At 43.3% G+C, this 523,346-nt stretch overlaps 5 protein-coding genes and 1 pseudogene across 18 annotated transcripts; 3 read left to right on the top strand and 3 right to left on the bottom strand.

The window, feature by feature from the left end:
• Window positions 1-9,690: 9,690 nt before the first annotated feature.
• RIOK3 (RIO kinase 3) lies at window positions 9,691-39,070 on the top strand. Of its 2 annotated transcripts, XM_037982442.2 has the most exons (14): window positions 9,691-9,901; window positions 17,584-17,679; window positions 19,672-19,787; window positions 20,716-20,861; window positions 20,955-21,062; window positions 21,265-21,374; window positions 22,875-23,018; window positions 24,142-24,269; window positions 30,061-30,258; window positions 31,576-31,735; window positions 33,642-33,722; window positions 33,815-33,904; window positions 35,410-35,517; window positions 37,264-39,070. In XM_037982442.2, exons 3-14 carry the CDS (start codon window positions 19,723-19,725, stop codon window positions 37,369-37,371), a joined length of 1,446 nt encoding a protein of 481 aa, XP_037838370.1. In that variant the 5' UTR covers window positions 9,691-9,901; window positions 17,584-17,679; window positions 19,672-19,722; the 3' UTR covers window positions 37,372-39,070. The 2 variants fall into 2 exon arrangements, with proteins under 2 accessions (XP_037838370.1, XP_007972650.1); XM_007974459.3 differs by lacking the exon at window positions 17,584-17,679 and having other exon boundaries at window positions 9,692-9,901.
• Window positions 39,071-51,297: 12,227 nt separating this feature from the next.
• RMC1 (regulator of MON1-CCZ1) lies at window positions 51,298-79,966 on the top strand. Its single transcript, XM_007974455.3, has 20 exons — window positions 51,298-51,534; window positions 52,196-52,272; window positions 54,767-54,851; window positions 55,784-55,840; window positions 56,989-57,075; window positions 63,819-63,959; window positions 64,277-64,380; window positions 66,736-66,825; window positions 66,914-67,019; window positions 68,051-68,162; window positions 72,241-72,285; window positions 72,541-72,594; window positions 74,348-74,476; window positions 75,509-75,615; window positions 77,425-77,544; window positions 77,861-77,938; window positions 78,260-78,364; window positions 78,461-78,529; window positions 78,619-78,844; window positions 79,859-79,966. The coding sequence occupies exons 1-20, from the start codon at window positions 51,433-51,435 to the stop codon at window positions 79,936-79,938; spliced, it is 1,974 nt and encodes a 657-aa protein (XP_007972646.2). The 5' UTR covers window positions 51,298-51,432; the 3' UTR covers window positions 79,939-79,966.
• Window positions 79,733-134,487, bottom strand: NPC1 (NPC intracellular cholesterol transporter 1). Of its 2 annotated transcripts, none has more exons than XM_037982439.2 (25): window positions 133,827-134,487; window positions 122,384-122,506; window positions 120,975-121,081; window positions 117,747-117,922; window positions 110,191-110,358; window positions 109,066-109,315; window positions 106,244-106,317; window positions 105,370-105,791; window positions 103,893-104,119; window positions 100,758-100,858; window positions 96,832-96,934; window positions 93,465-93,654; window positions 92,853-93,035; window positions 91,967-92,081; window positions 89,812-89,939; window positions 89,574-89,714; window positions 88,944-89,033; window positions 88,318-88,508; window positions 87,863-87,978; window positions 87,012-87,141; window positions 84,898-85,098; window positions 83,684-83,915; window positions 82,664-82,777; window positions 81,571-81,733; window positions 79,733-80,516 (listed from the first exon to the last, which is right to left on the bottom strand). In XM_037982439.2, exons 1-25 carry the CDS (start codon window positions 134,100-134,102, stop codon window positions 80,434-80,436), a joined length of 4,104 nt encoding a protein of 1,367 aa, XP_037838367.2. In that variant the 5' UTR covers window positions 134,103-134,487; the 3' UTR covers window positions 79,733-80,433. The 2 variants fall into 2 exon arrangements, with proteins under 2 accessions (XP_037838367.2, XP_037838368.2); XM_037982440.2 differs by having other exon boundaries at window positions 105,370-105,740.
• Window positions 134,488-147,088: 12,601 nt separating this feature from the next.
• Window positions 147,089-210,485, bottom strand: ANKRD29 (ankyrin repeat domain 29). 9 transcript variants are annotated; one of them, XM_007974445.3, is made up of 10 exons: window positions 209,983-210,465; window positions 196,341-196,459; window positions 193,468-193,566; window positions 186,106-186,204; window positions 180,943-181,041; window positions 176,759-176,857; window positions 166,692-166,790; window positions 164,937-165,032; window positions 159,651-159,749; window positions 147,089-148,830 (listed from the first exon to the last, which is right to left on the bottom strand). In XM_007974445.3, exons 1-10 carry the CDS (start codon window positions 210,413-210,415, stop codon window positions 148,747-148,749), a joined length of 1,326 nt encoding a protein of 441 aa, XP_007972636.3. In that variant the 5' UTR covers window positions 210,416-210,465; the 3' UTR covers window positions 147,089-148,746. The 9 variants fall into 9 exon arrangements, with proteins under 9 accessions (XP_007972636.3, XP_072862520.1, XP_072862519.1 ...); XM_073006419.1 differs by having other exon boundaries at window positions 196,349-196,459; window positions 209,983-210,184; XM_073006418.1 differs by lacking the exon at window positions 186,106-186,204 and having other exon boundaries at window positions 209,983-210,472.
• A 10,297-nt stretch (window positions 210,486-220,782) lies between these two features.
• LOC103222633 (small ribosomal subunit protein eS10-like) lies at window positions 220,783-221,369 on the bottom strand (annotated as a pseudogene).
• Window positions 221,370-239,901: 18,532 nt separating this feature from the next.
• LAMA3 (laminin subunit alpha 3) lies at window positions 239,902-523,113 on the top strand. Of its 4 annotated transcripts, none has more exons than XM_007974442.3 (75): window positions 239,902-240,475; window positions 264,888-265,040; window positions 300,156-300,273; window positions 301,648-301,766; window positions 303,116-303,286; window positions 305,921-306,012; window positions 310,880-310,995; window positions 314,776-314,894; window positions 328,341-328,431; window positions 330,638-330,769; window positions 332,413-332,475; window positions 338,954-339,088; window positions 365,208-365,345; window positions 367,864-367,910; window positions 369,200-369,299; window positions 369,986-370,038; window positions 370,266-370,371; window positions 371,175-371,274; window positions 374,077-374,233; window positions 376,556-376,679; window positions 378,713-378,855; window positions 381,040-381,137; window positions 381,664-381,817; window positions 388,756-388,916; window positions 391,865-391,973; window positions 393,955-394,052; window positions 394,963-395,107; window positions 397,653-397,779; window positions 397,867-398,006; window positions 400,277-400,392; window positions 401,565-401,776; window positions 402,740-402,944; window positions 413,283-413,427; window positions 414,120-414,260; window positions 417,046-417,207; window positions 420,273-420,371; window positions 423,374-423,457; window positions 427,237-427,467; window positions 432,114-432,227; window positions 437,780-437,889; window positions 446,843-446,923; window positions 451,967-452,073; window positions 456,222-456,272; window positions 456,834-456,985; window positions 461,810-461,920; window positions 462,027-462,138; window positions 462,370-462,537; window positions 464,200-464,396; window positions 466,073-466,189; window positions 466,881-467,035; window positions 467,499-467,640; window positions 468,472-468,574; window positions 470,767-470,883; window positions 470,973-471,152; window positions 472,349-472,491; window positions 476,407-476,577; window positions 478,125-478,276; window positions 478,426-478,588; window positions 479,033-479,166; window positions 480,294-480,438; window positions 484,954-485,073; window positions 485,472-485,605; window positions 492,148-492,265; window positions 492,650-492,790; window positions 494,930-495,069; window positions 496,022-496,153; window positions 497,644-497,797; window positions 502,830-502,993; window positions 507,075-507,258; window positions 509,674-509,814; window positions 512,972-513,131; window positions 513,236-513,366; window positions 514,925-515,018; window positions 516,227-516,346; window positions 517,740-523,113. In XM_007974442.3, exons 1-75 carry the CDS (start codon window positions 240,182-240,184, stop codon window positions 517,883-517,885), a joined length of 10,002 nt encoding a protein of 3,333 aa, XP_007972633.3. In that variant the 5' UTR covers window positions 239,902-240,181; the 3' UTR covers window positions 517,886-523,113. The 4 variants fall into 4 exon arrangements, with proteins under 4 accessions (XP_007972633.3, XP_007972632.3, XP_072862518.1 ...); XM_007974441.3 differs by having other exon boundaries at window positions 239,903-240,475; window positions 376,556-376,688; XM_073006417.1 differs by lacking the exon at window positions 365,208-365,345 and having other exon boundaries at window positions 239,903-240,475; window positions 376,556-376,688.
• Window positions 523,114-523,346: the final 233 nt, after the last annotated feature.

Raw genomic sequence — 523,346 nt, 5'->3', positions numbered from 1 at the left:
CCACCACTGTCTCATCGCAGTCCTTTGCCTCTGCTCACCTTTCCACAGGTCTCTTCCTGGCCCTACTGGTTGGTCTGCACAGGGGACCGGCATATAGAGATGGAGATGGGCTGGTCACCCCTTCCCTCCCTTTTCTCCCACAGTCTCCTTCAAACCACTTGCACGGATGGATATAGCTTTCTCTACTGAGACTGGATGATATGGTTTGGCTGTACCCCCAAATCTCATCTTGAATTGTAGCTTCTATAATTCCCACATGTTATGGGAAGGACCTGGTGGCAGATAATTGAATCTTGAGGGCAGTTTCCCCTTTACTCTTCTCGTGGTAGTGAATAAGTCTCACGAGATCTGATGGTTTTATAAGAGGAAACCTCTTTCACTTGACTCTCATTTTTTCTCTCTTGCTGCCACCATGTAAGACGTGCCTTTTGCCTTCCACCATGATTATGAAGCCTCCTCAGCCCCGTGGAACTGTGAGTCCATTAAACCTCTTTTTCTTTACAAATTACCAAGTCTTGGGTAAGTCTTTATCAGCAGCGTGAAAACAGACTAGTACACGGGGTTATTAAAAGGAAAAACACAGAACAGGAAGAGAGGAGATGAAGCTTCAAATGCACTAAATTTTCCTCTCCATAGAAATAAAATCATGTAAGAAGTTAACACTTCACAAGGAGGCCCCTTCACAAGACTACACTCAGTTCTCACCCATCGCTCTTGCCCCAGAGTTTGTGTCTCTTTCTCCAAAACACCAATCTTTAATGACAACTTAAAAAGATCGTTGTGCCCGGGCTCGGTGGCTCATGCCTGTAATCCCAGCACTTTGGGAGGCCGAGGCAGGTGGATCACGAGGTCAAGAGATCAAGACCATCCTGGCTAACATGCTGAAACCCCATCTCTACTAAAAAAATACCAAAAAAAGTTAGCCGGGTGTGGTGGCGGGTGCCTGTAGTCCCAGGTACTCGGGATGCTGAGGCAGGAGAATGGCGTGAGCCCAGGAGGCGGAGCTTGCAGTGAGCCAAGATCACACCACTGCACTCCAGCCTGGGAGACAGAGTGAGATTCCGTCTCAAAAAAAAAAAAAAAAAAAAAAAAAAAAATCATTGTAACAAGACCAGTAGAGATTTATAAAAGAAAAATTAGCAAACCAATACCACACTCTTCACCACCACTACCCACATGACGAATATTAACAGGTTGGTGTATCCTTCTACACCTTCCTCAGTATTCATAGATCAACATATACCCATTTATAAGTCGTTGCCTCACAAAAATGGATCTAGCTATTCACATTGCTAAACAACTTACTTTTACAACTACAGGTCAACACATAGAGATTTAATATTTTAAAAAAGCTGCAGGCATTCCGCAGTATGGATATACCATAATGTATTCAAACATTCTGCTGTTGACATAATTATGTTGTTTCTAGTCTTTTGCTACAACAAACAAGGCTATAATAAACATCTTTGTACATATGTCTTTACCTCCTGCTGGTTTAATTTCTGTAGAATAGATTCCCAACAGGAGGATTGCAGAATCACAGTGTGTGTGTATTGTCTTAAATCATTACTTTCCACTTCCCTTTACTTTCTGCCTGTAGGAATCCGACTTAGGTCTAGCTCTTCTCAAGCACTTCAGGCATAACTTATTCTCCTCTCTTTTCCAGTACTACTTTTTAATATGTGTTACAGTAATTAGCACCTTACATTTTTTCCATATTGTGGTTCATGAAGAAAATGAAAGTATTTGTTCAGAACCCCAGGCTAAATTGCCGACACTGCCTAGAGTCTGAAATGCTGTCCAGGCCTCCCTGAAGATGAGGAGGAACTCCTGTAACTCTTGCCCAGCCACACCAGTTAAGAAGCTGTATTAGGCCCAGGGTGGTGGCTCACGCCTGTAATCCCAGCACTTTGGGAGGCTGGGGTGGGTGGATCACCTGAGGTCAGGGGTTCGAGACCAATCTGGCCAACATGGTGAAACCCCATCTCTACTAAAAATACAAAAAATTAGCTGGGCATGGTGGTGTGTGCCTGTAATCCCAGCACTTTGGGATGCCAAGTTGGGCAGATCACCTGTGGTCAGGAGTTCAAGACCAGCCTGGCCAACATGGCAAAACCCCATCTCTATTAAAAATACAAAAGATGCCGGGCGCGGTGGCTCATGCCTGTAATCCTAGCACTTTGGAAGTCCGAAGTGGGTAGATCACGAGATCAGGAGATCGAGACCATCCTGGCTCACATGGTGAAACCCTGTCTCTACTAAAAATACAAAAAATTAGCCGGGCGTGGTGGCAGGCACCTGTAGTCCCAGCTACTCGGGAGGCTGAGGCAGGAAAATGGCGTGAACCCAGGAGGCGGAGCTGGCAGTGAGCCGAGATCACGCCACTGCACTCTAGCCTGGGTGACAGAGCAAGACTCCGTCTCAAAAAAAAAAAAAAAAAAAAAAAGAATAGCTGGGCATGGTGTTGTGCACCTGCAATCCCAGCTACTTGAGAGGCTGAGGCAGGAGAATCACTTGAACCCAGGAGGTGGAGGTTGCAGTGAGCCAAGATCACACCACTGCACTCCAGGCTGGATGACAGAGCAAGACCCTGTCCCCCCCAAAATTAAAACAATAAAAAGAAGCTGTATTAGAGTCAGGGTATTGCATACCCTCTCTCCTCAGCCACATGGCAGCTCTTGGAGAGCATAGGCGCCCCTCTGCTTAGCTTGGTGTCTTACACAAACTAGGTACACTGATAAATGCATGATGAAGGAATCTGTCAACTGAATGACTGCAACAACGAAGTGATGTAGGAATGGGATTTTAAAATGGTAAACAACATGTAACACATGTAATACCAAAAAGGCCTAGAATCCCATAACCCAAAAGACACCTACAGTCACCAACTTGCCACATGAGCATCAAACAACCTCACAGGAGATTGCCTTTAAAGCGATATTGCTGTTAAGAGGATAACAACTACAGCAAATGAGTAACTTAAATTGCATTGGCAGAAACACTTTTGTTGGTAAACTTCTTTGATAGTTGTTATTGCTTTGTTTCACTATTGTGCAGGCTTTGTACGGTGTTGCCTAAAAAGTAATGAGTATGCCAATTCAGTTCCTAATTAAAGGTATTCATACTATATTAAGTTTAATCTCACTTCTGTTATATATTATTACCAAAGAAATCTAATCATTCTTTTTTTCTTTGTCATTTGAGGTGAAGTCTTGCTCTGTCACCCAGGCTGGAGTGCAGTGGTATAATCTTGGCTCACTGCAATCTCTGCCTCCCGGGCTCAAGCTATCCTCCCATCTCAGCCTCCTTAGTAGCTGGACTACAGGTACGTGCTGCCATACCCAACTAATTTTTTGTTTTTTGTAGAGATGAAGTTTTGCCATGTCGCTTAGGCTGGTATCGAACTCCTGGACTCAAGCAGTCTGCCTGCCTTGGCCTCCCAAAGTGCTGCGATTACAGGCATAAGCCACTGTGCCCAGCTGAAATCTAATAATTCTAATATAAGATTGTAATATTTTGTTATTTAATTTTATTTTAAAGTGTCAAAAAATAGGCAGAATGTGAAATTGGTTTCCGATCAAATGCAGAAATGCCAGTTGAGTGGTATGTATAAACATATGTGATGGAAGATTATTAACATTGTCTCCAGACATGTCTGGAAATTCCAATGGTTTCAAAACAGAGGAGAAATTGGAAAGAAGTTGAGAGACTATATTAATTAGGATATTTTATAGTGTAAGTCAGAGAACTCCAAACATATATTGGCTTAAATAATAAGAATACATTGGTTCATGTAACTGAAAAGTCTAGATAGATAAGGCTTCAAGTATAATTTGGTCCAGGTATTCAACAATACATGGGGTATCACCAAGAACTTGGGTGACTATGGATCCTGAATTGCCTAAAACACTTCTGATTTATGCTTTTGTTCTAGAATAATTATTAACAGCACCCCTTTCATTCCTACAAGGGTCTTGGTTTGGATGATAAATGGTCACCAACTAAGAACCTAGTTTCTTCCTACTCTTGGCTCTGCTTTCCAGGGCGCCTGGGTTCTCACATGATTACTGCTGCCAGAGTAACCAGGGTTACTTGTGACTCATTCAGCTTCAGAATAAGAGTGAATTTCTCTTCCCTCATTCAACAAACAACAAGCCTGTGGTTCCTTAAAACTACACCATCCCAGGACAAATGCCTACCCAGAAACAATCATGTGATACCCTACCTTGTTGTAACCTGAGTGACCCTCTCCTAGCAGAGAGAGAGCCGGACAGACTCCATTTTTAGTTTCTTCACTTGCAGCCCCCTTTCACCTCCCTCCCTTAAGGCGTACCTAGTGTAAAACTGACTCAAAGCACGTTCAAGAATGCACCTACTGATAAGATATTGAGGCAAGCTGCACCAGCAGCTCCTGGGGACGCGCTCGGTGGATGGCACCCAAAACCCCTGCATTTATCTCTTTGTGATAGTTTAAGCCCCTGCACCTGGAACTGTTTATTTTTTTGTAACTGCATTTGTAACCAATTAGTTTTTTAACTTTTTGCCAGTTCTGCTTCTGTGAAAATTGCTTCAGCTAAAATCCCCCCTCCCCTATTTAGACCAAGGTGTGAAAACAGAACTAGCCCGGTCCTCAGGGCTGAGAGAATTTTGGGCGTTAGCTGCCTTTCGGTCGCTGGCTAATACAGGACTCTTTAATTTGTCTCAAAGTGTGGCATTTCTCTATAACTCGCTTGGTTACAGCAATCACTGTGTCTAAGATAATTTAGACTTCTTTAGTTACAGGATTAAAGTTTACAAAATTATTTAGAGATTGTATAACCAGCAAATAAAGAACTAATTATTTGTTTTCCCTAAGTAAACTGCTTATCAAACTGTATTATCCAAGCAAACCCGGATGTATAGTCACTACATCAAAGGTAAATGACCTTTTGGAAAAGATAAATACAGCTTAAATCAGATAAATAGCATAAAGCATAAATCAGATAAATAAAGAGTTATTTTTCCTTGAAGTTACTTTCGGAAACTTATTTCAGAGCTAAGTAGTCCTTACAAAGAAAATTTTTGCCCAGTAGAATTTACTTGAAATCAATGGTTGGTATTTACCTGAGATTTCTCTGAGCTCTTTCAGCAGAAGAGCAAATTCAATTTAGGCCTTATTATTTCCTAATCATTGCTTAACTTGTTTTCTTTTACAAATTTTGCATACCAAACGGAAACAACCAGAACAGTGAGTCATGAAAATTGATATTGACATTAGCAGTAAAAGTGCTGAAAGATATTGCCAGAGGTATTGATTTTTCCAAAACCATATTATTCTGTTCCACAGAGACTGAGTTAAAACAAAATCAGCAGATTTTACATTGACAAACCATAGCTGTTAATGTAAGATTGAAGTAAACTTTCTATGCACATGAAAATATGTACTTGTGTTATTAATTGAGATGTTTGAGACCAAAGGGGCATTATCTTTAATTAATTAATTAATTAATTATTTTTTTGAGACGGAGTCTTGCTCTGTCACCAGGCTGGAGTACAATGGCACGATCTTGGCTCACTGAAACCTCCATCTCCCAGGTTCAAGCGATTCTCCTGCCTCAGCCTCCCAAGTAGCTGGGACTACAGGCGCCTGCCACCACACCCAGCTAAACTTTTTTGTATTTTTTAGGAGACGGGGTTTCACCATGTTGGCCAGGATGGTCTCGATCTCCTTTTTTTTTTTTTTTTTTTTTTTGAGATGGAGTCTCACTCTGTGCCCAGGCTGGAGTGCAGTGGCGCAATCTCGGCTCACTGCAAGCTCTGCCTCCCGGGTTCACGCCATTCTCTTGCATCAGCCTCCCGAGTAGCTGGGACTACAGGCACCCGCCATCAAGCCTGGCTAATTCTTTTGTATTTTTTTTAGTAGAGACGAGGTTTCACCGTGTTAGCCAGGATGGTCTCGATCTCCTAACCTCATGATCCACCCTCCTTGGCCTCCCAAAGTACTGGGATTACAGGCGTGAGCCACTGTGCCCCAGCCATTAATTTATTTTTTGATAATATATTCATAAATGCTCAATAAATGTTTATTGAATGAAAAAAGAGGGAAGCTTGGATGAAACAATGACTTGTGGGATTTTTTCCCCCACAAATCTTTTTTTAATAATAAATTTTTACGATAGCACACATGCAGAATTCTCAAAAGATGGCAGAAGCAATAGCATACATTTTGAAACTCCTTAAATCACCCTTAAAAAACAGAGCAAATATAAATATCTCCTGTGAATATAGGTGCAAAAATCCTCAACCAAACACTAGCAGAAGGAATTCAGCAACATGGAAAAGGAATATACAGCTTGACCAAATGGGACTTATCCCAGGAATGCAATGTTTGTTTAACCTACAAAAACCAACTAATACAATACACAATATCTAATAAAGGATAATTTATTATATTGATACCTAGACATAGATAAGGCATTTGACAAAATTCAACACCCCTTCACAATGAAAACATTCAGAAGCTAGAAATAGGAGGGAACTTCCTCAATATCATACAAGGCTTCTATAAAAAACCACAGCTTAACATCATAGCTAATGATGAAAGAGGGTTTTCCTCCCTAAGATCAGAAGCCAGACTAGAATAACCACCTTGTCACTTCTATTCAACATTGTGTTGGAGGCTCTAGCCAGGACAACAAGGCAAGAAAAAAAAAATAAATAAAAGGCATCCAGATTTCAAAAGAAGAAATAAAACTATCTCTAACACAGAAGACAAAATTTCATGTATAGAAAACCATAAAGAATACACTAAAACACTGTTAGGACTAGTAGATGAATCCAGCAAGTTGTAGAATGCAAGATCAATATACAAAAATCGATTATATTTCTATACACTTGCAATGCACAATCTGAAAATAAAACTAAGGAATCAGTTTTATTTAAAATATCATAAAAACAATACTTAGGAAAAATTGGCAAAATGAATGCAAAATTTATTATCTGACAACTATTAAATATTTTTGAAGGGCATTAAAGAAGACCAATTGAATTAACTAATACATAAATAAAATTAAACCGAAAAATATCCCATGCTTATGGATTGGAAGATTGGATATTATTAAGATGACAATAATCCCCAAGTTGATCTACAGATTCAATACAGTCCTAATCAGAATTGTAGCTGGTTTATCTTTCTCTGCAGAAATTAACTGATCCTAAAATTCATACAGAAATTAAAGAGACCCTTTATAGCTAAAAATCTTGAAAGAGAAGAACAAAGTTAAAGGATTCACAGTTCTTAATTTCAGAGATTATTACAAAGCTACACTCAAGACAGTATGGTACTGGCAAAAGGATATACATATAGACCAATAGAATAGAATTGAAATCCCTCACATTTATGGCCAACTGATTTTTGACAAGACAATCCAATGAACAAAGAACAGCACTTTTAAACAGATTATGCTAGAAGCCGGGCACAGTGCTTCACACCTGTAATCTCAGGACTTTGGGAGGCCAAGGCAGGAGGATCACTTGAGCCTAGGAGTTTGAGACCAGCCTTGGCAACATGGTGAAACCCCGTTTCTACAAAATATAAAAATAAAAAAAGTAGCCAGGTGTGGTGGCGCACACCTCCCAGTTACTCAGGAGGCTGAGGCAAGAGAATTACTTGAGCCTAGGAGGTCAAGGCTCTTGTGAGCCATGATTGTGCCACTGCACTCCAACCTGGATGACACAGCAAGACTCTGTCTTAAATAAATAAAAATAAATTCCCTTTTGTTTATCCCTTATAGTCAGATCATTATATATCAATTTTAAAAGATGCTATGCAGTAAAGGGAGCAAAACAAAATCTTTGTTATTAAAAATGGCAATGGGTTAGATAGGCTTAAGAACTGCTGAGTCCCAGCTGACTCTAACTGAACCATATCTGTAACATTTCATCTAGTAATCTTATGAAACTACTCAGTAGTCACTAAATATACTATGAGCTTTCCTGCCCCTATGCCTAGTCTTAGGCTATTCTTCTACCCATACTAGTGTTACAGCTTCTCCCCAACCTTCATGACCTACTTTGGTGCCATGCAGCCTTTCCAGATCTCACTACCCCACGATGAATCCTGAAATCTTTGTGTCTATAGCTGTCATTTGGAAATAAATCATGCACTCTTTGAGACAGAAGTGTTGTACTGTGATTTAATGTTATTGTGTGACTATTTTTCTGTCTCCAGGTGCAATCTCACAGTTCTTAGTCTTTCCCAAAGGACTTTGGGGGCTCCTAGGTAGTTAATAGATAGTTGTTAATTGTCTGAAACAGCTATTTGCAGAATAGACTTATTTCAATATTAAAAACTAAAGAGCCTTATTTCTATTCTCTTTAGAGACCGAAGAATCTACTGGTTCATGTGTTTGGGCAGGGCAGATTCTCGAATAGTTTCATTCCTGCTGAGAACCAGTGAGTTTGGCCGGGCACAGAGGCTCACGCCTATAATCCCAGCACTTTGGGAGGCCAAGGTGGGTGGACCATGAGGTCAGGAGATTGGGACCATCCTGGCTAATACAGTGAAACCCCGTCTGTACTAAAAAAAAAATACAAAAAAAAAATTAGCCGGGCATGGTGGTGGGTGCCTGTAGTCCCAGCTACTCAGGAGGCTGAGGCAGGAGAATGACGTGAACCTGGGAGGCAGAGCTTGCAGTGAGCCGAGACGTGCCACCACACTCCAGCCTGGGCGACAGAGCAAGACTCCGTCTCAAAAAAAAAAAAAAAAAAAAAAAAAGAGAACCAGTGAGTTCATCAGCAGAGAAGACAGGGAGTAGGAGCTGGAGCCAAAGCCTCTAAACATTGTGCTTACTCTGCCTGACAGCAAAATGGCCATTTGTGTAAAATATAATGTACAACTAGTCCAGTTCCCAAACCGATTGTCTGGGTTCACCCCTTATTAGCTTTGCCACTTGTTATGTGTGTGACCTCAACTAAATTACTTTACCTCTCTGTGCCTCAGTTTCAATATCAGTAAAATAGAGATAATGACAGAATTTAGCTCTCAGGGTAATTTTGAGGACTAAAAAGTTCATGAAAGATTTGAAGAGTGCATTGATATACTAAGTGAAATGCAATGCTTAGTTATCTTTTATCTGGTCATTTTATTAGAATCTCTCTACAAAATACAGAATCAAAACTTTCATTATGCAGTCTTATTTTTGTTCACTGTTACGTAACACATTTTACACATTTTCCGCATTCCACGCCCCGCCCCCCAACAACAACCACCACAAACTCCGACCGTCCTCTCCAGGCCTTTTCCCTCTATAAACCTGCCATTTGCTGTCTCCCAAGTCATCCCAGTTCAGAACTGCTCCAGGAAATAATGAATGAACAGAGAGAGCCTAGTTTGTTTATTTACAATCCACCAGTCTAATCTAGTTTAGATCCAGCGGCAGTCTCGGGGTGCCAAGGAGATGGCAGTGCGGGGACAGGGCAGAGCCTGGGCCAAAGGAAGCCAGACCCAGTTCTTGCCATGCCCTGCCCGACATAGGCAACGTGACACCAAGCGACAGCCAGCTGATCCTTGCTTCCCCGAGCCCGGCGGTCAGCGGCCGGAAGTAGCCCGCCCGGGGGCGGGGAAAGGTGCCTTAAGGAGGAGCTAGGGGCGTGTGGCCAATTGCAAGCGACTGTCCCAGCGAAGAGGGCGGAAGAGGAGAGATCCAGTTCCGGACGCGGCCGCCGCCGTCGCCGCCATCTGTCACCTCCGCTCCGGCATCAGCAGCCAGTTGTCCCTGCCCCGCCTGTCTCCTCGGCGGAGCCTGCTTCCCATCTTGCCACCTCTCTGCTCTGTTCTTGTCTCTGCCTTCATCCCAGAATGGATCTGGTAGGAGTGGCATCGCCTGAGCCCGGGCCGGCTGCGGCCTGGGGACCCAGCAAGGTAAGTGGCAGACGAGGCTGGAGTACTTGCCTTGGTCACAAGGGCTGGTTCTCTCGGAAGGCTCGGAAAGGGCGGCTTCGTGGGGGACTCGGCAAGTTCTGGGGCGGGACCCCGCCGACCTTGGCAAGGGGGCACTGGCCGCGGGGGTTCCGGGGTGGGGATGGAGGGAGCGGAAAGAGGGGCGGAGGGCGGCTGGATCTCCCAAATGCCACCTTGAGTGGTTAAGGCTCTCTGTTTCTTCAGCGTACTCTCTGTATCGCCGTAGCATGTATTTGAGCAGGACTGGCTTACACACGCTGATACTGGAGGGGAAACAAGCACAATCTTGTTTTTCACGGGCCAAGTGAGTCAGCCGAATACACAGCTAGCCAGACAGAAAGTTGGTTTAGGGAGCTGTTTACTTAATTTGTCAAGTGTGGTTATCCCAGTTCGGAAATTTCTTGTTTTTGAAGTAGTAAAAGATAAAACCCAGGCGCACCCTCCTCCGTCGACGCTAATATTCATGTGCACCCCACGGACTGTAAAGTGGTTATGAATTTCATGATCTGCCTAAGCTTTGACGTTTAAACTTTTTCATAGAATGGCAAACTAAAGACCTTTATTTCACATTTGCTTTCTGGTTTCCAGGCAGGTCCTTTTCATGATACTTTGATTATATGGATGAAAATACTTTTCTGCCACTTTATGGAGGGTTTGCTTGAGAGCCGAGTGCTTCCATTGGGATTTTTTGTTCCACAAATTAAGGTCGTGAAGGAGTCTAGCTTTTTTAGCTTCATAATTGTTCTTTACATGCTAACACAGAATATTTGTTCCCATTTAAAAGGTCACCTGTGAAACTTATTAGATCTTCAGGCTAGGTCTTAACAGGAAAAGGGTCAATAATTAGCTATTAAGTAAAGGAAAGTTAATTTTATAAAAGTTCTCATACAACTGTTGGAAGAATCTGAGATACTGCATTGACAAATGTGGTTACCCTCCGCATGTTATTTTGCTTATTTTTCGTTAAAGCCTTGTTTACAAGGTCAAGATTAGTAGACATAAAAGGATGAAATCAGTAGACAGACTAGTATTATAAATATATACTTTGTATGTTAAAGTCCTTCAGTTAAGCATTGGTAAAGGCTGGTAAAAATGTCAAATGAGACAAACCGTATTCAGAATACATCCTAATCTCAGAACAAATTTCACTTACGAAACTAATTCAGTAATAAAATATTTAACAGTCATATTTTTATTTAAGTGTACATCGTCAGAACTATACAATTCCATTTTCGTTGTGCAACAAAAATGCTTCTGGAATTTATAGATGCTGTCTATTGGGAGGACAGTGTTTTGAAAGGCAAAACAATTAGAAACAGGCTGAAAGTACTATCATTAATCCTTTTTCACTCTAACCTTTCAGAAAACCAAAGTGACAGAAGCCTACATGGAGGAGGTGAAGATTTTAGGAGGGTTTTGAAAAATGGAAGGATTCTCAAAACTTTTTAGTCAGTACTTTTTTCTTTCTTTCCTTCCTCCTTCTTTCCTTTCCTTCCTTTCTTCTCCTCTCCCCTCCTCTTCCCCCCTCCCCACTCCTCTCCCTTCTCTCTTCCCCTCGCCTCTTTCATTTGAGACGGAGAGGTGCTCTATCACCCAGGCTGGAGTACTGTGGTTTGCTCCCGCTCACTGCAACCTCTAGGCCTCCCGGGTTCAAGCAATTCTTGTGACTCATCCTCCTGAGTAGCTGGAATTACAGGTGCCGGCCACCATACCCAGCTAATTTTTGTATTTTTAGTAGAGACAGGATTTCACCGTATTGGCAAGGCTGGTCTCGAACTCCTGACCTCAAGTGATCCACACGCCTCGGCCTCCCAAACTGCTGGGATTACAGGTGTGAGCCACCGTGCCCGGCCTCTTCCTTTTTCTTTTCTTTTCTTTTTTTTTTTTTTTTTTTTTTTGAGACAGAGTCTTACTCTGTCACCCAGGCTGGAGTGCAGTGTCGTGATCTTGGCTCACTGCAAGCTCCGCCTCCCAAGTTCAAGCTATTCTCCTGCCTCAGCCACCCGAATAGCTGAGATTACAGGCGCCTGCTACCACACCTAGCTAATTTTTTGTATTTTTACTAGAGACGGGTTTCACTGTGTTAGCCAGGATGGTCTCGATCTCCTGACCTTGTGATACGCCTGCCTCGGCCTCTTTCTTTTTTAATTGAGACAGGGTCTCACTCTGTCACCCAGGCTGGAGTGCAGTGGCCTAATCACAGTTCACACTGCGCCTTGACCTGGCAGGCTCAAACAATCCTCCCATCTCGGCTTCCTGATTAGCTGGGACTACAGGCCAGTGCCACCACACCTAGCTAATTTTCGTTTTTTGGTTTTTTTTGAGACAGAGTCTCGCTCTGTCACCAGGCTGGAGAGCAGTGGTGTGATCTTGGCTCACTGGAACCTCCACCTCCTGGGTTCAAGCGATTCTCCTGCCTCAGCTTCCCGAGTAGCTGGGACTACAGGTGCATGCCACCATGCCCAATTAATTTTTGCATTTTTAGTAGAGATGGGGTTTCACATGTTGGCCAGGATGGTCTCGATCTCTTGACCTTGTGATCTTCCCGCCTTGGCCTCCCAAAGTGCTGGGATTACAGGTGTGAGCCACTGCGCACGGCCAATTTTTGTGTTTTTTTGTAGAGCTCGGATTTCACCATGTTGCCTAGGCTGGTCTTGAACTCCTGGGCTCAAGCAGTACCCCACCCCCTTCCGCCTGGCCTCTCAAAATGTTAGGATTACAGGTGTGAGCCACCATGCCTGGCCCGGGCTTCTTTATACCCTTAAAAATTGAGGACCCCAAATGTCTTTTGTTTACATTGATAATATCAATTGATATTTATCATATCTGAAATTAAAACTGAGAAATAGAAAAATTTTAAGTCATTTAAAAGTCATGCTAGTCTGATGGTAGTGGGTTATCAGAACTTATTAACATTAGTGTCACTAAAGTTGATATAGAACCTTCCCACTGCTAAATTTAGCTGGCTTAAAAAAAAGGTCATATGTTAACATAAATAACATTTTTATATTTAAAGAAAACTTAGAAAAATAGATTAGAACATGTGAGAAAAGTAGAAAAAGAAAACAAATAAAAAAATAGAGTTGAGATCTTACTGTGTTGCTCAGGCTGGTCTGGAATTTGTGGCCTCAAGCAATCTTCCCACCTTGGCCTCCCAAAGTGCTAGAATTACAGGTGTGAACCACCACACCTGGCCAAAAGAAAACTATATCTGAAAACAAAAATTAGTGAACAGTATTTTATATGTTTGCAAATCTCTAACATCTGGATTCTTCTGTCTTCTTTTTTCATTCAGCCTGTTGTGAGGTTGAAGTATTTGAAGAAAATCCATCCTCACAGCTAAGTAGATTGTAGCAGGTATCAGTGAAGATGGGTAACAAGAGCATAGTAGAAATACTGAGAACAAACTGGGTTAATCTCTAAAAATGCAATTATATCTTAAATCTACTCTTTAGAAAATTTTAGAAAACACCAGAATACCAAGCACACATTCCATTAGCCATCAGTGATGATGTCATCACATCTGATGTAGACTCTGGAAAACTCCACACTCTTGGGGGAATGAGAGTTAAAAAGACAAATAATGTATTATTACTATTATGAAAATTTTGACATCATAGACCCTCTGAATGGCTCTTGGGGATCCTTCTCTCAGAGTACCAGGGTGCAAGTTACAAAATGCCCAACTACTATTGTGGACAAAGAATTTTAGGGGATATTCCAAGAAGGGAGGATTGGCAAACTGTAAGCAAAAGTGAGCAAGTGTGTAGCTCTGTTGATAGAGAGTTGTAAAAAATAAATAAATAAATAAAAATTAGCAGTACACCTCAAAACTGTCAAAGTTATCAAAAACAAGGAAAGTCTGAGAAACTCAACAGCCTAAGAGGCGCTTAAGGAGACGTGGCAACTAAATGTAATGTGGTATTCTGAATGGGATCCTGGAACAGAAAAAGGATGTTAGAGAAAAACTAAGGAAATCTGAGTAGAGTATGGACTTTAGTTAATAATAAAAAGTATCAATATTGGTTCACGAATTGTGACAAATGTAGAATACTAATAAGGTGTTAATAGGATAAACTACTGAGTATAGGATTTGGGAACTCTGTACTGTCTTGGCAGTTTTTTTCTGTTAAAGTAAGACTATTCTAAAAAAATTTTTAAAAATGGATTAGTGTTGTTACGTAGTCCCAGATTATTTTTTTCAGACACTTGTCTTGAGTTGAAAAATTACTTACTTAGCCGGGCGCGGTGGCTCAAGCCTGTAATCCCAGCACTTTGGGAGGCCGAGACGGGCGGATCACGAGGTCAGGAGATCGAGACCATCCTGGCTAACACAGTGAAACCCCGTCTCTACTAAAAAATACAAAACACCAGCCGGGCGAGGTGGCGGCGCCTGTAGTCCCAGCTACTCGGGAGGCTGAGACAGGAGAATGGCGGGAACCCGGGAGGCAGAGCTTGCAGTGAGCTGAGATCCGGCCACTGCACTCCAGCCTGGGCGGCAGAGCAAGACTCCGTCTCAAAAAAAAAAAAAAAAAAAAAAAGAAAAATTACTTAAATTATGTCTTCTAGCTGTATGATTAGAGAGGGGACCTTCCTGTAGGTTACATTTCTCTTGACTTGCTTCCAGTAGAGGACTGAATTTTTGTTACTGTGTGCCTCTTTCATGTTTGCTGGGTTTCTTTTATTTATTTATTTATTTTGGAGACAGAGTCTCACTCTGCCGCCCAGGCTGGAGTGCAGTGGCGCAATCTTGGCTCACTGCAACCTCCGCCCCTGGGCTCAGGCAATTCTCGTGCCTCAGTCTCCAGAGTAGCTGAGACTGCAAGTGTTCATCACCATGTCTGGCTAATTTTTTTTTTGTATTTTAGTAGAAACGGAGTTTCACTATGTTGCCCAGGCTAGTCTCGAACTCCTGAGCTCAAGCAATCCGCCCGCCTCAGCCTCCCAAAGTGTTAGTATTATAGGCGCGAAACACTGCGCCCAGCTGCCGTTTTTAATTTTACTTGATTCTTTACCCATAATTGTCTGCAGGAAACCTTTAAAAAAAACAATGATACAAGCAGCGAAAGTCATATCTTAGGAAGTGGAAGGAAAGAGAAATGATTCCCCACTAATGTGCAGCTTGCCAGGTGGGGGAGCATGCGGTAGTAGTGAAGAACCCCAAGGAACAGAGTTCAGTGGTGGCGGTTTTGCAAAGGAGAGGAAAACAGGGTGGGTCTTAGGGTTATTTAGCAATAGGAAAGAAGGAACCAAGAGGCTGGTGAAAGCTTGATGGATGTCCTTTGAAGAAGAATTGCTGACTGGAAAGGATTGTATGAGGCATCCCATCAGATTGTGACACTATAGGGAGTTTGTGTTGATGAGTGGAATAGTAGGAAATGACTTTGGATAGCTAGGACGGAGCAAGATGATGGAGGACGTTTCCCCCATCTCGTTAGCTTTTTTACAAAGAGCGGCTTACTGAAGAGTCACAGATGACAGAGGATTCCCTTACATACCACCTATGGTACCTGTTCATAGGAGGAGCCTGCAGCAAATTTTCTGAGCACTTGGGATAGCAAACTTCTTGTGCCTATAGGGAAAACCCAGGGGGTCTTCTCCCGCCCCCAGAAGCTGTCCCTCTCACAGCCTGGAAAAAGTGTATGGAGGGCTTTTAATTGTTGGCTTGAGGAGTTTGGGTTTGATTTCAAAGTATGGGAGTGGCAGCCTATCTGAAATCTTTACTTATTTACCTCACCCAAGGGAGTTGCCTCAGTGTGAGGTGGACCGCTTGAGCTGGTACAGGGTAGTATAGTCTCTAGAGTCTAGGGTCAGTAGGAGTGGACAGCGAGGATGCTTTGGTGCTGTTTGAGGTCTCTACACGTTTCCCTTTCTGATTCAGGGTATCTGTGAGTAGGTCAATCTCTGCCTCAAAATAACAAAAGTCCTGCCTGTCATTTTTGCCTCTTCTGACAGATCGTCAGCTAATACTTTAATACCTTAGCAGACAGATGGCAACAGACTTGAAGCCTCTGAAGTGGGCAGGCAAAAGGGCAGACTTTCCAAGATGGGGGAAAGGACATTAGATTAGTAGGGATGTAGAAAGACATCAGACCTCTGCAGCCAATCACTCCAGTGTTTTCTTTTGGCACATACTGCTTAGGAAATACTGGAATGCCTCTTTATATCCAAAGCTCTATGCTGGGCTCTGAGGGTGGATAAGAAGTCTCTACCGTTCAAGGCGCTCATGCTCCATTGTGGCTAATGCATGAACTCTAATACAGTGATGAGTTCGGCATTAACAGTGTTTGCATACTGCTGTGGGAACACAAAGGAAAGGGTCCAACTTTGGTAACACTGAGACGGCCTTATAGAGGAGGCGACATTTAATTGGTGTAAATAAAGAAGGAAGAAGAACCAATGGTAGAGAAAGGAATGTGTGAAGGCATGCAGTGGGGAAAGTATGCCATCTTTTTTGTTTGTTTTTGAGACACGCTCGCTCTGTCACCCAGGCTGGAGTGAAGTGGCGGGATCTCAGCTTGCTGCAACCTCTGCCTCCTGGGTTCAAGTGATTTTCCTGCCTCAGCCTCCTGAGTAACTGGAACTATGGGCACCCGCCACCATGCCTGTAGTGTAAATTAGGTTAAAAAATACTAATTTTTATATTTTTAGTAGAGATGGGGTTTCTCCATGTTGACCAGACTTGTCTCGAACTCCTGACCTCAGGTGATTCGCCTGCCATGGCCTCTCAAAGTGCTGGGATTACAGGCGTGAGCCACTGCACATGGCCTAAGTATGCCATCTTTGGCATATAATTAGTGTCACTAGAGTGTAGGATAGAAGAGGGTTGAGATTGGACAGATAAATCAGGGCAAGTTGGGCATCCCTTGCTGAGGAATTTGGATTTTATTTATTTAGAGACAGGGTCTTACTCTGTCACCCAGGCTGGAGTGCAGTGGCACAATCATAGGACTCAAATGATCCTCCTCCTACTTCAGCCTCCTGAGTAGCTGTGGGACTGCAGGCATTTGCCACTGTGCCCGGCAGGTTTAAAATTTTTTTGTAGAGATGATATCTTGCCGTGTTGCCTAGGGTGGGGAATTTGGATTTTGTATTGCAGACAGTAGGGCAGTTTGCTTCACACATTCCAGGGTGAGGGGATAGGGAAGCTGTATAGCAAAATGCTAAGAGTGCAGCCTGGCATCGCCTTGGTTCAGAGCTTGGTACTTCCATCTATGATGTTATCTTGGGTTAAAAGAAAAGCCTTTATGTATCTCAGTTTTAAAATCCATAAAATGGGGATGAATTGCAACTACTCAATTGTTGTGTGATTTAAGTAATCTATGTAAGTTATGTGTATTTAACCAAATTATTTAAATATAGTGAATATTCAGATATTGTTTGTTATGCAACTGGTAGTCATAGCCAAATGTGATTGAAAATTCTGAGTTAGACAGTCACCTGCCTTTTGGAGCCTGGACTTTGAAACTGATCAGATGAAACATTTCTAGGCTAAACAGCATTGTATCTTCTACCTAGAGGATACAGAAGGAACTCAGCAGAGTCATGAGGCCAAAAAATTAGCTATGTTCTCCAGATGATAGAAAACTTCAAGATTCTAGACCTTAAAATCCTTACCAAGAGGGTTCTCCACTCAATTACAGGGTGAATGAAAGTCACAGCAGACCTTCAGGAAGCCTCTTCTCTCCCAAGTCTGGCCTTACAGAAGGCCGGAACGGTTCTGTGACAGTGTATGGCAGGTACGTGCTAGGTGCCACTTGTATTTCCTCAATCTCAGGGTGAGACTAGATACAACTTGATTCTCATTCACTCAGGCATAAATATAGTTATCGTTTGTCACCCTTAGGTGCTCCACCCAAATAGCCTGAGCTAAGTAAATTCCTGAATGTCAGTACTGTGGAACCTGAACAAAGGTCACTTGCCCAGTTGTCTCTGAGTGTCATGCAGCAGGCCTTTAGACCAACTAGAGGGCCTACACTGGCTGAACCTGATCATATAATTTTGTGGCTAAAACAGATATCATTTTATGCTATCTTCTAAATTAGACACTCAGTAGTAGTTAAGGAATAAGTTTGGACTTTATCCTAAAAGCAATGGGAAATAATAAAAGAGATTTTGAGTAAGGAGATGGAACCCATCACATCTGCATTTTAGAACAATTACTGTATTACAGTGTGGAGAATGGAAACTACCAAGACTGAGAGCAGAAAGATTCGTTAGGATGCACTGAAAGTAACCCAGCGAATGGGATACCTTGGAGTAGAGTTATAGAAGAGGGATGGAAAGAGCTGGGCAAGTTCAGGAGATGCTTAGGCGTCTTACTCAATATTAAAGGTCTTAATCAGTAGGCTATAAAATGTAATCATTTGCTGCTGCTAAGTAAAGCATCTTGCCCCTTCAAAAATTATGAATTTGAAATAAAACCTGCAGTTTGATTTCAAGAAGGCTGAGGCAGGAGTATGTCACTGAGGAATGTCAACTGGGTCTGACAGAATATTACTGTGTGTATTGGTATTATTTTAAGAGCCTGTTTGTTAGCTTCTAAAGTTCAGAAATAAAATTTTGGGGCTAGGCTTGGTGACTCACACCTATAATCCCAGCACTTTGGGAGGCTGAGGCGGGCAGATCACCTGAGGTTAGGAGTTCGAGACCAGCCTGGACAACGTGGCAAAACCCTATCTCTACTAAAAATACAAAAGTTAGCTGGGCATGGTGGCTCACGCCTGTAAACCCAGCTACTCAGAAGGCTGAGGCAGGAGAATCGCTTGAACCCAGGGAGGTGGAGGTTGCAGTGAGCCGAGATCATGCCACTGCACTCCAGCCTGGGCGACAGAGGAAACTGTCTCCAAAAAAAAAAAAAAAAAAAAGAAATAAAATAAAAAATAAAATTTTTGTTGTTTGTTCTTGCTTTTTGTGTGTGTGTGTGTGTGGCATGGGGTCTCATTCTGTTGCCTAGGCTGGAGTGCAGTGGTGTCATCTCTACTCACTACAACCTCAACCTCCCGGGTTCAAGCAATTCTCCTGCCTCAGCCTCCTGAATAGCTGGGACTACAGGCATGCACCACCACACCCCACTAATTGTCTTTTTGGTAGAGATGGGGTTTCACCATGTTGGCCAGGCTGGTCTCGAACTCCTGACCTCAGGTTATCCACCCACCTTGGCCTGCCAAAGTGCTAGGATTACAGGCATGAACCACCGCACTTGGCCTGTTCTTGTTTCTGTTTTAGTATGTCCTAAGATGTTTTGAGAGGGGCTGACATAATTTGTACACTTAGATGACTCGATGCTTAAATTAGAATGAGATATAACTTTCCATTAGGCTTCAAATTGTGCTAGTTGGTATAGTCTGCTCCTATAGGAAAATCTACTTGAGAAATCAGATTATAAGCAGAAAGTAGCTTGGTGAGCAAGGATCGGAACAAGAGGAATCACATGAACTCATGCGCTAGTCGGGGGATGCCAGTGGGCCTGAGGCTTCCCCTCAGCTTTAAGGATATACCTACTTAGCAGGCTAAAAAGTGCTTTTGGCTGTTTTAGTTTAGATACATCCTTGACTAAATTTGACCTGGGAGATATTTTTACTTTTGAGATGATATCTGCAAATAGCTAGTTATTCATTTCTGGTTTTTAACTACATAGTTTAATTCTCAAAGTATAAGATTATTTGTAAAATGGGAGGTGCTTTATTTCATTATGATGAGTTGAGCTGTTCTTTTTTCTTTTTTGGTAGTGTCCATGGGCTATCCCTCAGAATACAATATCTTGTTCGTTGGCTGATGTAATGAGTGAACAGCTGGCCAAAGAATTGCAGTTAGAAGAAGAAGCTGCCGTTTTTCCTGAAGTTGCGTAAGTAAAATTCACAAAGTACTTTATCTAGCAACTTATAGCAGAGTTTTAGGATTTGATGAGTAATTGTCATGACAAGTGGTTTGGAAAAAGCAGGGCAGAAGAAAGCACCATGTTGAGAGTCCACTGATATTTGAATGTTGGTCCTGATTTTGCATTGGTTTTCATTATTATCTTGGACAAACCACTGTTTCTGTGAGTTTTAGTTACATCATGTTAATGTTGCAGTTGAACTAGATGAGGTACAGTTTTGATCAAGTGTTTTGAGTTTATCTTTTCATGAATATTTACCTGTTCTTTCATTATGGATGAATGAAACATCCAGACTTTCTTTTTTTTTTTTTTTTTTTTGGAAATGGAGTTTCGCTCTTGTTGCCCAGGCTGGAGTGCAATGGCACAATCTCGGCTCACCACAACCTCTGTCTCCTGGGTTCAAGCGATTCTCCTGCCTCTTGAGTAACTGGGATTACAGGCATGTGCCACCACACCTGGCTAATTTTGTATTTTTAGTAGAGATGGAGTTTCTCCATGTTGGTCAGGCTGGTCTCGAACTCCCAACCTCAGTTGATCCACCAGCCTCAGCCTCCCAAACTACTGGGGTTACAGGCATGAGCCACTGCGCCCAGCCTCAGACTTGCATTCAGAACAAATGAATTCTAGGTCTCAGTTTGGATTTTATTATAGAATCTTTAGCTTTCTCTCCTAGCTCTCTTAACCCTAGTTGGTACTCCCACAGGTGCATGCCATTGGTCTTAAGGCTAGCTGTGCAGGAGAAGGTGAATGGTTTGATAGAGTTCTTTGAATTTTAACATGGAAAAGGCACCTCCTACTCTGATAATTGGCAATTGAATTTTAACATGGAAAAGGCACCTCCTACTCTGTTTACTTAAGTACATTATATTAGTTTATATTGCCTTATTTTGAATAGCGTTGCTGAAGGACCGTTTATTACTGGAGAAAACATTGATACGTCCAGTGACCTTATGCTGGCTCAGATGCTACAGATGGAATATGACAGAGAATATGATGCACAGCTTAGGCGTGAAGAAAAAAAATTCAATGGAGATAGCAAAGGTACTATAACCTTATTGTGACAACTCCATTGAGTGGTAGAAAACACTCATAATGTGCTCCTAAGTAAATCTTCAACTATTTTTGCTTTTTAAGTTTCCATTTCCTTTGAAAATTATCGAAAAGTGCATCCTTATGAAGACAGCGATAGCTCTGAAGATGAAGTTGACTGGCAGGATACTCGTGATGATCCCTACAGACCAGGTACCAAAACTTTTACTTTCTGGGGGCAGCAGAATAGAGGTATAGGAAGACTAATCTTTTCAATTAACTCTTACTTTTATATTTTACTTTGAATCTCATTTGGTAATTTACTCTTAGATTCAAATGTCTTTTCAGACAACGTTGAATGCAGCAATGTAGTCTTTGCTATTTTTATATACCTGGCTTGTTTCAATTGCTTTAGCAAAACCGGTTCCCACTCCTAAAAAGGGCTTTATTGGAAAAGGAAAAGATATCACCACCAAACATGATGAAGTAGTATGTGGGAGAAAGAACACAGCAAGAATGGAAAATGTAAGTTACAGAAAGTATCTATCTCTGAATTTAGAGTTTTGCTTGAATACCTTTTAAAATGTAATATCTTAGATTTCTAAAAATATCTTTCTTTCTAAAGATGTTTTTAGATAACACTATAGCAATATCATGAAAAGTGACACATTAATGAAAATATAAAGTACCTCAGAATAAAATTCCATAACAGTGTTGAAAAACTATTTTGACTCACATTGATTCTAAAATTAATAAATAGTTATTATGAAAATAACATTTATTCTTCATCATATTTGTATAAAATAGCATCCCTACCCAAACAACAGATAATGGTGGTGATTGGGGAATACGAATGGGAGGGAGAAATACTTTTCACCATATACTCTTTTGTGCATTTTGAATTTGTCTTGTGCCTGAACTACCTGTGTAAAATCAGAAGTAAAGTGTAATTTTAAAACATAGCATTCTAGGCCGGGCATGGAGGCTCACTCCTGTAAGCCCAGCACTTTGGGATGCCGAGGTGGGCAGATCACCTAAGGTTGGGAGTTCGAGACCAGCCTGACCAACATGGAAAAACTCCATCTCTACTAAAAATACAAAATTAGCCGGGTGTGGTGGCACACACCTGTAATCCTAGTTACTCGGGAGGCTGAGGCAGGAGAATCGCTTGAACCCGGGAGGCGGAGGTTGCAGTGAGCCGAGATCGTGCCACTTCACTCCAGCCTGGGCAATAAGAGTGAAACTCCGTCTCAAAAAAAGAAAAAAAAAAGGCATTCTAAATCCTTCATAAATATTATAGTTAATATAATACATTAAACATTTAGATTTTAAAGCACAAATGCCTGTTAAGTAAACATATTCAATTATATCATTTCTAGAAATATTCCAGATCTGATTCTAGAAGAGTTCTGTCCAATAGAACTTTCTGTGGTAATGGAAATGTTCTATATGTGTGCTGTTCAATATGGTAGCCACATTTGCTGTTGAGCACTTGAAATTTGGGTGCCATAATAGAGGAACTGAATTTTTAATTTAATTTTAATTAACTTAAATATCCAAGTGTGGCTAGTGGTTACCTAACTGAATTGCACAGTTCTAGAGCATAATTGTCATGGTGTGATCATAGTCTGCTGTAACAACCCACTCTCCACAAGTAATTACAAAATTGTATTTCTTTGGTAAGATTTGGTGTAGCCTTCACAGTTCAATATTGTGTCCTTTGGCTAAAAGCAAAGTACAACGCACATGCTGAAAGACCTTAGTTTTGGATGTGATGAGATGTTTTCTATGCCTGGAATAAATGCCTTCCTTTGGGCTGTAATTTCTTAAATAGTATTGCTCTTCTTTCTGTGAGTCACTTAATTTTTTTCTCTGTAGTAGCTATGAGTTCTGGTTTTCTAGTGTGATCATCTATTGAGTAAGACATTAAAGATTAATCTTCTCGTTTGGTTGTTGTTGTTGTTTTTTTTTTTTTTAACTGTCCCTATTTTAAAATATTTAGATGCTAATTCTTCTTTTTGGCAGTTTGCACCTGAGTTTCAGGTAGGAGATGGAATTGGAATGGATTTAAAACTATCAAACCATGTTTTCAATGCTTTAAAACAACATGCCTACTCAGAAGAACGTCGAAGTGCCCGCCTGCATGAGAAGAAGGAACATTCTACAGCAGTAAGGATTTATAGAGTTTTTTTCTTTTTTACTGGAAAGATTCATATTAGAAAACTTTGGGTGAATAAAAAAACCTTCATGTTTGATATTTTTTCATGAGATTGGCTTTTCAGATCAAAGATGTAAATAGATCTAGCCACTGTGGTGCCCGCCTGTAATCCCAGTACTTTGGGACAGGAGGATTACTTGAGCCTAGGAGTGCAAGAACAGCCCGGGCAACATAATGACCCCCAGCTCTGCAAAAATAATTAGCTGGACATCGTGGCACATGCCTGTGGTCCCATCTACCCCGGGGGGCTGAGGTGGGAGGATTGGTTGAGCCCAAGAAGTTAAGGCTGCAGTGAACCATGATTGTGCCACTGTACTGCAGCCTGGGTGACAGATTGAGACCCTGCTTTAAAAAAGAAAAAAAAGAGAGAGAGAGAGAGATGTAAATAAGCCAGGTGGGGTGGCTCCCAGCACCTTGGGAGGTCAAGGTGGAAGGATTGCTTGAGCCCAGGAGTTCGAGACCAGCCTGGGCAACATAGGGAGACCCTGGGAGACCATGTCTCAGCAAAAAGTTTTTAAAAATTAGCCGGACATGTTGGTGTGCACCTTTAGTGGCAGTTGCTCAGGAGGCTGAGGTGGGAGGATCACTTGAGCCCAAGAATTCGAGGCTGTAGTGAGCCATAATCATGTCACTGCATTCCATCCTGGACAACAGAGTGAGACCCTGTCTCTCTCTCTCTCTCTCTCTCTAAAAAAAAAGATATTAGGCCAGGTGTGGTGGCTCAAGCCTATAATCCCAGCACTTTGGGAGGCCAAGGCGGGTGGATCATGAGGTCAGGAGTTTGAGACCAGCCTGGCCAACATGGTGAAACCCCATCTCTAGTAAAAATGCAAAAATTAGCCATGTGTGGTGGTGGGCGCCTGTAATCCTAGCTACTCGGGAGGCTGAGGCAGGAGAATCACTTGAAAGCGGGCGGCGGAGGTTGCAGTGATCAGAGATGGTGCCATTGCACTCTAGCCTGGGTGACAAAAGCAAGACTCCGTCTCAAAGGAAAAGAAAAAGTTATTAGAAGTGGCTCAGAAAATATTTTGTGATTAGCAGTCATTTTCACTTACAGTGCTTTATCTCTTGCAGGAAAAAGCAGTTGATCCTAAGACACGTTTACTTATGTATAAAATGGTCAACTCTGGAATGTTGGAGACAATCACTGGCTGTATTAGTACAGGAAAGGAATCTGTTGTCTTTCATGCATATGGAGGGAGGTAAATGAGCAAAATATGATACCATCATGTGAAAACTTAGTCTCTTCTCCCCAAGATTAATGGATTTACACAGAATCAAAGATAATGCTGCATGGCAAGCAGCGTAATTTTTAAAGTGTTACTGTAGAAAGTCCAGGCAGTATAGGAATGTATAATACCACCACCCAGAGATCATCATTATAATTTTAGGTAGACTCCTCCAGTTTTTTTCAGTGCGTATATTATTTTCTTTTTTTGAGATGGAGTTTCAGTATTGTTGCCCAGGCTGGAGTGCAGTGGCGTGATCTCGGCTCACTGCAATCTCTGCCTCCTGGGTTCAAGTGATTCTCCTGTCCCAGACTCCAGAGTAGCTGGGATTACGGGCGCATGCCGCCACGCCCGGCTAATTTTTGTATTTTCAGTAGAGACAGAGTTTCGCCATGTTGGCCAGGCTGGCCTCGAACTCCTGACCTCAGGTGATCCACCCGTCTCGGCCTCCCAAAATGCTGGGATTATAGGCGTGAGCCACTGCTTCCGGCCTTCCTCATCTTTATCAATGTTTAGTACTGTCAAATCTAATGCTTTTTGTCAGTGTGAAAGATGAAAAGTAGTATCTTGGTATTTTGGTATGCATTTATTTAATTATGATTAAGTTGTACATTTTTTTCGAGTGCTTTATTGGCCATTTGTATTTCTTTTTCTTGTCTTCTCTCTTGTTTATCCTTTGTCCATTTTCTGTTATACTTAATATACTCTTTTTTTTTTTTGAGATGGAGTTTTGCTCTTGTTGCCCAGGGTGGAGTAGAATGGCACAATCTCGGCTCACTGCAACCTCCGCCTCCTGGGTTCAAGCGATTCTCCTGTCTCAGCCTCCCAAGTAGCTGGGATTACAGGCACGCACCACCACGCCTGGCTAATTTGTGTGTTTTTAGTAGAGACGGGGTTTCACCATGTTGGCTAGGCTGGTCTCAAACTCCTGACATCAGGTGATCCACCCGTCTTGGCCTCCCAAAGTGCCAAGATTACAGGCATGAGCCCCTGTGCCTGGCCTGTCATACTTAATATACTCTAATAAAATAAGTGATAAGTCTTTCTGGTGGAATTGGTGTCATAGTCTGTACTTTAACATTTCTAAGTTAGCAAAACTAGAGAACATTCAGTTTTATACAGCTAAAAGTAAATGCTTTTAAAAGTTTGTTAGTTTTCTGTGGTACATAACAAATTGCCACAGACTTAGCAGCCTAAAACAGCATCCATTTATTGTCTCGTAGTTTGTGTTGACAGAATCCAGGCACGGCTTAACTAGGTTCTGTGTTCAGGGTTTCACAAGCCTGCAGTCTAGGTGTTGGCCAGGCTGTGTTCCTTTCTGGAGCTTGGTGTCCTCTTCCCTTGGCCACCTTTCAGTTCCTTGCAGCCGTAGGACTGAGGTCCCACTTTCTTGTTGGTTGTCAGCAGTGGGCTGCTCTCAACTCCTTGAGGCCCCTGCAGCCATGGGGCCATCTCACAGGCCCCTTCACACACTAGCTCACACCTTCAAAGCCAGCAGGAAAATCTCTCCAGTCTGCTAAGACTGAGACTTAGTGGGATGTTATCATGGGAATGACTAGACCATCACCTTTGCCACATGACCTAACCAGGGAGTGGTTATCCCACACATGCTGAAGGGAAGTAGATATTATATGGGGTGTGCACACCAAGGGGGCTGCGAGTTTTTGGAGTCATCTTAGAATTCTGCTTTTCACAAAGCTCTGGTTGATTGGTTTATTTCCTTCCTTCCTTCCTTCCTTCCTTCCTTCCTTCCTTCCTTCCGTCCGTCCGTCCATCCGTCCGTCCATCCGTCCTTCTTTTTTTTTTTTTTGAGATGGAGTCTTGCTCTGTCACCCAGGCTGGAGTGCAGTGGCACAATCTTGGCTCACAGCAACCTCTACCTCCCGGGTTCAAGTGATTCTCCTGCTTCAGCCTCCCCAGTAGCTGGGATTACAGGTGCACACCACCATGCCAGGCTAATTTTTGTATTTTTAAGTAGAGATGGGGTTTCACTGTGTTGGCCAGGCTGGTGTCAAATACCTGACCTTGTGATCCACCCACCTCAGCCTCCCAAAGTGTTAGGATTACAGGCATGAGCCACTGTGCCTGGGTCAAAGCTCTGGTTTCTGTCACTCTCAGGTTGGTCAGGCAATCAACAATTATTCAAGCAGTAATTTGTCCTAGATTACTCAGGGAATAAAATATAAGACATATTTTTTACTCTCAAAGAGCTTAAGCTTTAGCTAAAAAGAGAACATTACAGTAAGAACCATTATGGTCAATGAAAGATAATTACATAATAGAGTACCCAGTTATGCAAATGAGACCTTATATGGGATAGGAATAGCGAATAGAACAAGATCATCGCCAGGCACATTCAGGGAAGATATCATAATGAAGTTGGATCTCAATCTGGATTTTAAAAATAGGTTAACAAAAAAAAATCCATTGGGAGGCTGAGGCAGGCGGATCATGAGGTCAGGAGATCGAGACCATCCTGGCTAACACAGTGAAACTCCGTCTCTACTAAAAAATACAAAAAAGTTAGCTGGGCATGGTGGCGGGTGTCTGTACTCCCAGCTACTTGGGAGGCTGAGGCAGGAGAATGGTGTGAACCTGGGAGCGGAGCTTGCAGTTAGCCGAGATCACGCCACTGCACTCCAGCCTGGGTGACAGAGCGAGACTTGGTCTCAAAAACAAAAACAAAACAAAACAAAATCCAATATTGAGTATAAAGGGTAGTTGCAGAATATATATACAGTATATCATCTATTTAAATTTTTTAAATCATACAGAAAATTACAGAGATGTTTATAGATGCTTGTGGATACTTATTAAAAGAGACTAGAAATACAGCATTTATGATAGTTGTTGCCTCTGGTGAGTTAAGATGGGGAATGGTAATCAGAGGGCACTTCAGCATCATCTGTGATGTTTAATTCTTTAAGAAAAAGGCTAAGGGTGGGAGGGTTAAAGTTTAGGTACTGAGAGGATTAGGAAGGTATGTGCTTAGAGGTAGTAGGAAGTAAAGTGGTGTAAGCAAATTGGAAATTGGTAAGGAGGACCTTAAAAGCTAGGCAGACGGATGTGTCATTTGCTAAGAAACAGGATCTTTTTGTAGTAGGACAATGACAAGGCAAATCTTATAAATTGGACTCGATCCTAGAGACCTTCCAAGTAAGGGATCTCTTGTATGGCATTTTTGCTAGGGCCTTACCTACTGTGTGGTTAAACTAGTCCAATGAAAGGAGCTTCTTATCTCAAAATCTAGCGTATTCTGTCATAATGTCTTTTAAGTTATTAGAGATTTCTTCTCTGAATAGAGTCTCTAATCTGTCTCCCTGAAAATTGTGTCATCTGTTTACCAAATAGTTGAGCAACTGTCATGTACTCTTCCAGGTACTAGGGATACGGCAATGAATGGTACAAGGAAGGTCTCTGGTCCAATGGAATGTGCTTCCCCCGTCCTCAACCCCTCTCCATGACAATAATAAACAAAAAATATCAGATATGTGCTATGTGGATAGTTAAAATAGGATGATGTCGTAGTGACAGGCTGACTAGCTTTATTAGTAGGACAGGGAACGCTTCTCCAGTGAAGTGACATGTGAGTGACACATCTAGGATACATCAAAGATCAGGTGGATGCACATTCTGGACTAGAGAATAGCTAGTGCTAATGCCTTAGGACAGGTACAAAGTTAGTATCTTTGAGGGAGCATAAGAAACCCAGTCTCCCTGGAGCATAGGATGTGAATGGGAGAGGGGGCTAGAGGAGTAAGCAGGGGCTGGACCAGGTAGGATTTTGTAGGCCAGGGTAAGGAATCTGCTCTTTAACTGCTCTGGGAACCAAAGCTATGAGTTGATTCTTCTTTTCAAAAGATTGCTATGTGGAAAATGAATTATAGGAGGAGAAGAGAAGAAGCAGTAAGGTCGGTTAAAAACATTGTAGTAGTTGAAGTGAGAAATGGTGAAGGGTTGGACTAAGGAGGGCAGTAGTGGAAGTGAAGAGTAGGAGAGTGTTGGCATGTGTTTTAGAGGTAGAGTGAACAGCACATGCTGTTGGATTGGATGTGGGTGTGGGAGGACAGATTCTGGGCTAGAGCAGCTGATGGTGCCATTTGATGAGGTGAGAGCCTGGGGAAGGGTAGGGTGAGGACTCAGTTAGCATGAGTTTTGTTTTGGGCATGTTAAATTTGAGATGCCTGTTAGACTTCTAAGTGATGTCATGTAGGAGTTGGATAAATGGGCCTGAAGTTCTAGGGAAAGTCAGGACTGGGATAGAAATGTGGGAGTTATCGGCCAGGCACTGTGGCTCACGCCTGTAATCCCAGCACTTTCAGAGGCTGAGTTGGGTGGATCATCTGAGGTCAGGAGTTTGAGACCAGCCTGGCCAACATGGCGAAACCCCATCTTCTACTAAAAATACAAAAATTAGTCGGGCGTGGTGGCGCGTGCCTGTAATCCCAGCTACTCAGGAGGCTGAGGCAGGAGAATAGCTTGAACCTGGGAGACGGAGGTTGCAGTGAGCCAGGATCGTACCACTGTACTCCAGCCTGGGTGACAGAGTGAGACTCTGTCTCAAAAAAAAAAAAAAAAAAAAAAAAAATGTAGGAGTTATCTATATAGAGATGATATTTAGAGCCATGGGGCTAAGTGAAATTGCCTGGGAAGAGAAGGGAGGTTTCTTAGAACCAGGTGAAGGACTTTAACCTTTTGAGACTAAATGGAAGAGGAGTCAGCTGGGAGAATATGGTACAGAAGGAGGTTTGATTCAGATTCTGTCCTTTGGAAATACAGTTCCTTTCTGTCCCAGATTAACATCCTATCAGATATTTAAAGGTAAATATTAATATTGTTTCTCCTTACTTCCACCTTTTCACTCCCACTGCCACCATCATGACTGAAGCTCACTATTGGGGGACTATTGCAGTAGCATCCTGAGTCGCCTCACACCTCTAGCCTGTCCCTGTGCCCTCTCATGCTGATAGTATTGTCCACTAGATCATCATGAAGGACGCATTTGAGAGTGCCATACACAGAAACCCTCGCATTTCCCCATCACCTCTAGGAATTTGTCCAGGCTCTTCACAGATGTGCCTCTGTCCTGTCCTTTAGCTCCAATTTATTTTCATTATCTCTCCAGCCAAGTCTTAACTCTAGTGTTTGTTGTTCCTCAGACATGTCCTGTGGTTTCCTGCCTCTGCTTTTGTTTATGCTGTTCAGATCCTACCCATTGTCCTGTTTCTGTTTCAGATGGCACTTGTGCCATGAAGTCTTGCCTGACCTTTCCAATGGAAAGAGGCCTTTCCTATTCATGTGCTGCTTTTATTCTCTGCTGCCACTTCTCGCAGACTTGTGGGGCAGGAACCATTTCATTCACCTTTATGTCTGCTAGGAGTGAAAGAGTGATTTTTTAAAAAACTGTTTTATTTGTTGCTTTTATTGAATTTTGCTCCTGAACCATATTGGGAAGACTGTAGCCTATTTTCAAGTGCATATGTCTTCATTGTATTTCAAGCTTGATTCCATAGTCATTAAGTGAAGAACATTATGTGACAGATGGTTGAAAACTGGTTGACAATTTATTTGAAAGTATGTTTTATTTAAAAAATCAAACCAAAACCTAAGGCTTTATTAAGATCCAAAACCTAAAGGCTTAAAAAACAAGACTTGACACTGAGAGAGGGCAGATCTAATTTAGTGTTATAGAATCTTTGTTTTGAAATTGTTGTACTTGTGAGCTGGCAACTTGTACTGACTTGAGTTTTTTTCTTCCACTTAGCATGGAAGATGAAAAGGAAGATAGTAAAGTTATACCTACAGAATGTGCCATCAAGGTATTTAAAACAACCCTTAATGAGTTTAAGAATCGTGACAAATATATTAAAGATGATTTCAGGTTTAAAGATCGCTTCAGTAAACTAAATCCACGTAAGATCATCCGCATGTGGGCAGAAAAAGAAATGCACAATCTTGCAAGGTAAAGAAAATATTGTGCTAGATGTAATCTTGGGTAAATATCTTTTTGCGTTAGGATAAAAAAATCCATGCTTTCTTTTAAATTCATTTATAGAAATAATGAAAGGCCAGGTGTACAACCTCGATTCATACTTTTAGGATGAAAAAGCCATTTTCTTTTTTCTTTCCTCAATGAAACTTGAGGGAAATCTGGTCTTTTTCTGCCTTAGACACTTTATCATATATCTAAATGCCATTTTTAAATTGCTTTTATCAAGAAGTAAAACTTCCAGCATCCAATTAGGCTTAGCATAAAAAAATGGTTTCTTTTTTGTTTCAGAAAATGTTTGTTACATTTAATTTGTTAATTTTGTGGGAGTAAGTTCTTACCAATCAAATTACATTTTGTTTAAATTTTTATACTTGTATCTGAATTTTCTAAGCAATTTATTTTCTATCAAGGAATTTGTTTTATCAACCAAGAAATTCAGTAATAATCCTTCTCATTAAAAACCTTTCCATTACCTTAATCTATTAAAAGCTTAATTTTAGTTTGTTATTTTCTAAAGATATTTGCTTTCAAAAGTAATTATTCATATATCTCAGTTACAAAATTCTTCTACTGAGAGTTCCCCACCAAAATAAGCCGGGCATGGTGTGCACGTGCACTTCCAGCTACTTGGGAGGCTGAGATGGGAGGATTGCTTGAACCTAGGAGTTCAAAACCAACCCGGAAGCATTAGACTCCCGAGACCTCGTCTCAAAAAAAAAAAATTGTTTTCAATTAATTAATTCCAGGTAGAATAATTTTCTAGAAGGTCTTGCTGTCCTCCAGTCTCTCTTCTGTACTCCTGAAATTCCTGCCTTTCTTAAAAAACAGTGTTCCATAGTGGAGCTTGCCTGTCTCTGCAGCCTCAGCCCACATTGCCCTTCCTCCTACTCACAGATCTAAGTTGATTGATATACATTCCCCAAACGGACTATGCTCTTGAACACCTCCCTGCATTCCCTTGCACTGTCTTCATCTGGCTAATTCCTGTTCCCTACCTCTTCTTCTAATAAGCCATCCTTGGTGCTGTGTGCTTCTGTAGCTCCTATCCATACCTCTGCCAGTGTGTACGTCACGCTGCATTGTAATTGTCTCTTTACTTGTCTGTCATTTCCATCAGTCCCTGAGCTCCCTACGAGTAGAGGCGGTGTTTTATTGTCTTTGTATTCCCACGTCACCAGGGTAGAACATAGTGCCAGCTCATTGTAGGCCCTTATTAATATTTATTGAATAAATGACATTTTTTTCTCCTTCTGATCTGTATATTCTGAATCATTTGTTTCTGTATAGAATGCAGAGAGCTGGAATTCCTTGTCCAACAGTTGTACTACTGAAGAAACACATTTTAGTTATGTCTTTTATTGGCCATGATCAAGTTCCAGCCCCTAAATTAAAAGAAGTAAAGCTCAATAGTGAAGAAATGAAAGAAGCCTACTATCAAACTCTTCATGTAAGTTGTGCTTTTAAAAGCATTCACACACTGCCTTTAAAACATATTTCCTCTAGACTTTAAAATAATGTCCTTAAAGAAGCCAGGCATGGTGGCTGACACTTGTAATCTAGAACTTTGGGAGGCTGAGGCAGGAGGATCACTTGAGCCCAGGAGTTTGAGACTAGCCTGGGCAACATGGTGAAACCCTGTCTCTACTAAAAATACAAAAAAATTAGCCGGGCATGTGCCTGTAATCCCAGCTACTCGGGAGGCTGAGGCAGGGGAATTGCTTGAACCAGGGAGGTGGAGGTTGCAGTGAACCGAGATTGTGCCACTGCACTCCAGCCTGGGTGACAGAGCAAGACTCTGTCTCAAAAAAAAAAAAAAAAAAATTAAAAATTAGCTGGGCATGGTGGCACACACCTGTAGTCTAGCTACTTGGGAGTCTAAGGTGGGAGGATCACTTGTGCCCAGGAACTTAAGGCAGCAGTGAGCTATGATTGTGCCACTGCACTCCAGCCTGGGCAAGAGATAGAGCAAGACCCTATCTCTTAAAAAACAAACAAACAAAAAAACCCAAGTTCCTTAAACAGTGCTATTTGAAGGTGCTATAATAAAGACAAGTTGAAGTTTGTGAAAGAATGTTAACACGGAAGAGTTGTTTTTCTATCAATATGTGTGTGTCTTAAATAGTTTTAGAAAACTTACAGACTTAACCAGGGAAGTCTTCATTGCTAGGATTAGTGATATATTACATGAAGCTGTTTTTCACAAAACTTCATTAAATGAAATTTGCTGTTACTACATTTAGCAGATAAAGTGCCTCATTAGTTTGTGTGCTTTATTGAATGTTATAGTTTTTTGGGGCTTTTTTTTTTTCCAAATAAGAGACGGGGTCTCACTATGTTGCCCAGGCTGGTCTTGAACTCCTGGGCTCAAATGATCCTCTTGCCTCAGCATCCCAAAGTGCTGGGATTACTGGTGTGAGCCACCACACCCAGCCATTGAACGTTACAACTTTAACAGTGAAGGAAAGGAAGCAGGTTTGGTCTCATCATAAGAGAGTGATGATGAAAACTGAAAATAGTAGGGAGTGCAGGTGTTAAGTTGGAAGGCACATGTCGGGAATCTCAAGGAAACTACGTGCTTTGAAATAGCAACTGAATTCAGTCTGAGGGCCTTTCTAGGTTGAGAAAATGCTCCTAATACTGCCATTATCCCTCTGTAGTTTTAATTGAACACTGGAGAAACTTAATGTGCTACTTGATGCAATCTCTGCATGAAGCTGTCATGTAGTGCAGCCATTGATCTAAATATGGAAATGTTAGTCCTAATTAATTTTAAAGACACAGCTAGAAAGGTGATCCACCTTTCTCTGCTTCCAAAGGAAAACATTGAAAGGAAAATCAAGTATGTTTTTCTGGCGTCTTTGGGAGGTGAGGTGCCTAGGGAAGAGATTAAATAGTGATGAAACTTTCCTATTTAATTCTATTAAGGCTGGCAAACAAATGCATTAATGTTGATTTCTACTATAAGACTTTAGGGGGGCCGGGCGCGGTGGCTCACGCCCGTAATCCCAGCACTTTGGGAGTCTGAGGCGAGCGGACCACGAGGTCAGGAGATCGAGACCATCCTGGCTAACACAGTGAAACCCCATCTCTACTAAGAAAATACAATAAATTAGCCGGGCGTGGTGGCGGGTGCCTATAGTCCCAGCTACTCAGGAGGCTGAGGCAGGAGAATGGCGTGAACCCAGGACCGGAGTAAGCTGAGATTGCACCACTGCATTCCAACCTGGGCAACAGAGCGAGACTCCATCTCAAAAAAAAAAAAAAAGACTTGGGGGGGGTGTCATCATCAATAATATACTATATAATCCCACTTAATTTATTCATTTCCTAATGTGTACCTTCCCTCTTCACAGTTGATGCGGCAGTTATATCATGAATGTAGGCTTGTCCATGCTGACCTCAGTGAGTATAACATGCTGTGGCATGCTGGAAAGGTGAGGAGAACCTTTTGTTGACATTCAGATTTAATTACTTTAAGTAAAATTTAAAATGTAAATACATCAGTCTGTGTTCTGTATTGAAATAGGTCTGGTTGATCGATGTCAGTCAGTCAGTAGAACCTACCCATCCTCATGGCCTGGAGTTCTTGTTCCGGGACTGCAGGAATGTCTCGCAGGTAGACGTGTAAACCAATATACCTTTTTTGTTGGATGTAACAGCTGTAGGTATTTTTCTCACTCCTAAGTAAGAGGACCATATTCTTAGAAATTGAAGGAAGGGATACTGGCTGCTTTCAGGACAAGGATATAAAGATCAATTTGTCATATTTCATTTTGCAAGAATTTGATTTCATGTTTCATAGTTGGGTAAAATGTTCAAGGGGTGCCAGGTGCGGTGGCTCACGCCTGTAATCCCAGCACTTTGGGAGACCGAGGTGGGTGGATCACTTGATGTCAGAGGTTCAAGACCAGCCTGGCCAACATGGTGAAACCCCGTCTCTACTAAAAATACAAAATTAGCCGGGTGTGGTGGCAGGTGCCTGTAATCCCAGCTACTCAGGAGGCTGAGGCAGGAGACTCACTTGAACCTGGGAGGCAGAGGTTGCAGTGAGCCAAGAACGTGCCACTGTACTCCACCCAGCCTGGGCAACAGAGCGAGGCTCCATCTCAAAAAAAAAAAAAATGTTGAAGGGAATGAGTGTTTTGGCTTCTATAAGCAGTTGAGTAGACATTTAATGTGTGCATAGTGCTTAAACAGAAGCTGGCATATGGTGTGCCTGCATGCTTGCTGCCATTATTACCATTAAAAGAGAGACAGTCTCCATTGTGGGACAGTGTCTGATCACTGTCACTGTGAAGCAGGGAAAAAAGATTAGGTGGCTGGGCATGGTGGTTCATGCCTATAATCTCAAAACTTTGGGAAGCCAGGGAGGGAGGATTGCTTGAGCCCAGGAGTTTGAGACCAGCCCGGGCAATATAGTGAGACTCCTATCTCTCCAAAAAAATTTAAAAAGTAGCTGGGTGTGGTGGAACATGTCTGTAGTCTTAGCGGCTTTAACTGGGAGGCTGTTTTACTAGGGAGGCTGAGGCAAGAGGATTGTTTGAGTCCAGAAGTTCAAGATTAGAGTGAGCTGTGGTTGTGCTACTGCACTTCAGCCTGGGTGACAGTGCTAGGCCCTGTCTCTTAAAAAAACAAAACATATATATACATAAGGTAAAATTCAGTAAGCACAGGGTTGGGTCATACTTGTTTGGCGTTTCTAAGGGAAATGAATTGTTGGCAGTAGATTCAGATAGGCATGATCTTTCTAAAGGATAGAATAACTTCATATTGGACATAACCTCTGAGTCTGCTTGAAATTTTTAATTTCTGGGGTTTAGTGAAAGTATTTCCTTTACATATTCAAAGCAATGCCAAGTGGTTTTATATATAGCACTCACTTTTATAGCTATAGGAGGTGCAGTGGGATGAGCTAAATCCAGAAGGCAGAATGGATGTGTGAGAGGATGAAAAGCAACTAGAACCTGAGCATAGTCCAGCTTGGAAGTAGGAAAATCGATGGTTGAGAAATGAGGGAAGGAATGTAGTGGTGTCTTTTTATAAATGTGCTGCTCCCTGTTCTTAGTTTATTAGAGAACCTTGCTAATACTTCTTACTGACTTTCTTGTATTTCCTTTCTAGTTTTTCCAGAAAGGAGGAGTCAAGGAAGCCCTTAGTGAACGAGAACTCTTCAGTGCTGTTTCAGGCTTAAACATCTCAGCAGATAATGAAGCTGATTTTTTAGCTGAGGTATGTGATAAACAGCTGTTTTTCACCTTACTGGTCATACAGAACTGCATAGAGGAGATAACTAAAACCCAGAGCTAGTTTTATCCTCCCTTTCCCCCAAAAACAAAATTAATTTGAGATTTTTCTTTTCTTCAGATGTTTTTGGTTTTTTCTTTTTCATTTCTTTTTTTTTTTTTTTTTTTTGAGATGGAGTCTTGGTTTGTCACTCAGGCTGGAATGCAATGGCTTGATCTCAGCTCACTGCAACCTCTGCCTCTTGGGTTCAAGCGATTCTCCTGCCTCAGCCTCCCAAGTAGCTGGGATTACAGGTGTGTGCCACCATGCTTGGCTAATTTTTGTATTTTTGGTAGAGACGGGGTTTCGCCATGTTGGCCAGGCTGGTCTTGAACTCCTGGCCTCAAGTGATCCGCCCTCCTTGGCCTCCCAAAGTGCTGAGATTACAAGTATGAGCCACTGTGCTTGGCCTGTTTTTTTCTATGCTTGAAATTCAGAATACGCACACAGCAAAGCATTTCTTCACAGAGGGCACCATTTGGTTAAGATGGGCAAACTGCACATTTTCAGTAGACTCGTATTTCCCCTATTTAATGAATGCAGAAGTTGATGGATACTCTGAGTGATACAAAAAGCAGTAACATGTGGTCCCTGCCCTTTACTAAACTTAGAAAGTTAGAAGTGCCCATCTTTGGAAATACCCCGTTATTATAATATCAGATCTAGAGAACCATGAAAAAGCTTCCTCCAGAGAAAATCTCTTAAAATTGAACAAAATCTAAAAGGTGAAATAACAGTTAATTATTCCCAAGATTATACCAAAGCAGAGAGTGATTACTGAGTGTTCCAGAACTCCCCAGGGTGACTTGAGTTTGGGTAAGCTGTGCCTAGCCTAAGGCTAGAGAGAAATAACAGAAAGAGTAAATTCAGCTTCCAGCACAATACAGTTGCTCAGTAAGTAAGTGATACTGTTGTTTGATGAATGGTAGAATTCTCTTTTTCCTGTTTCTGGAATGTTTTATAGAATACATTTCAAAACATAGATGATTCCAATTGCTAGCTGGATAAAGTTAGTAAATATTGACCCTTGTAATCAAGTTAAAAAAATACATGTATGTATGACTATCTCTGTACACTTGGACACATGCACGCAGGCGTGCACACACACACACACACATAGTAATTTCAACTCAAAGGCAGAATCATTAGGAATAACCTAGTTTTTAAGAGAGTAAAAATTACTGGCTCAGCCAGGCATGGTGGCTCACTCCTGTTATTCCTGTAATCCCAGCACTTTGGGAGGCCAAGGAGGGAGGATCTCTTGAGCCCAGGAGTTTGAGACCAGCCTGAGCAACATAAACTCCATTAAAAAATAAAAAAATTGGCCGGTCACGGTGGCTCACGCCTGTAATCCTAGCACTCTGAGAGGCCAAGGTGGGTGGAACATCTGAGGTCAGGAGTTCAAGACCAGCCTGGACAACATAGTAAAACCCCGTCTTTACTAAAAATACAAAAATTAGCTGGGTGTGGTGGCACATGTGTCCCAGCTACTAGGGAGGCTAAGGCAGGAGAATTGCTTGAACCCAGGAGGCAGAGGTTGCAGTGAGCCAAGATTGCACCACTGCATTCCAGCCTGGGTGACAGAGTGAGATTCCATTTCAAAAAAAGAAAAAAATTACTAGCACAGTCTAAAATATGGTTTCTGTGAAAAGTAGGATTTTGACAAATGGATTCAATGTATTATTTTTGTAGATAGAAGCTTTGGAGAAAATGAATGAAGATCACGTTCAGAAGAATGGAAGGAAAGCTGCTTCCTTTTTGAAAGATGATGGAGACCCACCAGTACTATATGATGAATAGCACTGATACCCACTGCTTCAGTGTTAACACAGCAGTGAGTGTCAGCTGCCAATAGCAAATGAAGTTGTGGGCGACTCGAAATGCCAGAACACGGGGAGTGGGCAATGGTGCTTCTCTGCTTCCCCCCTTGTAACCCATGTGCCAGATGTGTGGAATCTTTAGCTCAGCATTGAGAGAATAAAATGTCACTACCTCTCATCTTATGAACAGGATAATATAATTCTTTAACAGCTATAGGTTATCTGGCTGAAGTAGACCTAATTTTACATGACTTGTAGTGTAAAATGTCTTGATGATAATTTTTAAAACTTAGGCAACATTTCCAAATATGGGAGGAAAGGACAGATGTGTTTACAAGGGAGGGTTTCATTACAACGTATTTGCTTTATTCACCTCCCTGTTTTGTGTTGCATCTTTCCTTGAATATTTTATTGGCCCAGAGTTAGCCTTTCTCAATTATGTTTCCAGACATTGGCCGTGATTCTAAAGGAAAATGTGTGCTCTTTAATGGGTAGAACAAATGGAAATTTGGTTTCAGAATGGCTGACAGAAATAGACATAAGCCATGTAATTTTTGTTGATATATCATGAAAATGAACAGAATTCTTTTTCCATACTTACATCTAAGAAAAGGCATCATAGGTTTCTGAGAGAGATAAATATATAACAGCTTTTTAACTATCCAGTCAACTTTCAGCTTTTCTACATTTAGGTAAAATGGTTAGGATATAACTCATATAGTGTGGCTAATCTACATTTATCAATAAAATGTAAATTATCTGACAGGACAGAATATAAGATTGAACCATGTTTGACGTATTTTAATTTAGTTAATGAAGCAAAATTCCGTTTACATGTCACTAAAACTGTGTACTTGATTGACTTTCAGAGAAATATCACAAATTAGAAATATTAAATCAAAGGATAAAAGGTATATATAAAACAATTTGGGGGCCAGGTGCCGTTCAAGCAATTCAAACAGGAAAATCGCTTGAACCTGGGAGGCGGAGGTTGCAGTGAGCTGAGATCATGCCACTGCACTCCAGCCTGGGCGACAGAGTGAGACTCTGTCTCCAGGAAAAAAAAAAAACCAAACCCAATTTAGATACCAAATTAATAAACTAATTTGAGCTATCTGGCCTTACTCTTAGTAGTTTTTAGTACGTGCTGGACACCACTTTGAAAAAGCAATCACTGTGCTAGAAAAGTATATTGGCTTTGTTAGGATTGAAGTTCATTAACTTCAATGTAATCATTCCTCCTATTACTGAAGTCAGATTGGAACCACTAAAGATCCAAACCTTCTGTCTGGTAATAGAAAGTAAGAATCTAGACATCATTTACATTTGAGAAAGCTGTTTTTAACATTATTTAAAAATGCCAAATATGTTCTTTCTAGAAAAATATTTATTTTTGTTTTTGTTGGATAGCTTTTAATTGCATTTCAGAGAAGTGTGATTTTGGGTAGATGCTAATTACATTTTTGAAAGATTTACTGTTCCAAAATAAAGATTTAGATGACTGGTGATACTGACTTTACAGAAATTTCAGAGAACTAATTTTTAAAACATTTAAAACTTTTTTTGTTTTGTTTTCTGACATATTCTGACAAAGAGAGCAACCCACTGCTGTGTGGCATTCTTGGAGTGTGCTGTGAATGTGCTTTTTAAGAAATTAAAAAGAGATCCTTTTAAAATTGGTTCTTTGTGTGGTATCTTCCTGTTCCTTATATTAACTTATGTCCTGGTACCAAGTTGCCATTTCTGTATAAAGTAGAAGCGATACTGTTTTAAGTAGATTATTCCCCCTCAACTTCTCTTTGTTAGATTTCAATCTCAAATGGCCTACTTCACATTACAAATAGGTTTTCACCCCCACCCCCCTTGTAGATCAGAGAGTAGATTTTTTCCCATAGTAGAAAAAGAAAGTGAAAAATACTGGTTTGCTAAGTAAATAAAAAATCAAATACAGGCTGGGCATGGTGGCTCACACCTGTAATCCCAATACTTTGGGATGCTGAGGCAGGATGATCACTTGAGCCTAGGAGTTTGAGATCTGCCTGAGCAGCAGAGCAGACCTCATCTCTACAAAACATTAGGTGGGTGGCACGCATCTCTGGTCCCAGCTACTGGGGAAGCTGAGGCAGGAGGATTCTTTGAGCTCAGGAGATCAAGCCTGCAGTGAGCTATGATCACACGACTACACTCCAGCCTGGGTGACAGATAAAGACTTGGTCTCAAAATAAATAAATTAATAAAAAGAAAATATATAAAATACGGAAATTGGGATATTTTATCTCACATTAAGTTATCAAAATAAGGATGACTAGATAACTTTTATTTCAATACAATAATTACCAGTTTTCTTTTCATAAAAATTAGTTTTTCTTGCTTACAAAAGTAAGTCATTTATTTGAATGTAAATATTGTAGGAATTTAGAAATGTTCAAGTAAAAGTCCCTCGGCCAGGCGCAGTGGCTCAGGCCTGTAATCCCAGCACTTTGGGAGGCTGAGGCGGGCAGCTCACCTGAGGTCAGGAGTTTGAGACCAGCCGGCCAACATGGTGAATCCCTGTCTCTACTAAAAATACAAAAATTAGCTGGGCGTGATGGCACATGCCTGTAATCCCAGCTACTTGGGAGGCTGAGGCAGGAGAATCACTTTGAGCCCAGGAGGCAGAGGTTGCAGGGAGCTGAGATGGTGCCGCTGCACTCCAGCCTGGACAACAGAGCGAGACTCTGTCTCAAAAAAAAAAGTAAAAGTCCTTCATATTCCAGAGACCATTGTTTATAGTGTGGCATGCATCCCTGCAACTTTTCCCCTCAGCGTATGGTATTTTCTTTTTTAAAAAACCTTTGAACAAAAAGCAGGATGAAGTGAGGCAGCTGATGGGGAGATGTTGAGCATGGGAGACTCTAAGGAAGATGAAGACAATAGGCCCTAAGATGTGTTAGGAGTACCTTTCTTACTGCTCATTTGGGCTCTGGGCATCAGAAGACATTGTTTTCTGCACCTTTTGAAATTCCAAGAACTATAGGGACAGAGAAAAGCTCATCTGATTGTATTTTCAAACCTTGATCCTTAGGTTTTTGAAGACAATATTTTTCTATTTTTGTCAGGATTACATAAAAATAAGTTATCAAAATGTGTTTTATACTTGGAGACATCAGTTTACTAATTTGAAAGCCTCTTGTTTTTATTCTTTTCCAATTTGTTTCCAGTATAAAAATAATACAAGGTTGCATTTGGAACAGCCTTCCTTTTACCATCCTAAGCTTTCTAGCTTTCTCTAAGCTTTTTCATCTAAGCTTTCTAGCTTTCTCCCAGACTTGGCTAGCTTTTTGAGGAGTTAAGATCAAATTCGGTAGATAAGAAAGTGGCAGATGGAGGGGTGGGGAATGTGGGGTATTCTTTACAGAATACATGAGGGAGCTACTACAGATAGCTCTATAAACTTGAGGGAAAAAATGTCTGCGCCACAGGTCTCGGCAGCTTGGGTGGTGGGAGGAGGAGCAGCAGCTGGTGAGCCCAGCTTCCAGAAGGCTCTGGTTTCGCCACTGCCCATAGGCACCCGGCAGGCCCCCTCCCCACCACCAACATGCCCAAGACAAAGGTCAGCTCAGCCAGGGGGGCCGTGAAGGAAAAGCCCAGGAGGAGAGTGGCACAGTTGTCCGCTAACCCTGCTCCTGCAAAAGTAGAAACGAAGCCAAAAAAGAAAAAAAAAAAAGGCAACAGGAAAGGATAAACCTTCAGACCTAAAAGTGCACACAAAAGGGAAAGGGGGAGCAAAGGGAAAACAGGCTGAAGCTTGAGTCCCTGCCCACCTCCATTCCTATCTGGTCTAGAACATTTAACTGGCAATGTTTTTTTGACTCAGTCTCTTGGTCATAGGGGCCCCACTAGGGGACATGACAGACGCAGGGCCTGTAGCACACCACCCTGGCCTCGATATGGGCCAGAATGAAAGCTTGGCCATCAACACTGCCTCTGGGATACGTTGACAAAAAAAAGAGAAAAAAAACCAAACAAATAGAAGCCCCCATCAGAATGGATCTCCCTCTTGGCCAAAGGGAATCGAAACAACAACAGCAGCCGCAACAGCCTGAAAACCTAGGTCAGTCAGCCACGCCTCACCACACTCTCCCTCGCTTTGGAATCCAGGCACAACTGACCAAGCAAAAGGGCTTCATACCTTTGGAAAGGAACACCTTTTGGCTGATTCCGTAAGGAATGCGTTAAGGCTGCTCTTTCTGTTACCTGGTTTTACCACTTTTAGGCCCATTAATGGGGATCTTATTGTTAGTATTTGACACATTAGGCCAAGCACGGTGGCTCATGCCTGTAATCCCAGCACTTTGGGAGGCTAAGGCGGGCAGATCATGAGGTCAAGAGATTGAGACCATCCTGGCCAACGTGGTGAAACCCTGTCTCCACTAAAAATACAAAAATTGACTGGGGGTGGCGGTGCACGCCTGTAGTCCCAGGTACTCAGGAGGCTGAGGCAGGAGAATTGCTTGAGCCTGAGAGGCGGGGGTTGCGGTGAGCCGACATCACGCCACTGAACTCCAGCCTGGTGACACAGCAAGACTCTGTCTCAAAAAATAAATACAATAACAATAATAAAAATATTTGGCCCACACATATTCAACTTCCTTATAAAGTTTATATCTTCTAGGTTATAGCAGCTCCATGTAAAGATGATGGTGATGCAAGGATTCCAGCTAATTCCTGTCTCAGCTTGGGACTCTCCTGCTAATGCACCCTGGGGACCCTTAGACCAGGCAGCCAGAGATTTCCAATCTTTTGGTAGGCAGGGCCAGCGCCCTGAAATCAGCAAGAAAACACAGAAGACTGACCTCCTCCCTCATCAACCCACACAGAAGACTGACCTCCTCCCTCATCAACCCTTAAGAATAAGGGATGGAAATCTCCGAAGGGGGAATGAGATAGGAAGATCACTGGGTGCTTGCAGGAGGATGGAAGAATCCAAACAAGAGCTAAAACAAGAGCTAGGCAAAGAAACTGGGGGATAACAGAAAACCCTAAATAAGGGGGAGAAGGCTGGGTTTGGTGGCTCACGACTGTGATCCCAGCACTGTGGGAGGCTGAGGAGGGCAGATCACCTGAGGTCAGGAGTTTGAGACCAGCCTCTGCAATATGATGAAACCCCTTCTCTACCAAAAATACACAAAAAAACAGCTGGGCAGGGTGGCATACGCTTGTAGTCCAGCTACTTGGGAGGATCATTTGAACCCAGGAGACAGAGGTTGCAGTGAGCCGAGATCACACCACTGCACCCCAGCCTGGGCAACACAGACAGGGTGACATGTCCATGACTCTTCAGGGCAAACCCAAATCAGGGAGAAAGGGGGTGGTACCTGGGGGTACAGGACAGAGGGGGGTCCCTGAAATACCCCCTCTTCCAGAATACCTAATGATTATTTCACTCCCTAATTAAAGAAACACCCATACAATTAGAAACCCAAACTCCCTGTGTGACACTTATTCTAACAAGCATGCCTGCACTTCTCTCTTCAGTGCATACTGCCACTTTGCAATAAAAGCTTTTTGCCTTTCCCTGCATTCTGACTTGACCCTGAATTCTTTCTCGAAAAGGTGTCAAGAACCTGGAAACCAACTGGGGCGGGGGTCTCACTGGCATCTGGAGACCCTCCGGAATCTTCTGGCAACAGTAGGGGAAAAAAAGCAGAAATTATCCACAGTACAAGGCAATCACCATATACATTACTCCTGACACTTGTTATATGCATATGTACATGCAAATATAGAGAGAAACATGCATTCAGGTCTGACACAGTGGCTCACGCCTGTAATCCCAGCACTTTGGGAGGCCAAGGTGTGTGGATCGCCTGAGGTCAAAAGTTCAAGCCCAGCCTGGCCAACATGGCGAAACCCCGTCTCTACTAAAAATACAAAAATTAGCCGGGCGTGGTGGCAGGCTCCTGTAATCCCAGCTACTCGGGAGGTTGAGGCAGGAGAATCACTTGAACCCGGGGACCGGATGTTGCAGTGAGCCGAGATCACGCCACTGCACTCCAGCCTGGGCCACAGAGTGAAATTCCGTCAAAAAAAAAAAAAGAAGAAGAAAGAAAAAGAGAGAGAGAGAGAAAGAAAGGAAGGAAGGAAAAGAAAGAAGGAAGAAAAAGAAAGAGAAAAAGAAAGAAAGGAAAGAAAGAAAGAAAGGAAAGAAAGAAAGAAAGAAAGAAAGAAAGAAAGAAAGAAAGAAAGAAAGAAAGAAAGAAAGGAAAGAAAGAAAGAAAAGAGAGAAAGAAAAGAGAGAAAGAAAGAAAGAGAAAGAAAGAAAAGGAAGAAAAGGGAGGGAGGGAGGGAGGAAGGAAGGAAGGAAGGAAGGAAGGAAGGAAGGAAGATAAAATACTTCTGAAATGAAAAAGCAGGTTCCAAACCAGTGATACATAGTCAAGATTTGCCAGTAAATACATACTTTAGAAATAGCTCCTCTTCGTAAATATTATTCATCCTCATTTTTAAACAAAAAGGACTTTAGAAAGTTTAAAGACAAAGACTTTGTTAAAGACAAAGTAAAAGTCACCTGAAAACATGCCAAGCAGTGAGAACCACTATACAAATTTTACTACATATGCCTTCAGACATCTGTCATAGAGTCTAGCAAAGACTATAAAACAAAAATTCAAGCAAACAAAACTCAGCAAAACAGAAAAGCAGAACTTAAAATAAAAATGAGAATAAAAATAAACAGAAAAGCCTATGTGTTGTTTTAGGTTTTAGAAAGTGTCAGACGCACATTTTAAGCTGCTATAAAAGGAAAACAAGCATGTCAAGTGCTTATCTTAAATACCCGGAGTTATATTGAGCTTTTGGTGGCTCTGGAAACACTGGTTCATAGTAAACTAAGAAAGGAGAAGAAAAACAAACTAATGAACTCAGTGCTGATTCAGTAACCCTAGCGGTGGGCAGGGCAGCCAAGGGATTAATAACCAGAACATGTAAGAAGCTCAAACAACTTCAATAGGAAAAAAATTCCAGTAATCTGATTTTAAAAATGGGCAAAAGATTTGAACAGACATTTCTCAAAAGAAGACATACAAATAGCAAACAGGCATATGAAAACATGCTAAACATCACTGATCATTAGAGAGATGTAAATCAAAATGACAATAAGATATCATCTCACCCCAGTTAAAATGACTTATACCCAAAAGACAGGCTGGCAAGGACATGGAGAAAAGGGAACCTTTTTTTTTTTGAGATGGAGTTTCGCTTTTGTAGCCCAGGCTGGAGTGCAATGGCGGGATCTGGGCTCACCGCAACCTCCATCTCTTGGGTTCAAGGGATTCTCCTGCCTCAGCCTCTTGAGCAGCTGGGATTACAGGCATGTGCCACCATGCCCAGCTAATATTGTATTTTTAGTAGAGATGGGGTTCTCCATGTTGGTCAGGCTGGTCTTGATCTCCTGACCTCAGGTGAGCCACCTGCCTCGGCCTCCCAAAGTGCTGGGATTACAGGCGTGAGCCACCGCGCCCGGCGGAAAAGGGAACGCTTGTATGCTGTTGGTATGAATGCAAATTAGTACAACCATTATGGAGAACAGTTTGAAGATTCCTCAAAAAAACTAAAAAAAGAGGGCTATACCTGTAATCCCAGCACTTTGGGAGACTGAGGTAGGAAGACTGCTTGAGCCCAGGAGTTCGAGACCAGCCTGGACAACATAGTGAGACCCCCCTCCCATCTCTCTCTATTTTTTTTAAGTTAAAAAAAAAGAGGAAAAACTGAAAAAAGAGCTACCATATGATGCAGCAATCTCACTACCGGGTATATACCCCAAAGTACCCAAAAGAAAGGAAATCAGTATATTGAAGAGGTATCTGCACTCCTATGTTTGTTGTAGCACTGTTGACAACAGCCAAAATTTGGAAACAACCTAAGTGTCCATCAGCAGATGAATGGATAGAGAAAATGTGGTGCATAGGCCGGGCGCGGGGGCTCACGCCTATAATCCAAGCACTTTGGGAGGCCGAGGTGGGCAGATCACTTGAGACCATGAGATTGAGACTATCCTGGCCAACATGGTGGAACCCTGTCTCTACTAAAAATACAAAAATTAGCTGGGCGACAGAGCTAGACTCTGTCTCAAAAAAATACGGTGCATATACACAATGGAGTGCTATTCAGCCATAAAAAGAATGAGATCTGGCCAGACATGGTGGCTCATGCTGTTTCCTACTCCTAGATGGGATGGCAGAACTGATTGGGCCAGATTACTGGTCTGGATGGTGTCAGCTGATCCATCCAGTGTAGGGTCTACAAAATATCTCATGCACTGATCTGAGGGGTTACAATAGTGATGTTATCCCCAGAAGCAATTTGGGGAGGTTCAGACTCTTGGAGCCAGAGGCTGCATGATCCCTAAACTATAATTTCTAATCTTGTAGCTAACTTTTTAGTCCTGCAAAGGCAGACTGGCCCCCAGGCAAGAAGGGAGTTTTTTTGGGAAAGGGCTATTATTAATTTTGTTTCAGAGCCAAACTATGAACTGAATTCCTTCCCAAATGCCCAGGAATGAACAAGGACAGCTGAAAGGTTAGAAGCAAGATGGAGTCGGTTAGGTCTGATCTCTTTCACTGTTATAATTTCCTCAGTTATAATTTTTGCAAAGGCAGTTTCAAAGACACAGCAGAAACATCTATTACACAAACAACAGAAATGAGGAAGAAAGTATCTGACTCAGTAGCAAAGGAAATCCACAGAAAGAATGTTCTGAGACCGGAAGCAATGATCAGGCCAGGTGGGGATCTGATAGAAAGAAAATTCTCATTTAATTCAAATTCTGGCCAGTCCTTTTGGTGATTTCCATACTGATAGTAGGCACTTTAAAATGTGAGTTCTGGTAACACACGGAACCTCATAGTAGAAATGTCTGTTGTCCATTTTTAAAAGACTATTTGCAGAGTTTTGATGTTTATCAATGAAAAGGGTTTTTTTTTTTTTTTTTTTTTTTTAATTTATGAAGAATAGGGAATCCTATATGGGCATGGGGCAAATAATCGAACTGTTTTAATGCAGAAGAAAATTTGCAACAGAAAGAGATAGCTCATGGAAGCATAAAGACTTTATTCTGGACCCTCTAGATTCTGTGGGGCCTGCAGTGGCTTTAAGAAGCCCCAGCATCTCCTGCGCCCACACCCCCTGTCAAGATCACTGTGGTCAGGGCCTCTTGCCCATGGCCAGTGTATTAATCTGCTTGGGCTGCCACAACAAAATACCACAGACTGGGGGTGAAAACATTATTTTCTCACAGTTTTGGAGGCTTGGAAGTCCTAGATCAAGGTGCTAACTGCGTTGCTTCCTCTGAGGCAGCTCTTCTTGGCCTGTAGGTGGCGCCTTCTTGCTGTGTCTTCACATGGGTGGCCCCTCAAGCTGCGTGTCTAGGTCCTAACCTTCTCTTATAAAGACAACAGTCATACTGGATTAAGGTACATCATTTCACCTTAACGGTCTATTTAAAGGCCTTGTCTCCAAATACAGATGCATTTTGAAGTACTAAAGGTTAGTACCTCAACATCTAAATTCTGGGGGGACACACTTCAGCCCCTATCATGCGGGCAGACCTCAGTGCTGCCTGCAGACCCCAGGCGAACTGCACAACAATTTAGGACAAAAACATCTGCCGGAGTCAACCGCACCGAATTCTCTGGGAAGGACGAGATGCCCGGTGTCACAAAAAGACCATGGTCTTTTCTAAGTGTGATGCATGCACACACAGGCACACACAGGCGCGCGCGCACACACACACACACACACACACACACACTGGATGGCTGCTCTCTCCTTGGCAAATGTTCCTGTGGTGTCATGTTCGAAATATGCACTTCTGTGGAGTAGCTTTGGGTTTTCTTAGAAGTCTCTTTCTCTAAATTTCTACTTAAGCTGATGGCCTGTCCCTGCTTGGGCATGAAGGGTAGGAGTGGGGATGGGTCAAGACTGACTCCTGTTCACCGTGAAGTAGAGGAAGGCAGTGATAGCCAGACAGGGACGTGTGTTTTAGGGAAGTCCTCTGTGTTTTCAGTTCTGTTTTTGTTTTGTTTTTATGATGGGAGAAATGAGCGAATATAAAGGCTGCTTCTAGGAGCAGGATTTGAGGAGAGGTAGTTTATACGAGAGAAACAGGGGATGGTCAATACTGTAGGCTTTTTTGAGAAGGTGAAAGATGGAATTCATTTTTTAAAATTTTTTACTTTTTTTTTTTTGAGACAGAGTCTTGCTCTGTCGCCCAGTTTGGAGCGCAGTGGTATGATCTCTGCTCATTGCAGCTTCTGCCTCCTGTTTATATAAACAGGCCAAACCCTGTGTTTGTTTGTTTATTTATTTATTTATTTATTTTTTATTTAATTTTGAGATGGAGTTTTGCTCTTGTTCCTCTTGTTGGCCAGGCTGGAGTCCAATGGCATGATCCTGGCTCACTGCAACCTCCACCTCCTGGGTTCAAGTGATTCTCCTGCCTCAGCCTCCTGAGTAGCTGGGATTACAGGCACTTGCCACCACTCCCAGCTAATATTTTTGTATTTTTAGTAGAGACAGGGTTTCACTATGTTGGCCAGGCTGGTCTCGAACTCTTGACCTCAGGTGATCCACCTGCCTCGGCTTCCCAAAGTGCTAGGATTACAGGTGTGAGCCACTGCACCCGGCTGAAAGATGGAATTCAAAGAAGTGCTGGTAAGTCACTGTGGTATTTATGAAAATAGAAAAATAAAGAGGGTTTGGGCTAGGCGCAGTGGCTTACGCCTGTAATCCCAGCACTTTGGGAGGCTGAGGCGAGTGGATCACTTGAGGTCGGGAGTTCGAGACCAACCTGACCAACATGGAGAAACCCCGTCTCTACTGAAAATACAAAATTAGCCAGGCGTGGTGGTGCATGCCTGTAATCCCAGCTACTCAGGAGGCTGAGGCAGGAGAATCACTTGAACCCGGGATGTGGAGGCTGCAGTGAGCCAAGATCGTGCCATTGCACTCCAGCCTGGGCAGCAAGAGGAACAAGAGCAAAACTCCATCTCAAAAGTAAATAAATAAATAAATAAATAAATAAATAAATAAATAAACAGGGTTTGGCCTTGGGCAAGATGGACCGTTTTCTAAAGGGGCAGCCATGGTGGGCTGCGCAACTGGTATGAAGCCCGGTTTCCATCTGAAGGCCTCTATGTTCATGGAAATAGGGGCAAGACAGTCTGAAGAGTGTGGAGAAGGCCTGAAAATGTCCTTGCAGAGAACAGGAGAGACAATGATGGGGATAGCCAGGCAGGGCTGAAGACCCATTTGAATTTCCAGCAGTGCCCTCTGTCCTGTTGTGTGGCCCTCCAGTAGTAGGTACTGGGAAAGCAGGTGGCTGAGTTCATCCAGGGTGGAGGCTCTGCCAGATAAGTGTGACAAGAACAGCGCAGCAAGGATGTTAAAGGCAATGGCAAAAACTGGCAAAAAAAAAATGGCAAAAAACTGGAATGCAGAGAAATGAAACCAAAGCTGATGAGGAGGGAAAGGAAGAGAGGAGAGGACGGATAGACTGGGGTAGAGAGGACAGAACAATGACAGGGCGTCCTGGTGATGTTGAGGAAAAGTCACAGGAAACAGCTAAACAGGCCAGCGGCACGGATGGCACAGTGTGGCTGGAGAGCAGTGTTCTGGAGTTACTGGGTTTTCCATGTGTGGCATGGGCCTGGGTGGGTGAGGCTGAGTGGAGGAGTCTTACATTTCCGGTCTTGTCATTTCTCTGATGAGTTTCAGACCAATATATCCATCTGCCTAGATTTCATTTCTCCTTGGATTCACATGCTCCAAACCGAACTCTTGGACTCAGACATCAAAACCACTCAAAAATGGCTCTCTGAGAAATAGAACTACCATATGATCCAGTAATCCAACTTTTGGGTATAGACCCAAAAGAATTAAAAACAGAATATTGAACATATATTTGCATAGCTTTATTTACAACAGCCAAAGGTGGAAACAACTCACATGCCCATCAACAGATGAATGGATAAACAAAACGTGCTATATACATAAAATGGAATATTATTCAGCCTTCATGAGGGAAGGAAATCCTGACACGTGCTACCTGGATGAACCTTCAGGATATTTTGCTAAGCAAAAGAAGCCAGACACTAATGGACAAATACTATAAAATCCACTTATATGAGATACTTAGATTAGTCAAATTTAGGGACAGAAATCAGATTTGCAAGATAAAAAATTTCTGGAAATGTATTTCACAATAACGTGAATATGCCTGATACTACTGAAAACCTCAAAAAGGATTAACATGGGGCCGGACGCAGTGGCTCATGCCTGTAATGTCATCACTTTGGGAGGCCAAGGTGGGCAGATCACCTGAGGTTAGGAGTTGGAGACTAGCCTGGCCAACGTGGTGAAACCTGGTCTCTGCTAAAAATACACACAAAAAAATTAGCTGGGCATGGTGGCAAGTGCCTGTAATCCCAGCTACTTGGGAGGCTGAGGCAGAATTGCTTGAACCTGGGAGGTGGAGGTTGCAGTGAACCGAGACAGGGCCATTGCACTCCAGCCTGGGCAACAAGAACGAAACTCCATCTCAAAATAAAATAAAATAAAATAAAAAATAATAAAAAAAGGGTTAACATGGGGGCTGAGCACTGTCAGTGGGTGAATGACTTGAGGCCAGGAGTTTGAGACCAGCCTGGGCAACAGAGAACTCTGTCTCTACAAAACATAATAATAAAAAAACGAGCCAAGTGTGGTAGCATGCACCTGCGGTCCCAGCTACTTGGAAGGCTGAGATGGGAGATTGAGGTTGCAGTGAGCCGTGATCGCACCACTGCACTCCAACATGGGCAGAGAGAGACTCTGCCTCTGAAACAAAGAAAAGGGGCTTACATGGTAAATTTCATGTTTCTTATCAAGTAAAAAGGCTTGCTGAGCCACAATCTAAATTAGGTTTCCCTGTTACTAGGAAGGAGTAAGGATGTGCTATCCCAAAATATGTCCAAAATTTGATATATTATTTTGAGCTAAAAACACTGGAGAAATTGTAGTTTCAGAAAAGGCTAGATGACCTGTCATTTCCTACAGGGAACAAACAGTAAAGATTCCTCTGGGAGTGGTACCCTCTCTGTACCCGGGCCAGAAAATAGCCCTTATCACCAGAGACTGGGAGTTGGGGCTGCAATGGACCTGAATAAATGAACTTCCCAAGTAGTACTTATCTTCCACTAGTTTTACACCCCCCAAGATTTTTCCTAGTGACTCCCTTAGAAATGTATCGCTCCTAACCAGATGCCTTTTGTGCTTTCTTCTCAAATGCATCATTCTTTGTCTAAAAAGTATAAAAGCATCTTGCTTTGGCCACTTCTTCAGACCTCACTCTCTTTTGAAGGTCCCCATGAAAAACTTATAAAGTGTGTATGCTTTTCTCTTGTCAATTCGGTTTCTGGCTCCAGCGGAAGAGCCCGCAGAAGCGCTGAGGCGGTTGGAGACGGTCTCTGGCGCCCCTGCACCTGCTCAGCGAGCCTTCAGCCCCTTCTTCCTGGCGAAGCTCCCAGAGGCTGGAACTCTGGCGCAGGAGGCGCTTGGGAAATCCTCCCGAAAGCAAGGAGGAGCCTTTCCTAGACCAGGAACGGTCCTACGCCAGGGGACACGCCGGGGCAGGGGCGACCGAGCCGCGCGCAGGAACCTGCAGCAGGGTAGGGTTGGCGGCCCCGCCGCCCTCGGTTCGCGGGGAACCGCACGGGCTTCCGGGTCATGCCGCCGCGTTCCTCCCGCCCTCGGGGAGAGGGGAGGAGCCTCCAGCACCGGGTGGGGCGTGGTTACAGCCGGTGGGCCCCACCGCAGCCAGACACTGCCCGTTTAAGCGCAGAGGACCGCGGGTCACGTGGTGGGCGGGGGTGGGGGCGTGGCACCAGGAAGCGGCGTCCGCGCCGGGCCCAGAGCAGCAATTGCAGCCGCAGCCACTACCACAGTCCGGGCCGGGCTCCACCGCGAGCCCCGCTCCACGCTGGCTGCCGCCCTCGGGGTCCCCACCGCGGTCGCGGCGCCCGCCATGGGCGAGGAGGACTACTACCTGGAGCTGTGCGAGCGGCCGGTGCAGTTCGAGAAGGCGAACCCTGTCAACTGCGTCTTCTTCGATGAGGCCAACAAGCAGGTCCGGCGGCCCGCGCCTTCCTCCCCCGCGCGGCCCTGCCGGGGTCGTGGGCGCACCAAGGCCGGTCCCGCGCGACCAGGCCGGAGCGTCCCCTCCTGTCCGGTCCTGTCCTGTCCCAGCGCGGGAGGCGGCGCACGCTCCTTCCCTGTTGGGTGGGCTCAGCCGCGGCCAGGTGTCCTCGCAGGTGACCCCGGGGCTGGACCCCCGAACCAGCTGCGCGGACGCAGTGTCCTCGTGGCCGGTGTCTCAACTGTCGGCTCGCCCGTCTTTTCTAGGCTTCTTTTGTTGTCTTTGTCATTAGTTACACTCTCAGTCAAGGTTTTAGACGTCGAAATTTTTATCTTCCTTGGAATTTTGTAAAGGGGGAAAAGGCTACTTCAAGCGCATCAGCAGCGCCGATGCGCGAACCGGCCTTGGAACTTGGAGCCTCGGGGACCCGACCCAGTGTGGCACAGTGGGCCACACTTGGAGTGGCATCCTTTTCGCTCTCTGCTCTTGGTTTTTAAAATTCGCATGAGCAGCCAAACATCTGTACCTTGATATGTGTTACTTTAGTTGAACCCAGGGTAGTGTATAACAGAAATAATCGCTTGCGGGTCGGCTTATGAGTTTAGATCCTTTCAGAGTTCAGGCTATTAACCTTGCTGCTTTTGCCTCTCAGGTTTTTGCTGTTCGATCTGGTGGAGCTACTGGTGTGGTAGTTAAAGGCCCAGATGATAGGAATCCCATCTCATTTAGGTAATGGCATAGACACTTTAAGATCATTTAATCATGTAAATAGAATGGCGTTTTTCTAATTCAAAAGGTTTTTTATAATTTTGTCATTTGGCCTGCCCTAAGAGGCCTGAAGTGTGTGTGCGCACATGGAATCCCTGTCTGTAGGGAGGGTCTTAGTGGCACTTACTAGCACCTCTTGTCAGAGTGGAATATCTGGAGCATTTCATTTGGGAGCCAAATACTTCAAAAGTGGGCACCCACTTCCTAGCACTGGAAATTAACAAGTCAGCGTGATGATGTGCCCATTTCCGGTTTGTTGACAGAGGAGGGCCTTCGTTTCTTTAGCCCAGGTATTTCCAGAGTGGCAGGTGAAGGAGATTCATTGTTTCTCATGTAATAATATAAGAAAATCATGACTGCCACTTAAGGTGACTGCATGGTCACAGTTTGCACTGTTGAACAGCCCCTTTCACTTTCAGAAGTGGCTCGAGTTGGATGATAAGCTATCTGGCCACATTAACACTGGTGCTTACAGAAGGTGAAAGTTTAATGTAGGCCCTCAATTCAGTAGTGACTTAATTTTACTGTTGGCCTGTGTTAATGAGAAACTGTCTTTTTTTTTTTTTTTTTTTTTTTTTGAGATAGGGCGCCTCCTTCTGTGCCCAGCTGGAGTGCATTGGTGAGATCTTGGCTGACTGCAACCTCTGCCTCCCAGGTTCAGGCGATTCTCCTGCTTCAGCCTCCCAAGTAGCTGGGATTACAGGTGCCCGCCCCCACGCCTGGCTAATATTTTTGTATTTTCAGTAGAGATGGGGTTTCACCACGTTGGCCAGGCTGGTTTCAAACTCCTGACCTCAAGCGATCCACCTTGGCCTCCCACAGTGCTAGGATTACAGGCATGAGCTACTGCACCCAGCCTAAGCAAAGTTTTTTAAAGTATGGATGGGGTTTTAAAGTGTGGATGGGGTTCGAGCATGGTGTTTTGGGGAACTCCGGGTCTGTGTAACTGAAGGTTACACAGGGTGTGTCTACAGGGAAGGGAAATGGTGGTGCTGTGGCCACTGGCAGGGGTCAGCTTGAAACTTACATATTCTCGTATGGAATTAGAGCTTTATCTTATTGACACATGTCAGGTGGCGTGTGGCATGATCGTGTCAGTGTTTGGAAAGATCATGCTGTTCACAGCACAAGGCTGGCTTAGTTGGGAGCCTGTCAGAGTTAGGGATACCATGGAGAGTAGCAATCAGCCGAGCCAGGTGTGGTGAAGAGCAGTGCTCTGGCGATGTAGAGTGGCACTGCATAGGCAGTCAAGGGATACTTAGGAAGATGGGTCTCTGGTAAGACTCGGGGGGTTGGTTGGGTGTGGAAAACAAGAGTGAGCCCATGATAATCTAGATTGAGGACTCTGAGAAGTTTGTTGGGGGGAAGGTACTGAATTTAACTTAAAAAGAGTTTTTAGACTGGGCACAGTGGCTCACATCTGTAATGCCAGCACTTTGGGAGGCCGAGGTGGGTGGATCACTTGAGATCAGGAGTTCGAGACCAGCTTGGCCAACATGGTGACACCCCATCTCTACTAAAAATACAAAAAATTAGCCGAGTGTGGTGGTGCGAACCTGAAATTCCAGCTACTCAGGACGCTGAGGCAGGAGAATCACGTGAACCTGAGAGGCAGAGGTTACAGTGAGCCAAGATTGTGCCACTGCATTGTAGCCTGGGCGACAGAGCAAGACTCCATTGCAAAAAAAAAAAAAAAAAAAAAAAAAAATTTAAAAGCAGCTTTATTGAGACATAGTTGGCACACAATAAACTGTACACACTTAATATTATACAATATGTGAGTTTTGACATGTATATACCTATGAAACCATCACCACAGTCAGGGCAATGAACATATTCAGACCCTGAAAAGTCTCCTTGAGCCCCTCTGTAATCCATCCCTTGAGTTTGCTTTTTTAAAATGAATTTTTAATTTAAAAAAGTATGTATTTGAATAGAGGCAGGTCTTGAACTCCTGTGATCCTCCTCCATCCTCTCACAGTGCTGGGATTACAGGTGTAGGCCACTGTGCCCAGCTAAGTTCACTTTTTAACTTCTGTCTGAGGCGGTCATGAGACACTTTAGTGGAGCCATCTGGTGCATCGCGGGTTTGCATAATGAATGCGCTGTGAGATGCACAAGTAAGTAGTTCTTTCCGGAAGCTTTGCTGTGAGCGAGAAACAGCAGTCATGGAGAAGGCTCCTGTGCGGGTCTATAGTTATTTATGTTGCGAACAATTCTCAGGTGATATGTGTGTGTGATCTCAATTCTTCAATCACTTGTTTTCCCAGCAAGTTGTTTCCAGTTGGATTTGGTAGTTTGAAAGAGGTCCTACTGATGGCTTCCGAAACATAACTTTAATTTTAGACTAGAATTTGCTGCCTCCTGAATATAGGTTGTGTCTTTAGCCTTTTCAATAAATGATAGTAGCTAGAATTAGATTATTTAACTACTAACACATTCTTTCTTCTTAAAGAATGGATGACAAAGGAGAAGTGAAGTGCATTAAGTTTTCCTTAGAAAATAAGATACTGGCTGTTCAGAGGACGTCAAAGACTGTGGTAAGACTTATCTTTAAAATATAGCATTAAAGGGCATTAGAAATGCATTTGGAAGAGAAGGAATTGCAAATTTTCAGTGTTAAAGGAAACATTATCTTACTATTGTGAAAGGTGTAGTTATGTTGCATTGTATTAGAGCCTTCAAAAATGAAAAAGACATTCGCGTGGGTTAAAAAAAAATGACCTTAGTTTGATTTTTAAATTACATTAAACATTTTTTTTGAGCCAGTCTTCCTTTGTTGCCCAGGCTGGAGTGCCGTGATGTGATCTCGGCTCACTGCAGCCTCGATCTCTCAGGCTCAAGTGATTCTCCTACCTCAGCCTCCCTTAAAAATTGTTAAAAAGTAATTTGGAACTTTGTGTGTCTTTTGTATTGCTTGATAGCTAGCAGCATAGACTGTGTGAGGTATATTTTTGGCTACTTTGTGAATTAACCTTCTCATCTCTCATTTCTGAGTGCTAGATCTGATAGGAGCAGATATTCCAAGTCGAAACAGCCTGCAAGCACTTTAGCCCTTGTAAATGTTCACCATTGCCGTTTGTAGAGTAGAGGGAAGGCTGTTCCAAACAGGCAGGATCCTCTCGTGGTTTCTTCCATCAGTTTTAAGTGTTAAAGTCTTGGGGAAGCCTCTTAGTAAGTGCAGCAACACATTTCTCTGACATCAGCTGCTTGAGGAATGAATTTGGAAAGGAGTTACTAAACTGTAACTGAGTATTTGTATTAACTTAAAAAAAAATTGAATCGTAAACTTGCTGCTATTGAGACAGATGATCCGAATTGGTCTTTTTATCTTTCCTGTGTTTGGGTTGTCTTCAGTTATTTTCTGGTCACTTTTTAAGTTAATATTTATCTTTTTCTTGTAGTATGCCAACATAGGTTGGCAGTATGCTGCCTAATCCAAATCTGTGTGTGTGTGTGTTTTTCCTTTCAGGATTTTTGTAATTTTATCCCTGATAATTCCCAGCTGGAATACACACAGGAGTGCAAGGTATGACCCCAGGCCCTTTCTCAGCTGCTGGCATCAGTGGTGTTGAGCTGGGTTATGTTGTGGAGAGTGGGGCATCGGGGCCACAGGGAGCACAGACTTGAAGTCAGACCGTCCCTCATGTTGATTCCAAAACCAGAGTCAGGCGGGGTGTTTGCTTTGTGACATTGAACAGTTTTCTGAGTTTGAAAGCTTGTTCCTTTGGAGCGGGGAGGGTTCAATGGATGACGCGTGGTGAACACCCAGTGGTGCCAGCCCTTGGGGGCTGTCGTCTGTCTTGCCCTTTTTCTCCTCACTGGGCTGACAGCACATCTGGGTCTGGGCCCTGGGATCCCTCACAGCCACATGGAGCGGAGGTTTCTGGTGAGGAGTTTCTTTTTCTCTTTCCTGAAGTTTCCTTTCCTCAATTTGTTGTCTTTGTCTTCTTACTTTCTTTCTTGCTTCCCCCAGGTGTTGATTCTAATCCACATTAATGAGATTTGCTGGGTGTCGTAAACTAGGCTAGAGGGAGCTGAGCTAAAAGTGGCAGTGTGGCACCCTGGGCGCTGACAGAGGCTGCTAGTGGTTGGGGTAGGGCTTTCTGCATCTTTGTGGCTGTTTTGCTCAGTGGAGTTCAGGGTGGACTATTCAATGAGGAGAGATGCGTCCCCACCGCTGTCCTCCCTGCCCTGTGGTGGCCCCGTGTGAGGAGGCCCTCAGCCCAGCCCTGCTCAGCCCTGTCTGCCCTTGAGCCAGTAGGGCGTGTGTCTGAGGGTCCTCAGCCCATTTTGGTCAACACTCGCTAAAGACCCTTAGGCCTTTGTACATTTATAATAACAGTTTTTGTAACATGGGTGACTAAGAATGTCGGCAGTACGGTGATTCCTGCAGGTAGAAGCTGCTGTCTGTGGGCTCTGGTTGGTTGCCTTTCTACAAAACACAGACTTCCCCTGTTCTGTTTAGCAGAAGGAATTAGGATTCAGGTTCTTGAATGAAGAGTTATGGGCAAAAATCAGGGAACATAGTATTTAAAATAAAATTTGTTTTGTTAATTAGTAAACATTCCGAGGAACTTTCATTAAAGAATGACAAACTGCAGAGATTGTTAAGCTTTTGAAGAGAGTTATATATATTCTTATTAATTAAAAATATTTTTAAAAAATTTTTCTTAGACTAAGAATGCCAACATTCTAGGATTCTGCTGGACTAGTTCTACTGAAATTGTCTTCATAACAGATCAAGGAATCGAATTTTACCAGGTATTATGTTTATCATTTATGTTTGTTGGTAAAAGTTCAGTGATAGCATTCTGGCAGCCTTTTGAATTCAGTACTGAAGAGAATTTTTTTTTTTTTTTTAACATTTTTTTAGAGATGGAATCTTGCTCTGTTGCCCAGGCTGCAGTGCAGTGGCATCATCATGGCTCACTGTAATCTCAAACTCCTGGGCTCAAGCAATCCTCCTGCCTCAGCCTCCTGAGTAGGTAGGACTACATGCATGTACCATCATGCCTGGCTAATTTTTATTTTTATTATTTTATTTTATTTATTTATTTTTTTGAGATGGAGTTTTGCTCTTACTGCCCAGGCTGGAGTGCGATGGCATGCTCTCAGCTCACCACAACCTCCACCTCCCAGGTTCAAGTGACTCTCCTGCCTCAGCCTCGTGAGTAGCTGGGATTACAGGCATGCGCCACCATGCCTGGCTAATTTTGTATTTTTAGTAGAGACGGGATTTCACCCTGTTGAGGCAGGTCTCAAACTCCTGACCTCAGGTGATCCGCCCGCCTCGGCCTCCCAGAGTGCTGTGATTACAGGTGTGAGCCACCGCACCCAGCCCTGGCTAATTTTTAAATTTTTTTGTAGAGATGAAGTCTTGATATGTTGCCCAGGCTGGTGTCAGACTCCTAACCTCGACTCCTGCCTTGGCCTCCCAAAGTGCCAGGATTACAGGCATGAGCTGTAGCACTCAGCTTTAGTCTCTTGCTGGGGATTTTATTCTTTTTTTTTTTCTAATTGCAAGTAATACCTTAAAAAAAAAAAAAAAAAAAGAAAAAAAAAAGCTGGGGGGAGGGCTTGGTGTCCCATGCCTGTAATTCCAGCTCTTTGGAAGGCCAAGATGGGCGGATGGCTTGAGTCCAGGAGTTTGAGACCAGCCAGGCCAACATGATGAAATCCCATCTCTATAAAAAATACAAAATGTTAGTCAGGCGTGGTGGGGTGCGCCTGTAGTCCCAGCTACCTGGGAGGCTGAAGTGGGAGGACTGCCTGAACCCAGGAGGCGGGAGGTTGCAGTGAGCCAAGATCACACCACTGCACTCCAGCCTGGATGATAGTGAGACCCCATCTCAAAAAAACAAACAAACAAAAAAACTTCATTAAAAAGTGGGCAAAGGCCAGGCGCAGTGGCTCACACCTGTAATCCCAGCACTTTGGGAGGCCGAGGCGTGCAGATCACCTGAGGTCAGGAGTTCAAGACCAGCGTGGCCAACATGACGAAACCCCATCTCTATTAAAAATACAAAAATTAGCTAGGTGTGGTGGCAGGTACCTGTAATCCCAGCTGCTAGGGAAGCTGAGGCCGGAGAATTGCTTGAACCTGGGAGGCGGAGGTTGCAGTGAGCTGAGATGGTACCACTGCACTCCAGCCTGGGCAACAGAGCAAGACTTCATCTTAAAAAAAAGTGGACAAGGGACATGAGCAGACACTTTTTAAAAGAAGACATACATGCGACCAACAAACATAAAAAAGCTCAACATCACTGATCATTAGAGAAATGCAAATCAAAACCACAATGAGATACTATCTCACACTAGTCAGCATAGCTATTATAAAAAAGTCAAAGAATAACAGATGTTGGCAAGGTTGTGGAGAAAAGGGAACCCTTATGCACTGTTGCTGGGAGTGTAAATTAGTTCAACCTTTGTGGAAAACAGTATGGCGGTTCCTCAAAGAGCTAAAAGCAGAGCTCCCGTTTGACCTGGCAGCCCCGTTACTGGGTGTATATGCAGAGGAATGTAAATTATTCTACCGTAAAGGCCCATGCATGTGAATGTTCACTGAAGCACTGTTCACAGTAGCAAACACATGGAATCAACCTAAATGCCCATCAGTGACAGATTGGATAAAGAAAATGTGGTACATATATACCATGGAATACTGTGCAGCCATGAAAATGAACAAGATCATGTCTTTTGTGGGAACATGGGTGGAGATGGAGGCCATCATCCTTAGCAAATTAACACAGGAACAGAAAACCAAATACCACATGTTCTCACTTCCAAGTGGGAGCTAAATGATAAGTTATGAATGCAAAGAAGGAAACAACAAACACGGGGGTCTACTTGAGCAGGGGAGGGTGGGAGGAGGGAGAGGAGCAGAAAAGATAACTTTTGGGGACTGGACTTAATACCTGGGTAATGAAATAATCTGTACCACAAACCCTCGTGACATGAGTTTACCTGTGTAACAAACTTTCACATCTATCCCCGAACCTAAAAGTTAAAACAACATTCGAACATTGCAAGATACATAATATGGAAAGCAAATGTTCCCTATAATCCCAATAAATTATTATGAATAGTTTGGTGCATATTCCTCCATTTTTAAAAATAAATACATACAAACTTCTTTTTAACAGAAAGGGGAATGTTGTATATAAACTTGCAGCTAGCCTTTTTTTTTTTTTCTTCTTCCAAAGTGTATCTTGGACATCATTCTGTATTTTATTCTGACTGGGTAGTATTCCACTGTATGGATGGACTGCAGCTTAACCAATTTTTTGTTGTTGGACATTGGCTGGTTTTCCATTTTTTTGTGATTACAAATAACCCTTCAGTAACATTCTTGTACACATTTCTTTATGTTAGAGGGAGAGTTGCAGTATAGGTATGAACATCTGAAAAGCTGAACCGGTATCACCAAATTTCTTTTAGACATGTGCATTTTCACTAGCAATATAGGAACTTCTGCTTTTCATACCTTTAGGAGAACTGGATATTATCAGTCCATAGACGTTAGTTAACCTGAGAGGCAGAAAGAGTTCTTTTTTTTTGAGACAGCCTCACTCTGTCGCCCAGGCTGGAATGCAGTGGCACTATCTCAGCTCCTCCGCCCCTTGGGTTCAAGCAATTCTCCTGTCTCAGCCTCCCAAGTGGCTGGGTCTACAGGTGCCCACCACCACGCCAGGCTAATTTTTGTATTTTTAGTAGGGGTGGGGTTTCACCACGTTGGCCAGGCTGTTCTTGAACCCCTGGCCTTAAATAATCCACCTATCTCGGCCCCCTAAAGTGCTGGGATTACAGGTGTGAGCCACCACGCCTGGCTGAAAGACATTTTAATTTGCATTTTACATTACTAGAGAAGTAAGCATCTTTTCATTTGTATATTGTCCATTTGTATTTTGCTAACTGCCTCTTAAAGTTTTTTTATTTTGTGATAATTATTTTGAGACAGGATCTCTGTCACCCAGGCTGGAGTACAGTGGCACAATCACGGCTCACTGCAGCCTGGACCTCCTAGCCTCACGTAGTCCTCCCACCTCAGCTTCCCGAGTAGCTGGAACTACAGGTGTGTGCCAGCACGCCCAACTAATTTTTTTTCCTTTTTTTTTTTTTTTGTAGAGATGAGGTCTTGCCATGTTGCCTAGACTGGTCTTGAACTCCTAGGCTCAAGCCGTTCTCCTGCCTTGGCGTCCCAGGTGCTGGGATTTATGGGCACGAGCCACTGTGTGTGGCCAAAAAAATTTGTTTTTACTGTGGTAAAAAACATACAACATTTATCATCTTAACTGTTTTTAAGTGTTCAGTTCAGTAGTGTTAAGTATATTCATTCCCATTGTTTGTTATGAAATAGCACCAGAACTTCTTTCATCTTGTGAAACCAAAACTGTATCCAGTAAACAACTCCCCTTATCCCTTCCTTGCAGCCCCAACAATCTCTATTTTACTTTCTGTTTCTATGAATTTGACTCCTTTTTTTTTTGAGATGGAGTCTCGCTCTGTCGCCCAGGCTGGAGTGCAGTGGCGTGATCTCAGCTCACTGCAACCTCTGCCTTCTGGGTTCAGGCGATTCTCCCGTCTCAGCCTCCCGAATAGCTGGGATTACAGGTGTGTGCCACCACGCCTGGCTAATTTTTGTATTTTTGGTAGAGATGGGATTTCACCCTGTTGGCCAAGCTGATCTTGGACTCCTGACTTCAGGTGATCCACTCACCTCAGCTTTCCAAAGTGCTGGGATTACAGGCATGAGCCACTGTGTCCGGCCAGATTTGATTACCTTTTATGCTTCATATAAGTAAAATTATACAGTATTTGTCCCTTTGTGACTGGCTTATTTCATCTACCATAATATCCTAAAGGTTCCCCCATGCCATAGCACGTGATAGGGTTTCCTTTTTAAGACTGATAGTATCGCATTGAGTGTGTACACCACATTTTGCTTATCCGTTCATCTGTTGAGGGACATTTGGGTTGCGTCCACCTCTTGGCCATTGTGAATAGTGCTGCTGTCAGTACAGGTATGCAGATACCTCTTCAAGATCCTGTTTTCAGTTCTTTTAGATTTATACCCAGAGTGAGATTGCTGGAGCAGATGATAGTTCTGTTTCTTAATGTTGTGGGGAACTGCTATACTGTTTTCCATAGCAGTTATACCATTTTGCAATCCCTCCAAGTGTACAAGGGTCCCAGTTTCTCCGTATCCTCACCAACGCTTGCTGTATTTTTTTTTTTTTTTTTGTAAGAGCCATCTTAATTGTGGTTTTGATTTGTGCTCTTTGTTGATTAGTGATGTTGAGCACTTGTGTGTGTGTGTTGGCCACTTTGTGTATCATCTTTGGAGAAATGACTAATTCGGGTCATTGTGCCTATTTTAAAAATCGAATTATTATTATTGAATTGTAGTTCTTTATATATTCTGATAGTAACACCTTCTTAGAGATACAATTTGCAAGTATTTTCTCCGAATCCGGAGGTCACCTTTCCACTCTGTGGATCGTGTCCTTTGATGTACTTGCCTGTTTCTTTTCATCTGTTCCAGCTTCCTGACCTATTGAGCATGCTTCTGAGATCTCTAAGTGGAACTAATTCAGAGGGTGTTAAGAGTTCTTTCAGGTTTTGATTTTATTGACCTAATGAAAGCAGTGTAATTTAGAATGTATGGATACAGAAAATACACCTGTGCGTTAATGCCATGGTGTAAGGCTATCATCAAAATCTTAGTAATGACTGGCTGGGCACGGTGGCTCATGCCTGTAATCCTAGCACTTTGGGAGGCCAACATGGGTGATCACCTGAGGTCAGGAGTTCGAGACCAGCCTGGCCACCACGGTGAAGCCCCGTCTCTATTAAACCCCATTTCTACTAAGCGTTGTCTCTACTGTCTCAAAATAAAAATACAAAAATTAGCTGGGTGTGGTGGCGGGCGCCTATAATCCCAGCTACTTGGGAGGCTGAGGCAGGAGAATCCCTTGAACCTGGGAGGCGGAGGTTGCAGTGAGCTGAGACTTTGCCATTGCACTCCAGCCTGGGCAGCAAGAGCTAAACTCCATCTCCCCTTCCCCCCCACAAAAAAATTGTAATGACCAATAGGAGAACTTTAAACAAACTTTAGATAAATTCCATACACATAGAAATAGAATTTTGTACATATGATTGCATGGGAAGGGTGGCTTGCTTTATGGAGGAGTTCCCTGTGGTAATCATTTAAAGGTCTTTCTGTTCTCTGCAGTGGGAAAGTATACCTTAAGGTTACCTAGATGGCTTCAGGTCTTCAAGAAAAAAGTTAAAAAGAAAGAAGACTCTAGCACATCCTAGTTACTATAGTTATTAAGAAGCTTCTGGCTCCTGCCTCTGACGTGCACAGCAGTTCTTCAGTGCAGTGTACCATGAGCATTTATGTCTTGGGGGCTCTATACAGTGTTCCGTAATAGCAGAATATTTACGGTACATTTAAAATGTGCCTGGATTATGAAGTACCGCATTTGTATGCAGTCTTTTTTTTTTTTTTTTTTTTTTTTTTTTGAGACGGAGTCTCGCTCTGCCGCCCAGGCTGGAGTGCAGTGGCCGGATCTCAGCTCACTGCAAGCTCCGCCTCCCAGGTTCACGCCATTCTCCTGCCTCCGCCTCCCGAGTAGCTGGGACTACAGGCGCCCGCCACCTCGCCCGGCTAGTTTTTTGTATTTTTTAGTAGAGACGGGGTTTCACCATGTTAACCAGGATGGTCTCGATCTCCTGACCTCGTGATCCGCCCGTCTCGGCCTCCCAAAGTGCTGGGATTACAGGCTTGAGCCACCGCGCCCGGCCCTTGTATGCAGTCTTATGAACACATCTGCTAGAAGAAGGGAGCTCCTCCCAGGCCCAGTGTAGACTGGAGTCGAGATGGAGGCCAAGTAGAAGGCAGATCTGCCATGGCCTGGGAGGTGGCCGAGTTAATACATGGGGCCCTGGAGGTGTCAGTTTCTTTTGGTCATTTCCTGGATGAGGAGAATTTCGTTGTAAATTGCTCTTAGGTGTATCCATGTGCTCCACATGCCCAAGCATGTAAAGCACCAAGCACAGGGCTGGTGAAGTAGTAGCTGTAATAAGTACAAGAAAGAATGTTCATTTCACTTAGTGGGTTTCTTCTGCTTTTTATTCTCAGAGTGCACTGTAAGAATCTTCTGACAGTTTGCTGTTATTGATTGATTTATTTATTGAGACTGAGTCTTGCTGTCATTCACGCTGGAGTGTGATGGTGCAATCTTGACTCATTGCAACCTCCGCCTCCCAGGTTCATTCAAGCAATTCTTGTGCCTCCGCCTCCCGAGTAGCTGGGATTACAGGCATGCGCCACCACGTCCGGCTGATTTTTGTATTTTTAGTAGAGACAGGGTTTCACCATTTTGTCCAGGCTGGTTTAGAACTCCTGACCTCAGGTGATCTGCCCACCTCGGCCTCCCAAAGTGCTGGGATTAGTTTGCTGTTTTTTAAATGAAGATCCTGGTTCTTAAACTCTGCTTCAGGTATTACCAGAGAAACGGAGCCTGAAACTCTTGAAGAGCCACAATCTCAATGTGAATTGGTACATGTACTGCCCCGAGAGCGCCGTGATCTTGCTGTCTACCACGGTCCTGGAGAATGTCCTGCAGCCTTTTCACTTCAGGGTAAGAGGAAGCCTCCCCTGAAAACAGCACATTTCCCCAGTTGTCCCCTGTTGCTGTAGCATCCTAATGTGTCAGGCACATTAGGGACAGGTTCCTCCAGCCGTAATGTCACGCTCTGACCACTAGAGGGCACTCTGTGTACCCGTCAGCTCCTGGAGCCATTCATTTTATGCTGGGCAGACAGGCCGTGAGGGGACACGGGGGACGGTGGAAAGGATCCAAAGTCTATGTTTATCCTTGTTGGTTTTACGTAGGGAATGGTGAAACATCAAAAGGGTTTAATAAGTTTTTCCTAAAACTTTTTTCCCCCTAAACAGGCTGGCACTATGTCAAAGCTGCCCAAGTTTGAGATTGAATTACCAGCTGCACCTAAGTCAACTAAACCCAGCCTTTCCGAAAGAGACATCGCAATGGCTACCGTGTATGTCTGTGTCAGAGAGAACTCCATCCTGTGATTGCTTTCAGTAATATAAATAATAGGAGGAGTGTGGTACAAGCACCACATGATGCCCTGACCCCTAGAACACATAAGGAGGACTCCCCTTGTCCTGGGTATTCAGTGTCTAGATCCTCTGAACATAGAAAACCTGCAGCGTTTTTGGCATTCCTTTTTGATTTTTATCAGCTTTGTGATGCTAAGGAATTCCTTTGCCTTTCTAGCCTGATAAAACAAGAACTTTGAACCAATTTATTTCTTAGTGTTTTTGTTTTATAATTTCTTCTTTTTTTTTTTCAAGACAGAATCTTTGTTCTGTCACCTAGGCTGGAGTGCAGTGGTGCAATGTCGGCTCACTGCAGCCTCCGCCTCCCAGGCTCAAGTGATTCTTCTGCTTCAGCCTCCCAAGTAGCTGGGATTACAAGTATGTGTCACCTCGCCTGGCTAATCTTTGTATTTTTGGTAGAGACAGGGTTTCACCATGTTGACCGGGCTGGTCTTGAACTCCTGACCTCAAGTGATCCACCTGCCTTGGCCTCCCAAAGTGCTGGGATTACGGGTGTGAGCCACTGTGCCTGGCCAATTTTTTTTTTTTTTTTTTTTTTTAAAGCTAAGTTATCGTTCTAAATAAGAAAATACATTAAGATTTTTATGTAACAAACGTGGAACTCAATTACTTATATATGGAGGTATATTTTCTTTTTCTGTTTTTTTTTTTTTTTTAAGATGGAGTCTTGCTCTGTTGCCAGGCTGGAGTGCAGTGGTATGATCTTGGCTCACTGCAACCTCTGCCTCCCAGGTTCAAGCAATTCTCCTTCCTCAGCCTCCCAAGTAGCTGAGACTACAGCCACGTGCCACCATGCCCAACTAATTTTTGTATTTTTAGTAGAGACAGGGTTTCACCATGTTGGCCAGGATGGTCTCAGTCTCTTGACCTGGTGATCTGCCTGCCTCAGCCTCCCAAAGTGTTGGGATTACAGGTGTGAGCCACTGTGCCCGGCAGTACGAAGGTATATTTTCATTTGAAAAAGTGGATATCTCAGTTTTTAAATTTGTAATGAAAATTTTAAACACACAGTAGAGATTAATAAAAACCCTAAACTTTCAAACTTTTTGGTAGTATAATGTTCTTTTCTTTATTTCTTCTTCCTTTTTTTTTTTTTTTTTTGGTACTTTTCTGTGGCTTTCCTGTTTATTTTTAAATTTTTTTTGGAGAGTCTCACTCTGTTGCCCAGGCTGGAGTGCAGTGTTACGATCTCGGCTCACTGCAGCCTCCGCCTCCTAGGTTCAAGTGATTGTCCTGCCACAGTCTCCCGAGTACCTGGGACTACAGGTGCATGCCACCACATCTGGATAATTTTTATATTTTCTGAAGAGATGGAGTTTCACCATGTTGCCCAGGCTGGCCTTGAACTCCTGGGCTCAGGTGATCCTCCCGCCTCGGCCTCCCAAAGTGCTGGGTTTATAGGCGTGAGCCACCGTGCCCAGCCAGCATTCCTGTTTGGACAATAGATAAAGCGCAAGCAGTCCTGGTGGAAGTGGAGGTGGGGACTGTTCCCTCCCACCTTGGTCTCCTTGTCCCTGGGCAGGCCCAGCGCAGAGTTTACCGCTGGACTGGAATATGCATTCAGGAACTGTTCACAGCAACACTTATTAGATGGCACTTAAATAGAAGAGGCTGAGCATGGTGGCGCACGCCTGTAATACCAGTGACTGGGGAGGCCAAGGCAGGAGGAGTGCCTTGAGGCCAGGAGTTCAAGACCAGCCTGCGCAACATAGTGAGACCCTGTTTCTACAAAAATATTTAAAACTTAGCCAGGCACGGTGGCATGTGCATATAGTCCTAGCTACTGGGGAGGCTGAGGTGAGGGAAGATCACCGAAGCCTAGGAGTTGGAGGTTGCAGTGAGCTGTGGTTGCACGTGACAGAGGGAGACCCTGTCTGTGAAAAATGAAAAAAAAAAAAGTGATTATATTTTTCTGTTATTAAGGAATATACATTCATTATACAAAACTTGGAAAACAGAAAGAGAAGAAAATGAACTTATTAGCATATCACTCAAGTATAACTATTAACATGTGTTTCATTTTAGACTCTATGCTTAGGTTTGGGGTTTTCTTTTAAAAGATTATGATCAAGCTGTATTTGGTGTGTGTTCTCTTTTCCACTTAACTTTATAATAGGCTTTGAGTAACTGCATGTTTCTTTGTAAACATTTTTGTTGGCAGCAAAATAGTCCATTAAGTGAATATCTCATAATTTACTTAACCGTGATACCATTTAGAGCAAAGGAATTTTGAATGGCCAGATGTGATTTTTGTCTCTTTGTTCCCTAATTAGATACGGGCAGCTGTATGTTCTCTTCTTGAGGCATCATTCTCGGACCTCCAACAGCACAGGAGCGGAGGTGGTCCTCTATCATCTGCCACGGTAGATTTCATGCTTGTTTCCCCTCTCTCGGTGATTTTAAAATGTGAGCTGCAGCTTGTTGATCTATTTTTTGCTTTCTATCCGACAGAGAAGGTGCCTGTAAAAAGATGCACATATTGAAGTTAAATAGGACGGGAAAGTTTGCCCTGAACGTGGTGGACAACCTGGTGGTCGTGCATCATCAGGACACAGAGGTACAAGCTGTCTGCGTTTCTACCAAAGTTCAGGTTGCTTAAAAGCCTTGTGAAAATTGGCGGCTGGGTGCAGTGGATCACGCCTGTAATCCCAACACTTTGGGAGGCCAAGGCGGACAGACTGGTTGAGCCCAGGAGCTTGAGACCAGCCTGGGCAACATGGCAAAACCCCACCTATATAAAAAATAAAAAACTTAGCCGGGTGTGGTAGCGCATGCCTATAGTCCCAGCTACTTGTGGGGCTAGGGCTGGAGGATGGTGTGAACCCGGCAGGTCGGGGCTTCAGTGAGTTGAGATTGTGCCCCTGCACCCAGCCTGGGTGATGGAGCAAGATCCTGTCTCCGAAAAAAAAAGAAAAGAAAAAAAAGAAAAGAAAATTGGCAAAATGTCTGAGTAAGATTAGAAAGTGCATTTTTATTTTTTATGCTAAGAGTTTTCATCTTCCAGATGGAAATGGGTTAAGTAGTTTAGAAAAAAGTGATTGTGTCAGTTGATTAAAGATAATTGAAAACTGTTTCAGAAAGTAACACTTGAGATTTGACCTTGGAAGGAGGTGGGAATCCGCTCCATTCCACGAGTACATGAACTCTCTATTGCAATTGTGAGCATGGATGATAGTGCTAGGGGATAATGGTTTTGAGGCCGTGTGGACCAGGACAACTAGAATGGGTCCTGTGGGCTGGGCCTCTGGTATAAAGAAGCCACTTCCCTCCTCTACCCTCCCAGAGGGTGGTGACGCTAACTCTCTGACACATGAAGATGTTTCCAGTGGAAATGACAGAGATCTTAGGTCACTTTGAGCTTGTCAAAGGTAGCATGTCATACATGCAGGAAATACTTGTGAGAGGAGATAAAGATATTAAAAGAGAGTTGTAATGTTAATGACAAATTCCTCAAGTAAGAACTAGCCTATAGGGAGGAGATGCAAACAAAGGCTTTTAAACTGATTTAAACAGCAAGATGGGATGGAATGAAAGGGACTGGGCAAACTGTGATTCATTTTGGCCTCAGTTTTGTTTTCTCCCCCATAGACGTCAGTAATATTTGATATCAAGTTACGGGGAGAGTTTGATGGCTCCGTTACCTTCCACCACCCGGTGCTTCCCGCGCGATCGATCCAGCCCTATCAGATCCCCATCGCAGGTAACGGGTTCTGTAGAGGAGTCTGTGCTGCCGTTTTACCACGTGGCTGTGTTCTCACCATGATCTTGGGGAGTCACATTAAAAGTGGAGTGAGGAGTAAACAGAGATTTCCAGATCTGTCTGATTTTGCCAGGGGCCATTTGTTCCAGTTCTGTCGTTTAAAGAGGGAGTCTCACGCACTCGCCCAGGCTGGTATGTAGTGGTGTGATCCTGGCTCACTACAACCTCCACCTCCTGGGTTCAAGTGATTATCCTGCCTCAGTCTCCCAAGTAGCTGGGATTACAGGTATGCGCCACCGTGCCCAGCTAATTTTTATATTTTTTTAAATTTATTTTTTTGACCGAGCCTCAATCTATTGCCCAGGCTGGAGTGCAGTGGCTTGATCTTGGCTCACTGCAACCTCTGCCACTCACAAGATTCAAGGTTGTGAAGTATTCAAGCAATTGAACCAAGTATTCAGTTGCTTAAATACTTGTGAGGGGAGATAAGGTTCAAGTGATTCTCCTGCCTCAGCCTCCTAAGTAGCTGGGATTACAGGCATGCGCCACCACGCCCAGCTAATTTTTTTGTATTTTTAGTAGAGATGGGGTTTCACCATGTTGGCCAGGCTGGTCTTGAACTTCTGGTCTCAAGTGATCTGCCCGCTTTGGCCTCTCAAAGTGCTGGAATTACAGGCATGAGCCACCACGCCTGGCCCAAATTTTTTTATGTTTGATAGAGATGGGGTTTTACCATGTTGGCTAGACTAGTCTTGAACTCCTGACCTCAGATGATCCGCCTGCGTCAGTCTCCCAAAGTGCTAGGATTACAAGTGTGAGCCACCGTGACCAGCCTGTTCTAATTTTTTAAAAAATGCAACTACTACTGATCGTATAAGCTAAAGTTATGTTGTGAAAAAAGCATTTTCTAAGATAGATGAATCTCCCTTGGGAGGAAATAATTTATCTTACCTGAGCTGTAGAATGGATAGTTTTGATTACTCATTGATGGTGAAAGATGTTTTAATACTGAATATGTCCATAACGTTTTCTGTTTGCCTGAGCTCTGTAACGCTGAAATTAACTTTGGCTGTATGCTTGTTACTTTAACCTGGGATCACTTTTCTCTTGCTCACATTCCGTGTGACAGTGATGATGAATATTGCATTCTTTGGGACTGACAGTCACAGTAAGTGCTTTGGCTGTGGCTTTTAGGCTTACCCAAATCAGTCCTCCTGCCTGGAGAGGAGGTGGGGTTGGGAAGTCAGAAGAGTGGAGGCCAGGAATTCAGGAAAAGGGAAAGTCATTTATTTGCTTCATTTTGCCTTTTCCCAGTGTAATTGATTTTAACACAGAACTGAAAGAATATTCAACTCTCTCTCTCTCTCTTTTTTTTTTCCTAAAATAGAACGTTATTTTCTCTCAGTTCTGGTGGCTGGAAGTTCAAGATGTCTGCGGGTTTGCTTTCTTCTGGGGCCTCCCTGCTTGCAGGCCTCCTTGCAGATGGCCGCCTTCTCACTGCGTTCCCACAGGGTCTGTCTGCTGTGCCTGTCCCTCCCAGCAGTCTCCCGGCTCTCTTTTGAAGGAGATTGGAGTGCAGAGTTGGCTAGTCTGAGGTTTCAGTGTACAAGACGTAGTCAGGTGCTCACACTTGGAACCCTGGTACTAATATTTTATTCTTTGTCAGACAGCATCGGGCGGTTGACCCAGCCTGCAGTCAGGATTTCCTTGTACCTTTCACCCAGGAGATTCAGAATTGGGCTCTGGCTGAAAGTTTAGCAAGAGCAGCATCGTCAGCCTGACTGCCCTGTCTTGCTGGATCAGCCAAAAGCTAAGTTACTTTCTGGCACAGTTGGAGGAAGGAGCTGGTTCTTAACAGACATTTGGTGAGGTCTTTTGGTCTCCTGTGTTCTCTCGAGCTGCTTCCTCTTCCTCTGTACATAATGTTAGCGTTGAAAGAACAGACTTTGCCAAGTGATTGTCTTGTGTCTGCTGCCCACTTGGCATGAACGTAACTGCCGGTGAATTGGGGAAAAAACTAAACATTTAGAACAAGCCTGTCCAACCCATGGCCTGTGGGCCACATGCAGCCCAGGACAGCTTTGAGTGCAGCCCAACACAAATTCTTCAACTTTCTTAAAACATTATGAAGTTTTTTAATGATTTTCTTTTAAGTTTATCAGCTACGTTAGTTATGTTAGTGTATTTTATGTGTGGCCTAAGACCATTCTTCTTCTTCCTAATGTGGCCCAGGGAAGCCAAAACATTGGACACCCCTGGCTTAGAACCTTTAGCTCTGTTCCAGTGGTACAGGACCAGTTAGGAGGCATCAGGTTCCAACCATCTGGTTATAATGGAACAGATGCGAGGCCGGGTCACAGTAATAGCCAGTGCAGAGATCAATAGGAGGAAGTCAGGAATCCACCGAGGGTCTGGGGATCTAGGTAGTTTGGGCTGCAGAGCATTTTCAGAGGTTAGTGACTTTCATTTCCTGCTGGGCTGTGAACCCTGGCAGGTTGATGCATCCGTGTGTCTTGCCCACTGTGCTGCCACTGGGTGGGCGTGCTCAGGAATTGAATGGGCCTGTTTAGACAGATATAAGCAGCACTTCTGGGAAGAGTCAGCCACCCTTTTTCTTTTTGTTTTGGGCCTATTAGAACAGTGGGTCTCAATCTGACTACATATTAGGATCATCTGGGGGGCCTTGGAAACGAAAGCTCTCACCTGACAGTGTGCAGGTCAGCCACACAAAGATGAGGGCTGTGCACTCGGTGCAGACCTTGACCCTTAGGTCCAAAGTGCGAGTGTTCTTCGCCAAAGCTTCTCTGCCTGGGCTTTTTCCTGGCCTTGGGCGGTCTGTTCACAATGACCTTTTCTCTGACCAGCTGATTGAAACCTGCCTTGATTGCACCTGGGTAATTGGAACAGAACCAGGAGTCATGGTTAGCTTGTGGGGCTGCCTAACTGGTTGCTAAGGGTTCCCGCCATGTGAGGTTTTGGGGGTCTGCTTCCCAGACGAGTTCACTGTGCCTGGACCTACTCTAAGCAATGGATAATCAAGCTAATTATTTAGATAATTAAGTGGCTGGGCGCAGTGGCTCATGCCTATAATCCCAGCACATCGGGAGGCTGAGGTGGCCAGATCACTTAAGCCCAGGACTTTGAGACCAGCCTGGGCAACATAGAGAGACCTTGTCTTTCCAAAAAAAAAAAAGAAAAGAAAAAAGTTAGCAGCTCTGTTCCAGTGGTCACGTGCCTTTAGTCCTAGCTACTCTGAAGGCTGAGGCAGGAGGATCACTTGAGCCAAGGAGTTCGAGGTTGTAGTGGGCTATGATCAACTACTGCACTCAAGCCTGGACAGCAGAGCAACACCCTATCTGTCTTTAAAAAAAAAAAGGCCGGGCACGGTGGCTCACGCCTATAATCCCAGGACTTTGGGAGGCCAAGGTGGATGGATCACTTGAGGTCAGAAATTCAAGACCAGCCTGGCCAACATGGTGAAACCCCATCTCTACTAAGAACACAAAAAAGTTAGCTGGGTGTGGTGGCACATGCCTGTAATCTCAGCTACTTGGGAGGCTGAGGAAGGAGAATCTCTTGAACCTGGGAGGCGGAGGTTGCAGTGAGCCAAGATCGCACCAGTGCACTCCAACCTGGGCGATAGAACGAGTCTCCACCTCAAAAAAAAAAAAAAGATAATTAAGCTGCGGTAAGCTACAAGCCACATTTATTTGAAACATTCTCCGTGGATGATCTGGGTATTTGATTTTGAATCCTCCACGTAAATTTCTCAGTTCCTTAATGTGCATCTGTAAATGATCATGAGTCATCTTTGGTTATTTAAAAAAACCCAAACCACAGTGATTGAAGCCTTGATGTGCTTTCTTTTTCTTGGTGAGATTTTCCTGGATTGTTTTCAACTCCTTCCCCCTTCCTCCCCGTATGTGCTATCAGTGAGATGGAACAGTTCATTTCTTCCTTAACTACAGCTGAATGAACATTTTGTCACGACATTAAAAGGTACTGACTTTTGCGTCGTAAGCACCAGCATTCGCAGCGCTTTCTGGCTGCATCGCACTTACGTCTTCTCAATTTGTAGGTCCTGCTGCCGTGACCAGCCAGTCTCCTGTTCCGTGTAAACTCTGTATCCTTTACTAAGGCGTTGGCACCGTGCACAACAGGGCAAGTGGTCACCCTTACAGAGTGGTCCTGAAGCCCTCCTCTGGGCAGCTGTGAATAACGCTCTGGGAGCCACCCCGCAGCCAGCTTCCCTGACTGTCCAGGGGCCCCGTGTTTAGCGTGGACTCAGCACATGGGGGGCAGGGGCGTGTGCTAATGGAAACTGGTTTTGCCTTTTGTTTTCGTCTTTTCCTGGTTTAGAATTTCCTATAACATGTGGATTCTTCATCCTGGATTGTCTTTCAACCTGACATCATTATCAGTGCAAGCCAAGGTAGGTCAGCGGGACAGTTGTCGTGTTAGAACATGGTGCTTGTTGACTTTGGATCCCAGTTGTAGCCAGGGACATTTTCAAGGTGAATCTCTGAGAAATGACCCCTCCTTTCAACCTTGGGAATGTGATTTTTTTTTTCACTTTATACTGTTTTCTACTCCTTTCAACCTTGGGAATGTGATTTTTTTTTTCACTTTATACTGTTTTCTACTATATGTGCATTTTATCAAGAACATATACTACTTTTAATAAAGCAACAACTAAGAATGCCATTCTCGTGCTTAAGCCCATTCTGGAAAGCCAGACTCCACCCCAGCCTGTCTCCCTTCGTTTCTCCCATCGACCTTCCCTCCGGTGTCCATGCCCTTTTCTGTTCTGCACGAGCCCAGGTGTGCTCCTCTTCCTGGCCTTGCTGACGAAGCCTCCTCAGCCTATTGGTTGTCTCTTCCTGGGTAATCTGTTTATTAGAGAAATCTTACTTTTTTAAGGCAGGGTCTTGCTCTGTCACCCAGCCTGGAGCGCAGTAGTGCTATCTCAGCTTACTGCAGCCTTGAGCTCCTGGGCTCAGGCGATCCTCCTACTTTAGCCTCCCGAGTAGCTGGGCCTACAGGCGCACACCATCACACCCAGTTAATTTATTATAATAATAATAATTTTGAGACAAAAACTCGCTTTGTCGCCAGGCTGGAGTGCAGTGGCACCGTCTTGGCTCACTGCAACCTCTGACTCCTGGGTTCAAACGATTCTCCTGCTTCAGCCTCCCCAGTAGCTGGGATTACAGGCATGCACTACCACACCCAGCTAATTTTTGTATTTTTAATAGGTAAGGGGTTTCACCATGTTGGCTAGGATGGTATCGATCTCCTGACCTCGTGATCTGCCCACCTTAGCTTCCCAAAGTGCTGGGATTACAGGTGTGAGCCACCATGGCCGGCCTATAATTTTTTTTTTTTTTTAGAAATAGGGTCTTGCCATGTTGCCCTAACCTGTGTCTCTAATACCTTGCCAGGCTGGTATTAGAGAATTTCCTATGTTACTCTTTAATCCTCTGTGTATTTTCGTGCCTTTCCTCTGGAATTCCTAAGAATTCTTGAGGAGAGAATTAGCCCTGATGCTCTAAGCATCCACTGTATGTAATGAAGTCATTTCTGTCCTGTGCATCTTGCTGGTGTTTTCCTGTACAGCTGCTCTGCACCTGCCTTGGGACAACTGAAAAAGGGATCACCCAGATGATTTTTTATGTGGCACTTCATTCTGCAGAACTCCAGTTGGGAAAGGCCACACCAGATGCTGGCAGTGTGGGTGGTCAGTACATTTATGGGTCGATGAATGGATGAATGATGTTCCATTGAGAGCCTCTGGAGTTACATTTTAAACTAATGAGTCGTTGTAGAGAAACCAAAGCACAGGACTGAAGTTGATGCCACATTGTTGACATCTTTTTCTATTTTAAACATTAAAAGAGGGACTAGGTCTAGGGAAGGCCCTGTTTGGCATTAAGGACTAGGGAGCTACACCACTGATGTGCCCCTGAATGCAGAGGTTACTTGGAAAGAATCAGCCAAGTGTGCAGTAGTTCGGCCATCAGTCCTTCTGTTGTAGACATGTTCTTGAATGGCTTGGCTCTGCTTTGGTTAGGAAGAAAAAGCTACATTTATCGCCACCTGCCCTGTAGATGTTTAGGGGAACCACTTTTGGGCTTTTGTTATGGTTTGCATCATACTGTTCTATTTGCTGCCTCTTTAAAATCCAGGTTACCTCTGGAACCTCCAAGTGAAACTTGAGCCCATAGTAAATCTCTTACCAGACAAAGGAAGATTGATGGACTTTCTCCTCCAGAGAAAAGAATGCAAGATGGTCATCCTGTCTGTCTGTTCACAGAGTAAGTTGAATCCTTCCCCCTTCGTCTGGTTCTGGTATGAGGCCTGTGCTGCCCAACACTTTTTATCGGGATGTGGGCCAGATTGTTGTGCCTTGTCTGTAATCCATAGCCTCATTCTTTGTGTGAGGGGTGGCTATGTGACCCCCTAGGAAAGGCTGCTAAATGGAAAGATGACTTGTAGAGATACTTGTAGAGAAAAGAACAATAAATGGGATGGTTCTGAATGAAAGTGGGCACACAGGAGGGGAGTGGGCCACCGCCCCTGGCCTTCACACACACCTCTTTCAAAATCCAAGCCACGTCACTGCATGTGTCTTCTTTAAGCATCCCCTACTGAGGCCAGGCATGGTGGCTCATGCTTATAATCCCAGCACTCTGGGAGCATGAGGCAGAAGGATTGCCTGAGCCTAGGAGTTCGAGACCAGCCTGGACAACAGGACAAAACCCTGTCTCTATTTAAAAAAAAAAAAAAAAAAAAATTAGCTGAATTTGGTGGTATACACCTGTGGCCCCAGCTACTCCAGAGGCTGCAGAGGGAGGATTGCTTGAGGCCGGGAGGACAAGGCTGCAGTGAGCCGTCTGTGCCAGTATACCTCCAGCCTGGGCAACAGAGCAATACCCTGTCTCAAAAAAAAAAAAAGCCAGAGAAAAAAAGAATCCCCTACCAATATGTGCTATTGGTGTTTGTTTTGTTTTGGTAGAGATGGGGTCTTGCCTTGTTGCCTAGGCTGGTCTCAAACTCCCAGCGTTAAGTGATCCTTCTGCCTTGGCCTCCCCAAAGTGCTGGGATTAGAGGCATGAGCCACTGAGCCTGGCCTGCTATAGCTTTTTTTTTTTTTTAACTGTAACCAGAAAGGGGTTGCGAATGACGTCTAGGTATCAGGTCTTTAAAGTACTGCATTTCTTGGAGTGTCCTTTAAAGGTACTTTTGCGTTGGTAACCTTTTGAGATCAGTTTTTATCGTAGCAATGTGTGGAAATTCTGAAGCTGACATGAAGTTGGTTTGATCGTGTGAACCTTGTGCCTTTCCAGTGTTAAGTGAGTCAGACAGAGCGTCGCTGCCCGTGATAGCCACTGTTTTTGATAAACTCAACCATGAGTATAAAAAGTACTTGGATGCCGAGCAGAGTTACGCGATGGTGAGTTACATGGAGTGTGACAAAGGGTCCCCCTCCCCCACCCCCTCCCTGGTATTTTCTAAGTCATTATGATGCAAAATTGTTTCCTACAGATTAGAATAACGTCACTGAGATTTGCTGCCTGCCACAGGGCAAGGTGGCGATAGTGGGGGAGAGTGGGGAAGTAGGACATTCAGGGGCCCTGCATCCCATGAGCTGGAGGCCACACCTCACTTCATACCTTCACTGTTTTTGTTTTTCCCCCATCTGTGTTTGATCTTGCCTGTAGATCCTTGGCCTACTGTTATATATAGATGAGAAAAATCAGTCTCTGCTTTGCAATATTTTGTATATTTTTCTGTTTTGCCAGAGTGAGGACTTAGTAAATTAGATTCGAAGTATTTCTGTTTGCCACACCTTTCTTTCCTGTTGAGATAGCGTCCTGTTGAGATAGTGACGATTCAGTGTTAGCACTTAGCAGGCATGTTTGTGGTGAAGGTAGTAACCATGGCTTATCGCCACCAATTTCCACTGTATTACTCGTACATCATACCTCCTGAAGCCAGAAAGAAGAAAAGTTTAGGACAAGGAGAATGACTTACTTCACTTCCAGGATCTGATTAGTCCTAGGCTGAACATGGTTTTAAACCAACAAAAGCCCCGGAACTGCACTCCCCTTCAGCTGTTCGTGGAAGGGTAAGAGGTCTGAGACAGGCACTGAAGAGGGCCGGTTGCCTGGACAGTGTCCATTTCCACCCTGTCAGATATGAGGGATGGCTGAGTCCTTTTGAACCCTATTGCCGTGGGTGTTCTGGGCTGTGGGAATCAGCAGGTCTGATCCCAAATGGCAGTTTCTGTGCTGTCCCGCACTGTCTACTGGGCTCCATAAACAACATGACTCAGCAGTGGGGGCCAATGACCAGCCACGTGAGCAGCATCTGGAGTTTCTTGGAAATGCAGGTTCTCAGACTACACCCCACAGCTATTGCATAATCTGCATGGATCTGAACTATTTTTTTTTTTGAGACGGAGTTTTGCTCTTGTTGCCCAGGCTGGAGTGCAATGGCGAGATCTTGGCTCACCACAACCTCCTCCTCCTGGGTTCAAGTGATTCTCCTGCCTCAGCCTCCCCCGAGTAGCTGGGATTACAGGCATGTGCCACCACGCCTGGCTAATTTTGAATTTTTTTTTTTTTAAGTAGAGACGGGGTTTCTCCATATTAGTCAGGCTGATCTGGAACTCCTGACCTCAGGTGATCCACCCGCCTTGGCCTCCCAAAGTGCAGGGATTACAGGCATGAGCCACCGCGCCCAGCCGGAACTGCTTTCAAACGTCAGGTGAGGTCGTCAAGGTCTCAGAGCTTTCCTATTCGGGACTTGTGGTGCTCTGGCTTCCCACTTCAAAATCCCTGGAGACTCCATGCAGGAGCTCCTCACTTATTGTAGGATCAGGGCTTCATAAAGCAGGGATGCAGCAGGCCATTTCATTTTTGCCAGATAACAAATGCCCGTGGTCCAGGATTAAGAAGCTTAGACAGGAAGTTAAAAAATCGCAAGAGGCTAAGTATGATGTGTCTTAAGAGAAAACTCTGACACATGCTTTTTCCGTTTCATCTACCATGAACATCGGAGTGTTTTCAAGATGACCCATTCTGACTTCCTAGACCCTCCCCAAGCCAGCGCAGGAAATATTTTATCTAAGTAGAGAAAGAAGTGTGTTCCGCTCATATCCTGGGGTCCACATCGAAGAATGCAGTCCTTGTGGATGAGTTGTAAACAGCACCCTTCCTCTAAGATGCCGAAGGTCATAGTTTGCGGTTTCTTCTTTCAGGCGGTGGAAGCAGGGCAGAGCCGAAGCAGCCCGCTCCTCAAGAGGCCGGTGCGGACCCAGGCGGTGCTGGACCAGTCGGATGTGTACACCCACGTCCTGTCAGCTTTCGTGGAAAAGAAGGTGGGCTGCAGCTTTCCGCCTCTTCCGGACTGAGAATGCTCAAAACAAGGCAGTTGAGGAAAATGGGAGACTTCATGTGATTAGAATCACTGGAGTTTCCTTGGGTGAGGACCTAGAGCTGGTAGTTTGGCTTCTAATACTCAGGCCTAAAGCATAATCAGTGACAAGTGGTTCTGGAGCCATTTATGCAAAACCAGTGAAAGATGAACACTGGGCCATTTTAAGATGGAAACAAGGCGGGTGTTGGATAAAGTGTTATATGCAGCCCCTTTTGCACCTCGTTGGTATTTATAAAACCACATTTTTTTCTCCCTAGGAGATGCCTCATAAATTTGTGATAGCCGTGCTGATGGAATACATTCGTTCTCTTAACCAGTTTCAGATTGCAGTACAGGTACTTTCAAATCAGCTGGTCCCAAGTTAAAACAGCAGGAATTAAAAAAAAAAAAAAAGACACAGTCCCTCTTAGAAGATGACTCATATGCTAAGACGGGTCTGCCTCCCTGACTCAGAATGCTGAGTGACTCTCCCAACATTCTTATTAGTTGGAATGGAAGTGTAATGTCAAGTTGGGGTCTTTACCTGCATGATGAAACCACTTCTTGTAGTGGCACTTTTGCTATGTTGGTTGGAATAGCCAGTCCTCGGGGAGCCTCTAGTCTGTTGTAGCTGAATGATTTGGAAGTGTTCTTTCACTTTTTACTTTTGTCCTCAGCATTACCTACATGAACTTGTTATCAAAACCCTTGTCCAGCACAACCTTTTTTATATGCTGCATCAGTTCCTGCAGTACCACGTCCTCAGCGACTCCAAACCTTTGGTATGCATTGCCAGACTTCTACTTCCATTGTGGTTAAAAACAGAAAATTTTAACTGTTAACCTTCCAACTGAAGCAGGTCTAAAAATGCTTTTCAGGCTTGTCTGCTGTTATCCCTAGAGAGTTTCTATCCTCCTGCTCATCAGCTATCTCTGGACATGCTGAAGGTAAGTCTGATGTGTGAGGTTTTAGACTATGGAAACTAACTCCGTTCCTGTTGTTTGCACTGACCTGGACTTCTCTTCCTTATTCCTAGCGACTTTCAACAGCAAATGATGAAATAGTAGAAGTTCTTCTTTCCAAACACCAAGTGTTAGCTGCCTTAAGGTTTATCCGGGGCATTGGTGGCCATGACAACATTTCTGCACGAAAATTTTTAGATGCTGCAAAGCAGACTGAAGACAACATGCTTTTCTATACAATATTCCGGTTTTTTGAACAGCGAAACCAGCGTTTGCGAGGGAGCCCCAATTTCACACCAGGTGAGAATGCAATGAAAAGACTTGGAGTAACCATAGCCTCAAAGAGTAGCAGAGGGCACTGGCAGCTGGTGGGCGAGGACTCTTGGGTTAGCGTTTTTGTAAACAACACAATTTGGTACCAGCCCACCTAGCCCTCGGCCCATTATTTGTAGCAGAGTGAATTCAGTATGCTGACAGAATCTGAGTTCTGCTCTGGAACTCACCAAGGAAGGTGTGTTTTGAGTCAAGACACATTTAGGACCTATTAGGCACAGCCCATCTCTTATAGCAGATCTTGGAATATCTTTTGAAGCCAGGAATAAGACGGCAAATGGTGGCTAAGTGTTTTAAAGGGCCTGGGGCTTGTTAAGGTTTCAGTTTTATGAAGTATACATTGGTTGGTCATTCTCATTTATTTTTTTCGTTAAGACAGAGTCTCGCTCTGTTGCCTAGGCTGGAGTGCAGTGGTGCAATCTCGGCTCACTGCAACCTCCGCCAGGTTCAAGCGATTCTTCTGCCTCAGCCTCCTGAGTAGCTGGGACTACAGGTGGGTGCCACCACACCTGGCTAAGTTTTGTATTTTTAGTAGAGATGGGGTTTTACTATATTGTCCAGGCTGGTCTCGAACTCCTGACCTCGTGATCCACTTGCCTCGGCCTTCCAAAGTGCTGGGATTACAGGCATAAGCCACTGCACCTGGCCCTGGTTGATCATTCTCATCTCCAAATAGTTATACAACCTAAGACATCTTTAGGATAGGGAAGGATCAGGACTCTCTAATGAAACATGTAGGTCTAACTCTTTCTAGCTCAATGTAAGACGGCATTTAGTTACCATAAGGACAGGATGGAATCTCTTCCATTTAGCTTTTCTACTTGTCTCTCAAAGCAGATAGGGCAACCCCAAAACTTAGGAAAACAATGTATTTTATTAAAGAAAAATAAGTTAAAACCCAGTAAACACACCTACGAGATGCTTTCTTTGTCCCTCATTTCATGCCACAGCTAACTGGCGATTAAATCTCTTCCTTTCTAGGGGAACACTGTGAAGAACATGTTGCTTTTTTCAAACAGATTTTTGGAGACCAAGCTCTAATGAGGCCTACAACATTCTGAAATCACTTGCTGTTTTTTTTTTTTTTATATAAAAATGTGTACAAAATTTATTGCATTAATAAAGCTCTTTAAACTATAAAATGTTATAAAGTGTATCTACAACCTCAAATATCACTAAAAATGTGGTATAGAACTTGTGGGATGGCTTACTCCTAAAAGGAGACAGTGCATTGATTGGCCTTTACAGAGTGTCAGTGAGTGGATCACATTCACAGCCATCTAGTGTCACCTCCTGCTTGCTAAAGAATGAGGTTTCTTTCCTGAAGAAGCTGGGAGAAGTTTAGTGTCCTGTGGTTGCCTCCAGATTTAGTAATACTGCTTCCCAAGTCAACTGTGCATTCCTGAGTTCACGGGCACTATGTTCAAAGCTGCTGCCAAAGAGCCTGATGGTTGGCACCATCCGGTGTTCAACTTGGCCTGGCCGATGCAGCACCCGTCCAGTGGTAAACCGACCGACCCTTAGACACAGTTCAGTCAGGATGCCCCGCGAGAGGGCTAGAAATTTAGAAGTCGTTCGCGCTCTGTCCCTTTGTATCGCTCTTCAGTGGCACAACTTTTGGCTTTATTTACTGATGGCCCTATGAGAGAGAAAAATAATTTTTCTTATTTCTGCAGGAGAAAGGGAACTGGTTGGCTGGGCATAGTGGCTCACGCCTGTAATTCCACTTTGGGAGACTGAGGCAGAAGAACTGCTTGAGACCAGCCTGGACAACAGAGTGAGACCACATCTCTCTCTCTCATTTGGAGAGGGGCTCTTTGCTTTCTTCCTCAGGCTGGAGTGCAGTGGTATGAACACGACTCACTGCATCCTGAACCCATCCTTCTGGGCTCAAGCAAGCTTCCTGCCTTAGCCTAACAAGTAGGTGGGACTGCAGACGCACACCACTTCACCTGACCAATTGTATTTTTGTAGAGATGGAGGCCTCACTATGTTGCCTAGGCTGGTCTCAAACGATTCTCCCCTCTCAGCCTTCCAAAGTGCTCATCTCTCTCTCTCTTTTTTTTTTTTTTTTTTTTGTCTTAAAGAAAAGGAGCTAGTGTATTAGATTGTAATAGAACTACTTTCTATTGCCCGGAGATGATAAAAAGCCCCTCATTTTCTTAATCTTTTACTTCAGTGCTCCAATTTAGTGACAAAGCTTTAAGTCAAGCAAATCAGTACTGTTCTTTCAACCGTGGGTCATTTTTGTGCAAGGTGAAGTGGCCACAGAAGTAAAAGGATCAAGAATAGTCTCGAGATGAACAGAGGCAGCACTTTGCTGAGAACGGGAAATCCGTGAGGGACATAAAAAGCTGCTCTGCAGCGCTGTTGGTGTGAGAGCCGGCTGCCAGACGGACTCCTCCATCTCAGCGGCAGGGAGGAGCTGCCCCACCTGCTGACACTCAGATCCATTCAAGGGCTGGCTCCAGGCCTCCAGAAAAAACATCAGCAACTTACTAGTGAAGTAGTCTGTACCATCATGAAGCCCCTGGATGGGTTTTTTCTCTTAGAAGAATTTTTTTTTACTCAGTATCATTTATCAAATGACCATTAGTATGAGTTCAAATACTTGAAAAGAATGCCTCAGGACAGAATGCCCTTTCAGTAATGTGCTTCCTCTTATGCCACCCTTTTAAGACAAGAACTCTTACCTATGTAACTGAGTAAGACAGGGAGAAATATTAATCCGTGAGTGGCGCCCAGTAAGACCATAGCCAAATACATCCTGAAGTAGAATATCTGGAAAATTTGAGATTTGGCAAAAGCCAACACCACAATCCCTCCAAATTTTGTAAGCGTGATTCCACTGAACACCTAAAAGAAGAGATACTGTGTTAGACACCACTTTTACCAACCTGTAATTGAAACACTTTTACAAGGATTTCCCCCAGGTTCAAGTGATTCTTCTGCCTCAGCCTCCCGAGTAGCTGGGATTATAGGTGTGCGCCACCATGCCCGGCTAATTTTTGTATTTTTAGTAGAGATGGGGTTTCACCATGTTGGCCAGCCTGGTCTCGAACCCCTGGCCTCAAGTGGTCTGCCCGCGCTGGCCTCCCAAAGTGCTGGGATTACGTAGGCATGAGCCACTGTGCCCAGCCCTTATGGGGATTTCTTAATATTCAAGGTCCAAAGCAATGGGAACTGAACCCAGGTAGCATCATCTACTACCTAACACTATTTTATTTCTGCCTTATGATCCCGGGGGAGAGGTATGACCAAGGTAAAAGCTGTGTATTCTGCATAGACGCAGCATTGTGTCTCTAAATTGAGTATCTTTATGTTCTCAAGTGAAAACTTAAATATTTAAAAGTGTTATGAAACAAAGTTTTAGTTTTACTCTTTACCAAGTATTTTCTACAGTGGTAAAGAGACAGGCTAAGCCAGGGTGTAGAGTTGAACCAAGACGACTCTCCAGGCACCAACCGCACATCACACGCTGGGTTCTGGCCCGGGCTCCCCTGCCTGCATTTTAAATGGAAAAGACTGGCAGCTGCCTCACGTTTAACTTTTCTGTTATTTTCCTGCTTCAGCACACTGCCACCTAAAAAGGAGCCGCACCGACAGGTACAGTGCTACAGAACATCTGTTCTGTTCATGATGTGGCAGCTAATTCATGAATTGCCTGAAAGCTTGCAATCCTTAGGAGCTGCTTTCTAAGTACAGGATCCAGACTCTTCAGTCACTAAGCAGGACACTTCAGGGTGCAACTCTGCTGGCGTGGCCCTGCTCAGGGTAGGTACTCACGGAGCTGCCCATGTGGGCGAGTGCCTCTTCTGCACGCTCCACGCGGCTGCCTTTCGTGCTCACCGTGAACGCTCTGGTTATGTGGCTGCAGAACTCCACGGAGATGCCACAGCTCTGAAATAAAGCGCTGCCTTTAGGATGATGGCTCTCTTCCTGTTGAAGACCCTAGGCAGTCACCCTGTTCCCAGGATGGGGGCTAATTACCAGGGCACCCTGGGTGCTAGAGGAGGCCAAGCAGCCCATTGGACTTATAAGGCCTCCATCACACCAATCTAGACTGTACCAGGAACTTTCTGGGGCCCTCTCTACACACAGCCAAAAGCCTGGTCTTCTGTGGCATGTTTGTTTTGATCAGGAGAAATTGCTGGAACGCCTTAAGGTCACCCCACCTGCACCGAGCTGGCGCATTGTCACAACTTTTCTTGGACCTCGCTGCTCCCCTATCTGAAGCAGGGTTCACATCTGGGAGTACAGATACCCTGTTCTATTTTCCATGAATATATTCTCCAGTGCTCTCATCTTTAATGATGAAAAGCACCTGACAACCACATGGGAGGCAGAAGGCACTGGTCAGAGGGCTCCTGGGGCGGGCTGCAATTTTCTAAGCAAAAAGTGAACACGCTGCTGTCATTAGGCTACAGGCTTGTGCAATCTCTAAAGAACAACAAATTACAGGCGGAAGAGGCCGGAACTAGGCCAGGAAATCACATTTCCATGGTCAGAGGCACCATCAGGTATACTAGTATAGCCGCAAGGAATGGGACAAGAGAAAAAACTGAACAGAATTCCCTGTAATGTGCTTATGCTCCCAGATGTTCAACTCAATGCTCGCTCCCTCTACGCCCTGTCCCACCACCATCCAGCACTCATCCAGCACTCATCCTGCCTCTCCATGTGCGCCAAGAGCGAGTGCCAGACTTGGTATCTTCTTCCATCTTAGGGTTTACATGGAATCCAAGACAGCAATTCCCCTAAGTGAAACAGGAGCTAGGGACAAATTGAGAGTGGACGAGGACTCACCATCACCAGGTTGACCAAGGACACAGCGTTCAGACTGATGCCCCAGAGCCACATAACTCCAAACATGTTGACCAAGACCATGGCGATGGTGGCGCACATGATGACTGCAGACCACAGCTCACAGCCCAGGAGGACCATGGTCACCAGAAATATCGCGCCCAGGGACACACCGAGGTTGAAGATAGTGTCGTCAATGATGGTCAGGTACTGTTCGTAGAAGACATAAAACACACTGGAGAGGAGGGGGGAGGCCTCGTTAAAGCTCGCTCTCACTCCCAAACACTGCATGTTCATCCTGTCACCACTGCCAAGTGGCCAGACTCCCTCAGGAAACATCCCTTGCAGAAGACCTTGCTGGCTGTCTACAAGACTCATCGAAAGCAACTCGCGCGACCTCTCGTGGCCACTGACCACCCAGAGAAGGGCCCAGCAGTGATGCAAAATGTGTATTTTTGATAAAGTTTTTGTTTATAAACCCAATCTATGCTATTTTATAGACATTTACAGAGAGCATTCCACAGCATTCTGGGGGACAAAAAAAAAAAACAAAAACGAATCCTGATCTATCCTGAGACACTACCTCAGGCTCAGCGGGGTCCGTGCAACGCCTGAGGAAAAAATGCTTTCATTTATTTTCTTGTGGAGCTAATCGGCTCTTAACTTCTTCCAAACAAATCCAGGCCTTCTTGCTTTAAGCAAGATCATGGGCAGGCAGGAAAAATAAATCACTTGTTTCTCCTACTTTTCTACAGTTTTCAAATTCAGCATGTCATACATAATACTTTTCTTGCTGGGAAAAAAAAAAAACCCCTAACAATATAAAAAGTCTACAAACAGGCAACATCCCAAATAACCAGCAGTTGGGGATTCTGGTCCATTGCTGGCCAAGGATGTGGGCCTGGCCCCGCTCTAAGCCACCTGCTCTCCAAGCGCCCCCTTGCCTTGAGCCATTTTCCAGTGTGTGTCTCTTGCAGCTGTGTGGTAGCACAGAGATCAAGTTCTGTGTCTCTGGCCCTCAGGCCTTCAGAGAGGCTTTAGATTCTGAACCCCCTTGCCCAGCACCCATTTCCTTTAATATATTACCCTGTGCTCGGAACGAAGTGGGGGCCAGAACCCAACCTGAAAATCAGCATCTTGCCAAGGGAACCCTCCCCATTCCCGCCCAGTGTAGGCCCTTTGCTGGGCAAACCCCACTGAAAAAGGTCAGGCTTTACCTGTAGGGAAATACCCGGTAGGCACTGCCATTAATGCCCATGGTTTCGGTGACATTACTGGCTATAAGTCGGGCTTTCTTCAGAGCATCAATAAAGTCAGCAGAGGTCTGCAGCACAGTGTGGTAGGTCATGAAGTACGTGGCTCCGACCCTGGTGCCATTGCCGAGGATGTTAACTGCGGAGCTATAGGCAGCATGCCCCCTGAGGAAAGCATCCTGGGTGTCAGAGTCCAGGTCTTGCAAAGTATCAGCGGAATCTGAGCACTCGAGACTAAGCAAACTCACCTGACCCTGGGCTGAGGTCAGACCCAGTGGTACATTACAGCGATGAGGAAGGCCCCCGAATAAGGGAACACCAAAGGTTTAGCTTGTTCTCTCTCAGACTGGCTTTTTTTTTTTTTTTTTTGAGACAGTCTTGCTCTGTAGCCCAGGCTGGATTACAGTGGCATAATCTCAGCTCACTGCAACCTCCACCTTCCGGTTCAAACAATTCTCCCTGCCTCAGCCTCCTGAATAGCTGGGATTACAGGCACCTGCCACCATGCCCGACTAATTTTGTATTTTTTTTGGTAGAGACAGGGTTTTGCCATGTTGGCCGGGCTAGTCTTGAACTCCTGACCTCAGGTGATCCGCCCGCCTCAGCCTCCCAAAATGCTGGGATTACAGGCGTAAGCTACTGTGCCCGGCCAGATGAGCTTTCTTGATTGCTCTGGGTTCTTCGGTACACAGCTGCCGTTTCTCCACCTAGTTTCATGTATAATCAAACGTACAGAGTTCACTCAGTCCTGTTGTGTAACAGCAGGCAGGAAAGGGCAAGGGCCCCGGGAACAACTTTGGCCCTGCCACTTACTGGTCATGTAACCCTGAGCAAAATGACCTCCTCTGAGCCCCAGTCTCCTCTTCTGTAAATGGGTATACCACCACCTACGCAAGGCTGTGTGGTGATAAATGGAATAATGTCAGGGAGTGCCCGGCATGACGCTGGCACCCTGGAGGCTCCCCAGGAATGCTGGCTACTGCCTTCAGAAAAACAGAATCTACTTCAGCTTATTTTATGTAGGCCAAAGCATCGGTCAGTGAGTAAATCAATACGCAAGATTCATTTCTACTTTACTTCTAGGGGGAGTCATGCCATGGTACCTAGAATAGGTCTCAAAGCACATGCATGATAGCAATGATTCGCTGATGTGACTCTGGTCAGATGTATGTTCTTATGAAAAACCTAAGTTCAGGGTTTACCTAACATACATGGGGATACTCATCTTCTGCTTCCCAAAGCTTCCAAACCCCAGAGACTTCTGGGCCATATATCTGGCTTCCATGGGTAACTGGCTGCCTGGCTGGATGGGGGAGTGAGATAGCACATAACACCATACACGGATGGGCTGGCAAGGACCATGACAAGGCTAAAAGAATCGCAACCTTAACGTGGGATAACGTTACCAAAGCTAAGATGACGCCGCAGCTGCCATCAGCACAACTGAACAGGCTGAGTTCCCTCAGGCCTGGATCACCAGCAGGCCGTTCTCCCCATCACCCCCGCTCGGAATGTGCACAGGAATCTGCGTTCATTCTCATGCCCGCGTGGGGGTAGGACACAGGGAGAGCATGAGATGTGAATGCCATGCTAAGATACAATCGGTTGAACACTATGAGGCATTTTCTTTTTTTTTTTGTTTTTGAGACGGAGTCTCGCTCTGTCACCCAGGCTGGAGTGCAGTGGTGCCATCTCTGCTCACTGCAAGCTCCGCCTCCCAGGTTCACGCCATTCTCCTGCCTCAGCCTCCCGAGTAGCTGGGACTACAGGCGCCTACCACCACGCCAGGCTGGTTTTTTTGTATTTTTTAAATAGAGATGGGGTTTCACCGTGTTAGCCAGGATGGTCTCGATCTCCTGACCTCGTGATCCGCCCGCCTCGGTGAGCCACCGTGCCCAGCCTGAGGCATTTTCTTAAAAAGGTGTTTTCGGTTTCCCTGCTTCCACCAAAGGACCAGGACAGGGTGGGGCAGAGAAGAGGATGTTCCCATGCAACTGTTTTAGCCCAGTCCTCTCCTAGTTTTCTATTGCAAATTGAAGTTGCAGTGGATGCTTATCTGCAGTGGCAGTAGCACTTACCCTTTGCCACACTTGGGGTTAGGGTTATCCGAAAGGAACATGGGCAGGAATCTCATGAAGTCTCCACCCTGAGGCCTCTGTTTGCCCTCCGGAGTCAGAGGCCTGCAGCGGACGCAGGCGGGGTCAACCACTGGTGGAGACATGCAGGGGGGACTGTTAGAAGAACAGGTCTCCAGATTTTTGGTAACACATTTAAAAATACTGACAGGGGCATTACTTTCTCAACTACCAATTATTTTCCTTACTACTGAGGGATAATCTTTCCCCTTATCGAAAAGCTTCAGCCATATGTCAGTTTCATAGTTTAATGATCTGAAATACCATTTTCATCTTAGGCATACTTTGCATCGTTTTTGCCCTGAAATAGGTCACCTCCTTCAAGGATAGCCTTGACTGGTCAGAGCCCAGGGCGTCCATGTTTTTATTAAGAAAATTCCAGGGCAACCTCGATGCTCCTATAAAACCATAGGGCAAAGGGATAAAGAAAAGCAAAGCCCTCCTCTGAGAAGCTAAGGCCAGGTACCAATCCTGAGAGGCAATCGCTGGAGTCAGGACAGGATGAAAAACCTCATCTGGAAACCACACTCCCAAGACGTGGGCCTTGTTCAGCCCTGAGGCGGCTGCCTGAGCCAGGAACCCTTGTTCAGCCCCAAGGGCAGCTGTCTGAGCCAGGAATGACGTGACAATTTCAGAATGAATGACTGAGGAAAGGAACGATGACACAGGGAGGGAGACCCACCTTTGATATACAAATAGGTATAAATTGAGGCACGATGCAAATGATTTTTAAACGATAATTTGAAAATTTTTCAGCAAAAAAGGGAAGGATTTGGTAAAGGAGATGAAAGCACCTGAAGCATTGCAGAACTGGTCAGTGATATTGTCCACTCGACAGCAAGATGACTGCGGCTTCACCCAGTCGAAATAATCGTCGATCCAGGACGAGGGGGCGAAGCCTATCCGGGTACTAGAGAGGAGGGACAGGGTTACTGACCTGCTCCACAGGGAGGAAGTCTTCAGTTTCAGTACTTTTCTTAAAACTTAACTTCCTTTTCTACACTTTATGCTGCTAACAGTCAAAAGAAAAACTACATGAGCACTTAATGAAAACAACCTTCCAAGTATTAGGTGGTAAATTAGTCCTTTCAAAGGTTTTGTTAAGGTAAAGTCAGATTTAACGTACATTTTGCGTAAAAACAACTTTTCCAAGAAAGTCTATTTTCAGTGAGACATTTCAGGCCTGAGCTGATGGCCTGGCTGAGAGCCCCCCCACTGCTTCTGAAGTACAAGACGAGGCAGTACTGACTAGTTGTCCAGCTGCGCCGCATTAAATATCTGCTGCACCAGGGAATCGTTGTTGCAGCCCATGCCACCGCACACCATGTTCTGCCCCTTGGGAGAAGTGTAGTCGTGCCCTTCCTCCAGGACAAAGTACACAGGTGGACCCGCATGCAGGTACTGACTCATGGATTTGAAATAATCCACTACGTAGGAGTCCTGAAAGACAAAGAATAGGAGAGAGTGACAATACTCTGATAGTAACCAAGCAAAGTGAGGATCACAGAGAACAGGAGGGTGCCAGGAGGCTGCTGGCTGAGATGCCTCCAGCTGGACTCATGATTCCTAACACTGCCAGTCTTGTCCCCAGGGCCGCAGGGTGCCCCTCCTACTAGCCCCACAATCAGGAGAGCACCTCCTAAAGTAACCTCATAAGACTGGTTGTTCGTGTTCTGCAGCTGTGCCCAGAGGGCCTCAGTGAGAATGCCAAGCAGCCCACACTGGCAGTGCACGGGGCAGTTCTCCTAACCCTGGAAACCCTGTTACCATTCGCAGTTAGAAGCAGGCACCTGCTTGAAACACCCACATGCATGTTTTGAAAAATGTATTCATCATCAGCTAAAGAAGTTAAAAAAGAAAAGGAAGTCATCTTACATCTGGCATCGAAAGAAACTGATCCAATCCAATATCTACTTTGTTCAGGACTGCGATGCTGAATGACAGAACACCCACAAATACTGCTATCTGGAACAACAAATGAATCACAAGACAGAGACTGCTTAGTATAATAAGCTTACGACCAGAAATAAAATCTTAAGCACACACAAAAAGCAGGATTTTTTTTAAATGGAAAAGCTTAAATGACAGGTTAGTAGGGAATACAGGGCAGTGGGTGAGAACACAGCACCCAGAGTCCAAGTTCCTGGGTGCAAATCCTGACTCTGCCACTTATGGGCTTAGTGACTTGGGGCAAACCACTTCACCTGTCTTGGCTTCTATTTCCTCATCATTAAAGGAAAAATAAAAGTTTCTTTGCAACTTTCTGTGAATCTGAAACTATTTCAAAATAAAAAACTTAAAGAAAACTCTTGTTTATATGGACTGATAAAAGCTCATGGGCAAAACATTTTATCTACTGTTCCATATTTGCTTTTGCTTTTTTTTTTTTTTAAGATATATTTAACAGCTGTAAGAATCTCCTTCCCAGGCTGCTTGACTTCTTAGAAGGCGTGTGATCATCTGTTTCAGTGAGAGGAAAGAGAAAAGCCACAGAGAAGCGCATACCACAATTGGTCTCATCCAGTCCTTTAGCAGAAGTGGAGAATAGGAGTTTTTGAAGAAGCGAAACAAACAGCTCTCTGAGGCCTGGACGCTTGTTCCATCTTCAGCACCTCTGACACAGCAAAAGATGTCTAGCCGATTTTTCTGAGGGCACAGAGGGGAACAAAGGTTATACCTGCTAGCTGCTTCCTCTAGATTCGAGACTCAAATTAAATAGACTATAATCCTGGCACCAACTTACCTCTTGACGATTAATGTCTAACCCCAAGAGACTCACGAAACAGGTAATCTGCAGAAGAAAGTCAATGAAGACTGCCAGTCCCGCAAAGAGAGAGAACGTGTGCACGGCTGGCATCACGGACATTGCTCCTGCCGGGAGAGAAGGGCTCTGCGTCACTTCTGTTTCCAGCAGGGGCTCTCTGCAGGTCTTATGTTCAGTGCGTGTACAGAGACAAGGCGCCAGCACAGGCCAAATGCGTGAAAAGGCAAGCTGCGGCTGGGTGTTACACCAGAACTGGGACAGGAGGCAATAAGCCAGTGCTTTTCACAACGCACTCAGCACCAGCCCATTTCGGGAGCCCCATCCTAGCTAAGTAATGACAGGAATTCAACCCCAATTCTACTATACTCAGGTTCACGGCAAATTCATGCACATTAAAATTTGAGAGCCACTAATAAAGGCCATTTCTTATAGTACCTTCTATGCTTCACTGTACAAAAGGGACAGTATTTTCCATTTATTACATCAACACTATTAGCCTCCCAGTTTAGTTAAGAGATAATTGACAGTCGAGTGAGGATCAAAGGCCTGAGGGTAAGACATGGAAAGTGCAAACTGGCAGCCCATGAATCAGATGGTTCCTATTCAGTCCACACTCTATCAACCCATCTTAAGATTTAAAAACTTTTTTTTAATAAGTTGCCAATATTTAACAATGACATTTTACACAAAAAATCTAGATTCACAGCTTTTCTTGGAAGAAAAACAACAACAACAACAACAACAAAACAGACCTTGTAGCACTGGGTTGGCCACACAGAACTCTTTTCAGACAGGACACGTGTACTTGGGCTGCCACAATCCCTACTCATTCCTACTGTCCCAAGGTCACTCCAACCTTGAGGCACAGTTTCTGCTGCTATTATCATCACACTTGCACTGGTTTTCTTATAATAGAAGTGAAAAAAAGAAAGTTTTTTTTTTTTTTTTTCCTGCACCTGTGTTTGTCAAAAGGAACTACAGGGCTACAGGTTTCAAAAGCACATGGCTTTGTGGAAATGAAGAACAACAAGCTAGCGTTGTATCTGTGTTGAGACTACCACCTACGATGACCTTACAATGGCCCTGATTAAGCTGACCTTGCAGCCACGTAGGCACTGCAGTTTGTGGCCTGTGGACGGTCTTCTTTGGACTGAGTGATTCCAGTCCAGCCTCCTCTATAGTGGACAGAGTCATTTTGCTCTTACTACACTTCAGAGATGGGGCAGACAGCCCCCCAGTGAGTCTATTTGATGATCCTCTATGTGAAAGAAACATAGAAGTGCTGACTTTGTTCCAGCTTATTCTGGCTCCTTGTAATGTGGTGAATCAAGAGCTTCTGGTCATTAACAAGGCTGCTTCCCCAATGAGTTGTGTGCAGAGAAGAGAAAGACTGCCTTTGAAAACAATGGCAAACATCTTGTAAGCGAGTGCCTGTGGATTTGGGAGCTGCTGCTTAGAGTGTCATGTGGAGAAGGATTCGGTAGCTACTCAAGGATGCTATTTTCAACTATCAACATTCCCAGTGGCTACCAAAAGGGGAAAGTGGCAAGATGAACTCTAGGTCTCTTTCACCCTGAACCCCAACATCACTGCTGTCCTGACAGTTAAATGAGAAGGAAGCCACTTGCAAAATCACACCTAAGATATTGCTGCCAATTGTTCTGTGGTCCATTCAGTGGTACTTTCCTAGTGCAGAACAAAGCTTTAAAAAGGAGACAACACAGGCTGAGCACGGGCGCTCACGCCTGTAATCTCAGCACTTTGGGAGGCCGAGGCAGGTGGATCACCTGAGGTTGGGAGTTCAGGACCAGCCTGGCCAACAGGGGAAACCCTGTCTCTACTAAAAAATGCAAAAAATTAACTGGGTGTGGTGGTGCGTGCCTTTAATCTCAGCTATTTGGGAGGCTGAGGCAGGAAAATCGCTTGAACCCGGGAGGCGGAAGCTGCAGTGAACTGAGATTACACCACTGCACTCCAGCTTGGGTGGCAGAGTGAGACTCTATCTTGGAGAAGAGAAAAAAGGAAAAAAAAAAAAAAAATAGAGGCAACACAAAGGGACATGTTCAGATACCCAGCTCCTTCTTTCTCCAGGCTCCGTGAACTATAGGACTGGTAGGATTGAAAGCATAATTACCTAAGAAAAATGCTACAGTCTCAGAAAAGGATGACAGGAACATACTGGGAGCCACTTCTCCTAGGACCCTGCCCAGTTGCTGATCCAGGGTTTCCCCTTGAAGACGTTCATCTCTCTTTAAAAAAAAAAAAAAAAAAAAGCAACATTAAAATTTCTCAATAACAACACCACTTCTTGCTGCCTTGTGTTAACTCAAGGGTAAAGATAAATGATTAGCAGATGATTAGCAGTGTCTTCTAAGCATATAAACTTCGGTGGGGGACTCCAATGTTCTCATGTTAATTCACTCAGAGTATTTCTACACTGCGCAGCTAGGTACCACGTGAGAAACTAAAGGGAAAGCTGAGCCGCACTATCAGGAAAATACATGGGCGGCAGGGGACTGGACCACTGACCATCACTCTCACGTGCACTGAGTCTCCGCCCAGGTCGGATCTACAGGATGACTGAGACCACCTTCTACAGCAGCTGGACACGTGTTGACCTTTTGCCTTTTTAGTGGCACCTTTGAGCAAAATGAATCTAACATTCTATACTGTGCTGAAAATCATTTCAATAGCAGTCGTACCCAAAATATTTTCCGAAAGTGTGTTAGCCCTTCTTGTACACATACTATTTAAAATGAAAAGATACTATTAAAAGACACTATTTAAAGATACAATTTAAAACAAAATTCTTACTTTATTTCTACTATTTCATCAACCAAAAAGCGGGGTGAAATTCTTGGTCCTAAGATGTCCACAGCAAGTCAGGAAGACCGATGAGCCACACAAGGAAAGGAAACAAAACACCCTCACAGGCCACATTCACGAATGCGGAGCCCAGCAGCCATTCACACCCCGAAACTTGGACAGATGCTGAGCCCCGTGAGAATACGGAAGTATACCTGGTAGGCCTGCACCAGAATGAAGATGTTGTCCACTCCAACAGCCAGCACCAGGAACGGGATGACTTCAATCACAATGAGGGTCAAGGGCAACCCAATGTAGCTGAAGATGCCCAAGGAGCAAGCCACCGAGCTCAGCACGATCAGGATGCCCGCGATGCCTAGTGAGATCTTCGAATCCACCTGAGACGGGCGACAAAGACACAATCACCAGTTAGTTACAGGGCTGTCTGTCCCACTTGTTACTAAAAGGTCCTCCTTTTTACTTTACAGGGCTGTATCAAACCAAGAGTTAAAACTACACTTCTGTGTTTCAGAGAGGACTTGTAAACATTTCTGGGTCTGCCCAGGCAACATGTTATGCATTTGCATTCTTAGGTGATGGACTGGACAAATAAGAAAAAACTGGATTATGTGAAATAAACTTTAAGATAAACCAGAAAGCTGGAACTGAAGAAAACAGATGTAGGCAACAGAAATGTTACATACAATTAAAACATGGGGGAATTTACGGCAGTTTTAAACATAATGGATTAAGAATAAAGAGGCAAAAACATGACGTTACACTGTGCACTGCTGTTAACCTCTAACATATACATATCCCCCACTTACCAGAAGCCTGCGACAGCTTTTGATGTGCCCCAAGGCTAGGGAAATATATAGGAACATGATGGCATAGCTAATTACAACGGTGAAGATATCACTGTCACTTTCACGATTTAGTTCATCTTCAATACTTCGTTCAGCACTGAAGGAAATGGTCAGATTGGGATTCTTGTAGTTTCTCACCAAATTAATAAACCTAAAAGGTAAGCAAAATGCTATATTTTTAGTTAAAACTTAGTCACAGCTAAGTAAGAAACTTCTTCCCAACTTTCATGATACAAAGGCCACATTTTCTGTTTTTTGTTTTGAGACCGAGTCTTGCTCTGTCGCCCAGGCTGAAGTGCAATGGTGCGATCTCGGCTCACCGTAAGCTCCATCTCCCGTGTTCGAGTGCTTCTCCTGCCTCAGCCTCCTGAGTAGCTGGGACTACAGGTGTGCGCCACTAGGCCCGGCTAATTTTTGTAGTTTTAGTAAAGACAGGGTTTCACCATGTTGGCCAGGCTGGTCTCAAACTCCTGACCTTAAGTGATCCACCTGCCTCAGCCTCTCCTAGTGATGGGATTACAGATGTGAGCCACTATGCCCGGTTCAAAGGCCATGTTTTCTTAACCTTTATTCTGCATTAGGATCCTTCATTTGCTTTTGTTCTTGTTTTGAAATAGAGTCTCAATCTGTTGCCTCAGCTGGAGTACAGTGGCACAATTATAGCTCACTGCAGTCTCGAACTCCTGGGCTTAAGGGATCCTCATGCCTCAGCCTCTTGAGTAGCTGGCACTACAGAGATGTATCCCCATGCCTGGCTAATTTTAAAAATTTTTTGTGGCCGGGCGCGGTGGCTCACGCCTGTAATCCCAGCACTTTGGGAGGCCGAGACGGGCGGATCACTGGGTCAGGAGATCGAGACTATCCCGGCTAACACGGTGAAACCCCGTCTCTACTAAAAATACAAAAAACTAGCCGGGCGAGGTGGTGGGCACCTACAGCCCCAGCTACTCGGGAGGCTGAGGTAGGAGAATGGCGTGAACCCAGGAGGCGGAGCTTGCAGTGAGCTGAGATCCGGCCACTGCACTCCAGCCTGGGCGACAGAGCAAGACTCCGTCTCAAAAAAAAAAAATTTTTTTTTGTAGAGATGAGGTCTTTGTCATGTTGTGCAGGCTGGTCTCAAACTCTTGGCCTCAAGGCACTCCTCCTGCCTCCACCTCTCTAAGTGCTGGGATTACAGGCACCATGCCCAGCCACTGCCCTAGGATCTTCTATACTGGAGACTATCAGATTACAGTTAAGGTTCCATACATACTGAATTTAAGTTTAGGGTTGGGCACGGTGGCTCATGCCTGTAATTCCAGTACTTTGGGAGGCTGAGGCTGGCAGATCACCTGAGGTCAAGAGTTCGAGACTAGCCTGGCCAACATGGTGAAGGCCCGTCTCTACTAAAAATACAAAAATTAGCCGGGTATGGTGGCAGGTGCCTGTAATCCCAGCTACTTGGGAGGCTGAGGCACGAGAATCACTTGAACCTGGGAGGCAGAGGCTGCAGTGAGCTGAGATCATGCCACTGCACTCCAGCCTGGGTGACAGAGCGAGACGCTATCTCAAAAAAAAAAAAAAAAAGCATTCAGTCTACTAAATCAAAACCACAATGAGATAGCACTTCACACCCATGAAGACAGCTAGAATCACAAAGTCAGAAAATAAAAAGTGTTGGCGAGGATGCGAAGAAATTGGAAGTTTCATGGACTGCTGGTGGTGATATAAAGCACTATAGCCACTTTGGAAAATGGTCTGGCAGTTCTTCAAATTATTCAAAGTAGACTTACCCTATGACTCAGCAATTCTACTACTAGGTATGTACCCAAAAGAAATGAAAACTCACATCCACAAGAACTTGTACTAAAGTGTTCATAGCAGTGTTATTCATGATAGCCAAAATGGAAACAGCCCAAATGTGCATCAGTTGATAAATGCACACAATGTGGTACATCCATACAATGGAATGAAAAGGAATGGAGTACTGATACATGCCACAACATGAAAGAACTTTGAGAATATTATGTCCACAACATGAATGAACCTTGAGAATTTTATGTTCAACAAAAGCCAGACAAAAAAGTCCACATATTATTCTATGCGCATAAAAGTCCAGAATAGGAAAATCTCCAGAGACAGAGAGTATTTTAGTGGTTGCCTAGGGCTGTGGATAGGAGGATGAAAAGATGGAGGGTGTTAGTTAAAGGGTGCAGAGTTTTATTGTGGAGTAATGAAAATGTTCCTAAAATTGACTGTGGTGATGGTTGCACATATACGTGAATATAGTAAAGCAACTGAATTGTACACTTTTTCTCTTTTAAAATTTTTCTTTTTACTTTTTTTTTTTTTCGGAGACATGCCTCGCTACATTGCCTAGGCTGGTCTTGAACTCCTGGCCTCAAGTGAGCCTCCCAAAGTGCTGGGACTACAAGTGTGAGCCACCATTCCCAGCCTGAACTGTATATTTTAAGTGGGTGAACTGTATGATGCATGTACCATATCTCAGTAAAACATTTTTTAAAAAGTACTGGAGGGTATACAGTGCAGCCTGGTCTCCTAAGTCCTCTCGTCCCATTCTCCAGAAGTTACAAACACAGTTAATTTCTCAGGTCACTTGCTTGATTTTTTTTTCTAAGCATGGACAGCAGCATAAACAATATATATTTATATAAATATACATTGTGAACCATTTATTTACTTCACTGTCTTTTATGACAGCACAATATTCTATTGTATTCATTCCTTATTAAGTACATTCAGCATGGTCCCAGGTTTTGCTGATAGAGAACAATGCAGGTGGCTGGGTGCAGTGGCTCACACCTGTAATTCCAGCACTTTGGGAAGCCGAGGAGGGTGAATCACCTGAGGTTAGGAGGTCAAGACCAGCCTGGGCAACATGGCAAAACCCTGTTTCTACAAACAAATACAAAAATTAGCTGGGTGTGATGGCATGCACATGTAGTCTCAGCTACTTGGGAGGCTGACGTGGGAGGACCACTTGAGCTTAGGAGGTTGAGGCTGCAGTGAGCTGAGATTAGAGTCACCGCACCCCAGCCTAGGCAAGAGTGAACCCAGTCTCAAAAAATAAATGAAATAAGTAAAAACAATGCAAGGAACCTTTTTTTGCACACTTTTGCATTCCTGTGGAGGGAGAGATGTTTAAAGCATCTGCTCAAAGGTAAACGTATTTACAATTTCTACTTATCATCATTAGCACCAAGTGAACAAAATTACATAACTCAGACCTGCCATTGGTTAATTTAGAAAATGAAGTTTAAGTGCTTGCTGCAAGTGTCTAGCTTCCCACAATGCAAGGACAGTCTGCTCACACCCATGAGTGACTCACTCTTTTTCCCAGGCCTGGGCCCTCTGGAGCTTCTCTGTATCATTATAGTAGTTATTGACAGGGAAGGTAATCACAAGGGCAGTGGCGTTATTGTAGTTTTGATCTAGAAAGGAAAAATGCATCAAAAAGCAGATTACAAGCATGCAGAAAATTACACACATACCAGGGGAAAAAATCACAACACAGATTTCTCAGTGGAGCTATGGACTGTATCTCTGTGCTCTAAGGATTAAACAAGAGTTTGCTGAAGGCCGGGCGCAGTGGCTCAAGCCTGTAATCCCAGCACTTTGGGAGGCCGAGACGGGCGGATCACGAGGTCAGGAGATGGAGACCATCCTGACTAACACGGTGAAACCCCGTTTCCACTAAAATACAAAAAAAATAGCCGGGCGAGGTGGCGGGCGCCTGTAGTCACCAGCTACTTGGGAGGCTGAGGCAGGAGAATGGCGTGAACCTGGGAGGTGGAGCTTGCAGTGAGCCGAGATCATGCCACTGCACTCCTGCCTGGGCGACAGAGTGAGACTCCATCTCAAAAAAAACACAAAAACCAAAAAACAAAAAGAGTTTGCTGAAATAGTTTTTATGTACTTCAGTTAATGAATAAAAAGGATTTTTTTATCTGAGGTAGGCATGGTTATCATTCAGGAAGAGTAATTCTTTTTATTTTTTTATTTTTAAAGGATACAGTACATGCATGTTAACAATTTCAAACAAAACACAAAGGTGTTTACTGAAAATTCTCTCTCCTTCTCCAACATCTATTTAATTGTCTTAGTTCTCCTCCCCAGACCATCTGCGAATCTTTCCAGAGCCGCTTCACACACACAAGCAAACACACAGATTCTTCCCCTTTCCCTCTTAACCACACAAACAGTAAAATACTATTCGGCACATTACATTTTAAAATTCAGTATCTTGGAGACTGCTCCATAAAGTTTCCTTACTCTTTTCCTACAATATTTTCTAGTATACTTTAGCCAATCCTCCCACTGATGAGTAGTTTTGCAATTTTTTTCTATTACAAACGAAGTTACTATAAATAGCCTATAAATATTTTAATGTGTAAAACACATACGTGTAGAATCAATTCTTTTTTTAGGGGGGCAGGGGGCAGGAGAAGGGGACAGTGTCTTGTTCTGTTGCCCAGGCTGAAGTGCAGTGGTGTGATCACGGCTGTCTGTGGCCTTGACCACCTGAACTCAATCAGTCCTCCTGCCTCAGTCTCCCAGTAGCTGGGACTGAAGGTGTGCACCACCATTGCTGGCTAATTTTTGTATTTTAGGTAGAGATGGGATTTTGTCATGTTGCCCAGGCTGGACTTAACTACTGGGCTCAAGTGATCCTCCTGCCTTGGCCTCCCAAAGTGCTGGGATTATAGGCATGAGCCACTGCACCTGGCTAGAATCAATTCTGAAAGCACCATCACTGAATCAAAAACTATGTACATTTCTAATTTTGATAAATTCCCCCAAACTGCCTTCCAAAGAAGCTGAACTATTTTTCATTCCTTTTTTTCTTCTTTTTTAGAGACAGGGTCTCACTCTGTTGCCCTGGCTAGAGTGCAGTGGCACAATCATGGTTTACTGAAGCCTTGACTTCCCGGCTCAAGCAATCCTCCCGCCTCAGCCTCCCTTTTCATTAGTCAAGAAAATATTTACTGAGGCTGGGCGTGGTGGCTCATGCCTATGATCCCAGCACTTTGGGAGGCCAAGGTGGGTGGATCACCTTCGGTCAGGAGTTCAAGACCAGTCTGGGCAACAAGGCAAAACCCTGTCTCCACTAAAAATACAAAAAATTAGCTGGGCCTGGTGGTGCATGCCCGTAATCCCATCTACTTAGGAGATGGAGGCAGGAGAATTGCTTGAACCCAGGAGGCAGGGGTTGTAGTGAGCCGAGATCATGCCACTGTACTCACCAGCCTAGGCAATACAGCAAGATTCTGTCTCTGAAAAATAAAATAAAAACCATTCTTTTTTTTGGTATTTCTTGTTTTGTTAAATTTCACATGGCCTCACGCACTCTTCTTTCAGGTTATTGATCATTTTCATGAGGTTTTTTTTTTTTTTTTAAGACAGAGTCTTGCTCTTGTCGCCCAGGCTGCAGTGCAATGGCATGATCTTGGCTCACTGCAATCTCTGCCTCCAGGATTCAAGCGATTCACCTGCCTCGGCCTCCGAGTAGCTGGGACTACAGGTACACACCACCACGTGTGGTTAATTTTTATGTATTTTTAGTAGAGACCTGGTTTCACATTTTGGCCAGGCTGGGATGAGATCTTTATTATGAAAATGCTGTCTGCTATGCATACTAATATTTTTGTCCAGTTTCTTTTTTTGGCAAGGTCTCGCTCTGTCACCCAGGCTGGAATGTGGTGCAATCTCAGCTTATTGCAGCCTCAACCTCCTGGGTTCAAGTGATCCTCCCACCTCAGCCTCCCAAGTAACTGGGACTACAAGCACGCACCACCACGCCCAGCTAATTTTTGTATTTTTTGCAGAGACGGGGTTTCTCCATGTTGCTCAGGCTGGTCTCAAACTCCTAGCTCAAGTCATCTGCCCGCCTCTGCCTCCCAAAGTGCTGGGATTACAGGCATGAATAACTCTTGGCCCAATTTTGTTTTTTTAACTGTATGTTTATTCTCCACAAATGAAAATTCACGTACTCAAATTCATCAGTCTTTCCTTTTGGGGTTTCTGAGTTTTGTGTCTTGCTTAGAAATATCTTTTCTACTTAAAAATTATTTTTTAAAATGCCTCCTGTATTTTCTTCCAGTTCTTACTTTTTTTTTTTTTTTTTTTGAGACGGAGTCTTGCTCTGTTGCCCAGGCTGGAGTGTAGTGACTTGATTTTGGCTCACTGCAAGCTCCGCCTCCTGGTTCACACCATTCTCCTGTCTCAGCCTCCCCGAGTAGCTGAAACCAAAGGTGCCCACCACCACACCAGCTTAATTTTTAAAAATATTTTTAGTAGAGATAGGGTTTCACCATGTTAGCCAGGATGGTCTCGATCTCCTGACCTCATGATCCGCCCGCCTTGGCCTCCCAAAGTGCTGGGATTACAGGTGTGAGCCACCACGCCCAGCCCAGTTCTTAACATTTCAATTTTTTATCCATCTGGAATTTATTTTAGTGAAATGAACAAGGCAGAGATCAAAGTCAATTGTTTCCCCTATGGCTAGCCAGTTGCTGACACCATCCCTTTTCCACCAATTAGAAATGGCATTTTCCTCTATGACGCAGAGTAAATTTTAAATACAGATTGCAACTTCTCCCCTGCCACTGAGTGAGGAGAAGAAAACCTATCTGGGTTCTTCACTGGCTGGGCAAAACCTGTTGAGCCTGTAATTTGGCTTAAGATGCCAAAGGTGTCACATGAATCATCGCCTCATTTTATCAAGTACAATTGGTTCTAAAGTGCTACAGGAACCAGCAAAGAGCAAACCAGCTGCTCTTCACACCGTAAGAGTGTCCAAATACTCAACTGACGGTTTAGAAGGAAAAAAATCCATCGACTTTGTTTCTTCTTCCACATACCTCACATACTAGCTTTTCTCCATCACAGGGGTTCTTGTCTGAGGTCCATGAGCTCCCTAGAGGGTCCATAAATGAGCTTCGAGGGCCCATGACCTCCTTGAAGCTGAACAACAATGCAGAGGTTTGCAATTGCATTACTCTGGGGAAAGGTACTTAGCCTTCAACAGCTTCTCAAAGGCATGTGTGATCTAAACATGGCTAACACAATCCACTTCTTTGAAATCTGGAATGAAACCCAAACCCAAAGCCAAAGGAGATACTATTTTGGGATTCAAGAGGTAGGAAATTAACAAAACTCCCCAATTTATGAAATCTTCATAATTACCACTTGACGCTAATGACAAAACCGAGATGACTTTACCTAAAAGGAAAAGTCAAAGCTTATCTTACTTACCATCATAGCCTCCCAACACAAGCCATGGGAACACTGGTCCACCGAACGTACCCAGACAAGGATCATGGAGCAAACTTGTATCATTCAGAGAGGCAGGAGCCCTGCCAAAAAGTTTAGAAAACACTTCCCAGTTAGAAGGGCCTCAAGACATCAGAGACCTAAACATTTACACAACGAACATTTGATGAGGCTGGCTGTATTCTAAGGACAACATGGGCCCCGAGGTTTCTCAGTTGAATAATACAGCTCAGCACTCACCTTTGGGAGCTCAGAATCACTGGGCAAGAGGCTGGCAAATACAGCCCAGTGCCATCAATGGCACACGGTGCATGGTGCTATGTAGGCACAGAGAAGGGAGCAAACACTAAAAGGCAAAACTGTAGCCAAGAGGAAGAGACTGGACAGACCCAGACCTCCAAGGATGAGGGGATTTCACCAAAGAGGGAGGACAAAAGGGTGTCTCACAATTACAACTGTGGGAGGAAAAAGGGAGGGAGAGAGAACAGTGAGAGGGAATGAGAGCAAGATGGTGGTTTAACAAGTCTTGTATGCCAGGTATGGCGGGACGCCTAATCCCAGCTACTCAGGAAGCTGAGGCAGAAGGATGGCTATAACCCAGGAGTTTGAGTCCAGCCTGGACAACATAGCAAGACCCCATCTCTTAAAAAAAAAAAAAGAAAATAATTCAAAGAAAAGATGTCCTGTCCTAGAGCACGGGGTGCCCACCAAGGGGGCTCCTGAAGGAGGGGGCCGGTCTGGGGAGAGTAACGGACAGACAAATGCAAAATAAAAGGACTCAGTGCCAGTTAAGCAGTTTGGATTTTTATTCTGGAGGCACTGGGGAACAATGAGAGATTTCTGGGAAAGAAATGTCATGAGCTGTTTTACAAAGCTAGCTCGTGTGGTAAAGTGGAAGAAGGTCTGGAAATGGCAAAGAAACAGGAAGCAGATGGAACAGTAAGTGGAGATGTTAGTGCAATGGCCCAGGCCAGAGGCAACTGGCAGTGCAGTGCAGACAGACAGCTGGCCAGTGGAGAGGGAACCAGCATTTCCAGACAGACCATCAGCTAGAACTTGGCCAGGTGCTGAGAAGCTTCTGCACAGGACCTGCCCGTCAGAGCAGATGGGTTGACGGCATGAGGGAGGTCAGGTGACCTGCAGCGAGTAGTTGAGTCCCCTCATCCACAGCAGAAATCTGAGAGACCATCCAGAGGCTCAGACCCACAAGAACCCCATGAGGAAGGCAAGGGCGAGACAGTATTCAGGGATAAAGCCTCAAGTCTGAGTAACTGGTAACTGTCACTGCCTTTAAACGAAATGGGGAAAAGAAGCAGGTCAGCGTATGGTTCTGGGCAGGCCACCTGCCGTTACTGCAGGACCCCCAGGTGAAAAAGTCCAGGAAAAGCTGGAGGGAGAGGAAAGGGGACAGCGCTAGAGGCAGGCCTGGGGTTATGAGGATGCGCACAAGCATAACTACAAACCAATTCAGGTCCCTGCCGCCAGGAGCCTGCCACTCCCTGCACTGCTTCCACGCTGGAGGGAACCACACCCGCTTTGAGGAAGCACAAGGCTCACATACCTCTGCCCCCCACAAATTTTTCTTGACTTTTATCTGTGCAACAGAGAGTAAACTATAAAATTTATGTAACATTAAATGGTCATCCAACTATCAAAATTATGTAACATTAAACTTTTTTTTTTTTCCAGGTAGCCTGTACCGTCTACCCTGTGGAGAAAGCCGGTTTAGGGTATGGAGCATAAGCGATTGCGTTTTCCTGAGCATAACTCATGTTGTTAGTGGTGATATTCTTGAAACAGAGTGAATATAGCCCAACTGCATAAAAAGTCTTACTCTAGTAACAAACAAACAGAACTTAAGGTCAAAGTTCTTTAGAACCAGAAGTGAGAGTCCTTAGCTCTTGAGAAGTAGTTGGCTGAGCAGTGTCCTTAAAGGCGACAAGGAATAATTTCTCTGTTCCCATGCTGAAGAAATAGCCCCTGTGGTTGCTCAACTGGCTGAACAAATGCCCCTAGGCCAGGTCCCGAGCATTCGGGGAGAGTAGGCCCATCCGGCACCGTGCTGCTCTTCCCCTACCGGAAGAAGTCTTAAGATTCCCCCACAGGTCACCCAAGCACAGCTTCCTGGGGTGACAATTCCCAATTATAAACGCACCCTGCCCAGCTAGACACGCCTCCTAAGGGAAGCAGCTGCAGGGCCCTCCAATCTAGAACTGTGGGCCTGTCCTGCCCCAACTCCTCACAGGGAGGCTGCCTCCCAAACAGCTGGGGCACTACAGGGGACCGGGCTATATATCTGAGAGAGAAGAAAAGGCACCAAAGGCTCCTCTGTCTTTAAATCTTGTGGGGGGTGTGACACATGACACTGTGTTGGCGACCCAGGCACGAGGTAAAGGGGAAGGGGCAGCTGCACTCCTCAATCACACACCACGAGGGCTCCCTGCCGGGGTTCTGCACTTGCTGTTGGTTCTGCCGGGAACGCGCATTCCTGTGATGGGCCCAGCTGTCCTCCTTTCCTCTCCCTTTGTGCACATCTCCATGTTTAAGCAGTGTACCCCCACTCTGTCCAGCCTTAATTTTCTCCTCACAGCACTAATCTCTAGCTGGCATGATAGCGTATGTTATGTGTTCATCATCCGTCTCCCTCCATTAAGAAGTAAGCTTCCGGCTGGGTGTGGCAGCTCACGCCTGTAATCCCAGCACTTTGGGAGGCCGAGGTGGGGGGGATCACTTGAGGTCAGGCGTTCAAGACCAGCCTGGCCAACATGGCAAAACCCCATCTCTACTGAAAATACAAAAATTAGCTGGGCGTGGTGGCACACACCTGTAGTCCTAGCTACTACTCAGGAGGCTGAGGTATGAGAATCGCTTGAACTCTGGAGGCAGAGGTTGCAGTGAGCCAAGACTGTGCCACTGCACTCTAGCCTGGGTGACACAGCAAGACCCTGTCTCAAAAAAAAAAACAAAAAAGAAAAAAAAAAAGATGTAAGCTTCACAGGGCAAGGACTTGCTCTGTTTGCTCACCTCTGGGTTATGCTCATAAAACAAGCTTATGCCCATATACCCTAAGTCAGACCCAAGAATGGTGTCTACCAATGACTGTCTCTTGCCACTTACCGTACGCAGTACAGAAAGTGCGTGTGGTAATCAGCATACACAAAGAAGTCATCCCCTTTCTTGTGGTCCAGCACGGAATGGCTGTTCTGGAAGTAATTTAACACACTCATAATGGTGCAGTTCGTGTTATATGGTGAGAGAGGGGCCAAGCAGATGTCCTGAAGTGTCACAGTCTCATTGTTGTAAGAGGCAGTAATGTTTTCGATGGCTATTTGTAAGTCAAGGACCTGAAAGAAGATTTCAAAAATAAGCAAACCCAGAAACACATCACATTTCTCTCAGATCTTGACTAGTCAGTATTGCCCTGAGGGGTCAGAAGACAAAAGAGTATTTGGGGAAAATACTTCCTAAGACGAGGGAGAGCATTAAGGCACAATACATTAAGAAAACGGGTCAGGCCCACTCTAACAGCAAACCGGTTAGAGGCGTCCACAGAGGTGGCAGGGGGTGGGGGGACACCATGACCAGAACAGCTATCAACATAGGACACACAACCATCTCCCTCCACCCTGCTCCAGCGGTGGCCAGCAGGCCAGAGGGGAGAGTGGAGGGGTCTCCTGGTCTCCCTGACCCTCCCCTCAATAATAACACAAAACTTCCTGCCTTGCTCTGCACTACAGCCATTTACATATGTCCCCTTATTTCCTAACATAGAAGATGATCTTGGAGGTAAATGACTATGCTGTTCACCTTCAGCAACAAGCTGGAAAAAGCAACAGACAATCACCGGGTAGAGAAAAGATTCTATCCAAGTCTTAGGACCATTTTAATGCTTTTCAAGATTTCAGATTTTCTTGTAGACATGAGCAATGTTTAAAGGAAAAACCATGTGATTATACATTCATTAAAAAAGAAGCGGGTATAGTTTATGCACAGGTACAGTTCTCCAAGGCAAGTGTGACAGGGACAATGGGAAGGTTTACACGCCTTTCTAGGAGCAACAGGATGGATCTTGCCCCAAATGCACCTCTCACCAAAAACAGGCTGGGTGCCCACGTTCAGGCAGTGATAAGTTCATTCCTACAGGTTGGATCAGGGATGGTGACCTGGCAGCTCCTTCCTCAGCCCCCAGGACAGCAGTAAGGGCTTCATGCCTCTGGGTCCTTGCATATTACTTTCAGTTACCACCAGAAAACATTCGCAAATTCCTAAGGTGACTTCCTAATAAATACATCCTGCCTCAATAGACAAATGCCACTGAAGTCTTCTTTCTCTGCTCATCTCAATTCCAAGAAAAAGGCAAGATCTACTATCTGAAGTAAATACAAAAGTGAGCAACAATAAACATTTCATTAAGTTCTACATCATTCACTTTCTTTTAACCTAACTTAAAGGCAGCTTTGCCATTATATGCTAAAATTTTCAAGATATACCATGACATTCAGCCCCAAATCCCCATCCAGCAGTAGTCAACATATAAAAGCCAGCAAACCACAAGGTCCTCTGGAGTGACTTATTTCTTCAAACAGCAGGTTACCTGGTGCAATATCTGTATGTCAAGCGGAGGTCCAAAGGGTACATCGGCTCCCGAAGGGTATGGCTGGTAAGTGTGTTTGTCAGTGAGAGGGGCCCGGATGATGAGCTGCTCCGTCCGGAAGAAAGGCCCAAAGTGCTGGTCAAAGTACTCTTTCTCCAGGCGAGCCTGGCTGCTGGGGGCTGACCAGAGGTCAATCGGATTGGTTGTGACCCGGACAAACACCAGGCCCGACGAACACACAGCAATGAAGACCAGCGAGAAGAAAATGACACAGCCAGGGTTTCGGACGCAGAAAGACCCCCAGCGTGTGAACAGCCGCCTCAAGCAGCCCTCAAATGCTGCACTGACAGGGTCACAGCAGGAGGCCTCTCCTGGAAGAGCGGGAGAGGAAGGGAGGGTGGAGGTTAAGAGCCAAGCCATTCCTGAAAGTCGGAACAGGGAAAGCATTAGCTGCTGTCTCATGGCAGGAATCAAGCCCACCTGGGGACACATATGAGACCCCTGCCCTCAGCTATCTATCTGCTCAGCAAAGTCACCTTTATTGGCTGCCCTCAATGAGCACTGTTCCCACCCCACAGAAGAGACACTGACACAGGAGCCTCTGAAGGGTGAGGTTCAACCCTGCCCTACTATTCCCACTCTTGTCTTGCTGCTTTCGCGCCTCCCCAGCTATGATTAATTACACGGTTCTGCTGTGCCACCCTGACTAGATGGTAGGGCCACAAAGGCAAGGACTACGTCTGCCTTGGTCGCAGCCGTGTCCTCAGCACTAGCACTCCGCCTCATCCACTGCCGCAACCCCGCTGAGCAAACGAATACTCTCATGACAGATAGCATCATCTGAACCCTTTTATTCATGGACAAATATGCCTACCTTTGTCACTTGCATTAACAGAAAAAGCTATATTGCTATCGATGGGAGTGTACTCGGAAACAAAATACCGTTTTCTGAAAAACAGAAGAGAGGAAATAGTATTAGTGGACTTCATCACAATGAGGCTGTTGTTGGGACATTCCTGTAATCCCATGAAATGCTTTCTTCCTCCTCCTCGCCTCCTCCTCCCTAATTACTGCCTTCTTTCCCCTAAGTTTCCTTGCTCTGGGTGCCTCTGTTCACCAGTCTCAGGAGAAAACTTAAGAAGATATTAAAAGAACAGTTAATAAAGGATAATTTCACCTTGTGGCCCTCATTTTATTTAAAACTTTTAGGTCTTTTAAGAACACGCTACTGGGCCAGGCGCAGTGGCTCACTCCTGTAATCCCAGCACTTTGGGTGGCCAAGGTGGGTGGATCACGAGGTCAAGAGATCGAGACCAACCTGCCAACAAGGTGAAACCCTGTCTCTACTAAAAATATAAAAAAGTTAGCTGGGTGTGGTGGTGTGTGCCTTGGGAGGCTGAGGCAGGAGAACTGCTTGAACCTAGGAGGCGGTGGTTGCAGTGAGCTGAGATGGCGCCACTGCATTCCAGCCTGGTGACAAAGACTCCATCCCAAAAAAACAAACAAACAAAAAAAAACCACGCTACCCTTTCCAGTAGCAAAGAGCACACCTAGTGCGCAGATCTTCATTTCTACATACCACTCTTGAATAAAAGCAACCAGAGCTTCCTGCAAGGCAGGGACAGGGAAAATATAAGATAAAGCTGGGGATGGGAGGTGTATGTAAGAAGAACACAGAAGGCCGGGCGCGGTGGCTCACACCTGTAATCCCAGCACTTCGGGAGGCTGAGGTGGGCAGATCACGAGGTCAGGAGATTGAGACCATCCTGGCTAACATGGTGAAACCCTGTCTCTACTAAAAATACAAAAAATTAGCCAGGCGCCTGTGGTCCCAGCTACTCGGGAGGCTGAGGCAGGAGAATGGCGTGAACCCAGGAGGCGGAGCTTGCAGTGAGCTGAGATCATGCCACTGCACTCCAGCCTGAGTGAGAGCAACACTCTGTCTCAAAAAGAAGAACACAGAAGTCAGCCAGAAGGCACTCCCAATGGCCCAAACTGGAAAACTTTGAGTAACAAGATAAATGACAGTGTTGGATACAACCAACAGAATTAAAAGTCCATGATGTAAATAACTGAGTAAACAAATGAGGGAGAAGGGATAGCTTTCTGTACAGAAGTCCAGTTAGTAAATGCAGAGGAAGGGAGGGAAAGAGAAAAAATATTACCATTAGGTAAACACCTTAGTTATAATTGTTGCAGACAAGACCCAACAATGAATGCTAAAATCAGTGGTTGACAGTTTGAGGAGGAACAAAATATTAGCATAGTCTCAAAGCATCTTCCTCCAAGATATTTATCAATTACGAAGGGAAAAGCAGTAACTTCACAGTGGAGCTATCCAGCAGATATCACCTTGAGCAAGTGTTCAAGGTTAACATCACCAGGAAAGAGACACATCAACATCAGGGACCCCGACATGATGCACCGAGAAAGACATGATGTGACTTCTGTGATGTACTTGTCAAAACACCTCATTTCAATCTCATCATGAGAAAATACCAGATAAAGCCAAACAGAAGGACATGCTACAAAATACCTGACCAGTATCATCAAGAGTGTCAAGGCCAGAAAAGGAAAGACTGAGGAACTTTCTGTCACAGATTGAGGGGACTCATAAAACACAAAAATGTAATACGGGACCCTGAAACAGGAAAGGGAATTGGAGGAAAAGCTGGTGAAATTGGATTAAGATCTACGGTTTAGCTAATAATAATGTAATAATAATGGCATGTTCATGGTTTTGATCATTGTACTAGGAATTATGTAAGTTGTATCATCGGGGAAACTGGGTAAAGGATATACACAAATTCTACCATTTTTGCAACTTTTTGGTTAAGTCTAAAATTATTTCAAAATAAAAAGTAAAAAAAGTACTGTCCTAAATTAAGATGCAAATATCTAAAAGGACTGTAGTACTGCATTTAATTAGATTTGAATCTGATTTCACTCATTTGACTCCGACATCTTTTTTTTTTTTTTTTGGAGACAGAGTCCTGCACTGTCGCCAGGGCTGGAGTGCAATGGACTCCTGACCTCGTGATCCTCCTGCTTCGGCCTCCTAAAATGCTGAGATTACAGGCGTGAGCCCCCGTGCCCAGCCTTTACTCTGACTTTCTAAAGAATGAGTGGCTGGCTGGACGCAGAGGCTCATGCCTGTAATCCCATCACTTTGGGAGGCCAAGGCGGGCAGATCACCTGAGGTCAGGAGTTGGAGATCAGCCTGGCCAACATGGTGAAACCCCGTCTCTACTAAAAATACAAAACTTAGCCAGGCATGGTGGTGGGTGCCTGTAATCCCAGCTATCTCAGGAGGCTGAGGCAGGAGAATCAGTTGAACCTAGGAGGTGGAGGTTGAAGTGAGCTGAGATCACGCCATTGCACTTCAGCCTGGGTGACAAGAGTGAGACTCAGTGTCCAAAAAAAAAAAAAAAAAAAAGAATGAGTGGCTAATGCACGGTGCTTTAAATCACATATCATTTTGAATAAATCAGTAAAACTCACTTCTGATGCTGCAGTGTTAAACAGGACTTTGATGGTTTACTATATAATAGCTGTAGAACACAGTAATCCGTGCAGTGGTATTCATGTAGGTATTTGATTCTTGTCCTAAGTAACCAAGGTCTGACAAGTGAAAACTCAAAGTGCCAGTGGGCAATTTTGCTCTTCTTGCCCTGGATGATAAACAAAACTGCTTACCTGTAGCACCACACTGCAAAAAATGCTCCAAAAAACACAAGCAAAAATGCCATGTAGGTGATCCACATGATGACATACATGGCGTCCAAGCCGAGGATTGTCCAGGGAGCAGGAGGAGGCGGGGGCTGGGGCTTGGGGCCACAGACAATAGAGCAGTCTTGGCAGCTACACGGTGCTGTGACTTCATCCACAGACTCATCACAGCCTTTGGTAGCATTATTCATGGGCTCCATCCCATGGACTGGAAAATCTACAGGAAGGAATTGTGTTGAGTACAAATCTCAATTAAAAACATCCAAATTTTGTATTATACTTAAACCCAACGAAAAGCCCACTGAAATACATTAAAAAACTGAAAGAAGAAAAAGAATTGGAGGTTTTAGTTTAATTAAATTATGTTTTGCTGCTTCGTCCTGTGGAATTTTAAGCTGCCTCAATAAACCTGTGCATAGGGGTTTGTCACTGATAGAGCAATCCTCCAAGTACACCACATACCAAGGTAACCCTCAGTCATGTCCTATCTCCATTCTCAGAAGCTAATACTACAGCAGAGTTCTGGAAAAGCTGCCTCCCACCCCCTTCTTAACTGCTTATTCTTTCAATTACCACAGCAATGCCTGAAGGCAATTCATTTCCTCCTCCATTCCCACTCCCAGCACCCACTAAATCAGCCAGAGCAGGATAAATGTACCAGTTACCTCTCTTACTGGGAGAAACTATGAACTAGTTACCTGAATGTGTTTATCTTCCTATTGCAGATTATGATTCCTCAACTGAGATTCATTCATCTATTCATGGAGAGAGAGGACTTTGCCCTCACCAAGGTTGGAGTACAATGGGATGATCATAACTCACTGCAGCCTTGAATTCCTGGACCCAAGCAATCCTGCCTCAGCCTCCCAAGTATCTGGGACTACAGGTGCATGCCACCACACCTGGCTAATGTTTAATTCTTCTGTAGAGATGGGGCCTCACTACGTTGCCCAGGCTAGGTCTGGAACTCATGGTCTTAAGCAATTCTCTTGCCTCAGTCTCCCGAAGCACTGGTGAGCCACTGTGCCCAGCCAGTTCCTTGGCTTTAAAACAATATCATAAACACACCAAACTTGGAATCTTTATCCCTACCTGAAAACACGGGAGTGATGGTAAAAGGTGCCTGTCCGTTGTCCTTATTGAACATGTATTCAATCCAGTTGGTGGCATTACAGGCATCAGCGTCCTTCCCACACAGGAGTCCCAGGGCCTTGTCATTACTTGATGGGGCCTCCACGTCCCGGCAGGCATTGTACATTGCTAGAAGAAGAAACCCCAAGGAAAAAGGAGAAAAGATGCTTGCTGTAATTCACGAAGAAAGATCTTACAAAGGCTTCTTGAAGGGAAACACGAACTCCATACGCACCATGCTGGAACGCTGGACAGCAAACACTAAGGGCACGAACAGAGATTCCCTTTAAATTGGCTTATCACCCTGCAAATAATATGGAGGCCTGATTCCGAGTAACTTAAAAGTAAAAACAGGAAAAGGAAAGGCACACGTTGTCTCACAGCTCTCACAACAGCCTGGAGTTGTATCCCCACTGCATAGAAGAGCATACCAAGGCCCAGGAAGACGCAGCTAAGAGCCTTAGTACTTCTTCAGTTAACGAAGCTGATTCCAGAAAACCTCTGCCGCAGGAAGCTACACAGCCAGAGAATTATGGAACTTACTTGGAAAACTGGTTTCAGGGCAGAGGTCATATGTCAATAAACCTAATACTGGTGGCCGGGCGTGGGGGCTCATGCCCGTAATCCCAGTACTTTGGGAGGCCGAGGTGGGCGGATCATGCGGTCAGGAGATCGAGACCATCCTGGCTAACACAGTGAAACTCCATCTCTACTAAAAATACAAAAAAATTAGCCAGGTGTGGTTGCAGGCACCTGTAGTCCCAGCTACTTGGGAGGCTGGCATGAACCCGGGAGGCAGAGCTTGGAGTGAGCTGAAATCGCGCCACTGCGCTCCAGCCTGGGCGACAGAGCAAGACTCCATCGCAAAAAAAATAAATTAAAAAAAAACCCAAAAACCTAATACTGTTATCTTTTTGGATAATATTTTATTATACATAAAGACAACACATTATATAAGGATAGTATCAGTGTTTTACGCCTAAGAAAATAGCTGGAATGGGTCTGTTGATTCTCATTTACCCGTCCCTGCTTGCTAGAAACTTCCCAGGATCTTCTTTCCCTAATCTTCAAGGAGATGCTTATGCATTCATTTTGTTTTACCCTTGCTCTGGAAAGACAGGTTAACTAGGGTGACAGTCATCTCCCTCAGAATTCTCAATAGATTATTCCATTGCCTTCTGGGCTCTATCATGGCTAGTAAGAAAATCTCCAATTATCATTGTCTTAAGGTGATTTGTGTCTTGTCTCTATTTGCTTTTAAGATATTTGTCTTTGGGCTGGGGGTGGTCATGCACACCTGTAATCCCAGTAATTTGGGAGGCCCTGGTGGGTGGACTGCCTGAGCTCAGGAGGTCCAGACTAGCCTGGGCAATATGGCAAAACCCCGTCTCTACAAAAAATTAAAAAACAAACAAAAAAAATAGCCAGGTGTGGTGGCGCAATATAATTTACAATATAATTACATGTAATTTACAATTTACCCCCTTAAACTATGTAATTTAATGGAGTTTAGCATATTCATAGATATATGCAACCATAACCATAGTCAATTTTAGAACATTTTCATCACCTCAAAAGAAATCCTGTATTCTAGCTATACTCAACTACCTCCCCACCTCCCTAAGCCCTAAGCGACCACTGAACTGTCTCTATTTACTTGACTATTTCAGACATTTCACGTAAATCCAATCATATAATATGTGGTCTTTTATGACCAGCTTCTTTCATTTAGCATAATGATCTCAAGGTTCATGCATACTGTGGCATGTATCAATACTTCATTTCTTTTTATGGCCAAACAACATTTCATTGTATAGACATATGTTTTGTTTATCCATATATCAGCTGATAAATATCTGAGTTGTTTCCACATTTTGGCTATTATCAGTAATGCTGCTAGAAGCATTTGTGTATAAGTTTCTGTGTTGACTTTTGTTTTCATTCATCTTGTGAGTGGAACTGATGTATCATATGGTAATTCTATGTTTGTTTCAGGAACTGCCAAACTGTTTTCCAAAGTGGCTATACCACTTTACATCATCACCAGCAATGCTTTTTCTTTTTGAGATGGGGTCTCACTCTGTCACATAGATTGGAGTGCAGTGGTGTGATCTCAGCTCACTGGCAACCTCCGCCCCTCAGGCTCAAGTGATCCTCCCACCTCAGCCTCTCAAGTAGCTGGGACTATAGATGTGCACCACCATACCCAGCTAAGTTTTTGTACAGATAGGGTTTCACCATGCTGCCCAGGCTGGTCTCAAACTCCTGACCTCAGGTGATCCACCTGCCTCGGCCTTCCAAAGTGCTAGATTATAGGCATGAGCCACTGTGTCCAGCTAATGTTTTTGGTTTTTGGATTTCTTTTTAATAAAGGTTCCTATTTCTCCACAGCCTTGTCAACCCTTCTTGTTATCTGACTTTGATGCTAGCCATCCTGGTGGGTGTGAGGTGGTATCTCATTGTGGTTTTGATTTGTATTTCCCTGATGACTCATAGTGTTGAACATCTCTCATGTGCTTGTTGGCCATTTGTATATCTTCCTTGAAGAAATGTCTGCTCTATTCAGATCTTTTGCCATTTTAAATTGGGTTATTTATCTATTCATCATTGGGTAGTAAGAGTTGTTTTTTGTTTTTTGTTTTTTTTTTTTTTGAGATGAAGTCTGGCTCTGTCACCCAGGCTGGAGTGTAATGGCGTGATCTCAGCTCACTGCAACCTCCACCTCCCAGGCTGATGTAATTCTCCTGCATCAGCCTCCTGAGTAGCTGGGATTACAGGTGCATACCACCATGCCTGGCTAATTTTTCTATTTTAGTAGAGACAGGGTTTCACCATGTTGGCCAGGCTGGTCTCGAACTCCTGACCTCAGGTGATCCGCCCGCCTCGGCCTCCCAAAGTGCTGGGATTACAGGCATGAGCCACCGCACCCGGCCAAGAGTTATTTATGTATTCTAGATACAAGGCCCTTATCAAATACACAATTTGCAAATATTTTCTTGTCCTTTTGTTTTTTTGACTCAGGGTCTCACTCTGTCACCCAGGCTGGAGTGCGAGGTACTTAGTGCAGCCTCCTCGGGCTCGAGCAATCTTCCTGCCTCAGATACCCATGAGGCTGGGACCACAGGCACATGCCACCATGCCTGGCTAATTATTTTTTGTAGACACAGGGTCTCACTTTGTCACCCAGGCTGGTCTTGAACTCGCAGGCTCAAGCAATCCTCCTGCCTCAGCCTCCCAAAATGCTGGGATAATAGGTGTGAGTCACTGTGCCTGGCCTTCTTGTCTTTTCTGGATGGTGTCCTCTGAAATACAAACTTTTTTATTTTAATGAAGTCCAATTAATCTTTTTCTGGTTGTTGCTCTTGTTTTGGTGTCATAGTTAAGAATCAAGTGCCAAATATGAGGCCATGCAAATTAATCCCTATGTTTTACTCTGTTTTATAGTTTTTAGCTCTTACATTTAGGTCTTTGATTTGCTTTGAGTTAATTTCTTTAACATACGGTGTGAGGTAGGGCCCAATTTCATTATTATTTATTTTTTTGAATGTGTGTATCCAGTTATTGCTGCACCATTTGATGAAGAGTATTCTTTTCTCATTGAATGGCCCTGGCACCCTTGTCAAAAATCAGTTGACCATAGATATATTATTTATTCTCAGTTATATTCCATTGATCTATATGTCTATCTTTATTCCAGTACCACAATGTCTTGATTTCCATTGCTTAGTTTTGAAATTGAGAAGCGTGAATCTTCCTATTTTTTTTTCAAGGTTGTTTTACTATTCTAAGTCCCTCAAACTACTATGTGAATTTCAGAATCAGCTTGTCAATTTCTACAAAGAAGTCAGTTGGGATTACAACAGAGATTGCCCTGAATCTCAAAACAACTTGGAGAATACTGATATCTAAACAATATTAAGTCTTTTGATTGATAAACATGGAATGTCTTTTCATTTATTTAGATCCTCTTTAATTTCTCTGAATAATGTTCTTTAGTTTTGTTTTTTTTTTTATTTTTGAGATGCAGTCTCACTCTGTCAGCCAGGCTGGAGTGCAGTGGCATGATTTCGGCTCCTGCAATCACCGCCTCCCAGGTTCAAGTGATTCTCATGCCTCAGCCTCCCAAGTAGCTGGGATTACAAGCGAGCATCACCATGCCCAGTTCATTTTTGTATTTTTAGTAGAGATGGGGCTTCACCATGTTGGCCAGGATGGTCTCAATCTCTTGACCTTGTGATCTGCCTGCCTCAGCCTTCCAAAGTGCTGGGATTACAGGTGTGAGCCACCGCATCCGGCTGTTCTTTAGTTTTAAAGTGTTTTGCCTTCTGTTACAGTTACTACTAAGTATTTCCCATACTACAGTAAATGGAATTGTTTTATTTTCACTTTGAGATTGTCCACTGTAAGTGTACAGAAATACTGTACACTTGTACTGATTTTTGTATACTGAATTTTCTCAAAGTCTCAGGGTTCATCCCTTATCCATTCCGGAAAATCCTCATTATCCCTTTGATTGTCTCTCCCCAGCTCTCTGGAGCTTCTCATGTTATCCTATATGTCATTTCTTTAATGATTTATAGATCTTTCTATCTCTATGCTGTTTTCTGGGTAATTCCCTCATATCTTCCAGCTCCCCATTTGGTTTTCAGGTTTTATTTTATATTTCAAGCATACAAAAAAAACATGGAGAATAATACAGTTCTCATTTCCTCATTACCCAGTTAATTATCAGTCTTATCATTTTACAACATTTGCCTCAACATTAAAAAAATAATGGACTTGGCCAGGTGCAGTGACTCACACCTGTAATTCCAGCATTTTGGGAGGCTGAGTGGGAGGATCACTTGAGGCCAAGAGTTTGAGGCCAGCCTGGGCAAAAAAGCAAGACCCTATCTCTACAAAAAAAATATTTTTTAATTAGCCAGGTGTGGTAGCATATGCCTGTGGTGCCAACTACTCAGGAGGACTGCTTGAACTTAGGAGGTTGAGGCTGCAGTGAGCCACAACTGCGTCACTGTATTCCAGCCTAGGTGACAGCATGAGACCTTGACTCTGTTTTATAATAATGCACTATTCAGAACAACTGGCTATGGCATAATTTAAAAAATAAATACAAATAATAATGCACTATAGGCCAGGTGTGGTGGCTCACACCTACAGTCCCAACACTGGGAGGCTGAGGTACGAGGATCACTTAAGGCCAGGAGTTCAAGATCAGCCTTAGCAACACAGTGAGGCCCGTCTCTTCAAAAAAATAAAGAAATACTTAAACACACACATACACTCTATAGATTCAGTTGAAGCTCCCCAATTGCCCCTCCCTGACAGTAGTCCCTTCCCTAAGGTAAACACAATCCTGAATTTGATGTTCATCCTTTCCACGCATGTTGTGTACTTGTACGTTTTAAGTAGGTAGTATTTTTGTTTTAAAATGTCATATAAACATGTAACCACCATTATAGTATCATACAGAGTATTTTCACCACCTAAAAATCTTCTGTGCTCTACTTATGCCTTCCTCTTTTCTAACCCATGGCAATCACTGACTTTTTACTGTCTCCACGGTTTTGCCTTTTCTAGAACGTCATATAGTAAGTAGCCTTTTCAGATTGGCTTTCCTTAGTAATAGGATTTAAGGTTTGTCCATGTACTTTCATAGCTTGATAGCACTGAATTTTCATGGCTTTTTAGCACTGAATAATATTCCATTGTGTGGATGTGGCAGTTTATTTACCCATTCACCTACTGAGGGAAATCTTGGTGGCTTCCAAGTTTTGGCACTTACGGACAAAGCTGCTATAAATATCCATGTGCAGGTTTTGGGGTAGACATATATTTTTAACTCATTTGGGTAAATACCAAGGAGTATGATTAGTTTTGTAAGAAACTGCTAAACTATCTTCCAAGGTGGCTGTACCATTTTGTACTCCCACCATCAATGAATGAGAGTTCATTGCCAGCATTTGGTGTTGCCAAGTGTTTTGAATTTTGGCCATTCTAATAGATGTGTAGTGGTATCTGGTTGTTTTAATTTGTAATTCTCTAATGACATAATGTTGAGCATCTCTTCTCATGTACTTATTTACCACCTGTATGCCTTCTTTGGTGAGGTATCTGTTCAGGTTGTTTTGTCCATCTTTCAGTTGGGCTGCTTGCTTTCTTCTTGTTGAGTTTTAGAAGTTATTTGTATATTTTGAATAATAGTCCTTACTAACATATGTCTTTTGCAAACACTTTCTTCCAGTCTGTGTCATGTCTTCTCATTCTCTTGAGGTCTTCAATTTTTCACAATCACAATAATGTTACAGTGGGTGTTCTTATATGGGTCTCCAGGTTTATATGCATTTAGAGTTTCTCTAAGGCAGGCATCTACAAGTGCAATTTCTGGGAGGAGGGTTATCTTCAACTTTACTACATATCACAGTTGTTTTTCAAATGGTTTTCAAACAATTATACCAAATTATGGTTATAAGTGGTGGAGTATATTAGTATTCTTATTGCTTCACATTTTTATCCATAGTTGAAATTGACCAACTTTTTAATTTGTGCCAAGCTGATGAGGTGTGAAATTGTAGTTTACTGTTTAAATTTGCATTTTGCTGACTGCTCCAGATAACAGTTGTTTATATTCATAAATATTTTCCTTATGGTTTCTGCTTTTCCTCTTCTGTCTAGAAATCTTTCCTTTATCTTAAGGTCATAAAGATATTCTATATTTACTTCTAAAACTTTCCAATTGGGATTTTTAATCTGTATAATTGATTTATTATCTGTAAAAATTAAAATTAGATAAATATAATCTATTTTCTCATCCCATTTATCAACAAGTCCACCTTTTCTCTCAATGATTTGTAATGACACACGTGTTACATATCCATTTTCCATACATGCAGGCTTCTGTTTCCGGACAAAATGACCTCTCTCCATTCAGTCAGGTTGCCTTGTATGTCACATCTTTTGGATGCCTAAGTGCCTTATTTTTTGCTGCTTTTGTGAATGAGACCTTTTTTCTAAGGAATTTTTTGTTACCTTTTTAACTGTCATTATAATTAAATGTTGTATGCTGGTCAATGCTGGGGGATCATTTCTGCTATCTGTTAGACCTGCTGACTTTCCTTTATGGTGATCTGATTCTTCCGAGTCATGACCTCTTCTCTGCCAACCATTAATAGTTCTATCTTCTCAGTCTTGCAGTAATTTATGACATTACACAACTCACGTCTGTTAGAATCAAAGATCCAATGGTTACTGAAGCGTATGGATGCAAACTTGCACATACTAAAATTTTCCATGTGGGAAGTTAAAGTTAGGGGGAGTTAAAGCAAGCGTTTTAAGGAGATTGTTATATTCGTTGTAGTTCAAGTCCTAGGATTCAAGCAAAGCAACAACTTTATTTCCTGGCCAATGGAACTGAAAATTGTGATTTTCCACAGAGTTGACAGGACAACTAAAAGGAACAATTTGCTCTGCTGTCCTGATGCCAGCTGTAAAAGAGGAATAATTAAAAGTTTACTTACCATTGGCAAAACTCTGTCCGACAAAGTACTGTAACTCTTTCACATTTGTTTTCGTCTGGTTTGTAACAGGATCAACATAATCTTCAGTTGCTGTAACATTCAAAAACTGACTCTGTCGAGGGCTACATGTCAGCTCACAGAATAGGTTCAATAGGTTATAAAAACAGGAGGGACATCTAAAGGAAAAGTAAATTATATTCTGCATGATCTCACACGTAATAGGGCCAGCGAGAACGATTTTAAATAGACAAAGAATATTTTAAACTTACTCTAAGTTTAAAATAGAGAGAACATATTAAAAATCAGCAATATTAAACTTAAAACCTCATGCTAAAATAAGGGCACACCTTTAAAAAATGCCCTAATTACTTTCTGCATTTATTGTGTCCAATTATAATTTCAAAAAGAGAGAGATGCTTCTCTGAATTCTGCACTTTGTAATTTAGAGACATACATTCTCTGACTTAGAGTAAAGGGACTTTGGAGCATCAGGAATTATTATTATTATTATTATTATTATTGTTTTTGGAGAAAGGGTCTTGCTTTGTCGCCCAGGCTGAGTGTAGCGGCGTGATCACAGCTCACTGTAACCTTGAGCTCCCAGGCTCAAGCAATCCTCCCACCTCAGCCTCCCAAGTAGCTAGGACTACAGGTGTACACCACCACACCTGGCTAATTTTTAAAATTTTTTGGTAGAGATGTGGGCCTCACTGTGTTGCCCAGGATGGTCTCAAACTCCTAAACTCAAGCAACCCTCCTGCCTTGGCCTCCCAAAGTGCTGGGATTATCGACATGAGCCACCGCACCAGCTGACAGTTTTGATTAAGAAGAAAATAAAATAAAATAAAATAATGAGAGTTGTCATGAGAATCTTCATCTTACAACCTATTGAAGGTTTTCTTTCAAGCTCCAGAAAATCACTAGGCCCTCCAGAAACTCAAGAAGAAATCCCCATGGTTTGTAAAGACAGAGAACAGCATGTTCTCTGGTTGCACGCGCTTCAGGAGCACACAACTGCACAAGAACCGTAAGCTGCCTGAGCTCTCTTTTCCCTTTGGTCCACTGTTACTTGCAAAAGCTGTTGTTTCATTAGACTTGCATTCTTGCAATCAAGATTACTTTATACTCTGATCCAGTCCCAGTGACTATGTAAGACAAAGAATGAAAAAAGTGTATCCTGGCCTTCAAGAGCCTCTGTTTTAGTGAAGGAGATAGGGAAGCACAGACTCTCTCTCTTTCAGGAGCCCCACTGCTTTACTGCAACAAAGCCAGAAACTACAATTACATTATTCTAATAGGAATCACTCTTGGGGTACACAGTTTTCAAACTTTTTCCATGTTACTACATTTAACACCCACAATCACTAATTTTGACAGCCGTATATTCTTCCAAATATCAGGTTGTTTCTCCTATTTGTTATTATAAATCAAGCTTTGGTGCCTCTCATAATATGGAGAAAGGGTTGGCTATCTTTTTATGTTTATGTCCCTATGTTCATAATGTCTCACCTAGGGTGGATCCTAAATAAATGTGTTTTGACTGAGTGTACAAGGCTCCAATTTGGTTCCATCAACGTCCACAAGCCTTTCATAGGATATGCTGGCCCAACTATAGTCTCAACTTTTGTTGTTCTGAAAAAACAATTTAGTGGTGGTTTTCCATTCTCTATGGTCAACTTTTGGTAAGAAGCAGAATTTCTTCATTGGAAGCCAACTTGTGCCCTATCACCACCTGCAGTGATATTTGCACAGAGAAGCATTTTCCCTTTTCAATATTTGCTTCCCAAACATCTTTACCAGTGTGCTGAAGTCTGAAAACTTTAGAAAGATACCACAATCTGCTGTTCTAAAGACCACCAGCAGCTTGCTCTTTTGCATATTTGAGAATTGCTGGCTAGGCCTAGAGAAGAACATCTATTACTAAGCCCTTTTTCACTGCTCAGGGCCATAGCCAACAGATCAAATAGAAAACTAAGTTTGACAAAACCAGCCAGCTACACCAGAACAAGCTTGTTAACAGTTCCCCAAGGCCAGCTCTACTGAAGCCCTGACTCTATCACACCCCTTCACCAGAAGGAGAGACAAGAATGATGTGCAAAGCAAGGCATCTGGGGAGAGGAAGGACTGCATGATGGGAGTCTCAGGCCAGGCACCTGAGCAGGACCCCTAGGAACCTCCCTCCCCACAGTGCACAGCTCAAGTTTGAAAGGAGCCTAGCCGCAGTGCAGACACCCTGCAGAGTGAAACATCACAGAGGAAACCAAGCATCAACTCTGAATGCAACTGGGAAGTGAACCAAGTCTGATAATTATCGTTTTTCTCTTTATTTCTGACAAATTGTAAGAGTGCTTTCTTAAAATAAAACAAAAACTGACTTTAAAAAAAAAAAAAAAACTGGCTGGGCACTGTGGTTCACACCTATAATCCAGCACTCTGGGAGGCTAAGGTGGGAGGATCATTTGAGACCAGGCCTGGCCAACATAGTGAGACACTCATCTCTAGAAAAAGAATAAAAATTAGGCTAGGTGCAGTGGCTCATGCCTGTAATCCCAGCACTCTGGGAGGCCGAGGTGGGTGGATGACTTGAGGTCAGGAGTTTGAGACCAGCCTGGGCAACATGGTGAAACCCCGCCTCTACTAAAAATATAAAACTTAGCTGGGTGTGGTGGCATGTGCCCGTAGTCCCAGCTACTCGGGAGGCTGAGGCAGGAGAATCACTTGAACCTGGGAGGAGGAGGTTGCAGCAAGCTGAGATCATGCCACTGTACTCCAGCCTCGGTGACAGAGCAAGAGTCTGTCTCAAAAAAAAAAAATTAATAAAGAAAAATATAAATAAAATTAGCTGGACAGGGTTGTGCATGCCTATAGTCCTAGCTACAGAGGAGGCTAAGGCAGAACAATCACTGGAGCCTCGGAGGTTTAAGCTGCAGTGAGCTGTGATCACACCACAAACCACTGCACTCTAGCCTGGGCAGCACAGTGAGACTCTGTCTCTATTATACACACACGCATGCATACACATTATACATATATGTATTTTTAATATATATACATTTAAATATATATCCACCTATTTTAAACGTATACATATAAATGTATAATATATTCATATAACAGACATATAATATATAAATACAAATATGTAAACAAAGAATACATGGAAAGTTGAGTATCACCAGTTCACAAGTATCTATAGCCCAGTTGTTCTGTTTCCCCAGCAGAACCTACCTGGACAGAAACTGTAGAGGCAGCTGCAAATTGTCTTTTAGTGTCTGGAGCTGCTGAACATCACAACAGAGACTGACATTGCCAAAGAAGAATCCTGGACAGAGTTCCTTTCAGGTGAAAGAGCACAGACACAGGAGTAGGCAGTAGTTAAAATAAGGTCACCATTCCTCAGTGAATTAAGACACATTCATTCATGTAACCCTTTTGAAGTACAAAACGGTAAGACACATCCTGTATTTGCAAAGTTCTTATAGAAATATTTTAAAAGGCTACACATTTACTACTTATTCACAAGTAGAGGTAGTAGAGATGTTTCTAATTTTCTTTTTATTTGGAAGCATTCTCTCCTCTCCTGACAATCATTTTATGTCTTCTTAGGGTTTTTGGTTTGTTTGATTCAATTCAACCAGAGTGTTACTTACTATTTCTATTAGTCGTTTCAGGGAGAGTTGAAACCTTTAATAACTATGATGAAAGCAGCAAGTGAGGACAGGTGCTGTGGCTCATGCCTGTAATCCCAGTACTTAGGAAGGCTGAGGAGGAAGGATTGCTTGAGCCTAGGAGTTCGAGACCAGCCTAGGCAACATGGTAAAATCCCATCACCACAAAAAAATTTTAAAACATTAGCCGGGGGTTGTGGCACGTGCCTGTAGTCCCAGCTACTGGGGACCCCGAGGTGAGGGATTGCTTGAGCTCAGGAGGTCAAGGCTATGGTGAGCCGTGACTGCACCAATGTACTCTGGCCTCCAGCCAGGACAAAAGAGCAAGGCTCCTTCTGTCTCAAAAACAGAAAAGAAATGAACAAGTGAGCCTAGGAGCTCTGTTATCATGTCAACTTGACTTTTGATTACTTTAAGCCTCTAAAACCAGGCTTTTCACATGATTTTTCCAGTTCTAATATCCCTGTGTATCACAGCATGGTAAAAAAAAAAAAAAAAAAAAAGAACAGAAATCAGAATCCTGGTAGCAGCCAAAATTCACAGGCTCTCAGTGGAACACAGAGAAGACACTAAGATGAACAGGGAACAAGGATGTCAAAGCCACTTAGCAACAGAGTCCATTCGAGTCCTGAAATCTAGGAATCAAAAATAGCTAACTTCTAATATTTTGTGAAGATGTTTCAAGGGCAACGTATGAAGTACCAAGGACAGTCTCTAAATAGTAACCTGCTATTGGGAAACTTTGTAAGAGGTATAAAGTCATCCCCTGAAAAATAAAGCCTTTGGAGTTACGGTGCTCTTTCTCTGCCACTGTATGCTACAGGTTAGAGTTTTAGAGTTTGGGGTAAGACTTAAGCCTATTAGTCTCGCCTCTACCTCCATCCTGCAATAACATTTAAGGAATAATTAATTACAGAGAATCTTGTGATCAGCATTTTGTGCTTCCAATACCTAAGATAATGAACTTACCTGCACTAAGTCATATCCATCCTTTGGCAATGGTTTTGGTGGGCCAAAATATTCGCAATTGTACCTCTTGTCCCCATATGCAATTCCACACTCTCCATACCAAACACAGGACTGTGAAAACACCTACAGAAAGTCAACACAAATTTCAGAGTTACCAGGGTCTCAATGGTAAATTTCAACAAAAAGTGCCCACTCGAGTACGATCACAGAAACTTCCAATGCTACCTGCAAAATGAAGTAACAGCAACAGGCACCTTAACATTTTGAAAAATATTAGTTAAAGTAGACCAAATGCCTATTTGTCAAGTCAGTGAAGTAGGTAATGGCAATTGCTTATTTACATAATTTCTATTTCCTGTTTATTTGTTGATAAGAGGAAGCTATAGTTCCATGTGAGAAACATTCAGAATCACAGTAAAGAGAAAAGCAAGATAGTGACTTCGCAATTACTAAACCACCATTTTTGCACATCTGCACCAGGAACTATATAAGCTCGAAGTAATGAAAGAATATTTCCATATTTATTTAGGTTAATTAATATCAATACATCACGAGTAACATGAAGAACAAAACAACAAAACCACAAACATCAACACCCCAATGTAAAGAACAACAATGAACTTCCTGTCCTTGAGATTGAAGTAGAAAGTAAAGAATGTGCTAACTTTAAGGAAAAACACCAAAGCAATCTCGAAAGAAGTTTTAAAACCTCTTATGTAAAGGTTTCTCAAAAGCCACTCACATTTCCCATGTGAGAGTCACAAGGTTGTCAGAAAATTCAGCAGAGGGGAGGGGTCAGTGTGAATCATCAGGTCAGTGCCTTGCTCTGAAGGCTGTTGCCCAAAACACACCCGATCCTCTGCCTCATGATGGACTCAGAAAGCCACAGAGGGCCCAGCTCGCCAGGGCCCCGGGCTTGCAATCGTCTGTTCTACAGGGAAACAGAAGATATCAAGAAGCAGCTATGGCTCCCAAGAACCCTGATGGAAAAGCCATAAAAAAAAAAAAAATCTGAACAGAAGTCACAATATGAAATTCTCTTCAGTGACAGTGGCACACGACCTGCACACAGGCAAGAAGCTAAGTCAGTCTGTGTTGGTCCCTCAGTATCAAAATACAAATCCCACAACAGTCCCTGAAGCCCTAAAACACGAGAGAAAAAGTCAGCAGGAGATTGGGATTTGTATGGGTGGAGAAATCCAAGGCATCAATATCACTTTTCTTTGAATTCATTTTTCAGATGTTCTAAAATAAAAATTACGACTTAACTCCTCTTGACTCTTTGAAAGTCATGTTTAGGCCACAAAGGAGGGAAATTATACAAATGAGGAAGTGACAAGCCTTCAACAAAGCCACATACGAACCCTGTGCCAAGATTCCACCACTATTTTTATATAAAGAGAATCCCAATTGTTATTCCCATAAACCTGGCGATTCTAAGGAAAAAAGAAACAGTACTGCAACTCTGGGTTTCCAACTAACAGAAAAAAGTCCTAATGAGTAAAAGTTATTACCTATCTAACTGAAGTTTGAAAAGGCAAAAGCTGACTGCAGAGGCACCGGAAACTGCTGAGGTTTATATGAAAGTTTAAATACAAAGAACTCCTCCCTAGACCTCGCAGAACTCTCCAGGGATTGGCCTCAGGGGCACTCTGGCTGGTTACCCACAGGAGCAGGGGTGACAGACACAGACCTGGGGTCAACACACTGCAGCTCTGGCCTGACAAAAAGGACGGGTGTCTGGAGTCTAAGATCCCCTTACTCAGCACTTGGTACTATAGATGTGAATAAAGATGACCCATTGCTGTTTAGGTTCCTTTTCACAAAGATCAATCTTTATTTATTTCAAAGCAAGTGCTATTTCCACCCCCTTTGTAGAAGAGGGGTGGGTGAGAAGGCGGCACGGAGTGGGATCAGGAGTCCTGGGTTCTGATCCCAAGAGCTCATGAGGCTCTCAGTGTGCTTGTTGAGCTGGATCGCACCTGGGATCACACCTGGAGTAGGCTACCTAATCATGTAGGAGTCTTCCTACCTGGGAAATGAAGCTCATAAACTCTGCCTACCTCACAGGTTCCTGTGAAGACCAAATAAGGGCCTATCTGTACATACACAGTAAGTACTCAGTCAACTACAGAGCACCGTGCAATCAAATATATGGAATTATTATTAATGTCTTCTACCTGCTTGGGACCTAGACAAAGAAGTTCCAAAGACCTAAAAAAAAAAAAAAAAAAAATACATGAGCCAAGGAAATTTGGGCTTGAATCAACACTCAGGTTTGCTTCTCAAAAAGTTGTCTTCTAGAGACACAGCAGACAAGACCAAAAAAAAAAAAAAAAAAAAAAAGGCATCCTGGCCGGGAGTGGTGGCTCACACCTATAAACCCAGCACTTTGGAAGGCCAAGGAAGGTGGGTCGCTTGAGCCCAGGAGTTTGAGACCAGCCTGGGCAACATGGTGAAACCCTGTCTCTCAAAAACAACAACAACAGGCTGAGCGCAGTGGCTCACACCTGTAATCCCAGGACTTTGGGAGGCTGAGGCGGGCGGATCACCTGAGGTCAGGAGTTCGAGACCAGCCTGACCAACATGGAAAAACCCTGTCTCTACTAAAAATACAAAATTAGCCAGGTGTGGGGGGTGCATGCCTGTAATCCCAGCTACTTGGGAGGCTGAGGCAGGAGAACTGCTTGAACCTGAGAAGCAGAGGTTGTGGTGAGCCAAGATGGTGCCATTGTACTCCAGCCTGGGCAACAAGAGCGACTGTCTCAAAAAACAAAAACAAAACAAACAAAAATAACAGCCAAAAATTAGTGGAGCCTAGTGGCACATGCCCATAGTCCCAGCTACTCAAGAGGCTGAGGTGGGAAGATCACCTGAACCAGGAGGTTGAGGCTGCAGTGAGCCGAAGAGATAGCACCACTGCACTCCAGCCTGGACAACAAAGTGAAACCCTGTCTCAAAAAAAAAAAAAAGTCATCCTACCTAAAGAAGCAACCTAAGCCAGCAGGACCCAGAGACTTACAAAGCACTGGCAGTGTCCTAGGCTTAGGCACTGTTTTAAACACTCTTCATATGTTAACCCAATTAATCCTACAACAGTGTGATGAGGGAGGCGTTATTATACCCCTTTTACAGATGCAGAAACGAAGGCACTGAGGCTAAATACCTTGTCCCAGGTCACAGTGCAAAGCCAGGATTCAAAACAGAGCAGTTGACTCCAGAAAACAGGTTCTCAATAAAAGAGAATCAGTTGCATCATGAAAGTCCTCTCTGCAGCATCACACCCTCCCATAACCCCACTGTGTGCAAGAGCATGAGCACCTGTGCACCCACTCAACAGCTGCATGATGGGAGAAGCTCGGCCGTCACTCCCTTCTCACCAACAGCTGAAAGTGGAGAGCCAGCTTCCTGGCCCCCAGGCCTGCCTCTGCAGCTGCTCCACCTCAGGGGCCTCCACATCTCCATCTCTTTCTCTTCTGTGTTTGTAACCTCATCTCTCTCTCGGTCCCTTCACCTGCACCTCCCTATAAACACTGCTCTAATTATATCCACAAACCCCTCTCTCAGCTTCAGTGATCTCCAGCTTCTCTCCAGCAGCACTTTCCACCAGCTGCCCGACAGCCTCAGTGCTTAAGAGGAAACCAATCTTTCCTCTATTTGTATTTCCTCTTCAATTCCTCTTCAACAGAGTTTCAAATGAAAACCTCAGGCACCTTTCGAACCCACCTCCCATGCTGAACCTACCGCTCACTCCCAGGGAGGCTCCCCCGCAGCCTTCTGCTCTCACCTGGACCCGGCAGTGTCTCCCGTGCACAGATGGCTACCGCTTGCCTCTTCCGGAACAACGCTCAAAGTCTTCTGGTGCTCAGAAACCCACAACCCACCCTTCCCACTGCCTGTGCGACAAGCTCCAGACACCTCACTCCGGCTCTGCCCACTCTCCTTTCTACAGTATTCCAAACCTATCACTCTAATCGCCAACCCTTCCTTCCCTCTCTCCCACATGAAGCAGGACCTGCCTGCCTCTGCCTTGGTCATGCCCTAGGATCAAGCAAAATTTACAAGAATTGCAAAGTTGTGATGTTGGGAAAAGTTGCAAGAGTTATTTTCTTGCTTTTGTCTCAACTCCCTTGTAAGACGGTAAAATCCTAGAGGGCAGAGCCTAGGTGTGTAATCCTTCCTTTGAAATTCCCTACTGTATCACATCTGGTGTTCATGGATGCAGAACACGTCAAAACTCACCATGAGCTGAGGGAGTACAACTGGATTATCTAAATTCAGAAATGAGAAGTGCTGATTGTTTTGGCTTCTACCCAGAATTTTGTAGTTACACAGCTACAGAGTTTCTATTTTTAAAGGTTAGATCATATGGATATTTCACAACATGCTCTAGAGTTTAATTATTATGAAAATGACTGCATATGGAAGCTTCTTTCAGTAATGATAGGAATAGTTTAGGAAAGGTTAAAAAATGCCCCTTCTAGGCCAGGCGCGGTGGCTCACGCCAGTAATCCCAGCACTCTGGGAGGCCGAGGCAGGCAGATCACAAGGTCAAGAGATCGAGACCATCCTGCCTAACACAGTGAAACCCCATCTCTACTAAAAATACAAAAAATAAGCCGGGCGTGGTGGCGTGCACCTGTAGTCCCAGCTACTCAGGAGGCTGAGGCGGGAGAATGGTATGAACCCGGGAGGCAGAGCTTGCAGTGAGCCGATATCCTGCCACTGCACTCCAGCCTGGGCAACAGAGAGAGACTCCAAGTCAAAAAAAAAAAAAAAAAAAAATGCCCTTGTGTTATATGTCAGCAACTTTGGCAACTGCTAAATTGGACCCCATTCAGGAGCTCCACGAGCACACATTATCATACGGAAAAGCTCTGAACTCAGTGAGAATTCTGTTCCACTGCCTTTAGGAAATCCTAAAGCATTAACTAACATATTCAAATACTTACATCTATGAACATCTATTGTTCTCTAGGCATGGTGGTAAAATAAATAAATGAAACAAAAATACTTACTGAACATCAACTGCATGCCTCACTTTCTCAGATACTCTATGCAGTAGCGTGGCAGAATTTTACAGGTAAGTGAACTCAGGCTCAAAGATACTCTGCGGCCACATGGCTCATAAGTAACACGAGTTTGAACACCAAGTTAAGCATTCTCCACCCATCCCCCTTGTCCTCCTGCCTCCCCCATACCCAGCTTCTGTACCATTTAAATTCTAGTCCAGTTTGTGCAGTGATGTATCCTCAGAATTGGAGAAGGCACTGGAGATGAACTGTCCCGTCCACGATGATCCTATACAAGTGTTCCTTCCATATAAACTTGATCACTTGTAGACATAATGCCTACCATTTCCCATCTTTTAAAGTATCTCTCTAGGCAGTTGTCAAGCAATGACTCACTTAGTACCACAGACAGTCCTCAACCCCAGGGTAGGACCTGCCCATCCACCAGAGCTGAGAGTGCAGGGCTTGGCACCAACACTTGTGCCCCTGTCCTGGATGGGTAAAGCTAATGGCAAAACATGGAGCGATACCCAGCTCCAGCTCCAGCGAGGGGATAGAGGAGAGGGGCTTGCTGGTTAACTTCCCTACCTCATTGCTTCTCCAGAGAGCAGAGGCTGGCCTGGCCAGACAGGACAACACAGGCTGGAGTGGAGGGAGTGGCATGGAGAATCCTGTCCAGAGATTAAGCTGCCTGCTATTTCTTTGGAGTCAGGGAGGCAGACCAAACAAATATGGCAGGACATTTAGGGTGGAGGCTGCCGGGCTGGTCTGACTTCTATTGATGGAAATCTCTGGAAGTGTTTTATAGCCAGCCTGGCATGAACAAATCTACATAACAAAGGATAATTTGTGTGTGCACCAGGCCTGCCTGCATGTGGGTGTTTAAGTCATATACTTTGAGTGTTAAGTGTGCTCAGCTAGTCCAACTCTTCGTTTTACAGATAACCCCTTTGGCTTCTGGTTTTTTATGTGACTCACCCAAGGTCATACTACTAGTTAGTCTTAGACATTTAGGAGCCACAAAAGTAAAACAAAACTATGAAAGTGGGCGCCGGTACACACTGTCTGCAGTTTTTTCCCTATGGAACGTTCACAGTGTGGTGACTGAGTCACGGGTCAGGCCGGCAAGCTAAACCCATTCCTGATCTTTTACAGACTACTGGAAGAGCCACGCTGGGCATGGAACCAGGCCTTGAATGAGACTGCTCTACTAGCCAAGTGGAATATCTGCTGAACACCCATTCAATTAAGCTTGCTAAACACCAATAATCTAGCCTTGAATTTCAAAAAACTAGGGCACAGAAGTCAGAAGATGGCAGTTCAAACACCCAATCTGCCATCTACTAGCTATGTGACCTTGGGACAAATTTGACCCTTGATGTCTGCATCTATAAAATAGGAAAAACAGCATTACACCCACCTTAAAGGGGCTCCGTGAGGATAAAACCAGATCGGATGTGGCAGCAATGGAGTACTATGCAAAATGTGGGTTGCTTTTGTCTCTAGTCTTATGTAATCTAGTATACAGCACCCTGCAAATTTTTTTTAAGAGCTTTACTGATGTAATTTACATGCCATAAAATCCATCCTTTTCAAGTGAACAGTTCAATAGTTTTGGGCAACAATTAGGCAACTCTCCTGGCTATTTTCTCTAGTTTTCGTCTTGTCCACCTGATACATTAATTTATCTTCCAAATCTCAGCTCAAACATGGACCCTCCATAACACTTTATCTTCATTCTTACCTGAGCCCTTCTTACTGTATCACCATTTTTTTTATGTATCCAGCCTTCCCCCCATCAACTATGAAGAAGACAGGGATAGTAATTATGAACATTTACACAGCACTTTACAGTGTATAGATGGCCTTTTCTTCTTTACTATTTACTTATTGTTTTGGACTAGTCAAGTGCAGTAGTGAGAACGGGCAAAGGGTAGAACAAGGAGTTCAATCTGTAACTGACTTTGATCAACTGATAACGCACTACCTTAGGACCAGCCTAGACTGATTTTTTTAATGGGTCTTTTGATCTTATCCTTTGTTGTGTCCAGGGCAGCCAATTCATGTTTATGAAATTATTTTGAGTTCCTCTTGTGACCTAAGCAAGGGACAGTAATAAAAAGTTACAGTTTTAAAGCTACTCTCAAATCATCCAACAGAACATCTGCACCAGAGAGAGTTGGTTTTTAAACAGTTTTGTTGCCAAAGCAAATGTTCCAAAAATTTGAAAGTGAGAAGCATGGTCCAGATGAAGAAAAACCTGGCTGGCTGCGGCTGATCATTGCCATCACCTAGAAACCAACTGCAAACCCAATTTTGATTGCCGCTAGTTTCTAAGTCTCTCCCCAAAAATCCATTTCAAGGCCCAAATATCTTATGACTAAGGAGTCCCAGTGGGCCAGGCGTGGTGACTCACACCTGTAATCCCAGCACTTTGGGAAGCTGAGGCAGATGGTATCACTTGAGCTCAGGAGTTCAAGACCAGCCTGGGCAACCTGACAAAACTCCTTCTCTACTAAAAATACAAAAACATTAGCTGGGCATGATGGTGCACACCTATAGTTTCAGCTACTCGGGAGGCTGATGTGGGAGAATCACTTGAGCCCAGGAGGTCAAGGCTGCAGTGAGCTGAGATTATGCCACTGCGCTCCAGCCTGGGCTACCAGAGTAAGACCTGGTCTCGAAAATTAAAAAAAAAAGATTCCCGGGCCAGCATGGTGGTTCATGCTTGTAATCCCAGTACTTTGGGAGGCCAAGGTAGGAGGATCTCCAGCCCAGGAATTCAAGACCACCTTGGGCAACACAGCAAGACCCTGTGTCTACAAAAAATTTTAAAAGTAGGTGGCCATGGTGGCGTGCACCTGCAGTCCCAGCTACTTGGGAGGCTGAGGTAGAAGGATAGCTCGAGCCCAGGGTCGACGCTGCAGTGAGCCACAATCACATCACTGCACTTCAGCGTGGGGGACAGTACGAGACCCCATTTCAAAAAAAAAAAAAAAAGAGTCCCAACACAACTGTTCTGGCCACATTTGTAGATGATACTGGAGAGCAACAGTTATTGTTCTTAAGGAGCCTGCAGTTCGGTAGTTCAATTAGAAAATATTTGTCTTTCACAAGCATAGCTGGCATAGTTAATCCAACTTTACAGAGGAGGAAACTGAGGCTCCAGAGGATAACTGGCTTACCCAAGATCACTCTCGGGAACAGACAAGAGTCAAGACCCACACCAAGGTCAAGCAGCCAATGCTGCTGCAGCAGTTTAAACAAAGAACTTCAGAGGGAAGGGATTCTAGTTAGGGGAACAGGACAAGAATGTCGTAGATAATGTAGCATGTGAAATGGGGCCCTGGAAGACAGTAGGATTTTGCTAGCAAGCAGTTCAATTTGACTGGAGAGCTGATGCCCTTCACAGAGCTGGAGGTCAAAGGGCAGAAAGAGGCACCCGAGATCAGAGACGACTGATCCAGGCTTCCGCTGTAGGTAATCTGCCATGCTTAGAATACTGCATCCCTTTTAGGAGTGGAGAGTGAGGGTTACCCAGCAAAGAGAGAGCACACTGTCTTCATGACCAGAGTGATTCTTTGTTCTGGGTAATAAAAGAAACACTGAAGGAATACAAAGGCCTATTCAGCAAGTCCTTTTCCCTCTGCCCACTGGCTCAAATTAAAAAAAAAAAAAAAAAAATCTCATTTTCCCCTTGATTACTTATGTTAGTAAAATTTCTGATCACAGCATCAGTCAAGGAGTGGGAAAGATGGGGAAAGATTTCTCATTGTCATTCCAATTTCAGATGGTTGTTCTCAATCACTCCCAGGTCAAAAGATTAACCATTCCCAGTCTTCTCAGGAAAAGCCATTTTAATGCTTAATTTCTACCCAGGCTTCTCTATGTTCCAAGTCCCTCAAGATAAAGCTTATCAAAATTACAGCCAGGAGAAATAAAGGCTATGTCTCAAAACTGCATACGTTTTTTTGAATGACTACAGGATTTAAAAACAAGGCAGTTTAGTAATGTTATTTCATCATCTGTACATATTGAACATTTAAAAAAAGCAAAAATCCCCCCAATATGTATTTCAGACCTTTACACAGGACAACTAGTCTATAATTCCATGATAGAACTCTACTAGCGCTCAGACTGAAGCTAGATGAGCCGCTATCATTGGTATGTACGAATTCTAAAAGCAGACACTCTCTCCCAATCTGTTTGGCTTCAAGGCTCCACCCCAATCTGTTCAGGTGTGCTGAAAGCTTTCAGACATGAGGAATTTCTAAAACCATAATAGGATTATTTCCAGTTAAGGTTTACAGACCTTGAAAAGGCTGCCAGGCATTTTTGCAAGAGACTTACAACAAACCTCTGACCTATCCCAAATGTCACAGAAGAAGCACTCATTGGCCATCAGTCTTGGATACTTGAGATTTAAAACATATTTGAGAGAGAAAGCTACTTAACAATGTGAAGCCTGGCTGGGCGAGGTGGCTCACAGCTGTAATCACCACATGAGGCAGGCAGATCGCTAGGTCAGGATTTCGAGACCAGCCTGGCCAACATGGCAGAATCCCATCTCTACGGAAAACACAAAAATTAGCTGGGCGTAGTGGTGGGCACCTGTAATCCTAGCTACTCGGGATTCACCAGAATTGCTTGAATCCAGGAGGCAGAGGTTGCAGTGAGCTGAGATTGCGCCACTACACTCCAGCCTGGGCAACAGAGACTCTGTCTCCAAAAAAAAAGGAAGCCTGCCAATTTAAGGTCCTGATCTAAAACTCTAGGTGGGGCCAGGAGTGGTGCTCACAATAATCCCAGTGCTTTGGGAGGCCAAGGTGGAAGGACTGCTTGAGGCCAGGAGTTCAAGGCTGCAGTGAGCTATGATGGCAACACTGCCCCCACGCCTGGGCAACAGAGTAAGAACCTGTCTCTAAAATAAATAAATTTAAAAATAAATTTTAAAAAACTCCAGGGAAACAGAATAGCTATATTTTCTCTAAGGCACACAATTGCCATTATTTATTTCTCTCTCTCTTTTATTTTTTTTTTGTTTTGAGACAAGGTCTTGCTCTGTTACCCAGGCTGGAGTACACTGGTGTGATCACAGCTCACAGCAGCCTCAACTTCAACAATTAAAAGAAAAACAAAATGTTTTTAAGACAGGGTTTCACCCCTAGGGCGCGGTGGCTCATGCCTGCAATCACGGAACTTTGGGAGGCTGAGGCGGGCGGATCACCTGAGGTCAGGAGTTCGAGACCAGCCTCAACATGGAGAAACCCCGTCTCTACTAAAAATACAAAAATCAGCCGGGCGTGGTGGTGCATGCCTGTAATCCCAGCTACTGGGGAGGCTGAGGCAGGAGAATTGCTTGAACCTGGGAGGCGGAGGTTGCGGTGAGTCGAGATCGCGCCATTGGACTCCAGCCTCGGCAACAAAAGCGAAGCGAAACTCCGTCACAAAAATAAAAAATTTAAAAAAAAAGCTCTTAGTCCGACACTGGATCAACATCATCTATTCCCTTCTGAGAACTAAATAGAAGTCGAAGGAGAGTTTTTTTCTAGTCCACGGAACTCCCTCGACCCTGATTGACTACTACCTATTGATGCCACACCTCTGTGAGGGGCGTTAATACGCACAAGGACACAATTCCCCAGAGGCACTCTCATCCCGATTTGGTTTAAGGAGAGCCACAGCGTGACACCGCCTCCCTCCAGTTTTAAAAGAGGAAACTACAGACACACAAATAGTGAGGTGCTCTTTCCCAAAGCTATTAAACGAAGCAGAAGGCCCCCCACACCCCGAAGGAGTCAGCAGGACACCGAGTTCCAGGCCCCACCCTGTCGCTGGCTAATAGTGACAAGGGGAAATTCAATACCGTCCTGTGAGCCTCAGTGTCCTGAGGTGTAAAAAGGAGTTGATGAAAAGTAACCTGCCCTCTTTAGAAGACCAAGCTGATTTATGTCAAGTACTCAAGGCAGTTTCACTGGGTGCTTGAGGAAGTTTGTGTCTCTTCTCTACCTCTGCTTCCACCTCCATCCTCAGGTGATGAAAAGAAGAAATAAAGTGGTTAGATCTCCTAAATTTTGGAGTTGGTGCGCATGTAGCAGAATTTTTAAAAAAGCAAGTGGTGTCCCTATCCCACTCTACCTACCCACTTTCCTCCCTTCTGGTGCCACGTCCTACACAGAGAAATTAAGTGACCACAGATGGAATAGGCTCACAACAGGTCAACCAGCCCCCACTGCCATCCTCTTCCAGACCACACGAAAGACAGCACGGCCGGAGACAGAAACAGGACAAGCGAGAGACCTCCGAGCTCTCCATCGCTAGACCAACTTCCCCAGGACCCGGGCCTGAGCCGCCGCTGGGCCCGTCGCCCTCGCCGGCTCTCGGCCCCGCCACCTCCCCACAGGGCGTCCCGGTGGCCGGCGACCGCTCACCTGCGCCGGACACAGTAGCAGCAGGAGGAGGCCAAGGGCCAGGCCGCGAGCGCTCATGCTGTGGCCGCGCGAGGCTGCAGACACCGGCAGCGTTCTGCTGGTTAGGGTCCCCGGCGGCCGCTCTACTTCCCCGGGCTGTTTCAGCACCCCGCGCAAGAAGAGCGGAGGAGCAGGAGCAGGCGCGGACGGCGGCAGCAGGCTGCGCGCGCAGGTCAGGAAGGAAGAAGGCGTCGTCGGCTCCGCCCCTTCTGAGAGGTGCCGCTGCCGGCGCTCCATGGCCAGGACTGGGGCGGGGCCAGGGCCGCCGCGCCCTCGCTTCAAGGTCCCCGCTTCAAGGTCCCCGCTTTGCCCTTCTCCTCAGTCCCTGCAATCCTCGGGGGCCAGGCGCGGGACTTATGGAGTCTGGCTGGGCCCGGGAGAGTATCTGTGGAGTTGTGCCAACAGTTTCTGGCCGTGATGTTTCCCCTTTTCGTCTCTGGGTTGGAGGGGGCGGACGAGGTTTCAGCGAAGGGTAGAGCTGACTTCCGGGTAAGGTCTCGCCCGGCCGCGGAGTCTCTGTTTATTTCGGCTCCGACAATTAGGCTGAGCGACTTCTCCTCCCAACCCAGTCACCCGAAAGGAATCTGGGCCCTGGCGCTTTCTAGCAGAGCCAGGGGCGGTGACGCGCGGTGGCCTGACCTTGTGATGATCCGCGAGCGCGGCGGGCGGGGGGGCGGACTGCGGAGTGGGCGGCGGCCGTGCGGTCAGTCCCGGGAAAAAAAAGTGCGGCAGCCGCGCCACCTGCTGGCCCAGCCGGGCAGCGTAAGCCCGTGGGCGCGAGGAAAACCCGAGGTGGGGACCAGGGTCTATTTTAAGTTCTACTTGAAGGCAAATAAAGAAGACGCATTGTCATTTTTGAGCCATGCATTTAATATATGTATTTTAACTCCAGTTGTATGTGTTTCTGGCAACATTTTCCCTCAAATTTCAAGTATTCAGACCACTCAAAAGCATTTGTCATTTCCACTTCGAAGTTAAGAAAATGGAGGTAAAGATGTCTTTCCCAACAGTGGAAGCAAATTTACAATGAAAAGACTAAACCTTCATCTGGAGCAATGACCGAACCCCGCCCCAAGGAGTCTGGTGATGCAGATGACCTTCCCATCCCTACTCTATAAAGTGCTGTTTCACTTTCTGTCTTGCCTCCTCACCTCCTCATCCCTGAGATGTCCACCTGGCTGCCTTGGCCGTGAAACTATGGGGATTTCTTCAGGACCTTCAGCCTAGGTCCTCCACGATGACCTCGTGGTCCTCCTTCAGTTGTGTGCTCTCGCTTCCCACTCCTGAGGCTCCAGCTCCTGGTGCCCCCACTGAGGATCAAGTCGCGTGTATGCCTTCATGCAGGGAGCTTCAAACGGCCATCCCTGGACCAGCAGAGGAGCATCTCCTTGGAACTTGTTAGAAATGTAAATTCTCAGCCCGGGCAATGTAGCAGGACTCCCTCTATTAAAAAAAAAAAAATTACAGTTAGTTGGGCATGGTGGCACACACCTGTAGTCTCAGCTACTAGGGAGGCTGAAGCAGGAGGATTGCTTGAGCCCAGGAGCCCAGGAGGCTATGGTGAGCTATGATCATGCTGCTGCACTCCAGCCTAGGTGATAGAGCAAGACCCTGTCTCAAAGAAAGAGAGACAGAGAAGAAAATGTTAGAGTAATATTTCCAAGTTTATGAATTACTTTGAAGGTTCTAAGTTTCCATAACCCTCCTTGGGGAAGAAGAATTCTGGTTCCTGTGACTTCAGGGCTGCAAGCGGGCTGGAGACAGGAGGGCAGGGGAAGGTCATGGGTAGACTTTGTTTCTGAGGCTGCTTCTGAGACCTTCCAGTCTCCTTTAGTTCAAAGTACTTAGCATGCCACAGCCTCCTACTTTGGGGTATCGTTTTCTGAGCTCCGGTGGTTGAGATCCGGAGACTTTTTTGTTTGTTGAAAGAATATTAAATGCCATCTTCATAAGGACTATTCAATGTTGACCTCAGAGCAATAAAGTAGAAAACAGGGAAAAATGAAATTATTAGACATGTGCATCTTTATAAATGTGCAGAAATAGCTTCCAGAAAACTTCTATGTAGTGGAAAACATACATATGTGAATACAATAGATACACTTTTTAAACAAGTAGGAATATACAGTACACAGTTCTCATCTGGCTTCTTTGCTTTTAGCAGTATGCTTTCCTACCTCACTCATTTTAATAGCTGTAAAGGATTTTATTATGCATATGTAACACTTCTGAAGCCACACTCAGAGCTGTGTGTAAATCAAGGAAATATAAATCACCAACCAACAAATATTTCAAAATAATTCAATTCCTCTACTTGCATTCCTGGTACATTATAGGATGTGTGGTCCCAGCAATACATTATAAATTTACCTTTCCTTTTTTTTTTTTGAGACAGTCTTGCTCTGTCGCCCAGGCTGGAGTGCAGTGACATGATCTCAGCTCACTGCAACCTCCACATCCCAGGCTCCAGCGATTCTCATGCCTCAGCTTCCCGAGTAGCTGGGATTGCAGATGTGCGATACTACGCTCAACTAATTTTTTTGGATTTCATTAGAGATGGGGTTTCACCATGTTGACCACGCTGGTCTTGAACTTTTGGCCTCAAGCAATCCACCAGCCTCAGACTCCTGAAGCGCTGGGATTACAGGCGTGAGCCACTGCTCCCAGCCCCCCTTTCCTTTTCCGTATACTTTGTCACATTCCTGAGCTTGCCTGGAGACCACAAAGCCTGGCATCTTTCTGTGCCCTCTGCTTTCCCAATCATGCTGCATCACCAAAGTCTAAACACTTGAACATTTCCCTTATAGAGAAAGAGGAGAAAGTTGACCCAAGACTGAATTATCCGTAACTGGCAGATGGTAGGCGAAGGCTGGAAATACTTACTGATCCGCTACATAACTTACTTAATCTCTTCTTGGGCATTTAGTTTGTCACTTGTTATTGGAAATGATGCAATGAACATCCTTGTATCTTTTTTAAAAAATTATTTTTTTTCTGAGACAGTCTCACTCTGTCCCCAAGTCTGAACTGCAGTGGCATGATCATGGCTCACTGCAGCGTCTACCTCCTGGTCTCAAGCGATCCTCCCACCTGTGCACCACCACTCCTGGCTAATTTTTGTATTTTTTGTAGACAGGTTTTTGCCATGTTGCCCAGACTGGTCTTGAGCTGCTGAGCTCAAGCAATCCTCCTGCCTCAGCCTCCTAAAGTGCTGGGATTACAGGCATGAGCCACCACTCCTGGCCCATTCTTGGATCTAAATCTTTGCAATCATGTACAAATAGAACTGTTGGAAGTACTTTTATATTGTTGGATCAAAGGAAATGCGCATTTAAGTTTTGATTGTTGTCAAATTGCCCTACAAAGAAATTGCAGCCAGCAATGTATGGAAGTGCCTAAATGGAATCTGTGATTTTATTTATTTTGTTTCTTATTTTAAAAAATATTGGGGCCGGGCACGGTGGCTCACGCCTATAATTTCAGCAGTTTGGGAAGCCGAGGCGGGTGGATCACCTGAGGTCAGGAGTTCGAGACCAGCCTGGCCAACATGTTGAAACTCCGTCTCAATTAAAAATACAAAATTGGCTGGGTGCAGTGGTTCATGCCTGTAATTCCAGCACTCTGGGAGGCTGAGGCAGGTGGATCACCTGAGGTCAGGAATTCAAGACCAGCCTGGCCAACATGGTGAAACGCCGTCTCTACTAAAAATAGAAAACATTAGCCAGGCATGGTGGTGGATGCCTGTAATTCCAGCTATTCAGGAGGCTGAGGCAGGAGAATCTCTTGAACCTGGGAGGCGGAGGTTGCAGGGAGCTGAGATTGCGCCATTGCACTCCAGTCTGGGCAATGAGAAATTAGGCCGGGCACGGTGGCTCATGCCTGTAATCTCAGTACTTTAGGAGGCTGAGGCGGGTGGATCATGAGAGATCGAGACCATCCTAGCCAACATGGTGAAACCCGTCTACTAAAAATACAAAAATTAGCCGGGCGTGGTGGTGCATGCCAGTAATCCCAGCTAGTCGGGAGGCTGAGGCGAGATAATCACTTGAACCAGGGAGTTGGAGGTTGCAGTGAGCTGAGATTGCCCCACTGCACTGTAGCCTGGCTACAGAGCGAGACGAAGTCTTTAAAAAAAAAAAAAAAAATTAGCTGGGCGTGGTAGCACACACCTGTAATCCCAGCTACTCAGGAGGTTGAGGCAGGAGAATTGTTTGAACCCAGGAGGTGGAGGTTGCAGTGGCTGAGATCATGCCATTGCACTCCAGCCTGGGTGACAGAGAAAGATTCCGTCTCAAAAAAAAAAAAAAATTGGGATGCTTTGATTTGTATTTCTTTAATTATGTGAGATTAAGAATCTTTTCACACATTTGTAAGTAATTTTATTTCTTTTTCTTTGCTTTTTTCTTTTGAGACAGAGTCTCACTCTGTCACCCAGGTTGTAGTCTAGTGGCATGATCACAGCTCACTGCAGCCTTGACCTCCCTAGCTAAAGTGATCCTCCTGCCTCAGCCTCCAAAGTGCTGGGATAATAGGTATAAACCACCGTGCCAAGCCAATAAAATTTTATTACAAAAAAAACAAAAAACAAAAAACACACCTTTGATTTCTTCTAAAATTAAAAAAAAAGCTTTAAAAAACTTTTTTTCTGCTGCTGATCTGCGACCTTCAAAGTAGGTAGTGCTTCAAATAGGCAGAGGAAAAAAAGAATGCCTACCTACCTAACAAACTGCAAGCTTGCCTAGTTCCCAGCCTGAAGCCTAAAGTTCAATAACAGAAAATGAAGCTAGAACTAGGGTTTTGGGGTAATAGAATGTAATCAACGTCATTTAGTGACGTCTGAGGCCATTGCACAAAATACCAAAGACTGGTGTGACTTAAACGATAGGAATTTGTCTGTTGCAGTTCTAGAGGTTAGAGAGTTCAAGATCAGCATGGGGAGCTTATTTGGTTCCTGGTGAGGGTTCTCTTCCTGGCTTGCAGACAGCGCCTTCTCCCTGTGTCCCCAAATGGTGTTGACTTAAGTGTGTGCTTTCAGGGAGAAAGATTTCTCTCTCTCTTCCTCTTCTTCCAACAATCCTATTGAATTAAGGCCCCTCCCTTATGACTTTATTTAACTTTACCTCCTAAAAGCCTTATCTTCAAATACAGTCACCTTGGGGAGTTAGGGCTTCAGCACGAGAAATTTGGGGGAGCATAATTCAGTCCCTAGCACCCCTCCTTTTACTCAGGGCTGCATTATGACTTGTGTGGGCCCCAGGCACCTTTGCCTTTGAAGACCCCTTTTTCCTTCAAAAAAAAAAAAAAAATTTAAAATTAGAGTTTCCAATTGCATTGATATAATGACACATATAACCCTGGCTGAATTCATTATTATATGCTCATTATTACAGTGTTTTTATTTTTCTTCTGATTTCAAAAGAAATTAAAATTAAAACATTTTCATGGGACAGTAAAAGTTTCACTGTGTCTACTGTGCCTAATAAGTTGATCCTGTTTTTGCAGCCGGTGTCGTAGACCTATTCCCTGTAGTAGTCAAAGACATTGTAAATTTTTCTGATTGCCTTCCCCAAAAAACCTCCAGGACCAGCAGTGGAGCTGGCTCGAAAAGAAGCACCTATAGAGAGTGGGAGGCTGTCCAGTTGAACACAGGGAACAGCTCACACCTCCCTTCCTCCAGCAGGCTTCGAATTGCCAATACATTTTGGTGAAATATAGGAGAGCTTTAGTTAATGCTTCTGCCAACCCCCTAAGGAGGTTCAGGTTGAACATTTTTGAGAACTCTTTTTGTTAAAAGACTTTTCCTTTTAATTAAGATATAATATTCATATATGAGGTGTACAGAACTTACATGTACAGCTTGATGAGTTTTCTACTTTTTTGAGACTGAGTCTCACTCTGTCACCCAGGCTAGAGTGCAGTGGCGTGATCTTGGCTCACTGTAAACTCTGCCTCCCAGATTCAAGCAATTCTTGTGCTTCAGCATCCCAAGTAGCTGGGATTACAGGCGCACTCCACCGTGCCTAGCTAATTTGTGTATTTTTAGTAAAGACGGGGTTTCGCCATGTTTCCCAGGGTGGTCTCAAACTCCTGGACTCAAGGGATCCACCTGCCTTGGCCTCCCAAAGATCTGGGATTACAGGAATGAGCCACTGCGCCCAGCCAAGTTTCGTTTATGTATTAAACACTTTTATTAGTTATCTATTACTGAATAACAAACTACCCCAAAACAGTATATTAAATGAACAAACATTTATTTTATCCCAGTTTCTGCCAGTCAGGGATTTGGGTGGTTCTAGGTGGTTCTGGCTCAGGATCTCTTCTGATGTTATGGTCAAGAAGTTGGCCCAGGCTACCGTCATCTGAAGGCTTGACTGGGACTGGAGGATCTGCTATTGAAGATGCTGTGGGAGGCTGTACTCAGTGGCTCACACCTGTAATCCCAGCACTTTGGGAGACCAAGGTTGGTGGATCACTTGAGGTCAGGAGTTCGAGACCAGCCTGGCCAACATGGTGAAACCCTGTCTCCACTAAGAATACAAAAATTAGTCGGGCATGGTTGCACATGCCTGTAGTCTCAGCCACTCGGGAGGCTGAGGCAGGTGAATTGCTTGAACCCAGGAGGCAGAGGTTTCAGTGAGCTGAGATCATGCCACTGCACTCCAGCCTGAGCAAGACTCTGTCTCAAAAAAAAAAAAAAAAGATGCTGTGGGAAGGAGGCCTCAGTTCCTCCTTTCTCTCCGCAGGCTGCTGAGTGTCCTCGGGACTTGGCAGCTGGCTTCCTCCAGAAGGAGTGATCCAAAAGGGATTGAGAGCAAGGCAGAGCCATAATGTCTGTTATGAGTTAGCCTCAAAAGTGATAGGCCATCACTTCTGCCATGTAATACTGGGCACGCAGACCAGTCCTGATGCAGTGTAGGAAGGGGACTAGATAGGGGCAAGAGGAGCGGAGCACTGGGGCCATCTTGGAGGCTGGCAACCACAACACCCATGTTGCCAACACCCAGAGGAAGGATATGGAAACTTCAGCACTTCAGAAGGCTCCTTTATGCCCCCTTCCCAGTCAATATCATCACCCCTCTTTTATCCAGCAGGCAACCACTCTTCAGATTTCTCTCACTGTAAGTTGGTTTTACCTGTCCTTGAACTTCGTATAAAGGGAATCATACTCCTCTGTGTCTGGTTTCTTTCACTGAACACGATGTGTGTGGCTTATTCACATTACTTGTGGTGGTAGCATCTTTTAAAAGAATTGCTGTGTAGTATTCCATGGGTTAAACGTATCATGGCAGACTTCTGGGTTGTTTCTTCTTCCAGTTTGGACTGTTAAAAGTAAAGGTGCTGTGGGCACTCTTGTATGTATCATATGTTCAATTACACACTCAGTTACTTTGGGTTCTGTGATAGACTTTTTAAACTCCGTACTTACGCAAGCCAAACTTTATAGACATCTTCATTTAAAATAACTTACAGCTACAACTCATGACTTTAGTGTCGATGGTTATGACCGACTCAGAAATGGGGCATTGTTACTCAGAATTCTGGTAAAATGTTATTCATCCCAGTAAGGATGTTCGAGTTGGTGATTAATCCACTCATGGGTTGTGGTGTAACTTCCACTCAGCTAGGTTGCTACCAGAGCGGGAATGACTTGCGGTTTAGCAGTCAGGGTTTCAAACTGGCGTGCCTTCCCTGCAGAATTTGGTCACAGGACACAGTTTCCTTTGTCTGGGGTTTTTGATCAAATCTATCCTAAAATGGAGAGTCCAACTCCTGTACACTGAAGAGTTTCTCTCTAAGACTATTCTTAAAACTTGAAATGTAGGAATAACAACAGCATTTCACTCATTAAAGATTGGAGGATTCAATCCTAGTGAGGGAGGGAAGAAGAACCAAAGATAGGGGAAGGAAGCTTTTCTGTTGACGGAGACAAAGCTGACACGTCACCTAAGAACTGAAGATCTTTAATTAACTTCCTTTATTTTTTATTTTTATTTTACTTTATTTTATTTTATTTTTATTTTTTGATATGGAGTCGCACTGTGTCACCTAGGCTGGAGTTCAGTGGTGCGATCTCGGCTCACTGCAACCTCTGCCTCCTGGGTTCAAGTGATTCTCCTGCCTCAACCTACTGAGTAGCTGGGATTACGGGTGCCCACCACCACACCTGGCTAATTTTTAAATTTTCAGTAGGGACAGGGTTTCGCCATGTTGGCCAGGCTGGTCTCGACCTCCTGGCCTCAAGTGATCTGCCCGCCTTGGCCTCCCAAAGTGCTGGGATTATAGGTGTGAGCCACTGTGCCTAGCTGAATTCCTTTAATTGTCGAAACATAACCTCCTTCATATTAATAAATTAATAATATTTTTTTTTTTTTTTTGAGAGAGGGAATTGCTCTGTTATCCAGGCTGGAGTGCAGTAGTGAGATCACAGCTCACTGTAGCATCGACCTCCCAAGGCTCAAGTGATCCTCCCACCTTAGCCTCCTGAGTAGCTGGGACTACTGGCATACGCCACCATGCCAGGCTAATTTTTTATATTTTTGTAGAGACGGGAATCTTACTTTGTTGCCCAGACTAGTCTCGAACTCTTGGGCTCAAGTGCTTTTCCCACCCCAGACTCCCAAAATGCTGGGATTAGAAGCATGAGCCACCATGCCCAGCCTCACTCGTATTTTAAAATCATCTGAAAGTATTGCTAAAAGAAAGGATTAGGTCACCAGGAAAACAATAGAAGACTTTCCAGACCTACTGATACATAGGTTATTTAACTCAGGGCTAAGTATAGTCAGAGGGCCCAGAGAAAACACCTCTGTGTAACTGGTTTACCCTTCATGTGTTCATTATGTTAAGCAGAAGAAGAATTATTTTCACATTCCTCGACTAGAATGTCTAATGCTAATTTTGCCTGTCATTTTTTGTTTTTGTTTTTCTCCATGCTTTGAAGTACAAGTCCTAGGGTGTGGGCTGCTATGGCTCAATGGCATGAAATATCATAACCCAGTGTGGCTTTGTTCACAGCCAGGCATGTTCTAAACATTTTGGAATCTTTTTACAGTGAGATAAAATTCACCAATTTGGCTGGGCGAGGTGGCTTATGCCTGCAATCCCAACACTTTTAGAGGCCAAGGCAGGCAGATCGCTTGTGTCCAAGATTTTGAGACCAGCCTGGGCAACATGACAAAACCCCAGCTCTACCAAAATACAAAAGTTAGCCAGGCATGGTGGTGCATGCTTGTAGTCCCAGCTACTTGGTACGCTGAGGCAGGAGGATCATTCGAGTCCAGGATGTGGAGGTTGCAGTGAGTTGAGATCATGCCATTGCACTCCAGCTTGGGTGACAGACCAGGACCCTGTATCAAAAAAAAAAAAAAAAAAAAAAAAAAAAAAAAATTCACCAATTAAAACCAATCAGCCATCATAGTTATAGGTACGCAGCCATAAATCATCTCATTTGACCGGGCCTGTTTGCACTGCACCACACCTATGTGCATCTCTATAGGCTGGTACCAAGGCTGTTTGTTTTCATGTTGCCTTAGTTTTGGTACAGTGCAGAGACAATGCATACTGATAGTTGCCAGTGATTCCTAGAAAGCATCAGGAGTATCTTCACAAATACAATTCTATCCAGTGAGGAGTAGAATCATTTCAAGGGAATAATTTTATTTAATTTAACGTTAGCTCCAGGTGCACTCACCAATCCTTATCCATAATCTCCATTACAAGGCCAGATTTTTTTTTTTTTTTTTTTTTGAGATGGAGTCTCACTCTGTAGCCCAGGCTGGAGTGCAGTGGCACAATCTTGGCTCACTGCAACCTCTGCCTCCCAGGTTCAAGTGATTCTCCTGCCTCAGCCTCCCGAGTAGCTGGGATTATAGGCACCTGCCCCTGTGCCCAGCTAATTTTTGTAGTTTTAGTAGAGATGGGGTATCACCATCTTGACCAGGTTGGTCTTGAACTCCTGACCTCGTGATCCACCCACCTCAGCCGCCCAAAGTGCTGGGATTACTGGCATGAGCCACCACGCCCAGCCACAAGGCCAGAATTCTTTGGTGACTGAACAAGCTAATCAAAGACAGAGTGGTGGAGCAAAAGCAGCCTTGAGTTTCCCAGCCTTTGTGTCATATGGCCACACTTCTTCACGTGGTTCGCTGCCTGCTCTCCTCTCCTGGAGACCTTCTCCTTCCTCATTATGTTTCACTTCCTGCTCTTGTTCATTATTTCATCCTCTTTGCTGAGTTCCCTTCTTTCAAAGTTTATTTTCAGTTTGCCATCTGTTTAAAAAAAACAATGTATTGAATTTAGAGGCAGGATCTTGCTATGTTGCCCAGGCTGGTCTTTAATTCCTGGGTTCAAGCAATCCTCCTGCCTCAGCCTCCCTTCAGACAGGAGCCACTATGCCCAGCCATTTTGCCATCTCTTTTACTCTCAGTAGACTCCCCGTGGGGACCTCATTCATCCCATGACTTTATCCATCACCTCTATGCAGATGATGCCTAAATCAGTAACAACAGCCTTGTCCTAAACATTAATTTGTTATTTCCAACTGCCTTCTAGAATCTATTTCACAGATCCTTCGAAGTGAACATGTCCAAACTCTCTCTCTCTCCTTACCCCAAATCTGCTATTCTTCCCTATTTCCTAAAAAAGTTACTGGCTCAATCCACCTTGTAAACTTTGTGGGCCAAGAAGAATTAACAAAGCCAGCCCAAGACTGCCTATCCTTAGGAAGTCCTGCCTACGAGGTTGGCCCTCAGCTGGCAAACAGTTCCCTACACTGATATCAAACTTTCCCTAAATGATAAGAAGTGTTCACTTTGCCTAAACTGCTGTGCAAACAATGTGGTTTATACTGAATGCCTGTTTTCCTTCTGGAGGTCTTGATTTTTGGTAAATGCGAGGCAGAAGGGACCTATGTGACCCGCTCCCAGTTGAAACTCTGAGCCCTAAGTCTTCAGTGAGTTTCCTTGGTGGACAGCACTTGCTGCCACAACTTGGTTGCTAGAGGAATTAAGCTCATCCTGCGGGAGAGGTTTCTCAGAAGCTTGCACCTGGAGTCTTCTATCTTCACTCTATTTTCTTTCTCTCTTTGCTGATTTTGTTATGTGTCTTTTTGCTGTAATCTTAACCATGTATATGAGTATACATGTATATGTAACCACGTATACGAGTATATATATGAGTAAACTAGATATATGAGTCCTATGTCTTCCTAGCAAGTCACTAAACCTGGGGATGATCTTGGGAACGCCTAACGCACTTTAGCATAATTCTTAGCTCTCTTTTCTTTTCTTCATCTTCTATATTTAATTGTCACCAATTATCATTAATTCTACCTGCAAGTATTTTCAAAAACATGTCCCATATTCTCCACCTTCACTGCTCTGATGCTACAATTGTGACTCCATCTGGGCACCACTGCCTCCTCCACCTTCCCCCAAAAAGCAAAAGTAAAATGCCCAAGATTGGAGGACAGCACCAAGATACCACTACAAGGTAAACTGTCTTTCAAAGCCAGTTTCCTCAACTGTAAGATGGGGATGGTAATAGTGTTTATTTCATAGGGTTGCTGTGAGGTGTAAATGAAAAAAAAGGGTAACACTTTACAAGATTCTCTATCTAAAGTGCTTAGCACATAACAATCCCTTAACAAATGTTAGTTGTTGCTTTTATTTTTATTTATTTATTTTGAGACAGGGTCTCACTCTATCACCCAGGCTGGAGTGTAGTGGTGCCATTGCAGCCTCGACCTCCTGGCCTTAAACCATCCTCCCACCTCAGTCTCCCAAGTAGCTGGTGTGAACCACCACCATGTCTGGCTTTTTTATCTTTAGAGAGATGAAGTCTCACTATGTTGCCTAGGCTGGTCTTGATCTCCTGAACTCAAGTGATCCACCCCACCTTGGCCTCCCAAAGTGCTGGGTTTACAGGCGTGAGCCACCGGGACTGCTCACCTGGTCACTACCTCTAAAACATCCAGTTCTAGCACCAAAAGCACTTTGTTAGGAAACAGGAACTCAGCTTCTCACCCCTATAATCTGTAGCCCGCCACCAAAACACAGGCATCTCTGTCTGGTTCTAAGTAGCCTAGGATTTGGGGGCACTCTTTTCCTCTGCATAGGTGTCTCACTGTGGGATTTATGAAGAGATGTAGCTTTCTTGTGGTGGTAGAGGGTGGATGGAGTAGATAGAAGCCAGGATGTCCCTGTAAATTTCCATATTCCTGATGTTACTGCTGCAAGTCTCCTACACCAGTAGTTCTGCAAAACCACCAGCTACTTCACAAGAGAAAGTTATTGCAAAGGACTGAAGAGCCAGGAGCACCATAAATAATACAAATCAGAAAATTTTCTATTTTCAGCGTCTTCAATAACTGTCCCAAAAATTCTTTCCTGAATGAAAACTTTTTGGAATCATTACATTCTCTACGGCAGAAATAATGAAATCATAGGTCCATTACTAAAATAAACTTTAAGTATCTATTTAGGGTCCCAAATATCAATGTATTTGCGGAGTTGAATTATTCACCCTAAAATTCCATGCTACTAAAAATCACATAGCAATACCTTGTGATTAAAAACAAAAAGAAAAAAGCAGCAAAGGCAAATGGGGTAGTATACTAACTTTATTTTGAATTATTATATAACATGGAATATGTCATCAAAGAAATGAATTAATGAAAAACGTAGTTCAGTTAAGCAGACGATTTGCATAGGAGTTGCTAGTTTTAAGTCTTAGGATGCGGAGCTAACTGAATTATCAATTAGATTAACATAGAATAATCATTTACACATGTGCAAATTTTTAAACTAAAAGACCTTTCTGTACAGTCTTTGGCAGGTGATTAATCATCTTCCCTGCTATGGGTAATCTCATCTAGATCAAATGTGATCCTTTTAAGCTAGACACGTCTTACCTACAGTAAGAAGGCCTCTATATTGTTAAAGCTACTGGGTTCAGTTTTATGCCTCTAATATTGTTCAGGAACATTACCCACTTAAAACTATTGACGTAATAGGCCAATGACATGTTCTAGTGAGAAGCAGTAAGTTTGTGATTCATCCCATTTTGTCTTTTGGAACTCTGTTACCAGTACCCATCATGTTTTGCTTTGTATCAGTGATTAGCAACTATTTTTTGCCATAAGGGCTAACTAAGGGGAAAATATAAAGCATTTAAGGCCATCTTATTTTCCTCTTCAAAATGAACATAGCTTTTTGAAATTCCCACAGGAGAAAATGTATATTTGTACAAATTTGCTGAATGAAAGAATGTTAGTGAGGAAATTAGCACTGCTTTTCAGCCATCAAAATGTTTGTATCTGGGTGTTTTAGCAACAGAGAGCTTTCTAATATTTTATCCTAGAATCAGGCTGCAGGCTTTTTGTATAGCTGGTCAGGCTGTAGGCACCTCTGGAGCCTGTGAGTTGCTCATTTGCTAGAGACATTTATCAAAATATGCTGATTGTTGTTGCATTAATTGTAACAAATTTTAAGAGAATACCTTCTAATTTTGAAGATTATATTCTATTATTTACTGAATTAAAGATAATCCTTTTAGTAACACTGAAAGTTGGTTAAACAAAAATTCTTTTGGGATTACAACATTTTCCTCTAAACATGTCTTTACACAGACACTGACTGAAAACCAGAGCAGAACATGAAGAAATAAACTGAAGATGTGTTTAAATAGCAGAAATACCATTGCGTTTATTTTGGTAAATTACAGAAAGGTTTTAGTTTTGTATGTGCAGTTAGGCACTGACTGAGGCATTTAGACACCATTAATTATAAAGTGCATTGAATATAAGTTTTGATCCTCTTCAAAGGAATAATTCAATAAAACTCAGATTTCATTCTTGCAATCAGTCAACTCAAAAACATGCATAGATGAAGACTTACTAAGTACTAACAACGGTCTTTTATTATTTATACTCCTGCAACAGTAATAGCAACATATTGTACTTGCATATATCACATTTTATCCAAGGACCTCAAAGTCATTCTATGAAGCAACACGGTGTTGGAAACTCAAGATTTCACAGCATGTTAGGTGTACTTACGGCATAGGAAATAGATTCCCAACAACAGAGCCAAAATAAAAGACCAAAGAGACAAGCCTATATATTTATCGTGGTTTGTAATTTTCTGAATTTCCAAATTTGCCACCGGTATCGTAACCTACCTACAATGTTGACTCTATGTAAAATTGATTTTTACATGTTAGGAATAAGATGAAGATCAACGAACAAATGCACAGTCTGTCTTTTCTATAGTTCAATAGTCCATCTTTGAATAGCACACAATGGAATGTCAGAAGTGGTTTTTTAATAACATATGTTGACACCTCATTGATTTATAACAATCATGGCTATGGTTCTTGGGTAGAGGAGAACATTTTATACTGGAATGACATATATATGTAGGTAAAATATGATAGATCTATATATTTTAGCACACCTACATTTAACACAAAAGCAAAAGTGCATCAATCCATTGAAGGTCAGCTTTTCAGTCTTTTAAAGGAACAAAGCATTCTGTCTCCTTGCTTAGTACTGAGAACCCTGTCCACCTTAGAGTTTAACTGAGAGGCCCAAGTTAGCATCGTTGAAAATGAGTTTCTGTGGAATCTGCGAACATGCCAGGCAGCCCCAGAGCTGAGTTACAGGACACCGAGAGAAGCCCACGGTTAGGGGGCAAGAGGGTCCCTGAGCTGTTTGGTTCTTGACTTGGTGCACAGAGCGTAGCTCTTCTTTGTCAGGGACCCACAGGGTGGGCATTCTGGGCATTTTTTTTTCATAAAAGAATTTCCAACACTGCTTGAAATGCAATTTCTTTTTGGACAATGTGGTTAAACTTTCTATCTTTCTGTCAGATATGGAGCTAAGTTAGCTCTTCCTAGGACCTTCTTTACTTCTCAGGAGACGCAATATGCGTTCATTTTTGGTTAGTTCTGCCGGAAGTTCATTGGCCTGAAAGAAGAGAAGATGGGCATTAGTGAATCCCCACAGCTGGTGTGGTTTTAGGGACTCCAAGGAGGGGCATTTGACCCACTCTTTCTCCTTCACTAATGAAAAAAATCCACACTGGAGTCATGCTTTTATATAAAGGTATTAAAAAATCTTCTTTAAATGTATAAATATTACTTTTATTTCCTTATCTCATTTTTAGAGACATTTTCCAGCCAGATCCCTTACTAGACTGTAATCTCTTAGGGGGAAGGGTCCAGATCTAATTAATCATTGTATCCTTATCTCCACCACAATGCCAGCATGTCTAGAATGTGCTCAGTAAGTACCGGTCAAATTAAATTTTATACCTTATATGTATTTTAATTTATTATTTTATTATTATTATTTTTTGAGACAGGGTCTTGCTCTGTCACCCAGACTGGAGTGCAGTGGTGCAATCATGGCTCACTGCAGCCTTGACCTCCCCAGCTCAAATGATCCTCCCTCCTCAGCCTCCCAAGTAGCTGGGACCACAGATGTGCACCACCACGCTCGGCTAATTTCCACAGATGAGGTTTGCCATGTTGCCCCAGCTGGTCTTGAACTCCTCGGTTCAAGTGATGCTCCTGCCTCAGCTTCCCAAAGTGTTTGGATTACAGGCATCAGCCGCCATGCCCAGCCTACCTTATATTTATTAATGTATGACATGAGGTAGTCTGTCCACCAAGGACTTGGGACTGAGTCAGGACTCAGCACAGGTATCTTTTTTTGTTTTTAGAGATGGAGTCTTGCTTTGTCACCCAGGCTGGAGTGCAGCTGTGTGATCTCGCCTCACTACAACCTCTGCCTCCTGGGTTTGTGCAATTCTCCTGCCTCAGCCTTCTGAGTAGCTGGGACTACAGGCATGCGCCACCATGCCCGGCTAATGTTTTTGTATTTTTAGTAGAGATGGGGTTTCACCATTTCACCAGGCTGGTCTTGAACTCCTGACCTCAAGTGATCTGCCTGCCTCAGCCTCCCAAAGTGCTGGGATTACAGGTGTGAGCCACTGCACTGGGCCAGGTATGTTTTGATGAGAAGGCCGAGTGAGGAAACCTCCAGAACATAAGAGACACCTGGGAAAGAACAGCATTGGTGGCTAACACCTTCCACCTGACCCAGTATCACTCGAAGTCCTTTCTTTTCACATTGCTGCTGAGATACATCCATTAGGCATCTAGTGAACCAGTCCCTACCATTGACAACAGGTGTGATGTGGACGTGGTTCTCAAACCTGTCGGTTTCAGGACCCTTTATACTCTCAAAAATTATTGAAGAGTCTAACAAATTTTGTTTTTAACTTATTAAAAATGAAACCTAAGGGCTATGTGCAGTGGCTTACACCTGTAATGCTAGCACTTTGGGAGGCCGAGGTGAGAGGACCACTTGAGCTCAGGAACTGGAGACCAGCCGGGGCAACATAGTGAAACCTCATCTCTATTATTTAAAAAGAAAATATTTTCAAAAAGAAAAAAAAAATTAAAACTGAGAAAAATTAAAAAATCTATTAATTCACTAAAAATAAATCCAAGTTAATATATTTATGAAAAATTAAACTTTCAAAAACAAGTAAAAATTCTGAGAAGAGTAGCACTGCTTAACAGCTTTATATATTTCTTTCATGTGTAGCTTAACAGAATACAATTGGATTCTCATATCTGCATCTGTATCCTGTTGTGATATGTTGTTTTGGTAGAAGGATATAAAGAAAATTAAGCTTCACACAGATAGGTAGTTGGAAAAGGAAGGAGTATTTTAACAGTCTTTTCAGATTGTTGTAGATACTATTCTCTGATGCCACATCAATATTCAACAACTGGCAGTTTCTTAAAGATTAAATGCAGTGTGAGATTTGAAACCGTATCAGTGAACTTTAAAGCCCACAGGTTTATCTATTTATAGTTGGATCTTTTACCTATGCATGGTTTGTAACATGCACTGCTCATTTGGAAAATATCAGTTCCCTGAGTTTGTAGAATGTTGGCACATTTCATTGTGCAATATCAAAAACTCACATTCTGGCTGGGTGTGGTGGCTCACGTCTATAATCCCAGCACTTTGGTAGGCAGAGGCAAGTGGATCACCTGAGGTCATGAGTTTAAGACCAGTCTGGCTAATATGGCGAAAACCTGTCTCTACTTAAAATACAAGAATTAGCTGGGCGTGGTGGCGCGTGCCTGTAATTCCAGCTACTCAGGAGGCTGAGGCAGGAGAATTCCTTGAACCTGGGAGACGGAGGTTGCAGTGAGCTGAGATGGCGCCACTGCACTCCAGCCTGAGTGATAGTGAGTGAGACTCCATCTCACAAACAAACAAACAAACAAACAAACAAAACTGATTCATCAGAAAAGCCTTTAAGTTTTGGGAAGCTGTTAAAATCATAGTGGTAGATACCTTGTTCTTTCAAGTAAAAATAGTGTTCTATGAAAAACGTGGCAGGTTCACTTTGCAATTCAAACAACTGCACAGGGGCCAATGCAGCTCCATCTTGGATGCTAATCTACCATGTTTACTTCTTTTTTCTTTTTTAGACGGAGTCTCACTCTGTTGCCTAGGCTGGAGTACATTGGTGCCATCTCAGCTCCCTGCAACCTCTACCTCCTAGGTTCAAGCAATTCTCCTGCCTCAGCCTCCCCAGTAGCTGGGATTATAGGAGTGCACCACCGTGCCCAGCTAATTTTTGTATTTTAGTAGAGGTGAGGTTTCATCATGTTGACCAGGTTGGTCTCGAACTCCTGATCTCAAGTGATGCGCCTACCTCGGCCTCCCAAAGTGCTGGGATTACAGGCATGAGCCACCACACTCAGCCTGCCATGTGACTAACCCTAGTTTGGGGAATGCCTCTAAGATTTCTATTTTATCTACTTTTTTGTTGTGGTTCCTACTGAAAATCCTGCCCATCGACCTTGCCCATAAGTCCTGCCCTTAGGCAGTCACATAGTGTTCTTGCCTTTCCCTGAGAGGTTGACTTCACTTGTCCTGTATATTCCTTCCCTTAGGCCCTGGGTCTTGGGAGGTGATGTCCCAAGACTGTGACTCCTGTCCCTGTTACTTTCTGAGAAACTGGACATGTTAGCCTCTTTTTATTTTTTTCTTCTTATCTGCTGTGATCATCTGGATGTCAGCTGCTTTCTTGGCCTCTCAGCTTCCTCAGATTTTTGGGGGCAGGTTTGCCTGCTCACTGCCCAACAGGTGCGCTTTTTTTTTTTTTTTTTTTCTTTTTGAGATGGAGTCTCACTCTGCTGCCAGGCTGGAGTGCAGTGGCACAGTCTCGGGTCACTGCAACCTCTCCCTCCTGGGTTCAAGTGATTCTCTTGCCTCGGCCTCCCGAGTAGCTGGGACTACAGGCGCATGCCACCAGGCCTGGTTAATTTCTGTATTTTTAGTAGAGACGGGGTTTCACCATGTTGGCCAGGATGGTCTCGATCTCTTGACCTCATGATCCACCCGCCTTAGCCTCCCAAAGTGTTGGGATTACAGGCGTGAACCACCGTTCCTGGCCAGGTGCTTTTTCTTGAGATAATCATCATACTTCAGTACACAGCAGAAGCGCTGTAGGCATGCTTTCCATTTCGACACACAGAATTTTAATTAATTAATTTATTTATTTTGAAATGGAGTCTTATTCTGTCGCCCAGGCTGGAGTGCAATGGCACAATCTCTGCTCACTGCAGCCTCCATCTCCCAAGTTCAAGTGATTCTCCTGCCTCCCTCCTGAGTAGCTGGGATTACAGGTGCCCACCACTGCTCCTGGCTAATTTTTATATTTTTAGTAGAGATGGGGTTTTGCCATGTTGGCCAGTCTGGTTCTGAACTTCTGACCTCAGGTGATCCGCTTTTCTTAACCTCCCAAAGTGCTGGGATTGCAGGTATGAGCCACCATGCCCAGCCCAGAATTTTATTTATTTTTTTCGACAGATGGTCTCACTGTGTCACCCAGGCTGGCATGCACCGGTGCAATCATAGCTCACAACAGCCTCAAACTCCTTCGGCTCAAGCTGGGACTACAGGTGTGTGCCACTATCCCTGGCTTTTTTTTTTTTTCTTTTTTCAGTAGAGATGGGGTCTTGCTATGTTACCTAGGCTGGTCTTGAACTCCTGGTCTCAAGCAATCTTCCCACCTAGGTCTCCTAAAGTGCTGAGATTATAGGTGCTGGCCACTTTGCCCCACCATCACACAGAATTTTATTATTATTATTATTGTCATTATTACTTTTTGAGACAGAGTCTCGTTCCTTTGCTCAGGCTAGAGTGCAGCGGTGCGATCTCGGCTCACTGCAACCTCTACCTCCTGGGATCAAGCAATTCTCCTGCCTCACCCTCCTGAGTAGCTGGGATTACAGGCATGCGTGACCACACCTGGCTAATTTTTGTATTTTTAGTAGAGACAGGGTTTCACCGTGTTGGCCAGGCTGGTCTCGAACTGCTGACCTCACGTGGTCTGCCTGCCTTGGCCTCCCAAAGTGCTGAGATTACAGGTGTGAGCCACTACACCCAGCCAATCACACAGAATTTTAAAAAGATGTATAGGAAGAGTCAAAATTTAATAAAATTGACATTTTTTTTTTTACTGCTTTATCAGAGACATTCTTAAGTACAACTGGTATTTTTGTAAAATAATTTACAAAATTTATAAAATAATTTATAAAGGCTTGTAAAATATTTTGCCAGTACAGTTTAGTGTTCCTTCTTTGATGTGTACTAAGGCCCCAACAGCTTCACCCACCATTGCTTTTGCTTCTGTAGCATTAGAGCAAATGTCAGCACAGTGAAAAAGGCAGATAACATCTTATTTGTTTTTCTAGGAGACAGGTTTTCTCTCTCCAAGGCTGGAGTGCACTGGCACAATCATGTAGCTCACTGCAGCCTTGAACTCCTGGCTGGGCTCAAGCTATCTTTCCACCTCTGCCACCCTAGTAGTTAGGACTACAGGCACACACCACCACGCCCAGCTATGTTTTTTGTTTTTTTAATTTCTTAAAGAGATGAGGTCTTTGCTATATTGCCCATGGTGGTCTTAAACTTTTGGCTTCAAGCGATCCTGCTGCCTCAACCTCCCAAATTGCTGGGATTACAGGCACAAACCACCTAAACTAACATCTTTTTATTATCAAGAATATGGTTTTGAATTCTTCTTTAAAATTGTAAATAGATTTTTCTTTAATAGAGATGGGGTCTTGCTATATTGCCCAGGTTGGTCTTGAACTTTCAGGCTCAAGTGATCCTTGCACCTCTGCCTCCCAAAGTGCTGGGATTACAGGCATGAGCCACTACACCCAACCTTGTTTTGACTCCTTAGACCTCCTGTATGGGTCATGAAGATCTTCAGGGGTCCAAGGATCCCACTTTGAGAACTGTTTGTATAGAGGAATCAGAAGGATGTTCTCGTGGCCGGGCATAGTAGCTCACGCCTATAGTTCAGTTACTCGCGAGGCTGAGGCAGGAGTATCACTTAAGCACAGGAGTTCGAGGTTACAGTTAGCTTTGATGGCACCACTGCACTCCAGCCTGGGTGGCAGAGTGAGACTCTGTCTCTAAAAAGTAAGAAGGATGTTCTGGGAATTTCAGGGGAGGCCATTAAAGGGAAAGTGGCATGCAGAATGAGGGAGGGAGGCTTGGTTGTAGATGTTACCTGTCTCACCATATTTTTTTTCTCCTGCAGCCAACCCTGGAACCCCAGTTGCTTTATCTGGAAACTTGATCCTAGGTGAAGCTTCTGCAGTCCCCATCTTCTAGCTGGATCCTGCTTCCTCACCCCTATCTGCTGGCTGGGACCTCACTTGTTAGGAAATGTAAGTTTGACACAAATAGTCTGCTGTGCAGCTGTCCTGTGGCTGCACCCCTTCCCACCACATGGGACCCTTGACGCCAATGATGGATTCAATCACAGAGGAAATTATTATGCTATGCTACTACAGACCAGAGGCTTCTCTATGGGGTCAAGTTCTGTTAGCTTAGTTCCTGCAGGAACAGACATTGTACAGGCCTAACACCTGGGCCTGCAGAGGAAGGCTCCTGGTAAACAGACCTAAGCTTCATCCAGTCTCAGAGCAAACACTCAGGAATAATTGAGCTGTCTACATCAGTGGCTGGTCCATGGTGAGCAGACTGGTGGGTAGTTAGAGGAACCTCTACAGTCAAGGAGAAGGGAACTTAAGAAGCTCTACCTCTGTCTACCAGCCTGCCAGCATGTTGCCTTGTGTGACTATCTCCATGAATGTCCATATCCTCTGCCATTAAAAAAAAAGCTTTATGCTTTCAAATCGTGTTGTCAAGTTTTGGTCATTCACATCACCATTCTGTCTTCCATGTCGTTCTAAAATCCTGGTTTAATTCCTCTTCTCTCCCAGTTAGTCCCCACTAGATTCTCAGGTTGCTGAGACTGTACAGACTGATGTGATGGCGAGTGCCCCAGGCTAGCCCCTAAAGGCTATCTCGTTCATTATGGAGCAGGACCATAGGCCCATATTCATGATACTACAGTATCAAACCACTAAATCTCCCCACTGCTCCTGGGAGAAGATGTGCTCAGTCAAGGGTGTTGGGAACATAAGACCCCTGCACCCAGGGGTGTGGTTATAGTGTGAGGAATGGCTATAGCGTGAGGAATGGCGATAGCGTGAAGAATGGCTATAATGTGAGGAGCGGCTATTGGGGCGACCGGTTGGCCTTCTCCTCAGGCATCTGTCTCGAAGGCCCAGAGCAGAAGTCTTGGAACGCCTGGAGCAGAAGAGTGTTCTGTACTAGCTGAGAAGTCACTTTCTCCCGGAAGCCTCCAAACCATTCTTTCCTTCCCTGCTTACAGCTCTTGTCACTCCGTATTGCAATTGCTTTGTTTAGTTGTCTTTATTCCCCACTAAACTCTGAGCTTCATGAAAGCAGCAACTGTGAATCTTTTTCACTATTGCATTCCCAGCACATAGCACAGTGCATGGTATCTACTGTTTGTTGAACGAATGAATGAGAGCCAAGAATGCTCCTTCTGCAGGAATCCCAACACCCTTGCCTATGGAGCTGCTATTAACAAGACTGGCTTCTATGGAGTGGCTGGTAGGAAGCTGGGGGCTTCCCTCGCAGCTCCTCCCAGGTGTCTAAGGGCTTCTGCAGTGTGAGGCTCCAACAGGAGTGCCCCCACATGTTTTCAAGTCATTTTTAACGGAGGGTCCAAAGTCTAGCATTTTGTCTGCTGGAAAATACTTATAACCATTATTGCTGGTGATTATTCCATTATTCTAGGAGATGCACAAGGAATTGCATTTTTCAGTTTCTATACACAGGTACTAATATTTCCTCCCTGTGAAACTGCCTTTGCAAAATTATAACTGAGGAAATTATGACAGTGAAATCAGACCTAACCAACTCCATATTGCTTCTAACCTTTAAGCTGTGCTTGTTCATTCCCGGGCATAGGTCAGACTAACTTTGGGAAGGAATTCAGCTTGTGGTTTGACTCTGAAACAAAATTGATAATAGCCCTTTCCCGAAAAGACCACTTCATGCCTGGGGACCAGTCTGCCTTTGTAGGACTAACAAACTAGCTACAAGATTAGAAATCACAATTTAGGGCCAGGCGCAGTGGCTCATGCCTGTAATCACTTTTGGGAAACGTTTCCCAAAGTGAAAGTTGGTGAAACCCCATTTCTACTAAAAATACAAAAAATTAGCCTGGCGTAGTGGCGTGCACCCGTAATCCCAGCTACTCGGAAGGCTGAGGCAGGAGTCCCTTGAACCCGGGAGGCGGAGGTTGCAGTGAACTGAGATCGTGCCATTGCACTCCAGCTTGGGCAACAAGAGAGAAACTCCGTCTCCAAAAAAAAAAAAAAAAATACAATTTAGGGGTCATGCAACTTCTGGCTCCAAGAGTCTGAACCTCCCCGACTTGCTCCCAGGGGTGATGTCACTATGGTGAGACCTAAGGTCAGTGCTTGAGATATTTTGCAGACCTTGCACTTGATGGATCAGCTGACACCACCCAGATCAGTAATCTGGCCCAATCAGTTCTGCCATCACACCTAGAAACAGAAAACATTAAGAAAACCTAACTTTGACCCCCTATGATTCCATCTCCAGTCTGACCAATCAGCACTCCCTACTTCCCAAGCACCTACCTGCCAAATTATCTTTAAAAACTCTGATCCCTGAATGCTCGGAGATACTGATTTGAGTAATAATAAAACTCCTGTCTCCCGCACAGCTGGCTCTGCGTGAATTACTCTTTCTCCATTGCAAGATCCCTGTCTTGATAAATCGGTTCTGTCTAGGCAGGAGGCAAGGTGAACCCATTGGGCGGTTACACTTGCTTGGATTCAGGAGGGTCCAAAGTCCAGCATTTTGCCCACTTGAAATTACTCATAATCATTATTGTTGGTAGTTATTCCATTATTCTAGGAGACACATGAGGAATTGCATTTTTCAGTTTCTATGTAACGGGTCTAACGTTTCCTCCTTGCCTTAATTCAGTACTGGATAGCTCACCAACAAAGACTGGACTCTTTAGGAAGTCTGTGCACAAGGTCTAAAGATACGATCTAAAGAAAGGCAATTGTGATTTCAACTGGCTTATCACACAGCCAGGCCAGCTAATGGAAAACAAATCCAAGTATCTAAGGAGAGATAAGCAGAAATGCTATAGACAAGCAATTCAATGGGAATGGGGAAGTAATACTTCCACATGCTGAGTCAAACGAAAAAAGTGATCCTTGGCATGTTGTTTAACTGGCACTTTTTAAGGTTTCTTTTCAAAATGTCATGAAACGTTATATGTTTTTGTTTTTATTGTAAAAAAATTTTAACACAGTAATATATGCTTAGAAAAATTCAGGGTGTGTTAAGTATAAAGTATAAAGTAAAGGTTGCTTTTCATATCCTCCTCTATTCATAAACACCAATACCACTCCCTCCTTCAAAAGTCTGTAGTTATGGCTCACGCCTGTAATCCCAACACTTTGGGAGGCCAAGGCAGGCAGATCACAAGGTCAAGAGATGGAGACCATCCTGGTCAACATGGCAAAACCCTGTCTCTCCTAAAAATACAAAAAAATTAGCTGGGTGTGATGGTGCGCACCTGTAGTCCCAGCTACTCGGGAGCCTGAGGCAGGAGAATTGCTTGAACCTGGAGGTGGAGGTTGCCACTGCATTCCAGCCTGGCAACAGAGTGAGACTCAAAACAAAACAACAACAACAAACAAACAAATAAACAAAAGTTTGTAGCTTAGGCCAGGTGTTGTGGTTCACGCCTATAATACTAGCACTTTGGTAGGCCAAGGTGAGAGGATTGCTTGAATCCAGGAGTTCAAGACCAGCCTGGGCAACATAGTAAAAACACATCTCTATAAACAGAAAAAATTTTACATTTAAATAATAAATAAATAAATAAAGTTTGCAGTTTAGTGCATTTTCTCTCCACTCTGTCAGTCAGGGTGGAGTGCAGTGGTGTGACCATGGCTCACTGCAGCCTTGACCTCCTTGGCTAGGTTCAGGTAATCCTCCCACCTCAGCCTCTCCAATAGCTGGGACTACAGGCACACACCACCACACCTGGGTAATTTTTGTATTTTTTGTGGAGATAGGGTTTCGCCATATTGCCCAGGATGGTCTTGAACTCCTGGGCTCAAGCGATCCACCTGCCTCAGCCTGCCAAAGTGCTGGGTTTACAGGAGTGAGCCTCTGCGCCTGGTCCATGCATTCTCTCAAGACCTTTCCTAGGCTACTCTCCTCTGCTGCAATCTATACATGTGCCAGCTTAAGCGGATGTTGAAGAGGAGGAAGCAAAATGACAATCATTTAAAAAAATTCTTATTGTGTACCCTCCCACTTCAAAGTTTGACCTATTGTAAATGAACCATTTAGGACTAGAAAAAGGTGAGTTTGTTTTGTATCAGTGGCATGTACTCCTGTTAACAACACAAAAGCAACCAAATATACACAAGCAATTCTCAAGATATGAACATCAAACTTATGGGAATGGTGATAAACTACCAGAATTTTGGCATTTTTAGGGCACATCTTGGATGACAGAACAATACCTACTCCTATAGTAACTGCTCTACCTTTCTTCCTCACCTCCACCAGGAGGGTGCACCACTGTTAACTGAAAACCACTAGCCAGGCGCAGTGCCTCGTGTGTAATCCAGCACTTTGGGAGGTGGAGGCGGGTGGATCACTTGAGGTCAGGAGTTCAAGACCAGCCTGGCCAACATGGTGAAACCCCATCTCTACTAAAATACAAAAATTAGCCGGGCGTGGTGGCATGCACCTGTAATCCCAGCTACTCGGGAGGCTGAGGCAGGAGAATTGCTTGAACCTGGGAGGCGGAGGTTGCAGCGAGGCGAGATCACGCCACTGTACTCCAGTCTGGGTGACAGAGCGAGACTCCGTCTCAAAAAAAAAAAGAAAACCATTGCTAGCCCCTCACCCATCACACAACGCACGTCTATGGGGAGCCTGGCACTAAACCATTTGGAGATGACCTGCTTCTGGGTCAGGGTTTCAGACACAGCAGAGAGCTCCCTCGCTGCGATCTATTGAAAGTCAGCCCTCAACACAAGGGTTTGTTTAAAAAAAGAAAGAAAGAAAGAAAGAAAGAAAAAAAACCATTGATATGAGTCAGGGTTTTTATTAATAGTAGAATTTCCTGGGTCCAACTGTACTGCTCACTAATCACCTACTAATAGCAACCCTGAATGCCCTTACTATGCAAAGAATGAAGATGGTGACTAGAGCCAGGGAGATGTTTATCCTTCCTGGCCTAGGAGGACACTTCAAGGGGTCCAATGGAGTTAAAAGATTGCTTAAGTGGGTACCTTGTTTCTCAGGGATGGGTCTGCCCCTGCTTCTAGGAGCAGCGCAACTGTTTTAATGTTCCCGCTGAGCACTGCTGCATGGAGCGCTGATGTCCCGTTCTAAGAGAAAATGACAGTGTGTGTCAGGAGTGAGCTCACAGCCATTGGCATTCAGCATGTCTTTCATCATAAACCATCTGGGTGATAAGACTGTAACCTCATACCCTTAAGCTTCCTTATCTTGCCTTGTACTTTTCAAAGTCACATCAGCCGCTAGTATAGTGTCCTTGGATACACAACTGATGGTCAGTACAAATATTGTTAATGTTCTCTTCCAAGTGAAATAAGGAATCGGGCTGAGGGGGCACATGACTTCATGGTCACTCTGTTTTACACACTTTGGAACTTGTTGCAGAAGAAACAACAACATCGTGCCCAACATTTTTGTTCTTCAAGAACAACACATACAGTCTTTGTAGTTTTGCTGAGCCACTTCCAGCAAGGCTAGAGGAACAGCTGTTTAGCCAACGGGCTGACCTGTCAGCCCAGCTGCAGATACTCTGAGCACTCAGGTGGGCAGGACTGTGATTGTGGAGCTACAGGGCTTAAGAGGAAGAGTATGTGGGGTGAGGCAATGCCCCAGAGCTTTGAGTTGGAGCATTTTTGAGCACAGAAGGGCCTCACAGATGAGCTGTTAATGTTTTATGACATTTATTGCAAATATTTATCAAAATAAGAAACCAGCTAAATGCAGCATGTGGCTGGACCAGGGAGAGGAGGGGAGGAGACTATAACAAAACTAATAACAGTGGGCAGCCATAAGACATGGTTCTAGAGGGTACATATGTCTATAAATAGTACCTAAATGCAAACTTAGTTTCCTAATTAATTACTCATAATAGAAACCACTCATTTTGTAAAAAAGTAAAATATCATACCCAGAGAAAAATTCCAGCAAAGTAGCATTTTTCTATGGTTGCTTTTAAATACGTATAATTCACTACTCTTGTAACAATGTATTTGTCTAAATCTTAGCCAATCTATCAACCTCACCTGTGTGCAACATGGGTCAGAATTTTTTGTTTTGGAGACAGGGTCTCACTCTGTCTCCCAGGCTGGAGTGCAGTGGTACAGTCTCAGCTTCCTGCAACCTCCGTGTCCAGGGCTCAAACGATTCTCGTGCCTCAGCTTCCTGAGTAGCTGGGACTACAGGTGCGTAACAGCTGCCCTGCTAAGTTTTGAATGTTTTGCAGAGACAGGGTTTCGCCATGTTGCCTGGACTGGTCGCCGACTCCTGAGCTCAGGTGTTTTGCCTGCCTCGGCCTCCCAAAGTGCTGGGATTACAGGTGTGAGCCATCATACCTGACCAGGAGTTTTTAAAAAGCCAAAGAAGAGCTATGTAAAATAAGACTAGATTTTGCAAAGTTCAAGCTTTCTAAAGCTTGTTCCTTTTATTCATAGAATTGACTTTCATAGATGGTTTATACTTACTTTACAAGATTTTTTAAAAAATTTATTTATTTATTTATTTTTGAGATGGAGTCTCGCTTTGTTACCCAGGCTGGAGGGCAGTGGCGTGATCGCAACTCACTGCAAGCTCCGCCTCCCAGGTTCATGGCATTCTCCTGCCTCAGCCACCCAAGTAACTGGGACTACAGGTGCCCGCCACCATGCCTGGCTAAGTTTTTGTATTTTTAGTAGAGACGGGGGTTTCACTGTGTTAGCCAGGATGGTCTCGATATCCTGACCTCGTGATTCACCTGCCTCTGCCTCCTAAAGTGCTGGGATTACAGGCGCGAGCTACTGCGCCCAGCTAATTTTTGTATTTTTGTAGAGACGGGGTTTCACCATGTTGGCCAGGTTGGTCTTGAACTCCTGACCTCAGGTGATCTACCCGCCTTGGCCTCCCAAAGTGCTGGGGTTACAAGCGTGAGCCACCGCGCCCGGCCTTTACAAACAATTTTAACAAGTGCAGCTTTCTGGCTTCTGCCTTCTTTTTTTTTTTTTTTTTTCTAGAGATGGAGTTTCACTCTTGCCACCTGGGCTGGAGTGCAGTGGCATGATCTCAGCTCACTGCAACCTCCGCCTCCCAGGTTCAAGCAATTCTCCTGCCTCAAACTCCTGAGTAGCTGGGATTACAGGTGCACACCACCACACCTGGCTTATTTTTGTATTTTTAGTAGAGACGAGGTTTCACCACATTGGCCAGCTAGTCTTGAACTCTTGACCCCAGGTGATTCACCCGCTTCAGCCTCCCAAAGAGCTAGGATTACAGGTGTGAGCCACCACACCAGACCAGGAGTTTTTTAAAAGCCAAAAAAGAGCTGTTTGAAACAAGACTAGATTTTGCAAAGTCCAAGGTTTCTAAAGCTTGTTCCTTTTGTTCATAGAATTCATTTTCATAGATGGTTTATTCTTACTTGACAAACAATTTTAACACGCGCCGCTTTCTGGCTTCTAAAACTCATGGCAGGCCAGGTGCAGTGATTCACACCTGTAATCCCAGCACTTTAGGAGGCTGAGGCAGGACGATGAATCACTGGAGCCCAGGAGTTCAAAGGTCAAGACCAGCCTGGGCAATATAGTGAGACCCTGTCTCCAAAAAAAAAAAAAAAGCTCGTGGCAGATGAAGTAGCTCATGAGCTCATTAGCACAGGGGAGAGAGGCCAACACACTGACAACAGCAGTTCTGTATTAACTGTCAGCAAGAGTGGAATCTAAAAATATAAAGAGCAGACACAAAATATCCAAAAAGCATCTGGGGTCATTCAAGGGCAAGTAGGTTTTATATACAGTGATAGACCCTGAGAGGACAGCCCCAAAGCTAAGCCACTGTGTCAATTTAGAACAGATTTGGTGTCCTGTATTTAATAAAACAGGAGCATTATATCTTAGGGGTCAGCAAACCACAAGCCTGCAAATCAAATCCTGCAAGCTAAGAACTGTTTCTACTTTTACAAATTTTTGCAGAGGCAGGGTTTCACTCTGTTGCCCTGGCAGAAGTGCAATGATACAATCATAGCTCACAGTAACCTGGAACTCCTGGGCTCAAGCAATCCTCCTGCCTCAGCTGGGACTACAGCCACACACCACTGCATCCATCTAATTTTTAAACGTGTTGTAGAGCTAGGGTCTCACTATATTGTCCAGGCTGGTCTCTAACTCCTGGCCTCAAGCAGTCCTTCTGCCTCAGCCTCCTAAAGTGCTGGATTATAGGGATAAATCACTGTGCCCAGCCTGTTTTTACATTTTTAAATGATTTTAAAAAGATTAAAAGAAGAAAAAATATTTCATAATATGTGAAAACATGAAATTCCATAAATACAATGTTCAAAAATAAAGTTTTATAGGAATTAAGTTTTTTTTTTTTGAGACAGGGTCTCCTCTGTCACCTAGGCTGGAGTGCAGTGGCTCAATCACAGCTTCGTTTCCCAGGCTCAAGCCATCCTCCCACCTCAGCCTCCCAAGTAGCTGCGACTACAGGTGCATGCCATCATGACCAGTTAATTTTAAAAACTTTTTTTTTGTGGAGATGGAGTCTAGCTATGTTGCCAAGGCTGGTTTGGAACTCTTGGATTCAAGTGATCCACCCGCCTCAGCCTTCCAAAGTGCTGGGATTACAGGTCTGAGCCACTGCACTGGGCCTTTTTGTTGTATTTTCTATGGTTACTTTTGGATTACCACAGCAGAGCTGGGGCAGTTGGGAGAGATTTGTAAGGCCCACAAAGCCTAAAATATCTGCTATCTGGTGACAGTAATATTTACTAATATTTCAGTAAATATTATTAGACATAAATATTTATAGTATATATAGTATATATTTATATTATATAGTATATACTCTATATTATATAGTATGTATTTACAGTATATAGTATATATTGTGTAGTATATACTATATATAATAAATATAAGCCATATACTAATATGACTCCTGGCCGAAGCAGGAGGATTGCTTAAGACCAGGAGTTTAAGACCAACCTGGACAATATAGTGAGACCCTATCTCTACAACAAATTTAAAAATTAGATGGGTGCAGTGGTGTGTGGCTGTAGTCACAGCTGAGGCAGGAGGATTACTGGAGGCAGGAATTCAAGATTACTGTGAGCTATGATTGCATCATTGTACTCAAGCTTGGGCAACAGAATGAAACCCTATCTCTGAAAAAATTTAAATTTATACTATATATATACTATATATAGTGTATAGTAAATACATTCTATAGTATATATTTGCTATAGTAATATTTATATATTATAGCTTTACTGTAGTAAATATATTAGTAATTAGTAATATTTATTACCATTTACTATTTAGTAATATTTGCTAAAATATTAGTAAGCATTACTATTAATATAATAAATAACAATATAATAATACTAAAATTTATATAACCAATAATATATTATATTAGTAAACAGAAATACTAATATTTATTAAGCCTTTATAGAAAAAGTTTGCTGACTCCTTATATATACGATAGGTTATAAATATTTTAATCAAAAACGATCAAAATTTAGGCCAGGTGGGATGGCTCACGCCAGTAATCCCAGCACTTTGGGAGGCTGAGGCAAGTGGATCACTTGAGGTCAGGAGTTCGAGACCAGCCTGGTCAATATGGTGAAACTCCATCTCTATTAAAAATACAGAAAGCCGGGCGTCATGGTGGCACGCCTGCAATCCCAGCTACTTGGGAGGCTGCAGCAGGAGAGGCACTTGAACCTGGGAGGCAGAGGTTTCAGTGAGCCGAGATCGCACCATTGCACTCCAGCCTGGGCTACAAAGGGAGACTCCATCTCGAAAAGCAAAACAAAACAAAACAAAACGATCAAAACTTTAAAAAAAAGACTTTTGGCTCTGTTTTTTGGGGGACCCAGGTCTCCAAACTGACATATTTTCTGAGGCTTCCAGGTGTTTGAGGCTTATTTTATTTCACTTAAGGGAACAAAACAGAGTGGTTCTTTGCTCATGAAAATGAAGAGAACGAACATAAGTGTCTGTTCTTCTTCCTTGATTTCACGAATCCTCCAAATGGTGTCAATATGGTATACTTTCCAATTTAGCTATTTCATTACTACTGTTGATTTTTTTTTCTGGAAAACAAGGTAGTGACAGACTGTGGTCCACACTTTCTACTACCTCCCCACTTCTACCAGTGTCCCTGGGATCTCTAGCATCAAGAAGCTGCAGGTGTGTTCTTTCAAGAATCCAACTAACCAGGCACCCAAGTTCAACACAGTCCCCAAGTGAGGACTTACTTTCCAACCTCTCTCTTATAGATTAGTAAAATTTCTCTTTAGGTCTTACCTTCAAAATACCAAGAGTGGGTGAGAATTTAAGCAACTCTTCTATGACATCATTATACCCTTTGTTGGCTGCTTTCAATAATGCCGTTGTGCCATCCTTAACACAAAGAGGAGAATAAAAGTTGATTATTAACATATGTCTGTGTTGCTTGAGCGCTGTCAGTTGGGAACTGGAAAGTACCGTTGCCAGAAATGAATGAAATGTGTAAATTAAGCACAGATCAGCAATGGCTCTTAATCTAGGAGCATTTTAGAGAATATTAAGCAGTTAATTCTGCATGAAAGAGTATCAGATAAACAGTGACTTAGATTATGTTAGAACTCTGCCATTTGGGAATTCATACTCCTATAGTTCCTGAGAACACTGGGCAGGGACAAGGGGAATTTCAAGAGCGTATTTTTAGGCCATGGATGGATCAAAGAGGCATTCTCTGCTGTTCATAACTTAGCAGAAATGGTTAACTGTCTTTAATAATTTAGATCACTGTTCAGCTGTATTTACTGTTTCTAAAAAAATTTATACAACCTTGCCCTAGTCTGCTCTAGGTATCCGCCTGTGTGTGGGCAGTGGGGGTTAGGGGCATGGGGGATAGATTAAAATCTGCTAAAAGGCCAGGTGCAGTGGCTCAGGTCTGTAATTCTAGCACTTTGGAAGGCCAAGGCAGGAGGGTCACTTGAAACCCCATCTCTACCAAAAATACAATAGCCGGGTGTGGTGGCCCGTGCCTGTAATCCCAGCTACTCAAGAGGCTGAGGCAGGAGAATCACTTGGACCCAGAGGTGGAAGTTACAGTGAGTTGAGATAGTGCCACTGCACTCCAGCCCGGGTGACAGAGTGAGACTCTGTCTCAAAAAAAAAATAAAATCTGCTAAAAAAGAATGAAAAACCAAATTCAAAAATTAATATTTAGCTTCTGTTATTATTTTCTGGCTCAAGAACAGTTTCCAAATTCCTTTTTGTCCCGTTTTCACATATCAATCGCTGTGTTTGGAGGATTTAGCTCACAATTCTCCTATAGCCAAGAAACTACTTCGGCCTGCCATTAGGGTTCATCTGTAATCAGAAAAAAGGAAGACGGAATTGGGGGACGCGGGGGTTCTCTTCTGGCTTCAGAGATTGTGGGAAGAAGAAGAGTGGGAGAGAGGGCAGTGAAATGGTGGCGAAAGCATCTGGTGATTTCCCTTTTTTGGAGCTTAGACTTGGAGAGGGGAAGGTGGGTTATGTAAGCAAGGGTTATACAAAGGCTACAGCAAAACACAAAAAGCAAACAGCATAGGTGGCCAGGCTCTCTTCAAGCCTTCCTTGTGGGGAAAAGGGCCTGCTGTGGGGCACACAAAGGCAGTATTAGGCGACACCAGCAGAGGCCAGTGGAGACTGCGGGCCTACAGGGGACGGGGTGCAGGGGGGTCTGCGGCCCCAGGGAGCAGGGGCGAGAGGCAGGGCCTGCAGGAGGCGCAGCACCAGCCAGGGGATCCCCCTACCCCAACCCCCAGGACAGCCGGAAGGCCCGGTCTCTACCACCCCCAGGCCTGAGGCTAAGATTCCACCCTCACTAGTGCGTCCCAGGGTCATCTCGGGTGGAGCAGGAGAGAGACCGAGCAGCACCGAATCGGACCTTGACTTTGTTTTCCTGCTCAAGAGCAGGTGGAGGTTGGGAGGAAGCCCTTGTGGGCTGCAGACTCAGTCAAGACCCGTTTGCTCCGCACAGGCGCGCTGGGAGGCTTCGCTCTGTGGCCGCGCGACCCGGGCACTCACGTTCCGCGCAGCGTCGCGCTCGGCTCCGCGCAGCAGCATCACCCGCACCACCTCGCTGTGGCCCATCTGGGACGCGATCCACAGGGGCGCGGTCCCGTCCTGCGGGAAGAGGAGGCGGCGGCCGCCGTGAGCGGGGCTCCCGGCCCCACCGGCTCACAGAATGTCTTTAACTCCAGGGGTCTGAAAGCGAAAAGGCACTCCCTGACCGCAGATCACACTCTCCAGCGGATCCACACCGCCCCGGAGGCACTAAGCAAAGAGGGGTGTGTGTAGACCACGGACGCAGACGGCACATGGCTGAGCCTGGGCTACTTGAATAATTGCCAGTATTGAAATTTTGGCTTATAAAATCATCCATTTTGTGGTTGGATCTTTTACCAAAAAGTGTGGTACAGACTTGATGGAAGGATGCATGGGAACCTCGCTTTGCAGGCTTGGGGGAGCAGCTGAGCTGTATACATACACCACAGCAGAACCAAATTCCACAAACCCAGAGAGAAGCCGGGCTATTCCCCCCAGACTGTCCATTTCTTTGCTTTCCCAGTGGGTCACACCTTAATGTTCACACAATACACACCCTTCATTCCCATAGAAAAGCAGGCAGTTTCCTTTGAGGTGGGGTCTGCGGGTCAGAGAACTCAAGTCATTTCTCCTACTCCTTTAGTCTGGTGTCCAGAACCCTGCACAGCCACCTCATTTCTTAGGGGGCTTAATTTTATGTGGAATGTGGTGTTGTGTCTTCTAGGAAGTGACGCACATAAACTAGTTACGGCAGAACAGCATTTTGGGGAACATTTCCTCCGCATATATCTGGGAGTATTTCCCCAATATTGCTTTCTCTGTGCACACTAGGCCATGAGGTGGAGATATATTGCTCCAGAGGAGAAAAAAGTAAAACACGCAAGGGATGGAGAAGGACTTGACAGTAGGGTGGTTCCCACCAGACGGGATGGAAACTGGGAAAGCCTTCCAATGTGTGAAGGAGCTAGAGAGGGAGGGGGAAGGCGGAGGTCAGATGAGAGTGTCCACGTTTTCCTCCCCCTCTGCGTTGAATCTCGGGTGTGTTGTGGGGGAGAGGTAACCTAGGGGTGGTAGAAACATCAGGTCAGTTATGGGGAATTCCAGATGGGAAAGGATTTTCTCTTCTTGTGAGAAACCGGGAAAGTTACAAGCCCTTTAGAGAAGTTCTGCTCTCTGCTGGAGCCCGGGAGATAGGAGAGAAATGGCCATGGGAGTTTCAGAGTCAATGGTCCCCCAGTCCCCATGGCCCACATCCGCCTAGCACCTAGGCATCCAGGAGTCCTGTCTGCCTGTGGGAAATCAGAAGTGATAGAGAAACAGTGAGCTGGAGTGAGCCTGGGGTTGGGAAGATAAGGCCATAGTGCCCTGACTTCCTGAGTAGAGGCAATGGCCAGGCCAGCAGACAATGGCGAGACTAGCTGCATCCCTGGGGTGTACCAGTGCAGGATGCTTGCGGACCAGCGCAAGGGCCACGCATGAGTCTCCCCACGCCCATCTCAATGCCAGGATGACGGTCTGACTCTTAGGTCCCTTCGGAGAGAACGGCAGGAGGGAGCAGGATCCAGAATTGGCTAAAGGTAACCTCTGACGTAATTATGGTAATGTGCCCCAAGAGACTGTTTTAGCGAGATAAGACTGAATTACCCATCGGGGGAAGGGGGGCTGACGAGCAAAATGATTCAGTTATAGAATATAAAGTTACATTTTCTGTTGCAATGTGTAATTTCAACCTTAGCCTACTAGCAGAAGTAGGTACAAGATTGTTGCCCATTGCTGAACCAGGAAAGGAGCGAGGATGAAGACATCTGAGCTGGGTGGAGAAAGCTGGTGACTTGGGAGCCCAGGAGGATCTGGGGGTGCTGAAGAGCAGTCACAGGATGTTGGGACCTGTCTTGGGAGAGGCAGTGGAAGACGTGCTGAAACAAAGGATAGAGGGAAGTGGAAGACACTTTAACCTACTTCATAATTGTTCCAGGGTCCTCTTGGTAGAAATATTCTTGAACCTAAATATTATCATGAGCTATCTGTACTTTAATTTGTACTTTAGTTTAAAAGCACTTCCATATTCTTTGATTTTCCTAATTCAGGATTTAATTAATCATTCAAGAAACCAATAACGATAATTATTATTTGAGACAGGACTCCATTACCTAGACTGGAGTACAGTGATATGATCAAGGCTCACTGTAGTCTCAACATCCTGGGCTCAAATGATCCTCCTGTCTCAGCCTTCCTAGTAGGCTAGGTGTACCTACAGGTGTGCACCACCATGCCCAGCTATATATTTTTTTCTTTTTCCCTTTTTGTAGAGATGGGACCTTGCTTTGTTGCCTAGGTTGTTCTTGAACTCTTGGCCTCCAGTGATCTTTCCACCAAAGTGCTGAGATTAGAGGTATGAGCCCAGCCTTCTAAGTCTCAAGCAGAGTGCTAAAAATAAGTCCTGGAGAAGAGACATGGAGGTTTCCATATGACTGCGGTGCCATCATAAAGTATGGACAAAAATGCACAAAATGAAACAGGAGGGAGGGAGGGCTGCTGCATGGGGAATGTGGGCTCAGTGTCCTGGATAGAGTGCTATCTGAGCTGGGTCTTGAAGGACCAGGATTTTGCTAGCTGGGAGAGAGGGGAAGGGTCGTTTGAGGAAGAAGGAAAAGCAGCTACAGTCACGGTGGCTTGGACAGGCATGGCTCCTTCACGCAGGGTGGGAAATCCAGCTGCTATAGCCAGAGGGGGGTAGGTGGGACCCTGGGAGGCAGGAGGGGATTGTGGGTCCAAGCCAGTGCTAATAATAATGTGCTTCTCCCTCTGTGCCTGCTCTGGGTCTGTTTTGTTCTTTGTCGCTCCCTCCACCAGAGGGCGGGCAGGGAGAGGCAGCCAGCAAAAAATGGCAGCCAGCTGTCTATTTGATGTGCTTTTCAAAGGCTTAGTCATTATTAGTAAACTTGTATTAACAACTGAAACTAATATATGGGAAAGTGCTAAGAGGTGCTGTATTGTGAAAAATTTATCTATCTATCTATCTATCTATCTATCTATCTATCTATCTATCTATCATGCAGTCTTGCTCTGTTGCCCAGGCTGGAGTACAGTGGTGCCATCTCAGATCACTGCAACCTCTGCCACCCAGATTCAAGAGATCCTCCTGCCTCAGCCTCCCGAGAGGCTGAGACTACAGGCATGTACCACCACACCCAGCTAATTTTTGTATTTTAAGTAGATATGGGGTTTCACCATGTTGGCCAGGCTGGTCTCAAACTCCTGACCTCAAGTGATCCACCTGCCTTGGTCTCCCACAGTGCTGGGATTACAGGCATAAGCCACCGTGCCTGGCCAAAAAAATATGATGATCAATTTAGAACATCAATGATAACACTCATCAAATACGTCATCTTAATTGGAATAGCATGGGAGGTGGAAAAAGCCATCAGTTCTTCCTGGCTTAAGACCTTAGGCAAATCACTCTCAGTCTGAGTGTCCTCTAATGAAACATTATTAGCTTCACAGAGATAAGTGAGAAAACATATAGAAAGGTGGTGAGCACGAGCACTGGCTCACAGATGCTCAGGAAATGTTAACTGCATCTGAGTAGTATTTATCAATAAGCCCCTTAATTTGTACTTTTGTTCACAAAATACTTCCATATGCTTTTTAATTTGATTCTTCCATAGACCCTGTGAGATAACTGACTGTGAGCAGGTAGGAATGACTGGTAAAATGAGATTTGGGGGCCGCCTGTGTATTTCATTACTGGTAATTACATCTCCAAATCTGATTTTGGAACCCAGGGAGTTGCATGTGAGTTAGAGCATTATTGTCAAATCAGATTATTTATCAGCTGATTCTTTACGAATTAGGAGAGGTTTTCCTCTTTTGTATACCTTAATTTCTGTTTTCTCTTATTTTTTCCTTCTGGTATAATGGTTAGAACTTTCATTTTCATCATGAAAATGATGGGGTGCAGTGGCTCACACTTGTAATCCCAGCACTTTGTGGGGCCAAGGCGGGAGGATGGCTTGAGCCCAGGAGTTCGAGACCAGCCTCAGCAACACAGTGAGGCCCCCATCTCCATAAAAAAAGAACAATTATTTTTTATGTTTTTTTAATTAAAGATATACAAATAATTTTGAAAATGATGAAAAGTAAGTCAATTTAGTTCCTTTTTGTAGGGCTTTGGAATGTATCAAAATGTGAAAAAAACATTTAAGAATATTCAAATAGGTTTTTGAATACTTCCATATACTTTGATATTTTTAATACTTTGATATTAAATCAAATAAATCATTGTGAAGTTATAACCTCTACAGCACTTTTTTTAAAAAGGTAATAGTCAGGCATAGTGGTTCACACCTGTAATCCCAGCACTTTGGGAGGCTGAGGTGGGTGAATCGCTTGAGGCCTGGAGTTTGAGACTAGCCTGGCCAACATGGCAAAACTCCATCTCTACTAAAAATATAGAAGCTAGCCGGGTGTGGTGGCGCACGCCTGTAGTTCCAGCAACTCAGGATTCTGAGGCAGGAGAATCGCTTGAGCCTGGGAGGCGGAGGTTGCAGTGAGCCAAGATCATGCCTCTGCACTCCAGCCTGGGTGACAAAGCGAGACTCCATCTAAAAAATTAAAAAATTAAAAAAAAGAAGTAATAGAACGTTTACCTTGAAGAAGGATGAGATTCACAGGGTTATGATGGCTGTCTTTTACCATTTGTGTGTACGTCAAGTAGAAAAGGATTTAGATCAATTTTTCAGACCAAGTGATAGAAAGAAGACAGATGGGTAAAAGCTACATGGAGACTTGGGGTCAATGTATAAAAGTTTAATGAGGGTTGGCTAAGACCAAAGAAACTGAGCAGATAGGAGTGAGTCCCCCAGGCCTAGAGGTGTTCAACAGTAGCTGATTATCATAGAAAGGATTCGAGTACCGATGGATGGATAAATAGAGTGAGTTTTGTAGTTTCCTCCAACTGTGTTATTCCCTCATTTGATTCGAGATCATTGTTACAGCCAGATCACAGCATGAGATGGAGTATATGACACAACCTGTATTAGAGACTAACCTTGTATGGTCTTATTTAGGCTCCTGAGAGTATTTGAGAAAAAGAACTAAAACCATCCTCTTCTGTGGGAGTGAGTATCTGAAGCGGCACTAGCTCTTTGCTCCCCCGATTTCCAGTCTTCACACTCGGATTACTTCTACCTACAGGGTTAGGCCAGTCAGAAAGTCTTGGGGACCAATTCTATTCTAAGCTGGGAGTCCAAGAGCTGTGAGGAACCTTGCCAGTGGCAGAGGGAGTTCAATATTGAGATAATTTTCTTACTCACCCTACCCTGACCTGGAGCCTACTTCTTATGATTATCCCTTGCATCGTGTGCCTGGCCCAGCAAATGGGTCTGTAAGAGATGTTACCAGATGCTGCATTGCCCATGGTCAGACTCTATCCTCCCCAGTCAAGGGTGATGGGATTGAGGACAGGCAGGTCAGCCAGTCACTGTGGCCTGGTGCACAAAGATGAGCTGTGACAATGACATGGCTATCCCCAGAGTTTGGCAGTCTGATCCATAAACCTGGGGACCACATACAAGTAAGCAGACGAAACTGGTAAAAAAAAGAAAGGAGTGGGGAGAGAAAGACATATGAAGGGACTTTGAGATGACAGAGAACACACGGCTCACTAGAGAAAGTGCAGCCTTGATTTCTGATGGGTTTTCTGTTCCAATGAGGCCTGGTTGGAATAGAAATGATGACAGCAATACCTAACATTGCACTGGGTGTGTATCAGACACTGCATTAAGAGTTTTGCAGGGATTATTTTATTTAATTCTTGCAGTAGTCCTAAAAATACAGAATACTGAATAAATTCAGGGAGAGTAGGCAACTTGCTAACGTCACACGGTTAATAAGCAAAATGGGAACTGTGTTTCATTTTAAGATATCCATATCCCCATAATTTCCAAGCTGCTCTCCACCCAAAAAATCTGGGTCTGCTCCCTAGCTGCCTCTTACAGTCTTCCTGGGGCTGATGTCCTGCTTATGAGTCTGGGCCCTATATCTGGAGCCTTCTTCTAACTCTCAGGGCACTGATCACTAAATGCTGCAGGCTTCCAGACCTTCTTGGTGCTCTGCACCAGCCATGGGGATCTTCTGGCAGTCAACACACTTTTTCTGAGTGTGCACCATGTACAAAGGGCACAAGGCAGAGTCCCTGCCCTTGACAAGCAGCAAGGCCTTCCTATGGCTATCTGCTCCCATTTCCAAACCCTCAGGATTCTATGCCAATCTTTTGACTCCTTCTCCCACTGCCATTGATGGGTTCACCCCTCCAAGCTTCTGACCTGGGAGAACATTTACTTTCTGGCCCCAGCTACTCTGTGTACAAGTCAAGGCTTCTGTTAGGAGAAGGCACTTTATCAGACGGCTTTTCCTCCAGGCTTCAAAGAAATACTGTTCAGCACATGAAAAAGACTAGACAGAGATGAGTTATGACTGACTAACCTCAGCTCTGGGTTAACAGGATCAGACCTTTGCATTCTATAGAAGTATTGTTTTAGTAAGGTGGGTGAGTTGAGTTGGGAAAATATATGTCAAGGCATTTGGTTAATAGAAAAATAGAAATAGCCACCTCAGCTAGTGATTAAAAAGGTTTGACTCATATCAACTCAACTTGGTGAAGATACATGGAAATAAATGACAATGAATTTTTAGAGCGAAATCTGTATTTCAGTGATCTCTGTGACTCTTGACCCTTTGGCTTAGGACAATATGGAAGGAAAATATTTTTTCAAGTTTCAAATCAAGAACATAGTCTTCCTATTGTCTGGCTATGACTAGCTTTGGGATTATGATTCCTCATCCCAAAGTACTAAAAAGGTCTTCATTTAGTTCTCAGTGATAGAGTTACAAAGAAAAGTCATTCCCACTACAGTTCAGATTCCCTGAAGCTCATATCAAATGTCAGCTGAGTAATTTCAATGTAACTTTGTCAACATCCTATTACAGGATACCATAATAAAATGGTAGGGCTTCACAGAATGGCAGTGCAACAATTACAAATCAGATTTAGCCAAAAGTATTAGGAAATTAAACCACGCAGGTATCCTTGTCCTCATTTTGTAAATTCAAGGATTTTTCCAATAATGACTCAATGTGTCAGCTGAGATTTCAGAATAAAACATTGGTTTCCAAATGCTCTACCTATAGTATATTTTACCATGTGCAGGCCATTTTAATAGAAACTTTTAATGAGACTTTTTTTTTTAAACCTCCTTATAACGTGTGACAAAGTCAGCCAAGACTGGTATTACTTTTATCATACGCATGGCACTGTTTTCTTGGAACGGAATAAATATGCAGAGTTTACACTTTCAGAGAAGACGGAACTTGAGCTAGTCTGACCTGGATAGATAACAACCTCTAATTATAAGCTCACAGTAGGTAATACAAATTATTATGATTTGAGGGCACAATGGGGTATACTCTATAAAAAGGAAAAATTCCACTGCCTTTTTTTCCCCAAAGCAATTCTTATTTTATAAGATACCCTTTTCCTGAATAACAATTCTTTCAGGGCTGAACTCAAAATAATTCAAAACAATTGCATTAGATGCAGTCTTTAGAAGGTGTAGCACTTGCTCCTTGACCAGAGGGAGGATCCCTGCACTCAAAGACTAGGTCATCCACTTTGACCAGGTTATCCTAACTCTTGAGGAAGAAAAAACAGCTGTGGCGTGTTGTGGCTACTGTTGCAATGTTGGTTTACTCTTTAACTTCTTGGCTTCAACATCACTGCATGACTCATTTTAGATTTAAGTGGGCAGGGCTCATGCAACATTTGAAATATAATCTCTTATATCAGCTTGGATTTTTACAAATAGTACTTTAGGCATATAAAGAATAAAATTCAAAGTGCCAGAAATTATTTTGGAAGGATGTACTAATAGAGAGACTTGATAATCTTGATAACCTCACATTCTCAGTGGTATCTTCAATTATGGCCCCAAGATCAAACTTATGCAATATAAAAATAACCAATTCCTCTTACTAATTTTAGTAAAGTGAAGCCTCTGATTCAGAATCAATCAACAATAACACAATAAGAAGGACCAATACGAAAAGATTAAACTCCAACCCTCAAAAGTCAACTCTAGCCGGTACAGAAGTAAAACTTTTTTTGAAACTGCTTCCTTTTCCAGGAGTATTCCTGGGGCCACCTAAGAAAAACTTTACAACTCTAAAAATATAACCTTACATTGATAGCACTGTCTGGCACATGGTAAGTACTCAAGAAATACTGATTGAATGTTGAATAAAACAGTTATTTAAAATGTGGGCATTTGAAGAGATCATCAGGCTCATCCTGCTCAGTCTCCTAATTTTCAGTGATGAAAGTCAGGCCCAGAGAGGTTGATTCACTTGTTCAAAACCACACAGCTCAAATTATTGGCAGAGATGGATCGAGAACTCTCTGACCTCAAAACCACTTCGCCTTCCTAACCTCAAACCACTCTGCCCAAAGGCTCTTTCTTTTTCTCAGGCTCCTTATGTGCTTGGGCTTCTAAAGACCAAAGAAACCTGTGTCCAAGAGCTCAGACCAACCTTGAAGTCCTCATAGCTATTCATTATGTGAACACAGAGAGGCATTCCTGTATCAGGTCATATTACAGCGGAGATGTGCCTGGGTATAGAATCAGCTTGACTTTTCCCTAGGAAACTACCTTCATAGTAATGTTTCCTTAATTTGAAATGTTTTGTTAAAAATAAATTAACCTGAGGCCAGGCATGGTGGCTCACACCGGTAACCCCAGCACTTTGGGAGCCCAAGGGGTGCAGATCACTTGAGGCCAGGAGTTCGAGACCAGCCTGGGAAACATGGCTCTCTACCAAAATGTATCTCTACTAAAAATACAAAAATTAGCTGGGCGTGGTGGTACACACCTATAATCCTAGCTATTTGGGAGGCTGAGGCACAAGAATCGCTTGAACCCAGGAGGCGAAGGTTGCAATGGGTCGAGATTGTGCCACCACGCTCCATCCTGGATGACAGAGCAAGACTGTCTCAAAAAAAAAAAAAAGAAGTTAATCTGGACAAAAATAGTACCTACACAAGAGAAGCTAATTATAATACTGTACATTTGGAAGGTTCTTCACTGTTTATAAAGTGCTGCCTGTATAATCCTGCATTTCTGTTCTTTTTTAAAATTATTACTCTTTTTTTTTGAGACAGAGTCTTGTTCTATTGCCAAGACTGGAATGCAGTGCTGTGATCTCAGCTCATTGCAACCTCTGCCTCCCAGGTTCAAGTGATTCTCCTGCCTCATCCTCCCAAGTAGCTGGGATTACAGGCATGTGCCACCACGCCTGGCTAATTTTTGCATTTTTAGTAGAGACAGGGTTTCATCATGTTGGCCAGGCTTGCTTGAAACTCCTGGCCTCAAGTGATCCTCCTGCCTCAGCCTCCCAGAGTGCTGGGATTATAGGCATGAGCCACAGCTCCCAGCCTACACTTATGTTCTTTTAATATCAGTTAATTGACTTGCTAGATGGTAGCTTGCTGTTGGTAAATGAAGTCTCAACAGTATAATAATTGTGAGAGATGAAGGTGCAGAACCTCCTAATGATTCCAATGCCATGGGCTCCTCTTTGGCTTGGTGGAAGAACTGGTGGGCAGGTAGTAAGGCAGCATTATCAGCAGGGGCCAGGCTACCCGACCCACATCTGTTTACCTAGTCCCAGGCCAGCCTGCACTCATTAGATCGGTTCAGCCATAATTCGTTTGCATAGGAGGTGGCAGTGTGTACTTGACCTCAGACATCAAACACTTAAGTTTTGAAAGTACCGAACTGTGTTGTCAGCTTGGTTTCACAGGCTTTCAGGTCAGCTCAGAGCATACAACAGGAGATACCCTACTCAAAGGTTAACTTTTCATCACAGAAACAGAAAAGTTTAAAGGATGCCTTGAACTTACTGGTTATCTCAGGTATGTGCTGCCAGGGGACACCCAGCCCTCCCTGCCCCATGCTCCATGTGCTTGGGCAAATGTCAACAGTGGACATTACCTGCCTTGGCTGGTTGACTTTTGCTCCTGAAGCCAGCAGTAATCGAATAACATCCAAGTAACCACCTTGGGCAGCTAGGAAGAGGGCAGTGGCTCCATCCTGAGAGAGAACACATTAAAAGCATTAAAAACATTATCTTTCACACTTATTTTAAAAGAAATTAGGGTGGGCGCAGTGGCTCATGCCTGTAATCCCAGCACTTTGGGAGGCCGAGGTAGGTGAATCCAGGAGATAAAGACCAGCCTGGCCAACATGGTGAAATCCCATCTCTGCTAAAAACACAAAAATTAGGCTGGGCACGGTGGCTCACGCCTGTAATCCTAGCACTTTGGGAGGCCGAGGCAGGTGGATCATCTGATGTCAGGAGTTCAAGACCAGCCTGGCCAACAGGGCAAAACCCCATCTCTACTAAAAATACAAAAAATTAGCCACGCATGGTGGCGGCCACCTATAATCCCAGCTACTCTGAAGGCTGAGGCAGGAGAATCGCTTGAACCCAGAGGCACAGGTTGCAGTGAGCTGAGATCGCACCACTTCACTCCAGCCTGGACCAAAGAGCAAAACTCCTCCTCAAAAAACAAAAAATCAAAAAACAAATAAAAATACAAAAATTAGCCAGGTGTAGTGCCGCATACCTGTAATCCAAGATACTCGGGAGGCTGAGGCAGAACAATCTCTTGAACCCAGGAGGTGGAGGTTACAGTGAGCCAAGATTGTGTCACTGCATTCCAGCCTGGGCAACAGAGTGAGACTCTGTCTCAAAATAAATAAAATAAAATACATTAGATTTAAAATATACACATTTAATATAAGTTTCCATCTCCATCTCTTTGTAGGTTTCCACCTTTTTGTCAATGAAGAGCCAAATGATAGATATACAAATCCCCCAAACCTCATTTTTTAAAAATTTCTTTTTAATGTATTTTTAAATTTCTACAAAAAAAATTGTTTTAATTAGCTGGGCAAGGTGGCATGTGCTTATGGTCCCAGCTACTTGGGGGCACTGAGGCAGGAGGATCACTTGAGCCTGGGAAGTTGAAGTTACAGTGAGCCATGTTTGTGCCATTGCACTCCAAGCCTAGGGAACAAAGTGAGACCCTGTCTCAAAAAAAAAAAGAAAAAAGAAAAAAAGAAAAAGAAAAAAGAATTGAGAGTAAAAGGTGTCCTTCTAATTAGATCTTTCCTACCCTTTTCTCTTTCTTGTCCCCTTATCCCTGTTCCCCAACATGAGAGTTCTGCAAGAATTAAGATACAATATGCAGCTGGGTACGGTGGCAGGCACCTGTGGTCCCAACTACTCAAGAGGCTGAGGCAGGGGGATTGCTTGAGCCCAGGAGTTCAAGACCAGCCCGGGAAACATAGCAAGACCCTCTCTCTCTCTCTTTTTTTTTTTGAGACAGGGTCTCCCTTTGTCACCCAGACCTGGAGTGTAGTGGTGCGACCACAGCTCAATGCAGCATCAACCTCCTCAGCTCAAGCGATCCTTCTACCTCAGCCTCCTGAGTTGTTGGGACTACAGGCATGCATCACCACATCCAGTTAATTAAAAAAAAAAAATTCTAGTAGAGACAGGGTCTTGCTATGTTGCCCAGGCTGGTCTCAAACTCTTGGGCTCAAGCAATCCTCCTGCCTCAAAGCACTAGGATTACAGGCATGAGCCACCACACCCAGATGCCCTGTTTCTAAAACAAAACAAGACAAAACAAAACAAAACACAAAAAACAAAACCCCGGAAGACGTCTTCAATGAAACTGCCCTAGAAACCATCTCCACAAAGTGTTTCTCTGCCAGCCCAGCAGACACCAACACCACCTAGAAACACAAAAAAGCACTCCTGCATAAAGCCCAGAGCAAGTGTCCCTTTTCCAGTGCTCTTTAGTTTTCTTCTTAACTGAGTATCTGTGCCTTCTGGGCATTTCTGTTTTCTTGGACACATATCACTGGTGCTTTCGGCAGATGTACGGCGCAGCTGAGAGCATGCATTTTCCTTGGATGCTCCCTTCAGCCTGACAACATTCACAGCGCAGGGTGAGCTTCATTGTTTTCAGACCACAGTGGAAAACCAGAGCACACCCTAGAGGAAAACACCTAGAACCCAGCTAATTACCACACCTCCCGTTGGGAACACTAACCTCGAGCAAAAATATAAGACACGTTTCCCTGCAAGTCCAGCCACGTGTGTCACGTGGAGGGTCCTGGATTTCCAGTGGTGTCAGCTGAGCTGCCAAACGGCCCTCCAGGCAATCATTAAGAAATTAATCAGCCTGTACAGATTTTCAAGCAGATGTTTTATATGGGGATAAAATTTTCAGAAAGTCTACCATGCCCTTAGCTGCTGAAAACTCTCAGGAATTTTCTTTTTCTTTTGTTGCTTTTTAATTTTTTTTTTTAAACTCTCAGGAATTTTCCAAGATGAACTACCCATGCATTGAATTTTTCACTATGCATTCCAAGTTTCAGTTCTGCCCTGCCCATCCATATTTCAATTATTTTAAAGAAAACATTCAGATTGTTTGGGTAAAGGTAAAGGTCTTAATATAAAATGGAAGTTATAATGCATGAAATTTCTTGAGTCACCTTAAAACAGAGATGAAATTACTATGGAAAGGGGCTTTTCTTTTCCAAACACTTTGGCTTTTCCTATTCAATGTGTGTGTATATATATATGTACTACACATTCTCAGATATACTTTATCTATATATAGCCAAAGACATATCTAACTTTTGGACCTGTGCTTCTTAGGGTGGCTACATGTGAGAAACACCTGTTGCCCAAGCTGTGCCTTCAGAGACTCCAGTTTTGTTGGTCTGGGGTGGGCCTCAAAATTGGTATTTTTTTAAACCTCCCCAGATAATTCTAATGGGCAGCCAGAGTTGAGAATTGCTTCTTTAGATCATTATCAAGTAATTCAATCATTCTACTGGTAATGTTGCAGGCTCAAAGAGTGTTACAGATTTTGAAGTGCAGAGGGTGAGGCTAGCTGCTATGAATTTCAAAGAGGCCTGTGATTTGTCAGGGTTAACCATGTAAACTCTGGAAAGGGTGTTCAAATGGAAAAGTTCACACCTACACAGCTTATTACACGTCTATGAAAGTACAGTGCCCCAGACATAAGGGTTAAATGCCTAGCTGTAGGACAGCCTAAAATACAGTTCCTAGATCAAAAATTCCTAGAAGTAGGAATTTTTCCACGCTTCACCATGAGACTGTCAAGTCTATTCATCTCCCTATATTCTGTTTTTTCCTACAAAACTGGAGTAATGTTTGCCATAAATCCTATGGCATTATAGTAACAATCAATTGAAAGGCCCTTGGGTGATGTACTAATTGACAGCTGCAAACAGACCCGCACTAGCAGTGGATGCCTTTCACAGGTCAATGGAATGCATATATTTCACAGAGGTCTTCATCCGTCCAACCTCACTTTTCTTCCAAATACCTTCGATTTCTCCTCTTTGTGCCCTTCCTCACAAATACTACAACAGTATATTTTTCATATCCAATGAACACATTTAGAAAAATTTTGTATATTTTGGTTTTCAGCAAGTCCATATGCTGGGCTTTGTGGTTTGTCATGGTACGAATAAGCATCACATGATTTTCGAAAGTCTTAATTGCACAGGTACATGAAATGTTTCATCTGCACAGCAAACAGATTTAAAAGGGAGAACAGAGATGGGTAAATAAGATAAATGCTTTCTTTTTTTTGTGGCAGGGGACAGAGTCTTGCTAAGTCACCTAGACTGGAGTGCAGTAGTGTGGTCTCAGCTCACTGCAACCTTCACCTCCTGGGTCAAGCGATTCTCCTGCCTCAGCCTCCTGAGTAGCTGGGATTACAGGCACCTGCCACCATCCCCAGCTAATTTTTGTATTTTTAGTAGAGCTAAATATACAAACACCAGCACGTTGGCCAAGCTGGTCTCGAACTTCTGACCTTGTGATTCACCCACCTTGGCCTCCCAAAATGCTGGGATGACAGGCGTGAGCCACCGTGCCCGGCCAATACATGATTTCTATATTTTAAAAAGCCCATCTGGTCCATTACATATTTTTCTCTTGACTCAGACCAAAGTCCTACTGTCCACTACAATATTTTTGAAGTTGGCATTTCTGGCATCTGAATTTAGACTGCAATTTTGTGTGTGATGAGAAATGTCCTGATGTCCCCCTGAAATGCACTCACATAAAGTTGGTCATGGATGTTTGCTCCGTGCTTCAGCAAGGTCTCCACCACCTGCATGTGCCCGTACTGACTGGCAGCCAACAGGGCGGTGCCCCCGTCCTATGGACACGCAAAACATAAACACATTAGAGGTGGCGCAGGCACATATTTCACCAATCAGATGCTCCTCACATACATAGAATTTAGGAAGAGAGTTTTCCCAAAGATAATAACAAACTCACTTTCCCTCTCTTTTTTTTTTTTTTTTGGAGAAGGAGTCTTGCTTTGTCTTCCAGGCTGGAGTGCAGTGGTGCGATCTCGGTTTACTGCAATCTCTGCCTCCTGGGTTCAAGCGATTCTCTTGCCTCAGCCTCCTGAGTAGCTGGGACTACTGTTCCAGGAGTTCAAGACCAGCCCTGGAAACACAGCAAGACCTTGTCTGTCTCTCTCTCTCTTTTTTTTTTTTTTTTTTGAGACAGGGTCTCCCTCTGTTACCCAGACCTGCAGTGTAGTGGTGCGACCACAGCTCAATGCAGCGTCAACCTCTTCAGCTCAAGCGATCCTTCCACCTCAGCCTCCTGAGTTGTTGGGACTATAGGCGTATATCACCACATCCAGTTATTTTTTAAAAAAATTTGTAGTAGAGACAGGGTCTTGCTATGTTGCCCACGCTGGTCTCGAACTCTCGGGGTCAAGCAATCCTCCTGCCTCTACACCACCATGCCCGGCTAATTTTTGTATTTTTAGTAGAGACGGGGTTTCACTATGTTGGCAGGCTGGTCTTGAACTCCTGACCTCAAATGATCCACCTGCCTCAGCCTCCCAAAGTGCTGGGATTATAGACATGAGCCACCACGTCTGGCCTACTTTCCCTCTTTTATCCCTTTTACTTTTTCTTTATAATTATGGCAGAGTTCATCCTAAGGACATGATTATGTTGTATATGTGGGCAGCTTGCTAGAGATGTATTACAGTTATTTGACCAAGTTATTTATTATGAATTAACTTAGAAAATTCCTGTGCCAAATGCAGAATCATCTATTTGCTTCTCAATATGAGAAATACAGAACAGAAAGTCTGTAGCAAGTCTTGTCAGTTCTTCTTGGAATCATCAGGAAAGCCTCCCAGGGCTTCTGGCCAGAGACTTTCCGGGCAAACACCGTCTTCTCCCTGTGATGTAACCCAGTGGCAGACCACTGAGATTAAGGAGTTTTTACGGGGTAACCCTCTGGGGCCATTGCCCTCATGGGACAAGACCTGCGTCCATTTAAAGAGTGGATAGCTATGGCACATTCTGTGTGTCTCTCACTATCCTACTTAGTGTTTTCCTTTTAACATGTGCCAATTTGTCCAGGTCTCTTTAAAAGTGAGGCCCTAAAAACAAAGCGGAAGCCTGAGCAACATGGCAAAACTCCATCTCTACAAATAATACAAAAATTAGCCAGGGCATGATGGTGTGCGCCTGGAGTCCCAGCAACTTGGGAGGCTGAGGTCGGAGGATTGATTGAGCCTGGGAAGTGGTGGTTGCAGTGAGTCAAGATCACACCACTGCACCCCAACCTGGGTGACAGGGCGAGACACTGTGTCAAAACAAACAAGCAAACAAAGTAAAAAAAAAAAAAGAAACCAACTAAGCAGAGCACTATAAAGTACGTGTGCTCTAATGTGGAATGGGATATTCCTGTGTTCCCTCTACTCTACTTTTATCTCTGCAGCCTAAATTAGAAAGAGCTTTTCTACCAACCACATCACACTGCTGACTCATTGAGTTTGTGGTCAACTAAAACCCTTAATGGTTTTCGTCAGGTGCTACAGCTAAGGCATTCTCTTTTCCCATCTAGCGTTGTTGAGTTGTTTGGCTCTTTGAACTGGGCATCTGAGCTAATTATAAGTAATTCAAAAACACATAATCTGGTTATAAAATATGAATCATAAATATAAGATATTGTAGTTTCTAAATTTGGGAATAAGGTATTTGTTCAAAATACCTACTCATAGAGCCCCACCCTCAGCCCCGCCTTCAGTAGGTCTGGGGTGAGATCCAGAAATCTGCCTTTTGACCAGTCATGTGGGTTGATTATGTAGGCAGGTGGCAGGTGGGCCTCACGTGGAGAAACACTGCTATAAAAGGTCTCGAGTTCGTAGGCAGGTAACATCCTACTGGGCTGCAGGCTGCGTGTGGCTGGGTAGGGCTTCCCCAGAGGCAGGCTCTGTGGTGGGGAGGGTGCTTGAGATGGGCTTTGAAGAGTGGGGAATGGAGAGGAGGGAGACTGAGGGCTGATGGGAGACTAGGGGTAGATGGTGGTGGTGAGGAGGCATCACAAAAGTGCGTAACAGCAGGAATAAGCACCATTTCTAAGTTTTGTCCTGTCAATTTTCCTAGCTAATAAAGTAATAAATTTTCCTGCCTAATAAAGTAACAGAAGAGATAAAATATGATGATTCTCATAGATGAACTGCTGTTATTTTTGTTTGTATGTATGTGTGTATGTCAGGGTCCTGCTCTGTCGCCCAGGCTGGCTGCAGTGATACAATCATGGCTGCAGTAGTACAATCGTGGCTCACTGCAGCCTTGAACTTTTGGGCTCAAGCGATCTTCCTGCCCTAGCCTCTTGAGTAGCTGGGACTACAGGTGTACGTCACTGTGCCAGCTTTTAAAATATTTTTTACTGTTTTATAGATGGGGTCTTGCTATGTGGCCCAAGCTGGTCTGGAACTCCTGGGCTAAAGCAATCCTCCCACCTCAGCCTCCTGAGTAGCTGGCATCACAATACCTGACTAATTTTTCAAAAAATGTTTTATAGAGATAGGATCTTGCTACATTGCCCAGGCTGGTCTCCAACCCCTGGTCTCAAGCAATTCTTTCACCTTGGCCTTCCAAAGTGCTGGGATTACAGGTGTGAGCCATTAAAAAAATTTTTTTTGAGACAGGGTTTCACTCTGTCACCCAGGCTGGAGTATAGTGGCGAAATCATGACTCACTGCAGCCTTGACCTTCCAGGCTCAAGTGATCCTCTCATCTCAGCCTCCCAAGTAGCTGGGACTACAGGCACATGCCACCATGGCTGGCTAATTTTTGTATTTTTGGTAAAGATGGGGTTTCGTCATGTTGCCCAGGCTGGTCTTGAACTCCTGGGCTCAAGCGATCTGCCTGCCTCAGCCTCCCAAAGTGCTAGGTGTGAGCCACCATGCCCAGCCTCTTATATTTTATAAAACACAGTTTTGGGGCATATAGATTTAGTAACAGTGAAAACAATTGTTGAAGCAAAGTTTTGATGACAGGATCATTTAAAACTGAAAGCCTTTCAGCCCTCTCTTCTTCCCATGAAAAGCTCTTGATTCCTGCAGCTGACCTAATGGAAACCTGTGGAATTGCTCATCCTGAGTTCTATGTTCCATGAATTTTTGAGATAGTACAATCCGGCTCATGTACAAAGGCTTTAAGCCAGTATTCGCTCATTAACCAAGAAGAGTGAAGCAGCCATATGGTCACTCATGATCGTTTTGACCTTAGTTCAAACAGTTGATATTTAGGTTCATAGGACTTTACTTTCTATTTTTAGTTACATCACTTTTATAATAGAAAATAAAATAATGTGTATATATATAGTATTACTGTATGTTATACTCAGTAAGTTTGGAGGCATATACATAGTACAACAGAAGGTTTCAGAAAAGACAAAGCCTTATATGAACTTACATCTACTTAATGGTTAGAATTTTATTATTTGATTTATTTTTAATTTTTTTGAGACAGGGTCTTCCTCTGTGACCCAGGCTGGAGTGCAGTGGCATGATCACGGCTCATTGCTGCCTTGACCCCTCGGGCTCAAGTGATCTGCCTGCCTCAGTCTCCCAAATAGCTGGGACTATAGGCATGTGCCACCATGCCCAGCGAATTCTTTTTTTTTTTTTTTTTTTTTAAATAGAGATGAGGGCTAGCTTTGTTGCTTAGGCTGGTCTTGAACGCCTGAGCTCAAACTATCCTCCTGCCTCAGTTTCCCAAAGTGCTGGGATTACAGGCGTGAGCCACCTTGGCCAGCTCCAGTAGTTACCATTTTAACAGAAAAAAAATCTCACTGGAAACTCCCTTGATATCTAAATAGTCCACAAAAAGGATTAACTAAGAAAACCTAAAAGTTTCCAACTTGTGCAAATTTTCAGAAATTTAAAAATTATAACTAGGCTAGAAATGAGCTGACAATTACAAAAATCTTATGGAAGTTCAAATTCTGCTACTACAAAATATTATCACGTAAAATCATACTGTGAACATGAAATTAATCTTTCTACATTATCAACTTTCTTATATATATGTCAAAAATGAAAATCAATTACTTTTTTTTTTTTTGAGACGGAGTCTCACTCTGTTGCCCAGGCCGGAGTGCAGTGGTGTGATCTTGGCTCACTGCAACCTCTGCCTCCCGAGTTCAAGTGATTCGCCTGCCTCAGCCTCCTGAGGATTAGGATTAGCTGGGATTACAGGTGTGAGTCACCATGCCTGGCTATTTTTTTTTTTGTATTTTTAGTAGAGACAGGGTTTCACCATGTTGGTCAGGCTGGTCTCGAACTCCTGACCTCGTGATCCCAATTCCTCAGCCTCCCAAATTGTTGGGATTACAGACGTGAGCCACCGCGCCTGGCCAATTACTTCTTTAAAGGAAGAACCACTATATATATATCCCAACTATACAAACTGTAGCTATGTATTATGTATTTCAGTGAGGATAGCTCATGAAAGTAAGCTGCCTGCTAAGCCACCCTCTTTAGAAATGTCTCAGATCTAGTAGGATCAGATTAATACTTCCAACAATTCCTATCATAGTATCAGAATTAATCTTAAGTGGGAAAAAGAACATGGAAACAGGGAAAATTAGAAAGCCATTGCTCCTAGTTACAAAATTTAGTGTTCTACAGTAGAAAGGTATCAGTGCAGGAAAGGATAGAAGTTATTCCCCATACAGTTTTCCAATTGTGAGCCCAGAGTAAAAATGTAATGTTTTGAATGGAACCCTTAGCGCTACCCTTGAACCATTACAAGGAACCTTGAGGAAATCCACTTACTTAGGTTTGAGAATCTTGTAAAAAGGGAAACACAAATGCGTACCATAGATGAGGAGAAAAGCAATACTCATGGCTGCTGAAATTCTTCAACATAACACAAAATCGAGAAGGTTATCTTACTTTGGTCCTAAATTCAGTGGATGCTCCAAATCCAAAGAGAAATCTCACGACATCATTATGGCCTTGCTGGGCGGCAAAGAATAGGGCAGTTGTACCTGACTGGGAGAGAGGGAGAGGCTAGTTTTGAAAGACATTTGGTTATATTACATTTGATTAGAACATCTGCAAAGAAAACAAAACAATATCCTTGCATAGAAACCTTCTAGCCTAGGAAGGGGCTAAATTTGAACAGATTCTTATTTTTTGGTCAGAGAAGTGACAGAAGGAAAGGAAAACTTTATCCTTAGTGAAATGGGATGAATGGTGGCTCCTCAAAAGATCTGTCCCCATCCTAAAACTTGTGAATATTATTTTCCATGGCAAAAGACGTGATTAAGTTAAGGATTTTGAGACGAGCTTGTCCTGGGTTATCTGGGTGGGCCCTAAATCTAATGACAAGTGTCCTAAGAGTGAGGCAGAGGCACTACTCACAATAGCTAAAATGTGGAAGCCACCGGAGTGTCCATCTATGGATGAGCGGACAAGCAAAATGTGATGTATCCATACAACGGACTATTATGTAGCTAAAAAGAAAGGAAATTCTGACACGCTACAACATGGATGAGTCTCAGTGACATTATGCTAAGTGAAATAAACTAGTCACAAAAGGCCAACAACTATATGATTCTACTGTGATATCTTTTTTTTTTTTTTTTTTTTTTTTTTTTTTTTGAGACAGAGTCTTGCTCTGTCACCCAGGTTGGAGTGCAGTGGCGCCATCTCAGCTCACGGCAACCTCTGTCTCCCAGGTTTAAGTGATTCTCCCAAGTAGCTGGGATTACAGGCATGCACCCCCACATCTGGCTGGGTTTTTTGGTATTTTTAGTAGAAACAGTTTCACTATGTTGACCAGGCTGGTCTCAAAGTCCTGGCTTTAAGCGAGCTGCCCACCTTGGCCTCCCAAAGTGCTGGGATTACAGGCACGAGCCACTGCACTCAGCCTACTGTGATATCTAAAGTTGTCAGAGTCCTAGAACCAGAAAGTAGGATGCTGGTTGCCAGGGGCTGGGGGAAGGGGAGTATAGGAAGTTATTATTAATGGATACAGAGTTGTGTAGCTCTACAAAATGAAAAGAGTTATAGAGATGGATGGATGGTGATGCTGGTTGTACAACATTATGAATGCATTTATTAAGACTGAACTGTACACTTAAAAATGGCTAAGGGTTTAAGTTTACATTATGTGTATTTTACCACAATAAAAAGCAATAAAAGTTTTTTTTCAAGTGAGGCAGAGGGATATCTGACCCAGAGAGAAGGCAATGTGACCACACAGGCAGGGACTGGAGAGCTGTGGCCACGAGGAGAGAGTGCTGATCGCCACCAGGGGCTGGAAGAGGCCAGAAAGCGAATCCCCGCAGGAGCCTCCAGGGGCAGTGTGGCACAGCCCACACCTTGATTTTCGACTTCTGGCCTCCAGATCTGAGAGAATAAATTCCTGATATTCGAAGCCACCCAGCTTGTGTTAATTTGTCACAGCAGCCCTTGGAAACTCGAGATATTTGGTATAGTGTTTGGTAAACACTAGCATTCATTAATACAGGGAAGAATTCAAATTACAACGTTTAGTGCCCCAGAGTGGAAGACTACTTGTACAAGAAGGAAAATAAGTAACTCACCCATAAACTTCTCCAATTGCAAGCCCAGAGTCAAAATGAGCTCAAAACATTTCTCAGAATGGGACATAATAACAAGAAACAGCCTGATTCTAAAATGTAAACTGATCATGATATTCTGAGACGGTTTTTAGCATCCTCCCTTCCTATCTACTTTTACAAGCCTACTCAAAGATTGGTACCCAAACCACTGTGTAATATGAGCAAAATCATGAACCATTCTTGTGGGCAACATACATCTTTCCTATAGAGGTACTCTTCACTTCTGAGCTTGGAGCTTGGGACAAAGCTAATACTACACCTTACCAGACACAGTGAAAAGAAACCCCTTTTTCCATAGTTTACCCAAAGCTGTTAAGGTGGTAGGTCTGGCTCACGTGTGAAAAGCTGAGGACAGCCTGGCCTATAAGCTAGTGATCATGCTTCAAACTTGTTCCTAAGGGCCTGGGTGTCTCTGTGAATATGTGTGTGTGTGCATGCATGTGTGGGATGGGAGTGGGGACAATAAGACCCACTGAGACAGGCAGGATCCACCCACTTGTTTGCCTGTTTTTAAATGTGGTCTAGAAAAAAAAAAAGCCCCTTACTCAAGCTGTAGCTTGCCTAGCATCTTACTGATTGCGGCGGTGGCCTGTCTGGAGCAGTGGCTGTGAAGATGCAGGCTGCCACAGGGAGGTACGGCTGGGGCTGCACGCTCCTCAGGTCCAGCGGGAGCTGGAAGCAGGTGGGAGCCCTGTCCCCTACTGAGTTGATGGGTGGGAGAGCCATGCCCAGCTGCAGCTCCAGTTCTGGGAATCCCTGTGCTCTCTGGGCCTGGGAAGCCCCCATTTCCCCCGCAGGCTTGGAAGCGCCTGCTCCTGCTGCCTGGCCTCTCCCCACTCCCAGCACCTGCTCCAGTGTGGAGCAAAGTTGTAGCCGAGCCTGGGTGCGGTCTGTCATGACCTGGTTAGGCAAGTATGTGCTTGAGGTGTGCGTGCTTGAGGTGGTGCTGACATGCCAGCCTTGACCCCGACCTTGGCCCCCTCCAGACTTTAGGTGCTGACAAGCACAGGAGGGAGGTCGAGGGGCTGAGGGCAGCCAGGTGTGGGCCTGTAGGCGCCCCTTGGCAGGAACAGCCTGGGTGCTGTGGATGGCATGTTGATGGTGGGAGGCAGACACGTTCCTACCCATGGTTTCCCATGGACCAATCAGCACACACTCCCTCCTTTCTGAGCCCATAAAAATCTCTGACTCAGCCAGATTCAAAAAAATGTCCAGACTACCAGCTGCTGGAAGGATCTACCCACTATGAGTCTCCTGTCCACTGAGAGCTGGACACACAGGTCAGGACTACCAGCTACGGGAAGGAGCTACATACTGTGGGTCTCCTCTCTGCTGAGAGCTGGACACAGATGTCAGGACTACCAGCTGTGGGAGAAGCTATCAATTTTGGGTCTCCTCAAATCGTCAGGATAACCTGCCTGTGGAAAGGAGCTACCCACTATGGGTCTCCTCCCCACTGAGAGCTGAACACTTGTTAGAACAACCTGGCTGCAGAAAGGAGTCACCCACTTCGGGTCTCCTGGGAGCTGTTCTGTCACTCAGTGAAGCTCCCCTCCACTTAGTTCACCTTCCAGTTGTTTGCATACCTCATTCTTCTTGGATGTGGGACAAGAATTTGGGACCTGCTGAATGACCCTGTTTATAACACCAACAGGGCTGAAACATGCCTTCTGCTCACCACATTGCAGGTGATGAGGAGAGAAGAGCTGTGGCCCTTCGGGAAGCCCAGACCTAGGGGCTCCCTGAGACAGGGCTACGATACCCTCTTTGGGGTTCTGCGATTCCTGGCATCTCCAAGCTTCCAGGCACCACTACATTCCCTGGTGCCTGCAGTAGAAGCCACTTGTGGTACACCTGGTCCAGCCACAGCCTCACACAGAGCTGGTGCCTGTGCCAGTTCCTGGAGCTGCCAGCCTCACCACAGCTGGCATGCCTGGTTGTGTGCAGTGGCTGGACCCCATGCTTGCTCACACACCTGGCTTGCCTTTGGCAGGTGTGGGATCTGGGCTGGTAGGGTGAACTGAGTGCAACCTGCTGGGCCAAGTGGGCAGAATGAGCCCAACGGGCCTGAGCAACACTCGGGCGGAAGGCGCTGCCAGCCATGGAGATTTCCTGCTGGCAAAGTGACACCCTAAGGATCCTGTGACAGCCAATCAGCAACCAAAGACCAACCACAATTCTCACTTTAGGTGGGTAGGGACTTCCTGGAGCCCTGCATGCACAGTTAGACTTAAACTTCAACTTACAGTCATCTCTTCCTTATCTTAATGCTAAAAATCACACCTGAAGGTAGAGATTTAAAATGCTAATCTTACATGCGATCCTTAAAAAAGCATATTGAGCTACTGTGCAAGTGCTACAGAAACCCCTCCTATACATGCCCCAATTAACCCTTCCCTTTAAAAAGGCCCTATAAAACAAACCCACATACTTCTCTTGGGGAGCAGCCAACCCTTTTCCTTTCCATAAGGGAACCTGGTTCCCTTATGCACAAGCTAAACAAACTTTCTCTTTGCTATCTGACAATCTCTCTTGACTTCTATCCTGGGAGATTATAAGAATCTAGGGTGCTGATAACACCACCACTGAGGGAGAACATGTAACACCTTCCCAGATAGATATAACCCACATCAGGCTGTGCTGTCAGCCAGACTCTGTCCCAGGAAGGCACAGGCATTGTGACCATTCACAGGGCCTTTCTGCCTGCAATGCAGGTGTGGTTTTCTCCTTGGTTCCCACAGAAATAAGTGGGAAGCATCCTCCCACTGCTTTGTTACAGTTGAGGATGCTGGGTTCCAGAAACCTTAGGGAATCAATAGTTCTAGAGGAAGAAACTTGGCTAGAATAGGAAAACTCCCACTTTCTCAACAGACATTAAATTGTGGAGACTACCAAAGGTCTTTTCTAGAAGTTGTTTCCTTAGCAAGAGAATTTGTTTTTCAATAGGCTTTCTTGACACATTAATTACATAAATCATTATTAGAGCAGTTTGAGTTGATTTTAGAACATACATACTACTATCAATCATTCAGTACCTCAATGCAGCAATCCATAGACAATAGGACCTAGACCTTAGTCTGGAATGTGAATAAAAGTTTTAAATATGTGTGCCTTACTTCAGGCTTCATGCCAACTGCATTTGCAGCTCCTATGCCTGAGAGGTATCATTAGCCAATTGTGGGTTCTTTAAAGCAATAGTGTTTCAGGAACATTAGCTTCCAGTTTGTCTCTCTAGCAAGCTCTGTGTATCTAGAGAGCTGACCTAAGCAGAGTGGCAGGTAGTTTTTCAGGAGACAAATATTCTGATATTGCAAAGTGGATTAACAATAGATCAAGGCAGAAATCTGCCATAGGAGTAAGTTTCAAAGCACTGCAAGGCACTCTTTCAGCTTCCAAAACTGGTACAGGAGGCTGGGGTCTGCCTTTGGCTTGGCAGCCCTCTTGCTCCAGACTGACACAGTCTCAGGAAATTCAGGGACTGCCAGGAACGTACACAGCACCATCATTTGAGCCACACAAGTTACCATTAAGCTGAGTACACTTTGGTAAATCTTCAAAGGCTTTTGTTCTCAGTGCTACGAGAGTTTTCATCTCCAAGATTAGTTGAGCAACTGGAACCACATGGATAAATATAAAACCATAGAAACCATAGACTGGCTAGAAATCAAATACTTCTCTCTTCTAGCTGCTTTTCTCAGTTGTTTCAGAGAGATTTTTGTGCATGTTGAATTTGTCCTTCAGGATAAAGTTTTTAAAGTAAACCAGATCTGGACCATATTGTTTTTATTAGAGAAAATCTGTCTTTAAAGTTGTAATAAACAAAGACCATAAAGCAGAGAGGAAAAATAAAAAGATTAAAGTAATTTTAAACTAATTCTAAATGGGTCCAGATACTTTCATCCCACAGGAAAATTAAGTGCTGAAGTGAAAATGGCCTAAAACAACGATCTAGTGTTATGGAAACTGCAACAAAGAATCTGTTTGTGAGAAGATTGCATTTGCTGTAGTCTCTTTATACTGTTCCTCTCAATAGACCAGGCCTGTTGATCCAGGGCTACAGAGACCCAGACCCAGATTCTGCATGTCACTCTTTCATGGTCCACAGCCAAGGCCTCCAACACCCAGACGGGTGGTGGGAAGCACATCCGGATGTGCCTTGGAACTCTATTTTTGAGTCAGGGTCTCGCTGCGTCGCCCATGCTGGAGTGCAGTAGTGCAATCATGGCTCACTGCAGCCTGTAACTTCTGGGCTTAAACAAGCCTCTAACCTCAGCATCTCAAGTAACTGGTACTATAGGTGTGGACCACCATGTCTGGCTAAATTTTTAAATTTTTTTGTAGAGATGGGGTCTTGCTATGTTGCCCAGGCGTATGTTACACCTGGAACTCTCGAGAAAGTCCTGAGACCTGACGTGTCTTAATTTGCTCCACTCAGAGGTGACGGTCCAGGCTGGAAGAATGAGATATACGATATACTGGCTTGACGGAAGTTTGGCTGGTGAATTGTCTTTCTAAAATGTTGCAAGGCAGGACCTGGGATAAAATAAGGCTGGACTGAGGAAAACCAAGTAGTTCAGTCTGGACTTGCCCAGGAAGCCCATCTCAGGTCTGAGTCAGTGTGAACTGAGAGGTCAGATGCACTCTAGGGATGATCTCAGCGTGTGTCTCCACAAAGATTAGTTTACCAGGTCCTACGTCAGCTTGGAAATATATGGAAGGAGCCTTCTCAGAACTGAGCCCCAAAGTATGTCAAAATGTCCTGGCCTAGGCAATCCCAGCACTTTGGGAGGCTGAGGTGGGTGGATCACGAGGTCAGGAGATCGAGACCATCTTGGCCACCGTGGTGAAACCCCATCTCTACTAAGAATACAGAAAATTAGCCTGGTGTGGTGGCACACACCTGTAGTCCCAGCTACTCGGGAGGCTGAGGCAGGAGAATCGCTTGAACCCAGGAGGTGGAGGTTGCATGAGCCGAGATAGCGCCACTGCACTCCAGCTTGGGCCACAGAGCGAGACTCCGTCTTAAAAAAAAAAAAAAAAAAGAAGAAAGAAAAAAAGGTCCAGCCTCCCTTCTGCCTCTCTAGATTAGACCAAGAATGGATCCTCAAGCAAGACCAAACTCCCAGGACTGTCTTCGAATGAAGTGTGGGAACAGGCTCACATTTTTGTCCAGTGTTGACCCATATGGCTTTTTTCAGGAGAGCTTATTTAATTCATGGCCAGTTACAGAGCAGTCCTTTGAAAACATGGTTTGGGGAGGATGATTGAGACATCCTAGCAAGTGAGTCTCATTACAAATACGCTGGTGACTCAAGTCTTCTAAAAATATAATGATCTATATGAAAATGCTATAAATCCTACAGTATCTCATCCCAAGGGAAGAATAAAGAACTGATTTAAGCTTGACAAAAAAAAAAAGTGTGAGTGTTTATAGGCAGGTGGTAAGAGGTTTGGTTACCTCAGATGTGCCCCACAAGGTACGCTCAAATGCATTATAACTGCTAGTATGTTGCTGGACCTCATTGTAGGCACAATAAACTCTTCAATGGGCTTTAATGTGGGAGAAAAGCAATGATGGCTCTTGTCCCCTATACCAGTTCACTGTTATGAAAACTTCAGATCTCTGAGCCTGGTCATTTTTCCTCAAGTAAAAAGCCTGACCTACCTCTCTCTGGAGATTGATGTCTGCTCCTTGCAGAACCAGTTCCCTCACACAGTCTATGTGGCCAGCATAGGCAGCAACCATCAGGAGTGTGGTGCCGTGCTGGATAGAGGAGAGACAGATGAACAGTTAGGCCACTGCTATGTCAGAGAGAAGGGTCCTAGAAAAGATGCTGCAGAGACGTCAGCTCCACTCAGAACACACCCAAGGGCAAAATTCCCTGCAGTGATGAAAGTGCTCATGAATAATCTCATCATGCAGCCTAGATGGGAAAAAGCAAAGCGACAAATTGCTGAGGTTGGAATTTTCAATCTAAAAATTCACTTACTTCCATTACCTTCAGCAGCACAGTCCAAAGGAACCATAGTTATTGCATTTTAAGGCAGCGATGATTTAATGCTCTCATTTTATGATTCCTATTAAATGATTCCTGAGTCAAAACATTGCTATTAATGCAAAAGAAAAAATTAAATGGTACCATCTGATTTTCTGTATTTAAAAGTCTTCATCTTCAAAATGATTCAGGTAAAGATGTATGGCACCAGGTGAAATGAGAGACTAGACAGTTGAGAGTCAGGAGCTGTGGGGGCTAAACCCAGGTGGCTGTCACTGACCAACAGTGTAACCTGGGCAATTTGCTCACAATTACTTGGACTCATTTATTTCATTTTTTTAAATGAGGGGTTGGATGGGACAATCACCAAAGTCTGTCCCAGCTCTAAGATTCAAGGACTTGAGGTGTACCATGTGATATGGACCCTTCTAATTGAAGTGGGCATTTGCAGTTTGACTTACAGTTGTTTTCAAGCACTTGAAATTCTTAGCTACCACCTCTGCATATTCAGCAACGTGCCGCTCAGAAGTGGACGACGAGAGAGACAGATGGCTCTGCACACAGGGCAGGCTCATTAGGTATAGGGTAATTAAGTGAAATTTGGAGGCTTCGTGTTATTTTCATCCATGGGATTTTGTAGGAAGGCAGTATTGCTGAGTAGTCACTGACAGTATGATCTTGGGCACATCATGTAACCCTTCAGTCTCATTCTCTTCTTCTGAAATATGGGGGAATAATAAAAGTATCCGCCTCATTAAATTAGGGAATGAGATAAGTCAGGCAATATGGTTAACACAGTAATGGTAGATATTAGTTCAGTAAGTGTCAGATATTAAAATAACATTACGATAATTCAATGTTAGGCTGTCATCTGGCTTTTGTTGACTTCTGCCAATGGCCATGCTAGTTTTGTGAAAGTCTTGTTGGCTTTATGTAAAAAGTACAGGTAAAGTAACGAAGTAATGAAAAGCTAATGGCTTCTTAGTGGTGCTCTATGGTATTTCTTTTTTTTGAGATGAAGTCTCACTCTTGTCTCCCAGGCTGGAGTGCAATGGCATGATCTTGGCTCACTACAACCTACGCCTCCCAGGTTCAAGCGATTCTCTTGCCTCAGCCTCCTGAGTAGCTGGGACTACAGGCGCATGCCACCACGCCCGGCTAATTTTTGTATTTTTAGTAGAGGTGGGGTTTCGCCATGTTGGCCACAGTGATAACTGGTGTTTCTGGTGTTTCTGCCCTATGGTTTTCCCACTATGGTGTAGGAACCAACCCCGTAAAACCCAAATAAGACTGAGATGGCCAGTTCACAGATGCCCAAGACCTGACAACAGCCCGAGTTCTGGCAAGGAACAGATGGTACATTCAAATTGGGATAATTGGAAGAAAGTGGAATAAAGAGACTATTAAGCTAAGGCTCGGGCATAGGGCATCTAGAAAGAACAGCATAGTACTGGGATTTAGGAACAGTGGGAGTCCATGACCAGCCGAAGCCTGAAGGTGCCAGGGCAAGGGAGTGGCTCCCAGGATGCAGAGAACAGCGGGGTGCTGCGGCCAGACAGAAACAGGGAGGGCGCTGGGCTCCCTGACATCCCTCTCCTCCCGCTCTCTGACTCCTGCAGATGCTCCTATGGGCCAAACACCACTGGAGGCCAGAGGGAAGTGAGTCTGCTGAAGCAGTACATACAGTTCAGACTGTGGGACTAAGAGTGAGAAGGGTGTGGAGTGGGTCTGGAGGTGTAACCAAAGATATCCTGTAAACCAAAGATATCCTGCCCTGATGCCCCAATGGGGCCAACTGGGGCAAACTGCTATTTCACTTTTGGGCTGGTGGTGGATTTCACTGAACCAAATTTGTACAATAAAAGTTGGAAATGGCACACCCTGTTTTTAGGAAAACAAAACTCCTTTGAAACATTTGTATTCAAATTCTAAAATCAAAACATCACTGCTTGCTCCCTTTCCTCACTGGAGGGCCTCTTGGTCCCCAGAGATGAGAAGTCTTGCTGAGGACAGAAAAATGATTGCCTCTAGCTGGGGATGGAAAGGCACTCTAAGTGGTATCTGCCGGTGGGCACTAGTATCTATTTTTGTTTTCCCTTTTAAATTGTCAATTAGTGTATTTATGTTTGCAAGAGGTAATGAAAGGATAAAAGCCCGGGGGGGAGGCTTCAATTTTTGTTTTCTCATCCTTGTAGAAAAAAACATAACGCCCACATCCATGGCAGCCCACTTGTGCTCTAAATTATCTCCATCTTTTCATGAAAGTGGTTGGCTTGAATTCGTTCACTAAACAGGCTTTTCTTCTTGTAATCTGCCAATTCTGATTCCCAGTAAAGTGCCTCTTTCCCTATTGTGGTTGCCTTCTGTTTTATGCCTTTGTTTCCTTTTCTTTCTGACTTCCCTCAGCATCTTTTTAAGTTCACCACAGTACCTTGGATGTTTTAAAAAGGATAAAGCAAGCAAACACATGAACAAGTAAATAAGCATCGTAAAGGGGAATGTATTCCTCTGCCCACAGACGCTGGGCATGCATCTACCGAACCATCGTACGCTGTCTCTGCAGTCCACGTCCACCCGGCCGCTGTTCAACAGCAGCTTCAGCAGCGCCAGGTTTCCTCTCCTGGCTGCCCAGAATGCAGCGTTGGCAAGTGGAGTTTCCTTCTGCAAGAACAAAATGAAACAGGATCTTAAAATTGATGTCAGTTAACATGACTGCTTCTATGCACATAGATAATAACATTCAGAAAGGAGAACATCCAGATGTGTTGTATCATTTGAAAGATTGCTCCTCCAGCAATAGACGAGTGTAATAACAGAATGAACTCTGTTGGATTCCAGACACCTGAGCCACCATAGGGATATGAAGAGCAGTGTTGTTGATAATCCAGCACTATTAATAACCTATTTCCCACTAATGTTCTCACTTTCCTGCCTCTGTTGTGTTTTTGTTCACCCAGTTTCCTTTTTGCTTGAAATGAATTTTCCTCCATCCTTCAAGGCCAAGGCTCTGCTCAAATGCTATTTCCTCCCGGAAACATTCCAAATCTTTCTTCACCTCTAAGTGGGGCAAAATTTCTCCCAATTCTGACTTCTCAAAGGAGTTTACCTGCCCTTTTCCTAAGCCCTCAACGCTTTCTATCTGATTCCATCTACCTGTGTGAATGTTTCACTTTCCCTCCACCTAATTTTCTTTTTTTGCTTGTTTGTTTTGTTTTTGAGACAGAGTCTCGCTCCATTGCCAGGCTGGAGTGCAGTGGCGCAATCTTGGCTCACTGCAACCTCCCCCTCCTGGGTTCAAGCGATTCTCCTGCCTCAGCCTCCTGAGTAGCTGGGACTACAGGCATGCGCCACCATGCCCAGCTAATTTTTGTATTTTTAGTAGAGATAGGGTTTCACCATGTTGGCCAGGATGGTCTTGATCTGTTGACGTCGTGATCCTCCTCCCTCGGCCTCCCAAAGTGCTGGGATTACAGGCATGAGCCACCGCACCCGGCCCTCCATCTAATTTTCTTTGCTTCAGCTAGAACTTGCCAGAGATTTGTGTTGAGAACAAGGAACTTGGGGCAAATAATGCCATTACATGTCCTCATATGGATCCTTCATTCCACTGTTGGATCACTTTGTTTGTTTGAGACAGGGACTCACACTGTTGCCCAGGCTGGAGTGCAGTGGCATAGTTGTGCATATGACTCACTGTAGCCTCGACCTTTCAGGCTCAAGCTATCCTCCCACCTCAGAATCCTGAGTAGCTGAGACCACAGGCACATGCCACCACGACTGGCTAATTATTTTATTTTTTGTAGACAGGTTCTCGCTATGTTGCCCAGGCTGGTCTCGAACTCCTGGGCTCAAGCAATCTACCCACCTCGGCCTCCCAAAGTGCTGGGATTATAGGCGTGAGCCACCGCACTGGGCCTGCTGGGTTATTTTAAAGCTACAAAGTTAATTTTGGAGCCATACTTATGGAAAGCATGGAAGTAGAAAACAGGTCTTCCAAATGGGTAGCAGAGCTAACTGCAGTACATTCTTCTTCTCTAAAATAATTGATATGAGTTTGTAGAGAACAGTCCATGAAAGGGAGGAACTGGCTTTGGGACCAGACAGCTCACCCCAGCCCTGGAAAAGTAAGTTGGCCCTTGGGAGTCTCGGTTTCCTCTTGCTTAGATGGAGATCACAGTACCTGCCTTGAAGTTGACAGTAGTAAATGATGCTGATTTTTGCCTGATATTGTACCCAACACACCATAAATGCTGATTAAGTGCTAGTTTCCTTTCCTCCATTTACTTTTCTTTACAAAGTCAGAACCAATAGGCAAAATTAAATCCAGAGTATTGGTACTAATAAAGAATTCTGATAGTCTTAGGAAATTTTATAAAAGTATTCACATTGTTTAATAAAAGCACTTTTTTTGTGAGTGGGTTTAAAACATCTACCTGACTCAGAAGGCCTTTTTGCACAGTATGTCTTTTAAATATGTTGACATTGCATTAAATACAATGCTTCTCTAAGCTCAAAAGAAAATACTAACAATTTCAGCTACTCAACAAAGCCCTCTAAAACGAAAGGAGAGTGGCAGCAGTATTTGTGGGTGTGAGGATTTCATTTCAGAAGTCCTTCAGCACATACGCAGGTGTATGCCCTTGTGCATACTTGAATGAGAGAACGGCAAGGTGGGGAGTGATAAGCTAATAGCAAACATACTTTGAATAGTTTCCTGGCTCATTTAGGAGGAAAAAAAAATCACCTCCAATTTCAGGTAAACAATTCGCCTTTCCTAAAGGTGTAAATTTTGCTGTCCTGGAGTTTTCAAGGCAAACTGCAACCATGGTGTTCACACCAGCACTGCAGCTTAGGAACCAGGCTAGGTCCAATTTGTTCCAGCTGTCAGTAACTAGGCAAAGCAATGGCAAGGGAGGTTTGACCTGTATAATGAATCGTGAAACAAAGTCTTTTAACAAAGAGATTGCACAAGGCCAAAATGAAGTCTGGGAGGGTAAATCAGGCAGACAATGTAATATGCACCAGGGAACAGCTCTGCTAGCTTTTCCTGAAAGGTAAACACACAAGAATGATAAACTGTAATTCATTTGCAGGGACTCTGTCATTTCACCTTAACCCCAAACACCTTCAAAAGCCCATCTGCAAACAGCAAGTGTCTACTGTCATGACAAGATCTCTAGCCGGGGCCTCGCCTCCCTTTAGGATGGCCTTGGGGATTCCTCTCCAGCTGGGCTGGACATCCTGGTTTCCTATAAGGTTCTAGAAACTGAGCTTTGCGAAAAGCTATAAATATTTCATTTTCCGTCAAGGCTTAAGTTACTAAGAGGCAGCAACAGTGGGAATGGGAAGACTGGACAGACTGGAGACATTTTAAGGAGCTAAACTGCACAGCCTTGGTCTGTGATTGTATGTGCAGGAGAGGAGGGAATAGGAGAGTGGATTGACTCCTGATTTCTGGTTCCAGTGCCTGGCTGATCTTGGTGCCAATTCATGAAGGTTGGAAACACGGTATGAAGGACAGACTTTGGAAAAAAATGATGAGTTCAGGGTTGGACAAGCTGGGTTTCAAGTGCCTATGGGGCATCTAGGTGGCAATGTCTAGCGAAGAAATGGGCAGGTGCTCCTGTCACCCTATGACCGGCACATTTACTGGAGGTCAGAAATCTTGAGCTCACTCAGTGCAAAGTGCTTACTCTGGACCACGTGGCATATCTTCTGCACACACTAGCTTACTTCATCCTCATCCTTGCTCAGTGAAGTGGGCACTGGGACGATCCCATTTTACAGATGAGGTAAGTGAGAAATGGCAAGTCAGGCTTCAGCAACAGGCAGTCTCTTGCTTGAGGCTGCCCTTTAACTCCCCATCACACTGTTCTGTCTCCTGTGGAATTCTTCTGTGGACAGCTAGAAGTAAGGCAGCAGTGACCCTGGTGACCTCCTTCCTATCCTCCATCCCAAGCTCCTCTCCAGCTAAGACGGAAAGTCCCCAACCTTCCTTCTGTTTGGGGTCTATAGACATCACATTCCCTGGATAACTTCCAAATCTCCTCTGGGTATGATATGCACATAATCATAAATGGTGTGGAGAGAGACGGGGCCAGTCCTCTAGCCTTTAAAAGAGACGGTGCACGTGAAAATACGTCACAGAAGCTGTAAAACTCTTTACCAAGCATGCTATTACTATTTCATCTCTTTCTCGATTTTTCTGATCACTACAATAAAACCAAGGTGTTTCTCTCAGGCTTGCTGGTTGCAACTTTCTAAGTAACAGCAAGGACAACTAAGTTGAGATCTTGATCTGCATCAGGCAGTGTGCGAAACAATTTACTGCTTAAACTCATTTACTTCCAGGAGCAGCCCCCTGAGGTAGTACAGTCATGTAATATATAATGATAGGCTGCATATATGATGGTGACCCCCTAAGATTATAATACCATATTTTTACTGTATCTTTTCTTCGTTTACATGTGTTTAGATATGCAAATGCTCACCACTGTGTAACAACTGCCTACAGTATTCCATTCAGGAGCATGCTGTACAGTTTTGTCACCTAGGAGCAACAGGCTACACCATAGAGCCTAGCTGTGCAGTCAGCTACACTCTCTACATCTGTAGTAAGTGCACTCTCTGATGTCTGCACAATGAAGGAATAACCTAACGTGCATTTCTCAGAATGTGTCCTTGTTAAGTAATGTATAACTAATATAATTATTCCCATTTGTTCTTTTTTTTTTTTTAAGACGGAGTCTCATTCTGTCACCCAGGCTGGAGTGGAGTGGCACGATCTTGGCTCATTGCGACTTCTGCCTCCCGGGTTCAAGCGATTCTTCTGTCTCAGCCTCCCAAGTAGCTGGGATTACAGGCACCTGCCACCATGCCTGGCTAATTTTTGTATTATTGGTAGAGACGGGTTTCACCATATTGGCCAGGCTGGTCTCAAACTCCTGAGCTCAAGTGATCCGCCCGCCTTGGCCCCCAAAAGCGCTAGGATTACAGGCATGAGCCACTGCACCCAGCCTAGTCCCATGTTGTCTTTTATTTTTTACTTTTTAAGGGAAGGCCCCTCCCCTCCCCCCCTTCCCTCCCCTCCTCTCCCTTCCTCTTCCCTCTTTTAGATAGAGTCTCAATTTGTTGCCCAGGTTGGAGTGCAGTGGTGTAATCTTGGCTCACTGCAACCATGCCTGACACTAACCATGCCTGGCTAATTTTTGTACTTTTGGTAGAGCTAGCATTTCGCCAGGTTGATCTCACACCCCTGGCCTCAAGTAATCCACCTGCCTCAGTCTCCAGACTGATCTGACACTCCTGGCCTCAAGTAATCCACCTGCCTCAGTCTCCCAAAGCGCTGGGATTACAGGCATGAGCCACCACGCCTGGCCTATTATTCTCATTTTTAAGATGAAGAAATTGAGCATAGGAATGAGTTAGTCAAGGTCACGCAGTAGGGATCTTGGCTCATCCAAATAACAGAGCCGAGATTTAAATCCAAGTTTGGGCTGGGCGCAGTGTCTCACGCCTGTAATCTCAGCACTTTGGGAGGCCCAGGCGGGCGGATCATGAGGTCAAGAGATCGACACTATCCCGGCCAACATGGTGAAACTCTGTCTCTACTAAAAATACAAAAATTGGCTCGGCATGGTGGCACGCACCTGTAGTCCCAGCTACTCAGGAGGCTGAGGCAGGAGAATTGCTTGAATCCAGGAGGCGGAGGTTGTAGTGAGCCAAGATCATGCCACTGCATTCCAGTCTGGTGACAGAAAGAGACTCTGTCCCCCACCCACCAATAAATAAATAAATAAATAAATGCACGTAAGTCTGGGCTGGACACGGTGGCTCACGCCTATAATCCCAAGCACTTTGAGAGCTGAGGCAGGCGGATCACTTGAGCTCAGGAGTTTGAGACCAGTCTGGCTGACAACGCGAAACCCTGTCTCTACTAAAAACACAAAAATTAGCTGGGTGTGACGGGGCACATGCGCAATCCCAGCTACTCGGGAGGCTGAAGCAAGGAATTGCTTGAACCTGGGAGGTGGAGGTTGCAGTGAGCCAAGATGGCACCACTGCACTCCAACCTGGGTGACAGAGCAAGACCCTATCTCAAAAAAAAAAAAAAGAAAAAAAAGAAAAAGTCTGATAGTCTGGGTCCAGAGTCTGAGATCTTACATTTTACACCTTGTAGAAAATTGAGTGTAAGCTTCCACATTTGTCTTATTCCACATTTGTCATATTTTCTTCTCGCCCTACCTGCCCCCTTCCATTTACTGTCAGAAATTTGGCTAATACACTGCTCATCTGTACACTTCCAGAAATTGTAAAGGAAGGAATGGGAGAGGAAACACAGAGGAAAATTTATTTGTACGGAACTGGAATTCTAATTAAAAGCTAAGGGGGGTAGAGACTTAAACTATTAGTTTTAAAAGGTTTAGAGTAATGTGGACTTCAATCATATACTTATTAATTCAATCAAGATAATATTAGCTCTACTCAATAATGAATTTCTATGATATTAGAGGTGACATAAAATAAAGATGTAGTGAGGGATTGCAAAACTATATGCAGAAAGATGTTTTTGAGACATTACTGGCTATTCTAATCCACTGTCCCACTTCGTGCTAAGTATTTACAATTTTCAGAATGCTTAATAAACATTAAGCCTGTAAATCAAAAATAAAATTTTAAGCCCCCCAACTGACCGAGTGGACCCCCCTCTTGGCCCAGGGGATCCCAAAGAAAACCTGAAAAGTTCAGGCCATGACAGGAAGGGAGGTCTGATATACCTCATTACACCCTCCTCCCTTTGGAACTTAGGCGCAACAATTAACCAGCATTACCATTAAAATATAGTTCATAAGATTCACAAAACAGACTCTTTGTAGAATAAGGTACCCAACTCCAACCTGGCTGGGGTATAGCATCATATGACAGATAGCAGACCCTAAAGGAAATATGAAATTCTTTTTTTTCTTTTTTTTTTCGATACAGTCTCGCTCTGTCGCCCAGGCTGGAGTGCAGTGGCGCGATCTCGACTCACTGCAAGCTCCGCCTCGCAGGTTCAAGTGATTCTCCCGCCTCAGCCTCCCGAGTAGCTGGAATTACAGGCACATGCCACCATGCCTGGCTAATTTTTGTACTTTTTAGTAGAGACAGAGTTTCACTGTATTGGCCATATTGGCCAGGCTGGTCTCAGACTCCTGACCTCAGGTGATTCACCCGCCACCTGCCTCGGCCTCCCAAAGTGCTGGGATTACAGGTGTGAGCCACCACGCCTGGCTTCCTTTTAAAAAATAATTCTCTGAGTTTCCTTTTACTTTAAAAGATACTTCTAACCAACATGTATCTGTGTTCTCAAGCAGAAGAGATTAGGCATTGCCAGTTGTTAAAGGAAGTTTGCTGGAGGCAAAGTGGTACCAGTGAGAAGTCACTGATAACAGCATGATGGAAAAGCCGTCAAAAGTAGATGCAAAGGGGTCATGTGGTTCAGATGCAAGCAGCCCTACATACATTGATTGATTCTGAATCATCAAGCAGAGCCTAAATTGTGACTTATAACGCTCTATTTATTCTTCCACAGACTCGTCTAACAAAGCGGGGCCTTTTTACACATAGGCTTTGGAGACCCAGAGCCTAGGGCCTATGAGTCTTTCAGGAGCCTATGAAAATGAAAAAGTTAATCTGCGGTTCCCAAATCAAAGTTAATACATATTCAATTAAATAGCTACAAAACATAACACCCTGTCAACTTTATTAACTGCTAAATTTGGTATTCATAAAATACTGATGCCACATGAAAATCATTTGTAGGTCTGATCTGCTCACTGCATGAGAGTTACCAACCAACTATGACAACTGCAGAAAAATGGACAAAAGGTCAACTAAATGAGTAACTTACAGCCAAATCACTTAAAAAGTAGTATCACAAAATCCTTCCAAAAATTTTACAATAAAAAGTCTATTTTATTATTGTGGCTGTGGGTGCATTTTAATATGTTTGACAGGATGGGCGGTGGATGAAAGAATGTTGCTAATGCAAATCTCAGACTGGTCTGGGACTCTGCTCTGGACAGACCTTCCCTTCTGGAAGTCCATTTCATAGTAGTCAACTCCTCTTCATCCTTAGCCTAGGGCAGAGCACTCCCTCTCTCCCTGCCTCAACCTCCCCAGTGCCTGCTCCTGGTGGAGGCAAGGCCTTCTCCCACATCAGCACTGCAGTGAACAGGCCCACCTGGCTTCCAGGCCACTGCCCCTCCATTCAGGGGTATAAATCTCTGCTCCTTCAAGACTCAGGTCATGCCATCTTCCCATCCTCTACCTCACCTCACCTAGCAGTTGTCACCTCCCGATCGTTCTTCCTTATTCACAGAAAATGTTGGCACCTGGTTTGGCAGCTGCCTTTCTACCTACCCCAAATCCTGACTTCATCCTGGGCTTCACTTTACAAAACATCAACCCTCAACTTCACCTCCTTTCCCTTTACCCCAGTGGGAGAGGTTTCCTTCTGCCATTCTAGTTAATTCCACAGCAAATGGAACCCAGCTCAGGCTCACTGCCTCCAACTCCCTGAGAAATTCACTCAGCAAAATCGTCCCCACGCCTTCTCCACATTCCCTATTATGATTGAAAAATACCTTGAGATATAATCTACATAGATAAAATTCATCCTTTCAAAGTATACAATCCAGTGGGTTTTGGTGCAATCATAATAAGGTTGCACAACCATCACCACTATCTATTCCAGATTATCTACCCATCAACAATCACTTCCCATCCCCTTCTCTTCCCCAGCCCCTGGCAACCACTAGTCTACTTTCTGTCTCTATGGATTTGCTGATTTTGGACATTTTATATAAATGGAATCATCCAATATATGGCATTGTGTGTCTGGCTTCCTTCACTGAATATGTTTCCAAGTTTCATCTATGTTGTAGCATGTATTAGTGCTTCATTCCTTTTTATGGCTGAATGACAGTCCATTGTACAGATTACCACGTTATGGACTAAATGCTTGTGTTCCTCCCCAAATTCATATGTTGAAGCCCTAACCACCAATGTCTTGTGAGCCCAATCCCCTGCCCCAGTTGGACCAGAAAGCAGGACCCACCACTCAGTGAGTTCAGAAGGCAAAGCACTGAACCAAAGAGGATTATTCTCAAACTTTAAGTTCTAATAATATTTGCTTTGCTAGGTATTGGACTTGCTTGTGACCTGTCATTCCTTTCTACCAATTTCTTCTTCCTTTTGGGGTGGAAACATGTATCCTATGCCTGTCCCACCTTCGTATTTTAGAACCACAAAACTTGTTTGAGGTAGGCGTGGTGGCTCACGCCTGTAATCCCAACACTTTGGGAGGCCGAAGCAGGATTGCTTGAGTCCAGCAGTCTGAGATCAGCCTGGGCAACACAGGGAGACCCTCATCTCTACAAAACATAAAAAATATTAGCCAAGCATGGTGGTGCAAGCCTGTAGTCCCAGCTGCTTGGCAGACTGACGCAGGAGGATCCCTTGAGCCCCGGAAGTCAAGGCTGCAGTGAGTCATGATTGTATCAGCCTGGGTAGGCGACAGAGTGAGACCCTGTCTCAAAACAAAAGCAAGAACACAAAAAAACTTACCTGATTTCACAGGCTCACAGCTAGAGAAGAATTTCACTCGGAATGAATCATACCTTGAGTCTTACCCAGTATCTGATTTAGATATTTAGATGAGACTGTGGATTTTAGAGTTGATGCTGGAACAAGCTAAGACTCTGGGGACTGATGGGACGGAATGAATACATTTTGCACACAAGACAGACATGCCAGGAGGACAGGGGCTGAGGACCGAATGTTTGCATCCCCCCAAAATTCATGTGTTCAAGTCCTAATGCCCAGTGTGATGATTTTAGGAGGAGTTGTCTTTGGGAGTTAATTAAGTATAAAAGAGGTTGTGAAGGTATAGCCCCCAGGATGGAATTAATGCCCTTGAAAGACTTAGAGACACCAGGGCTTTCTCTCTTGGTCATGTGAGGAAACGGGGCACAGGTGGCCACCTGTAAGTCAGGAAAAGAGCCCACCAGCCACCTTGATCTCAAGATTTCCTAGCTCTAGAACTATGAGAAATAAATGTCTGTTGTTTAAGCCTCCCAATCTATGGTATTTATAATACATAACACTTTTTTTGTTTGTTTCTTTTGAGACAGAGTCTCACTCTGTCACCCAGGCTGGAGTGCAGTGGTACGACCTTGGCTCACTGCAACCTCTGTCTCTAGGGTTCAAGTGATTCTCCTGCCTCAGCCTCCCCAGTAACTGGGATTACAGGCACCCGCAATGACGTCCAGCTGATTGTCTTATTTTTAGTAGAAACAGGGTTTCACCATGTTGGCCAGGCTGGTCTTAAACTCCTGACCTCAGGTGATCCGCCACAGCCTCCCAAAGTGCTGGGATTACAGGGATGAGCCACTGTGCCTGGCCAACATTTTGTTTTTATCATCAGTTTATGGATATTTGGATTGTTTCCACTTTCTGGCTATTATGAATACTATTGCTATGAATCTTTATGTTCAAATTTTTGTGTGAACACGTTTTCATTTCTCATGGGTATATTCCTAGTAGTGAAATTGCTGGGTCATGTGGTAACTCTATATTTAACTTTTTGAGGCTGGGTGCGGTGGCTCATGCCTGTAATCCCAGCACTTTGGGAGGCCGAGGCAGGCGAATCACGAGGTCAAGAGATGGAGACCATCTTGGCCAACATGGTGAAACCTGGTCTCTACTAAAAACACAAAAATTAGCTGGGCATGGTGGCATGCGCCTGTAGTCTCAGCAACTCAGGAGGCTGAGGCAGGAGAATCGCTTGAACCCAGGAGGTGGAGGTTGCGGTGAGCTGAGATCACGCCACTGTATTCCAGCCTGACAACAGGGCGAGACTTCATCTCAAAAAAGACAAAAAACAAACAAAAAATTTTTTTTTTGAAGAAAGACAAGCATGGTTTTAAAAATGACTGCATCAGCCGGGCGTGGTGGCTCACGCCTATAATCCCAGCACTTTGGGAGGCCGAGGCAGGCGGATTACCTGAGGTCAGGAGTTCGAGACCAACCTAGTCAACATGGTGAAACTCCGTCTCTACTAAAAATGCAAAAATTAGCCAGGTGTGCTGGCACATGCCTGTAATCCCAGCTACTTGGAAAGCTGAGGCAGGAGAATTGCTTGAGTCTGGGACACAGAGGTTGCAGTGAGCCGAGATCGTGCCATTGCACTCCAGCCTGGCTGACAGAGCGAGACTATGTCTTAAAAAAAATAACTAGGGTGGGCGCGGTGGCTCAAGCCTGTAATCCCAGCACTTTGGGAGGCCGAGATGGGCGGATCACGAGGTCAGGAGATTGAGACCATCCTGGCTAACACGGTGAAACCCCATCTCTACTAAAAAAATACAAAAAAACTAGCCGGGCGAGGTGGCAGGCGCCTGCAGTCCCAGCTACTCGGGAGGCTGAGGCAGGAGAATGGCATAAACCCGGGAGGCGGAGCTTGCAGTGAGCCGAGATCCAGCCACTGCACTCCAGCCTGGGCGACACAGCGAGACTCCATCTCAAAAAATAAATAAATAAAATAAATAAATAAAAAATAAAAATAAAAATGACTGCATTATTTTATATTCCTACCAGCAATGCATGCAGATTCAATTTCTCCACATCCTTGCCAACATTCATCATTGTCTTGCTGATTAAAGCCATCCTAGCGGGTATGAAGTGGTATCTCATTACAGTTTTGTATTTGCATTTCCAAGACCATGGCTAATAATGTTAAGCATCTTTTCAAGTGCTTACTGGCCATTTGTAAGCTTCTTGGGAGAAATGTCTATTCACATGTCCACTTTAAAATTAGGCTTTATTTGTCTTTTTATTGTTGAAGTGCCTATTGTCATTTAAAGATGCTCAAGTCTCTACCATTTTAAAGCAAACAAACCCTTGGTCAATTCCAGATCCTTGCTGCAGCCACTGCCTTTTACAAAGAATCTCTGGGTCGGGTGCGGTGGCTCATGCCTCTAATCCCAGCAATTTGGGAGGCTGAGGTGGGCAGATCACGTGAGGTCAGGAGTTCGAGGCCAGGCTGGCCAACATGGTGAAACCCCGTCTCTACTAAAGATATAAAAAATTAGCTGGGCGTGGTGGCAGGCACCTGTAATCCCGGCTACTCAGGAGGCTAAGCCAGGAGAATTGCTTGAACCTGAGAGGTGGAGGTTGCAGTGAGCCGAGATTGTGCCACTGCATTCCAGCCTGGGTGACAAGGGCAACACTTTTTCTCAAAAAAAGAAAAAAAGAAAGAAAAAGAAAAATCTCTATTTCTTGCAGAATTTCTTGAAAGAGTTCTCCACACTTGTGGATTCTACCCACTCTCTTTCAAGCTATTGCAATCTGGCTCCTGATCCTAATACCATTGAAAGTGCTCTCGGCAAGGTCACCAGGGCCTATTCTGTTACTAAATCCAATGGACTTTTCAATTATTTATTTGATTTCCCCATGGCATTAATAAACATCAAAGCCCTCTTCATCTTTGTTGAAAGATTAGAGATCCTTGGTGTAAGTGACAACGCATGCTTCTGAGTTTTCTCATTTGTCTCTGGCTGCTCTTTCTAAAATCTTCTTCAAGATTTTGTCCTCAGTCCTCTTGTTTTCCACCTTTATATGGTTTCACTAGGCAATCATGTTCATTCCCATGGGTGCCTACTTAAACACTGTTGACTTCTAAATCTCATCTCTAGCTGCTGCCCAGACTTGCCTCCTGGGATTGAGGAGTGTATATCTGTCTAATCAACATCTCTGCTTGGATTCCCATCCATCCTCAAACTTTATCCCACACCAAACGTTTTATCTTTATCTCTCTTGCCTTCCCTACTGAATTATGTCGATTTAAAACTTTTAAAGTCGACCGGACGTAGTGGCTCATGCCTTTAACCCCAGCACTTTGGGAGGCCAAGGTGGGTGGATCACCTGAGGTCAGGTGGCCAACATGGTGGAACCCTGTCTCTACTAAAAATACAAAAAATTAGCTGGACACGGTGGCGCACGCCTGTAATCCCAGCTACGCTGGAGGGTGAGGAAGGAGAAATTGCTTGAACCCGGAGGCGGAGGTTGCAGTGAGCTGAGATCACACCATTGCACTCAGCCTGAGCAACAAGAGGGAAACTCCATCTCAGGGAAACAAACAAACAAATCTTTTAAAGTCATTCACATTCATCTACTTTGTTCCATTCTCACCACCTATGCACTGGCCCAGCACCATTTCTTAAAAAGATGACAACATCTCCCAGCTCCAACCCTCTTCTCCAAACCTAGCCAGAGATCTTTGTAACATGCACATCTCCCTGCTTACACGAGCTGTTGTCACTTCCCTGCTTACATGAGCTGTTGTCGGCAACGGGATTACAGTGGCTTCAGAGCCAGACACACTTGGGTTTCAGTCTTAACACCATAACTTATTGGCTGCAAAACCGTGGGTGAGTTAATTTCTCTACATCTTAGTTTTCTCATTAAAAAAAAAAAAAAAAAAAAAAGCCCCGAAGAGCATCTCCCATAGGTTTCCCCCAGGATTGAGACCATACACATCATGTCCTTGGTTCAGAGTCAGGCACATGTGAACTGTTTAATACATTTTAACTACTATTTTTATTAAAATCTTTCAGTCGAGGCAAATGAACCTCTTTCATCCTAAAATGTGGGGATTAGATGGAATGACTTTAATCACTCTTTTGAGACAAGACACCTTTGGACTCTGAAGCCTCCCTGGGTGCTGGCTACCCCTCCGGGGAGGAAGCAGACGTGGGCGCAGCTGATACTCCTGCATCAGGACGCTGAGGGTCAGGTTCGGGGACTCCTTCTGCTGCAGGACAGCGCTGACCCCGGCCTCTTCACCGCCCCCGACCTGTTACCCGGCGACAGTCCCCGCCGCCCCGTCGCCGGGCAGACTCAGTCGATCCACAGCCATGAGTGCGAAGCCTCTCAGGCAGGGCAGGCAGGCAAACCGCAAACCCACAGGACGCACCCAGCCCCGCCGCTTCCTCCCCGGCCTCGCCCCGGGCGGGAGGAGAGAGGAAGGAGGCGGCGGCGGGCAGCGGGCGGCGGGCGGCGCCCACCCCACCCCACCCCACCCGACCCCGCAGGCCAGGCCGCCAGAGCCCGGCCCCAGCCCCGGCCCCGGAGCCCGCGGCGCTCACCTTGAAGGACATCCTGCACATGTCCGCGGCCGCCCCAGCGGGAGCCCGCGCGCTTCAGGCCCGGGACGCCTGGTCCTCCCCGGCCCGTCACTCTCCCGCGGCGCTCGGCGTTCCGCAGAGGGGCGGCCTCCGACGCCGCGCGCTCCCGCCGCCCGGCCCGGCAGCAGCCGCCGCACACAGGGCCCGGCCGGAGGGGCGGCGCGGGGGCGCGCTCCGCTCCCGCGCGCGCACACTGCACATGGGGTGCCGCGTGGACGCGCTCCAGGACCTGCCCCACAGGCGCGTGCACAAACACCCCAAACTTCGCACGCACTGTGCACTCTCCACACACGTCCACACTCCAACACTCACTCATCCACACACACACTCTCCAAACTCCACACACATTGTGCATATGCTCCACATTCCACACACACACAGGTTCCACACACATTTTTCACCCTCACGCCCACTCACCCGCATGTACTCACGCGCAAACTCCATATATACCCTCCCAGACTGGTCTGCTGCAGAGGACTCCGACCTTCATCACAGCACAAATATTATAATGATGTAAAATGAAGCTTGAGGAAAAAATTCATACAATAGCTATTTTCATTATAATTTCTCGGTTTCCTGAGAAACTTTTTTTCTCCTGGGGAAAATATCTAGGAAACAAACCTTTTGATTGCACAAACAATAAGTGGTCTTTTCCTTTTCGAAGGAGAAAGGCCAATTTTGGAATAGACTCATACCCCTCCTCCTTCTCCTCATTGTTAATCCAGCAGTTACCTCCTCCTCTGGGTCTGATGCTGCAGCCCTGGAGTATTGCAGTATGTGTGTTTACTCCTGCTGCCTGCCCAGGATGGGTTTCAGGGAAGTACAACTGGGAGTTTTAAGTATAAAAGGTAATAATAGCTCTTCAAGAGCATTTTAGAAAAGTTAAAGTAAAAAAGTAGCCCAGGCACAGTGGCTCACGCCTATAATCCCAGCTCTTTGGGAGGCCAAGGCGGGCAGATCACTTGAGTCTAGGAGTTTGAGACCAGCCTGGACAACATGGCAAAACCTGTCTCTACTAAAAATACAAAAATTAGCCAGGCGTGGTGTTGTGGGAAGTCAGGGACCCCAAACGGAGGGACTGGCTGGAGCCGAGGCAGAGGAACATAAATTGTGAAGATTTCATGAACATTTATCACTTCCCTAATAGTATTCTTATAATTTCTTATGACTGTCTTTACTGCCATCAATCTCTGAACATAAATTGTGAAGATTTCATTTTAATATGGACATTTATCAGTTTCCAAAATTAGTACTGTTATAATTTCTTACACCTGTCTTACTTTAATCTCTTAATCCTGTTATCTTCGTCAGCTGTGATCAGGACCCTGTGATGATGGCATTAACTGTACAAATTGATTGTAAAACATGTGTGTTTGAACAATATGAAATCAGTGCACCTTGAAAATGAACAGAATAACAGCGATTTTAGGGAACAAAGGAAGACAACCATAAGGTCTGACACTGCCTGTGGGGTTGGGCAGAATAGAGCCATATTTTATTTCTTGCAGAGAACCTATAAACTGACATGCAAGTAGGAGAGATATCGCTAAATTCTTTTCCTAGCAAGGAATATAATATTAAGACCCTGGGAAAAGAATTGCATTCCTGAGGGGAGGTCTATAAATGGCCACTCTGGGAGTGTCTGTCTTATGTGGTTGAGATAAGGACTGAAATACACCCTGGTCTTCTGTGGTACCCTCAGACTCACTAGGGTGGGGAAAAACCCCACGCTGGTGAATTTGAGGTCAGACCAGTTCTCTGCTCCCAAACCCTGTTTTCTGTTGTTTAAGACGTTTATCAAGACAGTATGTGCACGACTGAACATAGATCCTCATCAGTAATTCTAATTTTGCCCTTTGCCTTGTGATCTTAGCTTTGCCTTTTGCCTTGTGATCTTTAATGGCCTCAGAAGCATGTGATCTTTGTAACCTACTTCCTGTTCGTACACCCCCTCCCCTTTTGAAGTCCTTAATAAAAACTTGCTGGTTTTGTGACTCAGGTGGGCATTATGGATCTACCAATATATGATGTCACCCCCAGCGGCCCAGCTGTAAAATTCCTCTCTTTGTACTCTTTCTCTTTATTTCTCAGACCAGCCGACACTTAGGGAAAATAGAAAGAACCTATGTTGAAATACTGGGTGCTGGTTCCCCTGGTACATTGTGGTGCACACCTGTAGTCCCAGCTACTTGGGAGGCTGAGGTGGGAGGATCACTTGAACCTGGGAGGTTGAGACTGCAGTGAGCCAAGACTGGGTCACAGCCCTCCAGCCTGGGCAACAGAGCAAGACCCTGTCTCAAAAATAGAAAATAAAAACAAAACAAAAAAATAGTATAAAAGTGGATGTCTTACCCCCTCTAACTATAAGAATCCACTCATTCACTCTCCCCCCTCAATTAAATTCGTAATGAATATTTAATTTAAAAGGTAAAAAACAACTACAAATAAAAGTTAGTAACAAAAATTTAAATGTTTAACCTTTATGAATAAATTGTATTACTTTGTGCTTAAAACAACCTTAAATAGAAAACATTCCAAACTTTTATAGAAAATTCCAATTTTAAAAATAAGGACTCAAAACTTTTTCCTTACCTTGAGTGTCTATAAATGATACAGTTTTTAAGTTGCCACACAACATTATTATATAAAATCAAGCATCAGAGGTTTTGCTTTAATAGTTTTTGTTTGTTTGTTTTTTCTTCTCTGATGGAGTTTCGCTCTTTTGCCCAGGCTGGAGTGAAGTGTCACTATCCTGGCTTACTGCAACCTCCAGCCCCAAGGTTCAAGTGATTCTTCTGCCTCAGCCTCCTGAGTAGCTGGGTTTATTGGTGCCTGCCACTATTCCTGGCTAATTTTTGTATTTTTAGTAGAGACAGGGTTTCACCATGTTGGCCAGGCTGGTCTCGAACTATTGACCTCAAGTGATCTACCTGGTTCGGCCTCCCAGGGTGCTAGGATTACAGGCATGAGCCACTGTGCCTGGCCTGCTTTAATAGTTTTGATAAACAACAGGGAGAAAGGAAAGAACTAATATTTTGAGTGTTTTCTAGGTACAAGGTGCTTTCCTTATAAACATTTTATGGGGTGAGTATTATACCCATTCCACAGATGAAAAAACTAGGGTTCTGAGAGATTGGAGTAATTTGCTAATAAGTGATAGGGCTAGGCATTTGTCTAGCTTCAAAGCCTGTTTCCTTTTCGTTACACTTTAGCTCAAAGCTGCTTTTCTCTGGCCAGGGTGCTGATGGCATTCTTGTCAGTCTCTGGAAAGAATGTACCTACCACTGTCTCATGCACATGGTTAAACTCATCTTCATATAAACAGCTCTGAAATGGAACAAAGCTCTCATGGTCATAACACGCAATTCTTTCTAAAATGGTCTACTCCAAACTTTAATAGTGACCCACTGGATGTAATATGATATTTAATCTGCATGGCCCAGCTTTCTTATCCAAACAACTTCTTACTACCCAAATCAAGAGCCTCTCCATCCTTGTCATCCTGTCAAATAAAAGGGAGAAAGGAAATAATTAATATTTTGAGTGTTTTCTAGGTACAAGGTGCTTTCCTTATAAACATTTTATGAGGTGAGTATTATATATATTCCATAGATGAAAAAACTAAAGTTCTGAGAAAATGGAATAATTTGCTAATAAGTGATAGAGGTAGGCGTTTGTCTAGCTCCAAAATCTTACCACTGTTCTCTTCCCACTATGACTCTCTTTTATCTCCTCTCTTTTGTCTGCCAAATCCCAACCTGCCCAGTGTGTTACCCCCAGCTCAAGTTCCTCTGCCTACACCCTGGTCATCAGTCATCTTCCTCCCAACTTTGCTAAGCTCTTGCCATGGTTCTGTTCTACACCACATCCCTCAACCCTAATTCCACAGGGTCTGGTATTGCTCTCAATTCTAATTCTGTTGCTTTTGACTTCTTCAGCAGAGTTGAAATTCTTCAAGGCCAGGCCCTGTGTCTTACATATCTTTTATTTTCCCCAGGGGCTAGTTTACGGCTGGAGGCATGGTAGGTGGTCAAAACTTATTCATCATTGAATTAGTAAAAGAGTCAGGGGGTTGTGTTATCCACATCTACCAAGTCAGAAGGCCCACTCTTATCCACAGACATGCATTACTCAGATGCACAGACATCTGTGCTGGTCTGAAATGAGGCCATCGTCATTGTCACCTTCTGTTCACACCAGCACAGACCTTGACGTGTTTGGCCTCTATTTTGCACTGTCCCAGTTGATGGTCCAACAGGATTTGCCCTCGACAGAATTGAGAAGTAGGTCAATCTGGTCTCCTATGCTTTCTTTTTTTTTTTGCTTTTTTCTTTTTTTTTCCTTCAAGATGGAGTCTTGCTCTGTCACCCAGGCTGGAATGCAGCGGCGTGATCTTGGCTCCCTGCAACCTCCGCCTCCCGGGTTCAAGCAATTCTCCTGCCTCAGCCTCCTGAGTAGCTGGGATTATAGGCACGGGCCACCAAACCCAGCTAATTTTTGTGTTCTTAGTAGAGACAGGGTTTCACCATGTTGTCCAGGTTGGTCTCAAACTCTTAACTTCGTGATCTGCCAGCCTCTGCCTCCCAAAGTGCTGGGATTACAGGCATGAGCCACTGCGCCCGGCCTACTGAGCTTTTTAACTCCCTTTTTGTAATCAGGCTCCTTTATCCAACTAAGAGTTCATCCTGGACATCTTGTCTGTCTTCATTCTCTGTCTACTTACCCATCCCACATCTTTTAAAATTTTTGTATCTACTTTTTATAAGGATAGAGTCTCTGTCACCCAGGCTGGAGTGCAGTGGGTCATAGCTCACTGCAGCCTGGAATTCCTGGGCTCAAGCAATCCTATTGCCTCTGCCTCCTGAGTAACTAGCACTACAGGCACGTGCCACTATACCAGCTAATTTTTAAAAACATTTTTTTACAGATCGGATCTCACTATGTTGCTTCAAGCTGATCTTGAACTTCTGTCCTCAAGCCATCCTCCCACCTCAGCCTCCCAAAGTGCTGGGATTACAGGATTAAGCCACCACGCCCAGCCCTTATTTAGTTTTTAATTTTTATTTAATGTTATTTTTTAGAGCTGGGGGCATCACTGTATTGCCCAAGCTGGTCATTAAGTCACAGGCTCAAGTGATCCTCCCCGTCAGCTTCCCAAAGTGCTGGGATTACAGGTGCATGCCACCATGCCCAGCTTCCACCTCACATCTCTCGGCTAGTTAGCTTATTGGAATTTACCTTAAATGAGGCTTCTTGTAGTAGGGACTGTAGCAGACACAGCTTTGAGTAATCTACCCAACACCCATTGCTCCCTTCCTTTCCCTATCAGGATGTCAGTTTTGCTCAGTTTTGTCCATCATACTCTCCCTGGAGATTTGCTTAAGGGGTACATAGCCCTTTGTTCCATCCAAAGTCCTCGTGTTTAGGCTGGTGATAATGCTTGAATTAGGTGTGGACAGGTGACAAATTCTGATCTTTGAGATGTTAGAGGAGGTCTGTTGGGGGCTTTTGAGAAAGATTTCCTTGGTTTTAAGATATACCCAGGAGAAGATGGTCCTTCTTCCTTGGAACACTGTACTGTACAAATACAATGCCTGGAATGGCTGCAGCCACCTTGTGACCATGAGGAAAACTACCCCCTGAAGGTGGCAGAGCAGACCATAGTGTCACTAAGGCCCTGTGTTGACCAATGGGGAATTCTTACTTCTTTCTATTTTCTTTTCTTTTCTTTTTTTTTTTTGAGGTGAAGTTTCGATCTAGGCTGGAGTGCAATGGCATGATTTCTGCTCACTGCAACCTCTACCTCCCTGGTTCAAGCAATTCTCCTGCCTCAGCCTCCCAAGTAGCTGGGATTACAGGCGTGTGCCACCATGCCCGGCTAATTTTTGTACTTTTAGTAGAGACGGGGTTTCATCATGTTGTCCAGGCTGGTCTCGAACTCCTGACCTTGTGATCTGCCCATCTCAGCCTCCCAAAGTGCTGGGGAATTACAGGTGTGAGCCACTGTGCTCAGCTCACAATCTTTCTTAATCATAGTAACATAATGGGAATATGTATATTCTGCTCTTTACAAAGCATTGTAATGTGACCATTTCCTCCTAGTATTAACAGTTCTCCGAAAATCCGTTATTTATTTATTTATTTAGCGATGAAGTTTTACTCTTGTTGCCCAGGCTGGAGTGCAATGGCACGATCTTGGCTCACTGCAACCTCACTGTTCCGGGTTCAAGTGATTTTCCTATCTCAGCCTTCCGAGTAGTTGAGATTACAGGCACATGCCACCACACCCGGCTAATTTTTGTATTTTTAGTAGAGACAGGGATTCATCATATTGGTCAGGCTGGTCTCGAACTCCTGACCTCAGCTGATCCACTCCCATCAGCCTCCCGAAGTGCTGGGATTACAGGCATGAGCCACCGTGCCCAGCAAAATCCATCTCTTAATGGCTGCATTTATATTGCATATACTATAATTTATTCAACCTTTCTCCTTTTATAAGACCTTTATGTAGGTTTTCATTTCTATTATTAAAAATAACTACTCAGCTAGCCTTCACTAAAGGTATTTCTGCTTATTGTCATGATACATACCCAGCGAGGCACATTGAAAACCAGAGGAAACTGGACGATGAGTAAAGTTCTGCTGCCCAATTTGTTAGTATCATTGCAAACCCAAAGATGGAAAGCATCTTTTGGAACCCTGCAATTCTATCATCCAAGAAAAAATATTCTTTTATTACTCTTCTACAGTGGCTCATGCCTGTAATCCAAGCACTTTGGGAGGCCCAGGAGGGCGGGTTGCCTGAGCTCAGGAGTTTGAGAGCAGCCTGGGCAGCAAAGTGAAACCCCGTCTCTACTAAAAATACAAAAAATTAGCTGGGTGTGGTGATGTGCACCTGTAGTCCCAGCTGCTCAGGAGGCTGAGGCAGGAGAGAGTCGCTTGAACCCAGGAGGTGGAGGTTACAGTGAGCCGAGATCGCACCACTGCACTCTAGCCTGGGTGACAGAGCGAGACTCTGTCTCAGAAAAAAACAAAAACAAACTAAAAAATCTCTACACTTCCAGCCTGGGCAACATGACGAAACCCTACCTCTACTAAAAAAAAATACAAAAAATTAGCCAGGCTTGATGGCATGCTCCTATAGTTTCAGGAAACGAGGCTTCCTGCAGTGGGGATCTCATTTGCTAACATTTTTCTATTGTTCTTTGGTTCACTGCTAACAGTCATGTAAATCCTTGCTTGCTTGCTGAAGCACTCTCTTCTTTTGGGTGGGGCATCCGAATGTTGCCACCTGGCGGGGTGCCCTGGCCCAGGGAAGGCTGGTCCCAGCTTGGCTCTTTGTGAAGGTTCCACTGCACTTCCTTCTTTTCCCCGGGGAGGAGGAGTCCCACACTGACATGGAGGAACTCTACAAAATGGCCCAACAATCCTCCGAGTAGCCAATAACCGTCTTGGTCTCTTTTTACTGTTTGCTTTTTGGTATATTCTTTTCATTTACTTTTACTTTTTAAGATGGGGTCTCGCGCTTTCGCACAGACTGTAGTGTGCAGCGGCATAATCATAGCTCACTGAAGCCTTGAATTCCCGGGCACAAAGGATCCTCCCGCCTCAGCCTCCTGAATAGCTGGAAGTATAGGTGCAAACCACCATGCCTGGCTAATTTTTGCCTTCCTTCCTTCCTTCCTTCTTTCCTTCCTTCCTTCTTTCCTTCCTTCCTTCCTTCCTTCCTTCCTTCCTTCCTTCTTTCCTTCCTTCCTTCCTTCCTTCCTTCCTTCCTTCCTTCCTTCCTTCTTTCCTTCCTTCCTTCCCTCCTTCCTTCCTTCCTTCCTTCTTTCCTTCCTTCCTTCCCTCCTTCCTTCCTTCCTTCCTTCTTTCTTTCCTTTCTTCTTCCCTCCCTCCCTTCCTTCCTTCCTTCTTCCCTCCCTTTCTCTCTCCCTTTCCTTTCCTTTCCTTTCCTTTCCTTTCCTTTCTTTCCTTCTTCTTTTCTTTTCTTTTTTCTTTTTTAGATAGGGTCTCACTATGTTGGCCAGGAGGATCTCGACTCTTGGCTTCAAGCCATCCTCCCACCTCGGCCTCTCAAAGTGTTGGGGCGACTCTTGGCTTCAAGCCATCCTCCCACCTTGGCCTCTCAAAGTGTTGGGGTTGCAGGCATGAGCCACTGCACCTGGCCTTGGATGCTCTAGTAATTTTGCTTTTATTATCCATCATAGTGATTTAATAAAATGTTAGATTTCCTTCACTCTAGTGATGGGATGGACGATGCTCCATTGGGGTCAGTTGCCCTCAGCACTGCTCCATCAGATGCTTTGGAGTTTAGAAAATGCAGGAATGAGCCCTAAATACATGGCAGTATTTCTAGGAGCCTCATATATGACCCAGTGGACGAGGCACAGGTGTAGAAATGCCAGCCTTAAGGAGCCTTCAGTCCCTGGCCAGACATCTAGCTGTTGCCTGAGTGTTTGGCTTTCATATGGATATTTAGCATTACTGTGTAACACTCAGCTTCCAACCTTTGTTTAAGGAGAGTCTGGGCTAATGGTTGGAAAGTACCCTATCACTAATCTGGCCCTTGGGAATAGAAGCATCTATTATGAATGGGCCCAGAGGAGGCGTCTCCTAAGTGAAGCTGCCTTCGACATTCTGCTGAGGGTTCCAAGTATTCACACAAGAGCAGTGTCTTTGAATGTACTGGGGACTCTGAATTCTGTCTAGTTGACATATCTGTCCTTAGATTTTACTGCCAAGTTGCTAAACCCATAGTGGGTAAAATGTAGGAGATACGTACACACAGACTTAGTTCTAAATTATTTGCCAATTGGCACTTGTTTCATGTAATCTTTAGTTGAATCAAAACCAAGAAGCCAAAAAAGCTGAGTTCAATCATTAGGGAAAATGGACAAAAAGACTCCTGTGCTATGGAAATTGTCTCATAGCTTTACATGGGAGCAAGAGTGGAATGCAAATTTCATTTTGTTTATGGCAAAAACGGATATCTTGCCCCCATGGCTGAAATGCAGAAAGTAATATTTTTATTAACATTTGACTTTTGGGGCCCTGTTTGGCAATTCTATAGTAATGTCACAAACTATATATAATATACCAGATTAGAGTGTACATCTCAAGTGCGGCTGGAGCCTCATTCTTTCAGTGAGGGTTCCTTAGTGGGCTTCTCACAGCTTAGAGGTAAGATGGCAGCTTAGAGTTGCAGGAACCTCAGTGGGCTGAGCATCAGATGATGAGCCACATGGGGGCAGAAGCTGTGTGTGCCTCCTTTTGGCAGCCGCGATGCCAAGTCCAGAGCCTAGCAGATCGTTGGTGTTCACTGAGCATTTCTGAATAAATGAATCCTCACAGAGTATCTGAGGATCCACAAACCTGTCATATATGAAACCAAAGTTTCTGATGCACTTTCCTCTAATGAGATGGGGAGCCTATGTTTTTGTGGTTCGTCTCATATTCAGAAATCTAAGGCATGTGGCCACCAGCTTCCAAGTGAGGCCACAGGGCAAGTGAAAATAAAGGATATCATCCTATTTTCGCAGGAGGAAAATTGCCTGGTAGAACAACTATCACAGCTCCACTGAAGGCAGCGCCTTCTCCCCTCCACCCCGCAAAGACCTGCCACTATGGGTCCCCAGCATGGGGCTTGGAGGGGCCTGAGGGGCCTGAAAGTACTTGCTAAGGGGCCATGACTCCATCTTTGTGTATGTCTATGTGTGTTTTAAATTAAATGATCACGTGTGTGTGTGTGTGTGTGCGCGCGCACGCGTGTGTGTGGTGGTGATGGTGAGGGCTCAGGAATTTTGAAGTTGTACAAGGGACCTTGGACTTTTACAGGATGTCTGCTCCCTCTTCCCCCACTGTCCCAGTGATGCAGGTTAAACTAAGCTCAGGCCACAGCCCTTCAGAGGGCACGATTGGCTTTGAGGCCTTCTATGAAGGTGTAGAATTCTTAGTTCCCCCAGCAAGTAGAATGGGGTTGGAGAAGGAACAAGACGTGGGAAACACTAGGGTAGAAATCCAAGTGATTTCATTGGAAAGAGAAATGTCAGAAGCTCTCAGAACAGCCACGATCAAACATGCCTTCTGGACAAAAAGGTTCTTATAACATCCGCCTTCAGTCCGGTGCCAGAATTGTGACACAGTGGTAATGTGCTGATCTCAGGGTGGGACGCATGCCCTGAGTCTTTCCTAGGCAAGTCCTGTGCCTGCTGGGGCTCAGCAGGTGGCCTAAGGGCCAGACTAGTCTGCTCAATCAGGAGGCTAGTCAGGCTCACTGAGTGGGCAGGGATCTGGGAAGCTTCAAACAGGAAATGAAGAAACCTAAAATCTGGCTCAGTGTCCCAGGGGGATCTGGGGAAGACAGTAGGGGGAGGGTAATCGAGGCAGACCAACTGGTGAGAGGAGATTAGGGCAGTGACAGCTTCCATGGAACTCCTGAAAGGCCTTCCAACACCCTGGGGCCCTGGCAAGGTCAAAAAGTGGGGAGCAGTGAGCTATGTCCAGTGCAGGAGGCCAGCAGGTGGAAGCAGAAATGCAATCTCTAAGGACTGATGCAAAGAATGCTTCCAGGTTCTGAGAAATTGGCATCCCAGGCAGGCTCCTGGACAGAAATTCAGACACAATGGGTCAAGACCTGTGTCCAGAACTGCACATAAAGGCAATCACTAGCTTTAATTGGAGGTGTACTATGTAATAGCATTGCATTTGGCCCTTTTAATTATTATTTCCTTCAGTATTCACAAATCTTTAAAAAAAAAATTTTTTTTTTGGCTGTAAATTTATTCAATGCAAAATAATCCTCTCCAGTTTTACTGAGGAGGCTGACCACGTCCACGACCAAATCTGCCCCCAAACTGAAATTCAGTTGCTGACCCAGCCCCCAGCCTCGGCTTTCTTGTCGGCAACCAGGGGGCACAGCCCTCTGTCTGTAGGTAACTCTGTTGGCTTCCCCTCTTGGGAGTCTTGCAAGTTGCTCACTCTCCAGGCCTTTAGGCCGAGACCTGCCAGTCTTTGGACAGCTGTGGCATAGGGTGGCAGGAACAATCTCTGGAGGGAGATGAAGGTAATCACAAAGATACTGGATACCCTCATTGGCAAGTTACCAATAGAAATGTCTCCAGGCAAACTGTTCCTTCACATAGCCTTCGGACCTGAGAGACTGCATGGCCTTCATGACATGAAGGTTGGGCACATTTTTGTCTGCCAGCTCTGGGTGCTTAGGCGTGTGGACATCCTTCTTGATCACCATGACTCCCTCCTTAAAAAGGAGTTCGTAAATGGCAATCTGATTCTTCTTAAGCATCAACATCTTGGCGGCTGTAGGGTCTGGGGCCGGGGCTGGAAAGAATATTTACAAATCTTATGCCATGGGTAAAATTTTTCACATGAAGAAACTGAGACTTGACTGGGCGCGGGAGCTCGCGCCTGTAATCCCACCACTTTGGGAGGCAGAGGTGGGCGGATCACGAGGTCGGGAGACTGAGACCATCCTGGCCAACATGGTGAAACTCCATCTCTGTGGGGAAAAGAAAGATCAGACTGTTACCATGTCTATATGGAAAGAAGAAGACATAAGAGACTCCATTTTGTTCTGTATTTGAGATGCTGTTAATCCGTGACCCTACCCCCAATTTTGTCCTTGCAAGAGACATGCGCTGTGGTGACTCAAGGTTTAAAGGATTTTGGGCTGTGCAGGGTGTGCTTTGTTAAACAAGTGCCTGAAGGCAGTATGCTTGTGAAAAGTCATCACTATTCTCTTAATCTCAAGTACCCAGGGACACTTATACTGCCAAAGGTCGCAGGGACCTCTGCCTAGGAAAGCTAGGTATTGTCCAAGGTTTCTCCCCATGTGATAGTCTGAAATATGGCCTCGTGGGAAGGGAAAGACCTGATCGTCCCCTAGCCTGACACCCGTGAAGGGTCTGTGCAGAGGAGGATTATTATAAGAGGAAAGAAGGCCTCTTGGCAGTTGAGATAGAGAAAAATATCTGTCTCCTGACTGTCACTGGGCAATGGAACATCTCAATGTGAAACCCAATTGTACTGTTTACTGAGAAAGGAGAAAACTGCCTTAGGGCTGAAGGTGGGACGTGCTAGTGCAATGCTGCTCTTTATGCACTAAAAAGGTTTATGGAGATGTTTGCCTATGCATATCAAGGCACAGCACTTTTCCTTGAACTTATGTCACAGAGATCTGTATTCATATGTCTTACTGCTAACCTTCTCCCTATGATGATCCTATTATCCTGCCACTTCCCTTTTTCTAAGATGGTAAAGATAATGATCAATAAATACGGAGGGAACTCAGAGACCCGTGCCGGCATGAGTCCTCTGTATGCTGAGCGCCGGGCCCTGGGCCCACTTTTTCTTTCTCTATACTTTGTCTCTGTGTCTCATTTCTTTTCTCAAGTCTCTCGTTCCACCTAACGAGAAACGCCCACAGGTGTGGAGGGGCAGGCCACCCCTTCATATCTCTACTAAAAAAAATACAAAAAATTAGCTGGATGTGGTGGCGCACACCTCTAGTCCCAGCTCTGGAGGCTGAGGCAGGAGAATTGCTTGAACCCAGGAGGCAGAGGTTGCAGTGAGCTGAGATCACACCACTGCACTCCAGCCTGCAAGACAGAGTGAGACTCCATCTCAAAAAAAAAAAAAAAAAAAAAAGAAGGAAAAGAAAAAGAAAAGAAACTGAGGCTTAAAAAATTAATTGTCAAATAAAGATGTAATATATTTAATGTGTTTTATGTGATGATTTGATATGCATATACAGTGTGTAGTGATTACTATAGTCAAATTAATCCATGCGTCCATCACCATCCATGCTGTACATGAGATCCCCAGAACTTGTTCCCGTGGTAGCTGAAACTTTGCAGCCTTTGATCAACATCTCTCCATTTCCTGCACCTCCTGGTCCCTGGCAACCACCATTCTACTCTGGTGGTAGGTCCAGCCCTGTAGCAGACACTTTCACGTACATAATGTCATTTAACCTTCACAATATCTTTATCATCATTTTTTGTTTCAGGTGAGGGATTGGAAGCATAGAGAGACTGAGTGACTTCCTCAACTCACACAGGAAGGAAGCAATAACCCAGTTAATGGGACGGGGACACGTGTCAGAGAAAACCAGCAGCAAGAGTGCCCTGAAGCTGATGTTCCATGGGAGAGGAAGAGACCTAAGCATTAAGGATGTAATACTTGCTATATGCGTTTAGTCCTCCTTAGCGTAAAACCTGAGTTAGTGACGATCTCATAAGACAGAGAGAAATTTTGAAGATACACAACTTCAAGGAGTGTGGCTTACGTACTAAGGGCTGGGAGTGGCTTTCACCTGAAATAAGCCAAAGATGCATTTGTTCTTCATAATGCATGAGTCACGGATTTAGCCCATACACTGAGTTCATATTATTAAAACAACCACCTTACACCCATGTCTCCGTGCAGAGGCAGCTAAATCAGTAGGTGCTATTGTGGAGTAAGTGAAATGAATTTTAACTTTAGCATATGTGTCATTTCTTTTGAGTTGTCTAAACTTGGGTACAATTACTCATACTGAGCCAAGAGAATGAAGCAGGTTATTTCATGCCCTTTTAAAAAAGGTTGTAAAACTCTGATTTTTTTTTTTTTTTTTGGGACAGGGTCTTGTTCTATCATCCAGGCTGGGGTGCACTAATGAGATCATGGCTCACTCCAGCCTTGACTTCCCAGGCTCAACCGATCCTCTTGCTTCAGCCTCCCTATTGGCTGGGAATATAGGCGCAAGCCATCACCCCTGGCTAATTTTTGTACTTTTTGTAGAGATAGGGTCTAGTCATGTTGCCCAGGCTTGTTTCAAACTCCTGGGCTCAAGTGATCCTCTCGTCTTAGGCTCCCTAAGTGCTGGAATTATAAGTGTAAGCCACCGCACCTGGCCCAATTCTGATATTTTGTATTTCTTATATGTACAGTTGAATGAATAGTAAAGATTTAACATAGTATTAGAGCATCATAAGGTTAGAAACTATCAAGTAATAATAATCAACATATGATTAAAACATTTTTTTTTCTTGGAGACAGAGTATCTCTCTGTTGCCCAGGCTGGAGTACAGTGGTGCAATCTTGGCTGACTGCAACTTCTGCCTCCTGGGTTCAAGCGATTCTCCCGCCTCAACTTCCCAAGTAGCTGGGATTACAGGCGCCTGCCACTATGCCTGGCTAATTTTTGTATTTTTAGTAGAGATGGGTTTTCACTATGTTGGCCAGGGTTGTCTCAAACTCCTGACCTCAAGTGATCCTCCTGCCTCGGCCTCTGAATGCAGTCAAAGTGAATTGACCAATATTTTATAATACGCAATACAACTGGGTTATGAGAAAGATGATCACATAGTTGGATGTCATGGCCATATGAAAATACTAAAAAAGTTTATAAACACTTTCAGTTTTTGTGCTTTTCTCGTTGCAGCAACAAACAGTTCATCTACTGGCACTGATTGAGAGATCATACTTTTTTTTAAATAGGCAGGACCACTCTGAAACCATCTCAACAGCTGAAAAACTAACTTTTGTGGCTTTTTTTCCTTTTTAAATTCTTTTTGCTTATCAATGTTAGTGAACTTTTCAATACCCAATGAGAGGATTAAAGAAACTTCTTCATTCAAGGTAAACCACACTTTTTCCAATTTAGACATAAGGGAGAAATTATTTCTTCTAAGATCAACTTATAGAAGGTACATAAAGAAGGAAAAGAGAAAATAGAAAATATAACCCATAGCCAAGGAGAAAAAATGAGGTCAATGCTATGCTTAAAAGGAGGATTCATCCTGGTGCTACTTAAAGAAAAAAAAAATCGTAAAAATAAAAAAAAAGTAAGATTCATAAATAGTCAAAACCCATTTTCAGAGAAAACTATGAACTATGACTCTCATAAGATAGCTACAAAGTATTTGACTTGTAGAATTCTCATAGATGCAGACTGAAGACATCTATTTTTGTAGAATTGTTCTTTCTGGCACTATTCTTGATGCTTTGGCAAAAAGCATATTCACACAAAGTTTTTTTAAACTTGGGATGAAGTTAATGGAACATTTTGGCAAATGCAAAAAAACAGGGCATGAGACTCAAGAGATCAAATTTTACTTTTCCCTAGATACTTACTAAGGAGCAAAAGTCAAAAAATAAGAAAAGAACAAAGAATTAGAAACAAACTTAATTTTGTCTTTCTGAAGACACTAACTACATAGAAAAAAAAGTCAGATTCTAAAAGCTCAATTTCCCAGAAATGTCTGGAAGTAAACTATTCCTTAGTCAAATCGGAAATAATATTTTGTATTTCACTCACGATGCATTAAAGCATTTAAAAATGGAACCTACACATAGGTGACATTAATCAGCTCATGTTGGTGATTAGGAAGAAGAGGCAAGACTTTTTTCTTTTTTGAGACAGAGTCTCACTCCGTCGCCCAGGCTGGAGTGCAGTGGAGTGATCATAGCTCACTGTAGCCTTGACCTCTTGGGCTCAAGCAATCAAGATTCTGAGTGTTTTGGTTGTCTATTGTGGCATAATAGAGCACCTTCAAAAACAGTGGCTTAACACAATAACTATTCATTTGCTCATGACTCAGCAATCTAGGCAGCTGGGCAGCTCTGCTGGTCTTGCCTGGAAGTCTGTCATGCAGGTACCATCATCTGAGGGCTTGAATGGGACTGTAACATCCAAGACGGCTTTACTCTGCCACGTCTTGTGTGGTCTCACGTACTCCAGGACCGCTTTCTACATACCTTTTTTCCTCTAGCAGTAGTTGGACTTCCTCACAGCATGGAATCTGAGTTCCAAAAGGGAGGTTTTTTTTTTTTTTTTTTTTTTTTTCTTTTTTTTTTCTTTTAGACAGAGTTTCGCTCTTGTTGCCCAGGCTGGAGTGCAGTGGCGCAATCTTGGCTCACTGCAACCTCCGCCTCCTGGATTCAAGCGATTTTCCTGCCTCAGCCTCCCGAGTAGCTGAGATTACAGCCTCCGGCCACCATGCCTGGCTAACAAAAGGGAGGTTTCTAAGAGGACTAGAGTTTTTCTTTCTTTTTTTTTTTTTTTTTTTGAGACGGAGTCTGGCTCTGTCGCCCAGGCTGGAGTGCAGTGGCCGGATCTCAGCTCACTGCAAGCTCCGCCTCCCGGGTTTACGCCATTCTCCTGCCTCAGCCTCCTGAGTAGCTGGGACTACAGGCGCCCGCCACCTCGCCCGGCTAGTTTTTTGTATTTTTTAGTAGAGACGGGGTTTCACCATGTTAGCCAGGATGGTCTCGATCTCCTGACCTCGTGATCCGCCCATCTCGGCCTCCCAAAGTGCTGGGATTACAGGCGTGAGCCACCCCGCCCGGCCGAGGACTAGAGTTTTTCAAACCTCTGCTTGCATCATGCTAGCTAACATCCCATTTGCCAAAGCAAGTCATATGACCAAGGCCTGCCTCGGTGTGAGAAGGAACAACACAAGGGTATGAACTCTAAGGGGCATTGTTCATTGGGGGCAAACAATGTTAACAGTCTATCACACTAATAGGGAAATGTTGAAGGTTATACAAATGCAAGTTTGGTTTTTCTGAATAAGGCAGAATCAGATTACCTAGAAAACTATTTGATGTTTCAGAGTTGTGTAAAACAGCACCAGTCTTTGGGAATGTTCTTAATCGTTTGTGGGGCTATACAAACTCACAGATTAGACCAATCAAGCCAATTGATCAACCTATCCATATTGACTAAGCACCGACTGAGTAATTATCACTATGCAAAGTAGTGTGGAAGATGCATTTGTCTTGCATGCAGGGTACCTACAATGGAGGTGGAGAATATAAATAGTAAAATTAATGTTGGAAATACTGTAAGACAGAATACAACAAAGTGCTAAATTATATCGTATAGAATGTAAAGTAGTAAAGAATTTCAGACTTCTAGTCATGACCTATTCTGATGAGGCCTTCAACTCATGGAGACGTGGTCTAAGAGATGTAATAAGGCATTAATAATCCAAATCTGAGCATATACACTTGACTACAGCAACCATCTGGCTCTTCTGGTCCTTCTCTCAGGGACAGAAGACAATGGCCTCATGAACACAGAGATCAAGGGAAATCAGCTGCTTAAAGAAAGGTGATTAGACTTTCTCAAGCCTGATCCTTGTTCTTGGAGAAGACAGGGCTCTTGTAACTCAATTTTTCAGTATCTCCCTGGTCTTCCTTGTCTTTTGTAACCAACAATGTGGCCATGGGCAACAATCAACTGCACTGGGAAAGGATGACAGCTGAAGAGTTGTGCAGAATGGGAGGAGAAGTAACGGCATTTGGAGCAGCAAATCCTCCCAGATGTGAGGTACTGAAGACCAGGGAAGAAAGAACACCGCCTCTTTTCTAGGCTACGCTGCTTCTTTCATACCATAAACATTTAAGTAGCTACTTGTGTGCTAGACATTCTGCTAGATCACAGGGCTACAAAATAAATGAAACATGGTGCCTGCCCCAAAGAGTTCATGGTCTAGTAAGTAGGCAGATAAAGGCACTACCAGGGAGCCCTGAATAATATGTTATGTGAGCACAATGGCAGGAGTGGCCAACTCTGAGAATGAGGGGAGAGTCTGGGGCAGGGCCAGGGAGAGCCTACTGTATTAGTCAGGGTTCTCCAGAGAAACAGAAGTGTGTGTATGTGTGTGTGTGTGTGTGCATGTATGTGTGTGTGTGCACATGTATGTGTGTGTGTATATATATGTATATATATACACTCTTCTGTATAAAAATAATAAACCTATCTATCTAAATCCACATATATGGATTTATTATAGGAATTGGCTCATGCATTATGGAGATCAGAAAGTCCCTCACTATTCCACCTGCAAGCTGGAGAACCAGGGAAGCTAGTGTGTGATTCAGTCCAAGTCCAAATTTCTGAGAACCAGGGGAGCCAACTGTGTAACTCTCTTCAAGACCAAAAGCCTGAGAATAGGGTGACAGTGAGAAGTCACTGGTGTAAATCCTGAGTCTGAAGGTTGCAGAACCAGGAGCTCTGATGTCTGAAGGCAGAAGAGAATGGATGACTCAGCTCAAGAAGAGACAACACGGTCACCTTTCTTTTGCATTTCTGTACTATCTGGGCCCTCAATGTATTGGATGGTGCCTGCTCACATGCGTGAGGGCAGATCTTCTTTACTCAGTCTACTGTTTTAAATGTGAACCTCTTCCAGAACCATCCTCACAGGCACACCCAGAAATAAGGCTTTACCAGCTGTCTGGGCATCCCTTAGCCCAGTCAAGCTGACATGTAAAATTCACCATCATATCTGCCAAATGAGGCAATGCCCGAAGTGAATGGTTTGGGGTGATACAAGTGGCCAAAATGGAGAAGGGCAACCCTAGGAGAGGCATGGCCATGTGCAAAGCCATGATGACACATTGTGGGATGGGGAATAGTTTGGCAAAACTGGAAAGTAGGGTACAATGCAGGCAGGTGAAGAATATAGGGCAGAAGAAGGCTAAAGTCAACATATGAACGCTTCTACAAAACGACTTTATTCTAAGTGGAAGAAACATTAAATGGTGTTAAGCACAGGAGAGATATGATCAAATTTACATTATAGAAATGCACTGTTCCATAGAACTTTCAGCAATGATAAAATGTTCTGTAATCTTTTCTATTGAACATGATAACCAATAAACACATGAGGCTGCTGAGCACTTGAGATGTGGCCAGTGTGACAGAGGAATGGAATTTTTAAATTTTTAAATTTAAATTTAGATATCCAGATGTGGCTCTTGGCTGTCATATTGGACAGGTTGACTCTAGAAAAATCCCTCTGGCAGCCATATGGAAAATGGATTGGATGAGGACAAGACTGGAAGAAGATAGAGGACTTGGTAACAATTCAGGTGAGAATTAGTATCAGATTAAAGCTGAAGCCATGAGAATGGATTGAGAAGACTGACTTGAGAACTACTTAGGAAATGAAAGGGACAGAATTTGATATCTCATTTGACATGAGGAGGCAGCCCTGATCATGAGAAGAAGAGTGGTATTAGGGGTAGGGACAAAGAAGTACACTGAGGAGGATGAGGAGGCCGAATCTATAGGCTGCAAAAGCCAAGCAGTCGAACTTGGATTGACACGGTAGGCTGGAGGAGGAGGTGGTAACACATACATCTTTGTCTGGCATATCACGCTGCTCTTTCTTTAATGCACAGGACGGATTGTATGGACGAGACAATGGAGGCAGAGAAAGCAGTAGGGAAGCTATAGAGATAATTCTGGCATGGTTGAGTGTGGTCTGGACTAAGGTCAGACTAAGCAGGAGGGTAGATACCTGGGTGAATTCAGGCTAATAGTGAACAATGTCATTTGAGCATAAACGATTATGGAAAGAGAACAGTCAATGAGAAATCCATGTTTCTAATCTGATAGGTGAAAGGGAAAGGAAAAGTGAATTAATGATTGTTAAGAGCCTGTGAATTAGGCACTGTGCTCGATACTTTCACAAAAGTGTCATCTTTGGGATATTGGACAAATTGGTGGTGTCACTGATGGAAATGGATGGGCCCAAAAGGGAGCATAGTTAGGAAGTTCCACTGAATATATTTTTTGCATTTTATTTATTTATTTTTTTCATTGAAAGATACTCAGATATTTTCTGTATTTTAAATTAAATCAAATTTTTTTAGAGACAGGGTTTTATTATGTTGCCCAGGTTGGTCTCGAACTCCTGGGCTCGAGCAATCCCTTCAGCCTACTCCCTGCTTCCCAGAGTGCTAGGATTACAGGCATGAACCAGCGTGCCCAGTCCTGGTCTCTCTCTCTCTTTTTCTTGTTTTTTAGATGGAGTTTTGTTCTTGCCACCCAGGCTGGAGTGCAACTTCTGTCTCCCGGATTCAAGCTAGTCTCCTGCCTCAGCCTCCCGAATAGCTGGTATTACAGGTGCATGGCACCTTGCCTAGTTAATTTTTACATTTTTAGTAGAGACGGGGTTTCACCATGTTGGTCAGGCTGGTCTCGAACTCCTGACCTCAGGTGGTCTGCCCGCCTCAGCCTCCCAGAGTGCTGGGATTACAGGTGTGAGCCACTGCAGCTGTCCAGCCCTGATGACGTTTCATTGACTCAAAACTTAGTCATATGACTAAGTTACTTAGATGCAGTAACTACTTAGATGCAGGTAGTACTGGGAAATGTAGTCTTAGAGCAGGCAGCCACCTCTCAGGAACTCTGTACTGCGCCAATCCTTGCTGGGTATACCGTTGACTCTGTCCCATTCCCATGTACTCCACCTCTTCAGGGCCACACATGTAGCATATTCATATTTTCCAGTTGTTTTACATGCTGGGAGCAACCATGCTCTGGCTATCTAAACTGCTACCCTCAAAATCTTCTGAAATTTACTTCTAGAAAAAACACATTGAATGAGATAAAGAAATAAATAACAAGTCCCACAGACTAATTAGGTCATCAATAAATCAAGAGTAAAAATGTAGAGAATTGGGGAAGTTGGATCTACATTGCCTTCTTAAGAAGTGCGTGTTGAAGGAAGCACCTCTATTTGTTCTTTGAACTGCTCAGCATGATGTGGGCTGTTACAGAGCATGAAATGGTGAGAGATTTCAGTTGTATGGTCTACAAAATTGTCTGTTAGCCCAATATTCTAGGGCTCAAGTGAAATTAATTCAATCTGAATTCTGACAGGTATTTACCAACCTGCTGCGTTGTATAAAGTGTTTCTATGGAAATCTTAAAGGAGAAAAAGAAAAAAAGAAAAAATCCCTGGGCCAGCCCCTGTCCTCAAAGAGTCTAGAGCTTTTATTGTTAAATAGACCTTTATTGAACCCGTTTTTGTCAAATTCTTACAAAATGCATGTCTCTGAAGTGATGTATTTTGGACATAGAAACAACATGCTGCGTAGCAGGGTGTGGTGGCTGATACCTGCAATCCCAGCACTTTGGGAGGCCAAGGAAGGAGGATTGCTTAAAGCCAGGAGTTCAAGACAAGCCCTGGCAACATAGCAAGACCCTGTCTCTAAAATAAATAAATAAATAAATAAATAAATAAATAAATGAAATAAAATATTTACTGGACATGGTGGTGCATACCTTTAGTCCCAGTTACTTGGTAGGATTGCTTGAGCCCAGGAATTTGAGGCTGCAGTGAGCCATGATCACACTCCTGTACTCTATCTAGCCTGGACAACAGAGCAAGACTCTGTCAGGGAGAAAAGAAAGAAAGAAAGAAAGAAAGAAAGAAAGAAAGAGAGAGAGAGAGAGAAAGAAAGAAGGAAGGAAGGAAGGAAGGAAGGAAGGAAGGAAGGAAGGAAAGGAAGGAAGAAAGAAAGAAAGAGAAAGAGAGAGAGGGAGGGAGAGAGAGAAAGAAAGGAGAATGTGAGAGAAAGAAAGAAGGAACAAAAGAAGAAAGAAAGAAAGAAGAGAGAGAGAAAGAAAGAAAAGAAAGAAAGAAAGAAAGAAAGAAAGAAAGAAAGAAAGAAAGAAAGAAAGAAAGAAAGAAAGAAAAAGAAAGAAAGAAAGAAAGAGGCAATGCAGTATGGTTGAGCACTAGGTGTTGACATATTTTTACCCTGCTGGCAGTGGTACCTCCTGTGGACTCGAATTCTTAAACTTAGGGCAACTAAAGAGGGGAAAATATGAAAATAATGCAAAAAGATATTTTACAGACTGATTTCTAATTTTCACTCAAAAATCTTTTCCAAATTTTGAGTCAGAGTTCATGTTAAGAGAGTGAAGTCTCTATTCCTTAAATCTCCACTAAGGCTGAAGCAAGATGATTTAATTACTCACTACTTTATTTTTGCTCATTTGCAAAATGAGAATAATGGCTTTCAACCACTTACCTTGCAGGGTAGCTCTGGGCTGACAGAACAAAAAAGGCATTGCAAAGACAAGGTACTATTACATAGGTGTAGGCTTTCCTTTATCCTAGAACTACCGCTAGTAGTAACAGACACCTGAGGTGGAAAAAAAAAAATCCTCCTTAATAACAAATGTATAAAATAACTTGCTCTGCCCAGCTGTGTATTTCACAGAAAGGCCAAATGGGACTGTGTGAAACAAGAGCTGGTGAGAAAATTCATGCAATTAGAATGTGAATTTTTGAAGCTTTTTAACTTAACAGCTATAAAATAAAAATAGAAATGGTGTCTTGCTGTGTTGGCCAGGTTGGTGTTGAATTCCTGGCCTCAAGCAATCCTCCCATTTTGGCCTCCCACAGTGCTAGGATTACAGGTGTGAACCACCTCACCCAGCCTGGAATGTGAATTCTTCATAGGGGGTTTGACAGAGTTAACTACCAGGGAGTGCCCTAACAGGAGGTACCATTGTCAAGGTTCTGATGAAAGCTGGAATCTGCTTGCAGTGAGCAAAAACACTTGGTATAATCAGGCTGAGAATTCTCCTCTGGTTTGGTTAACACTGGGGTTTCTGAGCTCAGAAGATAAACCAGACAGAGGCCATGGCCAAGAGAGTCTCCCTCCTTTACAAGAAGTCCTTAGATGAGGGGAGCTGGAACAGGGAGGTCCACACTTTAAAGAGAGGTGGAGATGTGCTCTAATCCCAGGCAGGCACATAGCTGGGTTCTGGACACCATCTCACGGTAATGAGGGCTGAGCAAGTGAACAAGTCCTTAACCTTGACTGTCTTGTCTAGAAACAAAAGTGGGTGATCTTAGATTTGTGTTTCCTGACGCCCAGGGGTCTAGGGGTAATTCTCAGTTTTCAAAATGATTAATAGAAACCTTGCCTTTATTTAGAATCTGACAACATAGGCTAAAGCAAGCACACTATCTTCACTCTGAACTGGAATGATTTCAGCTCTGTGTAGTCATGCTAATTGTTTCATGTTAACCAAAAGCCTACATTTCCACAATGACGTAGATATTTAATAACATAGAAAAATGCTTGTTAAGAAATACCCTTGGTGAAACTTTCTTTTTTTTTTTTTTGGAGATGGACTCTCACTCTGTCACCCAGGCTGGAGTACAGTGGCGCAATCTAGGTTCACTGCAACCTATGCCTCCTGGGTTCAGAATTGCTGAGGCAGCAATTCTCCTACCTCAGCCTCCTGAGTTGCTGGGACAACAGGCGCACGCCGCCACACCCAGCTAATTTTTTGTATTTTTAGTAGGTATAGGGTTTCACTGTGTTGCCCAGGCTGATCTCGAACTCCTGAGCTCAGGCAACCCGCCCTCCTCGGTCTCCCAAAGTGCTTGGATTACAGGTGTGAGCCACTGTAGAAAAGTAACCAAAAAAAAATTTTTTTTTTCTTGGATGGTAGAATTGCAGGGTTCCAAAAGATGCTTTCCATCTTAGGGTTTGCAATGATGCTAACAAATTGGGCGGCAGAACTTTACTCATCGTCTAGTTTCCTCTGGTTTTCGATGTACCTTGCTGGGTGTGTATCATTACAACAAGTAGAAATGCCTTTAGTCTTTTGGTTTTGTTTGTATTCTTTTGGTTGCTGTTGGTGATCCACACACTGCTGTTGGCTTAGCATGATGTTATTGTTTTCTCTGCTAAATGATGATGACATAGGTTAATTTCTGCAACCTGATTGATTATTAAGTGAAACCAAGCCAGTAACAAGTCATAGTTTAACCACGCAATTGAAAAAAGAACAGTAATAATGAGCAGGACCCGGGGTTTCTGATCCCAGTTCATATTCCTAGGAGAACTTGAGAGGAGAGACGGGAAGAGCTGCCATATTGGGGAGCGAGTAGAAAAGGAGGAGAAAACCTATGTTTTGACTAAAAGGAAGAGTAGCCATGAGTATAATGTTAGGTCAATCACTGTATTAAAGGGACGTTATTGTGTTTGTTATGCCGTTGTAAGACACAGTGAGTTTATCGCCCATGCCTGTCTAGGTTCTTGGCTCTAAGGACATTCTTTTTAACAACAGCATGCATGGCAAGTTCCACTTCCATCTTAAGATTTGAAGGATGTAGCTCTGCTTGAATCACTTCTGAAGTATTGGGATGTCAGCCAAACCCCAAATTCACTTGTGTGAGTTTGGATTTGTTTGCACCCAACAATGCATGTATGTCCCACCCTCCCTTTTAGGGCGAAGTAAACCTCTTGTGCTTGGGACATATCTGTAGCTTTTACACCACAGGTGGGCCTCACCCAGGTGTTTTCCTTTTGTCCTCTCAGAGTCCTCCTAGAAGCACAACTGAGAATCAGATGTCTTGGGTCCAGCTGATTATTCCTGTTTTTCTTGAAAGATGGGCAAGTCATTTAATTTCTTTAAGCATTCTCTTTCTACATTAAAACATGACAGCCCCAGCCAGGTGCAGTGGCTCATGCCTGTAAACCCAGCACTTTAGGAGGCCAAGGCAGGTAGATTGTTTGAGTCCAAGAGTTTGAGATTGGCCTGGGTAGCGTGGCAAAACGGTGTCTCTACCAAAAATACAAAAAGTTATCTGGGTATGGTTGTGCACACCTGCAGTACCAGCTACTTGGAAGGCTGAGGCCAGAGGATCACTTGAGTCTGGGAGGTGGAGGTTGCAGGGAGCTGAGATTGCACCACTGCACTCCAGCCTGGACAATGAGTGAGACCCTATCTCAAAAACAACAATAAGCCGGGCGCAGTGGCTCAAGCCTGTAATCCCAGCACTTTGGGAGGCCAAGACGGGAGGATCACGAGGTCAGGAGATCGAGACCATCCTGGCTAACACGGTGAAACCCTGTCTCTACTAAAAAATACAAAAAAACTAGCTGGGCGAGGTGGCGGGCGCCTGTAGTCCCAGCTACTCGGAGGCTGAGGCAGGAGAATGGTGTGAACCCGGGAGGTGGAGCTTGCAGTGAGCTGAGATCCGGCCACTGCACTCCAGCCTGGGCGACAGAGTGAGACTCCGTCTCAAAAAAAAAAAAAAAAAACCAAACCAAAACAAAACAAAAAAACAACAATAAAAACAAAAACGTGACAGCCCCATTTTGCCTTAAAAATATGTGTGCCTTATATTTGCTGCTTTAATGTCTCAAAGCACTTGCTCATAACATTCCTTCATTTAAACTTCGGAACAGCCTTCTTCCTCCCACCCACCGAAGTGTCCTCATTCTCATTACTCATCTTTATATCTCTGGTATCCAGGCCTGTGGAGCGTAGTTGTTTCCTGGATGTTTGTTTTAGACATATAATCTTTAGAGAGATGACTCTACTAGCAAATATTAACTTTAGATATGTAGCTTTTATTTGATCATCTTTATAGCTGTTCTCAGTGGGCAAATACACTTATTGTACTTTGACATCACAAAGTTATTTTTAAACTGCAATGACAACAAGAAGTCATTGATATCACTTATCCTCTGACTAGGGAATGTAATAAAACACATTACAGAGAAATATTGTCATTGTATACAGTACAATAAATTTGTATGTCATGCTGTTAAGTGTTGCCGTTTATAGCAAAATATGAAGCCCTGTAAGGACAAAGCCTTGATTTGAATCCAGGGATGGTCATAGCTGCTGCCAAGGTTTCTGATAGCATCACAACATCTCAGCAAAAGGACTTGGCAGTGTGGAAGAGTTACTGGCCAGGGCAGAAAACAGCTTTTTAAATTTAGACTTTGCTTTCACTTTCACATGTTTATAAAGTAGTTTTGGAATCTTAGCCATTTGTTGAATGCTTTCCTACAAATAATCTTGTCTGAGAGGACTTTAAAAAGTATATAAAATCTTTCTCACTTTTTTTTTTTTTTTTTTTTTTTTTGAGTGGGAGTCTCGCTCTGTCACCCAGGCTGGAGTGCAGTGGCGCGATCTCGGCTCACTGCAAGCTCCGCCTCCTGGGTTCACGCCATTCTCCTGTGTCAGCCTCCCGAGTAGCTGGGACTACAGGCACCCGCCACCGCGCCCGGCTAATTTTTTGTATTTTTAGTAGAGATGGGGTCTCACCATGTTAGCCAGGCTGGTCTCGATCTCCTGATCTCATGATCCGCCCGCCTCAGCCTCCCAAAGCACTGGGATTACAGGCATGATCGACCGCACCCAGCCCTTTCTCACTTTTTATCAATCTTCTTTCATCAATTTAGGTGGGACCATGTCACTTGGGGCAGGACTATTAGAGTCAGTGCTGGGTACTCATTCAGTTGATTTAATAGAATATTTTGAAGGTTTTTATTAGGACAAAAGTAATATAGTTTCATTCTTGGAGAAATTAAAAAACATAGGCAAGCAAAAAGAAGGAAATAAACAACAACAACAAAAATCCCCTTTCTCCATCCTATCTATCCACTTGAATATACTATTGTAAAGCTTTCCAAAATTCTGGCCAGGCGCAGTGGCTCACGCCTGTAATCCCAGCACTTTGGGAGGCCAAGGCGGGTGGATTACTTGAACTCAGGAGTTTGAGACTGGCCTGGGCAACATGGCGAAATCCCATCTCTACAAAATTGATGATGATAATAATAATAATAATAATAATAAAGAAAATTACCCAGGCATGGTGGCACATGCCTGTAGTCCCAGCTACTCGGGAGGCTGAGGTGGGAGAATCACTTGAGCACCAGAGGTTGCCGCTGCTGTGAGCCATGATTGTGCCACTGCACTCCAGCCTGGGCAACAGAGTGATACCTTGTCTCAAAAAAAAAAGAATTATTTGTCTGCTTTCACACACATGCGTGCGCGCGCATACACACACACACACGCACACTCTTATACATTTCTTTTTTTTTTTTTGAGACAGAGTTTTGCTCTTGTCACCTAGGCTGGAGTGCAGTGGTGTGATCTCAGCTCACTGCAACCTCTGCCTCCTGTGTTCAAGTGATTCTCCTGCCTCAGCCTTCCTAGTAGCTGAGATTACAGTCACGTGCCACCATGCCCTGCTAATTTTTGTAGTTTTAGTAGAGACAGGGTTTCACCATGTTCGCCAGGCTGGTCTCCAACTCCTGACCTCTGGTGATCCACCCGCCTCGGCCTCCCAGAGTGTTAGGATTACAGGTGTGGGTCACCACACCTGGCCACATTTCTTATGTTTAGTAGATATTTCAGTTCTGCAAAAATCCTTAATAACAGCTTTAAGATACAATTTACATACCATAAATCCATAAAGTGCACCATTCAGTGGTTTTCAGTACCACTTGGTTTTTTGGTGATGTTCTAATTCCAGAACATTTTTCTCCAAAAAGAAACTCTGTGTCCAATAGCAGTCACTCCCCATACAATACGTGGTCTTTTTGGTCTGACTTCTTTCACCTACTATAATGTTTTCAAGGTTCATCCATGTTGTAAGCATGGATCAGAACTTCATTTCTTTTTATGTGTGATAGATATTCCACTGTATGGATATACCAAATTTTGTCTATCTATTCATCAGTTGGTGAACATTGGGTTGTATTCATATTTTGATTATATGACTAATGCTGCTATGAACATTTATGTACAAGTTTTTGTGTGGATCTATGTTTTTTGTTCTCTTGAGTATGTTCTTAGGATTGGAATTGCCAGATCACATGGTCATGTTATGTTTAAGTTTTTGAGGAATTGCCAAAGTGTCTGCACCATTTTACATTCCCATCAGTAATCTGTGAGGGCTCCAATTTCTCCACATCCTCACAAATACTTGTTATTATCTATCTTTTTGATTATAACTATCCCAGTCTGTGTGAAGTAGTATCTCATTGTGGTTTTGGTTTGCATTTTCCTGATGGCTAATGATGGTGAGCATCTTTCCATGGTCATGCTTATCAACCATTTTTATATTTGCCCACTACTTTTTAAAAAATAGTTGAGTTGTAAGAGTTTATTCTGGATATGAATTTCTAATTAGAAATATGATTTGCAAATATTTTCTTCTATTTTGGAGATTGTCTTCTACTTTTTTTTTTTTTTGAGATGGATTCTCACTCTGTCTCCCAGGTTGGAGTGCAGTGGTACAATCTCAACTCCTTGCAACCTCTGCCTCCTGGGTTCAAGCGATTCTCCTGCCTCAGCCTCCCTAGTAGCTGGGATTTCAGGTGTGCGCCACCATTCCCAGCTAATTTTTGTATTTTTAGTAGAACATTTTGCCATGTTGGCCAGGCTGGTCTTGAACTCCTGACCTCAGATGATCAACCCACCTCGGCCTCCCAAAGTGCTGGGATTACAGGCATAAGCCACTGTGCCTGGCCATCTTTCACTTTCTTGAGGGTGCCTTGGAAGCACAAAAGTTTTAAAATTTGATAAGTTTCAAATTACCTTTTTCTGGTTTTGTTTTGTTGTGTGTGTGTGTGTGTGTGTGTGTGTGTGTGTGTGTTTTGAGACAGATTTTCGCTCTGTCGCCCAGGCTGGAGTACAGTGCCGTGATCTTGGCTCACTGCAACCTCCGCCTCCAGGGTTCAAGCAATTCTCCTGCCTTGGCCTCCGGAGTAGCTGGGATTACAGGCATGTGCCACCATGCGCTGCTAAGTTTTGTATTTTTAGTAGAGATGGGGTTTCATAGTGTTCCGCAGGCTGGTCTTGAACTCCTGACCTCAGGTGATCCACCCACCTTGGCCTCCCAAAGTACTAGGATTACAGGCATGAGCCACTGTGCCCGGCCCAATTTATCTTTTTCTTTTGCTGCTTGCGCTTTTGATATCATAGCTAAGACAGCATTGCTAATCCAAAGTCATGAAGATTGACTCCTATGTTTTTCCCTTAGAATTTTATAGTTTTAGCTTTATAGTTTTATAGTTTAGCTCTCTAAATGTAAAATTTAGAGATCTTAAATCCATTCTGAGTTAATTTTTGTATATAGTATGAGGTGGGGATCCTACTCAATTCTTTTGGGATATCCAGTTTTCCCAGCAGCATTTATTAAAAATATTATTCTTTTCCCATTGAATAGTCTTGGCACCCTGTTGAAAATCCAGTGACCGTAAATGTAAGGGTTTATTTCTGAGCCCTCAATTCTAGTCCATTGATCTATGTTTATCCTTATGCTGGTACTACACTGTCTTGATACCTGTAGTTTTGTATTAAGTTTGAAAACTAGGAAGCGTGAGTCCACTGACTTCATTCTTTTTCAGAACTGTTTTGGCTTTTCTAGGTCTCTTGCATTTCCACATGAATTTTAGGATCAGCTTGTCAATTTCTGCAAAAAAAAAAAAAAAAAAAAAAGTTGGGATTTTGATCCCTATCAAAATCCATTGTGTTGTACTGTAGGTTGCTTTAGGAAATATTGCCATCTTCACAATATTGTCTCCTAATCCATGAACATGGGATACTTTTCCACTTATTTAGGTCTTTTAACATTTCTTTCAAAGAGGTTTTGCAATTTTTATTGTACAAATATTGCATTCCTCTAATAACTTAGAGGGCCTAAGTGGGTTCTGTTTTAGTAGGGTGTTCTCCATATAAGACCAAACATCAGACCGGGAGGCGGGGGTGGGGGGTCTCCTCTGTTCTGCGGTCAGCACTGCAGGTGGCGTACCTCACTCAATCTCTCTTAGCTTATCTGTAAAATTTAGCAGATTAGCCATCTAAAGGATTTCCTCTAAGATTTGTTTCCAGGTTGGCAAATTACAACTTGCATTATTGGCTGTCTTTTAAATATGTACGTTCCACCACTCCCAGTTCCCTGGCTCAGCCTGTGGCTGCAGTGCCACAGGGATCCTAGGTGCACAGTGTTGAGGAGTTGATGGATCAACTCTTGGCTGGGAAATCGAAATGTCTTTGATGTGAGTTCTGTAGGTAGTGGCAGTTTCCTCTGCTCTCAACCAAATTCGTTTGCAAGCCTCCTTTACTCCTAGGTCACAGGTGGCTTTTCTGGCTTTGACCTGAGCGGTGAGTATCCAGCGAGGAGAACAATCTAATTAATTTCTGTCCTGGCGCCTGGGGGTTTCGAAGATCCCAGGCTCCCGCTCCGGCCGCCTGGGTGGGAGCCCAGGAACGCCTCTCCCATTCCCCGCCCGCGAAGTTTGCAGCGCGCCTCGCGCGGGAGAGACGCCGTCTGCTGGCCCGCGGCTGAGCGCTGTCAGTTCCTGATCCGGCGGGTGCCCGCTCCAGCCGCGGCAGGTTCCCGAGCTGAGCGGCTACCCCCACGCCGCGGGCTTCCAGCGCGTGGAGCAAGGGGAGCGGCCCCGGCGCCGCCCATACCCCCGGCTGCACTAGTCCTGGCGCTGTAGGTCCGGGAGGCGCGGGCGGAGAGCGGCGGTGCCCCCGAGCCCCTCTGCGGAAGGCGCAGGCGGGAGGATCCTGCGCGGCGGGATGGCGGCGGCCGCGCGGCCTCGGGGTCGGGCACCGGGGCCAGTCCTGCAGCCGACGCCGCTGCTGCTGCTGGTGCTGCAGCTGCTGCCAGCCTGGGGGGCGACCGCTCGGGATCCCCGGGCCGCGGCCGGGCTCAGCCTTCACCCGCCTTACTTCAACCTGGCCGAGGCAGCGAGGATTTGGGCCACCGCCACCTGCGGGGAGAGGGGACCCAGCGAGAGGCGGCCCCGGCCCGAGCTCTACTGCAAGTTGGTCGGGGGCCCCACCGCCCCAGGCAGCGGCCACACCATCCAGGTGAGGGCCTCGGAGAGAGCCGGGGTGGGCGCGCCTTCTCCTTCCCGCGCCGGCCAGACACCCGGAGAAGGGAACGGGCACCTTCCCCACGCGCGCTAGTGGTTCCGAGCGACCGGGAAGGGCAGCCCCCATCCCCGCACGCGAGGGCCCACAACCCAGGAGCGATCCCGTGGAGCACCGCCTCGGCACCACCCGCCCAAGGCCAGGAGGGGGAAGCACGCGAGGTGACCGGAGGCTGTGGTCAGGCTCGGGCAGGTGGAGGGGAAAGTGTGAGGTTGCGCTCTAAGAGATGCAGGCGCCTCGGCCCTTCCCGCCTCCGTTATCCACGGAGCGTGCCGCCAGGCTTGAGTCCCCAAGGGTTCAGGGGCGCCTCCTGCCCCACCTCCCGTACCTTATTCGGAGGAGCTGGTAGCAGTTACCTTCTGTGTTGTATTTTAAGAGAGAATTTTTAGGTTACAACAGCGGTATCACTTTGATGTTACTGAAAAGATTCACTTCACTGCACTGTCTGAAGTGCCACCATCCACTCGGGGCGAATGAGACCTTAGGCAGACAAAGATAGAAATGGCTCTCAGAGATCCGAGCCTCACCGCGAACAGCTGGGGCAAACGACATTGAGGTGCAGGTTAAGCAGCATCTTGCAGTGCCTGGCCCTTATTCACAGGTCTCGCTCTGTGGCCAGGCTGGAGTGCAGTGGTGCGATCACAGCTCCCTGCAGTCTCGAACTCCTGGGCTCAAGGGATCCTCCCGCCTCAGCCTTGGGAGTAACTGGGACTACAGGAGTGCAATTGCCTGGCATTTTTTTTTTTTTTTTTTTTTTTTTTTTTTTTTTTTTTTTGAGACAGAGTCTCGCACTGTCGCCAGGGCTGAAATGCAATGGTGCGATCTCGGCTCACTGCAATCTCTGGCCTGGCAAATATTTATTTATTTATTTATTTATTTTTCTGTAGAGACAGAGTCTGGCTATTTGGCCCAAGCTGGTCTCAAACTCTTAGCCTCAAGCTGTCCTTCTGCCTTGACCTCCCAAAGGGTCAGCAGAATTTGAATCCAGTCCTGACTTTGAATCCTCGACACTAAGCCCAAATTGTCTCCTTCTTCTGCAAAGTATTGTTGAGGATGTTGAGGAATAGGAAGTGTAGTGGGAAGAGGGAGTGATTTTGGAGCTTGGGTTCCAAAAAAGCAAGGCTGTCATTGGGTGACTAGATTAGTGCTTTAGAAACTCTTTTGACCATGCACTTCCATAAATGACAAGTTCTTGAATGTGTAGTGCCATATGTGCTTATTTACTTATAAACTACATGCATGTATTAACATATTGATATGTGTTGTGCATATTTTAAAACATGCAAAAAGAGAAATCTAAAAGATACAATAACAATGATGAAAATACTTTTTACCACATTTATATATTATGTATATTATAAAACATGCAAGAAATGAAACTAAAAATATAAAATAACAATGATGAAAATACTTTTAACAGTCCCAAATAATTTTACTTTCTCTATTTTATGAGTGTGTGTTTATAAACACACAAATATGCAAATGTAATTGTGTGTATAATTATTTTTGAGAAATTTAGTTTAGCTCTTATAACAACTCAGTTTTTAATTTAATTTTAGTTTTGAGACAGGGTCTCGGTCTGTCACCCAGGGTGGAGTACAGTGGTGCTATCTTGGCTCACTCCAGCCTCCACCTCCCAGGCCCAGGTAATCCTCCCACCTCAGCCTCCCAAGTAACTGAGACTACAGGCACACACCACCACGTGTAGCTAATTTTTGTATCTTTTGTAGAGACAAGGTTTTGCCATGTTGGCCAGACTGGGCCTGAACCCCTGGGCTCAAGTGATCTGCCCACCGTGGCCTCCCAAAGTGCTGGGATTATAGGCATGAGCCACTGCACCCAGTCTGATTTTATGTTATACTTGATTTTAGTGGTTGTTATAGCTGAAAAGATACCTCAAAAAATATGTAGATTCAAATGGAAGAACTGCATTGACCAATCACATAATTTACAGAGTTCAGTGCAAAGTGGAAATGTAGAACCCTCGTTAAAAAATTATTTTAAATATGAAGATGGTGACAGCACAGCATTGAAGTAAGTGAGGAGCCCTTCAAAGTGTAGGGCCCCACATGACTGTACAGGTCTTTGCTGTCTAAGCTCACTAAATCATGGTACTATAGCGCTAGCTCTGCCCCATCCTTCAGTTAGCCTAAACATTTTTAGAAGTAGAAACTTGGCCAGTAATTGTTCACTTCCAAGTTGTATTCAGCACTTCCTAGTAGAAAGGTATTACATTTTGATTTTTTTTTATTTTATTTTGAGGCAAAGTCTCTTGTCTCTCCCAGGTTGTAGTGCAGTGGTGCGGTCTTGGCTCACTGCAACCTCCGCCACCTGGGTTCAAGCAATTCTGCCTCAGCCTCCCAAGTAGCTGGGATTACAGGCACCTGCCACCATGCCCGGCTAATTTTTGTATTTTTAGTAGAGACGGGGTTTCACCATGTTGGCCAGGCTGGTCTCAAACTCCTGACCTCAGGTGATCCACCCACCTTGGCCTCCCAAAGTGCTAGAATTACAGGCATGAGCCACCGCACCCAGCCCATTTTGATGTTTTAAACAATAGATTCAAGACTCGTTGTAAATCTTTTGTCGGAAAATATTAATGTTAGAAATTTTTTTTTCCATGAGAAAAGACTTATTTCTGTCATTCTGATGCTTGTTTTCTATATGCCTTATATATTTTTTGGCTACTCTCAATTCTTCTATTATTGTCTTCTGGTTTAATTGATTTTTACCATTTTAATTCCTCATTTCCTTTTCTATATATATTTAAGTTTTTTTAGTACTTATTCTAAGGATTACAATTAATATCCTAAATATATAACAATCCAGTTTGAACTGATACTAGCTTAACTTCGATAGCATCCCGAGTTTTGCTTCTATGTAACTCTGTCCTTTATGTTATTGTTGCAAATTACATCTTTATACATTGTTGTTCATTATTATAAATTTATGATTATTGTTATTATATATGCATTTGTCTTCTAAATAATATACAAAAAAACAGTTAAAAACCAAAAATATGGCGAGGCATGGTGGCTCACGCCTGTGATCCCAGCACTTTGGGAGGCCGAGTCGGGCGGATCGCCTGAGGTTGGGAGTTCAAGACCAGCTTGGCCAGCATGGTGAAACCCTGTTTCTGCTGAAAATACAAAAATTAGCCGGGTGTGGTGCAGGCGCCTGTAATTCCAGCTACTGGGGAAGGTGAGGCAGGAGATTCGCTTGAACCCGGGAGGCAGAGGTTGCAGTGAGCTGAGATCGCGCCATTGCACTCCAGCCTGGGCAACAAAGCAAGACTCCATCTCAAAAACAAAACAAAACAACCCCAAAATACAATAATACTGGTTTTTATGTTTACATATGTAGTACCTATACTGCTGTTCTTTCTTAGTATGGCTTTGCATCACTGTCTAGTGTCTTTTCATTTCATCTTGAATGACTCCTTTTAGCATTTCTTGTAGAGTAGATCTGCTAGCAGGATTCCCTCAGCTCTTGAGAGTGAGACTCTGTCTCAAGGAAAAAAAAAGAAAAGAAATGTACAGTGCATTATATACTGAACACGTTTGGCATGCTAAACAATCCACTGGCATACAGACTTCTATAGCCTTTTATATTACATAAATAGTAACTTGTTTTAGTACTTTTTAATAACTAGATATTATTTGTTTAAAGATACTTTGTTATCAGCTCAAATAACATTTTGGGGGGAGATTTTAATTTTTAAGGTTAATTTAGTGGCAATAATACATTTTTCCAGATCATATATTTATTCCTGGTTGTAATTTAGGCATTTTTGAAACCTGTGTTAACCTCAGCATTCTGGAACCACTTGCCTAGTTAGGAAAAGATTTACTAAGTGGCACCTGACTGGTCTAAGTCAATGGACCTGCCTGTGGTTGTGCTATATACGTGGATTCCTGGTCAAGTGGGTGAGTGGGGCCGCCTGGGCAGGGCTGCATCTGCTCACAAGCAGGGAGTCTTTTTCTGCTTTGCAGTAAAGAACTGTTTGAATGAGGTAGTAGGGCACTGATTAGATCCCTCATGTCAACAGGGTGGAAACTGCCCTGAGAAAAGCCAGCTTCTTGAGTCCCATGTGTCCTGCCAGTTTCTCAGTGTCAAAAACATATTATATTCCCTCAGTGGTTCTCCCATCCTAGAAGCTCAGAAAATACATGTGGAGTTAATACATGAATATTAACTGGAGAGAAATACGGGTTTAAAGTGATTATGCATATCTTAATTGTGAGAGGTGGGAAATAGAAGTGAGTTCTCCGTTACTTTCAAATTACACCATATATTGTGCATACTGTGTATAGGAGTGATACCAAATACAGGGGCAGAACGGCAAGAAGGAGGAATGGTCTAGTAACGAGGGGCTCTGCTCCCCTGCTTAATGCAGGGTATTGATTTAACACACACAGACAGCACTTACTGATGCTTGGCACAGGTCTAAAGCATATTACACATTGACTTCTTGATTGTCACAACAATTTATGAATGTATGAAGGAGGTACAATTAGCATGCTCCTTTTACAAATGAGGAAACTGAAGCACACAGAAGTTAAGTGATGTGTCCAAGATCACACAGCTAGTACGTGGTAAAGCCAGATTTAAACCCAAGTACTCTAGCTGCAGAATTCACGCTCTTACCTGCTATACTATGCTGTCACAGACATGCTGACTACTCCTTCCTCTGAGTTCCAGATAAAGTTTGCATTGCCTTGCTAATTCCACTCATCTTGGAGCCATTCATTTTCAAGTCTGTCTCCTTATTAGGATCATGAGCTTCCTGAGGGTGGGGCCCTGTCTTCCTGTTCATGTCTGGACAGAGTATTGAGATTCCCTATAGAGAAGAATTCCTGTGCAAAGTATGCTGAACTGTTTCCTTGTGGAAGCTTGTCTTAGACACTCCATCAATGCTTTTTGAAGAAATATTCAAAAGGCACCACCACCATAGAATTTACTTATTAGAGCAACCCGCTGCTGGAATTGCTGTTTGATTTTAAAAGTACCTGAATTTCAACAATCTGTCTTCTGGAAGACAGGTGTGGCCCTGCTGTGTCTGATGCAGTGACTGAGCCCAGGGCCTAGGACTAGACTCCCAGAAACTGGAAGCGGCAAGGAAGAGTTCTTCCTCTACAAATTTTAGAGGGAGGGCAGTCTTGCTGACACTTTGATTTTGGTCTCGTAGCCTCCAGCATGGTGAGAGAGAAATTTCAGTTGTTCTAAGCCACGCAGTTTGTGCTACTTTGTATGGCAGCCTTAGAAACTAATGCAGTAACTAGCTTTAATCAGTTAACCAGCAGTTGTATTGACCATTCAGTGCGTGCGTGTTATCCCTGTATGGGAGAGCAGCAGAGAGGGGACACTGCATAAGGCTCTGTGTGTAGTTCTAGGGTCTTGGTTTGCGAGACTTTGCAACCTGATAACTCAAAATGTGGCTCCTAAAAAGAATGAGAAGAGCTCTAGGCTGAACAAATATTTAGAGATCATGCACGTTAAGAGTCATCCTTAAGGCCAGGCCTGGTGGCTCACACCTATAATCCTAGCACTTTGGGAGGCTGAGGTGGGTGGATCACTTGAGGTCAGGAGTTTAAAACCAGCCTGGCCAAATAAAAAAAAAATTAGCTGGGCATGGTGGTGTGGGCCTGTAATCCCATCTACTTGGGAGGCTGAGGCAGGAGAATTGCTTGAACCTGGAGGTGGAGGCTGCAGGGAGCCAAGATCGCAGCACTGCACTCCAGCTTGGGTGACAGAGTGAGACTACATCTCAAAAAAAAAAAAAAAAAAAAAGAGAGAGAGAAATATTTGCACTTCTTTATGGCAGTAAGCTGTGTTGTGTGTGTCTTATCCCTGATCCTTGCTTAATGCATGTGGGGTGGCCCAAGTTTGGGGGTGGTGTATACCTGTGAGCCTTGGATCCACTATTTGAACAGAACCCAGTGGTTGGATAATTCCTTCATTACTAGTGAGGGCTCAGAGGGCTGCTTCAGGGGAGGGAAGGGATGGAATTGTGAAATGAAAGCTCCTATTCCCTATGTCCTGTGATTGGCTTTGCAGAGACTAAATATTGCAAAACATTTGTGTGCATGAAAGACATCGGTGGCAAAGATTCTATGCAAGATAGTTTGCCTGGTAATTTGAGAAGAATGCAAACATTTCAGACTTTTAAATTTTCTTACATGTTTCCAGGCTGCTTTCCTATTTTATTGTGATGACTTATCACTTACTGTATCTTTAATGTGCCATTGAATTCTAAATGTTTTTGATGAACTAGAAAAAGTAGCAGAATGTTCTGGGAGACTTCATTAGGAAAATCACTAAATAAGCTTGTTATAAACTTGTTGAGTTATCTTTCTTTCATTTTATTTCAGTATCTTCTAGGTAAACTTAGTAGACTTTTCTTTGAATAAAAATATAGCTGTTAAAGTAAAATTTTCTGATAGAAATGCTAAGAGCAGTGAAATCCTTTTTTTTTTTTTCTTTTGAGACGGAGTTTTGCTCTGTGGCCCAGGTTGGTGTGCAGTGGTGCAATCTCGTCTCCCTGCAACCTCCACCTCCCAAGTTCAAGCAATTCTCCTGCCTCAGCCTCCCAAGTAGCTGGGACTACAGGCATGTGTGATCACGCCCAGCTAATTTTTGTATTTTTAGTAGAGATGGGTTTCACCATGTTGCCTAGGCTGGTTTTGAACTCCTGACCTCAAGCAATACACTGGCCTTGGCTTCCCAAAGTTCTGGCATTACAGGTGTGAGCCACCGCACCCTGATAGATGAAATCTTTATTCTCTCTCTCTGAGCAGGTGCTGGCTTAGGAGAGACTCTTTCAACCTTTCCTATACTTAGTGTTACCTGAAGCATCCTCGTTTTCTTTGATCACTTGCCTTGGTTCTGGGGTGTGGTCTTTCTCTGGCTACTCCATATGTGACTGTCACAGCAGCTTAAGAAAACTGTAGCTCAAACAAGCTGCAGTAGAACTGCCTGACTAAATATGAGGAAGAGGAGGCCAAGGGCCTTTAGAATCATTACAAAGATGTTTGTAAGCAGCGGTTCTCCATCTTCATGGGAAATTAAATAGGAAAGAGCGTGTAATATTGCAGCACTAAGTACTGGGGTTTGCTACTGAGAAGAACTTCCTGTGCTAAGCGTGCTGCACCACTGAAATGATTTCTGAAGAGGAGGGTGAGGAGTTCATCTTTAGGTCAAAATCCTCTGTGTGATCTTTTAGCCCCCAACATTTGCAATTACAAGGCTTTACTTGGGAGGCCTCATGGGAGACAGCTGCCCTCCCCACACCTGACTTGATGCACAGTGAATGCATTGCAATTTTCTGGAGGGAGTTTTGGTCAAGGATGCAGGCTCTACTGGCCCAGGAGCCTCTCATACACACATCTGCGTTCCTGACCCAGGAGCCTCTATTCTGGGGGCTCCCTTATCAGGAGCCTTGGCTGAGGTTCTTCCCAGGTGTCTCCACTGAGACTTCCTTACTAGTGCACCACGCAGTTTGGGAATCCCTCATCCAAAAATCCGAAATCCCGAATGCTCCCAAATCCACAACTTTTTGAGTGCCAGCATGACATTCAAAGGAAGTGCTCATTGGAACTTCCTGGATTTTGGATTTTTGGATTTGAAATGCTTAACTGGTAAGTATAATATAAATATTCCAATATATAAAAAAATCTCAAATCTGAAACCTTTTTGGCCTCAAGTATTTCGGATAAAGGATACTCAACCTGTGTCAGTTTGCTCGGGCTGCCATACCAAAGTACCACAGCCAGAGTGGCTTGAAGAGCACAGTTTGATTTTCTCACAGCTCTGGAGGCTTAGAAGTTTAAGGCATGGGTATGGCTGGTTTCTTCTGAGGCCTCCCTCCTTGGCTTGTAGACGGTCACCTTCTGCCTGTGTCTTCAGGTGGTCTCCTCTCTATGCGTATGTGTCCCCATCTTCTCTTCTTATAGGGATTCCAGGCGTATTGGAATAGGGCCTACCGTAATGACTTCATTTTACCTTAATTATCTCTTTAAAGGCCCTGTCTCCAAATACAGTCCTATTCTGAGGTCATGGGGGTTAGGACTTCAATCTATGAATTTGTGGGAGGGGGTGGGTGTTGGGGGGAAATGGAACATTGGGGAACCAGCCTGTCTCTCTCTCTTTTTTTTTTTTTTGAGACGGAGTCTCGCTCTGTCTCCCAGGCTGGAGTGCAGTGGTGCAATCTCTGCTCACTGCAAGCTCCGCCTTCCAGGTTCGCGCCATTCTCCTGCCTCAGCCTCCCGAGTAGCTGGGACTACAGGCACCCGCCATCACGCCCAGCTAACTTTTCTACTTTTCGTAGAGACAGGGTTTCACCGTGTTAGCCAGGATGGTCTCGATCTCCTGATCGTGTGATCCGCCCGCCTCAGCCTCCCAAAGTGCTGAGATTACAGGTGTGAGCCACCACGCCCGGCCTGTCTTCTCTTTTATCTCTTGCCTGCACTGTCACAGTAAGTTAATAGTCTGGGTTGGTGCTTCATTTGGACTCATTGTCTTAATTTACCACTTTAACAGCTGGAAGCTCAACAGAGGCTGGAAGACTGACTTTTGAGGTGATTCTTAAAGTAGATTCCAATCAACTAATAAGAACGGTGCTGCCTGGAGACTTGCATGCCCACGCACTTGTGGGTAATGTCCATTCACTTCTGTATTTAGCAAATACTTATTGGCATCTACTATGTGCCAGGTATAGGGGATAGTGATATAAGGGGCTGGAAGTATAGTTACAAGGCAGAAAAGGCCCCTGTCCTCACTGAGCTAATGTCCCATGGGGAGACTGTAGCCATTGAGTAAATATAATAATCATAGGTTGTTATTTTGCCTTAGAGAGAATAAACAGGATTCTGTGATAAAAATTAAAGAGGAGATGATGGCCGGGGTGCAGCGGCTCACACCTGTAATCCCAACAGTTTGGGAGGCTGAGGTGGGCAGATAGCTTGAGCCCAGGAGTTCAAGACCAGCCTGGGTAACATGGTGAAACCCTGTCTCTACAAAAGAAAAAATACAAAAATTAGCTGGGCATCGTGGCATGTACCTGTAGTCCTAGCTACTTGGGAGGTTGAGACGGGAGGATCACTTGAGCCCAGGAGGTTGAGGCTGCAGTAAACCATGACTGCATCACTACACTCCAGCCTGGGCAACAGAGAGAGAAAGAGAGAGAGAGAGAGAAAGAGAGAGAGAAGAGAGAGAGAAAGAAAGAAAACAGGAAGGAAGGAAGGAAGGAAGGAAGGAAGGAAGGAAGGAAGGAAGGAAGGAAGGAAGGAAGGAAAGAAGGAAGGATGGAAGGAAATGATGTTGGCGCCGAATCCTGAGGGTTGAGAGGAAGGCAGCCTCACAAAGAGGTTGGGAGAGGGCGACCCCGGAGGCCTGAGTTCACTGAGGTGGGAACATGCTTGCTGTGTTCCAGGAACTCAAAAAGTCACATGACTGTTGTTGTTACATGTTTTGAATGTTGTCCCTGAGTGAGATCTCTGTGGTCTTTCTAGAATTTATACAGATTTCATTTTATTTTGGTATGTATTGATACCTTTTCTGGTCCTCAAAAAAATTTAAGTGAGTGATAAAACTAAAAAAGGTTGAGATGAGGGAATTGGGAATGTGGGAAAAGAAAACAGGAAACTGTGTAATTGTTTCATAAAGGGGTTAAAACAGTAACTGAAATAGAACTGAGAGGGAAAAACCTGGTTTGAGGAATGAGTCAGGTTGGGGTCAGACTATCTCCTTGAGGAAGGTGTCTGATTCTCATAGATCAGTAGTTGATGGTTGAATGGGTAAACTACCAGGAAAGCCCTATTTTCATAAATCTAGGCTAATAGGAAGTACTTTGGGTTTGGGGTATTAATTGGGCAGGCCTAGATGTGGCCTGGCCCACCTTGTAAACTTGCGTTTGCTTTGGAGCAGATGACTTACATGTCATTAAAGTTGCCAAACACCCCACTGACAGTAATGTCAGAGGCATTCAAACTAGAGAAACTCCATCTTGAGTGACAGCTAGGAAAATGAGGCTGGGACGTGCTGGCCTGCATTCCCAGAAAGCTAGGTATTCCTAGCCTGGAGATGCTTACAGTTAAGGGAATAGATTGATAATGTTTACTAAACAGACCCGGACTTGGGAGTGTCCTAATATCCCGATATCTTGAGAACAAAGGCATTCCTAATTTTGCTTTAAAGATACTAATATTGATTCTTGCAAAATACAGTAATTAAGAAAATTAGTCCTTTATCACAAACCCTTGTAGCAGAGCACATCTCCCCATGATCTTTTTTTATCCTATATAAAATATTTTATTTATCCTTACCTAAAGATCCATGATCTTTTTTTGTCCTTACCTTACCTAGGTAAGACGTGTTCCTCCTCTTACTTTCGGGAATGCCCTACTCTGTTTATGAAGTAGCTGTTCTTTCACCACTTTACTTTCTTAATAAACTTGCTTCTGTCTCACACTGTGGACTTACCCTGAATTCTTTCTTGTGTGAGATCCAAGAACCCTCTCTTGGGTCCTGGAACGGGCCCCCTTTCCTGTAACAGTAACATACCGACACTATACATAGGGAACAGGAAAATAGAGAGAGAAATAGAAGGAAGAGGATTGCATGGAAACCATTGAAAAATTGGGCTGTAAGTCTTCCAGAAATAACTTCTTGAGTTCTTTCAAGAAGGAACCAGTTGGTACCAGGAGCCTAAAGTAGATGTACGGTGTCATGATTAAGAGTATGGGCTTTGGAATTAATATAGCTGGCTTTAAATGTATTCCTTCCCAAAGAGATGACCTTGAGTGAGTTAGTTATTTAACCTTTATGAGCCTTGGTTTCATCATCTGTAAAATGGGGACACCACATGGTTATTATGAGGATTACATGAGGTAAATCATAATGCATCTGGATCACAGTTAGTGTTTAATAAATGGTAACTTTTTTCTTTTCTTTTCTTTTTTTTTTTTTGAGGCACAGTCTCACTCTGTCACCTAGGCTGGAGTGCGGTGGCACGATCTCAGCTCACTGCAGCCTCTACTCTCTGGGCTGAGGTAATCCTCCCACCTCAGCCTCCTGAGTAGCTGGAACTACAGGGGCGTGCCACCATGACCAGCTAATTTTTGTAGTTTTTGTAGAGTTGGTGTTTCGCCATGTTGCCCAGGCTGGTCTCAAACTCCTGGGCCCAATCTGTCCTCTCGCCTCCGCCTCCGAAAGTGCTGGGATTATAGGCATGAGCCATCACGCCCAGTCATAAGTGGTAACTCTAATTAAATATTGTTGAGAAATCTATTTTGGTAAGAAAGTCAAAATAAGACATTGATAAAAGGGGTCAGATGTGATGAGGTGCAGAGATTAGGAAAATGAGGCATCGTTACCTGGGAAACCTCTTTTTAAATGGAAATAAATCATAATGAAGAAATATATTGTGACCACAAGAATAGCTCTCATTTTCTCTTTCCTCTCTAATTTGGCCATGATAAGCAAGGAAGGTGAGTACCTGAGAACTCACTGAAACTGGTGAGACGCTGCCCAGAGATAGAAGAGCTGAGTTGGGCATGAGTGGAGCTTTCTGGCCAGAGTGGGCAAGTGCTCAGAAGTTAGGAGCTGAGAATAGGTTCTGGGGAGGCCGTGAGGAATGGAACACATGGATTTCCATTAGGGTAGAAAAAGCGAGTCTAGATTTCATTAGACTGTGCTTTCTAATAACTGAGTTTAGTGACATAGGTATCAGTCTGCAATTACTGCATTCCTTCCTGTGGCTGGTTAAAAACTCCTGAGTAACTAAATTTTATAGTTTCTGCCATTTTAATTTATGAATCAAATCAACTAATACTGAGTGCCTACCCTGTGCCAGATACCTATCTAGGTTTATAGTAGTGAGCAAAGTTGATGGAGTCCCTGCCCTCAGGGCAGTTACAATCCAATAAAGAGGATAATTTAAAAAGGAAATGATTTGCAATTCCTGCTGAGGATGAAGAGAATCGGGTAGGGGGACAGACACAGAGGTAGAGGGCAGCACTGCTTTAGATGGAGTTGCTAGGGAAGACTGCCGAAAAGAGACTTCAGTCAGGGAGAAGCATGTTTCTGGGAGAGGGAACAGCATGTGCAAAGACCCCTGAGAGCAGCCTTGGAGTGATTGAGAAACAGCAAGAGAGTCAGTGTGGGTCAAACGGAGTGAGTGAGGGGAAGTGCGAGGTTGTTTCAAGCACATTTGTTTTAATCCTGATCGGAATGATCTAGTAGAAGGGAAGAATTGAGATGCAGTGGGGAGAGAGAGGAGAGAGCGAGAGAGTGAGAGAGAGAGAGAGTCAGGGGAGGGGGACTTTGGAACACAGAGAGCTTCTTCATACCAGTGGCAGGCAGGTGTATGGGTACAGATGTTGTGAGGTTGGTAGATTAGGAAGATGAGAAAGTTAAGCAAATTCACGAGGTGAGGGGAAGGGGGTGGGAGTTTGAGGAGCAAGGAGAATGTGTGAAATAACTTCCAGGAGAGTGAAAGAGTAAATATAGTGAAACATTACATCAATATAGAAAAACACAGTTCTCAGTTGTCTATGGAGGGAGAAGCCTAACGGCAAGCATCTTCCTTCCTAAAGGAAGCATCTTTCTTCTTTTTTTAAAAAAATTTTAGAGACAGCATCTTGCTCTGTTGCCCAGGCTGGAGTGCAGTGATGTGATCATGGCTCACTGCAGCCTCAAACTCCTGGGCTCAAGGGAGCCTCAGCCTCCCAAGTAGCTGGGACTACAGGTGTGCACCACCATGCCCGGCTAATACTTTTTTTCTTTTTTGTGGAGATGGGGGTGTCACTTTCTTGCCCAGGCTGGTCTTGAACTCTTAGGCTCAAGCAATCCTCCCACCTCGGCCTCCCAAAGTATTGAGATTACAAGTGTGAGCCACCACGCCTGGCCTAAAAATATCTTTCTTACCTGGTTGTGTCTGACTTACAGGCTGGTGGTGCCCAGCAGGGGAGATACATGTTTTCTGGCCAAGCCCAAATCTCTGTGGTGCCTAAATCTCCAAGGCACCAGCAGACTGAGATGCTACACCTCATACTGCTAGACAGTTATTCCCCCTCTTCCTTGTCTCTTGTTTTCCCTTCTTCAGCATCCCCTTTTGGGCTAATTCTCAGGTTCTATCTTGGCTCCATCACTTAGACCAATTGCTCCAGCTCTTTGTCTTTCTGTTTCCTTCTCTGTAAAAGGGTCTGATGCTTGTGTCTACCTTGTAGATTTGCCATGGAAATTGAGTTAATGCATATGAAGTGCAAGGGGCCACGTCTGGCACATGGATGTTTCCTTTTGTCATTACTACCATCAATGCAGCTACTTCTATGACTGTTGCAGCGCTGTCTATGGCTGGTGGTGCACCCAGATGTGCCAGTCGTCATTGCCTCTGAGGTTCCCAGACTGCAGTGGGGAGAAGAATCCTTTGGAGTGCTTCTAAAAAATTCTGATGCCCAGCTCCTGCCAGAGATGCTGATTCTAAGTCCATAAGGGTCTGCATTTCCAGCAAGCACTCCAGTGCTTCCACTGGTGGTATGATCCCACCACCTGGTGTCTACTTCACAGATGACATCTCATTTAATCTTCAAACCACTGCGTAAGATAGGCAGTATTAACCCATTACAATAAAGAGAAAATGGAGCTCAGGGGAGGCTACATCATTCAACTAACATTCCGTAGCTGTAACTGGTAGCCATCAGGATTTGAATTTCCATCTATTCTACTCCAAAATGTAGAGTAGTTAAATGAGTTAAAAGGAATGAGTTGAAATGAGTTCAAAGGACTCCCCCACCTAGAATTTGGAGTTTTGCAGACATTTGCTTATCTGCTTCTTTTTAAAAAGGGGTACATGTGTGTGTTTTAAAAAATACCTGGAACCAACTTTGAGTTCCTTGTTTTAGCTGTCTCTCAAATCCCTATCTCTAGGAACCAGGCACATTAGAGATGTCATCTTCTACCCCCTGGTGCCGTGAAATCTTGTGTGTGGGAGTCACAGAGCTGAGTGTTCACCACGCACTCCAGTATATTTAGGAAACATTCAGGAAATTCACAGAACACTTGCCCAAATCATCAGTAACCACACCTACATGCCTTTGTGACTCTCAAAAGGGAGAAGGCTCTGAACAAGGTCTTTGCAAAAGAGCAATCCCAAGTTAGGAAGGGAGTTCAGGATGTTCTACACATCAGGCCTCCCGCTGGCTTGGGTTTGGGCACTGGAGACACCGTGGCCTCCGGAACCTTAGTGAGTGATGGCGAGGAGCAGAGGTTCGTAGCCATATGAAGGTGGTAATTTGTAGTGGGACTGTTGATGGATGAGCGTTGGTTAAATGCTTATCTTGCTGGGCTTTTTGTGCCTGCCACAAGGGCGTTCATCTGAACCTCCGCCAGACAGGTTTCTCTCCCCAGCTAGGTCTCTTCCCATACATCTGGTAGTGGGCAGGCATATGGAAAGTCACATAATTGTCATTCCAGGACTGTTTCACGCTGTCTAAATCTAAGACAGCACCTTGTGATGTTGCTCACGAGAGCAGCTTGGCCAGGAGGAAAGCGTTCCAGGCTGTAAGTAACATTATCAGGTACACACGCAGTTCCTGGCCCCAGCACGACCTAGCTGTGTGGTTTGAGATGAAGCACTTCACCTCTGAGCTGTTTCTTCATCTTTAAGTTTTGAATACTTTGATATACATTTCACAGTGTTCTGGTGATTAAGCGAAGTAAAGCACAATGTTCTTCGCTGGGCTCCCACACCCAGTGCTAGCTTGCCCCAGCATCTTGTGGTAATGTGCAGTGGTCGAGTTACTTCTCTTCTCTCCCACTAACTTTCTGTAGGGACAGATCCAACTCTTAGTGTGTGTGTGTTTGTTTTTACCACAGTATCTGACATAGTGCTGTACACATGGTAGGTAATTTGGATAAGTTGAATAAATGAATGAATGTTCAAACAAACCCCCCAGAAACTATGTTAGGGAGCACTGCTATAATCATCCTCTAGCTTCTTGGAAGAATATAGTATTTACATTGTGAACTCAGTTATAAAGTATTACACGTGGAAGGCTTTTTAGTTAAGAAGGATCATAAAAAGTGTTAGGAACTAGGAGAGACGACTTTTTTCCATCCTTCTGAAAAAGGGTAGGTCATTCTGTGGGCTTCTGGTTTATTCTCTGGAGACTGCCAAATTTGGAGCTCAGCTCTGCTTAGTTGTTTATAGGAACAGTCCTATCTCCTTTCTTCACAGCCCCTTCCATTACATTTTCTATTTCCCATCTGAATAGGCCAATAATATAATAGCCTTGGTGCAATTCCAAGTGTCAGTCCCTTGTTCTGTTTATCTTTCGGTGTTCTCATCTCTCTGTCTAGAATGGCATTTAGTACAGAGTAGATGATTATCCTAGGTTTGTTGCATGGATGGATGAAAAATTGAACGTGGGAGTTCTCTTCTCTGTTCCTTTTCTTCTCGGATTTTTTTTTTTTTCCTTGAGATGGAGTCTCACTCTGTTGCCAGGCTGGAGTGCAATGACCCGATCTTGGCTCACTGCAACCTCCGCCTCCTGGGTTTAAGAGATTCTTCTGCCTCAGCCTCCCGAGTAGCTGGGATTACAGGCGCGTGCCACTATGCCCATCTAATTTTTGTATTTTTAGTAGAGATAGGGTTTTGCCATGTTGACCAGGCTGGTCTCGAACTCTTGACCTCATGATCTGCCTGCCTCGGCCTCCCAAAGTGCTGGGATTACAGGAGTGAGCCATGGTGCCCGGCCTTCTTCTCCGACTTCTATCAGTTTTTGTCCTGCTTTATTTATTTATGGGTGTTTTTAAAATATCGGACATCAGGCACAGAGTTAGATTGTGGATTAGTCATAACCCTCAGTTTATGAGATATTTATATACACAAATATATATTCCATACATCTGCCCACTACCAGATGTATGGGAAGAGACCCAGCTCAGGAATATATTATCACTATACACACACACACACACACACACATATGCACATATATATGTATACATACACACACACACACATATATGCACATATATATACACACACACACACATATACACACACACACACCCCCCATATATTTGAGACAGGGTCTCACTCCATCATCCAGGCTGTAGTGCAGTGATGCAGTCATGGCTCACTGCAGCTTCCACTTCCCAGGCTCAGGTAATCCTTCCACCTCAGCTTCCCAAGTAGCTGGGACTACAGGCGCGTGCCACCGTGACCAGCTAATTTTTGTATTTTTTGTAGAGACAAGGTTTCACCATGTGCCCAGGCTGGTCTTGAACTCCTGAGCTCAAGCAATCCTCCCATCTTGGCCTCCCAAACTGCTAGGATTACAGGCGTGAGCCACTGTGCCTGGCCTACATATGTATTTTAAATAGTAATAAGCATTCATGAACTTGCTGCCAAAACAAAACATGGAGCCTGGATAATAATTTATGTCTAAGCGTATGGTCCTCCCACCCCCTTTCCCTCTGTCTCTTACATTCTGGGGAAATAATAATCCCAAATCCTTTATGAATTCATACTTTGCTTTTTTAATATAGTTTTTAGTACATTGATATGTATTTCTAAAAAGTAGGTGCTTTTTATTTTGCTTGCTCATAACTTTATAAAAATTATATCATGCTTTTTTTACTTAATATTATATTGCTAAGATTCATCAATATTGTTTCATCCATATTGTTTCATTGTATATATTCATTTACTCATTATTGCTTATATAGTTATTAATTGTGTGAATATACCACTGTTTGTTCATCCACCCTCCTGTGGCTGAGCAATTAAGTTATTCCCAGGAATTTGCTCTTATGAACAGTGTTGCTGTGAATAGTGTTGAATATAATACCATCACATTTGTGCAGGGGCTTCCTTTTGGTTTATGAGTTTGAGAGTAGAATGCCGTATCATAGGAAATGTGAATTTCAACTTTAGGTGGTAATACTAAAACAGTTTCCGAAGTTTTTGTACCAATTTATACTCCTACTTTGGCTTTTCTAAATCTGGTTATCATCAAACTTTAAACTTGGGTCTACTGAATAAGTATAAAATAATATTGCATTGTGGTCTGCCTTGGTCACTAATGATGGTGATGGTGAACATTTCTTGAAATGTTTATTATGTTTATAAATGTTTATTGTGTTTATATATGTTTCCACTTCTCTGAAATTTCTGCTCTTGCCCATTTTCCCATTGAACTATTTATGTTTTTCTTATTGATTTGTAGGATTGTTAGGAATTTGGTATGTGTTTCTGATTAGAGTTCTTTGTTGACTTTAAGTTCTTTGATCAGTTATTGATTCTTGTGTAACAAACTACCCCCAAAACTTAGTGGCTTAAAACAACAACAGTTTTGGCCGGTTGCAGTGACTCACGTCTATAATCCCAGCACTTTGGGAGGCCGAGGTGGGTGGATCACCTGAGGTCAGGAGTTTGAGACCAGCCTGACCAACATGGAGAAACCCCGTCTCTACTAAAAATACAAAATTAGCTGGGCATGGTGGCACATACCTGTAATCCCAGCTACTTGGGAGGCCGAGGCAGGAGAATCACTTAAACCTGAGAGGCAGAGGTGGCAGTGAGCCAAGATCACACCATTGCACTCCAGCCTGGGCAACAAGAGCGAAACTCCGTCTCAAACAACAACAACAACAACAACAACAACAATAACAACAACAATTTTTTCTCTCACAATTCTGTGGGTTGACTGGGTTCAGCTGGGTGGTTCTGCTCCATGGGTTGTCAGTTGGGGTACCTCACTTAGTTGCATTCAGCTGGTGGCTAGGATGGACTGGATGACCTAAGAAAGTCTCACTAACATGTAAGGTATCTTGTTGCTCTCCCATTTGTCCTCTCCAGTTGGATATCTTGGACTTTCTCACAGAATGGTGATTTCTGGGTGGTTGGACTTCTTGCCTGGCGGCTGGCTTCTGAGAGGAAGGATGCAGAATCTTCTAGCCCTTTTAAGGCCTAAGCTTGAATGTCCCAGAATGACACATATAACAAAGCAAACAATCAGGTCAGTCTGGATTCAAGATGAGAGACTAGCCTCCAGAGCAAAGAGCATCCACCTTTTGATGGGTGAAATGGCAGGCATGGAGAGAGAGAGAAGGAATTGAAGGCAATCATAATTGGAGACTGTTTATCACTTTCGCATTGTAAATATCTTCTAGTTTTAACTTTTCACTTTTTAAAGGTGTCTTTGATGAAGCAAACTTCTTTATATATATTTTATTTATTTATTTAGTTTTTTGGTAGAGATGAGGTTTCGCTATGTTGTTCAGGCTGGTCACCAACTCCCTGGGCTCAAGGAAACAAAATTCTTTTTTTTGAGACAGGGTTTTGCTCTGTCACCCAGGATGGAGGGCAGTGGTGCAATTTCAGCTCACCGCAAACTTCGCCTCCCAGGCTCAAGCAATTCTCGTGTCTCAGTTACAGGCGTGTGCCACCATGCCCAGCAAAAGGAAGCAAAATTCTCAATTTTAACATAGTCAGATTTATCCATCTCTTCTTTTGTAATCAATGCTTTTTGTATCTTGGGTTAAGAAACCTTTCCTTGCTCTTAGTTCTAAAAGGTAGTCACCTTTTTTTCTACTATGAGATTTTGAAGTTTTATTTTTCACACATACGTCCTTATTTCATCTGAAGTTGAATTTCATTTGTGACTTGAGTAGAACTCTGATTTTATTATTTCCCCCTGGATCTAGAATATTCCTTCTTTTCCCAGTGGTCTGACATACCACCTATGTTATATAGTAAAGCTTCTTAAATGCATGGGCTGTCTGTTTTGTCCCATAGGTCTGTTTGTCTCATTTTGCCTTTCCTTAATTACAATAGCTTCATAATAAGCTCCGATTCCTTGAGGGGCAAGTTTCCTCCTCCCGGTCTTCTTCTTCAGCAGTATCTTGGTCCTTTAAAGTTTCATATAAATTTTAGAATTACCTTACTGTAATTCAAACCTTATTCAGGTTTTCACTGGCATAATATTGTCTCTATAGCTTAATTTGGGGAGAATTGATAAGTTTTTGATATTATCTTCTAGCTAACTCTCCATTTATGTAGATTTTCAAAATTCTGTTAATACTGTTTAAAATTTTTATTTGTCAAATTTCTTTTAAGATAACTTGATGTTCTCTGAGACTATTATAAATGGCGTTTTCTCTTTAATTAAATTTTCTAGTTGTTTGCTGCTATTCTACAGAGATGCAATGACTTTTTGCAACCTCAGCCTCCTGGGCTCAATTGATCCTCCCACCTCAGCCTCCCAAGTAGCTGGGACTACAGGCATGCACCACCACACCCAGCTAATACTTTTGTATTTTTAGTAGAGACATGGTTTCTCCATGTTGCCAAGGCTGCTCTTGAACTCCTGGGCTCAAGCAATCCATGCACCTTGGCCTCCCAAAGTGTAGGGATTACAGGCATGAGCCACTGTGCCCAGACTCATGTGGAGTTTTTTTTTTTTTTTTTTTTTTTTTTTTTTTTTGAGATGGAGTCTGGCTCTGTCGCCCAGGCTGGAGTGCAGTGGCCGGATCTCAGCTCACTGCAAGCTCCGCCTCCCGGGTTTACGCCATTCTCCTGCCTCAGCCTCCCGAGTAGCTGGGACTACAGGCGCCCGCCACCTCGCCCGGCTAGTTTTTTTGTATTTTTTAGTAGAGACGGGGTTTCGCCGTGTTCGCCAGGATGGTCTCGATCTCCTGACTTCGTGATCCGCCCGTCTCAGCCTCCCAAAGTGCTGGGATTACAGGCTTGAGCCACCGCGCCCGGCCTCATGTGGAGTTTTAATGTAAATAAATTTATCATCTTTAAATAAATAATAACAGTTTTATTTCCTTTATTCCAAATGTTATACATCTGTTTTTTTTTTTTTTCTCCTGCCTTTAAAAAATCCTTCTTGTTCTTGTCTCTTGACCATTTTTTACTTTCAATTCTTGTGGAAAACATCAGGTTGAGTCAGAAATAGCAGAGACTTATAAATACATAAGCCCTCTTATTTTGCGTATACCCATGAAGTAGTAAAGTTGGTATAAGTGTCTGTTGGAAGATATGGCTACAGAAAAAACAAAGTGGCCTGTCCCACTGATACTCCCGGGAAGGAAAGATCCTCCTCAATGATCTTCCATCTGAGAAGTCCCATGGATTCTTTTCTATTCTGCTCCATAAGTTTGATTGTCTTGTCTTTTCTTTTCTCTTTTCTTTTCTTTTCCTTTCGTTTCCTTTTTTCTTTTCTTTTCTTTCTTTCTTTCTTTCTTTTTTTCTGGTGTATTAGCCAGACAGACTCAGTTTAGATGATCCGAATTTTGTTAGAAACATCCAAAGCATTGTAATCAGGAGCCAGTTGAACATATGCCTTCTTCTCTCCATCAGGCCTAATCAGGATGTTGACTTTGGCCACATCAATGTCATAGAGCTTCTTCACAGCCTGTTTGATTTGGTGTTTGTTGGCTTTAACATCCACAGTGAACACAAGTGTGTTGCTGTCTTCTATCTTCTTCATGGTGGACTCAGTTGTCAGCAGAAACCTGATGATAGCATAGTGGTCAAGCTTGTTCTCCTTGGGGCACTCTGCCGAGGATATTTGGGCTGCCTCTGGAGTCCCTGCGCCATGGGCTGCCAGAAGGTGGGTGATGTGAGGATCTTCTTTTTTTGTGTGGCTGTGGACACCTTTCAACACTGCCTTCTTGGCCTTCAAAGCCTTCGTTTTGGCTTCAGCTTTAGGATGAACAGGAGCTTCCTTCTTCGCCTTCTGTGCCATCTTGTGAAAAGGCCACAAGTTTGATTTTCAAAAGTATTGTCAGGTATTGCACTTTTAAAAAGCTCCACGAGGTTGTCTTCTCTCAAAACCCTGTTGCTTAGTGCCAAGGCTTTACTTGCAGGGTTAGTCATAACCTTGGCCTCCCTGAGAAAGTTCTTCAACCACAAGTCTACTTATCTATGTAGCATTTCCACACAGACTTAATTCTCCATGAAGACCTCAAGAAAATGATTGAGAAGGCTGGATAGAGTTTTAACACTTAAGAAAATCATTCTTCTGATTTTTTTTTCACTTCTAGATCCACAGTCTGATTTCCTTTAGGGCACTACTAAATTCTTTTTGATTCTTCATGTAGGTTGATTTGCAGTAAATATGACATTGAGATGTAGGGTAAAAATTACTGAAATTTCAGGAGTAAAACAAATGAAAGAAAAGAGAAGGAATATTTTAATAAAACTATTTGAATAAAAATCTTTCACCCTAGAGTAACTTAAAGAAGCCAAACTTTCTAGTTATTAATTTTAAAATATTAAATTTTTAGAATAAATTTTTTTTTCTTTTTAAAGTCAATGTTTACACTGATCTTTTTATTTTTCAAACAGAAAGTGTATGTTACACTTTTGCTTGTTAATGTTTAACTTAAGCTTGTGGACTCTTTGTTAGAAATTATTTTATATGGCAAAAAATTTATCATCTAAACTTGGTTATACAAAGTTAATCTGAAAAACCGTCATCTAGGGCATTACTGGTTTGACAAGTTGTTTTTGTAGATTCCTTGCTGTCTGTCAAAGTTTTTGCCAATAGTGTTTAGAAATAAACAGAAAGTTTGACTCATTTTTATTACCTGGGCAAAGCTCGCTCCTTGGAATTTACCTTTAACTTATGTATCTGTTATATCAGTCAGTCTTCCGAATGTCAGTATTGACACTAGCCTGTATAATTGTGATGCCGTTTTTAAAATATGTGCTTTCAAATTATTTATTGCTCAGACTCAAAATATATATTATCAAATATATATTTTTTGCTCCGACTCAAAATATATATTATTTATTGCTCAGACTCAAAATATCTATTTGATATATATAGTTTTAGTGCCTACTAATTGTGAGATCAAGGGCTAATGTGAGTGCTAAAGCTCCTGAGCCTGTGTTCTTACCCAGTCTGCTGAATGACATGGACAGGAGCTGCAGAAGGACTGGTATATCAGCAGAAAGGCTAAGATGATTCTTAATGAAAGAGGCCTTCAGGCTATTGTGAAGGCTACCATTTAAAACAAATTAGAGGAAATAATGTCTGTTAGTGATTATGCACCGATGTGTAATAAACCAGAGTTGTAGCTGTTAGAGAGTTACAGGGTAGTGTTCACTCGTTATCCCTGCACCCTGGACGTAGGTCCCAGTTCTACCATTGACCAGTGGTGTGGTTCTTGGGAAAATTACTTAACATTCTACTCTCTTTCCTCATCTGTAAAATAGAGGAGATAATAATAATCTTAGTATAAAAATGTAAACTGGGTGGTGCTCAGTGCATAATAGGTGCTCTACAAATGTTCATCTTGATTATTATTGTGAAATTGAGAACCACTCTGACAATCTAGAAAGCACCTTCTGCATTCCTCACGTCTATAATGTGGAGATGGAGATAAATGTAAATCCTAAGCTTTCTCATTTTGGGGAGAGATTTTGCTTCTAGCCAGATGTAAATCTTCTAAACTTTGAGGAATAATAATTAAATTCCCTCATCAAATAGCTAAATGTTCTGGTAAAATGTTCTTTAGGGAGAAATAAAGATCATACTAATAGTAAATGTGTAGATGTCCTAGCTTAAAAGTTATTCATGGCTGGGCACGGTGGCTCATGCCTGTAATCCCAGCACTTTGGGAGGCCGAGGCAGGCAGATCACCTGAGGTCAGGAGTTCGAGACCAGCCTGGCCACCATAGAGAAACCCTGTCTCTAATAAAAGTACAAAATTAGTCGGGCGTGGTGGCGCATGCCTGTAATCCTAGCTATTCGGGAGCCTGAGGCAGGAGAATCGCTTGAACCTGGGAGGCGGAGGTTGTAGTGAGCAGAGATCATGCCATTGCACTCTAGTCTGGGCAACAAGAGTGAAACTTTGTCTCAAAAAAAAAAAAAAAGTTATTCATTAAGCACCTTCTTATGACAATGCATTTTATAGAAAGAACCAACATTTTTGAGAAATGGCTGATGGAATTATTCCTTGGTTGAGTTTCTAGTGGACGCAAGGCAGTGTGTTGGGCTGAAGTGATAGAGGGAAGAGTGGGAAACACATGGCCTCTGACCTCAGCAAGTAGTGGGGCTACATACACTCGAGGTGCTGCTTCCGAGTTATAGAAATATTTTTGTATAATGTCAAAAGATAAAGATCTGCACAGATACCTCACCACGCATGAAAGAACCATGAGTTGCATACTAGATGAAAACATGTGGTCACACCTTTGGTTACATACCAGCATCTGGCTAGGGGCAGAGCTACCTCTTTGTCACAGCACATTCCTTGGGAGGCTGTGGGTATAAGTTTGCCTCTTTGTCCCCTCCTATGTGATGGTTATACTCTAAGGGCGTTTAGTTTGGGAGCTGATAGTTCAGTATGTGAAGTCCATCCCTGGAGAAGCATGATCCTCTGACCCACTTAAAATACATTCGACATAGAAGAAAGGCCTATGTTCAGGTTTTAGATGGTAAATGGCTGCAAAATTATGCAAAAACCAAACCAAAACAAAAACCAGGATCAAAAGAATCTTTCTAGCAAGAAAAAGAGTAATTCAATAAGGAGTTAGAGATTGTAATACCAAACAGATTATCACTGCAGGTAAAAATGGATCCCCATCTACTGACTGAATTAATTACTGACTTCTCAGTGCTGGTATTCACAGCCAGCCGCATCTCTCCGTGTACCTGGCAAGCCTTGTCTCTCGATGCTTAGGTCAAACCGGACCAGCTGGCCCCTGTGCCTTTGCTCGTGCTGGTTCCTCTACCTGCAACACTTTCCCTGTTTGCACTCACTGCCACTTAGCAAAGTCCTATCTGTCCTCCCAGGCACTGGACATGCCCTGTCTTCCACCATGGAATATCTACTGCCACTGGCCGCAGCCGTCTGCTCCGTGGAGGCACTTGCTGTATACCCCTTCCCTGATGGTTGTTCGGATCCTCGATGCCCCGCTGGGACTGTGGGGAGGGATCTTTTTTGTACCCCAGTGCTGCAGACAGAATTGCACAGAGGATGACTTAAAGAGTGAAGTGGATTTGTTGAAGTGAAAACCTCTTTTCATCCCAAATACAACAGGCTCTTCTTGAAGTGTTGTGTGAAACAAAAACATAGCTGTAAAGATGGAAGATAAATAGACCCCATATCCTAAAAACACCATAAACAGAGGCATAAATTGGTGATAAGGTTTAAGATAAATGAAAAGGAGAAAGCCTTACTACTACTTCAGAATACATTCCAGTGAATTTTAACAGCTGACATCTCCAAGCTGTGTAAGATAGTCTTTCTTTGGTTCCCTCTATTTGCTATATGGATAAGAAAAAATTACTTGAAAGTTAAAAAAATTTTTTTTTTCTTTTTTCAGGGCCAGTTCTGTGACTATTGCAATTCTGAGGACCCCAGGAAAGCACATCCTGTCACTAATGCCATTGATGGATCTGAACGTTGGTGGCAAAGCCCTCCCCTGTCCTCAGGCACACAGTACAACAGAGTCAATCTCACCTTGGATCTGGGGCAGGTGAGCTATACTTTCAATTGGAATGGGAACATGAGCTTAGATCACTGTTTCTATGGGGATTTCTGATATAATAATTATTGTAAAAACAAACTTCAGTTTTAATCCCCTAATCATTGTTAAACCTGTTAGATTAATATTTGCTTCCCTTAAAACCCAGAACAGGTCAGGCACAGTGGCTCACGCCTGTAATCCCAGCACTTTGGGAGGCCGAGGTGGGTGGATCACTTGAGGTCTGGAGTTTGAGACCAGGCTGACCAACATGGTGAAACCCCATCTCTACTAAAAATACCAAAATTAGTCAGGTATGGTGGCGGATGCCTGTAATCCCAGCAACTTGGGAGGCTGAGGCAGGAGAATCGCTTGAACCTGGGAGGCGGAGGTTGCAGTGAGCCAAGATTGCACCATTGCACTCCAGCCTGGGCAACAGAGTGAGACTCCATCTCAAAACAAAAACAAAAACAAAACCCGGAACAGTGCCTGGGAGCATGCAGATAGATCCCCATCCCTGTCTATCAAATGAGTTTAAAAAATAGTTGTAAATAGTTTCATTGGCAAAGATATTTTTATTATTATTTTTACTTGTGGTAAAAGAGACACAACATAAAATTTGTCATCCTAACCATTTTTAAGTATATGGTTCAGTGGCATTATGTACATTGACATCATTGTGCAACCATCGCCGTCATCCATCTCCAGTACCCTTTTCATCTTGTAATACTGAAACTCTGTACCCATTAAACAGCAACTCCCCATTCCCCTTTTTCCTGCTGCTCGCAGCCAACATTCTGCTTCTCTTACTGTGAACTGACAACTCTAGGAAGCTCATATAAGTGGAATCATATAGTATTTGTCTTTTTGTGACTGGCTTCTTTAACTTGGCATGATGTTTTTAAGGTCTTGAAAACATCAGGGTAAGTGAAAGAAGCTAGGTATAAAAGACTATCTTATATGAGTCCATTTATATGGAATGTCCTGATAGGCAACTCTATAGAGAGAAAAGTAGCTTAGTGGCTGCCTAGGGCTAGGGGTTTTGGAGGAAATTGGGGAGTGACTACTAATAGGTATGTTTTTGGAGAGAGGGTGATGAAAATGTTCTAAAATTGATTGTGATGATGGTTGGACAACTCTGAATATGCCAAAGACCATTGGCATGTACACTTTATATGGGTGAACTGTATGGTATGTGAATTGTATCTCAATAAAACTGTTAAGAAAAAAAAAGGATTCATGGAAAGAGAGTGTTTCAAGTAAAAAAAAAAAAAAAAAAAAAAAGGAGGGAGAAATTAACTGTGTCAAATACCGTTGATAAGCCAAATAACAAAAGACGGATAACTGACCAGTAAATGACCATTGGATTTGCCCGTGTGGAGATCATTGGTGACTTTGATAAGACAGAATTGAAAAGTTAACTGTAGGGAAATCAAGAGAGAATGTGAGAGGAATTGAAGCATCTAATACGGAAATCAATTTTAAGAGTTCTGCTCAATGGGGCAAAAAGACATGGGGGAGAATCATTGAAAAGCCAGGTAAAGAGAAGATTTATTTGTTTATGATGGAGACAGCAACATGCTTGTGTGCTTGTGTGCAGATCGTAACGTAAACAGGAGGAAGAAGACTACTGCTATTATTACCTGAGTTTGTCATGTCAATACCAATACTAAAACTCATGCTAATACTAATGTTAATGTGTATACTCTTCTTTTTGCTGGGAAGAGTTAAGCATAGAGTACAGTTCATATAAAAATACTACTTGAAAGAAATAAAAAGGTAAATGCATCCCATAGTATAGAAATGGAATGATACTGAGATTTCTTAGAATGTGTTCTTTTCATTTGGATTGGGCAGTTTTGTGACAGAAGGGCTTTCAACCTCTTTAGTTCATGTGTTGTGCTAAATTAGACCTCTCCTGAGAGTATTTTCACCATTAATTTGTATCTGCAGGAGTTCACAGAGAGCCTTCATGATTCAAAAGACTCTATAAGCCTCCTTTCAGCTATAATTTAGTCTTATCCCTCTGATACCTAACCTCTAGCGTTCATTCAGTAGCTTCTGACAATACTAACCAAGAATTACCTACCGTATCACTTTTTTTTTTTTTTTTTTTTAGACAGGGTCTCACTCTATTGCTCAGGCTGAAGTGCAGTGGGCAAACTCGGCTCACTGCAACCTCTGCCTCCCAGGCTCAAGTGATTCTGGTGCGTCATCCGCCCAGGTAGCTGGGACTACAGGCATGTGCCACCATGCCTGGCTAACTTTTTGTATTTTAAGTAGAGACAGGGTTTCACCATGTTGCTCAGGCTGGTCTTGAATTACTCAGCTCAGGCAATCTGCCCACCTCCGCCTCCCAAAGTACTAAGATTACAGGCATGAGCCACCATGACCGGCCTATATCACTTATTTAACTGAGGGTTTTTGTAGTTAACAGGGAATTTTAATCCGTTAAAATGACCCATACTGAACTTACCCATATCTGCTGGATTGTTCTTTTTTCTTTAAAACTTTTTTTTAAACCTACTTTAAAAGCCCCCTTTTGATGTACTGAAAAATTCCCTAATTAAGACAATTAAGAAAATATCAACATAGGAACAGTTCAGTACTTTGCTGGTTGCTGACAAACTTGAGTCATGGTATGCATATTCATGAGGCCTGTGTCCACCCACCTGCTCTGCGAGCCAGCTGAGAGTGTGGGTTCTGGAGTCAGCCTGGCTCAGTTTGTCCTGATTGCTCTGCTCACTTGCTGTGTGGCTTTAACAAATATATTTATCTGCTCCCTGCCTCAGTTTCCTCATTTATAAAATGAGAAAACTGTGCATACCTCATAAGATTATTGTAAGTTCTAAATGAGTTAATTGCTTAATTTAAAACTTATTTAGAGCAGCTCTAAAGACTGCTCTAAAGTTTTTTTTTGTTTAATAAAATAAAGTGAACTTATTTAATAAAATAAAGTGAACTTTAATAAACTCTCATTAAAAAGAACAGACTGATCACATCTGTGCCTCTAGAAAACACTACCTATAATGCTGAAGAAAATAAGAAAGTCTAGGAGCAGGAAAAGCACGATCAGTTCTATCAGACTGAAGATATTTCTTTCCTCTTCTGTGTCGGAGCATGACATGTTTTAACAAGCATGTTGTGTCTTGTAAGATTCCTATTTTTTGCCCCATTGGTAAGATCTGTGTTTTCTTCCTTTGGCTGGAATTAACCATAAGAATGTCACTGAGAGGTTAGATTTCATAATTTAATAGTAACATTAAGACCTTAGAGGGAGAAAAGTGGGAATTTTGATGCATGGTTGAGAAATAAAATACGGATCATAAATTTGTTACTACAAAATCACTTCTTTTCACCTGCTAAGAACTAAAATTTGATTCTGATGTGCTGTCGTCAATTTGACAGCTTGTGCTGTTGTGAGGATCTTATTTTCTTTTAGACTAGTTGGTGTTTTTCATTTTTATTTTTTTGGCCAACAAGTTTGACAAATAAAAACATTACCTTCCAGACTTGATCTTTTTTTATTTATTTATTTTTTTGAGACAGAGTCTCGCTCTGGAGTGCAGTGGTGTGATATCGGCTCACTGCAACCTCCGTCTCCTGGGTTCAAGTGATTGCCTTACCTCAGCCTCCCAAATAGCTGGGATTACAGGTGCCCACAACCATGCCTGGCTATTTTTTTTTTTTTTTTTTTTTTTTTTTTTAGTAGAGACGGGGTTTCACCATGTTGACCAGGCTGGCCTTGAACTCCCGACCTCAGATAATCCGCCCACCTCAGCCTCCCAAATTGCTGGGATTATAGGCATGAGTCACCCTGCCCGGCCCCCGGACTTGATCTTAAAGGACAGTTTCCCCTTAAAAGGTGGTAAATGTAGGACAGTTCTGTGATTCACTAGAGGCATCATACTTTCTGGGGTTGTTCAAGTTCATTTAATTATACATTATGCAGTAGTTTCAGGCTATAGAATGAGAACACAATGTCTTTCAGGAAGCTTTCGTATCATCTGGCCAGATATAATGAGTTCAGTTTTACTGAAGCATGTGGATGTCCAATTTTTAAAAGGAGAATCTTTGGAATCTAGGAACCTTTGTTCTTCCTGGACTCCTAGTGGGGCATGGGCTTTGGAGATCTCTCCCGTGAGATCGGAAGGTGTAGCGATGGTTTCTACATACACACCCTGGACTTCCTCCAGAATCCAAACACCAGATTTCTACTCTACGGGCTCCCTATATTCGCCCTCCTGCTCCCTCCCCGGGGTGAGGTATAGGGAAAAACACAAGGAGGTGGGTGTGGAGGGGGTTCCTGTGGTCCGTGACTTCAGCCCCCACAGAGCAAGCCTGACTCATTGTGTTCCAGGGAACAACAACAAAATTATCTGGAGAAGAATTTTGAGGCTTGTATGCAATGTGTAATGTTCCCAAGAGTATAAATTTGTTATTTTAACCTGTTAGTAGTAAAAATAAAGACAATCACTCACCCCCAACACCAAGCCCTGAAAAGGACTGAGTGTTGGCTTCAGAGGATGGAGGTGTGAGGAGAGAAGGTGACGCTGCCCCTGCTCTGCAGGGCTGCAGGGGAGTGAGGCCTGGAGACAGCAGATGTGGCTGCAGGAACAGAGCTGCAGAGATGGTCCTTTGGACCTTGTAGAGGCAAAGGCTGTGATGCCCATGGCTCCCTGGTCCCCCTCTGAGTGGCAGCCTGGAGGGACAGTTTCCACACCTGTTCCCTTGTCCCATCTCAAGGGCCTGCATCTGACTCTGCTTCCTAGCTGAAGGCTCTTTCTGGAGCCACAGGAGCTTCTAAAAGGTGTGTCTAGAGCAGCCTGCAAGCCCAGCACTTAATACCCCAAGGGGCAATCCTCATTCCAAGAGGGATAGGAGTTGGTGGGAAAATACCGCATTTCCCTGCCTATCAATGGGCCAGTTCTAAAGTGCCTTCTACATAATTCCTCAGAGTGTCCCTGGTAGAATGGAGCCTCTGTTGGGTTGCCTCTGGTGGCAGCCCACTCATGAACACATTGATTTTTGGCTTTTCTTGTTCCATTATGTTCCTCTCTCCCCAGTTTGTGCTTCTTGAGGTCAACTCTTAAATAAACTACCTCTACTCAAGTCTTTGCCTCAGGGCTTTCGGGAGGGCCCAAACTAAGACAGAAGAAAGAGAATCCAGATGGACATAGTAGTTCATACCTGCAGCCCCAACCACTCAGGAGGCTGAGACACAAGGATCACTTGAGCCCAGGAGTTTAAATCCAGCCTGGGCAACTCAGTGAGACCCCATCTCTAAATAAATAAATAAACAAATAAGGAAAGCAAGCCTAGATTGAGACCCTGAAGCCCCCTGCAGATGTTAACACAGGCAAATACTATGAAAATGTTATTTAAAATGCAAAAAATAGAAAACTCAGAAATTGTTTCTAAAGCTCCAAGGTTAAGTATAATAGGGGAAACTACATTATAAATTTTAAGGAAAAATATTAATAGGTCACAGGAGAAATGCCCCATTACTCTACCTTTCTCATTTTTCGTGAATTCATCACAGACAGTGAACTCCCCAGGGGCCAGATGCAAATACAGGATCCAATCATCTGAGAGTGAATTCAGTATGTAGTTGCCTTCTAGAATCTTTTTTTTTCTGATTCCCTTCAACTTTCGTGAGGCTTTGGTGGATGAATCCAAAAACATTCTTTGTAGCTGACTCAGATGTGGAGGGAGGCCTGGGCTAGTTTCTGTTACTTTTTGGGCTTAAGGACTTTGGAGATTAACCTGGCTCTACAGATGGTTGGCTGGTGAGGTCACTAAGGAGGGTGACTCAGCTGGGTCCCTGGGTGGACACAGCCCAATCCAGAAGGTGGATGGCTCTTGGTTTTGACTCAGTCTTTCTGGATTCCTGAGGGATTGTATAGACTGTAAGCTTCAGGAGGCCAGAGACTATGTCTTCTTTTGTTCACTGTGTTCCGTTCACTACAAGATGTTTTGCTCCCAACATCTTGCACAGTGTTTAGCATACAATAGTTGTTTAATAAATATTTGCTGAGTTAATGTAGAATGAGCCAAGGATGATTCAGCATCAGCCTGAACTTTCCCAGGGCATAGTAGTAATGGAAACATATCGCTGTGAGACCAAATCTCTGGGTGAGGGTGGAAGAGTTTTAGTTCTGTAATTAATTACAGTTGGTTCCATTTATGACAATTGAGTCGCTCTGCAACATTTTAAGAGTATTTTAGAGCTATAACAAAATTAGAAAATACAGAAGATTATATTTAGAACAATTTTGCTATTAATACATTTTTTTTTTTTGAGATGGAGTCTCACTCTGTCACCGGGCTGGAGTGCAGTGGCGCGATCTCGGCTCACTGCACCCTCTGCCTCCTGGGTTCAAGTGATTCTCCTGCCTCAGCCTCCCGAGAAGCTGGGACTACAGGCATGTACCACCACACCCAGCTAGTTTTCTTGTATTTTTAGTAGAGACGGGGTTTCACCATGTTGACCAGGATGGTCTCGATTTCTTGACCTCGTGATCCACCCGCCTCGGCCTCCCAAAATGTTGGGATTGCAGGTGTGAGCCAATAAATGTGTTACTAATGAACATCATCATGACGCACAGCCCTTGAAGTCAAACAATTCATTAGTGGGTAGAAAAACAGGTGCCAATAAAATCCTCTGGGCTACTAGGGATGCAATATCATCCTTTATGGCTTTATGGTCCTTTAGTAACTTCAAAGTGTTAATTTGCCTTTGAAGTAATTTATACATTAGGAAGAATCTGGAAATCGGGTGTTTTCTTTTAATACATGAAAAACTCAGTCTGGTTGCGGTGTCTCATGTCTGTAATTCCAGCACTTTGGTAGGCCAAGGTGGGAGGATTGCTTGAGGCCAGGAGTTCAAGATCAGCCTGGGCAACCCAGTGAGAGCCCATCTGTATAAAAAAATAAAATAATTAGCCAGGCATGGTGGCATGTACTTGTAGTCCCAGCAACTCAGGAGACTAAGGTGGGAGGACTGCTTGAGCCCAGGAGTTGGAGGCTGCAGTGAGCTCTGATAGCACCAGTGAACTCCAGCCTAGGTGACAGAGTAAGACCCTGCCTCTATTTAAAAAAAAATCCCTCTCTTTTTCTTTTTATTTCTTTTTTTATTTATTCTTTTTAAAATTCTTCTTCTTATTATTTATTTATTTATTCTTATTTCTTTTTATTTCTATTTATTTCTTTTATACACACACACACATACATTCTATTGGTTCTGTTTCTCTGGAGAACGCTGATTAACACTGTGGCTAAATACAAACACAGCGGATCCTGGTTAAGCAGTTCACCTCCAAACAGTGTTTCAAAGACGTAAACTCCTTCCATAACTGGGTCTGCCTTTTTCAACACGTGGGTTCCCAAGTTTGCCCTGTGGATCATCTTTATTCCAACCAGCCCGAATGAGGAAAGAACATAGAAGGGAGGTTTGTGTGGGCAAGACTAGAAGTGGTACATCAGCTCAGTACGTTGATATTGGCTGTGGTGGGAGCATTTACACTACGGAAATCAGCAAATGTTATAAATCAGGGCTGCTCCTTTCCAAGAGCCAGTTTACCCAGCATCCCTCTCGGTCTCTTCCATAGCCCTCCACTTCCCTCTCCCTCCCCACTTACCATTTAGTAAACTCATTATGTCTTGCGCCATAATATATCTGGAGTCTGACTCCTCCTCCGCCTTGATACTGCACTGTTGTAGTGGAGACCGTGACAGCTCTCCCCATGATTAGTCTACCAGTCTTCTAACTGATTTCCTAGCATCTACTCTCAGCTCACCTTGTTTTAGAATCAGCCTGAAAGGAACAGAATCCATAGTGGTGAGGTGAGAAAGATTAGAAACAATCAGGTTGGCAGTCTTCCAAGGGTCTACCTATCAATCAATCTTCTCATTACTACCAGGGCAAAACAAAGATCTCAGTATGCTGTTCTCCCTGATTAGTATCCTTTAGTGGTTTTCTATTACTTTTGGAATGAAGTCCAAGTTTCTTAACATGGCACATACGCTCCTTCAGTCTAGCCCCTAGACTTTTTGTCAGCCTAATCTTAAATGGTACTTTCTCCTGCAAGTCCTATGCTATGTCAGTAGGGACCTAACTGTAATTCCTTGAACATTCCATGATGTTCCCTGGCTCTGGGCATTATTTTGGTGCTATTCACGGTTCTTGGAATTCCTTCCCACCTTGCCTGGTCTGGCTACCTTCTTCCCAAGATAACTCAAATACTGCCTGCTGGAAACCCTTCCTGACTGCCTGCTTCCTTCTGAACTGTGTCTGTTTACTCAGAGGCATTTGCTAAGCTGTGCTGTAAAGGCTGATCCACTGTGTGCTCCTTAAGCTCAGGGGCTGTGTGAACATATTCTTTTTGTATCCATGGGGCTTAAAAGTGCCAGAATATACTGTGTCCTCCACTAAGATGGAATTAAATGGAAATGTGAATTTCAATACTGTTGTTTTCTTATTATTCCACTGGGTTATATGTCTTGCTGTCATCATGGACAGCTCTGTTCTATTTTAAGCTAACATTTACATTTGTTGGTTTTCATAATACTAGCACCACAAATATAACAGACATAACAGAAAATGAATTAAATATGTTTCCTTCCAAAATACTCAGAAGGCTGTAGGCAGTCAACATAAATCCAAGAAATAGGAACAAAGATAAAAACTATACTAGGGAACAGCAACAGTAGGAAACAAAACACTTCTTCTGGAATGTTCTCTCTATACAGATAGACGTTAAGATGATAAAATGATAAACGGAGGTCACTGTGACCTCCTGGGTGAGTCTTACGATGCAACTTTGGGTCAACACACAATTATGACTGGCATTTGGTCACTTCCCAGGATCAAGGCTATTGTAAAGTCATCAGAGGGATCTTTCTCATCACGAAGGGTGAAAACCAGAGTTTGGCATCACATGGGAAAGGCAGCCTGTGGGCTGGGGAGAGGAACCAGAGCAGGTAGCCTGAGGGCTGCTGAATCAGCCCGTCTTTTATGGGTTTCTTGTATAACTTGACAACAGACATGCAGACAAGGTTCATTTCTTGAGAACTCCCAGGACCATGGTTCATGTGGCCCATGCTAATGAGAGAAAAATGAGCAGTACAATGCCCCTGGTGCCTTTTAGAAAAGGTTAATCCCATTTCTCTGAGGGTTGTCCATGCAGTTAAGAAGACAGAAGGAAGATGGCATGCTGTGGCATTGGTAGTACGAAGTCCGGGAAGGAAGAGCCCAGGCTGCTGTGCCAATCTTTGGTTATGCAGGGGTGGTCATGGCAGGAGAGAGACCCAGGCACAGAACTGCGGCAGACTGGTGTAGGGTATCCAGGATCTAATGGTAGGCTTGGCAGGTGGAGAGGACCCTGCTTATGGCTAGGGACTCCTGTGAGTGTATGTGAATGTTCTTTGACCATTGTAAAGCACTCTAGTGCTTTACATTTACATATCATCTATGATATGGAATTTTATTATTATTACCTAGAGAAGTTGTCATTGATCCTCTTGTTCCCCCTTTTAATGAGCTTAGGCCGCCTTATCTCTTCTGGGGAGTGAAGTATCTATAAACACATTCACACGAAAGTTCTGGGAACTCAGTACTGATGTTACTTCCCAGAATATTTGCATTAAAAAAAAATTTCTATCTTTGACATGAAACTATTACTCTGAATTTATCCAAAGGAATTCATGCGATAAATGCTCAAATGTCCGATGCAGGATATTCACCAAAGCATTATAAAAATAGCATCCAGTGGGAAACAATCTCATGTCCAATAAAAGGGGACTGACTCAGTTAGTGGATTAATAGGCACCATATGGTGCCATAGAATGGTCTTTATCGACACAACATGTGTCCGTACTATATGGTGAAGAAACAGACCAAAACTATATGTAAACTAGCTAGATCATATGGAATGATCACGTTTGGTAGGAAAAAATAATGTGCCTGTATAAGCAAAGAACAAAGTGAGGAAAGAGATACTTGAATATGCTAAGAGTGTTTCTCAGTGGATCATCGGTGATTTTTACTTTCTTCTGTAAATCTCAGTGTACGTCAGCTTGCTGGCTCTGGGTTTTTACCTAGGTAAACATCTCACTCCACAGCTTCCTAGCTGTGTGTAACTGGAATCTAACTAATGTCTCAGGGTGAGTATCTTCATCTGAAATACAGGGATAAATCTAGTACCAACCTAGGAGGGTTCTTGTGAGAAATTAATCAGATAATACAGAAAAAGCTCTCAGAATAGTGCCTTACATGCTGTAAGAACTCAATCCATGTTACCTATACTATCTGTATTTTTTTTTTTTTTAATTTTTATTTCTATAGGTTTTGGGGGAACAGGTGGTGTTTGGTTACATGAGTAAGTTCTATAGTGGTGATCTGTGAGATTTTGGTGCACCGTCACCCAAGCAGTATACACTGCATCCAATTTGTAGCATTTTTTTTTTTTTTTGAGACAGAGTCTCGCTCTGTCGCCCAGGCTGGAGTGCAGTGGCCGGATCTCAGCTCACTGCAAGCTCCGCCTCCCGGGTTCTCGCCATTCTCCTGCCTCAGCCTCCCGAGTAGCTGGGACTACAGGCGCCCGCCACCTCGCCCGGCCAGTTTTTTGTATTTTTTAGTAGAGACGGGGTTTCACCGAGTTAGCCAGGATGGTTTCGATCTCCTGACCTCGTGATCCGCCCGTCTCGGCCTCCCAAAGTGCTGGGATTTGTAGCTTTTTATACTTCATCTCTCTCCCACCCTTTCACCCAAGTCCCCAAAGTCCATTGTGTCATTCTTATGCCTTTGCATCCTCATAGCTTAGCTCTCACATATAAGCGAGAACAGATGATATTTGGTTTTCCATTCTTAAGTTACTTCACTTAGAATAATAGTCTCCAATCCTATCCAGGTTGCTGCGAATGCTATTAATTCATTCCTTTTTATGGCTGAGTAGTAGTCAATGGTATATACATATACATCTGTATTTTCTACAATGAGCATGTATTACTTTTAGAATTAGAAAAACAATAAAGCTGTTTTCTCTTTGGAGAAAATAAAAGGTTCTATAGAAAGAGGACAAAAGGAACAATGATTTCTGGTAGGATCTGAGTTATCAATGAAAAAGCTTCCTTGGAGTTTTCCTGATGTCCTCCGTCTCCCCAGTATGAACTATTTCCTGATGCCCTCCTTGCCCTATCTTGCCTCCTGCCACCCTGTCCCCCTGATAGGAGCTTCTGACTGTTTTGTCTCAGAATGAGGCTGGCTTGCTAGAGATCCTTCAATGCCAACAGAATCAGAAAAATACTCAGTAAATGGAAATTGATTTTTTAAAAAGAGCATATTTCATTCCTTAGCTAATCTTGAAAACTATTTTATGTGCTTCTTCCCTTGTGAAACGTTTGCAATTTCAAGCACATTTGGGCTTTAAATCATGGCCATTTTCCTATTACTATTAATGGCAAGCATATATAAGGAAACACTGAATTGCATGAATTCTTTATGACACTTCATGGAAGCTTGAGTTAAATGTGGTGTCTCAGGGGAGTCAACTGTGCCTGGCACCTTTTCTCCTCTGCCCGCTGTCCTCAGGGCACCTGCCCAGCCCCCGCAGAGTCCCTGCTCCTTCTCATACCTGTGACCCTGCAGCCTTCCTGTACCACCAAATGGTCTTCCTTCACTCTTTCCTTCCTGATGCCTCTTTTTTCACTATTCCTGTTTCTGTGATTCTCCTCTCTCTCTTTTTCACTTTCTACTCCCATTGCATTTCCTTACTTTAGGAAAAAGCAAGAACCAAACCAAACCATCTTTTCTAAGTATAACAGTATAACTCACCATTCTTTTTTTTTTTTTTTTTGACAGAGTCTTGCTTTGTCACCCAGGCTAGAGTACAGTGGCATGATCTCGGCTCACTGCAGCCTCCGCCTCCCAGGTTCCAGTGATTCTCCTGCCAAAGCCTCCTGAGTAGCTGGGATTACAGGCATGGGCCACCATACCCAGTTAATTTTTTTGTATTTTTAGTAGAGTTGGGGTTTCACCATGTTGGTCAGGCTGGTTTTGAACTCCTGACTTCAGGCAATCCGCCCTCCTCGGCTTCCCAAAGTGCTGGGATTACAGGCATGAGCTACCGCGCCTGGCCTAACCCACCATTTTTTCTGGTGGTCACTGCCAGCCTTGAGGAGGGCGCCATGCTGTGTCCTTGGCAGAGTGGTGGCCTGCTGAGTCGCTGGGGGTGTGTGTGCAGAGAGGGGAGTGGAGATGGGTGAGGAGTGAGCTAAGGGGTCTGGGGCTCCCCCATAAGCGGGGCTCCAGCAAGACCAAGCTCTTTGCCTGTCTAGGACAGTTGTACTAGGTCCCCCAAGTGGCCTCGGGGCACAGACAGTGTGACCATCCTGTCTCCCCAGGAATCGCACAGCTCACTCTAGACCAGAGGGGCCAGGTTTTGTCTCCGCCACCTGGCAGCTCCTGCTGCTCTTCCTCACAAGGTTCCCTTTGGTCTTGTAGCCTGCAGATAAGGATGTTTTATGTGCCCGTGTCTCTCTCACTTGAAAGCAAATTCCTGAGCTATTGCATTGCTCTGTTTAATTTTCAAACCACAAATGCAAACATTCTATGGCTTAGGAATTCCAGATTCAGCGCACCATGCGTGACATACTCTGTTCCATAGGTTTTAAACACTTTGAATGATAAAATTGTGTGTTTACCTTTGTCGCTCCTCAACATCACAGAATAACCAGCATAACCAGCATGGAACATTCACCTCTTTCCCCTCCCCTCACAGTCATCCTTGCTGGGCAGACTCTCACCATCCCTCGAGGTGCCTCTTGCACCAAGTATCCTGGGAGCTCCCAAAGAGATGGGGAGGGTGAGTGGGGCAAGGAAGACCAGAGCCGGGAGATGCAGCACTCTTCCCCTCGTTGGAATCAGTTTAAATTGCCATCCAGGTGGGCTCAGGCAGCTGAAATCCAGGTGCTGTCTCCAGCACAGGGTCCCAGGTGGGCAGAGCAGCTGGCACAGCTCTCATGAGGGCAAGAGTGCCCAGCCAGAGACTGGCCCAGGCGAGATAAAGCACATGAGAGCGCAGTCCAGCCTCCTTGCTGTGGAGTGAGGCAAGGGCAGGAAGACTGTGTGGACGGCTGTTGTGTAAATCTCTGTGTTTCATGGGGAGGGCATCGCACCCGCACTGCCAGGATTGGGTGTCTTTTGGCGTAGGCCCTGGGCAGGGCTGGGCCTGAAGGTGTCTGGTATTTAGAGCAGGTGGGCCTGACACCTGGCTTGGGCTGCCCCTACTTGCTTCTGTGGGTAGGTGGCTATAGTGTTCACACAAGCCCCTGTTTATTTATTTTTTATTTTTTTTTGAAACAGGATTTTGCTCTGTTGCCCAGTTGGAGTTTAGTGACGTGATCTCGGCTCACTGCACCTCTGCCTCCCAGGTTCAAGCAATTCTCATGCCTCACCCTCCCCAGTAGCTGGGATTACAGGCGTCCGCCACTGCACCCGGCTAATTTTGTATTTTTAATACAGATGGGGTTTTGCCATGTTGGCAAAGCTGGTCTTGAGCTCCAGGTCATTTATTTGTTGTTGTTGAACTGAGTTCCTTGTAGATTCTGGATATTAGTCCCCTGCCAGATGCAAAGTTTGCAAATATTTTCTCCCATTCTGCAGGTTGTCTGTTCACTCTGTTGATTATTTATTTTGTGGTGCAGAAGCTTTTTAGTTTAATTAGGTCCCAATTATATATTATTGTTTTTGTTGCTTGTGCTTATGAGGTCTTAGTCATGAATTCTTTGCCTAGGCCAAAGTCTAGAAAAGTTGGAAATAAAACCTAAAGACATACAAAGTATAAGCCCCATTTAACAAAAGCAGATTTAACAGATATCAGCTTACTCTTTTAAATTGTTTTAAAGCTTTCTAAATGCTGACTCTCGATTTCTGTCCTTGTTTGATTGATTGATTTTTGAGATGGAGTCTTGCTCTGTCTCCCAGGCTGGAAGGCAGTGGCGCGATCTTGGCTCACTGCAACCTCCACTTCCTGGGTTCAAGCCATTCTCCTGCCTCAGCCTCCCCAACAGCTGGGACTACAGGCACATGCCATTTATACCTGGCTAATTTTTGTAATTTTACTAGAGATAGGGTTTCGCCATGTGGCCAGGCTGGTCTCAAACTCCCGGCCTCAGGTGATCCGCCTGCCTCGGCCTCCCAAGGTGCTGGATTATGGGCGTGAGCCACCTCCCCTGGCCCCTTGTTTTATTGTGGGTGAATAGCAAACAGTTCCTGGACCAGCACTGGTCCATGGACCACACTTTGAGTAGTGCTGCTCTAGGCCATGTACTGTAACTTTTATTTTCTTTCTTTTTTCTTTTATTTTTGAGACAGGATCTTGCTCTGTCGCCCAGGCTGGAATGTAGTGGCGTGATCATAGCTCACCGCAGCCTGGAACTCCTGAGCTCAAGTGATCCTCCTGCTTCAGCCACCCCAGTAGCTAGGAGCACTGGCACGTGCCACCACACCTGACTATTGATTTTATTTTATTTTTGTAGAGATCGGGCCTCACTATGTTGTTCAGGCTGGTCTTGAACTCCTGGTTTCAAGTGATCCTCCTGCCTCGGCCTCCCAAAGTGCTGGCACTACAGCTGTGAGCCACTGGTGCCTGGCCTACTGAACTTTTTCTTCAGAGCTGTCGTCGTCCCATCCTGAAAGGGCCTCCTCTTCTCTGCTACCTCACGTCTCTTCTCTGGCTCAGATTTGGTGATGTAGTTCAAGATACATTTGTTAATTATTTGAAACTTTAAACAACCCAAGCCCTCTTGTGACCCAGATAGTCTCCCTTCTCTCTGTCCACTCACCCCCCATTCTGTGCCCAGTGACCCAGGCTGGTGACCTTCCTGGACAGCAGCAACAGGCTTGGGGGGAGGTATCACAGGTGTTCAGGGGGTAGGAGAGTGAAGACAATGGGGCATTTGGTCCCCCAGCTGCCTCTGTTGGCCCATAGGCTGCAGTATCCCAGCTGTTTCATCCTAATGAGGATCTTGGCTCCTGGTAGGCAACTCACTATAAGGTTCCAGCTCTGTCTGGGATCCAGCATCTGTTTTCTCTCCTTCAGCTGAGGGTAGGAGAGGTTCTCAGACTTTCTTAGCTCTGAGATGCTTCCCCATCACCAGAAGGCTTCCCTCCCACTGCCCACGACTTTGTCAATGCTGTAGGTTCTTTATTAAGCTCTCCTCAATCACTTCCTTCTAGGAGGTTCTGACTATCGCTGGGACTAGGAGTGACACGCAGTATTCTGACTTGCTTTTCTACTGGCTGAAATTTGCCAAAGCTTTCCAGTTGTCATCTCTTAAAGAATGAAGGGAAAATGCTGGTGCAGTGGCTCACTCCTGTAATCCCAGTACTTTGGGAGGCCGAGGCAGGCGGGTCACCTGAGATTAGGAGTTCGAGACCAGCCTGGCCAACATGGTGAAACCCTGCCTCTACTAAAAGTACAAAAATTAGCCAGGCGTGGTGGCGCGCACCTATAGTCCCAGCTACTCAGGAGGCTGAGATGGGAGAATCACTTGAACCCGGGAGGCAGAGGTTGCAGCGAGCGGAGATTGTACCATTGTACTCCATCCTGGGCAACAAAGCAAGACTCTGTCTGGAAAAAAAAAAGAAGGAAAGTACTGAGGGGTGACCATACTGAAGTTTTTAAAAAGTGCATATGATGTATTCAGTGTGTGTGTGTGTGTGTGTGTGTGTGTGTGCGCAGAGAGACAGAGAGATCTCAATTGAATTCTGACTGGAGTACAGAATAATATTCTGTCCCTTTCTATATCCCCAACACCTAGGAAAATGTCTGGTGTATAGAAATAATCCAGCAAATGTTTACTTCATGTACGAATGAATGAAGATACAGAGACTTCCTTACTTATGTCTGCCCTATTCTCATACGTCCCTCACATACCAAAGCCATACATATGCAACAGATAGTAAAAATATTTGTCTTTTATAACTTAGAACACACTGAAGAAATAATGAAAAGGTTGGATCTTTGGTCATTTATATTTAAAGTATTAATTGTATTAATTTAAATATTTCAAAAATAGATGGTAGGGAGAAAGTATGTTGCTCTTTTGTGGTAGGTAATCTTGTAAGTCTTCGAAAACTCTTCAACATCTGCTTCAAAAGGTAATCACTTAGAATTTAAGAATGATTATATATATATGGCAGATACAACATAAATTTACTGTTAACATAATTCACATGCTAGAAATTGACCTAAGCACTTTACCATTATTAACTCATTTAATCCTCACCACAAGCTTATGAGGTGGGTCCCCACATTCTAGAAGGGGAAAAGGGAAGCCCAGAGATGATTTGTAGCCTCACAGGGTTGTATGGGATACACCGAGGATTTGCTCCCCCTAGTCTGGTGCCAGAGCCAGCCTTAGGCGCTGTGTAATGGCAATGTACGTGACTCTCCTGTCCCGTCTGTGCTGGGCTTAGCTGGGATGCTCATGACCCGTGTGGGTGTTTGGTCATAATTGCTGTCCCTCTTGCAGGATGCTGTCATGATGTTGTTCATCACCGCCCACTGTGCTCCCCTGCAAAGATCCTTTTGGACAATCCTTTTAGTCCCGGAATAGTTGTGCTTCTTTGGGACACTGAAAAACAAAATAAAACAAAAATGTATGAGCCCTGGGATTATGTTTCCTTCTTTTTGCTGGCTACTAGAAGCACAGGGTCAAATGTATGGCTCCCCCATGCAGGTGGACAGAGCTTCATGGCCTGCATTATTTTGTGTGCAAACCTCATTATGGGTTCAACATTTCATCCCTATCTGTAATTTTGCTTTTACTCCTTTTTTTTTGTTTTTGATTTTTGGTAATTTCACATTGCCATTTTCTTTCCATCCTTATACACTGACCTCAATCTCCTCCCCGCTCTTTTTTTCTTTTTTTTCTTTTCTTTTCTTCTTTTTCGGTTTTTTTTTTTTGCGACGGAGTCTCGCTCTGTTACCCAGGCTGGAGTGCAATGGTGCGATCTTGGCACACTGCAACCTCTGCCTCCCGGGCTCAAGCGATTCTCCTGACTCAGCCTCCTGAGTAGCTGGGATTACAGGCACCCGCTATCATGCCCAGCTAATTTTTGTATTTTTGTAGAGATGGAGTTTCACCATGTTGGCCAGGCTGGTCTTGAACTCCTAACCTCAGGTGATCCGCCTGCCTCGGCCTCCCAAAGTGCTGGGATAACAGGCATGAGCCACTGCACCCAGCCTTCACTCTTTTTTTCTTTAACAAAACGGGATGTAGATGAATACAAGCAATATATTGATGAAACAGTGAAATATTAATTGCTGTTTTCATTTCAGTGATACATTTTTTCTTAGAATACGCGGTCCAAGCATATTTTACCTTTATGATTATCCTAAGCCTGAAAAATTTGTATATTCATACAGAAGTATTTCTTTTTTTATTTATAGTGTTAAATATTTCTGAGTCATTTTGAGAAGTATAGTACAATTCTGCGGAAGACACTCTAACTTTATGAGCTTACCAAGCCTTATTTCTTGGATTTTTTTTCTAAGTGGATTGTTACAGAGAAGCTCAACAGCAAGTAGAATGACTGAGCATCAAAGGCTGTCTGAAGGCGGTGCCAGGTTATAATTTTCCTTTTACAACCCCTAATGGACAAAGAACTTGCTTTTACTCAGCTGTTGCCTTTTAAAATTGATTTGGTTGTTTTCCCCTTGAGCAAATATATCCTTTAATTATAAGACCTCAAGGGCTATTGTACTACTTCATTCCCAGAGAAATTTTTCTTTTGCTCTTAAATGTTTCCAGTGACAGTGGGATAATAACATGTGTGTTGCTAGCTGAGAGTGGGATTCTAAATATACAGGGATTCATCCTAAGCATCTAGAACATGACATTTGTCTTGAGGCATTCTTTAAAACACCCCTCCTACCCATGTTGTACTTCTTCCTAGTCATTATTTCTCTTCTTGTTAAGATTTATTGCTTGCTTTGGAGGACAGTTGGGGACTAAAGCATGCTCTACAGTGAAATTCTTTGCTTAATGTATTATCCTATAGCAGATAGACCTGCACAGATACACCGTACTTTGTCCTATCTACCTGAAGACACTTACTTTGCTCCCCAAACTGGTGTGTAGTCATGGCATGAAGAAGACGTACACTTCACAGGCAGGAAAACAGGGCCAGCTTTCCAGGGAGATGGTCTGGCAGCCGTTGGCATGGTGTGATTTCAGGAGGCAAGAGTAGGTTTCCCACGAGCCTGGAATTCCTTTAGCTGAGGATACAGCTTTTTTAAAAGGCTAATGTCTTTAAAGATGGCAACAACAGACCCTGGGGACTACTAGAGGAGGGAGGGAGGGGAAAAGGGTTGAAAAACTACTGGGTACTGTGCTCACTACCTGGATGATGGGATCTGTTGTACCCTAGACCTCAGCATCATGCAATACACCCATGTAACAAACCTGCACGTGCACGCCCTGGATCTAAAGTAATAGTTGAAATTATAAAAAATAAGATAAAAGGCTAATGTCTTTAGGAGAGGTAATACATTGACTTCAGAGTCACATGAGATAAGTTTTCCTTAGGAGAAAGGGCAGCCCTGGCATTGTGATTCTGACGGAAAAAGGGTGTGTATTATGGGCTGAACCAGCACTTCCCAAACCTTAAAGTGCATCTGGATCGTTTATTAAAATGATGATTCTGATTCACAAGGTGTGGATGTGCCTGCAGATCCTGCATTTCTAAGATGCCCCCTGGTGAGGCCAAGGTTGCTGGTCTGTGGGCCACATTTTGAGCAGCCAGAGGCTGGAAGGGCTCAGAGGGAAGAGAGGAGCTGAGGCAAGGGCTGGGGCTAGCAGCAGGATGGGCAGCGGGGAAGAGGCGAGAGCTTTGGTGCAGAAAGATGGGGTCTAGGAGGAGGAGGGGGCAAAGCCTCCCAAATGACTTTGAGGGTGGGAATGAACGTGGTATGTTAGGTACACACAGACCTGAAGATTGGGGTAAAACTTCTCACACCCAGCTAACTCTTTCTATTCCTTCCATTTGATCAATAAACAGAAATTGGCTTTCTTGGGTATGTTCATGAGGGTGCTGGAGAATCAGTTTGTGCAGCAATCCCTCGTGGAACCACTCAGGGAGGAAAGGCTCCTTGAAGAAGGGACCTGCAGGGCGGGCAGGTTTTCAGCATCGAACTCCCCTGCCTTGGCTCTGTCTCACCCTGTAGCTGTTTGGGATACCAGGGAAACTAATTGCTTAAGAGCACAGGCTTCGGAATCCTATAGATGTAGGTTTACGTCCTTGCTTTGTTACCTACTTACTGTGTAACTGTGAACATGCCATGTGTCTTCTCCAAACTTCAGCTTCTGCATCTATAAATTAGAGATAATAATAGTACTGACATACTAGGGGTGTTGTAAAGGCCACAAAACATGTAAGCATTAGTATCTGGCATAAACTAAATCCTCAACAAGTGCTAGTTCTCCTCTTCCTTGTCCTTCTTCCTATTAATTTAATAATTCTGCTTGACTGATCCTTCTGGCAGATGCCACTGTTTTTGCCTTTTATTTGCCACTGTAATCACCTGCCCACCTATCCTCTCTTGACCTGCAGTTCCTCAGGCTGAAGAATCCCAGCAGATAGAGCTCCAGGTTTGGGACTAATCAGCAGCCCAGGGAGCCAAGCAGAGGAGGCCTGGGTTTCTAGTTCAGTGGGCAGCGTTTGGCTTCTGGGGTTTCACATGCTTCCTGGAGAGTCAAATGCATGCACAAAGATTATGGTATCCCTGATAAGTATAACTACCATGGAGGAAGGTATTATCTTTGCTTGGAATATTTTAGGAAGTGTGTTAGTCCATTTTCATGCTGCTGATAAAGACATACCTGAGACTGGGTAATTTGTAAAGAAAAAGAGAGTTAATGGACTCACAGTTCCACGTGGCTGGGGAGACCTCACAATCATGGCAGAAGGCGAAAAGCATGTCTTACATGGCAGCAGAAAAGAGAGAATGAGAACCAAGCAAAAGGTGTTTCCCCTTATAAAACCATCAGGTCTTGTGAGACTTATTCACTACCATGAGAACAGTATGGGAGAAACTCCCTCCATGATTCAATTATCTTCCACCAGGTCCCTGCCATACCATGTTGGAATTATGGGAGCTACAATTCAGGATGAGATTTGGGTGGTGACATAGCCAAACCATTTCAGGAAGGTTTCGCAAAAAAGGACCTTTTCTATTTGTCTTTAGAAGATAAATCGGAGTTTATTGGGTCCTTTTCATAGGGTGACCAGTTATCCCAGTTTGCCTGAGATTGAGGGGTTTTGGAGATACAGGATTTTTAGTGCTAAAACCAGGACAGTCCCAGGCAGACTGGAATGGCTGGTCATCTCTACTAGACTGTCATGACCAGGGTTACCTGATCATGAGTCAAGGTCATGAGTACTGATCATCAGTACTTCCTGCTGATCTACCGAATTTGAGCTCTCTGAATTTCTACTGAATCAGAATTTCCAGAATTATAGCCTGGGGATCTGAGTTTTAACATGCTTTCTGGTTGCTTCTAATGTACACTTAAGTTTCAGAGTAACATTTTCCCTGCGTCAGGGATACACTCTGTCTTCTCTCAGCCACGGTGATCCTCCATGGCCAGTGTGGGACATGTGAGTGAAGAAAAAGTGACGCAACATCTCTGAAGTCTCAACTTCTACCACCACTGATTTCCAACTTAGCCAAGTGGGGCCAAACTGGTATGCAGCGGGGTCGCCTAAGCATCATTGTCTGTACTCCTGGCTCACTAGGATTTCCAGGTCTCCTTCCAGGCTCAGAGTATTCTGAACGTCCTGTGTCTTTAACAGAAAACGTGACCATAGGGCCTGCTTTGGTTCCCCATGCACCACAGTTCCTTCCCTCCACCTCAGTGATGTCCCGGACAGTACAGCCTCCATCAGTTTGTGTCCTTGGGTGAGAAGAGCATGGAGCAGAGCCCACCTTCAGTACACATGGGGCATGGGTGAGATACAAACATACTGTTTGAAGTCACTGAGGTTTTGGCATAGATGGTCACTGCAACCACAGCTCACTTACCATGATGGACACAAACTCCATTCTGATGGAGAGTGCCTCTAACTATCCTCAGTTCCTCAGTTGTAGGACAAAAGGCAGATGGACAGAACTTTCCAAACTGATTCCCTGGAATGGAGCAGAAAAAAAAGCAAAGATTTCCTTTTAGAACTCCACGAACAGAAACTGAGATTGTGACTGAACTACAATGAAAAGACAGCCCCATGTGGCCATCTTTAGGCCTTTGTGCCTGTGCACCAGCAGTTTCAAGGAGCAACCAGTCCTGGGTTTGGTTTATGGAAAGGTCTTTCCAGCCTGAATAGAATGCCGAGAAAAGAAGAAGCCAGAAGTTTACAGGGTCATAGAGATACAAGGCAGAGCCGTGGGATCTGGATGGCCGGCAGGAGCAGGACCCGGCCTTCCAGATGGATATTTTAAAGCCTAGAAAGTTTTCCCAAATTTGGGGTGGATTTATTCCCTGGGCAATTGAATTGCAATTCAAGTGGAAGCTGTCTTCTTTCTTTACCAGTGAGGCGGTTAATATACCGATTTCTCTTTAGCTAACAAGAATGAGTTAAACAATAATCTCAAGTACTGACTGCCAAAACCACAAGAAGGAAAGGGTTCCTCGTAGACTGCACGTGACTCTGCCTTGAGTACATGTGCCCACTGGCAATTGCATTTATGAGGCTCTCCCTGTTGTGCCATATTCTCTCCACCCTGAGCCAAAGGTGGCTCCCGAGGCTGGCCTGGAACCAGGACAAGGGGCTGACAGACATTTCAAAAGATTCCCTGGGATTTTTGCCAAGTCATTTGACCAGAACATGCAGCAATATATATTTTGTGATTACTAGAGACCACTGTTCTGTTTAGTTTTGAGTCATTCTGTCTCCATAGGAAGAAGTCATTAGAGAATTGTAGAACTATGCATGTTGGCTTCTAGGAGTGAGCTGCTCATACGTCTTGGTTCCTAGCATGTTGTGAGCTGTGCCTGTCTCTTGTTTTATTTCTGTTTTCATCTTTTGTCTAAGATCCCCACTCCTGATCCCTTCTCCTTTGTAAGCACCTGCTCTAACTTCTTTGCTACTTATCCTTAAACATGCTTATCCCTTGAGCAGCGCTCACTGCTGTGGGCTGAGCACCTACTGTGTGCTGTGCTCTGTGTCAACAGTCCCGCAGGAATGGCCTCTTACTCCTCATGCCGACCCTGTGCGCTGCATGTGCACTGATGTCTCTTTCCATGCAGAGGGACCCCCGGGCATGCTCCCAGCCTTTCTCTGCCCATTTTCTGCCAGATGGTGAGTGTGGAGTCTAGAGCTGGGCATGCATACCTCTGCCTCCTCCCTTGGGAGCAGCCCAGTGCTCTTCTCTGCTTAAGTGAAGCACATGGGCTGCCCAGCCACAGAGTGTATCAGCAACTACAACCTGTGTCCTCTAAGACCCGCTTCCCCAGAAATATGGTCTTTTGTCCTCATCTGCCCTGCTCCTCTTTCTTACTTCTTAATTGGTTCAGAACCAGATAGGGATGAGGGATGGTTTTTATTGGGCCCTTTCAAAAACTTAAACATTAAGTATTATTATTTCTTTATACAGACAAGGGTAGTAGGGCACAAGGAGATTGAGTAAATCTCAAAGCTTAATTTCTTAAGAGATGGCACAATTTGGAAACTAGCACCAGACATTCTGGCTCCAGATTCTGCACTCTCAACCATTACAATACACTGCCCATAAAATATGAAGTGCTTTTTTTATGTATGTATTTTTAAACTTTGTGTAAATGTGCTATCACATCTAGTTTGACATTTTCAATTTTCCTGTGCTTTCTATTATGTGGATTCACCCATATTGCTGGATATGCATCTATTTCTTTGCTTTTGACGACTATAGGGTGGTATTTGTATGGTCAATTAGTGAGACGATCTTTCACATTGATCATATTGTCCCATTTCAACATTAGATCATTTTATATAATATTGCCTTGGGGGAAATCATATACAAGTATAAATGAGGTGTGTACTGAAAGTTACATCAGATATTTCAAACTTAAATTGCATTTTTTCCAATAAAAATGTTACAAATTAGAATTCTCCTTTAAGCTGTGCCCAAAAATCTCATCTAGTCCCATGTAGTTATAAAAGTTTTAATATTTCACATTTGCAAGGTAGAGTGGTAGAAGCCAATACTGATCTTTGGGGGAAAATCCTAAATCCTAAATCCTCTCTGTGTAGCATTTGGATTACAGGGAGCACAAAAGGCTCCCAAGATTGGAAAAAGCTTAAGGAAGGAAGACAAAGGGATGAGAGATTAAGGGAAGGGGTGGAGCTGGGTCCAAGGAAGGTGTGCAGGGGAAGACCTGTCGTTGTGTGGACACTGGGGGTGAGGGACCTTGGGGTTTCCCATACTCCACCCCAGAGGCCTCTCTCCAGAATGCTCAGCCACTACCACCTACCCTCTTAAGACCCAGACCGAATTCCCCAAGAAATAGCTGGATTGTTTTTAGTGGGATAGTCCTTGCTGGCATGGAAAATGCTTCCCCCACCCTCACCATTAGTTGCCTCCTCCAGTGGACAGAGTAGGATATGCTGTCCCCAGGCTCGCTGAATGTGCCCAGAGCCAAGACTGCTGGCTCCGGTTTCTCTGTTTAACCCACACCTTCTGAGGCGGATCTGTCTGGCTTACCTGTCCACCTCCCTGGCTCCTGTTATACTCCACGTCCTTTCTGGGGTAGGCTGCCATCCCTGCCCTAGTTCCCAGCAATGACATCCCAGAGCTGGATTTCAGGAAACTGAGGCTCAGGGACATTCCAGTCAAGTCACCTGGCTCCCAGCCTATGCTGATGGGAGAGAAACCCAGTTCTGGTGTGCGTCAGGCATGGAATCCACCTGCACTTCACTCTGCTTCCCAGCCACCTTCCCTCACCCCATTCCGTGGTGACCTTTCTTAACCCCCCCTGCCCTGCAGTGTCACTCTGACCAACACATTTGTTCTGCTATGAAAAATGCCTGCTGGGGTCCTTGGGAGAGCCAGAGCATTTATGTGGGGGCATTTGGAACTCAAGGGAAGTTCCGACATCCTGATCCAAGAGTTCACCTGGGGTGTGCCTTCTTATCACAGTGAAAGTGACTTTGAGCTGTCCTGTTTTACACCAAGTAAGTGGAATCTTTAGGGTTCTGACTGACTCCCAGCATCGCCCTCATCCAGGCAGGATACCGGCCCTGCCCTGGCCCACAGCAGCATGCGCTCAGAGGATTCCTGCTGCAGGTGAGGAGTGAGCAGGAAGACTGAGTGCGTGTCTTGTATTCACAAGGCCATGTGCATTCTAGATTTGATTATTTAATCACTCTTGTGAGGAGTGTTTTAAAGGAGAAGTGCAGTGCTGCATCAAGCACAGAATGCAGACAACTACCCAGAGGGACTGCTCAGCGGAGGCCTGAGGTTGAGTAGGAGTTATCAGGCTCCAGGGGGCTGGGGTCAAGCTTCAGTTTGGGTCACGCTGAGTTGGGGCGGAAGTGCCGTGCCTCCAGGAAATCCGGCATTGAAGTCTATGTGAGAAGTCTGGGCTGGAGATTTACATCAATCATCAGTGGTGTAAGATGGAAGTAGCCTAAGAGGGAGGCAAGCCTGGACAGGGACCTGAACTCTGGGTGAATTGGAGGAGCAGAGGGGAGTGAGTCCCACACAGCAGTTGAGGTGTAGATGTGTTGGGAGAAGACAGGTGGGGTAGGGCTGGAAGAGAATCTGGATGGAAGGAGAGGCGTTTTCTCTTCTTTGGGATGGGAGAGACATTTGCAAGCCGATGATGGGTGGGTCCAACAGAAGGCAGGGGAGTGCAATCCAGCAAGAGGAGGAAGGCATTGGCTTTTGATAGGAAGAGGTCTGGAGAGAAGGAGCAGATGTGCAGATGCAAATGCATTCGTAGACTTGGGAAAGTAAAGGAAGCCATTCCTTTTTTTGTGGTTTTGATTTTGCTAGTGAAAGAAAAACAGGACTCATTGAGGGTGGAGGGAGCAAAGCTGGGAAGTGGTGGGAGTTTGAGGAGCATGGAGAATCAGGCCCAGAAATGAGCAGAAGTGAAGGAAGCTGCACAGTCAGGACCACAGCAGCAGAAGGCACAGAGCCCACCTGTGAGGACACGGCTGTGTTCGAACGCTACCTGCCATGGCTAGTCCTGACCGCATGTCAGCCCTGAGCCTGGACAGGGGACTCAGCACACCCCTGTTGGGATCAGCCACTGTCCCTGGAAGTGAGATGGTGCTGCCATCACAGCCACTTCCAGAAAGAATTCTTCAGTGTCTCTGCCTTTTTGCATCACTTGCTCTAGATACAGACGCTTGGAAGGAATCATGCAATTCACTGAGCCCGGGGGATATATTCCTGCTGCCTTACCTGCCAGGGGAGCTGAAAAAGCTGGTATTTTCAGCTTCTAAAATTGGAGTTGCATTCTGTTCCCAGCAAGATTCATACGGTGCGAAGAGGATTCAGATCCTTGGAAGTCAAGCAAAAAAGATAGACACCTGCACCATGGCCTCCTCTCTGGCCTGACTCTGGACAGTTGCCCAGAGTCCCTTGTGCTACATCTAAGCACCCAGAGAAGGGCCTTCTAATCCTGGAACTGTGACCTTCTTAGAGTGCAGGTTGGTGCCTCTGCAGATGCACAGCCTCTTACCTTATTTGGGTTTGTAATTGTGACAACCAACAAAATATCCCCTTCAATTTTCCAGACACCCCAGACCACGGTACAACTACCACCAAATTCAGGGATATAGTGTTCAGAAAGCAAAGGCAGCTTTTGGGCAAAGGGCAAGTTTTAAGAAGAATATTTAATCTGTAGCCCGGCTGATTTGAAATGACACTCTAACATAAAGCTCATTCCCAAAATAAATATTCTGACTAATAAAAGTGAACATACTGAGCCAATTTAAGTGAGCTTCATTATGCCCTTTAGATATGTAGTCAGAAAGGTTTCTGAAGTGTCCTGACATGAGTAAGGGCATTGGAAAAGCAGCAAAAGATAATTTCAGCCTTAAGTAAAACTCTGAGTTAGCCAAGGATCCTGAATCTTAAGAAAGATGTAACAGAGGGAGAAGGGAATAGATATGACAATTAAAAGTTGGAAAGAACCATTATGAGTGCAGACCAGAAATGTTAACACTCTTTAGATAGAAGCATATTGGCCGAGAGGAGGAAACTGGAGTGTCATGGAGGGTATGAACTTATTTATGAAAAACGACGATAACATCATTTAGAATCTGATTCAGGACAAATTATCATCACTGAGAAATATTTTGCTGAAGCCTATTCTGGTGTAAGCCACTTATAAAAATCCATATATTTTTAGGAGTTGTTTGGTCTAAAAAATATAAATAGATTGAAGGAGGATTTAGGTAACTCGGTTGCTGGCTATTAAAGTTGAGTTAGTTAAATCTCTTTGTTTTGGAAGAACTTAACTATAGAATTTCCTTTGTTCTGTAAAGTTTGTCAAACACATTCTTAGGCTACTCATCCGTTCAGTGAATGAATTGAATATCATACCTAATTTTCTCGTAAATTACCCAAAAAGTGTGAATGAGAAAAAGTGAGTTTTACAAGGTGAACCAGGTCCCAGACAAAACAAATCCATGACAGTTGAAAGTCGTTACAGAGAGTAGGATAAACTACAAGACTCAGTTATGAAACTGAGCTCAGAGCTGTTGGATTCTGGCTGACTTCAGTTTATTTATAGTCACCACCAAATCTATTTGTAAATTGTTAGTTGTAGATAAAATGCTCTTGAGTAACAGTTTGGTCTCAAGTTCTGCACTTTAAGTCTCTTTAGGGAGTAATGATTAAAGACCATGAGGACTGAAAATTATGCCATATGTCATCAACCCTTCTCTTTCCTCCTCTAGAGTTCAAAATTTATCAGTATAAAATCTAGGTGTCATACCTAACAACTTCCCCTTTGTCTTACCATTTTTTTTTTCCCTGAAATCTTTCATTAAGATTGTCATTTTCCAAGTTGTTGTGGTGACCCAAATCTTTAGACTGAGTTTTGGTGTAGAGATTTTATTTCTCAGGCTCCTGTGGTTCTTTTACATTAGAAAGTGAGACACTCTCTCCTCTCCTTTCCAGTTTCCACCCTAATCTTTGCCTCCTGCTGACTTGAATCTCGATTGCTTTAAAAGAACCTAGGGAGACAGGACGTGGGCATTTAACTTCTGGGCAGGCTGCCATGTGGGATAAAGAGTAGAAATCTGTGCTACTCCATGGGGGAAGGAGGGCTGATGAGAGAAAGTTTTTGACAAACATGGAGGAAACCTGTAATGGCCAGAACTTGTCAGCAATGCAGTGAGTGCCCCTCAGAATGAGATGCTGGAGTGAGAGGGGACTTAGGGACCTCTTGAGCCCCTTCCTCTAAGTTTCTGGAGTGATCCACCTTCTCTCCTGTAGGTGAGCAGGTACTTCTGGAACCAGTAAGAGGAGCTGAGAATTCTCCTTAGACCTAAACCAAGCACATTCTTTCTGACAGTGCCAGGGCCTGAGTTTTTCAGCAAGGGTGATGACAAACCTAAAAGAAAGAAGTGTTCTTGCTGAACTATGGGCAGATGGACTCTTTGGGCCAGGATTAAAAGGATCCCTTTTCGGGCTGGCTGGGTTGTATTTTCATCCCTGGCCTTGGTTGTTTTATGAGTATTGTACCTCATTTTGTAAAAAAAAATGTCAAACTAAGTTACTAAACTGCAGTTGAGTTTTACTCAATTGCCATCATTTCTTCTCAATTAAAAAAAAGTCTATAAAATTGGCTCAGTTGATAAGTTTTTCAAATGGACACCAACCACAAAGTAAATTTAATTGCTTGGTTCTATATTTAGTGACTTATTTTTTCATAATTTGTATTTGTATTTTATACATGGGTAGTAGGGAGATTTGTAATTTAGTTATTAAAAATAAATGTTTCAGCCAGGTGTGGTGGCTCACGCCTGTAATCCCAGCACTTTGGGAGGCCGAGGCGGTTGGATCACGAGGTCAGGAGATCTAACACAGTGAAACCCTGTCTCTACCAAAAATACAAAAAATTAGCCAGGCGTGGTGGCGGGCGCCTGTAGTCCCAGCTAGTTGGGAGGCTGAGGCAGGAGAATGGCGTGAACCCGGGAGGCAGAGCTTGCAGTGAGCCCAGATGGCACCACTGTACTCCAGCCTGGGTGACACAGCAAGACTCTGTCCCAAAAAAAAAAAAAAAAAAAGAAAAAAAAAAGTTTCAAAGTGTCTTCCCCAGGTTACTTATTAATTACAAATGTAAAAAATGTAACTTACAATGGGGAAATATGATGGACATCTTTTTAAGCAAGTGATGAAACTTGGCATTGTCAATAATAGGACAGCTTGGCTTCACGCGCCTCTTGCTGACATCATGAAAAGGAAGTGCCACCCAGCTAGTGATTTGGCCAAGAATGCCCCACCTGACAGCACTTTGGGAGGCTGAGGCAGGTGGATCACTTGAGGTCAGGAGTTCGAGACCAGCCTGGCCAACGTGGAGAAACCCTGTCTCTACTAAAAATACAAAAATTATTTGGGCGTGGGGGTGCACACCTGTAATCCCAGCTACTTGGGAGGCTGAGGTCCAAGGATTGCTTTTACCCAGGAGGTGGAAGTTGCAGTGGGCCGAGATCGTGCCATTGCACTCCAGCCTGGGGGACAGAGTGGAACTCTGACTCAAAACAAACAAAAAAGGATTCTCCATCTGAGTCAAATCATGAGAAAATAAGCAGACAAATTCAGACTGGGGGATGTTCTGTGATTCTGTGACCAATTCTATGATGGAACGTTAAGACTTAGAACAGACTGTGGGACATTCTGGACTCTTCGAAATGTCAGTGTCAGGAAGGATGAAACATGTTGGGGGACTGCTGTGGATCAAAGGGGACAAAAGAGACCTGACAACTCACTGCCATGTGTAATCCTTGATGAAACCCTGAAATGGGAGAATAATGCAATGGGGATTATTGAGAGGATCAGGGAAATCTGAATATGGACAATGTATTAAATACAATTTTGAATATATGGTAAAATTTCTTATGCATGAAAATGTTGAATTTACGTAGAAGAAATATCCATGTTCTTGGAAGATAACATGCTGAAGTATTTAGGAGGAAAGTATTATGATGCCTGTAACTTCCTTTCAAAGAATCAAAAATGTGTGTGTGTGTGTGTGTGTGTGTGTGTTTGTGTGTGTGTGTGGAGAGAACAAAAAAATATGGCACATTGTTAATGGTGAATCTAGGTGAAAAGCATATGAGTATTCATTGTATTGTTCTTTGAGCTTTCCTGTAGGTTTACAAATTATGCAAAATAAAAAGTTGGGAGAAGTAAATTATGAAATGCCACCTTGTGGAATAATATGTTTATTAAATTATACAGCTGTTGACAGACTGATCTCACTTTTATTATAAACTTGGAGTTTTCTGGCACAGGGAGTACTCTTTAGTTGAGTGGGAAGCTTATTTTGGATGTGACTTTAAGTGTACTTGCACAGTATTTTACACTTTCACAATCCCATCTGTTTCATTTCAGTTCAACAACATGTATTAAGCCCCTTTTCTGAGGATAGAGGAGTGATTCAGACACAAAGATGGCACAGCCTAGTGGGAATGACAGATGAAAACAAATATGTACCACAGTGCATGACAGGTGCTCTTTTAGAAGGAGAATATCAAATTTGTATGAAGTAGATATTATTATTCTTCATTTTCTTAAAAAATATCTGTTTTGATCATTTTATGAGCAAATAAATGAAATCTCAGAGTAGGTAAGTGATGTACTTGGAGTCGCATAGCCAGTGGGTGACAGGGCAGAGATTTTCCCCCCAGGGGAGTTCATTCTACTACAACTTAGCTTAGACACCAAGGTAGGACCACTACGGGGTTCAACTCTGTCTCTGTGTTTGCCAGCTGGTACCTGCCCCTTTAACTCAGTAGTAGCTACACAGCTTTACTAGCCATCCATCCATCCACTCATTTATTCATTCACACCCATGTATGAACACCTGTTACATGCAGTCAGTCCAGGAAAGGCCTGAAATGAATAGAGGACAGGCTGCACCAAGCTGTAATTTCAGAGGCTTCAGTGCATGCAGCCCTGCGGCGAGAAACAAGGATCAGAGGACACCCTCTGGTCTCCCCTACTCACCTTGAAGTCTTTTGAAGTTGAAGTGCCTCACACTCTCCCTTTTATGATCATTATCTGCTTTACTAAAACATTATTTAAAAGACTACTTTGTTTCTCTACCTAAACAATCACCAACACACTTCAAGCTATCTTTAGCTTATTACAAAAGCACGTGGAGAGATTACAACTCAGTCCCTCTCCATCATTTCTCCCCTTATCTCTGACCTCCAAATATGATCTCTTTGAAAATGTACAACTTTGCCTTGCTACCTACAGTGGCTCCATAGCTTGGTGCTTTCTAGTTTCACAGAGGGTCCTCGTTTATATCAGCAAATCTCTAGCATCACTCATGTGTGCTTTGAAGTATTTTCAGTGGCCAAAGAGTAAACTCAAGTACTGAGAGTAAAAAAGGAATGTTAACAGAAGGAGCAATTCAACAAGCATATAATTTAAAATTACCAAGCAAAACAACAGAATGAAACCCTACCTGTTGGCTTAACATGCCTGAACCGGGCTGTGAACATACTTAGGAGAACTCTCACTCTGCCTCACCATGACATTTTGAATCTGCAAGTGTCAGAGGAGATTTGCCGCAGAGCTGGAGACCTTGGCAAGATTCCAGGGCATGTTACACAGCAGGGGTGGTGTTAAATAACACATATAGTCGCTTGGTGCAAATGGGATCCAAACCAAAGAGATGCACCCTACCAATATATTCAGAGCACATAAACATACATTGGGGAAACTCAGAAATAATTCCTAAGACAAAAATGGGAGGGAAACATTGAAAAGTGGCATGTTCTAGCTAATTAGTGCTGGAAGATGAGTTGGTGCCATCAGTGGAGTTATTAAGTTAGGCCTGGGTGGCAGGATACTGTAACAGGCAGAGGGGAACATCAGTTGCTGCTAGAGGTGGGATTTTTAAGTGTCATAATGCTTCAAAGGGATCAAATGTTACCTAGAAATAAGATGAAACTAAACAAAGAGAGGCTGCCTTCTGAGCCACTGAAGCTACTTCATTCATATGGCTTTGTAGTGGCAGAAACTATAACTTTAGAAAACCAATGCCCTCAATTAACACTTGAGATATATCATAACATAGTGCCCCACCCTGGGCTCTGTAGAATAGAACTTTAGCATATTGGGAAATAATGATGTTTGGCACTTCTCTGATGACTTCTTCGCCTCAAGATGAAACAGGTCAAATATTCAGTACCTATTAGGTCCTATGACATCTCAAACGTTTAGTGGGTGGAATACACTTAGGCTCAGTGTTTTTATTCCTGCAAGGTGTGGGCTTGTTACTTAACCTCTCTAAACTTTCCTCAACTTTAAAGTGTGGTTAATAAAACTCCGCTTCTTATTGTGAGGTCTAAATGAGAGAATGTTTGTGAAGTGCTTAACATGGTACGTGGAAAGACAGTATTCATTAAATCATGGCCTATTAGATAAATAGTTTAGAGGGCTATGTGTGCTATGATTGTGGGAGTTTGGTGGAAGGGATTAAGAATGCTTTGAATGATTACTGTATTCAAAAAAGTTTCATTTGTAGTCTATCGAATTCACATAATTAACAGTGGCCTTATTTTGATGTGGTCTGAGAGAGTTGTGCGAAGAGTTTTTAGCGAAATATATTTGCTCTGATTTTCCAAACAGGAATTCTTGGATTTCCTATGAATTCCTTCACTACATAATAATGGGATGTGTCTTTGGAAATTGTTACACCTACCTTTACAGTATTGCTTTATGATTTTCAGAGTACCTTATAATTCCTAATTAGTTTTTATGAGGTTGGATCGGTTTTTCTGCATGTTGGTAGACAACTTGGGAGTGTTAACCTGAGCCCAAATAAGCACTTTTTTTCAAGATCAAAGAGCAAATGTTTGATAGGGACAGAACTGGCTGAGCTTAGGGTTTCCAGTAATCAGTGTGACAATTCTTCCTTCCTCAGAGATAAGCAAAGGGGCTTCTTTGAGCAAGGGGTAAATCTCTGTGCCTGAGAGGAGTGGCTCTCAAAGTATGGATGAGAACCTGGGAGGGTCCCCAAGACCTTTTGGGAGGTCTACAAGGCCAGAGTTCCTCCTTCCTCTATTACAGATCTATGTGAGGCCAGATCTTCAAATACATCAGCCAAACAACATATCACATCAGAGTGAATGAAGAAGCAGGTGTGGGAATCCAGCTTTCTCCTATTAAGCCCAATACTTAGCGAGCTTCACAAAAATGTAAAGCAATGCCACTGCTCTCACCAAAAAATTTCATGTTTTAGAAAATATAGTTGGCCGGGCGTGGTGGTTCATGCCTGTAATCCCAGCACTTTGGGAGGCCAAGGCGGGCGGATCACGAGGTCAGGAGATCGAGACCATCCTGGCTAACATGGTGAAACCCCATCTCTACTAAAAATGCAAAAAATTAGCCCGGCATGGCAGCGGGCGCCTGTAGTCCCAGTTACTTGGGAGGCTGAGGCAGGAGAATGGCGTGAACCCAGGAGGTGGAGCTTGCAGTGAGCTGAGATTGCGCCACTGCACTCCAGCCTGGGCGACTGAGTGAGACTCTGTCTCAAAATAAAAAAAATAGTAATTTTTAATAAAAATATATTTATGCTAACATGTAAAATGTTTATTATATTAAATGATTGATAGTATATCTATCTTAAAGTTTTTTAACTTTAATTTTAAATATGGTGCATATCAATAGATAGAACTCACACAAACGAAAGCTTTTTTAGGTCTTCAATAATTTTTAAAAATATGAAGGGGGTCCTGAGAACAAAAAGTTTGAGTCTCATTGTCCTAGATACTTTGCCTTCTGTTTTGGGGTTTGCAATGTTTACATTAGCTGGCAGTTCTCAGACTTAAAAAAACAAAAAACAAACAAACGAAAAACTCTTATCATACTACTGTTTGTGAAAAATATTAAGATGAAACTCCTTTTTTTTTTTTCCCTTGGGAAAAAAAAGGAACCCACAGGGTCTGAGCACTCCCTCCTCCCCAACTAGAGGAGCCTGTGGTTCAAAGGGCTTTACAGGGCTAGAGGGGAGTGCTCCTCAGACAGTCACCGGGAAATCTGTTGCCTGGGGTCAGGGAGCCTGGAGTGGGGTGGGGATAATCCTCACTCATTAATACATTAACACAGATTTGCTTAACACTGGGTTCAATGTCATACCAGGCTCTTTGGGAAATAGAACCTCAGGGTTCAAAATTCAAGCCAAATAAGTTTTGGGGGAAGGAATGGGAATAAACTGCAAAGGCTCCGGGCCGTGGAGCTGAAGAGTGGGAGGTGAGGAAAGCAGGACTGAAGCCCCACTTCGTCTCTTCCATACTTTTGCATCATCCTGGCCATGGGCAAAAGAGTGATGAGGGTGAATGAGAAAGCTGTTAAGAGGGAGAACAATCAGGAAAAGATGAGACCAGAGGAGATCCACAGGGAAGGAGTGCTACCACTCCATCAAACAGCTTCTCGGGTTTCAGTTCTGGCAGCCGTGATCTCTCTAAAACCTGGAACCAGGGTTAGGACACTGCTGGGAAACACTCTGGGCTGTTCTGTTAGTTCTTGGCCCTGGGAGGGCTTAGCATGTGATGACTATTGCTTGCCGTCAGACTTTTCCGAATGCATAGACTTTAAGATGCACTGTAGACTGATTGAAACGGAATGGCATATTGGTTAAGGTATGACAAAGATGATGATCAATGTCTATATTTGGTGGAGAAAGAAAGATAATGATTTTTGTTTTGAATTTGATCAGCTTGAGAGGCTGCCACTGGGTAGAGATGTGGAGGGGTGGCCTGCCCCTCCACACCTGTAGGCATTTCTCATCAGGTGGGACGAGAGATTGAGAAAAGAAAGAGACAGAGACAAAGTATAGAGAAAGAAAAGTGGGCCCAGGGGACCGGCGCTCAGCATACAGAGGACCCACACTGGGCTGGCACTGGTCTCTGAGTTCCCTCAGTATTTATTGATCATTATCTCTAACATCTCGGAGAGGGGAATGTGGCAGGACAATAGGGTAATAGTGGGGAAAGGGTCAGCAGGAAAACATGTGAACAAAGGTCTCTGTGTCATAAACAAGGTTAAGAAAAGGTGCTGTGCTTTGATGTGCACATACATAAACATCTGGGTGCGTTAAAGAGCAGTGTTGCCACCAGCTTGTGTCACCTCCAGCCTTATGGCTGTTTTTTCCTATCTCAGTAAATAGAACATACAATCGGGTTTTACACCAAGACATTCCATTGCCCAGGGACCAGCAGGAGACAGATGCCTTCCTCTTATCTCAACTGCAAATAGGCCTTCCTCTTTTACTAATCCTTCTCAGCACAGACCCTTTATGGGTGTTGGGCTGGGGGACAGGTGTTGGGCTGGGGGACGGTCAGGTCTTTCCCTTCCCACGAGGCCATATCTCAGGCTATCACATGGGAAGAAACCTTGTACAATACCTGGCTTTCCTAGGCAGAGGTCCCTGGAGGCTTCCGCAGTGTATTGTGTCCCTGGGTACTTGAGATTAGAGAATGATGATGACTTTTAACAAGCATATTGCCTCCAACCACTTTTTAAACAAACCACATCCTGCATAGCCCTAAATCCATTAAACCTTGAGTCAACACAGCACATGTCTCTGTGAGCACAGGGTTGGGGCTAGGGTTACAGATTAACAGCATCTCAAGGCAGAAGAATTTTTCTTAATATAGAACAAAATGGAGTCTCTTATGTCTACTTCTTTCCACATAGACACAGCAACAGTCTGATCTCTCTTTCTTTTCCCCACAGAGATATCCAATAGACAGTTAGGAATCAGGATCGGGATCTTGGGCAAGGGGTTGTGGTGGGACGTGTTGCCTTGGGAATCAGCATCATATAGAGATGGTAGAAGCTGTGAATCGATGAGATGACTTTAATAACTGTATCTCTTTTGTTTTGTCAGCTCTTCCATGTGGCCTATATTTTAATCAAATTTGCAAATTCTCCTCGCCCTGATCTTTGGGTCTTGGAAAGATCTGTAGACTTTGGAAGCACCTACTCACCATGGCAATACTTTGCTCGTAAGTAATCTTGCCTACCATGTTGTGGGGCTTTAATTACTTGGAACAGATCAAGACTATGGATTTAATTAGAAAATTAATCTTGGCTGGGTACAGTGGCTCACTCCTATAATCCCAGCACTTTGTGAGGCCAAGGTGGGTGGATTATCTGAGGTCAGGAGTTTGAGACCAGCCTGGCCAACATGGGGAAATCCTGTCTGTAGTAAAAATACAAAAATTAGCCAGGCATGATGGCACGTGCCTGTTGTCCCTACTTGGGAGGCTGAGGTCGGAGTATCATTTGAATCCAGGAAGCAGAGGTTGCAGTGAGCCAAAATTATACCACTGCACTCCAGCCTGGGCAACAGAATGAGACTCCATCTCAAAAAAGAAAAGAAAAGAAAAGAAAAGAAAAGAAACAAAAAATAATCTCTCAGTATGACTAATTAGGGACTGGTCACTTTTAACCTCTAAATTACTCTCAGAACATTGGCTGGGCGTGGTGGCTCATGTCTGTAATCCCAGCACTTTGAGAAGCCAAGACAGGTGGATCACTTGAGGTCAGGAGTTTGAGACCAGCCTGGCCAACATGGTGAAACCCTGTCTCTACTAAAAATACAAAAATAAGCAAGGTGTGGTGGTGTGCACCTGTGGTCCCAGCTACTCAGGAGGCTGAGGTGGGAGAATCACTTAAATCCAGTAGGTGGAGGTTGCAGTGAGCTAAGATTGTGCCACTGCACTCCAGCCTGGGCAACAGAGACTCCATCTCAAAAAGGAAAAAAAAAAAGAATATCCCCATTTCTCAAGCATGTGTTCAAGGATACCACATGCAGAAATGAAGTAGAAACTCCTTTTATGATAACAGTTCTTGGCACTATTTGGGAGAACCTGTAAGATGGTAGAAGCTGTGAATCGATGAGATGACTTTATTAACTGTAATCTCCCATCTTTTTCCTTTTATGCAGAATTAGAAACTAAGTTCCATCTTTATAGATCCTATGCTGTGCTTTACTCACCTGGACTCTGTTATCTTCACTAATGAAGAATGTCAGGGTTTCTAAACCCTGTGATGAACAGAGGTGGACAAGAATTTTGCTTATAAAGGCATTGGGTTTTCCACTAGGTTTCCTTAGAAGATAAACTTGCCTAAATAGGAGTGTGGAGTTAGCACTGCATCTCCAAACATTGCCACTGAAAGTCAACTGGCCTGAAATGGCTTGGTATTTTCTTTCATGAATTAAAAACTCCATTCTCAGCTTTTCTCCAAAAGTTTTAAATGCCTTTCTCTTCTTTCTTTCTTTGTGTATTTTCTTAAGGAAATGTAAGTCTTCTTAAGAGATTTGCAACAAAATGATAATATTTTGTTATTATAATGTTAAAATACTTTCCTTCTAGATTCTAAAGTAGACTGTTTAAAAGAATTCGGGCGGGAGGCAAATATGGCTGTCACCCGGGATGATGATGTACTTTGTGTTACTGAATATTCCCGTATTGTACCTTTGGAAAATGGTGAGGTAAGTAGATTTGGAAGACTGGGAGAGATAAGACTCAGAAATGAACATGAGGATATCCAATTTTTCATAATTGCGAAACTTGCACTTTCAAGGACATCTAACATAGATCAAGATGGAAACAGGGCTTGGGACTGAACAGTTAAGGAATCACATTGAGTGCTCCCAGAATGAACCAGGTTGGAAATTCTGTTGGGGGATTTCAGTTATCCCCAGAAAGTCAGGATTCTTGATTCAAGGCTCACAGGTCTTGAACTGTCCTTTCTGGTGATGTTTTTAGAAAGTGGGTTGCTGGTAACTGAAATGATGACCCCTTACCTCTTCACCCGTGATCCCATGATCCCCTGTAAGAGTGAGAAGAGGAGGGGCTGGTGGTAGCAGGTAGATTTTCTCTATACTCTCTCTTCCCTCATCTGATAACTAGATGATCCAGAGGAGGACTCTGAGGTCCTACAGAATGGCTGCATCTCTAGATAGCAAAAGCCTGCTTCCCTGAATGACTGCATGGCTGCATGGAGCTGATCCTACCTGATCCCTGATCCCTTTTGGTAGAATGGGTATAATCTGTTGGAGAGAAAAAATTGCTGTCCCTGTGGGGTTGCATTTGGCCCTTGTAAAGTTAGCTTGGCTATTGTTAAGGGAGATGGGCAAACTCAGGTGAAACAATCAGTGAAGATTTCCATGGAAATTGTGAGGCTATAATGAATATGAACTGAGTTTCAAATAAACTTCCATCAAAGGTGTCAGCCTCCCTCTCTTTAAGTAGAGAGACCTTACTTGAGCATGTGGATGTGGTATCTTCTGACAACTCACGAGTGGTTCATATTTCCAATGGCTGACACTTGGGCTTCATCACTTTGGGCTTTAAAACAAAGTGGAGGGTTTACACAGATTTCTCCACCCCCCCACCCATTACTGTCAAACTTTATATCTAGAGATTTCCTTTTTCAACCTCATGTAGATGTTTGGGTTACTTTAGCTTTGTTTCTTTGATGCAGCTTAACAAAGTTGTGTCCTTATATTTACAGATTGTAACATTATGTTTTCAACATTTCATAGTGTTACAGTCCCACAACTACACTGATAGAACAAAGGCTTTGAAAATGAAATGATAACATCTTTCAAGAGTCCAGGTTTCAAAGACATATTGCCAGACCTTGGAACCAGGAAGTGTGAGGGAAGATGGGACTAGCAATGATGTTTCTAGACATAAACAAGATCCAAACCCCCTACGAATATCAAATGGCTTAGAGAAACCAAGTGCCTTGGGGCATGTGAGTTATCTTTGCTTACTTGCTGCTAAATTTTGATAAAAGGAACCTTTTCTCCCTTTGTGTGTGTGGTCGTTTTAGATTGTGGTGTCCTTGATAAACGGTCGTCCAGGTGCAAAAAATTTTACTTTCTCTCACACCCTGAGGGAGTTTACCAAGGCAACAAACATCCGCTTACGTTTTCTTCGAACCAATACGCTTCTTGGACACCTCATCTCCAAAGCCCAGCGAGATCCAACTGTCACTCGGCGGGTGAGTAGTCAGAGCATTTGTTTTGTTACTTTATTTATTCATTTTTTTTGGCTTACCAAATTAATTGCCTTGAACTCTTTTAAGTAACCTTTGTAGCCTGTAATGATGTAGGTGTGGGAGTTGTTCTTGTCTGAAATACTAGATATAATTAGGAGTTTATGTCTAATGACGTATAAAAATGGCCGTTTGAAGAAAAATCATTATATTCAAAGAAGATGAAAGGCAAAGGCAAACGATTATAGTCAGTCTGGTACTAGTCTGGATGGGATAATTAATACTACAGCCAACAATCCCAAAATCTCAGTGGCTTAACAAAATAAAGCTTTGTTTCTTGCTCATATGACAGTTTAACATGGGTCAGCAGGTAGGATCAGCTTCACACAGTCATTCGGGGAAGCAGGTTCTTTCTATATGGAGATGCAGCCATTCTATAGGACCTCACAGTCCTCCTCTGGATCCCCTACGTGTTGGTCATCAGATGAGGGAAGAGAGAGTAGAGAGAAAAATCTACCTGCTTCTCATCAGAGGTTACTTCTATGGGCAAGAACTGGTCATATTATAGCCTCAGTTAGATGCCAGGAGGCATGGTGATGTCATCTAGCTGCAATGGAGGCACGTAGGTATTGGTGAGCACTAGCGCCCTCTCCTGTGTTGGAGGTACACCATGAACATCTCTCACTCTCAGGTGTCAGGGCAGTACACTTGTCTCCTGGGCACAGAGGGAGCCCACAGAATAAATACATTGAGCTCACTCTTCTTCCACCCTCTGATCTGCTGGTGCCTTCCATTGGCCAAACCAAACAAGAAGCCAGAAAGAAAGGCAGTCCATTGGTTGCAGCCATAAAGTTCAGCTCCCAGGCACAGGACAGGGTGGAGGAGGAGGAGAGCAGACCTGGAAGGTGAATGGAAGATGCCCAGTGCACCTTATAGAGTTTGGCTTTTTATATAGGTAACATCAGAGAGCTGGGAAAGGAAGGGAGGGAAAAGTGTAAGTATTGCCACAGTTTTGAGCATTTTACAGAAAGGCAGGCACCTTGGGTGTAGGTGGCCTATCTTTTGTATTTTTTGCTCTCCTCAGCTCCCTCTGAGCTTCTGTGTAGTTGGGGACTGTGTTGAATCTGAGGATGGATATTTGCAAGGGAGGGCTGGACTTTCTCATAAACTATAGCTGGCCTGTGTTGCTGTTCCTCCATGTGCCCTGGAGCACTGCCACAAATGTACCTTATCAATTTTTTTTTTTCTTAAATTGTCTTTTTGGGGGTTGCAAGATTTGCAGTCATATATATCTACGTATATTACTTTTCACTTCGATGAATACAGGCCTCTCCATTAAATAATTATTTTATGGAGTGTACCGCATACATAATACATAATCTTAACCCCCCAAGTTTAGGTTGCTTCTCTCATGGAGGAATATGATACCAGCTACCTTATGACACTGTGTGTGCTGCTGGGTGAAGGCTGACTGGGGGTTTCTCTTGCTGCTGCTGCCCTTAACACGTGTGGAGGGGAACTTTTACAGTGGCCAGCAGGAAAGCCCCTGAGTCTTAATTTGTCATGGAAAGCCCTGGTAATACTGACTTTATCTGTATTAACAAGGGGAGCTGTTAATGCCTTCAGACTAAGATGTTTCCAGGAAGCCTTGACATTTTAACAGGTTTTAATGAGGGAACCAGAACAGAACCCCAACATTAAAGCAATAGGGCTCTTTAAGGCAACCACACTCAACAACAACAACAACAATAAAGGTACAAAAACCCTCTTGTCCTTGTGAATTCAAAGACTTCTCGCTGACAGATATTCTTCTCACTGGCAGCATGGCCTCAATGAGAAAGATTGTTCTACTGTCCTCACATTCCTCCCAAATCCTGGGCAGTCTCCTGCCAAGTCTGAGAAGGAGGGGAGCTGGCAGAAGGAGCTGGCAGGAGGAGCTGCCTATTGTCACCACTGCAGAGGCCTCCAACATATTGGAGAGGGGCCTTGTCAATGAGAGGATCTACACATATTTGTGCCCTGGTTTAGGGACCGATCTTCAGCTGAATCTGAACTGGCTCTGTCTGGCCTTTCTGGAGCTTGAAACTTTGACTCTAGTCTTTCTGACCCTGTGCTAGGAAGGCTTCAGCAAATTCTGGTGGCCCCTCCAGTCTCAGGGATGCATTGGATCCATCTCTGTAAATATTATCTCCCTTCCCGGAACCTGGGATAGTATTTTGCACAAAGCAAGTGCAACATTTTTGGTATAAAAATTTAGTTTTGATAAATACATATGTTCAATGTATAAAATTCATTTGTATAGAACATAATGTAAAAATTATTTTAATTTACATAAAAAATAAACTTGGACATTCTTAATCCCTTTCCTATAGGCTATAAAGTATGATTCTTTTCTAAGGCAATTTCCCTTCATGAACTTCAAGCATCTGAATTTTTTAAATGCACAAATTCAGCAGTATGTTATTACATTTTATCAAGGAATGTGTTTATTTTATAAGACACGTTACATCCCAGTGTAGGGCTCAAGAATACGGAATTTTAAAAGGGAAGCAGAGGCAGCAGATGTGGGTTAACAACTAGTAAGAGAAAGTTTTTGTCACTGTTCAGTGAAACTTGCATGTTCTGTGTTCTGTCGTGCAGTATTATTACAGCATAAAGGACATCAGCATTGGTGGGCGGTGTGTTTGCAACGGCCATGCTGAAGTGTGCAGTGCAAACAATCCTGAAAAACTGTAAGTACACTGTGCAGATTTTTTCCAGCCTTACTATGAATAAGTCTAATTATTTCAGTGGATGTTTGCATCCCATTAAATGTTTCTAGGTTCCTGTCCTCAATAGGAATGATTCAGGATCAGTGAATAGGTGGGGGTGTGTGCCTCCTCTCTACCAACTCTCCACTTTCTTTCATATAATTGCTATGGGCCCTGGCAGACATGGCTAATCAATCACAGCACTCTGGATAAGCTGTGTCCCAGCCACCAAATCACCCCCAAGACATACCTCAGGCAGCCAATTGATTAGAGCTGGCAAGAAAAATAAAACTTGTCATTCCTGGTTTAATGGGATCAGGGTGTACATTTCAAATCCTTGTTTTTTAAATTGTGAAATACACATCAGATTTACTATTTTAACCATTTTAAAGTGACAGTTCGGTAGTGGTAACTATGTTCACATTGTTGTGTAAACAATCTCCAGAACTCTTCATTTTGCAACATTGAAATTCTATACCTGTTAAACAACTCCTTGTTGCCTCCTACCACTGGCCCCTGGCAATCATCATGACTATCCTAGGTACCTCATATAAGTGGAATCATACAGTATTTGTCCTTTTGCAACAAATACTGGCTTATTAAATTTGTCATCACTTATTTCACTTAGCATAATGTCCTCAAGGTTCATCCATATTGAGCATGTGTCAAAATTTTCTTTTTGTTCAAAGCTGAACAGTATTTCCTTGTATATATGTATATACTACACTCTGTTTATCCATTCGTCTGTGGATACACACTTGGGGTGCGTCCACCTTTTTGCTATTGTGAATAATGCTGCTGTGAACATGAATGTACCCTTTTTGTTTTTAATTTGAGTATATTTTGCATACAGTAAGATGCATGAGTCTTAAATGTTAAGTGTTCAGCAATACATTTGTGTTACCACTGCAAGAGGGATACTTTAAAGGGCTGGAAATTACAGGATGCCAGATATAGTAATCATTTTATCTCAATGTTTAACATAAAGTCTACAATGTTTCATCAGCAGCATTTACCAGAGATATATTTCACTTTTAGTCAGATTCAGGCTTGTGCCTCTTTAGGTCAAGCTTTGTGTTCAGGCAGAATTGCTAGTTCTCAAGGTCTGTGATGTGCTTTGTGGGGCCCTTCTCCTTGACCACCCATAGCCCTTAACGTTTTTGTCCCCACTTCAAGGATCCAGCAGTGCTGTTGAGGGAGCTCACACACCAAATGATTAACCTTTAGTGGAAAATGACTTGTTTATTAATGATTAATCTATTTCCACCCTGTAATGTCCTGTCTCCCTAAGACACTAGAAATCGGGTCAAATAAGTTCTGAGTAGGAGAGAGGAGAGAAGAGGTCCAGCTAATGTCCCTGAGCCTGGAACAAAATAGTGCCATGTGGGAAAGGACTACATGCTATCACAGAGGCCATGAGCTTCCTGCTTAGAAAGGCTGCTGAACCCTGGAGACCCTGGCAGAGCTGAGGAGTTCTACACTCGGTGGTTAATTCTCCCAATACACATGTGTGGAGGTCTCCCTAAGCCTTAGTGAAAGGCTCAGTTTGGCAGCAATCCACTTCAACATGACTGCCTGCCTTTTCTTGTCTGCTGGTTTGCTTCTGCCCAACAGGCTGACCTTGAACAAATGCTGATGAAATCCACATCCATGATGAGGTAGAAATCTTATAATAATTTAAAGGGATTCAGAAACTTAATGGATAGAGCCAAGCCCAGACTATCAAAAAAGTTACTGGCTACTGAGGCAGAACTCAAGAAGAGGGGTTATTAACCAAGGATGTGTACCATGTTGACCTTGCTGCATGGATATGTGGAAGGACCTCAAATTTAATTCTGAGCCTCCTAGCAGCCAACTCAAAAAGGGAAATCTGCTTGGTTTCATATTTCACTATGATCACAAGCTAAAAAGTAATAAGTTACTTAGAAAAAGCATGATTATTGATATTAGTCTCAAATAACAATTTCCCCTAGGAGTGGAGTGGAGTGATCATCACGAAGGGAATTCTCTAATCAATGACATCTTTAAATAACATCTTTACAGCAGATGTATTATTAACCATCAGCCTGGGCTGCAAGAGAGGAAAAGCAGTGATTTGGCAGTGCCAGTGGGAGTCAGATGGGTATCCAGCTCCTTTTTTTGCTATGCTGAATTTTAATCCCCCTATGTGTGGGGTTGGACTACATATTTTTTGTTTTATTGTTTTTTTTTTTGTTTGTTTGTTTTTGTTTTTTGTTTTTTTTGAGACGGAGTCTCGCTCTGTCTCCCAGGCTGGAGTGCAGTAGCCTGATCTCAGCTCACTGCAAGCTCTGCCTCCCGGGTTTACGCCATTCTCCTGCCTCAGCCTCCCATCTATAGCTAGGACTACAGACGCCCGCCACCTCGCCCGGCTAGTTTTTTGTATTTTTTTAGTAGAGACGGGGTTTCACCGTGTTAGCCAGGATGGTCTCAATCTCCTGACCTCGTGATCCGCCCGTCTCGGCCTCCTAAAGTGCTGGGATTACAGACTTGAGCCACTGCGCCCGGCCTAAGACTATATGTTCTTGAAGCAGTCTTCCCTAAATAATCTTGTAGTCCAGCTAATGCCAAATGTTTAATTGGCAATGAGCTGAAATTGCCTCTCCAACAAGAGCCCATTTGGATGCCAGTTGTTCTGTGCTGCCAGGTAGATGTATGTCCATGTGCTTTACCAGGCAGTTGAGTATGGAGAGAGATGACACCCTGTCTTGGGAATAGAACTGAGTATATTCCACACCAGCTTCCCTTAGAGAAGAGTTGATGGAATCCCTACAGGCACAGCCAAGAACCTTCTTAGACAAGGCGTTTTGCCGTTGTTTTAATAGTCTTGGATCTTAATTTGACTCAAACTGAACACTGCAAGTTTCTCATATTAAAAAAAAAAAAAGCTGTTTGCTCAATGCTGCACAAACGGGGGCATGCAGGGACACCCCCGCTCACCGCCCCCCGCAAAAAACACAACCAAAACCCAAAGCCTCTTTCATATTCAGGATATTCATGAAGCACCAGCTATGGAGTCAAGCATCTTGGTTTAGATTTAGTCTCTTTGCCTACAATCATGACCTTCGTCAAGTGAGTTTATCTCTGAGCACCAGTATCGTCATCCGCAAAGTGGGGCAAGTTCCATCTACCACAGTGAGACAGGAAAGGGGTTCCAAAACTGAGAGCTGCCATCACAGTAGATGTTGTAAGGGCCGGACGAAGAATTCCAGAATCCTGGTGCTCCCAGCCCACTTCACCTGAGCCACAGCATCCCAGGCTCGGGAGTGCCAGGACTCAGGGGGGCCCTGGATGCCGTGCCTGCACCCAGTCCTTCCCCAACCACGTGGCAACCATGTGCTCCCAGTGGTGGTTGCCTCCTCAGTCCCCTCTGAGCCTCCCCGCTCCCCACTCCCTGCCCCCCACCTCGCCCCGCCCCAGTAACTGGCTGAAGCAGCCGAGTGAATTGTGGGTCCAGGAGCCCCAGACTCTGAGGCCTGGGGACTGGAGAACAACCCTAGGCTGTGCGTCTGTGCCCTCCTCCAACAGGGAGGCGTGTGCTTCTCCATGAACCCAGCCTCCTAGACCAACCCAGCCCGGAATTAGAAGCCTACCACGCCGGCCTGACGCACGCCCAGCTCCGAGGCCTACCCCGGGCAACCTGAACTGGGTTCCACCTTACCTCAGGCCCTGGGCCTCCCCTGGCTCACGCTCCTGGGGCTTCAGGCCGTCTTCCCACCCCTTCATGCCCCCAGCTCCCTCCTGGCTCCCATCCTTCCAGATCCAGCAGCTCTTCCCACTCCCTCGGGCCTCCAGCCTGCTTGGCGCTCTCCAGCAGCCCGGGCTGCAGCCGGATTCCCACCTCCAACCCTTCCCCTCTCCTTCCTCCTCCCCAGTCCCCTCCTCCTCCTCAGTCCCCTCCCCAGCCCCCACCCTCACTGCCACCAGACCCTGCTTGGCCTCCTCCAGCTCCCCCCAGCAGTTGCCAAAAAGATAGTTCTGAGGCCTCAGGGGGCTCATCCATCGAATCTTCTGTGGGGTGGTGGCGCACTGTTAGGTGAGAGAGAGAAGGCAAAGAGGTACGACTCCTGCTCCACAGATGGCTGCGCAAGACCAAGACGGAATCACACCAGTGCTGGACAATGGTTTTGAATCCTCTTTCAAGCACAGAAGGAGGGAGCTCAAAGCTTGGAGTTCCAATCCAAAGCCAAGACTGAAACAATTTCATTTTAACTTAGAATGTTAAGACGGATGTACACCCTTTTGAACTGAGACGTTTAACCCTTTGCCTCGCTGAGTGGTCTCAGCTTTTGGCTCCATGACGGAGCTGGCGCGGCCTCTGGAAGCAGAGCCCTCTGGGATCTTATTAGCAGCTGGCTCTTGAATTGTGTAAATCTCTGGGCATGACCACAGGTTGAGAGTGAGAAACTTGAGCAACTCTTAGTCGTAGGACTCCAGATCTTTATGCAGCTGTGATACTTAATACATCTCAGTAAACTCAGCACTTGAGTGCTCCTGTGTTCATTTATGGTAACAATGGGGTAGAGAAGACAGAGCTGGGGCCTCAGAAACAAGTGAGGTTGGAAGTCTGGCTCTCCATTTATCACTGCCTGACCTTCGGCGGGTATCTTAATACCTCTGAATCTCAGTCTCACCATCTGTAAAATGGAGATAATATGCAGGATATGGGAGGCTTAAATAATACTTGCAAAGTGTTGTGTTCTCCTAATTCCTCAATGAATGGTGCCGTGGATGACCGTGATGACTCATGTGTCAGTTTCACACATATAGGATCAACCGATCCTCATCAAAACTTTTCAATAACTGAGATGCACTTCGCCCACATGCCCAGGTTTCGGTGTCAATGCCAGCACCACACCTGTGGGGAGACGTGTGATCGCTGCTGCACAGGGTACAATCAGAGGCGCTGGCGGCCCGCCGCGTGGGAGCAGAGCCACGAGTGTGAAGGTGGGTGTGGGGCTGGGGTGAGGGCCCCACATGGCCTTCTCCTCCTCTCCCTGGAGGCTGAGGCAGTTTTCCCCATGCTAGTGAGGAGGCTGAGGTCATGTCAGTCTTAGGGTCTCAGGTCTGTCTATTGTAATAAGAACCTCACTGACTGGAGGGAAAAGTGCCCTCTGAATTCAGATGTACATATGAGAAGAAAAAGAACAATAATGATGATGACCATGCATGATGGGGTGCAGTGCTTTAATGGGTTGACCTCTCTTTTTAGCAATCATAAATATGACGCAGCCACTATAAAATTTTAACCCCTTGTCCATTTTATAGGATGTGACACTGGATAGCAATCAACTATTTTGAGGACCGAGGTCCAGAGAAGATGGCAAGGTTGAGTCTAAACAGGAAACTGGGAGTACTGGAGTGTGGAGGGTTGGGAAGAGTAACGTGGTAGGATTGAGGAGGATGGAGGGGACCAGAGAAGGAAGAAAAAAAGACAGGAAACTGCTTTTAACAGTGTGACATAAAGTAAGAAAAGTATTCTTTTTTTAGGCCTGATGTGGTGACTCCCAGCACTTTGGGAGGAAAAGGTGGGAGGGTTGCTTGAGGCCAGGAGTTGGAGACCAGCCTGGGCAACTGAGAGTGAGACTCTGTCTACAAAAAAATTCAAAAATTAGCTAGAGGTGGCGGTGCAGGCCTGTAGTCCCAGCTGCTTGGGAGGTGGAAGTGGGAGGATGGCTTGAGCCCAAGAGTTGGTGCAGTGAGCTCTGATCCTGCCTCTGCACTCCAGCCTGGGTGAAAGAATAACATCCTGTCTCAAAAAAAAAAAAAAAAAAAAAAAAAAAGAAGAAAGACAACTGTTATTTTTTACAAACAAACCCTAAGACATCCAACTATAGATTTTCTTCTAAATCAATCTTCTTGGGAAGGTACATATTTATTCCAATTACAGAAAACATTTTATTCACTGCAACCACCACCTCCCAGGTTCAAGTGGTTCTCCTGCCTCAGCATCCCCAGTAGCTGGGATTACAGGCACCTGCCACCATGCCTGGCTAATTTTGTTTGTTTGTATTTTTAGTAGAGATGGGGTTTCACCATGTTGGCCAGGTTGGTCTTGAACTCCTGGCCTCTTGTGATCCGCCTGCCTTGGCCTCCCAAAGTGCTGGGATTATAGGACTTTATACTTTTTGACCAAAAAGTATTAAGAGATAAGACTGATGATCTCTTATGGCCAGTAGACTTATGTAAAAGGTATTTCTAGTGCTTTTCCAAGGAGTTTTGAGAGATACTAAAGTCCTGGGATGGTCTTGTGGCCATTTCAGGCAAATGCTCTGGCGCATCTCTGAGTCCCGGTGTTACTCAGATGGCCGCCTCACTTTATAGTCACAGCTAATCGGTTCCTTCTCAATGACTTCCCCATTCCTCACCCCAGATGAGGGGACCAGAGAAAGGTATAATAAAAATAATCAGGGGTTGTTTCTTCGCTGCTTTCAAACACTGATTTAGGATATTTTTGATTGAATTACATGAATTCCAGTATTTGCAACTTGATTAGTTTTCCAGACTAATGGAAGCGTTTGTAAATAACATGCTTCACTCCAACACACATGAAAAAAATTAAACCTCCTTTACTAAGTTTTTATCCTTTTAAAATGTATCAAATGGTTAAAAGTTACCAAAATAGTGCATGGAAGTCAGACCTATCAGGTTCCATTTATTAGGTGCTTTCTAAATTCCATTTGAAATATACAATTCAAAATAAACAGACTTCTTAAGAAATGACTGACCTAGTAAGTATAAATGCCTTGAATTTTTAAAATCATGGCACCACAGAGAAAATGAAGATAAGAAAGCATTCAGCCTGTTTTACAAGTTATAGGGTAATTTGTGTCATATCTAATTAAGTTTTCCTTCACGTAGTCACCTGGGAATTTGATTAAAACATACAAATTACTAACAAGAACTTGGACATTTTGATGTAATTGGAATGTAATGAATATATAGTCTGCTTGAGAAAGAATAAGAATTTTACTTATGTGAAATCTTTTTCATCTTGGCAGTGATGACAATCCCAAATGAGTCTTAAATGATACTTTGTAATTTTAGAAGTATTATATACTACTTGTAGATAACTTGGAAATTCAAAAAAATTAATAAAGTAAAAATCACCAAGAATTTACCCCAACAGAGTGTCTTAGTTTGTTCAGCTGCTGTAACATCTGGGTAGCTTATAAACAATAGCCTCAAAGTTCTGGAGGCTGGCAAGTCCGAGATCAAGGCACCAGCAGATTTGGTGTCTGGTGAGGGCCTGCTTTCTGGTTCATAGATGCCACTTTCTTGCTGTGTCCTTACAAGGTGGAAGGGGCAAGGCAGCTCTCTGAGCCTCTTTTATAGGGGAGCTTATCACCTTCCAGAGGGCCCATCTCCTAATAACTGGTGATTAGGTTTCAAGCTATGAATTTGGTGGGCGATGCGGGCATAAGCATTCAGTCCATAGCAGAGAGCTGCTATTAATATTTTCTTAGATATGTAGTATTTTTATACATACTTTAAATGCTCAAGATTATATAATCTAATTTTATATCCTAATTTTTTTCACTTGATATTTTTAGATATTTCCCCATATTTTCCCAATCCTTAAAAATGCTTTGACATCCTTTTTGATGGTACAGAGTTTTGTTCCAATCCGACAAGTGTTTGTCGAGGACCCACTGTGTGGTGACAACTGTGCTCTGTTGCAAACAAAACACACGCAGCCCTTGTCGTCATAGAACTTAGAGTCAAGCAAATATACGGTTGCTTGCTTAGTCGTTCCCCTGTAATTAAACTTTAAGATTATTCCCAGTTGATTACCAGACAGTGTTGAACTGAAAGGTTTAGAGTATTGGCTAACAGCATAGGTTCTGCAGTCAAACAAAGACAGGTCAGAATTTTGCCTCTTCTGGTTATGAGCAATGTAACGATGGGCATATTCCTCAACCTCTCTAAGCCTCAGCTTTCTAGTCTGGGCTGTAGGGATAATGGTACCTACTTCAGAGAGTTACTGTGCAGATTAAATGAAATAATTCATGTAAAGCACTTTTCACAGTGTGTCAAGAGCTGAATTACTATTGTTAGTAATAGTTTATAATAGTGGTAGTAATAATATTCTCTTCATTCACAAAGTTAATTGACATTTTGATGTATCCTTTTTGACAGTGAAAATGTTGGTTTCAAGGATTCTCCTGCCTCAGCCTCTCAAGTAGTATATACACATATTTTTGAGACGGAGTCTCCCTTTGTCGCCCAGGCTGGAGTGCAGTGGTGAGATCTTGGCTCACTACACCCTCTGCCTCCTGGGTTCAAGCGATTTTTCTGCCTCAGCCTCCTGAGTAGCTGGGACTACAGGCGCATGCCACCATGCCTGGCTAATTTTTGTGTTTTTAGTAGAGACAGGGTTTCACCATATTGGCCAGGCTGGTCTTGAGCTCCTGAACTCTTGATCCATCTGCCTTGGCCTCCCAAAGTGCTGGGATTACAGGATGAGCCACCATGCCCAGCCCCAAGTAGTATTTTTTTAAAAAAGAGAAACTTCTTTCATTGAATATCAAATGAAAGCAGCTCTAAACTGTATCTTAGTATAGCCTGGCCTTTGTGTAAAAATCCCGAAAAATTTTCCACTAAGAGTGTCCTGGGTGTTCCAGAATAGACTTTTTTATAGTTCAATTAGCAGTAATACTATTTACGCTATTTACTAAGCTTCTGATAGTAATGATGAGAATATTGACTTAGTATGCTTTTTTTCAGCATGCAACTGCCACGGCCATGCCAGTGATTGTTACTATGATTCAGATGTTGAGCGGCAGCAGGCAAGCTTGAATACCCAGGGCATCTATGCTGGTGGAGGGGTCTGCATTAACTGTCAGGTGAGGCACTATTTAAATCAAACGGGATGTGTTGTCATGGGAAATGAGTATTCCGTAAGCTTTGCTCCTGAAGCGATACCGAGACAGTGATAGGCAATTGAAAGTGTTTTCTGAGACCATGTATCCACTGTTGTTCACACAAGGCTTTGTTAGCTGGATGTAATTTAGGGATTGTGGGGAAAATGGACTGAAGTATGTTTACCCACACTCCTTTGATCAGTTTCTCCGTTTAGATCTTTGCCCAAATGGAGAGGAGGATTCCCGGCTGTCATCTCTGACTGCTATCCATCTTGTGATAGGAAAGCTCTAAGATAGGAGGGCAAGTAGTTTTCAGTGTTAGCGCTGACTCTACATCTTGTTTTCAGACAGACTGAGTGTAGACTCAGTGAGGAACTGCATCATGATCAATTAATGATGTCTTTCATAGACATCAAATATGAAACACTAATTTTTCATCGCTTCTGTAGGACCACTGGTTTCACTGGAATTTAGTTAAGGGAGTGCATGGTAGAGGAGGATATATCTTCATTGAGATATTCATTAATGGTCCTGTCAAATGTTTATGAATTTGGTCTACATTGTCATTCTTTCTTGTGTTCTTGTAGATGCTTTGTTATATACCACTGAAGAGGCATTCTTCACATGAGATGCCCATTAATATGAAACCAGGGCTACATACCCATAGGGAGAGCCGCCATTCTTCAGTTGTCTCCCTCTCCGTACTTTTATATCATCTGTTATTGCAGATAATTAAAATATAAGTAAAATATAAGTCATAGCTTTGTTACGAATCACAAGGTTTCATGCGTAAGTGAGATATCTCAGGATAAGACTAAGCACTGTAAGACCTTCAAGTGATTTGTGTGCACATTAAGTTGCAGAAACACTGGACTAGAATGTGTAGGTAAAATATTTTCTGCAGATGAAAGGTCAAGCCCCTTCAATGTGTCTTTAGAATACTTTGTTATCCTTCATCATTCTCTCAGTGATACTATGTTTTGTACTTTGCTGTTCCAGAAGACCGTCAGTGTAGTCTTTTTTTTCATAGTGGCTCTGCAAATACATTTTTTTTTTTTTTTTGCTTATGAAATTACTGAACTCTTGTTTCATTTGTTTTCCGACGTAAACTTAAAATGCCTTTTACTAAGTTAGATATTTAGGTAGCATAATTAACTTTAAAATGTTTATTGTGGTGAAATAGACATAAAATTTACAATTTTAACCATTTTTGAGTGTATATTTTAGCAGCATAATTAACTTTTATATTATATTGATAATCAAAGGACAAGGAAAGAGTTCTGCTTCTTTTATGGTTTAGTGACTGCTGCAGGACTCAACCCTCCCATGGAGGATTGGTCTCTATTGATTGTCTTTTTTCTTAAGAATGGGGCCTATTTTAGGCGTTCATATGATAAACTATGGGCAAAATACAAAAGACAAACAACAAAACCACAAAAACCATGATCTGAAAGCACCAAAGAGTAAAAATAAGCAGGAAGATACTGGAGGGGAGCTGCAACTTGGCAAAAGGGATCAGCATAGGGTGAGTTACATATTTTTATGACTTTTACCCAGAGGGGAGGCCAAAGTTGGTCCCATGTGGTCTGACTAAAATCTCTCTACAAATATGGAACCTTTGTCTGAAAGCTCTGTTCTATGAAGAACCGGAGAGCAGAACTTAGGACAACTACAACTTGTGGAAAGTTGCTGGGGAGTCCAGGAAAAGAGAAATCAAGAGCAGGGAAATCCCTAATTCCATATATAAATTCTTCTCAACTTTCTGACTGACTCCTCAGTCCATTTTCCCTATAATCCAAGCACAGGATGGATTTCATCTGAGACTAAAATAATTTACTTGACATTTCAGTTACCACTTAAGAGTCAGAATGTGCAACTTGAGTAAAGTTAATAGTCTCATAAAGAAAAAAACCCCATGTTTTCAAGGAATACACTAATGGATTTGGAATCCCTAAAGCAATATTCACAATGTCTAGGATATAATCCTAGATTTTGTAACATATGAAGATTCAAAGAAAGTGACCCATTCTCAAGAGAAAAGACAATCAATAGGGACCAATTCTGACATGCCCCAGATGTTGGAATTAGCAGTTAAAGATTTTAGAGCTGCTTTTCTAGCTCTAGAGAAGATTTTCTAGCTCTAGCTCAAGAGAATAGATTAAAATATGGTCACAATGAATGAAAAGATAATAAAGAGCAGAGAAATAAAAACTGTAAAATGATCAAAATGAAAATTCTATAACTAAAAAATGCAATGTGTTAAATAAAAAATCCACTGGAGGGGCCGAATAGCAGAATGGAGGTAATAGAAGAGTCAGTGAATTTGAAGATAAATTAGTAGAATTTATCTAGTCTGAAGAAAAGAAAGAGAAATATATATATTTCAAATGAACAGAGATTTGGGAACCTGTGAGACAATAGCAAAAGATGTAAAGAACATGTAATTGGACTCCCAGAAAAAGAGAAGAGACAATGAATCAGAAGAAAAAAGTGAAGAAATAATGATAGGAAGTACCTCAAATGTTGCAATAGGCTAAGATTCAAGAAGCTTAATGAACCCTAACCTGAAGAAATACAAAGAAAATAATTCCTAGGCCTAGCAGAGTCAAACTGCTGAAATCCAAAGACAATGTGAAAATCTTGAAAGTAGACAGAGAAAACATTACAACATAGTGTGACTGTGGACTTTTTATTAGAAACTGGAGGTCAGAGAACAATGGAATAATATTTTTAAAGTGCTAAAAGAAAAAAGAACCATCATCCCAGAATTCTGTATTCAGTAAAAATATCCTTCAAGAATAAAAGCAAAAAGAAAATTGTTGGTAGATAAAATAAAACTAAGAGAATTTATTGCCTGAGAGACCTACACTACAAGATATTCTTTAGGTTAAAGAGAGGTGATACGAGATAGAAACTCAGATCTTTAGGAAGAAATGAAGAGTATGGTACATGTCTGGGCAAATATAAAGTACTATTTAAAAACAAATTCTTGGCTGGATGCGGTGGCTCATGCCTGTAATCCCAGTACTTTGGGAGGCCGAGGTGGGCAGATCACATGAGGTCAGGAGTTCGAGACCAGCCTGGCCACCATGGTGAAACCCTGCCTCTACTAAAAAATACAAAAATTAGCCAGTCATGGTGGTGCGCACCTGTAATCCCAGATACTCGGGAGGCTGAGGCACAAGAATCACTTGAACCCAGGAGGCAGAGGTTGCAGTGAGCCGAGATCACACCACTGCACTCCAGCTTGGGTGACAGAACAAGACTGTCTCAAAAAAAAAAAAAAAAAAAAAAAAAAAAAAAATTCTTGGAAGTCCTAGCCAGAGCAATCAGGCAAGAGAAAGATATAGAAGACATTCAAATAGGAAAAAAAAAAAGTGAAACTATCTGTCTTTGTTAATGATATGATTTTATACTTAGAAAACCTAAGGACTCTGCCAGAAGCCTCCTGGAACTGATAAACAATTTCAGTAAAGTTTCAGGATACAAATCCATGTACAAAAATCAGTAGCATTTCTAAGCACCAATAATGTTCAAGCTGAGAGCCAAATCAAGAACACAATCCCATTTATAATAACTGCAAAAAAACCAAACAATTAAAAAAACCCCAAATCTAGAAATACATCTAACCAAGGAGGTGAAAGATCTCTACAAGAACAACTATAAAATACTGCTGAAAGAAATAATAGATGACAAAAACAAATGAAAAAACATTCCATGCTCATGGATTGGAAGAATTAGTATCATTACATTGGCCATACTGCCCAAAGCAATCTATAGATTCAACGCTATTTCTATCTATGTCATTTTTGACAAAACTATAAAAAACTATTCTAAAATTCAGATGAAGCCAAAAAAAAAAAAAAAAAAAAAAAAAAAAGAGCCCAAATAGCCAAAGCAGCCCTAGGCAAAAAGAACAAATCCAGAGGCGTAACATTACCTGACTTCAAACTATACAGAATATAGAACTCAAAAATAAAGCCACACACCTACAGCCATCTGATCTTCAACAAAGTTAACAAAAATAAGCAATGAGGAAAGGACTTTCTTTCTTTCTTTTAAGATGGAGTCTCGCTCTGTCACCCAGGCTGGAGTGCAGTGGCACGATCTTGGCCCATTGCAACCTCCGCCTCCTGGGTTCCAGCGATTCTCCTGTCTCAGCCTCCCAAGTAGCTGGGGCTACAGGTGCATGCCACCATGCCTGGCTAATTTTTTATTAGTAGTAGAGACGGAGTTTCACCATGTTGGCCAGGCTGGTCTCAAACTCCTGACCTCAGGTGATCCAACTGCTTCAGCCTCGCAAAGTTCTGGGATTACAGGCATGAGCCACCACACCCAGCAAGGAAAGGACTTTCTATTCAATAAATGGTGCTGAGATAGTTGGCTCTCTGTGTGCAGAAAAATGAAACTGGACCCCTACCTTTCACCATATATCATACAAGAATTAACTCAAGATGGACTGAAGATTTAAATATAAGACCTCAAACTATAAGAATCCTAGAAGAAAACCTAGGAAACACCATTCTGGACATTGGCCTTGGGAAATAATTTATGGCTAAGTCCTCAAAAGCAACTTCAACAAAACAAAAAATTGACACATGGGAGCTAATTAAACTAAAGAGCTTCTATACTACAAAAAAAAAAAAGCAGAAACAAAAACAAAAAAAACTATCAACAGAGTAAACAGACAGCCTACAGAGTGGGAGAAAATATTTGCAAACTGTGCATCTAACAAAAGTCTAATATTCAGAATTTATATGGAACTTAAATAGTTCAGCAAGCAAAAAACAAATAACTCCATTAAAAAATGGGCAAAAGACCTGAATAGACACTCTGCAGAAGACATACAAGTGGCCAAAAAACATATGAAAAAATGCTCCATATCACCAGTCATCATAGAAACCCATGTCAAAACCACAATGAGGTATCATCTCACACCAGCTAGAATGGCTATTATTAAAAAGTCAAAAAACATCAGATGCTGGCCAGGTTGCAGAGAAAAGAGAACACTTATACATTGTTGGTGGGAATGTAAATTATTTTAGCCACTATGGAAAGCAGTTTGGAGATTTCTCGAAGACTTTAAGATAAAACTACTATTCAACTCAGTAATCCTGTTACTTGGCATATATCCAAAAGAAATAAATTATTACACCAAAAGGTCACATGCACTCATATGTTCATTGCAGCATTATTTACAATAACAAAGACATGGAATCAACCTTGGTGCCTATCAGTGGTGGATTGGATAAAGAAAATGTGGTACATATATATGATGGAATATTACACAGACATAAAAAAGAATGAAATCATAGATGCAGCTGGAGGTCATTATCCTAAGCATATTAATGCAAAACCAGAAAACCAAATGCCACATGTTCTCACTTACAGGTAGGAGTTACACACTGGGTACTCATGGACATAAAGGTGGCAACAATAGACACTGGGGATTACTAGAGAGGAGAGGGAAGAAGGGGGACAGGGTCGAAAAACTAACTATTGGGTACTATGCTCAGTACCTGGGTGGCAGGATCAATCATATACCAAAGCTGAGCCTCATGCAATATGTCCAGCTAACAAATCTGCACATGTACCCCCGAATCTAAAATTAGAGTTGATTTTTTTTTTTTTTGAAAAAAGAATTTTAGGAAACTACCTACCTTCCCAACCCCTCTTTATTTCCAAATATCTGCCCTTTTATGGTAATACAATGTTCTGTAATTATTTTCCTTTGCTCAATCCCATTTGTAAATGTTTTTTAGAGGAGAGAATAAATAACGGAAAAGGCAAATAAAAGAATATTTTGTAAATACTACTTCAATATAACTGGAAAAATTAGAGTATGTAGGGCTGCTTACAACAAAATTTATGACGTCTCATGGTATTTATAAAATGCATGTAAATATAATACATATGTAGCAATAGCATAGATAATAATACAGTATTAACTCTAATTCGACTGTGAGCCATGAAGAAGATATATCGTAGTCCCTAAAACAACTGCTGACAAAATAATGCAGAGAGGTACAGCTAAAAGGCCAATAGATATATTAAAAGGTAATTTTATAAACATTCAAATAATCCAAAAAATAGATGAATGGAGGAATAGGAGATGAAACACACGCGTGTGTGCAAGCACACACACACACACACAACCACACACACACACACCAGACACAAAAGGAAGGGGCAAGCAGAAAATAGATACAAATAGTGGTAGACCTAAATCTAGCTACATCAAAAATACATGAAATGTTAATGGACTAAACACTCCAATTCAAAAGCAGAAGCAATAAGAATGAATAAAAAAGCAAGACTCAACTATATTGTTTACAAATACTTACCTTTAAATATAAAGACAAGTTGAAAGTAAATGAATGGGAAAAAATATACTATGTAAACAATAAACATTAGAAGGATAGAGTAAAAATATTAATATCAGATAAAGTAGACTTTAAGACAAAGAGCATTAACACAAATAAATAAAGACATTTCATAATGCTAAGAGTAAATTCATCAGGGAGACAGTAACCATAAGTGTATTTGCATCTAATAATAAAAATTTAAAATACGTGAAGCAAAATTTGACAGAATTAGAGGGAAAAGTAGACAATTCTATGATCATAGTTGGGGATTTAAATACCATCCTATTGGCAATTTATAAAACTAGACAAAAAATCAGCAAAGACATGTGATCTGAACAACACTATCATATACTTTACCTTAATTGACACTTATAGAACAGTACACCTGACAACTGAAGACTGTATATTCATTTTATGTGCCTATGGCACATTCACCAAGATAGGCTATTATACAAGTGTAGCCATAATGCAGATCTCATTACATTGAAAGAGATTGAAGTCATATAATTATACTATGTTCTCTGGCCAAAGTGGAATTAAATTAGAAATCAACAGGAATAAGATCACTGGAAAAATGCTAATATTTGAAACAACACACTTCTAAATAAACCATCGTCAAAGAAGTTAGAAGGGAAATTAGAAAATAATGAAAACATTACACATCAAAATTTGTTGGATGCAGCTAAGCAGTATTTAAAGGGAAAATCATAGCTTTAAGCTTGTCTTAGGGAAAAAAGTCTAAAATCAACATCCGAAGGTTCTACCTTAAGAAGCTGGTAAAAGAAGACCAAAGTAAGCCCAAAGTAAGTAGCAGGAAGAAAGCAATACATTCAACAAAATTTAACAAAGAGAAAAGAATTCAACAAAAGAGAAAAGAGGTAAACAATAGAGAAAAACAATAAAGCCAAAAGCTGACTTTTGAAAAGGTCACCACAATTAATAAACTCCCATTTATTGTGATCAAGAAAAAAGAAAGATTACAAATTAGCAATCTCATATATAAAAGTGGTGTGTTACTACAGTGGCTACAGGCTATAGACATTAAAAGGAAAATAAAATCATACTATGAACAATTTTATGCCAACAGAATTGACAACCTAGATTAAATGGACACATTCTTGAAAACTATAACTTACTAAAACTGATACAAGATGAAGTGGAACATCCAAATAGATGTTATCTGTGAAAGAAGTTAAATTCATTATGAAAATTTTCTGACAAAGAAAATTCCAGGCCCAGATGGTTTTACTGGTGAATTCTAAACATTTAAGGATGAAACAACATTAATCTTATACAAGTTCTTTCAGAAAACAGAGGGGAGAACACTCGTCAACTTGTTTGATGAGGCCAGCATAACCTTAATACCAAAACTTGGCAAACACCACGTGAAAGAAAATAGCTGATCAATATCGGTCATGAAGATCATAGATTCAAAAATATGAAAAACAAATCCAGCAACATATAACAAATAGAATACATTATGAAGAGTGAGATTTATCCCAGGAAAACAGGTTGATTGAACATTCAAAAGTCAATCTGTGTGATTTATCATATTAATAGAATAAAGGAGAACAATTGTGTAATACCATTAAACAAAATTGATACCTATTTTATAATAAAAACTCTTAGCAAGCTAGGAATAGAAGTGAATTTCTGTAATCTGATAAAGGGCATTTATGAAAACCCTACAACAACTAACAGCCTATTAGTGGTAAAATATTGAACTTTTTTCTTTGAAATACTGGGACAAGGCAATCACCATTTGTGTTAAACAATGCCCTGGAGATCCTAACCATTGCAATAAGGCAAGAAAAAAAAATAAGAGACATTTAGATTGGAAAGGAAGAAGTAAAACTATGTTTTCAGATGATACGATGTTTTATTTAGAAAATCCTAAGGAATATACAAAACAAATACCAGAACTAATAAGTGAATTTAGTAAGATTGCAAGATACAAGGATAATATAGAAATTAATTATATTTTATATGCTAGCAGCAAACAATAGGAAAACGTAAAAATGTAATTTAAAATATTGTCAAATTACATGAAATACTTAGGAATACATTTAACAAAAGGCATGCAAGACTTCCACACTAAAACTAAAAAAATTGCTGAGAGAAATCTAGAAAGACCTAAATAAACAGAAAGGTATAAATGTTTATGGATTGGAAGACTCAATATTGTTAACTTGTTGATTCTTCCCAAGTTGATCTTCCCAAGTTGATTTAATGCAGGCTTTTGGATAGAAGTTGCCAAGTGGATTCTAAAATCGATGTGGATGTGTAAATGTCCTAGACTGTCCAAGGGTGTCTTAAAAAAGTAGAATAAAGCTGGGGGGCTTATATGATCTTACTTCAGTACTAACTATAAAGGTACAGTAATGAAAACGCTGTACTGTGATACTGACATAAGGATAGAAAAAGACCAATATAGCAGAGTGGGGAGCACAGAAACAGACCCACACTTTTAAAGATATTTGATTTTTTATTTCTTTTTTTTTTTCCAGAGACAGGGTCTTACTCTGTCACCCAAGCTGGAGTGTAGTGATGTGATCATAGTTCATTGCAGCCTCAGACTCTTGGGCTCAATCAGTCCTTCTGCCTCAGCTTCCCAATTAGCTAGGACTATAAGCATGCACTATCATGCCTAATTTAAACAAAAGTTTTTAGAAATGGGATCTTGCTATATTGCCCAGGCTAGTCTTGAACTCCTGCCCTCAAGCAATCCTCTTGCCTTGGCTTCTCAAAGTGTTAGGATTACGAGCATGAGCCACAGCACCTGGCCTGACATTTGTTTTTTGATTAAAAACACCAAAGCAATCCAATGGGAGGATTGCTCAACAAATGGTTCTCAGATAACTGGATACTTAAAACAAAAACAAAAAAAACCTAACCCCTACCTCAAGTCATACACAAAAATTAAATTGATATAGAACTATATTTTTGTGATTTGAGGATATGCCAAGTTTTCTTACATCACAAAAAGCAATAACCATGAAAAATTGATAGTTTATATTTTATCAAAATTAAAAATTTCTGTTCAAAACAAAACATGCTATTAAGAAAATAAATAGGCAAGTCACAGACAGAAAAAACTCAGAAAACATAAACCTGACAAATGGTTGGTATCTGGGATATGTAAAGAACTTCCACAGCTCAGTTATTAAAAAAAAAAAAAAAAAAAAAAAAAAACCCCAAAAATTCAAAAGATTTGAATAGTTACTTGACAAAAATAGATATGTAAATGGCCAGTAAATGTACATCAAAGAGCTTAACATTATTAGTCATCAGAGAAATGCAAATTAAAATTACAATGACATACCACTACATACTCCCCAGGACTGCTATTTTCTCTTCAGCTTTAAAGGATGACTATTATTAAAAAGGCTGACAACATCACATTTTGGTGAGGATGTGGAATAACCACACCTATTCATGCATTGTTGATAACAATGCAGAATGGTACTACTGCTTTGGGAAAACGGCCATTTTAAAAAAATAAAACTAAACATACACCTACCCTATGACTCACAATTCCCACTCATAGGCATTTATTCATAAAAAATGGAAATGTTTGTTTTCAAAAAGTTTATAGCAGCTTTATGCAAATACCCCCAACTAGAAATAGCCTAGGTGACCAACGATAGTAGAATGGATGAAGAAACTCGGGCATAACTATAGAATGGGATTCTGTGGACCAACAGAGAGGAAGAAACTACTGATGGACACAGTGACATGCAAGAATCTTAAAAACATTACACCGAGTGAATGACGACTAAAAAACACACACACACACAAGTATCAGGGCCATTTAAATGAAATTCTGAAACAGGTAAAAATAGTCCATAGTGGAGAAAATCAGAACTGTGGTTGACTCTGAAGAGTTGATGATAGGGATGGACTGTGAAGGGGAAAGGGGAACTTTGGGGTAACGATGTTGCTTTGTATCTAGATAAGGAATTGGGTTTCACAGATGTATACATTTGTCTTGACTCAGTGGATGTGCAATTAATAGTTTTGCACTTACAAGTTTTTTGCACTTATAAATTTTAAAACAGAAGAAAAAAACTGTAAACAAATATTGAATTCCAGCTAGTTAAATGCATGGTGAAGTATTTAGGGGAAAGTGACTGATAGCTGCAATTTGTTTTGAAATGCATAAGAGATAAGATGAATTAGTGGATAGATAGAGGAATGGATGGATGGATAATTATGTGATAAAACAAATGTGGTAAAATATTAATGGTAAATTCTAGGTGGGGGAGTGTAAAGGTGTTCACTGTAAAGTTGGGAATTTTTCAAGATAAAATGTTGAGAGAAAAAAGTAATGAAAGAAGAAGGCCAGGAGCACAAAATTTTTGGATTGACTCCTTCTTGATTTCTTTCCCTTTGGTTAAATATTGATGCTCTTAACTAAGATTGAAGATTATCCCTGTTGTTTGAGATGATGCATGAAGATACTTTATCTCCAGGAACTAAAACAAAGTCCTTCACCTCTTCCACAGAGACGTGACTTCTGATCTAAGTCTTTTTTTTCTTTTTTTTTTTTTGAGGCGGAATCTCACTCTGTTACCCTGGCTGGAGTGCAGTGGTGTGATCTCGGCTCCCTGCAACCTCCTCCTCCCAGGTTCAAGCAATTCTCCTGCCTCAGCCTCCTGAGTAGCTGGAATTACAGGTGCATGCCACCATGCCTGGCTAATTTTTATATTTTTAGTAGAGACGGGGGTTTCAGCATGTTGGTCAGGCTGGTCTTGAACTCCTGACCTCATGATCCACCCACTTTGGCCTCCCAAAGTGCTAGGATTCCAGGCGTGAGCCACTGCACCTGGGCTGATCTAAGTCTTAAACTCACTCCCTAGTGTGTCCTTATTATGTTGGTTTCACTATTTCCAGACTTTAATTTTTCTTTTCTTTTCCCCTTCCTTTCCCTTCTTTCTTCCCTTCCCTTCCCAAGGAGCCCAGTGTAGCTGGAGGGGAGTGAGTAGGGGGTCGATGAATCCGGAGGGTGACAAAGGCCAGATCATGTCGGGCCTTATAGGCCTAAGTAAGGAAACTCCAGAGAGAGGATGACTGGTGAATGGACCACCCCAGAGTCTGCGTGCTTGAGATTCACAGAAATGGAAGCCAGCAACAGAGTGGTGAAGGAATCGAGAGAAAGACAGAAAGGCAGAGGGATGGAGGATTTGCTTGAAGGTGGAAAAGCACCTTGGAAAAGTTCTTTTTGAAGGAATTCAGACCTAAAGCTGATCAGAGCAGGGCCTGGTTGTAGGTGAGCATTCCATAGAAAGCCTCCCTCAGTAGTGCCAAAGGATGGACTAAGTAAGGTGGGGAGGAGTCGGGCTTGCTACCTTTACCGATTCTATTAGCACCCTCTTTAGTTTGGACAGTTGGGGTTTGCTTTTAAGTGTCAGGCAAATGCAACTTCAAGTTCCCACTGCTCCCAACAAGATCACCTCTCCCACACCTCCAATATGTCCTAAAAAACTGTCCTTTAAAACAGAAGAAAAAAACCTGTAAACAAATATTGAATTCCAGCTAGTTAAATGCATGGTGAAGTATTTAGGGGAAAGTAACTGACAGCTGCAATTTGTTTTGAAATGCATAAGAGATAAGATGAATTAGTGGATGGATAGAGGAATGGATGTCCTTGGGTCATCACCACTGTCCTTGGGTTTCGACCTGGCCTTGGTCCAACCAGGACCATCATGGTGTCCATGGATAACGTGGTGTGTCTTGCTCTCAGGGTGTGCAGGTTCTGGAGAAGCACTGAGATTTCAAGGCAAACTACAGGCATTATTTTATCTACAGAGTTCTCTAATTTGTTGCTCTCTTTCAGTCTTTCATTGCTATCCTTTGTGTCTTAAAAATATAATTTCTCTGTAGCAGGTACTTTATTAACCACTTTGTAGTAGAGGGTGAAACCTGGGCTGCCCAATTCAGAGAACGTTTTTTCATTTCCCACTCCAACAATAAAAGATTTGGGAGCCAAAGTTAACCTGATGTCCTCTGTCTATGGTAAGAAACAGTGGCAAACAACGGATGTGAGCGTTAGCTGACGTTGGATGGGAAGGTGGGCCACAGCTGTTTCTGATTTACCCACCATGTTTATGCATGTAAATTTCAAGTCACGGAAGTGGCCAATGTGGTTTTAGACCTCAGCAGTAAAGTGAATTCAGATTTTAGCCTATGGGAAAAGGAGTGGTAATAAAGAAAAGTCTGTAGTTAATAAAATGATCTAAAACAGGAGAGGATACAGAATGGGTCTTTGTTCTCCCCTCTGTGCAGACTTTTGTGTGGGTCAAAGTGTGTTTTTGTTCTTGTTAACTTCTTATTGCCTTTCTTTTCATTAATGAAAGAACATTGTCCTCCTAATTATTTCCAAATTAGAGCAAAAGAGGCAGAAATGAGCTAGATCCATAGTTCCTGGAAACTGATGATGCATGTTGGGTAATTTAATTTGTGGCAATTACAAGGATTAACCATGAACTGGAAAGAGCTGCCTAGTATTGTGCTTTAAAATGCGTGTATGAGACTTATGCCTCCATTTTCCATTCATGAAACAGAAGTATTCAGAAAAGGTTTTTATGACTAAAGCACAGGTAAAGTTAGAACGAAGAGAGACAAGGATCTGTATATGTTATTCCTTCCAAAATTGGAGAAGGTGTAAATGCATACATGATCCTTGGGTTAAACTGCAGGCGATTCGTTATCCATTCGTCAGTTCTTCTGAATGAGGCTATGAGAACAGTCGTCTTCTCTCACTCACATGTCAGGTGCTTCATTAAAGCAAATTCTTTGATCAAAGATAAAGCCTGGGCTTGTCCGGTTGATGGAATGTTTCCTTTCCTCTCCCAATAAGACAAAAATTCCAGAACCAAGATTAAGCCAGTCCTATGGTAAATTTTGGTCAAGGTCAAGATTAATGCTTTTTTTTTTTTTATTTCAGTGACTTCAAAATTAGAATTGTATATGACAGAATTATTCCTCTGCGTGAGTAGCACGAAATAAGGAGAATCAACTTCCCCAGAACCCTTCCTTTTAAGTTTCTTTTGTTTCTTTCTAGCACAACACAGCTGGAGTAAACTGTGAACAGTGTGCTAAGGGCTATTACCGCCCTTATGGGGTTCCAGTGGATGCCCCTGATGGCTGCATCCGTAAGTTTCATTTCAAGTTGGTGTATCTTAGCCTGTGTGTACTGCTTCAACAAAGTCATCAGGCTAACTTTGGATCAGTTAATAACTTCCTTCATGCCTTCTCTCTTCAGAGTATTAGTTCTGCTCACTATGTGACCTCAGTCACTTACACAGTCTCTTTGAATTTTGGATTCATTGCATGTAAATGGAAATGATAATATATTTTATAAGATTAAATAAAACGCAATTAAAAGCATGTAGGAAAATACTTACCACTGGACCTGTCACATATTAGCCCTGTGATAAATGTTAGTTTCTCCATTTTCTGTTGTTTTGACATATTTCTATGATCTCTAATAATTTCAATTTTTGGACCAGAGGTGGTGGCTCACGCCTGTAATCCCAGGACTTTGGGAGGCTGAGGCAGGTGGATCACTTGAGGCCAAGAGGTCAAGACGAGCCTGGTCAACATGGTGAAAAACCCTGTCTCTACTAAATACAAAAAAATTAGCCAGGCATGATGGTGCTCACCCGTAATCCTAGTTACTCTGGAGGTGGAGGCATGAGAATTGCTTGAACCCGGGAGGCGGAGGTTGCAGTGAGCCAAGGTCGCGCCACTGCACTCCAGCCTGGGAGACAGAGTGAAACTATGTCTCAAAAACAACAACAAGAACAACTGAATTAGAATAAGACAACATAGTAATGAGTTCATAAGGATTTAATAATAGTCACATTGTTTAAAATAGCTAATATTTGTTGAGTACTTGCCATATGTGAGGCATTACCTAAATACTTTCACAGAGGTCTTGTTTAATTATCACAACAAATAGGACATTGTATTATTATCCTCACTTTTGGATACGGAGAAACCAAACAATCTGAGTAGTTATATATAATTTAGGCTAGGTGACAAAACCACTAACCGCTAGATCCAGGATATAGTTCCTTTTTTGTCTGTCATGACTGTGCCATAACTATTCTATTACACAGAAGAATGCCTCTAGTTTTTTTCTTGTAGAATTATGAATCTTGTGTCAGATTTACAGACTTTTCCCTACATGTGCAACCTATACCCTATTCAATGCTTTGTTCTTTTAAGTTGCCTGATTGTTACAGTTGGAAAGCAATTCCAGTCCTGAAGGCAATCCTGTGCCCACTCCATGATTAATCATATCATTAACATTTGAGGGCATTAAAGCCCAAGGAATATGTAGATGGATTTACTTCTCTCTATGGCATTCTTAGTTGTTAAAAAATGTGTTTTCACTTTTCTTCCTTCTTCCACATCATGCTGCAAAGTATGTCCATTGCCTGTCTTGTGCCTACAAAGAATAGGCATAGGGAAAGGAAAAGAGGACATTGCCAATGTAACTGTACCTCATTAGGAGCCTCACTGTTTCATCACCTTTCTAGTTTTTTCATCATTGAAGTGGTCCACAGAGGTATTAGAGGCTTGGCATAAAGGATCAGTAGGATGCATGAATTCTAAGCAAATTAAGCAAAGGACACCAGGATGCCAAGTCACCCAGGTCTTCATGGGAGTTGTATTCAGATGAGCTGTGACAGTATTTTCCCTGTCCAGGATGCACCTGCCAGGTCAAGGGAGGCCTCCAAGTGGGAGGTCAACAAACTTCTTGTACTTCAACTACGCCTTACTGCAGTGCAAGCCTGATAATCGTGCCTGATACTCATTTTTGGTTACAAAAGCTGCCTTCAGTAAGCCATTTCACTCAAATTAACATTTGGGTTATGGGTCTTGGTCTGCTGTCCACAGATTATATCTCCATGTCTAGGCACTCCACACTTGCATCTGTATGATAACCGTGTATTGATGACCACTTTGTGGACATTCACAGTTGGTTCATAGCTAGAAAGGGCTGTGCCCAACAGTGCTAAGGCATACACCCCCACCCCACCCCCAGCCCCTCTCACTGTAGTCTGTGCAGGCCTTGCCTCTGACTCAGTGAGCTGGGCAGTGCTCAGTGGGATAAACGACATCCATGAGAACTTCTGTGTGGACGCTCATTACAGCTGATCTCTGACAGCTCATGAGCTTCAGGCAGTGAGAACCATCAATCAGGTGTGAGGTGGGAAATAGGCGGTGCCCTTTCAAGAATACCTATAGACCAACGATCAAGTGTGGAACGTTTGCTGGGAAGTGTTGGAACATATTTACTTTGTTAAGTGCAGTGAAGGACTGATTCTTTGAAAACTGGACTTCTCTTAGCCTGCAGCTGTGACCCTGAGCATGCAGATGGCTGTGAACAGGGCTCAGGCCGCTGTCACTGCAAGCCAAATTTCCATGGAGACAACTGTGAGAAGTGTGCGGTTGGATACTACAATTTTCCATTTTGCTTGAGTAAGTACCCGCTGTGGAACAAGAGGCCACCCTTTTTGGTCCAGAGCTGGCTTTTGTGCATTAACCTCTGAGGCATGGTGGACAGGTAGGCAAGGAGAGACAGAAATGGGGCCAGGTGAGTTGTATTTATGTAAAAGTGTTTCTGAAAGTTTGGAATACAAATTTTATATTAGTACATTTTACAGTCTTATCTCCAAAGTGTTATGTTGTACCATAGAAATTGCCATCTCAGTAGGTCAGAAGGGTCAAATAGTTTGCAATTTCAACTTAATAATCCATGTATGTGATTTTTCCTCCTAAACGGAGGGAAAATATCATGGGCTTCCAGATACTTGTTTGCATGCATATAGTGCGTGCTGTGTTTTAGGAGCCCGGGGACACACGTTTCCTCTCCTGCCGTGTAAGAGGCCAAGTTTTAAGCAACCCTACTCCACCCCACTGCAGTGATCTAAGTGAACATCTCAGCATCACCAAGAGAAAAAAATATGTGTCTGTCAGAAACGCTGTAGAGCGTGAAACAGGAGAATCTGTGAAACCAGCTGTGCAAACTGTGATGAGCGTTGGCTCTGTTTGTTGTGCAACAGTGGGAAAGCTGCACTTTGGGGTTAGGACAAAGAAACACTGTCTCAAGGAGAGCCTGTCTGTCTGTATCACTCTATCAGATGTTTCCCGGCCCCACCCTCCTGACTCCTGCAGAGCCATCATACGAAATGCATATTGAGTTGTGGGGACGTGGGGGCAGGACTCACGTGAATGGGTAACTTATATGTTCTTGTTCACATCTGCCACCTCAGGTAATTGTTTAAATTGCACCCACTTTCTCTGTGGAGACTGTCCTACTTCGGTTGATGAGACACCACATCAGAATTTTATCAATGTTGAATCTGTGCGTCTTGGTAGAAGGCTGAACAAAATTGTATTTGCCTTTTTTTTTTTTTTTTTTTTGAGACAGAGTTTCGCTCTTATTGCCCAGGCTGGAGTGCAATGGTGCAATCTTGGCTCACCGCAACCTCTACCCACCGGGTTCAAGTGATTCTCCTGCCTCAGCCTCCTGAGTAGCTGGGATTATAGGCATGCGCCACTACGCCCAGCTAATTTTGTAGTTTTAGTAGAGATGAGGTTTCTCCATGTTGGTCAGGCTGGTCGCGAACTCCTGACCTCAGGTTATCTGCCTGCCTTGGCCTCCCAAAGTGCTGGGATTACAGGCATGAGCCACCACGCCTGGTCTGCCTTTTTAGTGAAAAGAAGAAGAGGAAGAAGCCTGAAGTAGTTTTATGGCATAAACAAAATGTCAGGAAAAAAACATGAAGAAAACATTTTTTTAAAGTCTTGACTTTATGTTAAAAAAACCAATAAAGATGTTAAGGAAGCCAAACTCATCCCTGCTCAGGCTGAGACTTTGCTATTGTGAGCACGAAACATTCATTTCTGTTCATTGTTATACAAATGGGAATGTCTGACCAGTCTGGTTTCACTTACTAAACACATTTGAGATATAGCAACATTGCCTTTCTTTAAATTAATCTCTATATGCTACTTTTCACTAAGTGACAGAGGGTGTCGTCCTAGTTAGTACAACTTAGTGTTTTACTTTACTATCTCCTTAATCATTCTCTGTATTTTTAATTAAACTATCTTTACAGAAATTCCCATTTTTCCTGTTTCTACTCCAAGTCCAGAAGATCCAGTAGCTGGAGACATAAGAGGCAAGTAACCTCCCTTTTGGTTTAACTCCAGTGAAAATGTTATGCTCTTATTCTTTTCCTACTTGCTGTGCACACTGCCACATCCAAGGCCAAGTCTCCCTTCCTAGAGCATGGTAGGTGCCTTGCAGGTGTCTCCTAGTTGACCTACTACCCACCCATCAGTCCCCACTCCAGCCTGTCTCTTACGAGGGCACTACTTGACGTAGGAAACTGCGCAGAGCTTGGATTAGATATCACCAGCTTGCTCGAAGACCTTCAGTGGCATCCCACGGTCTGTTGTCTTTTTTTGAGTTCCCTGAAAACAGACCCTGAGAAAGGAATAGAGAGGAAGTCATTTATTTGGGAGGCGATCCCAGGAAGGGAGAGAGTCAGGGAGTGAAGGGGACCATGATAAAGGTGCGATGGCAGCTAATGGCAGTTATCTGCCATTAATGGAGGCTTTAGTGCTTCTGGGGCATTCACTGTCTGGCACTTATGGCTTGCCCTTCAGGAAGGCTGAGGAGCTTCTGCGGCCCCCAAACAAGGCCCTGGCAAAGAGTAGCAGTGGTGTGCGGTAAGCAGTCTCTGGGGGTGGAGGGGTGAGTACCAGAGGATGTGGGTGTTACATTTACCTAATCATTCGTTCCCTAAGTATTTTAAGATTCCCTGTTATGTGCAAAGTACCATTCTGGCTGCTGGTGACTTCGCAGTAGACAGAATAGAAAAGAATTCCCAGCTTTCTTGGAGCTTATATTCCTGTGGAGGGACCCAGATAATAACATATATAATACAGAAACCCAGGCAAGGAAAATAGCTAATTCATTAGACTGTGAGAGGCAGAGTTGTATTCCGAACGTGGGTGCCAGTTTTAAGGGGGAGCCATTCACATCATAGGTATAAACTAATTCACGTGAGAAGATTCCAGGCCTCTGGGCTGGGTTCTGGAGCCATGGGGAGCTTGCTGCATAAACCCATCATGGCATCCGCAGGGGTGCACAGGTTCTCAGAAGGGCACGCCGGCACCAAGGGAAGGGCGCAGCCCACGCGCACAGCCCACGACTGGGCACCATCTGACTCATGCTCACATCCCCTGAGTTTGCCTCTCCTACCCCAAGGGGCCAGCAGAGGCCTGGTAGTCACTGGGGAGGAGGTAGTGCCAGGCATGTGTGAGCACGGGTTCCCCTCCTCCTGGCCAGACATTCCCATTTGTATAACAATGAACAGAAATGAATGTTTCGTGCTCACAGTAGCTAAGTCTCAGCCTGAGCTGAATGTTTCGTGCTCACAATAGCACGGTGTGGACCAGCAGAGAAGATGGTTTCTGAAGAGCTCTCCTTGGCAGTGAAGCTCAGGCTCTACAGCAATATAGTAACTCAGGTATGGTCTGGAGGCAGCTTTGGTGATAAGCGCTGCTGAAAAAACAAGGTAGAGAGGAGGTTACGAAATGTGAGGTTTACAGATTTAAATTAGGGCAGTCAGGGAAGGCCTCACTGAAGCAGGTACAGGAAAGAGCAAGAGCAAAGTCCCCGGGGCAGGGGCAACCCTGGGCCAAGGGTGTTCAGCGAACAGAAAGAGGCCAGGTGTGTGAAAGTGGAGTGAGGGAAGGTGAGACTGGTAGGAAAGGAAGGCACCAGGGCTGGGGGGAGGCCCTCGTCAGCCACTAGAGAGACCTTCCCTTTTACTCTAAATGAGACAGGAGTCGTGGAGACTTTTGCACAGAGAAGTGACGTTATATAGAAGGCTCTCTGGGTCTACTGTATTGAAAGAAAGTCTCAGGAAAAGAGAAGAGAAGAAGCAAGGGGGCCTGACGGGAAGGTTTTTCCATAATCCATGAGGAAGAGATGATGGTGGCTCAGACCCAGGTGGTGTCAGCGGAGATGACAGCAGTGGACAGACTGTGGATATCGTCTGAAGGTAGAATCAGCAGGATTTGCTGGGGGATTGCTAGACCAGAAGTAGAACATGAGAGAAAGAGAGGGCTCTGGGTTGACTCCAAGGCTTTTCAGTTGAGCAAATAGAAGGAAGAAGTTGCTGTTTGTTGAGAGGGAAAGATTAAAGCAAGAGAAAGCAGAATGCATGGGCCGGAGGAGGGGTGGGCAGGGGCAGGGGTGGGAGCTCGTGGATGTTCTCTTCTGGCTGTGTTTTGTTTTCTCTGTGGAATAACAAACAAGGTGAGAGCAAGAAGCAGGAGAGGAGGCCTTGGGGTTGAGTAGGGAGAAGGTATAAGAGTCATCCAGGAATGTAGGGGGGAGGATGGGCTTGGGAAAGTCGTGGGATTGCTGGGCGGCGCCAAGGGCTCCCTGGAGGTCAGTTATAACAGGACCTCAGTCCTGACGTCATTCCCTGCTTCTGCCCCACCCACACTCCTCCTCAGTCTACCCATGGTGCTGTGCGTTCTTGCACTGTGTAGGGGACTGTCTCATGTCAGATACTGGCCACTTGAGGACAGCAGCTCTGCAGGGTGGGGCAGTCACGTTGGCTTAGAGACGTGCCTGCTAAGGCTCAGAGAGGGCCAGGCTCATTCTCATAACTCAGGTGGAGGCTCCGCACAGATGCCAGTCATGGAGAATTTAAGGAATGCTGACTACTGAGGAGAGTTGCAGTCTTGAATATTTACCACAATCTTCATTCATTAAACTTTTATTAAGTGCCTGTGCTGTGCTAGTCACTGCCAGGCAGCTGCCTGATACACAGTTCCTCCTGCCTGGGAGCTCCCAGTCTGAGGAGACATAGAAAGGTCAACAGTTCTCATGGCAGGAGTTAAGTGCCATGAGAGCGTATGGGAGGGGCAGCCTTACAGCCAGGGTGAAGGTAGGAAGGAAGGAGGGAGGAAAGGAGGAAGGGGAGAGGGGAGAAAGGAGAGAGACAGAGTCCTGGAAGAGCTTCCCCAGAGCAGCAGGAGGAGGTATCCGAGCTGAGTCTTGGAGCATGAAGAGGAGTCAGTCAGGCAGAGGGGCAGGGAAGAGAAGCCATGGGGCTAGGAGACAGGGGATGGCAGACAGGTCATTGGGACTGAAGCACGGGATAGAGAGAGGAAGTTCGAGGAGAGGACCTAGAGGAATAAGAAAAGACCTGAGTGGGCCGCCAGTTCAGATGTGTAGGTTTGCAAAGCACAGCTGTGCCTCTTCTAAGGGGCAACACAATTATGGAAGACATTGCAGATTTGCATATTGATGGTGATGATTTTATAGCAGGTGACAGGAAAGCATCTTGAGGAAGGGGCACCTTTTTCTAATTTGCACAAAGATGCCCCATGGGTTGCTCGCAGCCTGGAAAATGTTGAAGGATCTACTCTGTCACATGTGAAGGACTTCGTATTGTGTCCTGCAGACATTGGGTCACTGTCAAGGGATTTAAAACTGGGAAGTGATATGAAAAGGCTGATGTTTTTGAAATATCACTCTTGACACCAGCATGGAGAATGAATCAGAAGGAGAGAGATGAGAAGCAGAGAGCCTCCTTAGGAAGTTCTCAAAATAATCCAGGCAAACAGAGATGAGGTCTGGAACTCTGGCGGTACAGAGGGATTCAAGGGATTTTCTTGAGATATAATCACTGTGACTTAGGGATGAGGTGTGGGATGTTCTTTCTTTTTCTATTTTAATCAGAATTCTTTGCACCTTAATGCCAAGGTAAAGTCCAAGTTTCTCACTGAATCTCAATGCTTCATTTAACGCCAAGACTGTAATTCATGGTAAAAACGTTCTCTTTCCCTGTGACATTCATTCTCAGCCTACAGGGCTGTGGCATTAGGACCTTGTATGGCAGCTGTGATGGACGGACAGAGTGGTTGGTGCTCGTGCCAGCCTGCGTTCCAAGGCTTCCCTTGTCATGAATGTGTCCTTGTCACTTCTGAAAAGGAGGAAAAGCTTTGTTCTACCCTCTTAGGTCCCATGGGTGGGCCTAGAATTAAATGAACCTAAGAGAGATTAACAGCAAAAAAGCATATACATTTGTGTAATATTTTTACATGTACTTGAGAGTCTCTAGGAGGAAAATCAAGACCAGGAAAAGCCATTAGGCCCCAAAGCCTATGTATTGTACATGTTTACACAAAGAACAATGAAGTATGGTGTGTGACAAGACAAAAGAGCTTAGGCTAGTGGCTCTACATTGTGGGACCCTGGCTAGGAAGCATTGGGGGAAACTAAGGGTTATTTTAGTGGGTTTGTTGGTGCAGATCCAATCCAGTCGACTCCCAGTCTCCAGTGATAAGTATGCTCTCTCCTGGTACAAGGAGGGCAGGCACCTTTCTCCTGGGAAATTTTATGACCTGCTTTTAGGTAGAAAGGGTGAGATCAGAGAACGCTTCCTGTATCTGCTGCTTCTAAAGTGCCTTTGCTGGAAGCAGGCAGTATGCTAAAATGGCATATTCTAAACCCCTTCACTTCCAATGCTGTTTTTGTCAAATTAGGCAACTGTTTGGTTTAAATATGAACAAGTTAAAGATCACATAAAGACTGTAAAGTTGTTCTCATTTACTGTGATTTTTTTCTTAATTATTGTATTAGAAAAAAATAATTCCACAACTTTGTTACTAACCTTTTATTTGAAAAATTAAGGGTTTAGGGCAAAGGGATTTGGCTACTTTTCATATTAACTACTATTTTAACCCTTGTAGAAAATCTTTCCAAAATGCATGAGACTTTCCTTCCTTGGTAAGTAGGGTGGACTCAGTTGAATCCTCGAGTCTTTTAGGATCTTCCTTAGGGGACCGGTTGCAAATTTAGATATTAATGTAATTTATAGAAATACAGATGTTTTCAGGGCCAGGCGTGGTGGCTCACACTGTAATCTTGCACTTTGGGAGGCTGAGGCCGGTGGATCACCTGAGGTCAGGAGTTGAGACCAGCATGGCCAACATGGTGAAACCTAGTCTCTACTAAAAATACAAAAATTAGCCAGATGTGGTAGCTCACGCCTGTAATCCCAGCTACTCGGGAGACTGAAGCACAAGAATTGCTTGAAACCAGGAGGCAGAGTTGCAGTGAGCAGAAATCAAGCCACTGCACTCCAGCCTGGGCAATAGGGTGAGACTCTGCTTCAAAAAAAAATAAAAAAGAAAAGAAAAAAGAAATAGATGCTTTAAATATGTGATTGGTTTGAATATATATGCTAATCCAGGATATACTCTGAAAGTTGCTTTTAAAATCATTCTCAGCTTGTATTTTTAGTATAATAGAAAGAACACAGGCTTTGAAATCTGGCAGTCCTGGGTTCAAATTCTGACACTGCTTCCCTGGCTGTGTGACCTTAGGCTATTTAATTAACCTTTCTGAGCATCTTTTATTTTTTCATCTATAAAATACTTACCTGTCTTACAGGGCTCTTATTTGACTTAATTATTATTTTTGAGCAATATCTATTTCCCAAGGAATACTGTGCACTGGCCCTGGGGGCCTGTGGTGAGCTCTCACTAAGTGTCCAGTCTGCTGGGTGATTTACTTATCTATTTCTGGTTCATAAGTCACCCCAAAACTAAGTAGTTTAAAAGAGCAAGGGTTATTTCTGTCAATTGTGTGAGTTGGCTGGGCAGGTCTTCTGCTAGACTTGCTGGAGGGTCTTCTGGGGCTGGATTTAGCTGGGACATTTGGGAGTCTCTGTCATTGTGGCCTTTTGTCCTCAGGGAGGCCAGACCGTGTCCCTCCACGGTGGTCTCAGGATTCCTGGAGGGCAAGAGTGGAAACGGCAAGGCCTGTGGTGACCTGGACTCAGAAGTCACATGACAGTACTTACACCTCATTCTAGTGGTCAAAGCAAGTCACGGGCCAATATACGATCCCAAAAATGAAAGCATTGTGAAAGAGAAGCAAAGTTAAGATAGAGAATAAAAGGAAGAAAGTGGGGGCCATTTATACCGACTGGTCAGGGGGACCTTCTGAGGAGCTGATGTTTGAACTGATGCCTGGTGGATGAGAAAGAGTTGACCGTGCTAAGAACTAAGGAAAGTGCATACCAGGCAGAGGGACTGGCCTGAGCAGAGGTCCTGAGGTGGGAAAGCCCTGGATAGAGGTACTAGAAGCAGCCTGACTGTGGGGAAGGCCAGTGCTGGGAGGGTTAAATGAGACGATCCAAGGGAAGCCCCTGAGGTCTGGCATGTAGTAGGGCTGAATTGATGTTAGTTTCTTTTCTTCTAAAAATTAGAATGAGGAAATATGTTTAATTCATGACTGTCACGAGATGGGAATCTATTAAATTGAAGTTGTACTTTACAAAGCTCAGCTTTAGAGGGAAAAGAAAATGTTTCCACATGAATAGATGTTAAAAGAATGGTTTGCAAATGAATGCCCATCCCTACATGTTTTTTTTAATGATATGTCTAACCTTTTGTGAATTTTTAAAAATTTCCCTTCAAGATGTAGTCTTCTGAGTTAAGAATGTTTAATAGCCATAGATAATTCATAATCTGTATTTCCATGATAGAAACCTAGAGGAAGGGAGAAATTAAGAAAGGGGTGGAAGATGGAGACCCCTTCTGAAAATTTCCTGTCTTCCGCAGGGTGTGACTGTAATCTGGAAGGCGTTCTCCCCGAAATATGTGATGCCCATGGACGGTGCCTGTGCCGCCCTGGGGTTGAGGGCCCTCGATGTGATACCTGCCGCTCTGGTTTCTACTCGTTCCCTATTTGCCAAGGTAAGTGGGCAAAACATAGCATGTTCATAATCAACCCCTCAAGATAAATTTCCTCCTGAGGAAATGCAGATCTTTCTGGCAGAGTTGTGTGACTTGCAGTTTGATAAATGAGCCCCTGGCTTCTATATGGATGTTACATGTGATTGTCCTACCTGGACCTTGTCACCTCCCTTCTTTCTAACCTTACCCTGCCTCCTGCCTGGTAGTTAAGCACGTGGACTCTGAAATAATCTGTTTGGGTTCAAATCCTGGCTCCGGAGAGGACGTGGTATCTGAACAGCATTTAGGAACCTGCCACCACTTCTCAGATTCTGTTAGGGTGGGTCTCTGGATGCTAATAGGGTTTGCAAATTGGAAGTGTGTGAATAAGATTAGTAAGATGGGAAGGTGGATGAGAGAAGGAGGCAGGGTGTTCTAGAAAGAGAGGACAGTGTGTACAAATCATAGAGACATGAGACCACAACCGCCCCCTCTTCCCCACTTGTTTGTATCCTAGTATCCCATCCTAGCAAGAGTCGCTGAGGGGGATGGAAGGTGGGAGGAGGAGGTGTCTGGTCCAGTCCCTAGAGCATGGCAGGTATGCACTCAACGTTTCGTGAGTGAACACATGAATGCATGAATTTGCCCAAATTATTCTCCCCTGCCTCCTTTCTACTGTCTGACATTATTCTTCTTTCTGCAGACAATGGTGTAGGGGAAGGGAGAAGAAAGATGAGAAGATTATTATCAGTCCAGGATCAAGGCAGGAAATAAGACACCACTTCAGACACTATAAACAGAAAGAGATTTACTATAGGTAATTAGTTGCTAACCCAGAGGAGTTATTAAGAGCCAGAGCAGCAGGTTCAAGGCTGGGCTTCCAAGGAGGTCTTTAATGGAATGGCTGGGTTTTAATCCCAGACTGCCATGGCCCAGTGCAAGGATAGGAGGCCCATGGTTGGTACCTTCATATCTTGGTGTCCAGGAAGCCAGAGACAGGGCACAGCTGCATAAATGCTCCACCAGCTACAGGATGCAGCCTCTTCCTTATCTCCCATCTGTCTAAGCTTATTCACAGACTTCCAATTTGCAAACCCAATTGACATTCAGAGCCCTGCCCCAACAGAGTCTGAGAAGTGCTGTCTTTAAGTTTTCCAGCCTCTGAACACTGGAGGAGTTTAGAATAGGTATTAGGTCATCTCACCTGCAAGGTCAGCCACACTAAGGAACTGTGAGCATGAAAAACTCCCTCCCCTAAGCTGGAGGACAAAGTAGTGAAGAGCAGGGGTGGCACTAGCTATCAACTTGGGCAAGTTACTTAACCCCTGTGTTCCTCAATTTCCAAAAAATAGTGCCTGTCTCATACTTCATTGTTGTGAGGGTTACATATGTACTGACAGGTAAAGCTCTTAGAACTGAGGAAGTACTTGTTTGTAAGTTACTATTCACTTTTACCTTTCTTCTCCTGACCTATACTTCCCTCTGCATCATTTTAAGAGCTTGTAGTGTCAGTTCCAGCTGTCTCCCTGTTTGCTTAAATGCCTGAATCCCATACCCCAAACCGTTCCTTTACCCTCTGGCTCCTGGCATGCAAAACATTCTTGTGGCTGAAAATATCTCAAAGGTTTTCTTTTTTTCCTCCTCTTTACCAGCCACAACTTTAGACTCATTCTGATAGAAAGAATGACAAATATTCTAACTTAGTCATTCATACGGACAAAGCTTGTGTTTATGGATACAAACATAATGAATAATACAACACTTTAAGAATGCTCTTTTCTACATTTCTCCACTACTAGAACTAATTTATTTTAAGGTAGGTAGAAAATGCATGAATGTATTCACGATAAAGCAGAGGGGAGGAAGGACTTCCATAGCAACACAGTAGGGAGCTTGGTAGATAATCTTTACAGTAAAACAGAAATTTAATGAGTGAAAATATTTTAAAAAATTGTTTGAAGTCTCTGTTAATAGTCATAAGAGCATATAGCAAATGAAGAAACAATTACTTAACAACATTTGAATCTAGGTAAGAAATGAGAGTCTCTGTTACATTTCAGCCATGACCCCCTTCATTATCCACCCTCAACTCTGTTTTGTAGAAAGTCTACCCATATGTGTTGCCAAGAAGATGGGCACTCTCTTTACCCTGTACCCCAGTTTGGGGCTATGGTTTGTTTCATTTTGGTAGGGGCAGGCCGCTGATATTTCTCATCCTTCTGCAGTCCTGTATAGCAGAAGCCCTATTCCAGGTGGGCTCAGCAAAGAGGATCAGCTCTTTCTTACCCACCACCCCTCCCCTGTAGGGTAGGAGCTCTAACTTAGGCACTTCAGGCTGAAAATTTTGGGATCCCAATCACCCCTACCCAAGCTGGCTCATAGAATAGGGGTCCATGGTGGAAGAGGAAAACTGAGAAGACCACGGCACCACCTCCACCTGTGTCCACTTGTAGAGCAGAGCAGAGCTTCAAAGAAACAGGGAAGTGTGACCCATACATAGGGGAAAAAGAAGACAATAGAAACCGCTTTTGAATGAGACAGATGGTAGTCTTAGAAAAGACTTTAAAGCAGCTATTATAAATCTGTATAGAAGACTAAAAGAAATCATGGTTAATGAATTAAAGGAAGGTGTGATGACATTTCATTGAATAGAGAATATCAATAAAGAGATACAAATTGTTTTACAAAATAACCAAATGGAAATTTTGGAGTTGAAAAGTATAATAACTGAAATGAAAGATTCACTAAAGTGGCTCAACAGTAGATTGGGCTAGCAGAAGAATCAGCAAACTTAATGACAGATTGATGGAGATTATGCAGCCTGAAAACAGAAAGAAAAAAAGAATGAAAATAAATGAACGGGCAGCGGTCAGTGGCTCATGCCTGTTATCCCAGCACTTTGGGAGGCTGAGTGGGGCAGATCACTTGTGGTAAGGAGTTTGAGACCAGCCTGGCAAACATGGTGAAACTCTGTCTCTATTAAAAATACAAGAATTAGCCAGGCGTGGTGGCGGGTGCCTGTAATCCCAGCTACTTGGGAGACTGAGGCAGGAGAATTGCTTGAACCCGGGACGCAGAGGTTGCAGTGAGCCGAGATTGCACCACTGCACACCAGCCTGGGTGACAAGAGTGAAACTCTGTCTCAAATAAATAAATAAATAAATAGAACCTGAAAGAAATATGGGATACCATTAAGCACAACATATGTGTAATGAAAGCATCAGAAAGAGAGGGGAGAGAAAAATGAATAGAAAAAAATAGTCAAAGAAATAATGGTGGAAAACTTACCAAATTTAATGAAAAGCCATCTATACATTTAAGAAGCTTAATGAACACCAAGTAGCATAAATACAGAGGGATCCACAGCCAGACTTATTATAGTTAAAATCGTAGTTAAAATTTTGAAAGACAAAGAGAAAATCTTGAAAGCAGGAAAAAAGACTCATTATATACACAGGAACCCCAGTTAGAATAACAACTGACTTCTCATTAGTAACAATAGAGGCAAGAAGGCAGTGGGATCATATATTATAAGTGCTGAAAGTGGAAAAACTGTCAACCAAGAATCTTCTGTCCATCAAAGTTACTGTTCATGATCAAGGCTAAGTAAAGGCTTTCTCAGATGAACAAAAACTAACAGAATTCACCCAACCTGACTTATAAGAAATAATAGAAATAATAAAAGATGTTCTTAAAGCTGAAACAGGCATCATCAAACAATAATTTGAGTAACATGTAAAAATTACAAAAGACAGTATAATTGAATATTTTTATACATTCTTCTCTTGACTGATTTTAACAGAAAGTATACAAGCTATATATACAAATATATACATATGTACATAAATATTGGCCCTATATCATATAAAAATGTAATATGTTTGACAGTAGCACAAAGGAGATGGGTGAGAACAAAGCTGTATTGGAGTAAGAAACCAATCTATAGGAAGGAAGAAATAAAGAGAACTAGAAAGGATAAAGAGAGTTCATAAAGACACTCCATAAATATATGCTTGCTCTCCTTTCTTCTATCATCTTCCTTAGAAAACATAGATTATATAAATTAATAATTATAAAAATGTATTGCTGGGTTTTAATATATAGAGACATAATATGTATAATAACAATAGTACAAAAATGGTGGAGAGGGAATGGAGCTACATAGGAGTAAAAGGTCTATTTTACTGGAACTAAATCAATATAATACTGAAGTAGATTCTTTTTTGTAAGCCCTAGAGTAACCACTAATATAATAACTCAAAAATGATTAAAAAGTCATTAAACAGAATAAAAATTACACTAGAAAATATCTAATACAAAAGAAAACAATAAAGGAGGAATAGAGGAACAAAAAATACATGAGATATATGAAAATAAAATACAAAATGGCCAAGGTAAGTCCAACACTATCAATAATAACATTAAACATGAGTGGATTCAACCTCATACTATAAACAAAAATTAGTAAAAAATGGATGAAGAAACTAAATGTAAGAGCTAAAACTATAAATCTCTTAGAATAAAATAAAGGCATAAATCTTCATGACCATAAATTAGGCAATTGTTTCTTAGATATGACAACAAAAGCACAAGCAGCAAAAGAAAAAATAGATAAATTGGACTTCATCAAAGTTAAGAACTCTTGCACTCCAAAGGACACTATCAAAAAAGTGAAAAGCCAAATAATAGAATGGAAAAAGTTATTGCAAATCATATATCTGATAAGGCACTAGTATCATATACATATGTGATATATAAAATCTGGATATATTATTATAAAATAATCCACATATATGGATATATTATTATTTTTACAACTCAGTACTTACAAATTAAAAATAATTAAAAAGACAACCTAACTGGAAATGAGTAAAGGATTTGAATAGACATATCTTCCAAGAAGATATACAAATGGCCAATTGGTACATGAATAGATGCTCAACATTATTAGTCATTAGGTAAATGCAAATATAAACCACAATGAAATACCATTTTATATCCACTGGAAAGGCAGGCAATAACAAGCATTGGCAAGGATGTGGAGAAATTTGAACCTCATACACTGATGTTGGGAATGTGAAATAGTACAGTGACTTTGGAAACAGTTTTGCTGTTCCTAAAAAAGTTAAACATAAAGTTATCGTGCTACCCAGTAGATCCACTCCTCAGTGTATATCCAAAAGAAATGAAAACACATCCACACAGAAACTTGTATATGAATGTCCATAGCAGCATTATTCAAAATAGCCAAAATGGAGAAACAATCCATATGCTCAACTGATGAACAGATAAATAAAATGTAGTATATCCATACAATAGACTATTATTTAGCAATAAAAAGGAATGAAGTACTTAGGCATGCTACCACATGAATAGACCTTGAAAACATGATGCTAAATGAAAGAAGTCAGTCACAAAAATCACGTATTGTGTGATTCATTTATATGAAATGTCCAGGATAGGAAACTTTATAGAGATCGAAAGCAGATTTGTGATTGGGAGTGAAGGTAGTGGACAATGGGGATTGGCTGTTAATGAATATGGGATTTCTTTCAGAGGGAACAAAAATGTTCTAAAATTAGATTGTTTCAAAGGTTGCACATCTCTGTGAATATATTAAACAGCATTAAGTTGCACACTTTACACTTTAAATGGGTGAATTGTATGGTATATGAATTTTATCTCAATAAACTTGTTTGAAAAAGATAAGGCAGAGGTGGGAGGTGGAATCCCCACACACTAAAGAAGGGGGTCTTCCTCCCCAGACAGTTGTCAGCCTTATCTCTTTGTAAATTTGATGCTCATCTCTCTTATGTTTTACAGTGATGATCAAATAATGTACATTTGAATTCCAGAGTTAAAAGAAATTGAAATCACAAGTACTTATTTTATAGCAACCATTCTGAGACCCAGGAGAATACGTAGGGAATAGATAGTTGCAGGGTGGTGAGTAGCACCCACATTTTTTTACTCCCAGCCTGGTATACAGCAGGAATTCTATTCTATTCTTTAAACCCCTTCCTCACCTAGTGATCTAGGACATCAAGAAGCATGAGGGCTGTTCTTCTAAGGCTGAGCTTTTCATACTGCAGTTCACTGTCCATTAGTGGATAGAGAAATCAATTTACAGGGTATGGGCCAGCATTACAATGAAATAGAATAGAGTAAAAATTATTAGAATGCATCATAAGTAGTAGAGAAAATAAATCTCTTGTAAAGTTCTTGTTCATAGTTATTTATGTTTTGCTAGATATCCCTATCATCTATTAGTGTGTGTGTGTGTGTGTGTGTCTGTGTTTATTGGGTTATAATGTAAAATGTATTTTTTACTGTGAACGTGGCTAAAAAGTTTGGAAACTGCTGTACTAAAAGATCCTGAAGGATTTTATCTGCGCTTCTGAGTATGGGAAGTAGTTTGCCACTTTCCTTTTCTGAGTAGTTTGTCACTTTTCTTTTATTCTGCTCTTTGGTCTTGTGGCTTCAGACTCTCAAATAGTTATAACCTGAAGTCATAGAACATTTGGGTGAATTTACTCTCATTCAGCTGGAAACTGTTGCTCAGTAAATTGCAGCAATAATCTGATGAATCCATTTTCCCCATGAAGATATTCCTGTGCCAGTATACACTGCATAATTCCTTCCTAAACCTGTTTGAGGGGCAGAAAGCACTCTGCCTTATTTTTTACCATTATCTATGAAGAGCAAGGACCAAAGAGATAAACATGAAGAACTAGTTTGAGATGCATACCCTGTTTTATCTTTAATCCATGATCTTGTCTTTACTATTCTTCCTTAAACCCTGCGAGGAGAAAGGACGGTATAAATTTCAAAGTCCTATAATCTTTACGTAACTCAGCGTGTGGAGACTTCAGTCTGACCTTACCAGCAAGCTACCTAGAAATGTAAGCAGCAGACACAGTTACCTTTTTAAGATGTTTGGCTTTGATTAATAGGTTGAACTTGGGGTCCTTTGTCGGGGGGAAAATGATAGATAATTGGGATTTCACAAATGTATATAATAGGCCAGATGTAGTGGCTCATGCCTGTAATCCCAGCACTTTGGGAGGCCAAGATGGGTGGATCACTTGAGGTCAGGAGTTCAAGACCAGCCTGGCCAACATGGTGAAACCCTGTCTCTACTAAAAAAAAATAAAATAAATTAGCCAGGTGTGGTGGTGCATGCCTGTAATTCCAGCTTCTTGGGAGGCTGAGGTAGGAGAATCACTTGAATCTGAGAGGTAGAGGTTGCAGTGAGCTGAGATCGCACCACTGAACTCCAGCCTGACCATCACAGACTGAGAATCTGTCTAAAACAAACAAATAAAAAAACAAACAAATGTGTATGGTAATCTGCCTTTCATTAGAGTCACTCTTTCAAATGAGAATCATCTGATATTCTTCATATGAGTAGTAAAGAAAACTTCTTGAATTTAAAAGTAAATACAAGGAAAATATTTAAAAACCACCCATATCACTCTTTTTGAAAATGTTAACATTGAAGTATTGGCCCTGAACAATGATATATACAAAATTCCAAGGCCAAGTCACCATGTGCAGTTTTTCAAAATAAATGTCCAGAGAACTGTTTTATTTTATGACACTCTAGTCCCTCACACTCAAAGGATTATGAAAAGGTTAGGAGAGTGGAGGAGAGAGAATCTGGGAGGGGGTGGATATCTATGGAGGAAACGGTCGCTGTGAACTGTTTACCCTTCTTCCTCACCTCAAAATGCATGAGGGACCTCTGATGTGTCTTAGTCCATTTGGTATTGCTGTAACAGAATACCTGAGATTGGGTAGTTTATAAAGAAAAGACGTTTATTTAGTTCACCATTCAGCAGGCTGGGAACTTCAAGAGCATAGCGCCACGTCTGGCTGGCATCTGGTGAGGGCCACATACTGGGGCAAAACATGGTGAGGTGGAGCAGTGAGTGAGCATGTGCAGAGATTACACAGTGAGAGAGGACGCAAGAGAGTCCAGGAAGCCAGATTCACTTTCATAACAACCCACTCTCACGGTAACTAATCCAGTCCTGTGGGAGCAAGAACGCAGTCACTGTCTCAGGAGGGCATTAACCTGTTCGTGAGGAATCCACCCCCATGACCCAAACACCTCCACTAGGCCTCATCTCCCAACACTGCTGCACTGGCAATGAAACTTCAACATGAATTTTGGCAAGACAAACCACATCCAAACCATAGCATATGGGATGCCTCAGGAAGGGCAGAGGTGCTTCCGGCCAGACTTCGGCTTGGAAAACCCAAAGGCTAAGAGCTGGATGCTTTTTTGCTTGAGGCAGAGCAGGGAGAGTATTCCCGTGCTGGGAATGGCTTGTGCTTAATGTGCTGGGGCAAGGGATGTGTAGGTGCTTCCCACAGCCAAATGTGGGGGAATCCAGGTGCGTGTCTTAGTTCCTGCCCAATAGGTCTGCTCAGAAACATCAGGAGATCCTACCCAAAGCAGCTGAAGTTTTTGTCCGGATGCCTGTTTTAAAATAGTGTGTATTAACAGGAAATTTGGGGTTCAGTAAGGACAGCAGACTGGGAGACAACTGCTATTGAGAAGATACAGTTCCCAGAGGAGGGGCAGAGCATGCTATAGGGGCCACATGGAGAAGCGTCAGGGTCGGTTTGGAGGCAGAGGGAGGGAAAGGAACTGTAGACAGAGCATTTCCATAGTAAGGAATGGGCAGGGATAAGCAGGTTTAGGATTGGCTAGTTTGAATATTTCAGTGGGCGCTGGGACATAGAGGCTGACCCTAGTTGTCTGGTACCTGGCCCTGGGGTGATTAGGGTAGGGAATACCAGAGTATGAGAGCTGGTAGAGGAGGTAGTGGGGCCATGCTCTGGACTGGCCAGTGTGCATTCCGAAAGCAGCTCTCTGGAGGGTTGTTTAGTATCTCTGGGAATTTGCTCACCCTGGGAGGGGCAGTCCTTCCAGGGTCAGCAAGGCCCCAAGATTTCAAAGCGTCAGAAACAGAAAATAAAAGAAATGGTGAGTCCAATGCCCAGGGGCTGAAGCAGTTGTGGGCTGAGGACAGAGTCACAAGCAACAGAAATAGAGAGGCTTCCATCCCTAGAGGACAAGGGAATGGCAGGAAAGAGGTGCTCAGCAGACGACCACCAAGAGGCCCTACACAGCATCCTTGGAAGAAGAGCCAGTTTGAGATTAGCGTGGGGCTGGTCCAAGAACAATTGTGTGGGGAAAAACTCTTTCCTCTAATTGTGGTTTTCCTCGACTCTTACACCGCAACAACCATCAACACAGAGAAAATGTCTGTGACCAAATGTGTGGGGGTCCTTCCCCATCACCAAGCAGCAGCCACCAGCCAAGTGTCCTCCAATTCAGTTCTGACACTGCTTACCTGAAGACAGTGCCAGATCCCACAGGTTGAGGGTTCAATCCCCAAGATTGCTCCCTCCTTCCTTCACCATCAGCTGCAAGCCTGGGCCTCTGGATCATCTGACAGAGCGGCTTCAAGTTGGGGTTCCCACAACCCTCCTTTGGATTCAGTTAATTTGCTGGAGTGGCTCACAGAACTCAGGAGAACACCAAATTACATTTACTGGTTTATTTTAAAGGATTTTGCAAAGATACAGATGAAGAGACACATAAGACGAGGTGTGGGGGAAGAAACTGGGAGCCTCCATGCCCTCCCTGGGCACCACTCTCCAGGAACCTTCACATGTTCAGCTGTCTGGAAACTCTGAACCCTGTACTCTTGGGTTTTTAAGGAGGCTTCCTGACGTCAGCATTCCTTCCCCCAGGGTATGGACTTGACCCTCTCTGGGGAGAGTCTTAAGACTCACAATCACAAAGGTCGGGGAAGATTAGTGTCCTGCCTTGGGGCAGGTTAAAAGAGGGCAGGAGAAGGTCAGAGGTCTGTCCCAAGGCCTAACACACCCAACATTATAACAAAAGATTGTAACAAGTACTATGGGAGTTACTAGCCAGAAACTGTGGGCAAAAACCACTATATATCATGACAGCACAATAGTTCTTTCCTCTTCCCTCTTCTTCCTCCCCCACCAAGTTGAAGCCAGCTGTGGGGAAAGAATGCCCACTCCCACCCCCAGCCCACTCCTGCCACCCACCTCTCCACCTTCCCTGCCCAGTGTGGGATTTTGGTCTGAATCAGGTCTGAGCTGGAGGACAGGAGATTCGACTTTAAACTGGATTTCTACTTACTTTCTGTTCTCTTACCTAAGAGTGTGCTGACAAACCCTACAACTCCTGGAGTTTTCATCTAGGTGCAGGGAGACAGTCACCCACACTACATAAAATTGAAAAGGGCCGTGGGAGTTAGTTGACAGCGGGAGTTGTGCTTGTTGAATACACTAATTGTCTAACAGTCAGTTGCATCTCCATGTGGCTTCATTTACCATGGCTTCCTTAAAGGGACTCCATGATTTTGATTTGTTTCTAGAGAATTCTATTATTTTTAATATTCTGCTTATATAAGCGTAGATTTCCTTAAAAACCTACAACCTCTCAACATTATTTTCACAAAAATCCCTATTTTTAAATGTATGTTATAATTCTTTGACCTTCAGCAGAGTATTATTCCCATCCAGTTAGAATTTGGTTATGTGGCTATGTATCTGGAGCAAAAGTAAAAACCAAGCAGTTAGGTCCCCACCCCCACGACCTCTGTCAAGTGGAAAAGCAGAGCTCCAAAAATGCATACAGAAGCTATCCTATAGGCCCTCTCACAGCCTAGTCTCCCCTCCCTTTTTAAAAAATAATTGTTTTAAATTTAGTTATTTGTTTTGCAAACCAATTGCATGGCAAATTAGAAACATAAAATTAGGAGAGAGGGAAAAGATCACTGAGGCGAAACATTCATAGCAAGGGAGAAAACAGACAGGCAGACATGAAGCTTAACATGTACAGCAGTCTGGGGCCACTGAATGAAGGGCAAACAAGCTAACCCAATTCTGAAGATCCTGAGGGTATCACTATTAGATTAAGTAAATGGACATTTATAGTGATAACTGTAGGTCATGAAAAAGAGTTAAATTATGTCTAATGTACCTGCTTCATTGGGAAGGAGAGTATAAAATACATTTGAGTAAGAGTACTAGATTAAATAGTTAAAATATTAATAGTTAAAATGAGTACTAGATGAAATAGTTAACTAATAGTTAATAGTTTGGTGATTAGAGAGTCAGTTATGACTTTTTACAGTTTCATGTGACAGAAAACTAGATCTAAACTGTTTAAGGCAAAAATAACTTCTTGGCAGTAATAGAAAAGTCCAGGCATATTTGGTTTCAGGAATAGCTTGATCTAGGGGCTTAAAAGATTGTTTTTCTTTATCTATACACTCTGCTATCTTGTATATTGACTTCATTGTTAGGCCTCGGATGATAGTAAAATGGCAGCCAGCAGCTCTTAGACACACATTGTTACGGACTGAATTGTGTCCCTAAAAATTCATATGTTGAAGCCCTAACCCCCAATGTGACTGTATTTGGAGTAAGAAAGTAATTAAGGTTTAATGAGGTCATAAGGGTGGAGCCCTGATCTGATAGGACTCATGTCTTTATAAGAAGAGACACAAGACAGCTCGTTCACTCTCTCCCTCTACCATGTGAAGACACAGTTACACAGTGAGAAGGTGGCCATCTACAAGCCAGAAAGCAGGCCCTCAGCAGAAACTGAACCAGCCAGCACCTTGATCTTGAACTTCCCAGCCTCCAGAACTGGAGAAATAAATTTCTATTGTTTAAGCCAGCCAGTCTATGATATTTTGTTATGGCAGCTCAAGGTGACTTAATACGTATCCGTCTAGGTTCAAGACTAGGAAAAGAGGCAGGGCGCGGTGGCTCAAGCCTGTAATCCCAGCACTTTGGGAGGCCGAGACGGGTGGATCACGAGGTCAGGATATCGAGACCATCCTGGCTAACACGGTGAAACCCCGTCTGTACTAAAAAATACAAAAAAACAAAAACTAGCTGGGCGAGGTGGCAGGCGCCTGTAGTCCCAGCTACTTGGGAGGCTGAGGCAGGAGAATGGCGTAAACCCAGGAGGCGGAGCTTGCAGTGAGCTGAGATCCGGCCACTGCAGTCCAACCCGGGCGACAGAGCGAGACTCCGTCTCAAAAAAAAACCAAACAAACAAACAAAAAAAACAAAAAAAAAGACTAGGAAAAGAGTATACTTTCCACCAGGACACATCTGGTTCCGATTGGACCACATGGCAGTTGGCAGTTCTGGAATTAGTCCTGTGGCCGTGGAATTCAGTGCATTGATTGGCCAAGCCTGAGTCTTCCCCCATATCCACAGAACTAGAAGTGGGGTCGACACCATCTGAACAGCATGAATGGAGCAAGGGAAGAGAGGTTCCCCCATGGTAAAATCAGGGTGCCATAGCCAAGACAGGGTGGCAAAACTGTGTGTCAGTAAAATCCTCAGCTCTTTGAGAAAACATAGTTCCCCAAAGTGACCAATCCTGAGAAAGATTGGGAAACCCTGTGAGGTTTAACTGTAGCATTCTTTTCCTTAAGAAACTGACATCTGACATCATAACCTCTTTAATCAGCTACAGTACATAAAGATAATGTCATATCTCTTATTTTAAATGGTTGGAGCCAGGACTCCTTTTTAAAAGTAAGTGTTTATCTTCCCATTGATTTTTTTTTTTTAATTTTTAAAATTTTTAGATGGGATCTCACTATATTGCCCAGGCTGATCTTTAACTCCTGAACTCAAGCGATCACCCCACCTCTGCTCCCAAAGTGCTGGGATTATAGGTGTGAGCCACCACGCCTGGCCTCATTGATATTTTTGGTGGAGTTGATTTGGACCTCTGCTTCTAAAGGTCTACCAGACCCTGCTGACCTCACTGGAAGCATGAGAGGGAAAAGACTATCAAGCTCTCAGAGAGGGGCTGGAGGACATCAGCAGGCATACTTCTGGCCCCGGCAGGTGAATGTCTGGGGTCAGCCACTGCTGGATTCTCTGTGGTCTAAAGTCTTGGCTCAAGTGAAGGACTAATACATACAGATCCAACCTCGGAGAAGCCTGCCCATGCTTAAGAGCTGTTTTCTGAGCTGTGCAAGAAATTTACTGCCTCGTGTGGTATTGAGGTATACCTTGCAGTTTGTTGTTTAGGGTTTGAACCATTCTTGTAAGAGTCTGGGAGGATGCAACATTTTGTCTGTGATGGCTTCCCTTGTCTTGTAACTACCATTTTTTCTGATAGCTATTGTGATTTTTTTTTTAGAGGGGATTAATTACTTGACCCACTGAATTTTACAACCAAATCAACATGGCTCACAATGGTGTATCAGCTGGCCCAGTGTATTCTAGCCAAAAAGTGCTCTTACAGCTTTGCTCTTTCTTGCTTTAAAAATTTTCACAATCTGGCCGGGCGTGGTGGCTCACGCCTGTGATCCCAGCACTTAGGGAGGCCAAGGTTGGCGCACCACCTGGGTCAGGAGTTCTAGACCAGTCTGGCCAATGTGGGAAAACCTCGTCTCTATGAAAAAATACAAAAATTAGCTGGGCATAGTGGCACATGCCTGTAATCCCAGCTACTCGGGAGGCTGAGGCACAAAAATTGCTTGAACCCGGGAGGCAGAGGTTGCAGTGAGACAAGATTGCACCACTGCACTTCAGCCTGGGCAACAGAGCGAGACTCCATCTCAAAAAAAAAAAAAAAAATTCAAAATTTTCTTTAAAGAGAATTTTAAAACCCTTCTAAGCTGCTTTTGCCAACTGCAGTCCTGGATTTATGTTTTGTATTAAATTAATTTACTCCAGACTTTTCTAAGTACAATGCAGTATTTTTTTCATTTTGACTTTGATTCACTGAAGTGCCCTATGGTTTTCTTTTTTGGGGAATTAATCAAATTAATATATATATATGAGATCATATTGGAGAATTGTCTATATGCATATAAAATATATATTTATGTTTATGGGTTTTTTGACTCTGTCTTCAACCACAGAATACAACTGTTAATTTAGTTATTTAGGGGGTTTACTCTTCCCTCTTTCTCCTCCCCATCCCTCATTCCTGCCTTCTTCTCCTCCTTTTTTCCCCTACCCTTCTTCATTTTTTTCTTCCTCTTCCTCTTCCTCTTTTCCTCCTTCCTATTCCCCTTTCCCCTCCTTTTCTGGAGCAGCTTGCTAGGCAGCAGCTAGCTAGTACTCGGAACAGAGGGTAGGAAGGCAGCAATGTGGAAACGGGTGGTCCTTTCATGACATGAACTAAAGGTACCTGGAAGTGCAGCTTCCCCCAGCCCCACCCACGTGACTTGACCCAGCGCCCAGAACCATCCCCATTAGAGTCTGATGTAGCCTTTGGGTTGTGGTTTCACGGCTTTCTTTAGAAAAGTCCTATAAATATGTTGCCAGTGAGAGAGATAGTGTTGCTTCGCTCATGAGCTTATTACTGCAGGTGAAGAGGAAGGCACTCTTCATGGCAATACCTGTCTGATAGCAATGTTGCAAGATACAATGAGATAACACATATCAAGAATTGTGCAGGGCTGGACCTAAAGAAGGATTTCAGTAGTTTCTCATTCTCTCATGTAACAACCAGCTATTTGGCAGGTACTGTGGAACAGGACTACATTTAATCCTGGAAGACATTCAAGAGCATGACAGACAAGCCCCTGTCCTCTAGGACCTTTATGATCGTTATTTTAAAGGCTTTTTTTGATGATCCTTATTTTATATTCTTCTTGAGAGTAAGTTTCTTAAAGCAGAAACAATGAGGAGTAGACAAGAAGAAGTAAAATACTCCAGAAACTCCAAAGGACCTGGAGCAAAACAAAGAGCAGAACTGAAATATTTTTAAAGCCTTATAGTATTTCCAAGAGTGAGAAAAGGGCTGCCAATGCTTGAGTTGGTGTTTGGGATTTGGCAGTTTTTACTAATAGTTGGATTGAAATGAGAAGTGTGTTGCCAGATTAATTCACAATTTTAAAACACTGCAAATGCTTTTAAGGTCAAGCCTTTGTTTTTACCTCCAAAGAGTAACTGGGTCTTCTGGCTCCCCAGATAACCCCTATGGTCCTAAGACCAGTGTCTGTGTCACCCTCGTTATGCTGTGGAGCTGCCACGACTGCGCTCCAGGCAGCTACTCTAATGCCCGCATGGATGTTTTCCTCTCTGCATTCACTTTCCTTTAGGGCAGAAATAGCAGAACAAGCCTGTAGTAGCCAGGGTTCTCCGGAGAAACAGAACCAATCGGAGGTGTGTGTGTACATATGGAGAAAGAGAGAGAGGGAGAGAGAGAGAGAAAGATATATATATATTTTAAGGAATTGGCTCATGAGATTGTGAGGGCTGACAGGTCTGAAATCTGTAGGTTGGACTGGCAGGCTGGAGGCCCAGAAAAGAGTTGATTCTGCAGCTCAAGTCCAAAGACAGTCTGGAGGCAGAATTCCTCCCTCTTCTTCAGGGGGCATTAGTCTTTTTGTCTTAAGACTTTTAGCTGATTGGATGAGGCCCACCCACATGATGGAGAATGATCTGCTTTATTCAAAGTCTACTGATTTAAATGTCAATCTTGTCTAAAAAATACCTTCACAGTGACATTTAGGCTGGCATTTGACCAAACATCTGGGCATCATAGCCTAGTCATGTTGACATATAAAATTACCCAACACTAGTTCTTGCCTCGCCAACTTGGCAGTCATATACATTTCTTGAAACCGTACTTAATCATCAATAAAGAGTATAACAAGACACAATTCTGACTGACATGATACAACTATCCTGTATACAATTGAAAACGCACTAACCCTTTCCCCAGAAGAAGAAATAAAGTCCTTGGGTAATGTTCGAGCTTCCCCTTGATATCCTGTAACTTTAATACTGTGGTATTAAGTCAATACGTCTTAGGTTGAATGATAAGGAGATGAGAGAGTGAAGAAAACAAAAGATGACTTTCCTTTTATTTTTAGTTGACAAATAATAATTGTACATATTTATGGGGTACAGAGTGATATTGCCATATGTAGATACGGTATGTAATGATCAAGTCAGTAGTTAGCGTATCTGTCACCTTGAAAATTCATTTCTTTGTTTTGTGAACATTCAAAATCCTCTTCCAGTTTTTTGAAAATATACACTAAACCACATTCACCCTACAGTGTTAGGGAACACTAGAATGTATTCTTACTTAGCTGTAGCTTCGTATCCATTAAGCAATCTCTCTCTATCCCCACTCCTACACTTCCGAGCCTCTATTAACCATTGTGCTGTTCTCTACTTCTATGAACTCAAATTTTTTAAGCTCCTATATATGAGTGAGAACATGCAGAATTTATCTTTCTGTTCCTGATGTATTTCATTTAACATAATGTCCTTCAGGCTCATCCATGTTGCCATAAGTAACAGGATTTCATTCACTTTTATGGTTGAATAGTATTCCCCTGTGTATATATACCTCGTTTTCTTTATCCATTCATCTGTTGATGGGCGTTTAGGTTGACTTCATGTCTTGATTATTGTGAATAAAGCTGCAGTGAACATGGATGTACAAGTCTATTCACAATAGCAAAGACATGGAATCAATCTAGATGCCCATCAACAGTGAACTGGATAAAGGAAATATAGTACTTATACACCATGGAATAGTATGCAGCCATAAAAAAGAATGAAATCATGTCCTTTGTGGTGACATGAATGCAGCTGAAGGCGATTATCCCAAGTAAATTAACACAGGAGTAGAAAAACCAAATACTGTATGTTTTCACTTATAAGTAGGAGCTTAACATTGAGTACACATGGACATAAAGATGAGAACAATAGACACTGGACACTGGGAACTTCTAGAGGGAGGAGGATGAGAGGTGGGTGAAGGCTGAAAAACCACCTATCAGATACTGTGCTCAGTAACTGGGTGATTTTTTGGTTTCATACACCAAACCTCAGCAACACGCAATTTACCCATATAACTAACAAACCTACACATGTATCCTCTGAACCTAAATTAAAAGTTGAAAAAAAAGTTATCTGCATTTTAGAGCCTAAAAAACTCCATGGGGGCACAGGTATCCTTTTGATACACTGATTCCCTTTTCTTTGGATAGATACTCAATAGTGAGATGGCTAGATTGTATGGTAGTTCTACTTTTAGTTTTGAAAGAAACCTCCATACTGTTTTCCATAATCGCTGTACCAATTTACATTTACCAACAATGTATAACAGTTTCCTTTTCTTCACATCCTTTCCAGTGTTTGCTATTTTTGGTCTTTTTGATGATAGCCATTCTAACTGGAGATGATATCTCATTGTGGGTTTGATTTTCATTTCTCTGATGATTAGTGATGAAACATTTTTTCATATGCTTGTTGGCCTTTTGTATGTCTTCTTTTGAGAAATGTCTATTTATATCCTTTGCCCACTTTTAAATCACATTATTTGAGTTTTTGCTGTTCAGTTGGAAAACAAAGATTTTTGTTTCGCATGTGTACAACATACACATATAAAACATATTCATAGCAAAAAACATATTCATAGCAAAATAGGAAGAAATACTCACTACAATTACAAATACTAATTTCTGTAACAGGTCACATGGTCATAGCTGGTATAAGTTGAGCATCCCAAATACAAAAATCCAAAATGCTCCTACATCCAAAACTTTTTGAGTGCTGACATGATGCTCAAAACAAATACTCACTGGAAAATTTTGAATTTTGAATATTCAAATTTGAGATGCCCGATCAGGTATAATGCAAATATTCTAAAATCTGAAAAAATAAAAAATCTAAAACATGTTTGGTCCCAAGCATTTTGGATAAGGGATACTCAAACTGTATTTGTAACTACCTTCTTCTACCACCCATTCCATATTCCCTTTGCCCTCAGCAAGCACCTCATGGTTCTTTACCTGGGGAAGTGACAGAAATCTTCATTCCTGAAGGGTCTAGGACATCAGTAGTCTTGCCTGAATTGGGTTGTAGTTTTGTATTGACTTTAATCACAAGACACGGTAATACTAAGAAACACCTTAAGTCATCTCCTGTATTCTAGACATATTCTTCCTTACTTCCATTTTGGAAGAGCAGTTCATTTTCCCCTTGGTAATTAGTGGAACACAATTGCTTCTATCTTTGTTGATTCAGAGGAATGAGGAAACAGGGGAGCAGTCTTAACTTCCAGTTCAATAGAATGATCGTCACATCTCCTGGTAGAAGCATTTCTTCCTCTGGAACTAAGACCTCTCGACCGCTGGAGCAGAAGGCAGCTGGGACTGGAAGCTAGTGGATCACTAGGGTTTATAGTGAGTGATGCCACTCCCATTTCTACCTCTTGATTCCTGAACTCGTGAATCTTGGCTATCAGAGAAACCAGATGTGATACAACGATTCAGAGCAGATATTGCCTTCTGGAGAACCTTGCCTCAGCCCCGCAAGGTACTGCCACCTAGCTGGCACTGTAACTGGGTATTCAAAAGGCCGTTCCACTATTGTATTCAGCCACCTGTTCAGGATGGTGGGGAAAGTGGTAAGATTAATGAATTCCATGACCATGGGCTCACTGCTGCATTCCATTTGTTGTGAAGCAAGTTCCTTGATCAGAAGGAATGCTATGTGGATGCTACGACAGTAAATAAAACATTCTGCAAGTCTACAAATGTAGTTTTGACAGAAGCATTGCATGCAGAGAAGGAATTTCTGTATCCAAGTAAGTGTCTATTCCAGTAAGAACAAAACACTTCCCCTTCCATGATAGAAGCAGTCCAAAGTAATCAACTTGCCACTGGGTAGCCAGCTGATTGCCCTGGAGAGTGGTGCCGTATTGAGGACTCGGTGTTGGTCTCTGCTGCTTGCAGATTGGGGACTCAGCTGTGGTGAGTAGAAGTCCATTTTGCTGAGCCCAGGGATAACCTCCATCCTTGCCCCCATGGCTACTTTGTTGTGAGCCCACTGGATAACGATAGAAGTGGATGGGACAGAGGCTGCCTGGTATCTGCAGAACAGATCCTCCTGTCTACTTGGGAAGCATTCACATAGGACTTGTTTCTTAGCCATTTAGAGAGGGTTTTCACTCAGACCCTTCCCCAGCTCTCCCTGTCACCAATTTTCCAATCATGTTCCTTCAAAGTCCCTGGCCGTCCAGTCAAAGAATTGGCCATAGCCCATGAATCAATGTGTAATTTCACATTTGGACATTTCTCCTTCCAAGCAAAGTGAGCAACCAGCACACTGCTCAAAGTTCTCCCCACCGGGAGGATTTCCCTTCACCACTGTCCTTCAGGATGTCCCAGGAAGGTGCAAAAGTGCTGCAGCTGTCCACTTTTGGGTGATGCCTGCATATCATGCAGTACCTGGTCTAAACCAGGCCTAAGTGTTTTCTTTCTTTGTCGACTGATCACAAGGAACTCCCCATAATGCTAGAGATGTGGAATGTAGCAGGAATGTGGAGCATGGCGTTCTTTGCATAGCCTACTTGTGCAGAGGCTGCTTGGGTCCAGTCTTACGTATACCACTTCCACTTGATGATGGAATGCTGCTGTGCTTGCCTGACTTATGGCTTTGTGGGTCAGATAACGCCCAGTTCATAATGGTCAGCTCACATCACATAGTGACTTCATGGCCCATGGTTAAGCCTTCTGTCTCTACTAAGACCCCATAGAAAGTGAAAAGCTCTTTCTCAAAAAAAAAAAGTTTTCTGCAGAGGATGGCTTATATGCAGAGGGTGGCAGGGCTTTGCTCCAAAATCCTAAGGGTTTTCACTGTGATTCACTTATGTGGGCCTGCTGAAGGCTCCAGAAAGCATCCCTATCTGCCACTGACACTTACAAGCACCATTAGATCTGTTCAGTCCTATGCTTTAAGTGGCAGAGCAGCTTGCACAGCAGCCTGGACCTGCTGCAGAACCTTCCCTTGTTCTGTGACTTACACTACTGGACCCTTAGAAATTTAACTGAGGTAGAAGACTCTGGATTTTTTATTGGATTTAATTTTTACCTTCTGACACCCAAATGTCTTACCAATAAGTCTAGAGTAGTTTCTACTTCTTGCTCACTAGCTCCAATTAGCATAATATCATCAATGTAATAGACCAATGTGATGCCTTATGGGAGGGACAGGTGATCAAGATCCCTGCAACCTAAATTATGACACAGGACCAGAGTTGATAGATCCCTGATGTAGGACAGTGATATAGTTTGGATGTTTGCCCACTCCAAACCTCATGTTGAAATCTGATCCCCAATGTTGTAGGTGGGGCCTGGTGGGAGGTGTTTGGGTCACAGAGATGGATCCTTCATGAATGGCTTAGTGTTGTCCTCCTGAGAGTGAGTGAGATCGCTCTCTGAGTTCACCTGAGATCTGGTTGTTTAAAAGTGTGTGATATAGCTTGCTTCTGTTCTTGCTATGTGATGTACTGGCTCCCCTTTACCTTCTGCCATGGGTTGTAAGTTCCTTGAGACCCTCACCAGAAGCAGATGCTGGCACCATGCTTCCTGTATAGCTTGCAGAACTATGCCAATTAAATTTCTTTTCTTCATAAATTACCCAACCCCAGGTATTTCTTTATAGCAACACAAGAATAGCCTAATACGGACAGTGAAAGTATATTGCTGGCCTAGCCAGTTGAAAGCAAACTGCTTGTTGGTTTTTACTACAAGATGTGAAGGAAAAAAACATTTGCCAGACTAACAGCTGCATTCCAGGTGTCAGGTGATATGTTATTTTGCTCAAGCAATGAAGCCACATCTAGTATAGCAACTGCAATTGGAGTTATACCTGGTTAAGTTTATAATAGTCATTCTCCAAGATCTATCTATTTTCTGTACAGGCCAAATAGATGAATTGAATGGGCAAGCAGTAGGAATCACCACCCCTGCATCTTTCAAGTCTTTGTTGGTAGTACTAATCTCTGCAATTCCTGCAGGAATGATGTATTGCTTTTGGTTGTACTATTTTCCTAGGTAGAGGCAGTTCTAATGGCTTCCACTTGGCCTTTTCCATCATAATAACTCTCACTCCATAGGTCAGGCAACCAATGTGAAGATTTTGCCAGTTGCTGAGGTTGTATATTCCAGTTATGAATTCCAGAACTGGGGAAATAACTACAGGATGAGTTCAGGAACCCACTGCACTCATTATAAGATGGACCTGAGTTAAAGCTTCATTGATCACCTGACCCCTATAAAACCATACTCTGACCAGAGGGCCACACTGATATTTTGGGTCTCCTAGAATTAATGTCAATTTACAGCTGATGTCCAATAATAGAAAGAATAGAAAGATCTGATTATTTCCTTTTTGCCAGTTTACAGTCACTTTGGTAAAAGGCCATAGGTCTCTTTGGAAAAGGCTAGGAGAAAGATTTACCTCATAAATGTTTGGCGGTGGAGTGGAGTTCTTCCACATAGTATCTACTCTCCCCTTCGTTCAAAGAGTTCTGGGTCTGTAAACCAGCTCAGGTCTGGGAATTGATTGAGGGGACATGACTCTATTTTTATATTTCAAGTTAGACTTGTTCATTTGACCTAGAACTCTTCCACTCCTACAAAGCAAGTCAGAATTTGCTAGACTTCCCATCTATTTCACTCCCAGGAACACCATGATCAACTAGTCAGCACAGGTCTCTGAGCCAGACTCTTCTGACTGCTGTTTCAACTCTGCTGTCCATTATGGTAACCACACCCACCTTGCTTTTGGTGATTTATTGCCAACACTTGGCTGCCACCAACCTGGGTCCAGTTATCCCCATTGTACTTAGGTTTTCCAATTCGATGGCAGCAGTTTCCACACCCTTAACATCGATTCTTACAGATATTCCTCAAATAGCTGTCTGTCTGTTTAAATTGGAAAAATCATTTAGTTCTTTTGGAGTGTAGTGTACCTTCTCATGGGTCATACTTGGTACTTCACCTTTCAGGGCTTACTGGGATTTGAGTCCAGTTATCAATTGATAAGGAAAGTCAGATGGGGATGGGTCCTGAAGAGAACCAGTAGGGTCTTCCATGACGGCTCCCTCAGGGGAGGTCATTACAGCTTTCTCAGGCAAAGCAGGGTTAACCTGCTCAAACATGGTGGGGTGCAGTTGCTTCTGCTGACAAAGAAGACTCATTGGAATTTAGGGGGTCAGTGTCCCCATCTTCATCATGATCTTCCCATATGTCCTCAAACCAATTTTCAAAGTCCCATTCCTTCCCAATCTATCCCCCCACTTTAACAGCAGATCCTCTGCAAGGTTCGGAATTTAACTTGCACTACAATTCAGACACTCGCAGGATGAAGATTCTTGGTTTGGTTTTCTGCAGTCTCAGCTCTGAGGCTGTAGGAGATAAGGATTTCTTTCTGGGAAGACACAGAAACTTTTAGGTCATTTATGCTGCATCTGAATGGGAATTCAAATCCCTCAACTTCTTTTCTTTCCCTACTTTGTCCAGCCCAATTAGGAGCAACCAACCAAGCTCATTATGCCCATTAGTTTGACAGAAATGTTCTATGTTATCAAATACGTGGTCACCCAGAACCCTGCCTTTCATAGTGATTTTATTAGGAGTATCTAATAGTGATATTTTTGTGTATCTCTATTACCACATGACACCAATGACTATCAGTGCTTTTTTCACTATTGGAAATAGAGTCATTAGTGCTTCTAAATCTAGTCATTTAGAGAACCAATTCCAGAAACCCCCAAACCAATTTAGAGAATTTATTCTTAAAATTCTGTTCCTGGCTGGGCATGGTGGCCTATGCCTATAATGTCAGCACTTTGGGAGGCTAATATAGGAGAATCACTTGAGGCCAGGAGTTTGAGACCAGCCTGGACAACATAGTGAGACCCTACCTGTATTTATGAATTAAAAAAATTCTGGTCCTCTAAGAATACTTCTCTTGGTGCCAAAATCTGTATTAGTCAGGGTTCTCTAGATAGATAGATAGGCACATAGATAAATATAGATATAATGATACATCTTATCTACTTATCTATGTACATATAATATATATTGTGTGCGTGTGTGTGTGTGTGGATAGGGAGAGGTTTATTTTTAAGGAATTGATTCACACAGTTGTAGGGACTGGCAAGTCCAAAATCTGCAAGGTAGGCTAACAGGTTGGAGATGCAGTCAAGAGGTGGTTTTGCAGCTTGAGTCCAAAGGCAATCTGTAGGCAGAATTCCTTCTTCCTTGGTGGACATCTGTCTTTTTCTCTTAAGGCCTTCACCTGATTGGATGAGGCCCACTCACATGATGGAAGATAATCTGCTTTACTCAAAGTCTACTGATTTAAATGTTAATCTCATCTAAAAAAATACCTTCACAGCACCATCTAGACTAGTGTTTGACCATTTGGCAACATAGTTAGCCAAGTTGACACAAAATTAACCACTGTAGAACCCAAGAACATTTCCTCAGAATTCTACCAGTAGATAGACACTTAACCTCGGCAGACAGGCCAGCTGGGACCATGGGCCATGAGAGAAGACAGGTGGAAATGGCAATAGGAGATCTGAGTGTTTATCCTTCTGTCTGCCAATAGCTAGGGGAGCATTAGGCATGCTTTGTATGGAGTGGGTAGTGTCTTGTGGGAGAGCTTTGTGCTATGTCAGTCATTCTCTAGTCCTTCTTCTGGATTTTTAGCTCTTTGAGATCAGGGAATACAGTCAACTCCCAGTATCCATGGGGGATTTGTTCCAGGACCATCCATTGACACCAAAAGCCAAGGATACTCAAGTGTCTGATATAAAATGGCACAGTATGGCCAGGCATGGTGGCTCATGGCTGTAATCCCAGCACTTTGGGAAACCAAGGCGGGGAGATCACGAGGTCAGGAGATCGAGACCATCCTGGCTAACGTGGTGAAACCCCGTCTCTACTAAAAAAATACTAAAAAATTAGCTGGGCGTGGCAGTGGGCGCCTGTAGTCCCAGCTGCTCGGGAGGCTGAGGCAGGGAATGGCGTGAATCCGGGAGGCGGAGCTTGCAGTGAGCCGAGATCGCACCACTGCACTCCAGCCTGAGTGACAGAGCGAAACTCTGTCTCAAAATACATAAATAAGTAAATAAATAATAAAATAAAATGGCACAGTATTTGCAAATAAACTGCACACATCCTCTTATATACATTAAATTTCTAGATTACTCATAATGCATAATGTAATGTAAATGCTACATAAATAGTTGTTATATTGCATTATTATTTTATTTGTATTATATTTGTTATTTTTCAGTTGTGTTTTTTTCTGAATATTTTTGATCTGTGTTTGGTTGCATGCACGGATCCGGAACCACAGATATGGAAGGCTAACTATATGTGTTTTTACATTTACCTCCACCATAACACCTAGCAAGGGTGCTGCTTGAACACAGTACGCCTTCAATCAACGTCTGCTGGATGGATGACTGTAAAATAGGAAAGTGAAATGGTAGTAAATTCTGTGGGTCTGCAACTACTTATGTCTCTCTGAACAAGTCACATAGCCTGTTGAAACTCCTAGGTAATTTGTAAGTGAGTAAACTAGCCAAATTCCCCTCCATCAGTGAGAGTTTCTGTTATGTTTCCGATGACGACTCAGGTAAATTCTGTCATTCACCATCATTTACTAAAAATCTGTTTCAGAGAAATTCACCGTACATGGGTTGGGCCGTCACAGAGAATGAAAATAACATGGTCTCGTCCCTGTGGGGGCCCCATGGGCTAAGGCTTAGATTCCAAGTCTACCTGTAAATAAATCACCAGAATTGGGGCTTTACTTTATGAATCTTTTCTTTCCCAAGGCTCCAACTAGCATGGAATTTTTGAAACCTTGCAAACAGGTTGTATTTTTTACTGCGTACACTACACTGGATATAAATTTGGAAGTCAGATGTACTAATTCATTGATATTCATTAATTCAGTATGGGAAAGTGTAAAGAGCACCTCCTCACGCGCTGGGGGACTTGGGTAATTAGAATAATGTTAATAAGCGTGAACACTTCCTGAACGTTTTGGCTGTGCGAAGCATCCTGTTCAGTGCCTTATTGCTGATGATTCTCTGATGACTTCTTAGAGTAGGTACTATTATCAGCTCCAGTTTACAGAAGAGGAAACTGAGGCTTAAAGAAGCTAAGCAACTAGCCATGACTGCAGGGCTGTTAAGTGGCACAGCTGGTACTGGAATCCAGATGTGTCTGACTCCAAAGACTAAAGCCCTTTGTTAGAGACTAATCCATTGACTTTAGAAATACCCTTTAACTTCTGAACTTCACCATGTAATAATGGGATTCAATAAGATGCTCTCTCTAGTTTCTTTCAGTTCTTAAGATGTAGAACTCTTCAGCTGGAGAAGTCAGTCAGGTCATTTCCACTGCTCATCCCTCTCCAGAAGAAGGGTTTTTTGCAATGCAAATGGGGATGACCTTGTACAACTCCAGCCCATAGAAGTCTAGTCTCATAGAGGCTAGTAGGGACCTGACCCAGAGAGAAGGGGATCAAGAGGAGAATGAATGGCCAGCATCTGTTCTCTCCATCCACACATGTTTATTCATCACTTAGCCAAAGATCATGGTAACAGCTTGGGGGAGGGAGGAAACTAGGATGCCTTTCCCATCCATTTCAATGTTGTCTGCACCATTTTTTCCATGACTATATAACTACACTAGACATTGAGAAAATAGGTATAAAGAGAGGAGGACAGAGAAGAACAGGGACAGCTGTCGGCTGATCTGGCCTGGAATGGCTTGCACTTGGTATGGAATATTCAGTGGGATATGGAATTAAAGTGGCCTTCCAGTGAGTCACATCCCCCATCATTTGTTCCCTGCATCCTCCTCCTACGAATACCAGCTTCTGTAGGTGAGCAGAATCCCCAAAACCATCACCCAGCACCTGCAAATCTTGCTGAATATGAAATTCATGACAGCAATAAAAACTAGCAGTTATTGAGTGCTCGCCCTGATAGGCATTGTCCCCAGCTCTTTTACATATTATCTTATGCAACCCTCACAACAAGTTATCAAATAAAAGTTAGCATCACTCCCATTTAAGGAAGGAGAAACTGAGGCTTAGAGCAGTTGAGTGGCTTGTTTCAGGTTCCCAATCTCATGAGATGGAGCTGGAACTTGCGTTTGGGTCTTTCTGGCTCCACCCTCATGCTCTGCTCCGGGACGTGGTTATTCCCCCTCCTATACCTGCAACCCCTGCCTGAGTCTGATTGAATTCTTTCATCCAGCCTGCTGGTGTTCAGCCCTTGGATCCTACCAGATGCCCTGCAGCTCAGTGACTGGACAGTGTGAATGTCGGCCAGGAGTTACAGGACAGCGGTGTGACAGGTGTCTCTCAGGAGCCTATGATTTCCCCTACTGCCAAGGTAGGGAAGCCAGCAGATAGCTGGAGGTCTGGTTCCTCTCTGAAGTGTGTACAGCCAGCCTCCCAGAGAAGCCTGCAAATCCCCCACAGACCACCACTGGCCACCCCTACATCCTGCTTTCACAGATCTAGTCTGCCTGGTTCCTCCCCTGTTCAAGTCTGGTTTGAAAACACGTATATCATATATGTACCCTCAAAGGAATCCAGAAATGATTTTTTTTTAACTAAAAAGAATATAAATTTCCATGTGCTAAACATGTGGGTTTCTTGGTTCACATGTCAGTTTTCTGTGGATAGCGTTGTGGCATAGGTGACTCCTTTGAGCTAAAGGGGCCATTTGTTGTCTTCTGTCCCGAGGCATCTTGCCTTCTCTTGCTCCCAGCTTGTGGTGCTAATGCTGGCAGCACTGTAATGTTTCTAACAGATCCCCTTGCCAGCAGGCTTAGCAGGACCTTTGCTGTGTTTCAGGCCTCTCTCCCTGCTCTCCTCTGTCCTTTTGGGGGACTGTGTCATCACACTTCAGCCCAGTGTTGGGGAAGGCCAGTGGGATGCACTGGAGTCTATGCAGTTTGGAGAGAGTGCACAGAGTGGGAGATGAAAACCAAGCCTACAGCTATGGGATGTGGTTGGTATTCATCCCTCCATTAATATGAGAGATTAAGGGTTGCACATGTAGAGCGGACAGAAATGAGATGTCCACAAGTTTCCCTGAGCTCCCTGGTGTGTGCAGCCAGAGAACAGACCAGTAGCTCCTGTCAATTTCAGAGGACTCTTGCTACTATGAAGAGGTGTTTGTGGAAGGCTGACACAGACTATCCATCAGGAGAATGCAGTTTCTCAGACCCCTTCCTGCCCTTTGAAAACAAGACTGACTTCATTTCCCAGAATCTTCCTAACCAGAATCCTCTGGGGACCAGGTTTCCTTAAGGGTGGAAGTTGCAGCAGGCAGTCAGAGAGGGGGCTTGCCTTTCAAAAGGCCTGAAGGTCCCTAGGATGTGACGGCATCCTGCATGGGTCTGCTCACCTCCATGGGCCTCAGGAGCAGAAGGAAGTGCTGTGGCTGCCTGGCAGAGAAGCTGAGCAGCCACAATCATCCCAGGGCCGGATGGCAACGTTTGTGTCCTGGAGAGGAACCCGAGGCTGGACATGGAAAACAAACAGCTGGAAGTTTGTGTTGAGTATTATGGAAAAATGCAGAGAACAGAACATTAGAAAAGAAAGAGAGGACAGGGCAGGGTGACTCATGCCTGTAATCCCAGCACTTTGGGAGGCCTAGGTGGGAGGATTGCTTGAGGCCAGGAGTTGGAGACCAGCCTGGGCAACATAATGAGATCCTGTCTCTAGAATTTTTATTTATTTTTTATTTTTTTGAGACAGAGTCTCACTCTGTCCCCCAGGCTGGAGTGCAGTGGCACGATCCCAGCTTACTGCAATATCTGCCTCATGGGTTCAAGTGATTATCCTGCCTCAGCCTCCCGAGTAGCTGGGATTACAGGCACGTGCCACCATGTCCAGCTAATTTTTTGTATTTTTAGTAGAGATGGGATTTCACCATGTTAGCCAGGATGATCTTGATCTCCTGACCTCGTGATTTGCCCACCTTGGCCTCCCAAAGTGCTGGGATTACAGGTGTAAGCCACCACTCCCAGCCTCTAGAAAATATTTTAAAAAATAATCAGGCATGGTGGTGCATGCCTGTCGTTCCAGCTCCTCCAGAGGATGAGGTGAGAGGATCACTTGAGCCCAGGCATTGGAGACTGCAGTGAGCTATGATCATGCCACTGCACTCCAACCTGGGAGACTGAGCAAGACCCTGAAGTGAGAGAGAATTAGAATCATCAAGGGGAAGCTGAGGCAGACAGAAACAAACAAAACCAATAGGGTTAAGGAACAATTTGCAAGGAAACAAGATCCTATTATGGATTTATTTAAATGATTTGAAAAACCAGACTCAGAGCAGACTTACCCAGTTCAAACACTGTGTAATTGTAATACTGAAACATTGCAAGATCCCAATGTATTGAAGAGAGATTATATTTGGTTTGTAGTGTTATACTAAGTCAAGAAAACAAACCAATTGATTTTATAAATAACTTTAGTACAGGTGGGAACAAGGAGGTGTGATAATTAAAGATGTACTTAGAAATTCTTGAACTTCTTTTAAATGGGCAATTAAAAATCTCTTGGTACAATATTGCCCTCTTCTGGACAATACTAATGATGCTCAAAATTTTAGAATCTTTCCCTAATCTCCTTCATCAGCAATTAGAAGTGAACTGTCATGAGTAGACAGGATAGAGATTTGTTCAGTGGCCAAAGAGGTAATTTGGGAATTAAGGACCATAAATGTCATTCAAGATGCCTGACTATGAATTGCATGCAGACTTTGCCACACATCTATCGAAAATACAAATGTAGATACACTATTTTTGAAAACAAAACTTTTTAAAACTTGAAACATCAAAACAAAGAGAAAAACAAACTACCAGATAATTTAAAAATTTCTGAATCATGTTCAGGTTCCAGCAGTGCTTGTGACCCAGCTGGTACCATCGACTCCAATTTGGTAAGTAGACTATAATAGGGTTGCAATTCTAATTATCTCCATTATTCTGATACATATTAAGGACTAATAGTGTGGGCACTTCCAGAAATTAAAATAAGACCCAAGGCTAAATTGCTTAAAGAGGTCATTGTTGTTTTTCAAAGAGCATATGTGATTTTGTGACTTTTTTTTCAAAAACTAAAGAATAAGATTTAAACTTGTTACTCTGGAGTCCTAGAATTTAACTCTTACTGCAGGTTTGTAGTTTACTCAGAGGGTGTTGCCTTTGTGGAGCCCTGCACGTAAGTCTGACAAGCATAATTAATAACATTGAGAAAATCAATGGCCAAGGGCACATTAAATAAAGTTGGCTGTGTACAAAATAATTACAATTTATTTTATATTATTCCACGCACAATACAAGGTATTCTGAACAATTTTTTTTCTTCTTCTTTTTCTTTTCTTTTCTTTTTTTTTTTTCTCTTGTCGCCCAGGCTGGAGTGCAGTGCCGCGATCTCAGCTCATTGGAACCTCCGCCTTCTGGGTTCACGCGATTCTTGTGCGTCAGCCTCCTGAGTAGCTGGGATTACAGGCGCGCCCCACCACACCCAGATAATTTTTGTATTTTTAGTGGAGATAGGGTTTCACCATGTTGGCCAGGCTGGTCTCAAACTCCTGACCTCAGGTGATCCACCCGCCTCGGCTTCCCAAAGTGCTGGGATTACAGACGTGAGCTACCGCGCCCGGCCTATTCTGAGCAATTTTCTAAGATAATTTAGAAATTGTCTGTCTTCTTGGCCTCAGAGCCTAGAGATGCCGACTTCCAGGCACAGAATGGATGGAGTGAATGAGGTTCTGCCATCCTTCCTGTAAGCCTTGATGACATTGATGCAAGGCCGTAAATCTTGCGTATTACCAAAGCACTCCCAGATAAACAATTTTGTACTGATTTTCAACATGTCAAATATTCAGACATTTTTTCTATTTAAATTAGTAGTCTCTGCTGTAACAGTATCAACAGACACTGACAATGCTATAAATAAGAGTGATTTTGAAATTTTCTTTCTCCATATTTTCCAATTTCTTTTTAACCACAAATGCGGATTACATGTATAACAAATAATTGAATAAAAATAAACAAAAGCAATTCGCAGACTGTTGAAATCAACCCAGTATTTTTTCCCCCTGGAGACACTTAATTACTTTTTGTGACCAAAATATATTTCTGTGACAAGTCTTTGCTCACACACATGTTTGAAAACATGTCTTAATTCCAAGATGTCAAATGCTTGTTCGATTTTCATTGAAAGGGATCTTGCCCATGCAAGCTTCACGTTGAAGGCCCTACTTGCAGCATCTGCAAACCGTTGTATTGGAATCTGGACAAAGAAAACCCCAATGGATGTTCAGGTAGGTTTTTTATATATCATAATTTACTATATTGTAATATTCTCTTAATTTTCTCTGCCCCAGTGACTAAACCCACACACAAGAGCTATTTGTTGAATCACTTCAATGTGACAAGATTCTATCTAATGTTCTGATGTTCTCCCCCGACTTTTGGCAGAATGTCTGTGATTTTCAAAATCTCAGCAAAGGATTTCTACCTGTTTCTGTATGTATTTTGTTGTTTGAGAAGGCAGCTACTTGATATATGGTTTTTATGTCCTTGTTTTTATAATCTACTTTTTCTGGTTTAACTTTAATTTTATGCTTATATCGAAGCCAGTATAAGGACTTAAAAACACCGAGTTAAGGATACTGAATAACCTTGAATAGAGTGTATTTCCACGCATGCATATCAGTAATGACCTTGGCATTGGAATCATTCAAAAATCCCATGATGTTGCAACTTTTGTCATGGAGTAGCCATAAACTAGCCGTTACTTTTTGTAGATGGATAGTATGGATTCGTCTGTTCTGCCAACTTCAGAAAGCAGTCCACTTTTAGGTCTCAGTGATGCAAACTCTCATTCCATTGAACTGCACTGGCAAGGCCGACTGCACATGTTGTGTTGCAGCTGTGTGATGTTCCCAGAGCCAGGAACTGTCTTTTGTGTCTGCCTTGGTTTAAGGCTGCTCTCTTATCTCCACAGAATGCCAGTGCCATAAGGCGGGAACAGTGAGTGGAACTGGAGAGTGTAGGCAGGTAAAGTGGGCCAAGTTTTCATGTGACAATAGCAGAATGTTACAGCAACCGCTTGTGGGGTTTCTGGGGGCGTGTATTAGTTCCTCTGTCGTTCTACAGTGCATGATAATCCTTTCCAGATCCTGGCTACACTGCTTCCTATTATACAACGAGCCAGTTTTCAATCTTGAAGATTAGCGAATTCTGTAGTTGTATAAAATGTTGTCATCTGGTTCATTGTTCTGCAGGGAGACGGTGACTGTCACTGCAAGTCCCACGTGGGTGGTGATTCCTGCGACACCTGTGAAGATGGATATTTTGCTTTGGAAAAGAGCAATTACTTTGGGTGTCAAGGTAAATAAGTCCAGTGGGCCCTGAGCAAAGCACAATGTTAATGGACAAAGATGGTCCAAATAACATTTCTTCTGAGTTTGTCATCTTCCTGCAGACTTTCTGACAGAATGGCCCTGAAGCATTCTGTCCAGGGTATTTGGCCAAACATTGATTACATTGAAACTAGTAAATTGCAAGTGAAGCTGTTTCTACTTCTCTTCTACCAGCACACTGTGGGTTTAATTATAAGAAACATAACTGGGATGGGAGGGCATCTGTTAGTTTTATAAATAACATCAAGATTTAGTAATCTTAAAGATATATTTTATGTTATCAAAAATGCTAGCATCAGATTTTCAGAGACAGTGTTGTGTTAAATAAGGAAATTGCAGGACAGTTGCCCCACAAGGCTACTCCTGAATCTCTCGCTCAGCCCCTGGTTATCACATGTTCTTTAGAACAGCACGGTTTCTGAAGCATGTTTACTCCTGGGCTGCCTTCGTCTTTGCATTGGACAACAGCATTTGAGCTGGCCTATATTAGCTGCCTCCAACTTAGAAGCAGACCTTTGGAAAGACACACCATTTTAATTTTGTTTTTGTTTTTGTTTTTGTGGTTGAATCTGATTTCCAAGTGCAGACACACCATTTTAGTTTGGGAGTTTCTGAGATTTCAAACACCGGCCAGATAGGTGTGGTGTGGCAGAGGAAAGAAAGCAGACACTGTGTCACTGGCATGGTCAGTTTTCCTTTCTCGTAGAGCAGGGGAGGCACTCAGTGTGGAGATGGCTTAAGGGGTAACTGCTGCTGTTTCCTGGCTTTCAGGGTGCCAGTGTGACATTGGTGGGGCGTTGTCCTCTGTGTGCAGCGGGCCCTCCGGAGTGTGCCAGTGCCGAGAGCATGTCGTGGGAAAGGCGTGCCAGCGGTGAGTCTTCGGGAGGCTTCTTCCCGTGTTCAGGGTGTGGAAGACAGTCTTAGACATTCCTGCCTGTGCTACAGCTCTGGTGAAGAGAGAAGCAGCCCTAAGGATCGAGGGCAGGGGAAGCTGTCCTGTGTCAACTGAAATCTGGACATTTGTGTGTGAGTTGTTTAAAACGGGAGATTTCCTTGCCCGTAAAGCCTGTTCTGCTGTGTAGACCATGAAGCACCTTCGCTTGAAAGTTCCCACGGGTACAAAAACCAGATGGGCAAGACGAGAGCTGGAAGCATGAGGTGGGTTCTCAGGGCCCAACCTCCATGTACAAGTTGGAGCAAGAGGAGCCCACAGATAGGCCCGCTCCAGGGAGAGAGGGAATAAGAGAGGGCGATACCACACACCCAGATACCTGCGCCAATAAGAAAGGGAATAAGAGGGGATGGTGCCACATACCCAGGTGCTTGGGCCAATGAGAAAGGGAATAAGAGGGCGCCGTGCCACACACCCAGGTGCCTGGGCCAATAAGAAAGGGAATAAAAGGGGGTGGTACCACATACCCAGGTGCTCGGTCCAATAAGAGAGGGCATAAGAGGGAGTGTCACCACATACCCAGGTGCCTGGGCTAATAAAGTTCAGTTCCTGTTTCCCACTCGGGACCAGGAGTGAGGAAGTAGAGAGGCCAAAGTCGTTCCCCAGGGTTGCGGTGAGGGTAGGGGTAAGAAAACTTTGGAAGTGGGGAAGAAGTGCTTTGTCTCATGCAGAAGCAGGTGACAATGAACTGTAGGAGCAAGGGAATGAGGTGGAGATTGAGACTGGGGAACTATAGGAACTATGGTATTGTTCCGTCTCTTAGGCCATTGTATTTCACCATTTATAAATATTTTCAAGCCTTGATGTTTCATCAGTGATTTTTCCTCTGTGAAGGGAAGAAAAATAACTTCTGAATCTCAGGTACCTTCACTACTTGCAATAGTAACAGATTTATAAAGAGATCTTTTATGTTGTGAAGGTAAATTGTATTTAGCAAGGTGATTCTCTCCTTTCCCTCAATGTTTCCAACATTTGAATTCTAAAAGTCAGAGCAGGCCGGGAGTGATGTCCCAATTGGGACAATTGCTGGAGGCCAGGAGTTTAAGAGCAGCCTAAGCAACATAGTGAGACCCCATCTCTACAAAACAAACAAACAAAAAAACAATTAGGCAGGCACTGTGGTGCATGCCTGTAGTCCTAGCTGCTCAGGAGGCTGAGGCAGGAGGATAGCTTGAGCCCAGGAGTTTGAGGTTGCAGTAACCCAGCTGCACTTTCCCTCAGTCTTTCTAATTGGCTGTCACTGTGGGGGCTTGGAGTAAAAGATCTGTGAAGAAGGCATGTCTGTAGGTTTGTTTTCCTGAAGACCAGTGAGCCTCACCCTGGGCCAGGGGAGCTTTGTAAATGCCTGCATAAAATGTTTTCCTGGCTCACGCCTGTAATCCTAGTACTTTCAGAGGCTGAGGTGGGCGAATCACCTGAGGTTAGGAGTTCAAGACCAGCCTGGCCAATATGGTGAAACACTTTCTCTACTAAAAATACAAAAAATTAGCCAGGCGTGGTGGCACACATCTGTAATCCCAGCTACTCCGGAGGCTGAGGCAGGAGAATTGCTTGAACCTGGGAGGCAGAGGTTGCTGTGAGCCGAGATAGTGCCCCTGCACTCCAGCCCGGGCAACAGAGTGAGACTCCATCTCAAAAAAGTAAACATTTTCCATCTGTGTTTCATCTTGCTCCACCCTAGTGTTGATTTCTTCACATCATATCATAAATATTTCCTATTATTATCATTAGCCTTCACATTTTAAATGGTTATATAATTTTTAATAATTTATTTCATAATTGTACACTTATGTTGTTTCCAAGTCTTTACTGTTTCAAACATTCTTTTGTGTTAATTCTTTGACTATCTACAAAATCTTTCTTTAGAACAGATTCCTGGAAGTAGAATTACTGGGTCAATGTGTGTGAACATTTTTAAGGATCTTTGTAAATTGTTTCCAGAAAAGTTGTAAGCATTCCTAATTCTATTTGCAGTATAGGAGCATGGCCTTTTATTTCCTTTAACAAATTCATCTTTATGGCATTAAACCCACTAACTGTTCTTAGCTTGTGACTGGATTAGCAAAGTGTCTGTTTTTTTTTTTTTTTTTTGAGAACTTTAAGTAGTTTGTTAAATGCCGCACAATGTTGGAATATTTTGGATACTTCTCTGTGCCTACCACAACTGAGCTCTTGAAAAGAATTCTTTAATAGGCATATAGTTTAAGAGAAAACAAGGCATAGAAGAGTCATTCTAATGATTAAAAAATACATATCGAGAAAATATATCTAAGTTTAGCATATGAAATATTTTATGTCATGTTCATCATTATACCTATGGTCCTTGGCAAGAGTGCCTGGCACATAGATATTAATATTTATGTGATGAGTGTATAAATGAATGATTAAATAAATACACAGTAAATAAACTAATTTGACTTTGCTAAATTTTTGGCAATTATTTAGAACATACTAAAGGATGCTACCACTATGGCTTGTGCTAAATGATTTTCTCATCTTAATGCTTGGAATTAGTAGGTGTTGAGTGTGTTTTGTGTGAATGTTTATGTGAATGAAAGCAATAATTTAGAGAAAGAGCAGGAGATCCTTCTCATTTGTCCTTTATTTAATGTACTCTGTCAATGTGGTGGAGTTCCTTCATAGTAACTATCGTGATTAAAGGATGGTCAGATGATCTATGGGCCTAACCTCCTGTATGTGTTTACTTTTTATTTACGAAAGGCCTGAAAACAACTACTATTTCCCAGATTTGCATCATATGAAGTACGAGATTGAAGACGGCAGCACACCTAATGGGAGAGACCTTCGGTTTGGATTTGATCCGCTGGCATTTCCTGGGTTTAGCTGGCGAGGATATGCCCAAATGACCTCAGTACAGGTATGCAACCCGGAGAAAGCAGCTTCATGGCTGAGTAGCTCAGATACTTCCCCACACCAGTCTCAGTGAGCCCGCTGAAAGGTGATCTGTCCCCAGAACTCATTCCATGATTCTTTTTCTCCATATTATGGGTTGGCATTGGAGTTTAGGTTAAACCTGGGGCTTGGGGTAGGGCTGTATATTAACTGGTAAGCCTTTGTGTGGATTTCATAGTTCATTGTTACTTTAATTTGATTACCAAATCAGAAAATTAAGAGATTAAAGAAAAATAGTGTTTATCTCTGGAGACTTTTTATAAGAAGAGGGAAGTTTCCTAAGTGACATTAGGCTGTACTAGAATGTGAGGAGCAGTTTTCTTTAAAGCCATTTGTGGAAAACAAAAATGAGTTGGCTTCAGTAATTCCAGTAAAGCTAGTGTTCCTAATTTTTGGCTGATGCTTTTTTTAAACTTTGAATTGCTATGTACATGGAAACTAAGATAAATAATGAGTCTTAGTTAACTGCTATTTCATTTTTCTTTTCCGCATTTCTCTTTCCTTCATTCTTCTCTACTGTATCCATCTATCTTTGCTTTATATTAGAATGAGTAGGGGAAGCTATACATTCTTTGTTTACCTTTACAACTTACATGTCTTGCTACTTATAACTAAAACATTCTATATAGCCATTGAGTAGCTTTGTCCTCAGAATTTTTCTTTGAGGTTGGTTTCTTCAAGCTGTTTCTCAGTGAAGAAATTCAGAATATGAGAGGTAAATTAACGATCATGGTAACACAGTCTTTTTCGTTAGCGCATTCAAGACTGCTACTTGCTGTTGCTACCTCCGTCAGCCTGTAGAGAAGCTGGGACAGGGCCACAGTTCTCTCGGACCCCTCCCCCTCATTGATTCTAACACTGCTTTTTGCCTGGCCATAGTCTCCCATCCAAGCTGCCTTTCTGAAATAGTACCTAGGATCTTAAGATACTTCACTCTTTCCCGCCACTCCCCAAATACAGCTATTTAATTTCTTCAGTTCCCTGACATTACTTCATTATTCAGAAAACAAGCAGTAAATTCCATTGAGTCATAATAGGATGTAAATGACTGACAACCCAATCACAGTGTATGCCTTCTCACAGGTGCTTACAGTTTCAAAGAATAGCTGGTGGACAAAAAGGAATTCATCTCTAATGACACATTTTCTGAGAAAGTTATTTTGGTCAGAGGACCTTGGTGGTGCCCCCAGAATCACCACTTACTTTCCTCTGCTCCTAATACATTTTTACATATTTATTTTCCATCTGAAACTAACACTTCAAGATGAATTCAGACAAATTGTGAGGGTCAGCAGGAGTTCCTCAGTGTGGGTCACCTGTGGCTCCTGCTTCCAGAGCAAGTGGTTCTACACAAAGTCAGACTTGATTGTCACCAATATCTCGCTTAACATATATCCCCTTCCTTTTAACCAAAGAAGTAGGGGGAAGTGCCAGAAGAACCACTAATTTGGGCATTTCCAAGTTTCATGAAGTTTCCTTGAGCCACAGCCCAATCTGGACGTGTAGTCAGTGGTTCGGAATTAAAATAGTCTACTCTTTCCTTCAGCAGTCCAGGCTCCACAATATTCACAGAATACAGTGTGAGCCCAGGCCCTGGGGACCAACAGGACCCTCCTCTAGGTTCAAAAGCCATCAGTTGTCTTGCATAAGGAATTGAGATAGAACATCATAAAATTTAATAGGTATATTTTAGTTACATCCAGATGTTACCACTATTGTATTTGTATACCTAACTAAAATCTAGGTTATATTTTAGTTACATCCAGATGTTACCACCTTGTAAAGACAAGGAAAGTCTTTAACCTTTCCTTGGCCACCATTGGTTTCTATGACCATTTAGACTTTATGTATGTGAAGTGGGCTCTGAAGCAGTCTCTCTCTGGTGGTGTGAAATAATACCCTCTCCTTTCCTTCTCTTCTGCCTTTTTATTTTTCCTAGCCAGTGGTGGTTGCTCCGTCACTGTGGCTTTCTTAAACTAGTCCATCTAATACTCCGCTCTGTCTGCCTGATTACGAAAAGGTCAAAAGAGGATCTCAGTTGCTGAGGAAGTGCGTTTTCACTGTAATTTTGGTTGTAAGTGATTTTAATTCATCGTTAGGTTTGCCTGTTTCCATCTTTCACAAGTTACTCCGTGCTTGCTGACTGAGTGTGAGTGTGTGTGTGTGTGCGCATGTGTGTACATTACAATTCCAGTAGTGACACTTGAATAGAATAAAGTCACTGTTTGGCTAGCATGTCTTTTAACCAATTTTTTTCTATGCTTTATGGCCTTTTGGTATATTTCAGAATGATGTAAGAATAACATTGAATGTGGGGAAGTCAAGTGGCTCCTTGTTTCACGTTATTCTGAGATACATTAACCCGGGAACTGAAGCAGTATCTGGCCATATAACTATTTATCCATCCTGGGGTAAGGCAAGTAGGTAAAATTTCAAGCCTCTTTTCAATTAAGAAATAAATAGTGAAACACTTTCTCTGATTTTCGCAGGGTTGATCACCCTTAGAAAATGTCAAGCCTGGCTCACAGTCTGGTTAGACAGTTCTCTAGGAGCCCTGTCATTTGTTACCTTTCCTTCTCTAAACAATCACTTAAGTTTTGCTACTAAATTTATCATTAACTGTTATTTTAAAAATTGATATAACAACCTGTGTACCTTGGCTGAACCCCATGGGTTATGATGTCTTCACTGGGCAGAGCTCATTTATAACTCATTCATGGTGAAGTGGGTATCACTTTTTTGGTGTTACTTGAGAGATTTTGGCCCACTGCCCTAAATTCTTCCATTGTTTCAACCCAACCAAATAGAGGAGAAATGGGTGAGGATGGGAGTTTTTCCTATGAATGCTGTAAAGCATGAAGCCCAAAAGAGCTCCAGGAGGGAGCTGCAAACCTGACTCAGGGGTGAGGAATTCCTGAGGGCAGAGGGACAAGAGAAGAGAGCATAGCCTCGCCACAGGCAGAGAGAAGGCCTGGAGGTCTCTTCTTCAAGGTTTTAGGGCTTCTACCTGTCCTGGAAACAGATTCCAAGAAGCATTTGGAATTTTACGAGGACACAAAATGGCACCAGTGGAAATCTAATTTAGCATCAAAATGTATACTATCTTTGTTAAGCATCCACGGTTCACTCGGAATGGGGGAAGAAATGATGTCATTTCTGAGTTGTGTCAGTCCAACTTGCGTAGCTGGAGGTTGATTAACTCATTGAAAGACTAGCAGGCTTACTTAATCATTTATAGAGTACTTTAGCACCCATTGCCTCACATCATAAGAACTTTGCAAACTGAAGAGAGGTGAAGAGAAAACAGAGCTGAGAGGTTTAGTAAATTGGCAGCCACAGCTGGATGTTTGTAGACAAAGTCTTCAGATTCCAAACTCTTAACAGGTCCCTCTGCCTCCTGCATGACAATAACAGCAGCAGTTTGTTCTCTGTTAACTCAAATAGTTGGAATACATTTTGCTTCGTTTCCTTGTCCTCTGGGACACCTTTCCCCTAAGTCTGAGTTGGGAGCCCCAGTTATGTTATGTCCCGTGGTAACTTGTGCCTCCTCCCAAATACCACTGTCCAGACTCTACCACATTCTCCTGTCTTCTAATCCTTACTCCTCTCCGGTCCTCAACAGCAGGGAGCAAAGGCCATGCTTACTGTGTTTACTGCCTTCTCACCAGAACTTAGTTCCAAGCCTGGCACGTAGTAGGCCCCCATCAATGTTTGTAGAACAGGAGTGAACCCAAAGATTTGGAGAAGATAATTCTTTGGAAGAAAAAGTCTCAGTTGAACTCAGATGCAATAGTTTATTTCTTTCTGAACCTCTTACAGAAGGTCCTCTCTTTGTTTAATGCAGAAGGAAACATATTTTATCCTGAAAACAAACAAACAGAAGAGTAAAACTTTTTCTTATGCATGTTCATTAATAAAAATTAAAACTTAAAAATCACATCTGCTGTAGTCCCTGCTACTTGGGAGGCTGAAGTGGGAGGATTGCTAGAGCTCAGGAGTTTGAGGCTGTCATGAGCTGTGATTGCACCTGTGAATAACCACTGCACTCCAGCCTGGGCAACATAGTGAGACCCTGGCTTTAAAAAAAAATCACATATAAACAAGAAAGGAAAAAATAATTAACAACTAATATAATATATTGAACATTTACTATATGCAAGGAACTTTCCTAAACTGTTTACAAATATTAATATACTTATTTAATAAGTTAAACAATTACCCAGTGTAGATAACCATTGCTGATGTCTTATCAGTATCTTTCTAGCCTATTTAATACATATGTATTTGCATATTACAGTTTTTAAGGATAAGATCAGTAAATCTGATCAGTACATATCATCTTAAACTTTTTGAGATGTAAACTGAATGTTCAAAACGGAATATCTAAAATCATAACACTGACTGATAGAAAAATGCCTTAAGCAGTTCTTTGTATTTCTGATAGGTGCTGCTCAAAGCAAAGAGATCATCTTCCTGCCGAGTAAGGAGCCAGCCTTTGTCACCGTGCCTGGAAATGGTTTTGCAGACCCATTTTCAATCACACAAGGAATATGGGTTGCTTGTATTAAGGCAGAAGGAGTCCTTCTGGTAAGACTTAGTTCTGAATGGAGGGCTCTTGTGGGATTCTTCAGAAATGGTTCCATCCAAGACTACAATCCACAGCAACCATAAAATATCACAATCGTTGGTGGTTTTAGACACAGGAACTATTTAGCCCCAACCTAAGGAATATGTGGTGACATTCGCCCTCAAATGACATAGGAATCAGCTTGAAGTATCTTTTGTATCCTTTCAGCTAGTTTCTCTTGGACAAAAAAATAAAATAAAATAAAAAAGGTCTCCTAAAGACTCTTATCAGAACAAATGCAAAACCTTCATGAGTATGTGGCTTCACCTTTCCAAAGCTGGTATGGGATTTTCCAGCATGAGTCAGAAGTATAGACTTTAGCACCCATTGCTTCACATCATAAGAACTAGCAGCTTCGCCTGGTTATTATCTACACTGTCTGGAGATTGTGTAGAACCAAGGAAGAAGAACCTAGAAGACAAGAAGATACGAATTTCAGTAAAGTTCTTGGGGGTGGAAAGAGAAGCGAGAGGCTACAAGAGCCATGCTTCTTCATGACACTCTTTCTGCTTTTTTCTGTGTTAAACCTAATGTAGGTTTATTCTCACCAAACAGATTGCCTACAACGGAGAACTCTTTATTCAGGAAAGGCTTTGTCTTCAAACACCTGATAGCATAGCCAGAGAAGCCATGGGGAGTTGGAGGGATGAAACCTGTTCTCTGAGATAGCCCTCTTTGCTATGTGTTTTAAGGCCTGCATTTCTTCATGGCAAGGTCTTTTCAAAATAGAGTTCTTGGGAAAAGCTTGGATTCATGCTCTCAGAGTGGAAAACATAAAGCTTTTCCTTCTGGCACAACCCCGTTTACTGGCCATGTTAGCAAATCTTAGGCAAGTCCCTTAATTCCAATCCTGCCTCTTCCAGTCCTGCCGGTTGCTTCTTCCATACAACAGGGAAAATACTTATCTTAATAGGTCCTTTCAAATCTGGGATCTTACAAGGATAACACAAGGGTTTGTGCCATCCATTCAAGACAGCAAAGGAACATCAGAAGGTCTGTGCTCTTCTTGCACCTTCTTAGTAGGAAGCTTTATTGCTTTTAAAAAAAAGTTCAAGAATGTTTCACAAATGGTAGAAATGAGGCAGAGGAAAATCCTATTGATACTAGTAATGGGTACAATGTTGGACTTATGGAAAGTAGAAGTTCATTATAAAAGTTACTATTTAGGCATGGAAGATGCCTAATGACATTTAGTCTGTGCAGTTGTGTAGTAATTCATATGTATGCCTCCATATTATAATCCTATTGTCCCTAAAAATATCTTATTGGGTGCCTGCTATGAACCCTTACTATTCTAGTATCTGTGAGACTATAAAGTCCTGAGGAGAGAGGAGACATGGTCCCAAACTCAGCAAACTTACTAGTAGAACAGTAACCCTTTAAAAATTGAAACTTACTGAGTCCCCTGAGCCACAGTCTCCTACTTTTCCCCTCCTATAAATTTCTCTCTGAGGAAAGAAATAGCCTTGTGGTCTGTGTATGAGCTCTTCACTCTCCCCTCTTCCCTCTGCAGATATGCGCTGCTGTCAGGACAGCCGGGGGCTGTCAGTCATTCACCTTCCAGAAGCCTGCAGCTCTGCTCGTTCCTGAAGAGCTGCTTAGCTGAATTTACGCTGTGGGCTTTGTTTGGCACACTCAGTGGAACATGTTCTTCCTCTGTTTCTTGGGACAGGCAGTAGGCCAGTTCCATTCTGTGAATCACCAAGATCACAAGGCATTGCTTTTTATACCGTGCCAGTTGAGCGTTACTCGGGTGTGGGAGTAGAAAGTGATCCACATTCAGTGTTCTGTACTGGTGAAGGCAACCAGCATTTCCACAGAACATTTCATCAATTGACAATTTATTATCTTTGTTAATTTGTGAATTTATAAACAACCCAGAAGAGACAGTAAAATCTCTCTTGAAACTTGAAGAATAAAAATGTTCACAGAGACAAGTTTCTCTCTGATATGTAAAGAATCTTTGATGAGTGGTTCTTTGTGTTTTGGTGAGTCAGGATGAAGAACAAAGCAGTTGATATGGAGAGTTTAATTAGCGACTTCACCTGGTTGTTATTGATTTAACTAGTATGTTTGATTATTTTGTATCCAAAGTAGGGCTACCATCAAAATGAGTGATTCTCCTTTTGGTCTTTATTTACTAGGATTACCTGGTGCTGCTTCCCAGGGACTACTATGAAGCCTCTATACTGCAGCTGCCAGTCACAGAACCGTGTGCCTACGCAGGACCTCCCCAAGAAAAGTCAGTATGGGGCAGAAGGTGCAGCCACATCATTGGGGTCCTCTAAATTAGGAGCCTTTAATGCAAGCTTTCATGAGGTGTCTCAGGATCACAACGACAGCACGATGCTCTGGATAATTAGCTGTGATCTTCTGCTATATCTTACTTGTGTCCTTCAAATAAGATTCACAAAGTGCTTTGCACACCATAGCTGGCTTAGGAGTGGCTACCACCCTCCCGCATATGGGAATGTTAACACATGCCCAAGTCAGTGCCCTCAAGGTCAGTCATGCATCCGGTGGGAGGAAGAGCTTAAAATAGAACCTAGGTTTGTGGACCTTTGTTTCTTCTCTTCCCCATGCAGATGAAAATTTATTGCTTAATTCTTGTAGCAGACACTTAATAAGAGTTTGTTGAAAGATGATGAATGAATGAGTGAACTGAATGACTAAGAGTCTTTGGGGATGTACTTTGATGTTCCATTTGATGTTCTCAGTTGTAACTATTGATTCTGTTGTTGTTGCTGTTGTTGTTGTTGTCGTTGAAGTTGCTTGCTCTACCAGCATTTGCCAGTGACCAGATTCCCCTGTACCCTGGCTTGTGAGGCCAGACACTTCCTGCTTGATGGGGAGCCCAGACCCGTGGCAGTGAGGCAGCCCACACCTGCACACCCTGTCATGGTGGACCTCAGCGGGAGAGAGGTGGGCCAGCCTTTTATTTATTATTGAAGTTATTACTACCTCCCCATCTGTATCTGCTGAAAACACTTGGCCACAGTTGCTTCTCAAATTCAGGGGAACCTGGAAGATTTTCTCAGAGGTGTTTATCAACATTTGCTGAACTATCTGATTTAGGGTGGGGCTGGATGATACACTGCATGGAGCCATGTTCAGGTTGTTCTTTGAGCACTTTCTAGACATGTCAGGGGATGTAGGCAGCCATCAAATTCTTTCTTTTTGGTTATCTGGACTTAGAAGGGGGCATCCTGTTCTACCTGATTCAGGGCAAGATTTCTCTTAAAAAACAGATGAGACTCAATCTAGTAAGCCTCCAGAAATGACAGAGCTTACCCTAAAAGGATACCACACTCACTGACTGTTCAACCCCTTAGGCTAAGCAATTTGTAACAGCTGAATTCCTTGAGCTCAGAATCCGGAACTTCTACACCCCCGGGCACCTACCTCATGGCTTGGAGGACAGGTTACTACAGGTCTTGGTATTACTTTTCTTCCAGGAGTTCTTTGAACTTCAGAACCAAATTTAAGATCATACTAATTTAAGATTCGAGTTAGAGCTATAGGATATCAACCATAACAATAAGAACACACAACGTAACACTTCAAAATGAAGACACTGGAAAAAACTTCGTCCACTATATTTTTATTGTTTGCTTTCTGTAACATTCTCTGTTTTGTCCTTTTGAGGAAAATATTCATTTGGGGGATTAAATTTGTGGGCTGAAAATATATGTGGAGTTAATCGTAACTGAACATTTAGACGTGTACATTTTTGTAAACTACATTTCTAACATTTTGAAGGTAGCAGTTAAAGGATTTTAAGTATATTTCCTGAGTAAAGTCTTCGTTTCATTTTATTTGAATTTTCATGATACAAAATAATATATACTTGTAGTAACAAGTAAAACAATATGGATATACATCAAAAACCTAAATGATCTTCCCTCTACTTCATTCTAATACTAAGTTTGCTGTATCCTTCCCTACCCATGCTATGTGTGTATACACACATACATGTATATAGGTGTACATACATACATATAGGCATAAAATGCACATACATGTAGATATACAGATACATGTGCATGTATGTGTGTGTATTTGTGTGTATGTGTTCCCTAGACAACAGGAGGTACAGTTGAGAAGGGGCAACCACCGGGAAGTGATGCTGATGACTCATCTAGGAGGTTCTAATCTCTGATTTAACCAGAGCGATAGCACAGAGCTAGTCAGCAGGACCTCAAGGCTCTTTTACAATATTGAAATATTTTATTTTACTATCTCTGGTCTAGAAATTATCCAGCTTATTGATTCAGTTTAATTTATACTTTAAAAACTTTCCAATTGGCTCTTTATCATATTTACTTTTTCTTGTCTTTTCTGCCAGTTTTTGTTTCCGAACTTCATGTACTTTTAAGTGGAAGTTACTCCTTCATTTATCTTTTTTAGTATCCTAAAGGCCTTGGAGCCAGGTGTGTTTCAGAATTCAGGATTTTTAAGATTTGAAAAAAGATAACATCTCCAGTGAGGTCTGGGATAATACCCTATAATCAAACAGGTTAATATTTTCTCCAGTGAAAAGCATGAATAGGCACACCTGGGGAGACACGAACTGACTAATATCAGTTTAGTTCAGACTTTGCCAACAAATGATTACTGGTTAAGTTAGGTAAGGTTTGCCGCCAAAACAGTTACGAAACCTATTTCCTTTTCAGAGTTTGGGGATTTCCGACCGTGGGCCACTATATTTAGTCTTTGTCAGACTATTCCATAAAATTCACCTCATCTGAAGTGAACTCACCTCTGATTATTTTGTTACCTGTCCTTCTTAATATTTGATTTATGTGTTTTGAAATTTTGTTTACAGGCATATTGGCTTGTTTTGAATGAGAGGTTTTTGTCCTGTCCTTCTTTTGCATCCGTTTTAGCCTGCTAGTTTTGCGCTGTCTTACCTGTCCACTGGATCCTTAGCCCAGGAGCAGGCGTTACAGTGTGCCTTCTCTATTGTTATGACATTGAAGATAGCACAGATTCAGACACTGACCCCATGAATGGCATAGCTCAGTTCTTGGTCATGAGGCCACATATTTGATTTTTGGTTCCCAAATTCCATCGCTTCTTTTAAAAATTTATTTATTTTTACATATTTAGAGGTACAAGTGCAAGTTTCTTACATGCATATATAACATAGTGGTGAAGTCTGGGCTTCTAGTGTACCCATCACCCAAATAGTGAACATTGTACCTAATAGGTAGTTTTTCAACACTTACCCCTGCTTCCATCCTCCCACTTTTCATAGTCTCCAGTGTCTGTTATTGCACTCTGTATGTCCATGTGTACCCATTGTTTAGCGACCATTTATAAGTGAGAACATGCAGTATTTGACCTTCACACAGTTTCTTATAAATCCACAACTCAGGAAGCAGATTGGAAGCAATTTTTTAGCTTCTTTTTAAGTTTGAACATCCTTGTCTTCAAAAAATGTACCTGGATCTGGCCATTGTCTCCTATGGCACATGTTTTTTTCTCTTTACTCTGCACGAGCTAAACTGCTGGCCAAAATAACCTGCTTCCACATCTAGGGGACAACAGGCTTGTGACTACAGCCCTGGTGCCACTTTGGGTTTTTCTTTAACTTAAGTTTTATCACCTATTTACTTTTGATTCAAATGTATCTTTTTGTTGTTCTTTTAAAACGTTTTACCCAGAGTTGCTCTCTCTTGGAGCAGGAGTATAGTGAATGTGAATTCTCTGTGCCATCTGAACCAGAAGTTACCCGTATTTAAAAAATGCTAACCGGCCGGGCGCGGTGGTTCAAGCCTGTAATCCCAGCACTTTGGGAGGCCGAGACGGGCGGATCACGAGGTCAGGAGATCGAGACCATCCTGGCTGACACGGTGAAACCCCGTCTCTACTAAAAAATACGAAAAAACTAGCCGGGCGAGGTGGCGGGCGCCTGTAGTCCCAGCTACTCGGGAGGCTGAGGCAGGAGAATGGTGTGAACCCGGGAGGCGGAGCTTGCAGTGAGCTGAGATCCGGCCACTGCACTCCAGCCTGGGTGGCAGAGCGAGACTCCGTCTCAAAAAAAAAAAAAAAAAAAAATGCTAACCTATTTTTATTAAAAGCCTCCTCTCTCTCCCTCAACTCAGCCACTGCACCATACGCTTCCCCTTCACAACAAAACTCCTCCAAAGTATTGTCTACACTCTTCTGTTTCTAATTCTTTATGCCCCACTCACACCTCAACCCACTTCAGTCTGGCTTCCACCTCCCACTCCATTAAATTTATTTTGCCAGGTTTCTGATGAGATCTTTGTCACTAAATCCAGTGGATATGTTTCAGTCCTCATCGGTTTAACTTCTCGGCAGCTTTCAATGCCTGGTGGACGCTCCCTGAATTCTCAAACTCTCTCGTTTTTCATAATTTAAGAGCTATCTTAATAATTTAAAAAATAACGACAACCTGGTTCTCTTTCTACCTCTCTCACTGCTTCCTCAAAGTATCATTTGCAGACTCATCCTCCTCTGTCTAGCTGTTAAGTGTTAGAATTTGTCGAGGCTCAGTCCTAGGCCTTATTACTCTATGTTCCGTCTCGAGGAGTCTCATCCATGGCAATTGTGTCAGACACATCTCCACACAGATACCTCCCATATTGTTATGCCCAGTCATACCTCTGCTTTTATATGCAGACCAGCAAGTCTACCTTCCTTCCTGACATTACCTCTTCGATGTTTCAAAGCAATCTCAAACTCCATTTCGGTATTCCCTACCTAAGTTAATGCCATTACCACCCATCTAATTACATAAGGCAAGATTCTTAGGGTCATCCATGACTTCTCCCATTTTTTCCCCCACCCAAACCAATCCATCTGTGAGTGTATATCCCGAACTTTTCTTGGCTTTCTCCTTCTATCTCCCTTGTCCAAAATACAATCATTTTCTATGAGAATCTCCGTAGAAGCCTCCTAATTAGCTGACCCACATCTGCTCTGCCCATTGCACCTCCCGATCTGTTCTCCAGACTATAGCCAGCACTCACATTCTGATGGGAATATTTGATCAACACTTATCGCTCTTAGGATAGAGACAAAGATTTTAACATGGCTTATAAAGCTGCCCTTTCTACTTCCCAGTTTTATTATACCCCCTCTTGCTCTCTGTTTCTCTGCTCCTCTGACCTACTACCTTCAGTCTCTTGGGCTTGCATTATATGGGACTCTACAGCATTCCACGTTGTATGTAGCCTCCTACTGCAAGCCGTTCCCTCTACCCGAACACTCTTCTCTCCCCTGTGGCCTGGTTGTCTTCTCCTTGTCCTCCATAATCAACTAAGTTGCTGCTTCTTCAAGGAAGCCTTCCCCCTCCCTTGTCTCCTCGACTAGCTCAGGCCCCTTTCTAACACCTCTGCAGAACATTATTCACATGTAGTTTTATGCTGTATTTTCTAGTTATCTAATTACTTGATTCAAGTCTGTCTGAGAGTATGTCTGTCTTGCTTCCCATTGTATACCTATCCCCTGGCTGGTGGACTAGCATAGCGTAGGTATTCAGTAATATTTGCTGACCAAATCATTTGAATCCTCATTTTGACATCAGACATATTAGTTATCCCTTTTAGTTTTGTATAGGCAACAGATTTGATAAACCCACCTTCTATGTCTTTATCCTAAAACACTAATAACTACTAGAGGTCAGTTCTGTGCCATAGAACCAGAAATATTCCTCCAGTTTGACACTGATTCCATTGAAGTTCCCCTTTTTAAAGATAAATAACACACATAAATAATCATAACAGCAAGCAGTAAAGTTTCTGTTTGCCATCTTTTATGTCTTTTATCTGAGTTTCTCAAACCTGACTTTGCCCATCAAATGTACCTTAAACTCTTCAAACAAGCCTTCTAAAAGGTAATCCATACAATTTAGAGTGGAAAGAGTAGTAGAAATGTATAATAGAGTGCTAGACAGAAATTGCTGCCAATAATAACTTCTGGGAGAAAACCTGATACATCACTGACCCGTGAGTGTTTTGTGGTGGGGTAATGACAGTCAGGCCCTTGTTTGGAGATGCTCAGGGGCGAAATGCTGGCAGTAACCTCGCCACAGGGAGCAGTGGCAGAGCCATATTTCCCTCTAGAACATAGTGTCAACATTGGTGTGGCTGATCTACATTCTTTCCCAGAGGGAAATCTTTCTGTTATTTACGTAGCAGAAAAAAAATCACTCTGGAAGATCGCAGTTATGTGGTTCAGAGCCGTGCAGAAGGAATACCAAATGTGAATTTCCTAGGGCAGGGAGAGGGAGGACCATTTTAATTAAGTGTGGTAAAGCTTGCCTGGATCTGAGCTTGCAGGTGGAGGTGGGTTACACTGGTGAGGAATAAGGTTCTAATATTGGCCCAGGCATTAAATATGCATACACACTTTGACCCAGCAATTCCACTTCTGGGAATCTTACAGAAATACTAGCATTAGGATATATGCGTGATGATTGTATACCATTAGAGGTTGTAGGGAAAATTAAAGACAACCTGTGTCCCTCTATGAGGGATTAGTGAAATAGTTTTATATTCATACTACAGAATGGTAGGCAGCTATTCAAAAAATGAAGTATATTTGCATGTAAGTGTATTTGCATGTATGTATTTTTGCAATAAAGACATATAAAATACCATTGAGTAAAAAAAGCAAGTCATGGTAAAAAGCAATAATCACAATTATACTCATTAATATTTACATAGTGCTTATTGTATGTCAAATACACTTCTGAGAGCTCTGTATGTATTCACTTAATCCTCTGAACAATCTTAAGAGGGGGGTAGTATTGTTATCTGCATTTTACTAAGGAGGATACCGAGGCATACAGATGTCAAGTAGCTTGTTCAAGATCACACAGCTGGAGGCTGTCTGATTCCAGACCCCAAACTCCTAACCAGTAGGTGATATCAGGGGAGGGCACACTTTTTCTGTAAAGGGACAGATAGTAAATATTTTTGGTTTTGCAGGCCCTGTGGTCTCTGTCATCGTAGCACAAAAGCATCCTTAATTGTCTACTATGATCACAGTTTTTCTTAACAAAACAAAACATGCGTGTGCGTATTTGGGCATAGAAAATGGTTTGGAAATATGAAAAGCATTAACAGTCAATAAAACACCCCTTATCCCAGGAGCGGGATGTGTGTGTGTCACTTTTACATTATTTCCCTTAGTACAATTTAAAACTTCTTTGAAAAAAACAACTAAAGAGCCCAAAGGCACATTTCATTCCCCTTACTCCTCATCAATACTTTGGATCTCGGCTCACTGCAAGCTCCGCCTCCCGGGTTCACGCCATTCTCCTGCCTCGGCCTCCCAAGTAGCTGTGACTACAGGTGCCCACCACCTCGCCCGGCCAGTTTTTTTGTATATTTTAGTAGAGACAGGGTTTCACCGGGTTAGCCAGGATGGTCTCGATCTCCTGACCTCGTGATCTGCCCGTCTCGGCCTCCCAAAGTGCTGGGATTACAGGCTTGAGCCACCGCGCCCGGCCAGTACTTCATTTTTACTTCAAGTTTTAGAATGTCTTTTGCCTTGAGAAACAAGCAGTAAAAACACTCTGGGTGGAAAGAGCAGAAGCCTCTCTAAGCAGGGCTGCCAGATTTAGAAAATAAGAATACAGGATGCCCCATTAAATTGTCCAAATAAACGATAAGTAATTATCTGTTATTTATTTCCATTTAAAATTTAACAGGACACCATGTGTTTTATCTGGCATCTCAACCTGTAGGACCATATTTCTTACAGGGATGACATGTAAAAATACTTCCAGGGTGTCTTCTGGGCTCTGTTTTCACCATTGCTGATGCACATGTGGCCTGTACATGTCACAGCTGGATCACAGTCTGTCTGCTTGGCCTCTGTGACAGGTGGAATTGCATCTGCGGCTGCGCGTCCCACAGGTTGGCCGCTACGTGGTTGTGCTCGAGTATTCCACAGAGGCAGCCCAGCTGTTTGTGGCTGATGTGAACGTGAAGAGCCCCGGGTCTGTTCTGGCAGGCCAGGTGAACATTTACAGCTGCAAGTACAGGTACTCAGTCCCACCAAGGGAATTCCTCTGTAAAGGTACAATTAGGAAATCTGCTTTAGGAACTTTGACGGTTGTTTGTGTTGGGAGGTTGTTTTCTTTTTGAGGCAGCTCTTGAAAACAAGCAGGTGATTAGTTGTGTGGTCCAACGTCATCACCAATGTGGGTATTGGGAGCCTTCTCTACGGGCAGCGTAAAAATGTGGCATTTTCTTAAAAAGCTGTATGCTGTACTTGGCAATTTGGTTCAGATTCACATAGCACAACACAACCTCTTTATTTGATTCTCTATCACTAAGGTGCGGTGCAATGAACTCACTGCTCTCACCTCAAAGGCTGTGTCAAGTACCTGGGTGCGTAGCATAAGGAAAAAGACTCGTTCTCAGTAATGTTAGGGGGTGCACACCTACCTTTGCAGCACACCTTCAGAACTGGGGATAATTAATGTTTGATGATTGTCAAGTGGAAAAAAAAATTAACAAAGGACTTCAAAATTTGCCCTGATGAAGTTCTTCTCTTCCAAGAGCACTAACTGACAAGGGCTTATAAAAAATGGTTTTGTTTGCATAATATTTCAAGATGCATGCAAATGTTCAGAGCATGCTGTAATTAAATAATCAGCACAAGGGGTGTTTCCACATGAAATTAATTGTATACTAAATGGGACTGGAAGTCAGAGTTCCTTGAAACAGTAGGTGGAGCACTGCAGTAAAACCATCCAGTTCCTGGCCACGGCCTTGAACATTGTATTACTACTGCTTTCGTGTTGCTTTTTGTCAAACCCAACATAACCTGAAGCAATGGACATTTTCCCTGTTGTGAAAATGAAAACAAATAAACAAAAACTTATCCAAAGAGTTACTTTTAGTAGCTTAGAATGGAAACTTTTATGAGAATTGATGAAATGGCTATTGAATGAATATCATGCCCTCAGTAACCCTAAACGAGCATCTGTGAAGTCTTTGTCTTTGGGTGATGATAGAACCAAAGAAGGTAATTGTATTTGGATTTTTAACAGGAGCACAAAATGGGCCTAAAAGAGTTCCTCGGGGATGTTCTGTCATTATCTGAAGATATGAGTTGCATCTATAGATGAAATCAGCAACCACTGGAATGTCCACTCCTGATGGGTGGGTCGCCACCTCACCTGAGGTCTGGAGACTGTTAGCCACAGGGCCTGGGTCAGGGCTTCTCCATACCCATTTGTCCATGCCCATCTGCCGCTTCAGCTCTCCAACTCCTTCCACTTCCAGATCCCATGGCTTGACTACTGTTGCTCAGGATACAAAGTGGAGATGGCTAAGGGGGCAGGAGGAAATATTCATGATAACCCTGGACTCTGAATCATCTCAGAGGAATTCTGAGAATATCTATGCCAAGGAGAGAAGTGGTTTCAAAACCAAAGAAAGAAAGGACACCCTTTCTGGGCACCATGGGTGTTGTTTTGTGACCTAAGTCTGAATGGAGTTATTCAGTCTGCAGATCATTTTGGCTCTGAACATGACAACACCAAAGTCCTGCGTTAAGAGTTTCTATCCTTAGAAACGCAGGACAGCATGGTTTTAGTCTAGGAACCACTTTCATTGTGTTTAACCACTCCAAGGAGTGTCCTGTTGTATTTTTTCACGTGGCTAAAATATTTCCTCTTTCTCTTCCTTGTCTGTCATGTGGATAAGTGAAAATGAACAGGCTACAAGTATGGGAGTTCAAACAATATGGTGCAACTGGAAAATATTTGACCCATGAAAACCTATGTTAAATGACAGGCCCTTTCAGCATTGCAGCATATTCTGCTGAGGTTTCAACTTTTCCCAGCATTTCTCAAGTGAGTTCTAACGATGTTAAAAAAAAATCCCAGCAGAATAGCAGTGGTGCTAAAGAAAACCACTTTTCAGAGTAGTGCTGTGATAAATCTAATCTGCTCTCCATAAAAGAGATGATCATTAGTGATTAAATCAATCTGGTTATTACTGTTAGGCTATTTCTTAGGAGGAATTTAATATAGGATAAGGATAAAACTAAGTAAATCACTTAGTATATTTAACCTTAGGATTATGCCTAAATCCAAAAGAATGTGTTTCAATGGACACACACACACACACGCTCACTCACACTCACATAGGGGAGTGAGAAAGAAAACAATGGTTTATTAAGTTTCTAATATATAACGCACACTGGGCTTGGCTTTTTATATAACTTATCTCATTTTAATCCTCACCAAAAAAGTCATTGCCTAAGTTATTTCAAATATTTCTCAGAAATAGCCCTTTTGTTTTAATATAACAGTAGTTTCAAATTATATTTAGAAACAGAGAATTTGCAATGGAGTATGAAGTCAGAAACAGTACTCAAAAAGTACCTCCTGTAAGGGTTTTACCATTAGAATTATTTGGTTCAAAACTGTGAGCTTTTAAATGTCCCTGAACTCTGTATCTCACTTGATGTGATGGAGGGAAGAGATACCACAGGTAGAAATGAAGAAGGAAGAAGGAGGAGAACCAGACTGAGTTTCAGAGGCAAACTCGGGGTCTTATCCATGCTGGAGGAAGGCCAGCATGCTCACTGTCTTGGCATGGGGTGGTCGCTGTGAGGCTACTGGATGACTTTAATTGTGAATAGTCCCAGGAATGTTGACTGTGCCTTAGAGATCTGCAGTTACTGACCCTGGGGCCCTTTCTCTCGAGGACTAAACCTAGTACTTTATAAAGCCAGGTAGAAAAACTGAATGGGGCCTTTAGCCCTGAGAGGCACAACACTGGTCACAGCGGGAAGGTTCTTTTCCCCATAGAGACTGCGAGCTGCATCCCTCTTCAACTCATCGTGCAGGAAAATTCACTATAATTCATTCAGTTATAAACAGGTGAAACCAAGGAGCAGTCAGCCACCCCATAAGGATGTGCAGAATGAGGGAGATGCTGAGAATCAGGCTAAGAAAACTGTTTTCTCTTGCAGCGTTCTCTGCCGGAGCGCTGTGATTGATCACATGAGCCGCATCGCTGTGTATGAGCTGTTGGCAGATGCAGACATTCAGCTCAAGGGACACATGGCCCGATTCCTTCTGGTATGCTTCTGTTTTGCCCATTGAATTTTAGAAGCATTTTGCTGATATCTATATTTTTTGAAGCTTATTAAAATTTTGACTGGGATTGCATTACTCCTGTAACCTGTGAAGAATTGCCAGTTTAATATTTATTCTTCCCATCTAGAACCTGACTTGCCTCTTCATTTGTTTGAGCCTTTTTTGGTATGGCATAATAAAATTTAGTCATATTTAAGCACCTCTCACAAAATCCCATTTCATTAATTTTTATTCATTTCTACTATTATAAAGAAAATGTCTTCTGTTATTGTATTTCCTAGTTTATCATTATTGCCAGAGTTTAGAAATCCCATTGCTTATCATTTATTTTCTTTTCCTTCTTACTATTTTATTATCTCTATTAGCTTCTTGGTAAATTTTATCAAAATTTTAAAGCTTGTAATTACCTAGTCTAAAAAAACTATTTCAAAAAGAATATCCTTCAGTTAATCATATATATATATATATATATACTTAAGAGTTAAAATATCAAGTGTGGCAGACTAAATAATCTTCATACCCACCCTTGTAATGGCATGACTTGAACATTGAGGGTTCTGATAAACAGAGGCAGTGGGATCTCGCTAAAAAGGAGGTGGCCAGATTTACAATGAATATCTCAGGGAATTTAAGATTCTCTGAAGTGTGAAGCAACTTCCTGTTACTGATGATACTACGCATGCATCACACCCTGGGAAATGCCAGGCCAGCCTGTGCTAATGTGTTTTAAATATTTGTGCCTGATAGTATTAAAAACTTGGAGCCTACTCTTAAGAAGTAGCTGGAATTCCGTTTTTAAAAAATTATAATTATAAAATTATGACTCCTTCTTAAAACATAACAACAATCCAAGAGAATCTAACCTCTTTGTCTTTGGAAATTTTAATGGAGCTGAATGTTCATCATTTAAGAATAAGTTTTCCCTTTTTTTTTTTTTTTTTTTTTTGAGATGGAGTCTCGCTCTGTCGCCCAGGCTGGAGTGCAGTGGCGCGATCTTGGCTCACTGCAAGCTCTGCCTCCCGGGTTCCCGCCATTCTCCTGCCTCAGCCTCCTGAGTAGCTGGGACTACAGGTGCCCGCCACCTCGCCCGGCTAATTTTTTGCATTTTTAGTAGAGACGGGGTTTCACTGTGTTAGCCAGGATGGTCTCGATCTCCTGACCTCGTGATCCGCCCGCCTTGGCCCCCCAAAGTGCTGGGATTACAGGCGTGAGCCACTGCGCCCGGCTAAGTTTTCCCTTTTTGAAGTAGTCAGATGCCATTCAGAGTCAAGGCTGGCTAGAACATAAACTCTATGAAGGCAGGGGTGTTGTCCATCTTGGACTTGCAAGACCCCCTAGTCTCAGTGGTATTCAACAAAAATGTTTGTTGTTGTTAATGAATAGCTTTGCAGTCAAGCTGGCAATACAGTTTTGATTTAAAATAAAGTATATTGATAAATTAATGACTGAGTTTCTTGTGTGACTCAAAAACTAGCTCTGGAGACAGTTCCTTCAACAAAGGCCAAATGTGCCTGAGATGGGAGTCATTCTTTATTAAGAAGGGTTATTTCTAGCAGTGGCAGCCCTCACTTTGAAAAGCAGGCTCTCTGGCCACACACCACATCCCCTGTCTTCCTCCCAACGGGCCTGAAAAGCCAGGATTGGCCCAGGACAAGACAGAAAAAACAGGCACTGGAAGTCACTGAAAGGAGTAGTTTCTGAGCTTTCTTATGGTTTTGTTCTCAGTTCTGTTTATGTAAGTATTTCAGCAGTAATTCAGTCAGTAATCAGTAAAAAGGATTTGTTGCACATAGTGATGCCTGAGGACATGCCATCCTCCAATATTTTCTACTTTAAAATAACAATTAGAATTATTATGGATAAATCCTTTACTTCATCGCTTTTTTAAAAGGGTGTTTTTGGCCATACCATTGGTTTTCCTGGTAACTGCAATGTGCCTTTGTGCATTCTATTTGCTCAATAGCATCAAGTTTGTATCATACCCATTGAAGAATTCTCAGCTGAGTATGTGAGACCGCAAGTCCACTGCATTGCCAGTTACAGGCGATTTGTCAATCAAAGGTAACGTATTTCCTTCCTGTCTCCCCGTTCATGTTCTGAGTGACACTGGGATGAGTGTAAGGCCGAAACTTTATACTCAACATCAGAAATGATCATAAGCCAAGGTGCTAAAGTCTGGGGGTGGATTTAAAACAGAAAGAAAGAAAAACCAGCTAAATAATTTACCCCAGCAGTCTTTCCAGAATTCCATAATATCAGGAAGCTGACCCAGGAACAGCCAGGGAAATGGTTAAGCCTATCCCTCGAGGGCAGGAACCCTGAGTTCTATTTTAAGCCCTCGAAAAGACTTGTTTCATTCCAATCTTTTAATCTCTCTGTCTGAGACTCTTCATTTGGAAAACCATGAAAATAATGACCTATCTCATAACTATGTGATGAGAATCAGCTAACTAATGCTTATTGGGGTTTTGGTAGGGTTGTTTTGCTGTAGATTCAAAAACAGCTTATGGGCATGGTCAAGAAATCTGGTGTGCATGGTTAGGACTGTAGGAACCACCAACACAATGCAGTTCTGGTTGTGCGTAAAAGAGACAATGTGCATTTTTTCTTTCTTATATAGTGTTTTGTCAGTATTTATGTTTAGAGGTGAATCATGGTTTATTTCATTGATCTCATTTTAACGGTTAATTTTAGTTCTGGAAAGGGAAGTTTCTGTAAGTTTCTATCTGACTTACTTTACTTCAAAATCAAGATTTTCTGTGTTTTAACTAGTTTAATGGAACAGGTGGCTGGAATACACTTGGCATGAGTATCGTTATATAAAGATCCCTAAAGTTCTGTGCTTCCCCCAGCACTGGATCCTTTTGATGCCCATGTGGTCCTATGCTCCAAGTCTGTCTCTTCACTGATGGACAGTTCTGTAGCTTTGGGTTCTTTTAAAAATCGGATTTTTAAATATTCTATTTTTCAGTGCCACCTGTGTCTCTCTGGCCCATGAAACTCCTCCAACAGCATTAATTTTGGATGTTGTAAGTGGCAGGTCTTTCCCTCACCTGCCCCAGCAGTCTTCACCTTCTGTTGATGTTCTTCCTGGGGTCACCTTGAAGGCACCGCAGGTAGTGTGCTGTTTCTAAACCAGTGGTTCTCAAAGTATGACCTCAAGCAGCACAGCAGCCACATCACTTGGAAATTTGTCAGCAATGCAGATTCACAGACCCACTACAGACCTACTGAGTTGGAAGCTCTGGGGGTGGGCCCAGGAATCTGTGTTTTAACAAACCCTCCAGGTGATTCTGATGCTCCTGAAGTTTGAGAACCTCTACTGTCTTCTGTGAAGAGTCCAGAAATGCAGGCATCTGGTTAATCCTGCCTAGGACCACCCCTGCCTGATGCCCTTTCCCTCCTAAGCTTTGTCCACTAGACATTTGGCAATTATTAATGGCCCATATTGTGGTATCTTATATTTTTGTGGACTGCTGGTGTTTAATATAGTTGTTTATTAGTTTTCTTCCCAAGTTGGATCATAAGAATTTTAGAATAGTTTTTGTAGCCAAGAACTCCCCTGCCTTTTTTTTTTTTGAGACAGATTCTTGCTCTGTCACTCCAACTAGAGTGCAGTGGCATGATCATAGCTTACTGCAGCCTCCAACTCCTGGGCTCAGGCAGTTCTCCCATCTCAGCCTCCCAAGTAGCTGGGACTAGAGGTGAGCACCACGTTGCCCAGCCAATTTTTTTTCTTTTTTATTTCTGTAGAGACAGGGTCTTGCTATGTTGCCCAGGCTAGTCTCGAACCAGTAAACTTTTTGTATCCCCCACTGCACCAGCACAGTACCTTGCAGGTAGGAAATTCTCAATATACATTTGTTAATCAATCATCTAGAGCACAAAGGTGAAATATAATAAATTAATGCATTTTGTAAGCTAAAAAATCACAGGACTTTTAAAGTTCTGCATTATAAAAATATAATTTACATTATGATATTACAAGGTTTAGTATCCCTTATCCGAACTACTTGTGATCAGAAATGTTTTGAATTTCAGATTTTGGAATATTTGCATTATATTTATGGGTTGAGCATCCCTAATCTGAAAATCTGAAATCCAAAATGTTCCAGTGAGAATTTCCTTTGAACATTATACCAGTGCTCAAAAAATTTCAGATTTTGGAGCATTTTGGATTTTCAGATTAGGGATGTCCAACCTGTATTATGTCCTTATAATCTCAAAGATTGTTTGCATCTGTTCACAGTGCATTGGATTTGAGAATTTACAGGATCTGAGCGATAGAATCAAATAAGATCCCATATAGGAAAGGCAGTCTAGAATAATAGGGGGGAATGAGTTGAAATCAAGATGACAGAGTTCTAGTCTGCTTTTGTCATGAAATTAGTGCATGATTTTCCATGAACTATTTACCCTCCCTGAGTCACGGGTCTCATCTGAAAAATAAGGATGAGCTATTTTTGTGAGTTAAAAGATTCGTTACTCACAAAGTGAGGCTTTCTGGGGAGAGCAAGGCTTGTACTTGAGCTTGAGCAAAAGGAGGGCAGGCTGTAGCTTTTAGCCCTCGAAAAGACTCCTTTTCATGGTGGGAGTGGAGGGAGGGCTAGGGCTGTCCAGGGAGAACTCCCTCTCCCAGGGGCTGGAATTTGTGTGATTAGAACTCCCCACTCATGACAAAGGAAGGAGCTGGGAGCCCCTGAGCTGTCTTATGAGCTTGTCTGGGTGTGGGGCAAAAGGCACAAGGGTGTAATAGGGCTTGAAAGCTGTCAGTGGGCAAACATCAGAAATGGAGTCAGAGCTGGGCACAGTGGTTCACACCTGTGATCCAGCACTTTGGGAGGCCAAGGCAGCAGTATTGCTTGAGACTGTGAGCTCAAGATCTGCCTGGGCAACACAGGAAGACCCTGTCTCTACAAAAATTTAAAAAGTACCCAGGCATGATGGCACATACTTGTAGTCCTAGCTACTTGGGAGGCTGAAGCAGGAGGACCATTTGAACCCAGGAGTTTGAGGCTGCAGTGAGCTATGGTTGTGCCTCTGCCCTCCAGCCTGGGTGACAGAGCAGAATCCTCTGTCACTCTGAGACAGAGTAGACTGAGCCTTTACTCCAGGCTTTGGCCTGCTCCCGTGATTGTTTTTCATAAATCCCGATTCATCTGGTCTTGGTCTTAACAATAAAGAGCGTTGATCTCTTAAAAAAAGTGGAGTCAGACTCTTTACTGCATAGTTATTATGCATAGCACTGTTATGAACATTTAAGTATGGCCTTCTTGCAAACGTATTACACACTTCTTTTGGGTATGTACCCAGAAGGCCAATTGCTGGGTTATGTGTTCAACTTTGGTAAATATTGCCAAACAGGTTTCCAACCTGACTTACCAAATTATACACCCTCCAACGTGTATGATTGTACCACAGTTTGTTTATCCAACCTGCAAGCAAGAGACATTTGGTTTGTTTTCCATTTTTGTGATAAATACAAAAAAAGCTACTGTAAATGTATGTGCGAAGGCTTCTGGGTGAAGATGGGTTGTCGTTTCACTTTGGTAAATAGGTCGTTTTGTTTTTTAACCTCTGAATACTCTATGATTCCAGTTATTCGTAGCTCTCCAGCTTGAGGGTTTTTTGGGTTTTTTCCCTCCTCTTTTTTCCTCTTAGAATCAAGTGACCCTGAGAGGACGTGTACCACACCTGGGCCGATACATCTTTGTCATCCATTTTTACCAAGCAGCGCACCCGACGTTTCCCGCTCAGGTGTCAGTGGACGGCGGGTGGCCACAGGCAGGTGAGCCGCAGTGAGCAGGCCCCACTGCCTGCCTTGGGCCGACCCCACAGTCCTGTGCGTGACAGGAAGTCTCTCTCTCTCTGCCAGGCTCCTTCCGTGCCTCTTTTTGCCCCCATGTGCTTGGCTGCCGGGATCAAGTGATCGCCGAAGGCCAGATTGAGTTTGACATCTCAGAGCCTGAAGTGGCTGTAACCGTGAAGGTTCCAGAAGGAAAGTCCTTGGTTTTGGTGCGTTCCTCTTGTCCCTCAACTTGCTCCTCATGTGCCTGCCTGGCTGGCCATTTTGGGTGTCTGTTGGGCTCATGGAAATAATTCTTCCAAGGAATTGAAGTCATATTTGTAGAAAAATGTTTAAATTTTACAGCTGTCTTTTGCTCCTCAATAGATAAATAAGTAAATAAATAAATAAAGCATGTGACAATTAAAGTCAAGGGAACTAGACAGAAGAGAGCAGGCATCGCCCCTCTCCACCAGCCCCTGCTTCCTCATCTGACCAGTCTCTGGAGCATTTTTCACTCCTTTCTGCCTTTGGCCCTGCAGCTGCTTTCTCTCTGTTTCCCCCGCTTTCTCTAGTGCTCCTTGGGTGATTTCTCTTTTTCCACTTGTCACTGTGTGTTGGTGTTCCTTCTGATTTGACGCCGAGCCCCTCGTTGTGTCATTTCTCCTTGGATACGTCTTCCATGCCCATCGATTGTATTCTGTCCACTGTGGGAAGGATACTCACATCTGTGAGGTCATCTCTGACCTTTCCTAAACTCCAGTATGTGACCACCATCTCCTGCGTATCTGCCTGGCCAGAGATCTTGCAAGTCCCTTACTTAGTCTGCACCCTGCACAGCCCCGGTGTGCCCACCCTGTTCATCACCTTGAGTGATGGCAACCAGTGCCTGGAGTCATGCTGACCCCCCTTCTCTAGCAGCTCTGCTCCCACATCTGTTACCACACACCAGGGTCTTTCTCTGCCATGCCTCCTGGAGGCAACCATTCTCTTCTAGCCCCGTTGTCCTCACTGACCATCCTTCCGCTCACCTGGACAGGGCCAGCCTCCTGCCAGCACTCCCTTCCTGGTCCACCTCTTTCCAGTGCCTCCTCCGCGTTCCTGGCCATTACCTACCTGACTGGAGGGATAGGAGCATACCGTGTGACCCAGCCGCTTCTCTGGGCTTCCAACAATTGATGGAATACGGTCCACTTACTGCCCTAGGATCCATGTGCCTCACTCAGGCCCTCATGACCCCCTAATTCATCTTTCATCCTCCTCTCTGCCATTGCCCTCCTCCACGCTTCCCTCTCCCACACCTCATTCTCCGGCCATGCAAATCCATTCTCAAGCCCCCAGATATGCTATTTCTTCTCATGCCACCGGGGTTTCTCACACTGACCCTTTTTCTGACATTTTCTGTCTGTTTCTCTACCTGGAGAAGTCCGGCGTACCCACTCACCCAGCTCAGAGTTAATTCATCTTTTTGTAAAGCCCTCCAGGAAGCATTGCCCAGACCCTCTATGTGGCCCTCCAGGTCTCTGCGTGAGCCTCCTCCTCTCTGAGGAAGTCGTCTGCCTAGGAGACAAGGGCTGCGTCTGTTCATTTTGCATCCCCTGTGCCTGGAATACCACCTGGTGTGTGGTGCTCGGCAAACGTTTATTGAATTGAATATCATGAGAGTAGTAGGCTCCCTGTAAGCTGTGAGCTGGTGAGCAGTTGACAAAGATGTTTGAAAATTTCTACAGTATTTGCTATAAGCATATTGTGATTTATACTGGCACAGGGAACCAAACTACCGTTAGTCATAATAGAGTACCAGGTATGATGTCAGCTCCAAGGACAAGCCATGGTGTTAGCTTCTGCATTGTTCTTGCCACTTTGGTACGTTTCCCTTTAAAACAGCCATCCCTGGATATCCAGGGAAACACTAGGCATGAGTCACATGGAGCCCTGGCCATGCAGCAGACCCCTGCTTACCCCCAAGGTCCCGTCACCCAGCCAGCACGCAAGGCTTTTGTTTCTCTGAGTAGAAGGTCCAAGGGCTCTGCCTGGGAACTCATCGTTCCCTGCATAGTAATGTGGACTGAGCCTTTACTCCTGGCTTTGGCCTGCTCCCATGATTGTTTTTCATAAATCCCGATTCATCTGGTCGTGGTCTTAACAATAAAGAGCGTTGATCTCAGTGAAGAGAAAGTATAGGTTGAATATCTCTTATCTGAAATGCTTGGGACCAGAAGTGTTTTGGATTTCAGATTTTTTTTCAGATTTTGGAATATTTGCATAATACTTACAGATCGAGCATCCCTAATTCAAAAATCCCCAATCCAAAATGCTCCAGTGAGCATTTCTTTTGAGCGTGATCTTTGAGCATTATGTCAGTGCTCAAAAAGTTTCAGATTTTGAAGCATTTCAGATTTTGGGTTTTTCGAGTAGGGGTGCTCAACCTGTATAATAAGTAGCCTTAGGTCTGTGTCATCATTCGAAATTCTAACACATGCTGGTGGATTTCTTTCAGGTCCGTGTTCTAATGGTGCCTACAGAAAACTATGACTACCAAATACTTCACAGAAACTCCATGGACAAGTCACTCGAGTTTATCACCAATTGTGGAAAAAATAGCTTTTACATTGAGTGAGTATCACTTTATGGGAAGGCTCTGGAATGCGGAGGCACTCCTACATTCCTGACCAGCTCAAGGCCCAGGGAGGGGCTGGCCCTCGGATGTGTCCTCTTCTCCCAACTGCCCAAGAGAGTGTCAGTGAGTCCCAGCGGAAGATGCTTTTTCTCCACACTGACCTTCCCGTGACAGACTTTGCCATGCACTGCCTGGGAAAGATGACTGTCCTCAGCTGTGAACTCAACAGGGGCCCACACCCCAAGCTGAGATTCAGGGGCTGGTTAGGAGTTTCTCTCCCTCTCCACTGCTTCCTGCGTGCCAGCACAGATTCCTAAGGCATACCACACAAGGTACCCTCCACTGGGAAGGACATCAGCCCTGAGTCCCACTCTCCTCTACCATCTAACCAAGCAGGGCGTGTCCAGAGACATGGCCTCCCTGCCCTCTCTCCTTGTGTCCTTGAATGCCAAAAACTAGGATGGTCCTGAGTATCAATTCCTGCCGTTCTCTTCTGTGGACCCGCCCTTTCCCTGTTGTAGGGTTCCTGAGGAACCCAGGCGCTCCAGAGGCCCTGGGAGGCAGACACCTGCTGTGCAGTGAATATTAAGAGCAAAGGCTCTTAAGCGGCTGTGGATGTGAATGCTGCTCACCACTCCATAACCCTGCAGCCTCGGGAATGTCGCCTAACTTCTAGGAGCCTCAGTTGCCTTATCTGTGAATTGGGGCTTAGGCCTAATCGGTTGGGAGGTTGGGAGGTCATGTGGGATGTCACTAAGGCTTCCAGCACACAGCATTCAATGAATGTTAGTGATTCTCCTCCTCATTATCATTTTATTAGTTGTATTATTACACACATAGGTCTACTTTTTTGGTAACCACTTTATTGACCTATAATTCACATACTATATAGTTCATCCTTTAGGTCTATTTCCACTCTTTTATTCCAGCTGTACAAGGTTCCCACTGACCTGTTCTGTGATGTCTCCTCCTGTGGCAGGTGGTAGGGGGAGGGTGTGGCTGTCACTGACTGAGTCTGAGGTGGGGTATTTCCCACTCTTCCCTGACTCCAGAACCATGAACCGCTCCCACAGATGCTGCTGGGTGGAGCAGATGGTAAAGGCGAGGTTGAGGCCACTCCCATACACACCTGCCTGGGCATCACCATGAGTTGTTTCTGTCTCCACAGCCCCCAGACAGCCTCCAGATTCTGTAAGAATTCTGCCAGGTCCCTGGTGGCCTTTTACCACAAAGGCGCCCTGCCTTGTGAGTGCCACCCCACCGGGGCCACCAGCCCTCACTGCAGCCCTGAAGGTGGGCAGTGCCCATGCCGGCCCAACGTCATTGGGCGGCAGTGCACCCGCTGTGCAACAGGCCACTATGGATTCCCACACTGCAAGCGTAAGTGCACGTTTCCTGTCACGCAAGGTCTACTCTGGTCCCGTGTGGATGACGCTCACCGGGGCACGCTTCTTCAGCGGCACTGTGCTAGAGACTCACCTGGAGAGCTGGAGAAATGCAGATTCTGATTCAGGAGACTGGGCTGGGGTCTGAGTCTCTACATTTCCAATAAACACCCAGGTGATGCCCATGTTGCTGGTCCCTGGACCGCACTCTGAGTAGCAATGTTCTAGAAGATAAGTATTTGTGACTCCCCTGCTGTGTGACCTATGTACTTGGCAAAGCAGATGAGTGTGACAAGTCTTAAACCTCAGAGTCTGGGAGAGCTTGATCCCCTTCCTCAAGGAAGCCCCTTCCATTTTGTCGGCCCAACCCAAACTCAGTTGAGACAGGACAGCCAGGGTCATGTGGCAGCACTACTCACTGAATGAAAACCCGTGGGAACTTTTATCTAAGAACCATCCTGTGGCCCGAGGGGTAGGGTCAGCTCCCTTCATGTGACTGCAGTGAGGAATGCAGTGTGCGGAGTCCCCATACAGAGGCCAAGGAACAAGGACCCTGCTGCCGGGTCGTGCCCTGACCCTGGGCTCTGGACGCACAGGGCGCTGGGGTGATGTGGATGTAGAGCTGCTTCAGGGAGCCTGAGAGCAGCCTCCTACCAATTCCTAGAATCCTTCGATGGTCCAGAGGCCCCATGTGAGTGGCACACAGTGGCAGCAAGGTGGGCTCCTTTGAGGGTCTATCTTGGAGCTGGCTGGCGCAGCTGCTCCTCATTCCGCATCCGCACTGTCTGCCGCGAGTATTTGGGGTGGTTGGTCCTGACTCCAAGAAACGGGCCTTTCAGATCTAAACATTTCTCTCAGACCCTTTGGAGGCTTCTGGAAAACCTGGCAGTTGGTGGAGTGCTGCTGGAGCCCAAGCAGCCTCTGACCCTCACAAGGTATTTCTTTATCCCCTGACCAGCGTGCAGCTGTGGCCTGCGCCTTTGTGAAGAGATGACGGGGCGGTGCCGCTGCCCTCCCCGCACGGTCAGGCCCCAGTGCGAAGTGTGTGAGACACACTCATTCAGCTTCCACCCCATGGCCGGCTGCGAAGGCTGCAACTGTTCCAGGAGGGGCACCAGCGAGGCTGCCATGCTGGAGTGTGACCGGGACAGCGGGCAGTGCAGGTGAGCTGGGGGAGTAACCTGTCCGCTTCTGTCACAGGGAGGTTGCGCACCATCTGCCCACACACTGGTCATCGTCACTTTCCACTTCCCACCTGTCCAGGGGTGCCTGTGTTGACCCCAGTGTGGGCTTCCCAGCCAGAATGGGTTGCAGTGAGTGGAGTGATTGGCCTTAGGCTCAGAGCCGGGCAGAGCCTGCGTGGATGGATTACCAGTCATCTTGAGCCGGCAGCAGCCTTGCCCATTGACTCCAGCATGCTGTCACTATGGGACTGTGTTCTGTGTGTGCCATGAGGCAAAAGTGGGAGAGGAATGATACATGCATAACGAAGGTATCTGTGTGCTTTGCTGGGATGCCTTGTGGTGAGCACCTGTCCATTTGTATTTAGGTATAAGCTTCATACGCTCCTTTTAGGGTTCGCTGGCAGTGTGGTTAAGGTCAGCGCATGATAAAAGTCTGAAATCCCACCTAGCTGAGGTGGGCTGGAAGGGGTGCTGGGGCCTCCATGGCAGGGCTTGGTGGGAGTTAGGAGGGAGTCAGGGTGAGCAGGAGACAGGCTGGAGAGCCTGGCCTGAGAGTGGGGCTGCCCTCAGAGGACCACAGAGCAGTCCAGTACTTAATTGTTAAGGGACAGGTGGAGACTTTGGCTCATGCAGATGCTGCGTTGCTGAGAGGTTTGGTTCAGGGGCTGCATTGGAACGTGGAGGCTGGTGTCACATGGTTCCAGGTGCTGAGGCTGATCTCAGCAGGGCTGGATGGGGGCTGCAGGGGCCAGAGAAAGGGTATGGCTCCAAAAGGAGGGACTGGTAAGAATTAGATCAGTGGTGATATGCCAGGGAAACTGAGTCAGAGGCCAGGCCAGGATGGCAGTGTGCAGGGGAAAGCAGAAGGTTCACCATGCACCCCACTCCCTTCAGCATGCACCCCAGGCACATGGATGTTATGGAGTCTGTAATTTGGGTGTGAGAGGCAGGAGGGGCTGTGGCTGCTGGGGACAGGCCTCAGTGACTCCCACTTGAGGGTGGCTGTGGTAGTCTCCCGTGACTGCCATTAACAAATGCCACAAACAATGCTGAAATAACAGAAATTTATTCTGGCACATTTCTGGAGCCTAGAAACTCAAAATCAAGATGTCAGCAGGGTTGGTTTCTTCTGGAGGGTCTGCAGGAGAACCTGTCCCATGCCTTTTCGCTTCTGGTGTGCGGGTATTCCTGGGAGTCCCTGGGCTGGTGGCTGCATCACTGCAACCTCTGCCTCCGCCATTCCATGCTGTTCTCTCTGGGCGTCTCTGTTTTCCTGTGGCGTTCCCCTCTCTGTGCGTGTCTCGGTCTCTTCTCATTTTCTTATAAGGACACCAGTCATACTGGCTTAGGGCCCACAGTACTCTGGTATAAACTCATCTTAACTTAATTACATCTGGAAAGACCCTGTTTCCAAATAAGGCCACATTCTCAGGTACAGGAGGGTAGAACTTGGACAGATCTTTTGTGGGGATATAATTCAACTCTCTATAGCAGCGATGTTCGCTTTTCTAAGGAAGGCCTCTTAACCACCCCTTTAATTGTCATCTGGTGCCCACCAACTCCTTTATACTACTGGAACATTGTAAGGAAGCTGGGAGAAAAGCTTGAATCATGAAACATTCCAAGGCTTTAAAACCACAGGTGTGAGTCCTGCCTGAGTCAGGTCAGTCACTCAAGAACCGGAGGGGATACCTGTGTTTAATCACAGGAAGTAAAGGAACCGAGGAGGAGATGGAGAAGCAGTTTTCCGGCAGGAAGAGAAGCAGTAGAGTTTTCAAAGGGAGTAGTTTGTCAACAATAAATCGCTGCGAATGGAACTTCACACACAATTTCTCAATGCTGCTGTCACAGAAAAAGAAAACCAAGAGTGCTTTGAAAAATGTTTTAATCTTGTTAAGGCACCAGAAGGTGATGGACGGATTTACTGTAGTATTTTATGTAAAAATTCTAAGGAGTTTTATTTTTAACAAACTCTCACTGCCAATGATAATTTAATAGACTGGAATATTCCCAACTGAGGATGGAGGCATGTCTATAGTAAGTTTTGCCCAAACCTGACAGCATCAACAGAAATGGAATCTTACTGGCTTGTATTATACTTAAACCAAGATGTAAAACTGTTTACTTTGACCTTAGGAAAGGGACTATAATAATCTAATGGGATAATGCATCTTCCCATGATCAAAGTGGATTTGTCATAAAAGGGCCTTGGCAGAAAATGTAAGAAAGTTGACATTACCGTAAATTGCACAAATTGCCCATGATAATTTCAGTGTAAATGCTGAAAAAGCTTTTGATTGCCTGAAAGGATTACTTCTTTATAAAATATTAGAGGAAAAACTAGAAGTTTTCTAGTTTTATGAAGAATATGTTTAGTATAGCTCATGTAAAATAAAAAATCAGAGATAACTAGAGTTTACGAGAAAAAGGAAAACATCCTTTCACAGTCATATAACAGACTGTCCTGCAGTTGTACAAATCATCACAAACTGCAAAGCTGAAAAATTGCTCTTTTCAAATTGTATTTAATGACTTAGAGGTGTTCAATTTTATCATACTGTAAGAAAACCAAACTGTTACAAATATTCATCTACTTTAAAATGAATTAAAAAAATGATTTTAGCAATCCACAATGCTCACTCTTTACTGAAGTCAACCCCGTGTTGTAGTTTTAGAGGCAATGAGGATAAGTTGGAACCATAAAGCTGAGCCTTCGACTCACCTTTGTCAAGTCCTAGCTATGAGACTGGGCAAGTCATTTTGCCTTCCTGGCTTTCAGTTTCTTACTCTGTAAAATGAAGTTTGGTAAAATCATCTCTAACTTCCTATATAAATTTAAAATTCTGATTCCCTTCCTTTTTCAATCTCTGATTATATTACAGACTATATTGTGTAATTATCAAAAGGTCTATTATTCTGGCCAACTCTATTATATCAAGATCAAAAAGATGCTTATATTGATCAAAATTTCATTTTTTATAGCACAAGACAGCACATATATCTATTTATAGTGATGAAAAAGTAAATTTGCATCTGCTCCTAATACTGGAAGACATGTGCCATCAGATTCTCTGAACACACAGAAGGGCTAGAATATCTTCGGAAGACTTTATCCATCTGTGTCAGACATGAGGAAGCTGGAGATCCCTGACAGTAAAAGCTGCTGTGCTGTTGACCACGTCCAAGATATTTTCAGATTGATCAAAGGAGATGGCAGTCCACCTGGACATCCAACGAAGCCATGTGTACCTCATGCCTTTTCAGAAGGACAGTAGCCACAGGAAAGATTTGGGGATGCCCTCTATCTCCATTCAGCTTTACTAAGCTTTTGTGTTAAATTGAGAAATTAAAAACCAGAAAAGGTCATAGACTTGATGTTCTCAGAACAGAAGGGCTTCCAGCTAAGCATCGATTCATGAGCCCTAACAACTGGGAGAGGCAATTTCTTTGATGCACCTCATCAAATAATCAATGAGACTGGCCAGGCAACGTGCAGGCGCTGGGATGTGCTGTTGACACAGTGGTGACTGCTGTGACTGCCACACAGAAGGAGCTCAGGGTTCTCACCTGCACACCCTCTGTCGTCCTTCATCTTCTGTAACACTGGCATCTTTTTCTCACCTCTCTGATGATCCTTCTCTGGCTATTTCACTGGCTTCATTTTTCTCCTTGTGCCCCCAGACCAAGAGGATGTGTGGTGTGAGTTGTGTCCTGTCTCTGCCGCTCACTGTCTGGGTGACCTCAGGTATATTACTTCTGTCCTCCGGGCCTTAGGTCTCCATCTGTAAAATAAGGATCCTGGAGGCACCTACCTCATAAAGTCCTTTAGAGGGTTAAATGTCTCCTGTGAACACACTGAAAGCAGCGCCTGACACACTTTGAGCACCCAGTAAGTATTAGCTGTTGTGGTTATTTGCCAAGGTCATGGCTGTCTGCCTTCCTCCCTCTATGCTTTGTCCCTGAAACTACACCCATTCTCCTGGCTTCAGCCACCCCCACTCCTGGATGATTCCCAGATCCACAGCTCCAGTCCTGCTCCTTGAGGGCTATCCTATTCCACCTTTATTGCATATCAACTCAACCTGGGTTCTCTTACTGACTTTACGCAGGTAGCCTTGGACAAGTTCCCTGAGCTCTTTGGTCTCCTGTCTCCTCACATCTATTATGAAAAGTTAGATTGGATAATCGTTAACTCCTAAATGCTACAATACTGATCCTATCTCTGAAACCCATGTCATTGCCTTCCCTTTCAAGCCGTTTCTCCCTTTGGATTACAAAAAAAATTCTACTTAATGATAACAGCTTCTTTCCAGTCCTTTAAGCCTGAAATCTGAGTATTATCTCAGAATCAACCCATTTTCCCTATAACCAGTCAAGTGTCAACTTCTGGCAAGGGACATATTATCCCCCTTCCTTTCCATGGCTGTCTACTGCCTGGTTGAGTCCTTTTACCACTTCATGTTCAGATGATATTGATGCTTTCCTAGTTGACCTTCCTTTTCCTGGGTTACTCATTCATTCTTTCTTTCTTTTTTGGCTCTTTAAGAGGAATATACTAAATTGACAATTATACTGGGATTCAAACATCTGTCTTTCCCTTAATATTGTTCACAAATACATGGTACTGTTAGTCTGTGAACTTGAGACAATTTTTACATGTCTTATTTAATCCTCACAACAATCCTGTGAAGTAGGTATTGTTATCTCCATTTTTACAGATGAAGAAACTTGGTTGTAAAGAGACCAATTTGCCCAAGGTCCAGTAAGTGGTAGAGTTGGGATTCAAAGTAGATTACCTGGCTCCAAATTTATGTTCTTAATCACATAAATGCGTACATGTGTATGATTTTATCTCCTTTTTGATTTATGACAGGCTACCCCTAAATGTGATTTTATCTTCTTGGCATGTATTTTTGTTTGTTTTTGTTATTTTAATGAGGATGAAACATCTCCCTCAGTTCCTTGTGAAGTTTTTTTCCTTTCCCTTAAATGTTCTTTTGGATGTGTTTCGTTGCTCACAGTGCATCTCATACCTACTCTATCTTGGGTACTGTGCTTCCTGTGGAAGGCACACATGTCTGTGGTCTGCTGGGGGCACCTGTTCTAACCAAGAGTGACAGTGCAGCATGGTGAGCGCCATATTGTGTGTGGGCTGTTATGGGAACACCATTTCCATGACATCACATTCTTTGCTGAAGAACCTTCCTTAATTCCCCATTGTCTAACAGGATAAAGACCAACTTTCCATGATTTGAATTCTATCTACCCTAACTTTTGTGTTTTTTTTTGAGACGGAGTCTCGCTCTGTCACCCATTGTGGAGTGCAGTGGCGCAATCTCGGCTCACTGCAAGCTCTGCCTCCTGGGTTCACACCATTCTCCTGCCTCAGCCTCCTGAGTAGCTGGGACTACAGGCACCCAGCACCACTCCCGGCTAATTTTTTGTATTTTCAGTAGAGACAGAGTTTCACCATGTTAACCAGACGGTCTCGATCTCCTGACCTCGTGATCTGCCCGCCTTGCCTCCCAAAGTGCTGGGATTACAGACGTGAGCCACCATGCCCGGCCTCTACCCTAACTTTTAATGCCTTTTTGTTTTTTCTGCTTTCTCCTCTGACTTAGTTTTCTCACTTCCTCTGAACACTTTTTGTCTGTGTTCTGTTCTCCAGTTATGAAAGGGCTTCCTCCTGCTCTCCTACTACCCCCAAATTATGCCTGTCCTTCAAGGATTTTTGTGTTGAAAGTACAAACTCAAAGAATGCAAGGAGCCTTCTATGAGTCCACAGAGATTGCCTCATCATCTCATTGGCCAAAGCAAGTTGACTGCTTAGCCAGCTTCTCTCTTAATTTCCACATTCTAGGTCCTGTGTCCTCAGTGAAAACAAGTCCATGTCAAGACTGACTTATTCTACTTTGTCCCCTCCCTCCCATGTCCCCTAACATAGGAATGTGTGTGTAGAAGGCACTCAGTAATTCTTAAGTGAATAAATAAATAAGTAAATAAATAAGGTAGATTTTGGGCTCTAGATTAAAACTGGACTTCGATATGAGCATAATATGAAGGGCCCTACAGTGTTTGTTTATTTATTTATTTATTTGAGATGGCGTTTCGCTCTTGTTGCCCAGGCTGGAGTGCAGTGGCATGATCTCGGCTCACTGCAACCTCTGCCTCCCGGGTTCAAGCGACTCTCCTACCTCAGCCTCCCGAGTAGCTGGGATTACAGGCATTCACCACCATACCCGGCTAATTTTGTATTTTTAGTAGAGATCGGATTTCTCAATGTTGGTCAGGCTGTTCTCGAACTCCTGACCTCAGGTGATCAACCCGCCTCAGCCTCCCAAAGTGCTGGAATTACAGGCGTGAGCCACCGCACCCGGCCCCTACAGTGTTTAATGACCAAAGGATGCAGCTCACCCCAACACATCTGGGCCTGATTCTCTGAGACATGGCAAGCACCCACCCGTGCCCAGATGTTGTTACAAAACATTTGGCCGGGAGCCCCATTGCCGTGGAGATAACTTCTCTTGACCTGCTTCCCCAGAACTGCTATTCTGCAGCTGCTCCTTGGGCACCAGAAATTCGCTGTGGAGAAACGTACCAAGTCAGGCTGACATGAGGTCATTTTAAAGGATGTTCAGCTAGACTTTCAAGAGGAAGTGTCCTATTCCTTCCCTATTGTCATGGCACCACCAGAAACTTCCTTATTGTCATGACAACACCAAAAACTATCTTTGCACAGGATGCATAAGCTCAGTGATCTAAACATTGCAGTACTCAAGAATATAGATATTGTTTTGGTTTACCCTGGCATAGCAGCCCCAGCGGGGCCACTCAGGGTGCTGTTTGCAGGCTGCTGCTCCCCTCCTTCTGCTCTGTTGGCTTTTTTCCCATCTGCTTTGGTGCTCTCAGCTGCTACCCGTGTGCTGTGTGAGGCTCAGAGCTTGGTCCTATATTACTCACTGGCCACACCTTCTCAGTCACTCTCTTTCCACTGCATCTTCTCACATACATTCTAAAATAAATAAACAGGCCAGTCATGATTTTGCTTCCCTTCCTCCTTGTCTGGACAAGCAGCTTCCACAGCTGCCCTTGCTGCTGCCCTTTCCTTTCCAGTGAAGTGAAAATATAAAATGCAGGCTCCAGGGTCGGACGCGGTGGCTTACACCTGTAATCCCAGCACTTTGGGAGGCTGAGGTGGGCAGATCGTGAGGTCTGGAGATTGAGACCATCCTGGCTAACACGTTGAAACCTCGTCTCTACTAAAAAAATACAAAAAATTAGCCGGGTGTGGTGGCGGGCGCCTGTAGTCCCAGCTACTTGGGAGGCTGAGGCAGCAGAATGGCGTGATCCCGGGAGGCGGAGCTTGCAGTGAGCCGAGATCGAGCCACTGCACTCCAGCCTGGCAACAGAGCAAGACTCTGTCTCTAAATAAATAAATAAATAAATAAATAAATACACAAACCACATGTGAAAAACATGTTTTTTCTGTCTGTGTTACCTCACCTTCCAGGTCCCCACCCAGATCACTTGCTCAGGGGACACTCTGAGCCGTGCCCACCAATGGCGTTCAGTGTGTGAGTTATTCACCTGCCACCAGCATCTTATTAATGCACCCTTGGCCAGAAGCCCTACATGTTTGCTAAAAGAAACGTTCAGACCTTGGGATGCCAGTCTGCCAGGTTGGCATTTCATGGCAACACTGTCCCTCTGTGCACAGTGTTCTTTCCTTCGCTGCTAGGAAAAGAGAAGCAAGGTTCACCCAGCCTATGTCAGGCCATCTCCAAAGGCCCTCTTCTCTTCTGAGGCTCCTCTTTCTGATGGCTTTTATTTTGGGAGGGGTCATCTGCAACTCTTCTTTCCAGTCTCTAGACCACCAGAGTCCTTGTACTCCACACTTGCTGTCTCTCCAGAAATAAAGAATCAACTGGGGACAGGCTTTATTTTTTTTTGCTGGACTGTCTGATTACATTTAGTCTGAGGGTCACAAGAAGAGAGCAGGTGTTATTAACCTGGGGCCAGGAACCCTCTTCTAGAGAATGCAAAATTGTGTGTATATGAGAGTGAGTCTTTCTGTGGGTTTAGTGGACACTTTTCGGAGAAGATGGCCCATAGTTTACCCAGCTTTCCAACAGAGTCTCTGATCCTCTCCCAAAGTTTACAATCTACTGCACTGGAGCCATCCACTTCAAGCAGAACATTTACACTCTGTACCTACATTGCTCTAAGTGTGGTTTTGAGGCTACTTCCTTATGGAATCATTTCTGCAGGGATCAAGCAGGGAGAGATGACAGGGACGGGGATGAAAGACGGAACTCGCCAGCAGGTCTTGCGAGTAATGCTGAGTTCGCCCTTTTAGGTGTGCCGGGTGGACAGAAAGGCACCGTCTGCTCCCCTTAGCCCATGTCACAGCTAGAATAGTAATGGCAAATACTTACATGTGTGCAAGCAGCTACTCTAAGGTTTTTACATGTATTATTTAATCCTCACAACAATCCTGTGAAGTAGATATTGTTATCTCCTTTTTTACAGATGAAGAAACTTGGTTGTAAAGAGACCAATTTGCCCAAGGTCCAGTAAGTGGTAGAGTTGGGATTCAAAGTAGGTTACCTGGTTCCAAGCTGACGTTCTTAATCACATACAAAATCCTTTATAAGCAGATATTTGCCAAAGGGAAATAAGCAGATATTTGCCAAAGAGAAACTTAATGGAATATGAAGAGTCGTATTTAACTGTTTTAGGATGGTCTCTGGGGTAAGATATTTTCATAGGTATTCGGAGATAGATGATGGCCTACATTTGGTAGTAATTGAATAATAAAATGTTATTCCCTATATGCAAATAAAAACATATTTCTAATACTTCCCTTAGTCCCACAGAAGAGAATCAGTGTGTAGGTAGATCCCAGCTCTGAATACAGTGCTTGGTTCTCCAAGGCTCGCTGCAGTTTCTCTTCCCCTCCTTGACCTCGAGTTCTGGGCTGTCCAGGCACGGCCATAGCCCCCTGCTCTTCTGCCTCTACTGAGCTGCTTGTGTTTTCTTGTCTGCCTGGTGCTTCAGTCAAAAGGACCTGCAGATGGATGAGGGTAGATGACTCAAAGTGACCCCCCCACCCCACACTGTGCTTTCCTCTGAGCTCTGGCCCTTGAAGGTGACAAGGGATGTTAAGATCCACTCTGTCACCAAAGCAGGGACATTGGGAGTCTTCTTTGCCTTCCCTTCTTTCCTCTACTCCTCATCCAGAATATTAACAATATTCCCAGAAACCTCACCCCAAAATATTCCCAGAAACCTCACCCCAAAATAGTTTGGGAGCCCATCCATCCTCCCCATCTGGACACCTTTGCCCTAGGTCAGCCCTAGTCTCTCTCCTGACTTGACAGTCTGCTGCTGCTGCTGCTGGAACTCACCCTCTGGGCTCCATCCTTCACACAAGTCCAACGACACTCTCTCCTCCTTAACAGCTTTTCATGACGGTGTTCCCCTGCTTGTAACTTGCCATGTGCCAGGCACTGGGCTGAAATTTTGCATGCACTGCCTCACAGGTTCCTAGCAATGCCAGGAGGCAGCAGCTATTGTGTTCTGTCCCTCACAGATATGAAAAGCAGGCTTTGGGAAGTTAAAGAACTTGCTAAGATGGTGTGTCTCATATGGTCAGAACTGGATTAGAACTGAAGCCTTGCATGGACAGGTCTCAACTACTGTGCTGTGCTGCCATGGGACAGTGTCCAGCCCTTCTGTCCCGATGATCTGGCACCACCTACCTCCTCAGGCCATGGGAAAGCATTCCCTGCCTAGACATCCGCCCCAGCAGCACCATGCTTGTGTTGTTCCCTGTACACACTGAGTGATCTCCCGCTCTGTTCCTTCTGTCTGGAATGCCCATCTCAACTCCTACCCCATGACTCTGCCCTTTAAAGCTCAGGTCAGGAGTCACTTCCCCCAAGGAAACTTGTGACTGGATCACCTGCTACTCCTCTGAACCTCAGTTAGACTCTGTGTATATTGTCATCATTTCCACTTATGGGCCATCTGCGGGAGCCCTCCAGGCTCAGGGGCCACGTCCATCCGTGCACCCTCAACACGTAGTGCTAAGCCTCACCCATCTACGATGGTCATCCATGACCATCCACAATGGCCAATGACCTACTTTCTGTTAGTGCCTTTTATCTGCCTCTCTCCATTCTGCCTTGGACTATAAGCAGGCATTGTATCTATTTAATTGGCTTTGCACACCAACTACTTCACTACAGTGTAAGTGAGCCCTTAAAACTGTGTGTACGAAGATGATGATTTTTGCTTCCCTTACTTTGTATACAGATGCAAGCCCAGAATCACAGGGCGGCAGTGTGACCGATGTGCTTCTGGGTTTTACCGATTCCCTGAGTGTGTTCCCTGCAGTTGCAACCGAGATGGGACTGAGCCAGGAGTGTGTGACCCAGGGACCGGGGCTTGCCTCTGCAAGGTAAGAGAGATGGTGCAATGTCAGAGACGCCAGCTGCCAGTCAGCGGGGAAGTGCTTCATGTTGAGGCAACATAGAAGAGTATGTGGGAAATGGGACTGACCCAGAAGAGATGTTGATAGTGTGTGTAGCGTTTTGTAGTCATGATCTCATTTTACAGAAATAGGAGGCAAGATCCCATTTATCTTTTGGAGAGGTCGCAGACCGCCTTAGAATCTGATGACAGATATAGACCCTTTCCAGAAAATCAACACAAATTTTATCTACAGTTTCATGAGGTTCATAGGTTCCCCTAAAACCCACTCCTGAACCATGGACTCCAGGTGATCGTCTCTGCTCCAAGGGGTTCCACCAGGTTGTAGGAGACCTTCCAATTCCCAAGAGATGTGTTAAGTTGGTGGTGAGTGAGATGACTTGGTCTCCCCATCCTGTGAACCATACAGTGCTATTTCTCTACTTGCAAGATGCCCCAGGGGCATTTTATGAAATTTAGAGAATTCTCTCTTCCATTTGTGTGTGGTATAAAAGTTTAAACAACATAGGATGAAAGCTTAATAATTAACGTCTCTTTTAATGTTTTGCTCACATCCTCATCCTAACATCTTGTGTTGGTATTTAATTTGTGCAAGTAGCTAATTGCAACTAGGGAAATTTTGGAAGAAGTGATCTCTTACTTCATGTTTTGCTTCAATAGGAAAATGTAGAAGGCACAGAGTGTAATGTATGTCGAGAAGGCTCATTCCATTTGGACCCAGCCAATCCCAAGGGTTGTACCAGCTGTTTCTGTTTTGGAGTAAATAATCAATGTCACAGCTCACATAAGCGAAGGGCTAAGGTATGCATTGACAGGAAGTGCTGGGGAACATTTTGTACATGGATTTGTTAAATGGTAAGTGTTGCCCTCGCTGCTCCTTGGTCTGCAGCATTTTAAAATTCTTGTTTCCTGAATTCGTTGGGTGTTTGCTTGAATATCATGTGCTCAGAGGGGCTTTCCTTCACCACTCCCTATAAAATAGCCCACCTTGGACACTCTTGCTGACCTTACCCTTGTCTTCCCCACAGCAGTCATCACTACCTAACATATTTAACATTTTGTTTTAAAATTTGTTTATTGCCCTTCTTCTTCTGTCCCTAGAATGTGAGTTCCCTGATACACCCCTAGTGCCTAGAATAGGATCTGGGACATAACAGATGCCCAGTAAATCTCATTAAATAAATAGAGTTTGTCATTTTCCCCCTTACAAGAAAACCCTGTTTCTATGCTCACAACACTCTAACACCAAATGTGTGGGGTTTTTTTCCATACCAAAAATTCTCTGACTCTCCCAGACACTCCTGGGGTGTCCTGCAATTCAAATCGCTTCTGACACTCTCTACCTGGAGGTGGCATCAGACTGTACAGGCTAAGGGCTCAGTTCTTCCAGACTGCCCCCACTTCAGATGCCAGTTGCAAGTCCCAGGCCTCCAGTACTTCTCTAGTGTTTTGCTACAAGTCGGGGGTTCCCACAGCCCCCTCCTCATGTTTGTAATCTGCTGTAATGGCTCCCAGAATTAAGGATATACTTTCCTTCCTATTGCTCTTTATCATAAAGAATATGATAAAGGATACAGAGCAGCACCCAGGTGAACAGGTGCATAGGGTGAAGTCCAGAGGGTTCCAGGCATGGGAGTTAGGGCGCACCACCCTCCTGGCATGCAGACGTGTTTACCCACCAGGAGCTCTCCCAAACCACCATTTAGGGTTTTTTTCTTTTTCTTTTTTTTTTTTTGGTGGCTCTTTCACGTAGGCGTGATTGATTAAATCATTAGCTATTGATAATTAACTCAATCTCTAGTCCCTCTCCCTTCCTCAGAGGTTGGGGGTAGGGCTGAAAGTCTCAACCCTCTCATCCTACCTTGGTCTTCCTGGCTACAAGCCCCCATCCTGAAGCTACCCAGAGGACCCAGCCGCCACTTATCTCATTAGCACACAAAGAGACACTATTACCACATCAGAGAGTCCAAGGGTCTTAGAAGCTCTGGCCTCAGGAATTGTGGACTAAGCCCAGATATTATGGCAAAAGATGCTCCTATCACCCCTGTCATTCAGGAAATTACAAGGGTTTTAGGAACTCTATGCCAGAAACTGGTAGTAATAGCCAAATCGATATTTCTCATTGTGTCTCATTATGTCACAATATCACACCCCTCATTTCTCATTTTTACTTCTTTCTGTTTTGCTTTCCTTCTCACCTATTTTATCATATCTTTTCTTTGGCTACTTTTTTTTTTGAGACAGGGTCTCTGTTGCCTAGGCTGGAGTGTAGTGGTGTGATCACAGCTCATTGCAACCTTCGCCTCCAGGACTCAAGCAATCTTCCTGCCTCAGCCTCCTGAGTAGCTGGGACTACAGGCATGCACCACCACAGCTGGTTAATTTTTGCATTTTTTGTAGAGTCGGGGTTTTGCCATGCTGCCCAGGCTGGTCTCAAACTCCTGGGCTCAAGCAGTCCTCCCACCTTGGCCTCCCACAGTGCTGGGATTACAGGTATGAGCCACCGTACCCAGCCTTCTTTGGGCATTTTTAAAGTTAACTCAGTGAAACTAAAACTTTTCTTGCTTTCATTATTCCATGAACCAGTAACCTCATGCTTGCCTTCTTTGTGTGAGTCATGTCTTGTATCCAACAAGTATTCAAAAACAGATTTTTTTTTTTTTTTTGAGATGGAGTCTCGCTCAGTCACCCCGGCTGGAGTGCAGTGGCATGATCTTGGCTCACTGCAACCTCTGCCTCCCAGGTTCAAGCGATTCTTCTGCCTCAGCCTCCTGAGTAGCTGGAATTACAGGCATGCCCCACCACGCCCGGCTAATTTTTGTATTTAATAGAGACAAGGTTTCACCATGTTGGCCAGGCAGGTCTTAAACTCCTGACCTCAGGTGATCCGCCCACCTTGGCCTCCCAAAGTGCTGTGATTACAGATGTGACCCACCACGCCTGGCCCCAAAACGACTATTTTATATATTTTACTGCCTCCCTATTTCATATCTTTTACTGCCTGTCTCCTAAAAGGAGTGCAGCTAGTAATTGGGGAAAAAAAAAACCTTTGTAAATCTGCTCCGAAGTCTCTTCTCCCCTGGGAACCAGAAAGCATTAATCCAACCCTATGCTTGGTCACTTCTTTCTTTTTTTACCTCAAAATTAACTGGCTTCCTTTGTGACCAGGAAATGATTTAATTTTGATGCTCCATTTAAAGAAAAATAATAATAGCAAGCCACTGAATTCCACATCACATTTTTCTTTATAAGGAGCTTGCCATTAAATGTGCCATGGTCCTAGTTTTTTTTATTTCTTTATCATTGGAACACTCATTGATCACCTACTAAATGTCAAGAACCAGGATGTGTGCTGGGTTACAAAGATAAATCCCACATACGTAAGGCCACTGCCTTCCCAGAACTCCCAGTGGCAATGGGTGAGATGGGGCTCCAGCTTGGGAGGGCAGGTGCAGGAGGAGATGCATGAAGGAGGCCTCTGAGGCAAGGAGGCTGCCCGTGAAGCTTTCTGTATACATGATGCAGCCATCACCAGGGATGCCACGACCAAGACGGTTTCATCCCTTGCTTCTCTCCCTCTTTCCAGTTTGTGGATATGCTGGGCTGGCGCCTGGAGACTGCAGACAGAATGGACATCCCCGTCTCATTCAACCCGGGCAGCAACAGCATGGTGGCGGATCTCCAGGAGCTGCCCGCAACTGTCCACAGCGCATCCTGGGTTGCACCCGCGTCCTACCTGGGGGACAAGGTAATGATGTCCTGCTGTTCTTCTGGGCCCTCAGTGGCCCTCTACTATTGCTGTGTGAGCATCATTTCCTGGAAATCTGGAAGGAAGCATCCATCAGTTCAGGTTACTAACATGCCAGAAATGAGCTGAACTAAAAATGAAGAAGAGACCTTGCCTCCTGCTGTGAGGGGCTGAGCAGGCACCCACTGTGCCCCACCCTTGCCATGCATGAACTACCAGCAAAGAAAATCACCCACAATGTTTTTCTCAGTTTTTACCTAATGCCAAAGAATTTTCCTCTAGGGAAATAACCATTTAAATAATATTTATTGCAAATGGGACATGCATGCTTTTCAATGCCAGTGCTGAGAATTCTTTATTTTAAGGCAGAAGAAAGCCTCTTTGTTAGGAAAACAAAAGCTGACAAGTGACTCACAAGCTTATTAAAAGAAACGCAGGATCTGGTGGCAGTTCGACTTTCCTAAGGAGAATCGCACTAGTTACACGTTCCTCAGGAGCTTACAAACCACTTGCTCTTCCTTTGCTGCATGAGTTATTATGCCAGAGGCTGGCCACCTCCATATATTTTATGAGGACAGAAACGCAGGCCTCATGTGGCAGCACCATCAGGTGACATGTTTCTTAGCAAGGGTGGAACTTGCTAACGGGTGGATTTCACAGGGCCCGCCTCAGGGGATGCCATATTCTCACATTAGGAAGACTAAAATATTAGGGCCTCAGCCTGAGGTCTCTAACTTTGTCTTCTGGGTGAAGGACTGTGGGTTTTGACATCTGAATGTGGGAAATATTGCCTCTCTCTTATGATCCCACTACTCTCTCACTGAATACTCCTCTTTACTGCTATATGATGGGCCCATGTGTTATCTATTGTCATGTAACAAATTACTCCAACACCTTGCAGCTTAAAGCAATAATGATTATCTTGGATGAAGAATTCAGGAGGGGATGGCCCAGAGTCTTCCGAGGTTACTGTCAAGATGTCAGCCAGGGCTGTAGTTCCCTGGGACTGGAGCATCTGCTTCCAAGCTCACCCACATGGCTGTTAGCAGGCCTCTGCTTCTGGCTAGCTGTGGGCTGGAAGCCTCCGTTTCTCATCACACGAGACCCTCCATAGGCTACCTGAGGGTCCTCATGACATGACAGCTGGTTTCCCCCAAAGCAACTTATGGGGGATGGGTAAGGGGATTGGGGGAGCGGGGGGGTAGAGAGAGAGAGAGAGAGCGCGAGCGAGCGAGCGCGCTAGCTCAGGACAGAAGCTGCAGTGTTTTTGTAACCTAAATTTCAGAACTGCCATGCCCTCATTCTCCTTTATTCTATTCATTAGCAGTGAGTCACTAAGCCCAGCCCACACTCAAGGGGAGGACAATTTGGTGGCTCATGCCTCTAATCCCAGCACTTTGGGAGGCTGAGACAGGCGGATCATCTGAGGTCAGGAGTTTGAGACCAGCCTAGCTAACATGGTGAAACACCTGTTTTTACCAAAAATACAAAAATTAGCTGGGCATGGTGGCGGGTGCTTGTAGTCCCAGCTACTCAGGAGGCTGAGGCAGGAGAATCATTTGAACCTGGGAGGCGGAGGTTGCAGTGAGCCGAGATCTCGCCACTGCACTCCAGCCTGGGTGACAGAGCGAGACTCTGTCTCAAAAAAAACAAAATAAAAAGGAGGAGGGGGAATTAAGCCCCCCATCTTGAAGGCAGGAGTGCAAAGAATTTGAGGCCATGTTTTAAAAATCACTTTAAGCCCATCAAAGAAGCAATACTTAATCACAATAATAATTTAAGACATTGCCTTGGAATACTTCCAGGCTTGGAAATCAAAGCTCTGTAAGGTTTTGTCAGGTTACAGACTCTAGGGAAAAGCTTCTGTTGAATGGGATCCTAGAAGAACGTGGCTTCATTCCCCTGCCTCCTCTAAGTTGTTGGCATTTTCCTGTAGATTATTTTGTTCTGTCTAATCAGAGGTGATCTTGCCTGTGATTTTCATCCTTCTGTCACTTCTTCCTTCTTGACTATGTTTTACTGTAAGGGTGGGAAGTGTCAGGACCCAAGGTGTGAAGTAGCTGTCAGAAAACTGTTACCATTCACTCCATGTCCCCACCACCATCATGCTGCTTGAGTGACACAGAGGTCTGTGCACCTGCTGGAGTTGTCAGCCATGGCTACTGTACCCAGCAGAACTCATAATAATTTGGGAAATGTTCACCATCTGCTTTCAGGAGAATTGTTTTTGGAGAAAATTTATTTTAGAGGTTTTGTGACTGATAGATATTATCCAGTTCTCTCAGTTAAAAAAGAAACCAATGGCCTAGATTTCCTAGAATAGTTGTGGATTAAATAAACATTTTGGTTTAGTAATCATCTAGAAAAAAAGGAGCATGACTATTATTTCCTTCTTTCCTTCCTTCCTTCCTTCCTTCCCTCCTTCCTTCCTTCCTTCCTTCCTCCTCTCCCCTCCCCCCCTCCCCTCCCCTCCCCTCCCTTCCCCTCCCCTCCCCTCCCCTCCCCTCCTCTCCTCTCCTTTCTTATAGGGTATTGCTCTGTTGCCCAGTGACAATACCCTATAGTGAACTGGTACAATAATAGCTCACCGCAGCCTCAAACTCCTGGGCTCAAGCGATCTTTCCACCTCAGCTTCCTTAGTAACTGGGACTACAGGCGTACACCACCACACCTGGCTAATTTTTAAATGTTTTTTGTAGATTCAGGGTCTTGCTATATTGCCCAGGCCGGTCCCTAACTCCTGACCTCAAGTGATCCTTCTGCCTCGGCTTCCCAAAGTGCTGGGATTATAGCTACTACACCCAGCCTTACTTTTCTTTTTAATAAAGGTATCTTCTTGCTTGTAAAACTCAATCATGTTCATGCTAAACATTTCAGATGACATTAAACATAGCATAAAGTAGAAAAAATAGCATCCTCAACCCCACCCCCTAGATACAACCCTTGTTAACAGGTCGAGTGTGTTTCTTTCCACGCTTTGTGTGCCTAAGTGCTTTTCATGTGGGTTGATGTTGACATCGTGTCTTTTAATGCTTGTGCTATTGATACTATTAATTCCATTTTAGGTTTCTTCATATGGTGGCTACCTCACTTACCAAGCCAAGTCCTTCGGCTTGCCTGGCGACATGGTTCTTCTGGAAAAGAAGCCGGATGTACAGCTCACTGTAGGTATCAGAGCATGACCTAAGTGGCAGGAAGTGGCGGTTGCAGTTGGTGCTGATCTAAATTTAGGACATCTTGATATGTGGCCTACACAAAGTTTAGATGAAATCATTTCCAATATTTTGTAGAAACTAAATGACAGTTGAGAGCATGTAGCATCTTTGCAGGATCCTGCTTCTTCTGACCAAATGGTTTCTGTCTTCTCTGCCTCCAAAATACTTAACTGTAGTTTGCTTTTGCCTCTCACAAGTTACTGCCTCATGTTAAACTTTTTTTTTTTTACTTTTTTTATTTTTGTAGAGATAGGATCTCACTGTGTTGCCCAGGCTGGAGTTGAACTCCTGGCCTCAAGCAATCCTCCTGCCATGGCCTCCCCAAGCACTGGGGTTATAGGCACACACCACCATGGCCAGCTAATTTTTTAATTTTAATTTTTGTAGAGATAGGATCTCACTATGTTGCCCAGGCTGGCCTCAAACTCCTAGGCTCAAGGAATTCTCCCTGCTTAGCCTCCCAAAGTTCTGGGATTACTGGCATGAGCCACATGTCTAGCCACATATTACGTATTTTTTATGTTTCCATCTTTCAATTTTGTTTCATAAATGTCTTTGAATCCTTCCCATGGGGCAAGATCATATCATTGGACTCTGTAAAGGACAGGTGACCCCTTTTCTCAAAAGGAAGGGAGATTAGAGAAATATGCCAGGAACTCCAATCCACTGAGCGGTAACTGTTGGAAGAGAGTCCAAACGGGGCTTTCTCAGTGCTGGGCTCTGGGTAGGGGGAATGGGAGTCATGTGGTCTGAGAAGCCCTTAGAAGACTTTGTGCTTCATTTTGAGCGAAGTCTTTAAGAATGGGCATAAGAGGAGAAGTGCCCTTCCAGGGACAGGGACTAAGGCTAACAGGACTTGGGAGTGGTACAGGGCAGGAGGCTGTGCTCATGGATGACCAGTCCAATGGGGTTGTATCATCAGTGTGTGCAGAGTTGTTGGAAACAAGTCTGGAAGGGTTTGATGCTATAACAGGGTTTTTTTTGTTTTTTGTTTTTTTTTGAGATGGGAGTGCAGTGGCATGATCTCGGCTCACTGCAAAGTCTGCCTCCCTGATTCAAGCAATTCTCCTGCCTCAGCCTCCTGAGTAGCTGGGATTACAGGCATGGACTACCATGCCCGGCTAATTTTTGTGTTTTCTGTAGAGATGGGGTTTCACCATGTTGGCCAGGGTGGTCTCAAACTCCTGACCTCAAGTAGTCCACCCACCATTGAAGGGATGTTTGTTTTTTGAGAAAGGAAGTAACAACATCCACACAGGATGTGCCTGGCACACAATCCAGTGTGGCAGTCTAGAAAATTCCTTGAGGGCAAGGGTAGTATCACATCCTACTTTGAATTCCCCACAACACAGGGTGTAATACCCTAAACATAGTGTAGGGTGCCATTGCCTGAAGTCGGCTCCATTTCTGGTTTATGGGGTGTGATTAATGTGATGTAATGATAGCTTTGGGAAGGGTTTTCTCATGTCATGCACTGTATACAGGGACCAGCAAGTCACACACACCTCATCACAGCATATTCTTGGCAGATATTTGTGTTCAGGCACTACTGTGTTGTGTTTGGTTTCTACTGGTATGCAAATCTACTGAACTGTTTTAAAAACTCCAAGGAACCTTTGCAGAATGTCTTGAAGATAAAGCAGCAAAGATTTTAGAGTTATAGTCTAAGGAAAAATAGCTACACAGTAAAAACCCAGTCACAGCAGTGCTGTATTTAAGTTTCATGTTTTCGCAGAGCATCTTGTAGTTCAGGCCACGCCTATTTTTTTACTGCCAAAGTTTATTATGCAAACCATTGGAATTCACTGAAAGGTAATGACCAAATTTTCTATTTAATTTTACCTTCAAACATGGAAAATAATTTAGGCTCACGAAACATTTTCCCTGCTGCTTTGTTCTAATCCACTGTAATTAAGAGCCTCTAGGGCATGTTTCTTAGATTAAAGTTTCAAATGATATGTGATCCCAGGTAATGACCTTCTTTCTGAAATACCAGCCCTAATGAAATACCAAACCGCTTTAGGGTTTGGTGCTACAGCAGAAAAGCTGGGACATGTGTGTGTTTTTGCAGTAGGGTTGCTGATGGTAGGGTGCTGATGCAGTAGGGTGCTGGCCACTGCACCCTGCCCTGTTAAGATGCACATGTGAGCCACCATAATGTGGTGGGCTGGAGGCTGAGAGCGAGTGAGGCTGGGTCCCACAGGCGGAGGCAGCAGGGGAACTTCTTGCTCCACAGGCCAGCCTGCAGCTCCCTGCTTGGGCCAACCCTCTGCCCTCCCTGCCCTCCTCAGTAACCCACCCACCAAAGCACTTTCTTCCCACCACAGGCTGGTTTGGTGGGCAGTAATGAAAACAGCACTTCCTGCATTGACTGCAAGGCATAGTTAAAGAAATTTTTTTTTTTTTCTGCCAGGTGCAGTGGCCCACACCTGTAATCCCAGCACTGTGGGAGGCCAAGGCAGGTGGATCACTTGAGGTCAGGAGTTTGATATCAGCCTGGCCAATGTGGTGAAACTATTAAAAATACAAAAATAAGCAGGGTGTAGTGGTGAGCACCTATAATCCTAGCTACTAGGGAGGCTAAGGCAGGAGAATCTATTGAACCCGGGTGGCAGAGGTTGCAGTGAGCCAAAGTTGTACCATTTCACTCCAGCCTGGGCAAGAAGTGAGATTCCGTCCCTGCCAAAAAAAAAAAAAAAAAGGAAATTCCATCTTTTTAAGCTATTTTTGGCCAAGGCAATTTTCTGGATTTCCCATTTGTGAAAAGACACCTATAATTATTCTGTTTCCATGTCACTAATGTTTTTATTAAAAATAGTTAATTCTGAGCTATTTTTTTAAAGTCAGGTATGTCATATGATGTAGACCATAGAAATGTTTTCTTAGATCAGTTACACATCTTGAAAGATCCCAGTGAAGGCACTAACACATTCATGATTTTCTTTAAACAGGGTCAGCACACGTCCGTCATCTATGAGGAGACAAACACCCCACGGCCAGACCGGCTGCATCACGGGCGAGTGCAGGTGGTCGAGGTAAAGGAAGAGCAACCATGGGATGGTCCTTTCTGTTTTATGACTTAATTATTTCAGGCAATCATGATTTTTACTCATTTTAAGAATTTTAAAATATGGATTCTATTTATATAAATGTAAGTTTATATATACAGGTTGAGCATCCTTAATCTGAAAATCCAAAATCCAAAATGCTCCAAAATGCAAAATATTTTGAGCACCAACATGACCCTCAAAGGAAACGCTCATTGGAGCCTTTCAGCTTTCAGATTTTCAGATTAGAAATTCTCAGCGGGTAAATACAATGCAAATGTTCCAAAATAAAAAAAAAAAAAATTCTGAAATTTGGATCACTTCTGTCACAAACATTTCAGAGAAGAGATACCCAACTCGTATAGATTCGAAATATGAATTACATAAAATGTGGAGTGATTGATGCTCACGTGGCTTTCTTGGTTCCATCTGTCCAGCCCTTTTATACTTTCTCTCCCATTTCACAATTAATTATCCTTATCTTAAAAACCCCGTGAATCAGCCTGGGCAACATGGCGAAACTCTACCTGCACAAAAGCAAAATTCAATGGGCATGGTGGGGTGTGCCTGTAATCTCAGCTACTTGGGAAGCTGAGGTGGGAGGATCGCTTGAGCCCAGGAGGTTGAAGCTGCAGTGAACCATGATCACGCCACTGCACTCCAGCCTGGGCAATGGAGTGAGACCCTGTCTCAAACAAACAAAAAACCTGTGAGCTTGTAAATGCTGTGACATAGCTCCCTGTCATCCTCAGGTCTCCCTCAGTGCCTGAGACCTGTTTAATGTTCAACATATGCTTAGGATGAATGAATAGAAAAGCTATGAAAATGTTTTATATCGAAAGAAATAAGAGTAATATTAGCAAAATAAAGGAAAGCTCATCAGATCATAAAACATTTTGTTATACTTATTTGGTTACAACTATTCCTAAAAACTAGTGTTCCATTTATATTATTAAATATGTCCAGTACCTCTAGGTGAAACTTTTTGAGTACTTTGAACTTGAAGACATATTTTAATGTTTCTGAAAAGGTACATCTATACAATGGAATACTATCTGGCAATAAAAGAAACAAAATATTGACACTTACTACAAGACACCAAAGACATCATATTGCATGATTCTATTTATGTGAGACAGGTGATATCAGTAAAATGATAGAGAATCTCTAAAAATTCTGTCCTCCATAAAAGCAATGAGAGAACTGGCAAAAAGGGGAAAAAAAGGTCAGAATCAACGTTTTCAGAACTCTGGAAATTACTCAAAGCCTTGCAGCCATCTGGAAATGGCACACAATGTATAAAGATGCAATTTGTACCATAGTAGTATACAAGAGAAGAGGAGGGAATGATACTAATAGAAACAAAGTTTTTGTATACTGTTGAAATTAAGCTGGCATTTATCTAAATTGTCCAGCATGGACACATGCATAGAGACAGAATGTAGATTAGTGGTTGCCTGGGTTTGAGGGTGGGAATGGGTAGTGACTACAAACTGACACAAGGGTTCTTTTTAAGGTAATAGAAATGTTCTAAAATTACATTATGATGATGATTGCATGCTTCCATAAATTTATTACAAATTATACACTTAAAATGAGGGAATCTTTTTGTATGTAAATTATTTCTTAAGTTGCTAAAATATAAATTAAAATTATATAAGCATCATATTTGTATGTTAGTAATAGCTACCATTTGCTAGGCACTGTGCTGAACACTTTTTTTTTTTTTTTTTTTTTTTTTTTGAGACGGAGTCTGGCTCTGTCGCCCAGGCTGGAGTGCAGTGGCCGGATCTCAGCTCACTGCAAGCTCCGCCTCCCGGGTTTACGCCATTCTCCTGCCTCAGCCTCCGGAGTAGCTGGGACTACAGGCGCCCGCCACCTCGCCCGGCTAGTTTTTTGTATTTTTAGTAGAGACGGGGTTTCACCGTGTTCACCAGGATGGTCTCGATCTCCTGACCTCGTGATCCGCCTTTATATATATTGTATCATTTAATTTACCTTAATTATAACGATAGCCCCAAGACATTAGCTATTACTGTGCCTATTTAAGAGATGTAAAAACTGAGTTCAACAAGGGCAACAAAATATAAAGGTTAAAAAGGCAGGCTTTTGGAGGCCGGGTGTGGTGGCTCACGCCTGTAATCCTAGCACTTTGGGAGGCTGAGGTGGGCGGATCACGAGGTCAGGAGATCGAGACCATCCTGGCTAACACCGTGAAACCCCGTCTCTACTAAGAATACAAAAAATTAGCTGGGCGTGGTGGCACATACCTGTAGTCAGGAGTTCGAGACCAGCCTGGCCAACATGGCAAAACCTCATCTCTACCAAAAAGACATTAAAAAAAAATTAGGTCAGGTACAGTGGCTTAGACGTGTAATCACTGCACTCTGGGAGGCCAAGGTAGGCAGATCGTGAGGTCAGGAGTTCGAGGACCAGCCTGGCCAACATAGTGAAACCCTGTCTCTACTAAAAATACAAAAATTAGCCACGTGTAGTGGCATGTGTCTGTAATCCCAGCTACTCAGGAGGCTAAGGCAGGAGAATCACTTGAATCCAGGAGGCAGAGGTTGCAGTGAGCTGAGATTGCACCACTGCACTCCAGCCTGGGCGACAGAGCAAGACTCTGTCTCAAAAAAAAAAAAAAAAAAAAAAAAAAATTACCGAACTGAACATAACAAGTGTCGACAAGAGTGTGGCAAAATTGCGACACTTTGACCCTTTTGGTGGGAATGTGAAATGGTGCATTCACTGTGCAAACACTATGGAAGTTCCTCAAAAAATTAAAAGTAGGATTACCATATGCTCCAGCAGTCCCACTTCTGGATATATATCTAAAATAACTAAAAACAGGATCTTGACAAGATATTTGCACATTCATGTTCATTGCAGCATTATTCACAATAGCCAAGAAGCAACCAAATGTCCATCAACAGATGAATAGACAAAGAAAAATGTGGTATATATAGATTTATACAATGGAACATTATTCCCCCTTAAAAAAGAAGGAAATTCCATCATAGGCTACAATATAGATGAACCTTGAGAACCTTATGCTAAGTGAAATAAGCCAGTCACAAAAGGACAAATACTTCATGATTCCACTTATATGAGTTATCTGAAATAGTCAATTCTTAGCAACAGAAATTAGAATAGCGGTTGCCAGGGGCTGGGGAGGGGAAAAAGGGAATTGTTCAATGGGTACGGGGTTTCCCTTTTGCAAGCTGGGTAAGTTCTAGAGATCTGTTATGCAATGCTGTGCTTATAGTTAACAATACTGTACAGTTAAAAATGGTTAAGATGGTAAATTTCACGTTGTGTGTTTTTTACCACAATAAAAGTTAAAATAAAATAATATAAATGTTTGTGCAAGAAAAGATTGTATTTTCTGTCACCGTTGTGTCCGTTTAATGAATGACCTGAGCTGTGTGACTCACTCGGTTTCCATAGGCCTTCCTTCCCTGTTTCTCACTCACCTTATGTTTGCACAAACAAAAGCACATTTAAAGACAAGTATGGCACTGGGCATTTTATTTCATTTTATTGCCCCTTATTCCCTGCCTTCATTTTTTTCCCTTCCTTCATGGGAATAACCCAGGACATCTGACTTCTAAATGTAAATTCTCCAGGAGACAGGTATTTCCCCGTCTTATTTCTCCCTATGCATTTTAAGTGTCTTTTCTTTGATTCATTTGGGGCGTCTGCCTCTAAGGAACCCCTGGAAGTGAGCCTGCCTAAGGAAGACCCTGCCTTTCTGTTTCCATGTGTAGGGAAACTTCAGACATGCCAGCAGCCGTGCCCCGGTGTCTAGGGAGGAGCTGATGACAGTGCTGTCTAGACTGGCAGATATGCGCATCCAAGGCCTCTACTTCACAGAGACTCAAAGGCTCACCCTGAGTGAGGTGGGGCTAGAGGAAGCCTCTGACACAGGAAGTGGACGCATAGCATATGCTGTGGAAATGTGTGCCTGCCCCCCTGCCTACGCTGGCGACTCTTGTCAGGTAGGAAGTTTTCCCATCCACAACATTCCGGTAGGGAACTCCTGTGGCTGTTGTTTTTGGCTGCGGTCCAGCACTGTGGGTTGGTTTGGGGCCCTCTGTCTATTGTTTCTCTGTTCAAGTTTCTGCAGGGCTTATCTTATATCTTACCTAGACTCCCTTCAGGAATTAAATGTGAAAAAGACATCATCAGTGTCTCAGAATTCATAGGAAATCTACAGGAGTTCAATAGATGCTGAGGGTTAGAGAAATCCAGAGTAGGAAAATAATATACTGTAGTTTCAAATAGCTAGAAGGAGGGTATTGACTGTTCCCGACACAAAGAAATGATCAATGTTTGAGCTGATGGATATGCTAATTGCCTTATCTGACCACTAAACATTGTATGTGTCACACCATCACTATGTACTCCATAAGTATTTATCATTATTATTTATCAATTTTTAAAACAAAATATTTTTAAAATGAAGGAGCTCACCAGTTAGTATTTGAGCCCCTGCTTTCCCAATAACTGACCTTATACCTTTCTCTAATCCGAAGCCTCCCTCCACCCCACTCTCAACCCCCCAGTAGAGTTGAATTCCAGAGAATATCCTGAATTTCTTAGAGGACATTATGTTCTGGCTTGCAGCAGGACTCTCATTGTTTGAGGTCCAGTCAACCAGAGCTGTCTTCAGATGATTAAAATGTGCCATACAATGAAATTATTTAATTTCTCTGGCTATAAATATGTATTTTCTTAAAGATCAGGGAGAAAGCACAATGTTAGCACGAATAGTAAAAGTAGCAAACCCCGTCATTCTGTGTATTCCATACATCCATAAGTACGTAGGCTTAACAAAACCTTCCACTTTCTTTCCTCGCCCCCTGGTAGCCGAAAACCTCAAGGTGATCTGCGCATACGAGTTTCCACTTTTTAAACCTGCAAAAACAAATCTGACCTGCCGTGGTCTTCTGGGGACTCCCAAGTTGTAATATTTAGCCCACAGGTTGCCTACATTCTTCCCCTTCCTCCATCTCTTTTCTAGCCTGATTAAAATTGATAGCCTGAGGGAAAGAGAGGGACTCTGGATTTCTACCCTCCTACCCAGGGCGTGTTCCCTGCCCGTGACTCAGCCTGTGATTTAGGGCGTCTGCAGGGTGAGGTGGGTGGAAGGTGATACCTGCCCCACCTCACAGGAATTACAGAGCGGTGCACTTACCTGCGGGACTGTTATGTGCACTCTGGCACAGGCTGACTCATGTGTGAAGTTTAAAGGTGGGGCGCTTGCCGCAGACAGCCTTCCTTACCTGAGTCAGGCAGGCCCGGGCACTGAGCAGGAAGCGCAGGTATAAGAGGAAGAGGCAGAGGTTCGTGCGCAGCCAGCGGACGCCCAGGAACCAGGATGCCTCCAGCAGTGAGGCGGTCAGCCCGCCGCATGGGATGGCTGTGGATCTTTGGGGCAGCCCTGGGGCAATGTCTGGGCTACAGTTCACAGCAGCAAAGGGTGCCATTTCTTCAGCCTCCCGGTCAAAGTCAACTGCAAGCGAGTTATGTGGAGTTTAGACCCAGCCAGGTAACATCCTTTTAAGTTTTGGTGTGGGATGGGGAAGAGTTTCCAGCTCTGTGACATTTTAAGTTACAGTTATGGTGACTAATGAGTAAATGGGTGGACTGAGGAGGGGCTGATGGCCTCCCAGTCGCCTTGACTGGCAGTGTTTATTACAGTGCCTGACAGATTGCTCTCCCGAGCTATTAACCTCAAACCCCGTTAACATCAGCCCACCTGGAAATGCTGAGACACTTAAGAGCTTGAAAGCTTGCGGGATGTTAATATACGATGAAACTTTATGCCCTTTAGAGACCAACCATCCCAAGCCTCAGAACAAAAGAGTCCAATGCCTATAGCTTTCCAAATGCTACTTGGAAGAAAATTTACCCACGGGGGAATAAAAATGAGAGAGTGAAATGCAATGCTTAAGAAAAGTGATCAAAGTTTGCATAATTCCTCAAAGACATGCTTCCATTTACCAGGCAGGAAACATCAAGAAATTCTGCTCTCTTTAAACTTCCTGGATACTACATGTATTCTTACAGAGAAATAGATCCTATGGCTACAGATATAGCCCTGGAAACTGGATTAGGTACATAAACTTATCATTTATATAATTTGTATTACAAAATTTACTGGAAAACTTAATATAAAACATCATCATGTTAACTAGTTATAAAACCCCTTTATTGAAATAATGTATTAGAACACATTCATTTTCATTTAAAAGTGAGTGTTCAATATAATCTGAATACTTGAACTGGTTTTTTTGTAGAATGTGGTTTTGCTTGCTTTTTAAGAGGTGAAAAAATGATTCTATTTTAGTAACTGACAAATCCTCAGAGAGTCACATGATATGTAACTCTTGCAGAGCATATTTTCTGCTTGTAATCAAAAGCAAATTAAGATGGGTGATTTAGTTTTAATCAGGATAGACTATACTCCCCCAAAGCGTGTGTAATTAAGGCTTCTACTCAGGCGTGTTGTCATAAACTAACCAGATCTGTCTGCTTATTTGAATAACTTGCTCTTTACCAAATGTGATTATTTTGTAAGCAGGTAATGTGATATACACCGATAATTATAAGTTACTTGCCACTTACTAGGACAGATTGTATAATAGATACAGTGACACCATCATTGGCTGCCTTTCGTTCACATGTAAATCTCAGTTGTGCTTTCAGCAAAAGAACATTCCTTTCATACTTTGATTCTCCTTTAGACAAGCCTATTCGTATAACAACATAATCTATTTATTTGCAATATACTCTTTGCCCTAAACATGGTTCCTAATAGCTTAAAGGAACATTATATTGGAAACCGTGGTCTTATTGTGCATGATCTGTATTCATTGGTAATTTTGGAAGAGGCTGTAGCAACACCCGGGAGATTGTACTCCCAGAGCACGTGAGGCTTCTGCCTCTCTCTCCTGTCAGGTGGCTTCTTTCTTTCTTCCACTGGACCAGGTAGAGACCTTTATGGCCATGAATGAATAAGAATGGACTGTCCACTTCAAGATTTCCTTTGAGTATAGTTTCTGAATTTAACAGACATATGTGCTATTTAAAGAAGATTTAATAAAAGGCTATCCTTTATCTTGAAATCATTTTCCTGATGCTTTCAAGATAGGATATATAGGAGATCAGAGAAACAAATTAGGGACAATATCTGATTTCGGTATTTATTTATTTATTAGACCGGGTTTCACTCTTGTTGCCCAGGCTGGAGTGTGGTGGCACAATCGTGGCTCACTGCAACCTCCACCTCCCAGACTCGAGCAATCCTCCCACCTCAGCCTCCCTAGTAGCTGGGACTATAGGCATGTGCCACCACGCCCGACTAATTGTATTTTTTGGTAGAGATGAGGTTTCGCCATGTTGCCCAGGCTGGTCTCGAACTCCTGGGTTCAAGTGATCCACCCGCCTCAGCCTCCCAAAGTGCTGGGATTACAGGCTTGAGCCACCACAACCAGCCAATATCTGATTTTAATCTGTGCACTGATTTGCTCTGCCAAAATAAAGGACAATGTCTATAATTTCCTTTAAAGACAGAAATGTAAATAATTTTAATGACTGGTATAAGAAGAATTGCTTTTTTTTTTTTTTTTCTATTGGAGGAATTCTTAACTAGAATCCTTTAAAAAAATATTAGTTCATGAAAAGAAAATTATAATTCTTTTCATCCAGATGAAAATACGTAACTGTATTATACTGGAGAGAGATAATATACAGGGGATAGAAATAGTCAAATCAAGATTGAATGAGGAAACAAGACCAACCCAAGGAGAGTCCCTCAGGCTGAGCCTCTGTGTGTTCAGTGTGGACCAGATGTTCGTGAGCAGTCCTGTATGGGAACCTCATGCACACTTCACTCCGCGGCTTCTCTGTTGCCCATGGACCAGTGAGTGGCAATGAAGTGACTCCCCTAATTGTGGCATGATTGTCTAAATCTCAGTTAAGACTCCTTTTCCCCCCAGCCCACTCCTCCTCCTATACTGCCCCGCCACCAGCCCAAACCCACACTTGGGAAAGAAAATGGCTACCCAAAGATAATTTGGACTTGAAATGATTTGCCTAGATGTCCTCCCCTCTAAGGACGGTTCTCTTTATTCGACAATTTCCACCTTCTCCACCTGTCCTCAAAACAGTTGTTGTGAGAAGAGAGGAACCCCTTCTCACCCCCCACCTCCACGTGTGCCCTACCCCTCATTTCCCCACCATGCATCTCACACTCCCACCAGGGCATGAAAACCAAACAGCTTGAGAGAAAAACAAGTGGACGTGACAGGTGGTTGAAATTAAAAATATTCACACTGACTGAAGGAAAGAAGGTTTGAAAAACGAATGGTTCAGCTGGGCTCAGTGGTGCATGTGCCTGTGGTTCCAGCTACGTTGGAGGCTGAGGCAGGAGGATTGCTTGAGCCCAGGAGCCTGAGACTCTAGTGCGCTGTGATCACACCTGTGAATAGTCACTACACTCCAGCCTGGGCAGCATAGTGAGACCCTGTCTCTAAAAAATAAAAATGATGTGAATGCTTCACAGTGAGAGGTGTCACATGCTTTGGATAGTAATTGTTTTCTTTCTTTGTACTGATTAAACACTTTGTTTGAAAAATAGGGTTGTAGCCCTGGATATTATCGGGATCACAAAGGCTTGTATACCGGACGGTGTGTTCCCTGCAATTGCAACGGACATTCAAATCGATGCCAGGATGGCTCAGGCATATGTGTTGTGAGTAAATTGACACTTTAATGCTATCAGCAGGCAATCTGTTTCTCCTCCATTCCCCTCTACTATGCCCGAAGACATCAACATCACATCTCCTGCCAAACCCTAAATAGAGGTCACTGTGTGAATACACGAGGCTCCATTATCAGGCTGAATTATTTTACATTTCATTTTTTCCTCCATTTTAACATGCACCATTAAACGGGTGCTGCTATCTGAGCAATTAAGTTACACTTTAGCTTCTAAATCTCTCCTTCATGAAATGATAGTAATGGGTGGACTTTGGAAGTTAATTCTTGCCAGGACATAACTAATCCAAGCCATTACTTTGGGTCCCAATTTTGTTGGGGTGGCAGGAAGTTATAGGAGTGGGGCTTGTTGCAGTCGGATGACCAGTAACTCAAGAAAGCAGCCAGGGAGAAGGGGATTTGAGGAGGGCTTAAGGCTCGTAAGAAATCAGTCCAACATTAGCTGGGCGTGGTGGCAGGTGCCTGTAATCCCAGCTACTCGGGAGACTGAGGCAGGAGAATTGCTTGAATCCCGGAGGCAGAGGTTGCACTGAGCCGAGATTGTGCCACTGCACTCCAGCCTGGGCAACAAGAACAAAAATCCGTCCGCCTCCACACCAAAACAACAACAACAACAAACAGAAATCAGTCCAACACAAGCTTCACTATTGCCAAGACAGAGTGGGGCTTGGAGAAGACAGGTGAGGGAGGTTGTGGGGAAGAGAGAGTGCTGATCGCCCCTCCCGTCCTCAGAACATCCTCCACCTGCCTGTTCCCTGTATTGACTATATTTTCTCATGGCCTCAAGACTGTCTTGGATGACTACAACATATCCACTGGAAAATTATCTTATTTTGGAATATTTCATAAAATTCTTCTACCTAAAATTAGTTTCTTAGGAAATTTTTCTTATGCATCCTGAAGCAGAACCTTTTTTATTCTGCTTTTTTCATCCCTTTCATTAGAGTTCTTCTTGGTAACCAGGGCCTCCCCAGTGAGGAAAATGGACAGTGAAAAAGAGAGAATGTACTCCAGGAATACAGGACTTCAGTTGTGTTGTGCCCTTTTGGAAATGCACTCCTCTGGCACAAATTTTCTTTGCATTGTGTAATGCAACTAGAGTGTGTTTCAAGTATGAGTTCCTAGACCGTATGAAGCTCGTTCACCTTGGCCCAGGGAACTGCTTCCTCTGCAAGATGGGACAGGCTAGAACAGGAAATTGTTGTGAAGAGCCACCTGATAGAATATTTTGTTGGACTGTAACCTTATAAGTTCAAAAAGAGTAAAAGGTATTGGTAAATACTGTTTTCCAGCTCGTTATTATTCCTGTAGAATAGTTCATGTTTGATATTGCATGTTTTGTGTAACACAGGTAGACGCTTTAATTAAGAATAAATATGTTGGCTGGGCACGGTGGCTCACACCTGTAATCCAAGCACTTTGGGAGGCCGAGGCAGGCAAATCATGAGGTCAGGAGTTCAAGACCGTCCTGGCTAACACAGTGAAATCCTGTCTCTACTAAAAAATACAAAAAAAATTGGCCAGGCGTGGTGGTGGGTGCCTGTAGTCCCAGCTGCTTGGGAGACTGAGGCAGGAGAATGGCGTGAACCTGGGAGGCGGAGCTTGCAGTGAGCCAAGATCGCGACACTGCACTCCAGCCTGGGTGACAGAGCGAGACTCCGTCTCAAAACAAACGAACAAACAAACAAAAACAACAAAAAAAGAATAAGTATGTTATTGGTGAACCATTGCTAGATGTCAAGCCCATGTTATGAAAACTGCCAAAGAACAAAGGGAGGTTTTTGTTTTTTGTTTTTTTTTTGTAGTCACCCACTGAAAGGAAAACTCGTGAGAGTCATAATTCATATTTTAATCAAACAAGATTTTCTTTCCCATTTTCTTTTTTTTTGGTAGTTCTGTCTTCGCTTGTCCCTAATGGCCATGTGGCCACCAGGGACTCTTCATTCAGGAAATCCTCACTGAGCATTTGCTAGTATGGCAGGTACTCAGCTAAGTGCTGGAGTTAAAATCATCAGACCTAATCCCTACACTCACAAGGCTTGCTGTCTAGTAGGGGATGTGTACGTGTGTACACACTCTCACACACACACACACAACTATATAGAGTTGAGCCCGTGTCTGTGCTCAGCTAACAGCTACATGGCAAGTCCTGAGTGCTGATGCTACCCTGAATTGTGTGCCCTGCATGGAAGCCAAGAATGCATCCCTCATTCTCAAAGAACAGTAATGAGGAAATCCAGTACCTTTGAATATCAAATGGGCCTTCTGGCTGATTTCACTGCAAATTGACCTCCACCTCTCAAGGTTCAAAGTAAATGTCTAACATCAGGGACCTTCACCCAGGTGCAAATCTTCAAGTCAAGTCGTTTCTACAGTAGACTCTGAAGTTTGAAAAGATAAGTAGTCCAACTTTTTGCCAGTACAGCAGTAGGTGTCCAGTGTCAAGGGCAGGAGTAGCAGGTGATGTGGGTGCCACCGTCCAGAGGGACCTGCAATGACGGCCTCCTGCTATATGTTGAGACCCCTGTCTCTCCCTCTTCTCATTGGCCTAATTTCTCCCCATGTTTTCTCCTCTCCCCCCAATTCCCCTTGCTGTCTACTGTCCCTGTCACGCCTTATTTTCCTCTCCATTCCCATTTCCCTCCCCTTTTCTCTTTGTCTTCTTTCTTTATCTTCCTTCTTTTATTCTCTGCGACTTGAGCCCATCTTCCCCTCTGCAGTTGCAATGGAATTTCAGAATGATTTATATGAAATTCACAGCTGACATGGTGCTCCTCTGAGGCTCAGATGGAAGAAAGCCCACGATCCTCAGCACAGTACTGGGGGCTCTTTCCAGCTGCATCCTGCCCCCTTGCACTTCTGCCTTGGGCATGCCCTTTGCTTTCAGTCCCTCCACACACTGCCATGCTATTGTAAGACTGAGGTTCTGCACGCTCTGTCCCCTGTGCCTGGAATGCCCTTCCCTCACTTTTGCGCTCAGTCCTTTTGTGGCCCTCGCAGGCAGCCCCTCCTCCTGCTCTCGTGGGATGCTGGCACACTTGTGTCCTATTTTCCACGGGATATTGAATATGTCTATTCACAGGACTACATGTACTCCAAGTCGAGGGACCAGCCCATCTTCACATCGCTAGAGCCTAGCATAGTTGGGCATATGGTAAATGCCTAATAGATATTTGGTGGCAAATGGAGCTGGGAGAGCATGTGCCATGGGAGTGGCCATGGGCTTCTGCAGCATTCGTTCATTCGTTTATTCACAGTAAAGCACAAGGAACCTGAAGGGAGGGTCTCCAAGTTTGCAGGACTGAGGATGGTTTCCAGCGTGGCCACTCTCAACTGACAGTGAGGGGTTTCTCACATGTTCTTATGGGACTTTGTCAAGCAACACGGGTTTTGACACCCTTCCTTGATCCTCTCCTCTCACCCCTGTGGAGGACCAGTATTCAGAGTGATTTTAGTAGGATACGGATGTCCTCACCTCAATTCTTGCATCTGTACATTCTTGCTTCTCCAATGTGTTCAGCCTCCGAGCTAAGTAGACACAGGACTGAAATATATCTATACAGTTGTGTTCTACTTTTAAATTGTCATTTGGATTAAAAGAGAAAGAAAACTAAAATGGAAACGTATTAGTTCCAAAGGACTAATGTCTTATGAGAGAGTCAGCGTAGCTGAAGACTGGGTGAGGGTGAGGGAAGCCACTGGTGTCCTCCTCAGTCACCCGTGAGAAGACTCCTCTGTGGAGATGATGAACCGCAGGGAAGATGTTCCCAGTGTCCAGAACGCAAGGAGTCTGGACCCATAGTGAAGTGAGATTTGGGGAAGGAAGGATTCCGGATAGGGGTGAGCTTTCTGATAATAAGCAAATTTCAACACGTGAGCAGCATCCTACCTTAAAGCCCCACCACATTAGTATCTGAAATACTAATATCTTCTGTTTATAGCACAATTTTATAGCTAGGAAAAAAACATGAAAGGATATTTTAACATCTTAGTGTTTTGTATAATTTTCAGTTACTCAAAGGTTAGTGAAGGATGGATTTGCTCAATCTGGACAAACTGACGGCGTTTATGATGGAAGGGCAGCCTTTTTCATTATGAACAAGCCATGTCCTCTTGGGATCTAAACGTATATTGTTTTCCCCAATCTACCTTCGGATATTATTTAAAAACTTGACACTCATGGCTGGGCACAATGGCTCATGCCTATAATCCCAGCACTTTGGGAGGCTGAGGCGGGCGAATCATGAGGTCAGGAGTTTGAGATCATCCTGGCCAACATGGTGAAACCCCGTCTCTACTAAAACTACAAAAATTAGCTGAGCGTGGTGGTGGGTGCCTATAATCCCAGCTACTCAGGAGGCTGAGGCAGGAGAATCACTTGAACCTGGGAGGCAGAGGTTGCAGTGAGCTGAGACCAGGCCATTGCACTCCAGCCCAGGTGACAATGCAAGAATCTGTCTCAAAACAAAACAAAACAAAACAAAACAAAACAAAAAACAAAACCCCTGACATTCATTAAAGTTTCCTACTCCAGCAACACCTCTGCATACAGAAGTAAAATACATAGGCAAATTTTAAAAATTGTACTTATTCCTACCCATAAAATTAACACAAAGTGTTTCCATGTTATCAAATGCCCACAGTAAGGGGAGTTTTTCTGGATGTTTCTGTGCATTTAGATCTTTTTTGCTAGGGTAACACCAAGAAAATAAACAAATGTGACCCAATCCACCAGGTTTTGTCTCAGTAGACCACTTAGTTGCAAAATTATTTCATCTCAACACTTTACTAAAGAACAAATTTCATTAGACAGCAACTTTGATGTGAAAATAATTGGATTTATGTAAATAAAAAGCTTAGATAACATTAATTTCTTGCTTCTTTGGGACACGAATTCAGTTGAGTGTTTTCTTCAGATACTGTGCAACTTTTTATTGTTTTAACAAATTCTGTGTTAAGAACTCATTTCAATAATATCACTCTTCAGTATATCATTATTATGTGAACCATGAAGTAAAATGAAGGTAATTTTCATCAAAGCAGTGCTAAGGAGAAGAAAGGAAAGAATTTACATTTCCCAAGAGCTTAGTACACTTGCTTTTTAAAATCCTCCCCACAGCCTTAGAAGGTGGGCATTATCCTAACTGTACATTTTGAGAAAATTGTAATTGTATGTAAATCATACACTAGTAAAATTGATATAAGTAAAATTGATACAAATGAAAGGATCTTGCCCCAGGACTCCATGGCTTCGAGATGCTGGAGTGGGACGGAGACTCAGCTGGCTTGTCCCCACTATGTCATGCTGCCAATGTTAAGCACCGTGTCACTGAGGGAAAGGCACTTACCCCCTTTTCTAACACCAGCAATGATTCGAGGGACAGGGAAAATACATGGTTAGAGGAGCTGATATCACTGAAAGTCAGAGGACTTGAGTTCTAGTCGTGTGACTAAGTAAGATTACAGTGATCCCAGAAGTAGGGACTGTACTGGCTGCTGTGAATTGTGCTGTTCACCTGTCCCTAGAACTGTCAGCACAACACCGCGGGGGAGCACTGTGAGCACTGCCAGGAGGGCTACTATGGCAACGCCGTCCACGGATCCTGCAGGGCCTGCCCGTGTCCTCACACCAACAGGTACTGTAGCAGCTTGACATAACCTACAGGGACCCAAAGTCGTTTGGTGGCTGCCTAGGACTAGGGGTGGGAGAGCAGGTGGGGAGAATGGGAAGTGATTGCCACAGGGTCTGGGATTTCTTTTTGAAGGGATGAAAATGTTTTCAAATTGATTGTGGTAATGGTTGTACAACTCTGTGAATATACTACAGGCCACTGAATTGTACAGTTTACATGATGAATTGCATGATATGTGAATTATATCTCGAAAAAGCTGTGATATTAAAATGAACACGACATACAAAAAAACAAATGAATAGGCTGGGTGCGGTGGCTTACGCCTGTAATCCCAGTGCTTTAGGAGGCCAAGGAAGACGGATCACTTGAGATAAGGAGTTCAAGACCAGCTTGGCCAACATGGTGAAACCCTGTCTCAATTAAAAATACAAAAATTAGCTTGTAATCCCAACTACTCGGGAGGCTGAGGCAGGAGAATCGCTTGAACCCGGGAGGCGGAGGCTGCAGTGAGCCGAGATTGTACCACTGTACTCCAGCCTGGGCGACAGAGGAGACTCCATCTTAAAAAAAAAAAAAAAAATAGAAAACAAACAGAAACTGTCTTTCCAAGTTGTATCCTTCCAGGCTTTTCCCTTCCCTCTTTTCTTTTTCTTTCTTTTTTTTAAATTTATTTATTATTATTAAACTTCAAGTTGTAGGGTACATGTGCACAACGTGCAGGTTTGCTACATATGTATACTTGTGCCATGTTGGTGTGCTGCACCCATCAACTCGTCATTTACATCAGGTATAACTCCCAATGCAATCCCTCCCCCCTCCCCCCTCCCCATGATAGGCCCCGGTGTGTGATGTTCCCCTTCCCGAGTCCAAGTGATCTCATTGTTCAGTTCCCACCTACGAGTGAGAACATGCGGTGTTTGGTTTTCTGTTCTTGTGATAGTTTGCTAAGAATGATGGTTTCCAGCTGCATCCATGTCCCTACAAAGGACACAAACTCATCCTTTTTTATGGCTGCATAGTATTCCATGGTGTATATGTGCCACATTTTCTTAATCCAATCTGTCACTGATGGACATTTGGGTTGATTCCAAGTCTTTGCTATTGTGAATAGTGCTGCAATAAACATACGTGTGCATGTGTCCTTATAGCAGCATAATTTATAATCCTTTGGGTATATACCCAGTAATGGGATGGCTGGGTCATATGGTACATCTAGTTCTAGATCCTTGAGGAATCGCCATACTGTTTTCCATAATGGTTGAACTAGTTTACAATCCCACCAACAGTGTAAAAGTGTTCCTATTTCTCCACATCCTCTCCAGCACCTGTTGTTTCCTGACTTTTTAATGATCGCCATTCTAACTGGTGTGAGATGGTATCTCATTGTGGTTTTGATTTGCATTTCTCTGATGGCCAGTGATGATGAGCATTTTTTCATGTGTCTGTTGGCTGTATGAATGTCTTCTTTTGAGAAATGTCTGTTCATATCCTTTGCCCACTTTTGGATGGGGTTGTTTGTTTTTTTCTTGTAAATTTGTTTGAGTTCTTTGTAGGTTCTGGATATTAGCCCTTTGTCAGATGAGTAGATTGCAAAAATTTTCTCCCATTCTGTAGGTTGCCTGCTCACTCTGATGGTAGTTTCTTTTGCTGTGCAGAAGCTCTTTAGTTTGATGAGATCCCATTTGTCAATTTTGGCTTTTGCTGCCGTTGCTTTTGGTGTTTTAGACATGAAGTCTTTGCCCATGCCTATGTCCTGAATGGTACTACCTAGGTTTTCCTCTAGGATTTTTATGGTATTAGGTCTAACATTTAAGTCTCTAATCCATCTTGAATTAATTTTCGTATAAGGAGTAAGGAAAGGATCCAGTTTCAGCTTTCTACTTATGGCTAGCCAGTTTTCCCAGCACCATTTATTAAATAGGGAATCCTTTCCCCATTTCTTGTTTCTCTCAGGTTTGTCAAAGATCAGATGGCTGTAGATGTGTGGTATTATTTCTGAGGACTCTGTTCTGTTCCATTGGTCTATATCTCTGTTTTGGTACCAGTACCATGCTGTTTTGGTTACTGTAGCCTTGTAGTATAGTTTGAAGTCAGGTAGCGTGATGCCTCCAGCTTTGTTCTTTTGACTTAGGATTGTCTTGGAGATGCGGGCTCTTTTTTGGTTCCATATGAACTTTAAAGCAGTTTTTTCCAATTCTGTGAAGAAGCTCATTGGTAGCTTGATGGGGATGGCATTGAATCTATAAATTACCTTGGGCAGTATGGCCATTTTCACGATATTGATTCTTCCTATCCATGAGCATGGTATGTTCTTCCATTTGTTTGTGTCCTCTTTGATTTCACTGAGCAGTGGTTTGTAGTTCTCCTTGAAGAGGTCCTTTACATCCCTTGTAAGTTGGATTCCTAGGTATTTTATTCTCTTTGAAGCAATTGTGAATGGAAGTTCATTCCTGATTTGGCTCTCTGTTTGACTGTCACTGGTGTATAAGAATGCTTGTGATTTTTGCACATTAATTTTGTATCCTGAGACTTTGCTGAAGTTGCTGATCAGCTTAAGGAGATTTTGGGCTGAGACAATGGGGTTTTCTAAATATACAATCATGTCGTCTGCAAACAGGGACAATTTGACTTCTTCTTTTCCTAACTGAATCCCCTTGATTTCTTTCTCTTGCCTGATTGCCCTAGCCAGAACTTCCAACACTATGTTGAATAGGAGTGGTGAGAGAGGGCATCCCTGTCTTGTGCCAGTTTTCAAAGGGAATTTTTCCAGTTTTTGCCCATTCAGTATGATATTGGCTGTGGGTTTGTCATAAATAGCTCTTATTATTTTGAGGTACGTTCCATCAATACCGAATTTATTGAGCGTTTTTAGCATGAAGGGCTGTTGAATTTTGTCAAAAGCCTTTTCTGCATCTATTGAGATAATGATGTGGTTCTTGTCTTTGGTTCTGTTTATATGCTGGATTATGTTTATTGATTTGCGAATGTTGAACCAGCCTTGCATCCCAGGGATGAAGCCCACTTGATCATGGTGGATAAGCTTTTTGATGTGCTGCTGAATCCGGTTTGCCAGTATTTTATTGAGGATTTTTGCATCGATGTTCATCAGGGATATTGGTCTAAAATTCTCTTTTTTTGTTGTGTCTCTGCCAGGCTTTGGTATCAGGATGATGTTGGCCTCATAAAATGAGTTAGGGAGGATTCCCTCTTTTTCTATTGATTGGAATAGTTTCAGAAGGAATGGTACCAGCTCCTCCTTGTACCTCTGGTAGAATTCAGCTGTGAATCCATCTGGTCCTGGACTTTTTTTGGTTGGTAGGCTATTAATTATTGCCTCAATTTCAGAGCCTACTATTGGTCTATTCAGGGATTCAACTTCTTCCTGGTTTAGTCTTGGAAGAGTGTAAGTGTCCAGGAAATTATCCATTTCTTCTAGATTTTCCAGTTTATTTGCGTAGAGGTGTTTATAGTATTCTCTGATGGTAGTTTGTATTTCTGTGGGGTCGGTGGTGATATCCCCTTTATCATTTTTAATTGCGTCGATTTGATTCTTCTCTCTTTTCTTCTTTATTAGTCTTGCTAGTGGTCTGTCAATTTTGTTGATCTTTTCAAAAAACCAACTCCTGGATTCATTGATTTTTTGGAGGGTTTTTTGTGTCTCTATCTCCTTCAGTTCTGCTCTGATCTTAGTTATTTCTTGCCTTCTGCTAGCTTTCGAATGTGTTTGCTCTTGCTTCTCTAGTTCTTTTAATTGCGATGTTAGAGTGTCAATTTTAGATCTTTCCTGCTTTCTCTTGTGGGCATTTAGTGCTATAAATTTCCCTCTACACACTGCTTTAAATGTGTCCCAGAGATTCTGGTATGTTGTATCTTTGTTCTCATTGGTTTCAAAGAACATCTTTATTTCTGCCTTCATTTCGTTATGTACCCAGTAGTCATTCAGGAGCAGGTTGTTCAGTTTCCATGTAGTTGAGCGGTTTTGATTGAGTTTCTTAGTCCTGAGTTCTAATTTGATTGCACTGTGGTCTGAGAGACAGTTTGTTATAATTTCTGTTCTTGTACATTTGCTGAGGAGTGCTTTACTTCCGATTACGTGGTCAATTTTGGAGTAAGTACGATGTGGTGCTGAGAAGAATGTATATTCTGTTGATTTGGGGTGGAGAGTTCTATAGATGTCTATTAGGTCTGCTTGCTGCAGAGATGAGTTCAATTCCTGGATATCCTTGTTAACTTTCTGTCTCGTTGATCTGTCTAATGTTGACAGTGGAGTGTTGAAGTCTCCCATTATTATTGTATGGGAGTCTAAGTCTCTTTGTAAGTCTCTAAGGACTTGCTTTATGAATCTGGGTGCTCCTGTATTGGGTGCATATATATTTAGGATAGTTAGCTCTTCCTGTTGAATTGATCCCTTTACCATTATGTAATGGCCTTCTTTGTCTCTTTTGATCTTTGATGGTTTAAAGTCTGTTTTATCAGAGACTAGTATTGCAACCCCCGCTTTTTTGTGTTCTCCATTTGCTTGGTAAATCTTCCTCCATCCCTTTATTTTGAGCCTATGTATGTCTCTGCATGTGAGATGGGTCTCCTGAATACAGCAGACTGATGGGTCTTGACTCTTTATCCAGTTTGCCAGTCTGTGTCTTTTAATTGGAGCATTTAGTCCATTTACATTAAAGGTTAAGATTGTTATGTGTGAACTTGATCCTGCCATTATGATATTAACTGGTTATTTTGCTCGTTAGTTGATGCAGTTTCTTCCTAGCCTTGATGGTCTTTACATTTTGGCATGTTTTTGCAATGGCTGGTACCAGTTGTTCCTTTCCATGTTTAGTGCTTCCTTCAGGGTCTCTTGTAAGGCAGGCCTAGTGGTGACAAAATCTCTAAGCATTTGCTTATCTGTAAAGGATTTTATTTCTCCTTCACTTATGAAACTTAGTTTGGCTGGATATAAAATTCTGGGTTTAAAATTCTTTTCTTTAAGAATGTTGAATATTGGCCCCCACTTTCTTCTGGCTTGAAGAGTTTCTGCCGAGAGATCTGCTGTTAGTCTGATGGGCTTCCCTTTGTGGGTAACCCGACCTTTCTCTCTGGCTGCCCTTAAGATTTTTTCCTTCATTTCAACTTTGGTGAATCTGGCAATTATGTGTCTTGGAGTTGCTCTTCTCGAGGAATATCTTTGTGGCGTTCTCTGTATTTCCTGGATTTGAATGTTGGCCTGCCCTACTAGGTTGGGGAAGTTCTCCTGGATGATATCCTGAAGAGTGTTTTCCAACTTGGTTCCATTTTCCCCGTCACTTTCAGGCACCCCAATCAGACGTAGATTTGGTCTTTTTACATAATCCCATACTTCTTGCAGGCTTTGTTCATTTCTTTTTCTTCTTTTTTCTTTTGGTTTCTCTTCTCGCTTCATTTCATTCATTTGATCCTCCATCGCTGACATTCTTTCTTCCAGTTGATCGAGACGGTTACTGAAGCTTGTGCATTTGTCACGTATTTCTCGTGCCATGGTTTTCGTCTCTTTCATTTCGTTTGTGAGCTTCTCTGCATTAATTACTCTAGCCATCAATTCTTCCACTTTTTTTTCAAGATTTTTAGTTTCTTTGCGCTGGGTACGTAATTCCTCCTTTAGCTCTGAGAAATTTGATGGACTGAAGCCTTCTTCTCTCATCTCGTCGAAGTCATTCTCCGTCCAGCTTTGATCCGTTGCTGGCGATGAGCTGCGCTCCTTTGCCGGGGGAGATGCGCTCTTATTTTTTGAATTTCCAGCTTTTCTGCCCTGCTTTTTCCCCATCTTTGTGGTTTTATCTGCCTCTGGTCTTTGATGATGGTGATGTACTGATGGGGTTTTGGTGTAGGTGTCCTTCCTGTTTGATAGCTTTCCTTCTAACAGTCAGGATCCTCAGCTGTAGGTTGTAGCTGTAGGAGATTGCTTGAGGTCCACTCCAGACCCTGTTTGCCTGGGTATCAGCAGCAGAGGCTGCAGAAGATAGAATATTTCTGAACAGCGAGTGTACCTGTCTGATTCTTGCTTTGGAATCTTCCTCTCAGGGGTGTACTCCACCCTGTGAGGTGTGGGGTGTCAGACTGCCCCTAGTGCGGGATGTCTCCCAGTTAGGCTACTCAGGGGTCAGGGACCCACTTGAGCAGGGAGTCTGTCCCTTCTCAGATCTCAACCTCCGTGTTGGGAGATCCACTGCTCTCTTCAAAGCTGTCAGACAGAGTCGTTTGCATCTGCAGAGCTGCTGCGTTTGTTATTATTTACTGTGCCCTGTCCCCAGAGGTGGAGTCTACAGAGACAGGCAGGTTTCCTTGAGCTGCTGTGAGCTCCACCCAGTTCGAGCTTCCCAGCAGCTTTGTTTACCTACTTAAGCCTCAGCAATGGCGGGCGCCCCTCCCCCAGCCTCGCTGCTGCCTTGCTGGTAGATCACAGACTGCTGTGCTAGCAATGAGGGAGGCTCCGTGGGTGTGGGACACTCCCGGCCAGGTGTGGGATATGATCTCCTGGTGTGCCTGTCTGCTTAAAGCGCAGTATTGGGGTGGGAGTTACCCGATTTTCCAGGTGTTGTGTGTCTCAGTTCCCCTGGCTAGGAAAAGGGATTCCCTTCCCCCTTGCGCTTTCCAGGTGAGGCAATGCCTCGCCCTGCTTCAGCTCTCGCTGGTCGGGCTGCAGCAGCTGACCAGCACCGATCGTCTGGCACTCCCCAGTGAGATGAACCCAGTACCTCAGTTGAAAATGCAGAAATCGCCGGTCTTCTGTGTCGCTCGCGCTGGGAGTTGGAGACTGGAGCTGTTCCTATTCGGCCATCTTGCTCCGCCCCCCCTTCCCTCTTTTCTTTTACTGTTCATTCAGTGGCTAAGCAGCTACTTCTCCAGCACCCATGACAGGGCCAGGCCTCAACCCTCTCTATGTGATGGGGAAACTGGAAGAAGAAGACAGAGGCAGTCCCTGTTCTCCTGGGGCTTGACCTAGAGTGTGGCAGAGAGGGAGAGAAAGGGTGGGAGTCATCCCACTCAGTAAACACACACACTAATCAATAAGGAGTATAATTGGAGATAGAGATGACATTTTCTGCAATAGGTTGTGTCATTGACAGTGAGGGAGTGGCTGCTTTAGAGGGGTGGCCAAGGAGGCCTGAAGTTGGATAGAGGAAGCCATGGCAGTATTTTGGCCATGAAGCTCCCAGGCAAGGATGAAACAGAAGGAAAAGGCCTGTGACCATGTGTTCAAGGGCAGTGAGAAGGCAGGAGTGGCAGAAGTGCAGTGTGAAGAGAGAGGGCTGGAGGTGAGGTTGGTGGAACAGCTAGGACCCAGATTCCGTAGAACCCTGCAGGCTGTGGTCAAGCATCTGGATCTTATCCTCAGTGCGATGGAAGCTTTGGGACAGTTCTGAGCCACAAGTGATCTGAGCTGTCATTCAGGCTCCGTCGTGACCAATAGACTACATCGGTAGGAAGCCACTGCTGTGTTTCCAAGGTAACCTCCTCTCTCCTTAGGTGTGGCACCTTGTCATATCCTTGCTCATCACAAAGGGTTCACTGCGGGCCCAAGCAAAGAGTCATGTAACAAACTAAGTGAAGCAAGAGTTGGTTTGAAAATCAAGTGAAGCAAGAGTTGATTTGAAAATCAAGAAGACACTGAGAACGTCTCACTAGTACATAGACTCAGAAACAAGTGTGGATCACAAAGGCAGGTCTATATCGGCCCTTAACAGACACGTGGGCCAAGTCCTCACATCGCCACAAGTCGTGTGCCAAGTGTGGCTTCTCTGGAGAGACCTATCTGGAATGCGCCCTGCTTTGCTGTCTATGTATTCGATACTCGTGAAGCCTGCCCCATCCTGCAGCTTTATCTGTCAAGGGATCAGTCACTTGACCTTGCCCAGACTTGTTTGAAGAGAAGCTGGCAAAAGTAGAAAGCAGCAAGATTTCCACTGGGGTGCTTGGAAAAAGTGTTTTATTTTCGTTTGCAAAGCATAGTAGCATCAAGGTCAGCTTCCAGCTTCCATGCAGTTGAAGTAACACGTAGGTCTTTGGATTTATCAGTAAAACTCTATTTTTATCTACTTCTCCTTCCCGCAATATTAATAGTGCTGACTAATGTCTAACTGTGCCTTGAGAGGCTTCCTAAACGGGCATTCTCTTACCAGCGAGTGGAGTAATAATCCCTCAGATGGCATCAGTGTCATGTCCAGTGGCAGATGGAGATACTTTGCAAGGCAACAGGGTTTTTTCATGGTCTCTTTGGGTGTGTGTATGTGTGTGTGTGTGTTTAAAGCTGCTTCTGAAATATCATCACTTACTGCTTCTCAGCCTTTTGGCTAAGATCAAGTGTAAAATGTCACCACTTTAGAGCTAAAAGAGAAGGGATCAAAATTCCACAACTTGGTTTGAAAAAAAAAGTGAGAATCAGCAATGATTGTGCCCACAGAAATGCCGAGGCAGGTGAGTGTCCTCTGTGCGTCCTTAGGGGGCTCCAGGGCTTGGCCTCCCCACTGACTTTTCTTCCCAGAAGGCAATGTGTCTGATAGAAAAGAACTAGAATCAACAAGGAGAGCTTTTTTTTTTTTTTTTTTTTTTTTTTAAAGAATCAGAACTCTGTTCTTTTTTCTGCCTAGACTTGTTTTACTCCTTCCTTGTTATTCCTGGAAAAATGCTGTTGTAATCATCTCTTCCAAAGGGAGTTACTCTGCTCTGTCTTAAGGGGAAAAATGCTCTTCCCCAAGGAACAAATAAATGCCTTCAGTCCTTATTCACCAAAATTGCCCAGTGTCAGCTGAGATCATTCATCATTATCTCTCCAAGTCTTGATGGGCAAAATTTTCTTCACACACACAGTAACCAGACCCTGGGTTTCAGTGTTCACTTAATGCAAGCCAGTCCTTTGTGGTAAAAAATAACGAGCATAAATCCTATCGATCTGTGTTTTTAATGGGGCCTTTTTCTGTCTTCTTTCAAGGTTTGCCACCGGCTGTGTGGTGAACGGGGGAGACGTGCGGTGCTCCTGCAAAGCTGGGTACACAGGAACACAGTGTGAAAGGTGAGGTGGGAGCCCCTCCCCGCTCAGCCTGCAGAGGGGGCGGAGAGGGCTGTGGGTGGGGCGCTGCCAGGCGCTGGCGCAGAGCTAGGGGTGGGGCTAGGAGTTTGACTGAGGCCTGGAAAAAGGTCTCTTGGGAAAAATACAAGACTGCTCACCTAATAAATCATTAACATCATTCTCTGTCCTGCTTTGTACGTTTCAGAAAACTGAGAATGAGGCACAACACATACACTCACCCACACATAGCTTTACCTACATCCCCCCAACACGCACCCTTGTGTACCTCAACCCCCTACACCTCCCTACCTACCCCTCCTCCACAGTGATCTCTGCATACCCCCATTCCTACATGTCCCTTCCACGTATCTCCACATACACCTGCCCCCAACATATCCCTACTTACCTGTACACATGTACAACTTTCTACACTCTTCCATACACACACATATCCACAACCCTAGCCTAGATAGCCACACACACACACACACACACACACACACCTCTATCCCCACACTATATTTTGAACACTTTCAGGACAATCTGTGTCTTGTTTATTTCGGAATCCCTGGTTCCAAGCATGTTACTGTTCACATAATAGGTGTTCAGTAATGTTTGTGAAACAAAATAATAAATGTTGTGGAATGGAAAGTGTAAAATTAATGACAAAGGGCCACAGAACCAAGCTTTAGTTATTCACGGACACTTGTCATGATTAGCGACTATGCATAGGACACTGCCAAGTATTGAGAAAGTTATAAAAGATACTTATAAACTAGCTGGGAAGACAGCACACACATAGTTGGAAAAGTAACAGTATGAGAAGTGAATCATATGGTTGACATATTTTAAAATTAAAAATAACTTTCTCATAAAATCAATACATATTTATTATAAAATGATGAAATACAAGGGAGCAGAGAACCAGTGAGGGCCCCCCAGACCCCTACCTAGCCCTGTGCACTCAAATGCATTCATATACAATCCTATTCATAATCATTTTGTCTACAGAAAGCCACTGTTAAAAAGCTGGCTGTATGTTTCTAGAGATCATTTCTAAATGTGTGAACTTAAAAAAAAAAGTAGATTCATGTTTTACTTTCTGTTTTGACTTGTTTTCTTATCTAATACTATGTTAGTAGTATCTTTCCATATCAATAAGTATTCACTGATAACATCACATCAATGACCAAAAATTTCCGCTGGGTTTCCATAATCCCCTACTCTTGGTATTGGAGATCGTTTTACTGTTTTCCATTTAAAGCAACACTAAAATTAAATCCTTGCAGCTTAATATTTGCATATGCATATCCTCAAGGTATAATTGTAGAAGTGGATTCCTTGGGTCAGAGGATAGGTTTTCCAGGTTTTAATACTTTTTGCAAAATTGCCCTCCAGAAAAGTTTATATTCTTACTAGCAGCAAAAGAGAATGAGTGACTACCTACCCCAGTGGATATTGGAAAGGATCAATATTTTAAATATTTGCCAGTTAGGGCCAAGCATGGTGGCTCATACCTGTAATTCCAGCACTTTGGGACGCCAAGGTGGGAGGATTATTTCATGTGATCCAGGGGTTAGAGACCAACCTGGGCAGCATAGAAAGACCTCATATCCATATATATTTTTTTAATTAGCCAAGTGTGATGGTGTGTGCCTGTGGTCCCAGCTACTTGGGATGCTGAGGTAGGAGAACCACTTGAGCTCAGGAGTTCGAGGCTGCTATGATCACACCACTGCACTCCAGCCCGGGCAACAGAAAAAAAAAAAAAGTCAATTTGACAGAGAAAAATTGTATATCATTTAAGTTTACGTTGTTTTGTTTAAACTTTAAAAGAGTTTGACTGATTTTTTTTTAACCAGAAAATGAATTCAACCAGATTTCAAGTAAGGCATAACCACCCTAGACTGGGATTATCGGAAATGTTTATGGATAAGGTAGGACTTCGGTAGGTCCAAGGAGTGACTAGAACCCAGTGAAGCCAGAAGATGGAGGTGGAGGCCAGGTTAGGTTGGGGAAGCGAGGCAGGAAAACCCCAGGGCTGGAAGACACTTGCCGCGTGTAGGATGTGGGGACTGCCTTAGACTGAGGACACTGAGCAGCAGCTGAGGAGCCCAGTTCTATGGCAAAAGACGGTAATGGAAGGTTCTTCTGTTTTCCCTTTTCCATTTCAGCAAAAGGAGTATTTCTCACACTTGCCTCACACTTTTTCATGTATTCTTTCAATGAAAAATGTATGGAGGTCCTTGTGTGTGTGTGTGTGTGTGTGTGTATATATATATATGTATGTCTGGCACAGTGCTAAGTACTGAAGGCACAGTAGCAAACAGCACAGACAGCATCCTCAAGGGCTTTCCAGTCCAGTGGTGGACAGACATCAAAACATGCCATTAAAATAGCAAGAGATAGGAGAACTGGGCTAAGTTGAGCTGCAATTAGGAGGTGCATCCAACCAGCGAGAAGGGAAGGATGTGGGTAGTGGGAACGGATTCTAGGCTCTGAGATTTAAAAGCCATAGGGGACCAACACCTGGGAGAGGTGTCCTAATTTCATCCTCTTTATGGCTCTTCACAAACAATGAAGCATTAAACAGCAACAGGCTCGGTGAGACGTCCATTTGGCAGGCAAAATTTTTAATTAACAGTACTTCTCTCAGCTGATGTTTGTTATATTTGATGTCTCAAGAAAACAAGCTATTATTTCTTTAAAAATTTTTTTGAAGCTTTTTCACGGGTAAATGCCATTTTGATGTCAACATTTTTCATTTGTTAGACACAGCACCCAGACATCATTCCTGGCACTCGCGATTAACTACACAATGATAAATACAAGGACAGTCAAGGGTGAAAAGTAGGAATATAGATTATGCAGGAGACTAGCTGGATAGAAACCAGAGCAGCCAGTCAGGGGGAGGGTTTAGCAAAGGCTTCCCAGCCCATACGTGCTTTTACCCCTTCTTCTCCCTCAGCCAAACAGGGCCACAGATGACAAGCCAGTTCTCTGCTCTTTATTTGTTGAACCAGTGTCATTCATGAAATCGGGAAGTTTTACTTCAGTCCTTTGTGTTTAGCCACTACCATAAATTGAGGATAAGAGAACCAGTTATTTCTCATAACCAGTGAGTAATGCTTTGCAAGAAGTAGAATCGAACTTCCTGAATATTTCTGTGATTTAAATATAAGGTACTTTGTAATTATGCATCTATTACATGGGAAGTTTAGATGTAGGTAAGAAAGACATCAAAAATAAAGTATTCTAGAACACAGAGCTTCTGCATAGCATGATCTGTGAGGTAGAATACCAAGCCAGTCACAAAGTAAAGCCCTATTATTAGTATATGACCACCCTGCTTAGTAGACTTAGATAAGCCACCTCAGCCTAGTTACCTTCTTGATTATTAGGGGGTACTTGGGCCTTCTGCTATCTTGTAATAATTTCAAATGATGCCAATTAGAAGATGAATATTTTGTCATGTCTTATAACGATAGCTACACTTGAGAGTCTGTTATGTGCAAACATCATGCTAGACCCTTATTACATGATCTCTTATATTCACTGAGCAAAATAGGTATTATTAGTCCACTCATTTATTCATTCAACAAATGAATGAATATATGCCAGGTGCTAAGGATGTATCAGTGAGCAAAACAGCCCAAAACTCCATGTCTTCATGGAGCTTATATTTTCATAGGGGTTGTGGGGGGACCGGTAAAGAAACTGAAGCACAGAGGGTTACAGCAGCAGCCTAGGATCACACTTGTGGAGTGTGGAGGCAGGAGTGCAGACAGATCTTTCTGATCCTTTACATTGTGTCACCAGTGTATCCATGGTAATACATCGGTGAAGTATATTGAAGTACATGGTAACGTGTATTGGAATTGCCTAATTTTTTTTTGATGCAGTGCTTACATTTTGGGAAATGAGGTAAATGCCATATTTCCTTGAGTCTATCAAGTCCATTGGTGATAAGACACCACACATCAGTTTAATGACAATTTGCAGGTGACTGGATGGGGAGTGGAACTTTGTTAATGGAAATATTGTAATTGACACCCCAACCCCAGGAAAATTAATGTGTGCTTATTTGACTTTTTTTTTTTAAACAGTCTAAGAATCAAGGAAATGTGATCTTTAAACTTGTAAATCAGGAATGAGTTCTCATTACTATACTACCTAGAAGAACAAAGGCTCAGGGCCAAAGGTAGCAGCTGTAACTGCTCTCAGTTGTTTAAGAATCATTATATACAGCACGGCAGCAATTAGTGCAAATATGAATTATGCAGACTTTACATAGTACAGGTCAGGTGCAGTGGTTCGTGCCTGTAATCCCAGCACTTTAGGAACTGAGGCGGGAGGATCACTTGAGCCCAGGAGTTCAAGACCAGTCTGGGCAACATAGCAAGACCTTATCTCTGCTGAAAATTAAAAAATTAGCCAGGCATGGTGGCATGCACCTGTAGTTCCAGTTTTTTGGGAGGCTGAGGCAGAAGGATCACTTGAGCCCAGGAGTTCAAGACCAGTCTGGGCAACATAGGAAGACCTCATCACTACTAAAAATTAAAAAATTAGCCAGGAATGGTGGCATGTGCCTGTAGTCTCAGTTTTTTGGGAGGCTGAGGCAGAAGGATCACTTGAGTCCAGAAGCTTGAGGTTGCAGTGAGCTATGATCATGCCACTGCATTCCAGCCTGGGCAACAGAGAAAGAGAGGAAGGAAGGAAGGAAAGGAGGGAGGGAGGGAGGGAGGGAGGGAGGGAGGTTAGGAAAGTCTTCCCTCATCCAAGGAAGGAAGGAAGGAAAAATATTAAGAAAATCTTCCCTCATCCAAAAAATTAGAAATTATGTGGCTCTTACTTCAAGTTTATTTCTGTGAGACAATTCAAGGGTAAATATCTCTGTATTGAGAAATATTCATTCTTGCAGATCTATGTCAGTCTTCCTCCCAATGGGTTACAATATCCCAAACACAGAGCTAGAGATTGAGAAAATTGGTTGGGATAAACGATGAGTTATTTGGGTGTTTCTCCTCCTCTCTACATTTTGTGTAGGTGTGCACCGGGATATTTCGGGAATCCCCAGAAATTCGGAGGTAGCTGCCAACCATGCAGTTGTAACAACAATGGCCAGCTGGGCAGTTGTGATCCCCTGACTGGAGGTAAGGTCGACCCACACCCCTGCTAATTTGCATTTATAAAGCTGGTACAACTTAACAGCCTCAGAACCCAAGCACGCATTTTCAGGATGCGTAATACACAATTCCAACCAGCAAGTTGTCCCCTGGTTTTGACAACCCTGGAAATGCTTAAATAGTATTTTCAGCTTTGGTGAATAACCTGTTTCAATGCACTTAAAAAAAAAAAAAAAGTGAATTGTTTTTAAAACTTACCTGATCATAACCAAAATAACTTCAGATCCTACTTCGGTGATTTTGCTGAGATCTCCCTTTGATATTGTAGGGATATTGTCACGTCAGCTTTCCTGTGCATGTCTTATGAAATTGAAATACTCTTTATCTTACAGCAGTACATGTTCTGGGATGTGGGTGGGTAATTGGGGTGGATTTTATACATCAAGAAAAACATAATTAGCAGGAGTTAGTATGGGTTTATTAGGAGCAACTTGGACCAAAAAGGAAGACTATCCTCTTCCTTCTTTGACAGAATATTAATAGGATTCATCAGGAAAATTCTATCGATGTAGTGTAACACCAAACACTTAGATAAAATCTTTCATGTTATACTTACGGACAAGTTGAAGAACTAAACCCTGGATGTGTGGATTCCAGCTGGTCAAATGACTATTCCCAAAGGAATGCAGGGTAAATGGATTAATGCCAGTCTAGAATGGGGTATTTATTGTCATACTTCAGGACTTCATCCTTGGCTCCACATTTTTTATTTGGATGGAAATATGGAAAGCATGCCTACCCATTTATCAGATGACACAAAGTTGGGAAGAACAGTAAAGGGACCAAGGGAAAACTTCCCCCTCACCTGCAGAAGGTTTGCAGAAAATCAGCAGACAAAAGGCAGATTAATAGGAGAAAAGGCCTACACAATTTTATTTTAATGCGTGTAACACAAGAGAATCACAGGACAGTGATTACCCAGTAACCCAGGTGGGGTGTAGATGCTTACGTACCCTTCTTCTTACGGGAAAGAGATGTGGAAATGTGGATGATTTTAAGGGTAATGGTAAATGATTTTTAGACTGACTCAATGGACTCAGAGAACATACAGTGAGGCCTGGGACAAAGTCTTTTGGGCCCACAGAACAGACAATGGTTTGTGACAAGAGTCTGTCCAGGTGTGTTGACAGACTTCAGTCTTTCTCCCTGAAATATGAGTTAAGTTAATGAAAACTCATGGAAGAAACCAGAAGTAGTTTGTTTTCATTTTTGGCAAGTCTGGATGTTGGGAAGATAAGTGGGTATCAGAGTAAAGTTTTTTCCGGCATCTGCTGGTCTCCAAGGGCCTTCAATTTAAAATAATAAGCCTACCAGGGTGCCATATTTTGGGGTGAAATTCCCTGGTCTTCTCCAATAGTAAGTGCTTCCCATGACACATTCAGAATTCAAAAGGGCCTCAACAGTCTGGAATGATGGGCCAATTCAACCAGACAAAATGATGTTAAGGATAAGGGTGTGGTCCTATATAGTTGAGTGGAAAAAATAAATAAACGTTTAGCTATGTGATAAGTGGTAACTGGCTTAGTAGCAGGAGGTGTAAAAAGGTTTAAGGTTGTCATCAGCAGTCAGTGCAGGGTAGGTTAGAATGTGCTGTGGCCCCAAAGATAGCTCGCACTGTTTTCACTGAGTTGCGGTGTCTAAAGCCAGGGTCCATGGCACACTGCTCATGTAAGTCCTCACGTGAGAGTTAGTGACGTCTTTAGAAGACAATAGGAGAGCTATAGTTGTTCAGACAGAGAGTAAGACTCTGAAGGGATGTGGAACTGTGTCATATGAGGAAGGATTGGCCAGGGAAGTGAAAGGAAGAGCTGGAAAGGACATGTTTGTCAGGCTGGCACATGGGAAAGGGTTGGTCTTGTTCTCTGAGACATAAGGGACAGAACTTAGAGCAAAGGGTAGAAGCAAGAGGGAGCTCTATTTTAAATCATTCTAAGGAAGAAATGTCGAATGTTTAAAGACGAAATAGATTGCTTTAAAAGGAGGCGATTTCTCCTGTCACTGGAGGTATTCAAGAAGCCTCAACATCACTTGCAGCTTATTCACCAGACTAATGCCTCTGCAACCCTCGTTTCCCCCACGCCAGTGACACAAATCAGCAACCTGAAATGAGGATAGTAACTGTTTGTTCCCAAAATGGAAGAAAATGCTCATGTATGAGACTTGCTTATTCCTGTTAGAGTTTTGTTGTTGTTGTTTTTATTCTTTTTTTTTTTTCTTCAACTAATAATGGACATATTCCTTGGTGGTCAAAATGCAAGCTTGTTGGGAAAATTTCACTAATAAATCAATCATCCAGAGAAGCCTAGTTCCCCATAAACTATTCAGGGTGTTGTTGAAAATTTTCAAGGAAACAAGACCATGCTTGCTGGCCAGAAGCCATTTACAGACTAACTGAGGAAATAGAAATATCACAATATGTACATATAAGAGCGAATGACCGGGCATGGTGGCTCACGCCTGCAATCCCAGCACTTTGGGAGGCTGAGGTGGGTGGATCACCTGAGGTCAGGAGTTTGAGACCAGCCTGGCCAACATGGGGAAATCCCATCTCTATTAAAAATACAAAAATTAGCCAGGTATGGTGGCAGATGCCTGTAATCCCAGCTACATGGGAGGCTGAGGCAGGAGAATCGCTTGAACCCGGGAGGCAGAGGTTGCAGTGAGCTGAGATAGCACCACTGCACTCCAGCTTGGGCGACAAGAGCGAAACTGTGTCTCAAAAAAGAGGAAAAAAAAAAAGCGAGTAAGGCTTTTTTTAAAAAAAGGAACCCATGATGATATATATAATAAATTAAAATGTATACAAATGTTTATAAAGGGAACATTGTCTTTGTGTGGCAAGATCAAGGATGATGCTTTTATCTCATTTTCCTGACTTCCCCATATTTTCCATAATTAATTTATATCAGTTTTTTACAATTAAAAGTAAATGTGGCTTAAAATGTCTGTATATACACACAAAGTGTGGAATATTATTGGCTGGTGAGAATAACAGATGTGAAAGCCTCTTGCAGCTTGTCCAGGAAAATGTTAAGCATAGAGTTTTGCTGTTGTGAAGGTAGACAGTTTGTTCAGGGGGAAGTGAGAGGACATGTCAATGTCAGAAGGCACGGCATGGGGAAAAGGTACACGTGGAATGGGTCAAGAATGCCCAGGGTTGACCAGCAGGCTTCACTGTAGCTGAGAACCTCAAAACTCAGCTTATCCAGCCTGGCCAATATGGTGAAACTCCGTCTCTACTAAAAACACAAAAAGTAGCCAGGTGTGGTGGTGTGTGCCTGTGGTCCCAGCTACTCGGGAGGCTGAGGCAGGAGAATCGGTTGAATCTGGGAGGCAGAGATTGCAGTGAGCCGATATCGCACCACTGTGGTCCAACCTGGATAACAGAGAGAGACTCCCCCACTCCCCTCCAGCCAAACACACACACACACACGCATACACACACACACACACAAACTCAACTTATATGTGCTGTAGCTGGTGGCATGGGCCCACTGACATTGTATGCCCGTCACTATCACCACATCTGTCACACTGTTTTGTAACTTGTCTGCCCTTGTGTTTCATGGGACTGTTAAGTCACAGAGCAGCAGGGATTTTGTCTTGATATCTTTGTATTTCCAGCAGCTAGCATGGGGCTCTGGCACACTGTAAATGCTTAAAGTTCCTCAGTGAATGTTTGCACAATGTTCTTGAATGATGCCAGAAGCAGCACGAATATACAAGAGGCTCTCCAATGAAGAAAGGCCTAACGCGAATGATTGAGAGGCTTGGTTTGATAAGAAAACATGGCCCTTTATCGAGTTGACCTTTGTAGTGAAGGAATTGAATATATAACACGGAGGCCACAAAAGCAGTTCCTGCAGCGAGCCCGCTGGGAGATGAGAAAGCTTCAGGGCATTGGCGTGGGTGAGGGAGGGAAAAGGAAGAGCTAGTGATGCTGGGTAGTTGGGTGTCTATTAGGTTTGCCATTTTAAGTAATGGCAAAACCCACAATTACTTTTGCACCAAACTAATAAAACCTTGCAACACTAGCTTTTCTGAAAACCACGTTAAAGAGCAGATGAAGAATAAGTTTAATAACAATGTCTTCTTTGGTTATTTTCTGATTTCAGACTGCATAAACCAAGAACCCAAAGATAGCAGCCCTGCAGAAGAATGTGATGGTGAGAAAAGACAGCCTCTCCTCCTCCTTTCCAAGTTGTGGGGTTTGGTTTAAGATATGTGAGCCCCATGCTGGGTCATGCAGTTTCCAGTCTGGGAAAGTAAGGGTGGGAGGAGGTGGAAGGAGGACTACTTAAGGTCAAATCAGCTTCTCTCTGTATGACCTTCAGTGGGTGACTCTGCTTCTCCAAGCCTCAGTTTCATCATTTGCTAAGTTAACATGATAATTAGACCTACCTTATAGGGATATTAGGGAAATGCTTGTAAATGTCTTATCACAATGCCTGGTAGATCGCAAGCATCCCATAGTTGAAGGCTATTAATATTTTCCTCATGTATAAAGTAAGCAACAGGTTGCATGGAATCTCCATTTCTAAAATGCTCCCTGTGCATAGGGCTCTCCTTTTTTCAGAATCCACATCCCTCCCTGAGAAGACCAGGGCTGTGATTGTCACCTGTGATGATCTGTGTGCGTGCCGACTGGGCTGCATAGCACTTGGGGTCTTTTCACAGTCCCACGGCCCCCCCCGCAGCACATTTGCCTTTGATTGTGGCCCCTACAGATTGCGACAGCTGTGTGATGACCCTCCTGAATGACCTGGCTACCATGGGCGAGCAGCTCCGCCTGGTCAAGTCTCAGCTGCAGGGTCTGAGTGCCAGCGCCGGGCTTCTGGAGCAGATGAGGCACGTGGAGACCCAGGCCAAGGACCTGAGGGTAAATCCCCTGCGTCTGAGAGTAGATACGTGGGGAGGAGATGCTGCGGGAGTGGATTCTCCATAAGCAGGAAGGAGGAGGTTGACTCCTGGAAAGGCTCAGGGGTTGTCCTCCTTCCTCTGATCCAAATGAAGATAAGAGTTTTCCTGGTGGAAAATCACTTTTGTGAACACACAAAACTAACACATCTAGATGAACAACCCCTATATTCAACGTGGGTTCTTTTCTATTTCCCTAAGCATCAGCTGGTCTGAGAAGTAAAGGGAAAGAGTACCAAAGAGAGAGATTTTAAAGTTGGGTGTCTGGGGGAGACATCACATGTCAGCAGGTTCCGTGATGCTCCCTGAGCCGTAAAACCAGCAAGTTTTTATTAGTGATTTTCAAAAGGGGAGGGAGTGCATGAATAGAGTGTGGGTCACAGAGATCACATGCTTCACAAGATAACATCACAAAGCAAATGGAGGCAGAGCGAGATCACAGGACCACAGGATGGGGCAAAATTAAAATTGTTAATGAAGTTTTGAGCATGCATTGTCATTGATAACATCTTATCAGGAGACAGGGTTTGAGAGCAGACAACCTGTCTGACCAAAATTTATTAGGCGGGAATTTCCTCATCCTAATAAGCCTGGGAGCGCTACGGGAGACCGGGGCTTATTTCATCCCTTTGTCTATGACCGTAAAAGACAGCCGTCTCCAAAGTGGCCATTTTAGAGGCCTCCCGCCAGGGACGCATTCTTTTTCTCAGGGATGTTCCTTGCTGAGAAGAAGAATTCAGCCATATTTCTCCTATTTGCTTTTGATAAAAGAGAAATATGGCTCTGTTCCACCTGGCTCACCAGCAGTCAGAGTTTAAGGTTATCTCTCTTGTTCCCTGAACATTGCTGTTATCCTGTTCTTTTGTCAAGGTGTCCGGATTTCATATTGTTCAAGCACACATGCTCTACAAACAATTTGTGCAGTTAATGCAATCATCACAGGGTCCTGAGGCGACATTCATCCTCCTCAGCTTATGAAGATGATGGGATTAAGAGATTAAAGAAAAGACAGGCATAGGAAATCACAAGGGTATTGATTGGGGAAGTGATAAGTGTCCATGAAATCTTCACAATTTATGTTCAGAGATTGCAGTAAAGACAGGTGTAAGAAATTATAAAAGTATTAATTTGGGAAACTAATAAATGTCCATGAAATCTTCACAATTATGTTCTTCTGCCATGGCTTCAGCCAGTCCCTCCATTCAGGGTCCCTGACTTCCCACAACAGTCCTCCTTCCTCTGATCCAAATGAAGATAAGAGTTTTCCTGTTGGAAAGTCATTTTTGTGAACACACAAAACTAACACATCTAGGTGAACAATACTTACTGAACATCCAGGTGAATTTTTCTCATAGAGCCTTTATTTCAGTATCTTGCATTCAGAAGACTCAAACACAGGTTTGTGTTAAATTGGTATTAACTCTTCTTTAAATGTTGGATAGAATTTTTCCAGTGAAGCCATGTGAGCCTGAAATTTTCTTTGTTGGAAGTTGTGGTTTTTAAAAATAAACCGTGAATTTAATTTTCAAAGAATAGATATGAGACTACAGTATTTGGGCTATGTGTTTCTTCTTGAGTGATATTTGGTCATTTGCACCTTTCAAAGAATGTGTCAATTTCATCTTAATTACCAAATATATTGACATAAAATTGTTCATAATGTTCCCTTATTATCCTTTATACATTTGTAAAGTCTATAAAGATGCCTTCTCATTCATTTTCTGATAATGATAATTTACATCTTATCTCTTTCTCTTAATTATTTTGGCTAGAGTATTATCAATGTTGTTGATCCTTTTATTTCGTTGATTTTATCCATTGTTTTTCTGTTTTCAATTTCATTGATTTCTGTTCTTATCCTTTTTTTTATTTCTTCCTTGTGCTTGCTTTGGGTGAAACTTGCTGTTCATTTTCTGGTTTCCTAAGCTTATTTTATTGATTCAAAATCTTTCTTGATTCTAACATAGGCATATAATCCTATCAGTTTTACCACTAAGCACTGCTTTAGCTATATCCCACAGACCTTTTAATGTTATGTTTTCATTCTTATTCAATTCAATGGATTTTCTGATTTTCCTTGTGACGTATCTGTAACCCATGTGTTATTTAGAAATGTGTTGACCAGGCATGGTGGCTCATGCCGTATTCCCAGCACTTTGGGAGGCCGAGGCGGGTGGATCACTTGAGCCCAGGAGTTGGAGACCAGCCTGGCCAACATGATGAAACTCCAACTCTACTAAAAATACAAAAATTAGCCGGGATGTTGGCACACACCTGTAGTCCCAGCTACTTGGGAAGCTGAGGCAGGAGAATCACTAGAACCCCAGAGGCAGAGGTTGCAGTGAACTGAGATGGTGCCACTACACTCCAACCTGGGTGACAGAGCGGGATTCCATCTTAAAAAACAAAAACAAAAAAGAAATGTGTTTTTAATATCCAAATTGGGGGATTTTCCAGATAACTTTGTGTTACTGGTTTCTAATTTAACTCTTTCATGGTCAGAGAACACACTTTCTATGATTTCAATCCTTTTAAATGTGTTGAGGTTTGTTTTATAACTCAGAATGTGGTCCATTTGGGTGAATGCTGTATGTATACTTAGACGGAAGGTGGCTGAGAGGGTATCCTAAGAAGTAATAGAACCTATTTCCCTCAGGGGAAATAGGGGATGCTGTGCCCATGAATGGGGGCTAAAAAGCAGCCTGGAAACTGCCCAGTGCTCATCGTTGGGTAATGGCCGTATGAGAGCCTAGCAAAGCTACAGGGGTGGGACGCATCTACAGACCTGGATCTGTGCTGAAATGTTACATCCTCTCAGTGCCACCACGGTATACAAATCCTAAACTGCCAAAGTAAGACCTGGTCCTAGACCGCGGGTCGGAGGCTTGAGTAGGGGTGGTGATAAGCATAAGAGCACTAGACAGGGCCCAGAGAGCACAAAGAAAGGGGAACTCCCACCCAGAATGAGCCTGCAAACGTTGTTAGCAGAGAAGTAATAAGAAAGATGCCAACAGAAGCAACAGTCAAGAGATGAGTTCACTTTGGATAAAATGAAAACAATAGGACAGTCTAAAAATGACTTTGCAGAATAACACCCAATAGAAGGAACAAGAAATTAGGAAATTTGAGGGGGGAAACCACCAGAAATCAAACAAGAAGGGGTAGATATGAAAAGACTCAATTGAAAATCATGGAAATGAAAGAATACACTCATTGAAGTAAAATAATTCAGTAGATGAGATCAGCTCTAGTCTAGACACAGTGAACAAGGCTTTGGGGAAAGTTTAATAAGTACTTTTGGGTTGAGGACTGATTCTAGTGGCTATCGCTGAATATATATAGCAAAAGATTATTCTAGAAAAATGACTCTTTCCTATCCTTTTGGATAATTTTAGTCCAAGATTTATAGGCTTAATATGGAGAAGAGGAGTGGAAAAGCATTTATGTCGTGAGGAAAAAAAAAAAAAAAAAGGAAGCCACTGGGTTGCTGGGATTTTGTCAACACAGCCCCGCAGCCTTCACCGTTCTGCACACATGCCGTGTGCCACACCCTGTGCTAAGGGCTTTACTCAAGTCTCACAACCTCCTCATGAGGAACCTAGTGTTATTCTCATTAAACAGGCATGGAGAAGCTGAGCATCTTGCCTAAAATCATGGTGGTTCTAGAAGAATTCAAATCACGATCAAATTCTAAAGGCCGTGCTTTATCCACTCCACCTCTTATCCAGGTGTTCTGCTGACAATCTATAAAATGACTTGCCTCCCTTTCCCCGTCGTAAAGTTAAAATAGAACTATCTTCTTACCATATCACACAAACATGAGAAAATTAAGAAAGATTACATATAAGAAGGGAAGTAACAGTTTTAAATGCCCATGTGTACATGACATTTTAAAATACATTAGCTCACTTATCACCAAAACCAACCTTGCAGCTAAATATGATAATCCCCAACTTACTAATGGAAGAGCAAGGCTTAGTGAGGCTCATCTATTATGTGGCAGACTTAGGGTTTGGACCTAGGCTTTATTTAAAGCCTGTATTCTTTTACCCAGCACTGGTTCTGACATACTTATTGAGGTAATAATATCATTTTTTCTATAAACTTTTTCAATATATTAATTCTTTTTTCCAAAAAAATTGAAAATAATCATCATTCTAGATATTATATGCAGCAGCGTCTAAGAATCTAAGTGTACTGAGGCAATTTAGCCTAAAAAAGGGGCAAGGGACCTGGATTATGGTCGTGAAGCAATCACCGATGAGCTATACAACCATGGACAAGTCAGCTGACTTCTTTGGGCTTCCATTTTCTCATTTGCAACATGAGGCTGTTCAGCTACATGAACTCTGAGTTCCCTGTGGTTCTGTTGGATGAGATTCTTTGAATAGATTCTTAATGGTTCCTTCATTCAAGTAGCCATATGCACTGCTTTTAGTGTTGTCAGGTTAACTGCAGATTTTAAAAAACTGTATTTATTATAGAATCTGGAAATTAATTAATCAGGTAAGTAGTATTATCCTCATTTCTCTAAGGTTAGGTCATTAATTCAAGTGAAGTAGCTCTTGTCTCTTCACATTTGCTACTTTATTTTAGAGCCATATCACAGTGTACATCAGAAAACAGATTCCTTATGTAGCCTATTTCAAAGAACCACATTTGTGTGTGTGTGGAACTGACAATGGTCTTGCCAAATGATTCTTCAGTTATAACCCTGTTGACCAGGTTGATAGGATTTAGTCTTAATATATACTGTAAAGTGACACTATTTGTGTTGTATTTCCAGAATCAGTTGCTCAACTACCGTTCTACCATTTCAAACCATGGATCAAAAATAGAAGGCCTGGAAAGAGAACTGACTGATTTGAATCAGGAATTTGAGACTTTGCAAGAAAAGGTAACGTGTTAGGTCCATTTAACTTTGGGGTTTTTTTTGCTTTCAAAGTATTTTTATCTTTCTTCATTGACTTACTTTGTTGCTAATCCATTTGTTTTTCATATAGGCTCAAGTAAATTCCAGAAAAGCACAAACATTATACAACAATGTTAATCGGGCAATACAAAGCGCAAAAGAACTGGATACGAAGATTAAAACTGTCATCCGGAATGTGCACAGTAAGAAGAGTTACTAAGCCCAATTATAGTTTTTTGGTTGCATAACCTTCGTTGTACACTAAAAGAATTCCCTTTAAGATTTCAACATTATGAAAAGAATCCCATAGTGATACTAAAAAACTAATATAAAATCTCCATAGAAGTTTCTGCCTTTTTTTTTTTTTTCTTTTTTTTAAGTAGCCTACTGGAGCCCAGAATTCCCAGTTTAATAAACCACTTGATGTTTCCTAGTTCTCTTAAAGCAGATCTCGGGGACAGATGGAGAGGGAAACAACGTGCCTTCAGGTGACTTTTCCAGAGAATGGGCCGAAGCCCAGCGCATGATGAGGGAACTGCGGAACAGGAACTTTGGAAAGCACCTGAGAGAAGCAGAAGCTGATAAAAGGGAGTCGCAGCTCTGTAAGAATGCTCCCAAATTCTTTTATCCAGTCCGTTCTAATTGATTTGAAACACGATGTACAGAGTACAATGTAGAGTTCTCCGTTGCAGGCGGAAGGCCTCATGGTTTCAGTGAATATTACTGTTAGAGCATCATGTGGTGAAAATCAGTAGCTCCCAGGAGATCCAGATTAACAAGGCGCTGTAGAATATAACAGCTTACCATCACGCAAAAAAAAAAAAGAAGGTTTTTCTAAAAGTTAGATATGGTTGCCTCTTTCTCCTTCTTAACTGTATTTTTCTGATGCTCATGCACCTCTTTCCAGTTTTCTCATTACATCATTATTAATGGTCACCTCACCACTACTGAATTTTTGAATCACAAATTGATATTAGCACTACTACAGATTGAGCTTCCCTTTCCAAAATGCTTGGGACCAGATGTGTTTCAGATTTTTAATTTTTTTGGATTTTGGAATATTTGCATAGACTTAATGAGACCTCTTGGAAATGGGACCCCAGTCTAAACATAAAATTTATTTATGTTTCATTTACATCTTATACACATATCTTGAAGGTAATTTTATACAATATTTTTAATAATTATGTGCATGAAATGAACTTGTGTGTTTGTGTATGTGTAAGACAGAGTCTTACTCCATTACTCCGGCTGGAGTGCAGTGATGTGATCTCAACTCACTGCAACCTCCACCTCCTGCGTTCAAGCGATTCTCATGCCTCAGACTCAGGAGTGGCTGGAATTACAGGTACCTGCCACCATGCCTGGCTAATTTTTGTATTTTCAGTAGAGACCGGGTTTTACCATTTTGGCCAGGCTGGTCTCAAACTCCTGACCTCAAGTAATATGCCTGCCTTGGCCTCCCAATGTGCTAAGATTACAGGCATGAGCCACCGCGCCCAGCCTCTGGAACAAACTTTTGACTGCATTTTGACTGAAACCTGTCACATGAGGTCAGATGTGGAATTTTCTATTTGTGGCATCATGTCATTGCTAAAAAATGTCAGATTTTGAAACAATTCAGATTTTGGCTTTTTAGATTAGGGATGTTCAAATCTGTATTACAAAAACAAACAAAAACTGATATACTAGAAATTAACAGAATACATAGAAAGGTTTTGACTAGAGAAAATGCCTCGTTCGTTCAAAACTGAGAAATATTAGTTTAGTGCATACGTTTTTCAGATACTGGCATTTATTCTTTAATAAAATGATGTATCAGTGGTTAACATATAGATACTAGCAGCTTTCTTGCTTAAATTTTTATTGTTCAAATTTAATATGAGTCTTGGCTTTTAATTGTAAATAGGCAGTATTCACAGTGGAAGAAGCATGCACTTTACCCCCTGCAGCCAGCTTAAGTTCAAGTCCTGAGCCTGACTGGCCATGTAACCTTGGGTCAGCCATCTCATTTCTCACGGCCTCCATCTCCTTATCTAAAACGTGAGAATGATAATTTATTGTTTTCCTGTGGAAGTTAAATGAGGCAACATGTACAGTGCACATAGCAGGTCTGTGTCAATGTGAGTTTCCTTTCCCATCCCCTCCAAAGTTCAAGGAAAACCATGAAATGAGTAGAAACTCTATTCTCCCTTCATAGTCTTTATAACCCAGCTTCAGTATGCTCCTCTGTCAAGTAGAAAACATGAAGTGATGTATTACAGTGCTGAACCGGATAAGGACCTGGCAGAAAACCTACCAGGGGGAGAACAATGGGCTTGCTAACAGTATACGGGATTCTTTAAATGAATACGAAGCCAAACTCAGTGACCTTCGCGCTCGGCTGCAGGAGGCAGCTGCCCGAGCCAAGCAGGCAAATGGCTTGAACCAAGAAAATGAGAGAGCTTTGGGAGCCATCCAGGTGAGTTCACAGTTTGAAGCTGCACACTTTCGTTAATAAGGATGAGAGAAGCAGGGATCTTTATTATTAACGAAGTGGCATAGTCAGGCACCTATCTGTACATCTGATTATACCACCTCAGACCCAGATCAGACAGGAACAAAGCATTAAGTGCAAAACCATAGTCATTTCTAGTCTTCAGCTACCAGAAAAGATTCTGAACTTAAACCACAGACAAAACAGTGCAAACTGCTTCACCTGCATCCCCGGCTGAAAGAGTATTGGAGGAATAATGTTGCCAAATAGATGAGAAATTAATATTGCTATAGTTAATTCAAAGTATATATTATGTTTTTGGTAATTTACTTTTTGTGTCAGATAGTAAACATAATTATCATAATCACCAGCAAAGGTATTTTAAGCCATAATCTGCTTTATAGGAAATAAAAGTATGGGTCACATACAGAAGCTGCAATGACAGAATTTAGAGCTCTGGATTTTGCAGTTCATATATATATATATTTGGCACCACCACGCCTGGCTGATTTTTGTATTTTTAGTAGAGACAGAGTTTCACCATGTTGGCCAGGCTGGTCTCAAACTCCTGACCTCAGGTGATCCACTCGCCTCAGCCTCCCAAAGTGATGGGATTATAGGTATGAGCCACTGTGCTTGGTCTTATAGTTCACATTTCAAGTAGTGAACATTGTATGCTAAAACAATAAGGCCAAGTGCAGTGGCTTATGCTTGTAATCTTAACACTTTGAGAGGCTGAGGCAAGAGGATTGCTTGGGCCCAGGGTTTTGAGACCAGCCTGGGCAAGGTAGTGAGACCCCGTCTCTACAAAAATGTTTTAAAAAATTAGCTGGGTGTAGTGGCATGTGCCTATAGTCTCAGCTACTCGGGAGGCTGAGGTGGAAGGATCACTTGAACACACTGGTGGGTTGGGGACAAGGCTGCAGTGAGCCATTATCGAGCCACTGCACTTCAGCCTCGGCAACAGAATAAGACCTGTCTCAAAAAAAAAAAAAAAAAAATTAAAAACAACAAAAGTATGAGAGGTTATATAGGGTTATGAAACAACAGTGAAATCAAAGTTGAATAACATAGGGCAGACCCCCAAACAGGAGGAAGTTGGTAAATGAAAATAAATGAAGTCTTAGTGGATGACTCTATGCTTAGCCCCCAAAGCCTCTTTGGATGGTACCATGTCTGTGTGAAGTTGCTGATTATGCCAAGGTAAGGAAGCAGGACCCAACTTTATAGGCCTCTGAACTCTGGCTGCCTTCCAGCCTGGCATTCTCAGGTTCTGTGTGACCTCTCAGTCAAGTGCCTGCTGTGTTCTCTTTGGTACTGGCTGATGGTTGCTGATGGTTTATTTACATAAAATCTTTTGGTCTGTTTCAGAAACCAGATTTTGATAATATACCCATCTCGTTGGGCAAGTTGACCCCTACTGTAGAAACCTTCTTCAGCAGTGATAGCAATTGTTTCATTGGCATATCATTTAAGGAACTATGATAAGACACCTCCACTACAAAAAGAACTGATTTCCTATCACTTTGTAATTGCCTAGACAATGTTTAGGTTCGAGAAAGCATTCTGACTTCGAAATTACTTACATGTTATTGTCCCATAAATTTGTCTATGCCTTCTGATAATATATCATGGAGCTCAAGCAATTTTTTTTTCTCCAGAGACAAGTAAAAGAAATAAACTCCCTGCAGAGTGATTTCACCAAGTATCTGACCTCTGCAGACTCATCTTTGTTGCAAACCAACATTGCACTGCAGCTGATGGAGAAAAGCCAGAAGGTAGAGGAAACAGTTGTTCTCTAGAAAAAGCTAAAAACATTTTAATTATATTGCAAGAAAACAATGAAATGGGCTGACCTACTTTTTTGTTTTATCAAAGTATAGTCTCTTAGATGGAAGGGAATACATTGAAATGTTAACAATAGTTGTCTCTTGCAAAAGAAGTATGAATGACATGTCTTCTTACGTTCATATGTATTACCTGATTTGTCTGCAATGAACAAATCACTTTTGTGATAACAACAAAAAATTATAATGCTATTTTTAAAAATCAAGCATACAAGCTTTTATTAACAAGATATTTAAGACCTGATCAAAAAAACTGATACAATTTCTTAGCAGTTCAATGGGGATTTTAAAGCACCTCTTACAATAACTATTTCTAAGTCATTAAAAAAGTTCTTTGGTTTACTACAACTTTATGTTGATGATAACATTGTGATTTTGTAAAGGTTACTAAAGGGTTTCTTACCATAATGAGAATGTTCAAGATAGTGGTAAACCTTGGGGAAATATTACCAGTGCTACTGTCTGAAGTGACCAAGCATTAACTGGTATGGTAAATAGGCTTAGAAAATATAACATCTCATTGTTGTCCCTGGAAACACATCAGTAATGATAGAGTTTGAGAAATCAGCATCTACATTCTTTGCTTGAATTTATACTGTCTTTGTTTACTTGGAAAAAATAGGAATATGAAAAATTAGCTGCCAGTTTAAATGAAGCAAGACAAGAACTAAGTGACAAAGTAAGAAAACTTTCCAGATCTGCTGGCAAAACATCCCTTGTGGAGGAGGCAGAAAAGCACGCGCAGTCCTTACAAGAGCTGGCAAAGCAGCTGGAAGAGTGAGTGCGTGGCCCAGGAGACCAAAAGGGCACGTGAGCTGAGCGCAGCAGCTTGTCCTGAGACAAGGAAGGCCCTCCCCTGGGTTGGCTGGGTCTCCAGAACTGGGTGGAGGGCGGAGGGTGGGGTCAAGGCCAATGCCCCAGGCCCAAGTCAGAAGCAGAGCAGCAATAAGGGCGCTAATTCCTGGCCACGTCCTTTGGGCACAGCTACAGAGGCCATCACCTCAGGTATCCACTTACCAAATGAAATGAGAAGGGGCTGGGCTCATGTTGAAGGCACCACTGCAGTCAAACCTGGCCGACAGAGAGAGACTCTGCCATCTCTTTATATTATTTTATTTTATTTTTTCCATTTCTTAAAAAAAAGGAAAGAAAAGAAAAGAAGAAATGGAAAGGTTTGGGGGGATGTCAGCTGCTGGCAGAGGAAGGTCGTGGGGAGTGCCTAACCTGCCCTGTCTTCCAGGATCAAGAGAAATGCCAGCGGGGATGAGCTGGTGCGCTGTGCTGTGGATGCTGCCACCGCCTATGAGAACATCCTCAACGCCATCAAAGCAGCCGAGGACGCGGCCAACAGGGCTGCCAGTGCATCTGAATCTGCCCTCCAGGTGGGCACCTGTACCAGCAGCTTCTCCACATTCACTGTGGAGATGGCTCATTTTTATATTTTCTTTCTGTGGGCTCCAAGGAATAGAAACAAAGCATTATTTTAAATCAGAACTTGTTGTATAGGATAGAACTTGCTCTAGATATGGGTGATTTCTGTATTTGACTACTTCATGTCTGTAGCACAGTTTTAAAACTATGTGTAAAACCAGATAGAAATTACACTGATTATCAATTTTCAACCTGAACAAATATTATATCCTATATCTTACCAGGTATGCTTTTATGCTGTGATTGTTAACCAAAAAGAGACATTTCTGCAAACAACTTGATCAGCATTTTCATCAGGTCATTTGGCCTTACATCTCGGTGTGTCTGTGGAGTCCTGTGGGATCTTATATGCACCGTATGATAATTCCTATATCTGAAAATAAAGAACAAAATATTAAATATCGGAGTTCAGGCGGACAGGCCTTCTTGAATGAGTAAAGGCTTTTCTGTCCCAAAGCTTGAACGCCTGAAAACAACTAAGTTCTCTCTTCTGTTATTGTGGGGGGTTTTGTACGAATGACAGTGAGCAGCTAAAACAAGTGTCACATAATTTGTCAGTATGCCACCAGAGATAGGCCCACCTCCCCAAGCCACATAAGTCACATAGGTGTTAGGGCTACCTGGAGCCCTAACTGTATCTTTTAGGGAACAATCTAGTTCCAGCTCCTTCCCCCTTTGCACTTCATTCTTAAAATTAAGGGTTTCAGACTAGGATAGAAATCTTATTCCATATTTCCTAACATACAGCATTTGTTTAAGGCTGTTAAATGCTTTGCTTTCAGACAGTGATAAAGGAAGATCTGCCAAGGAAAGCTAAAACCCTGAGTTCCAACAGTGATAAACTCTTAAATGAAGCCAAGATGACACAAAAGAAGCTAAAGCAAGGTATTAAGGGGAGTTGGCAATGGCAGGGATAGTCAGGAGCTTTAAATGACCTCTGGGACCAGGTGGGGCAGCCCTAGAAGCAAATGTTGTTTTTGAATCTCAGTGTCAATGCAGATGATACCTTTTTTAAATTTTATTTTATTACTATTATTATTTTTAATAGAGATGGGGTCTCCATTGCCCAGGCTGAAGTGCAGTGGCACAATCATAGCTCACTGTAACTTTGAACTCCTGGGCTTAAGCGATCCTCCCACTTCAGCCTCCCAAGTGGCTGAGATTACAGGCATGCACCACTATGCCCAGCTAATTTTTGTATTTTTTGTAGAGGCAAGGTCTTGCTATATTGCCCAGGCTAGTCTCAAACTCCTGTCCTTGCAGGATCCTCCTGTCTTAGCTTCCCAAAATGCTGGGATTACAAGCATGAGCCATCATGCCGGGCCCAGATACTACTTTTTAAATTCATGATTTATTTATCAATTTCATGTATCCACCCAATATCCTAAATATCCCCCACCCATCAAATACAAAATTAACTAGAGCCTTATAAATATAAATAAATCTTGAGAGCGATACGCCTATTTGGGCCTGGCCTTGGTGGGGAGGCTATTTTAATTTAACTCACCTGTGATCATGGCATTGGCAACCCACATGTCAAGATCATTGGTTTGGGATCATTAGAATAACTGCTTTAAAATTTCTTAAGTACTAAAATCTTTGCAACTAAAAGTCCCCCAAATCACTACTACTGTGAAGCATGAGAATTTTTGTTTGTTTGTTTGTTTTTGAGACAGAGTCTCACTCTGTCACCCAGGCTGGAGTGCAGTGGCATGATCTTGGCTCACTGCAAGCTCCGCTTCCCGGGTTCACACCATTCTCCTGCCTCAGCCTCCAGAGTAGCTGGGAATACAGGCACCCGCCACCATGCCTGGCTAATTTTTTTGTATTTTTAGTGGAGACGGGGTTTCACCGTGTTAGCCAGGATGGTCTCGATCTCCTGACCTCGTGATCTGCACGCCTCAGCCTCCTAAAGTGCTCGGCCTGGGCCGAGAAATTTTTAAGCATAAATTTTATCTTTGGAAAATGTTCATGTATTTTACTCACTTATTTTTTAAAATAATTAAACTCTCTCAATCTCACCAAATTTCTGTGTTTCAAAAATGCTCTTTCTTGTGTTTCTCCAGGCTCTTGTTGTCATCCGTGAGTCCACGGCCCTCACTCAGCCTCTTAGTCCTTTCAGAGGGATTAAATGATGCTTCTGTAAATTAAATAATTTCTCCCCTTTCTGCTTCCTTCCTTCTTTCTTTCTCTCTTTCTTTCACATGATAAACAATTAAAGACATGAAAAATAAAATACAAAAAAAGTACTAACATATATTCATTTGCCTTGCAAATTTCAAGAATTCAGATTTTCTGGTATGACATCTGTTGCTCTCTACAAAATTTGAGCTTTGAGGTAGGCTCAGTGTGCTAAATAGCGTTAGGATGCTAACTATGTAAACCAGTCCTGGAATCGTAATTGAAACCACGAATCATCAAGATGGTCTTAAAGCATTTGCTGGTCATTTTCGATGACCCAAGGATGGCAATATTATCAGCTAGGAATGTCTGCTAGCTCCCTTTCTTTCACAGAATTTTAAAAATGTGTCGTTCATTTTGGAAATTAACAGAAACAATGCCTACTTTGTGTCTGTATTTGCCTGAATGAGGCTCTTTCAACAACACTCTTGTCCTCTGATGGAAGAGGATCCTTTCTGCATTATTAATTCATTCATTCACTCATATATTCATTTACTCAACAAACAGGTACCAACATTAAGCCTCAACTAGTGCCAGACACTACATTATGTGCTAGGACATGGTAGTGGATAAGACAGATGCATCTTTTACTAAACAGAGTCTCTTACTCTGGGCGGATAAGAAGTTTAGCCTTTCCCAAGTTATTCAGCCTCTCTCTTTCTTCCTGTGTATTTCCAAGCCATTTCCTCAAGGCTCTGATTTGCTGCTGACCTCTGTAACTGGAGGATCCCAGAGCTGTGGGTCTGGGCACATGCAGTGGGCATCTCTGAGATGACCCCTAAGAAGCAAGTCTACTCAATGCTGTGCAAACACTGGCTACTTCAGGGGCCACAAATACCAATGGAGGATCAAAAATGCACAAAGTAATTGCCTCCTAATGCTTTATTTTATTTTAGAAGTCAGTCCGGCTCTCAGCAACCTACAGCAAACCCTGAATATTGTGACAGTTCAGAGAGAAGTGATAGCCACCAATCTCACAACTCTCCGAGATGGTCTTCGTGGGATACAGAGAGGTCAGCATCTTCCTAACCCATTGTACTTGGTTGGCTTCTTTTGTTGAACGTTTTAGATACTTATACCTCCCTATTTGTGTGTGCATTAGGTGATATTGATGCTATGATCAGTAGTGCAAAAAGCATGGTCAGAAAGGCCAACGACATCACAGATGAGGTCCTGGATGGGCTGAACCCCATTCAGACAGATGTGGAAAGAATTAAGGACACCTATGGGAGCACACAGAACGAAGACTTCAAAAAGGCTCTGACGGATGCAGATAACTCGGGTATCAGGCGTTCTCTGGCCAGGACATCTTAGCCATTCTCTCCATTGTTATGTGTTTTGGTCCATTTTCATTCTTCCCTGGTAAAGTCTGATCTCAGAAACTAAAACATTAGAAAACAGCTCCACATGATATAGGATATATTCCAAGCATATAGGTAGTCTACTAGTTGGAAGGACCAGATAGGATTTTTAATTTTTAGAAAATACATTGAAAATGCTATTGGTTTCTTTGTTTTTACAAAGTGGAGATATAAGTTTCTTAATCATGAGGCATCGAATTATGATTAATATTAAGAATCAGAAAACAGGCCGGGCGCGGTGGCTCACATCTGTAATTCCAGCACTTTGGGAAGCCGAGGCGGGCGGATCACGAGGTCAGGAGATTGAGACCATCCTGGCTAACACAGTGAAACCCCGTCTCTACTAAAAATACAAAAAATTAGCCAGGCATGATGGCGGGTGCCTGTAGTCCCAGCTACTCAGGGAGGCTGAGGCAGGAGAATGGTGTGAACCTGGGAGGTGGAGCTTGCAGTGAGTCGAGATCGTGCCACTGCATTCCAGCCTGGGTGGCAGAGCAAGACTCCATCTCAAAAAAAAAGAAAAAGAAAAAAAAAGAATCAGAAAACAAATATTTTTTTTTTCTTTCTGTAGTCGTCAAAGTAAAGGATTTGGTACCCAGATTGCAGAATACAATTCACCATGTACGGTAGTAGTTCCTCATTATCCTCAGGGGATATGTTCCACGACCCCTAGTGGATGCATGAACCCACAGATAGTACCAAACCCTATATATACTATGTTTTTTCAATCTGATAACCCAGACAGCTACTAAGTGACTAATGGGTGGGTAGGGTAGACAGCAAGGATATGCTGGAAAAAAGGAAGATTCACATGGGTGGGACCATATGAGATTTCATCCTGCTACTCCAGACAGCACACAATTCAAAACTTATGAATTGCTTATTTCTGGAATTTTTCTTTTTAATATTTTTGGACCATGGTTGATAGCAAGTACTTGAAACCTCGAGAAGTGAAACCATGGGTAAGGGGGGAACTACCATAACTAATTATGACCCATCCTGTTCAACATCTGGGGACCAAACATGCCACTTGACAAATACTGTCAGTAAGAACAATTGTAGTTAGCCTTTTCTTAATGCGCCATCTTACATTTCTGTTTTCTAATCTCACCAACAGTGAATAAGTTAACCAACAAACTACCTGATCTTTGGCGCAAGATTGAAAGTATCAACCAACAGCTGTTGCCCTTGGGAAACATCTCTGACAACATGGACAGAATACGAGAATTAATTCAGCAGGCCAGAGATGCTGCCAGTAAGGTGAGTGTGTCCCCATGTGGTCAGTGGCCAAGGCTAGTTCTTTGATGAGTTATCACATTCATCAAGAAAGAAAAAACACTTATTTACTCAAGAATTAGTTGTCTTTCTTCCCCCAATTCTTTGGTTGCTTGAAATATAAAGATTGATTTTCTCCTGTCATCCTTTACAAGTGTACATGACCTTTGTACATTCTTACATTCTTACATTATCTTATCATTCTTACATTATCTGGTATATCAGGATCCTGAAGCAGTTTGCCCCCATTGAGTTTATTCAGGCAGAAAGAAGGATTTTCTTCCAGGCCCTGGTTTGTAAACTGTAATTGCACATTCAAGTGAGGATTCTGTGGTCAGAATGTGCCAGTGTGATACTGCACAGGACCTACCCTCCTACTGTTACTTCAAAGTTGTAGAATCCATCTTTGCTGAGGATGGAGGATTTCAGATGACAGCAGTTTTCCATCATTGGAGTACTGATTCACCAGCCTTTCTTGTTTTAACCTGACATTATTTACTTGAATTACTGACACTCGTCTCTTAAAATCTGTTTTGTCCTAAAATGGCATAAATACAATTTCTTGTATTTTCCAATAACTCCTAGATAGCCCTACAGGAGAGTTTTGGAGGGAGAGGGTTGGAGAGCCTAGTCAGAATATCACTGCCCTGGAGGCATCGTGCCCAGTAACCAGGCTCACTGTTACTTCTTTTGAGCCTCGGAATCTGCCCTTTATTCTAAGAAAGCGAAGTATTCCCAACATTAAACCTTGAACAGGAAAACAAACAGCATAAGGCAAAATTTGGAAGAAAGCACCCTCTTCACACTCATACATGCTTTATAAAAACCAAATGAATAAGAATGTGTGCTAGCTTTCACCCTTCTGTGTTCATTCACTAATTTATCCAACAAAAATTTGAAGTGTATTATAACACGGTGGTTAATAGCTGTTTAACCAAGCCAGACTGTCTTGGTTTCAATTCTTGCTCTGCCTTTGATGAGCTGTGAGACCTGAGCCCTGTCTCTTTACCTCTCTGTGCCTTAGTTTCTTGGTCTATAGGGCATAGAAAACAATAGTACCAACCTCATGAGATTGTTAGGGTTAAATGAGCTAATGTGGAACAGTGCCTGGCAAATAGTAGATACCATGTTAGTGGAAAAACATAAAATAAAAAGCAATAGGTAAGTGTTTTTGTATGGCTGGTTGGCATTGGCACTTCTTTGGGTGCTGAGGATACAGAAATTATTAAGTCATAGTTCTGAACTCAGCTGCTCTCCAGCCACTGCAGGTGGTTTCTTAGACTGTGCTAACAAGCTGGACAGAGGTGTGTTATGTGTATCTTTAAAATCCCCAGTTCTGGCCGGGCGCGGTGGCTCATGCCTGTAATCCCAGCACTTTGGGAGGCCGAGACGGGCGGATCACGAGGTCAAGAGATCAAGACCATCCTGGCTAATACAGTGAAACCCCGTCTCTACTAAAAAATACAAAAAACTAGCTGGGTGAGCTGGCGGGCGCCTGTAGTCCCAGCTACTCGGGAGGCTGAGGCAGGAGAATGGCGTGAACCTGGGAGGCGGAGCTTGCAGTGAGCTGAGATCCGGCCACTGCACTCCAGCCTGGGCGACACAGCGAGACTCCGTCTCAAAAAAAAAAAAAAAAAAAAAAACCCCAGTTCTACCTGGAGAGGCTCTGAATAGCACTAATAAGTAGCATTAACAGACATGGATAAGAAGGTTCATTGCAACATAGTTTATAATCACACAAAAAAAATCTTTTTGAAAAAAAGCCACATTTACAACAGTAAACCTGAATGAGTTGGGGCTGTGTTTATCAACATGAATAAATGCAAACACATAGTGCCTAGCAAAGAAAGCACATTGTAGATAAATGTGTACAGGTGGATACCATTTATATAAAAATATTTAAAACATGAAAAATGGGACTAATTATAGTTTATAGATAAATGCATATTTAATTTTTAAAAATTATGAAAAAATGCATGGGAATTTGCTTGGAAATCCAGATCCAGAGTAGTGGTGACCTCTGAGAAGGGAGAGGGGAACGGGTGCCAGTTCTGTGAGTCACGTTCCATTTCATGGTGATGCACATACAGGCATATTCTTCTCCCTCCCTTTCCTTAAATACAAGAAATACCTTAATTAAAAAAATTTAAAGGATGAGTAGGAATTGGCCAGGTGACAAAAAGCAGGAGAGAATGCCAGGCAGAGACTCAGAGAAGGTTCTGAAGGGCAGGGGGTGAGTAGGAGAGAGAGGCATGAAATGAGCCCGCAAATGTGGGACCCCATCGCTAAGTCCTCTGATTTAATGCCTTGCATATACAGGATCCTCGATAAATATTTAAACACTTGATAGAGAAAATGTAGACTTGCCGTAAATCTCATTCTTTTGTATTCGATCGTTAGGAAATACTTATCTTCTTGGTTCACACACCAGGGCTAGTCAGAGAACTTTTGTTATTGGTCTATTACATATAAGTATAAAGTTGAGAGTACATGTTTGGAGGCTTTGAATAATTTGAATTGCCTCAACATGCAAGCATGTGATCAGTGGGCTTGTATTTTGTCTACCATCTTTTTTATTTTTCTAGTTATTTAAATTTGAATATGTTTTATAAAAGTATTTGTCCCTGGCATATTAGGAAGAAAAAATGGTCCTTCATCACAGAGATCTTAAGAAGCACTATTTTAGAGAGCCTTGATTCAGTCACTCATTTTTCAGGACTGAACGCCTATAATAAATGAAACTGTAACATGTAATATATCCAAGGGAAGTAGTTCCTTTAAAAGTGCATTTAAAATATTTTAATATATATAAATATAAATATATGCATATATATTGAATTATATATTATAATAATGTATTTTATGCATATATAGTATTATATAATTATATATGCTTTTGTATATTAAATATATAAAATTATATGTTACAGATAATGTATATATAATTATATATGCATTTTAATATAATATAAAATTATATATTATATAACATAATTATATATGCATTTATTATATATTTAATATATTAAAATGCATATTTATATATAAGTAGTATATAATACATAATCATATATAAATTGTATATTAATATACTTATATAAATATTTTGTATATTTAATATATAAATGCATATGTTTAAAAACTACACATATATAAATGTATAGATATATATAGTTTTGTTTTTTTGAGACAAGATCTCACTCTGTTCCCTAGGCTGGAGTCCGGTGGCATGATGACGGCATGCTGCAGCCTGGAACTCCTGGGCTCAAGCGAGTCTCACACCTCAGACTCCTGAGTAGCTGGGACTACAGGCATGCAACACTATGCCTGCAACACTATGCCTGGCCTTTTCTTTTTTTTTTTTTTTTGGTAGAGATGAGGTCTTACCATGTTGCTCAGGCTGGCCTCAAACTCCTGAGCTCAAGTGATCCTCCCACCTCAGCCTCCCAAAGTGCTGAGATTACAGGTGTGAGCTACTGCACCTGGCTTAAAATATAGTTTTAATGTATTACATGTCTGACTGTATGCCAGGCACCATGCCAAGTGCCTCCACAGATGTTAGTTCGTCTGCACAAAAACCTTCGAGGGTTGTAATTCATATTATTGTCATTATCATTATTATTATTGCTGGCCCAGAGGACTAAATGCACTGCTCAAATATCCCTGACTAATAAAAAACACAAATGTCTTATGACACAGCTCCCGAAACAGCTTCATGAGTTTATAATCTGGGTCTTGGAGATGATGATCCAGGGCTTAGAGACATTCACATTCCCTTGCTCCTTGTCATAACAACTCAGGAAAGGCTGAGGCATGGCTACGAGTCACAAACTAGCTCTCTGAGCACGCCTCCTTTCTTCACGGGACAGTGTTTGACACCTTGTAACGTACTCCTCCCAGGTTGCTGTCCCCATGAGATTCAATGGTAAATCCGGAGTTGAAGTCCGACTGCCAAATGACCTGGAAGATTTGAAAGGATACACATCTCTGTCCTTGTTTCTCCAAAGGCCCGACTCGAGAGAAAACGGGGGTACTGAGAATATGTTTGTGATGTACCTTGGGAATAAAGATGTAAGTATTGCTTGGACATCTCCCTTGTTTTTGAAACAATATTTTTCAAGATGTGTGCTTTTGAGATGTGTGGCACAGCTGCATCACTGCCATTAGCACAGCAGGCAGAAATCCTACTAAGACATCGACAAATCCCTCCAGCTTCCTCCCTGCCCACCTCCCCACTGTGGCAGTGCCCTCGAGGGATCTCCCATGCATCCTGGATTGTTGGTTGCTGGAGGATCAAGAGGCCTTACCCAATGGGCCCAACACATGGGCACGTGTGTGTACATGTAAAAACTATACGCACCTGGGGAGGGTGATTGGCACCCCTCCATACTACCAAGTTGTCTAATTGACACCACACTACCAGCGATCAATACCAAGCCTTCGTGGAAGTCAACAGTAGCTCCTCCTCATGGAATTGTGACCTTGTCCTCTTCCTCAGACTGCCCAGCTGCAGACCTTTCCTCAAGCCTGTGGGATGGGGAGATTATGGGTGAGGACTGGAGTGGAATGAATCCTCCCTCTCTTGCCTAAATGATAGGAAAAGCAGTTGCCCATCTCTTTATCGATGTAAATTCATTACTACTACTACTATCAGTGTAAATTCACTACCCTTACCGGCATTTTGAATGGCTGGCTTTAGTTTTAATCCCTCCTTTTTAAATACATTTCTTTGACATAAGTGTCAGAGGAAAAGCGAATCACTCACTGGGTTAGGATTCAGTTGTTGAAAGAGAAATGCTTGAAATACGGTTCTCAAAAATTCTGCCGAATTAGGAAATTGTTAGTTGTCACTAGTGGATCTTGTATTTAAAGATTCTTAAAATCAACACTATTGCTAATTACTCTTCCATGCCTCAAGAGGTTGGCATTTTATTTGTAGCTTTCTTATGTCATGATTTTTTGCTTTGTTTTGTGATAAAATGCCCATTACTTTATTCCTTCAACACATTTATACCATATACCTACTATGTGTCACATTCTGGCTTTGTGATAAACAAAAATTTATTTCTCAAATGTACTTAATGCCAATGCACACTTAAAATGGTTAAAATGGTAAGTTTTATGAATATTTTGCCACGATTTTAAAACATTTTGTTTCTACCTTAAGGCACTCACATTCTAGCAGGGAAGAAAGATGCATATATAACTAATCATGACAACATAGAGGTGTGATAACAGAGGCATGCACAAAGTGTTAAGAGGATGTTGTGTAGTACTGGGAGAAGCGAAATGGCTTATCTCCCTTACCAGACTAAAATCTGATGGATGACTGAGTCCATATCTGGGCCCTCTGTATGGCAGGTGCTTGGCACATATTTGTAGATTGAGCAAATGGAGGGATGAGTCAATGAGTGCCCTATAACATGAGCAGAGACAGCTTCGCATTATTAACTCAGCATTTTGTACTATTCTATAAAAGGTTGCACCTTGTTTATTCTGTCTCTCCAAGGCTTATTGCCTAAAACCCGTCAGTTATTTGAAATGCATCCTCATCCTCTTGGGATGGGAAGTTGCGAAACCACAGCGTGAAGTGTTCTGAGGTGGCCCTTTGTTTCCAGGCCTCCCGGGACTACATCGGCATGGCAGTTGTGGATGGTCAGCTCACCTGTGTCTACAACCTGGGGGACCATGAGACTGAACTCCAAGTGGACCAGATCTTGACCGAGAGCGAGACTCAGGAGGCAGTTATGGATCGGGTGAAATTTCAGAGGTATAAGTCTGATTGACTGTTGCTTTTTGTGAACCTGACCTGCGCTCACCAAACATATTTACATGTTGCTGAACCCCATTTTTAGTGGCTTGGCTTTGAATTCTTTAATTTTTTCATATAACTCTATATTCTAAATTCATTTTAAACAGAATTTATCAGTTTGCAAGGCTTAATTACACCAAAAGAGCCACATCCAGTAAACCAGAAATACCCGGAGTCTATGACATGGATGGTAGAAACAGCAATACACTCCTTAATTTGGATCCCGAAAATGTTGTATTTTATGTTGGAGGTTACCCACCTGATTTTAAAGTAAGTGTAAATGTTATTTCAGTGAATGAAATATTTAAATTTTAATTTGGTATGGTGATGACCTCATGTCTCTATTTTAATTATTAATTACATGTAAAATGGATTTAACCGCACATTCTTACAGCACATTCTAGCGATAATAATTAACACTTGTTGAGTGCTTCCTCTGTGCACTCAATAGAAACTGTTCTAAGCTTAAGTATGTTAATTTAAATAAGCATCATGATCATTCCCATTTTACAGATGAGGAAACAGAGACAGAGGGGTATAATAACTTGCCCACAGTCATACAGCTAGTAAATAGCAAAGCCAGGGCATCTTGTTCCAGGGTTGACATTCTTAATTAACCCTTATGCCATAGTGACTGTTGAAAGTGATTAATTGATACTATTTTGATTATTGTCCTTTGTTCAATTGGTAGAAGATGTTTTATTTCATTTTCAGCTTCCCAGTCGACTAAGGTTCCCTCCATACAAAGGTTGTATTGAATTAGATGACCTCAATGAAAATGTTCTGAGCTTATACAACTTCAAAAAAACATTCAATCTCAACACAACTGAAGTGGAGCCTTGTAGAAGGTAAATAAAATGTAGAAACCAGAAACTCTGTAATTGGAGTTTTGGTAACTTGCAGTACTTTTACATATGATAAAGGATGGGCCAGTGAGATGCTATTGATGTTGCTAGTAGCTTTGGGCCAGTAGTTCTTCAAGTATGCTTGCATGCAACACTGGCAGTCCTGCCCTAAAATCTAATTAGGGTAGTCTCTTCCTAATTTGTATGAAATGCTAGATTGATGGAGTTTTCTCACTTAAAAAAAGTCTTTACGAAAATTTTTGTGCCTCTTATCACAAAATATTTATTATTAGATGGTACCTGATTTAGAGGCCTGATTTAGTGGCTCATGCCTGTAATCCCAGCACTTTGAGAGACTGAAGTGGGCAGATCACTTGGGGCCAGGAGTTTGAGACCAGCCTGGCCAACATGGCGAAACGCCATCTCTATTAAAAATACAAAAATTAGCTGAGTGTGATGGCGTGTGCCTGTAGTCCCAGCCTCTTGGAAGGCTGAGGCAGAGGAATCGCTTGAACCCAGGAGGTCAAGGTTGCAGTGAGCCAAGATCATGCCACTGCACTCCAGCCTGGGCGACAGAGTGAGACTCCATCTCAAAAAAAGAAAAAAAAAAAAAAAAGGAAAAGAAAAGAAAAGGAAAGGAAAAAAAAAAAAAAGTGGTTCACAAAGTGTGCCATGACTTTTTTGGTACTCTTCCACCTCAATCTTTTTGAAAATTGCTGCCTTGAACTCCTAACCTGCCCTACAATTATAAGGACATGGTATATTCTAATATGAGGTGGACCAAATATCTATTATTCAGAATAAAATTACACTGCAAGTTAATAATCTCTTACATTTCAAAATCTTCAGCTGGTAGACCACATCTTCCTAAGTAGACATTTCCAAAAGGGACTCTTACTCATCTTTTGTCAAGTTAGGGTTTGATTGTCAGAGTGTGAGAGCACATCCAGGAGAAAAAGCTGGCTGCTTTAACATTTTAAAAATGTTTCCTGTGCTTTAGCAAAATTATGACAACTAGATTGCGTTTTCTTGGCTCCATTTTTCAGATAGCAGCATCCTGTATTAATAAGCACACCGGCATGGTGATCATTTGCTGCTGTGTTCTAACTAATGACGATTAATGTTGACAGGAGGAAGGAAGAGTCAGACAAAAATTATTTTGAAGGTACGGGCTATGCCCGAGTTCCAACTCAACCACATGCTTCCATCCCAACCTTTGGGCAGACAATTCAGACCACCGTGGATAGAGGCTTGCTGTTCTTCGCAGAAAACGGGGTAATCTATAACAAGCATCCAGATACAACCAAATGTATTCATTTTGTTTAGCAATTTAGAGATAACTGGGTTGTTACAAACGACCCACTAGATCTGGAAAACAATGTGCAAATATTACCTATATCCTTTTCCTTCACCCAGTTATACTTTCTTTCTGTTGGCTAGGAAATATACTTTTTAAAAAACATTTTTAGTTTTAGGGGTACATGTGCAGGTTTGTTATGTAGGTAAATCGCATGTCACAGGGGTTTGGTGTGCAGATTATTTTATCACCCAGGTAATAAGTGTAGTACTCAATAGGTAGTTTTTCTGTCCTTAAAAAATACTTCCACCCTCAAGTAGGCCCCTTCTTTGCATCCATGTGTACTCAATGTTTAACTCTCACTTATAAGTGAGAACACGTGGTATTTGGTTTTCTGTTCCTACATTTGTTCGCTTAGGATTATGGTCTCCAGCTTCATCCATGTTGCTGCAAAGGACATGATCTCGTTCTTTTTATGGCTGTGTAGTATTCCAGGGTGTATATGTACCTCATTTTCTTTATCCAGTTTACCATTTATGGGCATTTAGGTTGACTCCATGTCTTTGCCGTTGTGAATAGTGCTGCAAGGAGCATTCACGTGCATTTGCCTTTATGGTAGAATGATTTATATTCCTTTGGGCGAATGCCCAATAATGGGATTGCTGGATCATATGGTAGTTCTCAGTTATTAGAGAAATAGACAAACTGCTTTCCACAGTGGTTGAACTAATTTACATTCCCGCCAGCAGTGTACAATCATTCTTTTTTCCACAACCTCAGCAGCATCTGTTATTTTTTGACTTTTTAATAATTGCCTTTTTGACCAGTATGAGATGGTATCTCATCGTTTTGATTTGTATTTCTCTAATCATTAGTGATATTGAGCATTTTTTCATATGCTTGCTGGCAGCCTATATGTCTTCTGAAAAGTCTGTGTCCTTTGTCCATTTTTAATAGGGTTGTTTGGTTTTTGCTTGCTCATTATTTAAGTTCTGTATAGATTCTGGATATTAGACCTTTTTCACATGCATAGTTTGTAAATATTTTCTTCCATTCCGTGGGTTGTCTATTTACTCTGTTGATAGTTTACTCTGTTGATAGTTTCTTTCGTTGTGCAGAAGCTCTTTAATTAGGTTCTATTTGTCAATTTTTGTTTCTGTTGCAATTGCTTTTGGGGTCTTCATCATGAAATCTTTGCAAAGGCCAATTTCTAGAACGGTATTTCTAGGCATTTCTATGTCTAAAATATGTTTTCTTCAAGGTTTTTTTAAAAATAGTTTTACATTTTACACTTAAGTTTTTAATCAGTCTTGAGTTGATTTTTGCATATGGTGAAAGGAAGGGGTCCAGTTCCAATCTTGTGCATATGACTAGCCAGTTATCCCAGCATCATTTATTGAATAGGGAGTCCCAAATAGGAAGCTTCTGTAGTTGGTCTCACAGGGAGTATTTCTGAAGAAATGTGGGTAAGCCCAAAGGCTTTCTGGTGGTCCGAGAACATGGGATTGATAAGGAGCTTGGGATTTTACCAGAGCCTTCTACCTGCAGGGTGGTGACACTGACCGGGTCCAACTGTCCTCTCTGGGGTTGGTCTGGACCCTTCAGGAGATTCCAAGGCTGAACCAGTTCTGATGTTTTGGGAAGGTTCCAGACAGCCTGAAGGATACATGGAGCAGAGAAGCCATCTAGCATCTTCAGGACAAGGCAGTTGTTTTACAAAACAAGGTCTTCTTTGTCCCATTGCTTGTTTTTGTTGACTTTGTCAAAGAGCAGATGGCTGTAGTTGTGTGACTTTATCTCTGGGCTCTCTATTCTGTTCCATTAATGTCTGTTTTAATGAGGGCAAGTAATCAGGAATTTAAGAACATGCCACCAAAATGTGGGAGAAATCTCCCCTTTTCCTATTTTATTCTCATTATCAGTTTTGTTCTTTGAGAACCACTGCTTGCCTAAGAATCTACTTATTCTGACTCAAAACATGTGAAAGCTTCCTGGGATCTCTAAGATCTAAACTGACTTCCTGCTCTTTCCATCTTGGTCTGATTCTTACCAGGCTGTGTGGGATTATTTCTTTGTCGGCATGTTTGCCTTCTCAAGACACTGAAAATTCTCTGTTTTCAAGTAGCTGAGGTTTCTAGGGACCTTCTAAAATCTATTAGGTTAGAGAAGTCCAAAGTGGCACTCTACAAGTGATCATCAGCGCCCTCTGCTGGTTGATGGAGAGTTGGCGTGATGTTTGCTGCTTTACACCTACAGCCAGCCTGGAGTTGAACGCTCCGGTGAGTAGGAGCTTCTGTAGTTGGTCTCACAGGGAGTATTTCTGAAGAAATGTGGGTAAGCCCAAAGGCTTTCTGGTGGTCCGAGAACATGGGATTGATAAGGAGCTTGGGATTTTACCAGAGCCTTCTATCTGCAGGGCAGTGACACTGACCGGGTCCAACTCTCCTCTCTGGGGTTGGTCTGGACCCTTCAGGAGATTCCAAGGCTGAACCAGTTCTGATGTTTTGGGAAGGTTCCAGACAGCCTGAAGGATACATAGAGCAGAGAAGTCATCCAGCATCTTCAGGACAAGGCAGTTGTTTTACAAAACAAGGTCTTCTTTGTACTATAATTTGAAGTTCTTGGAGACTAAGAACCGGAAATACTACTCATAATAAGAAAACTTACATAATGCCGTTACATAAGAAATGACCTAAAGAGCTGCTTTACGTAGGATGGCTCATGACTCTCAGTAAATTGGTGTAACTCTGATGTTTATGAGTTGATCAACCTAAGCTGACTCCCAAAGGCAAGATTTAGGATCCAGATAAGGAGTGATTTTCCTCTTAGAAAGAACTCGGTCCCTGGACGTCAAAGAGAGGCATTCTTATCATTAAGGAACTGTGTAAAAGCAAAGCCTTCAAGCCCTAAGTCAGAAATTGCTCAGCTTATCTTAGGGAAGTAGCTGATTCAAGTATATGTTTCACACCATGATGGAGATGCAATAATGACAAAGACAGACAAGGCTCCCGCCCTCCAGGATTTTATAATCTAGAGGAAAAGAATATGCAAAAGAATGCTGTTAATAGGTTGTTTATTTCATCACAACTGTGAAGAGCTGTATCAAGGAAATGTTTGAGTGAAATGAGGATGTACAACATAAAAGACACTTGAGCAAAGGAAGTGCTTCCTCTGAGATCAGGAGGACCAGTAGAAGACAGCATTTGAACGGGACCTGGGGATAGGGCAGACGGGGGATCAGGCAGAGGGAGAGGCATGAAGAAGGCCTGGGAGTTGGAAGGTCAGGGAGCACTCAGTGGAACAGTGTCTGCGGGGCTGGAGAGCCAGAGGCAGTGCTGAGAGAGAGGCAGATGCCACACAGCATCTGGCAGGGGTCAGGGCTTCATCCTGACAGCCGAGGAGAGTCACAGGCTGCCACTGGCATTTTCAAAGACTACTCTGGCTGTAGAGGGGAATGGACTTGCGGGGGGACACAGGGAGACCAGTGGGTTGTTGCTGCAGGGACTGGCTAAAGATGTTGTGGCTGAGACTAGGTTGGATGACATAAAGAGAGAGTTAAGAATGGAGAATTCATGAGATTATGTTGGATGCGAGAGAGGGAAGGTTCAAGAATGATTCTTAGGTTCTGATAAAGGGGTGAGAAAAAAAATGACTCCTAGGTTTGTGGCTTGCTCAGCAAGGTGATGTGTGTGTGTGCGTTGCACACGTGCGTGCCGGGGGCAGGCTGGGGGGGGGGGGGTAGCGCATGCACCCGGTGTAAAGGAAGGAGAGGCAGGCTTGGCAGCCTGTGGGAGGCATGTAGGTCGTACGTTCTGTGTGAGATATTCTCAATTTGAGGTCTCTGTGAGTCATGCAAGCAAAGCAATAACAACAAGGAAATCACGTGTGCAGACCTGGCCCTGAGACAGGTCTAGGCTGGGGAGAACAATTTGGAGCCCATGAGTACACCTGGATTGGAGCTACAGGACAGCTGACAGCCTGTGATTGTCAAGGGAATGGAGTGGTGTGGGGGAGGAAGGAATCCTGGGTAGGATCCCCGACACTGACATGGAAGGTAGAAGGGGATAAACCAACAAACGAGACAGAGACATAATCAGTGAGAAAACAGATGGTGGAAGGTATCTGAGGTTGTGTAAGACCACACCTCTCTCTAAAAGGCACTCATATTTTCAAATAATATTAATTATCTGTATCTTTTCAGTCTCCATCTTTACATGCCAGTTATGGATCACACAAAACAAAATCATGATCATAGCTAGCATTTATTGTGTCCGTCCTGTGTGTCAACCACTGTGCATGACATTTAACGTGACTTACAATATCGAACCATCACCCCATCCTGTGAGGTGGCAGTTGCAGCACCATTATCCCTTTTCACTAAGGCAGCAGCTGAAGCTGAGAGCAGGGGTTTTCGTGAGAATAACTCGAGTTTCAATGCTCTGTCTCTTCTTCAGCCAAGGCTTCTGGTAATCTGCATTATTCCCCTGTCCTAGGATCGCTTCATATCTCTAAATATAGAAGATGGCAAGCTCATGGTGAGATACAAACTGAATTCAGAGCCACCAAAAGAGAGAGGAGTTGGAGACGCCATAAACAACGGCAGAGACCATTCGGTACACCCTTTGAGTCTGTTTACTTGAATTGTTAAGTGTCCTTAGTCCTTTAAAATTAAGTCAGTGCCCCAAATAAATAAATAAAACCCTTCCTATTACCAGATAAACTTATGGATGTTAACGGAGGGATATATCCTTTTAAAATTTGCACATTTTGGCCTGAAATGTATAACATATACATGACATCTATAAAATACGGTTAACTTCAAATGCAAACGTTTCTATTAAAATGTTTTAGTATCATATTTTTATCCAAAAATGCTACTGCTCAGAGCCTTCCTACTATGTATATAAATGAATCTGGGGGAAGATAAATAAAAACATGATAGTTCTGAACCCCTGTGAATAGGATTCTCTTATTTTCCCTAGCTTGCTGATTCATCTCTCATTTATTTCAGATTCAGATCAAAATTGGAAAAGTCCAAAAGCGTATGTGGATAAATGTGGACTTTCAAAACACTATAATTGATGGTGAAGTATTTGATTTCAGCACATATTATCTGGGAGGAATTCCAATTGCAATCAGGGAAAGGTAAGATGATTTTTTTAAAACCAGATTGCCTCTGTTAGTGGTTATGATTGTGACCAAAAAAAATCTGGTCTACTTTTTTAAATTTCACCAACAAACAAACGCAAAAAGTTAACTTTTCTGTATTAACAGTATAGTCAACAGAGTAAAACAGATTTAAATCCTGAATAATGAGACTGGGCAGTGGAAAGAAGGAAGGTGGGGGAACTGTGTGTCCATCGTCATTCTTGGGAGGGGAGAGACCACAAAGAATATAGTAGGGTTGACAATGCTGGCGACAAGGAGAACAGAGGCTGTGGCCCTGGGCCCTTGAAGGCTGTATAGGAGAGCGTGGGCATCCCAAGGCCTGATAGACATTCCCGGGGAACTGAAAGCTGAGGTTTCCACCTTCAGGAAGTCTCTGGAAGAATGTGAGACAGTATGTCTCCTTCACTTCTGCATCACCTGCTCCTTGCGTGCTATCGAGCATGGAATTGGTACATAACTGTTTCTTGGATGAATGAACACATGAATGAATTAATGTGAAAGGCAGTAAAGCTTTATCTGAATGGAAAACAAAAATCCCACCATTTTGGAATGCACTTAAAAATAACCATTTTGTTCATTTGTATCCTCCCGGAAAACTTTTCAATAGCTGACAGTAGTGTGTGGACAGAACATATCCTAGAAGGATTCGTGCAGCCTCACGACTAAGTAAGAGTGCTCCCAGAAGATTAGGTTATGATGACTTTTATACGAGATCTGAAGCTAGTTAACTCTTTTGTGAACTTACACATCAGTTGGAAGGAACTAGATGTGATTTATAAGGTGTCATGCCAAGGTATTCTTTCTTCTAGAGTCCTTATACATGTGGGCATCTGTCCATTCTGCATAGTCAGGCACTAATCTTTGTTTTAAAGTTGTCAGGATTGCCTCCAAAGACAAAAATGCAAATGGGAAAGTTGGGCACTTTAATAGAACCTGGGGCTGAACATCTTTACTCCTTGGGCTCTGGAAGGAGCCTTGCAGATCATGGTATGTAACCCCCGAGTTTTACAAACGAAGAAATTCAGAGCCAGTGAGATTATATTAATATTTAATATTATCAATATTAAAAGGCAATTCAGCCATGAATAGCCAGTTATGAATTGTCAGTAATCTTGATTTTATTTCCATGAAATGGACTAAAATAAAATCGTTCAAGGTAGTCAGCTTTTTCGAGTACTTTTGAGTATGTTTGAGAGTTACCACGTATTCATTCATTACACAGGATTTACTGAGTGCCTAATGGGCCTCAGGCAGAGTGACAGGTGCCAAGGAGACAACAGCGAGCAGGGTGGAGCCTGGAGAAGAGCAGAAGAGAGACAGTCACTGCAGGAGAACATGATGTGTGTAGGAGGAAGCTCAGGGTGCTGACAGAACCTAGGAGGGAACCTAATTCAGTTGGGACCATCAGGAAAGTGACCACCAGCTAGGACCTGAGAGATGCTAGCAGTCAGTGTATGTGAAGCACCAAAGCTGGATAGAGAAAGCATGAACTTGTGAAGAGCTGGAGTACAGCAGGAAGTGGGATAGGGATGCCCCATGGGGCTGATGTGGGCAGCAGGGGCCTGACCACAGAGTACCTTGAAAGTCACAGTAAGGAGCCATTGGAGAGACTTCAGCAGAGAAAGGCCATGACCAAATTAGGGTTTTCAGCAGCTCACTCTAGTGCAGGGCGGAGACTGGGTTAGAGAAGGAAGGGCAGAGGCAGGTAGAGTGGCTGGAGGCCGAGTGTATTAACAGAGGTGAGTGATGAGGGTGACCTGGCCCAAGGAGTGGCTGTGCAGGTGAGCAACAGGGATCAGGTTCCAAATATATTTAGGAACCTGGGCGAATGGGCAGCACTGCACAATGGCTTGGGTTGGGGAATAAAGGGGAAAAGCAGTCAAGAATGATGCCTCGCTTTTGGCTAAGCCCTTGGCAGATGGAACACACCAGTGGAGGAGTGGGGTGACAAGTTAAGTCTGAGACAGACTTAGTCCAGGAGCCTGAGACACAGCCAGGTGGAGATACCCACAAGCCGGTGCACAAAACGGCCTGGGCCTCCGGAAAGGAGGCCAGTTTGGAGAAGAGTAAATGAAGCCTGGGCCAGGTAGTCATTGAGGTAGCGGAGGCCAGTGGGCTTACCCAGAGCCAGGAGGAATTCTCAAACTGAGCCAATAAGGAACCCACTGGTGGGTGGTTTGTGTTTGCATGATATTAACGCAAGGCCCCTAGACAGTGACGTGGATGCCAGTCAATCCAGGTTTTCTAGAAAAGGGCAGTAGGTAGAACCACAAAAGAGGTGGTTTTAGTTTTGGCTCAGCAAAACTTTAGGTTAATTCAGCACTCAACCTTTATTCACCTTTTCATCTCCATCCATTAAAGAAATATATAGATATAGAGATACATATAAATAATTTGCTTTTTTAAAACAATTTTTTGTAGAGATGGGGTCTTGCTGTGTTGCCCAGGCTGGTCTCAAACTCCTAGCCTCAAGTGATCCTCCCACCCCCAGAATTCTGGGGTTACAGACTTGAGCCACTGTGCCCAGTCCAGAATTTTCTTTCTTTTTTTTGAGACAGAGTCTTGCTGTGTCGCCCAGGCTGGAGTTCAGTGGCGCCATCTTGGCTCATTGTAGCCTTGGCCTCCTGAGCTCAAGTGATTCTCCTGCCTCGGCCTCCTGAGTAGCTGGGATTACAGGTGTGCGCTACCATGCCTGGCTAATTTTTGTATTTTTAGCAGAGACAGAGTTTCCCCATGTTGGCCAGGCTGGTCTCAAACTCCTGAGCTCAGGCAGTCCACCCACCTCAGCCTCCCAAAATGCTGTGATTACAGGCGTGAGCCACCGCACCTGGCCCAGAATTTTCTTAGTAACTTATTTTGGGATCCTCCAAACAAGGGACTGCTTCCTTTTTTCTAGATAAGTTTATACTTTGACTTTTTTTTTTTTTTTTTTTTTTGTGACGGGGTGTCGCTCTTGTTGCCCAGGCTGGAGTGCAACGGTGTAATCTCAGCTCACTGCAACCTCCACCTCCCGGGTTCAAGCAATTCTCCTGCCTCAGCCTCCCAAGTAGCTGGGATTACAGGTGCCTGCCACCATGCCCAGCTAATTTTGTATTTTAATAGAGATGGGGTTTTGCCATGTTGGTCTGGCTGGTCTCGAACTCCTGACCTCAGGTGATCCACTTGCCTCTGCCTCCCAAAGTGCTAGGATTACAGACGTGAGCCACCATGCCTGGCCTATGTTTTGACTTTTTATTAAAATCACTGGAACATGGAAAATGCAGGAGATAGAGGCCAGTCAAAAGATTTTACTGGCCCTTCAGTCTCTCAAAAGCAAAATGCTAAGGAATAGTCAGCTGTTCTGGGTCTTGCCTCATCCCTCTGGTGAAGTCTTTGGTGGCCCAGAGATTCCTGAAACTGCCACTGGGCATGAGTCACTGGGAGGTGGGGTGGGCACAGAGGAGTTCCATGGATAATCCACAGCCAAGCTCTGTAGGGGCAACCAGCCGACCCTTCCAGAGTAGGGAGGTGTTCTGGTGCCGGCATAAATGGAGGGACCTTTTAGACAAAGTTCTCAAACTTAAGGTGGAGCAAAGCAAGCAGGTGTAATCACGAACTCAGCTTTGCTCAAGGGATTTTGTGCGTAGTTTGTTTCTTCCCCCTCTCACTGTAGTGTTTCTTCTGGGAATGGGGACCCAGATCTTGGAATGGCTTGTTTCTGATCATAATCAGAAATCATTCTGTTAATCCCATCTCCTTCCCAGGAGAAGAACAAATCATCCCTGGTAATGCCAGAGGATCTGACACCAAATGAGGACATTTTTCTTGAGGACCTACACCGTTGTTTACAGAGTGTGATAATAAACACTAAAATGCAAATGATGCACAAAGTAAAAATCAATCAAGAATCTATTGAACATCGACTAAGTACCCAACACTGAGGTTAGGGCTGCCTTTTGTTCTTTTTGCTCCCTGAAGTCGGCCTGCAGCAGCCATGGAGCTGGCTAAGATTTTGTGGACAGATTGGCCCAAAGTATACATAAATACCCCAATGCAGGAACCCGCTAACACAGCAATTCATGCCCCAGTGCAATGACATTCCTCTAGCAAGGATGTTCAGACCCTGCATCCTGGAGTAAATGTAGACCTGTGGGTCCTCAGGTAACCCAAGGTAACAAGAATCCCCCCAGGAACAGTGGAAGTAAATCTCTTCCATTTTAACACTTCTGCTGTGGGTAACTCTTCTAGAAGAAGAAGGCATGATCACTTCCAAGTGCTGCAGGAATACCAACTGTAAGCATAAAAAGCAGGGGCTTCAAACCTCACTAACCCATGTGACACACTGACAGTACAGACCCCAGCTCTGCCACTTACCAGCTGTGTGACCTTAGGCAAGGCCTTAACCTCTCAATGCCTCATTGCTGCATCTGTAATAAGGGCACAGTAGCTGCCTATCTCTTAGGGTGGTTGGAAGATTCAAAGCGTGTAAAGGAATTAGCAGAGGTCAGCACATGGTCAGTGCTCAATAAATGTTAGATAGGAAACCTGTCCTTCCTGCACATGTATCCTAGAACTTAAAATAAAATAAAATAGTATAAAAGAGAAAATACCTCCCTCAAAATGTTATTGTAAGTTGTCTTCTTAGAGGTTTGTGCAAAATAGGTGGTCTGTGTCTGTTAACTGCCTTTCTCTCCCACTATTTTACTTTCCTGCAACCTTCTTTCTTTGACCAATAATCTATGGAGAGAGGGACATCTGGAATGTTGTTGTCCAAGAGATATGTTGAAACCCAAAGAAGAATGGACCTAAAACTATGTATAAATAGGCAAGCTCCAGGAATGAAAATGAACCCTCCTCCTCTTCTGAGGCAAAAGGCCATCTTTATAAAATAATTAGGCTCATACTGTAATGCCAGTAAAGATTTGTTTCTTTCTTTTCCTTTTAATGAAATTTAATTTTAGGCGTATTACATATAGCTCAATTGTTTCTAATGAATTAGATTAAAATGAATGCAGACACCTTTCCGTTTAGAAAAGTAAGCTGCATTAGGGATTTAGAATGAAATCAGCTTTGGGTTTTCTTAGGACATCATTTGTTTAAGAAACACAAATATTTGCCTGGACTTCAGTTAGTTCATGTGTGTGAATGCTTTATGCACATTCACCTCCAGACAGATCCAGAAATCAAATCAAAGGGGAAGTGCCATGGGACCATTTAGAAAGAGCTGCTTTAGAAATTGCTCTCATTATATAAGAACGGTAATATGGGAGTAGTTACTAGCTTGACGATCTCACGTTGAGTCCTTACTCTGTATAAAGCACGTTTGAGTGTGTTACACATATTAACTTTCTTAGACTTACGACAACCCTATGAAACAGACTCACATATTCCCATTGTCTAAATGAGGAAACAGAGGCACAGAGAAGAGAAGTTGCCTGTTCAATTAGCAGGGACAGAACTTGAACCCAGGCAATTTGGCTGGTCCGCAGCAGCACAATTTTGCCTCTCAGAAACCCCTGCTGAACATTCACGCCCAGGTGCCATGCACTGCTGCAAGCTCTTGCTGTACGTTAACTTGCTTTTTTTGTTTTTGTTTTTGTTTTTTGAGATAGAGTCTCACTCTGTCACCCAGGCTGGAGTACGGTGGTATAATCTCGACTCATTGCAACCTCCGCCTCCTAGGTTCAGGTGATTCTCCAACCTCAGCTCCCGAGTAGCTGGGACTACAGGTGCCTGCCACCACGCCCGGCTAATTTTTGTGTTTTTAGTAGAGTTAAGGTTTCACCATGTTGACCAGGCTGGTCTCTAACACCTGACCTCAAGTGATCCACCTGACTTGGCCTCCCAAAGTGCTGGGATTACAGGCATGAGCCACCCCACCTGGCCCGTTAATTTTTTAAATCCTGGCAATAACCTGTTGCCCAGGTCCCACAGGTAGGAGGTGGTAGATACAGCAGCATATGAACCTGGACAATGTGTTCCATTGTTTCAGCTTGGCATTGATTAAATCAAGCTACATTTTTCATAATTGAATAGAACCAAAAAGTAACACTTTGTTTCTTCTGACTTTACAGTGGCTAACAGTGAACAGAAAAAAAGAGCAAAAAGTTTTCTAGAGAGTTCCTGCTTCCTATAAATGATTGATTACTTTATTTATATATATGTATATCATATATCATCTATGAACTTATTAAGACATGTCCTGTCCACCGTGCAATGCTGTGACTCCAGGGAGACGGACAGGAAGTTCTAGATATTGTACATCTTCTCTGTCTTTGTACCTTTTGCAGTCACTGGCCATTCTTCTGTTAACATTGTTGTCTGCATTTTTAAAGCTGAGAATGTAAACTTCCACAGAAAGGAAGTCGGTTCTCCCAGCATCATAAAATAAGTGGCATTATGGGAATCCCATGAGAAAGGATAAACAAAACACGTACTCGTGTATGGGTGAAAAGTACTAAAGAGCACAGCGTTTCAGCTCTAATTTCATGGGAGCCTGGCATGATCCATCTTTTCCTTTTATTTGTGTTCCTAATCAGATTTAACATTTCTACGCCTGCTTTCCGAGGCTGCATGAAAAATTTGAAGAAAACCAGTGGTGTCGTTAGATTGAACGATACTGTGGGAGTCACCAAAAAGTGCTCGGAAGACTGGAAGGTAAGTGAAGGTTCAGAACTTTGTGAAGGAGTGCTTCTCAGCCAACCCGCCTTCTGTATCCATTAACACAGCAACTTTTGACTTCTTTCTGGTAGCATACAGTGTTATAGTGAACTGGCTCATATGCACTCCCCATGTGCTTGCAAGGTGCTGAACCTTTGCAGGTTTGCACATTAAATTTGTAGGAAAGTAGGAAGGCCAAGTATATACATGAAAACTTACAGATGATTGCTGACTTATCATGCAGCAAAGTAAGCTCTCTTTCTTTCTGAGGCTACATAAATCACATTAATCGGTTTGGGTAAAGTGAGATCGGGTAAAGTACTGTATTTCAGCCAAGAAATGATTACAATGCTAGTAATTTATTCCATGTTTGCATTTCAGCTTGTGCGATCTGCCTCATTCTCCAGAGGAGGACAATTGAGTTTCACTAATTTGGGCTCACCGCTTACTGACCACCTCCAGGCCTCATTTGGATTTCAGACTTTTCAACCCAGTGGCATATTATTAAGTCATCAGACATGGGTATGCAATAGTGCATTAATATCAGACAAGATTTGAACCTGACTCAAAGTTTGATATTAAAAAGCAATAGATTTTGAACGTGGTGGAGTTGGACATGTTTTCTATCATCACACAGTAAATGCTATTGTATAGTTCAACCATGAACGTTATTCACCACTCTGGGGTAGGTCCTCAAAGAAATCAGGTTTAGAAAGTAACATTATAATTTACAGAGGTGCATTTGTGTGTATTCGCAGACTCAGTTTTGTTCTTTTCAGGTATATTTTATAATAAGAGTTAAGGTGGATTATAACTACTGTAGTTAATAATGTAGCTTAAAGTTTCAGAGCTCAGAAGGAAAATCACAGTGTGTCCCTATGATGGCGTTTTGATTGCATAAAAGGCAGCTCTCTAGACTGCCTTTTTGCAGCAGCAGCTAGTTGGACAATATTTATACCTGGAGAATTGTAGAAAATAAGATCCTTTGCTCTTTCCTCATGTACAACAGAGCCACATAAATTCTCTTCCACAAGGAGGTACCGTCTGTAACGTAAGTGGATTTAGCTAGTGTGGTTATGTAGGTATAGAAGTCATCTAATATTTAGAAATGAATATTTGTGGAATGAGTGGAATTTTTAAATAGAAGTAGAGTATGATTATTTCTGAATTTGTTTCTTTAGGATTGCAGAGCACAACAGAATTCTAGTATCTGTTAAGAAAATAGACGGTGGCTGACTCTGGGGCTCTGTAATATAAGGAAGGCCGCCCCTCTCTTGGTGGCTTGCTCACCAGTCCCTGAGGTCTTACTTTTAAAATGAGCCCTAAAGAAGCACATGCTGACACTTAGACTGTGGGGGTGGCTTTTCCATGAAAGCAGGATGTTTTGATCTAGCTCTTATGATACCTGACACTTGTTTCCTCTGCCACATGTAGGAACACTTAGTACACAATTCACAAAATGATTGAGAGCAGAGGGAAGAATTAGGTTAGCAAAAGATTAGATCCACCCTGGACAATGGGGGAATCCTGGAAATAGCATAGGGACATTGCCCTCAATTTCATAATGGGTTAGCTAAAGATACATATAAGTCAGCATTATTTTATGCAATTCATAATGAATATTGCCAATTGAAAAAAAGTTAACACAAAGTAAAATCAACAATGGCTATAACCACACACAGTAAAACTTGTTTTAGACTGAAATCTTACCAAAGAATCACATCTTGTTGAAAACTGCAGAAATTATACTTGGTAGAAAAAACACGAACAAAATTGAAATGAAAAGTGCTGAGACTGCACATTTTTAAAATTAATGATTGACAGGAAGAGTCAAATTATCTTGCCAAAATTTAGATCTTCAGAGTTTGACATGGAGAATTGAACTTCCCAGAAATAATGACTAGGAAGTAAAAAATTTATAATGACTGAAGAGAAGAAATCATTGTAATATTCTTATATTAAAAATTAAGGAATCAAGTCTTTGCTGTAAAATTTATTTAGCAATGAATTGATCCTGATAGAAATAACTTAGCAAAAGAAAAATAAAAATAGAAAAATTTAGGCTGGGCATGATGGCTCACACCTGTAATCAATCCCAGCACCTTGGGAGGCCAAGCCAGCAGTATCTCTTGAGCCCAGGGGTCTGAGACCAACCTAGGGAACATAGTGAGATCCTGTATCTACAAAAAATTACAAACTTAGCTGGCTGTGGTGGTGTGCGCCCGTGGCCCCAGCTTCTCAGGAGGCTGAGGTGGGAGGATCACTTGAGCCTGGGAGAGTGCCACTGTACTCTAGCCTATGCAAGACAGCAAGACTCTGTCTCAAATAATAATGATAAGAAGATAAAATAGAAAAATTTAGAAATGGTTGAATTGTTGTGTGTAGTCGATTGAGAAATTAAATCGGCTTAATGAATGTAGGTCCAAAAAATGTTTTTGGCAAATTCATCAGTGTTGGCATAATTTGCATAAGATTTGTCTATTTATAAACATGGAGTCAAATATGCAAAAAATAATCTTTAGAGCAAAAAGCAAACTCAAAGCATTTGGGTCAAAACATCCTGATTGTTTTATACATGGTTTGGATGATAAATTCAGTACGGATACAGGCATAATCCTTAAATGCAAATTAGTTGATGGGTATTTTCTATGATGATTTCAGACAAGCACCCTGCAGGTCACTCTGGAAGACGGTCACATTGAATTGAGCACCAGGGATAGCGGCAGCCCAATTTTGAAATCTCCACAGACATATATGGATGGTTTGCTGCACTATGTATCTGTAATAAGCGACAACTCTGGGTAAGTGGAGTAATACTGCTGTCAGAGCTGTGAGTGAGTTTTACTGTCTTTCATTTAATGGAATTTTCTGGTGTCTTTTTGCAAGATATTTGTCCTTGATGCCAAAAATACTTTACCAATAAGTCTTGTCCTTCTTCCTTATTCCATATCAATTTCTTCATAAAAAAATAAATTGCCACACATGGTGGCTCATGTCTGTGATCCTAACAACTAAGGAGGCTGAGGCAAGAGGGTTGCTTGAGGTCAAGAGTTCGAGACCAGTCTGGGAAACAGTAAAACCATGTCTCTAAGAAAAATAAAATAAAATAAAGTGTAAATAAATCAAATTTAAAAAATAAATCAGTTGGATGGATAAATTGTGGTGTATTCAAAATGGAATGCTATATAGCAATGAGAAAGAAGGATCTAGAACTGTATATCATGACATGAATGACCCTCACAAACATAATGTGGAAAACATTGAGTCACCCATAAAAGTTCATCTCATATAATTTCCTTTATATAAAGTTCAAAAACAGGCAAGAACTAATCCATTCCATCAGAATTCAGGATAGAGGGAGGGAGGCTACAGAGTTAAAGGGAATGCACAACAGGGTTCCTGGGATGCTGCTACTCTGTTCTGTTTCTTTATCTGGGTGCTGGTAATGTTGGTGTATTTCTGTTGCAAAAATTCGTTGAGCTGAACACATATAGTCTGCGTACTTTCTGTACATGAGGCTCTCATACCACAGTCTTTCAAAATGTCATCTTTGGCAAGATACACCCATTTTAATAAAAATGTTATGTGCAAAATACATGCAAAAAATTGTAATGCTCTTAAATAAAGTCTAGTTTCGCTAGTTATTTTAGATAACAAATATTGAGTCTGAGTTATAGACAGTGAGTTGGCCACATGGCAAGGGCCCTTTTATCCAGCAGTTCTCACCCTTGATTTGCTTTTCTTCCCTTTCAGACTACGGCTTCTCATCGATGACCAGCCCCTGACAAATAACCAAAGGCTAAATCGCATTTCAAGTTCCCAGCAGTCTCTGCGTCTGGGCGGGAGCAATTTTGAGGGTTGTATCAGCAATGTTTTTGTCCAGAGGTAGGTGATCCTGTCTTTGTGGGTAACTGATGAGAATGGCCTGCCCATGGGAAGGGTATCTCTTTGGTCCAGTTAACAAAGTCAGCTTTGTCAACGTGTGCTGCATGAGGCCCACATGCCACAGTCTTTCAAAATGCCATCTTTGGCCAGATACATCCATTAAAAAACAAATCCACAAAAAACTCCTGCGCCCGGCCTCCCTTTGGAGGAGCAGCTTTGGCATGTAACCTTGGGAAAGGCCTAATTAAAATTAACTTCAGATTATGGCCCTGAAAAGTATTCACTGAAATTTTATTGCATTATAATCAAGATTGTGCACTTAGATTTAATCAGCTCTCTACGGTTTTCAGGGCCAAGGAATTGCATGGACCAGTGCTATGCTAGGAAACCAAATCACCACAATGTTGAACGTGATATTGATAGAGAGTAGCGCTTGGGACTTCTATGCACGTGTTTACATATTTTCTTTTGATACAAAATGATTGTTTTTAGATAAGAGGCAAAATCTTCTCTGGGGTAAGGAGAGGGCCTGGTTCTGGCTATGAACCTCAGGCTGGAATTCTCAGGCTACCATGACAGGGAGCCTCCCGCCCATCAAGGCTCCATCCTCCTTGGCCAGGGTGAGGCTTAGAGTTCTCATTCCCCTCCTGGTTGATGAAACATCTTCCTTGAACATCTAATTCAGGGACTGGAGCAGGAAATGGGAGGGATGGGGAAGGCACAGGGGTTGTTAGCAACAGCTTACTGCCATAATAAGGCTTGGACAAGAATCGTGAGATAAAGCACATTTGTCCAAGACTTTCCTCCTCATAGTCGGACAAATCCTTCCATAAACTCACCTCTGAAGTTTCCTTATATTTACCATCATTCAGTATCATCGAGAGCCCATCTTCCCCCTCTGTGCATATTTTACTTTTGTATTTCCATGTGACACCCATTTCAAAGAAAGAACTATAGTATCCCAGCCCTCCCACAATCCTGCCACAATCCCGAGTCAATAAAAGTTTCTTGGGCTCCTCGCTGGCTTCTGGAGGTGATATTAAAGTAGGAGAGGAAAGTTTCCCCAGGAACCGTGACCATAAGAATGTGTAATTTAAAAAAAAGTATTGATACATAACTGTTGTATTAATACATATTTGTGGGGTACATGTGATATTTTGATACAGGCCTACAATGTGTAATGATCAAATCTGGGTAACTGGAATGTGCTTCATTTCAAGCATTCGTCATGCTCTTTGTGTTGGGAACATTCCAAATCTTCTCCTCTAGCTATTTTAAATTAGACAATAAATCATCGTTAACTTGAGTCACCCTATTGTGCTACCAAACACTAGATCATATTCCTTCTATCTAACTGCATTTTTGTACCCATTAACCAACCCCTCTTCATGCCCAAAACATGTAGTTTTTGAAATGAGCTCTCTCGACCAGCGGATCTTCCTCGACATGTCCAAGTTTGGCAGCATCTTTCATTTCTGCCCTTTTTCCAGGTTATCACTGAGTCCCGAAGTCCTAGATTTGGCCAGCAACTCTCTCAAGAGAGATGTGTCCCTGGGAGGCTGCAGTTTAAACAAACCACCTTTTCTAATGTTGCTTCAGGGTTCTACCAGGTTTAACAAGGCCAAGACTTTCCGTATCAATCAGGTAAGTGTCCAAACCTAACCCTGGGTTTCACTCCTCCCTGGAGGATTCCCCTGAGCCTGCCGTGTGGGAGAGATTGGGGAAGGAGGTGAGAGATCACCAATCCATGAATGGGACTGATGGGTTATCAACAGTTGAATCACACCAAAATGTCAAAGTGGTTTTCTTTTTAGCTTTTATTTTGCATCTTGATGAAAAGTTGGCAAGTTTTGCACTCACAGAACAAAACCGTGACTTAGGTTTCTTAATTTCTGTAGCTGATGTCTTGCTGTTTTAACATTTCTGCTGTGTCCCCAGCAGGTCCTGTGTTTTTCTATAGAATATAAGGGCCGTGCTCCTCTTCCTGCCCACCGACTTCCCCTCTGCTCTGATGCAACTCCTATGACAAGATACACCCATACATCTGGGCCTTGTCAAAGCCAATGTGGCGTACCCTTGACTGCAGACTAGAAACACCTGGGGAGCTTTAACACCCAATGCTTAGGCTGCATCCGACCCAATTAAGTCAGATGCTCGTGGAGTGGGCGTATCGGTAGTTTGTGAAGCTCCCCAGGTGATTCTGAAGTACGGCACTGAGAGGGATTGAGAGGAAATGAAACTCCTTATTTGGAGGAGCAGAACACTGTGATGAATTGAACACAGGATCAGGGCTTAAGGAGCTCCTTGCTCTACTGAAGGTCAGCAATGTAACTTTCCCAGGTTTGAGGTTACAATTAATATGGTTAATGGATAACAGTGGGCACCTTGGATCTGCCAGGCACTGCACTATGCACTCCAAGGGGATTTTCTTACCAAATCTTTCATTAACCTTATGCTGCAGTATAGAAAGGTAAGCAATTCAGCCCAAGCTCCCGCAGGTGGCAGGTGGAATTGGCATTCCAACCCAGGAGCCCGTGGCCTCTTGAGAGCTATGTGCTCCTGTTCAACACACTTTCCACTTAATGTCAACCACATGCTGCTTCTCTACCAATATTTCCCCACTGCACAATGATTTGGGAGAGCATGAACAGATAATACCTAATAAAATACATGTTTTATGCTATTAAGAAGAAATATACTTCATAAATCCAGAAGGGCTGTCATTTTCCCATTATGGGAATATCTTTAGAATTGCCCCATCAGAAATGAAGTCATATATTCATTTTTTCATTGTAAGGCTGAAAGTTATTGAGAGACTAAATTAGCCCAGTGATGGTGAACTGGAGAGAGCAAATGGATTCAAATCTATTTACAAGATAGAATACACATGACTCAGACAATAATTGAATTGGGAAGACAAGGGAGAGGCAGGAGTTAAAATAATTCTGAGGCACCCAGTCTGGGTTATTGGATGGATGGAGATGTCCTCTCCATGGAGACAGGAGAAGGACAGATATTTGGAGGAAAAGAGAATGAATGGAGTTTGTGGTGTATTGAGTGACAGGAACCTGCAGGACACCCAGGTGCAGAAATCTGGTGGGAGACTGTCAGAAGTCTCTGCATGGGCTTCAGCAGATGGGGTGGGACTGGGGCTGTTGATGTGGAAAACATTGGCGAATACACTATTTCATTTCCGCCTGTTTTGCGTAAGCCCCCAGTTTAGATGAAACAGGACATTAGTCTCTGCCCAGTAGCAGAGAGAATACAGCACAGCTTAGTGGTTAAGTACTGGACTCTGGGGCCAGACTTCCTGGGTTTGCATCCGGCTTTACCATTTATTAGCTATGTGATCTTGGACAATTATTCAACCTCTCTTTGGGTCTATTTGCTCCAATGTAAATGAAGACACATAATGGTAATACCTCATGATGTTGATGTGAGGATTAAATGAAGTAATAAACACAAAACACTTAGAAAAGTGCCTGGCACATAGTAAGTATGCATTAAATGCTAATTATTACTATGCACACTAATGAAAACCTACACAAAAGGATACGATGCTACAGGAGTGGTGCGGCAGGAATTTTCCTGCCATGGGAATCAGGAGGCTTCTTCTGGAGGAGGTGACCCAGGAGCTGGGTCTGGAGTGTGGGTTGAATTTAGCTGAGTGAATACTGTTGCCGCCCGAGCAGAAGCCCAAAGCTGGAGGCAGGATGTGGCTGGGACTCACTGGTGCAAGACGTGCTGCATGCATCCTCACCAGACTGACTTTACACTCTCTTTCTCCCTTCTCAACACACTCCTCTGAGAGCAGAATAAAATACCAACCTTACAGGCCAGGAAATGGAGTGTTTAAGAGGTTAAAAAAAAAAAGTTGCCAAAAAGCACCCTGTCAGTAAATGGTAGAGTCAGAATTCAAACTTAAGACTCTTAAGCACAAAGAACGTGCTCTTCTCCCAGGCGCTCAGAGCTCCGTGGGGATCTCCATCAGTCAAAGCGAAGGGTGGGGATTCACCTTCCTAGGGTCTGGCTCAGAAATGGACATGTGGCCCCTCCCTCCTGGACAATGAGCCCTGAGAGGAAGTTGAGGGCAGGGCTTCTGATAAAGAATTCCATAGTAGCACAAAGAGAAACCTGGGTAGAATCCATGCTTTTTGTGCTGGACAGTGTAGTGAGGGTGTAATTCCCAGAAGCACAAGAAGAGCACAAGATTCAAACTTAAGCACAAAGAATGTGCTCTTCAAGCCACATCATGTGGCCTCTACAGGCCCAGAGAGCCTGGTGAACAGTGGGAAATTGGATGGAGAAAGGAGACTAGAGAGAGGTAAACTGGAATCACACCCTGGAGCCAGATCAGGCAAGCGTCATATGATCTACATCAGTTGGACATTTTGCTATGGTCAGTGTAACATCATTGAAAGGAGTCCTGTAAGCAGTTGAAAAGATTAAAGATTACTAAGCTGGCTGCAGCCTGTGGGATGGTTTGGTGTAGGAAAGTTCTAGAGCCATGGAGTCAGATTGGCAAGCTACTGCAATCGTCCAGGCATGAGTCAGGGCTGGCTGGGCACAGTGGGTCACACCTGTAATCCCGGCACTTTGGGAGGCCAAGGCAGGCAAATCACCTGAGGTCAGGAGTTTAAGACCCGCCTGGCCAACATGGTGAAACCCCGTCTCTACTTAAAATACAAAAATTAGCCAGTCTTGGTGGCAGGCATCTGTAATCCCAGCCAATGGGGAGGCTGAGGCAGAGGAATCACTTGAACCCGGGAGGTGGAGGTTGCAGTGAGCTGAGATCACACCACTACACTCCAGCCTGGGCAACAGAGTGAGACTCCATCTCAAAAGCAAAAAAAAAAAAAAAAAGAGGGCTGACTTTCAGGGCATAGGCATTAGAAATGAAAAGGAAGGAGTGGAAACAAAATATGTCACACAGAAGAAGAGTAGGACATGAGAAAATGCATGAAAGAGGCCAGGGTGTCCATGTGGACCAAGATTTTTAGCCTGGATGCCTTAAAGTATGATGATGCCATTAAGAGAACTAAGGGACACTTGGTGACAAAGGCTATCTCTCAAAACTGTTCATCTTGATGCTCATGCTGCTGACACACACAGAAGACTCCCAGAGAGGGAGCAAGGCCCACTGGTGTGAGTCCCAGGCAGAAGCCCAGGCTGGGTTTTAATCTCAGTAGGATCAAGGTTTGGCTGATATAAATAACTCACTTAAGTTTCTGTTGGGTACGGCAGAACGTCTCCATTCAGCAATGTGCAAGCATCATTTTAAATAACTGATTTCAAGTTTGCATTCTGAGCACTGTATCCAGGAAATGGGTCAGGGAAGAAAACCCGCCCCTGAAGGAATGTGTATCTTTTGGGAAGCCTTTAGCTGCTGATTCAGAAAACTCACTGCAAAACTAATGACTTAAACAATAAGAATAATCTCACACAGTTAGCCAGGCAGGGGTAGGTGAGGCTTGAGGCCTGGCCCATCAGGAGCTGGCTCTGCTTCCTCTTGGTTCTCTTGGCTCCATCCTGCATGCTTCTGGCAATCGCATCCACACCACGCTGTCCAGCACAAGAAGCACCAAGTCTGCCTGGGCTTCTCTTTGTGCTAATATGGAGTTCTTTACCAGAAGCCCCTCCTTCAACTTCCTCTCAGGGCTCATTGGCCAGGAGGGAGGGGTCACATGTTCATTTCCGAACCAACCCCTAGTACGGTGAATCCCCACCCTTTGCTTTGACTGATGGAGATCCCCACTGAGCTCTGAGCGCCTGGGAAAAGCGCATGGGCGTTTCAGAACCTGAGCTCTGCGGTGGAGAAAAGAGTAGCAGGGCTGGGGAATCTCAGTTACTTCCAACAATTTTCCTAGTCACATTTAACATTTATTATGGTTGTTTTCCTGCATTAAAACTCAGTCCCATTCAAAAGTTCAGACTTCTCTGCGTGAGTCACTCTGATGGAAGTGGGGACAGGATGTGGTCTCCTCCCTTCTCTCTCTCTCCTGCTATCTTGGTCCTTTCACCTGCCCTGCTGCCCAAGTGAATGGTTGTTAGGGGAGATGGCCGCAGGTTTGCAGCTCCATGTTTCACTGGCGGGCTGTGGGTGTCTCGGTGCTGCTGGCCAAATGCTGGTCCCTCAAACGACACTGCGGTTCTTCCGATGCCCAGTGGTGGAAAGGGGCACCAGGCAGCCACTGGTCCCAGGTGCAGCAGCTGTCAGAGAAGAACCCAGACTTGTGTAAGATGAGAATAACATGCATGCTCCCCAAAGAAAGAGGGAGAGAAAAGGGGGGTATTTAGACTCTCCTAAACTTTGTTTACCCCAAAAGAATGAGCCCTCTGCCTCCTAGCCCTGTCTTACACCTTCCTGGTGGCAAAATGCTCTCAAATCAAAGCCACACTAGGGCGCTGATGGGGATTGCGAGGATCTGGCTTCAGGAAAGTTAAAGAGCTAAATAAAGAAGGAGATCTCCGTTCTGCCCACTCCATGCCAGTCAGTGACCTGCAGGAAGGGCTCTCAGTGGACACTTCCCATCTGCATGGTGCCGTTTCCCAGGCCTTCTATTGCCCTACTGAATTCCTCGCTTAGGATCAAGGGCGAAAATTAAGCAATGTACTTAGCAAGATAAGCAGTCTTCACTCTTTCCCCTGATCATTGTGTTGCTCTTTTCCCATGCAGCTGTTGCGGGACACACCAGTGGCCTCCCCAAGGAGCATGAAGGTGTGGCAAGATGCCTGTTCACCACTTCCCAGGACCCAGGCCAATCATGGAGCCCTCCAGTTTGGGGACATTCCCACCAGCCACTTGCTATTCAAGCTTCCTCAGGAGCTGCTGAAACCCAGGTATTATTTAGCTTTCCTGCTCCAGCACCAACTCAGAACCTGACTCTGCGATTCCACCGCAGGGAAGTCTGACTGCCATGACACCATGCAGCTGTCTCTGATGAAGGTGGCACTACCGTTTTTGTGCAAAGAGGTGCTGGCCTGCACAGGACAGGGAGCATGAGTGCCTGCCATGTGCTTTCCCAACAGCTGGAGGCAAACGTGACGACGGCATACTGCTCAGAGGCTGAAGCAGTCAGCTCCGCTCTGGTTTAGAATTGATGTTGTTCTAAAAATAAGAATGACATTTTTTTTTTCTAAAGCTGCTGTTTATTTCCATGATAAATCACTTTTCTTTTCTTGTATGCTGTAGTGAAAGTAAAATTCTTTTTAGGTAGATGCAGTGCCAGATAGATCATTTTTAGAGAATACATTTGGCCTTTTTGTGCTAACAAGTTGCATCTCTTTAGGGGAGGAGGGAATGAGCAGAAATATTAATTATGTCAGAAAAAAATTAGAAAAACAAGGTTTGTCATTTTCAGGTGATTTGAAGGAGACATAGATAGAAAGGTGCTGACCTTTTCTTCATGGCTTTCCCAGAGGCAGAATTGCCCGGGGATTAAAAGGACCTGGCTCTAGCATCTGGCTTTCAGTCCTGCTTCACACTTACTGGCTGTGTGACTCCAGGCCATGTGCCAGGGCAGCTCCTCTGAGACGCGGACACTAAGATGGGATTAGATGGGCAAGAGGTTCATTGTGGGGAAGCCTGTGAAAGATGACCAGAAGGGGACAGGGACGGGGGCAGGCAGAGCCTGCAGATGGCTGTGGGCCTGCAGACACTGTGAAGGGAGGGCACAGGGAGGAAGAGCCGGGTAGGAAGGGCCTCAGGCCACAGTCCAGCTATAACACGCTCTCAGCCAGGTGCCTGCAGTCCCCCAAGCGGAGATCATCTCTGAGAAGAGCTCATTGTTGACCATAAATGGCCCGGCTCTAATACCCCCGAGTGTCACTAAAGACCTAGGGCGTGGCAGCCCCACTCTGCTCCCTGCGGCAGCTTCTCTTGGAGCATGACTTCATGGCTGCCACAGGCTGTTTAACTTCTCTAAGCCTAAGCTGTCCCTCTATGCCTGTCTTGCATGTTAGCAAATTGCTACCTCTCTCTGGACCTCAATTTTCCTGTTAGTTAAATGAGCTCGAGGATGCTTTTCTTGCAGGGAGGAGAGGTCATAGCTTATAAGGAAGCTGGCCCTCGAAGCCCAGCCAGTAAGCTGTGAGCATGCGTCACAGGCAGAGAGAGGTTAAGGCCGGAGAGAGACTGAATGCCGAGCTCTGAAGGAGAAAGCCTGTGTGGACAGCTCCGCGTCTCCAGCTGCCCCATGGAAAGTCTTGGGGTCCCTCATTTTCCAAAACTGTGCTAGTAGAAGCTAAGGCAGAAGGAGAGGAGATTGTCCCTCCAGTTGTCCCCTCCCCTGGCTGTTTCTTGGTGGGGAGGCCCCACTTCCCATCCCCGCTCTCTTGGTCAAGTTGACCTTAATGACAAGGACCTCCCTCTTTCAAGAAACTGCCTGGACTCCCCTTTCCCCAGCCTCCCGCCTCTGGCCTCCCCCTTGTGGCCTCCCCATCAGCTTGGCCCTCCCCTCCCTGGCAGCTTCTCTCTCAACACAGTCAGTGCAGTGAGTTACAAACTTCTGATGATTCCACCCCTGTGCCTTCCCGTCCAACATTAAACCGTACATCATTAATGAAAAAGTAACATTTTAAAAGGTAAAAATTTTTTAAAGTCAATCAGTAAATATAATTTTCAACTTATATTTTAGCCCCAAATGTTGTAGCAATCAGTTATTTTCAGAAAGTTGAAAGAGTTGGAGGATTCTGTTGTTCTCATTCTGATTTACATTTTGGCAGTGTTCTGACAGTCCTTTAGAACTGGTGCCATTGCTTTACCCCTTTGGTGAATGTATAACAATGCTCTTTAGCTCTCTGCCCTACCCTCCCATCCTCCAGCAATGAAGAGTCATCGCTACAGTGTCATGTACTGGGATCTAAATCCACTGCTGCCTTTTTTTGGGTGTTAGTCAGTTAGTCTTTTATGAAAGAAAGTTGCTTTAGGAAACAGTTCTGGAAAGCAAATGTCAAGTCTGATCACCAGGCCCACATATGGAAAGTACATTCTATTCTGCAGCACGTTCTAATATCCTCCTTAACTTGGCTACCCCTTGTTCTCCAAACCTCCGCACTAACACACAGACACACCAGGAGAAATATTGAGCAGTGTTACCATCTGGTTGGCTTAATTTAACAAATATAGATTTCTCTTTCATTTTGAAGAACATTGCCCTCAAGGAAACTTGCTAATCTGAAGAATAAATGTGTATCTTAGCCTCACAGAATTAAAAAGCAAAGAGAATTAACAGTATAATTTGTTTCTTCCATTTCTGGTTTCTGCCTCCAAATTTTCCATTTACCATTTAATTCAATTCAGTAACTATTTATTGAGTGCCTACTGCATAATAGGCACTGGGGATGGCACTACGAGTGGGATGAATGCAGTTCCTGCCTCCTGTCTGGTGTCTGCTTAGACATTAGCCACAGGAATGGCTGAAGACAGCCTATTGACATCTGCATCTCCCACGACCCTTTCACACACACCTTGAGGCATCCCTCTCACGGCACCCCTGCACCATAAACCACTCAAGGAATGAAACGTCCATCGTTGCATTCCTACTACCCAGCACTGCACCTTATGCATCCCCCACACTCATTCAGTACTTGTTTGATGAGTGGGTGGATGGATGAGTGTGAGTTTTCATAAAAAGTAAAGCTCGCTTAGCTGGATGTGCATAGCACATGTAACCATCATGTAAATGAATACTAACAACGTACTCTGCTTTTTTTTTTTTTTTTTTTTTTTTTTTGAGACAGAGTCGCTGTGTCACCCAGGCTGGAATGCAGTGGCATGATCTCAATTCACTACAACCTCTACCTCCTGGGTTCAAGCGATTCTCCTGCCTCAGCGTCCCAAGTAGCTGGGATTACAGGCACCCACCACCACGCCTGGCTAATTTTTGTATTTTTAGTAGAGTCAGGGTTTCCCCATGTTGGCCAGGCTGGTCTTGAATCCCTGACCTCAGGTGATCCGCCCACCTTGGCCTCCCAACGTGCTGAGATTTTCCCAAAGTGCTGAGATTACAGGCGTGAGCCACTGTGCCTGGCACACTCTACTTTTACCGCATGATATTTGCCTCCTTCTTCTTCCTTCATAGGGAAGGTATTAGGGTCTGAGAAATGTAGAGGTGGGTGGGAGAAGGTGGGTCTGTGTTTCTTCATCTTTGTGTTAAATCTGTCTAACAGAAAGGAAATGCTTTTTTGATGCTTAAATCACATCTTTGTTATTCAAGTTGTCTCCTACTTCTCCTACGACTTCCCTCTCCATGAATACACACAAAACAGAATGCATATTCATTGGGTTTGGAAAGTACAGGCTTCCCAGTGGAATAAGCCAGTCACAGAAGGACAAGTCCCGTACAATTCTACTTACATGAGGTATCTCGAGTAGTCTAATTCATTGAGAAAGTAGAGTGGTGGTTGGTTGTCAGGGGCTGTGGGGAAGCGAGACTAGGGACCTCTTGTTTCATGGGTACAAGTTTCAGTTTTGCAAGATGAAAAGAGTTTTCCAGATTGATTGTACAACAATCTGAATGTACTTAACAGTACTGAACTGTACACTTAAAAATGGTTAAGATGGCACATTGTAGGTTAGTGTATTTTACCATAACTTTTAAAAATGTAGACTTTAATAAAAGATTCAGACATGTTTCTTCTTGCCACATGCTGGGACTTACACCACTAGCTATGTTTGCCACAAAAGTTCCATGTTATTCCCCAATGTCGTAAGGAAGTTATACAACAAAACCGTTAGCAGCTGGAATAGAATAGCTTTTTAAAGTTCCGAGAGAAATAGGTCATTTAATCAGTACCTACCTTAGCTTATCTATTTGAAAAATGGAGGTTGGGTGTTTGCTCCCCACCCTTTGTCTCAGCTCTGAGATTCAAAGGAACACTGAACACCTCTATTTCCCTTCATTGCCGGTGTTCCCCACAGGTCACAGTTTGCTGTGGACGTGCAGACAACATCCTCCAGAGGACTGGTGTTTCACATGGGCACTAAGAACTCCTTTATGGCTCTTTATCTTTCAAAAGGACGTCTGGTCTTTGCACTGGGGACAGACGGGAAAAAATTGAGGATCAAAAGCAAGGAGAAATGCAATGATGGGAAGTGGCACACGGTAAGAGCTGGGGCTGCATCAGTACCTCCAGTTGGTGTAGAATGCATTGTTGGAGTTGCTGAAAATAGGAGTCCCAGCATCCTTCCCAGACATGAGGGCATGGAGTGGCAGAGCTTGTGTGCTTGCAGGTGCTGCGTGCCCAGCATCTCAGTACTGGAGGCCACGGCACACATGTTGATGGCTGTCATCCTAGACAGTAAAGTCAAGACGGGCTTTCCTGATGCTTCTTCCACTCCCTCCAGCCCTCCCCAGTCTGCTTCATGCCCCTTGCCTACTCTCACTCCTGCCTCCTGGACCATTTCTCCCCCTGATGACCAATTTCCAGGCCTCCAGGCCCCTCTCTGGACCTGGAATGATGCTAGCATCTTAGCTCTTGCTTAAAGCCATTCCAGATTTAAAGAAATACCATTTAAGGCAAGAAGGGACCTATTTATTTCTCTAATGAGGCCACTGGACTTCAGAAAATGTACGTGACTTGACAAGTTGTATTCCCTTAGTCATTCACCTGCCTTCCTGGAACACATGAGCAAACACTCCTCAATGTAATAGCAGAGATTGGCAAGTGCTTTGAGAAAACACTAGAGCGAAGTAAGAAAATGACAGAGCAGGGAGACTATTTTAGATAAGGCAGTAGAGAAAGCCCTGGTACAGCAGGCGGTAGTCACGTGACGCTATGGGGAGGGGCTTCCAGGCAGAGGGAAGAGCAAATAACAAGGACCTGGAGGTGGGAATTAGCTGAATGAACAAAACACAAAGTGATAAGAAATGGAATTAGAGAGGAAGACAGAGCCCAGATCATTTAAGCTTTGAAGGCCAAGCTCCGGCTTTGGACTTTATTTGAAAGTGTCTGTAAAGCTTTTAAAGAGTCTTAAAACTCTTGGCCAGGCGTGGTGGCTCATGCCTGTAATCCCAACATTTTGGGAGGCCGAGGCGGGCTGATCACAAGGTCAGGAGTTCGAGACCAGCCTGACCAACATGGTGAAACACCATCTCTACTAAAAATACAAACATTAGCTGGGCATGGTGGCACGTGCCTGTAATCCCAGCTACTCAGGAGGCTGAGGCAGGATAATCGCTTGAATCCAGGAGGTGGAGGTTGCAGTGAGCCAAGATCACACCACTGCACTCCAGCCTGGGTGACAGAGCGAGACTCTCAAAAAACAAAAAAAAAACAAAACAAAAAACAAACAACTCTTACATGTACAGATTCATATATTGTTTAATTCTTTAGCTGAAGAGACTGCCAGGGGTCGAGAGTAGCAGCAGGGAGCCCACATGGCTGTCATTGCCTTTGCTTGCAGAGGCTGTGGGGCAGTGGGGACAAGTGACTGCCCGGACGCATGCTGAAGGTAGAACCATGTGGCCTTGCTGATGGATCACATGTAGAGGGTAAGAGGAAGAGAGGGTCCAGCGTCCTGTGATTTGGGGCCAGCAATTGAGTCATTAGTGGGCATTTACTGAGATGAAGATGGAGAAGAGGCAGATGTGGCCAGGAGGAGAGCAGTTCAGAGCTGGGGGAGAATGAGGATTTCTGTCGTGAACATCTCAGGGTTGAGAGGCCCGTCAGACCTTCAAGCCTAGGTGTCAGCAGGCAGTAGAGGCCAAAGGTCACAGCTTGGCATAGAAATGGAAGTGTCACTTTGGGAGGTCAAGGCAGGGAGATCACGAGGTCAGGTGATCAAGACCATCCTAGCTAACACAGTGAAACCCCAATACAAAAAATTAGCCGGGCGTGGTGGTGGGCGCCTGTAGTCTCAGCTACTCGGGAGGCTGAGGCAGGAAAATGGTGTGAACCCGGGAGGCAGAGGTTGCAGTGAGCTGAGATCGTGCCACTGCACTCCAGCCTGGGTGGCAGAGCAAGACTCTGTCTCAGAAAAAAAAAAAAAAGAAATAGAAGTGTCCTCAGTGAATAGTCTCACCACACCCTGTGAGATGGCAGAATCCACACCGGACCCCAGGGATCAGAAATTTTAGCAAAGAGTTTAAACCCTCCTCTTGTTGGAAGAGAAGTGCCCTTGTTCCACCTGCTCCAAGAGGCCTGCCCAGGGTGCCACAACTCCAACACACCCCCGTCCCCAGCACTGTATAAACTGTCCCTGCCCCTTTGTTACATGGAGGGGGTTGCCTGTGGCTGTGCCTTTAACTGTTTCTGTTTTGTGTAAGTTTCCAGATCAATTCTATAATATCTTTTGATTAGTTCACTTCTGAACAACCTTTGTTTAGTTCCCCTTTTTAGCTCAGTTTGTTCAGTATTTCACATAATCTCACAAAATGATGGTGATGGTGATAATCGGAGAAAAAAAATCTCACATCTTTTGAAGCTATTTTTTTTAATTTGGCCACTAATATTTAATAAAATACAACACCAATTGTCAAAGGTAAAAATACAACTCATGTATCTTCCTTACTCTGAAGGTGGTGTTTGGCCATGATGGAGAAAAGGGGCGCTTGGTTGTGGATGGACTGAGGGCCCGGGAGGGAAGTTTGCCTGGAAACTCCACCGTCAGCATCAGAGGACCAGTTTACCTGGGATCGCCTCCATCAGGGAAACCAAAGGTAAATAGTTACGTTCAGAGCCATGGACGAAAACAATTCACCTTATCAACATAATTGTATGAGATATTCAAAATACTCAACATATGAGAATCTCAAAATAGTTTAAATGATTTTTAAGGATTTAATTAATGTTCACAACCACTTGGAGTAGGTGCCCATTTCTTAACCCCAAGCCTTCATTTTTAAGATGGAGGTTGAGACGCAGACCCTGAAGGGGTGAAGATAGAGCTTCTCTACCACTTCCTAAACCTGAATCTATTGACTTCTGCTCCAGGGAATGCAAGAATGTAGATTTTAGGTTATAGACAGAGATTTTTTGATTAACATAATGTGTTCCAAATTACAGTAAATTTGTGCCACTTTCACCATCTTTGCCGTAAGGTAAAAGATTGGCTTAAGGGTTTTCTCGCCATCAAACTATTTATTTTAAATATGCTTCTATGGGATCTTTTTATCTCACCCATAAATGGAAACCCAATATTCTTTACCATAAATAATAGGTAACCATGAGAAATAAACATTTGAAAACCAAACAATGTTATTAATGTCAAACTAGGTAGTGTGACCTATGTGCTCTTTGCTTGGAGAAAAAGGTGCTTGACACATAATCAAGAGGGTGTTTAAGACATACTAGCACAAAGCCAAAAGCTGTTCCTTGTCCTTGTCCAAACGCTAGAAAGAGAATTGAAAAAGGAATAACTTAAAAACAGAATATGTGTTTTAATGTTATTTGAAGTCTGAAACAACAAAATTATCTTAAAAACCCAACTCGGGAATGCCGGACGAAGGGAAAGTCGGGACTCCCTCTGTCCCCAGAGAGGACGGGTGCTTTTCTAGGTTTGTCAAGTTCAAGGCTCTGATGGGGCACTCTGATGGGGCCATAGCCCCTGGGCTGAGCTCTGTGAGTGCCCTCTCCCTTCCTCTCTCCTACCCCCAACACAGTGTTAATAGCACCGCGGTTACTTGAGGCAGCCTTGGGCACCTGTCTTCCTTGTCCCAGATTTGCCTTTTTTTTCCTCCCCACAAAGTTAAGTAAGATGAGCCTATCAACAGCTCAGGTCCTAGGGACTGTCCCCCACCTTAATGCAATTTTTGCTCCTTTCCTCCGAACCTGGTAGCACATTCTGGTGTGACGTTTGCTTGCAGTGGGGTGGGGGGGAAGGGGGGAAGAGCGCCAGGCTCAAATTTGGGCCTAGAAATGGGCATAACAAAAGCAGATCTTTTCCACCAGCTTGGATGCTAGCTGCTTAGGTTGACCTAGCCTCAACCAGGGCTCAGCCTGGCCCACTTGAGTTTTGCACTGGGGTTTGGGCCAGAGCTCCAGTGTTATACAATAAAGTATATGTATTGTACCCCAGCAGGCAATAGAGTATTACTTTGCTTTGTTACATACAGTAACATATATATCATAAAATACATAGCATATTATCCATTATTTATAATACACATTATATATATATATAATATATACCACATATTAATTGCTAAGGAGGATTCTCATTGTTCATGTTTGCTTTTCTCAACCTCTGTTCCTATTTTCAACTCAGAGAAATCACAGGACGGGGCAGGATTTGGGTATAACCACCCTAATCACACCCAGCATGTAACATCTGGGGCAATTAGTAGCATCCCATTTACAATACTCTTTACAAACCAAGTTTCTTTTTGCAGTCTTCTTTCAACCTAAGGGTATAAACCTTCTCATGGGCCCTCCCACATATCCTTTTCAGGAGCAGGCCACATCCGATCAGTGTCTGCCTCTGAACACCAGCACTGCGGTCAGCCCTTAGGAATCAATGCTGGGTTCTGGCCCATCCTGGGGAGTCCTAGCTTTAGGACACAGCTTTTTCATTGTGTAGCATGACAAATCTTAAGAAACTAAAAGTTTCATAGGGAGCCCAATCAGTAGTTTACTGTTGATGCTGACACCATGTACATCTATCACATCACCATTTTCTCTTTTTTTTTTTTTGAGCCATAGTCTCGCTCTGTCACCCAGGCTGGAGTACAGTAGCACAATTTCTGCTCACTGCAACCTCCACCTCCTGGGTTCAAGCAATTCTTCTGCCTTAGCCTCCTTAATAGCTGGGACTACAGGCACCTGCCACCACGCCTGGCTAATTTTTGTATTTTTAGTAGAGACAGGGTTTCACCATGTTGGCCAGGCTGGCCTCGAACTCCTGACCCCAGGTGATCTCCCAGCCTCAGCCTCCCAAAGTGCTGGGATGACAGGTATGAGCCACTGCGCCCGGCCACCATTTTCTCTTAAAGTTACCATATCTTTGTTACCACATCTGTCTTGTAGGATTCCAGAGTCCAAAAGGCATTCATTCTAGAAGGGAGTCCAGGAGTTTTGTTCAGTGAATCTTAAACTTTCTTGAGAATTTTATGAAATTTACAGTCCTTCTCCCCAGGAACGTGCACACGCAGAACATATGTGGTGTATAGTATAGGAGCGCACAAAACCCCTCCAGCCTGTTCCTGGGCCCCAGGAGACGAGTCCCCTGTTCCAGCCAGCTCTAGGCAGGCATGGGGCTCCACGCAAGCCCACTGACGATGCACGCTGTGTCTTATTTTAACTCTGCAGCATTCGTGACTTGGTGGTGGTGCACTGAGCCCAACAATGTAGGAAGATTTTTTTGCATTTTTTTATTTTGGGAACATTTTGGCCTCTTTATTTTTGTCAGCTGCCCTGCATTAAGCTATCATACTGCCTCATGGAACTCTAAGAAGGGGTTTGTATCTGCAAAGAGACGGTGAAATCTGTGAACTGTGAGGGGGAAATTTCCCTTGTTGCTGCTCCGACTGTGAGGACCAGGGTCAGGTCAACTTTCCCTGTTCTTATTCTAGCACAAGCTAGCAACCTGCACTCCCCCCACCCTCCTGCACACACACCACTTGGTTTGGTGGCACCTGCAATCTTCGACCACCCACCCAACATCTGGTATACAGGGTTTTTTTTGGGTACTGTGGGCAGAGAGCCAAATAGAACAGCCATTAGAACCAGAGCTTGAAGAACCTGACTTGGAAGCAGGAAGAATGAATCCCTACCTACCTTCCCCCTTTTGCGTACAAGCTGCAGTGCCCTTTGCCTTGGCTACCCGTGCCTTTCTTGGAGGTGTAGGTAATGAGCTTTTTCTCTTCTGCTTGGTTTCAGAGCCTCCCCGCAAACAGCTTTGTGGGATGCCTGAAGAACTTTCAGCTGGATTCAAAACGCTTGGATACCCCTGCTTCAAGCTTCGGGGTGTCTTCTTGCTTGGGTGGTCCTTTGGAGAAAGGCATTTATTTCTCCGAAGAAGGAGGTCATGTCATCTTGGGTAAGGAGCAGTTCTATAGGGTTTATGTCTTTGCCTCTTAAGAACTGTATCCTGTTTTCTTTCATGGTGATGCTTTAACTTCTGCTTTTTTTCTCTTCTGAAAGCTCACTCTGTGTTGCTGGGGCCAGAATTTAAGCTTGTTTTCAGCATCCGCCCAAGAAGTCTCACCGGGATCCTAATACACATCGGAAGTCAGCCTGGGAAGCACTTATGTGTTTACCTGGAGGCCGGAAAGGTGCGTAGCAGTCTGATGCCATGGGGAGGGTCTGTGGCAACCAGCTTCAATGTCTGGAGACCACAGTGGGTCAGGTTTGTAGTAGAAAATGAGATCCAATCTTGTATTTAAGAGCCTTGACTTCAGGGCTAACTTACCATTTTCCTTTAGCAAGTAGTTTTATCATCATGTTTTCTGTTCTTAATTTTTAAAACTGGGAAAACTCAAACAAGTCAGGCTGAATTGCAACTCTAGCACTTGGTTATATGGCCCCAAGGAAGTTGCTTAAGCTCTTTCAGACTTATCTGTAAAATATAGATAATAACTCTTATATCTTATGGCTTTTGTCACGATTATAGAAATTGTCATATACTCAATTCTTATGGATTTCTTCCTCATCTCTGCGACCTCATCTGTCCCATCACTCACAGGCCTGAGTCAATATCTTACTTTCCACCACTCTCAGTTATATCTCTTTCCTTCTCAAAGATATCTCTTTAAAACCAAATTCTTCTAGGAAGACCTTTAGTTGAGGCCTCAAGTGAAAGATTGATATAATATGCCATTTTCTTTCATCTCAATCCTTCCACAGTTTACTGAATGTGAGGGGAAAAGAATCCCAGAAGAAAATAAGATGCCCCAAACCCCTAGAACACTTTCTATTGTAGCCTTTAATTCAGTCTGAGTAGGTCTCTGGTAGCCCAGAGAAGCAAGTAACTCTCCACTTGCAAGGTGGTCGAGACAATTCTGGCTTTTCAGAGGAGGGGCTGGAGAGAGTCTCTACTGAGAGTCTCTGGGAGGGAATTATTCTCAGGAGAACAGATCAAGACCTGATGATCTTCATAATAGTAGTGATGTTGTTTAGCTCAAAAATTGCCTGTGAATAGGCTGTCCCATCTAGCTACTTGCAAATTAAATGTAAATTATTTATAAATACACTTATTTTAGGCCTCTCATTTCATTCCCCTTGATCCAACCCTTGGAAAATCCTGGAGGAGACCGTGATCTAGAAAGCAGGACTATGGGATTCTGCACAAAACAGACTGCATGCCTGGCTCTCGATGCATGCTCAGTGCAAACTCAGTCATTTTGCTTGTTTAATGTCTTGGATGAGGACCCCTCTACAATCCACGCATGGAAGTCTTACAGTTGGCTGGCCCTTGCAGCAGGCTGTAGACCTCCCCCGGTAGCTTCGCCTTCCACATCTCACATATCCTGCACAGAGCCACTTCACGCATTAATTGCTAAGGAGGATTCCAATCAGTAACCTTTGTGTTGAGCTGATGGGGGCAGGGTTTGAATTAGAATTAGAATTAGAATTTGAATCATCGCCATTGGTTTCAACTTCAGGCCAGGGTCCACCCTGGTTTACAGTTTGCCTGCCTGGAAGGGATGCAGCAGAGAGATCTCTGGAAGCCTTGGACCCCCATGTGGTCACATGCTTCAAAAGTGGAGGAGGGCCAATATCTAACACGCACTTAAGCTGTCAGTTGGCCAGATTTGGGGAGGGAAGATGGCAGGGGAAGGTCGGCTCCACCCGCGTTTCTGAAGGAAATAGGAAAATGCGTGTGTGTTCCAGGTTACGGCTTCTATGGACAGTGGGGCAGGCGGGACCTCGACCTCAGTCACACCAAAGCAGTCTCTGTGTGATGGACAGTGGCACTCGGTGGCAGGTATGTTGTCCAGTAGCTGGTTGTTCCTGCACTAAAACAGGCCTCCTTTCCATCTGACTTGAACTTCCCAAAGGCAGCCTCAGCCTTCCATCCATAGTGCCTGATCAGGACCAGCCCGCAGAGTAATGTGTCCATTCTCAAACCCAGCCATGCTTCTGTCACTCATGGTTGCCACCTCCAATTCTCCAGAACTTATCGGATGTTTTATTGTTGCTGTTGTTGTTGTTGTTTGTTTGTTTTTGGAGCCCAGCACACTAATACGCTAGGCTAGTTTTCAAGATAGTATAATATTGTGATTTAGATTTTGGCTCTGAAGTTAGAACAGAGGTAAAGTCTTAGTTCCGTCCCTTTCCTTTTGTGACCTTGGGCAAGTTGCTTAATTGTTCTTTACCTACGGTTTCCTCTTCTGTAAAATGGAAATAAAAATAGGGTATGCCTCTTAAGGTTGTGGAAATTAAATGGGATAATGTGTGAAAAGTTCTTAGCCTAGTATCTGATATGCAGTCAGTGTTCAGTAAGTATCTGGTTTTTGCTAAGGCTCATTGTTGGGTTATTTTTTTCAACAACCACTGAATATTAATGCAAACTATTTAGATAAACCAATGAGTGGAGAGCAAGCATTTCCTCTCAGAAAGAGTCTTATTTTATTCATTACTTGTGGATATTAGAGATCTATGAACCCATTTTGGCTAAAATACCTTTTGTAAAAAAAAAAAAATGGTCTTTTCTTGGCTAATGTAAAAGATAGCTACATTGCAATTAGCTGAGATCGTTAACACGCGAGGAATCGAGAGTCAAAAGCACTGTCTTTGGCATCAGGTTTCAGAGGTCAGTGTCTTCATAGAAAGTAGCTGAGATCACATGAAATCAGCATGGCCTCTGGACACAGGAGACCAGAGCTTAGTCCCAACTCTTGGTAACCAAGCCATCTTGTCGGACTCCTCAGTGAGACACATTCTCTTATCTGGGAAATGGGCAATGATCATTTCTTCTTCACAGATTCATTTTAAGGGTAAAATTCATTCATGTACATGAAAGCACTACCTGCTGTTTAGAGGAAGTTAATTGAATTTATATCTAAACTGACCAAATCCCTGCAAACGGCGTTCCCACAGGTCCGGTATGAAGGAATTAAAACAAAGTCAATAGTGTAGACATTAAGCAGGGCTCACCTCCGATGACAGACCTAACCAGCCTCTTTTCCCCAGTCACCATAAAACAACACATCCTGCACCTGGAACTGGACACAGACAGTAGCTACACAGCTGGACAGATCCCCTTCCCACCTGCCAGCACTCAAGAGCCACTACACCTTGGAGGTGCTCCAGGTAACTCTTGTCCTGACTTCTACAACATGTTGCCCTGTGTCAGCTCTGAACATTCGCTTCTTAATGCGTTAGTGGCAGGGCAGCTCTTGGCTGGACAGTGGAGGTGGCGAGGCCCTCTGCGCTGGCGCGTGAGGAAAGGCAGTTGCTGGAAAGGGGCACTTGTCAGGTCAGCCCAAGCCCCATTACTGCTGTTTCCCCTCGTCCTAAGCCTGTTTTTTTTGTTTTGTTGTCTGTATGGTTTTTTTTTTTGTTTTTTTTTTTTGAGATGGAGTCTCACTCTGTCGCCCAGGCTGAAGTGCAGTGGCACAGTCTCGGCTCACCGCAACCTCTGCCTCCCGGGTTCAAGCAATTCTCCTGCCTCAGCCTCCCGAGTAGCTGGGACTACAGGCATGTGCCACCATGCCTGGCTGATTTTTGTATTTTTGGTAGAGATGGAAATCATGTTGGCCAGGCTGGTCTCAAACTCCTGACCTCAGGTGATCCACTGGCCTTGGCCTCCCAAGGTGCTGGGATTACAGGTGTGAGCCCCAAGCCTGTAATTTATAAGCCTCTCTTGAGAGGTTGCATTAACCCAGAAGCCTGATACTAGCAAAGAGTCAGGAAAGGGTCTGAAAAACTGATCTCTGTCCTCTTCAGGTATTTCGTTTTACTGGTGAGTTATGAAGCTTTTGGGGACCAGACTGGGAGAATCAGGCTGAAATGGAGTCAAGTTCAAGACTGGAATGTTGCCTGGGAAGAGCCTTTTCGTTCTTCATTGTTTTCTGTCCCTCCAAATACGCTATAATCTGGTTGTTAATTGTGTAGGTCTTTCATTACCCATAAAAAGCACCAGTTTAGAGCTATTGATTTGGGCTGTGGATTCTCCTCTGAAGGGCTTGAAGAGTAGCCTTGTTGCTGATTTATCACAGTAGGTGGAGTGTCAGATGCCTGCCTGAAGTGGAGAGGCTGAGTGGGCTGAGATGTGAGGTCACTTGAGCTTTCTCCACTAACACTATCTTTTACCTGGCATGGTGGCTCATGCCTGTAATCCCAGAGCTTCGGGAGGCTGAGTCGGGAGGATCACTTAAGGCCAGGAGTTCAAGACCAGCCTGGGCAACGTAGTGAGACCCCCATCTCTACTAAAACATTAAAAAGTAGCCCAGGGTGGTGGCCCACACCTCTAGTCCCAGCTACTTGGCAGACTGAGGTGGGAGGATTGTGTGAGCCCGGGAATCCCAGGTTTACAGTGAGCTGTGATCACACGACTGTACTCCAGCCCGGGTAACAGAGCAAGACCCTGTCTAGAAAACAAAACAAAACAAAACAAAACAAAAAAACTGTCTTTTAAAATCCAGGGAACAGTACCTGGACAGTATGAATTATTTGCTAAACGCCTCTCCACTTTCTCTTTCAGCCAATTTGACGACACTGAGGATCCCTGTGTGGAAATCATTCTTTGGCTGTCTGAGGAATATTTTTGTCAACCACATCCCTGTCCCTGTCACTGAAGCCTTGGAAGTCCAGGGGCCTGTCAGTCTGAATGGCTGTCCTGACCACTAACCCATGCCTGTTTCACAGCAAGGAAATTCACCTTCAAAAGCACTGATTACCCAATGCACCTCCCATCCCAGCTCGAGATCATTCTTCACTCAGGACACCAAGCAGACAGGTTTAATAGCAAACCTAATTTTGAATTCTGACCATGGATACCCATCACTTTGGCATTCAGTGCTCCACGTGTATTTTATATACAAATCCCATTTCTTGAAGATAAAAACATTGTTATTCAAACATGCACAGAATGTTTTTGGTAATATTAATTTCCACTAAAGAAATTAAGTGTCTTTTAAGGAACATTCTTTTCCACTTGTTAAAAAATAAATATATTTTAAAGCACTTTAAGAATATGAAACTTTCATATATGTTAAAGGGTTATAATTTATGGAATTAAAAAATGCAGTGTAGTCCTTAAATTATGATGTTTTATTAGCATAAAACAAGTGGCTTGATGGTCATTGTTAATTGGATTAATTCTTCAGCACCATTTCAATGTGTTACCTACAACATAGTCTTCTACAGATAATCACGGAGCATATACTGATGAAGGTTTTGTGTGTGCTCAGTATTGCAACCACAGCGAGGGATAAGAAATAATTCCTGCCCGTAAGGAATATGCAATCCAATTGCAGAGACATATAATATTCATAAAATAGTAACTTACAAACAAACTGAACTCATGAACCCATTAATTAATGAAGCCCATTGGCTTCCCAATCCTAGCCTTCCCCAGCCTGCTACCAACCAAGTCTAGATTATGATGATCAATTCCTTGAGGGCACAAACTACCTAGTAGGGAAGCTGAGATGGATGTAATGCACCATCACTGAAGCTTCGTGTGGCAAGCTAACCAAAGTCAACGGGATGGAAGACTCGCTTCTAGTTTTATCTACAAAATAATGAACGATATACTGAACCAATAGCATTACCCAGCACCACTTTCCCTAACAGAAAACTATGCAAGCATTTCCATATCCTCTACATAGTGTTTGTTCATCAGAAGAAAAATAACAAGTAATTCTAAAAAATTGGATAGAGTAGTCCTATGTGGTATCCTTATAGCTACACACTCTCCACCTTTGAAACTGAGTCACATCCCCTTCAACCCAATGTTCTCTTCTGACCTCCACACTGCAGTCTTGTGGACATGCTTTCTAACCACATCTATATAGAAATTGAATGTTCTCCTGGAGAGGTAGTGAGGTCCCCATCACAGGAGTATTCAACAGAGGCTGGGTGGTGGTCCTTAGGGATGCCATGTTGGGTTGGAGGTTAAATTACATGACTCTAAGTATGTGCTTTCTTGAAAGATTGACTTTAAAATGAAAAATTCACCAGGTGATGACCAGCCAGGAACCGAGTCTGCAAGAGGACCATCCATTTTAACACCTGCCTTTGGCAGGTCTACACTAAGCCGATGGTTCTCTCTTCTGGGTCCCTGGTGTTAACCTGACTGAATCTAAGGAGCTATTCACTGGTGCTGATTATTTGTTAGCACTTCCTAGATTCATTAGAAAGGGGTAATGATTGGGGGTGGTGGCTCATACCTATAATCCTAGCACTTTAGGAGGCCAAGGCAGGAGGATTGCTTGAGACCAGGAGTTCGAGACCAGCCTGGGCAACATAGCATGACCCTGTCTCTACAAAACAATAAAAAAAATTAGCTGGGCATGGTGGCATGTGCCTGTAGTCCCAGATACTCTGGAGGTTGAGATGGGAGGATCACTTGAGCCCAGGAGGTTGAGGCTGCAGTGAACTAGGATCACACCACTGTATTCCAGCCTGTCTCTAAAAAAGAAAAATAAAAACAGAAAGAGCTAGTTTATTCCTCACTGACTAATACCAATGGTTTTCCCCCCATTTTGTAAAAGCTTGAAGAACAGCCACCTATCTGTCCTTGCTGAATAGAGTTCCAGCCACCGGAAAGCAGCAGAGAGAGTCACAGGTGAAATTACAGCTGAGGAAAAAGAACACCCTCAGTGTGGCTATTCTCAGATTGTAAACATGTGTTTCCTGAAAAGAATGTCTAGAGCTCCTCGACTGAATTTAATGGGAATTATTTGTAAACTATCAAATGCCATATAAATATTGTCACTGGTATCCTCTTCCTGGCTCATAGGCACACAGATTGGGCCGACTTTGTGAGGAGAGGCTCGGTGGGGACAGCAGGATCACTGGTAGACGACGCTGACCAGTCCACGACGGGTCCACCATCATTCCAGCTTCGTTCAGTGGACTGGGGACTGGAAACAGTGCATCTCCCTGGGCAGGAGGCACTTCAGGGACACCAAGTAACTGTAAAGCAGTCATGGGTGTGTACGGGCCTGCCTTCTTCAGCATCCCTGCAGGTGCTGGCTGCCCTCACTCCTCAGTACATACAGTTATTGAGTTTTTGCCATGCTTATAATATCCCTGTGCCTGAGGACAGCTGCCCTGGACAGAACTCGCTGACCTTCCCTTCTCCAAGGTGGGATGTGGTCCCACTTCCCCAGAGAACCTGAACTCAGCTCCTTTCTCTACTCTCCCCGACCCCCAAAACTGCTGCACTGAAAACACCTCACACCTCAGCCTCTGTCAGCCACTCTAACTCCTCTCTTCCAGTTCCCCAGCTCTCTTTTTACTAATCCCAACTTGGGCAGGTCAGTGGTAGCCCCCAAAAGGCCTCATTCTTCCTTTGGAATGAGGACTTAAAGTCAGCATGTGGGTAGAAAAAATTTTAAATAACCTTTTTTTATTGAATATAAGTGGTACGTGTGTTCGTTATGGAAAAACTGGAATACGCAGAGAGCCACAAAAGTCACTTAGAATCTCACCACTCCGAAATCTGTTTGTATGTAGTTCTATGTTCATTAGTCTTTTTTCACATGTATTTTCTTACAAAATCATGATGGTACCACATACATTGTTTTTATATGGTTTTTAAAAGTCTATTGTGTTTCCCAGGTCTTTAACTGTAGAGCATTTTATTCCATCAGATGAATTTACTGTAATGTATTTAACCACCCTCCAATTATTCAGTAAGTGGGTTTTTCTTTTCTTTTCTTTTCTTTTTTTTGCAATTACAAGCAACACTAATATGAAGATACCATGGGATATAAATTTATTTTCTTAAGGTAAATTCTTTGAACGAACACTATCAGGTCAAAGGATATAAACATTTTAACGATTGTTATTAGCTATTACCAAATTGTTCCCCCAAAAGTTTGTATCTGTATCTGTTTACACTCAGAGTCATTTAAGCTGGTCTTAATCCCTAATGCCACTGAATATGAACCCACCAAAGCCTGCTGATGGTCTTCAAGATGGGCCGCAGACATTTACGTTTATGCAAGCCAGCTTGTAGAGGTCCACCCGGATCCAGGCTGATCTGAGCCCATATCCCATCACCTGGAACGGTGGTCAGCTGGTGGGTGTTTAGCTCTGACGGGCGATCCTGCAAACCACCTTAGGAGAGGGGGCAGCCTGCCGATGAGCCCTGCAGAACTGGAGCCGGGCCACGGACACAGCCAGGTTTGCAGAATGCGTCACACTTGAGAACACCAAACCAGTGCCAAGCCCGGGCTATGCTCCCAGAAAGGGTTGGAATAATGTGCTGAGCTCCCTTTGCAGCCCTGGGCCTCAGTGATCGGCCCAGCCAGCCGGCTTCACCCTCCTCCAGCTTGGAAGTTTGCTTTCATTGTGAGTGAAACTTTCACAAGGATTCTCTCAGGCGGGATTTCCAGGATTTCACTTGGAAAAAACTCGAGACCCCATCCCTCCCACCACCCTACCCAACAGAGAAATCCAAAGCAGAAACTTTTTTAAAAAAACGTGGGTGATATAATAGCAGTAGTAGAAAGGGATGGATTTATTGTTTTCAGTTTCCCCTTTTGCCAAACAACATAGCTTAATTCTTCAGCATAGAAATTCCAGCACCATGTCTGCGTGGCTGGGAGTAGAAAGCAGAGATGAAATCGGGATGTTCATCTTGTTACCCATCCTCAGGGCAAGGAACATAATTCTCCCAAAGTAGAGGGACAGGGGCCTGAGACGGTGAATGCTATTGACTGGAAATGTCTTTTCTGCCTTGCTCATAAAGACTTGTATGACCCCAGAATATAAAGTTTACCTTTCCATTTCCAGAACGTTTCTTTCTCCATACATTTTGAATGTGTGGTTTATTTTACTCTACATTGAGCCCTTGATAAAATGAGAATCGGGAGTTTCAGAGGTTAGGGGACTGGAACTTTCTGCAGCACTTGAATCTTGCGAATGCACACAGGTCACACAGCGGCACACACTTACTGATTAAATCATCACTTGCTCAAAAGGCTTTTGCCTATTAACCACTAACTTTAATCATTTCACACTCGGGGAGCATGCATTTCTAACCAGTTAGCATGGAGCTGTGCGGTGGAGCTGCAGCCTGGCATGGCATCCATTCAAAAGGCAAATCTCGGAAGGTATTTACTATTCCTGCAGGAAGTATGCTTCCTTAGACATAAAGGTTATATTCTGGAAAACAGGTGATTGAGCATGGCTAGTATTCAACTGCAGTGCTGTCAAGGGAGAATAAAATCCCAAACACCCATGTTTTCCCCAGAAGCTCAGTGTCCTTAGTGGAGGACGAGGGGTTCTGCTAGAGGATGAAATGCATCCTGGGACAACAGGGGCACTTCCTGGGCCAAAAATCAGCTGCTACTGTGACAGCTTCTGCCTAGCCCAGCTCCCAGGGGGGCTTTTCTCCTGTTCCTTAGTTCCCTATAAACTCTCTCTTTCCACTTTCCCACAGTGAGAGGAAAGCGCCACCCCCATGGCCCACTTTAGAGAAGAGCTATTGCTCTTGGAAGTCTCTTGAATCTGAGCCACCCCTTATTCCCTTGGGCCTGTAATGTCAGCAGCGGTTTAAGCATGCAAGCTTCCTGTCAGGGCGTTTAAAATATCCTAGAAGTTTGACCTCCCTTACTTCATAAGGCTTCTTTGAGAGTTAAATGAAATGGCAGATGTGAAAATGTTATGAGAATATCATTGTTAATATTATTACTATTGGCCAGGCATGCTGGCTCATACCTGTAATCCCAGTACTCTGGAAGGCTGAGGTGAGAGGATTCCATGAGGCCAGGAGTTCAAGACCAGCCTGGGCCACATAGCAAGACTCCATCTCTACCAAAATAAAATAATTAGCTGGAAATGGTGACACCCACTTGTAGTCCCAGCTGCTCGGGAAGCTGAGGTGGAAGGATCTCTTGAGCCATGAGTTCAAGACTGCAATGAGCTATGATCACACCACTACACTCCAGCCTGGGCAACAGTGCAAGACCCTCTATCAAATATATATATATTACTATAAATGTGAATATATATAGTAATATATATTGCTATAAACTATATTCAACTTTTGATATTTTCACTGTTTTTACAGTGTTTATAGTAGTAATGTTACTACTATAAGTACTACTATATATTTGATATAAAATATATATAG

The sequence above is a fragment of the Chlorocebus sabaeus genome, chromosome 18 (genome assembly GCF_047675955.1).
Source record: "Chlorocebus sabaeus isolate Y175 chromosome 18, mChlSab1.0.hap1, whole genome shotgun sequence".
Classification (NCBI taxonomy): Eukaryota; Metazoa; Chordata; class Mammalia; order Primates; family Cercopithecidae; genus Chlorocebus; species Chlorocebus sabaeus.
This window is presented reverse-complemented; position numbering and strand designations above follow the sequence as displayed.

Coding starts and splice junctions, on each gene's coding strand:
- RIOK3 (XM_007974459.3), top strand. CDS start 9,839: ATGGATCTGGTAGGAGTGGCATCGCCTGAGCCCGGGCCGGCTGCGGCC. Junction 21,375..22,874: donor ACACAGCAAGAATGGAAAAT/GTAAGTTACAGA, acceptor TCTTTTTGGCAG/TTTGCACCTGAGTTTCAGGT. Junction 30,259..31,575: donor GAAATGCACAATCTTGCAAG/GTAAAGAAAATA, acceptor GTTTCTGTATAG/AATGCAGAGAGCTGGAATTC.
- RMC1 (XM_007974455.3), top strand. CDS start 51,433: ATGGGCGAGGAGGACTACTACCTGGAGCTGTGCGAGCGGCCGGTGCAG. Junction 55,841..56,988: donor AATACACACAGGAGTGCAAG/GTATGACCCCAG, acceptor AATTTTTCTTAG/ACTAAGAATGCCAACATTCT. Junction 78,365..78,460: donor TCAGCGACTCCAAACCTTTG/GTATGCATTGCC, acceptor AATGCTTTTCAG/GCTTGTCTGCTGTTATCCCT.
- NPC1 (XM_037982439.2), bottom strand. CDS start 134,102: ATGGAGCGCCGGCAGCGGCACCTCTCAGAAGGGGCGGAGCCGACGACG. Junction 96,935..100,757: donor TGTGTTGGGAGGCTATGATG/GTAAGTAAGATA, acceptor TTTCCTTTCTAG/ATCAAAACTACAATAACGCC. Junction 92,082..92,852: donor TTCTGGTGCAGGCCTACCAG/GTATACTTCCGT, acceptor TTTTTTTTAAAG/AGAGATGAACGTCTTCAAGG.
- ANKRD29 (XM_007974445.3), bottom strand. CDS start 210,415: ATGTGTGTGGAACCTGTGTGTGTGTGGAATGTGGAGCATATGCACAAT. Junction 193,567..196,340: donor TGCAGAGACAGCGTACGATG/GTTCGGTAGATG, acceptor TCCTCTATCCAG/CACGGCACCACACTCCTGAT. Junction 148,831..159,650: donor ACCCATCCCTGAGAAACAAG/GTACCCACTTAA, acceptor CTCTTCTTTCAG/GCCAATGAACTTCCGGCAGA.
- LAMA3 (XM_007974441.3), top strand. CDS start 240,182: ATGGCGGCGGCCGCGCGGCCTCGGGGTCGGGCACCGGGGCCAGTCCTG. Junction 365,346..367,863: donor TGATTTCCCCTACTGCCAAG/GTAGGGAAGCCA, acceptor AATCATGTTCAG/GTTCCAGCAGTGCTTGTGAC. Junction 420,372..423,373: donor AGCCGGATGTACAGCTCACT/GTAGGTATCAGA, acceptor TTCTTTAAACAG/GGTCAGCACACGTCCGTCAT.